The sequence below is a fragment of the Lepisosteus platostomus genome, chromosome 8 (genome assembly GCF_059453375.1).
Source record: "Lepisosteus platostomus isolate fLepPlt1 chromosome 8, fLepPlt1.hap1, whole genome shotgun sequence".
NCBI classification, from domain to species: domain Eukaryota; kingdom Metazoa; phylum Chordata; class Actinopteri; order Semionotiformes; family Lepisosteidae; genus Lepisosteus; species Lepisosteus platostomus.
The window spans coordinates 3,949,778-4,479,300 of NC_142618.1; the positions used below are offsets into that span (position 1 = coordinate 3,949,778).

Here is a 529,523-nt window from a genome sequence, read left to right on the forward strand (position 1 = left end):
ATCCTGATTAAAATTAGGCTATAACCTAATACTGTACTACAGTCAAGCTAAATACTAATGTTTACTTGACATAGATCACATCCTTTAAACTAAGAAGCAAGATGATTTTCTAACAATGCTGTTGTGTGTTGCTTTCAGCCTGAGGTGTTCAAGGCATATAACTCATTAATGTCAATGCTAAATGTAGTAGAAAAAAACTAATTCTGTTTACTAGGAAAAAATATAGAACATCTGACTGATTCCGTCTCTGATTAAACACTGAAATGGTTGCTGAATTTTACCCCATATTAGCAAGGGAGTTTAAATATTTGTAGCACATCAGAAAATGTCCTTTTAGATAGATACTTTATTGATCCCGTGAGGGAAATTGTAGGACAACAGCAGCTTAACACAGTCAACACAGCATAGTGTAACGAAATGATACAATAATACAACAATACAATACATACAATACAATATTTAAACTTTCCCCAGGTTTCCAGCATTTGACAGGTGTTTATATAGCTAACAGAAAAGAGATTATCATGATAGAGAGCTGAAGAAAAGTTTATATTTGTGCTTTCAGAAATCAAATATAAACATTTTACCTCTACAGTAACAAACAACTGCCTGTTGCTGTTGCTGGGAGGGCATCACACAAAACAATACAGCACACACGCCTGCCAGTTGAAGAAAGCAAGGCTGGAATATTGAAAAGATATAAAATAACACGCTCACAGGGAGGTCTCAGGTGTCTGCAGCTAGGGGCTTCATTGATAGATCGATCGTCTTACAAATACTGAATCAATCAAACAGCCACTATTATAAATATCTGAGCATGATGATCAGTATGGTTTCCTGCAAAAGCATGTTCACTTACTATATACCAACAGAATATTATATTGCCCTTTCCTCATGAGTTTTTCCTGCCTGTGGACTAATGCTTTATCTTTCTTAATGGTGATGAATACCCCAGGCCACACTATTTCCCTAAAAACTAAAAGTTTCGAAATCTCATTCAAGCTTGTACATCCCTCTGGTCACCACCTCAGCTGAAAGCGATCATGTTAGAGGAATGGGCTGAGAGAGGATTGAGGTGAAAAAAAAAACACCTTATGCCTTATGGAATATGTGCCGCACCGTGCTTCTGATCTTCTTGCTGCCTACAGAGGTCCAGGTTTATTTACTGAGCCACGACCGGTGAGTGTAAAATTATCTTACACTGATTAGATAATTCTGCCATTTAAAAAACAACAACATTTCCTGCAACTTCTAGAAAGAGCCACTAATTCAAGTATTACTTACAGGATTCCTTAGTGTAGTGAGAGAGAATGAAAACCTATACATTTTGGGGATTGTATTTTTGAGCTGTGATCCTTCGAAACAAACAGCTAGACACTGATCATTTCCCTGCTTAAAGTTCCCAAGCTTTCATTACTCTTTAGCCAAAGAGCATTTGTTTCTAATAAATTGATCTAGGTGCTGTGTAAGAAATATGAAAAGTGTTAAAGACATTGGTATTCATTGGTCGTGCCCTAATGTGTCAGAGTGCATGTCTGTCCAACTTGTTTCTCCATTTTTCTGACTTCTTTATCTAACAAAGGGTCATGGAGCAGCAGGAGCCTGACCCAGCATGCAACAGGCACCAGAAAGAGCAGGCCCTAGATGGGACACCAGTCCATCGCAGGGCACACACAAACACAGCACCAATTTTCCCAGAAGCCACTACACCTACCAGTAGGCCTTTGGACTGTGGGAGGAACCAGCATTCCCAGAGGGGACCCAGGAGCAACATGCAAACTCCCTGCAGATAGTACCACAGGTCCAGAATTGAACCCAGGGCCCCAGCACTGAGAGGCAGCACTGCTAAGCATCGTGCTACCGTGCCACTCCGCTTTTGGCTAGCAGCTTAAAATTCCAATAGCTAATTTGGCCTGATTAACGTGTGTTAAGTCGGAACATATGAGGCACAAGTCACTATCGCTCTGATTTGGCAGCTCGGCACATGTAAGTGTTTCAATGAAAAGACGGAAATGTTGACAGTGACTCTAAGCACATCCAACGGTTTCATCAGAAATCAGCAGGTTTGGAGGGTGTCCAGATCTCTTCGGCGTGTTCATGATTTAGATGCGGCATGCCACTGTTAATCTGTTGAGACTCGGAAGACTTGACTGAGGGCCTCAAGACACCGAAAGGAACGAGTGAGGCTGAATCATATTGTTTATCCTGCACTATCTGATGATGCAAACGGAAACCTACTGAAATATGGATGGGTGTTTGCCCGTTTATGCCTTCTGGCATGTAGGGGCAGCACCATCCTGTTGCTGTTTCGGTAACATCAGTGTCTTACAGGACAGGGCTGTTAGCCTTGTGCCCAGCCTCCAGCATGGAGGACCTGGTGCCCACTGTGGGACACGAACCCGCTACCCTGAGATTATGAGTCTCATGCTCTACCAGCAGAGCTAGCCAGGGCAATCCTACTGAAATATACAAGGGAATAATACATTTTTACACAGTGTTCACTGTTCAAGATGCCTCAGGAAGTCTTTGAATCTTAAATTAAGTTGGATACTGTGATAATGTTGATGGGAAATGAGAGCTTAGGTATTTGTTGTACATCATTTCAAAATGCCTACGATGTCTGTGAATATTGAAATTTCTCTTTTGTGTTGGAATCTAACAAAATCTTAAAGTTTTAATGCTTATTCTGTCTTTTTTTGTTTTCAGTTTCAGATTTGAACTTGAACTTGAACTTTCTTACCATATGTAACCGGTACATGTACTGGAACAATGGAATTCTTACTTACAGGAAGTCTCTCGAGGAAAAAAAGTATAAAACACAAAGTGCAGACAGTGCAACAAGACAATATGCAAACACACAGTAGGCAATGTAGAAGTTAACAAGGAAACAATCGCAACCAACATTTTATGGTTGGAACGTGTGAAAACCCGCCAATGTAAAGACATGGGAGCCCCATTTAAAGTCACCAGATTCATTTTCTCTGGTCGATATGAAGGTGGACGTGTCAGGTACTGGCTGAACCCCTCGTGGTGACGTGCCGAAGCGAGCGAGCCCCACTGCTCTTTATCCGCACACCAGAGGAGAACCCACACAATCAGCGCCATATAAGGGGGACTGTGCACAACGGACTCGAGGAGAGCTGTCTTTCAGGGGGTGACCTGCTGTGGGGGCTGTACTTCACCTTCCTATCCAGCTGAGGCTCTCCTGTCCTTCTGGATGCGTGGGGGGCTATAATTTCACATTGCTGGCGTCCCTCTTTGTGCAGCTCCTCTGGTAATAAAGAATCCAGTGTCGCAGGCAGGGGGTAGCATTGCAGAGAGGGCATGGCTGCACGCTGCTAGCAGCACGTTGGAACTAGAAAATGAACCTGTAGTGTGCCTTTCTCAATACATGAAAACGAGCGCTACAGACCTGGGGCTCAATCCAAGAAACCTCAAAAGGCAGCACTTCTCCACGAGGGTAAATGGAACCAGTTACCACATGAGGAATCGATGGCCTTTTAACATTTTGACCTTAATTTTGTTTGTTGCAGGACTTCGCAAAAAATGTCATTTTCTCTTCTCACCTTGAGGGTTTCATATAAAATTCTCTCCCGGTAAAACTTTAGGACTTGCTGCAGAACATGTTCTTGGATTGCAGAGGTTCTGTTGCTATGACAACACAGTTTCCACTGTAGTGCTCCTAATGGCTGTCTCTGCAGTGGTGTCTCCTACTACACTCCACCATCTGCTCTGTTCCCACACTGCTCTGCTGGGAAAAACAGCTTTCTGCTTTCTAAATGCAGGACCACTCCTAGTTAGCTTAGCTGGAAACAAAAACAAATATTTACACCTTTTCACATTTCTTGGTACATGCTTGTAATGAATACTGTTTGATGTTTCAACACCGTAGCCTTCAAGGGTCAATTGAATCTTAATTCATTACATGTAGGAATTAGATGTGTAGTTTTAAAATGACTGTCATGATCCTGTTGCCTCTGATGAGATTCCAGGGTTAAGAGATTGTAAAACCCTCCTCCAGCCCTTCCTCGTTGACCTGATCCCCTGCACCTGCCTCTGGTTCCTGCCCCCGTCCTATAAGAGTCAGACGTTCCTGCCAATCTGGGCTCAGCTTTGGAAGATGGACACCCGGAAGCCCACCTACCCGCGAGTCCAGGAGAGGCTTCATCACAGTGTCCTGACCATCTGAGTCCGGGGCAGGGAGCGTTTGGCCCTGTACCCCACTTTTATTCCCCCGACCCTTCGCCGGATCCCGCTCCGGCTTTTAACTTCGTTTGTCTGTGTCAAGGATGGATCACCCGGCTCAGGACATTTGCTTCCCCACGGATTTCCCTTCGAACACCTTGTTTGCCTGGACCATGCCCCCCTTGAGCACCGAGCACCTTCCTGGAGGTTCCTCGCCCCCTTGTTCCTCGACCAGCCCAGTTCCTCTTCACCTCCCCGTGTCTGTTCACTCCCTCCCGGATTGTGCTGTCTGCATAGGGCCCCGAAAAAGATTCCTTTCCACTTCCTGACAAAGATAAGACTTTATTTATTCCGAAGGGAAGTTGCGGGAGAGCCGGAGCCTGTTGCTCTTGCCCAACGACTAATGAGCGCAAGGCAGGGTGCACCCTGGACATCACAGGGCACACAGACACCCCCACACCAGGGCCAGGTTCCCCAGAACCCAGTTAACCTTCCAGTATGTCTTTGACTATGGGAGGAAACCAGAGCACCCAGAGGATACTCGTGCAAAAATGGAGAGAACATGCAAACTCCACACAGACAGCACCCCAGGTCTGGAATTGAACCCAGGGCCCCAGCGCTGTCAGGCTGCCTGACGCCAGGCCCATTGAACAATTACAACTATGTGTTTAAGAATACAATGCAGCTGTTTAATTTACTGTATATATAAGAAGAGCATGTTGTCAGCACCCACTCTATACAGCAGATCCCATGGAGACGTGAGAATTTGCATCACTAATTGAATTTAGGGGGACTTGAGGCAGGCCAGATGGTGCAAGACAAGGCTGTAATTTAACCAGAACACCTCTGCTCTTGGAAACGTTTACTGACCATGACAAGCAAAGAACATCTTAATGAAATATGAAGGAACAGATGAGAGGTTGGAGGCAGGAGAAAGCCTGGAAAAGATATCTTTATCTTTAAGATATAATATCACTTTATCAGCATATACAATTTCTCACATTAGGAATTTGTCTTTTCACATACCCCAGCTTGCTCTCTATGAGACACACAGACAGGGAGAGAAGCTTGGGTTCAGACCACAGGGTCAGCCATTTATACGGCACCCCTGGAGCAGTTGGGGTGAAGGGCCTTGCTCAGGGGCCCAACAGAGTAGGATTCCTCTGCCAACTGCAGGATACAAACCAGCAGCCTTCCAGCCACAGGCACAGATCTTTAGGCACAGAGCCACCAACCCAGCTGTGATCTGGCCACCAGAAAGAGTGGAAACCAGAGGAGAACAGCAAGCAGACCTGCAGGCTGGGGAAATGAGGCAGAGAGGATATGAGCTGAGCTGCAGAATGCTTCGCTTCTAACGGTATGTACCCTTGTTTCCTGCAGACCCATACTATATGTGCATGCAGCTGCATTATTTACTTGTGAATACTTACTTGAGGGCTTAGTCCCTGACTCTTGAGGTGTCCTTGAGAGTCTAATCCTATCATCTGCCAGGAGTCCATATCACTGGCCTCACTCCATGCTTTTGATCTGTCTGAGCCCATCTGCATCAGTTGCTGCAGCAGTAAGAGCACTGTAATGGCACCTCCACTGGATTTGGGTTTGGAAAGAGACTGTTGTGGCTGACATTGAAGTCAACTACTGGCACAGCACATGGCAAAAGACAACAGCTTGTAAGGTATTCTCTTTGCATTTTGTGACTTTTTTCAAACTGTTGCCCTGTACAAAAACATTGCATCTATTTTTTTTAGCCTGCTTGTCCTAGAGAGGGTCACATCAAAAAGCTATTGTTGTATGAAGCAGGAGTGAATGTGAAAGGTGCTGTATTAGGCTATCCATGGTCTAATATGTAATTACCATGATGCTCCACAATGTCTGTTTTTCCACTGGTGATTTTTGGTACCTGCTTATCTTTAGAGGGTCGTGGTGTCAGGAGGGACCCAGCAGGCACAGGTCAGGGGTGAAAGAGAAGGAGTTGGTTCCTTGGGTATTGCTGCTCAACAGAACTTTTTACATTGCTCTAAGGGTTTTGCTTCCTAAGTTTACATCTCAAAGGCGTCTTCATGGTGCACTTGTAAAAACGTGTTTATTAATGAATATAAATGAAAATGAAGGTTGTGCTAAAATGTTGACTTATGGTATTTTCAGGCATATTCTGTAAAGAATTTTCAACAACAAAGGTTTGAGATGCTCGTCCGGAACCATAGAATTACACAGAAAGCGATTTAAAATCCTATTGAGCTGCATTCAGGTCCATGTACTGTACCTGCCTGTCTGATCCCTACCATAAAAGCGGTTTGTTGAAATAGAGCCCACAATCCCTGATTTTCTTCGAGTGTGAAGGACTTATCTGTGTACTGTACTGCATGTCTAATACATTGCAGTTGCCTTATTCAGCAACACCAGGCAAACGTATCGAGTAGACTAGTCTCTGGAAATAAAAACAGAAGCTCTTACGGTACATGAAAACATACCACTGATAATCAGGTCCCCAGTTCATTTTCTGGTTAGGGTTACTTTATCAATGTACTGTAAGTCCTTAATTTTACATCATAATGCACGTATTAAATTAGATTGTGGGTGGCTAGACTACAGTGGAATACATTCCCAAACGGACAAATAGCCTGTATCTTATTCTACTCCCTATTGTGCATGAAAGCATGCACTGATCTGACAAACACACAGCAGCATTCACAGCATGCCTATTTTGCTGTTCTCTCCCTAGTACTTTCAAACTATTTTTATGAATATCGTTTAAATAAACTTTTAATAATTGTATTGAATAAAATATTTCATATCTCTGTGCACCATTTAATTGAATCACTTACTCTTGTGAGGCACAAGAGTATGATATATAAAGACCATGGTTGATTAATGTAGATAGTCAGCTACACTTTTTAGAGAGAAATCCCATATTTGCTTATAGTAAGGTAAGTAAATGTTATTAGCCCAGGTCCTGAAAACTGCAAGTTGCAGTTGGTTGTGTTCTTTAGAGAAGGGAAAAGATTTTAAAGTTTAATTACTTTAAATAAGCAATTACTTTTAACTTTATTAATGCAAACGCTGCCACAGATTTGGGTGTTTTACGATAATTCCATCAATATGAAGTATAGGTTTGGTTGCTGACATTAGTCTATAGTGATATGAGTGAGTTTCCTTTTCTGTTCAGCAAAACCACTGGTTGTCCTTCGACTTCTTCTGTTTCCCTAAAAGACCCAAGTAAAATCTCCTCACATGACGAGGATTAACTAGGTTAAAGATGCAGTTTACATGGCTCATTCTACCACATAAAAGCCAGTGTGAAGGAGTACCTTCAGCTTAACGTTTCCAGGGTTTTATGTCTTGGTTCACAAGCTAATGCCCCTTAATGTAATTACAGATTGGTGTGGGGTAGCCAAGACAGTGATGGGACTGAATCTGAATTTCCAAACCTGGGTCAAAATGGATTTAAAAATGGAATCAAATGTCAAGTTAAGTTGAAAGATTTTGTAGAGGAGTGAGCTGAGGGGACATTAAGGTCACACGTTTGTGTTGAAATTTTCTCTTGGCCTTCTGCATCATGACCTGCATCATCAATAAACTGCAAGAGAGAATCACATGCTCCTGTTTTTATACACTGTTCTTGCCCCCTTTTAACGCCAGTTTTGGACATAGTAAACATCATGGCCACTGCTGTGTTGACTTTCAGTGAGTGTGTGAGGAAGGAAGTCTTTGAGGAAATCCATGTTTTATATTTTGGCAGGATGTTTTAGCTTCTCTATATCTTAATTATTGGGGATACACAATTTCTCGACCTTTCTTTGATGATCTGTCTTTAGAGTTAATAATAATTTTATTTGCCACAAGGGGGGATGTTTTTAAGTAGAACCTCTTGGTTTATTAAATAATTGAAATGGTGATTTCTATTTAAAGCATTTTTATTATCACTGAGGTTTTAAATCATTCGGTAACAAAGGCATAGTTTAATATCCATTCTTTTCTCCCCTCTATTGCAATGTTTGTTCCTGTTTTATTAAATATACATGAAAAGAGCTTTCTTTGAAACTGTTTTCTTTCCATGCATGGGGTAATCTGAATGATAGGTGCAGATTTTCTGCATTAGAACATTTTAATGCAAGGAATGAAAATGTTAAAATGAAACTGGTTACTTACTCTTCACGCTCAACAGAAGCTTCTGGAAATGTGTTTACAACAGTCTGCTACAATGAGTCAGGCAATGAAAGGCTTCTCTAAATTACCAAAGAAAAAATAAATTGAAAGTTAATATGGGAATCAATTGAGTAGTGATTTCTGCATTCAAGTATGGTTACCATAGTGACCAATTAATGTTGAACAGAAACTGAAACAGTATTCCAGGTCCTAAGATTATTCTCTGTTGCATTTTTTCCTTTGATATTTTCTTGGTTAATATTTGCAGTGAGCTGGATCAGGCCCTAGCCTGGAAACTCCATCAGCAACTACTTGGACCCACACAACCCAAAGAAACACCAACACCTCTATGCCAATAGGCCTGCCCCCTTACCACAGGGCCTCTGAGGGTGTGGACTTTGACATCATCAGTCTTATCGTAGGCGATGAGACCCGTTATACATTGAATTAAATATAGTTAAATGGAGATCTTAACTGAAGTTAAAAAGGGATGACAAAGGCCAAGTTACTTCCACCCCAGGTGTTATAAATCACAGTCTTGATGTTATTTATATACTATGAGTAGACCTGTGTTTGCACATTTCTTTCTTATGTCTCCTCCATCCCATCTCCACCTGTGCAGCTGCCCCTTACTCTGCTAGGGGGGATCACAGCCTCCTCATCCTGTGGTTGATCTGGCTCTTAGCATTGAATTCTTTGGTGTTGTTATTCCTTGTGAACAAATTGTAAACAAATTAACAGAGGTGCCTGCTAAAAACGTCTTACTACGATCAGTAAATCTTAAGCAAAAGACAAAGCATACTTTCTTTGCTGAAACCTTTATTGCTATTGTGATTAGTGTAATCGCCTCTGAGGGTTACAAAACAAATTGGCTGTTTTCGTTTTTAAAACCTTGAAGTATTAAAATGTCAGGTGATATCCTTCTAAATTCACTTTTGATTTTAAATGAGGAATATACAGTTCCATCCATTGTTCAACTAAACCCTGAACCAATGTTCCTCTAAGCTGCGTGCGTGTGTGTGTGCACACAGGTTATGAAATCAGTGCACATAGGAAATTGAACTGTGCACAAAAAATTAAATAAAAATATGATAATAATAAAACAAACAAGGTCATCAACTGAAACATGCTAAATTATCCACACGACTGTCTGCGAGAGGCCCAACTTGGCTGTGTGCATTATTATCGCTACTCGATCATCAATATCTCTGCTCTTGTAGTCTCGAACCTCCCTGCTCCTGCTCGCTCCACACTCAGTCTCTATGACTGGGCGTCTTGAGTTCCTGTCCTGGTCTTTTAGATCTCTATGCTTCTATGAGAATGACTATATTTACAAAAAATAATTTTAGGTTAACAATTTTACATACACTCAATTTACTGACACGTTTTTGTCACTGGGGAAAACATTTGCACAACTTGAAATGTTTGTGCCCACATGCCATTAAAAATTAGAGGGAACCTTGCCTTGAAGTAATTAAAAAAATGTGGATTTAGATTCACACAGCTGCAACTTAGTTGACTTGCAAATAATAAAGCCTGCACTTCATCTTCAAATAATCTTACTTCAAAAACAAGAAAGACAACAAAAAACAGATCTAATAATGGAGATTGTGCCTTACAAGCATTTTCAGATTGATTGAATATTAACCCATTTTGTGACATTACAAAATGATGTATAATACTGTGTAATTATAATGTGTAATTATTTGTTGTGAAAGAACCAAAGGTATCTGGTGTCAGTCTTTGTACGTTGTTATATTGTGAACTTTTTCTTCTGTTTTCAATCATCCATCTGACATAAATCCAAAGCCTTATCTGCAGTGCTTTAAATGTATTGTGTACTTCCTGTTCCAAGAAAGTGTTTTACTACCTAAGGTATCAACAGTGTCATGTACAGCAATGCAAAATCTTTTATGAGTGCTTTTTCACATTCTGTGTTTCAGTATACAACTGCACATCGTACCTGAGAGAACAGTATGTCACTGACTCTGATGTTCAGCTATGGCTCTAGCAAGCTACTGATGTGAGCTCTCGCATTATAAATAAATACTATTTATTCTGGATGAGTTACTGTGGGTTGACTGTGTTGCTGTATACGCCCTGTACAGTTCTGTGCAGTCCTAGGGTGAAGTTGAAAAACAGAAAAGAAATATAACCTAATTACCACGAAACAAATTACATCCACACTGTGCTGGTATGTGGTTCTGTGATTCTTCTATGGAGAAAATCTGTTTTCTTGAATGAAAACCCATGATGCCAGGAGATGGTAAACGTGATAAATGGTTTGCCCAAGGTACTGGATAAGAATGTTATCTGGCGACAATGAAGGTTTACAAGGATCAGCAGAGCCACTCTCACCAGGAATAGTCAGCTTTCTGATAATGGATAAATGTTGTCTGGAGTATAAAGAAGTACTGTATATGCATTTAATAGCATCCTTATCAAGGGTAAGGTGTCAGGAGTTGGGAGGTTGCGTGTTTTTGGTAGTCCTTTGTGTACATACTGAACCTACTACTAGTAATTATTTATGTCAGATGCAGAAGGACAGCGCACCCTCTGGGCTACACCTCAATGGAATCAATAAAGAATTATATATGGATGCACCAGCCTTGTCTGTTCTGCTCAGCTCCCCAAACATTACTGCAGTATTAAAGGCCTGATTGAATTATAACAGACCTCAGAGGATGTTTGTATCCTCTGCTTAACAGATAGATTTCTGCTTGGCTGTAATAAAAGCCCATTTGCACGCTTGAAGAAGAGCGATCATTTCAGATTTGTTTTTTAGAATCTCTAGTGGAACATCAGAACATCAGAAATAGGAATCAAATGAAGTCAATGAGTCAGATGTCTGTCTTATGCCCTTAAGTTTTTAAAGAAAAATGATCTGTCTAAAACGTTTTTAGATAGCCCAGAAATTTTCAGGTACTTTCTATATAAAAAATAGAATAGAATTTCTCTTTCTTCTAAAAGCTTGAGAAAGTATGTGTTAAGTATGTGTTAAATAATTAAATTGGTCTTGCATTATTTGAGAAACAGCTGCTGAAATTTCTGCACAGCTGCTAAAGATCAGTATTAGTACAGCGTGAAATATTTAATGACTTATGATTAAAAAAATTAATTTGAAAATAGTGTATGGGACTAAGAACTAGATATACAAGAAAAAAACAATGGACAGATTTCTAGTAGATGTTCTTATATTTTAAAGCAAACAGGTATCTGTTTGGCACCATAATATAAAAGGAGCAAGGCAAAAGGTTGGGGCTGCTGTTGAGCTGAGGTTACTAGTCTGATAGCTCAGGAAAAATGGGCTGTACAATTAGAATAATTCATGTGAGGCGATTTGACAATGGGAATATTTTATGACCATTTCTCAAGAAAAAAAAAACCACATCACACTTTATTGAATCAAAATTAATTATAAATATGAAGCTTGTGTATCACCATTTGTTTCTGAGTACGTTCTTTTAATTCATTTTGAAAATAAAATATAAGAAGTCCAGACACAACAAATAAAAGACTTTAAAAAACATCTGCCTTCAGCTGAGACCTGCCTGTTAAGATTACGTGCTGTTGGCACCCCAGCCCCCGGATGTGGCACAGTGAATGTTTCTATAGATCTTCTTTACATTATTCTGTAAAGGTCTGTTTTCAGAGTTAACACCCTGTTGCGTGATCTCCTCAGATCTCTGAAGCTAAGCAAGACGGGTGTTAACTCTGAAAACAGACCAGGGGGTGTACTAGTGTCCTGGCTGAATACCATTCTGGGTTTGAACAATCTGGGCTGCGTAAAGTTTGACCTTAAGTCACCTGGTCTTCTGTGCAGTGGGACTGCAGGTCCTATAATGATTTCTGCTATGCGAACTGCTCTGGGATTCTTTAGGATGACTTCAAATGCAGATCACACGTCTACCTTAAATTAGGCTGTGGGTGAGGTATGTAAACCATTTCTGTTATCTTTTGAGTATTGTGGACTGAATGAACTACTGTAAATACAAAATTATAACCTATAATGTTTGCATGCAAGACTAAATACGCTCAAACACACTGTACATCAGTGGCCATAGTTGAGAATGTATCCTCAAATCTTCTTAAAGATTATGAAGTATTCTTCGCTTTGCTCTACATCAAGGGCAATAAAGTTAAGAAAACGATCATCCTTTGAAAACATTGTGACTTTTTGCACTTTTGCACAAGTAGTGCCATTGATCTCTGTGCTACTGGGAAGATATTCCTCAGGGTACTGAGGGAAATCACTGGGGACCACCCAGCCATGGCGAGCTGAGGGATGGACATTGATTTGCAGCTGAAAACAACTCTTTTAAGTAGCTGTTACATGGTAGCCTGGTTCTTTATTTTGATGCCTAATTACTTCTTTCACTCCAGTAATTTTTTTTTGTTCAGTTCACGTACATCTGTATGATTGGATGAGATACACAGGAGGTATTTATTAACTTTTAACTTTACTAATAATTAACCTTAATTGAATTAAATTAAATGTAAGTTTCTTAATGAACTTTTCCTTGTTTTTTCCCAAATCACTGCAATGTACCCCCATCCTTAGTCTGTCTTCCTAATTATAATATATTCTATGTACAGTTGTGAGAAAGTTTGTGAACCCTTAGGAATTATCTAGATTTCTGCATGAATGCCTCCTAAAATGCAATCTGATCTTCATCTAAGTTATAATAATGAATAAAGACAGTCTCGTTTACCTAACAACATTTTACATTGCCATATCTTTATTGAACAAATCAGATCACATTTTAGGAGCCATTCATGCAGAAATCCAGACAATTCCAAAGGGTTCACAAACTTTTTCTCACAACTGTATGTTCTCATGAGATGATGGTGAAGTTAAATGTGATTAACTCACGTTTGGGGCGGAATGAAGGTTGCCGGTTTGTATCCGGTGGCCGGCAGAGGAATCCTACTCCGTTGGGCCCCTGAGCAAGGCCCTTCACCCCAACTGCTCCAGGGGCCCTGTACAATGGCTGACCCTGCGCTCTGACCCCCAGCTTCTCTCCCTGTCTGTGTGTCTCATGGAGAGCAAGCTGGGGTGTGCGAAAAGACATTCCTAATACAAGAAATTGTATATGGCCAATAAAGTGATCTTATCTTATCACCTCTAATACATTCTGACGATGTTTCTGTTGTTTTCTTCCTTACACATCACATATAAGAGGGCGGGGGAGCACTGGTATGAAACGCTAAATGGTGAAGGAGCTCCTAAGAAATACAATAGGTCTGTTTAATAAATAAATAAAATGTGCTTTCTACACATTAAAATTGGGAGGTCAGAGCATCCTTTTTGGCGAACCAGATCTGGTCACTGGGCCAGAGAGAAGCTGCTTGGGAGTTTTCTCAAAAGTGCAAAACAAGGCTGTCTGCATTCCAGCAAAGTGAAGAGTCACTTTGAGCAATTCGTCTGTGATACAAAACGGTGAAGCGTGTCTGCTCGACTGCCATTGCACTTGGTTTCTCTGTAAAAAGACCACAGGCAAGAGATTCAATCTGCTTTTCTAGTGCTTCTGTTAGCTGCCAGCTTGTGTTCACGAGGAGGCTGTGGCTACAATGACTTCTCTAAACTGAAATTTCACTGAAATACCTATAGAAAACTGGGGGCTGGGTGTAGGACCACCTGGACACGGTTCCCCTATTGGTTGGAAGGTACCTGCAATCTCAATATCGTTCAGCATTCTTCCTGGATTGAAAGATGAGCAAATTTAGGTTTTGAATGAAAACCCTTATTTAACTGACTTTTTCATTTTCAAATACTTATTTTTTGACGCATTGGAAGACCTGTAACATGTATGATTTTGAAGAGCGTGAATATTAAGTTGCTTTGTGATAACTGCGTATGGTCCCAGCTGAATGAATAGTACAGATGCTCTGGTCTGTGCTGAAAGTAAAGCCAGCACATGATGAGAAACACTGAAGAAAGATATGGCCATAGTTATTTCAAAATCCCTATGTGTCTAGCAAAGGATAACAGAATCAAAAAACGCAGGAGAATGCAGAGATGCATTCTGGGTAACAACGTCCTGTTTAGGTGTAGCTTTGCAGATTTTCCTGTTTTCCCCAGGACTTGTTCTGAATCATTATTGAAATTCATTAATCTCTAATTGACTACATACAGTAAGTCACAGCTCTCTGTATAAGTGATCTCATAAACATTGATCAAGCACTCCGTGTACTCTGTGTATACTAGCTGCTGTTCAGGTATCCTGCAAGCTGAGTTATATTATCTTCATCCCTGAATCGAAGAAGACAGGGAACATTCTGACAGGGAAATTGTATGTCAGGTTCACTTACCAGTATGCTATAGAGCTCTTGGAGAGGAGGTGTAATATGCATTTCAATTCAAATTCTCTGCTGAAAACTTTCACAGACTCTCAGGCAGTGCAGCTCCTTTTTTTTTAAAAGAGCCAGCGAAATTTCTGTTTCTCTGATGTCATCGTTTAGAGAAACAGTAAAAGTGGGCTGATTTAACCAGCAGAATTTTGTGATCATTCCAAAGCAGTAGATGCTCATAAATGAAAAAGGCAACCCGTTTCTACTATTCCATAGTGTTGTAATCAGAGATGACCATTGTGTATACAGAAAAAATGTGCCTATCAAAGTTGACATTCTGAACATTCTTCATACTACCCTCAGCAAATGCCAGAGAAAGTGTTTGGTACTTGGAAATTCATTGGAATAACTGCCCTCACCCATCTCCTGCTTCCCTTCTGGTTTCTCTGGAATTATTCATGTGGTTTCAGTGGCAGTTTGGATTTTACTTTTCAGATTTTTTGGTTTCAGATGGGTTAAGTCTGATTAATATGCAAATCTTCAAATTAAGCATGGATGAAACCTTCAGGATGAACCAAAACCTGTCCTCAAGGTTTAAGACTAAAAAGAATTAGTGTATCCTCAATTCAAATTTAAGTGTAAATGAAATTCTCCTCCAAAACTCCTCACATCCAGATGTGGCAGTGTAGAGTGCAGAGACTCCTGTGGGAAGGTTGTAGGTTCAAATCTTAATTATCTGGGGGGAGCAGTTAGAACAATACCCTTTAGATTGGTTCATCTGAACTTTCTCATAACTGCAACATTAATGCCTGTTCTTTGCTAAAATTATTTAAGATTATTTTTAATATAAGTATGAGAATCACCTCAGTGATGTATTCTGTTGATATATTAGACAGTTCCCCTTCACTGTCTTAAAGTTGTCAGAAAAAAGCTGAAACTTCATCCATTACTACTCTCGATTACCACTCTTAAATCATTTGGCCTAATGCTTTTCAGCTTTGGATTTGTTTGCTAAAATGTCTTTAGTACATGTAATTGTATTTATAGAAAACAGGCTTGAGCTCCTTGCTGTGATTGAATATATTCTCTGTGTGGAATTTTGGAACTCTTCCAGTGAGGGATGCTGTGTATCAAATTGTGACCAGGTGGTAAAAGTACTGCATGCTTAGTTATCTGCAGTGGGACACCAGTTTGTACTTAAGATTTTCTAGCTAATTGCTTGCTTTGAAGTCATGGAAGAGAAACACACATCTGAAGGTTCTGAGATCTGACTCATCTGAACTCAGCTCCTTTGAAGAGAGGCCTTCAAAGATATGACATACAAAATCATTCTTCTTAGAATTTGTTTTCCATTATTGTTTTTATTTATTTACAATCATAATCTCTAAGGTTTGCACACATAAAGTCACCACAACATAAAAACAAGCTGAAGTCAGTTCAGAGGGTTTTTCATTACTTTGTGTAGTACAATAGGCACAGCTTGGCACAGCTTGAATTCCACCCGAATCCTATCTCTGATTCATGGAGTATTTATGGAAAAGAGATGAAAGATAACTTTGGTTGTTCTTTTGTGTAGATTTAGGAGACAAATAAAATCTAAAGGACTAAAAACAGAGTAAAGCCCAGAACTCCGTCACCCAGAGATGATGTTTTAGGACAGGAGTGATATTGAATATTTCAATGACATGACTGAAATGTAATACTTTTTTTTGAAGAATAGGTCAAAAGTACTATGTTGTTGCATCTTGTATCACATGCAGCTCAAATGGTATGCTGCAACTTTGATTTATAGTGGCACGACATGGACTAATTTGTATTTAGTTAAGTACAAGTAAAGCACCTTCTTCCTTTCTTTCTTACCAAAAACCCAAACACACATTGAAAATCTACCTCTACCTCACATGTCAAAAGCTCACTCCCCATCATTTCTATCCCTTAATTTTATTCTGTTGATGCATATTTTTGCACATAGCCTGTTATCTTTTTGTTGTTTTGCACATTGCCTGTTGTTGTTGTTGTGCACATTGCCTGTTGTTGTTTTTTTGCACATCGTCTGTTGTTGTTTTTTGCACACTGCCTGTTGTCTCTGTCTTTCTTTTGCTACACAATTGTATTGTTGTTGTTTTTTTTCTCTTTGTACTACTTATGTCCGAGAGCTAGCTAAATAGCATTTCGTTATACCATATACCATGTATATGAGTGTAATGACAATAAACTTGAACTTGAACTTGAACTTGAAATAAAAGCATCTGTATATAAAACTCAAGACCCAAGTGCAAGGCGTCGGGGATCTCCAGGAGATCCTGGAAATAGGCAGGACATGAGTCACACCCAGCCTGGGTGTGACACCCAAACTTTTAAGGAAAATAAACTTGAAAATATTAAAATCAAAGCTACAACTGGGTAATTATGCTCAGCTGGAATGAAAACTAGTAGGAACTAGTGGCCCTGCGTCACCAGGATAGGGAGGCCCTGTACTAGCGTTTTCTCTAGTGAACGTTCTAGTTCTATATTGAATATGCTCGGTTCTCAAGGCGTTTGACAAAATAATTGTTTAATTTGTTGGAACCTCTTAATGACAGATAAATTGAAAATCGCAGATGGCAGGCATGGAAAGCTGTGTGTTGGTTTAAACTGAACTGGGTTGTCACAGTCTCGTCCTTCTGTAGTTCAGAAGTGCAGACGCGATGCAGATGTGTTCCCAACATCCTGTGAAAAATACAAATTAACTAAAGGGGGAAAAACACAAACTATTGTTACAAGAATAGGTACATTAATTGATTGTTTTTTTTTTTAATGGATTGCTGTAAACAGCTCCTACTCAGCACAACTACAAACTTCCTCCTATCTCCTATCTCGAGCTCCTTATCTAGGTAAAACTCCTCCCCCTAGAAGATTCCAGTACAAAGCAAAAATAAATTATACAAAGTCATGAACAGAACCCTGACATACACCTTTCTCCAATAAATGCACAATTTAACAATCAACATTTAATTAACAAAAATAAAATGCCGTTAATCCTTCAACGTAGATAAATGTTTTAAAGAAAATGCTACCTCCTCATAGTGGTATCTTCTTCCATCTCACTCCACGCATGCGCAGCCCTCAAACAGGCACTACTAAGCCAGCCCCTCTTGCCATAATTTGGGTCCTACAAGGTTGCGGGAGAAACCATCATGTTTCCGGTGAGAAATCAAAACAAGACGTTTATTTCAAACACGTGAATTAAACGCCAGTTTCGCCATATACATTTAGTTAATTTCAGCTATAAAACATAGGAAACCGGTGTTAATATTTAGTTTTGACCATGCGTGAATGACCTTACTTGACCCACAAAGCAAGCAAAGCTATCGTAACGATTCTAGTTTAATAGTCTGTGCAGATAGCGAATTCTCTCTCTCTCTCTCAATTCAATTCAATTCAAGGTGCTTTATTAGCATGACCGATGGGTACAATCAGTGTTGCCAAAGCAAATAAAAATAATAAAATTAACATAGAACAAAACAAAAAATAGAAGTAAAATAAAATCTACAGACATGTTACAGACATTTACAACAAAGACATATTATATAATATTGACATACTGTACTGTACTCTCTCTCTCTCTAAATAGAAAACGGAATCCAGATAAGGTTTGAATGTGTAAAATGTCATGGTGTCATAAATGTAGTGCCACAGGGACGTGTCTAAGGACTTCTGCTCTTCCTAAATACATCAGTAGTTTTGTCTGTTGAGTTACAAATTGACATGAAAATCAGACGAGACCAAACTAGAAGTGAACACAGAAAGATTTAGGCGAAACTGTGGTTTCCTTCAACGAATGGCTGGATGAGACACGCCCACGCCTTGACACAAGAACTTTAAATGCGTTATTTCTAGGCATTTCGAGAAAGCCAGGGATATTTCTGTTTTAAACCGAACTGTGCAAGATATATACTTTTCTTCAAATTTGTATTCATGCAGTCACGTTCAAATTGTTGGACAATTAGTTAGGAGTAGTTATTTAGGAGTAGGAGAATTAAAGAGTAGTTATTTAACTGAATATTTTAAAATATATTCAGTGTATAAAATGATTTATCTTGTTACAGTATATACCAGATGACAAATTTCCATGTTGCATAAATGAGGTGCAGCAGACAGCAATACTGTGCTGCTGTTAACTGCAATTACAGTTCTTTTTCAATGAGTCTTTGATATCATGCAATGATTTGCAATGCTAAAGACATTGATTTCATGTACTCGGTTATACTCTTTTCTGGAGTCATTGATTGTGACGTTTTGTTTTGTCCAGCATTACTTGTCCCATTGAGGCAGCTTGTGGGTTATAAACATTGCAGTTTCTTACAAAACAAAATGCTTTGGTGCATTTTTCAAAGGACTGTGCCAAAGTGTAAAACTTTTTACAAGCAAACTGAACAAATTGACTTGTAAAATTATAAACATAAGGACACATTGTAGTTTCCAAAATGCTGACCTCTTCATCACCCAGTCAGTTTGTGAAATATTGACTTACATAAAGGCCTGTTCCTTACAAAGTATGCAAAATGCTAAATTATTTTAATAACAATTACTGCCCATTTTCACAAATGGTCTTGTCTATGTAAGAATACACAGCTAATCATTACATTATTACACAACATGCTGTGAGAAATCAGTAGCAAGATGTGACAACAGGGTCATGGTCAAGATTAACAACTAACAGGAACTGTTCTCTCACAGCAGAGCAGAGCTGCAGTAATTAACTGTGTCATAAACAGAGAGCTGACAATTCAGCAGCTGGTCGTGTTGTTCCACTCAATCTGTAGAGGTTAAATGGTGCCTCAATTACCATGAGATTTTAGAATCAGTACAGTAACTGAGGTATTCAGCCCTAGAACTGCATGTGCAGCATCACATAAATTGCTGAATAAATGTAAAAGAAAAATAAAAATAATAATTGCTTACACTTATATGGCACTTTTCTGGACACTCCACTCAAAGCACTTTACAGGTAATGGGGTTCCCCTCCACCACCACCAGTGTGCAGCCCCACCTGGATGATGCGACGGCAGCCATAGTGCGCCAGAACGCTCATCACACACCAGCTCTCAGTGGGGAGGAGAGCAGAGTAATGAAGCCACTTCATAGATGGGGATTATTAGGAGGCCATGATTGGTGTTATTAGCAACATGATGTGAAGTTAACCTATTGCTCTTTTGCATCACATAAAGGCACTCCATAAGCCAGCAGACATATCACCCTGCAACTCACAACTGGCAACCCACTGAAGCTAAGCAGGTGTGAGCCTGGTCAGTACCTGGATGAGAGACCTCCTGGGAAAAACTAAGGCTGCTGCTGGAAGAGGTGTTAGTGGGGCCAGCAGGGGGCGCTTACCCTGCAGCTCATGTGGGTCCTAATGCCCCAGTGTAGTGACGGGGACACTATACTGTAAACAGGCACCGTCCTTCGGATGAGACGTAAAACTGAGGCAAGAACTAGACCACTGCAACGTGACAGTTTCTGGGTAGGCCTTAGGCACTATTTTTTCTTATGAAATGGGGTGGCAAATCTCAAAGCCGTAAATGTGTACCTCGTGTAAGTGTATTGAGATCTGAACTCTTAATACACTTACACGTCCTTGCCCTCCTATTTCCGTGCCACTCATTCTTTTGTCCATATCCATTTCTCTATTCCCCGTTAGGCGATTATCAGGAACTCCGCAGTTGGAGTGGAAAGAGAGTCGTTTCCATGACTTTTACAGGATACAAAGGGAGATGCCATTAAACAATGGAATAGATGCAAACTCTGAAATATTCACTGAAAGCAAAGGAGTCAGGCGTATTTTAGAGTTACAGAGGGTCCTCCACACAGCTTGTGTCCTCCATGGTGTATATGAAGACTCTTCTCTTGTTTTGACACACGGACTAAGGTAAGTAGTGCATCAAAATGAAGAAGTCTTCCCCAGTCTTTTATTGTTGCCATTCTCCGACTGTTTCCCCCACCTGCTTCAACCACTGCTTTGTCATTGTGATCGACCTCACTTGCGGTGATAGACCTCACTTGCCCCTCACAAGCAAAACTGAGCATCTCTGTCCCTGTACAGACTGAACGCCTTCCTCGACCAAGGACATGATGCAAACATGTATTTTTATTACCCTGTGTTCGCATTAGTGTGCTATTCACCTTTTTAATGGCTTCTCAAAAGCATAACAAATTAGAAAATACAAAAAAAAAATGTCAGAATTGCTGTTATTTCAATTTTAAAAATGAAAAGAGCACTCTGGTATTTTTTGTTTTTAACTTTGAATCGCCAGTTGTTTATACTCACCAGATCGGAAATCCATACTTGTTCTGCTCATTGCAATGCTCCTTTTACATGCACACGCGTAGTGGAAGATCCGCAGCCAGGTGATTCTGCTCTGCCTGTCCTTCCATTGACCTACTCAAACAAGCCACAGTTTCCGCAATTAAAGCAGGAGGTTCTGCTTCAGATTAGCAGGAGTCACAACACCCACTGACGTCACTGCAGGCACCTGTGATGTTACTGGTGCCTTTTCACTGGCAGCCAAAGGGAGCTGCAGCTGACTTATCCCTCAGCGGGGTGGGTACAGCTGCTTGGGAAATCGCGGTCACTGTCAGCTGGTGCGTTTGAGCTGCGCTTGGTCATGTCATGATGGGTCTGAGAGCTCAACCTGTGCTCTGGATGCCTGTACGAGCTGAGCCACCAAGTTAAACTAATTTCAGGCTATGCCAGCTGTACAGGCTGATGCAAGGGTTGATTTAAGAGCGAAATCTCTTGTGTGGGAGTGACTGGAGTATATCTGGTGGATTTACAGTGCCTGTCGAAAGTATTCACCCCTCGTGGACTTTCTCACATTCTACAGTGTTACAGTATAGATTCACAATATATTTATCTGGGATTTTTTGCCATTGATCGACACAAAACACTATAATGTCAAATTGAAACAAAATTCTACACATACTCCTAATTTTATTGTAAATCTAAAACAGAAAGTAGCCGATGGCATAAATATTCACCACCTTTTGCTATGACACACCTAAATAGGCTCGTGTGCAGCCACACTTCTTTAGAAGTCACATAATTTGTTGAATGGAGTCCACCTGTATGCAATTAGGGTGTTTCACAACAGTTCAGGATAAATATATCTACCTCTGGGAGGTCCCACAGATGATTAGTATACAGTGGTGTGAAAAAGTGTTTGCCCCCTTCCTGATTTCTTATTTTTTTGCATGTTTGTCACACTGAAATGTTTCAGATCATCAAACAAATTTAAATATTAGACAAAGATAACACAAGTAAACACAAAATGTAGTTTTTAAATGAAGGTTTTTATTATTAAGGGGAAAAAAAATCCAAACCTACATGGCCCTGTGTGAAAAAGTGATTGCCCCCTAAACCTAATAACTAATAACTAATGCAACCCTTAGCAGCAACAACTGCAATCGAGCGTTTGCTATATCTGGCAATGAGTCTTTTACAGCGCTGTGGAGGAATTTTGGCCCACTCATCTTTGCAGAATTGTTGTAATTCAGCCACATTGGAGGGTTTTCGAGCCTTAACCGCTTTTTTAAGGTCATGCCACAACATCTCAATCGGATTCAGGTCAGGACTTTGACTAGGCCACTCCAAAGTCTTCATTTTGTTTTTCTTAAGACATTCAGAGGTGGACTTGCTGATGTGTTTTGGATCATTGTCCTGCTGCAGAACCCAAGTGCGCTTCAGCTTGAGGTCACGAACAGATGGCCGGACATGCTCCTAACAAAACCTACATGTTATATGAAGACAAAGAAACTTTCAAAATAAATCTGGGATAGGACTATTGAAGAACACAGTCTGGGGAAGGGTATAACGAAATTTCCAAGGCATCACGTATCCCCAAAGCACAGTAAAGTCCATTATGAAGAAATGTAGAAAATATAGAACCACTGTGAAACTGTGAAGAAAAGGGTGTCCTTGAAAACTGAGTGTCCAGGTAAGAAGAGCACGAGTCAGGGAAGCAACCTAGATAGAAGAAAAAATGGATACAGCAAAGCACAGAGAAATCCTGAAGGATGAACAGCAAGAGACATGGGCCTTGAGAGAAGATATTCCAGTATCTTCCAGTAGGATAATGACCCAAAACATACAAAGCCACACTGGATTGGTTTAAAAAGAGAAATGTCCATATTCTGGAGTGGCCCAGTCAAAGCCTTGACCTCGCTCCTATCAAGAATCTGTAGCAGGCGCTGAAAACGTCTGATCACCAACCTTTCCCATCCACCCTGAGGGAGTTTGAGCAATTTTGCAAAGACAAATGGGCACCAATTGCAGTGTCCATACATGGAAAGCTGGTAGAAACGTATCCAAGAAGACTCATAGCTGTAATTCCTGCCAAACGTGCCTCTACCAAATATTGACCCAAAGGGAGTGAACACTTATGCAGTCGGTTATTTCCATTTTAGGTTCGTAATTAATTTAGGAGGATCTGTAGAATTTTGTTTTCACTTTGACACTTTATAGAGTGTTTTTTTTTGTCAATCAATGGCAAACATTTCCATCGTGAAACACAATAAAATGTAAAAAAGTGGGGGGGGAGTGTGAATACTTTTGATAGCCACTGTAAGTCGCTTCACGTAACGAACATACAGCTCTCTCAGTGAAGCGGACTTATGTTTGCAATTAGTCTGACTTCCACACAACTGCACACTGCACTGGTGTTCCTCACAGGTAGGCCATCAATGGAGAAACAGGCAGCACACTCCTCAATATGGACATGCGCATCTGAAAAGAATACACACCTTCTCGCTGCCCTGTCCCAGTTGATTAATCCCTCAGGCTTACATAAGGACTCGGAAAATGTCACTAAAAGTTAAAATTCCCCTTTACCTGTAGCCTGCACTTGCTTTTAGATAACTTTTTCTTTCCTCATCAATTTATCTTTTCCTTTAACTATCCTTGTGCCTCCAGTAAGGACACCCTTGTGAGATAGATAAAGACAAAGCCTTTATTATGATGTACTGTATGCATACAGGAGGCGTGCCTTCAGACTAAAGAGATCTATAAGGCGAGACTCAAAGGCTGGCTTACAATATACGGTTTTTATACAGAACAAATTCAGGGTGGGAGAGGGTTCTCCCCAGTTACGGCGACTTCTGCTCTCTTGACTAATATGTTTGCTTAAATGACACAATGTTCTTAAAGATGAGATATGGCTGTTTAACAACCGAGTTAAAAGAACATCTGATTTTTCCCTTGCATGATCAGCTCTTTCTTAAGGAGTTTTTTTCTGTTACAAGTACAGCTTGTGCAAACAGCAGATAAGAAACAAACAGGTAAAGTGAGCAAAATCCGCCTGATCAGTCATAGATGTCTCGCAGGCAGCCTCCGTCACTATGTAAACGGTTCTAGTTACAAAAAATATTTTTTACTTGGTATACCATTGAGATTAGGGGTGGAGTACAGTATGTGAGTAAATTTAAAATGGTTACATTTCTTATTATATTACAGTAATATGTTTCTTATTATATGGAAATGTAATATTTTATTTTCGGTAATCTATTGTCGATAGGCCCAGCTATGTGGGATATCGGGTGATATCCAAGTAACATTTTAAATGTATATATTTTTTTGTAATTTGTTTTTCAAACAGAATGCAACAGAGTGACATTTGTAGGTGCAAAGCAGCGGGTTTGGGGGTTATATTGACTTTAAGGGTGCACATATATTGGCCAGTGCTTTTGTCAGATTTTGTTGCTCCATTTTCCATCTGCCTCCCTATTTTAATCAAAGTCTCCAAGCCTCACTGGCACAAACAGTAGGGCAGCTGACAACCAACAAAGATTGAACAAGACGCACTGTTTGCCTAGATGCCCGTTAATAACCTCAGAATTCTGTGGAGACATAAGATTGTGGGGACATGTTCCTATTTGTCTTCATAAGGCATAATTGTTTTTTGAAAGAAGCATTCTTTCCAAATTAAGATATTGTTTTTTGAGAGATGATAAAAGTCAGGACTGTACACATTTTGTTTCTAGATTTGCAATCTTTCAATGACAGTGTATTATTTTTTTGTTCATGCTATCAGTTACATTATAATTCCCTATTATTTTCTTAAAGAAGTATTACAATGATCTGTAACAGTCAAGAGCACAATTTTCAAATCTAAAAACTAATTTCATAACTATTTCCAAAAAATAGATACCCCTTGATATTTTTAAGTTGAGATTAATTTAAAAAGTCAAGTTACTTTGTGCTTCATGTTCACCAGTTAAGGACAATGACATTAATTGGGATACAGTGGTGTACTGTAGAGAACTGTTTTCTTTTCCTGATATGCATCAGTGATCTAGATGCAAGTCTTGTTAGCAATCTAGTGAAGTGTGCACATGACACAAAAATGGGAACTAGCATTCAGAACGAATTGCAAAGAACGTACAACATTGTGCGACCACCCCCTGTCCAAACTACAGCAGACAAATTAATCTGGAAGTAACAGAGGACCAGGGAACATGCCTGTAAACCACAATTCTACAGCTTCAGTAAGAGACGTCTTGTGTAGAGCTCCCCATGTCTTTCTGATCAAAGAAACAAAAGCTGGACTTGTGGCTGTTCCTCTGAACATCGATGCATATTCAGTGTAGCAGTTACAAACATGATTTTTGCAGGCCTAAGTGTCTCCCTATTTAAATCTTGACATGCAGGTGTCCAAGTTCAGATATCTTGCACGTGCTTTCCAATAGAGAAGCTATTAACAATGTGACACTGAGATGGAACTCTTCTCTATTTTTCTTGTGCCCATTAGACTTCCTCTGGTCTGGAGCCAGGACTTCCTATGACACACAAGCAGGGGATTGAACGTTGTGATTCAACATTACCCTCATCATGGGTTTTTCAGGGTATAGTCTGGCTACTGGCTACTTCTATTTTGGATACTATGCTTTCTGAGTATACTTCCGGTGTTCACATATAAACCCACCAGAACTAAACTAATTTTTATGAAAGGACTTTAATAAATAAAAATAATTAACTTAATATTTACTTGTCAATTTACTTACAATGTTTGAATGCTGATGTGTCCTATCAGACTGATTTAAACAATTAAGCTGGCTACACTATCAAACTTTATAGTCGGTTTTTAACCCTGTTTTATTAGTATCTATGTAATCCCTGATTATGTGATTAGCCACTTGTATCACAGCAGATTGATTCACACGCATTTGTTATTATATTAATAAAAATTGTATGTTCCTCCAAATCCTCTTATATGCTGTATGGCCATTTGTTGTGATTGATCCCTAGTCCCCTTAAAGGAATCTTAAAATGTACTCTTAAAGTTTCAAATTGTTTCAGTAAATTCAATCAATCACCACACTTTGTTACAATTTATTTTAATTTTGTATGGTAATAAATGTGTAATGTGATACAGAGGAGAACAAGTACCTGTTCCTATCTGGTCTTCCTATCTGCTACAATGCAGCAGGAGATCGGATACTTCCAGTGGGATAGTGAAATAGAGGACTGGTGACTGAGTCATACTTTATTGTAAGTTAGGAAAAATGAAAACACTCAAATTATTAGTCTTCTCTCAATATCCTTTTGCTTACAGTTGTGGTGATCCCCTGACTGTAGCACTGGGAAAAGTCTAATTAACAGGACTGTAGAAGATTTAAAAGAGCTTTCAGAACTGTTTTCACATTCTTGCTAAATTATACTGCCTTTCTGGGACACCTCAAAAGGTTGCTGACCTTGTGAAGCTCTTTTCCATTACAAGTCTATTCATTAGGAAGGTTCAGTGAACATTCTTGATTCTTAATAGATGAATTGTGTTGCAGTAATTTTTAAAAAAGCTGACATTTGAAATGTGCTTATATCTTCACTTTTGTCATGTAAATTCACTCATTGAGTGAACTGAATAAACACATGTTCTCAGGCATGCAGAACTTCAGTAGTACATTTTCTTTGGCTATAGGGAACAGGCATTAAGCTACCAGTGTGCCTCATAAACTGAGACGGATTGTGCTTCATTCTAGGTTGACTGAGGGAACACACTTTCAGCACAAACAAAATTGGGTCAGATTCTCGTGGTTATTTCTGATTCATTTAATGAATCCATTAATGCTGTTAAAACATTCAGGAATTGTTATGGAACTTTTTATGGGACATACTGTGAAAAAAGCAATCAGCATGGAACAATATAATATGAATTATGAAATTAAGTCTTACAATTTTCCATAAAAGTACTTTTTTGCTTAGTTTTGCTCGTGTAGAAATTCACTATCGGAAATTTCATGAATAAATAATGGCACAGTTTTAAATAACTTTTAGTGACGTTTGAGGTTACAGAAAGTGTATGAAGAGTGAATGCTTTTTAGGCCTATGTAAATAGTATACAATGAGTACTGAAGTATTGTTTAAGGAACACTGAATGGGCTTGCAGTGTAATATTCTTAAGTGTTGGTATAGTTAAAGAAGTAAGATTCAAATTCTACCGTGAAAAGCAATTTGTTATTTTATGATGCAGTGACATTTGAATAGTGATTGTAGAGGGCACAGGCTTGTTCTGGGCTCTGTATCTAAATGGAATGTTTTATTATATTAGTTAATTCATCTTTTCATTGTTATAGTCAGGAAAATAAAAATTATATTATATGCAATTGATTGTGATAGATTCTCTTACTTTAAAATGATATAAAATTACAACAGGAATAGAGTTATTTTATAAGCAGTCTGATCTAAGATGTATCTAGAACAAGACTTTATAAAAAATAGTTTATTAATTATTCTCTAATTCTTCTCTTTCGTTGCTACTGTAACTCATATATTGGCTTATATGAAGTACTAAAATTAAGGACAGATCGATTTACATATATACTATTACTTGATCTGCTATGCATGTTCTGCTACTAATGTGTGTTGTGTATTTTGAATCAGTGTGCCAATACTGCTTTTTAATTTGTCCAATAGATTCCTAGTAGTGATTAAAGAACTCTGACAACTTACCCTTCCAATTTCGAAATGGTCTAGGGAATTGGAGGGTTACATGAGGTTTAGTATATAAACAATCTTGACCTGGAATGAGTGGTATTTAGGTCCTACTACTACTTGTTTCCATTAAGAATGTGTTGATGTATATAACGTAGTATTAGGGCAGAGAATAGCAAAGACTGAAATTACAGAAGTTAAAATTCTAACCAGAAATCAATCTGGACTCTTGATTTAATCAGTTGTAACACAGCCATAACATTTATAGATCTCAAAATATAATTTTCTTAACCCTAAGCCTGGCTGAACCCACATTACAACTATCCTATTAATACTCTATAAACACTAGGTATAATTTAAGGTAGAATTGCAGATTGTCTCAGAGGACAATCATTTTCTTATGACCCAAACATGGTACTAATCATATTAAGTTGACATTTTAGCTCTTGTGCAATTATATTCTGAATAAGTAGTTCAAAGCTTCAAGTGCAATTGGGGGTTTAGAGCTCTTTGTGCAAATCAACTTCTCAAGCTGATATCATAACAATGACTGATATGTTAAAGGGTCTAAAAAATGGTTTCAATTTTTTTATTTTATTTGAATAATAACTAAAGAGATGTCTAAAAACATGATTTTGTTAAGTTAATGTGTTTTAGAAATGTCACATAAATATACTATAGGTTTCCATTATGAATGAGTAACATAATAAAATACAATAATTTTTTATATATATCTAATAAAAAGGCGGTTTAGACTTTAAGATAAAATTGGTCTAAAAAATCCTCTATGGTCTTTATATTCAGAACTCATTCTCGATACTCATACTGTTTGTCACAGAACCACACCAACAGCTCCCTAGTACAGGCACACTAGAGACTAAAATTCTAAAATTTCTTTTTTTCACTGAGCCTTAACGCTCGCCCTGAAACTGAAATAATAAATTCCAATAGCACGACTGCATACTGGTGTTCTGTCTTCTCCAGAGATATTAGGCATAACGATGGTGAAAAGCACAATCCAGCAGTCCATACATTGTCACAGCATTGGAAACCTTTGGGGGAAGAGGATAGGAAAAAATTTTTGGACGTGCTAAGATATTTGAAAATTCCTCTTGGATAGACATTTAAGGACCAAAAAGGAGGGCATGTGGAAAAATTCTCGATGTGCAAAGTAAAATACCAAAAAATGTGTGCAAGGCCAAATTAGGCCCAAACACACTTTTAATCAGTATACAGAAGGGAGCAATAAAATATTGGTTACACCTAAAAAACTGTGACAGGAACCCCTATCACCACAAGACCCCGCGGAGCCAAGAACTGTGCCCAGAGAAGAGCCCTCTCAATCGGCTGGTCCTGAAGCTCACAGACACCACCCAAATCCACTTCCTTATGCACTGGGGTACTACACACAAAAACAGCACAAACTAGAATGCTACAGGACCCCAAAAGGAAGATTCTGAGTACCCTTGATGAAGTACAGGCTCAGTGACCACAGCCTGGCCATAGAACGTGGGAGACACAGGCAGACCTGGCTGCCCAGAGAGGACAGGCTGTGCTCCTTTTGCCAGCATGGAGAAGCAGACACAGAGATGCACTTTCTGCTGCACTTTGAGATATATTCTGAGACAAGACAATCAATGTTTCCTAAAATAAACCTTGTCCCAGAATTCCCTTACCTGACAGAATCAGAACAGCTTCCAATCCTTCTGGGGGAGGAAACTCAATTGAGCTGTAGCCCAGTATGTGATCTCCTGTCACAGCCTAAGGAACAGAGTGAGCCTGTCTCACATTAATGTTTTATGTGATGCCTGTAAATGCTGTGTTAATTTTATCTGCTTTGTCACACTAACTCATCAGTCACACCAATAAATGTGTTTAAATTTGAATTTGAAATCGAAGTAGTGCAATCAGAATGTGAACTAGCAATATTATATGAATATACAGTCTTTATGGCTACCGCATGGGTTGTAACAATATAATCTGTTTGTATGAATTACTGTTGTTGCTTGTTCAAAGAATTCTCACATATAAGTTAACAAGTAAGCTACGATTTTTTTAAAAAAAAATCTATATTGACTACACTCTAACATCTTATTTCTATAAAGGGTATTCTCTAATTTAGTTACAATTATTGTTTCCATAACCTTAAACAGTATGTACAGCATCTCAGAAGTCATGATAGTTAAGTCAAGACCTTCAAATGAATAAAGTCTTGACTTTACACCTCTCTTCACCTTCACTCACCCCCTGAGTGCCCACTCTGCCTCTCTCCTGCTCCCACCTCCTCTCCACTCCCTTTATTAGCTGCTGACTTTCCTCTCTTTCTCGCACCTGAAGAGAGCTCCATGGCCGAAACGTTGTGTTAGCTATAGTGTTCAAGGCATGTACTGCTTGTGGGTCAAAATGTATTTCACCAATAGTCAACATAGGTTTCTTCAGCTTATGGTAAGTCACATCCTATGAGATTTTCTGCAGAGCTCACAGCCTGCTGTATGGCCTTCCTGTCTTGTGTGGTCCCATTGCTGTACCATATAGTGATACCACCTATCAGGACACTCTCTATCCCACAACGATAAAAACTCAAGAGTATCTGCTTAGTCATCATCTCAGTCATTTCAATACCATTTCATCCTGCAATTCCTCAGATGCCTCAGAAAGTGGAGACTCACTTGTCCCTCCTTCAGAATGGCTTCAGGATTGTGGGTGCAGGCCAGCTCATTGGGCCTGCCTAAGGAATCTAAAACCTAACTATTTTCACTGGTGCTCCGTTGATGCCGATGGGAGTGTGGCCTTCTCTTTGTCTCCTGAAGTCCACGATGAGTTCTTTTGTCTTGGCGACATTCGTGACAAGGTTGATGTCACAACAACAGTTTGTGAGATCTGCCACCTCATTCCTGTATGCAGACTTGCCATTAACATTTGGCTGAACCGTCATAATGAGTGGAATCTGGGACTGAGGCAGCTGCCATGAGGGGCTCCAGTGTTCGGAGTCAGTGTGGATGAGGTTTTGTCTGTTAGGAAATCCATTGTCTGGTTGCAGGTTGAGTGGCAAGGGCCCGGGTCTTTGAGTTTCAAGACCAGCATGTAGGGGACAATTGTACTGAAGGCTGAGCTGTAATCAATAAATAGCACCCTGACATAGACGTCCTGCCTGTCAAGGTGTCCAAGAACAATGAGCATGGACAGAGAGATGGCATCCTCCACTGACCTGTTGGTCTGATATGCAAACTGGACTGGGTCTAAGGGAGACCAGAATCAACCCGTGAGAAGAGTACAAAGTGAGGACTCTGGATCACTGTACTGTAGGACCATGAGGTCAGTGTGCCAGTCTTACAGGTGTAGTTGTGTAGTGATTGGACACCCATACCAAGACCATCATGATTCTCCCTATCAATCATTCTGTTAACAGAATTGCTGTATCTTTTTGTACATCTGAGCCACACGTGCTGGCATCCATCAGGGCTGTCTGACTCCAAAGAGTCTGCTTTCATTTACTTATTTATCATGACTTCTGTGATGCTGTAAATACTGTTTAAGGTTATGGAAACAATAATTTTAACTAAATTAGAGAATAACTTTTATAGAAATAAGATGTTAGGGTGTAGTCAATATAGATTTAGAAAAAAGCTTTTCGTAGCTTACTTGTTAACTTATATGTGAGAATTTTTTGAACAACAACGCTGATTTAGTCCAACGTCCAGCTTACCAATGACACAAAGGAGTTGTTCTTTTCATAAGAGGGGCATATGGATTACTTTTGTATTTTTCTTGATTTTCCCTCCGCTTGACATTCAAAAGGCTAAATAATCTCATCACCTATCCTCAATCACATCTTTTATTTATGAAAGAAAGTGCAAACTCACTCGCCTGTATGCCAGTTAGTCATGGCTGATCAATTCATGCCGTTGTCAACGATGACATTTAATCAATATTAAAAATCTGTGTACTCTGTGTAGAGAGTGAGGAGTTTCCTTTGATGTTCTGAATAAATTATGAAACACATTTGCTTAGCTAAATTTTTTTCTATAACAGTATATACTGAAACCATGGTAAAACGAAGGAATTTAGAAGAAATAAAACAAAGAAATAAAGAGGTTTCCTATTAAAAGAGACTCCTTCAGTCTCGCTTGTACTGTATATTGTCAGGGCCGCTTTGATCTAAATCCCCAAAGCTTACATTTGTGCTATTTCCTGAAAGCAAATTTTCAGTTTTTTTAATGCAACATGCTGTAGCAGTTAATGTTCCCAGGACCACCACCGAAGGTAGGGCAAGACTGGTCAGCCAGGTCTATCCGGTTGTCTCGGCAACAGGGGTGACGCTAATGCCACACGGCGCTATTGGAGTGTGGTACGTGCCTGCCTTCAGTGTTACACTGAACTTCCAGAGGGGGTTGTCTTGCCTGCGCGGTGTTAAAGGACGAGTGGCTCGAACAGGGATGGGTCGAAAGAGGCTGCTTTCATTTCCTCATCCGCTGCTGCGTGTGGATGTACAGTAGGGCTCATGTACTGTAGCATCGGCCCACGATGTGTAAAACACATACAGTAGTACGCTAATCCAAATCCGGTGGGTACATAGAAAATAATGAGTGATTCTGTTATATTTTTTTAATAGAAAATATTTTTCTACAATTCATTGATCAAATAACTAATTATAGGTTGTTTTAAGCACGTAAGAGCATGAGTAAGCTAAGATAGGAATTTCAGTTGCATCAGTTCTCACCAGTTTTAGTACTTTATGGTATATTTTTAATAAGCGGTTATTTTCTTAAGCAGAGAGGCTGTTCAAACAGGGAAATGCCCTTCCTAGTTCTTCCTTTCTTGAGTAATATTATTAACCACCAGCTTCTGTGTTAAATTGCTTGTAACATGTTTGAAGTTATAGGATTGCAGAAGTGCCAGGCAGTGTACTTGTTATTCATGCATTTCCCTTGTGATCCCTTTTTATCCTAATGTATGCATGGAGAAAGACTGACCCAGTTCTGAAGTTAATAATGTTTCATTAAGAAGGAAGTTGCATTTCAACTCCTCCTTGTCTCATTGTTATAAGTCATTCGTCCTGGTGATGCCCATAAAAGTCTTCTTGTGGTCAGCAAGATTAATTTGCTGCCCTGTGGCTGTTGGACTGTAATAGATTTGACATTGCAAGCAAAAATGACGGATTGAAAGAAAATCATTTGAAGCTTGTGGCCCTGAAGAGTGAAATTGCATTAGTTAATTCTCAACAGCAAAACACAAGGGCTCCTGTCGGACATAATGATCATTGAGTATTTCTAGGGGAAATTCTTGGAAATAAAGTAATAAAACAATCCAATATGGGGAGAAGGGGAACTGAAACACAAGGTTTGTTTTATCGATGGTTACAGAATCTGCATAGAGAAAGCTTTGTGCATTTCTTGGAGAATTAAATAAATAACTTATGCCATTGACAGGTTCTGCTCATGGCCTGAGAAAACAATGTTGCTACCATCCCAATTCTCATGTGGTATAGAAATGTAAGCTTTCCTTTTGACTACCTAGCACTCAGCATTCCTTTTTCTCTTTCCTATCCTTTTGTTGTCATGCATTCTGTGACAACCTTGCAAACCAGTGTCCCTGAAATATGAAAAAAAAATTCTACTGTAAGTCTGTTGAAATTGCGCAATCACACATCACTTTATTGGCCATATACAATTTCTTGTATTAAGAATTTGTCTTTTCACATACCCCAGCTTGCTCTCCATGAGACACACAGACAGGGAGAGAAGCTTGGGGTCAGAGCGCAGGGTCAGCCATTGTACAGCACCCCTGGAGCAGTTGGGGTTAAGGGCCTTGCTCAGGGGCCCAACAGAGTAGGATTCCTCTGCCAGCCGCGGGATATGAACCGGCAACCTTCCGGCCACAGGCACAGATCCGCCCCTCACAGTGCCACCCCTCCGCCTCCAAAAGTGTGTGTCTCCCCGTCGGGGAATCGAATCCCGGTTTCCCGCGTGACGGGGGGGAAACTCACCACTATACTAACGAGGAGGACGGGTAGAAAAATACCTGCAAGCCCACTAAGCCATAAATGCTGTTTAGGAGGAAGTTAAATTTCTAATCTTGCCCATTCCCACTCTCCTCCGCTTAAATATCATGCCAGTTTCACATGCTCCTTCCTCACGCTTAGCGCCAGAGTCTGTCTTTTCCTGCACTCTGTGCCAGTGAGAGACTTTTTGCCAGTGAGAGACCTTAATTTTAATTCTCTGTATTTTCTTTGCTCAAAAGACCATCTTCTTCTTCTCCTGCAAGACTGGACTTGCTGGCCAGGCCACTGTACACTTCCCCCAAGCCTCCTTTCCTGCAAACCTGAAGAAGCAACTCTTACTGTAGATCTCTCTTTTTCCATGCTCCGCAGAAAGCAGCTGGCTTCCCACAGCCCCATGGCATCTTTCTCTTCTCTTCTGGCTCTCTTCTGATATCGTCACGTCTCCACGAAGGTCAGGAACAGCCACGACTACTTCCTGTTCCCTCCCTCTACTTCCTGTTTCCCTCCCCCTTTCCGCATTCTGTTTGTTCCTCTCTCTGTTTGTCGGCCCTGATATTACGGAATGATTATAATACAAAATGTGTTCCTGTGTGCTAGGTTGTGCACACAATAGGATAAAAGCTTGCTATCATCAAAGAATGACATGGTAAACGACCATATACGTCAAGAGTGAAGTCCACTTTACGTAAAACCCGACGTATCGTACAGTCTCTGCAACCAAACCCTTAATTATTATGGTTCTAGTTCACTGGAACCCCTGCTCGTGATTTTCCCCCGTTTGTATCCCTTTGCTTCACCCTGTCATCTCTCAAGACGGCTCCCTCACACCTCCCTTCGGAAAAGAAGGGGTGCATTCCATTAGCCAGGCAGGGTAACCCAATAAATCTGTCGAACTCCAATTTATTCCATCTTAAGTATCGTTTGGCCGTGCTGCTGAAATCAATTTCCTAGATTTTCTTCGGGACCTGTATTGATTAAGTCAGTGATTCCATTAGCGTCTAAATAATTTGACGTTATAAACCTACATTCATTTGTTTTAATGTCTTCATCCCCATTATTACTGGATAAAGGAAAAAAGGAGAGAGAATTTCAGTTGGCTTAAAGTCTGATTAACCTTTGCTTTATTTTTTTTCCAGATTTTGGGATTGCAACAAAAATGTATACCATTTGCAAATACATAACCAACAGACTCAGCATATTTTTCCTGTAGATTAAACAGAGCACCATGGCTCTAATGTGGTGTTTTAATGCACTGCAGCAGAAGGTGCTTTTCCATCCTCTATGTGGAACAGCTGGAGAACAAAAGGCTGTCTTAATTAGCTTAAGAGCTTAATTTGGAGCAGCTATTTTTCCACAGGTTTGTAAACAATTTAGCTCAGTTTGTAAGTTTATTATTTCAAGCCAATTTGAAGGAAAAACGACAGCTCAGATTTCAGGCAACCACAAGAAAATTTTTCAAGGTTTCTACCAGAAGTCCTTTAAGAATGAAAGAATGGTGTTCTTACTGGGCGTGTTCACAAGTTTGATCGTCAACTGTGAATTATTGCTGTGTCACACTGCGGTGTCTCATACATGCTCTCTAGTCACGGTCTTATCAGATCAACCCACTGAAAGGACCTGCAGTGGTCAGGCTTCCAAAACCAGTCACAAGACAGTCACTGCGATCACAGCCTCAGGAGGTGGTGGGGAAGAGAAGTAAACATTATCAAGTAAATAGAAGGCTCAGATACGGCACTTAGTGTTTCTGAAAGGCTTCAAGTCAGCAGCCATGTCACCCTGCAACTCACCACTGCCAGCCCACTGAAGCTCAGCAAGCATGAGCCTGGTCAGTACCTGGAGGGGAGACCTCCTGCGAAAGCTGAGGCTGCTGCTGGAAGAGGTGTTAGTGGGGCCAGTAGGGGGCGCTCACCCTGCAGTCTGTGTGGGTCTTAATGCCCCAGTATAGTGATGGGGACAACATAGTGTAAAAGGGCTCTGTCCTTCTGATGAGATGTCAAACTGAGGTCCTGATTCTCTGTGGTCATTAAAAATGACCAGGGTGTTGCTCAAAAAGAGTAGATAAATACAGTAAAGTTAGGTAAAAACAATGAAGTCAATGATGCTGATAATACCCCTTCAGCTCCCCTTTTTTTCACATTTGAATTGGCACTTAAAATTCACTACAGTTAAAGCTTTGTTATCCACTGGGGGTGTGTCAACAGTAACAGAAATTAGTAGGTAACATTTACATTGATGCTTTCATTTTTACTTTAAAGGTGGGGACAATTCTTCTGAAGGTAACTCTATTCTCCAGTTACCCCAGTTAACAGCTGACTGTTGTCTAACCTACAAAAGCATTTGTAAAGGTAGACCTTCTTATTGTCATAAAACTCTGAATCCCAGGAAGACTTGTAATAAGCTTTATTTCTAAAGCCTCTGCTAGTGACAACTACGTATGACAGGAGCGAATTATGAATGACATCAACTGATTCATAGGGAAGCAGGGCTCAGCTCTGCTTAATGTCGCTGGCCATAATTAGGGCAACACTCAGAGACTCCCGGACTACCATCTTAACAGCTGATTAACAGATTCCATGTGTCTGATCATCACGGTGAAAGAGTTCTGAGCTGTTATGAGGCCTTTTCCCCTACAGATGTTGTAAAACTCTGAGCTACAGAGGCTGTTTACTGGATCCTAACTCTGTGCAAATTGATTTTCTTCCTCCTTTTTAGATGCATTTCCTTGGCCATCAATATACTGTAGGAACTTTAACACAAGGTTCCCATCTCTTCTATTTCTGTATAACATTCTTGGACCTCTGGGTGGCTCAAAGTAGGGTATTTCAGAAAAGGTCACCTGAATGAATTTTGCATGATACTGTAGTTATGATGCTCTAGATTATGTTTCTAATTATGTTAAAATACTGCCCGCATTAAAAATAAGTTTAGAATTTTCTAATTTCATGCCATTTTGGATATTTCTGAAATTTTAAGGAATTAAAAGGTTAAGGATTCATTTCATTATTAAATCAAATGTCATTATTGACGCTTTTTTTGAATATGTGTATAAACAAATCTTTGATCTTGAGTGAGCTGAGCAATTGCAAAAGATAACTAGAACAAATGATAATGTCCAACTTTTATTTGTCAGACTCATTATTTAGGGATGCAGTCTAACAATAGTTAGACAAAGAGCCAAGAACAGCCACCATAAATCTTTTTTTGACAGCATATATTAATGCAGATTATTCAAATTGCAACTCAACTGGCCTAAAATATTCCTTCCTGCACCCTTCAACCGTACAATTAGCTGATGTATTGTCTTATACCTAGTGTCAGGACCCCGTGCGGGGCTGGGGTAGAGGTCCAAGAGGGAGAGGGAGTCTCCAGTAACCCAAATCCAAATCGTAAAGCAGGTCCCTAGTCAGATGGAGGGCACAGATCCTTTATCCTGAAGGACAATGAACGTAAGTGAACAAACGACAAGACAAGAAGAGCTCAGCGAGTAATCCTCAACAGTGAGGGTGGAGAGGTGTGTTTAAAAGGCTTAAGTAGGGAGGAAAGAGGAAAGTGGTTGGATAATAGATTAATTGTGGTGAGAATGTGGCAGGGAGTGCGTGGTTACGTGGTGACTCGGACACCTATTGTAGATCTAATTTAAAATGAGATATTACAGAACCAAACAAAGTCATTAATGCACCACATTTCATAGCTGGGCAACATTTAGCTGTCAAGGACCTTTAGCAGATGGAATCCTGTAGGAAAAAAAAGCCAGTTTGTGCGATCAGGAACGTTAATTGTTGTTGCCGTGATATGGTAATGAATGACTGATGGAATCGCTACCTGGACTTTCTCATATTCCCAGAGCTGTAGTGTTATGTCCTTCACACAGATTTCTAATGGGTTCATTGATCAACCATGAGAATTACAGCCTTTTTGATTGGCAGATCCACTGGCCGTGAGTGTTCCAGCAATAGATTGTCTGTCTGGCAGGCCGACTTGTTGGTTAAATTGCATTTTCCTTCCCTGCTTTTGACTTTGGAAGTCAGATTCGAGTGTCTTTTTATTTAGTTTATTTTAAGACAGACAAGTCATGTGACCTTTCCTTCCTAAAAAGGTGCATTGACAATTGCTTCTATTTTACTGTAGACCATGACATTAGAGAGCATACACGGAGCTATCAGTAGCGCTTATCGAATCTTCAAAATAGTAGGAAATAATGGATTACAAAATTAATCTAAAAATGTTTCCACTACTGAAATGGTGAAATAAAAATGCTGTATCATTTGCTATATGTGGAAACTCAGTTAAAAGGGGATAGAATCTATATTGTCTATATATATCTATATTAACTATATTATCTTTAAAAGCCCTTTTTAGAAGGCATATTCTCTAATTCAGTTTGCAAACCTGAGTGCATCATAGTTAGCAGTACAGGACTAATACTGGGGATGACCTTTTAACCTTTAATAATATTCTGTACAGTATTTAAATTTAAAAGAATGCAAAAAAACTCCAATAAGCTGCTAATATGATATTTTAAAATGCATTTTCTAAACAAACCACTGGCCACTGAACCTTACAGAAGCAATTTAATAGATTGCTTTCATATAGGATTATCATAATAGGATTTCATTTATCCTTTACATAAATTAATCTGAATATGAAATCTGTTTAGCCCCTTTTCATAATTTTACATTATATTTGGTTTTCACAGACTTTATAGGAGAACAATATCAACATCTGATATATGCAGTTTTTTGACAGTTCTGCTAATTGTATTTCCCAATATTTGCCATAATACCTACTCTATATACTTCCTTTTGAAAAATGACCCATAGAAATGTTCCAGTTTTCTGTAGAAACCTACAGTATAGACAACCAGTGTATACCTATAGAAACCTTTAAGGAGTTTTAGTAAGGGCTGTGGGATCTGAGATCACTAGAAGCAAATACCCTGGATCATAGCGTGTGCGCATGCTCTCCAACAGTATGGCCGAGGCAAGTCTGTGTGAAGCCTGTTGTCCTTTTCACAAGCCCAGCTGTTGGTAGGTCCCTTGTGTGGAAAGGGTAAGCACTGCTCTGTAGCTGTGCATGAATCTGTACAGTATATGATCAATTAAAGGAATTGCAGAAGGAGAACTGGCACAAAACGTGAATTCTGGAACTGTTACGCAAATCTTGAAATTATGACGTACATTAGTTGTAGAAACATAATCGATATTGTAGTCCATAAAGTATTATTCATTTCCATGGAGGTATTATATAATTAAATGTAGGGGAATATCTTTTTGCAAGGCATGTTATTAGTTTTTCTTTAAGACTAATGCCTTTTAAATTCATTGCTTCTTATTTGAAAGGCAGCGCCACTTGTCTAATTGGTCAAGTCAACAAAGCTTTGTTCTGAGCACATGTCTGATGACCTCTTCGCACGCTGGGTATGTTGATGAGCAGCTCCCTGTCTGCAGCTGGCCCTGCCCGCAGGAGACGGGCTGAACCGCGGTCTGCAGCCTCGCTTCCCTGCTGTCAGTCGTTAGTGCAGTCCGTCACTGCCAGGCTGTGCAAGGCTCAGGGGCATCCACCCATTTTCGAACTGCTTTGTGCAATACAGGGTGGTGGGGGAGCCTGACCCAGCAAGCAGCTGGCGCAAGGCCGGGTGGACCCCAGAAGGGGTGCCAGTCCATCACAGGGCACACAGAGACACAGACACAGACACGCACACTCCCACCAGGGCCGATTCTCCCAGAAGCCACTGAACCTACCATGTATGCCTTTGGACTCTGGGAGAAAACTGCAACACACGGAGGACACACATGCAAACATGGGGAGAGCACTGCAATAGTCATTTCTGGGTTGTTTTCTGGGAAGGGTCTATACTTATATACACAAAGAATGCCAAATTTCATTCAATTGTTGGGAATTATCTTTTGATAGCACAGTAGGAAGTTAAGGCTTTGAACGCTGTTTCTACAGTTGTTGATCAATTAAAAGCCACGATTTAAAAAGCATTCACAAATTACATACACAGTAATATGCATTCTTCAATTTAGACAACCGTTTCATCTCCCAATAATCTTGCAAGGCAGCAGTAAATTCCTAGATTAAGACTCTAAAGATCAAGTTACTTCTTCATGTGATCTTTTGCAATGGCACAAAACTCCAGAAAAGATCTTGTCTTGTACTATAGCTCTGCATTCCTGTTTTTAACTCAACTGTAATGTTAAAACAAGAATTTACACACAGGAGTGATTTGCTTACATTTCTTGACTTGATGGTTAAGACTGATTTGCTGTATAAGTCCATGGTCTAGTAGTTTCCGCTTTGGAGGAAATGGATAAGTCCTTTTCACAGCAGATTGGTCCTACCTTTCGTCCAACTATTTTTCCTTTAGGTTTTTATATGATATACTAACATGAATAACAGTATGCATTTATGTATATGTTATTGCATTAGGAGTTACAACAAAAACATTAAAAATGAAACAAAATACAAAGCATTCTTAAATTTTAGAATTTAAATCAAGAGGATGTTATGTTACGCAACACACTAATGAAACCTAATTCATAATACTGTGCTGTTCTTATGTGATCAGCACAAATCTAAGCACACAAATGGATATTGTGGGAAGTACAGTACATCTTAGACTGGGAACAGGAAGCATTTTTTATGTAAGAGATTGTGGAAAGATTGTGAGTTTTTCAAGAGACAGATGGATGAAATCCTCAGATCAATTAGTTATGAGAAATAAATTGATCTAGGTAGGACAAGTAGCTTTCACTTGTTTATGTTTATCACACCTGCATTGGGTGCATCCTCTTTTGAGTGAATTGCGAAAGTAATCACATTTGTAAATTAATTTTGACCTTCTCCCCCACCAGGCCTTACTGCCTCCGATTAGAAAGGATCTCCTGGTATTAGATTAGATTAGCTTTCTAATTAGCCTGCTTTTTGTAGGCTTGCTGCCAAATGTAGACTCAAAACATTTCAATCACACCAGATGAGAAAACCTACTTATTTATTAATGGAATTACACATTAGCGTGGCTGTAAAAAGCTAATTAATATATTTTGAAGCCCTGCTCTATTGTTGGCTCATTGGCTCATTTTAAACTGCTCTTGACCTCTTCTCTTTCCACATGTTTTCTTTTTCCATGTCTGTCCATCGTGACCTCTACATGGACCAGAATAGGCGTTTACATGATAGGCTTTCCCTGTCAAATGCAACAGGCCCCTTCGTCGTGTTCACTACACCTGGATGTTCCTGGTGGCCCTGGCTTAGTCCCTTCCAGTGATCTGCAGTCGTTTCCTGCCACACACAGTGAATCACTTAATGAAGGAAACCTAAGAAAAGCCAGTTGTAATGGAAAGGTACACTGACTTTTTTACGTGTTCTTTTTTTAACAGAATGTCTCACACTGTCTGTTCAGTCTCACTACAACAGAAACTTCCAGTTGACCTACTGCACACTTAGTGGTGGTGGCCTAAACAAATACACAGCACTACTTTTTTTGGAAAGTGGGAATCATTTTTTTTTCAGCAGTCTCGGATATTCAGTTCAGGGTTTCAAACAAACACCGGAACAGCTTTGAGTCCGAAATAAATATTTTCCCTGCCCCATGACCAGCATTCCCCACAGCCTTTAATTTGTGTTTTAGTTGTACAGTGAATAGTGTAGTCCCAAGATTACTCAATGGGAGACTTGTTACTAAGCTTCATAATTACCCAGCTGGAAAGAAATGTGGTTGGAACCATATTGTTGCAGCTGATACCTTGGCTTCTTTATGGAAGCCAAGATGGATGAGACAACTGGATTATCTACTACCAGATGGGTCAAAATGCTCCTTTGTTTCCACTTTGTGTACAGTACATTCATCCATTTTCTAACTGCTTCATTCAGGTCAGGGACGCGGAGGAGCCGGAGCACAAGGCAGGGCACGCCCCGGATGATACGCTTGTCCATGACAGTTTTATTTTTTTGCGCTTATTTTAGATGCACCTCTTTATTTTCTGTTAAAAAATAGGCAGTTGGTTGTGTGGTCGTTTCCGTCTTACCAACGTAACCCTTGAATTTCCAAAGAAAGTTGTTAGGGGTGTTTTAGTTAAAGTAATGGATTCTGATGCGGAAGCCGAGATCGCCCAAAGCCACGGGAAAATCCAAGCTTGTGGTTAAAGAGTGGCAGTAAAGGTCGCAAACCGATATTGTAAAGTAGCTCACTTTACCAAAAGGGGAGTCCAGAAGACCAGGTCGCTAGTCAGACGTGAAGCCAGAACAAAAACCAAAAGTCGGGGTCCGGGACAAAGCGCAAGTCAGATGTCCGAGGATCGGTACACCAGACACAAGTAACACACAGTAACACACGGCTGTGTCCGCAGTGTCTCCTTAAAAATACTGTGAGACCGGAGGTGTGGTGGTGAACAGGGATGGTGACTGGGTAATTGTCGCTGGCGTCTAGGTCTTCTAGGATGGGTTGAGGTCTGATTATGAGAGGCTGATAACGTGACAAAATTGAAGAATATTCTGCTTTAAGACGTAAATACATTTTTCTCTGGGGGAAAAGGACAGATCATAGATGCAGCAAACAGAGACTTGTGTTTTAGTAGTAATGACTAGAAAAAGAAAAAAGAGAAGAAAATTCTCTGGATCTCACTTCGAGAAAAACCCTTTGTTATCTACAGAACTAGTCCTAGCAGACTTCGACAAAAGAGACTCTGGCAGATCTTTTTTGTAAATACATATTCAGTTTATTACCAGATGACCATAGTCTTACATAGACTTTTCTAAAACAACATTCATTACATTTTTCACTATCCCCAAGTGATTTTTTTTTCTCAAAAAAGACAGTCCGTTTGTTACAATAATTTAGTTTAAAAATCTTTTTTTCTTTAGCTGATGCTAATTTAGTAACAATAAAATTACAGTACAGAATGAACCTCACAACATTTTTACAGTGGTATTCAGTGACTCACATTACGGGTGACAGTGTAGTACAGTACCCTTATATACATGCACTAAAGTGCTAGGATCAACAGGCATGCAAGTCAAGTATAACACCATCGTGTACAGTTGTCCGCCAGTACTTATCAGATTCATCACTCTTGCCAGTTTTCAATTTTCTTTTTTTTTAATTATGCCAATGCATCCCTTTTAAGAACAGATCACACCACAAAAGTAAATATAGAACCTCTTTTGACATCACGTTCCTTTGCTTCAAAGCGAAGCAGTTTTTCAATTTCATTGTTTGTCTTTTATTACATTTTTTTTTAACATTTCATTTTCATTACCTGTTTTTTTTTTTTTCGGTGGAGTTTCTTAAGAGAGGAACAAAAGTGAATGGGGAAAAAAAATGGAGTGAGACTCATAAAAATATATATTTACATGGAAAAGTGTAAGAGTGCAAATGTAAAGTTCCCCCACAAGAAAACAAAAAGAGAAAAACAATAAAGCAAAAAAGGCAGTCCAGATACTGAAAGACATTTCACTTATTAGTGTTGCTCTAGTTTCCTTAGACATTTGAAAAACAGACCTCTGATAAACCCATAAAAAAATATGATGGTGACTAAAATATATATATGTACTGTATTTATACTGTATATCATTTTTTACAATCAAGAACCTAGGTTTTCACAGGCACATTTTATTGTCGCTGTTTTTGATCTTCCTGTACTTCACCCCACGGCTGTGACTGTCCACGTGTCCCTCCCACGGTGTCCTCCCGGCTCCTTCGCCGGGCTTGTAGCCGACAGGAGGGAGTCGGCGGCGCCGGCGCTGGGCAGCTGTGGCCAGCGACGGAGGCCAAGGCAGAGACTCGGAGCGGACCAAGACGACGAGGCTTCAAGCCGGACTGGGATCCTGCCTGGAATTCCCAGCTTCTGGGAGCTGCTGCTGCTGCGGCTGTGGCTCTGCCAGAGGAAAGGAGAACTCTGCCGGAGTCTGGGACCATCTAGGAGAGGCAACTGGGGAATGAGAAGCCCAGCGGGAAGGTGGACGCCGGTTGGCCGGCCTAGCAGGCCTCAGGAAGCAGGACTCCAGAGGGGGCGCTACCGAAGAGCTGGGCAGTTCCTTTCAAAGAGAAGGCCCAAGGTTAGAGAGAGAGAACCAGGAAAACAAGCTGCTGAAAACACTGAAGGTTCGCCTCAAATGAGATGTTTATTAACTGTCAGTGTCCACTATGAATCCTTCCTTTTTATGGGCTGAACTAATTTACAGCAAGACTCCTCGAACAATGTGCATCTCTTGGTGTTTTTTGTTCAGCAAAGGAAAAACGCTCTTAGACGCATTTGTACTCGTTTCTAAAAGGTCGACGTTCGCAGTGTGTTCGTAACTTCAAGTCAAAAGAAGACCAAAAGACAACTGATAAGTCATGAGATGAAATACACCGAGAGTTCATGCTACTGTTGAGAATAACCAAATAAAAATAACAGGGGTTTTCAATACTTCTCCAGAGCAGAATTTGCTCTTTATTTGCAGAAAGGAATTACAGTACACATGTATGAAGACGCCAGCTAAGCTAAAATGAATACTGGTGTGGAAATTTTACATTAATTTATTGTTTTATAGTTACTTTATAGTTATAAATAGTTTGTGAAGTTTAGACTCTTTGTTGGTAGGAAATATGAAGGACATTTTGTTCATGTGTAGAATACTCCCTTTAATGAAAAAAACACAACCAAGATGAAGCACAACGAAGCAAGACCTTCTATATTTATAATGAATGGCTTGAAATTTCTGTGTTAAAGAAACATGTAACAAAGTAATGAAATTATTTTACAAAAGTATGGTTTTTTTTAAAGAAATAAGTTTATATGTTGTAATGAACAAAACCACTGTTTCTACTTGTATGCATTAACGATCAATGTTGTCTGAAGCTGTAGGTTATAATTAGTAAGTTTCTGCAGTCTCAGGTTGCATCTTAAGGAAAGAAGGAATTTGATACTCTAAGTATAATTTGAGGTCTTCTGAAGACATACTGTACTTTAGGTAGTCAGATGCTATGAAGGACAGGAACAAAGACATTTTAAAAGCATGAGGAAATGAAAGAGAAAAGGATTATAACAAAGTTAAACTGCCAACATGTCTGAAGGCTTAAATGTAAAGACAAACAACAGCAACAATACAAAAAGGATTATTCTATCCCATTCTTACTTTTCCAGTTTAGATAAAACCAAAAACATCTTTCCACTGCTCTATACAACCTAATGTTTTGATGACAAAACTGAACAAGAAGGTAAACATAGAAACATTTTATGTATCTCAGAAATATTGTCTACTATGCCATGAAAGGCTCTGAGCTGGATGTCTTTATGGCTGCTTCTTCAGCGTTTTTTAATAAATAGCAATAGTATATAGCAATAAGAGCAAACTAAAAAATAAAAACTTCACAAAATTTAATTTGATGTTGAATATTTTAGGTAACTATTTTCAACAGAAATGCACAGATCATTCAGTGCTCTCACATAAATGTACATGCTGGATACAAAAACTTTTTAAAAAAATTTGAACATCTTTTTTCTGCACCATTGGAAAAACAAGAAACTGCTGAGTGGACTTGGTTGCCTGTCAGTGACGCAGATTGGAAAAAGAACAGTTTTCTGTTAAAACAAGTTTTTGTTACATTTTTTGTTTTTGTGGCAGACAAAATGGATGCATGCAACATGGCTGCATTGATGTTTTTGCTTGTTCCCTGTAAATATCAAAGGCATAGATCTCTAGACAACCCAGACATCCAAATCACATCACAAAGAAAACAGGAGCAACATGCAATATTCCTGTCTTTATTTACCAATTTACCAGAAAATAAAAATAATGCTGAAAGGGTTATTAATATGTTAAAGATCTGAAAGGACTGAGACAGACATAATGTAAAAATAAGACTACGCAACAGTGTCAGACAAGCACAAAAAACAATGAAATAGCAGTCTGACAACCTAGAAAAAGTCATTGGACATCCTGTAACCAAATTCTCCATATTGAAGCCATATTCCATAGTCATCTCCAGCCATTACAAGAGGCCGATACAGGATCACTGAAAACCAGATTTTATATATCTAAGGTGGGATCTGCTGGGTTGAATCATTTCTCCATTCGAATAAGAGCATGCAGCTGTTTGCAACTGTATTCTTCTATACCCATTGGTTAAGTTAAAGGAAGTTCATCTAGGTATACCTGGGCCCTCATTTTCAAAATGGCACAAAGCAGAAATGATTACTGATATGTTGTTTAGGATTGCAGATGCAGTTAATGCATTTAAATAATCAAGATTATTTAAACTCTGCACATTAGTTGTCCTTGCTTAGAAGTTGTGATGAATTTTGTTTTGTTCATGGGTTTGCTTTTGCTTTTTTATCATAATTTAGAACCACTATAAGAATTTACCTCTAACACACAATGCCCTTTTCTAAAAAACGAAGTTCTTGTTGTCTAGCTTCGAATTTTTTTTCATACTTTTGTAAATTAAATACTGCTCAGGGCAAGCTCCAGGTGAATTCTGTGCAAAAAAACTGTATTTCTTAAAGTGACAAAGACAATGTTTGCTATGTGAAGAGTTAGTGGTATATCAATGGTATTTTCTTTTACACTTTGCAGGAAAAAAAAGTGCATATCAGACCACTTTAAATAATGATTGACGAATTCACGAATGTGTTCTTGCTCATGATTTGTAAGTTAAATGACAATATCTGGAGAACTGGGATGATATCATGTTATCAAACCAAGTGGCAGAATACAGAAACAAGGACAGAGAAATCAAATTCTCGCTTAAGGCTGTATAAAATCTTCACTAATGGGAAGGATACAATTTTCTCCATGACACATAAGACTGTGGCCTCATTTCATTGCAATGCTAGGAGGATGCAGTGAGTACTGTAACAATACAAAGATAGTACTAACCAAATGGGCAGGATGGAACAGATGGCTTTACATTTCTTATGTACACGTTCACTCGTTCCCTTACAATGTGGGAGCCCCAAGCAGCAAATGTGCACAGCGCATATTTCTCTGTTTTGCACACAGAGCCCACAGTGAGTGAGTTCAGAGAAGAGGAATAAAGGAACTTACAGCTTTGAGACAAGCAGAGTTAGAGTCCCCAGGGAGCAGTTAGTAAGACAGTGTGGTTCTGGATAGATCAGGGAGGTTGGAAAGGAAGAGAGAAAATTAGAGTGAAAAAAAAGATTTATCATAGAGGGGAAAAAAAACAGGAGACCGGAGTCATAAAAGGTGATAGGTAGAGGCTTCTATAAATACAGAGGAGCTGCCAGCAGCTCCCCGTGATGGACTAGTGTCTTATAACCACCAGTATACTGAAATAACTTCTCAGAGCCACCTTCACAGCCACATCCTGAAAGAGAAGAAGCACTTGACTGCACTATTAAAGGGAATGTGTCTTGAAAAGCAAAGTGCGATTAGCTGTGCAGAAAGATGGCTATTTATAAGCCTCCACCAGTCTGCTTAATGTTCCTGTGAAGCTTAATACACAAACCAAGCAGCAGGAAAAGACTGTAGTGAATTCAGCACTTTGCCTCTATTAGCTCATGCCTTTATACAAAACTCCTCCGTTTTTCAACACTGAGAGCACCATACAGGAAGTGTATAATTTAAACTGGGACTTCTACAGCAGGACATTCATTAAGCAGCAGCCAGCTGTGACTTTAATTATTATTGTTTAAGTGCAGTAAGACTGAATTTGTTACACCCTCTGATTACCCAAAGTAAGATAACAGGCTTTTAAGATTTGTGAATTAATTGTTAACTCAAATACTTTGACATATTCCACAGACATACCTTAATGCTATGAAATAACAAAGCTTACAAAATGTGAACGTTTATTTGTAGCTTTCAAAACAAACCTTAAAAAGTTTCACTGTTAATTAATTTCAACACATCTTAATATCATTATTTGAATCTTGTAGAAGAACACTATCTTGTACTCACAATTTCACAATTCACAGAAAGGCTGAACCCATTTAAATGTGCATAATTAAAGAAATGTGTAGCAATTATAACGAAAACATTCTGGTGCCTTTCAGGTTTTTGAAAGTAGTTCTCAAGAAACCCCTCCCAAAGTCATGATGATCAAGAGCCTGCAATTGCTAATAATTATGGGTATGAATATTATTTTTGTAGCTCTTGTTGTATCACAATGCTATTAGAGACAGAATTATCAACATCTCATTCTGCCTTCTGCCAGAATCAAGTATAAGTGGTTATTTTTGCCACTTTTTCCACACACGTTACAAGGAAAAGTTAGCTATGTCAAGCCCGTGAGCTTTTATAAGGCTAAAAGTCTGTGGCTGATAACTTTGACTTTAAATTAATTAAAAGTAGGATAAGAAGGCATGAGATAATTCCTATCCTGTAAAGTTGTGAAATGACGAGCTAAGAGAAAATGAGTATTGATACTCCCACATTATATCTACAATTTCTAATTTTGAGCCTCTACATGGTGGCATGTAAAGGCCAACTCATCTGAGTGATAATGGCTCAATAACTACATAATACAAGTGCATTCCAGCAGAATTTCACTTCTCTTTATCAGTGGTTCCATTTGCAGTATTAAGATATTTACATGTTCCTTTCCTCTAAAGATACTTCTTTCAGCTTTCAAACAACACGTTTAGATTTCATAGGATAAAAAGGTCTGGAAAACTCAGAAAATACATTTTACTTACACAACAAATAATTTGCGCCAACCCGAGGTTTGCAACAGATTGCATGGATTATTTTACACCATAGGACTATTTTATTAAAGCAAAGATATATTTGCACTTCTTCAGAACCTGCAAATTCTCTCTTGGGATTCTAATGTAACCAGTACATGATAAAATAATGGATACGTCCTAGACAAGGTAGCATGTTATTATTTACAGTAATCAAGGGCTTGAAAGAATGTCACTGCATTGAATGCATCATGCAGAAGGAACGGCTTACAAATGCTTACCTCAATGGACCCTTGTTGAGCTTTTTCCCCGTCGAGAGCTCTTCCATCCTTGCCGAGGCTGACTTGACCACTGGAGGCCAGCTTTTTCTCATCCTTGAAGGCCTGTTCAAGCAGTCTTTTATTTAAGATCCTGGCGGCATTCTCGGCAAGTGTGTAACCTGGAGGGGCAGACAAGTCCTGCCTAATGCTTATGACTTCAGGGGTCTTTTCTCCCTGAGTCTCTACAATCAGTCGGACCGGGCTGGGTGACCGGCCTCGCACATTCTTGAGGAACTCCTGCACCGTTCCATAGCCGGGGGACTTGGGTTCGGCAGGCCTCGGCTCTGCGGACCTGGAGCGGCTGGGCGATCTGGTGAACTTCTGCAGGGTGTCGTAGACCACTGGCGTGTGATCGATGATGTTGAAGAGGCTGGAGAGCCCATCGTTGATGGTGGTGTGGACGGGGCTGTCCCTGGTGGTGGTAGACCGAGCCCAGGCTGACTCGCTGAAGCCCTTCTGGGGTGTGGTCGGAGCAGGCGCTCGGTTGTTGGACTGTTCCGACTTGGCCGGCAATTTGCGCTGGAGCTTCGGGGAGCCATATTTAGGAGAGCAGCAGGGGCGCTCAAATTTGTTCTGGATGACGGGGGAGAACTGCATTCTCCTCAGGCTCCGAGACGGGGACGAAACGGGGGTCGACCCCCCCTTTGGCGTTAAGCATTTGTGGGGACTGCTGGTGACGTTTCTCAGGGCCTCTGTCTGGAGGCCCACGCTGATCGTCTGAGTGGTCTGTGTCCCCCGCGTGGTGAAGCCATTGGTCTGGCAGGCAGTGTCCTTGAACTGGCGCTCCACGGAGTTCGGCCGGATGGCGTTTCTCACGGAGAAAGCGACCTCTTTCATGTCGTCGCTCATGTTCCTCGACAGCTCCAGGTCATGCAAGGAAGAGGTGAAGCCCACGGTGGAGCAAATAGGGCGCTCCATGGGGTGCAGCCCCCCATCTAGCAGTTCCTGGTGGTGCTTCGGCAGTTCACAAGGCCACCTGCCAAAGACTTCATCCGACCCTCCCAAGGGGTCTCTTGCCTTTGCCTTGGCCACCGAGAACACGAAGTCCGGGTCGACCACTGGCCTCTCGTCGCTGTTGGGAAGGATTGTGCTGTCGAGCTTGCGGCTCCCGGGGGGGCTGTGGAAGACCCGCACCCCGAACTTGTCGGCTGCCGCGGCGCCGATCACGGGTGGTTTCTGGCAGTGCTCCGGGCTGGTCACGGTGTTCGTCGTCATGGTCACGCTGGTGGTCAGGTACCACGAGGGCGCCTGGAATGGATTGGAAGTCTGCTCTGCCCTCCTGCTCTCCGTCCTTTCCACCCAGGCCTGCGCTGGATTCTCCGCGGGTCCACAGACCCCGGGGCTGGGGAAGTCCCAGCTCTTGTTATTGAACTCCTCGATGTACTTGAGGTCGTCTGGCGACAAGGGTGGGGTGACCTCGTCTTTGCCGCCGTCCCCCAGTGTGCTCTTCTCGGGAAGGAATGGAGAACTGTCCATCAAGCGCTGGAACTCAGACATAGAGCAAACTGACTTAGCCCTGCAATAGAGTCATGAAAGAAATAAAAAATACGCATCAGATCTCATCAAGAAGAAGAACAGTGCAAGCCAGGTATTGTTGATCGCTGTAGAAATACCACAGTGCTGAGTATTAAAATTTAACCTTTTTAAGTGCAGTGTAATCTTTATCATTTTACTTGTTAGGAATATTACCTGCTAAAATGTATTTAACTGTATGTAATTAAAGACTTTTGGGTTCAACTTTAAAAAGTGATGCAATAGTGACAAACAAATGTCATTTTCCTGAGTAACAATGAAACACAAATACTTATAAAAGCACAAAGAATAAAATCTAAACTGTCATGTTAAAATGAGAAAACGCCTGTTGGATTAAGCTAGTTTCACTCATACTATGCTCTCAAAAACTCATACACCCTGCCTTTGCTCAAAAGATTGAATTTTATAGGTCACTTTATACCAATTACATCTTTTGACTCACCAGGACTACAAAAATCCCTTTTGTTTACGGGAGGTCAGCCTTCATATTTCACAGAAATGAAGCAACAGTGATTGTCATAACTAATAAAAAGCTGTACAAGTGGCCAGAATTTTAGTTTTTCGCGTTTTGTCCACACTTTTACCTCAGGAGATTTCCGGTTCGCATTTCTTCTTCATGATACGCAGACAGACCCTTTTTGTCAGGAATTTCATTCAGCGCCTGAAATGCAAAGTATTATTCAAGTGGTTCGTACACAGCGCAGCGTTCGTGTAATTTAAATTAGGACTGTGTCAGGCTTAGACACAGGATGTGTACTGATGACCATTATTAACATCACAAATGACATGAAGAGTTTCCATAAAAAGTCATAAAACATCATTATGTTATCTAATGGATTTCATACATATATTGGTTATGACATTTATCCATCCACTTTCTAACCACTTCATCTAACTCCGGGTCAGGGCGGAGCTGGAGTCTATCCCAGCAAGCAATGGGCACGAGGTGGGGTTCATCCTGGACAGGACGCCAGTCCATCGCAAGGCAGACGCGCACACAAATGACAGAAGCCAATTACCCTACCAGTACTATATGTCTTTGGACTGTGGGGGGAAACTGGAGCATCCAGGGGCAACTCATGTGATCACAGGGGAACATACAAACTCCACACAGATACAGTAGGACCCATGATCTGGAATTGAACCCAGGACCCCCAGTGCTGCGAGGTAGCAACGCCGATCACTCTGCCGCTGTTTCACCCTGGCCAACATTTACACATTTCTCAAAAAAATAACATTTCTCTAAATCAGTTCATTTGATTCTCGGCCCAAAATTATTTAGCTGTTATTTTGAAGTGCTCGCAGATTGTTAAAGTAAGTGGGTAGACCAAAGTGCAGTACTGTATGGGGCTGCCCATGCAGTCAGTTCCAATATACGGCTTATAGCCAGCAGCCATGTCACCCTGCAGCTCACCACTGGCAGTCCAATGAAGCTCAGCAGGTGTGAGCCTGGTCAGTACCTTGATGGGTGACGTTTTGGGAAAAACTAAGGCTGCTGCTGGAAGAGGTGTTAGAGGGGACCTGTAGGGGGCGCTCACCCTGCGGTCTGTGTGGGTCCTAATGCCCCAGTATAGTGATGGGGACACTATACTGTAAAAAGGTGCCATCCTTTGACTCTCTGTGGTCATTAAAAATCCCAGGGTGTTTCTTAAAATGAGTGGGGGGTGTAACCCCAGTGTCCTGGCCAAATTTCCTCCTGGTCCCTACCCATCATGGCCTAATAATCCCCATCTGTGAACCGGCTTCATCCCTCTGCTCCCCTCCCCACTGAGAGCTGGTGTGTGGGGAGCGGACTGGTGCATCATCCAGGTGGGGCTGCACATTGGTGATAGCAGTGGGAATCCCCATTCCTGGTAAAGCGTTTTGAGTGAAGGGTCCAGAAAAGTGCTATATAAGTGCAAGATATTATTATTATGATTATTATTATTATTAACACCTGAAGAAGGCTCCACGGCCGAAACGTTGTGTTCTCTTTCTTCTTTTTTTCAGCATGGAATAAACCTATTACTTGTTCCTTTGCAGCCTACGAGTATCTCTTGTGTCCACTGAAGTATTAGCGCGCACTGTATCGTAGTACGTAGGCTGCGTATTCGACACGTATTAAAATACAAAATATGAAAACCCGTCCCGATTTTTCAGCACACACGACACAGTTCCAGGGTCACTTGGCGTACCACTTGGCGGCACTCCGCGTACCACTGCCGGTACGCGTACCACAGTTTGAGAACCACTGGCCCACCTCATTCAGGCAGGGGAACTTCTTCTCGCTCTCCAGCCGGGAGGGCGGCGGCGCCTCGCTCTCGCTCAGGGAGTCCAGCGACAGAGCATCCAGGAACAGGTTCTCCGTGGGCCGGAACCGGTCGCTCTCCCTCAGCTTCATGGCCCTCTCCTGCTCCTCGAACCGCTCCTCCGAGTCGGAATAAGAGCGCGAGGCCCCGGGGCCCCGGGGCAGCGGGCTGTCCTGCGGCGGGAAGACCCTGTGGCCGTTCTCCTTGAACCACAAAAAAATCCAAGTTCGTGAATTCAGTTTCCTGAACACCACTGAACTGGCTCTGCTCCCCATTGGAGAAACTTGTAACTAAATAACTGAGGTACAGGTGTGCGTGTGATGGATTCTCTTGTGAGGGGAATGAAACAAACTGAGGCTGTAAAACTTGGATCTTATGCTGAAACTTCAGGTGTCTGTTTTTGTTTTTGTAGAAAATGTATCGTCCTCTGTGGTGGCCATAGCTAAAAACACTTCGATTAACTGAACCGTCGAAAGAAATATAAATGATTTTTTTTTTACTAATATTTCAAAATGGAAACAAAGAGATTGAGGGGAATTTTGAGTTTTATTTTGTCATTTTAAATTTAATATTTTCACAAATCCAGGGAACCCACAACGAATCCCAGGGATATTGAGCACAGGAGCATACTATACAAAAACTAGTGCGAGGTCACAAGACGTTCTTCCTCCACTTAGAACTGAATTCCCAAGTCGCCGTTTTTAAAGTAAAGAGCTGTGCAAATGTATATCCCCATTGGAATAACATCTCCAGGCATCCGTACCGGACGACATGCTGGGATTAGTTACATATCTACAAACACGTCTATAGTTTGCAATCTATAAGCTGTGGTTTCTAGACGTTTTATTCATTCTAGATGTTCTTTAACTTAGTTTTAGAGACAGTGAGATACTTTTGTGAAAGATTCTAGATTCAGCTACAGTGCATTACGGTAATATCGTCATTATGAGAACTTCAGATGAGGAGCGTGTTAAACTACCGGTCCAGCACGCCCGTGCTTGTGCCTCCCAGGCGAGCGAGCGAGCGAGCGGGCGGGCGGGCAGGACTGCGCGCACTACCTTCTCCGCCGCCTGCCGCAGCTCCCACTCCTGCCTCTCGCGGTCGAACCCGTCCAGCAGCTCCGCCCTCTCCCGGCTCCAGCGCCGCTCGCCGAGCTGCAGCTCCCGGCGCAGGTCCGCCAGGGCGCCGTGGCTGTCGGCCAGCAGCCGGCGGTGCTCCTCGCGCTCCCTCTGGAGCGCCCCCTGCAGGTCGGCCGGCTCCGCGTCCCCGGGGGGGCGGGTCCTCTTGCCCTCCAGCTGCCGCCCGGAGAGAGGGAAGAGAAACACGCGCACAGAGAAACGCGCCGGTTACTCCCCGAGCACGGCTGCGGATTTCTCCGATCCCGAACTTCCACTCCGCTGCCTGCAGAACGGTTTCGTGCTGAAAATGTATTATTTTGCTCTGCATTCCGCAGGATGATGAAACAACCACACTACATTAGATATAATAATAATTATATAATACATAATATATCTAATAATAATTTGCAATGACAATGAGGTTAGAATCTGGCTAATAAACAGATTTTTATGGAAGAGAATAACCCATCTAATCCTGAATTTAGGCTTTGGTAGCATCATAAGAAAGTTGTGTATAGAGGTTGCAGACACACACTCTGGAGAATATTGTCAAAACATTCTTAACAACGCTGTCACAGTCGAAACGTACAGGAAGATAACACTGCCGTGATGTTCTTCAGCCGGCTTCGAATTTTGTCTCATTCCGACATCACGATACCATGTGTAAAACATCTCATCTTTAAAAACATACAGCAAACACAAACACAAACATCTTTGGTCTCTGTAATGTGGGAATAATATTACGTTTGAGCATCCAACATGACCAAGCCATCCACCTTAACTGGAATGTTGAAAAACCCCTTGGTTAAACATTTCTATCCAACACAACCTACAGTAACTACTACCTTGCAGCAATCTACTGAATGGGAAATGTTAGAATGGTTTATAATTGCAGGTAAACGTTTTCCTCAAAAGTAATCCAGAACAAGTAAAGAAATCCACTTCTAAATGAAATAAGTGAGAGGATGCCTGCTGTAAAACACCATAGTGTTTGTCTTATCTTGGCTTATGTTATTCTGTCTGGGTACCATGACAGTGATTTATAAAATAGGGTAGGTAGGTCAGGTCCCCTTTTCAGGCCATAAAGGCTCATGGGGAATGGGGGGCAAGGGCCAACATTTTTATCAACCATCCGACAGTGGAAGTGGAGGTGATGGGGTCAGCATCCCACTCCGGCCGGCCTGTTACCCCCAGAAGGATTGACCCCCAGTACTCGTTTGGAAAGCAGGCTGAGTGGATCTGGGAGCTGTCTCGCAGGAATTAGAGCTCCATCGCTTGCCCCTACTGGGATTGAACCCGGGACCTCCCGGTCCAGAGCGAGACGCCCTTCCCATCTGAGCTACCACGGCTCCGATTGACAAAATGTATAACACATAACTTAATTATTTTAGATTTGCACAAAGGAAGCATTTTCTTCACATGAAAAACAGAACCACAGCAGGGATGAACTGATAAGGAAATAATAAGTGGCAACAACGTGATACTGGCTGCTTAGCAAAACCAAGCAAACAAGAAGAAAATAGGCTGCCCCTGAGGTTTGCAGTTACTGTATTAAATTATTAAAATTAGTCACCAATAAATTAACATGAATTATTATGAGAAACATACGCTAGACTTTTAGGTAAATGGGTGTTTAAAAACATCACGTCATACTTTTTGACAGTCCCTCTTTTTGCATTAGCTCATCACCAATATTAGGGCTCACCCTGCCTGTAATAGTTTCCATTGCACTGCCCTGAGTTTAAGAAAAAACAAGCGTTTGAAGTATACATACAACAAATGTCTTTTTATACAGTACCTACTGTAGCTACTCATTAATTTATTATTTTTGTTTATTAAACAAGATCTTTACCCTTGAAGATGTTTGCGTTGACAAATTCCTAAAAACAAGTGCTGTTATGAATATGAATTAATTGCAACCCGTCTCTTGTGTATTAAGAGAAAATGTGTTGATATTATAATTATAAAACTAATTAGACCAAAGTACACTCTAAAAACACTAAATGTAGTGGCTTTCTACGTTCAGTACTTTCCCGGAACATCATAAAACATGGAAGAACTTCTGTACTTGTACACAGCGTTTTCTTTGCACGGGGGAACCATTGCAGATACCCAGCTTCGCACATAACCAAGTCCACCCCTGTACCATAGCATAACATGCTATAGCAGCTAGTACAGTATGTACATTAAAAGACATAAGTAAGCCTCACTTATATGACAAAGTACTAATGCACTGGCTTTAATTTAGTTCAGATGACACTGATCAACTAAAAGAAACAACAGTAATCACAAAGGTATAGTGATCAGCTACAATAAACAACATGAATCCCTCCTCTGTTTTCAGCGGATGCCTGCACTTTCTCTCTGCCTTCAGACAGCTGTGCAGCTAACTTGGAAGTTGTGGCCAAGCTCATCCCACACTGCTCTCCTTCCACACAAGACCGAATTGCGAATAAGGGAATTTGTGAATGCTAAATTTGCAGATGTTGAGACTGAGCTGCGTTGCTCTACAAATGCATGAAGATTACACTTTTTATGAAAAGAAAATGGAAAAAAGAATGGTCACTTAAAAGTGTCCTCTAAACAGCAAAAATTGGGTTATGTGAAAAGACAAATTCCTAACACAAGAAATTGTATATGGCTAATAAAGTAAAAGTGATCTCTTATCTTGGAATTGAGTTATGCAACAAAAACATCTCTTATGATACTGATTCAAATTATATTTTCTGTGTTATTGAGATTCTGTTGCGATTATGTAACTATGAGCATTTGTTAAACCTCAATGTGCATTTTCCATTGTAGCACTGCTTTAATTGTAGCATCTGTTCTAGTGAAACAACTTTGAAAATAAAATAATTTTTGGAATTACTAGTTCTTTTTGTTTTGCTATAAGACATTAAGTACATCTACAATGGTTTAAAGTAAGAAAAGGTGTTTATCAACAAGAGCTCTTTCAGTCTTATTAATTCAATAGGCCAGATTTGACACAGTATATGGTTATTGGACACAAATCCAAAGATATGTTTATCAGTAACCTATCTTTTCTTCTTTTAAAAGAAGCTTGTTTTTTCAAAAGTTTTGTTTTTCCACTCAAAGGACAGTATGATCTCTCTTCAAGTCCAACCTTAAAAAGATCCTGTGATCTTGCAAGGTTTTATTTAGTTTAAGGCTATCCCTTTGGTATGTGTGACATTGAAGCTTCATTTCTATTGATTAGTCACCTTTTTGAAGGAAACTCAATAACACAATGTTCTTGAGGAATCTTCTCCTCTCACCTCCTTCAGACATGACCACATATGACAACATCTCAGTTTCTAATTAGAACTGTCGATATCCAAGTATTCATAAATGTTGACAACTCTCTTTTGCTTAATAAACTTCTGGTCAAATAAACCATGATTAAATCCAGTTTACACTACACATTGTTTTTTTGTTTCATTAATGACCTAAAACATAATCACAAATGCAACAGTCCAGTTCTGTGGAAAGAAAGTTGTCAGTTTGGAGACTTGAGATGTGGAAGTAGTCTACATGATATGAACTTGGGCTGACCTGCTAAAGCTTTTAACAGGCTGTAACTTGTAATTATTTCTCTGTAAAGGTGGTACTCATTTATAGAAAACAACAACAAAAATTAGATATTAATAGATGAGGGTACTGAAAAATACTATTAATACTGATGTGGCAAAACTTGCACGTTCAACACATTAATATTGATATATGCAGTTAAAAATAAAACTGACAGAATCGTTTGAAAGCCATTATAAGACACAAGGCCAAGGTTTTAGCCCTCTGAATATAAGTGGCTGTGTCATGAATACCTGCACAGGCAGTGACCAGTCTTAACTTGGTGCTTAACAGGCAAGTACCCGTCATTCCAGTGGATGTGCTTTGTCACTGTTCAGCACTGAATGAATTGAGAATGATGGATGAACCTGACTTCACTGTGGATTTAGACTGATTACCTTCACGTGCAGTCAGCGATGAGTAAAGGAACTGTGAAATCGACACAAGGGCCACTGCAAAGAAACAATTAGATCCCCGAGTATCGAGACAGAGCTTTCAGCTACAGTTCTGGATCTGCTAAATGGATTCATTAACATCTAATCATCCCTTTTCTGACCACATCATCCAGTACAGGGACTCGGGGCAGCCACAGCCTATCCTGGCAAATAACAGCTGATAGGCAGAATACACCTGGAAAGGCCGCCAGTCCATCACAGGGCAGACACAGACACAGACATGCACACTCACACCAGGGCCAGAAGCCACTTAGCCTTCCAGTATGTTTGCAGACTGTGGGAGGAAACCGGAGCACCTGGAGGAAACCCGTGCTAACACAGAGAGAACGGGCTATTCAAACTCCACACAGACAGCACCTCAGGTCCAGAATTGAACCCAGGGCCCCAGAGCGCTGAGGCAACCATGCTGACCACTGTGCCGCCCGCGACCCAAAATCAATCTGGTGGGAGTCATTCCTCTTACATTTCTGGTGTTATTGACAAGTGGAGGGCTTTCAGCAAGGCGGAATACGTCACCTGCTCCACGTGGCACCTCATCTCGGCCCACTCCACCTCCCAGGCGGCCTTCTCGTTGGCGTAGGCTTGCTGCAGCTCGTGGCGCCGCTGCTGCTCGTCCTGCAGCTCCGAGCGGAGCTCCTCCAGCAGGGCCTTCAGAGCCTGCAGCACCTTCCTGTTCTCACCCACCTGCAGAACCACAGAACACGGTTCTGATGACAGCAGTCATCACAAACCTGCAGTGATCAGCTAAAATGAACAACATGAATCCCTCCTCCATTTCCGGCGGATGCCTGCACTTTCTCTCTGCCTCCATCTCAGTCTCAGTCTCAGCTGTATTGATATCCTCTCCTGAAAGTGCATTACTGTATGTTGCAAGAGTTATGAGGCATGAGTAGCATGGTAGGAGTATGTGCTCCTCATATAAGTACAGAATCAATACAAAAATGCTGCAAAGTCTTGACATTTTGGAGTGAAGTATTCAAGCTACTTCCCTTTTCTAAGAGCTTATCAAACAAAAATACGAGACCATAAAGACAGCTTTCAGTTTTTCTTCTTAAATTACAGCTTTAAATAATCAACATTTTGCAAAAAGGCAAAGCATAAGGGTTTATTAATTGTTGAAAAAAGATATGTTTAGTATAGCTCTACACTAGTTTATCTGGACTTATTTACATTTCACTGATTTGGTTGACTTATTGTACAACTGCCATATTCAATATAAAGAAACAAGTGGAGCATTGGAGACAGTCAGGGAAGGACTACAGCTCCCAGAATCCTTAGCAATGTGGTCAGAAAGTACGTAAAGCAGGAAGAACCTATAAGCCTTTGCTGTTCTGGGTGGTCAGACAGAGAGCTTGGAGGGAGAGGATGTGGTGGGAGAAAAGCCCAACGGAAGACTTTACTTGCTGTCAGAAGCTGATAAAAAAGGATAAAAAGTGACTATTATTCCTGTAGCTACCTTGACGTGAGAAGAAAAGTCTTCACGGTTTGGTCTTTGTTTTATGGATCAGAAGCAGAATAGCTACCTGACCATGAAATGTTTTAAAAAGACAAATCCAGAGAGCTCTGAACAAGGAGCTAGATTTGATTATATGTAGGTTGTCTGACCTATGATGCACCCCTTTATGAGGTTTAAAAGCCTCCATTGCATCTGACTTCTTTCCACACAAGAGAACACGCTCAAAAGAGTCCGGCTGCTGGTCCCTACACCCCAAAGAGTCACCACGTCACAGTCCCGCAGCCTCTGTAGGTCTCTTGAGAACAGAAGCACAAGCAAACAACCAGCCTCAGATTCCTTGGACTGCAGATCCTCACTGACGGACTGGGCCCTGCAGCCAGTCTGGACAGGGCACAACCGTGTCTCCAGTTTCTACGGTGCCTAAAGAATTCCGGTACGGGGAAGCGGCTGCTCACGAACATTTACCGCAGCACTACAGAAAGTGTCCTCACTAGTGGCATCACTGTGTGGAACGGCAATCCCACCAGACATGACAAAGACGCTTTACAACTTTTCACAACTCGTTGTCTCAGAAAAGCTGAAAGCATCGCTAAAGACAACATCCTGGTTTCTCACTTTTCTGCCCTATTCCCTCTGGTAAGTGTTATAGGAGCATAAAGGCACGAACCTCCAAATTCAGAGACAGTTTCTTCCCGCAAGCTGTCATATTACTGAACTGTACCCCATCACAGACTCACACTGTTTTTTTCCTCTTCTCACACTGATTGTGCTGATTTTATTTTTAAGTTGAATGCTATTTAACTTGTTCTTGTTGTTGCGTCTCTGTGTTTTGGTGGTTCCTTAATGTCTTTGTATAAGCATTTCATTGCACTTGTGCATATGACAAATAAACCAAACTGATCAAAGGGTTGTGGCAACAGCACAGAGGACTATAGGATGTGACTGACCATCAATCGGTGAGATTCACACCATCCGCTGTCACAATGAAGCCCAATCCATCCCGGACACAGACTGTTCTCCCCACCGCGCTCTGGCAAGTGGTACCACACCGTTAAAGCCCGGACCACTAGACTCAAGAACAGCTTCTATCCCACTGCAGTGCACATCCTCAACAGATAACTGCCCAGTGCCTCAGTATTCAACACACCTCTGCATTCTGACCTTTTGACTTGGCTTCCATGTAGTTATTGTTCTGTTCCTTTATTGTCTGTACCTACTGTCACTATTTATTATTTACCGTTCTGTAATGTACTGTCTATATTGTGTGGTGTTGTCTGGTGCACTGTGTTGTTTGTTGTACAGTACTGCGCATGTCCTGAGAGAACTGTGCGAACAAGAATCCCAATTAACATCGTACAGTACATACAGTACAGTATGGCAAAATACACATCTCTATATAATCAGGCCAGTTACTTCAAATGCATTATTGAGAGCTAAGCTGGAATGAAACTCTGCAGACACAGCAGCCCTGACCTTGAACTGGGCATCAGTGAGAAAGCAGCCCTGGATGTTTTAAGCCAGACTGGAAAGGACAGACCTGGAATTTCAAACACAGCCTTTTATCCATCAAGGACACATAGCTGGGACTGAGGCACAGTACCTGCTTTTGCTGCTGGATGAGCTCTGGGGTCTGCAGAGGTGGTCCCTGGTCACTGCTCTCCCCTGAGAGAAAATATTCGCTTTCCTCGCAATCCTTCTGTTCCAAGAGCAGGTTCAGTTCGGGCATACTGTCGAACTTCTCATACTGGAAAAAAATACAATTCACAAGCAGGGTCAGAGAGATTCTAAGAAAATGATCTAATGCACTCTTACGACTTTTGCTGTTATGTGAATTAAGTAAGACTATCTGTAAAAGCTGCACTTGTGCTTCTACAAAGCTAAGATGCCAGTGATGCTAGAAATAGATACACTACAGATTGCACTCTTGTTGACCTGCTATGAGGACAGTGGACTAATATGACATATTGAATGTGTTCAAAATTTATTATGAACTTGGATACGCTTTTGAATTTTGCATTAGTTTTGGGGAAAATGTTAGCTTTAATATTTTTTTTCTTACTTATTTCCTAATAAGGATACGATTTACCAGCAATCGGTGAGATTCACACATCCGCTGTTGCATTGAAGCCCGACCCATCATTCAAGATCACAACCATTCCAGCCATAAACTGTTCTCCCCTCTGCGCTCTGGCAAGCGGTACCGCACTGTTAAAGCTGGACCACTAGACTCAAGAACAGCTTCTATCCCACAGCAGTGCACATCCTCTACAGCTCAGGGCCTCAGACTCAATGCACGTCTACACTTCGCACTTTTTGCAGGGTCTACCTGTTTTGTTTTTCACCACTACATACTTATTCTTCTCCACAACAACAAATTTAGTGTTCTGGTTGTTATTATTTATTATGTTTGTAATGTAAACCGTCGGCACTGTTTGTTTTCATCTGCTCCACCATGTCGCCTGCTGTACTGTGCAAGTCCCGAGCGATTGTCTGGAATAAGGATTCCAATGTACTGTACTTGTACATGTGGCAATAAACCTTTTGATTTGCCGAATTATGCCAAAGAATAAACAATAAAAAACAAACATAAGAATAAATATGCACCCACTGTAAAATAATGACCCCCTTATGTGATGTGAGATGGATACTGGGTGGGTGAAAAGCCGCCACATTTATGAAAAAGGCAAAATAATAATAAAAATAGAACGGTTTTCAAATCCAATCCCTTGTGTGCTCATGCCTGACACCATGTGAAGCAGTGAGGATGGGATCCCAAACCCCAGTGCGCCGGGGGCCACTCGCCTCCATGAGGTCGTCCTCCTCGTCCTCGTCGAGCGGCTTGCCCTGTCTCCAGTGCTTGAGCAGCCACTGCAGCTTGACGTAGGAGACGAAGGTGTGGTGGCGGAAGAGCCGGACCTCCTCCCGCAGCAGGCCCTTCTCCTGGGCCCAGGCCCTCTCCTGCAGCTTGCCCTGGAGGCACAGGCCCTGGAGCTCGCTCTCCTTCCGCAGCACGGCCTTCCGGTGCTCCTCTTCCAGCTGGGCAGCGGGGGGGGAAAGCGGGACCGTCAGCGTTTCTCCCGCCCCCGACCCGACTTCTGCAGGGCGGGCCGGGCCGCCGCGGGAGTCGGCGTACGGAGGCCGGGCCTCGCGCCGTGTGCGGAGGGGGGGTGGTGGTTCTGTTCAGGGTTCAAAGCGCCGCGGGAGAGCACGGAGACGGGGGGCTGCCGCGGCTGCCCTGAGGAACACGCCGTCGGCCGTGCCCGTGTCTCGCCGGCTGCGGTGTCTGCCTGAGGCGGCGGGAGGGCGGCGGTACCTGCAGGATGCGGCTGGCGTTGAGGTCCTGCTCCTCCTGCCGCAGTCTCCTCTCCTGCTCCAGTCGGGCCTGGATCTCCCTCACTGGACTACCCGCCTCCGATACAACAGGGGCGTCCCTGAGCTAACCCCCAAGGGAAGGACGACAGGTTACCTTCACAGGAACTTTTTGACGTTTTTACTTCAGCTGCAGCAAATTTTGTCCGCCACTTTTTAAAAAAAAAATTCCTATGACTCCCATTAACTGTACACTACGCTGCTTATGTATTTTCCACATGCAAAAATACAGGAATCTCATTCATGGCGATCGTGTGAGTGAATCAATCAATAGAACAGAGTCAACAGAAGCGCAGACCAACATGAGATGCTATTTTAATGTATTTTATGTATTTTATGATCATATTTTGATGTTCCCTGCTAACCACAGACGGATAATCCTTTCAATTTCTTATAAGACTGTGTTTCTGTTCTTGTAGCCGAAGTGATTTTTGTGCCAGAGGCAATATTATATTCAAGAAGCTTATTTTTGGAGATTATATTGACAGCAGGATCCACTATAATTTTAATAAGGTACTTATTATCAGTACAATAATAAAATAAATATTACAAAAGGTTGTGGTATGCTCAAAGAAAACATTGTAACTTTATGCCTCCCTTTTGCACTCACCTGGGAATTCAGAATTGATCTGATCACTAAGGTCCAATGATATTGTCAGCTGAGAAAAGTACTCACAATTGACTCATACCTTGTCAACTGCATATGACAACCCTATGATCTGTTTGTGGATTCGGAGAGGTTACTGGGATCATGTCCATAGGTTAACAGTGGCAGCCACTAACTCCGCTGGATTTAATGCAAAAAACCCCAAAAAACTCTATTACAATCATCGTGTACCCCAGCTTCAGCTGCTGGCTCAACAGTAGTTAGTAAAAGGGATAGTGGTTTCTCTGGATTCTAGTTGTGTGTGTTATTTTGTAATGGAAAAACACACAGTACACATAAGAGGAAAGGGATGACATTAAGCCAGCTGCAGAATGATGGCATGCAGGGCCATTAATGCCAGCTTTCAAAAGCAGCTCATCTCCCTTCATAGTAATATCACTGGGCAGCGTTATGATCGTGCAGTGTTTTTAGATCTGTGCTTCTGCTTGCTGTTACAGCAAGACCAGTGTGAGTAATCCTCAAATCCACCAACACAACGCTTTTTTCCCCACGGCAAATTTTCACAATAAAATTCCTTATATCCGCCTTGTTTCCAAATAACGCAGCCGAGAAGGTTCTGGATAAAAGGGTTAGACGAGTAAGCCAAGGTCAACCACTGCCCGTGTCACTGCCAGCTGCTCCACAGACGGAATGGAAGGAGGCCACTGTCAGTGTGTGCTGATGCTGCCAGGGTTCGGGCTCCACCCTTGTGTTAGCACTAGAGGTGGACAGATTCGTTTTTCACGGGGGTATCTGACTTGAACGCATCACTGACTTTCCACCTACGACTATAGGTAAGGTGATATCAAATCCAAAAGTTATTAAATAAACCTATATATTATGGAGTATTTAATATAATGTTTTATTGAACTTGGAGTTGAAGTTCCAAAGTGTTTCAGGACTTTATGAGACCTTATTCTACAATGAATAATTGTTTCATTTACAGCACAGTGCGTGGCATTTTCCCCCAAAACGTTTTACTGTTCGTGCATGTATTAAGGAGAACGGAAAAGCCAATGCACCAATGAAAAACAGGGATACATTTTGTAATGCTTATGAAACACAACTCAAAAGGTAAAATTGATCACATTGCTTAATTTACTTTTTTAACGTAAATTAATCTTTTCACGGTAAAATGCAATGAAGGATATCATCAGCTAGCATTTTGCTATAAACTTCTCTCATTCTCCCAAGGAAATTTCCTCTCCTGCTGGCTATACCAGCTGTACATACTTGAGGCTCTCTGTCACACAGTGTTAACAATGTTCTGCTTTTTGCATTCCTAATTATTTCCCGTACAAATGTATACTCGATCTTCATGGGGTCACGGTCACACAGCTAGGAAAGTCAGCGCAACCTGTTGTTCTTCCTGTCTGACTTGATAGGAAAAACCTGACGTTTGAGTGGGAGCTGTGTCAGCATGCATTTGCTGCAAAGCAATACAGAAAGGTTAATTCCACACTGAGAAACAGCAAGGAGAAGCAATGTTTCAGCTATAGAGCTTTCTCCAGGTGTGTGAGAGTGGAGAGAGGTGATAATATGTGAAATGGCATTGTTCCTTTACAAATATGCAGTCTATTTTTATCAAGTTGCCCACTGACAAATAACTATAACTCTCTGCTTCTTGCTACACTCTCCTTACTATTTTCTGTGATACGGCAGAATCGATTTCTTGTGAACATGAGTGCTTCAGAGGAAATTAGTAACTTGGGAATTGGGCAAAAACCCAGCCTGTCCTCTTTTAACTTATTGCTTCTTTCAGTTTCAGGAAATATTTTCACCCAGAAAAGTGTCCCTGTTTGAGTATTCGAGTTTTGATTAGCAATATTCACTTTAATAAATGGGTATACATCATTTGCAATTCAATAAAACGGGACATCGTTGGAAGGCTGTAAGTAGATCTGAAAGGCACTGTGTGTATATCTTTCCTTGAATCCATGTTAATTACATTTAATGTGAAGTAATCCTTTATAAACCTTTAGGCTTAATAGAACCAGCACTTAGTCGCTCAGCCAAATCTGGTAGACTGTCCCAGATTTTCACATTTGTCTCAATTACTTCAGACTCTGAAGGTTACTCACAGGCTTCTGGATCAAGAGAAATATACATTGTGCTTCAGAGGATAACAGTTTCATTAAGCTAACTGAGGTAAAATGTCAATATAAATAACTGGATATTTTTTAAATGATTATTTAGCCATTTACTTAAAAGTTCCAATAGTTGTGAATTCTGTTGTGTTCGCAATTTCTGTTGGACATTTAACTTTATTATCAACTTCAGAAATGTCCATTGACATACTGTAGTCTTTTCAGAACTCAGCAAATCAAGCAGTGAGGTCAGTTGCTATAAATTCTGGGATATATTCTTTTACTTTAAAATAGGTTACTGTTGTTTCTAGACTTATACAACTAAAGCACTACACCAAAAACATATTGTTTAACATTTGAATTTTTTATATTTTATTAAACAAAATTAGTTTGACATGAACCATGCACTGTCAGCAAACTACCAAGAGTAAGAAAAGCCTTTCAATGTCACTGCGGAGGAGTTTTAACATTTTAATTTATGCTTTTATTCAAATGACTCAACTGCTACAGTTCTCTGTATATACAGTATATACACAGTGTGTACCACTATTCTTTCCTAAATTATCCCTTTTCATCCATACTCTGTGCATGTTCACTGTTTGCTCAAAACTCTGTTTATTCACTTCCTCTCGTCTCTACTGTATACCAGAAGACAGAACAAAGTCAAAATGCTGTGTTTTTTACTCTACTCTTTCTTTTAACATTTCAGTGTGGAATTAACCTCTAACTGTTGCTTTAAATCTAGAATTGATGGCACATATGTTTGGTACTGTATAGTACACATGCAGTACTAAATCAAGCCAGCATTTTGTTTGGATAGGCTGGGTAATGACACAAGGATCCTTGGATAAAACTTGTTTCATCTACCAGCAGAAATTCAGATACCTCAGCAAATAAGTGACTTAAGCAGTGATGTATCTGATGGAGCAATACAGCATAAAAAATAAACACTTATCAATTTAGGTTCAGTTGCTGCACATAGATAGACCTATGCAACAAAGATAAACTGTCAGCAAAATTGTGTACTATTCACCCACCACTTTGTCATGTTTTTTGAAGAAAAAAATGAAAGCCAATATGTTGTATAACCAAAAGTGATATCTTTATCACACAGATAGTTACAAAAATGCAATAAAACAAACCACACAGACATCCTGCCAGCTGTGAAAGTAGGCACAATTTAGACGAGTAAAACCAATTTGAAAATGCAGGACGGCGATCATTTTGAAATATTTTTTTTTTTCCTTTAAGGGAAGTGACACCAAAAGACCTCAAGAAGTCCAGTAGCAAATAAAAATAAGCTGAAAAACAAAACATCCACAAATCATAATATCTACAATAAGAAGCAGTGGCTGAAAGAGCAGAGGATTTTGTGAAGGAGAAACTGAAATCAAACTGAAAGGGATAAAGCGGAGCTGAATTCCTGCCTTTCCGACTGTCTGATTGTCCCTTCATGGTCGATTAAATCCTGTCAGATCTGCAAAGCCCATTGTCTCACAGAGACTTTGCAATTATGTATTTTTTATATAAGGGACAAGTCACTTTTATTTTAATTGAAAAAAAAACATTATTCTGGATTAATTATGTGAGTGACATTTGATTTATTTCTAATCTTGAATACTGCAACTCTTTGAAAAATTAACAGCATAAAACTTCTTTTTATTACTTGATTTTTTTGGGGGGAGAGGTATTTCAGCATGAAGGTAGCCAAAATGCAGTGCACGTGCAGCCAGTTTAGGGCAAATTAACTTTGGCATTGTGCTAAACCTAGTAACAGCTAAAGGTAAAACACAGTCACATTTCTTATCAGTTAATGGGACCAATGAATCGCAAAGATGAAACAAATTTGTAGAATAGAAACTTAACCACACAATCAAACTGAGATAAAACCACCACAAATAGACTCTCTTTTTGGTGGTAGCATAGGCCACGTGAAACTTTTTTCATAGCAATACAGTAAGCCTTAATTGTGTAAACGATCACTTGCGTTTTGCCACTGACACCTCTTTTTCTGCACTTAGGGTCCTGGTGTCTGATTTTCCCAAACTGCGATTTGTGATTTTGAGCTCTGAAACCGTTAAAGGAAGAGTGATGAGGCACTGACCTCTATACTTAAACACTCTGGCCTGTGGTACTTATTGTCTCCTTCGGTTCGCCTGCTTTGGTCAGCACCCAGAGGACCGCTCTGGGTCTCTGGCTCCACGTCACACTCCTGTGTTAGACGCCCCTCCGTCTGATCCCTCAGTGTGGACTGTGGGGGGAGGAGCAGGGGCAGGGGGCAGGGGTGCATGGACGATCGGTAAACAAAGAACGAAGGCCGGGGAGGGCAAATAAAGAAACACAAAAAAACGGGTGAAGAGGACGACTGGAAAAACAGAACAAAACAAAACTATAAGACAAAGAAGAGTGTGAAGAGAAAAAACAACTTGAACACGGTGGCGTAAGAGAGTGATGAGAACAGAACTAAAACGAGGACGAGCAAAATCATGGGCTGAAACATCTGGAAAGAAAACAACAAGGAGAAAGAGAGAGGAAAAAGAATGCAAACACCGGTTATGAGGCGCATGCAATGAGGGATGCATGAGTCAAAACCAACAGCTGGCATACAACCATGACCGAGTTAGAGACGCAGGGCGTGCCCTGGCTCAGTGCCATGCAGACAAGCAGTGCCCAGTGAAGACTCTTGTGGTGGGACTCCTGAGAACATGCAGTAACTTTATTACTCGCATACAATCATCAGCATCATTAACTATAGGGCAAGAAGGGCTTGGTGTAGTCCTCCTACCAATTAAACTGTAAGACTCATTCAAAATTCCAGCTGAAAATGAAGAGGTTGCTCCTCAAAAGAGAAGACGGCTGTGTGACTTAACAGAGAGTCTTGTGAACTCAAAACTTCTTGGGGTTAGTTTATACCAGGGGTCTCAAACACGCGGCCCGCAACGGCTCACGTGGACTAACAAAAAGTTACCAATAAAATTCAGTCGTTGTGGTCATCTGATACATTTTTTTGTTCTAGAGATTCATTTCCTGTTTCAATCATCGCCTTGGAAATATTGGAGCGCCCTCGCCGGGTGACGAAGCGGAGGCGCACCCGACTCCTGCATGCGCCGCGGTGCAGGCTGGGAACTGTAGCCGGAAGATGGTCCGTGGGCCTGCAGAGTGACCACTAGGCCATCCTGCTGATGGAAATAGTGACTATGAAACCTAATGTAAATAGTAGTTAATTGTTTACTCCTGTTTTGTCCCATGTCTTGTAACCACCTTTAACCAGCATACGGGTCCTATTCATAGCCCTTGTGAGTTTGTTAATCCGAGGAGCTGGTGTGTACGTCTCTGTTGCCTGATTGCTGGCTGACAGAGTGCTGTTAGTAAATAGAGTAGACGGACAGAAAAAAAAGGTTTCCGAGGTTAGTCTCTGCATCTGCTAGAAACATACCAATGATTGGCAGTACGTACAGTACGTATGGAAACAGTTTTTCTCGTCAATGAAGATCAACAAATCAGTTTTATGGTCAAGACTCACTGATGAACATTTCTGAGCAACATTGCGATTGGCTACTTCACATGTTCTTAGGCCTAATGTTGACGTTCTGGTCTCTGCAAAACGCTGTCAACAAGGCAGCCAGAATGAAGAACGTCAGGAATAACCTCACATGATGTCGAGGACGTTGAGTAAAGTTAACCAACGTGTTTCAAATAAAAATTTCAGTTTCAATTAAGTTTTTAATATTTGATGCATTTTGTATGTGTATGAATGCGGCCCGCCGATTAGCGCATTTTATCTAATGCGGCCCCCACATTCATTTGAGTTTGAGACCCCTGGTTTATACAAACAACCATATGTATATACCATTTTAATGTTTTCCACAAATAATTAGCAGGTATGGGCTGGAAACACAGATATTTACAAATCATCAATGTCAATTACATGTTCCTTTCCTTAAAATTCAAATGCAGATCCCTAATATAGCAACATCTTGTCCAAGCCTGCTGTTTTAAAGAATCGCTTCATCCACTCATGTTTCATGCTTTCGTGATCGTGGTGAGCTCAGTTTGTTGTTCTTTACAGAACTTTACAGTCTTTGTTTCTTTCCCATACATTACTGAGGATGGAAAAACCAGATTTGCTTTTGAGAGTGTGAGAGTTCAGTGGAAACCTCTGGGGGAATAAGCCACTGGCCTCAGTCACCTGACCAGTTGCTGCGTGACAATTGGTCAGGTGACAGTTTAAAAATGAGGAAGTGGGGGCTTTTTCTGCTGTGCTGGCAGTGTCTGTCAACTGGAGGCCAGAGAGCAGATCCTCTGTGAGCAGCCTGGCCCGAGGGGGAGGGATTCACCAAGAAACCATGAGTTTTGAGATTCTGAGCAGTGTTTGGAAGTCTCAAGAGAGATTTGAGACCGCTGAAGGTTTTGAGAAGGGTCATAGTGAGAGACCAATCTAGAGATTGTTTGGAAGCCAGTAAGCAGATCAGTTTCCTGGTATGACAGTCAGGGACAGTTTAGTGAGTATCTCAAGAGGAGCATAGGTTTTGTTTAGATTTGTTTATGTGGTTGCGGTGATGGCTGATTTTAGCCTGTGTGGTCTGTTCAGGACCGGCCTGGTTTAAAGATTCTGTTATGGCATGCCCAGTGGGCTGTGACAGTGGATACCAATATTTACCTGCTCTCATCATATGCAGTTTAACATATTTTAAAAAATGTTCTATAGTGTCATCCTGCAGCATTGACATGCAGAAAAGAAGCACTTACTGTAGCTTCAATTTAGAAGGTATTCACTGATACAGTACCTTTAAATATCATTCACACAAATTTAGGGATATACTTTTTAAATTAATAACAGCATTGTTCTATATATAAATGTAAAATAAAGGTTAACAATACAAAGCTCACCTCAGATAGAAAACAAGAAAATTTAAAAGTGATTCTTTAAGTTCAGCAGATTGGGCAAGTGCGACTTGGTTACACCATGCCTCAAGCAGAAGTACATGGACTGCGAATATCAAGTTCGAAACTATGGAACTGAAGATTTCCCAGTGCTTTAGCCGAGACTGATCCTACATCTACAGCAGACTGAAGTACACTCGCTTCTTTTCAGCACTGGGAGATCTTGTTGCTCTTTAAGCACAGGAAGAAAAAGAGCTATACCAAGCACTTATGGCATAGAGTAAGCAACAGAAGAAGCAGCTAAGACAAGCAGCAGGAACAGCATGGTGGAAACCATATTGCAGAAAAGCACAGCCTGACGGTTGGAGGTCTGCAGTGTGGCCACTTCTCTTGAAGGTTTGAATCGACCTTACCATTTATACATCAACAGAGAGGAAACACACTGACGATACGGGAGGCCATCAGGGTGAATGTGATTATTCAATTTTCTTTTCATACGGAGATCAACTACCTTAGAAGTTTGTTTCATTGTTATCTTTTGGACATGATATTCTGACTTCTAAATTGTGTCAGGTAATACTCATTATCGCAGAAATCAGCCTCTGAAAAATAATATTAGTCAATGTTTCTTTTTTATCCTGAAATTTCTTTTGAAGAATAAAAAGACAGTGGGCAAGCAGCCACATTAGGAAGACAACTTGACAATGCTCTGTCCAATGGTGAAATTTATCTACAGCAGTAAAACAAAATACAAAACAAGAACATGTTGTAAGAATAAAATATCAATTGACAACAAATGTAATGATGCTTCCAAAAGACAAACACAAGAAAACACCTGCGCAGTAGAACTACTTATTTTTGTTTAACGGTGTGTTTAGAGCTAAATAATGCAAGACTGTAAAATCCCTTTGCAAACAATTTTTGGTTAAAAATGTTCACAACCCAATTCAAGTAAGGATCTTTGTTTTTGAAAATAGATTTTACATTTCAATTGTCAAGTTAATATTGTATATACCCTAAAACAAAAGAAACTTAAGGTTTTTATTCCATGTCAATAAAGAGGTAAAAAAGATTCTGAATAATTTTGGTAAAATAATTTCAGGGTTAATGTGCAGGACTTGCTTGTCGGTGTCCTCCATGACCATGTCTTGCTGACGGATGCTTCCAAGTTCCACTTCAATTCGAAAGGATAAATTCCCGCATAAAATTAAGACCCGAATCGTGTGAAACATCTCCGGGACATGGCGGATAGTCAGGTGTGTCAAAACAAAGCCCACCATGAGCAGGGTATTATCACCAACCCCCAAGCTCAATGCTGCCAGGGGCGAGCACAAGAGAGACTGAAACTTTCTTGTGATTTCTTCCTCTGAACTGGTTTACACAGGAGACGGTCGGGTTCGAACGAAAAAGGTTGTTTAAGTTTGAAAAGAAATTTGAGTGAGGTTTCTTTTACTTAAGATTCATGTTTTATTATAACAGTGGCAGCTTCTTTATTTGTGGCCGCCTACGTTTCACATGGGGAGCACATGCTTTTACTACCACTAACAACATACAGTAAGACCTCGGTATTTGAGAGGGCGAGGCCCCTTGCAGGACCAATGAATGGCGAATTTGCAAAGATGGGACCTGAAACCTTATGGGGAAAATAGGTATGATTCTGTGGCAAGAACTGTTTTTGCCCCTCTACAGTATAATTCATGTTAATGCATTGGGAAAACAGATCTATCAGATCACTGTTTTATTATATCTCACCCTGTATGACAGTTTTTTCATCTTTCAATCTTTCTTTAGTTTTTATATCTTGTTTTTATTATAATAACTGTAGTGCTGATGTACTGTCATGAAGTTGACTGCAGCACAGTAATGACAGACAGGAATATAAATTGTGTGCTCACTCCCTTCCCTCTCAAACAACTCACCCTCTTGACCCTGCAGTTTAATTACAGTATTTCTTTTCATTTCTCTTGTTATTCCTTGCTGCGAGACACATGAGAGCTAAGACTGTGGTAACTTAGGGGACGTTGGAGGGCTTTTAAAATGATTCTTTGATTTCGTAGCACAACGCTAAGTCACATACAGGCATAGCCCACGATGCACTTCTACATAAACATGATAACTCTGCTCACGAAGTTGTGTTTCTAATACAAAGACCGACGCAGGCTGGGTGATTTACAGTAGATCTGCAAGATGAAGCTACTTTGCTGCCTGTGAAACGGCAAATTTGGTCCGTGAACGCAGAAATTGTGATCCCTAAAGATTTCACGCGAATAGGCGTCATCGCAAATATAGCACTCGCAAATATCGAGGTTTTGCTGTATCTGGATTTCATATATCAAGTGCACTGAATTTATGCTGACCAAGAAAAAGGCGTAGTCACCTAGACACTTCAGTGCCACTTTTAGCCATTCATATATGTTTAGCTGCTACTATAGATCCTAATCGAATCACAAGTAGTGGTAAAGAAAGGCACAAGACCATCTCTGTCCTTAAAATGACTTCACTAAAAGGAAATCATTTCAAACAAATCAGCTCATTTTCATATGGGATGTAGCTATTTTTTTGTATTAATGAGCAGAAGCCATCTGCAGGCCTTTTTCGAAAGTAAACCGTAACAAAAAAAGAAGCAGAAACAGCACGTCTTGCACTGCCTCCTCCACGTTCTTCTGCCGGGGAGGCAGCGTGGGTCCTCTAATGAAACGGAATAAAAAGCGCTTGCCTACCTGGAAGTCAGCGATGAGGTCCTTCCCTAAGGTGCCAATAGGCGAGTCTCGTGACATTGAGGTGACCCCAGACAGGAAGCTGGCTGACTCCGTGAGGTTTGGCATGGGGGAGAGGTCATCCACCTGTTCCCTGAGGCCATCGCCGATGTGGTCCACTTTCTCCATGAAGGTATGCAGCTCTGTCCTGAAGGCTTTCATGCGGGCATTGATGGCATCCAGTAGCTGAGGCTCTGTCTTGCCCTCTGCTGAATTCCCATCCCCTCTGAACTCCTCCTCAAGGGCAGTCCCAGTCATCACCAGCACCTTCGCATCATAAATTAGGCTGTCGGTGTCTACGATAAGGCGATCTACGGTTTTCCCAAGCCGCTCTGCTTCACGTTTCACGTTGGCTAAAGTCTCCGTGTCTTCCTTCTTCTGCTGGACGAGCTCCACCGCGCTCAAGTCACTCATCTCCGAGGGCTTGCCACTCCCAAACCCCGAGGTCTTCTCGAACAGGTCCTCGGAGTCACTCTCCCCACCCACCGGCCCTTCCCTCTTAGGGTGCAGAAAGAGCGACCGCCCCATCGTTTCCTCTTCCTCGCCGTCCTTCTTGCCCGCGTCGCTCTCCGCGTCGCTGTCTCGCGGGCTGGCCGTGCGCAGGCCGAGATGGGAGACCAAGTCGTACCGCTGCGCGTTAGAGATCAGGACACGGTTTTCGTACTGCAGCTTCATCACCTTCCCGCTCAGCTCGTTGATCTGCAAGCGGGCTGCTTTCAGTTCCTCCTGCAGCAACCCTCCCCCACTAGCCCCGCCGGCGCTGCCTCCGTTCGGCGATCTGGGGACCCCATCTTCCTCCGCCCACCTGGCCTCCTGGCTCGGTCCGAACTTGAAGCGGTTCAGCTCGGTGGTCAGCTGTCTGTTGTGGTCCTCTATCTCGGAGATGGATCGCCGGAGCAACTCGGCCTCTTCCTCCACGAACTGCAGGTGGCGCCGGAGCTCTGCAGCGGACTCCAGGGAGTCCCCGTAGGGGGACGTGGGCACGCTGGAGATGTGCTCCCTCCCGAGGCAATCCTTTTCGTACTGACAGCGAAGGTCCTCGTTCTCAGCCCTCAGCCCCCGGTTCTCCACTTCCAGCTCCACGATCTTCCTCCCTAGGATGTTCGCTTCCTCCTCCACCAGCTTGAGGCGCAGCTTCAGCTCGGCCTCCCGGGTGCTGGGCGGGCCTCCGCACTCCCCTGTGGGCAGAGGGCTGTCGACATCCCCGTAAACCGACTTGTACTTCTGCAGCTCCTGCTCCAGCTCGTCCTTCTCCCGGCCCAGTTTCGCCATTTTCTTGCGCATCAGAGCTGACTCCTCCTTGGAAAACTGGAGTTGGCACTTGAGGTCCGCGCTGTCCTCCTAGAGGGAAAAGGACGACGACGAGCGAAAGCCGCTGTTAAACAGAGACGACAGTCGACCCAAATATAGTGAACTGTACAGATTCTGTTGTATGAACTCATTATTCTGATATTAGGGAATATAAATCAATTATCATAAATACTGAGAAGTATTAAATAAGAAACAAATCATTTGAGAATTACATTTAACTACACATTGAAACCTGTTATCACCCAACCAAAGACATTTAAATACTAAGGTGGGACAATTTTCTCAGTGAATGAGTTTAACGCTTTACGTGGCGGGTCCTCCATTATCTGCTAGCTATGCTCGCGCCCAGTGGAGCGCAGACACTACAAGAGCATTTATTTCTCTCTGGGAAATCATATTGCACTCGGCAAGAAGTGCTGCTTGTGTTTGGGGATTTGGGGGATTACGTTGTACACCCCAATCCAGTGCATCCCAGAAGTGCTCTACTGGGCTCATGCTGGGTGAATGGATATGGCGATAAGTCTGTCTCATTGTGAAACACAAAAGATGGAGGTTCTTGTTGGGTTCTAGGGGTGAGGACGTCAGTCACGGGTGGAGCGTTTCTTTTTACACCGCAGCTGCAGACAGATCGGTGTGCACACAAGTGTCAGTCGAACCCGGACACTGATATTCCTACGTTCAGCATCCCAGTAGCCTCTAGCCTTCTAGCTAGTGCCAGCTGGATCAGTGCACATTTCCCCTGGCTTGTTCGCTTGATCACAGGCCTTGCAAGTCACCAAGATGAGTTTTTCACGTCTGGTTAATTGATTGTTTGGAGATTAACTGAATGAAATGATTTTTTACTGATAATTTGTGAATGTATACTTCTGCGGTGAAATTGGAAACAAAAGCCTCTGTTTTCAGGATAGTTTAGTCGTTGGGATAATTTTCCTTTGGTGCCTGTCAAGGAATAATGGATAAAATACAGAAATTTACTTCTATTTTACCTCACACAGTACACATCATTTTGGTTATTTGATAGAAATAAACATAGCTCTTTAAAGCACAATATACTCAGACAATAAACAGTGAACTCACATTTTGCCTTTACACATATCATACTCATGTCTAATAGGAGTACAATTTATTTAGGACATTAAACAGCTGCTGCACTTCTCTTCTTGTAGTTCAGTTTTAGAAGAGCCTTACAGTAAAAGTGATTTGCAGACCATCTCTACAATCAGAAATAGTAACTTGTCAATGAAGGCCATTTTACATCCACTACAATGACACTTTAAATCTTTGCAGAAAATTAAAATGTTTCTTTTCCTGACAGAATGAAACCAACCTGAGCTAATGACTTCTTCTCCTTGTGCATTTCCCGACTCCCTCGTCTCTTCAAGGAGCTCTGGAAAATATAAACGCAAGAAATAAAAGCCAAAGGGTATATATTTTAATTCACTTTCATTTCAAATGCACACTTGTACAATTGACAAAACTGCCTTTGAGGCAGACAGCTCTACTGTTATTTCTCAAGGGAATTTATTTCATGGAATTGTAAGGATTTCTGTAGAAAACACTCAAGATTGGGCTTAGTGACAAATGAATCAAGAAAGAATCATTATATATGCACAATGAATTGGGTAAATGTTAAGCTTTAAAGAAATAATGCTGTGGCTCCTCAGCCAAGCCAATTTGTATTTTACTCTTTCTTTGTACTTTGCTGGGTGGAATGAACCTGTACTCTTCTGGCACACTGAGGTACGTTCCCTCTCTCTATTTAGGGTAGTATTGTGTAGGAGACAAAGTACGCAGATGACCTAACAGAGGATTAGGCCCATACATTAGCTATTACTTAAAAACATCCAACTAATTTACACTTTTCACTACCCATGCGATTGGAAAGCGAATTAGCGCTACCAAAACATGTAATAAAAAGAAGACAGTAATGAAATGATACAATTGCCTATATATGTACTATACTATACACTATATACTGTATGTGTACATAAGTACTAAGCAAGATTATTATGGCTGAACGCTGCTACTTTCATCTAGACAGCACACAGATAGGACCCATATAGGGGATACGATGTCTTTTCAACAGCTTCTTAAGTTTCTACTCCTATACTTGAAAAGTAGAAAGGAGAAAGCACTGCTTTGGCTGTACAGCTTTTTTTCAATTGTGTGGCAGAGTAAGAAAGAGCAGAGATGTTATGGGGTGGGCAAGAGGGGCAAGAGAGGGAAAGTTGATAAAGAAACAGGATTCCAGGAAATGTGCGAAAAGCTGAAATCTGGAAATGAGTGGAGAGACTGAGAAACAGTTAAATAAGAGGATAAGTTGGTGTGTCTTCCTGGAGTCAGAGTACTTGATACCCTGGGAAAGGATGCAGACACTTACACTTGGGGGTGATAAATAATTATTGACTAAACCGCTCGGTCAAATCCTGATTTTCACCAGTTTTTTAACCCCCCCATTTGTAACAATATTTTATTTATATGCAAAGGGGTATTTTCACTAATACAGCACTACTATTTATATGGGCACAGCTGGTAAAGGACTGTTAGAAGTGGCCAGTTTTTTATATGTTTTTTTATTTTATAAACAATCCAAAAACTGCGATCAGAATTCAGAGCAAAAGAACCCCTCCTACACCCCTCCGAACCCCACCTAGAGTGCCAGCCCTCTCCTAAACGGGAGAGGAGGAAAACTGATCAGAAATCCCACGACTGCAACACTGAATCAGGTCAATGTGCAAAAGCTTCAGACAAATGAAACCTGGGTCTGCTTTTGCTGTCTTATAACCTTGTACTTTTGGGAAGTATTCACTGAAGAGGCCAAACTGTTATTTACGCACAAATGGCCTGTTTTTCTCATTATATATTATATTATAAAGTAACAATGTAAGTTTACAGCATTACATCTCACGACCTGAATAAAACCCTACACTGCATGCACTCTCTCAGTTGTCTCTTTCACAAGGGAGCAAAACATAATTGGGGGAACTGTGTCCTACATCTGAAGTCCACAAGGACATCTTTCTTGTCATATTCAGTACTAAAACAAGGTTTATGACACCTACTTAATCACACTGCCAGACCTGCATTTCTAACACAGCACTGTAGTGAGTGTTAGTAAAACATTACTTTCAAATAATGTTTGGGAAAAAAAAATATTATTTTCTGAATTTTAAAGCATTTTGTAAACAAACAACTTTTAATGGAGTGAAAACTAAAACAAAATTAAAAACATAGGCACGAGGAAAATATAGTTGTGGAAAAAAGTGGGCCAGAAATCGTTGGCTGGTATTGAGATAAAGGTTTTCAAGTAGAAGCCTTATCCGGATAGAGAGACTGCAATCTTGTGTGAAATGCCAAGCAAATAAAGAAAAAAACATCATCGACTTATTTGAAATGTCTTTGGAAAGCAGTGTCACCTGGGACTGGTTAGTGGAACAATGGCTCCAAGCTCAAAGCTGACAGTGAAAAAGCAAAGGGGGAAAATTAAACATCACCAGAGGAAGTCTGCAGCTTTATTTTACAGCTACAGTCTATTGAGAACTAAGAAACAAAGAAGGCACAGCCTCGGCATTCATCACTGTGACAAGAATAAGAAACAGGCCACAGGTGAGGGCGTTCCCATTAAAGCAACTACTCTGTCTGCAGACCCCATCCAGCAGAGTAAACAATGTCTCAATCCTTTTTCAACATGTGAAAAAGTCAATCCTGTTGACTTCTTCAGCACTAGCTTGCTGCCACCAAGCCTGCAGCAAAGACTGATTTATACACCATGTAGCACCTTCAAAATGAGAAAACAAAACTGAACAGTCTGCTCAGTAGTCCAGTGAGTCACTTGCGACAGGCTACCAGTGATCCACAGTGCAGTGCAGATACTGTAGCACAGCACCGTCAGGAGAACAGCACCAGCTGCACACTGACAATGTCCTTTCTGGTCATTACAACAGACTATTATCAGGAACAAAGACTAAGTAAGTAACATAGGACTAAGCACTAAAAACAGACTGCTTGAAAAATAGAACAGAGGGAATCACTCAAAATCAGAGAACATGACTGGGTTTGGATCCTGGTTGCATTATAATAATTAATAATTTCTTACACTTATATAGCACTTTACTGGACACTCCACTCAAAGCGCTTTACAGGTAGCGCTTTCTGACTCCCAGTTCACCACCACCAATGTGCAGCCCCACCTGGAAGATGTGATGGCAGCCAGAGTGCACCAGTATGCTCATCACTCACTAGATGGGGATTATTAGGAGGCGATGACTGGTAAAGTCCAGGGGAAAATTTGGCCAGGGCGCCAGGGTAACAGCTCTACTCTTTTTGAGAAACACCCTGGGATTTTTAATGACCACAGAGAGTCAGGACCTTGGTTTTACATCTCATCCAAAGGATGGCGCCTTTTTACAGTATAGTGTCCCCGTCACTGTACTGGGGCATTAGGACCCAAACAGACTGCAGGGTGAGCGCCCCCTACTGGCCCCACTAACACCTCTTCCAGCAGCAGCCTTAGTCTTCCCAGGAGGTCTCCCATCCAGGTACTGACAGCTGCTGAGCTCCAGTGGGCTGCCAGTTGTGAGTTGCAGGGTGATATGGCTGCAACTAAATTATGCTAAATATATATCAAGTATAGTGAATTTGCAGCTTAATACATTACCATGCTAAATTAAACAGTTGCACTTGAAAGAAGATTAAATATATGCAAGTATTCCTGTGAAATGCTGATTCAGAAGTACATCTTCAGAAGGCACAAAACAAGTCACATCATGAGGAAAATCTGAATTTCTGCTGATCCTTAAACTCAACCAACACAGGCATACAGTAGGTGCAAATAATTATTTTCCAATTACGATGTAAGAACTAAAAAAGGAGATTTCTTTCCTCTGTCTGTACCAAGGACATACTGAAACTGTGGGTCTGATGGCCGCTATCACCGCTGGTATGGGCTACGCCTGCTACACTTGCAAGCACAGCCCATTCTATCCCTGACAGGCGGCCAAGAACAGCAGCCAGTTCTCGTAAAGATCCGAAAATAGAGGCATGCAATGCTGTCAGAAAGCAGGATCATAATGTCTGGATATTATTCAAGAAGGCCGCACTCGCCTACAATTAAAAACTCTCTTGTATCGACTACACATCTTCTCAGCTGAGCAATGACAATGCCAATGTAGGCGACGAGTGCTCTTTAGGACGAGGAGTGGCTAGCTGTGCTCAACAGCAGATGCATCCCATTTAACAACTTCAAATTACTACACGGTGGTAATCTTCCTATCCCTTTCATTTCTCAACGTTAATCTCAATTATTGGTCAACAGTCACATCTGAGTGAGGAATGTGTTTTACATATTGCATAGTATCCATGAATTACTCTAAGAGCATTATGACTTTAAGACCACTGGAATTTAGCAATTAATCCGAACAGCCGCCTATATTTACTATAGCACAACTGTAGTCATCATTATAATGTGTTGCTAACACATATTTAAATATTTTTTCAGTCCTGCTTGAGTTCTTACAATGACACAGCATTTTATCTAAAGAGGTTAAGGCATCCTAAAGAGGCTAAATAAGACGTCTAAACAGTGACAAAGAAACATTATTTTACACATCGTGGTTCTTGCCACATTCTGTAACCTCACTGTTGAAAACATGACTCTTCATGACTTTTTCTGTATTTCAAGCTTGGTAAGTCACTTTCGTAGAGTCCCGTAAACATCAGCTCTCACAGCGCTACAAGGTTTATAGACTCTTGTGCTAATTAATGACTAGATACAATAGGGTTGTCCAGCAGTTGTCAGGGGGTGAATATATAAGTAAGTACCTGCCATGCCTGAGTATTCTTCACTGCAGACAGGCCTGGTTAGGTTCCTTGATAACTACTTACAGTACATTCCTGCTCTGGTAGCTGTGGGTATTCAAGGAGGACCTCATTAAGGCCTCTATACAAGGCTGTGCTTTACAGAAAAACTGGATCCTATCTGCCTTTCCTATTGCACACTTACAACCAAATAATCAGTCTAACCAGAACTGGAATCTTTTGTGCTCCGGATGCCAGGAGTTCAAATCCCTTCTCAAGAGAAAATAAATAATTAAACAGTGTCCTAATCCGCAGAGACCTCGGTTTGACAATAAGCGAAAGCTATAGCAACAGACAAACACAATCTGGGTGGCGACACAATGATGGTGTGAAAGACGACCCCGCTTGAGTCATCTTTTGCACAGACTTCCAAAGTAAAATCAGAGACTGAATGTCTTTGCCTTCATATGTTCCTTTCAAACTGACATCACTGTATGCTGTTTTACGCCATACTAAACAGGCAGCTGCAGGAGATTTGTAATGTTTGTGGAAAAAGTTCAAATCTTTAAAGTTTAAATCTAAGCTTTGTTTATTGCGGAGGATCCCAAACTATGGTATGCAGACCACTGGTGGTCTGTGGAAGAGATGATCACTTTTAATTAAAAATGGCATATTTTTGTTTTGTATTATGTTATTATTATGTACAGTATGAACAGCATATTTATGACTGCTTCATATATTTTTTCATTATCAAAGTGATTTAATATCAGAGTGATCTAGCCATTACCCATCATGTCTTGTGCACACACAGTGCGTAAAGTTTCTGATAATTCTTACAAAAGCCAAGGCGAACCTACTGTGTGTTACGTCCTGTTTCCAATAAGTCACAATGCAGAACCAATCATTACACGGAGCAAAGTTTCAGTCTATGGTAATAAAAAATGTCTTAAAACAGAGAGCATTAAAACACGATGAAGCCACAAATAAAGATAGATGCCAGCACATCTTGTCAGGACTCTGAACTCATGCATAATCAAAGGGCATAAAACTAGCAGGAAGTACGATCCACCCCATATTAATGTGGGGTTTATTACATAGATGGGAAAGGAGCAGAATCCCAGGCCTTGGTGTACATTATGAGGTGGTTGCTAATAAGAGTCTGAACCCTATCTTTAGCAACATCCAGAAACAAGACGTGAAGCACCCAAGGTAAAAGCGCTGAAATCTTCCAGGGAAAACTATCCGAGCTGAAGCCAGGGGAATCTGCTTTAGTGACCAGCTTGTCACCCATTGGTAACACCACTGGGGTCTCCTGCCACGACACCATTCAAACTGCACAAGTGGGTAAGACACACTGGCGCCGAACGTATTGTTCCCTTCACTGAAAGGCCTTGTGTCCATTACATGCAGCAATCAGTCCGCAAAACAGCCAGATTTGGTGTCTCTCTCTTGCAATACCTGCAGAATTAATCGTACAGCGGAAAATGCCACAAGCACTTTTGCAGACTGTGTGAAAACAAGTAGGTATTTTGCACTGCAGTTAGAAGGAACTACAGATTGTTGCTGACTTAGCCAATACGCTTGTATACAGTACATGTACACAGGATGACTTTTCCTTCTGTCAGACACTGCCTACAAGAACAGTGGCAGAGTGACTGAATGGGCTCCTTGGGGAGCAAGGTATCGACTGGCAGTATTGTACTGGAGTTTGTACAGATGATGCCCGAGGAATGTCAGGGCAACACGGTGCTGTGCCTGTCCATATACAGGACATGAGGATGCTCCCGACATGACATGACATGAGAGGTCGTGGCTGTGAAGAAGAAGCCAGAGGCGAATTTCATTAAGATCTATGAACTTGTGAATTTTGTTACATGCTTACTAGCTCTTTTACCTAACGGATAAATAACTGGAAGCAGCTTTTTTGTTTGCCAATGACGCAAATACTGTAACGAACAGTTCTTTCCGGACCCTATGCGGACGACACAGTCCGACGGAGTGGGGAAACACTAGGGAAACGTCATGCAGGAAAACGGGGCTGAAGACAGGGGGGCGTGTCCAAGGTGCGCTGGTGCACGGGGGAGGTGTGGCCGAGGCGAACAATCCAAAAGAGAAGTCCTTAGGGAATATCCAAAAACACACGAGAAAGTCCAAAACCAGGAGATCCATCAGAACAAGGGAATTAAAAACACGAAGACCGGACCGGAACCGGCAGACAAGGAACAAGAACAGGGGTTAAAACCTTAACGGGACCAGGCGCTTCCAGGTCCCGGACTCGCACGATATGGAAATCAGATGCAGAGCCCGGCTGAGCGTCAGCGCCTGGCTTTTAAGGTGGGCTGGGAATAGGGAACAGGTGCAGAGAATAAAGTCTTAAGTAAAAGGGCTGGAGCACCCTTAAGGAGGGGGAACTAATATCGTGACAAATACAGGTACTGTACATCTGACATCCAGTGACCTTTAAAAAGATACTGTGACTTAAATTGTGACACCACTGTGTGGAATCAGCCCAAGCAAGGATAACACATGGCACAACCTTCCAGACGCCCAGACATTACATCAGCCTCCAAACGAAGTTAATAATACAGGTCAGCACTGCACCCACTGACCTAGCAGTCAGGCTTGGCAAAAAGAGCTGGCAAAACCAAGGAAGAAAGAGTCAGCACACAAACTTCACTGCCTTACTTGTTCATTGCTAAATCCGGCATGAGCTGGGGTTTGAAGATTTAAACAAAATAACCCAATATATGTTAGTTCACAGGAAAGTGCATAACATGTACAAACAACTTTTTTATATTTACATCCACAAGGCAGCTCCAAACAATCAGCTTCAGTTTCAACTATCAGTAAATGCAAATGTCAGTAGTGTGTGTCAGTTTAAGTGAATGTCATTCCAAGTAACATTAACTATTTAAATGTTACATTTAGACAGGGAAAGTAATTCTATTGATAGATGTAAAAAGCACAGGCCTGTGTTTTGAACACTGTGAAGAACAATGGTTCATGTTTTAGATTTCTTAGAGTAAAGACTTGAGAGTTTAGTACAGTGACTAGTGTAAGAAAGGATATAATTCAATTAAAATAAAAAATAAAAAATAAAAGTTTATCAAATGCATAACAATACAGCGTGCAGCAGTAGTTGCTGGTAATGAAATGTCTTTTCATGTAGCATACTTATGCTACTATTTGATGTTCAATGTAGTAAACATGTAGTAAAGTCTTTTCTGCCCATAATCTGCTTTTACAAAAGAAAAGACATATTATGACACGAACTAGCATTTCCTCAGGCCTGAGATGACTTTGTTGAAATAAGAAAAACCTTTTTTTCCAGTTAATGACTGGGGAGCATTTGAAAGCTTCATGGACTCAAGAATGGAAAGAAAGAAATCATGAGATTCTTATGAAGAGATGAATGTTTAAAGTCAGTGTAACTGTGAGTATCATTATTTCTAAATTTAGAGCTTTTCTGGTCTGTTCATCTTCTGTTTCCTTCAGTGTGTTATTTCAGTGAAATATTCATAGCTTCTCTATCAGTTGTGTACCACACAGGTCCTATACAGGACACACACATATATAATATTTGGGGTAGTGCAATTTGTGTTTTTATGTATGAAGTAAAGAGTGTACATGACAACTATACAGCAAAGTGGCTGTTCACTAATTTATTGGCTACACAGATGTTATCCATAACACTTTTGTAAAGTGCACTGAACTCTCATTCACCCAAGCAAAGGGTACTTAACACATAATGGGCTAATCTGAGACTGAAGACTCCAATACAATCTCTCCACAGACAGAATGCAAGTCACATTACAGGTTCATTTGGGACTCGGAAATGTACAGTGCTTCAGGACTTCTACCCTTAGCTGAAAAGGAAAACCACTAGGCATGACCTATGTTTGTCTGTTAACACAAAACAATACAAATATACCATTCTACTACATTTTTTATCGGGCTGGAGACAGGTGGTCACAGCACACCAGAAGCTCTCACAGCCACTGGTTTTGAATACAGGTGACCTCCCCACTAAGGCTGGTGTCTCTCACTGCTTCTGTCGTCCTGTAATACAAATGACTGTGTGTCTACCGCTGAATCTGTAAAATTAACCAGGTTTGCAGATCATACTCCCCTGTATAGTACAAAAAACAATCTCCAGCTCAATGTTAATAGAACCAAAGAAGAAAGCTTTGATTTCAGATGAGAACGAACTACAATCACTTGTGACTGATGGTCAGATTGTGGAGAGGGTACATACATTTAAGTTTCTTGGCATAACAATCAATCTTCTCCACCTTTTAATAGGAGACCAATGTACAGCAGGGAATGAAGAAAGCCCATCAGAGACTGTATTTTCTCAGGCAGCCCAGAAAGTCTGGTGTGTCTCAGGGAGCCATGGTCCAGAGCAACAGCTGAGAGACTGTTAACTATTTCTGTGACGGCCTGGTTTGGGAACTAAATTGTATCTTTCTATGCAGTATCATATTGTATTTTGCATATGATGTGTGTTAATTATGATTTTTCTTTTTCTTTGAGTATCTTTTTTTCTGTATCTGTTATTTGGAGCGCACCACAAACATTTCCTAACAACCCAAAGGCAATAAAGTTGACTTTGGCTTTGTTTAGCTGTTTAGTTTCTTTCAGTTCAGTGGGATGTGTGCAGTAAGAAGGGCTACACATTCGCTGTGCTATGCCCTGCTCATTTATGGATTTGGATTCAAGTTTGTTTTTCATATTAAACATACAGTAATGCGACTGTATAATGCTGCCTCCGCTCCAGACCTCTGGTAAAATGCCTGGAAAAGCATCATAATAGCATTAAAAATGTATGCAGAAAAAGTGTAATGCATGTCAAGCTCGTTAGCAATTCCTATTCAGGTTGGCCTTCCAGAGACTCAGCGCGATGAATACATTTTAATGATGCCCCTTGTGACTGCCTGCTAGCAAAGAAAGACAAAAAGTAGTTGTTGGTGAAGGAAAAAAACATCCTAATGAAGTCTTAATAAAACATGGACCTCACTGATAGGACTATCTTCATAAGTGCTTTAACACTGAAAGCAAAGACTTTTATAATGATAACATACAGTATGCCAAGAACACTTAAGAGTTATTATACAACATTCATGATGAAAAGATACTGGAAAGTTGCTATACTGCAAATTCTCAGTTACTACAACCATCTGGTCTTAAACTGAGGCATGGATGCAGGCATTACTGCATATTCAAAATACTCTTTTTGAAAACCATCTAAATTTGCTCACAAAACTTGCCAGTTTTTTTCTAATGCTGTTGTTATAATCACAAAAGGTCATGAATTGTTTGGCAACACACCTGAGGGCAATAAAATTAGAACATGTGGATGGAACCAAGACGAACACCTACTGAGAAGAGGAAGAGAACTACTAATATCTGGAGAACATTTTCATTCTTTTTTTTATAATAATCACAAACAATCCCTGAGGCAAACTTACTCAATTTCAGCAAATGTCATAGCAATCGCACTGGACAATCTCCTGCATGGCTACATTTCTTTGTCATATCATTGGCGTACAATGTCTTTAAACTGCTGCCTTTGTTTTCAACTAACCTGTATTTCATAATGGTTATAAATATGCAATTTAAATTTAACAAGATAGGTTCTTGGGGACAGAAAGAAATTACTTGGACAAGATGGTAATGTCTTTACATGTGCAGTGCAAAGCACTGATGTCGTACTTAATGAATTTTTAACTTCAGTGTCAGCACTGACCAAGCATCTCAATTTTATCATGTGTTCAAGTACCTTAAGGTCACCTCCCTGGAGCTCCTGTCACAGACCTTGTAAAGATAATAAAAGTGAATAGACGCTGAGGGACATCATCAAAGCTAAACCTTTTTATTCTCACAGTTAAGGAAGATAAATGCTCCCCAGACACTTCTCTTCCATCTTCCATAGAACAACTTTACCTTAATTAACCACCTAAAGGTTCCTCACAACAACAATCAGCTCGGCCTGCTTTCAGAATATTTGCTAGTGACCACAGCTGTACAGTACATGTTTTTACACCAGACTGCTGAAGGAACAAAATGATACTCAAGATCATGTGCCTCATATATTAAAAAATACACCACTGCTAATCTAGCATTGAGCATGACCTTTGTCAGCATCAACACAATTCTGGTCTCGTTGAAGCACAGACCTGTACTCCTCTCGACAGACTGCTGTGGCATGTTCTACCACTCTTCCAGTGCCACAGCAACCACCCGATGAAAACTGTCTGAACACTGAGATCTCTGGTTCATGGACCTGGTGAGGGCCATAAATGTCTCTGGATCAAGGTCAGGAAAAGAACTGGACTGTGACAGTACAGGTAAACAATTTTCTCAAGGTCTTTGTAAATGTACTGTACCACTGATTGGCGAGGTTGTCTTCACACTGCACCAAAGGCATTCTTGTCTTCACCTCATGTCATCATATTTCCTCTGCCCCACTGATTGGCTTGAGCAACGTAAAGCAACGTAAAACTGAACTTAACACCTCCACATGAAGTCGGTCTCCCATCAGCGAAGGAAAAAAGGCATTCATTATTGAACAAAACACACTGACACTCTATCTGACACTACCTTACTGTTCCAGATGTTCTCCGGCCCACCACAAGAGATGACTAAGTCTCTCAACTACTGTTTTATCGTTGACCCAGAGGGCCCTTCAATCATGCAGATAACTGTCAAGCAGACGGTAAGCTACAGTCATTCTGTTGATATGTACTGATTTGAAAATGATTTGTAATTTCTTCCTGGTTTTTGTTGTGCTGTGGCCACTGCAGTGTGGTGACCCTCTGCCTTCTAGGCTGTGGCCTGCAGATCTCCAGGTTTTGCCATCTATCTTGCCAATAGCAACCAGGCAATCTCCAGTCTTTAAGTGGAGCACGGTTTTATTTTTTGCTGTTCTGCATTCATTAAAAGCATGTCTTTCCTCAAGGCGACACCTGCAGTGTATTCTAAACCAACCCAAATTTTCGACAATTTGAACTCCACTCAAATATTAAAATCCGGAGAGCCCAACACTTGTGTGACATCACCCGAGTGGGTGCTGGGTATTTGATTAGCCCGCAGAACAATGCTATTCAAACCATAGAAAAACATTAAAGAAAATGTTAACTCACATAATGTGCCAAATGAGCAACAGATGTTGTGACTGCTGTGTTTTCATTGTGCATATGTAAATAGCTAAAATAATTAAAATATAATTTTATGGGTGTTAAATATAGACTTTTTAAAATTGAAAAATAATCCGTGACACATTATACCCTCTATGTACATTATGATCACTTCATTGCTGGGCATTAACATGAAGGACTGTTTCTCACTTGAGCAATTTTAGCATTTTCTGCAGTGTCTTCTCGTGCCAGAAATATTAATAATTTCCTCACAGCTGTGAAGTGTGCTTCTCATTTTTTTCTTCAGTTCTGCACACTCTCATGATCCTGAAACCAGTGTAGCCTACGGCTGTTGTCATGGATATCTAGTTTATGTGATTTCAGAAACTGTACTCTAACTACATCCATGTAAAAATTATTACAGGTTAAGAAAAATAATGTTTCTATTATTACAGTTGTAGTTGCCTGAGATTATATATTTTAAAACTATGTTTTTTAAATTCTAATCATGGTTGTTTCTTTTTAGCTGAGAGACCTAGCGGGCTGTACTGAGACCCACACTTGCTTCTGCATGTACAGTGGATTACGAAGGGAGGCAGCTGGCAGTGGCTTCCTGTGCCCGCCTGAGGCAAGAACACATCGGCCAGGAGGCAACAGACAGTACCTTTTTTCACTGAGCGCAGCAGGTCTGCAGCAGACGAGGATTTAGTAACCACCTGCTGGAGTCTGGCCTCCGAGTACTGAAGCCAAATTTGAGTTTATTCTCTCGTCCCGTTCAGGAACAAAACGAAATTGAAGAACAGAAACTGATGAGAGAATTAGACATCTTTGGAAGACTACAGCATGATGAGGGCACATCACATTCAAGTGACTCAAGAGCTTCACCTGCGTGTACACAGCACACACTCTTTTTCTTTTCCGGAGGATTGTGCAAGCTTATACATTATTTCTTTTTTAAGAAAATAATCCTGTCCCACAGGACCTCATATTAGGTTTGCTTTGCGGGACAGCTGAATGAGAGTATGGGCATTTCTGGATGCCTCGCTATCAAAGAACAGACACCAGAGATCCAGAAGGATCAATGGCTTGAAAAAAGGGGGGGCCATTTCCAGGAACTTCTGAGTGTCTCAACCAATAAACAGCGTTCAGTCACTGAGCACTGTGATCAGAGGTGAGGCTTTGTGAGGACTGAGCCCTGCTCATGGCACTTGCTGACTGTGACTCAAATTCCCCCAGCAGTGATGCGCAACTGGGCGAGCCAGTTTCCCTGCTGAGCTGGGCCTGGGACGGCCTGGCTGTGCTCCCTCAGCAGCTGCTGGAAGACCTCAGGGGCTCGCGGGCTCACAGCGGCGTCAGTGAGAGGCGCTCTGCTCCTCCCGGTGGCACCCGGTCATCGGCCAGATGCTGTGCACAGTTACTCCCGTCATCACTGTACCACTGTAATCGCTACTGGAATTTCTCCTCCCCACTGAGAGCTGGTGTGTGGGGAGCGTTCTGGCGCATCATCCAGGTGGGGCTGCACACTGGTGGGGGTGGAGGGGATCCCCATGACCTGTAAAGCGCTTTGAGTGGAGTGTCCAGAAAAGCACTATATACTGTAAGTGCAAGGAATTATTATTTTTATAATTATTCACTACACTTTTGTAGACAGGGTTTGAACAAAATATTTCAGTACTACTACTATTTCCTAACTCCTGGTACCACTTTCCTCAGTGAACAAAAAATGTGACCTAGAAGGGATATCAGTCAAGTAAGTGTATTTTAACAGGATTTAGTCAAGTATCCAGCCATCCATTTCCTAAGTGCTTTGAGTGAAGTTTCCAGAAAAGCACTATATAAGTGTAAGCAATTATTATTATTATTATTATTATTATTATTATTATTATTATTATTATTATTATTATTACCAGTGAGCTGCGTCTGTAAATAACGAGCAGCCCAGACTGAGATGGTACATAATAAAAATGATCTTAAAAAGAAGCTGCTTATGAGGCACCCACAGGGTTTCCCCTGAAGCCCAACGCTGATGACATCACAGGACTGGGTGCTGGGTATCTGATTATCCCACGGACCTTCAAAACATATCCTATTTGGAAAAAAAAAATAACTGCGCCAAATGAGCAGCAGACGTTGTGACTGCCGCGTTTCCATTGTGCATATGTCTATAGTTAAAATAATGATGGGTATACAATCTATAGACTTTTTAAAATTTAAAATGAACCTGTGGCACATCCTGCCCATTATGTACATTATGATCACTTCATTAAGTGATTCAGACTTAAGTATTTTTTTCTTAATATTGGAGTTATTATTTTAGTGGAAGCAGCTATTTATTTTGCATGCTTTTCAGCACCTTGGCTTCTGTGGAGCCTTAAGGGACTAATTTAAATGAAATCTCCTCAGTAGGGAGAGTTACTTGAGTTCCCTGTCACACACCTCACTCTTTTACCAGATATGAGATCCGACAAGCTGAACTGAGAAGCACGCGCCAGCCTTTTTTATTTTTCACACTTAGAAGCTGAACTACACGACACTTGCCCTCGTCATCTCGAAACGAAGCATATCTTTCTGTCTCATAGGATCAAACAGTACGGCTAAGGAACAAGAAACGTTATTTACTGTGATTTCTAGACGGCAGAAACACTGACATTAATTTTGACATTAATGTACTGTCTTTATGTTTACAATTTGGAAACACACATTTTGTAAAATTGTATAGAGTAAACAGTCATATTATGTATCAAAAATAAAAATATTAAAGAGGGTACTGGATTCTATTCTTATTCACTTGTAGTATTTCTGTTTCAGCTCTAGGTGCACAATCCAATACTAATTAGATTGTATGCAAAATGATTTAAAAGACATGGAAGAGACAATCTCCTGCTAAGAAACAAATTGTATACAGGGCATTTTTCAAAGTTTGGGACACAGCTTATTTAAACCAAACCAATGAATTAAAAAAATGCCCGTCATGGAAATTAAAGAAATGATAGAAAAAACCTTAGGATTCATAGATTCTGCCTTTGATTTGGGGATGATTAAGAAAGAGCTCTAGAAAGAGGAGAAAATGAAAATAGTTCTGGATGCAGTTCAATACTTTCAATACTATTCAAAATACAAACACAAAAACAAACCTGAAAGTTCCAGAATACTTTGGACCCAGATGGACTTTAGTTATGGACGGTTTGACTTAATTCAAACAAGAACTGTTTCCAGTTTCCAGTATTTGTAAAGTTACTCGATGCGAGTGCACAAGGAAGAAGAATAAGACATTAAATGTCAGCTTTAATTACAGCTCCCCACTTGACCCAGTTTTAACAGCATGCAACATAGAGAACCACCTTTTCTGAAATACAGTAAGGCAACATCCAACCTGGGTGCTTTTCAGCATAATCAAGGAAACGTTAGTGAGAAAACTGCCTACTCTAAAGTCTGTGAGTCATTCTCTTAACAGTTGACAAAAACATATCATCAAGCCTATAAAACAAAGATAGATCACATCTTTATATCAAATAATTACCCTTTCAAAAGGTTCACATGCTCCACAATCACTAAACCTTTCTTGACTTTTTAACTAGAATATATCACAGAGTATCTGGCATTTTAAAACCTTCTAGTTTAAAGGCAAAAAAATATTTTGTCTCTGTTGAGCTAATAAGCGTTCAAATTATTTCCCTTTTCTATGGTATAAAATGACTAAGGAAATTTAAGACACACAAAATCTTAAAATATGTATATAACATTTTTATTCTTAGTTAAAAATATTTTTTCTATTACAATTTATATTCTTTTTTTCCCCAAAATAATCTTGCACTTTAGATTTCTAAATATCTGTTCTGTCTATAGCATCTACATCAAGGGTCATTTTCTGGGCATTAAGCAAGAACAGAGCTACATTTCCTTAGCATAAATATTCTTGCAAATCATAAAGTAAAGTGAAATGATTTTTTTCCATTTAGTACACTATGTACAGTGTGACTGTAGGGAATTAACTAATTCTTTTTCAGAAAAGCTATCTGGGTCAATTGCAGTTGGGAATTTTCAAAATAGATAACTCTGCTTTAAATGACTGGATGTGTTGATTTAATTTGGTGATCTTATAAATTATACGGCATATGTGCATTGATCCTAGAAAGAAAGAATGACACAGTGACTTTTCATAGTACACATATGTCATTTTCCAAAGCTCAGAACTTTAATATACTGTGTGTAAATAATGTTGATTTTCCAAGGCAACTTTTATTTTGTGATAGCAGTTTTTTAGGTTAAAATCTTAACACATAAAATAAACTTTGAGAGCAGCAGTTCCCAGTAAAACATTGCCTGAATCTTCACTGCTTAATATAGGCCCCTGTCTAAATTAGTACTCTTCTCGGAAACCTACAGCATACCTTTAAGGGTGCCAAACTCTAGTTTAGCATTGGGTTTAGGCCAGAATAACACTGGGCTCATTCCTGAATTGTGGAGCCCAGCATATTTTTATTTTCACCAAAAACATGGGCTAGCTGGGCTCACCCTATCGAACGGGGGCCAGCCTGGGAAAAAAAGAGCCAGTCTAGAGAGCAGGGCGCGTAAGGCAAAAACAAAACAAGGACTGAGTGCGTGAAAAAACAAAAAGTGCGTGTGTACAGTACGCCTGCCCCGGTGAAAGTGCATGATGGGACAGGCAGAAAAAGAAAGCCTTCCGCGGGTGCAATCCCCTTCCGGGACTGCCAGTGGCCAATTCCCCCTTCCGGGTGTGTCCCTGCTCGTCCCTCTGGGGGGTGTCCGGGGCGCCCTTATAGGACCTGCCCAGCTGGGGCTCATCGTCTAGAAGCCGGGACAGCTGGGACTACAGAGGCAGGCCTCCACCTCCACACTGCGCACCCCCCTGCGCCATGCCACCCAACCAGATCCATTTCTCCTCTCCTGGTACGTGTGTGATAAGTGTAGCTCTCCCTGCCCCTGCCAGGAACTGGACCTCAGTCACACGTGGGCTCCTCGGACCCCCAGCTCCACTCCCTGGACAGGGGATAACTCCACCAGGCCAACAGACCAGGTCCTCTGCCAAGGCACAGCTGAGCATGGTCAGGGATTCAGAGGGGAGTGACATCACCTCTGTACCTGGATCAGTGCGCTGAGCCCCGTTACACATCCAGCACAAAAAGCTTTCGAATCAGGGGCTCTGTCTTAAATATGACGGAAAAAAACCAAGCTGTTTGCTACATGTAGTGTAGTGTAGTAGGCCAATGCCATTAGTGGGGCGTTTTTCACTTCTGGGCATGTATAGTATGTGCTCAAGAAACATCACACACAATAACATTAACAGTTAATGAAGGACTCAATTCCACGTCGAACTGAAACATCCAGGAAGCGCACCATTCGGGAGATTATGGGAACATAATGACCCACTTTTTCTTTAAAGGGTTTTAAAAAAACGGGAGGGGTGTCAGAAAATAAAGTAATTAGGAAAAAACTAACAGCATCGGTTGACACTCCACAAATGCACAATGCACAAATGTCATGTTAAAGAAACAGTGAAAACATATTTGAAAACCAAGGAGCAATAATATATCCTTATTAAAAAATATCATATGAAAACATATATCAAATATATATATATCTTTCTTGGGATGATATAAATAAGGAATATATATATAAATTTAATTGAAAAACAAATTTAAAACAGGGGTCCAAACTCAATTCATGAATAGCCTAGTATCATCAGGTTTTTGTTTCAACCTCACCAGTCACTTTAACAAATTCACTTTAACCTAATTATTTCCTTAGACAGAAGCTTTTCTGGTTGATTATGCACAACATTCACATGCACTTAGGCTCCATTTACTCTATGAACGATCCAGGTCTGAGGAGTGATGAAACTGCAGTATAATGCAGATCATTAATGCTCCTCCATTCTCTCAGCTCCCATCCGGCCCATTATCAGCTCTGAGCCATGCTCTCTGCAGAAATACCACGCGTGGAATTTACTCTGGAAGTGGAGATGGACTGCAATAATGCAACATGCTGGACATTTCTGTATGTCTTTTTGGGATTTATGGTTTTCCCACACACTATATACTGTACAGTACCTGAAACTCCTAACATGACACTCAAGAGCTTGTGAAGCCACTCTAGATAGTCAGCATTCATTTTATTACAACTATATTTACACCAAATGCAAACAAACCCAAGCTTAACAGCCTTCGCTTAACGGAATGTGAAAACCCCACCTTGTCATATTTCTCAGCAGAGTGTTTTAATGGTACTATGCAGTGATCCTTTTCTTAATGAGAACTGCTATTAGGGTGTTAGCAGAGACCACCCCTACTTACAGCACCGAAAAGATCATTAAAAATCAGCACGTTAAACCTTCACAGAGAAACACCAACTATTTGCATTTGGGTTTTGACTCAGATTACTTAATATTTTTGAGCTTGCAGTAAAGAAAATCATTTCAATATGGTTATCCAACACACAGTAAACTAAAGTAACCACTTTTGAAATAGCTTTACTTCATGTGTGGTCTTTTGCTGCGCTGAACACTTTACCCGGGAAAGACTTCTTCAATATGTTGCTGTCAAATGAGCTCTGTAACTAGACAAAGCCTGTCTGGCATTTTTCCATAGTACTCTCACTGTAAGGCATGGTAGAAGTGCTGTCACAGTCTGGCAAAGAAGCACATAGCACAAATGGATAGATATTGTTGAAACAGCAACCACTGTGGGACACTGGCCCCTAGGATATTATTAACCTCAAACATTTCAGTCAAGTGTCCTGGGTGCAGCCTCAACATATTTAAATACGGGATCACCAGGAAACACAGTGCTGAACAGTATGGCTAGGCGTTTCTGTAGGTATTACACTGGAGGTAAAATTACAGACATTAACAATTTTCGCTTTAAGCTCCATTCACACACAGCCAGTAAATATTTCAATTCATTTTTAATAATTTAAATATAATAATAATGTAAAAATATATTTTCCTTCCAGCCCCATATGCGACATGTACACCTTAAAGTACTAAAAGGGCACTTCACTTAGGAACACATCATTCAGCAAAAACTCAGCGGATGTAATAGATTTTGCATCAGGATTCATGTGTACCAAACTATGCTATTATGGTGCTATTAAGGTACATTTAAAAAAAGAGAAATAAAAAAGGAGAAATCTCAAAAGCAGTAGGTTAGGCTTGAATAAAAATGCACACACAAGCACCTTGTAAAAAAAACACACAGCTTCCAAGTTCAGTTGGCCTAGGAAACTAACGACTGAGCTTATAAAAACCACAATCACAATAAAACACACTCGATTCAAAACTGTACCCATTGAAAATGACTTAGAGACCTGCCTGCATATCTTGTTTGACCCAGGATGTGGTATGGTCTTGCTGAAACAGCACTTGTTGATCATATTTGAATATGATATTTGCACTCAATAATGAGCCCGTGGAAAAGCATTGTTTTCTCTGGCAAGAACACTTCTGACACACCAGTGTGTGTATGGGTGTGTGTGTCTGGGTTCGCCTCCTGGAGGGAAGATGAAGAATAACACAAAGCCACACATTTATCTTTCCTGCTCCATTGAAATCCTCCCCAGATCCTTTAGGGCTTTTTATTCCCCTCAGCTGCCACACGAGTTCTCCGACCCAGGAAATTCAAACGGATCAATTGAGAAGCATTCCTGTCTCATTTACAAAAATGTCACCTTTTTTCAGCCGCGCATTTCTTCTTTGAACAAGTGAAGCCTTTTCTTTCTCCTCCGCCTTTCTGAAAAGGGAGGGGAAGGAATGGCCTTGGCATCCTAATTAGCAGCCCAGTCGGCCGGATCAGATCTGCCAGCGACCCTTCCAGGCCCCTGAAGCAGTGCATGCTGTCGAGTCAGCGCCGTGGCACACTGGAAGGAGTGGGCTAAACCCACCAGAGGCTTCAGCGCTGTTTTCTGTGCTCAGCTAAACATGAAAACAAAAGCTCCTCCCACCATCTGTTTCAAAAGAAACCGCTGCTGCATCATTGCAGCCTCACAGCTTCATTAATGCTGATAACGTAGCCCTCCCTTGTCGGCGCTGGACATGGTTTCAGGCATTATACAGTGCCTTAACAGCTCCCAGTATGTTAGAAACCACAGAGAGTTGGTCAAGCAGAATGATTCTCAGAATGACAGAAGCCACATGATTATATATAGTAGGTATCTGTATTGTAGGATTCTGCAATGTTAGATAAAAGGCCATTTCATGTTCCGAATAGTATTAAATCAACTGGCCATTTAGACATCCGTTACGAAAAAATAAGGACATAAACACTACCGGTGTTTGCAGACCATTGGTGGTATTTAATTAACACAAATCTACATTTGACATGTATTCACCCTGTCTGCTGGTGTCCAAATGGCTTGCAAATTCCAAATTATTGCAGAACACATGTTAAGCAAAATAGAAAATTTTCACACTAGCTGTGCTTCAAGCAGACTGCTTAATCAAAAGTGCCACACTTATATGCCATGGTAGTTACCATTGGATAGCCTGGCATTGCATTTAAATATTACAACTTTTCCTCTTGTCTATAAAATTGTTCTTTGCTGCACATCTTGTGCTGGTTAATGACTGTATTTTGTAATAATTCTGTAATTAGAACCTTTATTGAACACCATGTTATGACTTATAAACCGATATGTCATTAATTTGTTACAGTGTGTTACAATCACGAGCTCTTAAATATGAAATTGATCATGTACTGTAGAAAGGCTTAAAAAACTAACACATGGGTCTAACTGTGTCAGATAAGAATCTAATGATGTAAGAACACTTCAATTACATTTAAACATTAAATTATTGATATTTGACAGTTTCAATATTTCCGATTATATAGGTGTTTCAAAACGTTGTAAACATACAGCATTATTCTCTGTCAAACTGAAACTAACTGGAATACACACTTTTTCAGTGCTTTTACCAAGTCATTCACTCAGATCAGTACTCGAGTACTTGAGGTAACTGGTGCTCTTGCAAGCGTCCTGACAGATGTGTGTAGCAGTAAGGATCTGGTAAGAGTAAGAGTCATTCTGACAAAAGAAGAGAAAAGCAGATCTCTGCTAGACAGAGGAACAAAGACCTGCTGCTGGGCTGTTTCTTTCACCAGCTCTGCTCACAACAATCATAAAACAGTCATAGAGGACATTTTTAAGATGTTAAAAGTTTAAAAAGTTTTAGCGATCGAATCTTTCCTTTTTACGGTAAACTGGAGTAGTAACTCAATACAAAATTATGAATGGGTGTAGCAGCAGTCAGACAATTGAAAACTGAGTTTTCAAACGAATTCTGAGACCAACAACTATTGCCAAGTATCTATCTGTGGGTCTGCAAAATTGCATTTTACATCATCGTTAGTTTTCAACCTTTTTACAATTGAATTTCTGAGATGAAACGACGATCTGCTTAGATTTGCTGTTTTCTTGTCCATTTCCTCATGTGCTAGCTTGCACATCTTCCTTACAGGTTTTGTATTGGTCTCGGTCTTACTCCTCTATTTTCCCTGCTCTGGAAACAAAGCCGTAAACTGACAAACAGTACTAAACTCTAAGGAGAAGCTTAATCTCACAGAGCATCCTACGTTCTACTATACATTACTTAACATTTCACTTCATTTTTTATACTATGCCATCTTTTTAAATCAAAGCCCTACATATACAATAACACTGATCCATTTAAAGTTGCAAAACAGTCAAATAACATGCCCTTCCCACGAGCAAAAATGAATTATTTTTCAATGCTTCTACTGTTTGCAGAGTGAATATAATTCATACAAACAATTTTCAGAAACTTTTACTGTCAGAAATACTGAATAATGTATAATCTTCTGTCCTACAAACTTTTCTGTCCTATCAAACTTGTCCTATCAAGTTCTGTCCTATCAAACTTTGACAGCTGGACAAAGTCTGATTGCTGGCTTTTCAGCTCTGTCTGAGGATTTTCTCTAAAAGCTAGCAAGTCTCAACATTTAAATGCTGGTGGGGCTACCTTGTACACAGCTTGGCAATACTTGATAAAACGTGAACCAAAACTGGATAAAATACCACAACATTTCAAAGTTGGAAAACAATCCTGAAGAGCCTCTTTAAGATGATGTTATATACTATTATTTGTTAGAGTGGGGTCCTGCAAATGCAAAAGTATAGGTTAACTGCCTATACTTGTGCAATATAAAAAATAAAGACTAATCACATAAAACACATGCTATGGGCATTTTGTTAACTTAATTTTCAGCATGGAATTAGCCTCTACTTGTTCCACAATATGCAGTACATTGAAAGAATATTGTACTTTCCTCAATATTGAAGGTGATATAGAAGCACTGTCAATCTTCCAATGAAACTGACCAGAATTCACGAGCATCACTACTGCAGTACAGTCAGTACTGTAATCAAGCCTACGACACTTTTTTTAATCTCTTAACTCCTGCACTTCACTTTTTTACATAAAAACTGAGATCTTTCCCATTTGAAAATTCAAAGGTGTCACAAACGAATAAATGTGCAATTACCGAATACATTGCAAGTGATTTTGCTGCTTGCAGGGAAAATGAATGCTTAATTAGTGGCTTTGTGAACAGCTACAGTGGTCAAGGGAAAGCTTACAACGCCTGGTGACTGTGAGAAGTCTGAGCGCACGAGGAATAATTAGTGCTGACAGAACATAACTTTATTCGATTCAAAGGGGTGCAGAGGTGGCAAGACAAAGGAAACTGTGTTGTGATGTCATGAATTAGCAATGTTTCCAGCTTCACCCTGTTCTGCTCATGTGAGCTTTTAAGGTTTTACTCTAAACGTCCATAACCTAAAACTCACTTAGTACTGCTTAATGTGAAAATGTCCACAGCTGACTTTGCCTATTAGACTGGAACAGGACAAGAGAAAGCACATTGACACCCGCCCAGTTTTGATAGTCTAATGAACCCGCGTTCTTTGTATCATTTTATTTATCTTCCGTAAAAGAATTCTGCTTTTAATTAAATCTGATTGCTTTCAGTCACCATATCTCTTCGACAGCACAACTAAATTTGTTGCACAGTAACATATACTGTATGTGAAAACAGAGTTGTGTTTCCTTTTGGTGAAGCTCTTTTACCAAGATTTCAAGATTTGCCGTGAGATACGGCTTTAATTATAAGATTAATTATACGATTCAGTATTCGCATTAAAGTCATTTTGGCTGTTGTTAAAGGCAATCTATGGGACAAATGAATTTCAGGATAGCAGTCTGAAAAACAAGTCATTTTTTATTGTTAAATATATTAATAGTCCTATCTCACATTATCAATAGATGTTGGAAAAAAATTTAATTTTACAGTTTTGAGTTTAGTTTAGGTTTGGTTAAACCTTATTAATTAATTAACCTTATTAATATTTAGTTAAACCCTAATAATGCTAAATATTAATTTCGCATTCACTGATGAATAATAAAAGCAGTGTTAATAGCATTAGAGAATCCATTGCCACATACAAGGCACTGTATATTTGTCAGGTCTGAACATGCATGATGAAGAAGGTGGAGTGTTCAGATTGTTCTCCAGTGCATCAAGACAGAGCTAACTAGGTCAATGAAATTCCTTCCCTGGCATCCCCCACGCCAACACAGGCAGGGAGAGATGAAATCTGCTTTCTGCTCTTTCAATTGATTTTTAAGTCAGAAAGCAATAATGACCTGGCTCTGCTGAAAGAACCCTTTGCCACTGACCACAACTTCAACATTTCTTAATTCTGCTGACTGCAGCAACACCCACAGGGTGTCTGTTTCCAGACAGGAGGAAGGTTACTGTCTCCCCGGGAGAGAAAATAAAATGACATCCGTGCTGAAATTACACTGAACTGGATCGGAATACTTTTCTGGCCTGAAACACTACTGGATGTTAAATAGGTGAGATGCAATTCACCAAATATATTTTACACTTAACTGATAATTATATACAGTATGTTTGTGGAATGTGTGAAAATGCAACAAAAAGACTCATCATTTATCAAGCAGCAAACTTCGAAAGACAAACAAATTTGTTGAGTTTTATTAATTTTCATTATTCTCAAAAAAACATACTGTATTACTATAATCCTTCCTGTTCCTCCACTACCAAGGATACTGCTTTTAGAATTATTTCATGCTTCAAGGTTTGAAGTTACCAGTGAAAGAATTATAATAGACTATCTCCCTTTCCGAATTCCCTTCCAGAATTAAAAGAATGAGGGAGTTTCAATTTCTGAATTATTACACTTCCTTATATGTTTTAGGTCTTCAGTGTCGCTCATCAATCACAGTATTGTCAATCGTAGTTTTGAAAAAGTATTCATACCACCCTTCGACCCCCATCAGGAAGCTGCTCCTTCGGGTAAATGTTGCAGTCAGTTTCCAGGAATACAAGATGCAAGCTGGGACCACGACCTGAATGGAATATGTCAGTATGATGAAATTCACGTGCCAGCAGCCATACGGAGTGGTGGCACTGTGGCTAAGGATCTGCCGGTTCAAATCCCGCGGCCAGCAGAGGAATCCTACTCTGTTGGGCCCCGGAGCAAGGCCCTTCACCCCAACTGCTGTCTGTGTGTCTGTGTCTCATGGAGAGCAAGCTGGGGTATGTGAAAAGACAAATTCCTAATGCAAGAAATTATATATGGCTAATAAAGTGATCTTATCTGATCTTATCTTATTATATCACCCTGCAACTCACATCTGGCAGCCCACTGAAGCTCAGCAGGTCTTTCTTTCTATAGCAGTACATTCAAAGCAGTAGGTGTCTGCTTCTGACCTGTTGACCTGTTTCTGGACTGAACAGTAAACTCTGCTTACATCTGGCTTTTCCCGTCTACAAATGTTTTTTGTTTTTTGTGCAATATATGCTGGGGACTTGTGCAATATATTTATATTTGTATTTGTAATGTGCAATACAACTTCTTGTGTACTGTTCTGGTTTGTTCTTTGTATATTCTGGGCTGTGAGCAATTCTTCTTAGTGCACTTCTCACTGACTGTACTGACTGTATTGTATTCCTGTATTATTGTATCATTTCGTTACACTGTGCTGTGTTGACTGTGCTAAGCTGCTGCTGCACTGCAATTTCACTCACGGGATCAATAAAGTATCTATCTTTCTACCTCGCGACAGCATTGATAAAAGGACCGTCAGCTGTTACGAAACGGCACTTGGACAGAAAATAAATCCCCTTTTCTCCTTCCTCTTCCCCAACAGCCCCCAAGCCGGCCATGTCGTTTGAGAATAGCCCGGGTGCACAGCTCCGAGCAGCTGTTGCTGGTCCCTTAATCCTCACATGGTTTCAAGCTATTCACCCAGCCCACAGCTTTCTGTCTCTCTACAAACACACTGGCTGGGCTCTATTCTTTGGCCCAGCGACCAGACTTGAATCAATGACCTGAGGAATAATGTGCACACACAAAGACGCAGCTGGCTGGGCCAAAGAGCTTTCCTCAGCTGCTCTATATATATTCCTACAACCCTTAGCATTTACATTTCCTGATCAGGGAGGAACAAACCCCTCAATGCCTTATCTTTTTATGAGCCACCACCAGTAAAAGATAAATTATTAAGCTGGCTTCTCCAGATATCAATGAAAAAGCATAACAATTGGAGAGCAAAGTCTATCTTGCTTTAGTTATTTACTGGGTCTTAAGAAAAACAGACATCCAGCGGACCATGAAAAACGACAAAATCGGGATTCAATTACCAAACTCCATCAGACCAGCAGTATAGCAGTCCTGTTGTTTTTAGTTTGCTTTAAAGAAACTGTTCTGGGATTAATGGGTGAGAGTACAGAGGAGTGTTCTCTGAGATCATTTCACTAAACGTCCTGCTCAGAGTAGCTGTACTGCATTCCTTTCTGTACTCATATGATCATCGGTACATGCCATGTAGTTTCAACAGAAAATGAGATACTAAACCCCTTCCAATTTGTCAAGGCCAGCAAATTAGGAAAATGAAACGGCATATTTCTTAACTTGATCCCTGACAATCAAAAAATAACAAACAAAACTTTTTTTTTTTACCCCAGACACAGCATTCTGGATTACAGAAAACTGGTGTAAAAAGCACAACTTCCTGCCAATATCAAACAGCCCATTGACATTTCTTCATTTAAAAAGTAAATTAAAAGACTGAAAATTCTTTGATTTAATAAAAAAGCAAGAAATAAGAAAAGCCATGAATGCAAAGCCCAGTTGTGTCTCTTGACAAACCTATGGAAAACTAAAAAAACGAAAACAGTCTGAATTCTTCAGTGCAGTCTCTCTGATATTTACTCTTTTTTTCTGAGTTTCAGACTAACCAACAACAGTTCTGTGCATCTTAGTTCAGTGTTTACATTGTAATGTATTTCTGTTAGATAATATTTCTTCAGAAAATGGTCTGTCTGTTTTGGCAATTTATATTTTAATAGCCACTGCCAAATCAGTTCTTAACAGTGATGACATCACCACTTTCGACGCTTTGTGCTGCTGGTTGCAAGACATTTTTACAACTTCATTCTCAACCCACACATCTCAACTTCACAGTACTATATGCTTCAAAATATTTTATTGCATTAAATATTATAATATTTGAAGCAAAATCATCCTTTAGGATTAGTAAAGGGCATCTGTTCATAAAAAAACTAACAACCCCATCTTGGTAAGAGAGCACAAAAGTTTTGTGTGCCTACTGTAGATCTAGAAACACAGCAAAGATTAGTACAGCAGTTTCCCAGCCTCATTTAAGTGCCTTTATTAGACTTTTTGTTTTGACATTCTTCTGCTGTTGAATGTTTAGAGATACATCTAAGTACCTTTCAAAATTACAATTATTTAGGTGCCATTATAGGTGTAACTGACATTTCAACTAAGTATATGTCGACAGTTCAGCTGGAATGAAAACCAAATTAGCAGACAACAGGCTGCTCCAGGACCAGGGTTAAAAAATCAGGGTATTGCAAAAAAAGAATCAGTACAGCAGCTAAAATGTATCCTTTTTATATCAAACCAAAAATATAAAAATGACACATACCAAGAGCAATGACATAAGGTATGACATAACACCTGACCTATTAACGAATAGGTGGGATAAGAGTTATTATCTCTTCTTTGACATCATGAGTGTCGTATTCTGGTATGTAATTATTATATCACAGTTATCTTGTGAAAACAGCATAAAATGCACATCTAGCCAATACATGTGTGTTTATATGTGTCTTTTCTACTTTGGCTTCTACCTGCCATTCTGTCCCCTCTCATTAGTTTAATCTGGCCTACATAAACCAGAATAGCTCCTCCTCATCTTGTGACCATCACGCCAACAGGGGCTCACACACAAGCAAACCACAAGCAGCTTCTGTCAGATGCTTAAATTCATTCATTCTTTAAATTTCTCAATGTCACAATTCAATGAATAAGCAATTCCATCTGTATTACACGAGCCCATCTTCTGTGGAACAGGAAAAGTCCAGCCATTTCTGCTGACCCCTGTCACAGTATCCGGGTCTCATGAAATGCACCCATCGACAGTAACAGCACAACGACCAGCTGACCCGCGGGCTCCACAGGTGTACTGACCTCCTTCACCCGCTCAAGCTCGTTCTGTAGCGCCTGCTTGGAAATCTCCACCTCGATGATCTTCTGGCGAAGGAGCTCATTTTCATCCTCTGCCTTCGCCCTCTTGTCTTCCACACTCTCCAGCTCGTGGTGAAGCCGAACCGAGACGTCTTTGGCAACCTGTTCACAAAGCACAAATGCGATTTCCTGACAATTCAGAAATGTTGTATCAGTATGCTGGAGAAACGCACAATTAAAGTTCAGTATGTTAGGCCAGGAATCTTTAGAGATCACTTTATTGGCCATATACAATTTCTTGTATTAGGAATTTGTCTTTTCGCATACCCCAGGTTGCTCTCCATGAGACACACAGACAGGGAGAGAAGGTTGAGGTCAGAGCGCAGGGTCATCCATTGTACAGCACCCCTGGAGCATTTGGGGTTAAAGGCCTTGCTCAGGGACCCAGTGGAGTAGGATTCCTCTGCCGGTCGCGGGATTTTAACAGGCAACCTTCCAGCCACAGGCGCAGATCCTGAGCCACAGAGCCACCGCTCCACCTTTAGCTACTATTACAATGAGTTGTAAATTAAACAGCCTCCACAGTGACAATTCAGGATCACTATTTATGATTTCTGTGGTAAAAACCAAACCTTGATGTATCAGCACTGGTCAAGCATGGTTTGAAACTGTGACAATACTGAAATAAAATAGTTTTGATGAGTGGCCATCAAAACTATTTAGACTTTCAATTTTAGAACTTATGAAGATTTAAAACATGTTAACTGTTCACACACTATTAACATTTTACACTTTACGAAAATGCTTCACAAATGTGTTTTCTTAGGGCAGTCAACCCAAACATTCATCTGGTTTATAGAATCATAAAACATCTGTAAAGGGAAACTATGAGAAATGAGAGTGAGACTCATTACACAGTTTACATTTCTAATTTTTTCCAATGGCAAAGATTATCAGAGATGTATTAGACATGTCTACCTATTTAACACAATTGCAGTTGGTTACTACAACTCAGTCTGATGTGCTAGTATAAATGTAGAGCAATACACATTTATTTAAATTTTCCATTTTAATTTTCCTTCAAGGGATACGTAAAAATACAGCATATTTAAAGTGACTTTAACCAGACAAAGTACTGTAGGTATTTGAAGCCTTGGATGAAAACCAACCAAAAAAAATCAACTGGATGGCATCTGTGGAAAATGGAAAGGACACTGTGCTCAGACATCTTTTAAACAATGTCTCATTTCCAATTACATTTTGTAGAGTGTACGCATCTCCACAGCAGAACATTTACCACAAGTACTTTGTTCGGGTCAGAGCGTCTCTGTGCATGTTCTGAGCCCAGAAGCGACTGTGACTGAATCCCAACGAGGGCGATGAGCTGCACTCAACACATTTCTTTTTCCCATTTTCAGTAAGTTGATTCAGTTGATGAATGAATGCAGGCTACAGTATCTGAGGCTGGAGAGACTGCTCAAACCTCCCTCACTTTTACTGGAATGAGCCAGGGAGCTGCTACAAGGGTGTAGATGGGGAGGTGTGGGGAAGGCAAGCGGAAGTGTGCAAGATTGGGATTTCACCTTCTTTCCCAATATACAATTATCAGTAGATATTCCGCTCCTACAATATACAGATTTTTCTCATTATCAAAGAAATATTGCATACATCACATTGAATGAAACAGGAATCTACATGTAGATACAGGTGTAAAAAACGAACACCTCATTAGAAAAGTAGCTCCTGTTCTAGAGCTACTGTGTTGAACTGAAAACTAGATACTATAGATACGGTCAATGCTAAATGCAATGACAGCCAGTCCTGCCAGCTGGGAAACATACTGTATGATAGCGAGACTATATTCTTAGTCCTTGGCCCCATTTTTAAATTTTTCAATGTTTCTGTTAACACTCACAGAGAAGGGGTTTAGATTACACACAGCATTAATCCATAGGCCATTACACGCTGGAGAACTGAGACAAAAACTCATTTCTAGTCAAAATTTAAATCTGTATTGGTCTCAGTCTGCCCACATGCAATTTATGGCACTTAAATATATCAACCTCAGAGGTGTTAAATTAGTCATATTCACCCTCCATGTTCTGGTTTGAGGCTGATTATCATTTTTGTATAGATACTCCAAAATAGATACTATAGATACTCTAAAAATATTGCCTCTACTCTGGGGTTGACAGAGGTGGGCAACAAGAAAGATCATGAATTATCAAGAAAGTGTTAAGAACAACAATAACGAAGGGCCTGCTGCATTCTTTTCCTACCAGAACACTCTTCTGAAGATTGCGAACGAGAAAACAAAAGACTCTTTATTAGCCGAGGCGCAGCTTCAGAGCTTGACACAGGTTCCACAGCCAGCTGCGGCCAGGACTCCCCAGGCTAACAAGCTAAGAGCAAAGTGGGCTGGGTTAACTGGGTTGAGCCTAACTGCCAGTCGAATGACTGTTTTCACTACAATTCCAAGACTTGGAGAAGAGGAAATGTCAGCTGAAAATGTGAGTCTTAGAACCTGTGATTGCATTTGAATCAGTTCTTTCATGTAAATATGGATTCCAAAAGTAGTTATCATATTATAGTATATCATAATATACTGTAAGTAAGGAATGTTAATTTATGTAGCGGAATTGCAAAGTCCAGAGATTACTAATTAACCCTGACTTTACAATACAAACATGTGACAGGAATTCAGGCAGGTAGAAATGAGTCTGATTTCTTCTGTTAGTTCTTCCAAATGCCTTGATCCATATCATTTCATTGTGCAAACAAACTCAGCCCTTCCATTTACTTTTCCAATCAGACAATCTCCCTATTTTCTCCCTATTATCGCTTGTGAGATCATTTCATAAATTGAGAAAAGGGGAAAGGCCTCGTCCCATTTTAATCTTGTCAGTTAAAATGATATTTAATACAGGCTGTTTGGAAATCTCTCCTATGCACACCCTGTCGATGGTCACAGCACACCACTGTGAAGGAGTCCTCACTTACCTTATGCGGGTATAATTAATAATAATTGCATGTGTTTGTTATTAAGAGAGAAGTGTAGGGAGGCCAAATTGTGCAAGACCAACATGGAATTAAGCCAGCCAGACAAAGAGATTCATACTTCTGCTCTTACAAACGTGTGATCTTTAATGACCACAAGCAGTCGGGAGCTCAGTTTAAACTCTCATCTGGAGGACGCTGTAGGCACCCCCTACAACACAGAACCCTCGGACTCCATGTTGGGGCATTGGGGTTTGAAATTCTTGTCCTCGGGGAAGAGTGACACCTACTGGTCCACTAATACCACTTACAAGGCACAGATTGGATCATTTGTCTCCTTTCCTTTAAAAAATGATGAAGATCTAATAGTTATACTGTGATCACAGCAGCATTGCACAGACCACAGTCCTATTTTTAGAAATAATATATTGAATTCCTGAAAACAAGAGGATTTGATTCACACCTGTAAGATCCCTTTAAATACATTTTCAATGAGTGTGCAGAAGCATGCTGCTCTGTGGAAGTGGAGGGGAGGCCTCCAGAACGATACAGAGGCCTTCAAAGCCGCCCTGTGCTCCTGGGGTGTAAAAGGAGGAGCTGTAACACATGGAGGACATTAACAGTAGCATGTGCCATCACGGTTAAGGTCAGAAAGCTCTTCAAAGACTACAGACAAATGGTCATGGACCTCCACAAGTTGGGGGCCTGGCTATAAAAGAATCCGCAAAAATTATTATTCTGTCATGCAATGTTTCACAGCTCTACCAGCCGTGGTGGAATTCTGGCCATCAGAGAGGACAGTCACAACCCTGGGCATGAGGGCATGAGGGTTCCCTCTTCACCCCACTGCCCTCAGGCAAGAGATACAAGAGCATACGGACACTTACCACTAGATTTTTCAATAGCTTCTACCTATAAGCAGCACGATTGGCGAACACATTTGGCCATGCCCCTCTGACCACGCCTACACCAGCTACCTCATTGTAATTTTATTTATTGCACATCTGTAGTCTTTTTTTACATGTCTGCATTGTTTACATTGGAACTGTTTACTTGTTGACTTGTACATTGTCTACTGTGTGTTTGTATATTGTCTTGATGCACTGTCTGCACTTTGTGTTTTACACTTTGTTTTTAACGATCGGGAGACTTCCTGTAAGTAAGAATTCCATTGTACCAGTACATGTACCGGTTACACATGGCAATAAAGTTCAAGTTTCCCATTTCTTTGCGGGTGGAATTTGGAAGGCACTGTAAGTCTGAGTAGCGATATTCATTCTCACATTCAAGTTGGTGATATGACCACAAAGAGCTCACCTTCAGGTCCTGCTCCAGGCTTCTGACCAGCTCCCCGTCCACCTGGCCGGTCTGGGCCACCTTCAGACTCCTCTGCTCCGCCTTGCGCAGCCGGTACTGCAGGATGCGGCAGTTCTTATTGGCTCGGTCCAGCTCCCGCCTCAGCTCCTGGAGCTGGTACACGTCCTCCTCCAGGTAGCTGTCCCTCATCTCCTCCATCTCCGCCCGCAGCTCGTCCACTTCGTCCTGAAAGGTCCACACGGGCTGTTCACCTCACGGAAGTGACCTCCCCCCTCCACGGGCCCGAGGCCTGACCCCAGCAGTCCCAGAATTCACACGACTGCAGCTCGATACGAATACCACAGCACTGCCCACTCCTAATCCCTAACCCACTCTTGTCATGCTCTTGAGGACAAATGAAAGAAAATCTCAAATCATACCATGGAAAATAAAAAGAGAACATCTAAGGGTAAGGGGAATAAAATACCCTGTGGATACCTTTATAGCATGATTTATCATTCTGTTTATTATTTTACATTTTATGTGGCTTATATCCACTGCAATTATTTCCCTTTGGTAGTCACAGTTCTCTTGGACCATTCCTCATTTTCTCTCCATGGAGGGCTTAGTCTGTCTTTATTCGATATGTTCTCAATTCTAGATCGTGACACTCGTGACATCATGGTGCAGCTTTACGCTAAATGTTTTCGCAAGTATTCCTGCTGACTGACTTAATTTCTTTTAAACCAACGTAAGATTAATTCGGCGAATCAAACACAAAGCAGTCAACCCTATGCGGCACACCTCATATAGTCAATTCAGTGAAAACACACTTTCTTTCTCAATGAGAAAAACCGTCACAGAACCTTCCTGCTGAAATAATTTCTCTATACTCTGACATTTATATATTATAATGAGCTGATTTGTCATTGAGGTTATTCTTGATAGGCTGTGGTATGGCACCCTACTGCGGATTAGCTGTTGAAATGTTAAGATCTCTTTCATTGACGTCACATGAGGTCCAGTAGGCTCTGACTTATTATACCCCAACTGCTAAGCTCTCATATTGAAAGCCCAGAGGCGTCAGCATCAATCAGTGTTAATTCCTGCGTGTCTCAGAAGACCTTCAAAAACACACAACAATTTAGACTCTGACTATGACCTGAAGCCGAAATGCTGCAAGGGATGTTTACTCATGAGGAGTCGGATACGTTTCTGAGCAATCAGGAAGAATTCCACATTATAACACTGGATATTTAAGTCTGCTGAATCGTGCTCAGAAATAAACTAATATTAATATGTCTGTGCTCCTGCTGTGCTTTTCTTCCACAAAATGTTCTTTTCTCCCAAACCGCCTAGTCAAAGGAAGAGGAAGGACGTGTGTGTCAACACAACCCTACACTGGGAACCGGTAGGTCTGAGGTGTTTGGATTTACTGCTGTTGCACCAGTTATGTAATGAAAAGCCACTCCTAACTTTGGACCATTGTGTTTGAGAAAAGAACAGCCTTAACAATAATTCCTTCCTGGATTTCTGAGACATTCTTTTTCTTTTAAAATCTTAAAGAAGCAACACATCTTGCTGTGGGTATGAGTTTTTTGGGGCCATCGCTATGTCAGTCATTAAAAAGCAGTAAATTAAGTTGCCAACTTTTAAATGTGTTGAACAGATGTGTTATACTGTATCTGTTACATTGAAACCATTTATTTTTTCTACTTTTTTTCTGATCCAAGTGCTGTATACTTACTCTCTATGAATGAGTAATAACCATGGTGTCTGATATAAAACCATACAGTATCTAAAAGCTACATGGAAGTCTCATAATTTTAGTCTGAAGGTGTTTTGCAAATTATACCCATTATATAGCATAAACTGCTAGTGATAGCAGTTTATACTCCCAATTTCACTGGTCACCAGCTAAGAACTGAAATAGAACAATTAATAAACAAGAAAACACAAATAATTCTGCTATGTTTTCAATGATGGAAGTCAGCAACAGGCTGTTTCCAATGAGGAATTACAAAAGATTGCTCGCTGTAGTTCTCTGTGTGTCAGGGCTTCCTACATAAAGGGAAATTAAGATTAATGGACAGTATGTAATGGAAACCAAATTCATGCTTTATAGCTCCTAAATGGCGGAGTGACTTTTAAAGTGACTTTAGACTTTTTACATTGTCCTACTCTTTTAACTCAATGTTTTATTAGGGGTATAGTATATCCTTCTTTATGCAGAAATATATTTTATGGTGATATACTAAAATTGTATCCAAAATTAAACGGTTAATCCTAATGGCTTTGTGTTTTGTAGCACAATAGTTAGCCTTTCAGATTTACGGATGTGCAGAGAAGAACTAACAACGTTAATGACAAGTAACACCTGAAATTGACACAATGAGAAGTGATTAATGCCCTGTGATGGACTGGCGCCCTGTCCAGGGTGTATCCTGCCTTGCACCCATTGTTTGCTGGGATAGACCTTGGCTCCCCTGTGACCCTGCATCGCATAAAATGGTTAGAAAATGGATGGGCAGAAAATGTGATGGATTACCTACTGCAGTCTCTACTTTATATTGGCAAAAATTCACGCATAGTTGTTGTGATCAAGTGGTTTGTAGATTATATCGTAGATTCTGAACAATGTGAATTCAAGATGAACTATGCTCATAATTCAGCCACAATGATAGTACTGTGAGTACACTGACGATGCTCGTAATGAGTACCGAGATGATGGCTGGTTCAAGCAAGGTGGCAGCTTCAGCCTGGACTACGTTCCCCAGAATGCTGTGGCGGAATTGTCCTGCTGTTCTCAGTCACCTGACCAGTTGCTGGAACAGGAGTGGTCAGGTGACGGTTTAGAACTTTCACAGGCTGGCGCTGCCAAAGCAGAGAGAGAACCAGGAGAGAAGAAAGAATCCTGTGATTCTTCACTAGGACTGGGCGGCTCTGTGATGCAAATTTGAGAAGAGCGCTCACAAGCAGTTATGCAGCTTGTCTGCCTGGTATGTTAGAGGGAGAGATGCAGAAAGAAGTGTAGTCAGTAGCTCAAAGACGAGCTAGGCTTTTGGTTTGTCTTTGTGGTGATATTGATTTAAACCCCTGCACTATACTCATGCACCAGTTTGTTAACTTACAGCTGCTTTTGTGTCTGCTTTCCTGGGACCCATCTATTAAAAGATTCCCGTGTTTTAACTGGTGATCGTGTCTAAGACTGTAACTCAGCAGTGTACACCATTATCTGCAACCGGTACCCCAGGGCTCGTCCTCAGTGTCTGAAACATAGCAGGTTAGGTCTCTTCGACTTGAAGGTACCTGAAGGTTCTGGAGGAGAGGTACAGGAAACCGGTCCAGTTAAATCTTAATGGAATCAATCTCAATCTTTCCCTACTTTAGGAACTGGTCAAGATTAATTCCAAGCTGAAAGGTAAAGAAAAGAAACTCAACCTGTTACTTTGCAGCCTATGCGTTCTGACACACTCTAGCTACCTACTCCAGAGTCTAAAACTTTTCCTAAGTGAAGATCCATTTATACCTTAAGAAACAAAAGGAAAGCTTCTTAGCCCTAGGGCCTGAAGGCCGGCGTTGGGGAAATATTCTGCTCTCAATGATGCGGAAGATCAAGTCAGTCTTTAAGAGACTAACCAGGGTACTCCTGGCAGTGGCTCTATGCCGACTCTGTGTAGATACCTTACTTGCCACGCTTTCTCCTGATTCTGTCCTGCCACCCATACCTCTTCACACCACATCACAATTTCACGTCTGTTCAGGCCACGTGTACCACAGCACATCAAAATAAATGGTTTTAAAGGACCAGAAGCAAATTTCAGCATGACTAATTATTGTGTTTAAGGTTTTACAGAAATATGGTTTTAAGTGACTTTTCAGTATTGCTCATTATGATATGACACAGCATTTTGTGAAGGAAAATATTGGACTGTCAGGCAGTCATCATGTGAGGTGAGTGTTCATATTGAATAAATATGAATGATTACTGACTCTTTCCAAATGGGGACAGCTTCTGTTTCAAAGGAGCAACACTTGTGCGAAACACTGACCACATCTAAACAATTTACTCTACAATTAGTTATTGCTTCATCAGTACATTAATTGAACAGTACTACTAAGGCATGATTATTGCATAAAAAATAAAACTGTCTCAGATTATCATTTATTATTATGTTTCATTTAATCAGTATAAGAAACCGATGTAAACAGTTTTTAAAATATTGCCAAAGGTGACACAATCTAGTGAGATTACTGTGTCTTTGCTGCAGAGAAAAAACATATGAGTTTGTTTTCCAAGATGAAGTGTCTTTTTCTCTTATGACTGGCAAGGAAGCTACTATGGATCTCAAAGACTTATCTGATGGCAAAGACACTTAGATTGGCTGAAAATGCAAACAGCTTGCCTTGGACAGGAGACTGAGTGTTCACTGCACTCAGAATCTACTGAACTCATTAACTGGGCTCTATTCTGCCTCCCCTCACAGACAGAGACGTCTGTGACCTTTTGAGCAATACAAATGGTAGGGACACAGCTGGCTAGTACGACACTACAGAACTGTTGCCATTGTCCTCTATACTACATCTGGAAGTAGCTGACTGTTACCGTGTCTTTGGGGACCTGGCCATTGTGTTGCCAACTGCTACTGTGTATAACCAGTGAAACCAATTATATCACTTGTCCACATAAGAAGGGATGAAGATTAATGTGTTTCTCAAAAGCAAATACGCTTGTCTGAAAACTGAAAACCTGTATTTTTGCTTGGAGCATTCTAATATCATTTCCTAGCCAGCAGAAGAATAAAGCAATTAAAAACCTGGGGTACTGATCACGTGCTCCACAATCCAGCAAACATTTGTATAGATCATGCTTGTTATAGTGCACACAACACTAATTCACAAAGCACATTGTGTGTGAATTGTCTTGTATATATCTGGCCAAAAGCTAGTTTATTTGCAGTTTATCATCTTGATAAAATTATAATTAATTGTATAAAAGTATTAGAGATTCAAGGCATTAAAAACAAGTACGTGCTTCTTAGAAGACCTTATCTCTCCTTCCAGTGGCACAAATACAGTATGTCAAATGACCGAGAGTTTCTTCAGCTATGAAATATGAGCTTAAAAGACATAATGCAAGTATCAGTGATGCTTTTGTAAGTTTACTGTAAGCACTGCTGCCGGGGAAACAGTCACTGACTATGGTGACAGATGGTGGCATTTAACCATGAAATAACACATTTTCACAAGTACAAACTGTCTGGCCTTTCACGTCATCTGGGGCTTAAGTTACAGAACATAAAATGCGAAACTGTAATTGATAATGCGATTATAAAATTAAAAAAAAAACTTTACCCACGACTTGCTATATCCATTTTGTAGTGCACACGTGACTGACAATAACATACGACATACGCGCTACACAGCTTCATGTCGGAGCTGGTTCATTTGTATTTGGTCATGTGGAAGGGAAGCTAGCCTGCAGCATTTTTAACTAAATACAGAGTAGCCTTCTGGTACAATAAACGGTTTATACAGGTCAGATTCTGGTTAAAAATGTAAGCGTTTGAAAAAGTCATTTGAGAGCTATATATCTCTATAATTCCGGCTAAATGTAGCTACTAAAATATATATATACAATACACCATAGCTTGATTCGCCACCTCAACGTCTCCGAGCGACGTTTCTTTTCGTCTCTACAGAGGAGCCAGCATTTCAGCACGCTTTTGGTGTCATCTGTGATGTCCGCATGAAATATCTTACAAGATGCTTGTGAGACGCTATACGCCCATAGCTGTTCACTAGCTGCATAAAAAAAACGTGTTTTCTTGCAGTGCCGGGGGATACATAAAATGCGATCGCGGTGTGGTGGCAAAAATATCCATTTTAAATCTCTGGAGTCACTCACTAATGTAAAAGGCTACAAGGTTGGATTATCGCCTCGGTTCTATACATATGATCGAAATAGTATTAACATCTGTGTACTGTATGTAGTCGCTTTCCAGACCAATTACGGAAAGCAGCGAAGCGCATGCTAGTCTATTTAGAGTTTCGAGGTGTTACGAGTATTTAAAGGTCCGTAAATACTGTAAGTGAACAAAACGAACTGGGATACTGTGATGTCAACAATAATGACAAACTAGTAACAATCAGTGCTCAAGTAATTAGGGAATTCAGTTATTACAGGCTGCCATTGGGGGGGAAAGGCAACACGAAGAGTAAAGTGAATTGAACTGAGTTTGGTGTAGGCTTCACTGCGCTCTTGAGACGGAAAAAGAAAGCAACAATTCTGTGTTATGCGCCAAAAGGGTTAAAACCAATAGAAAAGCAGATGTCCCTAAGCAGAGCCTAGTAATTTCACTCTCGCTGCAGCGCAACGCATTGCATAGCCTTGGCTTTTTCTGAACACCAACCACACATACAGTACACAGTGTGCTAATATACTGTAATAACAGTGCTGTAGTGCTCGCAGAGGAAAACGCAAAACAGCATCTTCTTAGTCACCCCTAGTTACAATAATGCGTAACTATCCAGGCTGACAAAAAAAAGGAAACAAAAAAGAACATGTAAAGAACTTGATTGCTGCCCAGTTTTAACGCGTAAAGACGATAAGGCCTATATTATTATACGCGCTTACACGGACCACAGAACTTATTCATGTACAGGTTTACACTATGTCTCGTGTTTGGCACATGCGTCAGTTGTGGTACCGCTATTTATTTATTTTTTTTTGGCGAACGGTTAGTGTCGACGAATGCCTTCCTCAGTGAGCAGGTGTGTTAAAAACAGTGACACACAAACGCGGTGCTGAAGGGATCATTCCAACGCATTCGCATTTACCTTGAGATAGTCATTTTCGGAACGCAGGTCCTCGACCTCCCTCAGCAGGTCCTCTTCTATCAACCCCTTGCTGCCCCGCAGCATGAATTCTGTGGGGGTGTTCGGGTGGCCCGGTCTAAAGTCCAGTTTGCCGGGGCTCCTTCCCGGCGGTTCCGTGTCGCCGCACTGTCCTGGAGCAGGTAGCGGGTAGGACACCCTCTCTTTAGCGGGTATCTGGGACACCGAGGCCGGGGGCTCCCCGAGCTGGGGGAGGCTGTGAGCCCTCCCGTAGGTCGTGGCGGCGGCCGCCCCGACAGGCTGGTGATCGCCAGACCCTTGGTCGCGGTCGCTGGACCCGGAGCCGGAGCCGGAGCCGGACTCCGCATCGCTGCTGCCCGCCTGGGTGAGCCTCTGCTCATCCGACAGGGGCTCCGAGGGGCAGTCGGACAGGTCCGAGCTGCTGTCCGTATGGCTGCTCCTGCCCAGCCCGGCTCCTCCTGGGGCGCCGACCGAAGAGCTCTGGCCAGGTGAACCCCGGGGAGCCTCCGCCACGGCGCATCTTTTCTCTTTTTTCCCTTTACCGGAGCTGTGGCCGGCGAGTTTCGGCTCTGTCGTCCCGTGTTGGATGGTCTTAGCTGCCTTTTTGGGTACCACGGTCTTGGCGGCACTCTTTGCCGGAGCCGATTTGTCTTTGGCGCCGGAGATGCTGCGCCTGGACAGGCGGTTTTGAGATGCCAGGAGCCCTGTTGATTGCTGCTGCTGCTGCTGCTGCTGCTTGCTCGAGAGGTTGGGAGATTTGGGAGGGATGGCCGGGGGTTTGGCAGACGACCGGGAGTGTATATCCTTCAGGAATGGTCTCGCAGGGGAAGGTGCTCTGTTCAGTCTTTTCTTTTCCACTAACTGGTGGTTTTGCGGCTTGCTCTCGTTATTGGTGCCATTTAAACTCTCCATCATCCGCAGACGCGTGTAAGGAATGGTGATGAAAGAAACGACCCGTCCTCTGCCCACACAAATAACCCTTGCAGATCACTTCGGCAATACCGTCCTGTTTTTCCGATTTCATCACTTCGGATTGGTGCGCACCTTGTCAGGCGTTCACATCCCCGCGATGGATTATCTCTGTCGAGTACAAGTACCCCCTTTCTTCATCCTCCCTTTACTCTCCTTGAACCAGTTTAAAGAAAATGCAGCAAGGATAAAAAAACAACAACCCTGAATTTCCAGTCGAAATGACGCGAGTCACCCCCACCTGCCGGGCCACGGGTTTGGCTTCTGTCCGGGTTTAATTCATGTGCAGCCGTGGTGCAAGACAGCGATCCCCCCGAACCCCCATTCTGTTACCTCGTCCCCCCCACCCCTCGGACAGTTTCCTCAGCCGTCCACCCCTCTCCGCTCCGGTCTGACATGCAAGATCTGCAAGCGCTGCTGCGGTCCGTCTCTGACGCTTGTGCCTTTCCGGCGAGCGCATGCGCCTGCTTTTTTCACCAACAATTCTCACCCCCCCTCTCTCTTATTTTTAAGTCCGAGGAGATTTGTCTTACGGGCTATGAATGGGAAGTCCATAGAGCTGTCTGCGTCCTTACTCACGACCGCTCTCTGGCAGCTGTGTCTGCGGGTGGCATTAAAGCGCTAATGCACTAAAAGCCTTAGCCCGTAAGCTTCAGAACGGAGTCTGAGGCTTTGTCCACTTTGTTTCCGCATGGATTGAGAATTTCTTATTCAGGAACTGGGGGGAAAAAAGGCATTAACCTAGACTTACAGGAATAATAAAGGCACCGCCCAATCTAGCCTTAACACCCACTGTTGTTAACTTTGCAATATCAATATAAAATCTAAACTGTTGCGTGGATTTGTTTTTTTAAGTCACGCAGGACACCTCAGATTTGACACCTTATATGTGTAGGCATTCGTGTATAAAAAAGCACTACATCCCTGGAACACAAGCACGGTATAAAGCCATTAACAGATGGTATCCCTCGAAGATGTGTGGAGGTCACAAGGAACTTGTTTATTGGGCTCCATCTCACATTATATTTACAAACAGAAAATAAGGATACATACAAAAGAAGCTTTAAATATTCCTTACACTATACATTAGTATTGAAAAATAATTATGACTTACGGGGATGGATGGTGTTTGTCATACATATTTCTCTTATTAAAAAAAAATAATTTTTCCATTAGACCCTACATTTGCGGTCCTTTTAAGCAGCAGAATGACCAGACCGTAGCCCGCCAGATCTTGTCATCTCTCAGGAGCTAAGCATGGATGAGTCCAGTCAGTACTGGGCAAAGAGGACTTATAAGGAAAACCAGGCTGCTGAAGTAAGAGGTGTTGGGGGTAACTCTTCCCTTTGGACCACAGCTTTCAAAACAAATTCCCCAGTATTGTGATTAGGTACAGTGTACAGTAGTGGGTACCATCACTCAGACCAGGCATCAGACAAGGTCCCGTGACATTTCATTAGAGTTGGGGTGTGGTGCCCAGCGTCCTGGTTAAATTCCTCTGGGCTTGAACAGCCTGACCTACCTGGAACTTCTCCTTGATTCTCCCATTTCTAGTCGGGCTGCTGGCACATGGCTGCACCACACATAAAGAGCTTTGGCATCCTTAGGGCACAAACAGCTGTCTAAAAGAGATTGTTTTCAGTCAGTGCGTTTACGAACATTTTGCAGCTGCCTACATATCTGACCATTTCATGTTACTGACAGCTACACAAGTGTGAGCAGCTGTATGATTTTCACAATCACGTTTTCCCCATTAGGCACTGATGTCCTACAAGCGTACTGCTCCTACAGCTTCACACTTGCTACTCTGTCTTCAGTTAAGTGTGTTGTTAAATTCTATACTGTAGAGTGTCTACTAAATTGTGTAAGCAGTACTTTAAGGGTTGTTGTATACATACTGATGGAAAAAAGAAACGCAACACCTCCTCCTCCACACTATGGCACTCCCGTCTGGGTGGAGCAGGCTGAAGAGGGACTCATCTGTGAAGAGGACCTGATGCCACTGCTGATGAGTCCATCGAGGCCTCTGTCTGGCCCAAGGGGTGTGACGTCTAGGAGGTGTGAGCAGAGGGCCTCTGACAGGTCGCCTTGCTCTAAGGCCAACAGCACGGAGCCTCACTGTCCGGTCACTGATGCGGGCATTGTGTCTGCTGGCAGGTTCAGCCGCAGTACAGGTGGCAGATCTGAAACGATCTCTCAGATGGACCAGTCTGATGTGTCGGTCCTGCTCTGGTGTGGTCACTCGAGGGCAACCGGATCTTAGACGGTCATCTGTCCTGCCGGTCTGCTGAAGCCTTCTCTGCAGTTGGGACACAGTGGAGCAGCTCACTCCATAGTGTCTGGCAACGCTGGCAAATGACAGGCCTGCCTGCAGCATGCCAATGGCCCTCTCCCTTGTTTCTGGTGCCATCTGAGGCATTATGGACTGCACAGAAAACTGACTAAGTGTGGCCTTCTTCTCGCAGTGACCTAAGCTTTGAATTGAGGCCTTTTTAAAGGTGACCTGATCAGGCATTGCTCCACCTGGATCTCGTTGGGTAAAAGTGCACCTAATGAGCTTTCCTGTGATTGGCAGGTTGCAATGCCCCACTGCACCAGCTGTACTGCTTAAAACAAATTTATCACTTTTTGTGAAAGTACATTAACTATAACTATAGTATTCAAGAAAATCTTGCGTTTCTTTTTGGCATCAGTATGTTTACCCTGTAAAATGTATTACTGAGGCTTGCATGTGAACTAACACCATACATACAAATAAAGACTGATTACCACACAATACATGCTGCTAGCTGCAGCAAAGTCTGATGCTGAATACACTGAGCTAAGGCATGTTATCTTCATGCCAGGACTTTCAGTCAGCAAAGGGAAGGTGCAAGGAATCAAACGAATGTATGATCCCCTCCGTAAATATTAAAATGAGATAGTAAATGAACCATTTGGTTCATTAACACAGCAAAACTGTGTAAAACGGAACTGATGCAACAAAAACTAGTAACAGGAAGGAGTCAATTTATTGAATTTCTGACCAGATCAATTGAAAACATTGACCACTGTGAAATGCACAGCTGGCAGCACTCATTCTCAAGATAGTGCCCTGCCTGTCTAATATCGCAGGTGTTGCTGGAGATGATCAATTGCTTTTCCAGGTGCATTAAAGAGGTCTGGCTCAAGAGATAATGCAGGCCACCAAAGAGACAGCAGATCATTTGTTAAAATAATACTTGTATTTTCAGACTACAACGGTTGTATACGAAAAGGTTTGCCAAATCTGTTATCCATGAATCTCAGGTTCATTGTGGTTACTAGCCCATTCACCACTTGACCAGCTACATATACCATTGCGAGTTGATCATAGTGCTCCCCCCACACCCCAATCCTAATATTACCTTCTATGACGTCCATATGTGAGAAAACCTGATAAAATCCTTGATTTTCCCCTAGGCCTTCAACTTAGAATCTGACCATGAAAGCTTTTCAGGACAGTGTCCAAATCAATATCTATGGGCAAGTGTTAAAGCGAGTCCCCAGCTGTGAAATGCTGTCTTTCACAACTTCAGTTTATCCAGCCATTTTCTAACAGTTACAATTCAGGGTCACGGGGGAGCCAGAGCCTATCCCGGCAAGCGACAGGCGCAAGGCGGGGTACACCCGGGGCAGGACACCAGTCCACCGCAGGGCAGACAGATACACTGACACAAATCCGCACACACTCACACCCGGACCAGTTCACCCAGAAGCCCGTGAACCTACCAGTATGTCTTTGGTCTATGGCAGGAAACCGGGGCACCCAGAGAAAACCCACACAAACACGGAGAGAACATACAAACCCCCACACAGACAGCACCCCAGGTCTGGACTCGAACCCGGGGCCCCAGCAGCCGTGAGGGAGGAGGGCTCACCAGTGCGCTACTTTGCCACCCCTACACACACACACACACACACATCGCTTAAGAAAAAAACAGAAAATTACATGTTTGAAAAGCAGGGAATAACCTATGAATACTGCATTTTCCTGTAAATGAAGTATAAAGAGATCTTATTAGTGGACACTTGAAGCTTGTACGGGCTCTTTATCAACAGAGCTGTGTTCAGAAACAACGTCTCCGTGGGCTCGATTGGGCCTTCTCTGCTCTGGCACCTGGATTCCTAGCCATTACAGGACTTTGGCCCTTGTTCCAAAACATTCAGTACAGAGCTGATCCTTTTAATTCCACTTTTTTTTTCATTTTACTCAAGCAAAGTGAAAATCACTTCAATAACTGAGGATTAGCAGGAGCACCGAACATTGGCATGGAATCTGGCATAAATTTGCCATCCTCTGGGCAAGAGGAGCCGAGACACATCTTATATTCCAGGATTAGAGTGCCACCTGGTGGCGACTTAACGGCATTTCAGACTAACATTTCAATTGAAAAGAGGATCACCAAGAAAGTAGGAATTTGCCCCCTTTTTCTCAGCCAAAAATGCATTTGAGCAACAAAGCAGAAAAGTTCAGTCTGACAGCATTGTCCTGTGAGAATTCGTTCCTTATAAAATGTGGTGCATTACACACTGGGTGACCCTTGTACATCTAATTTTGTACATTTCACTTAGAATAAATTAAACGTTCCAACATTAAATGCTGAGTAATAAATATAAAATTTTATTTGCACTTCATTAGTTAAAGAATGCCACAAGTTATAAATACCTCAAAAACATCTTAGAACATGCCAACAAAACCTGCTTTATATCGGGTTTAAAATGTTTAGTATCTCAATTTACAGTCTGAAACTTGCTATATTTATAATATGAGAAGAATACTTTAAATGCACTTCTGTAAAAGTTAACTTTATAAAGAGAAACAGTGAAAGGCTTACCTTTTCAATATTGGCATTAAACAAAATGCACAGAACAAAACTGGGTTTTCAAAGTGACACAGGTTATACCAAAGCACTTAATCTGTAAGTGCGGTACAGAGTTTTACTTTATACAGTTAGTCCAGACTCCACAAAGGAGAGCAGAGCATCACATTCAGTACACTGTAGTGTGTACATGTTTACATCAACACAGTTTTATAATCTACACACATGTAATCTTACACACTGTAAATTCAAAGCTTCTTTCTTTCACATACAAATTACTTTAATATTGTATATGCTTTACATTTTAAAATGTAACAATGCATTTTTTTCCTGTTCACATTTTTCATGTTGGGGTAGAGTGGCTGCACATGACTGGCTTGAACCTTTCAATTTGTTTACTGATGGTGTGACGTATGAAGAATAATATAATGACAGAACAAATCTCAAAGTCCCAGAAGGAATAGCCCCAGGTCTGATGCAAACGTATTGGTAAGCTTTGTTAAACTAGAAATGTTCTGTATTCATATCAATCCTGCTGATATATTATAATTTTTTAGTTCTATAAATGAGGAAGCACATAAGACACAGGTAGGCTGCCACAAAACCAAAATCACCAAGTTTCAAATTACCTTCATGTAAGAAACTCCTTTACCACTGGAAGTCACGCACAAGAAGTGCTTATCAGTCAAACATCAGTCTTATTATGCCATCAAACTATTTTAAAAGACTATTCTCTAAACTGAACTCTACAATGAGTTAATCAACGCAGATTTAATACTGTATGACTTTGATCGGTTTTACTTAAATTGCAGGAAACCTACAGAAAGAAAAATGTGTAGTTAAGTTGTAAAATCAAATTTGAAATTTTCTGATACGAACCCCAAAACGTTTTAGTATGGCCTTGACGTATATCCCTTTTCAATATGTCAATAAATATCACCATATATTCAGCTTAGTGTCCAAAATGGGGAATTCCAAAACATTGAGTGCATTTCCCAAACATTCTTCAGAATAATGTTTAGCCAAAATAAAGAAAAAGATTTATAAACTTAGCTGTAATATTCACCCACCTGCTATTGTATGCAAACATGTAATACTGTTGTCCTCTCAAAGGATAGGATCTCAAAAAAATCCTGACACAAAATAAACTATGTATTAGCGCTGCAAATAAGCACTACACATTACTAGTTAGCATGTAGTTTCTTATGCGATGCCCTCATACCTTGTCCAAACTAGTCTCAACTGATTGTAGTGCAAAACAGGGAAAAAAATGGAACCATTCATGCCAGCTTGCTCAGCAAATACCATTGTATTGTAAGGCAAAAAATAGTTTAAAACAAACTGAAAGCACTCCTGAAACCACAGAAAACATGTCAGTCAAATTTTCCCTTAAAACAAGACTGTCTCCGAGGGACTGAAAAGTACATTTACATTTAATTTATGTAAATACAGCATGTACTATAATGTACAGATTATCACTGACAGGTTGACTTTACAGATTAGGAATACCGCTGCCCGTCATAATACTGTGATTTTTCAAGGTTTAAGGCGACTAAGGTCATTGACTGAGAGAGAGGCTCTGCACCTGCATGTCTCCACTCTAGCAATTTACACTCACAGCTGCCAGTAGTTTGCTTAGCAGAAGTATTTTAAAATCCTGAACTAAACCTCTCCAGAAATTGCTTCTCTGGCTTACGAGACAGCGATATGGACATGCTCTCTAGCTTCCGATGGGTATAAACGATTTTTCTGAGCCACACAGCAGTTAAGAATGGGAAGGCATTCGTGGGATCTCAGAGCCACTGTGTAACTAACCGTGAGGTAGAGAGCAGGGCTAAGGTATGTGCTTGCGTAGGTATCGTTGTATTGCGTCTCGTACGGTATGAAAACGAAAGAAAGAACTTCAGATAAACGGATTCGCCCCCTCAACGCTCTCCCAGCCCGGTCTTTTCTGCCCACGCCCGGCAGGAACGGTTCACAGCTCGACTGTGGAACAGACACATGGGCGACGAAGGCCTCAGCAGCACCTCAGATTGGGGCGAGGTGGGGGTAGCTCAGGGGGAACTTCGGGTTCAGGCTGCAGGGACAGGATGCTGTTCGACAGCTCCCGGTTCGGAATTTCTAGAGGCAACTGCAACACAAAATATACATGGTTACCGTGGGTAAAAGAAACAGCCCCGCAAGACAGTTACAATTCGTAAGCTAGTTCAAGTTCAGCAGTACAAATAAAGGCTTAACAAAACAGTTTACACAATATTTATTCACATCACCCTGTTTTTGCCTAGGAAACCTGTGACTTTCCAGGTGAAATCCTATCACAATGAAATCCTGATTCTTTCCAGTTGAAGTGCTGGCATTGATTCCTGACGTACAGTACCCTCTCGACATCTGCACTGTTAACATGCACCGATTTGCGATTCGGTCTGGCCGACTAGGTTTTGTAAGGAAGAACAGCAGAGTGGAATAAAACCGCGTTGAAGGCTGTCACGCACAACTTTCAAATTACCCACGCAACAGACTACGATCATGAGACTAGCTGGTAAATGAGCCTCTTTCATGCCTCCTGCCCCAGTACTCACTGCCCAGCATCCACATCTCAGCTTGGTCTTGCTTCTGTATTGAACTAACGCTCTGGATTCTCTGTCAGCAGTGTGGGGAATGACAGGAGACGCCTTTACAGGCTCATGTACAGTATTATTGCCTGGCACCATAATTCCACATTTGTTGGACAACATCACTCTGCTTATAATTTTTGTATTTATCCTCCTACCTGCAAGTGTCTCAACATTTCAGCAGAGTTTTAATTAACCACAAATCTAGAGCATTTAAACAGATTTACAGTCCTGTTGTGAACTCTAGAACAAAGATGTCACTACAGAAGAAATGTTTACACAGTCATTTTCCTGCTCAGAAAAAGAAAGCTGAGTCACATAAAATAGCAGAGGATATGAAATCAAAATACATTATGCAAACTCTTATCCATGAGTATTTTCAAAATTCGTTTTTTTTTATTAATTGATGTGGCTTTTAAAGAGTAAACAGAACATGCCGTCCCTAAATAAGTGGCCTATTCTTACAGGGCAGTACATAACGTACAACAATGTGACCACTGTAAATCTTTAGTAAGGGCAGACTTTGTCCCTAGAATAATTAAAAACAACAATTACAAACACACTTTTGGAAATCATTTAGGGTTTTAAACAGATGTCTGGAAAAAAAAAGTCTCAAATACTTCTAAAAATAAGGTACTATGGTCACACATATTAATACAAAGCCTTCTGTGAGGCAAAACTGCTGTTGGGTTGTGATCACTCCATCTGACTGACACGGAGCGTGAACCACTTCACTAATGACAGAAATTCTCTTGATATTCACAGAAAAGATCTTTCATCTCACAATGCATCAATCACACACCAAAGGGAGGAAGGAACAGTAACTCCTGTAGCTTATATATAGAGTGAGCACACAATTCTAACCGAAGTATCCAAAGCTGAAAGCAGTTTCCATAATGCCCACAAGGTAACTGTGACAGACAACATCCTCCTTCGCAGCACCAGCTTGGCTGCTAGCTACTGAAAACATGAAATGTTTGTAGGCAGCCATTCCCAAATGTCAAGCAGCTCCTTTGTAGCCTACGTGTAAAATTCCACTACGTCGAGGTGTCGAGGCAACTGTGAAAATGAAGCTGAGACTGAAACACAAGAATTAGGCTACTAGTATACAGACCTTGTTTAGAATGTCATCAACGAGTTTTAGAAATATCTCGTCGACGTTGTAATTATCCTTGGCACTTGCTTCACAAAATCGCATTCCAGATATCCGCTGAGCAAACTGCAAAAGAAAAATTAACATTGTTTCAGAATCATAATGGCAGCTAAAATCTAAAAATGTACCAACCTGCATACAAACGCCCACTGACAATGCATTTGCACATTGCTGCAAGTCACTCCAAAAATCTAGCCTTCACTTGTCAGCTGCTGTATACAAAACACTCTGTTACATGAGGACAGACCCGTCATATGCACAACATTAGCTCTATTATAGTAATTACTTGCATAAATGTACTATAGCAAACCTGTAACAGAGTATATTGAGAAAAATACAGGAACACAGGTCATGTTCACGGAAATCATTTAAAAACAGGAGTGTAAGCAAACACTGCAAAGGTTGTAAAAAACAATTCAATAACACTGATCAAATTCAGGACCAGGCAAATTTCTTAACAGTTTACTCATTTAATGGACTTTCCTACATCAGTCAAATTTCGCAGGCAGGCAAATTTCGCAGGCAGTACCGTTTGGCCTGTACCCAGCAGATGGGGGGTTTAGATGCACAGGGTTTTTAGTTAATAACATGAGTTATGCAACTCATTTGTCATCAACCAGTTTGGGGTAGTTTTGATATTTTACTGACCAAAAGATCCTGATTGCACCCAGACAGCCCACAAAGCGTGCCAAGTCCTTCCCCAACAAACACTGCTTTGAAGCTGAATGTCCTTATATGCACTGTCCATCTCCTCAAAAACAGCCTGAAACAGCTTATACTTGAAGGCCGGTCAAAAAAGAAACTTGCCTTCCTTCACCACAGTCATCACATTTATCAGCTTAAAGCCAGAGACCTTGGCACAGATTCTCTCGATAATAGAATTAAAATTTCCCGAGGAGTGGCCAATTTGATCCTTGCTTCTTACAAGGCCCTCCTGTTTCCTGACCACTGTCAATGGTCACAGAACACATCTCTCTGAACCAGAGCACTCCAGTATAAAAAGTGGCATTTAACAAAGGGAATTGAAGGCATTCATAATATACACAAAAGGCTGTGGGGTCTGGAATAAGGCGCTGAGCCATGCTGCTGAAGCTGATGCCCAGGCTTCTTTAACAGCTGGATAAAACCCCTGGATCAATTAGCTATTAAAAACTATGAGCTCGTTCTGCATGTCCCCCCCAAGTGAAAAGACATTAAAGATTAATTAATTTCTGCATTATTCTTCATTAAATATGAATGTCTTCCTCATTTAAATGGCTTAATGCACCCATATCCGATACTGAAACAGAAACGGAAGGAAACAATAGAACAGGGGTCACAGGAAAGTGGCATGTAGTCTAGCTGAACAGGCGTTTTGATTGTATTCTGTATGACTGGTCTAACATTCATTAGGCTCAGTCAATATTCATTCTGTCCAAGCAAGTGCACTTGAACCTTGTCAGGCAAGTTCCCTTTATGTCCTGAAATCTGCCTAAAGAAGTGAAACTTCAGAGGTGCCTTGTCAATGGATAGCAGCTGTCTGAGGAAGAACTTCTCTTTTTCAAAAGGAACCCTTAGCAGTGGCTTCATCAGCTCTCCACCACTTCAGCTGTGGCACTGTTTGTTTTAAGGGCATACTGACTGAGTTCCAGAGTCCCTCTTCACCTGCCAATTTAAAAGAGCCTTTTCTGATTTATTTTCTGCTGTGTTTTACTTACGCTGTTTCTTAAGTAATGTAACTTAAAGGCACCAAAGTGCCTTTCAGAATAAAATACAAGGACAATAATTTAAATCACATCATTATCACATCACATGAATATTCAACTCCCAACTCTTAATTCCTCAGATTCCCAAATTGAGGAGTTGCAATGTAGGGTGTGTTGGATTTTTTTTCTTTCAATGTTAGTAAAACACAGAAACAGCACACTTAAAAAGGCACTTCAATGAGTCCTCACTGGAAAAGTATTCCGGCTTTATAATTCTAGCATCAGACAAAGAGAATATTTCGCTCCACTACAACCTGTGTGAAGTTAGACTCTGTAACCTATTTTATCCTCTCTTGCTGGTGATGAAGAAACAGTATTTTACAGAAAGATAAAAGTGTTTCTGTAAAATACTGTTTATAATGAGCAGATTGAAATTAAAATGAAATTCTTAATGCACCAACAATTCAGCCCATAGAGTGAAACAGGAAATGTGTGATCTTACAGAAGTTAGCTGTGCTTTGGGTCGGGCATCTCAAGCCCCGGACCCGCAGAGCCCCAGCCCAGTAAGTCTTATAAATCAGCCTAAGTCACACCTTTCTAAGGAATGGGAAAACTTGTTAGATCCTGATTCATGACACAAGCCATAGTCTCAATTATGGCAGCTCTGTCTCTCGAGGGCCGACAATTTCTAAATGACACAAACCGCCCGTGATGAACTACAGGTGAATGGTCGCAGGTGACGAGCCGAGACTTGAACGAAGCACAGAGATGCCAAAATAGGTATGTATATCACACAACTAACTGGCGAAAAAAGAAACGGGTGACTTGCTGGTTTCCCACACCTGCTGGCTTGTTGCTCTCCAGGGGCTCTGGACCACACAATGAATCCCAACGGGACCGATACAAAAACTGAAGCACTTAATGGAAGAAAGTGGGATAGTGGACACACGTTATCTAGGCTGAAGTAGCTCCAGTAGGGAGCTGCGTCAGCATGCGTAGGCTGCAAAGGAACAGATAACGGGTTTATTCCCTGCTGAAAGGAGAGGAAAGTTAGCGTGACACCCAAAGAAGGCTCCACAGCCAGAATGTTGCGTTTCTTTTCTTCTCTTTTTAGCATGGAACAAACCTTTACTTGTTCCCATGTTATCTAATCTTCCCCGGCTGGCTGCAGATCTCTCTGGGCCCTTTGCCACCTACCTTCTCCCCTTGCTGTCGTGAGATCACTCTGTCCGTCTCGCAATCCAGCTTGTTCCCAACAAGTAACAGCTCTGCGTCTTCCGAAGCGTACTGTATGAGGAAAGGCCAGATCATGTTTGGAAGACGTTAGACATGATCTACAAACCTACTGATATTCCTTTTCTGTGCTATTTTTTTAAAAGGTCTTTATGTAATACTGATTCACGGACAGATAACGGATTAATGTCACTGCCTGTTTTGACAGGTCAGTGTGACGTCAATCAGGACAATAACAAATGCTGATTCTTATTTTACTTATTTTATTTGTATTCATTCATTCATCTTGGATTTAAAGGAAAAGGGGGAGGTATGGGTTGATCACGGCACAATAACAAGCTTGCACAAAATATGAAGGTAAATTTAATCTGGCTTCAAAACATGAGGAACGTCTGCAAAGCAAGAGATCCTCACACTACAAGAAAATAAGGTCATTCCACGTGATATCAATATGATTTTAGCATGACTATCTAAAATTTATCTAAAACTATCTACAGACACAATCTTGGTGCCATTTTAAAGCCCTTGTGTCTCTGCAGATGGTCCCTGAGGTTTGTTGGGAACTAATCTTTCAAATCATAAGAACACAGACGAATCTTATTAAAGGATTTTTTTGGTGTAATGTTCTACAGACTCTATGTATGCGCACAGTTACAAATGCAATGTGATTTTGTGTAATAAATTGTTCATCTATTACCTAGAACCAAAATGTGCCCTTGGACAAAAGGGCTGCTATCCAGAATATGTTCTTTAGGATTTTTTGAGAGATCATATCATCATTTATGTTGTATGATTGTGGTATATTTGTGAGACTTTAGCCCTTTAATCTTCTCATATATGGTGCTACTGTAAAAACGTCTGCAAATGTCAAAACAGTCAGAAATCAGGCTGCTGTCACATGGAATGGCCCTACACTAAGGGGATTTGAAAGTATAATCAAATTGATGTAGTGTAGATTATTTTCCATTAGGACTTCGAGATTCAGAAGTTAAATAAAAGGGTCTCTAGTCTGTGACGATTTATATTAAGCCTGAAATGTAAGTTTTGGTCAAATCCCCGTCACACTTTTCCTGTCACAAACCATCTCGTTTCATAAATCAAATATGACACAGATACGAAAAGGAAAATGGCTCAAGTCACTATAATATTACATGTTAAAGCTAAGTCTAGTTGAAGAATACGCGCTTTGGAATACTTCTTTGATTTTGTTTTCTACATTGTTGTACCTTGTCAATCATTTTCATCCATTTGGGCAAGTCTTCAAAGGTCTCCTCCTTAGTGATGTCGTATACTAATACTATTCCCTTGGCACCTCTGTAGTAGGCAGAGGTAATGCTGTTGAACCTCTCTTGACCAGCTGTGTCCCTACACAGATGAAGCATTTGTTATTGCCAGTTGCCATCAGCTGGCATTCTTCACAGATCAAACACGCAAAAACACACGAGGTTGGTGAATTTCTAGAAAGGAAATCATTGTATTATATTATTAATTTCATTAGCCTGGAAACATGGTGATACAGGCAGACGTAGTTCAAGGAGGTAGCTGCGTCTGCATGCGTAGGCTGCAAAGGAACAAGTAAGAGTTTATTCCCTGCTGGAAAGAGAAGAAGGCTCCACAGCCGAAACATTGCATTTTCTCTCTTCTCTTTTCAGCATGGAATAAACCTTTACTTGTACCGATACAGGTAGACTACTGACAAAAAAACAATCAACTATCAAGAGGTTTTCTGAATGAGATTTAGAAGTCACAGTGGCACTCAAGACTACATTAGAATAAAAAAAAAACGTTTAAGAACTATTTAAAGTGTTTCAAGGGACTAATATGTAGATTGTTACAACATGAGAATGAGCTTTAAAAAAGGCTGCGAAGTTTCCCACGAGTCTCAAACTGAATAAACTTCGAACTTCTGGGTTCAAACCCACCAGGTCATGCCAGGGCTGACATTGCCAAAGGCTCAGCCCCGCAGGGGGTGGGGCTGAGATCGGTTGGCCAGGTCTGCAATCCTGGGCAGGATGTAGTGAAATCAGTGCGGAATGTGTCTCTCTGCCAACCGGCACTGAACATCCTGTACGTTACTGTGGAGCCCATAACATGGATGTCCCAAATGGCAGGTGGTTTGGAAGAGACTGTCAGCTCATCATCATGGTTCCCATGAGGGTGCAGACATACTTCATCATTTATAAAATGGCAGCCTATTTGGGATAACTAAACTAGCTTAAATATAGCCAGGCTACAGAACAGAGAGAATAAAACGCATATAATGACTTGAAACTGTTGCTTCAGCTTTGAGACTTTGAGCAAAATTTTAAATAACTTTAATTACCTGTTGTAGACACTTTCACAAGCGAGCCCTGAACTCTGTTACATGACTCTTCCCTAGAGCCATGCAGACGGTGAATGGAGACGTCACATGGATATCTAAAGCTAGGACACTGATGCAGCCAAGGATGAGGGTGTTAAGTTGGACGAGAGGAAGACAAACAAATGTGCTGGAGTCCTGCCAGGGTGGAGTTAGTGAGCCAGAGTCAGTTCACAAATTATTATAGCAAGCAAACACAAACCACTGAGCACAGCCACTCCAGGAGTACCATGCAGTACAAGCCCAACGCGATGCGAATGTTGCAACGAACACAGATAAAAACTGCTCAAAATCCATTGCTCTGCTTTTCCTGCTAAAGTACAGGAAATAGAAAACAACTGCCTTCAGATCTTCTAGCTACGACGCACGAACTTTCTGTCTTGAGATCCAGGCATCACGCTTCAATCTGTGATGCAGGCCGAGGATGTCGTCTGAATTTTTCAATTTTCAATTTCAGCCCCAAGAGTTCTAAGAAGAGTTCTTGCTCTTAATCTGCATGCAAGTTTACTTTCTAAGTGGATTAGCTGGAAGTGTTTCTTTTATATACAGTAAAGAAAATGTTGGTGTACATCACGATTTTTCAACCTTTACAAATTAAGTTGAAATAACATATGGAAAGGGATACTGAATAGACAAATAGCGTAACTAAAAATAATTCCACATTTCTGCAAATGTACAATGTTCAAACCGATTCATAGACTAAAAATATTGAGCCTCAAAAGAATTATAACTCATAACTGCAACACGTTCACGAATCGTTCACTGTTTGTTGAATTGCCTTGACACAGATAAATCCATCTTGCTCATACTGTACAGTATCTGTGGTCAACAGGTCGATGAACGGGGAGTTTACTGTGAAAGGTCACAGGTTCGTAATGTGTGTGATCCCTGCTGTAAGAAACACAAGCCTGTGATACGCAGTATACTTTGATGTTGTCTCGTGGAATTTGGTCCTATTCCTTTTTCCTTTTGTAGACCCTGAACGGGCAGGTGCCTGTTCACCAGCCTGGGCGCCAGAAATGCTACACACTGTCCACTCCCACTGCACCGATTGTCAATACGGCTCATGTCTGGCGTATGGGGTACCCACATCATAACTGTCCTGTTCTCATCTTGTAAGACACAGTGGCCTTCTCTCTGCAGGCGCACTGCCCTGCTGGAATGCTGTCATGTCAGGATAAGATAAGATAAGATCACTTTATTGGCCATATACAATTTCTTGTATTAGGAATTTGTCTTTTCGCATACCCCAGCTTTCTCTCCATGAGACACACAAACACACAGACAGGGAGAGAGAAGCTTGGCGTCAGCCATTTATACAGCACCCCTGGAGCAGTTGGGGTTAGGGGCCTTGCTAAGGGGCCCAATGGAGTAGGATTCCTCTGCCGGCTGCGGGATTCAAACCAGCAACCTTTGAGCCACAGGCACAGATCCTCAGCCTCAGCTCCGCCCGGATGAGCCTACAAGAAGGGCAGCACTGGAGGTCCAGGTGGTGAATGGAGCACCGCTCAGGCAGGATGACACCTGTCGCTCCAGGTGAAGTTCCAGAGAAACTAGACGCTCTGGTGCAGCACACTACATTCGGACATCTCCTTTGATTTGGAGAAAGGAGACCTGTGTCTCCAGGACTGCTGTCTATCACTGTGGGCTGTGTTTGACTGTAGTGCTTGGCCAGGTTAGTGCGTTTAAGTCAGCCTCCAACATGGCACAAAGATACAGCTCTCTTGTGAAGCGGGGGATATTGGTTCCTATCTGCATTCTTCTTTCTTTTCTCCAGGTTTGACATTGCAAGGGTTAAATCACCTCACCGCCTGAGTCCAATCCTTTCTCTCACTAACGAGGTGATTTAGTGCTGATGCAACAAAATCACTGGAGTGTAACAGTCAGTCATGAGTGATTAATTAATCAAAACGACTCTAAAACTTTTGATCAATACGGAAAGTTTTTTTTAAAAAAACTACCTTTTTAAAATGTATGCACAGAGTCTTCAAATTTTTCTGATGCGTGGCATACGCTGAAAATAAATGCTGTAAATAAAAATAACTGATGCAAGAGCATGGATGAATATGGTGTCTGTGGCAGAGTTCCCAGGCAATGTTAGAAGAAAAGACGTACCTCAAATAGCGACTCATTTGACTTCTGAGTAAAATGTGGCCATATGATTTGGTTGAATAAAACACAGCCCAAGTTTTGTCTAGCTAAAAAAACACTGTATTTGTCCTGTGTCAAGAAGCTCAGTCTTCCTCACAGTCTTTACAACAGGACAACAAATACAAGACAAGCATCAAACACGATGACCACAGAGAAAAATAAGTGCTCTTCATTGGTCGTGACTATTTATAACATCAATTTCTGAAGAAATTACATTACAAATCCAGGAAGTGTGACCTTGAGGAGCTGAACAGCTTCTGCATGGATAAGAGGAGGAATTTCATCCCTGCGATGGCTGAAACCCTTCAGTAGTTCAGACGTCCCCAGTGAAGACGGAAAAGCAATTAACACTGTGTTTTCGAAACACGATTCTGGTGTTTAGGTGAGCAGAACTGGGGAAAGGCTAGGGCTTCCTGGACCCCAGAACACCAGCGTACAAAAAAAAAGTCATTATGCGAAAGGATCTGTTCGTGTGGTCTGGGATTCCTGGATGAGCAGAGGAGCAGGAAGCTGTGCCAATCCGAAACGAGTGTGCAGGAATACTGTCAGCAAAGAAGCTGCTTTACATAGAGCTTCACAGGGCTAATGGAGGACCAAGGGCAAGCAACTGTTTGGAAGGGACACTGGAAACATGAGGCTCATGCTCAGGTGTCTGGAGGTAAGGAAGGGTAGGGTTGTCCTCCGCCCAAGCTTTTGTTACCAATGTGGACACATTTGCATATTGTTTATTTCTATAATGTGACAACCAAATAGCCATCATAACGTCTCATTTACTGAACTCTTTCGCTCAATGGCCCCGTTTGGCCCCGTTTGGCCCCAGGAGATTTTCCCCAAACAGAAGCCAGCAAGAGCAGATCAGAAAAATCACAGTGTACTACTTTTTTTGTGACGGAGAAGAATCCGAAAAAGAGAAAATACTTCTACTGCAGAGCAAAAGAGATTTTCATACGGTCTAACGGGGTCTTTTTTATTTAACTATAGACGATGTAAGCAGCTCCAAGCAGAACATGTCTTCTTACTGCACAATGACAATCACAGGCACATCATGGACACACCAAACATCAGGCAAATGAAAATGAAGTTTTGGAACAAACCCTGACACTAAAAACACTTAAGTTTGACAAGCAGCAATTAGTTTCAGAGAAAATGTTCACGTTAGTTTTCAGGAACAGTGTTAATTCAGCCACTGGTAAATTGCTAGTACGTTAAAAGCTCTATGTAGCTTCAAACCAGGGGTGACTAAGAGCAGAATGGCTCCGAATTACTTACCAGATCTGTAACCTGATTTTCTTTCCTCTTAGCTCTACTGTTTTGATTTTAAAATCAACTCCTATAAACAACAACAAAAAAAGACGCAGGAAGGGAAGGCAGAAAAGGAATGGTAAGAAAACAATCGCAGTGAAATCAAATCCGAGCTAGAAAAGGTGAACATACAGTTACAGAAACACAGGTCAAATCAGAGTGTATTTTAAATAAGAAAAATACTGACAAAAAAATATAAAGGGAAGAAGGTGAGGAAGACACTGGATGATATAGGACTCTACATTCACTAGGACATAACTGCTCTTAAATTGAAAGATATTACATAGTAAATTCAGCATTGCATCCTTGCTGGGAAGACAATTGGTAATCGATGCCCTTGCATAGTAAATATGCAATACTGATCAGCTTTTCCCTGTTCCTGCCCACATCGGACCATCTGAAGAGCTGAGCAGTGTCACAGATCTGTCTAGTGTCATTCTTGGTTAGGCTTCATAGTAAACAGATAATGTACATTTACACCCAGAATTTCATCTCTGCAAATGCTTAAAATTACAATTTAACATCTTTCAAATTATGGGCAACTTAAAATTCCAGTCCTGTACCAAAGTCTCCCAGTGAACACAGAGGCATATGGCTACCTGCTGTAGAGCAGGTTACAACAGTGGACACAAATCTATCAGAATATCAGGAAAGCCTAATGGCATATGTGCCATATGTGCAAGGCTATTTTATAATTGACACTGATTCGTTAGCACAAAAAAGTGAAAAACAGACTGTGTGAGGAAATTTAAAGATGCACTCAGATCTGCAAAGCTGACTTTTGCAAATCACATTGTCCTCCTCATTTGTCTCCTCAGCTGGTCTCAACCATGCTACTGTCCACCTCAAGACTTGCCTGCTGTGGACCAGACTGTGTGACTGAAGGAATTAAGTAGAATGAACTTATAAAGACACAGGTCACTGTGTAATTCAGTTATAAGGCTGGTTTATTATCAATAGCATGGAAAACTATAATCTAAAGGGTTACTGTGTTCTGTTAATCAGGCAAATTATTTTTTAAACTCAACGAATTCTCAGTAGTTACTAAAAGAAGATAAAGGCCTCACAAATGATATTTCTTCCACGGCCGAAACATTGTTTTTTTCTTCTCTTTTCAGCATGGAATTAACCTATTACGTGTTCCATTATAAAACTAGGACTGGTTTGTGATGAAACAAAAAAAACAACTTTGGCACATATAGACAGAAGATGCGATATAAAGAACTAAAAAAGAATAGCATCTCTTCATTTTAATAGAGTACTTTGTGCAAAGTAATATACAAACTACCAAGAAAGAACTTTACAAGCTCAATAAAAGAAAGAATTCATGATTTTTTTCCAGGAATTCTTCAAGACATTATGAATTGTTATAAAGGTACAAATGCAGATAAATTGAAAATCAATTCTTCTATGCATTTCATGATAAGTATTAAATATCTTCCAGATTGGTATGAGGACAAGTAAAGTGGAAAGAGACAATATAGTTTAGGTTTTTTTTAGATCGGCAATTGTATACATAACCAGACTTCCAACAAAATAAAGAACGACTTAAAATTCACCTGTTAAGAGACATAGAAAAACATATGTACAATATTATTGAAATGTTTTGAAACACCCTGTATGGGATGGCTAACAGAAAGAACAACATTCTTCACTGTCGTCCCTGACCTCACTGGCACATTTGCAGAACTAATACCTTTTCTGCTCTTTCATATTGTGCCACTGACGCCGATGTCAAAGGCAGTTCAAGATGGCCTTTTTTCCTGATTGCTGTACAGCGGGGCAGGCTGTGTAGTGCATCAACTTGTGGCCCGTGCAGAACTGTTTTTTTTTCCCCTGAGCATAGTTTCCTCTAAGAATTGTTCAGCTTTTCAAGTGCAGAATTGACTCAGTCTTAAAGAACTGATTCAAATAAGAACCCTAACGTGATGTCACAGACAGCATACACACCCCTCGGCAGCTGAACAGTTTTTCTAAGACGGCAGAAGGCGTCACGCATACTAGACAAACTTCCTCAATCATGGCTGCAACCCATTTTTAAGGAGGAGACAGCTGGCTGTTAAACAGCTATATATGACAACACATCCATAGTATATGCCAGTATTCTCCTATATTCTAAGAGAACAGTAGGGCTTAATTACAACATTCCAGACAGATTGTAGCCCTGGCATTCCAAAGACACAAAGTCAATCCAGCATGTAGAGACGCACGGGCCTTATCTCTGGTGTTCAGTCGAAGCAACAACACCTCGGTATTCCCAGAATACCTCAGTGCTGAAAAACACACAGCCCTGACGCATACCCAGGAGTCTTGACCGTGCTGTCCGCAGACACTGCCATTTTAATCTCAGCTGTTAACGGGCCAGGCCGTTAGGGACAGCTGAAGCCCAGTTCAAAATAATGGCAGCCAGTTTTGCGAAGAACCTGCCTGTTCACCGGCCCCTCACAGCGGTCCCAGCTGCTGTCTCGTGAACACTCACATGGCCTCGTGTCGACAGCAGGCACTGGCGGCGTGCCTTGTCACAACCCCTCCACCACCTCCTGTCTCGCCAAGCAAGGAAACGTGTACCGTACCCTGCTCTGCTAGCTGATTCTAGTGTCCAAGTCTTGTGTTTGATAATGTGCTTCAAGGAAGACATGAACGACAACGAATCCTGAGGTTTCCTTAAGCTTTTCATGAGGGTTTTCCCAGAACCCTGCCAAATTCAGAACAGCAGTTCCCCTATCGTTAAACTTCCTCTAAAATAAGGAGATAAGATTCCTTTATTGGCCATATACAATTTCTTGTATGAGGAATTTGTCTTTTCGCATACCCCAGCTTGCTCTCCATGAGACACACAGACAGGGAGAGAAGCTTGGGGTCAGAGCGCAGGGTCAGTCATTTATATGGCGCCCCTGGAGCAGCTGGGGTGAAGGGCCTTGCTCAGGGGCTCAATGGAGTAGGATTCCTCTGTTGGCCGCGGGATTTGAACCGGCAACCTTCCAGCCACAGGCGCAGATCCTGAGCCACAGAGCCACTGCTCTGCCCCGATGTGCAGTCTCTACATCCTTTTGCTCTTTTCAAGCTCTGACTCACACTTTCCTCTCTGATTTCTTTCTCTGTATCTGTTAGTCAAGCCTATTTCTGAGCCTTGAGTGATTTAAACAACAGTATACGGTTTAAATATCACGTGATTTGAGTTATAAGCAAGACAACACCTAACGCATCAATAAATATAAGCACTCTAGGTTACCTCACTGCATAAAGTAGCTACAACTTGCTAATTTCTTAGCAAGACCAAATCTTCTCATCAAAAGAGGAGCAAATTTATTGCGACATCACACAAAATTTAACCTATTGTAAAAAGGGCGATTTATATCACCTCTCAGCCATTTTCGTCACTCTGCTGTAGTAGATCTTTGTGATTCTCAGTTATCTCAAAATAAGAATAGCTATAAACAGTTTAAATAAGTTGTCTGGCCTCAATCGTCTATCAAGAAGTTTTGAAAGGTCAGATTTGCTCTGTGCTGCTGGGACAACACCAAACTAAAGAGTAAACAGCACTATAAAAAATCATTACAGATATCAGAGCAGACCTGACGGTACAACACTTAATAAGACTTACTCGTGCTCAATCAAAGCCTACTGTTTGAGCAGGCCTTATTAACAATTAAATAACTGGGATTTGACATTAATCACGATGACTGAAACACTGAATTTACAAAAACACATTTCGGACAAGTTGTTACACTTGTTGTAACAGTTGAAAACATGAGACCTACAAAACTCTCAAATATTTTTTTTTTAAATACGAGTAATTATGATCACCAACAGCAGGGGAAAAAAAAACAAAACAAAATAAAATCGGGTTAAATTTACAATATGACGTGTGACACTTTCGTGAAGATTATTGATTACACTTCCTAAAAGCTAAGAGTGTATCGAAAAATGACCAAATCCGTACTGATTTGAGTGCACTACAGTCGGTTAAGTTAACCTTTTCCAAATCATGCTGCGGGCTCTTTCCCTATTTTAATTATTACCGGCCGGTAGCGACAACAGACACCGGGGGCTCCCATCGAGACGGCGAGAGGCGGTCATGCCCTCACCCACGGTGGACTTGCAGGCTTCGCAGAAGGTGTCGTCCGTGAATCTCTCCATCAGGCTGGTCTTGCCGACGCCGCGGGAGCCGATAATGATGACCTGCAGCTTGTAGTCGGCCGGCCGGGGCGGCATCTTCCTCCGGCGGGACTGGGCGCCGGTCAGAGCCGGGGACCCGCCGAGGAAGACCCCGGTGTGCGCCCCGCCGCCGCCGCCTCTCCGCTGGATGTCGTTCCTGGGATCCATCACCAATCCCTCATCGGGCGGCCCTGCTGTTCCGAGGAGCCGACTCAGAGCCCAAGGCGCAACTTTTTTTCCTTACTCGTTCTCGTCGCCTGAGAGTTGCCGAAACTTTTTTTTCCCCTCTCTCTCTCTCTCCTGTTCCCAGTTGTTGTCCTGCAGTCGGCAAAAGGAAACGGCGCCTTACGTCATAGGCCAGAAAGTCGGGATCGGGGGAGGAATACAAGGTTGGCGACTGCAAACGGGAGGGAAGGGGAAAAAAATGCTCCACCTGCAGGCAAGGAAGACCTGGATCAACGCGATATCTATCCTACTGCACGGCAAAGCAAACGGAGTTTCGCGTTTTCCTCCAAAAGTAGTGGGACTCTCAAGTCATAACAGTTCTTTTTTTTGTTCTATAGTCGAGAAATCTGGATGTGCGACGCATTTAACGTCAAAGACGAGTATATACGTGTCATAGTTGAATAATTCTCTGGGTAGACGTGGTTGTATTAGAACTAAGACATGTGTTGTGCTCGGCCCAGTCATAATTTATACTTGTACAGTATGTACCCACTGTAAAAATACTGGTCTGTGAGAAAATATCACCGTGTCAAAGTCAATATTTGGTTGCATATCCCCTTGAGACAATACCTGCATGAAATCTGAGACCTACTGTATCAAGCTCACCAAACTATGACTGTAATCATCTGAGATGCTTTGCTGCAGGCAGGCAGAGTTCTTAACTCGTCTTGGTGTGTTCTAACTTCAGTTTTTTTTTCTTCAGTACGTAAACGACTGGGTGGCACGATGGTGCAGTGGTTTGTCGCACTGGGGCCCCGCTTCAATTCCAGAGCGGGGCTCCTGTCTGCATACAGTTCGCATGTTCTCCCCATGTTTGCATGGGCTTCACCCCACACCACAGAGATGTGCTGGTAGCTTAACTGGCCCTGGTGTGTGTGTGTGTGTGTGTGTGTCTGCCCTTTGATGGACTGGCGTCCTGTCCACGGTGTACCGTGTCTTCCCCCCCTTGCTTGTGGCTCCAGCTCCTCCACGGTTTTGAACTGGAAGCAGTAGCTAGGAAATGGATGGATCCAAAGTGCTGCTCATTTGAATTTAAATCCGGAGATGGACTTTTCAACTGAGGCAGTTCTTAGCAGCTGTCCTGCGTGCTCAGGCCGTGACAGTACCTTCAACGAGCTTCAGGACCCGCTTCTGATTGCAAAGGAGGAGACAGGAGCGTTTTGGAACAAAGCTTTCGAGACCGATAAGACCAAGATAAACCTTTGGCAAGGAATGGGAAGATTCAAGAGTGGAGAAAGAAAATAACTTTGCAGGTACTCCAAACCACAGCACCTCACCTGCGAAGAAGGTAGGCAGAAAGGATTATTTTTGTACCCCTGGACCGTGAAGTCTGACCAAAAAATCTGGTGTTTCATTTCATTGGTAATGGTTGAAATGCAGCTACTGCGTATAGACTCAACTGATTTGATCAAAGTGTGCCATTCAAAGTACACTTGAAGTGCAATAAAACTAAATACATCAAAAACCACAGTCATTTCACAACTCCTATGAACAAAATGAACCAGAATTCTAGACTCATAACTATTCAGACATTGGCTCTTATAACACTGAGTTTGAAATCCATATCTGGAGGTGGCTATAATCTTCTAATCAAACAGTTGGACAAAGCTCTGTGCTAATTCCCCAAGGTCACAAGAAATAAAACAAATTGCATCTGCAATTACATATTTGAATATTGAAAACAAATATTTGGCACAACAGAATACAGAGTCGCAGACACAAGTGTTTGGGGAAAAATACATAGGAAAAACACGAAGTGATCTTTATTTGTTGCCATAACTGTTCTATTGAAATATATAGATTAAGGCCGAGATACAGCTTTATAATAAAACATCAAATGATGTAACACGCATGCACTGAAAAAGAAAAGTATAAAAAACAAGGCGGATTCTCCATAGTTTTTGCTGCAAAACTCCAAAACTCCTAAAAAGATGTGAAAAAGTATTGAGATGCCAATCATACTGTAGACAAATAACAAACTGTTGTGGAAAACACAAATAGAATCCAAAACAGTCTTCACTTTTCAATTGAATATAATAATGACTATAATACTATAATAACAGTAACTGATATAACCCTTGAGTACCACCTTCTGAGGTTCAGAATGGCATTCATTCAGATGTTTTTGTTGAACTGTAACTAATTGGGATTCCGCATTATGAGACTGTTTGATATAGAGTCATTCCCACCTGTGTCTGTTCATCATTGATGAATTGATCACCTTTGCTTCAACAGAAACAAGGGAACAAGCTCTTAATTAACAAGTTAAAGAGAATGTTCTACCTGCAGTAGTTTCCGTACAGTACAGTAGAAGCAGACGCTTACAGTCTGGTATTTTTGTAACCGGTAAAGGAAAAAATAATAAATCGTAAAAAAATAAATGTATCAGTTAAAGACATGAATGAAAACCTTTACATACAGGTGGGCCCCAGGATTAAGGGTTGGGAACTGCTGTTCCAGAAAATCTTACACAAGGATGGTTTTTCTCACTTGTGCCAGTAGATGTCAGCCGAACGTAAGTAAAGTGGTGAAGGAGCAAAGATTTTGTGGTTTACAGAGCAGAGCTCCATTAAACCTAGACTGAAAGAAAGTCTCCTGTTCTAAAAATGTTTCATAAAATATTCTGGCGTAATGCCACTTCAGCAATACTTGTATAATTTTCAAACGTAACAGATTTTTCCTTTAAATAAAAGATGCTCTTATCCGTTACTAAAAAGACATCACTGGTACCGACAAACGACATTCGTCCACAAAGTACTGACAAAGTCCCAACATGTAGTCTGATCAAAATCTGAAGTACTTTGTATAAAATTTTGCTATTCTTTCAGTTTTTTTTAAAAAAAGAAGCTATGCTATTTAGATCTATAATTCTATATATAACCTAATTCTTTTCAAAGCTGGGAGAGAGAACAAAAATCATGTTGATAAATCTTTCAGAAAATTAATCATATTATTGTTTACTTGAAAAGGAAGTTTGTGATTTATTCTCTGAAGAATAAAATACAATGGACAAACTACACTTCATGTTGACTTTCACTGAGTTTTTTTACTTCTGATATTCAGAAACCGGAAACTTTAAACCACCACAAGCATGAGAGCCCAAAGAAACAAAAGCTTTGTTTACAACAGACAACAGACAGAAAAAATAAAAGATCAGGAATGATGAAATTGAGGAATAAACTGAAAATCTGGTGATTTACTGTATGCTGTAGTGGCAAATTAAAGACTGCTTTTCAAAACATTGGCACTTGTCAATGGATTGTGTTACTTCAACAATAATAAACTGAATTCCCTGGTAAATAGCATCTTTCAGACTTTAATGTACAGAAGAAGGTTTTTTGAACATTTCAGGGAGGTAGTGTTTTGAGGGAAGAAAAAAGTACTGAAGGACAAATGTTCAATCCACAAAGAACACAGACCAGTAGGGGGGTCTGGCCCCTGCTGTTTAAGCAGTGACTGGTATTTCATACAAAGCTAACTGTTCTTAGACATCCAGCAGCAAAACCAGCCCCTTTGTAACTGCAATGTTTTAATTTTCCTGAGCTTTTTAATCTTTTTACATTTGAAATATGTTTCATGAGATATCATGTCGTTATCTAAATCTATAATAGTTGCAAAAAATACAACATACACTAAATTGCATATTACTAGTATGAAATTAAAAATGTTAATACATCACCACAATTAGCAAAAATATACTTTTTTGTAAAAAAAAAAGCCATGGTCAACAGTTTAAATTTTTAAGTTTTTTGGAATTTTCAGTAAAGGCAATTCCACTATCAAAATTATCAGTTTTTGTGAAAACATGTTTTGATTAAATTGATTCAAATATAAGTATTATTTGGGGATTTTACTGAAGTGTCCTGTTGTGTGTTTTAAAATAACACTTTGGCCCGGTAACGCAAAAAAAAACATTTTTTGTTTCTATTTTCTTTTCACCAAACAGAAAGTAAATAATATGGGAATCTATTCATGCTTTTATTTTATTTGTTCTTAATCTCTCACGACACACACAGGTAGGCAGCAGTGATGGAAGGGATCCTTTTTCCCACTGGCTTTTCGAGCGTTGCGTGAAAGAGAGAAGCAGATGGGTTTCTTCAGATTTCTTTTGAGAGACAATTGAATTATAAAATGTCAGTTGCAACATATTGCAAACACCTACAATTTCACAGGCTACTGTTTTTATCATTGGCAAAATTCCTTACTACCTTGTACTCAGATTTCTATTTAGTTTCTTTTTTTAAATCACAGGACTAACTTTTCAAAATATTGACTTAATATAGCCTAAAAAAATAAATTAATTAATAAAAAGTATATCCTCAATCAACGAAGGAGTTCTCTACCCTGCTCTCCGGACTCCTCTGCTTTGAGACAGGGGTACAGTGTGTCCTGAGCCAGCTGTCACTGGAGTTCCTTGAGGGGCCCTGTGGAGTTGAGGGATTAGGCAGGCTCAGGATAGTCAGGTCTTCTTAGGTTTGTAGTTGCGTCAGCGAAAGATATGCCTCTCCTTCCATAAGTACTGCTTCTTTATAACGTGCAGGTGGTCACATTCTGAACGGCTCAGATGGGTTCCAGTATCAGAGTTGTGCACTTGCAGGTCTTCATTCTTCCTGTCTGTCACCTCGCAGGAGTTGAAGTCATCTGAGTTGGTAAATGTGGTGATTATGAAACAGTATTGGTAATTGGGAATATACCGTATGAACAAATTTAGATTTGAACAATGATGCATTCCTCCCATGTCTTAACGTCCCTTTGTTCACAAAATGCAGTTCATAACGGATGTTTGGGATCGAGGACAAAAACCAAGTTGAATCAGAGTCAGCTTTCAGTCATTAGCAATCGCTCATGACTCCTTTCCTCTCCTACGTTATCCCCTCCTCTCCCTCATGTACGTCTTTTTGTATCCCTCCTGCACCCCATCTCCCCCTCTGCAGCTGCCCCTGGGTCACCCCTCACCCCACAGGGGGCCCCAGCCTCCTCCTCCCCTGGCCAGGAGGTTAGTCCTCAGCCAAGCGGGTTCAGCCACATTTTCACTAAACACCCCTTAAACCTTTCAGTATACTTAATTCCTGAGTGTTGTTATTATTAGTGAAATAAATCAAAATCAAAATATACTCAAATACATCAATATTTTACCTTGGATGTGGATGTTTGTTTCTTCCCTGCATCTCAAATCTAAGTCAGATGAAACATTTTAAGAAAACCTGTTCTAATGTGTCTAATAAACACTCTTAATTTGGTCATTTAATGTGCAAATAGAAGCATACAGTAACTGCAGTGAATATTTAATCCTGTAAACCTAACCCTATACTGGTCTAAAATGGATACTCATGTTAAATGGCATTTTAACAGCATATTTCACCTGGTTGAAAATTTGACTAAAGAAGACAGACTATTGAAGGACATTAATTTCCAACACCTTTTATCAATGCTTTTGATTATTTGATTAGGCTTATATTTGTTGGTTTGGGGAACATTTTCAAATGTGATGACCGCAGGGCCTCAGAGACACATTACAGAACTCATCTGTTGAAACTCCAGCTAGGGTAAGGGTTAGCATCCCACGTTACTTAGAGATTTTTTATGCTCAGCGCTGGGTTTTGGGGCCCAAGTCAGGTTTAGGACGAGTGATAATTCGGTTCTATCTTAAATTTGAATTTTGACTGCTTGTATTGTATATTGCACTGTTCCGTAACTTGATCCCAAAACTGAGTCAGATGTAAAGTCTTAATAAAATCTGTTCTACGGAGCAAATGTTCATTATTTGGTCATTTAAAATGCACATAAAAGTATAAATGTGGTGAACATTTGATGGTTGTTGTAACCTAACCCTACACTGGCCTAAAACTGATGTTCATGTAAATATCATTTTAACAGCATTTCTCACCTGATTGAAAATTTGCCTGAAGAAGATAGACTATTGAAGAACTTGAATATCCAACAACTATTATCAATGTTTTTGATTATCTCAGGCTCATATTTGTTGGTTTGGGGAAAACATTCCAATCTGATGACTGGAGGGCTTCAGAGACAGAATGCAGGATTGTTCTGTTGAAACCCCAGCTACGGTTATGGTTAAATTTCTCAAACTACTTATTTGAGAAGTGTAAACCTTTTAATTATGATCCCTTTGATCTTATGATATTATCCTTCCAATCTTTCCATAAGAAATGATGTCTTAGTGAAGCTTGATTTATAATGGGCTTATATAACACATCACTTTCTCTCTCCCCCTCTCCTTCACACACCTGAGGAAGTCTCCACTAGGAAATGATGTGCATTTCTGTTTTTTACTTTCAATGTGGAATTAAACTGCACTTGTTCCCCTGTAGGCTGTGCTCTTGCTCAGCTCTTTGCTCAAACCCGATCATAGTTTATAGCTTTATGGTACATAAAGTACAGACTGGGCAAAAGTTCACTTTTGTGTAAAAAAGCTTGCAAAAGCACTGTCCAAAATATTTATGGCATACCATGGTTAAATCTTCAGACAAAGCAAAATGACAAGGGAGGTCAAAAATGTAGAAAGAAAATACAGTAATCTATAAATTCCTCTGTTGACTTCGAATGTGCGAGAGAATGAAATCTGCTGGAGGAGGGCTATATGAGGTTCTATTTCAGTGCTTCTTTTGATATGGAGTCTTGTAACCCTTTGTTAGAAATTCATTTGTGAGGTGGTAGGAAGCTTTCAAATGAAGCTATTTTTTTTTCAAGCTGCCTCCCTTTTTTCTCATTTTTGTCTACCTGTTATTGAAGTAATGTCTTCTTTTTTCTTGGATTCACTTTATCTTCTTTGCTTGGGAAATCATTGCTAGCCATCCTTTGGTGGGATTCCTGGAGGATTCTCTTAAAAAGGAGCACCCATCGTAACTTTTTAAAATATGTTGAATTATGCAGACACAGTCCACATGGTGCACACAGTGCGTACAGTAACATCACTGGTCTTTGATTATTTTCCGATTGGGCTATCCATGAAGGAGACCAGTGACAGCTTAAAGCCTTCAGGTATACAGCGTGTTCTTAAAAACGTGTGACATAATCTATGATATGGATAAGAATATTTAAAACCTTTAAACTTATTTTCTACATTCGTATTATTTCAGATTTCACAAAACTGGTCAACAAACCTCAACAAAACACAGACGCACACCAGCTATGACAAGAAATGAAATGCAGTCTGTGGCTAGTAAAGCCTATGTCTCGAAAATACCCAAATATAAATGCATACCAGGCTCTGATTCCAGCAGTGTTCATACTGAAGGGTTACCTTTGGCTTTGAATTGAGTATTTTCTCTGTCTATATCCTGATGTTAATCATAAGTGTGAAATAGTGCCTAAGAAAAAGCACCATGGCTCTTGAATTCATGACATTTTTACCATAATTCATGCTTTTGTTACGGTATTTCACATTAAATGCTGCATTTATGTGACTTTTAAGACTGGAACCTAAGCCTAGAAATGTAAAATATTTTACAGGTACGGGGGGGGGAGGGTGGTGTAGCTCAAGTATCATCTGGGAATGTTCAGATTACTTTACTTTGAACAACTGGATAGCATTGTGTTGAATTTGATACTGAACAACAGAACCCCAAGGTCATTCCTGAGTGGAAATGCCAAGTGAGAGTACCAGAGTACCATCTGTAGCTTCCTCTTCATGTAGTTTGAGGATGCATGTTGCTCTGTATTTGTCATTTATCTTGCAGACTTTCGGCAGCAAAGGTAATGAAATTAAACTTACAGCCTTTCTTCACTCCTAATAAAAGGATTTTTAAAATAAATATCCATATTTAAGTGCCTTTAAAATATAATTCATCATTTTGACATTTCGAGGCTAAATAAATTACTATAGGTAACTATTTTCCTGTTCATTCAATTATTCAAAGACCGTAGTGCCCTCTTCCAGCTGGCACTGTGGTGTGGGGGATGGTATTGCTGGGGTCCTGGGTTCAGTACCTGGGGTGCTGTCTGGGTGGAGTTTGTATGTTCTCCATGTGTTTGTGTGGGTTTCCTCCCTCTGTCTCTCTGTCTAAAGGTATAATGAAGGTTAATTGGCTTCTGGGAAAATTGGTTCTGGTGTGAGTGTTTGTATATCAGCATGTGTCCTGTGATGGACTGGTATCCAGTCCAGGATGTACTGTATCCTGCCTTGCGCCCAATCTTTGCTGGGATAGGTACTGGCTCGCCTGCCACCCTGTACTGGATAAAGTGATTTAGAAAATGGCTGGCTGGATAATCTTCCTTCTAGCATCACTATTTTATGCTATAGATCTTGTTTGTCTCAAAGGGTACTTAAAGTGCTTGCACATGTTTAAATTGCTTCATCAAGGAGATTGCTTGCATGGAGAAACTGCATGTAGTCTTGACCCTTATGTGTGCAGTGAATGGGAATGTTTTTTTATGGACTCAGTGGCAAGAAATTCTGTTCTAGTTCTAGTTCTGTTATTCTATTGATAATTGACCACTTTTTACTAGATTTGTTTTTTTTTAAATCATCACATTTTGTTCTCCCAGGCACTGAGTTTCAAAAACTGTGGTGATGAAATACCTAAATTGAATTTTCATGTCTCTGGAACTTAGAGTGTAGAGGCAAAATCGAGTTAGTTTTTCATTGATTACTTAGCTAGCAATAAAGTTTTATTACTTCTGAAAATTGGGGTGTCTGCACAGAATGTTGCAGTTACTACTGAATCATGGTGAGCTAAATTTACTTTGTTTGCTTGCAATACTCTTGCCTCTTTTCCAAAACAAATAATTAAACACCTTCTTATTTCCTTTCCTTAGCCTTGGTTAAACCTGATGCCACTGAATGACTTACTGTGATACAGTATGGGCAATGAAGCTCATACATTTTTAATGCTTTAGACAACATCTAGTGTTGTGGCAACAACAATCTTTTACATCTGATACAGTACAGCATATACTTATATTTGTCTTTTTTCAGATGATGATTGCGTCCTTATTTTTTGTTCTATAAAAATATTAAAATGGTTTCCTTTAAAATAACTGATCATTTGTTCAAATGAACAGCAATTCTCTGCGAACTGTATCTGCAGAGCAAAAATCATTTTTTTAAAAGTTGAGAGAGCTAGCTTCGAGAAAGAAAGGAAGTTCAGTTACACCACCTCATCTATGAAGTCTGGTAGAGGCATGCATGGAGTCATGGCCTGAGCATGCATATCTGACTCTAAATCCTGCCACACTCATCTTTACCGGTGGAGTTGCTCATCACAGCAACAGCTGGATGAATTCTGAAGTTCACAGAAACACAGCTGCTCAATTCGAAGGACAGCTTGATCTCGGGAGTGTCTGGGTGGTATTATGTACTGTATGATTCTTTTCTTGATGATTGAGGAGACTCTGCTTACAGGGATAATCAAATAGTTTGGTATGTTGTGTACCTCCTTTTCCCTGATCTCAATGACTTCATCCCTGACTTGCTTTGAAACTCCTTCACGATTGAGTCTTGGCTTGAATTCCGCTACCATTGTGTTTTACATATATCTGTCGGCACATTCATCATTCCAGACAGCTTAAAATTCTGTCACTACAGAGAGCATCAAAAGCACAAGAATTGCTACATTGCAGAAGTTGCATATACAATAATTTTATCATGTCTTGATTTAAATTATTTTCCATATTGTCTAGAACTATTTCAGTATATAGAACTATATTGTCTTCTCCATAATGTCTCTAAATAACATCAACAATGTGTCAAATGATGTGTCCTGTAATCAGCTTGTCACTTTCATGAATATCTCCTTAAGTTTGGTATTTCTGATTTTGCCTCTATAGTTTATGTTTCTGCAACAGTGTCTGTGTGGAACAGTCTACGGATGTTTACATTTAATGTCATCTGGAGAGCTTGCCCAGTCCTAAGTTCCTTCTAAATCTTCCAGAATTTCCCTTGCACTTTCCAGCTAGCCCTTCTGTTTGGGTTTATTGGGCAAGCTTCACCAGTGTACTGTATTAAACGTTAGACAATTGATAAATTAGGAAAAGCATCAGTCCTGTTAGAGATCCCTTTGGCACTCCACTAATGACATCACCTGGTTAGCCACACATGTTTGTGTACTCTCCAACATATCATCATAAACAAGTGCTACTACACACAATCTGAGGAGCTGGAAAAATCTAGGGTGAGGAATGTCATCAAAAGCCTCATGAAAGTCTAATCGTAACACATAATCTGTGTGTCTGGTACTGATTTTGCTTCTTAAAAGAACTCTTTACATTTTATTTCAGTAAATCCTTCCAAATCCAAATCCATGTCGTCAATTCCCTCTGATATTGCCCTTTAGTTTCGTTCTGATCATTTTGTTTCCGTAACGTTAGTTGTCATAGAACTAAGACCTAAGGGTCAATCATTGTTTGATTTCATTTTGTCTTCCTTATTACGGTTGGGCGCTATATTAACAGTGTTCCAGTCAGTGGGCATTATCTCAGTCCTGAGTGAAGTACTGTAGGACCACTGCCACCGGTCATTTGGTAATGTTCTGTGAATAACACCTTTTGTTGCCTTATGTACAATTCATATAACGTAATTCTCTGAAAAATAGACTTATATTGGATACGGAGATGTCAGTGTGACCTTAACATTTTTTAACACCCCTGAAATATTAAATAAGGGACTTTGTAAGCTTTCATTTTTGTTCTGTTCTTCAGGTGATATTCATTTTACACGTCATTTCTGTTCAATAAGCTGCTTAAAACAGTGAAAACATTAGTTTTTATTCTTTAAGTTTGTATTCAACAATTAATTATTAATACCTTGGTTTAAAAACATAATTCCAACCGTTCCACCCAGTACTTTTCAGAAAACCACATATTCCTGGTGAGAGCTACAACAACCCAAAGTCTTTTGGCTTTGGTATAGGGATCAAAACAGGACTGCATTCTGGGTGGGAAAGCAGCTCATCACAGAGGGCCCCACACATCACTGTGAGATACCACTTACCCCAGCCAGCATGTGTTTGAATGGTGGGAATAAACCAGAGCTCCTGGAGAAACCCAAACAGACAGTAGGAGAGAGACAAGCCAACTCCACATGGAAGTCTGCCCATACCTCAGAATGGACCCCAGGAATCAAGAGCTATTAGGCCCCAGTCCTAACCACCACAGTGCCTTTTTCTAATAGCTCTTTCTTAGCAAAAAACTCACAGTCCAGATTCTGCCAAAAACAATTTCATTTCAGTTTGGTTTTTTCAGAGCCTATCTTGTTCCATTTGTCTTGCACTTTTATTCACTTCTTTTTCCCATTTCAGTTGTAATGGCCTACAAACATATTGCTAACCTGATGCATTGTGTTCCAGCACTCCTGTCGAAACGGATTTTCCCAGAATCCAATTTTTCCTACTCCTTGCATGTTGAAAACGGTACCTTGCACAGCTGTTGGTTTTCTGATTTTTTTTTGGGAGGTGACCATACTTACAGTAATTCCAAACCCCTGCTCTGAATTCCAGCAAATCAGCAATGAGTGGTCAACATCACATTGAAAATCCCACTGGTAAGCACTTTAGCTGTTTATATGTTAAGTGTGTTTGCATTTCCTTTTTATGTCAAACTGTGAGTTTCATTTTGGTTTTAAGATTTGTCAAGAAGACATTTCTCCTGTCACTAATAATTTCTAATGATTTTTGTCAGCATTGCCACTAAAAAAAAAAAGAACATATCTTTGGACAAAACAGACATTTAAAAAATCTTTTCTCTTCCTGCTGCAGGTTAAAATTCTGATAAGCTTGTATCTGGCAACAGTAAACTGCAGAACAGTAAGACAAGAACAAATTCACATTGATCATGTAGATAAAACCAAATCTTCAGGAAACTTTGTTTTAATAATTCACAGAAAAAACACTAGAGAATAAGAAGCACAATTACTTAACCTCAAACCAGGATGAGCTGCTGGCATTTCACTGCACATGACTTCTGATAACATATTTCTTTGTTGCTGTTTGTCACTTGTCAAGCAAGACTAGTTTTTTTTTCAGTTTTGCACTGACAGGATTAGTTGCCATTGAGATCTAAACCACAACATGACAGGAGATACAGATCAGATTTTGACAATAGCTGCAAGGAAAACCATCTGTGAAATTATTATTTTTTAATTTTTAAAGGTGCACTTTTCACATTTTATTTCTGCCTCTTACTTGTGGAATTCTGTTTACATTAGTCCACGTTACAGCTATTTGTCAGACAGATTTTTCAGGCCATCAACAAGCCCATAAATAACATGACCTGCGAGGTGTTGAAACGCTACATTCTGACCTGTGCTACTGTATGTGTCACTGGCACATTTCTCCTGGGATGTTTAATACTTCAAACCCATGGGAGGGATCTTACAGAATAAGGTGATTTGACAAATGGTTGTGTTTCACCTGATATATTGTTGGCTATCCCTCATTTAATTAATTGATAGAGAATTAAGGGGCAATTCAATAAAGTGATTATCTGAGTAGCAGCATTTAGAAGACTATACAATTAATCAATGTACACACCAAACTAAATGATGAAGATGTTGTTTCACAGTCGCTCTGTATTTATTACACAAGACCATGAAGATATCATCGTATTGTTGGAGAGATTTGAGACAAGTCTACATGTAAGGTATTAAATTCAGAAATACATGGGGTGTTAATGGTATTATGCATTGCTTTTATTGTTTAATGGGGACATTAGTAGTATCTATACATTTCAGAATGATATACTATTTTTCTTTTTTTCCTTATTGGAATGACACCAGTGATGTTTTTAAGTCAGTGAAGCTGTTTTTGTTTTTATTTTACTTTAAAATCATTAATTGTTTGTATTGCACTCACCTGACCTCTAAGAGTGAATTGTGTGTCTATAGAATCATGTCTAATTCAGGGTTGCAGGACAGTGGGAGCCTATTCTACTAAGGAACAGGTACAAGACGATATGCACCCTGGACAGGAAGCCAGTCTATTACAGAGCACACACCCACACAAGGGCCAAATTTCCCATTAGCCAATTGACCTACCCATATGTTTTAGTGGGGGGGAAACTGATCACCCACAGGAAACCCATGCACATACTATAGGCAACATCCCAGGTCTGAACCCAGGACAGCAGAAATACTAACCACTGTGCCAAGTGGCATACAGTTAGTGTGACACTGCTAAAGTCACTGTGTAAGACACGGGAGACTGAGTCACTTTCTTTATGGTTTCATTTATTACAAGGCAATGTTCTTAGATTAGAAACTTTAAATGGAAGCATAGCACCATTTTTCTGACAGATGCACGCTGACATTTGCGGTAACCTCAGATGGATGTGGATACATTAACTACTCCTATGATCACTTTGGCGTGTTAATCTAATTAAACATTAATTTCTTCGCATAACACAAACAGACTTTATACAGTCACTTTTCATGCATTAATTATGTTACTTATTATGAGGAACAAATTTAATAAATGTTTCCTAGTCTTGTCTTTTAACATGGAGAAATGAACGTGTATCTTAGGTGGTATCGATTATTTAGTCCTCTGTCATTGGGGATTTAAAATTCAGACATTTACTGGCTTTTATTATTTATTATTACATACACTATCTCATAATGTAGTTTGCTAGATCAAACAGCTCTTCGCACGTAATCTGTACAAGCTTGAGTGTAATGTCTGTAAGTGCTATTTTGATAAAACACTGAACACATCTGGGCTGGTACAGTGGTCAGCAGTGCTGCCTCGCAGTGCCCGAGTCCTGGGTTCAATCCCAGAAGTGGGCGTCTGGCTGCATGGAGTTTGTAGGCTCTCCCTGTGTTTGCATGGGTTTCCTCTAGGTGCTCTGGATGCCTGCTGTAATCTAGAGACATACTGGTACAGTAGGTTAATTGGCTACTGGGAAAACTTGTCCTGCTGTGAGTTTGTGTCTCTCTGGACTGGGTTCCTGGACAGGGTGTGCCCTGCCTTGTTCCCTTGTGCTCTGGCTCCCCTGCAACCCTGTATTGGATGAACCAATTACAAAATGAGGGCATGGATGGACTTACAGTGATGCATTGCTGCATGTTGTCACAGTGGTCTATATACTATGTACAGCAGCTTCTAAGATCTAAGATCTTTGGTGCTGATGTCCGTTACACTGCAGAAAACCAGGGACTTAGGCAGACAGGTTTCACAGACATCTGCTCTTTTCTGTGCATATCTTGTAACTAACAGAGAACAGCAAAAACCCGCCAAGACACCTACAGTAAGTGCCGTCACAACAACAAAAGCATCGCAAACATGAGCGGGCGCTTTGTGTGACAGAACGATGTCCAGCAGATTTGAGCATAGTTCCATAATCATTGCCTTAGGTTGTCAGAAACAGCCTTGCAGGGGATCGTGAGATGCAGAGGGTGAAAGGTGAACTGCCCTGAGGAGCAGGGACAACAATCAGCACCGGCCAAGAGAGCTTAGAGTGCAGGTCAATTGTTCTGCATGACTGGAGCGTTATCTACAGTAGGGTGTGGGGGCAATTCACGGCTATAGCTGTACAGCGAGGCAGGTGGTTTGCACCTCACCTGTTGTTGAAGGTAGTGCTCTTTTTTGTTCATTATCTTTAAAAAAAGTTGAAAAATCATCAAAGACTTAATAGTAAATCAAACAATTTACAGCTGTATAGCCTTGGGAATGCTTGACTGGTACCTTTACAGTCTCTCCTGAAATCCTGTATTAATCCCAACACTTTGTCCAAATCATTAGAGCTACAGTATGTTATCTTTCCAAAAATAAACAATTGAATAATTAACACTAACATTCACTCCTACAGTATATATATACACAGTACAGCGTGTTTGAAGCTCTGATTGTATGAATCCACAGAAATTCAATTTTGACTTTTTTTTAAGTGCTTACAGCCAAACATTTTTAAAAGCATATTTATATTGCTGTTTTGGAAAGCCTATAGACAAACTGACAGATAATTCAATATTTGGGATTCAAATAAATTACTGAGACCCTTGGGGGAAAACTGATAGATTACATAGCATTCTTAATTATCTAAGATACTTATTTTCAAATGAAAATTAAGACACCTCTGTCTGAATTTTTGGTTTATTCTTTTAATCACCTGCAAACCAAATTTCCCATCAGCCCAGATTTTATAATAATGAAGTGCTCCAGAATTGAGATTAATTTGCCAGTTCACTTTAAAACAGTCATGCGTTTGCAAGGTGCTATGTTCACATTTTTTCTTTTTTGAAGGAAAATGTTTTAAGAGATATTCTATCCTGTTAATCATCACTAATAAAATACTCCAGTTTCTAAAACAGCCTTGGGAACAGTGGATTACATTATTGATCCAGGATGTCAGCTATTGTTTATCTGGTAAATCATGCCTTCTTGGTTTATAAAACAATGCAGCTTGCTTGTGGAAAAAATGATGTACTAGTGTTTCAGAGAAAGGATTATAGTCAAGAATAGGAGCCAAATTAAAAACATTGATAGAGCATCAGATGAAAAACACTTTCAAGGGGAAGTGAAAAGTGCAGTGTTGTTTCATAGCCATTACCCATCAGCTGAAAACCTAAGACTTTTTTCCAGTGATACTTTTGAAAATAATTGCCCTTTTCTTTTGAATACATTAAAGAGACCACAGCCATTCATTTACAATTTTTATTTATCATCTGTCAGTACACCCTTGAAAGGTAAACAGTGTATCTCAAGAGTGTTCCCTTGCATAACATTGCTAAATAAAAGAAAAAATGTTCCATTAGCACCACTTCATATAGTCGAATATTTTACAGCATTTTTGCAGGGTAAATATCGCTGTTGTAAATGAAGTGTGCTTACATATACCATATACTGCAGTTGCCATAGAAACACTTTAAGAATATGGATTCAGTTATTTAAGTTTCTCAATAATAGAAAACAGAAACAAAAGGAGGTACACAACCAGTTCCATTTGGATTCCCTTCCTAAGTCATTAGGGATAATGCCTACTGAACAAAACTGAAATCACTCTCCAAACCTCATGTAATCCCTTCCACACTTTCAAAGGTGTACAAAATATAAACAAAAATTTTAAATGGAAATCAACCTGAAACAACAAGGCATGAAAAAATATACATTTTCTCAAGTTGCATATCTGCAGTTAAGACTTTTAGAGTGTTCTCAATCAGGAGCTACTGGCTCATAATACCATACGGCTTTGGGAGACAAACTCATTTTTTGGATGTCTTACAACCAAACCCCTTCGACATTTTACAATCCCAGTTACAAAATACCACGGGGTCCTGACATCTTCAAATATAATATTTGTGAATTCCCTCATTCGCGATTTGATCTGGCCACCAGGGTCTAACACTGTATGGAAGAAGAGCAGAGTGAGATGAAACCAAGCTGGAGCTTATTAAAGGGCATCTTTCAAATTACCGGCCCGGCTAGGAATGCGAGACGAATCCGTCTAGTGAGTGAGCCTTACCCTGCCCCCTGCTCAGCGTAGCGGAGCTAGTTTGGACACAGCGACGCCATCGCCCTCCCTGCGCCGAGCAGGGACCTCAGCCGACTGGGCTCTGGGGGAGGTCTCCTTTAGCTCACTCGGCTGGTTTCCTGTTGCGTTATGCCGGAGACCCAGGCCCGAGCCCGCGTGGAACTGCTACAGTTACACCAGCACCTGCATGTCCACGTCGTCTTGTTTTTATATTGTAATGAACGCTCCAGGTTCTGGGTCAGGAGCTCCCACTGAGCTGACTACTGTCATTTGGTGATTACTGTTTTTTGTTTTCGTTGTTCAATATACTGTAGAACATTACGCAATGGTATGCAGATTTGGCTATTCATGACCTTCCTCTACACTGAACCCTCACATCGAAACCCTACTGTCACCCTGTCACTCAGAGCTGGCAGCCCACTGAAGGTGGAAGCCTGGTCAGTACCTGGATAAGAGACCTGCTGGGAAAGCTAACGTTGGTGCTGGAAGAGGTGTTAGAGGGGCCAGCAGGGGGCGCTCACCATGTAGTCTGTGTGGGTCCTAATGCCCCATCATAGTGACGGGGACACTATACTGTAAAAAAGGTGCCAGCCTTTGGATGTGACGTAGAACCGGTGTCCTGACTCTCAGTGGTCATTGAAAATCCCAGGGCGTTTCTCAAAAAGAGTAGGGGTGTCTTGGCCACAGGGGGAGTCCCTATTACCAGTTCTTAATTACCATGATTGTGAAATGTTACATGATTTGGAATGATGTCCATCCTAACTTGTTCATTTAGGGTGGAAGAGACCCCAAAGCCAACAATTCAAGCAGTGCCATTGATCTAAAAATACTGTACAAGCCCGAAGGAGACTTTCACACAAAGTGCCGAAACTGTCACAAGCTTTGTCCCTCCGCACATCATACGGCTTGTTCTCCCCCTCTTCTCCGTTTTAGACGGATTTAGTTGTGGTCTGGAGCTTTCGACGTGACTAATCAGTTATATACAGTATGGTTATGCAATATTCTTAAGTTGTTTGACCAAATACAAAACAAAATGTTCTGTGAATGAATGCACTTTAAGAGAAAAAAAATTCAATCATTTAAACATTTTTTTCTTTGAAATCTATGCCAATTTGGAGTCCAGTGGCACAAAGCCCTAAAGTGCCTTGCATACAAGACTGAGGGGTATCAGTGCATACAGGTACTGTAGGTGTGAAGGCTGAAGAAGGCTCCGCGGCCAAAATGTTGTGTTTTCTTTCTTCTTTTTTTCCGCGTGGAATAAAGCTATTACTTGTTCCTTTGCAGCCTACGCAGGCTGACGCAGCTCCCCACCTGAACTACTACAGGGTACTGTAACTGACTTGGCCCATTCTGCAATACATGTGGATCTGTCCTCCTTGGGCAAAAGGGGTGAAATAACCTGAAAAGATCTTTGACTAAACTGTTTATGTGAACAATACATACTTTCTCAAGTCTGCTGCTGTTTTGGTTTTGTTTTATTTCACTTCATCCACATAAAATAGTTACAAACAGTGTATCTGGGTAACATTTTATAGTACTGATCACTTGAGTGTACATAGAATCCAGCTACTGAAACAGAGATACAATTTTGGTATGGCTCTCTACACATGTTTAAGGACAGAGAAATAAATGGGAATCATCCCATTACTGTAGATTAATTATTTGTGGCCAAGGAGTCGTAAGAATCTTGTACATGTCATAACCTCAGAAAGTTGAGAGCAAATTAAAGTATCAGCTTGTATACACTGTTTCATGTTGCTTCATACAATCACATTAACTTGACCTTGAGCGAGTGCCCTCTTTTCAGGAATGGAACAGCTTCTTGCTGTTTACCAACCACAGCATCCAAACATCAAAGGCAATGGTTAAATTCTGTTGACTTTTAGAAAGACATACACTGTCAGCTAAAAATGAGAGAGGGGCTTATTCAAAGTCAGTTGAACGGGTTTCTATAATCTCAAAAGATAAAAACACATCAGCTGCAAAGTTAAGGATCATTTGCTCAGCCTGTTTGTATCAAACATGTTATCACAACACCAGTTAAAAGGTATAGTAGAACATAAAAACATTGAGTAAAAATGTGTAAATGGAGCTTTTGCAGTATCTGAGCTCACTAATCACCCCTACAAATTATCGCCTTGGTTTTTGTGTAATTGCTATGTGCACAGTGTCTCTCAAAGAAACTACCAGATGTTCAGTTATCAACCCATTTTCTCAACGTAGGAAAAACACCTTATCTGTGAATAAAAATGTATTCTTAATATTTCAAAGAGCAAAAAATGTATTTATGTAAAGGAAAAAAAATACATTAGTCAGTACTGGTATATATATGTATATATTAATAGAGTTGCAAATTCATACAAGATAAACAAAGTCTAACAATATCATCTGGTCAACATTATATTGAGTTTAGAGGGAAAAACATGATTGTCACTCACTGTGCTTCACAAAAAGTACTCTTTATGAATAAATAATCTGATGAAATATTTACAATATAAACAAATGGAAAAAAGCTTTGGATCCTTTTATTCAACAAGATGCGAGCCAGTTTGTGAACTGCACCAATATGCTTCCTCCTCCATCAGAACAACGTACAGTATGTAGCAACAACAGCACAACATTTAGGATTGCGAATTCAATGCCAGTTTACTTCGGTAATAACTACATATGTATCATACTGCTTTGTATTAACATATCAAACATAATTTGGAAAGAAAAATATTAATATTACGCTATATTGCATTCCCCACAAAAACGGAAATGACACTTTGCATCCAACAAGGATAAAGGCAATAACCAAGGATCACAGGCAGGAACAGAAAAAAAGACTTGGACAAGTGAACTGTAGACACATCACTGTGCTCCTTATTTTGACGGCTAGCTATGATGGACAGTTGATTGGATGCATAAACAGTAATGTGTCCATACAATTCTTGCTGTACACGTAGAGCCATGGTAGTCATCATGTAAAATGGGCAGTGCAAGCAAATTAGTTCAATTACAGTTCTTCCAGCTCATTTTGAAACAGTCAGATGGAATCATCAGTCTAGGATTCAGCCAGTGAGCCTTTTTCAAGGGCTCACAAACACAAGAATCGTGTCTTCGTCCAGGTACGTGCGGAAAAGAACATTTCCGGGCAATGTTACCCAGAATTTAAGTATTCCAGTGCTACTTCATAGCAGAATTTATATTGATCCTAAAAAAAGTGAAAGCAAGGAGATTACATTAATTTCATGAATAAATGCAGGTTATTCATTATATCAATATTTAAAGAAAAAATGCATTCAAGAAATGGCAGAACAGCTAAACAGACTGGCACAAACCAATTAATTCAGATGGGCCAAATGGCATTCTCATGTCTTGTGCTTAGAGCCAAGATGTGGCTTGTGTCAAAAGAAATTAACTCCAACTGTGTCTAAATGTGCGTTTAGATGGCATGAAAAACTGACAACATCCTGAACTATGGGCTCCATTTAAATGTACTCCAGTCAGTCAAATAAGGACTAAGCAGCTTTAAAAGACGTACCAGTAAGTCAACCATATTGGGCTTGTTGTTCCTCAGTGTTTTAACAGCATGGAAAACGTCGACTGAGTGCTGGTGCCGGAGCATTTCACAGACAATGCTAATTGCACAAAACGTCCCACTGCGGCCTCCCCCATTCCTGCACAAGACAGCACAAGAGAGGAAAATCAGCATTGTTTTTTACTTTAGAGAGAGTAAACAGTTTTATGAACCATTATGCACCATCCTGCGATAATGCATTGTCTGCTGTAGGACTGCTTGAGCATATTTTGACTGTGGAGGCTTCGTCAGGTGTGCAGCTCCCTTCTTGAACCTCTGTGACCGCTTTCCTTAAACACCATTTCCTTAAACACCCTTAAGCCTGAAGGGATCTCTGTTCCTGCTGCAGTGGGAAATAAGATTATTTTATTCTTGTGGTATTTTTGCAAATACTTCTCCTATATGACCTCAAAAAGAGATGAGGAAATACTAGGAGTCAAAAAGCTCTCACTGCTAACATCGCCCCATCTATGACTTTCCACAGTCTTGCTTTTTAAGCATTTGAGTGGTACTGTTCCCGCCTGTCTCTCTTCTCAGGAATCCTGATGCCCAGTATACTGTATGTTGAAGTAGAATAGCTAAACTGTTGCTAATTAAAAAGGAACAGAAACATTTTAAAAATATGATTAGTGTGTACAGTGGCAAGCAAAATACTTTAGCACTCATTTTACTTTAACCAGAATTTACACAGCAATGACAAATGCCACTACAAACTTGGAGAGATTGGTTTTTGTAGCTGGTGAGCAGAGCGAGAGTGAGTTTCCAGTCCTTCTTGGTTATTATATGTATATTAGATTTGTATATGTACGGCTTTTTAACAGCTTCTGCACATCACCTTTAACCAGTCATCAAACATGGCCGCAGAGACGAACATTTATATTAAGCAGTGATGTACAGTATATGGAAACACAGATGATCACAGCGCACCAGTGAGGATTTCTACAGGTAGAAGACAGTGTTGAACTGACTTCAACACCTGGGTGTCTTATTTTTGGCATTAAGATTAAAAATCTGATCACTAGTTTCTATAATTCTTTAACAGATAAAATGCACTTGACGTACAGTAGTGGCTTTTTTATAAATGCTGAAAGCGAACATTACTGAGATCCGAAATGAGATGTGGAATTGTCAATCATTTTTTACTACGTACCCATGCTATCTGGAGTGTCATGAGTTTAAGGCTATGGCTCCTGTTATATAAGGGGTGAGTGACTACCCTGTAGATTTGAACACACTGAAGGCTGCACAGCGCCTGACAGAAGAGCATCCTTCACTGACATCACTGCACTGAGCCACCTGCCAAGTCACTGGCCCAGGAGACGCCGTTTCACCCAGAGTTCAGAAGACCCTCGATACGTACTGTCCACCCTATCCCAGCAGTTGCAATCCCACTGGCTAGTGAGCACAGGCAAGGGCAATACTCGGTATGTACAGTACAAAGAGTAAGACATTACTCAAACAACTGCAGGTGAAAAATTCCAGAAATGGCTTTATCTTCAAAGTAGAACAATAGCCATAGAAGCTGGTGGTGGGATACTGGTCGATGCCGTTACGAGAAGTTCAGTCTCCGTGTCCCCAGAAACACTTACAGGCAGTGCACCACGCTCCTCCCCTCTCCCCCGTCGTAGTCCTCCTGCCACTTCTCCACCTGGCGGATGAGCTTGAGGAAGGAGCGCTTGGACAGCGGGGTGTCTCTGTACATGGGCCAGCCCAGGAACTGGAACTGCTGCACCATCCGGTACCCATCCTGAGGCTACAGGGCCGACAGGCAGACAGGGCATGGAGTCACGACACGGAGAGACCCTCCCAGCCAACATCCACTATTCCACCCCATACTGTACGTAATCCATTTACTTTGTACAGGACATGTACTGCAACATGAAGTGCAGATGTTGGAGTGACGGGTTTTAATTTCGACGTGACACTGGAGCATAGCAAACCTCTTCTAACTGGAACGTACAGCATGTATAATACCTTGGTGCCAAAAATAACATTGAAAAAAAAAACTAAATTTAAACTAGCATAAAACGTCCTGTTTATAACATTAAGAGATTTTCAGAGATCAGAGATTTTACTGAAATGCTACAGACTAGCACACTGGTACTGTATGTAGTTTGGTCCATTTATAAAACAGCTTCACACACAGGTGTAGGTCACAGTTTGATGTATTACATGTCTTTACAGCTACAGAGGTCGTTTTAGCTGACAAGAGATAATTCTCAGCAATAGTTATATACTGATCTCATGGCCCAGATTCTGAGCTTTCCCAGAGGTATTCAGGCAAAGGGTGAAAAAATTCGAATATACTGAAGTATCAATATACGGCACTAAGGTCATTCATACATTTTTATAAAAAGAGCCTTACTCTTGCTGCATTGTAAATTCTGAATATTCTGCTAATGATATCTTCTTCAAGGTCCGCTGACACAAACTCCACCTGGATAGGTCCGTGTCTGTGAACCCCATTTTCAGGCCAGTACTGAGGACACAACTATAAAAAAAAACAAAACAAACAACAAGCATAACATAAAAGTCTATAGTAAAGAACAGTAAAAAATATTCCAAATAAAAAAAGAGAACACAGGATATATTGGCACAAGAATGCTTCCTGATTGTCACAATTACAGCAATTAAGATCCTTCGGGTAAGAGTAGAGATTACTATCATTGTAATCTTTTGAAATACGCAGAATTCTGAATTTCACTTTACATTGTACTGGAAACTTTATTTTTTTCAATATCTCTCCGAGATTAAAAGATCTTGATGCATCATGTTTTACAAGAAAAACATCTGCGTTTCTATGTAGTGGAAGGCATGATCAAACGTGGTAAAAAAAAACTTTTTTTTATTTGTTCCTGTTTCCTATTGACTACAGTGTTGTTCAAACCCTAAGCTGCTTACAGAAGGAACTCTTGGGAAAATGCTTGCATCAGGGCCCCTTGATGTAAAGATAAAAAGTAAATCTTGCAGCCTCCTGTCCAGAGGCATTCATGGACATACAGAACACAGTATTATATACAGTACACACACATCCCATGTTGCACAGGGAATAAAAATACTTTATGAGATTAAATTATTATTAAAAACAATCATATTTAAAAGAGCATGAAAATAAAATTCTACTGAACTTCTGCGTCAGGTTAGTCTTCTGGTTACAATCAGAACTAATGGCTCCTATTATTTTGGAACAGCATTTTGACAACAAGGTCTGCCAGCCGTACTGATGCTGCTTCAATACAGCTTTAATGCACAGGCTTTCTGACAGCGCCCGAGGCCAGGGCACTCACAGTCACTTCCATGACTTTCCTTTCCTGACATGCTTGCTCATACCTGTGCTGGGTCCACATCATTCAGCATTACTATTGACGTACAGTGATAGTCCAAAACCAGCCTCCAGAAATCTTTCACCGTGTTTGGCAAAGGATGCTGGGTGACTATGAATGCAGAAGGTTGCTTATAGCTCTGCAAAACAAAAGGAAGTTGTTACAATGCTGCTCACTGCAGAACACATGGTCTGTTCCATGGCATTCATTGCTCCATCAGTAGTTAATTGTTTTTTTTTTCCATTCCATTGAAAAAAAATGATGCTTCGTGTCACATCTTGCTATGATTTGTTCAATTACCACATATAATAAAAATGTTCCTTTCCAATTTTCACTTAGCACGTCCTCAAACTTTTGTTCTATTGACTTCATTGCATAATCATTTCCAGAATCACTGAAATAAATGGGTACCAATATGATTCCTATTTTAAAACCATTTCATTAAAATAAACATGCAATTTATTTTTTCTAATAATACTCAGGAACAGTTATTAGAGAAAACATTTTCAATGCATAAACCACTGTTGTCCCCATGGTGTGCGAGAAACGCTGAATCTATGTAACTGATATGGCTGTTTTTGGTGGAAAAGAAGACGTCACTATAGAGAACACTGATAATTCACTGACCACAGTCTTCACCTCAGTAACAGATGGAGACGGGAAAAAAAAACAGACTTATGGAACAAGTCTTTTTTATATAAATGAGCACATTTTCTGGCATTACTATTGTATACTCAATTTTGGTGACATTTTTTTTACTTGTATAAGTACTCAAAAACTTCAAAAAAACACAACAAGGTCCATTATATTTAAGGATGATATGTAATGTCCAATGTTCAAAATAGAAAATAAGCTGTGGTTCCTGTGCACTGCACCTTGTTTAGTGCTGATCAACCATATCCAAATGTATTAACACTTCTGCCATTTAACTATCTATGATTTGCGTACTTCACAGCAGGGGTCCCTGTAGTGTGTTCTGTTTTTTTAAATTGGTTCATTTTTTTTTTAAAAAGGACAAATGTTTATGGTCCTGTTTGTGTCTGCTGTGGAAGTATGTCTGTGTATTTTTTTTTGCTGATGTTGTACTTTGAATTAAATGTCTTATAAATCATCACTTACAAAGCACCTTCAAAATCATATCATAAATACTTAAAAAAACAGTAAAACAATCAGATTCACCCCAGCCTTAGACGAAATTCAACTCAAAAACTGAATTCAAAAACTTGAAAAGTCTAAACATTTTACATGCATGAGATTTCAGATTTCAGTGTCCGTGTGTTTTTGTATCTGTAAGCGATGTTAAGTTGACTTATAGTGTTGGTCCCTTAAAGGCAAATCAATTTCTCTTCAAACCTGCTATTGGGAAAAACATCTGACTCACACACTGCTTTCGCAGAAATCGGCCCTTTCACAGTTCGGTTTATTTTCCTGCGTTACCTGTTTTATTGCGCACAATGCTTTTTTCAGAGTGTATTAACCGCATTCTTTGAAAACATCATTCTTTGATACCTCTCTTTTGTTGCCATCTTATCAGAATCTCATAAATAAAAAAAATTACAACAAAAATGGTGCCAACGATGTTGTAAAGTGTACCGGTGCTTTTTGTGTATGTAAATAAGAATGTTTGCCTTGTGTGTAGCTCAAACATGAAAAATTGAATTCCACACGTGATCCGTTTGCATGAGTACCAGCGAAGGGTGCATAAAAGGGAAACTTACATCCATAAGCGCAGCGTTGATGTAGTTACTGCTTTCTCCGTCTATAGTAATAAGGAAAGGCAAACAACGGTCTGGAGGCAGGACATCCATACAGCGATTCTTCTCGTGATTGCGCGGCAGTAGAGCTATGCTGCAGTCTTCCACTCGTAAAGTGGGAGTCACCATATTTAGGGTCTAGAGAGGCAGGTGAGAAAAGCAGAATACAGAAATTCCGTTCCCGTTCTTCAACAACCTACACAAAGTATTCTGCAACAGTCTATCAGCAGTAGGATTGTGTTCCCTTATCCCAGGAATCTTGAGCATCCCAAACTGAGAGGGAGCACATTTCTGTTTCAACAGATGAGCTTTCACTAAGCAGGTTTCTAAGATTTTGCAAAGCTGTCACTGGTGGCTATTCATATACAGTACCGTTCAAAAGGTTCCACTGCTGGAACACGCGCAGAATTCTTACAGGTGGTGCTATATACAGTATATCTCATAGATCAAATCTTTTTTTTTTTTACTAATGCTGTATCAATGATGTGTTTGCAGAAAACAATTTTAAGAACATCACGGCACACATTATCAAAACCTTAAAGGGTTTAATGGACAGTCCCCCCCCCTCACACACACACACTTACTCTGAACTCTTCTTTAATCTGGCTGGAGTTGGTCTGCGGGTCAAGTCTGTTCATGTCGTAATACGCAGACCTGAGCTGAAGGGCTGGAATGGTGGTGTCTCCACAGAGACAGGCTTCCAAGATGGCATCATGGATGAACACGTACTGTTCCTGGGAAAGGACACACGGTTTAGCTACAGTACACTGCAAAACACAGAACATTGTTGCTGTATAATTACCATTATCAATAAATCCTAAATGCCGGTCCAGCATCTGGAACAGCTCCCAAGTCACTTCATGCATTTCCTAACCATAGAGGTGACACTGCCACCGATTTTCCTTGAAGCATCAGAGAATCAAACAGGGTACCTAAGCGTCAGGGCTTTCTTGTTCTCTTCAGTCTGAATTGTTTTTTCTTGGAGAGACAAGGGAGGAATTGCTTGATGAAAATATTTTATGATGTGACATTTTGAATAGCTCTCCCCCCCCGTCACATTTAACAAAACTTGTCCGCCCAGGGGTCAGCAGTCTTTCAGGGTAGGAGCCTGTTACCAGGGACCTCCACTTGTCAGAAATACAGAGAATTGATCATTAACGTAACAGCCTCCCATAATCGATACAACAAAATCTACCTTTGTATTAAGACTGCTCTACACTCATCAACAGTATTAAGACCCGGCAAGATTAAGGAAACAGATATCGGTATAAGAATAAAAAATCCACTAGCCAGATAAGGGCAATGCTGGGGAAAAAACAAGTGACACTTCAGAGGTCAGTGAATCTGACAAACCAATATCTCCAGTAACGGCTAATGTTTCATGGCAAAATGCGATATGACGTATTCAAAGCACACTGTACGTCTTCACAAAAGTGACTTGATTAAAACATTTTAATATCAATATTTCATACTGGCAAAGCTTTAGGAAAAATATTACATGCTGCATTAGCAGAGTTAATTAAATTAAAAGTCAAGTGTCCACAAATGCAAATTATGAGCCACTTATTTACTATACTGTATATAACTATAATTATTATACATTACTGTATATAGTTCTATTGACATGCTTTCTGCAAAGAGGCAGTTTAGTAGTTGTGAAACAGTGGGTTTACCTCCGTCTGCACCATGTTCACTCTTCGTGATCTCAGCTCGCGCACACAGTTGTAGATATCCACCACCCCTTCTCTTTCAGCCATGTCCAGCATGATGTCAATGACTATGAAGCACCCAGTTCTTCCTGCTCCAGCACTAAGATAGATGATAACACAAAAAAAACCTACAGTCAGCAAGCATTCACCACTGGGTTTGTTTCAAGAAGCAAGAGTCACTTAGTCCTCTGTAGCACATGGGGACTAACAGGATTCAATGTCGTCAGAAATGTACTTAAACTCAGCTCTTAATTTTCAAAAACAAGCAAACATTGATATCCCTCCTGTAAGTAATGTAGAGTGTGCTCTAATCGGAAACACAGTCATCATGCATTTTAGCAGCAGAGCCAGCAGAATGAAATCACGTTGTCCTGCTATTTGTCTTGTAGAGTGGGGAGGCCCCTAGATAACTCAAACCCATTGATCCACTGCAGGAGGACTGCACTTTAGAATACACCTCTAATGGAAAATAAAACCATAAGAAATGTTACAAACAACAGGTGGCAATTTGGATTGCTAGTAGCAAAATGATTCGAGGATTTCATTCAGATATCTGTTGAAAGAAGCCAGGCTATCATCTTGCACGACACTGGTTGGTAGCTTGTAGCAGGCTGCCACTCCACTTTGTTTTTCATTGATGATTCTAAGGATGTGAACTGCACTGGCTCCATCGACAGTTTTAAGCTTTCTGAATACCTGAATCGCCCCCTAAGACTGGAAGGATTCACAGTGGTCAGCCGGTCAGAGAAGGACATTCCGTTAACCCCAGGAATGTAACTGGTCATTCTTCTGTGGACTGATTCCAGAGCAAAATATATATTTTTGGAGTGTGGTGACCAAAAGTATACGCTATGATAAAAGAGGTTTTACACCATATAATTTCAACATACAGTAATACTTGATTAAAGTTCTACACTTATAACTACAGTACATAACACCACGTTCCTTTCCGATTGCTTTGTGATGAAAATGAAAGTTTCACTATAAACATGCAAGTCTTTTCCTTCAGTAGTTTCTTTGAGCTTAGCATTTCCTCTTTTATATGCATAGTTTATGCCTCTGCTACCTGCATATGACACATGGCACTTGTCAACATTAAACATCATATGCCAGACATTTCCCAAGTCTTGAATTTCACCTAAATGATTATGAATTTCCTCTGCAGCTTCTAAAGAGCTTGCCAACCCTCTCTGGTATCATCTGTGATCCTGACTAGCTAATTAGTTATACCAGAATCTAGATTGCTGATATTACATTAGCAGTTTTCAGGAGAATGGAGCTGCTTTGAATCTGACTCAACAAGAGCTGTAGCACAAGCAGAAATGCAGCCTTTTACGTAAGGACCCAGCTGAACGTACAGGGAGTGGAGATCTTTGTGCGAAATCCATGCAGACAAACTTTACAGAATGAAGAGAAGTGCTGAATGAAAGAGTGATGCAGTGATGCAGTGACACAACGTGAGCTCACCAAGCAAAGTCCCAGGGCTTCTTGCTGTACAGCCAGAAAAGGACACCCTGGCTGACTTGCACTTAAACTGACCTGGCTGCACTCTGACATCAGAGCCTCTCTGCTTGGGGAATTCTGACTACAGTGGGCTAATGACTTGGCACCCACGGGTGTCTAGACTGTAAGGCTCAAATGAGAACCCTCACTGGCGAACTGCCAAAAACTCAAGTTTCCAAAACCATAAGAAGGAAAAACTGTACATTAGGTACCTGCAGTGTACAACCATGGGGCCTGCATTTGTTGGGTACTTATTCTTCACTCTGCGCACAAACCCAAGCAGGCCTGTGGCGTGGTAGGGAACGCCATGATCTGGCCAGCCGGTGAAGTGGTACTGCTTGATCTCTCGGATCTCGTGAATTCCCCTCTTCGTGAAAGATGGAAAAAAACACAGTTAGTGCACTGACGCCAGCTCTTGCAAAACACACCAATGATTCATTCTCTGGTTCGACAGAAAGGAGGTCTTTCTTGTGCACCTGAAACTCTTTTAAACTGCCATGCATCTCAACATCCATTACTTCATGTATTCAATGACTACAACTTCTTAGGATTCATGAAATACAATCAAATTAGCGACAGATACAGCAGAGGACAGACTATGCATCATTTGAAAGCTGGACAGAAAGTAGTAATTGTGCTTTGCATGGAGAAATTCAGTGACGGACTCTCAGCTTCAAACGGAAAATTGCCCGTGTTATTAGGAAGCGAATGAAGCCAAAGCAAACTGAGTAAACATTTTTAAACCTGCAGCAGTAGCTTGGCCAAGCAACTTTCAGGGGTGGGTTCAGTGGTCTTTTTGACAGTAAAGTGTCTCCGTCACTATACTGGGGCATCAGGACACACAGACCACAGGGTGAGCGCCCCTACTGATGCCAGTAACACTTTTTCCAGCAGCAACCTTAGCTTTCCCAGGAGGACTCCCATCTAGGTACTGGCCAGGCTCACACCTGATGGGCTCCAGTGGGCTCCCAGTGGTGAGCTGCAGCTGCTGGGTACTTTGTTTTGGTTCATGTTTCACTTTTGATTCTGCAGAAGTCCACAGGTTACACGAGTTAACTCTGTCAGTCCCTCAGAGGATTTTCAAATATCTGGATCGGCTCCCCTTGTAGTTAGTTTAAGTTTAAAAGGTTCAGTACAGGGAACTCAGGTTTTCCAACTATTTTTTAACTGTTGTTCACAGTTTTGTAGTTCCACATCCTTAAAATGCATCATAAATGCAAATGTGTCATCTGATAAAGACTCCTTACAAAAAAGCAGCCTGACTTATTGGCATCCAGCAACTAGCAAGTGTACAAAGAATGGCCAGTCTGGTCACAAATAGCTCTGTTTGAAACACGGTCAGCTCTTGCGACAGACACACATCTGTGTTTGGTCGGGTTGCTGACTCTTCAAATGCAATACATTTTATGAGGAAAACACAGGAACAGATTTAGTTTGGCTAGGAGTTGGGTTTATATTCTATTGGGATTGAGTGAAGTTTAGAAAGAAATTTTAAGAGAGAGAGAACAACTTTCAGCTCTTATGCAGCATTCAAGTATAAATATGGAGTAAATTAATCCCGTTTCCTGTATTTTCCCAGGATTCACTGCTTTGCATCCGCGTCCCGCCCCAAATCCAGTCCCAGCTTGCTAGTGTCTGGCTCACTTCTGCCGGACAAAGAAAAAACATCCTATTTTTTCCCTTGCCCCTCCTCAAAACATTCTCTGGAAGGTGACCCATCTCCCTCTCCTCCCTCCTGAACATACAAAGCAAATGTGAGCTGCAAGTTGTGTTAAGGGACATAATTTTCACCCAGTGTTCTGCTCTTGCTTACAGTACAAGATGCATATTGAAGATTTTATAGAGGTCTGGCTTTTGTTCAATCACAAGCTTACCTTTTCCACTGCAAATGTCCTTATGACATATTCGGATAGCAGCTGTGTCTCTATCAGTGTCACTTTCAGGTCTCTGTAAATCTCTGTATCATCAGGCCAGTACTTACAACACTTCACCTGCAGAAAGAAACAAGACCAACCGGAAGTGATAAAATCTAAATATTTGTCATGCTTTTTTAATAAAAAATGTATCTTTTCAGAAACAAAACTGCATGGTAGCTACTGTAGTTTCATCCATGCTAAACTTCTGAAATTCTCTGCCACAGCAGAAGCTGGTACTGTTTCATTATAATATTTTATTAAACAAATCCATTACATATCTTTAATATGTTCCAGTCTTTTTAAAAAAGTTATCATGGCCATATTTTTAAAAGTTAAAAACACTAGAATAATCACAGGAAGAAACACAGATGTCTTCCAAACAAGCACAGATTAAACCCTGGTATCACAAGCCTAGGCTGAAAAAAAGATTAGGACAACCTTGAATTAATAGGACCTGAGTTTTGCGAAGGTCAAAGAAACTTCTTAATTTTTTATAATTTTATGTAATGCTGTGAGTCGATTTGTCAACTCATTACCCTCTTGCTATGGATCTCATTAAGAGGTTGCGACGCTGCAGAAAAGACCACGTCCAAGATTAAGGCTGTTTTACTGTATTGTCCACCATCTTTTACAATCCTATCCAGTATAAAAGGTTGATATATTTACATGGAAAACATTTTTAAAAAGTCCTTGGTCAAATTAAAAGCTTCTTGCATTTAACATACAGTTCTTCTCTAAACTCTAAAATCTAAACTATCAGACGTGACCAACCGGCAGAAAATACCAACATGTTTTTAAATGATCTTCATGAATTTACCGACAGTATCAATCCTTACATTCTTACCTTAACATTACCTTTTTCATTTTTCATATTCTACCCCTTCCTGAGGTGCTGATCAATCTGTCTCTACTAGTTCGCCTGTCAGCTCTGCCCTGGGATTTCCTTCCTCACTAATTCTGTCCTCCCCTGTGCTGGTTTCTACGTGTGGGTAATTCCTCTCTCGCCTTTGCATTTCCACAGGCCCTGTCAATGTTTTTTGCATGTGGGTCAAAGCATGCAATCAGAGCAGTGAACTTTGCAATCCACATTTCCAGCCTCCTTACTGGCCAAGCCGATACCCGTATTATCATTTTGTTTTAAGACTGTATGGTACATCGAACCTATCCGTACCACCATAATAGAAAGATACAATGACGTTTTTGAAGCTTTTTATACAGTAAACAGTCCACACATTATAATTGTACAAAGTATCCAGTATATTATCACTGAACTTGTAAACTCTAACCCTTAAAAGCAAAATTGTTGTTTCAGTTACCCTTTTTCCCAGCTAACGATCAACTGATTCAACAGTGTCAAGCAAAAACACAAAACAAAATGAGGTTACGTTTTACTGTAGTTATAATCTCTTTAGCTTCCTGAGATGATCTAGATTAATGTGTTTCTTTTCCCCACTGATCCCCATATTCTTTCAGAACCTGAATCTGGACTGTGTTATCCAGCCCCAGGCAAATCAAATATAGTGACAACTGCAGAAACAGCCACAGCACATCCACTTATCTGCTGCTAACTTAAGTGTGACTCACATTAGACAGGTGTGTGTGCTTTTACTGCTGAAATACACGAGTCACAACAATAAAAGCTTTGGAGACTAAGAATGCAAATGCAATGATCACTAGTGGAGGATTTATCATTTATAGTAAGTGAAAGCAATAATATTGGTTCTATGCTTTAATTAATGTGCTAAATAATTTAACTGCATTTTTAAATCCATTAAGTTTCATATTTGCAACCCATTTCACAGTTTCATTACCCTCTTCCATCTCACTATAGACGAGTAGTTTTTTGACAAAGCAACAGAGTATCCAGATAATACAAGCTTGCTGTTAGGATATCCATTTCTGTTTCTTGTAAGTATGAACCCAGCACGGGTATTATGGTGGAGATGCATTTAAAAATATTGTACAATATAAGACAGGCGGCTGCACTGCCACCTTCTGGTGAATCATGTCACATCTCGGAGGTTAATGGTCATATTTGGATAGAAGACCTCGGAGGAGGACCAAGACGCTACCGGCAATCTTCTCTCTGAACCATAATTTCCATAACCGAGACTCTAGTATGGTTCCCAGGGACAATGTGCTGTAGAAGGAACTGTCCATCAGATGTTACACTGTAGTGTTCACTACTTGGTTATTGAAGATCCCTGCTCGTGAGAGTAGGGGTATTGATCCTGCTGTCCCAGATGTGTATATTCTGGCTTTCCTACAAACGGTTCCCATGTAATAATTCAGCTGGTTGAACACAGAACAAGCTGGCTGATCTCCTGATCTTTGGGGGGCCCGCTGGCTGATGATGGCTACTGTGCATCACCAGGATGGGTGCTGCACTGCAGTGGTAGATGAGGAGGATCTCTTCCTATGTATAAATAGCTTTGGTGTTCTAGGGATGAAAAGTGCAATATAAATGAAGAATTAATAGTCATTAAATTATTCATGGAATTTATGGTAAGTCCATCTGCTTCTGTGCTTTGATTTTGGTTTCTTTTCCATGTCTACAAAAAAAAACAGCTCTAAATAAATTTCTCACACTGTTGTACTGTAACTCTCACTTTGGAGCCATGTGGCTTGGGAGGAACTTTATCATTTATTTCGCATCTTCCTATTATGCCTGGTTCTTCCCCGAGGGTCTGTGAAGTGTGGGGCTTTTGAATTCCATTAACGTCCCAAAAGAACTTTCCCTCAAAAGCTCAGAAACTTGTCCTCATTCTTAACTTCTGCTATACAGGAGAGGGTCCATGAGGCACAATGATGATCTTGGGCACTTGTGACCAAATGTAATGTGCTGGTGTAAACGTGAAATCTAAGATTTCTAAAGCTGCAACATTCAGCTAGATAAAGAAATACATTACACAGTAAATTTGTACTGAGAATTAGCCAGCCTGATAAGTTGGAATTTTCTTCTCTCTAAGGAACATTTCATTGCTACAGATTACTGTAACACTAAGCTCATTAAAGGAAATAGCTTGCTTCCCTTTATAATTAACAGTCTAAATATGTGGAGAGTCCTAAATAAAAAAAAACATTTTAGCAGAATGATACGTTATAGTAAGCTGTTATGTTCCCATACTGTATTTTGGTTTATACTTGACAACTTTTAATTCAAATTTTAAATCTGGCTTCTATAAAATGAGTTTTCAGTATCACGTGACAATGCCTATAAACATTGAAGTCAAAATTTCTACGGCAAGAGTAACACTAGGACACAAAAAAATAATTTGCTATTTGATTAGTGAAATACTCTTTACCCTGTTGATCATCACAAACCACACATTCTATTTAACTATTGCCTACCTTCTGTACTTGAAATTCTGCGCAAGATTCTTAAGACTGTCGTTCTTACAATAATGATAAATAATTAACTCGTTAGGAAAACATTTGCTAAAACAGTACAAAAACGTCCTTCGGGAAATCCCCAGGGTTTGTTTTGTTCTGCAGAAAACTGTGGCAGATGGATCAGTGTGAGTGAGTCTGTAATCCCCACAAACCGCGGCGATGTGACCAGCCGTGCAACAGGCTGCCTGCTCAAATTTAGACGAGATCTCGAGTGGATTCATTAAAGGCAGAGAAGCGTCCAAAACAGGCCTTCCTGGCAGCTACGCGGCTGGTGTGGAAGGGTAGGTGGGGCCATGGGAGACGGGCCCAGGCCTCTGGGCTGCCTGGACTGCTGATTAAAGGCAGCAGCACTTGGGAAGTGACAGGTGGTGCTGAGATGAAGGGCTTCCAGAGATAAGAACTTCCCTGTCATCCTGCTGCAGGTGCACTCCTACAAGCTCAGGCCTCCCCTCCTTCTAATTAAAAAAAACCCGAAGTGAACCAATTAAAATAACAAACGTGCCACCGGTGCTTCTAATGACAGCATCACCAGGCAACAACAAAGACGCCACTGATAATGATGCACAGAATGATGTGGTCTACTCTACTTTTTAAATAAACCTTTGTAATTCTTACTTTGCTTTTTAAATAACTGTCAAGTAGTATATGTAAATAACGTGTTAATTGTAAACTATTGCAAACTGTATGATTGTGAAATGCTCATTTAGAAGGATGTTTGAGCCAGACCTCATCATAACAGTTCAATTAAAACCTGTAATGGCATAATATACTGCATAATAATAAACAATTCCACAAATGGATGAACAAATGCTTGAAGTATCTCTTGGGATAAAACTAATGTTTTTGAGTGCATTTTAAAGTTAGCTCCTCTTACAATCAGAATTTGCTTGGGTCTCAAACATTGTAACATTTCATGCAATAATTAAAAGAAAAAGCACTACATACAGATACAGTATATTCTACATTTTTACACACATTCAAATAACCATGTGTGCATCGTAATACAGACACCAAGTAAAGGGTTAAATAAGATCCTCTCTTAAGCTATATAAAGCCTCTGGTATCTTGCTGCAGAAAATCCATAATTGTGACAAAATTAATTCGCAGTCGAAGACTATTTGATTTGCTGTATTTGTAGCTCAAGTGTCTTCTCTCCATCATATAACCCTGGAAGCTGCCACCAATTTGTCTTATGCGGCTTTCACTTTTGCATGTTGTGCGATACCTACCCTTCCAACTTCCACCAAATTTGTCACCATGATAATAACGGCTGTGTTCTCCTGCCACACCATCCTCCAGAAGTCATACACTGTCTCTTGCATGGGCCCTGTTGAGATAAAAAGGAGAAAGCTGGAGCTAGTTAAAAAGAAAGGCACCATTCATTCAGTTTTTTTTAGCACTACCTTCTATTCTTCCTGTTCAAATCACAAAATGAAAAACTTCAATCACTGAGAAGAAAGGACAGGGGCTTCTGATAGCTGACAGCAGAGAACTGTCTCCCCTGTTGAACAGGCTGCTCATACCAAATGCAGACATGAGGCACAGTCAACCTATGCTAGTAAAACCTTAATTAAAAAAAATCACTGTTTTGGGAAGTCAAGGATGACTTTTTCCTTCTATTTTCATTTAATTTCAAGCGTAGAAAACACTACAAATGTACAGACCTTTGTATTTAATTAGATATAGATGCGTGTGAATGAAACACCCTAAAGGAAAGTCATTAAGGTCCTTCTATAGTCCATTCTGATGACCCTTAACCTTACTAAACTGGCAGTTCTTAAAGAATCTTCACATTATTTCCCTTGTGCTGCAAAAAGAACCACATCTTGTTGCAGGTGATTATTTATCATAACATACAGTATATAAAGAATTATTCACAGCTTGGCATCTTCACATTTCTGAATTTGCAATAATAGTGCATTTCCACGAGCCTTGAGGGCGACAGAAAGCGGCAGAAAGTACGTCTTAGGATTTATATCTGAATCTTGTGAACTATAGCTGGAAGTGTAATTTTGGAGTAATTCTAAAAATGGCCAAAGCACAGTACATTTAAAAGAAGGGTGGAAATGAACAAATTGGGTCCCTCTTGTTTCATTTTTATTCATGCAGTTTTCTGTGTAGCTTAGCAATAACTTTATACAGGATTGATGGGAATAAAATTATGAATATAATTAAATCCAATTAGCATTGTTTTTAATCAACAAGCATAATCTGAAATTACATTTGACAAACTAATTAGAGTATGCAAATCTCAGTGCATCCTTGAGAGGTAATACACATTACCTTCAGCTACTACAAATTATATCCAACAACAACTCAACAAGCTTACATATTCATGCTCACACAAACAGCTTATTATCCAGTACTTGTATGGTAAAATTTGGGATCTTACTGCCATAAAATTGCTTTCATGTCTCCTACTTGTGTAAGCAAGCAATTTTCTCATTACTGTATTCAATTTCCTCATTGGATGCACAGCAGTCAACCTATAATAAGTACCCTGCATGGGGAAAAATCTTATATCTTTCTTAGCTTTAGCGTCAAATATGATACATTTTTAACCCTGGGTCCTAGTTTATGACCTTTTCATGCTCCGATTCTAATTGATTTTTAAAGTACTCTTACAGAATCTGAAAAGCAGACAAACAGATAAAAGAGGTGAAAGGAAAGGATTTAGTTTCTCAAGCCTTATCTTTTTCTCTTGGCACTCACAGCGTAACAGGGAAGGAGATTTAAATAATTTAAATAACATTTATACAGTAACATAATACAAGTCACATGGTATCAAATGTGTTCTGAGGCAAACAGTGTTGGAAAAAAAAGTATTAAAAAGGTTCCACTTCACTGACTTGATTCTAAACCCTTCACACACAAAGATTATTCCTCAGGATAGTTACCAAATTTAGGAAGTTTACATGATATCAACACAAATGGCTCCATTTAATTTCCTTTGCCTGGTCATGTCACAGGCAAATCCTTCATTGACAAATCATTCAAAAAATAAGGCACAAACCAAATTTCAACACACAAAGCAAAAATGTCTTGATTATCAAGACTGAAAACATTTAGTTTGAGAACAGAGTACTCCCATTAGATACATTTAGATGCCTACCACATTTGAACTGAACTGAAAGTAGGCAGGTTTAGGCCTCAGCTGTGGTCCCAGTTAAATGTCATGAAATGCTGCCTCTCCTGTATGGCTTTCAGTGAATATAACACAGAAACACGCATCTTTGATGGAGCATTTCAGCAGCTTCTCGTAACTCATTTTTGGTAAAACGTTTTTGAACTTCAATGTCACAGTTATGCTGACAAGCGGATCAGGGCAGCCTCAGCTGTTCTGCGGGCACTGTACCCGTCTGTGGGGGTGAAACGGGAGCTGAGATTGAAGACAAAGCTCTCGGTTGGCCAGTCGATCTACGTCCCTGTCCTCGCCTAGGGTCACGAGCTGTGGGTAATGACCGAAAGATCGAGATCGCGGATACGAGTGGAAGAAATGAGGTTTCTTCGCAGGGCCGCTGGGCTGACTCTCCGTGACAGGGCGAGGAGCTCGGCAACCTGAGAAAGCCTCAGAGCAGAGTCGCTGCTCCTCCAAATCGAGAGGAGCCGATTGCGGTGGTTTGGGCGTCTCGTTAGGATGCCCCCCGGTCGGCTTCCGCTGGAGCTGTTCCGGGCACATCCTACTGGGCGGAGACCCCGTGGCTGACCCAGGACACGCTGGAGGGACTGTATCTGTCGGCTGGCTTGGGAGCGCCTGGAACCTGGTCTGGGCTGATCTACTCGGCCTGCGGAAACCGCGACCCTCACCAGGGAAAGCGGAGTGAAGACGGGTGGGTGGATGGATGTCCCAGTTTGTTTTCTTACTGCTTGTTCAGGGATGGCACATGCAACAATTTCCCCTTAATTAATATTTTATGTTTAACCCATCACAGTTTTAGAATTCACTATATTAAATGACAAACATTTGCAAAAAGTGGGTGATATTTTGCACTCAAGCCACCTATAATTGGTGATTTGCATTAATCCTACCTAGGGCAGAAATACATGCACCTTTTATTCTGTATCATGAAATCTCTAGGAATAAGTTTACAAAACACAAAACTTCATACCTAAGCAGTTTTGAGCTTTAAATTGTTTCCATCCCCTTTAAAGCACAGCAACTGAAAATATGCCAAAGTAATATTTCTAAATTGGACATCTCACTTTTATGACATTTATATTGCAGAGAAACATTTTAAATCAGGTCGTTAAAATCTGTGTCCAGGAGATGGTATTATGAAGACAACCCCAGATTTCACCAAAGATGGAAACATAATGTGCAAACTGAAAAACAGTGTTGTGAATTTCAGTGTATAAACATGAGAACACCCGTTTAGACTGTTACAAAAAAAATCAAACAAAAGCAATGATAGCACAGGATTACTGCATTAAACTGGTCAGCCCCATGGTTCCTCTGAATACACAGTGTCAAATCCTCCTTGAAGCGGTGGTCACCATAATGCCAGCAGTTGATAACACTTCTTGAACTTTTTTGGGGGGTTCTGTTACTCCAAGTTGAAGATGATTACAAAACTTTTGACACATTAGGATTAAAGATGTAATACTCCTGTCATGAAGTAAATGCCATTGCATTTATCATCAGAATGATATCACTTTTATTTAGGATATTGTGCATGGTGTTGCAAACAGACTGATACCCAAAATTACAGAACTGCCTGCAGCCCTTGACTCTTTGATCTCCAAGACTGCCAGCTTGTTAATGCAGCATTTGTTTACTGAGAAGTACTTGTTTGAAAGCTGTTGATCACTAATTGCAAAGAACTTGAAAAAGAAACTTGCTTTATGCCATTCTGGTTTATGGTCTACCTAACAATGAATTTTCATTATTGCACTTCTTTTAACTTCTCTAGGGACCACTCAAGAGCCAGATTTATTATTTCAAAACCAACGTAGAAAATAATTTGGGTCAGGTATTAGAGGTGAAGATCAGGTCCCATATGTTAGTGCTGGTAGCAGAAGTGTGACCACTCAGTGGGGGATTTAAAACAAGACGGGTACAGGAGAAAGATGGCAACGCTCTAATAAACAGGTAATTATGTAACTCCCAGGTTTACAAAACCAGATTGCAGGTCTATTACAAACTGATTACATTTTCCCCTTTTTTGCCGCATACAATTACCTTCGCACATCACTTCCTAATGTGTGGAAGCTGCTCAGTAAGAATTTCCCAACAATTAACTATCAATCAGCATTATCCCTGAGGGATTCGGAACGGATTCTCACATCGCATCTGTCAGCAGGATTAACCAAGTAACAAAATGCTCTGGAACGTACTGCTAATCCATTTATTTACCATTCTTGCTCGCAAGTACTGATAAAACATTACAACATGCCACTTCAGCACAAAGCATCATCAACAGTGGGGCCAAAAGAGGCACTTTTTGGGGTATGATAAACACTGGGGGTTTTTGTGCAAGTGTCATAGCCTAAGCAGTACACAAGACAAAAAAATATAATTTCAGCACAGGCAGCTGAGGATAAGGTCTAATTCTATTTTGTAATATATTATTGGGATAAGGTAATGTACAATTATCAATCTGTCATGTAAAGCACAGATTAACAGTACATCTACAGACCTTTGGTAAAACCTACCATATGATAAGAGTTTTAAGATCAGCTGTAAGTAATCGGGGTGGGCCTTACCTTGTGTAGCAATATAGTGGTTTGGCCTGTGGTAGCCCTGTAAGGAAAGAGGAAGAGAGAAAGATAATTCAGAAAAAATAAAGATGTACTGTATTAGCTGCTGCTGCTGTTGGGTGAACAGATATGGATATTAAAGCACGAGCACGTGTTTCCAGAGCACGAGTCACTGTTATTACACCACAGGACTTTACTGACGGTGGCGTGGTGATGTGGCGATGAGTACCACAGCCACACAGACCCAGGATCCTGCACTCGACTCCTGCCACGTGCACCTTGTTCGTGTGGAGTCTGCGTGCTCTCCCTGTGGTTGCGTGGGTTTCCACTGGGTCATGCAGCTTCCTCCCAGAGACACTCTGGCTAGCTATGATTGGATATTCTACACTGCTCTTCCTCCCTGACCTTGTGATGGACTGGCCTCCCATCTGGGGACAGCATGCTCTCGGTTCTGCCTTGTACACTATGCTTTCGGGAAAGCCTCTGGCTTGCCGTGACTCTCGATATCCCAGCTGCATTCACTTGCAGTTTAGCTCGGGTGCTGACTGAGCAAAAGAAACAGGAGGGGGCCCCCGGAGTGTCAGATCCAGTACAGAAGTGAAGTCAGGGCCCCGCAGCCCGGAGTTTGCCAGCTCAGGGCTGGTCTGTGCTACTATCTGGTGTAGGAGACTGGTCAAAAGCTGCCTACACTTTGTAGGATAAGAGCAGCAAGGAAATCTTAGCATTAGGGTGTAAGGATGTGTGTTACCATAAATGATCCTCTTGGGTACACAACAAATCATAAAGGCTTGAGACATCGTTAATCATCAGTCAAGGTGCAACCCTCCCCTATTTGGCACCAAAGCCCTGGTCTTTACGTCTCAACTTTGGGCTAAAAAATAAACGAAAACATTGCTACAATGATTGAATGTTCATACGGTATGTCCTGTTATACACGTCAGACCTTTCCACCATAAAATAAAATTGAAAATAAAAAAGTAGATACATTTCCCTCGATGAATTGGCTGAAACTATATTTTAGAAAATTCAGGTAAATTAATGGATATTGGGCTCTATAACCCATTTTTGTATATTGCAAAAAGGAAACATTCCCATATGGTGGATAACTTCCGAGATGCAGTATATACAGCTTATCAATGCAACAGCCTAAATCTCTCAGGGATTACGTAAATCCCTTCAAATTTTATTTGTCAAATGTCTTGTATTCTTATGAGAATAATATGCAAAGAAATGAAGCATTAAGAATTAATGCAATTCCCCTCCGTGCATCTAAACAATTGTCTTTGTCTCTTCACTCATGTCTCTCTCTACCATATTTAATTTAACTCAACTATAATTAATGTTTCCAAAATGGGAAAAAAAGGACAACCGCATAGGAAACTTCGCCTTTTAGGTCTCCGGGGTTTTGAAGCTATTGAATTATATTCTGTATTTTTAATTGCTTCTTTATCTGGCTGGTTCACATATGCATGTGCCTGTGCTTTACGGTACGCTCTAATCAAGCAATTCACAGAAATAATGTGCCAGTGGATTCATGGCGACGGCTTTGGCCACAGCCTCCTGTGCAACAGTATATCAAGAAAAGCACCTCTAACAGAATATCTCGAGTTAAGGTATGCATACAGTGTTAAAGCACCCGCACCCCAAAGTGAAACGCAAATTAAAACAAATGTGGACTTGCACATCAACGTCTCCACGTCTCCAACTTCTGTGCTGGAATGCTCATTGGTACATTACAGCATACATTTATTGAGACTCAACATCAGAAAACCCTCTGAACAAAAAAGCCCATTAAAAATATTACCAGTACAGCTGAACCTCCAAGGAGGTTTCTGTAAAAAGCCCATGTACTGTATGTTTTTTAGGATTGCAAATTGTGTGTTCACTCCCTCTCCTCCAACATTGTTGGAAACAATGTTCAATAGAAACGTGCTACCAGTGGCACACTTCAAGCATTTCAATAAGGCTTAAATCAAGCAAGAGCACTCTAAACAGTGGTGGAGCTCCCAAGCCAAATATACTGGAATTTAAAGGCATATTGTGGTCCAGACACTTCATGGAAAAGGAAATGAAAAGTGACTAGATGGACACAAAGTAACAAGAGACTGCTTTGTAATGATGTTTAACCAGCTTTCTAATAGCTGATGTAATATCCAAAAACATTCACCATAAATGATGTTTATAATCTAAGAACTATCAATACATCCAAGGTTAAAGAGTTCACGCCTAAGACAGCTACAAAGATTAAAAGCATCTTTAGAAAACCATCTAATATATTGGACAAGGGGAATATTACTCTAAGGCACTTTTGAGTGTTGGGATTAGCAACAAAACACTTCTACAGTACCAGTTCTTTCTTTGCTCATGCATGTCTTTAGTGTGTTATGAATGAAATTATATATATAAAACATTACACTTAAGTAATGCCTTTTTGAATTTTATACACAGTTAGCTATGCAAACTGTAATTTGTTAGCTTAGTTAGCTGTGTTCCTATTGCGGTGCTTATTATTTTTCAGCCTTCAAAGAAAGAAATAGCATTGGTGAGTTTACAAGAAACTATTAATCCATCACCGTGAAGAAAATAATTTCCATTACTATTAATTCGACTCTACTGTACTGTACATCACCATCACCCTCGAAATCACCTGGACAAGTTAGACTCTTTTGTCTGTCTTGCCCCGTTCTTTAATGACAATATTTGTCATCGATACACTGAGGAGTGGTTTGAAAATAAAACTGCAAATCCACAAATCACCAGGCTTAAAATGTAACAACTGCTATTCAAAAACGAAACATCGGAATCTTTTAAAATGAGAAGTAAAGAGGGCTTCAGAAGCTATCCTGAACAGGAGGGGTGAACATACAGTATGTGGAACCCAGTGCCGTGGCCTGTCGTTGGGTAACATTTTGAACTACTCATTCTGTATACATTTACTTTTTCACACTTGGATAAAACATACTACTTTAGACATTTTTAAAACCTTGTAAGTCAATCAAAAGCAAAATATTGTAGTCCACATTTCAAACCCCTGAGAAAACCAAAAGAATATAGACAGAAATTTTGTATCCACTAAAAGATTCTCACATTCCAATTTCTTGGCATCTAAATCAATACGACCATTCCCTTACACAGCTCCTGGGTTTTATTACAAATCATTTCAGGTCAAAAAAATCATCTGAAGCCTGTGGTGGTGAGGCCTCATGTTTCCGAGTTATTTCTATGCACAGTAGGTACCACTATTAAAATGCTGAGACAGTGTTTAGAATGAAATGTAAAGATTACAATACATTTAATTGTGGGTTGTATTAACAGTTCATTTAGAAAGGCTGCAACAAAGCACAAAAGAAAATCTGAGACTACACAAAATACTAATGAATTATTATGACTTTAGTACTGTCACAACGCCTGCAGAAAAGCAGGCAACAGAGATCAAAACAATTTTCTGTCAGGTTAAAGACCCTTTAATATGCATGTCTTCTTATCTAGCAGCATGCCCTACCTTTTTGAGAAGTGTTGAAACATAAAGCTCTCTGAACATAATGTGCAATATAGCAAAAGGCTGGTGTAAATAATTAACGGCTTCCATTTGTTAGGAAATGTCCCACCTGCATTATACATTCACACACTACTTTGAAGACAACTGTAAAGTCTGGTAATGACAAGTGATTGCAAATCACTGCATTAGGAAAAAGAGTGTTGTGCACATAAATATGCAAACAGCTTGCCTGCAAATGTGGCATCATGCCAGGCTGTTGTCAGAAAATGAAAATAACATTTACTTTGTCAACATTAGCAGTGGGAGGTGGAGAATCAGCTCAACACTGCACAGCAAGCTTTCCCACATTGCAGAGTTAGCCATTAGTGAATTAACACCAGCAAAACCAGGGAACCATTAATGATACCTGTTTATACAGGGCCAAAATCAAACTGCCTTTCCAACATACTGTACCAAGACCTGCTTACTTTGCTGTACATCAAGGAAGCCACAAGGGATTATTGTTACATGTAATGCATGCTTTTTTTTGGAAGTTTCCTATTGGGTTACATTAATCACATCTACAAGAGATGGAATCCACAGTATTGTCCTTCTATGTCTATTCTTAATGGCTAAAAATAATTCTGGCTACATTCTCAATGATGCTCTTCCTCGAATAAGGCTGCAGTAGAGGTTATACACATTGTTACCTTCTTAGCATACATTTCTATTTTCAAAAACAGAATATACTATAGTCTTGAGACTGGTTCTCTGAATGACCATGAATGCTATTCTAATGCAAATGATAACCACTGTCAACATGTATGAGAAACCATTTAATATTTAATAAAATTAAATTTGGGGCTATTCTAGCACAAAAGACACCTACACATCCTGGTATGATTATCTTCCTCTACTTGAGTAATTTCATGACCATATTTGTGCATGTGATGAGACAGGATTTCTACTCCCAATCAAGTGCAAGACTGATGTGCATTTTCACACTACTACGATGTCAATTTTTTTGTTGCATCATTGAGTAGAAAACAGAAATCGTGAATCGTGGAGCACAAAAAATACATGATCTACCGGGATAGCTTGGCAATTACATTTTACATACTGTAGGTGACATTTTGCAGGAAAGTCTTGATTTTTCTCCAGCACTCTGTTTGATTTGCATTTACAGTATATCTGAAAACCCCCTATGGGGTTAATCACCCTGTGGGTATATCACCCTGCAGCTCACCACTGGCAGCCCACTGAAGCTAAGCAGGTGTGAGCCTGGTCAGTACCTGGAGGGGAGACCTCCTGGGAAAGCTGAGGTTGCTGCTGGAAGAGGTGTTAGTGGGGCCAGAAGGGGGCGCTCACCCTGCAGCCTATGTGGGTCCTAATGTCTCCGTATAGTGATGGGGACACTATACTGTAAAAGGCGCCGTCCTTTGGATGAGACGTTAAACTGAGGTCCTGACTCTCTGTGGCAAAAATCCCAGGGCACTTCTCGAAAAGAGAAGGGGTGTAACCCCATTGGCCCTTACCACTCATGGCCTCCTAATAATCCCCATCTATGAAGTGGCCTCATAGATACTAGGCCTCATAGGCCTCAGTAGAGAGTTCTCCTCTCCACTGAGAGCTGGTGTGTGGTGAGTGTACTGGAGCACTATGGCTGTCGTCACAACCTCCAGGTGGGGCTGCACGGTGGTGGAGGGGATCCCCATTACCTGTAAGGAGCTTTGAGTGGAGTGTCCAGAGAAGTGCTATACAATTGTAAGCAATTATTATTATAAAGATATGTTAATTTTACACCGATGCATGAATGTACTGTGCATCATTTTGAGATGGTATAGGAGTATGATTTATTGTGGAGCATCCCTCCATCAGGACACTAAATAGACAACAGTATAGAAGGGAAACAGGCATTCCCATATACTGCATCACAAATATCATCCTGCAATGGGCAAGACATAGGTAACCAGTGGTCACCACCAGAAAAGTACCAGAAATGTGTGAAAAATATTAGTTTCCTGACAATTGTCTTGGTATTGTGTCTATTGTGACAAATATATTTCTATCTGAAGTGGTGTTTTTAACTGTGGACATTTACAGTAGGATGAAAATGAAATGTCCTTCACCGGAAAATACTGTGTCATTGTTATCCAAGGGACTTGTCCTATAGGTATAACCTAACAGCTTTTTTTTTTTTGCTCTGACTTATTTGCTTAAATATAAGGATGCTTTACATGCAAAACACCAAAAGAGGTATAAGGACCTTTCATGAGAATGCATACTCAGTGCTACACTGTTATTTTGCATACATTTACTATGAAGAAACCTGACAATTATCTCCAAGGGTTTAAAACACAACTTGGGTTTGCACATTTTGTTGAAAAAACAAAAACTATTTCGGTTTTTCCTTCATGAGACTGATATATATTTTTTGCTTGCCACAATTCCTTCTTCAGACGAATCCATGCTGAAACATGGTTACTTTATTATATTTTGTTTGTACCACAACACTGAATGCATATCATTAATATAATTGCGTCAAGTCTCCTGAGAGCTCATTTAGTTATTCAAAATTGAAAGGGAAAGAAAACTAAGCTTGCTATACAAGGGCACAGATGATAGCTGGGGCTCCACGATGGCCCTGAATTTTTCCAAATCTTTTCCCGACAGCTGCCTGAATTGTACACTTGCAGAAATAATTCAGCTAATTCTGAATCACTGGCAACATTTTAGAGGATGATGCATTAGAGGATACATTGTTAAACACTGTGCAAAACGACTCAGATTCCACCCTCATCTCCATGCTGTTTTACTGCTCTAAAAACACTGCAAGATGACAGCTGAACCCAAGCGCCCATTCAAAGCACTATACAGATGCAGCGCACAGATGATGATGTTTACTAATGAGAGATTGTTTGGGTCTGAGTGTTCTTGCTACAGTGCTGTCCGTTTATGGCTGGGGAGGTTCACAACGAGACTTGCCTGGCTGACTTGCCCTTTTTGAGCAATAGTATTTTCTGAAAGATACTCCAACACTACAGGAAAGTCTTTCGGAAGCTCCTCTGTTTAAAGGAAGGATTTGAATATGTGAAATAAGACGTATTTATGCCACCTCCCCAGTAGTGTGGAAACGCATGTGACCTTTAAGACAGAAACCCGGCTGGCACATGCTTACATCAACATAATTCGCATTAATGTAATCGGAATTTTGTTCTCCCTCCAGGGGCTGGAGCCTGACACGAGAATGATCATCTGAAAGAGAAAGAAGAAAAAAAACATGTTCTAAATTAATGATCTTGCTAAAAAAAGGCATCTTAATGTCACTGCAAAATGCTTTGCGATTTCACATTTCTGAAGGTGGTGTGACCTCACGCATTTGTAATGTAAGCAGCACAGTATTTTGAAAATATCTTGATCGTTGAGAATCCAACAGGGAAGGACATTGCATACTTCCTTACTACATACATGCACTTCTGCTGACAGCTGATGTTTACAAAATAAAGACAGTCTGCATGAACACTGCATCAAATCTTGCCCTTACATTTTTATATACTACATTTCCAGTTTGCAGAATGCAAAGCATGTTTATTATATAATGAAAAAATAAAACCTTTAAAAGGAATTTAAAAACACCTATAATGCTTTGACAAAACAACACCTTTAATGATCAGGTCAGTAATCATAATGTACTGTCTGCTAATATCTCACTTACTGTAACAACCTGGAAAATAGATATAATTTTAACAATAAGCAGACTGTAAATCAGAACATTACAGCCTGACACCAGTATCACCGAAACCACCAAATAGGCAAATTAAGCAGAAAAAACTTGTCTGACAAATTTCACTCTACTTGAAAATAATATTCTGTGCAATTCACTCTAAACTACATGTCTTGAGAGTTCTGTCCCAAGAAAAGTTATGAAACAAAACAAGACATTTGATCTTTATTGAATGACTTAAGGTAAATTAGTTTTTTCTCTGAAAAATTAAAAAAGGGAAAATAAAAATGTGAATTATTTATTGTAATTACTTATTCAGGATTTCACTGTAGACCTTCAGGCATTTTTTACCGTAATAAACAGTTTCATGTCTGACACAAACTGGGATGCACTGATTCACAGCCAGAATGCTGGTATGTGATTAGCACAATTTTTATTTTTTAGACAGCCGTCAGAGCGCCCCGCGCTGTGGTAACAGGCAGCCACATCCATGCATCAGACAAAACTGCCCTGCCAGCAAACCCTGCATTGGAACTTCTCTGCTCCGAGATACTGAAGGACACCAGGCTGGTAAATGTCACCCTCTTTCAAGAGGTGGAAGTGACATTCATGCTTCCAAGTGGGTGCCTTCAGGCAAGGCATTTTCACACTATGGGCATGAATCATGCAGAGGTTTAGGGGCACATCTCAAGTACTAATGTGGAAAAAACAAATTGTATGAATGTATGTATCCTATTATCTTTTTAGATTTGTATGATAAGACCAGATTATTTTTCATTATTTTTTTTAGTATATTACAAAACAACTGCAAGAACAATTGCAAAACTCACAACTAAAGTAAAGAAATCACAGATTTTTTAAAATCAGATAATTATGCATAATATCATGATGAATACCTAATAAGATGTTCATTGAAAAGCAAAAAACATTTTATTTTTAATGGAAAGCTATAACTTTTTTTTCAAGGGAATAAAAACTACCAAAATCCACTGTCCCCCTGACAAACATTTGGTTTTGTTTCTAGTGCATAAAGAAAGAAAACTTCAAGAGTGTTTAGTCACCCACAGACAGACAAGTTACTGCTCTGTAGTTACTCTGCGTATACACACATGCAATAATATTCCCGTATCTGTTCTTCATTCTGTTTTCATCTTTCTTTGCAGACTCCCAAGGTGCAGACTGCCCTTCAAAAAAACTCTGAAATGAAAGAAAGAAATGGCATTAAATGGTGTGTCATTTACCAGCAGTAAAATGATATCTAAGTTAAGAAACAGACCTTCTTAGAAAAAATAAATATCCACATCATTAGACTTCAAAAACAGGGACAACAGATACCTCCAAGCTATCTCAAACAGCACAACCATTAGGATATCAGTCAGTGTCTTGCAGCATTATCCCAGTGCACCGTTTTCAGCACACAGTGTACTGTCTGGCTCTTTTGAAGGACTTGCTTCAATGAAAATAAAATATACCCACAGGCAGATCAAAACCACTTGCTCTGCTGCTACTTATTAAATATTAATCATGTCCTGGTGAAATTCACAATTCCTATCTTGCATGACTCACAATTATTACTAATTATGAAAATAAACTTCATCGCCTGAGCCTTATTATTTGACTCTTTAGGAAAGCTCCAGACATTTCTGCTGCCTTCACAGACTGCTGCAGCTGCTTTCCCTCTTTTCTCTCGTATTTCAAAAACCACACTTTCAAGTTTCTTCAGGAGGGGATTTGTAAATTGCTAAGATTACTCACACAAATTAACAGAGCTGCTGCACGGTAAACCAGCTCTCCTTTAATATTTATTACATACTCCGTATCCCAGATTTCAAGAGTGCAACTTTTTTTAATATCTGTCTGAAGTTTTGCATTTATTTCATTGTGTACAGTATATGAAAGAGAGAACCGATGCAATGTGTACTATTACCATTGCTTCACAAAATCGCTGTGCTCTGGTAGTGCTAAGCACTACAAAAAATCTACAGTGCACTGTATTCAGATCTTCACCCTACAAACAATTCTCAATACATTAAAAGCTAGGTTTTCTTATTATAATGAATAATGAAAAGGAACATTGTAAAAAAGGAGTTTATTAAATTGATATTAAAATAAAATCTGGTCCCTACACCAGCATGCTGTGCAAGCAAATGATAAAGTTTAATATTTAAGCATCCTAAAGTCAGGAAATACCAGACATTACAGTACGTGATATGTATGTGTCTTTTAATTATCAAGATGTGATGGAGAAAAAGAGGGTCCAGATATAGATAGGACAGATTATTCCTTAACAATAAATAACGCTGACAACATTGAACGACACACAACAGTCACACCATGAATGTCAATTTGCAGATCTGAGAGTTCCAGAGCCCTGTACTCATGGAAGGCCCCAGAATTCTATCCTTACTACTTCAACAAAACAAAAACACCTTAACAAGCCAGAGAGAACCCGCACCCTGATTAATAAAATCTATGGTAAACAGGACTGAATCTCCCTCTCTAAACAGACGAATGGGAATCCATTTCCCTACACTGAACAAAGCCAGCACTGAAACGGGAGGGATGATTTAGCCTGGGGATTCCACAATATGTGAAATCAGAAATGTCTAAACTAAGACTGCAAATTCTCTTTTATAATTAAACTCAGATTATCAGCATCCAGATTACCAGAACAGAATCTGGTTTCAAACGTGATTCGAAAGGAAACTTCTTCCTGTTCCTGTCTGTTTTTCTGTATTTAGCCTACTCACTGGTGCACTTACTACGAATGCTACAGTCACTGATGACTATTACTAGTTGAGTACGACCGATTTAGCGATTCAAGTGAATTAGTTTCCCCTTAGTTAATTATTAGGAACACTCCTTTGATCATCACTTGCATGGCCAAGGTTGCTGTACAGTATAAATACAGCAAAACAACACACGAACTTCAGAACTTTGCGGCTGAGAACTACAAATGTTAAGCTTGTTGTAACCCACCTCCCGACCACAATAGTGTGCCCCTTTTTTAATTTCTGAACTCTGTCATTCGTGCTTAGTGTGTTTTTGCACTTCACCATCTAGTCTCTCTCCAGTTTGTACTATAACTAAAAAAAACCCTAATCCTGGGCAATGTCAACATTAATGTCGATTCCTCCTCAAACTCGGCTCACTCCTGAAGTTTTCTGCTCTCTCCTCTGTCTTTGCAATGGGCACTGTACCACAGCCACCCTTTCTCATGATCACAGCATCCAGGTTCAAATGACTAGGACTCCCTGACATGCTGTTCTAGCGAAGCTCCCGTCTTATTCATTTTCAATTTCTAAATCCACCACATAATATTGACAAAATATGAAAAATAAAATATTGGAGGCACAACAATTCAAAGAGGGAGTTGGGTTACGGAGAGAATAAATCAAATCAATCATTTCAGCAGAGAACATTCCGAAATAAAAAAAAATGTTTTGATTATTGTAATTAAATCTACTGAAAAGCAAATTCATTTTTGCTCATCTTAAAACAGATAATACAAATGTCTCTAAACTGTCTAATGGGGTAAAATGAGATGCCATTTTAAACAATTACTGGTGAAATACAAGCCTCTAGGACTGAACACGGGGACATTTAATTTAATGAGGAGCTAGGAAACCTTTTCCAAGAGACAGCTAAGGTTGGGGGATCAGGCTTTAAAATGCAAATAAGAATGTCCTTTGAATCATCAAGCAAAGATATAAATGTATTTCACAGCAGGATTAAATGATGCCCCTTATCACATGACCTTTTGCTGGCCACATCAGGTCCTATTAAGGGTGGCAACTAAGGCCTTTCACGTCGTCCTGACAAGTGATGTTTTGAAGGGCAAACATTTAAATGTGCATCTCTTCTCCTTTACACATTTTAGGACATATTCCAAATATTATAGACTGTTTCAACATACTGAGCATCAAAAGAAACCTATTACTTACACACCGCAAATAATTTACAACTAAAGAATCTGAAAGAAAGTTGAAAGAAAAATGAAAGTTCTTTTTTGCAGCAAGTGCGTTGCAGTTTTATGGAAGACATGACACTGGTACATTCATTACGCTGATTAGGATTTGTCATTAATGGGGATCTACAGTGACAGTCGCAAGGTAGAAGCATATGTAGTCACTATCTTTAGGAAAAAATATTTTTAAAACCACAAATCCACGTACAAGTGGGGCTCTGCAGCAAATAAACAGTGCTAGATCACAACTATTAGTCAGGCCTGATCACAGCTGCGTGATGATCTGCCAGTCCTGGAGAGGTTGTGAAACTAACACAATGGACAGTTTTGGGTTGCATTGTCTTGCTAGGTGAGAAATTACTGGTTGTCAACACAGCGAGTGAGTGTACTGACTAAGTCCAGTCCTCAGCATACTGATGGTACTATTCTGCATTATTCTGTTGATACAGTAGGTTCCTTTCCGTGTGCTTCTTTCAGTGATCTACTGGGCATTACATTCAGCAGGTTAAAGGACCTTATCACTGCACCAAGTCAAGTTTCTCACTAATGACATGATTCAGTGCAGAAGCAACAAGCAATGTCACTCAATCGCATCACTGTCAATCCTGAATGATTAATCAAAAGAATACCAAAAACATTTAACTATATTGATAAAAGTATACAATATTTTTCCTAAAGTCTTATGCATAGTTTGATAAGTATCTTTCAATGCTTTGTGTATATACCTGTATACAGTATATAATGATACTGTACATTGCAGGGAAAGCTTCTGTATCTTCGGCACAGGCTTTGCTGTGATTAATCCCTCTACTATACAGCCTGAGAGCACAGGGGTACAGTAAATTGACTAAACCATATGCCTCCGACATGGTTAAGACATTCTTTTTTATAATTAGATTGATGAAACAGTGAAAACATACCAAGAAAAAGCAGCAAAGCAGCAGTGAGGAGAATTTAAATGGTCGTTTGGATATTTTAAAACAGTTGCAATACAGGTAAACCATGACTTCAGCATAACTTGCTCAAGTTGCTAAAATATAGACCTTTGACCAACAGCTAAAGATGTCAGGGATGAGATTATTTTATCAATTAAAAATCCTTGCCCATAAAATTAGCAGTTACTAGAAAACAAAACGTATTTAAAAAAACACATATAAATATTATTTTAATTAGAAACAAACCTTTCAATTGAAAAGATTCTACATACTGTAGTTATTTTCTACAACAGAAAGGAACAGGCAGGAAGGTTTAATGTGTCATTTTTAAAAATGACGACAGAAATACAAATATTTTTTTTTACCAGAAGTGCATGTCTACTGAATGATTCATTTTATGCACTTGACAAATGTTATACCATAGTTTAAAATTTGCAAAGGCATGAAGGAAAAATAGACTATAGTGACAATTAGCCACAGTTCTTTCATTTATTTCATAACAGCAATGAATGCCTTTCAATTCAAAGCAGGAATAAGTCATTATAACTGACCAAGTCTTTAAAAATATTAAATGTAATGTGGTGAAAATACTATGCATTCCGTTAAAAGCAGTCCGATTTGATCATTTCCACTCAGATGTCTGGGAGAGGATACAGTCAGGAAATTCAAGCCTTTTTACATAAAGTTGTTGCGACAACTGAATATACAGTAGTTTAGATCTAATCTTGACTGTGTATATAAAACTAATCACTAGGTTTTTTCTTTGATTGTAGCCAGTGCAAATATCATTAAGGCAATATTACTGCCACTATTAAATATATTAATCAGCAGTATAAATTTTAAGATCCAAGGTGACTGCAGCAGCCTGTGCCTGAACTAAGAATTTTGCTTTAAGGCTGCTCCAGGCTGTATCTTACTTTACTCCAATTACCTATTCCAAGCACGGACAAACCCATTTTCCAGTGGAAATACAGCAATACTGCTCTGTCCCAATCATGTGCCTCAAATGCATTGGAGATGCTACAAAATGAATGCTTCAGTGGCACAAAGAGACATGAGAAAGATGAGACTGGGCTACTCTGGCACATTGCAGAAACAAGCACAACTATTAGTCAGGCCTGTTCACCCCTAACTTGGAAGACAAGCGACGTGACTTTGCCAAAAGTAATGAGACTCCAAGGACAGTCACAGGATTAGTGGAGCTAAACGAAACAGAAATCCAAGAAGCACATCCTAACAATGAGTTCTGTTATGAGCTATGAGCCCTTTAATAACCAACCTTCAAGGAATTTCAGGGCAACAGAAGCAAATCTGAGATTTAAACAGAAACAGAATGTGAAGACAGCAGTCACATCACAAACTACAAATGAGAAAATGAGTTTTTTGCAAAAAAATAAATAAAAAACGCTTAGCTATAACATGGGTTTAATGTTCTGAAAAGTCAAACCTGCTATGGACAATACCCTAACTTTTACCCAGGTGTAGCTGTTTCACCATTGCCAACAGCAACTGGTAAGACATTAAATATATGCTATAGTACAGTACATACTTACTGTCATATTCACTAATTCACAAAAGGTGAATCCATGTTTGCTATAACCTCTTCTGATTATTTGACACTTACGGAATTTACAGGTTAAAAAGGAGAGATTTCAACAAATGCTCTACTCTTAAATGTTATGATAATGAAAACAAATAATATACAGCATTCTGGAAGGTGAAAGGAAAACAATCTTCAAAAGTGGATGGTACTTTGCACAAGATGGCAATCGAGGTGTTAAGAAATTAACATAACTTCTGGTCAGAGCAATTTTACATATTTCCCAAAATCTGCAGCATTTAATTCACGACCCAAAAGCTGTCATGCAACAGTAATCATCTGGGTGAAGGGTCCAGTGAATTCAGGTAAATTAAAAGGACCCTTTACAGCAAAAAAGGAAAAAGATATGAAGGTGACAAAAACATTTCTGGTGATAAAGGTAAGTACTGGACCAGATTCCAAGTGCTAGGTATTGTGCATTCTATCAGTCAGGAACAAAATGAAAGGTACTACCTCAATATATGGAAAAAAAAAGAATTCTACAGTACATTATCCTCCATCTTCTTATTTGTGAATCATATAGCTGTCCTGTATATACAGTACCTACTGTACATGTTGTTTATGCTCTATGGACACCATCTTTCTGAACCTTGCTAGACTGTACTTTCTGCTCTGTTGCTGCAAGGCGGTGGAATGATTCCCCAGCCCATGTGAGATCTGGCAGGTCAGTCAGCACTTTTAAATCCCATCTTAACATTTTATTAATGCTATATTTACACGCTAGCTTTGAATTCTTTTTTTGTACTACACTGTTTATTCATATTTTTCTAATGTTTTTGCTTTGGCTTGCTTTATTGCACCACACTCTGAGATGGTGCCTTACAAAAATTGCTATATAAAATAAAGGTGTTTTTTTTCTTCCATAATAAATAAAAGGAAAAAAGTGTTTTTTGAGAGCTTTGGCCATTAATTGTAAGAAAGCTTTAATGCAAGGTACCCGTGGGCATCTGAATAGTTAATTCTTATTCATGTATTTTTTCCACTTAAGCTCACCATGAAACATTTACATAATTAAGTAACAATGATATACTTGATATGTTTTTACCTAACAGTCTATTGATCTGACCACAACAAACTGCAACAAACAGAAAATCTCTGACTTAAAACTTTCACAAGATTAATGGGAATGGGAGATAAACTAAGAAACAAATCTTTAATTGCACTATGTGCATTACAGATTAAGTAAAAGAGCAGATCCATAATGGCCAGGTAATTCTGGTATAAGCGCACTGCACCAACACTTTAGTTACCTAGAATCTCAGACTCATTCCTCTCCCTTTTCCTCAATTTCAAAGCCATTTAAGTTCTGGCTGGTCTGTAAAGTTTTATACCCCTACTGTCTGCAATCAAGGACAATATACACACTAAGTTTTCTAATTCTTAGAAGATATAATGTATTTGTTACATTATTAAGCAAGATTTATTTTAGGGCCTTTGTACCACAGAGGAATTAAGGTTTACATCACCTAGCTGCCACAGAATGGAGAAAGACTAGGTACAATGTTATACAGTAGGGTGCAACTGAAAGTTCTACATTTAAATTTACATTTAAACCAAAAGTTTCTGCTTACCTCATTTATCTTTTCCATAGTTAATGTACAGAATAACAAGAAGCATGGATTAGAAAGAAATAAGTAAATAGTTTAGTAACGCACTGCCTTTCATCTTCAGAAGTAAGATTTTAAAGATCATTTTCCAAAGACAGATAATACTTGGTACACAATGTAGAACTGAAAACATGATTTTAAACTCTTACATATATTTTATGTTGCATTTTACTTTAAAATGTTGACTATAGCAGTTAAAAGAGTGCATCAATTATTCTGTACGCTATATTTTTAGCAGACTATATTGTGGCACTACACAGTAGCAATCCAGGCCCCAAAATCTTTATCCATAATGAATTACACCCTTAGGGCAGCCCAAACATTCCTGTGCAGGGAATTCTAAGAGGTTGCATCATTTATTTAATCTCTGAATTGCTCACTCATGGGACTGCTTTTATTATAGGTAAACCTCTTGTGCACAAATCAGGTAGCCATGTTCTTCTCATGTCCACATAAGAAAATATGTCATCCTTTTTTTTTCTAGATTCAAACAGTTGTTTTTCTGAGACTGTTAAAGCAAAATGTTCTTTGCCATAACCGAACAGCTTTACAGATAATGAAAGTTTTTTTTTGTTAGAATGAGTCATGCATAGCATCAAAAATATCCCTGTTCGTTTTCAACTGTCTGTAAACATGCAGATGCTGACTAAATTTTGAATTCAGGGACAAAAATATAAGTGTAGCAGGCAACACAGATCCACTGAAAAAAAAGGAGAGACTGCTTTACAATTGCTGGAGATTTAAACACAGAGACTCCAGATGAGGGACAAGAATCCATTGTCGCCAAACTGCAGAAATATGTTCTCAAAACTAATACATGAACAATAAAAGAAGAGTTCATTGATAAAACAAATACAATTAAAGTGAATGAAGTAAATTTCTTTAGCTTTAAGTAAACTAAACTAAAATGTACACCTAGAAAACTAACAAATGCAGAGAGGTATAGAGCTAATACTGCAATTACTTCTTTGACACTAAGATCCCTTTTTCAATTATAGATGTTGAAAGAAACCAAATGCTGCTCATTATACGCTGCCACACTGATGTGAACTCTCCACAGAGTGCAGATTTGATAACTGTACAAGAAAAAAGGTTGCAAAAAGAAAGCTGCAGTTCTGCAGGTTACTGTGACCTTTCTTCCCTGTACAATGTGCTTGTTAGAGAGGCAGTGTGTGTGCACAGTTCCCCCGCTCACCTCATACTCCTCTTTGAAGCCATAGCCCTCTGCACACTTCATCTGCGTTATGTGCTGCAGGAGGTCAGCCACCCGGATGGCGGGGTGGAGCTGCCCGGTCTGATACGGCACGTCCACGGCTTCCCGCTTCTTGTAGGAGTGCGACTGCACCAGGCTGCTGGTGTCACTCGCCATGGTGTGGTTTTCATCTGGAGCAGAGCAACGACAACAGAGGTGCAATGTTATAATGACTGGGCACAGTCGGCACTAAAAACGCAGGCCGCTGCATTTCATTCTTTAAACGTAATTCAGAAGTGGATAGGGAAAAAATACAGGCCATCTTTTTTCCCCCCAAAATACGTTATTTATAACTCTTGAAGAACCTTAAATGAACCATCTGTTAATGGCCTAAGAATCTTAAATCTGCACAATGCTCCCTGCTCTTTTACAGTTCTGCTATATGCGATACAGGAGGTTCTCCAAATACAGTCGGCCTACATACAGTAATAGCAATAAACAAAACAGATGAAAATAAAGCATAAATAAGTAATGTCACAATACAAAAGAGGACCATGACACTGATGCAAAAGACACCTACTCTTTAAAACTGTGAAAAAAGAGCAAGTTAAGCACATTGTTTTGTAAAGGAACAATACTGCATTTTTTACAAATTCCCTGCCAAGAAAATTATTTTTATGAAAAAAAATCTTTAACCCCTCAACGACACATTATAGAGTCTAAACTAGATCTCACAATTAGACCATTGTGACAATGATGAGGCACAAATACTTCTGAGCACACACAATGACACACACTGAATGGAGTGTGCTGCTTTAACTAAGATGGCAATGTCTGATGCAACATCCTTCAAAACAAATAAAAAAAAATAAAGAAAAATGACAAATGCGAGAAAGTCCACATACTCGAGGTTAATGTTTTGATCGGACACTTGACATGCCACTAGCTAATGGCTTCACAGTCGACCATGGGTTATTACACTGGGCATGAAATGCTATATGTCAACTGCCATGCAAGTCAACAAACAACAGAACCAGCCAAACAGGCTACATTCTGTATGAACCACACAATCTCCTCCCCCATAGGGCAAACTGGGAACTTACCATTAATTGGCACTTTTTAAGAAGATACATAACAGGTTATTGTGAAGAAAAAAAGGAGGAGAAAAAGGAAACAGGATATAAGCAACAATACAGTATGAGCAGCTGTACAGTTTCTATAACTACTCTAGGCAGGTTCACAGGCCTCTGGTAGGTTAGGTTAATCACAGATTAAATTAAAAGGATACACTGAAGGGCAGACTGTGGGAAGATAATTGACTGGGGTCATTAAGAATGATCAGTTTACCTTTGGATGTGGAATCCCTCACAGTTAAAAAAGGGTATGCATATATACTGTATATATAATAAGTGTAATACTAAAATAAATCTCTTTCTTCAGTGTCTTGAATACTACCACCATCAAAAAAGAGCTCTTAAATTGGAATTATTATTGTGGCTATGATTTAAAGTTTCAGCACTTCTTCTCTTCCTGATAAAAAAAAAGAAAGGGCAAAATATCTGGGTTTGATGTTAACATGTGATCTGATCCCAAAATCTGAACTCATACATTTGCCAAAAAATCATGAAGAATAGAAAGTTGTATGATAAAATTATTACGGCACTAGTTCTGCTGTGGCTGTTACACCAATCCGTGTTTTTGTGTCTCAGACATCTCAACATGAGCGCTAATTTATCTCGCAGAATTGAACTGTTAAGTAAATCGTGCTGTATAAGCTTTCTACTTGGATAGCCATGATTCTATTAGACCTTCCATGCCTGCTCAACTCAAGACGTGAATCAGTGCCAATTACCAAGTCATCCTGCAAAAAAATAAAACTATGTGGACTTTGCATAACAATTGCAATAGCACATCATGCTACAAAACATGTCCTTATGCCTTCAAGGTTCTGCATACATTCCAGGGAAGAAGCCAAAGTTTGCATTGATTTCCCCCCTCCGATATTTCATTCCATGCCAAAATCTATCATGCTTCTGAGAAGAGGCATCACTACTAACAGTACTCATACCAGTTATCATGAAATTATTTTCCATACATACAAAACTCTGAAATGATGCCAAATGAAAAAAAGGCATCTGTAGACGGCCCAAAGCCAGAAAAATAATCAATGAAATTGGGTTCCGTTATTGTAGCAAAAATAAAATCTGTTAAATTGATTAATTTTGTTTAAAATTTTGTTTAATCACCTGCCATGGTTTCTATTTAAGCAGGAATCGGGTCCTGACCAGTTAGGTACACTGTAGCACTTGTTGTTTTTTTTTCTCCATTTTTCCATTTCTCGACAGTAATCTCGGCAACTACAGTCACAGCAATGGCAATGGGCAAGAAGGTGCACCCCTCTGTCACTCCCTTCATCCTGTCCACATTGTCTGTCCATGCATATGAGAGGTCATACACATATGTGACATCACACGCACGACACGGAATGCGGATGGGATGGAGTGAAGCCAGTTTCAGTTCAACCCTCCTGATCTCACAGATAAGAAAGCAGACAGGAATGGAAGTGGAGCGGTCCTCAATCAAAAAAAAAACAACAACAACCGGACGACCTCAGGTTTACACAAGTACTTCTTTCCTCATGTGCGTAGTTTGCTATTTTTTTTGCCAAGACGATCACTACAAGAGATACAGAAAAGGAAAATGTGAAAAGAACTTTTTTTCTCACCTAAGATTGCAGTTGGCACAAAGGGATCTGCTCATACAGCGTAACCAGTGCAGAGAGGACATTTATAAAGAAGAAAGAATATGGTAGTAAATAAAGGGATACATTCTCCTCTACGTAAGGAAGGAACACAGAAAATTGAGTGATGCACAAAAAAGCAGACTTTCTCAGCCCATCTGGTTACTGATAGACGCGAGTACACAGCCAAATAAAAAGCATTAAAAGTTCAGAAGACATTTACTCAGAGACATAGACATGTTAGGTCCAAAAGCAAAGCCTGTGGTTAAAGTCCTCAATACTATAAAAATGTACAGTACTCTCTTGCAATGCAAAAAGTGTAGTTACAATGATGGAAGATATTTTGCATATTCTACTAAAGATTTAAAGAAATTGCTAACGTGGTACCCAGAACTAGACCTAACTATTAAGTTGTAATTATTTTCTTTTTAAAAAAAGTACCTAATAGACTTCAGGTAATATTGTAACAGAGATAACACAGCAGTATTGCCATTACCTGGGTAGTATGAATTGGGAACTGTTGTGCTGAGCGTATTTGTCTTCATTGTAAACGATGATGGTGAAGACACAGCTAAAAAGAAAGAAAATGAACAGAACAGAGGTAATTAGATTAAATTCTGTTTTTTTGAATATTTATATTTCACTAGAAATAGAAATATGTCTTCATTTAACACACCAGAAAGGAGAATCATGTATTCAGACTGTCTCCTTCAATATTTACAATACTGTTTTTTTAGTGCTCACATGTCATTCTTTCCATCTCACTAAGTGAGACCTAGTGCCTAATCTATCACTTGAGTTAATGGAGATAATGAAATTATCAGAAATATGCCCATTTCTAAGTTAAAACAACAACTTTTGGCTTCAATTTATATCATTTTCTGACACTCTCTGTATACCTTTTTATACTTGATAAATCTTGGTATCCAACCATTACGGCATCCATTTCAATTTACAGAATAATGGATTATCCAGACAGTTATTACAAAATTAAAAAAAGAAAAGGAATGAGGATGTGAGGATTTTAAAAATACTTTGAAGCAAAGAGCAAATATATCCCCAAAAATATTTTTTTGTTATTCTCTCAGTCACAGAACCTGGTTTTAGTCCTTTCACTACAAGAAGGTTCGCTGTAGGTGAACTTTACTTGTGCTTTAGTCTAGAAAACCACTTATACAAGTGTGCCGGATGAGGCCACTTCTTTAACTGGTTCATCAAAAGTACTGTGCTTGACAGCCTGTTCACCACATTATTGTAAATCTAATTTTAAATGGCTCAGTTCATCAACCCTAACAGCACATCAAGGGGTGTTGTGCAGCACCCAAAGCACTATGATGGAATAGAAGCTGTTTCATGAGCATCGAAAAGCTGAACAGAACTACAGAATTTTAATGAGTCTCATCAAATTAAAAATTAAAATCCGGATTTGGCTCTGGACAGCACTTCCAGTGGCTGGAGAGGAAACCGCAGTCTGGGATCGATTTGTGTTACCATGGCACAGCAACAGCAGAACTGCAAGACTTAGCAGCTTGGAGCCAGAAACGCCACTGAATTCCAACATCTCCAGATTGTTAAGAGTGAGAAAGGGATGAGTTTCTTTTCAGACCACGATTCAGTTTTGTTTTAAAAAAAAGGCATTGGAAGCAGAATATAAAGAATTGATTTCACATTAAAATAATAAATACAGTTTATAAAAAAATACTGTTGCCACATGACAGTTACAGTATGTTAGGAATTTGCTTAAAACAAAGGATAAGTTATATTAATTAACTTGTGGTGAAAACCATTAAGAAAGGAAAACTGTTCATTCATGTGTTGATTGTTAAATTCACAAGGTTTTTTAGTTGTCAGTTATGCTTCAATCTCATTTATGACTAATTTCCAATAAACTTACTTCTGCCATTGAGGTTGTGTGTGTCCATGAAGGAGAAAGCCTCATCACAGTTCGTCCCCTGTTCAGTGTAACTCTTGTCCATCGAGTTCACCATCACAGTCATCTCTTGTCTAGTGCTGCTCAAAGTCTCCTTGCGCTTCTTCGCAAGTTTCCTAAAAACAAAAAGTCAGGTGAATTATTTTAATACTCCAAACACAAAACTATTTCTGTGTTTCTGGGAAGTTCACTTAGTGACACATGGCCCCCGATCCTCCTAGTTTCTGCAGGCTATATTCATTAAGACATTAAACTTACAAAATATTCTACTTCTTTTTTCCTTAGTGCAAACTGTAAAATAACATGCCAATGATATTATATGAAGGCAGCTAGAGACTTTTAGCCACTTTTCTGATTTATATCTTGGTTCTCTCCCGTGCCCAACAGCTGCCGATATGATGGGAGAAGTTACCAGCTTCACACACACCTGCCTGACACTCAGTTTAGAGAGTTAAATGCCATGCTGTTTCTCACAGGGTAGGTCAACGTGTCTTATGAGATGTAAAAAGCACCTCAGTGGTCAGATGTGTCAAAAATGTGGTTGCCACAGTTTGGTGTCAAATGTGTAGATGAGAATTCAAGACCTGACGACACCCTTAAATGTCTAAATGACAATGCAGAAAATGGCCTAATGTGCTCTCCTGGGGCTGCATGTCAGAGAAGGGAGGCAGGCAATGTACTTACACCAAGGGGAATATGGAGATGTATGATAAAATTCTCTATAAAGATTTTGCCTGGAGCAACATAACATGTGGGCTCCCAGTATGTACTGTGTGCCGGCACGAATGTGATGCAGAGCGCACAGTGAAGGGATTCCCCAGGGTGGCTGAGAGAAAATGCACTGCAATCAACAGGCTTACAAAGGAAGCTAATTAAAGGTGTCAAGAAGAGGCCCTGTTAAACTAGCTGGAAGAAACTTGGAGAGCCAGGGGAAGGCAGCAGTGCAGTTTCTGCAGGTAGGAGAAAGCCTTTTCGGAGTAGATTTAAGAAAATATTACCTGAAAAGAAATTACTCAAATTAACTCCAAACAACACAAAGAACCCAATCAGGTTAGCAAAACCTGCAGCTATCTTATGGAGGCTGTAAGTCACGTGTCATGAAGATAACAGTGAATGTTCTGAATATTTTCTCAATAGGAGCAATTACTATCACTATAAAGAAGTGCCTCCTTTCCTCAGTTTGAAATACACTTCCTCCAGATTTCCACTGGAGCCCTTTAAGGATTCTGAACTCTTGGATCTGGTGGTCCCAAAGTAGCAACCTTTTTTCAAGATTAAAAAGGAAAAGTTCCTTTCACCTGTCATTATATCTGGTTGCTTTCTTATGGCCTGATTCCAGAGAATATTTTTTTTATACTGCTGGGACCAAAATTATAGGTCTTCCTTTTTTACAATTTTAATAATTTTATTATTACATAAAGAACTCTTTCATATATACTGTATAAAAGAGCAGATGGTTTTGTGTCTTCTAATTCACTTTTATTATTTTTAAGTCAAGCTTTCCAGTAGGTTTTACATTTTTAATCTTCTCATTTTGGACATTAAAGTCTTTATTGTTCAATTTGCCAGTACTGCAACTTATGACTCCGCTTGCAAAAGATGGAACACCTAGCAAGACAGTAAACAGAGTAATGCAATCTGTCACAAGCATCCAAAGAACACAGCCAGCTAATGTATTCATTATAATGTGCTGTAATAATGCCCCAATTTTCCCTAAAGATTCAGGAGCAGAGATTAGATACTATAAATCTGAAAGATCCTGTGCAGAAGACGGGTGGTGTAAAAGGGCAAATGAAGATCAGATCCACACCATATTGCACTATTTTAAGGAGCAAAAACAGAGAGCCTGTTGTGTGAGACAGATCTTGAGACCAGTCACGTCTGCCAAGAAGCTGATGAATCTATGCCATGTTTGTGGCACACCTCTTGGACTCCATTCATTTCTGATCAGTAATTCTCACTAGTAAACAGCCCTGAATCATCTAGCCTGTGATTTGTGCGTCTCTGTGTGGGTGGTCGTGTACATTTCTGTTAGTTCAGCTTCTCAAAGCTGCCAACACATCTGAAACAGCTGACGGCCAGCAAGCATTTTGTGAAGGCGGAGGTCCCCTGCAAACTCTAAATGACATTAAAACACATTTCTTCGCTGAAAGAACAAAAACAAAGGACAGCGATTCTGCGGCTTTAACACAGCCAGCGCTTTCTAAATGGTTACGTAAATCTGGTATTTTTTCCAAATTCTAACGGCAATTCTCTTAGAGCTCAAATCAGCGTTCCTTCTATGTAGAAGCCCGAGGGCAAAAAAGACTGCAGAAGTTCTAGAGACGAAGCTCACTAATGGAGTGATTCTCCGGTTATCTTTCAGGAGTATTCCCTACAGTATGAAGTAGTTCATAACAGGACCTAATACATTACAAAATTTGCAGAAACTGTGCATTTTCTTAATGACAGTATAAACAGCTGTCAGTCAAAACTGTTAAAAGATTTCCAACAGAAAAAGCTGATGTGTTTCTGTTTAATAATTCTTAACTGAAAACCAGTAAATCAAACCTTTTAGAAAAGGTTAAGACAAAAAAAACACTAAGCCAGAAATAGAATATTTCCAACACATTCTGTAAGCATGGAGCACCTCATAGTTTCTCAGTTTTTCTGGATCATACACCAGCATTTGGTTTTTGAGTGTTTCGAAAACACATCACTGCTGCACTCAATACACCCAGTTCTGCAAAACAAAGGTACAAGTACCCTGGTAGAGGAGATTGGCTTTCAAGCAAGGTGAAAGCAGTTTATACTTCTATCAGCAGCTAAACAACTTTGAACTACACTGCACCACTCCAGCCACCTCACGTTCTGTTGTTTGAGTAAGAGCAGGTGACAAATTGACAAATGAAATAAATGCAAAACTGACAGAGTGGAAAAAAAACATTTCAGGAAAAAAAATGTAGTTTTGCTTTGAATACAATGTCAGAAATAAAAAATAGCATCCTGGCAGCTCTTAAGAAAAAAAAAAGACTCATTCCATATTTCTCTTACACTCATTTGCTTTCATAAATGTGTTTATGCAGAGATCTTTTCATTTATTTGCAGAAGTAATACACCTACTGTACTCACTAAATACACTCAAAAGTCATCATAATCATTTTGAAAATGATAATGATTACTTCACAATAAAACAATACCTAAATCTGAGGCAAAAGCTACTCAATCCATTTTTCTGCAGAGATAATTATATATACAAATCACCAACACTCTGCTGTGATAAATTAGCAATATATTAAGCGAATTAAGAAATGATATGAGGGAAAATAAAAGCTTCTTTCACATGAAGAATTTCTGAGATGATAAAAATTCAAAGGATCAAAATTCCTTTTTAAAATGTAAAAGCCTAATTTGCAAATGGCAGCTTAGATTTAGTGCTACATTTGATCATCTGAATCTGCACTTATTTTAAAATACTTAGTTTAATTTGAGATTTGTCATAAAAATCTTTCCTTTGCCTCATTTCCATGCATCTGCTAAAATATAATTTTAAATTGGGACTTTTTATAAGAAAAAACAATGTTGCCTTGGATTAACCCCTTTAAAGCACTTACCAGGAAAGTGAATTATTCATGTGAAATTCAGACTGAAGAAAACACAATGTGCTGCAGTGATTATTGAGATAGTGTAACACTGCTTTGGCTTCAAAAGTACCTATTACAGTAAGTACATACAGCACAAAAATTAAGCAAATACATTCTAATCCAAAACATACTGATATAAATGTTGAGGTTACGTAAAAAGGCCAATATGGCGACAAAAACGTGTATGATTACAATTTGTTTAAACATTTCATGACTTAATCTGTTATTGGTGAGGACAAATAAACAGCAGCTCATTCACATCTCAATTATTAATCTGTATGCAAATAAATTACCACTACTGGCAATGGAAATTCACTTTACTGCGAATACACAGTATTTGCAGTCACGTTTCATCGGTCTGGGCCTGGTCAACACAGGGTGATGAGACCTCGATGAGAAAAATTAAACTGCTACTACAAAGTGCTGCTGGTGGACTAGGAGGCACGTCTGGACCAGAATCAAGATGTTTCTTCTCGACTATAATTTCCACAACCAATGTCCCAGAGGATTCACGAGGGACATTTTGTTTTAGGAAGTTCCAGTCCTCAATCGACACGTCAAATTGCGGTCCTGACTCATTAGTCATTACTGATCTCATGAACAGTTCATAGAAGTAATGACAGTAAATGAGAGGTTAATCCATGCTGAAAGGCACAAAGGAAATACTTGTTGACCCTTCTTCAGGTACAAAGGAGAGACAGAAAAGGTGCTAGTATATGAAGCAATGTAGAACAGAGCACATTTGGGTAACAACTGAATCCCTTCATAACTGCTACACGAGATGTTATAATGTTATAATTACATACTGTACATCATGTTTTACAGGGACATGCGCAAATGACATACTGTAAACTAAAGAAGAGGTCATGACATTCATTTGAGTGTTTCATCATACAAAAGCATTGCTATACATTCTTTCAAATGCCATTATGCACGTTATGCCATTTGCCCATCTCCCTGTAAAGCATGACGTAGAGTATGTGATTATAACCTCTTGTATAGCAGTTACGCAGAAATTATGAAGCCATTAAGCAGAAAAATTCAAATAAACCATTACCCAGCGGTTTACCCAGCGGTTAATCAATTACACACTGATGTAATTCACCATTCCCACCACTTCGTAACACCTACTGCAATCATAAGTTTTCCTTATTTATAATAAAGGTTCTTTCCCTTTATACTGTATATCCCTTTTCATCCCCAAGGATGTCCAAGAGCTTTACATACCCCTTCACCTACTACTGAAGCACCGCACCCATGGGGAGACACATAGCCACCATTACCGTAAGTGCCAGCATCTGCACTGCTCAACAGATCGGCTGGAGGACGTTCCGGCCAGATGTGCAACTGAACCAGACCACCACATTGACAAGGCTGGGCCTGGTCAGAACTGGGAAGGGGATACAGTACCTCCATGGAGAACCGAGTTACTCTTAGACGCTGTGTTCATGGACCAGTAAGTGGCTGAAGACTTTCTGGAGCAGAATTTCAAAATAATTTCCCTTGTATGCTGACTGGGAACACTTTGCTCTAGGTGTGTCTCCATCCTTCACTTGAGCTATTAAACCATAATCCTGACCGCTTGGCCATTAGAGATATCACATTGCCCAGTTCGTAAAGTGCCCTGGCTAAATACCACTATGGGGTGATATTACTGTATATATTGCACACACAGAGCCTTGCTAAAGTATTCAGACCCTTTTAAAAACTTCAGCATCCAATCAGCATTTGTACTGCAAACTCACATGCTCAAACAGAACATTTCTGAAGACAAAATGATTTTTTTGTCAGCAGATATTTTAAAGAAAGTCAATATTTTTTGCAAGGCCCTGCACATATACAAACACCATATTATTCATATGAAATTCCTACAGTCTTAGTAATATCAATTTCTTTTTATAGCAAGATCAAAACTGTTTTCCCCCTTGCTGATTAGAGCTTCTAAATGGTATTATCTTATACTTTTGTGTTACCTTTGCTTAAGAGAATTACCCTAACCTTTTGGCGTTTATCATGGTAAGTAGTACTGCTCTTTTGATTTAATGTGTGACCCCTGAATGCATTTTAATACATTCCGAGTTAATGGACAGCTATAAACTAATTAAGTGTTCCTGCAGTTATCTTTTCAAAATCAATCTTGTTTATTCAATTTAGCTGTGTTCGTATTCCATATGGTATAGAGCTCCCGCTGCCTAGGAACAGTCATTTGTTCAGAAGACCCAACAGGAAGCTAATAGTTTAACTGTTATTACAAATTTGTTTGACAAAACTGACATTTAATGTGCCCTGTCATATTGTGTGTAATCTGCAATTTACCCCAAGCAGACGGAGAGAGTGTTCGATTTTATTTACCATCTTGCAGTTAAAGGGAAATTAACTTTCCGCACTAAAGGAAAGATCGAGGATTTGGTAAAGCAATGATACTGAAACTAACAGACAATCTTAGGTTCAAATATCTAATTGTTTGCCCCTTCAACAAACAAGAACATCAAGAAGATCAACAGACTAACCTGTAATGTGAAGTGTGATCTAGAAACAATACTCCAGTTATTTAAACCTGCCAGACTGCAGAACTCCACTGAGCTGAGAGCTTGCTTTCCCACTATTACATTAAAGATCAGCTACCGTACACCCACACTTTATTTCAGAAAAAGTGAAATTCTCCATCACTGAAGCTGTCGTGCGGTGCACAATAATCTCTTGAGTAAAGTCTACACAGACAAAAGAGTCACCCTGAGAACTTACTGTAAAAACTTGAAATCTTAATTTCTACAATATAGTATGTTTTGGAAATAATTACAGAACATTAACATTATTTCCTCAATTGTAAATAATCAGCAGTGACTGTAAACAATGAAACTGACTGCAGGTCGTATAGCTGTCTCTGCATTCCACTTTCTATAGCAAGTTAAGGACTACCTAATGGGTGAATCAGTGACATTCATTGTAACCAGAAGTACTCGTAGAAATGATTTCAAAGTTTGTCAGTTTTGATTTTATTTTTGTTGTCAGCGGAGTGAAAATATTTCAGAAACTCAGGTAAACACGCAACATTAAAGAGTGCCTATACTGCACAGAAAACAGAAAAGAGGTCTAACTTTAGTCAAAACTGGCTAGTCAACATATCTTATTTCTCCAATTACAGAGCCAACAACAGCAAAATGTCATTTATATGGAATATCACAGTTTGGTGCTTCCTTGTTTAAGTCAATATGAACGGTACTGTACATACATGTCGATGAGACAAATTCGTGTAGAGCTTGTGAAAACAGGCTGCTGTTTTCTTCCTTTCCATTTAATTTAATCCTCACTCATGTATTATACATGACACCAACCTCAAATTAATGCCACCATCATTTAGTATTTATTTACCTAAGTTCACAGGCTAATACATTTCATATAGATTATTTCTGAAAGCATTTAATTTAAAGTAAGAAAGCAAGAAGATCTTTTCATCATTTACTCTATAGTGTTATCATTGTACCAAGCTATTACTTATTTTCTACTCCAGCAGTTTCCCTTTGTGTAAGAGCCTTTGCCTTATCACTTCTTGAGTTCAAGGTAGAGCTGCCCAGGCTCTTTCCTTTGTGCCTTTCAACCTCATCATCATTTCATTCATACTGTACATCTGGGAGGACAACCGCTGCACCCTTAACTGAAGAACTGGTGGACAGACCTATTCCTTTGCAAATGTCAGGACTCTTATAGTGCAATTGGATGGACACACACACACATAAAGAAGATGAAAATAAATGTGAACATGTTATTTAGAGGCTACCAATCATAATTAAGTTGGCAGATACACAGCTCCACTGTCCTGTTGCAAAGAGAAAGTGGAAATGAAAAGAGGGGGACAAAGACGATGAAAATAGGGAGCAAAAAACATCGCTGCCTTGAATCCTATTATACTGTACATTTAAAGAAACGTCATTACGTCTTACTCATCCTGCAGAAAAATTATATGATCCTAGAGTCATATAAAAGGTACTATGTCCTGTTACTTAAGCTAATAATCATTCTTTTGAAATTCCTTATCTTACATGAAAGCATATGCTTGAAATCGTTATTTGCCTGATAGGTTCCAAGTCGAGTTACTTTTCAACACCAATTTAAATTAAATCTAGGATTGTCAGTCATCGGTTTCAAATATATTATCGATAAGAGGGTTATCTTCCACACTGATATTGTCACGACGTCATGCCATGAGGTTTTTTCGGGTATGTTCTATAGGCAGAAAATATTCAGGTATATGCTAGTGAAATTACACACAAGAGCAAGACTTAAAATGACAAATATGATGAACACTTCAAGGAAATATTATTTGTGGGGATTATACACCATACTGCTTGTAAAACAGAAAAGACCCTGATGGGCAGGGATCTGTCCAAGTCACTGAAGGACACAGAAATCTAAAAACAGCATCATATATTTTACAGATATGAGGTAGCTGAATTCATCAAGCAGGTGAACGCCATTATGCTGAATATAGTCAAAATGTCCACTGTTTTTGCTTAAGACGGGTGTGCCTGTCGTCGAAAGTGTGCAGAATTGGTGCTGTCACTGTGTTTTCTTATGTCAAAACCGTTTCTTTTTTCTTTGACATGCAACTAAAGCAAACCAATCTGCTTTTAATTTCTTTAAAAGTCTTTATCATTATGGCCATTGAATAGATTCTCACAATCTCCAAATTGATATGATAATGGAGAAAAAATGCACACAAAGGAAAAGTCAAAACAGATTTTAGTTTTTGCATTTTCCCTTTTTTCTCTCCCTACAGTGTAACAGGAAGCACAACTTAAAACACTCAACAGCTTGAACAGGTCCTGCTGTGACGTGCTGCTAAGAAAACATATCCAACTTATATGCATATTAAATATATTCTTTAATATACAGCAGATTACTTCCTGAAAAAGGGTGTTATTTCTTTTAGTTCTTTAGTTTATATTTCTGAATTCCAGCCAGACAAAATGCTTATATTTTATATCCCAAAGAGACACTAAGCGTAGCTTACAAATAAAACTGTGCAAAAAAATGCAAAGCATTCTGTATCACAACAGCAAAAGAAATGAAAAAGCGGAAGTAGTTAGAAACAACAGGGGACAAAAAGAGGTTGAGAAAAGGAACAATAAACATGCTGAATGAATACAGTATATTCCAAAGACTATTACAACAGAAAAGAGCAAAGCCATGCCCATGTTACTGAAGAAGCCCAACTGGGTGATTTTAACAGAACTGAAACTGAGGTTCAATAACGGTTTGGAAGGTTTGAAAACAAGGCCTGAGGCCTACACATCTTCACCAAGTCTGCGATTTAGGTGATGGTTTTGTGACTTTGCTTAGAACACTGGAGATTTTGATCCAGCTATATCAAATCCTGAAGAGTATTCAATTTAAGAGAATACTTCAGGCTCAGTAGCAAATCAAAGACGTTAGGATGCAGACCAGAAAATGCTTCTTTAGACAAAGTGTTTTGAGTCCAGAACAGATTTCCTGGCCACACGTCCAGATGAATTTATAGATTACTTGGCAACTAAACTACCACACAAGTAAGATGGGCTGAGTGATCTCCTCTTGATTGCTTTTCTTACTGTATGATCTGATACTGTAATTTAACATTTGTCTCTTTACATACCCAAGAAAAAAAAAGTCCCCCCCCCTAGTAGTCACACCAGAGAATACTAAAGAGTTTAAAGTAAATCTCTTAGAAGTGTCTGACAGCCTTGCCTTGAATGACAAATCAAGATAACAAATACACAAAAGTAAATGAACAGACACAGCACTCGGATTCCTGTTATTTCTCTGTGCCGGAAGTCTAGGAAGACAAGATGCAAATAAGAGGAAGACATTTGACCCTAAAAGTGGAGTTCAATAAACACTGTGTGTTTATAGACGTGAACTTCATCCCACCTTGGTAGTGATAAAAGAGTTGACATTCTTCATCGTGAGAAGTGCCCACAAAACCTCCTCAGACTGCCTTCTATTTCCCACATCAGAATTACTGTATCTTTTAAAACAGACCATCTTGGGTGTGAGCCAAGATGAGTAACAGAAACTAAAGAAATAATAGCATGTATACTGAGAATATATTGCATGATTCACCTAATTAGTGCAAAATGCTTTATAAACTATTTTTGTGTGTGTTTAAACAACTGGACTGCTGTCCTTAATATTACTGGAACCAAGATGAACCATTTAGCCCAATTAGTGTCCATACAAAGCACAATGCAATTTATACTGTTGTCATACTTAATTTCTGGTTGACTACATAAACATTTTGTGGTGAATTAATCAGCAAGATGGACAAGGTATGAACACATCTTAAAGTAATTCCCTGGCAAACAAACTCTTTCCTGGAAAAAACAAATGCTTCGTGTTAACCCTGATGGTACAGCCTCTAAACTACCGCACAAGGGAACAAGTTGTACCATTTCTTCTTTCGTTGTACAAAGCTACCATTGAAGATCGAAGAGTGAGCTTTGTTTACAGTTACTCAGCTGCAGTGTTTTAGCTAAAAAAAGGCTGTGGTCAGAGTTCATTTCCTACTCAAGCTGAGCATGTCATAAATCAACAATATATTTCATAAGAAATCTCAGTGTTCAAACACATGCAATACACATGTAATAAACATGGGCATATAATACAATTTATTTTCTACGGCACTCACAACGTGTACAGCACTATCTCTCTTGAAGCAAGCTATCTAAATCGCCCTGATCATAGAAGTAGGCATGATGCAACCATGCACAGGTCTAAAGTTTAATTTGTTTTATTAAAGTAATGTAAGCAAAATAAAAGATGTTTTTTACCTCTGAGATCTGCTGAAATCTGGATCCTACTGTAATTTTGTAACTATAAACAGACACTGACAATCATTTCAGAGAAAGAAGAAACTATCCTGAATGAGTGTTGTAAAGGCCCAAACAAGATATTATTGTGGTTACAACAACACTGTGTATTATAATATATGCAAAATGACAAGTATCAGGATGGAAGCAAAAGACATTGCAACTGCACAATACTTTTTCAGATGAACACCGCTTTAATTTGTGGGAATAACCATCCCTTGGCTTAGATGTTAGAGTGACATCCAGACTCACAGAGTAAGAATAATTTGAAGTAGTCGTGTTAACTCCAGTGTCCTGACTAAATTGAGCTCCGGGTTTGTACAAACAGGCCCTACGTAAGTAGTCTCTTTGAAAAAGCTGCTGGATAAGATCGATGGATCACTGGCCTATGTACTACACTACCAAACAGGCCTCCTTTCATTTGTCAACCTTCTAATGTTCTTCATGTTCCCCTTGAACTCAACAGGTGACGCAGCTCCACACTTCTCTATCGGCCGTGCTGCATGGCGCCCAGGCGGGGGTGGAGCGGACGAGGGTGGCCCACTGCCAAAGGGATTCCTCGGGATGCACAGAACTGGGCAAATGAAAGGAATTATGGTCGTGACATCTCGCGCTGGCGGGCACTCAAGACAAAGCACAGTCTTTATGAAAATGTGCTTTGAAAACAGACACTATGCTTTGGATCCGTGGAAGCTCACCGCTCGCTGGCAGGGTCCTGCCCCTTGTTATTTCAAAGGATGGGAAGAGAAGGCAACTCTACACCTACAATACCAAACCGGTCAGGTGAATCACCTATTACACCATCCCAAGCTCAGGCTGGCTCTAGATCTCCTAATTAGAGAAGGCAGTCTAGGTGACCTCCCACCCCTTCAACCCGGACCTTTGCTCTTGGAAAGCTCACCCTAACATAGAGAAACTGCTCAACAGATTAACCTAACAAGCACATCTACAGTATGTGCCCCCCTGTTGCTTCCTAGATGTTTTGAAGATCATAAAATTAGCAATAAACAGACCCCTATTTGTTTTTAATACCATTAGGTTTGAAAGAGACCACTTCTGAAGTTTACAGTATATTTATTGAACTTGCCTTTATGCATCCTATGAAGGGCATGTTAACAAAACATCGTGATACAAGACGCCATGGTCTATATACAGTACTTGCACGTTACACGTTAATTGGATTTTATAATTGCAAAAAGAAAAGCTTGGAAAAAGGTTATGGGTGTTAATGAGTAAAACTCACTATTAAAATTTACTATAATTATGCAGACAGGGTTCCTAGGTTGAGAAACAATTCAAGTTAAAGTCGTAGTGCTTGTGTGTTCCCCCTTAGATGGATTAACATGCATCCTGATACACCCCTGTTTCTTTGATAGGCCCTAGCCCTTAACCAGGAATAAGCACATTTCTGATATTGTATGCTGACTTTACTCATACTAGGTTATTAAATATTAAATGTGTCACAATAACTCATTTTCTAATCTAATTACAGTTTTAAAAACTGTATATAAAGTCGTTGCAATCATTAAAAAAGGCAGTCAATGCCTAATTTGTCAGCATAATTCATTTCAGTGTGAAGAATACTTATATGAAATGAAAAAAAGAAGGTTTGGAAGTGACTTTTCTGGCAATATCTATTAATATGGTTGTAGGATTAGAATAGAGGTTGACATTCTGATTTTTCTTTTACAATATTAAGATTCGATATTACTTAAAAATTGTGTTGTATAATCTAAATTAAAAAGCAATATAGCCATTCATTTTTTTGTTGTATTAGTTTCACTTAAAGTAATGTCAATTACATGGAATATACTGTAACACCTTTTGGCCAAAGGTAGGTATTTTTGATATCAGACATTTCTGTTACACACAGGCAACATGTCTAGGGGACTGCAGGCAGGACAGTCTTTTTGCAGTATGAGCATTTCGTTTTAGCGAGGGCAAAAGGCAGTGGTGCAAGCTATACAGTATAAGTACAGCAGGCTGAACCAGTTAGATGTGCTGTTAAACTTAATGGACTGTGGCTGCCTGGGGCCAAGTTAAATGCTGAACTCTGGATCTTCTAAAAGCCTCAGACTTTCTTATTTATAAAGGTAAAATATAGCTTATATCTAGTACCTTGCAAAAGTATACACCCCTTTCCAAAGGTGTACCACTTAGCCAAATCACACATAATTGACACACATTTCTTAAAGTGAATATTCTTAGTCAAAACTTATGTGCTTAAACCTAACACTTTGAGCATTCAAAGAAATTAAATGTTAAAAAAAGCAAAAGAAAAATCTCAAACTAAAAATGTTGAATCAATACTTGATGGAAGCACCTTTGATGGCAGTTACAGCTATGGCTTTTTGGGCAAGTACAAATTTGCAGAAAGGGATTCTGTCATTTTCATCCATTCTTCTTTGCAAACTTACAGCAGCTGCAAAGTTTTGTCAAGCTGGTTGAGATATACTGTTATTTATGAACAGCAATTTTTAAGACCTGTTACAGATTTTCTATTGGATTCACATCATGACTTTAACCTGGTTAAAGGATTCTCAAGGACAGTCACTTTCATCCTGTTAGGCCACTCCAGTGTAGCTCTGGCCTTATGCTTGGGTCATTGTTTTGTTGAAAGGTGAGTTATCCCAGTTTCAGGACTTCAGCAGACTGAGCAGCCTGATTTAAACAATGTCTGGTACACAGTTCTTAATGATCAACTTCACAGTTCAAAGTGCTATTCAGTGTCTCTGACATTTTTAATACCACTCATTAGTTGTTTTGAAGGCTCCTCGGTCTTCACGACTGACGTAAAGTTTGCTTAAAATTCACTACCTGATTGAGGGACCTTACAGAGACGGACGTATTCATCTGAAATCATCTGAACCACTTCTGCTGCATACAGAGACCATTCAACTATTTATGTGACTTGTTAAAGTAATTTTGTGCGCCTGAACTTTTTGCCATAGCAAATGGGGTGAGTACACACTGTGTACAACCAACATTTATGGTTTTGATTTTTTCTTTCCACTTTATGCTGACATTCAACTTCTCTTCACCCATTCGAATGTATATAGGTTCATGAGTCAAAGAAGTGAAGTGCTGGTCATTTTAGACAGTTTCTATAGGACTGAGGAGATAATCAGATTCCCCAGATTATTTTAATAATTTATTTGGCTGGTGCTTCTGTCCAACTGACTGTCACACCAACTTATGTTCTTATCAGATTCTGTAACTGGATGCTTTACTGAAGTGATCTGAGTGATAAGACAACAATGCCCCACCCACAATTCGAACCCACAACCTTCCTGTTACGATTCTGAGTACTCTACAGTACTGCACTGCATTAGTTACAAGCGAGTTAAAAATCTCTGTGATTAGGTTTATGATATTTTATTTATATTATGTTTAAAAATAAACTTATTCTGCAAGATACCTTCCTGAGGGTGTTACATTGTACCAGCGAATGGCTGTCTTCACTATAACTCCTGTTTATACAAACCTTCACTTTGGTACCTCTGTGATTTACAGCTGGCACCACACACCATTTCAACAGTTTTCTTCTAACAGACGCTTATTCTCGGAGCAAATAAACTCACAATTTCCTCTCTGCAACTGCAGCATTCTTTTCAAAAACTCTTTCAAGGTTCCCTGTCATATCAACTTCTCAAAGAGATTTCTTCATTGTTTGATATTTTCTCCTATCATAAGGAAATATATGGTGTGAAACTGAAGTCTGCGCATTTAGTGATGGATATTAAAGAATGTCAGCCAGTCTCGGCTGTTTTTTTTGCATATATACATTTTCTGTACCTGTCTGCATAAATCTTATAATTGTGTTTTCTCTGAAGAATTCAAAGCATTTTTCTTTGAAAAATAATATCATTAGAATTGTTCTTCTAAAAAGGACTGACCATCCAAGTGTATATTGGGGTCCAAAGTAAAGTTTAATAGTCTAGAGAAGTCCTGGACATTCTGACATCAGAACAGCAGTATTGTAATACCATGTGATACACCATTCATGAAATCTCTCAATTCCCCAACCCTCATCTCTGTACTCACCCCCCTTTTAAAACTTAGCATCACGTGTAAATTGTGCAGGATGGAAATATCATAGTCTATCTTTTCCATGTTTCAAGTTCCCCATGTTGAGACGCTTCGCGAAAATATAATAGGAGGAAAAACACCAGGAAGCATGGGAACAAATCCTAGGATGGAACAGTAAAGACATTAGTAAAAGCCACTGTAGCCATGTGTTTTGTAACGGTGTTTTTTGTCATTCATTTCAAGTCACATGTAATCTAAGTTTTGGTTTCCAATCAAACCCATAATTGTCAGCAACCTTGTCCAATAAAAATTGTCAGTCAAAAGCATCCATCCATAAATAAGAAACAAATGCATAACCAGACTGTGATGCAAAACCAGTTTAAAAGCAGCTGAGTAAATGAATTATTTGGACTTCCTTTTTAAAAATATTTAGCAGAAGACATCCATATATGGTACATACTGTATAACAGTACGAAAAGCACTAACAACTCCATTCAAAAGTTTTATTTTTAAATGAGACTCAGCATTTGCATTGATACTGAAACTATATATACAGATCCCAGGACTAAGGACATCACTTAAAGCAATAATTATTGAAAGTGATAAAGCCTTTATTGTGATTACGCAGTCACTGGCAGTGACCTTTCAATTCATACAGAGATCTGAGCAGTGCATTATTTCCAGATGATCTTTTTGCCTGACCTAATATAGAGTACCAGACACTCAGTGATCCCGAGAAGGAAATAAGCTCAGCAGAAAATGATGCTTACTTTCAGCTAACTGAAATAAATACAGTATGGGCAGCTTTATAAGCCTCAGCGCACTCTGATGACTAGAGGGTGTTATACAGTGTATATATATATATGAATTACATATTTAATTGATTTTGCAATACAGCTGAACACATCTTTCAACCTTTTGTGGCACTTGTATTTGTTTCAGCTTATGCCAGGTATCCGAGGTAATGCGTGCAGCCACAGACCAGCAGGTGGCCCTCTTAATACTGTGCTGCTAAAGTCAGAATGCTGCCCAAACATGATGAGGAGAAATCATCATGTAAAGAGTCACTCTTTGGAGTGAGGTGTAAATACTTGATAATTAAGACATTATCAGGAAAAACAGGAGTGCTATCAGGCTGGACAACCTTAACTTCCCCATCTACTGTGATCAAGACATTTGTCATTTCACTTATCTTACCTATTCTGTGACTGATATACACGATCCCACAGCTTGCTGCAACACACAGTGGACAGAGTAGTTGTGTTCTGAAGTCTGTAGTCAATCACGTGTGAAAAGTTCCATGGCGATTTTCTTCCTAGAATGCCCCTTCTTGTGAATGGCAATCATGGATACACTAACATCCTATTTCATCATGCTCTTAGGAGCCAAAGTAACCTATTTAACCAACAGGCCCCCAGTTCTGTTTCAGGATCCTCATTTTAAAGAACCACATAACATATAAGCTCCTGGCTAATTCAATATTTTAACAAAGCTCTCGTCTCAAGAGAGACAATCAGTCCCAAGAAGAGCAACCAGGTACATTCTTTTAACTGTCCTACACTGGCAAGTTAAAAGAGCTGAATCTTTTTTATCTTGAATAGAGAAGACTAAGAAGGGATTTGATTCAAAGACTCAAAAGCCTCAAAGATATTGAGAAAGTCAACCCAGTGGATTCCATTAGAATCAACCCTGAAACCGGAGTAAAGAGATGGATAGTAAGGGGTGGAATATATAATTGTTATAGTAGTGAAAGTGGTAGTGAAAGTCTGGAACAAGCTATCTTGTTGTCAAAGCTGATACTACGGCTGACTTCAGTGAATGGGTGGATGAGATGCTATGATCAATTAGAAACCAAAAGAGATGCATGACATGAATGGCCTCCTTCTATTTATTTTATGTCATGCCCTGATTACTTATGAGAGCTACTGTATCTATAGCCTTGTAACTGATTGTAAGTGTACATTTAACTCAACAGGACAGTGCATGTAATTATGATTTAGTCTCTTTTTGGGAAATCATACACTAGTAAGTAAGTTAACATTTCAGATGCATCTATGGACAGACATGCAAAACAAGTCAGAATTCTCTTTTGTGTTCAAAGAGACAGAATTTGTGTTCTTGACAGAATTTAAAAGCTATTCACGAGGGCTTATTGTGAAACATTTTCCAGAGGAGTTCCATAAATTTCCATTAAAAACTGAAGATTAGGAAGAAGGAATATTGAAGGATTTGGAAGAATTTCCCACTTTTTTTTTATCATATTAGAAAAGTACTTTTTTTTATAAATGACTGATCTGAAAACTAGTGAATTAGTTTGTTTTCCTTGGCAAGCACTAAACATTTCTAGCTTGCAAACTCTTCAAATTGCATTTACTTGGGCTACTTACTAATTATCCTTAGATGAACACAAAGTGAAAAGGGGCAGACAGATAGCTTGTTTTATGTCGAGGCACTTATAACAGTGGAATCCTGTGTTAAACTATCTAAAACGACTGAATTCGAGAGGTCATTATCATGTAAACAGTGAGACTGAGAAGACACATAGCAATGACCCATCACCCTAATGAAAAGTGATTGTGCATATTCCCAACTCAGATAAGAAGACTGAGATTGCCTTTTTTTCCATCAAAATGCAGGGCCTGTCAGTGAAACAAATGTGCATTCGTTGTTGCAATTAATTTGATTCTTGTTCTGTGTAAGTCCTGCTTGTAGGATTTAATTAAGGCTTTCATGCACTCGGCACATTCAGTTAAATGCCTGTGTTTAATGGCTCTGTCTTTCAGCACAGAAACCACACTGAAATAATGAAGTTTACGACTTGTACACAGGGAAACCAGCTTAAAACAGAAAGCTGTGATTTATGTCCATTCATAATTTTTTCTCTATCATCCTTATGTGTTTTTTTTTACTTTTCTCTGTTCAAACTAAACAGAGAAACCTACAAAAGATTTTTAGAGGATTTTTGTCTGGAGTACGACACAGAGTTTAATGCTTTAGGACTGTAATTGCAATGATAATTGTAATTATAATGGATTGTAACACATTGCAATTGTAACAGCAATTGATATTAAAATTCAAACTGAATATAATTACAATCTAAATAACAATTTCATTACAATTGATAGTAACCGATTGCAGTTGTCATTGACTGTAATCAGTTTTAATTGTGACAATAATTAAGAATTAGCAGTGAAAGATGAAACAGAACACAAAGTACACAGAAGTGCATTTAAAAATGAGACCAGTAGGCACTTCTTTGGGTTGTAGAAGTCTGGAACAATATGTTGTTGAAGGCAATATCCTTCTAATGTCACAAATATATAATGTCTTCTTCCAATAAGCAGCCGGATGAGATCAACGAGGTCATTTAGCTAACAGCAGCCAAGAGCCTAGATGGGCTGAACAGCACTGACTGATCTGCAACAGTTTTTATGTCCTTAGAGTAACTGCAGAAAGGCAGACTTACTCTCTTGTAATCGAAAGAAACTAGGCTTCGCCTGCACAGAAATCACCTGCCCCCACACGCAGTGATCTCGTGCGGATCAAAGACACTCGGTTCAATATTTCATTAAACCCAGCTGAAACATAACAGCTCATTTTGTGAAAATGAATACTGATGTAAAGCAAACTTATAGCGCTGGATGGGTAAGTACTGAGCTGCATAATCTTTAGCAATTTAGCACATTGTAAGTTAAATGATGGTCCTTTCTATCTTTGATTTAAACAACTCAAAAAAGTGTCAGCAGGACACGTGTTTATGGGACACAGCATGGACAGCATACTAAGCGCTCAATTTTTCAGGTGAACCAAATATTTTCCGTGTTTTTTCAAATAGAAAAATAACCACATTTTTAAATAAAGTTAGACAGGAATACCTAAAATACCATTAGGTGTTTTAAACATTTTTATCATATTACGCCAAAGGGTAGTCAGTGACTAAGTTTTTTTCTAAAAAGAAAATCTTGTTAAGGTGTCACTTTCTTTTAATTCTTATCTTTTTCATGTCTTAAGCAGAAAGCTACAGCACATACAAAGATAAGGGCCATGAACTCGAAATGTCAGTGTAAGTTTGCTGAAATACGCCAGTTCTGCTGCACCTGAGATTAGCAATCCAGATGTCACAAAACATGGACTTTTTCTGATATGTCATTAGCTGCTGCTACTAAAACTCATTAGAGCACTGTGGTAATCTTAAAACTGTTTACTGAGATTTTCATTAATATAAAACAAAGAAACATTGGCATACGTCAGATTACGCAATGCATTAATATCTTGAAGCAAAATGGCATGCTCTTAGCCAGCTCAGTAAAGAAAGCTACAGTGAAATACTAAAATGAAAGGGTTCCATCTGCAACAGTATTTGCCAAATCGTAAATTAACTTCATTCCTATGCTCCAACAAAATACATACAGTATTTTATTTTTATGAAATAAAATGAACTGCCAAATAAACTTTATTGTCTTCCCTTGGCTATCAAAAACCTAGTCTAACCATTTATTCCATATGTAGCAAAAGAAAATGTAGTAGGAAATGAAAATCAAATTTATATGGAGATTTTTACAAAGCTACCCAAATACTGAATTAACAGCAGGGTACAAAGTGTGATACTTAAATCATGAAGATTTTTGAGGACCAACATTTCTGGTCATATTTGAACTGTCAGCTAGATATTTTTCTAATAGAAATATATGTCAAAAACAGATTAATTTAACAAAGACTGTTTTAGAAATGTGATTTTTAATACAGGAGAACACTTTAAAATATTGGTTTAGATGTCAAGAATAACATACTATGATCAGTATAATAACCAGTTTGATAAATATTATTCTTTCAGCAGCTTTCCCTCCTGGTTTCTCTTTGGTTAAAGGGCTGTGCCCAGATTCTACATAAATGAAAATGTGGGGTTTGCTTAAACCTTCAGTGAAAAGAAAGATATTAATTTCATAACACACTAGACACTAAACTGTAACTACAATGTAGCGGCAAAGGCACTTTTAATGAAGTTGAAATCATCACACTACAGTAAAAAAATAAGAACATACAGTATGTATGATCATCATGCCCTGTCGTCTTTAAAAAATAATGATGCATGTTCAATTCTCTTGAAAATATTCCCTTCAATAACAACACTTCTGAAGAGAGAGGTTTAAAGACAAACATGGTTATATAATTATCATTCTCACTACAGCAACAGTAAGTTTATACACCCATGTTTTACCTGCACGTAACTCCTACCACAGAAATGATGAACATGTGAAGACAGCACAGAATATGTGCACAGATTATTATTAATCTATTATTATTAATCTATTAATCTATTATTAATTTACACGGTCCAAAAACATCTTGGAGCACAATCTATTGGAAGCAAGTATCACGCAGTCGAGTGCTACAGCTGACAACAGATTGATAAGTGCCGCGGAACGCGCACTTAACTTCGGAGATTAACATGCCATCTTCGTGATCATGCTAAAACTGACGGTCAAAAAAGACAGAAAAAAATGAGCGATTGCCAAATAAAGGACAAAAACAAAAAACGGAAACAATGAGAGATGGGGAGGAAGGTGGTTTTAGGCAAAGTTACAGCATTTTTTTTTCTGTCATGACAGTTTTTTCTTTAATGCTGGAATAGATGAGGAAGGGATTTCTAGCCATTCTTGTGGATCAATGCAAAGAAGTTTTAGAAAGCAGTTCATGGTAATAAATATATTTCAAAAGAAAAAAAAACTGCTTCTTGCTTCTGTGTAGATTTCTCAAACCCGAAATATGGAATTTCTCAAAGCCTCTTAGATATTAGTACAGATGAAGGTCCCCTTTCAAACTAAAACTTTCATAAAGGCTGAATGTACCCAATGATCTATTGAAAGCAACACAACAAAGGCAGAAGTCAGTCAGTTACTGTATGATAATGGATATTTGTGACATTAGAGGGGCATTTAAAATATTGGGTTTTTTTCTCCAAAATATTTTTGTCTTTAAAATATCAAAATATTTCAGTTAATATTTTGGAAATCTTTAATTTTTGTATTTCATTACAATCAAGTCTATAATAAATTTGACCAAGAAAGTAACTAAGTTGTACAGAATTTACATGTTGTAACAGGGGCATACGGATTTATCTATTAAATGTATTATTTCTTAAAATTACTATATAATTACATTGCAAACTATGCAGTCATGCTTACGATTAGCTGTAAATGGCGTTATACAGCATTTGTCACTGAAGCCATATTTATACAATCCTAGGTTTGAAATGTGTCCAGACTAGGATATAAGCAGGACAGACGAAGTTCATTCTTAAGAAGAAGAATTTTATAGGTTTTCATTCCATACTTAGGTTGGAACACAAAAATTTTCAGTTTGAAAGGGGAAAGCTAGATCTTAAGAAGTAATTTACTCATGCATAGAAAAGTGTGGCAGAAAGCACTGATGTTGCACAAAGTGGTTACTTACAGGTAATAAGTGTAGGAGTGATAGCTTCTTCTGCCAAGTGGGGTGGTGGTAGGTTTTAAGCAGTGGTGGGGAAAAATGGAATGGAAGGAAAGAAAAGTAAAATATTAATGTTTAAAAATATAAATGAACAAAACTAGATATGATGGCATAAGTGAAGGTTACTAGTGGTCGTGAGGGCAAGGTGACAGCTGGGAATATGTCATGCAAAATAGAATAAATGCAGAATTCTTTCTGAAAGGGAGTACTGCGAACATTAATTAAAAACAATATGCATACAGGATAATCTACTGCTAACGAAAGTCCAAAAAGACTGGTTCATATCAAAGAGGGTTTCGTATTGGACGTATTGGACCAGATTTGTTAAAAAAAAAAAGGAATTGGAAACGTTAAGGAAGGTTGATTAGAAGACTCAGATGTTTTTTAAAGGGTGTTAGAAGAACTTGCGTTGACAGGGCAATTATTTAAGTGTAACAAATCAATGGAAAAACCAGATGAAGTAACCTTTTTTTTTCCCAATCCAAGGAAGGGAATATCACTTCCTAACTGAAACAAATTAACAGAAACGACTATTCATTAACATCTCGATGATTTAATTAAAATGTTAATAATTCTAATATTCAAACATATGAGTATTTCGGCAATCTCACATTTTCTTAGCCACTGAACTGCAAACACTTTCAATTAAAAGGTCGCCATGAAAAGCAAATGTAGAATTTCACTAATTTATTGAAAGCAAGGCATATGACAGGCAATTATTCACTTTATATCCCATTGAAAAATCTTTTTTCAACATTAAGTTGTTTTCATGTTTTTTAAACAAAACCTCATAGCTTGAACATCACTCTTTATTTCCTAACCATTGTTCTAATTCAGGAATGTCAAGTTACTGCAATGTTTGCACACCACCTCCTATAATCTAGTACAAACTTAGAAAAACTCTCATAATATGTTATTGCAGGCTTTACTGCGCACACAGAAGTTTCTTATTTGCACAGCAGTCACTCCTAGGGCTGCAGCACAGAATATAGAAATGCTTGCCTGGCATGGGACTTCAGTTAATGTAAACTTGCCTCTAGCTACATGCTGAAGGCATCTCTTTGAAAAATGTGCTTTCATCAATTTTTCTTTCTTATCTGCTTTTTTTCCTTAGATAAGCCTCAGAAATATTTCCCTATTCCCACTCCCAGGTCATTAAAACAGTGGCATTTGTTTGAGCATTGCAAAGACAGTAATTAATATTTCATTGTATATTGTACATCAGCATTATAAACAGTTTAATGGGTTTTATCAATGCAATCAAATCAATTATTAAACAATTTGAAAATGCAGCAGTTAGAAGGTGAAGAGGCAAGCACTGTGGATTACTTTTGGCCCTAAAGATTAATGGCCATAATACATCCTGTTTTTCTGAACAATCTGCCACAAACCCAATATTTGTGTCTTACCATTTAAAATATAAATTGCTCTTAATGTGCACACACAAGCATAAGCACAAACTGTGTATATGAAGCAGTGCACACAAGGTTCCAAAGACATCATGTAAGATTCTTCTAATTTAAATAATCCAGTTATCCTTTTAATTAAGGTTCTAGTTACCTTTTAAAAGCATTCCAACTTGTAACACTAACAAAATTCAAGATGTAACTTCCAAATTACAAAGACAGTTACAAAGACATTAAATACAGTACCACATGTAAGAACATGTGCAACATTTCGAAGCACAGTACATCTGAATGTATTTTTTTAACAAGTCAGGGATGTCTCTTACCTCTTCTTCATCACGAGCACGACTCCCAGGAAGATGATGACGAAGAGGAGGATGCCAGCGATGACGCCAGCGATCTTCACAGTGTGATCGGTCTGCTTCTCAGGCTCCACAGCATCAGGCTTTCGAGTGGCAGCACCTGCAACCATGTCAGTTTGCAAAGAGAAACAACTGTATTACAGCAGGTTCACGGGAGGGAAATGCTAACATGCAACTGTAGCACACAACTCCTGGTGACCTCAGCCACAAAAATGCAAGGGTTGGGCACTTTCCTAACGAGGAGAGAAGAATCATGCTAGAGAACTGTGGAGGACAGAATTAAACTGCTCTCTAACAACAGCACAACAACAACAACTGATTTTATTCCCCTCATATCCCATCTTCTTTCAACAGAAGTTATCTCACCTTTAGCTCTTATACCAATTACCGCCAATACAACTGTGTAGCTGAAACCACAACAAGCATTTCGTTACTTTACATCACGCCTTCATTTATGGCCTGTTCGCAATTACTGTGAACTAGGGATACTCAGTATGTAGCCCTGTTCCACAGAAGAACTTTTCACCATTCATCTCCCCAGGTACTTAGCTAATCATGATGGAGTTAAATTAATCAAGAAGCCAACTAAAACAAAGCCCAGCATGAAATTAAATGCAAGTGCAGAATATTAAGTAGCTGTGGTGTACTTATGTTATACAAGCTGATAAACAGGCACATTGAGATGAATACAAAAGGCAGAATAGCAGAGTGAGTGGTTTTTATTTTTTTATGCACATAAACCCTTCAACAGAGCCAATGCAGAATACTGGAGGAGGAAAAAACGTCAACATCTTTAAAACATTTAGCCTGGTTGAGCATTTTCTTCACCAAATCAAAAAATAAATAAAAATTACACACAACCTCATTTTTTCCCATTCAAAAATATTTTCTAGGACTTTAGGTTAAAAGGAATTTTTTACAACTTGAAAAGAAATACCAATGGCTATAGTCAATATCCAGGAGGCAAAACAAAACCTTTCCTTCATAGCCTACACTTGGGTGGGCTGATATCCATACTTTATGTAACTTTCTCATGCAGAACTAACAAGTCAACTATGAAAACTCGGAGTGTCAAACAATCTAAAAATATATTGCAGTGTAAAGTTACGAATTTAGGCACTATGGACTTCGATCCTTTTATGACTAATTTCAGATTTAAACATTTATTTAAACATGTTTATTGATCGAAGACTGTTTCGCTGAACAGAAACTGAATCCCAAGCCCTGCTCTTATGAATTCCCATTCCCACCTCGTTATATTCCATTTTCACACTGGCACCTAACCATGCAACGCGTCTCTCAAGCCCTTGTTTTGCTGTAACCTTTCTCCTCAATAATTTATTTTTCATAAATGAAGCAGTCATCTCTCACCGTATTAGCTCTAGTACCTGAGAAAGTGAGATAAGCTCATTGGCCATGCATTTCAACACCAATTGTTTTTTTGAACACAATAAGCACTTCTTCTTGCCTTTGGATATCCAAATGTGGGTCACATCTGGTGAGCAAAAAGACTCCTTCTAAGCAATTTATTCACGAAGCAGGCAGCAGCTGATGATCACACCACTGGCATACACATTTAATATCTGTTTAAATGAGATAACCAACACCTAGCAGCTACCACTGTTTTAGCACTTCCGGGCTTCCCTGTTTTAAGAACACTGTTTGGACTGTTTACTGCATAATGTGATGGAACGTCAGACAGGTGCCTGATGAAATATCCATTTCCTCTTGCTAAATGAGTTCAGGATGAAAAATGTCAGAACACACTGTTCAATTCACTAAACTGAATCTATTTTTCTGCCACCACCACTTTTTCAATCAAAATGTGACAACATCCATCATGCGAAGCGCCCTGCTATCGTTTGAGCCTTGATAGATGGTGTTGGAAGCCTGGTCTCGTTTCTAAAAAAAATACTATTTTACTTTCACTGACACACATACTACAGGCTGCAATTCTGCAAAATTATTGTAATAGGAAGTCAATTCAAAACTACGTATTGTACACACATAAACAACCCCACGCATCAGTAACAGCCTGCCATCTACACAGAGGATGGAACAGATTTGTAGATTGAACTTAACATTTTGATTGAGTCTCAAATGTTGTTATAAACATATCATCTACACACTGTATTTAGATGACTCCGCAGAACAGGTATCAACTCACTCTGTTGCACTTTGTGCTAACCAATTTGTAATTGACTGCTGTACAGTTCAAGAAAATAAACTTGAATTAAAACACTGAAACTCAGAAACAAAAAATGCACGTGTTACCTTTTAATAATTAAACAGAAAGCATATGGTATATTTGACAACCACAAATACAGCAAATATCTTAGCAAATTAGATTATAATTTACTACTTTATAAACTGAAATTGAGTGCTTCCCAAAGTATCCACAGAACAATACATGTGACTTCTGAATATTGCCACAACTGGATTACTACAGCCAAATCATTCTATACACTTGGGGGAAAAAAAGCACTTCAAGATAAAATATGTTGAAGACTACAAAACTGATGAAAGTTTCCAGTGTCTTATAAGGACATCCGCTTTTGCTGGAAACTGGTGTGAAAATATCCTTATAAAAGCTACTGTAAATATTTTTATTTAAAAAAATTAAAAAGCCTATTTCACCAAAACTCAGAAACTACAAGAACTGACAGGAGGTGCTGTACCATCTAAGTGGTATCAAATCATGTTTGTATTCCTCTCTTTATGGGGACTAAATGAAATCCAGTTTTAGACACTGGATCCAATTCCGCCACTCCGCCATAACATCGTTATGTTTAATTACAATAAACAATGTCAGAAATGCTAAGGGGATTTGGCATTTTCACATCATCAGCTAACCATTTCAGGAGATTTGACACTGGCTTAATCTGGCCCATCATCCATTAGGGTGTAAATTTTCTAATAATGTAGGGAAAATGCTGCTTTATCTTCCAATGTTGTCATTCTGAGTTCAATTTACAGTGCTTCTGCGGTTTTCTAGCAACATTTGTTAACCATTTAAGCAAGAAGCAAGTTGAGAAAACTGGTGAATATTTTAATGTAACAGTCTGCCCAAGAGAAACAGCCCACCCAATTCTTCTCATCTACTAATCAATTCTGTAGCTTATGTATGAGGGTGGTTCTGAGCCCAACATGAAACATGAAAGATCAAACCAGTCCACCATTCTCGTAGCTGCCTAGAGTAACCTCAAAGAGCAGAGTCACATGTCTCTACAGTAGCTTGGGCTGTTCCTTATTTATGATTCGTTTTATACAGGTGTGTCATGGACGCTGAAAGCAATCAGCATGACCAGGTGCAGTGGACAAACACAATGGCACTCAATGCATCGTGAACGTGTACGGGGACAATGCATGAAAACTGCATGGGCTGAAAAATTCCATGCTGGCAAAAGAAAGAGCTCACAAAGACGGCAACAGACCAGGGGAGCTGGCAGGTGTGGTTATAAAAAGAGCAACAAGGGTCTGGAAGATCACTGCCTTACATTACATAGCTAGCTGCCACAGAAGCTGGGCTGTGGGATCACAGTGAACATCTCCCAGCCCCTCAACAGACCTATAGTGTGCCCGTGAAAAAGCCAGCAATTTATTTTCTGATTATAGCCTAATATCAGTCTATAAAGGATTTCTTTCAAACTCTGAAAAGAAAGTAACAAAGGCAGTGGCTTTCATTTTCCACACCTGCAACACAGGTCTTGCAAGATCTTTATGACGTTGCCAATGTATCCAAGAAAAAAAAAAGACATTTGTGTCAGAAATTCATAAAAACAAAAAAAACCTCCCAAACCCATGAAATTCCTCATCCTTTTTTTTTGGTCTTTCTCCTGTATTATAGATGGTGCTGCCAATGTTAAAGTGACAAATATATCACATAAAGCAAACAAAAACAGGTCATAAATCACACTTGACACAACAGGTCATTAAAATGCATTCAGTTGGTGTGGGAGAGGCCAGACACCTCTCTCGTACTTTACATGAAATCACAGACAGATGGAGATGAATTAAGCCATCTTTCTAAATCTATAACTGCAAAAAAATAGTAAACACTTAGGAATTTTGAACGTGTTCATCACCTACTGTACAATTACATCTAGCATTTTTTAATTTTGCTGATACTGATTTCATACTTCACATCCAACATTTATTGCAGTGATCTCCATTTGTAAACTACGGTATATACAGAAGAAAAGGAGTTTTTCCTTAATTTCATTTTTCATTTCTCTTAATTTCATTGTTATTCTCTTGCATAAATGCATAAATCAACGTATTTACTATGACTACCTTGTAATATGTAATAAACAAAATTGAGAAAAAATGTAGTTTTTACCAGAATGCACAGTGGCATACAGTAATTATCTTTTGAAGACATTTTTATGTGAACAGAGTAACAATCTTTCCTGGTGTAAAATATTTTTGGATTCAACAAGCCATTTGACATTGCAAAATGAAACAATCTCAAAGTTTAAAAAAGATGACCTTGTTGAATCTTCTCTATGGCGATACAGAAGTATTATGTCTCTTTAATTCCACCTAAACCTCAACATAAAACAGACTATTAGGTTTTAATGCTTAATAAGAAAACACTTTAATGGAGCAGGTTTTCCTATAAAAACTACACAATAACCTGTTGGAAAAATACACAGTAACCATTGCTATCCAAATTGCTTTTCTTTCCCAAAGACTAATAAATTGAAGTTCAGTAATCTGCTGTGTATCATATAAGCTATGGTGCCTCACAGAAGAAAAGTCTAGTGATTACTTTAAGAAAAATAAATCCTTACACTTATATAGCGCTTTTCAGGACACTCCACTCAAACACTTTACAGGCAATGGGGACCCTCCACCACCAATGTGAAGCCCCACCTGGATGATGTGATGTGATCCAAAGAGCACCAGTATGCTCACCACAGATCAGCTCTCAGTGGGGAGGAGAACAGAGCGAAGAAGCCAGTTCATAGATGGGGATTATTAGGAGACCATGATTGATAAAAGTCAGGGTGAAATTTTGCCAGGACATCGGGGTTTGGGGTATTATGTCTCATCTGGGGTATACTACCCCCATCACTATACTGGGGCATTAGGACCCACAGTGCCCACCATATGAGCACCCTCCATTGGTCCCACTAACAATTCTTCCAGGAGCAACCTTAGTTTTCCCAGGAGGTCTCCCTTGTATGGTCACACCTGCTGGGTGATATAGCTGCTACAGTATAATCATTCTTGTTAAACTGCCAGAGATAATGTCAAAGCACAGAGTGGATATACAGTTTCCTGTTATCAGCTGGGGTCGAACAGCCTAAGTACTGCATGTGTCCAGTAAGTACACGAGGATTCTCTCTCTGATAGAAAACGAATTGTGGAATTTGTGCAGACTTATAAAAGTTAATACTACTGAAGTTCATATAAAAAACTTAATAAAACACCCTGGAAACTGTAATTCTTAGGTATTTTCAGACCATCATACTATTTAGATCAAGCCTTTCACAAATTCAAGCTCCAGGATTGTACGGAAGACTTGAATCTTAAACCAAGAGGTTAGGTTGGCTAGCTTATTGTTAACCCTTTGATAAACAGACCAGCTAAAACTTTAGTCCTCTTGTATAATGTGCCTCTCAGAGGGTTTGGATTGTGTTTGTATAGGGGAAGAATTACATCCCCTTTAAATATATCTAAGAGATGGTTTGCAACTCACAGCATAACTAGTGGACTAAAACTATTATTTGTATGCTTGTTACTGGATGTCTTTAAAATGTAATGAAATTATACAACTTTATTGCACCATTTTATAAAATAATGCATATTTACATTGGAATTTACGGTACACTCTATAATAATATTTAACAGTTTTATCATCTTACATTACAGTTAACAGATTGTGAAAGCTGGCAGAGGTTTTACCTTTCATTTCCAGAAAAATAAATATTTAAATGTAATTTTCAGGCAGAAGGCTGAGAACAATGTCTTTGTCACATGTGCCTAAGTGTAAAGGTTTATAGTTTCACGGTGTTTTAAAAAAAGACACTTAGTTTCCCTTTTGCAATAACTTGGATAAAAAGCTTAAAAAAGGAGAACAAAGATAACATGCACAGCAAGATTAAGAAAATCGGTTTATCCCATACACAGGTTCTACAAAACAATCCCCACATAACTATATCAGAAGGCTGTTTCTAAAAGATGACATTATTGATTTTTAAATAAGTAAAAAAAAGAATCTTTGATTCTCCCCAAGCCCTTTAAAGGAGACGTGACAGAACAATGACAAACCTCCCAGTTAACAAGAAGGATGAGACAAGTCTCCCACACAAGGAACACAGAATGAAAACATGCAGTGGGTAAAACAAGCTACAACTACGGGTTCAGGCAACACAGGAGCTCCACGCGCACTGCTCGCGACGCCGAGGGCTGGAGAGCGCACCCAGAGACACAAGGGGGATGTGCAGGAACAGAAAGGAAGGGTGTGATGGCAGGTGGGTACATGAATGTCTGACCTGTTAGTTGGTTGTCGCCAGCAGCTGGGGCGATGCGAATGTATGGTGTTGTAAGCTGAGTCACGATTATCGCAGCTAAGGCAAAGGAAGATTTCCAGGTCAGCATGCATGAAGAAAAAAAAAGCCACACTGAAGCTAAAGGCTGAGCACAGAAGAGATTCTTAGTCACAAAGCAAAAAAAGAGACTTTCTTCTTTTCCAATTTAAAGCGGAGCAGGAAATTCGTCGCAGCACAAAAAACTTTTTTAATACCCGAATATCTTTACAATAGTTTACTCTATAAATCTTTGTAATGCCACTATCACTCCTAAATTTCTACAGGTACTATTTGCATTAGAAATGTCATCAGCTTACAGTGGGTTCTGTGTTGACATTATAAATGCTTCATATGAGGCCGATTTATTTTCCCAATATTGCTTTTACACATAGCAATTTCATCAATTTCAGAACAAATTCGATCCCTTTAACAAAGCGCGATCGGTTGGCATACTGGCATATGCTGTAGTCTAGAATTCCAGTTAACACAAACACATGCCATTAAAATACATGGGCTTGGCTCAAATTAGTCTGCAAAATATTGTTTTGTACAATATGATAGACACAATTTGCAGTCATTCACAAAAAGGAAAAGCAAGAAAGAAGTTGAAACATCAGATGCAAAACAATTTGCGGGGCTGCAAATAAATAGTACGGACAAAAAAGACGAGTTGAACAGAATAACTAATTCACACAGAACAGCCTGGGCGCCATTAGAAAGATGGCATCTAGTAAGGAAAATAGATTATCTACCATCTGTGGACAATTAAATTCAAAACTGTGGCTGCAAAATATTTTAAAGACTTCCAGTTTAGTGCTAAATACAGGCTGTAACCGTTTCTCAGCCAGAGCAGAGCCCATGTTAAAGCACCTTTCTCACAACATCCTGTACCCCCAGAAGAACATCAAAGCCATTTCCATCAGCGAGGAAGGAAAGAGCAGAGGAAAGCAAGCTGTTGTTGTATTACGTTGTTTGGAATTACGGCACCAGTGCAGTGTTAACAGTGCGCAGAAGAGTTATGCTTGCATCTGTTGAGGTGGAATCCAAAACGGGCAGAAAGCTAAAATGAAATGCAGTGAGGGGACAAGGGCAAACTTACCACCTCCCCCTTTGCTACCTGAAACAATCTGACATTTGAACAAGTGGACTGAAATTTTCCAGAGTATTGAAGAGCTGACTGTAAGTTAAAACCGAGTAAACAAGCACAGTAAAAAAAAAAAAAACACTCAAAATAATTGTTACGTGTCCAACAATATAGAAAACAACCAGAAAATGTTTGACGCTTTTATTTAAATCATGCACATTAAAGGCACATCCTGCTCTCTTTAGTAACTGGTGGAGTTGCAAACATTACCTTTAGTGGCCACTCTAACACAGTCGATTTTGGTTTCCTGTGTGAACAGATAAAGGAGAAAAAGTCATTGTTTCTGATGCAGTCAGAGAAAACAAACATTTTCTGCAGTTCTATTTAGAGACCCATCAATTTGATATGTGCCTGAGGATCAGCTGTGCACATGGTCCCACAGTAATAGAATGTCCCTCTCCCCAATCTGGAGAACACCCTGGCCATAAACAGCTGAAATGTAATAGACTTGGCATCTTGGGAAAACACTGTGGATAAATAGCTCAGGTGGCATTTACCTGCCAGATGACAGAAATCTATCTGGAATGCCGTGTGTGGCCTTGAATTTGGAGCACACTCACTGACCTTGAGTCCTGCTTCCTTTCCAAAACAGTGCAGGCTTTCAACACCATGTGAGGCATTTTTAAAAATTTGATGGCAAATTTGGATTTGGCATAGTCACCACACATTGAAAAGCAGGCTGTAATAGCTGTTGGCACAGACATATCTTAGCTGTCAGAGACAGCCAGCAAAATAAAAAAAAAGATCTCTTGATAGGACCGAGCAGGAAACTGAAAACAATGCACGGAAGTACCGACTGAAATCATATCTGCAATGTCCTTTTAGTTTTGCTTCAGTGTCGACTCCTGCTATTATGTTTCATTGCTGTCTGACAAAACAACGAGGCAGGAAATGAACATCTATTTCACTCACATACAATTACAATTTGTTAATAAAACCTTCTCTGCAAATACAAACTTATGAAGGTGGCAGTGACTTGGGACTGAATTAAAACGCTGATGCTTTACTGAAGTGGTCTTTTAATGGTATAATGCTAAAGTTAACTGTAATATTAAATTATTTAACTTTAACAAAAAAAGATGGTAGTTACTGTGGGTGTATAGTTCTACATATGAAACTCAAAATAAACCAGCTACTGTATACAAACATAAAAATAAAGAATTGTCAGGGGTTGATTCTTGAAAAATGTTTATATTTTACAATTATTTAACCATATTAAAACGAAGATCCTTTAAAAAAGAAAATGCTGCATTTTGCATAGTGAATAAACAATTCTCAAATTAAAGGTTAGACATTTTCCTTTAAATCCTAATATTAATGTACCTTTAATTTAAAATAGTGATATACAGTGAATTCAATATTCTGTGTATCTGAAAAAAAAATCAGTCATGCATTGCTCTTTTGTACATTACTGTATTTGAATTTCAGCAATTTACCACTTTGTTCAATAAATTCACCTACTGGTATTTGCACATCTCTCCTAACAACATTGTATTTAAAACCTACTGTATATAAATCTCTAACAACTTTTTAATATATAGATTAATTCCACAATTGTTCATAGATTACTTCCAGTCTTGGTTCACCAGCAATCATACCATCCATACAGTGCACAGCATGTAAGATTAAATAAAATAATGAAACTTGTTTCTGTGCAGGCACACTGGTTGAAAGGATTCTCCTCTTTAAAATATTACCTTTTGCTCCTTTGAACATCATGCCATGATACTACAATGCCAGGGGGTTCACAATGGTTTCGTTCATTAAGAAATAACTATTTCATGTTCACCTAGTTATTCAACTAGACCTTAAAGTGAGGTTCTCAAGCATGACACTTCAAAAGGAACATACTGGATCATCACAACCACATTATAATTATTGCTGGCCTGTTTAAGTCAGCCACAGAAACACTTGAAACTTATAACTGTTTGATTACACTTTCTCAAACTCAGAATAGTATAGAGATTTATTTGGCCAGGCAAAAGCTCAGAAACTCTCTACTCAATTAGAAATATGAAATGTAGTTTTAATCTCAAATTAAACCAATGAGAAAAATTTGGATTATTTAATCAAAAACACCCACATTAGACACATCACACTGTAGATCAGTGAGTTAGCTCATGGTTTAAACTGCAGCTTTAGAAAATCTGTAATGATCTGCAAAGCAGTAATATGTTAACACACTGACCTCAATACTCAAAATTGCAAAATTCTCTATTTTAAAAATGTATAAATCTAATTTTTTTTTGTATGAAACTGACCTTATAAAGCAGATCGAGACTGTAAACAATCCATCATGCATCTTTGATTTTATCTTTGGTATAACTGGAATAATTATTTACTAAGTAAATAATTTACTAATTTAGTAAGATTCTAAGTACAGTATTGGAATATGTAAGAAAAACAAGAATTATCAGAACTACGATTGGATCTATTGTTTGTTTTATCCATGATTACCTTTCGATGTGCCCTTTAAGACTACTATTGTTCTTTTCAGCAATGAGGGAGTCAGTCATGCTTTGGAAGTGCAATACTTGCATTGTTCCATTTTTTAATTTACTGAGTGGTTGATTGTTCAACATAGTTAAAGGAACAGCTCAGCATAGTACAAAGGAAACAATTAGTTTTTTAATATAGCTGCATAGACCTATATATCCTTATTTTTTATACAAAGTTATAAATGTATACAAATTTGACGCAGTACATTATACTTGTTAAATTCCTGCTTAGCTTTTTTTGCATTACTGAACACCACTTTTGCAATTCCGTTGTGATGCCGCAAAGGGCGTCATCCTTAAAGGCGGCACTTTCCCTGAAGCATCACAGAGTTTGAGAATACTTCTGCCTCCAATAAGATGGCTGTGAGAGAACACCAGCGCGCAAGGTGGTGTCAACAGGCAACTGCTGAAACAGGAAACACTTGTAGGTGTCCTGTACCAGCCAATACAAATCGACTATAGAGCTGGGAGCAGGAGCCCCTGAAGCTGGGGAAACGCTGCAGAGTTAGAGTGTGTTGCCACACTCAAAACGTTGTGTGTTGCTGTAGCTTTTACTCTATATTGTTTTGACTCTGAGAGGAAACGGACCATAGTAAGACCTGAGGATAAACGAAAAAGCAAATCAACCACTACAAGACCTGAGGCTGAAAAGAGGACATAATGACGAGAGGACTCTACATGAAAGAAAAGAGCTGAAAGAAGGAAGATTTAAAGGACATAAAGCAAAGTACGACTAAGGACTGGAGGAGCATGCTGAACACGGAACACAAACCTGACAAGGTTATATGGGGGGCAAGTCTGAAATGACCTTTTTTTTCCCCCTTTCAGACAAATTGCTTTTTGTTAAAGAGACATGCCGTGGACAGGATAGGTGCTCCTGGTATTTAGATAGGGAGATTTAAGTTTGTCCAGAGCTCATACTACGAGCCCGGCTTCCTTTGAGTTTGTTGTTTTATTTTTCAATCAGTTTTGCCAGAAATAATAAACACTGTTACACTACATGTCTGACTCGGGGTGAGTCCATGCGCCAAGCCCTGTCTATACCGGTGTATTTTGAGGCCCCCCGCGGCATCACATTGTGTTATTAGTTTACCCAGCCCAGGTCAATTGACAAGGCTCTTTAGAACCATTCAAGAATAATGTTTATTTTAAAATCCTGCAACCAGATCTGCAACTTTGAATTCCTTGGTTTTCAGCAATCCGATTAATAAACATTTTCAGACTACCTGGGGGAAAGGCCATTGCTAGGGTTTTAATCCTCTGATTTGAGCCAATACTTTCGATCCCTAAGGAAAGCACTATAAATACACAGTTGTAGAGGAAATTACATTTAATTTCAGACACTTTAGTTTATCATTTGTGCAATGTGCTGAAATGCTAAGAAAAGCTGGTGAAATGCTAATTCTTAAATGTGTATATTTTAATCCACTGCATTACCATTTATGTTTAATGGTGAAATTCTACATGTAACATCAAAACAAAAATATATTTTCTATACCTATTGTAACATATATAGGTTATATACAGTATATACAGTACACACCATACTGTTACTTACCCCATTTGCTGTGCTGACAGCCTGATAGAAAATGCTATAGCTTTTGTGAGGAAGGAGTGGGACATTCCAATATCCATTATAGGTTTTATTATCACCAATACTGAATCTCTGGGGAGACTGAATGCCACCAGCAGGAAATTCAGCAGTGAAGTAGTACTGGGAATTTAAGAGAGAGGCATTCTGAAAGTGGATTGGCACAGGGTAACATCTCAAGATCTCGGCCGCCTTCTTAGCTCTTCGAGGGCGCTCCTCTTCCACAACGACCTGATAAACACTAGATGAAGAAGAGAAGAAAATAAGGTCACTGGAAACATACGGTTCTTTGTGGTGTTCTGGTGGTTCTGAACTCAGCAGAGATCCCACATAATATTGCTGATGAAAGGGATGAACAAAAGATCCAAGAAAAAAAAAACATCATGCCGCGTCTCAGTGGGATCCTTGAAGAAACAGACTGTTGGAATTTGTGGATCATTAAAAGTTAAGATCATTAACAATGAAACAAGCAAGATGGGCTGACTAACCAACTCTTGTCTGTAACCTTTTTATTTTGATTAATAACCCATGGACATGTATGAATGCATTTAAACCTCTACATAAACAGGTGAAACTGAGGCTCTGGGTCAATGTGAGCACTGCAAATGAAGAAGAGGTCAATTCCACTATTTTGAAAAGCAAAAGGAAAGAAGAAAAACATTTTGGCTTTGGAGGCTTCTTAGGATTCAAATACGTTAATTCATAAATAATCACAGCATGATATTAGATTTTCTATACTGGACAACTTGCATATAAAGTGCTAAACAAAGCAGTCTAGAATATGTTGAGTTCACTGCTAGGAGTATTCAGAGTACAACACATCCTAACCTTTAATATTAAATAATCTACAAATAATAACTGAATCCAGCACAATAACCATAATAAAGTTCTGGTGGTCTAAGAACAAGCATAACAGAATCTCAATTTATATCTGTGTGAAATGGGACGAATACAGAAATGTGATTTTATATTGGCAAAGGATCCATCTTAGGATCAGGACACAAACGGATTTAATTACTTTGGTAATGCCGACAGCCTTAGCTTGAATTGAGCTCTGGAAAAGGAGTATGATATTTAATTTACTGCAAGATGGCAGGATAGCAATACCTATCTATGTGGGAATTATCTGGTATAATATGAAGGCTTTTCTTATTTTTTCTTAGGCTTTGGAACCAATGCAGGATATTACTACATTGAACTCTGGCACAGCTGGACAATGGATGTAAATGTGAACAAAATCATAAAATAGGTTCGATTTCTTTAAAACTCCAGTGAAAAATTCTGAGACATATAATACTTAGAATCACTTTCTGTTTTCACTGATAAATTAGCAAAAAAAAACCCAGCAAGAATTGGAACTTCCTTAAAACCATTTATATTCGGATAGAATTTCAACCACAGTAAGTACAAATCCAAAATCCAAAGCCTGTATTGACTCTGCAACATAGAGGATATTGGATAGCTCAAGGAATGAAAAAACTGAACTGAAATTAAAGTCCAGCATTGACGACGGGGAGCTTTATTAACACGGCACAAGGCAGCATAATGGAACCATGTTGAGTAGAACACTATCAAACTAAAAATGGATTTTTTTTTCTTCTAGCAGCATAAGACAAATTAGCTTTGCAAGCATCCAGACTTCAGCTCTATTTGGTGTTTAATAATTCAAACACCTAAAGGTCAAACAGCTCTTTTCATTTCCTCTTTATCAAAGTCCTACCGTTCGTTCGAGAAAAGAAAAACTACTAATATGCAACTGCATTCTTATCATCTGTAATGCAATTTAACCTATTAACATATTTTGTGTAAACTGTAATGTGACAAAGTGATTCAATGGGTAGCAAAAAGCCCAATCTGGACATATGCCGATACTGTATATGCACCGCACAATTACCTCAAGTGTAGAAAGTTCTATACTTACATGAGCTTCCTGTGACTAACCACTTGCAAATCTAAGCTTGACCTGAACTAGTTATTGGTCTTTTCACATTAAACAACTACTGTATTTATATTCAGATGTAATTATTGGAAGAAATCTGTTAAAAACTGAAAAATTATATTCAACTACCCAAAGTAGATACAGTATATCAGGTAACACACACAACCAGCTGCACAACTTTCCTAGTAAAATCAATCTCAGTAGAGAATCTAGGGATTATGTCACTAATGAACAATGCATTTTGTTTTCCCATTCATCTCTATATGGTCTTCCCAGGCTGTTCCTTTGAATGGCACTGTACATACAGTATGCTGAATACACAGAAACACACAATTATATTTACAGGGACTTCTCATTGAATTTTCATTGATTCCAAACTCCACTCAGACAAAACTCCACAAAGGGTGAAACCAGAACAAAAACATACAGTATTTCAGTGGCATGTTCATGTCAGGTCGTCATTGACATACAGTAGTTAGTGCTCTTTCACAAATTCTGTCCCCCTACTGATAGTAACACACACCTACACTTACACAGTCAGTCCAGAGACAGCATGCAATGCTGCAGATTTAGTCGGAAATATAATTTAACCCCCTAATACAAGTTAAGCATTTAGGGAAAAAAGGAATTGTAATCAAACCACGCCAGCTGAGGCATCACAATTAATACCACTATACAATGAAAGATTTAATTATAATCCATATTTTCTTTCAGTGACATTCCGATCGAACAAAGAAAACTGGTTTAATTAGTTCCACATTATTATTTATTCTATTTAGATTTTTAAATCATGTATAGCCACAGATCAATTAAACTGCTATTACTAATAGTAATTATCAGTATCTTAAAACGTATATTGTAATAAGAAAACGAATACGTAATTAGGGAAAATATAATTGGCTTCAAAATGGTAAAATATTTCTATTAATAATAAAAGACCAATAAAAAAACTACCTTTTTTTCCCCAATTATGCAGGTCCCTGGGATGCTATTTTCTGTTAGTGCAATAAAATTCAACATCCCACTTTTCACATGTGTATTAGGCATGCATTTACAGTGCAGACAAACATGTATGTTGATTTAATTGGAGGTGAAGTTATTCTGATAAATGTGGGATAAAAAACATCACGTTTCAACCACTTCCACCCATTTCAACGAAACACATTTAATGTTCCAGGACAGATGAAGGACCTTCAAAGCTCAGTGTTTTCAAAGTTGCTATGCTGTCGTTGTTCTATTGAAATTGAGGGAGAGCAGTTCAGAATGGATGTTAAGATTAAATCAATACATCAACGATGTACTTGTAACATGCGATGCTATAAATAGCGGGAGTAAACAAGATTTACTACGATTCAATGACAGCTACTGTTCATATAGAATGTGAAGGTATAGCTTCAGGACAAATATGATAGGATACACATAATACAGCCCGTTTTCTCTACCATACCTGTTCAACCAGCAGTTTATAATAACTCTGACCTTTATATACCCAACCGACCAGCAGTGAATGTCAGCTTTTATTAAATAGCTTTACAAAATCGCTGGAATGAAACTTAAACTTATTACAGTTTTCTTATAATTCACCAAAAAGAACACTTAATTGTAAAATACTGGTCTATAGCAAATAAGTATTTTTTAAATGCAGTTAAACAACCAAAGACAAGGTCAGCATCTCCTGTTTACTGTGCTGGGGGAAAATGTGCCTGATATCATATTCAGGTGATACTGAATATTCAGTAATTGCTAAATTAATTTCTCTTTTCCCATCCGATCCCGATTAGATCAGTCAGACTGCTTTCAAAATATTAGCTGGATTCTGCAAATGTATTTTGTGTTCTTTCAACCATAACTCATTACAAGGAACTTCCCCAGCATCAATAAGTCACTCCTGCCCTTTCTCGTGTGGCTCAATACCAGGCCGCACTGCTATTTAGTGATAAAATCTGATGTAATAAAATATTAATTACAGCTGAAAGGCTAGGTAAGAAATATGAACTCAATTACATTCCCATATTGTGACCAAAGGGCAGGGCAAAAATGTGGCAGTACAAGGAGCTTTCACATTATAAAAAAAGAAGTGAGATAAGGATATTTACATCAGATTTAAAGCCTCCTTAAAGGCCACCCATAATTCTGAAGCTGCCAGAAGGTTGAAAGTTTAAGCCATATATCAGAAATGACTCACACCCTGTCTTTCGGGACAACTTTCCCCTTACAGATCTTTTCTCCTGAGAGTTATACTTTTCCACAGAAATACTTCTGAAATAGATAATGATTTATAAAGTGATGTGCAACATACTGTACAGTACAGTGGCTACAGAAAGCCTACCAACCCTTTCAAACTGTTCATGTTGTTACCTTATAGCCGGGAACTAGAATTCTTAAAGTTTCTCCAATCATCTGTACATCTTACCCTAATTTTAGAAATTTAAGAGGTGCGACCTAGACCCAATCAAATATTTGTGGCATGACTTATAAATCACTGTCCTTGAGCACTTCCCAAAAGAACTTGACACAGCTTGAACGGTTTTACTAAGAACAGTTAATTTCGTCGATGAAAGTGGTCTCCAACAAACTGTTTTCCCTTTTTTGTCAACAAAAGGGGCAGGAACATAATCCACAGCAACCATCACAAAGACTGAATGGCTTCTTGTTTTTAAGTAAATTAAAATGAAACAAAATGACCTGTTTAACCAAAATTTAGATGAAAATGAATTTCGTCACAAGAGGTTCACCATTCATGCTCTTAAAAGCTGTCCCCACCACAGGCATGCATGCTTACTCTATCGGATATAATATTAGGACAGAGACTGTACACTATGTGAACTGGACAGTGACTTGTAAGGCTAAAATTATATCATAATTGACAATTATCATGTTGTGCCATGTTTTTCTCTTTTGTTTTGTATTGTTCCTTCATTTTAGTTAATTGAGTGGAATGAGCATAACAAAACCTCATTTGAAGCAACATATGAAGCAACAACATCCAGGTCCTCCTGAACTGGTAAGACATTCATTTTCAACACTGCAGCGAGCCAACCAAATAAATGGAAAACTAGACATGAATAATCCATACTTTATAGTTTGCATATTGAGGAATTACTTGGTTTTTTCTTGGCTGGTGGTTAATGTATACAAATTAAAATATCATTTAAACTGAGAGTGTTGTGCATCAGCTTCTTAATGGCTCTCTGTCAGAGGGAAATATAAAGTGATCTCTACTGTTCACATCTTATTTTGAAAATAAGGTGTCTGGATGGTGATTAGCTAACAAAGAAAATAAAATCATAGAGGTAACTTTTTTAAAAGTACTTTAATAATTCCTTTTTATTTTCTCAGACATATCTTTCAGAGCTAATTATTGATATTCTATCAATGATTTCAAAGCTTTAGGTGCTGCTTGTCCTATACGGGTTTTATTCTGTTCACTAGGTATCTCATGCAGTAATTGCCCTGTAATTATTGCAGGTGTTGGCAGGGGTCTCTGCTGGTTAAATGAATAATGACAGAGTTTTGGATACTTTTAAAAGCCTTATACAAATGCACAGAATTACAGTATTATTACCCATGCCACAATTCGAGTTCTTATCAGGAAAGCCTGGTATAATACAGAAAGCCTGGTCTGTATATAAGATTATTTACTCTTTATTGCACTACTTCTTGTATTTGCCTTAGACCTCTCTGTGGATTAACATACAGGACATTATGCAACAAATACTTGTGCTTCTTGTTAAAATGTTATCACACGTATGGCATTTAACCATGAGGTAGATAGTTCAAATGAGATGTTTTAAGAATTAATTTAAATTTTCCTAATTTTTTCCTGACAGACAGCATTATTCTGTTATTGTCTCATGTATTTTGTTTTTCCTTGCTCACTGACATTATTTGCACTGCACCACAGAGACCCCAATCTGTGAAAGACCAAAAAACAGTCCGCTATTCCAACCACATTTACTGTAGGTCTGTAACACAGTACAAACCCGATTCAAGGGAGCAACATACAAGAGAAGCTGCCATTGCCAAGTGAATTGGCAGAACTGGCATACCAGCACAAACAGTGGAGGATGGAGCATTCAGAGACATCATGTGAATTTCTGATAAGACATGTGCTGTGCCAAAGAAAGCCGAAGTGTAAAAGCCTTGCAGAGAAACTCTACAGTGGTTGAGGAAAAAGTCAAATGTACCCTGCAAAGTATGCGGGAGTTACCACTGGGGTATACATCCGGACAAGAAGGGGTAAGACGTCATCCTTTTTCTCCAATTAGCGCATGTTTTCCTGTACCAAAGAGAACATACCCCAATATGTTATGCTGTCCCTCAACCAAATTGCCCCTCCATACACTAGGCAATCGCTGTCGAATGGCCTGGGAGATCCTTCAGGAGAAGGCTCTCGTTGTTATCAAGGCCAATGAAAGTAACATGCTTGCAGCTCTTAATACCCAGATGGATGACAGCACCCTTTCAAGTCAAGATGAGAATTCAGAAGGTGACTCAAATAGAGGGAGCCACGGGTGAGACATGCAGTACATACAGCATACACCTGCCTGGAAAGAAGAACCCCTCGTGTAGTACACACCCTCCAACTGGTGACACATGTGATTCAAAAGGATGTGAAGGCCATGTCAGTCAACTATTTGGAAAAGGTCACAGAGTAGTTGGTCTTTTCCCACAGGAAGACAAATATGGAAGAGATGCTGTGGCATTACACGGGGGTGGAATCAGTGTGGAGGCGGAGCCCTGGATTAAGGGCGATGTGTTGCCTTAGCAACCACTGCTGTTCTGGCTGAGTAAGGGTGAGTCATGGCTCAACACCTTTAAAAACACACTCAACACCTCCCGGAGGGATGAACAGACCCCGCAAGGGGAGGACCTATTACCAACAGTCCCAGAGGGTACTGTGACGCAAACGTGAGGCAGTCGTTTTTCTTTCTTTTCATTTTTTTTTTACGCCTGTCCCACTGTGAAGCTCCACCAGGACAGGTTGAGTTCTCTTTTTGTTTTGTCCTGGCACTCCCTGTTCTTTCAAACTGGACCCCGTTAAATAGGGTAAGTCCAGATTGGTCACCACCGGGGCAAGCAGTCCTTTTTAGATAGGGTCCAGCTTGGACGCCACTGAGCAAAGAGGCACATCTTTCTTATGCCTTTTCTTGTTTGTTTTTTCCCTTTCAGTGTTTTTTTTGTCTTTGCTAACCTCAATTTCAAACAACATTAACAGACAGAGTTGTCAGCAATAACGACTTATTCTAATTTAATAGCTCAAGAAATCAAATATAGTTGTGTTTGTTAGTCACCAAAATTTAATTTTAATAAGTGTACATCATTTCTGTTCTTATTTGAAATATTAAATGTGCAAGATAAAATTGTAATGCACAGGGTTAGAAGGAATAAAAACTAAGACTTCACCTTTTGGATTAGGAGACACAGCAACAGACTTATGAATGCTATGATGAAAAAACGTATGTACTACCAATAATTGGCTAAAGATGTTTGATATTGTATACGTTGTATACAGGTTAATTAGCTCATTCAGTACATGCAAAACCTTGAATATTTGCCATACTGTACATTAACATTCTTCTTAATCTTCTGCATTATTTGACATTTGCAGTTTGACATTTTAAGAAAGCATTATCTTTGTTTTCTGGAAATGTTGCTCTTGATATTGACAATACACAATCAAAAAGGTCTGAAGAATTAAATAAATGAAATAAATCCTTCAAATGGCATTGTTAAGATCTGGTTAATGATTTCATTTTTGTCAGTGTTTTAAATATAAAACAGTTCATGCATCTTATTTTCCTGGAGTAACAGTTATGGTTCCTTAAGTTTAAGTTTTTTTTTCCTCATTTGTTAATTTCCTAACTTGGAAGTAAAAAGCTGGTATACTATCGTATGAATTTAATATTTGCTATCAGATTACAATGGTATTAATTCTGAAGTAAAAAAAAATCTCAAGTTAATTCCCTTAATATTCCATGGGGAAAAAATGAATTAAACCAATTATGATGTTTTAGTTTTCCAATAAAATATTTTCGCCTTAAAAGCGTATAGAGGATGATGTGCAGATAGGAGGAAAAATCCTCATTTAAACACATGAAACTTAGGCTCTAACACTAAAATGTGAAAAAATGTTCAAGGGGATGTAGACTTCCGGTACGTTTTTTCATGGTTAAGAAAGGATGACATCAAGAGTTTTCTCACCTGAGCAAAATAAAACAACAGATTGTAGACACAGGCCACCCATCATTCTAAAGCGCTTACAACAAATTTAAAACAAGTCATAAATTACCATCAATAAGTCAAATAACATGAAGCTGGCAAAAGCAGCCAGAGATAATTACAATTGAATAAATATTATAAATTCACACTGTAAGATACTGGGGAAAGATTACACTAACATCTTAAATTTCCTTTTTCTGCCATCTTCAATACTGTTAAACAAAGAATGAATCCTTATATACACCTAACAACCTGCAGTCTGTGTAATACCTTTCCAGATATGAGTATGAGGGGAACAAAGTAATGGTTCTGTAAGTTAATAACTTTGTTTTTGAAATATTTACTGACTTAATAATTACTGGAGATTCTTTTCTCCAGAAATATGTTCTGAAGACCTAAGTAATCTATTTACTTTGGTTTGAGAGTGAAATTAGAGTGAAAGGCTTTTCTTGCAAATCACTGTAAGCAAAATTTAAAACCAATGGAAAGAAAAAACTGCTATTAAAGGGAACTAAATAAAAGCTGGCCTAAGGCATGGCTGCAAATCAGTATTTTTTAAATAAATAATACAGCGTAGCTTCATTTAATTGCTCTATTGATATGTGCTGAGTCTAAAAGTATAAATTTTTAAAACTCAAATTTAATTAATCATACTCTGTGATGCCCAGAGGACCACAGCAAACGTCCGGAACAATAGTCTGCAATCACACAAACATTATTATTTCATTTTTCTGTTGCTGCAGAAAACAAAAAGTAAAAATAAAGTGTTTAAGTTATTTGTATTTTCCTTGTATGGTAACATTTGGTCTTCGATTGCAGAATTTTAAGCATTTCCCCTAATATTGCCATTTGTTTAATGAAAATACTCTTTTTTTTCCTTGAGGCACAATAGCACTTGCCAGTGACAAAAGAACTCTCAGCAGTGACTATCAAGTTTCAAGTGAAAAAACAAGAGTTTACACAAACCTTATTTCTCCCTTCTTCGGGAAAAACAAAAGTTCCCTGTTCTCGAGAAACTACTCAGATCCTTTCAATAAACATTCAGCTTGAATTGTATTCTCTCTTAAAATAGTATTAGTATTCACTTTAACAAAATTTAATTCACTTACTGTATCTGAACACTGCTTATGCCACTGGCCCTGAGACACTGTAGTTTCTAATTACAAACAGAAAAGCTGTTTGGGAACAGAGTTAAGAGGCAGAAGGACAACTCTCTGGTACAGCACTTGGTCTTGCAGGTGCCACAATCACCTGTGCTTAATTCGTGCTGGAGCTCAGCTACGGCACCTCTCAATTTTAGACTGGGCTTTGGGAAATCCAGGCAGGGCAAAAGCACCTAATTGCGACATTAAATATGTAAAATGCCCACTTACAATTTATAAATACTGTAAAAATAGAAGTGTGAGCTGGTGTAACTGACTTACAAAAGAAAACAACAGATGGACAGACAAAAACAGATCTCTCAGAACATCTCTTTCAGGAGGAAAAACTATTAAATCCACACACATACACCGAGCTTCTACACAAATTACAGTTTTAAATATTAAGATGACCAGATACAGAACATCTTTTCGATTTTGTTATGCTGGTGCATTTGGCTGCCGCTCCTCTCTCCAGTTTTCATTTTTTATTTTTTTTCCTTTTTATTTCCTCTTTTTCTGTCTTTCTATCCATCTCTATCCATCTGTTCTATCTTTCAATGTATTTTTTCTTCCCCTAATTACACAACCATCTACGGTAGCCCCTGTTATTTACCCCTCTGCTCCTACTTCATTCAGTACCCCCAACTACTGTCTCCTCTCATTGTGTATTCTCATCGTATATTTTTTCATTTGTTGTTGTCATTCAGTAAAGCACTTTGAGAAGCAACCTTTAAAGCCGCTATATAAAATAATTATTTTTTAAGTCTCTTGGTTCATTAAATACAGTGACACTGGATGCTAAAATGCCGATTTGTTACTATTATTTTACTAGGAAAATCTAGTAATCCTTCAAATAAACGACATGGAGATACTGTGTGTTAAAGGTTCATAAAAGCATCTCCATAGAACACAATATACAACAGCGTACAACACAGTACATCAGTTCATAAAACCCTGACGCACTCTGCAAAAAATAATAAATAATAAACCCAATCACTTCTGACACAAACCAGCACACAGCTTCACTGCATTGGGTGACCTCATTTACCACTACTCTTTACACTCAGATTGAAGACAGTACTCTTTTACATTTTTAGGACTATATTGTGATGCCACAGGGAGCATGTTTACCACAGGGCATACAACCTGCAGGGTCCTGAACCATAGACATACCCTGAGACACACTGTTAAAGGCAACAACAAGTTTTTATTTATAAGAAAAATGGGGCAAGTGACAAACTAAAATAAAGCCTAGCCCTTTCTTGGGCATCTGGTTACCTGTGTTCTCTGTTCTAAATCAGCTTGTAAAAGCAGATCTAAGTAAGACTAAACAAAGACTTCTAAATTACTCACACGGAGCTGTCTTCTTATTGAGCCCTTATGCTCTCCTTCAAATTCCCTGCTTCCACCAAATCATCATCTACGCTTCTTCTGGCTCAGCGGTCAACCTAAATAGGCTAGAATAGGGCAGTGGACTCCATTTTTTAAACGGTATCTCCAGTCTACCATTTCACTGAAGGTAACAGTCATCCTGGCTTCTCACTTCTCTCTTCCCTGGAGCGTAAAGGCATGTGCCTCCATATTCAGAGACCCCTTCTTCCCCCAAGCCATTTGATGTTGAATTCTACCTCTACCACTGATTTGCACCGATGTTATTTTTTTTTACACTGCTTGTGCTGAGTTTTATATTATAAGCTGAGTGTTATTTAACTTTGTTGTATGTCTTTGTATTGGAGCATACGTGCAAATACAGTACACTGAACTCTTTCAGTAAGGAAGAAAATGTCTGTGAATTGTTATATACTTAAGGATACCGCTTCTCAAGAACTTCACCCCTCACAGCATTACAATATCAACAGAACAACACTTTTGTCAACAGAAAATAAAATGACAAAAAAAAATCATGCATGTATAAGAAAAATGTATTTTACCCAACTGACGGGAACATTACAAAGTGATTCTACACAGACAGAGGGAGATAACTCAATTGTCTTACCTTCAAATAAACACCATGGCGTTCTGCCACATTGAGGTAGAGTCCCCAATTGTAAAGGCACATGATTACCACCTGGTAGCACACATCACCACTTAGTGGCACACCACAGTTAGGCCTCAGCACACGACAGCAAAGATTATTAAAGCGTAGATCCTGTGAATTACGAGCTAACCTACAGTACCAGGACGTTTAATAGATCTTCGAAAAAAATCTCAAGCAGATTTGGTTAAGATTGTCAGGACAGTATAAAGTATATTAATTTAGTACTCTAAAATTATGTCTATCAAAATTCACTCCTGATATTTTTTGTGGTTACTATGATGTTGCTCTGTGTGGAAGGAATAAACACCAGAAAAACAAATGCATCCCATATATTTGCTTCTAAGGTTCCCTCAAACTCAGGTATATATGTGTAGGCCGGGTGACACTTAAGTGGTTGCATGTTACCATACTGTAACATCATACATGACAAGAATGTGCAAGCTCCTCTCAGCAGCTGAAGCGAATTTTGCCATGCTACACCATATCTGTGTGAAAGGAATCCTGGATTGTTATTTTTTGTTTGTGTTCCGGCTTCATTCGAACTGGAAGAAAAGTTGCACTGAAACTGAATAGGAGAACACTGTGTTCAGAGAAAATACATTTTCTTTATATCCAAGTCTGAATACAAAGACCCATCGAATGAAAAAGAAATGGGAAAATCAAATAAGCTATTAAAAAAGGGCAGTGGTCGGGGCAAATAAGCCAAATGTGGCTTCCTGCAGAAAGCCTGCAACCTAAACTGACACCAATTAGGAATCTCAGTTCCATGCTGCCAGATATATTTCAAAGCTGAATCATGTGACAGTAACCAATTACTTGAATTTGACTTTGCATGGACTGAATTGTGACCTGAAACCTAGATTTATTTTTCATGCAGTCTGATAGAAAGGATCTTACTTCTAATTTGGCCAGATGAAGGAACTGAACGGAGAGCATTTAAATCTCATTTGTCTGTCTTTTAATGCTAATAATCTCACCTCTCAAGCATCACTGCTATCGATCCACTGGACTTACATAGACAGCATCCTGGGGGAGCACTGTGATGGCCCTATATCTATACATCTAACTGATTTAAAATGGCTGTCAAGGTAGTCTTCCTGACCTTGCATGTTAATACAGGGCTTTCAGTTATTTTACTTTGAACAAAATAAAGAACTAGTGAATAACAAGAAATGAATCTGATTTATATTAAACATTTTCAAAGAAAAGTGTGGAATTTTACATATTGAAAAGACAGTAACCCATACAAAAATACTTTTAAAGACTACAGACAGTAACTGTGAAACAATGGCAGTAGGGTTTGAGCAGTGTGCTTTCAGAGGAGGTTAATTTTTAGAAGAAAGATGTATCACACCTCCAAGGCAAATCTAAATGTATTCCAGTATTTCTTTCATTTTTTCATTCAGATATAAATCCTCTGTTGCTAGGTATAGAGCCAAGGATTGCAACATCTAGGGCAAAAAATTTTTTGTGCAAACACAGTAATCACATAACTCTGAAGGCGTATGCTATTTCATACAATAACCTGATATCAACTCAAGATGAAGGCTAAGGAACAGATTATTCATCTCCACAAATTTTTGGAGGTAATGCTATTTTTTATATCAAAACTGGAGAATAACCTAATAGTATTATCATGAGCAAAACGCTAAGTACAGTAATATTAGAGGGACAATCATATTAAACCGAAAAATTCACTGTTAGCTCACATTCTGTCATCCCAAAGCCATGTCACTGTTTGAACAGTCTTACTTTTTTATACTTAAACTGATTAATTTTAAAACTGAACAGCTACTATCAAGCTCAGCAAGCACAGGCAAATTTCTAAATAGCTTAAATGTCTTTGTATACTCTTTATCCTTATATTTGTGTTGACATGTTGCTGGAATAAACAACGAATACAAAACAAACAACTACATTATTTTATATAGCATCTTTCATGGTACGTCATCTGAAGAAGCTGTACAATAAGAGAGACTGGTTAACACAAATTAAAATAAACTAAGCATTTAAACACCCGAGTAAAACAGAGTGAGTTTTTAGATTTGAAGATTCAGAGAGAGATCTGCTGACTTTCTAAAATCTGATACTGCGGGGATCTGTATTGGAGCATCAGAACAGACCGCATGGACTCCCAGCTTTTGGAGCCTCGTAAACGTCAAACCTTTGGAAGGTTTTGTGTCTATGTTACCATCATCAATAAGGTTACTTCTCCATTCAAGATACAAAAGTAGCCAATTATATATGGCTGCTGAAAACGAACAATCAAGTGGGACTGATCCATGCCAGAGATTGTACAAGGATTTTTCTGGCCAGGCTTATGTTGCAGGAGATAACATACAGAATGTTCTTTATTCAATGGCTAAAATGCTAAACAGTGTTCTCAATTTCAAGCTTTCAACCTCTGTTTTCCTGTGTACCATGTAAACATCAGGCTTACAGCAGCTTCTCTTGGCACTTCAAACAGAAAAAGGATTGTGGACATGGTGAGCTGAATATCAGAAATTACTGTAACACTCTGCTACTGACGTCTGGGTTACTAATCTTCTTTAAGGAACATCATCTCCCTGGTATATACAATTGGGTAAAATGTTTCTTTCTTCAGAAACCCTTCAAATGAAATTCAACATCATGCATTTTATGTAATTCTATATAATCATAATGAAGGAAACCAGTTTGCAGTAACATAACGTATTTCATATATTTTATATATCATTTTACATCAGAGGCACCATGGCCTATCCAAAAAAAATACATATCTTACCATTGTCAGCCTTGTAGTAACCAAAGTAGAACACGGATTTAAAATTCAGATATATTCTGATTATTTTTACTAGTCCAATCAGTATGGGATTATAACATCTGTGAACCTGAAATGTCTTCAATTACACCACAGCTGAAGTTCACCCCCTTGGAACGTCAGGTAAAGATGTCTCATAGCACCATTAAGAACTTCGGTCAAAAATTATGGTACTCAACTGAATTTTAAAATACAAAACTCCTAGAAATCAGAAATAATGGACTTTTAAAAAGATTCATTTTATTAAATCTTCATTTGAGAATGGCAATTCCAGAAAGGCAATAGTAAGGTTATACAAAGGCTACAAAATCTATCAAGACAGCCAGCCTAGGACAGAGGCACACTGCTAACCAGTAAATAATTCATGTACAAATATATATTAATGGACACAGTGAGGCATTTTTTACATATTTTTAGTATGATGCACATCCTCCAACGTATCCAACCACCCAATGACATTCAATCTTAGTTACACACCTTAAAAGCGATTTTATTCTATTACTATATGGATTAATTACCTATCAACATAAGTCTCTTGTGAAGATATGAAAACAGTAACATTTTTCTGTGTGTAAAAAAAAATAAATTAATAGCATTTTATTCATTAGGCCTAATTATAATATATTTTCTGGTGAAAATGATAATAGGATTATACAGTTTACTATTGAAACATTCTGAAGTGGGTTAAAACCACTGCTAATATCTTAAAAGCCAAATCCCTCTTTAATCTATAAGAGAATGTTTCCAGTAGTAAATAAAAAATAGCCTTTCATGGCTACTAATGAAGGCTCAAACACTTCAATGCAAATTAGAATTAAGACGTTAAATTAGCGCTTTAAAATAATGACACTAGGAACTGAGATGACGTACTGTAATTTCATACTACATTGAAAAGGAATCTGACCAAATCTTCAATTCAACTGTAAAGAGCTGAGGGATGTCAAAACTATGACCCGGTGAAATATGGAATCGTGAACAGTTGTAACTCAGTACTGAAACTGTGCAAGGTTCTCATTCATTCACTCAACAGCACAGAGCACACAACTAACGTGCAAAAAACAAGAAATGACAATGAGAGAGTAATAGCATTTGTCCCATGTTTTTTCTGATGACGGTTGGTGCGATGATGAGAGGCACAAACGAGGCTAGAAGTTTTACCTGAGCTTTGTTTTTTACAAATTATTCTTCTCTCTGCCATGATGTTAAAAGCCATTCAGAAAAAACACCATTAAGTCAATTGAGAAATTTACAATTTTTCACACTCTGATCAAGACATGGTCTAAAAAAATCAGTGCACTATGCTTACTTATGATGGCAATGGTTTCGATTAAACTGTAAATAAAGGTATCGATGTCGTGATCTGTAAGGTGCACATTTTGAAGTAACTCAGTAATTTAATTTGAAAACAAGACATTACAAATATTTTACTTAAAAAAACATCCAGCTAGCTGTATGCATATTCATATTGTAAAAAGTAATGCAAGAGCTGACAAGTGTGATATGTATTCTGATTGTGACCTACAGCAAAATCCCTCCTGATGCTTGTTTGAGAAATGTGAATTTATGCATTAATCCATCCCAGAGCTGCAGGCTTTATTAAACAAGACCCTGCTGTAAAAGAGAATTACATACTCTACATTTACCAAAGTTAAATGTACACAGACCTCTGAAGTGTAAATCTCCCTGTTTATTTTGCACTAGACTGTAGAACTACAGTACTCAGGAAGAAATGGTATATTTTTAAGAAACTGCAGACTCAGCAATTTAGGAATTGAATGAGATGATTCCAAACCTGAAACAAGACAGGATAGGTGTTTGTGAGCCAAACACCTGAACACAAATGTCATTCAGAGCTACTATGGTGGCTTATGTGAATATTGCCCATTTTATTCAATATTCCACATTAGTATTTTCACTTTGACTTCAGTCAGCTCATTTATTTCCTTTTTTGTTTCAATCCCATCTCTACTCTGGCTATCCACAAATCAAATTAAGTTTAAAACAATGTTTTTAATATAGCTTCCCTTCTTTGTCAATGCACGTTCATATTCGATACTAGTCTGAATTATTTTTAGTGTCACTAACACAATTAATCACTGCTTTGCTGTCAATTTGTGACAACAGGACGGCTATATAGCTGATTATGATAATCACAAGCTGGTTTTAATTTTAATATTTGTTGAGTAGAATGCAAAAAACTTCCAGTCTCTTCGGCGTTACACATTTTAGGTGCTACTAATAAAAATGCACTGCTCAAACCACAGCATTTTTACAAATTAACCACAGAGAATCTCAATGGCATTTATACTGCATGATATACTGTATTTCAGACAGACCTGATAGGAAACAAGTGTGCTGTAACAACACGTGCAAGAGACAACAACGAAAGAACAAAGCATCTGGAGTTCCCAAAAGGGACAAACAGTATGTCGTGGTACCATGTGTGAATTTCTCTTTCGCGATACTGTGCACACTCCTTTGGGAGAAGAATATGGTGCAACATGGGAAACACATGATTTTATTTCATCACAGCACAGTAATGCTTGTTTTCTGTAATATTACAATAAAGCCAAAAATATCAATTTGTTGTAAGAGCGTGTTCAATCCCCATTGACCACAAACCAAGCACCCACACATGAAAGAAATTCAAAAGAGCCTGACCCCACTGGAGCTTCTGCTCTCTGGGGCTTTGTTCTGATCTTCAAAGGGCAAGTCCCTCTCAACTGGATCAATTGCACAAACAATACAAGGGGAAAAAAAACAAAACACTTTCATTTTTCTTCTGCAATTGAACCTAATTAGAATTATATTAGAGACATAGAGGAAAGGGTTTAGATGCCTTAGACAGCCATCTCAATGCAATCCCCCTAGTCTTGGAAAACGCATTACAGTAATTGAAAAAAAAAGACGGGATGCATTGTTGGGACTGAAATCTCCTACCTGACAGGCGCCCCTCTGCTCTGCGCTGGTTTGAGCAGGACTGTCACTGTGCTGTCAGTCTGATTCAAAGGGGTCTCATGATCATAGCCCGGCATAGAGGGAGCTAAAAAAAATAGGCAGCAAAATATACAAAAAGATTTTATTTTCCATAATGTTGCCTCTTACAACTGCCATTTTCGCTTTCCAGAAAAAAAGTTACAGCAAACATAAATGCTGCTTCCAAGATGAACTGCCTCATGCTGTTTTACTCTCCGGTCCGGTCTTTCCAGGACTAAATACTGTACCTGTACAAAATAATAAACCATTACTCAATTTTAGTATACTGCATAGTTTGATAAAATGGTTTCTTTGTAGGTAAGACACATTTTTCCATTTAGCAATAAGCATGAAGAGCACAAAATCAAACATCCTACAGTAACAATAATCTAAGTGGTATTGGACAGTAATCTAAGGTAACAAGAAATGTAAATATTGATATTTAGGTTCAATATTTGCTTTTAAGCTGCTGGCCTTATTATGTTTGTGCTAAAATTTATAATTCAGGGAAAAAATTATTCAGGCTTTATCTAAACTCCACTCACTAATGTATAAGAGCAGTACAGAGAAAAATATTAAATAAACGCGACACATACTCACTTACAGTACTTGCATTTCAAATCGTCACTTTTCTCAGTAGTAATATATCATTAGAAAAGTCCAGGACAGTACAGATTATTTTCTTTATGAACTATTTCAAAGCAATACAGGGGTTCTTATAAAATGTTTTAGGCGATTCCAGCAAATGAGTATCATGAGAATTGTACACTGTGGTGCAAAGGAGATGAAAACAAATAGAAATTCGACCATGCGTCATATTGATTCACAACACAGAGCTTTTAAAAACTGTTGTCTGAACAGGCCAGTCAGCTTTATTAGCATCCTATGAATCTGAACAGAATATGTGAAGGCACGGAGTCTGAGATTAATATTTTCTTAGGGAAAAGTACAGTAAAATTATTTTTTTAAAATCTTACCTGATATCTTGGTGGTAAATTGAGTGATAACAGGAGGGCCAAAGCCCTTGGCAGTACTGGCTCTGATTGTGAATGAGTACGTTGATCCAGGATAGAGACCCACAAACAAGTGAGCAGTCTCATTTCCTTGCTTAAACACCTTCCCACTCTGGTTGGACAAGTCAAATTCTGGGTCAAAGGAGCTGACAGCCTTGTAGGAAATCTGTGTGAAGAACAACAAAACCTTAAGATGGAATTCACCCAGAAAATCCTTTGGATATATGCTCTGTCAGACTTCAGTGAGATAAAGTGCCCTGCTTGTCCGGCACTCATGAAATTCTGTAACAAGGGTAAAGGGAAAAAAAAAGTGTGGGCTTTGGAAAAATTATCACAGAGCTATTGCGTCTAAGAAATTCTGAGCCACTCTCTGTCTGCTGGACAGCACTAAGCTTCCACTAATACTTTGAGGTTGTTTGACACTATAGTATCCTCTTCTTCTTTTAAAAGGAAAAAAATAAGTAAGGACTTGAATTAATAAAGCTGATGAAGCAATGGGCCAGGATTAATTAATCAGGATCACACTGATTAATTGCGACAATAAATGTTTGATGCAACTAATGCATACATACTTAATTTAAAGAAATCACACATTTAAAAAATTCAAGATTCTTAGCATTACACATTCTTATTCCAATGAAAGAACAAAGGGAGTCTGAATGAGGCAGAACTGTTTCAATAAGGTGTGAAATGCTAGGATATTTGTAATTCTTCTTCATTTAAATGAAGTGACTAAAAACACTACATCATTTTTAGACGTAATATAAGAAGTTATCTTCATTTTTAGAAGTAATATAAGAAACAGAATTCCATTAATCATTGAATGTTCTCAGTAATATAATGACAGAAAGGACCAATGGAGATGAATAAAATGATTATCAGGCCTGTGTTTTGTTTGTATTTTCGAACAATAATGCACAAATTATCTGCTTTGTCAAAATCAATATAGCAAGGAAGGCATCAAAAATACAGCAACTGTAGTATTCTTTTCAAAGTGTCATAAAACGACACCTGCAACCAGGACTGTATAAAACACAGCACTATTTTATCCCACTACTATGGATTCACTCAGGCACGTCTTTGTAAAAGAAATAATTCGTAGTTAAAGATAAACAACTGTATACCGATCATCCAAGAGCAGCTTAGACATTTTAAACTGAGGAATCACTAGATACACTACTGTTGAAAAGGCAAAAGCAGGACTGATTAATCTCTTTCATTTTTATAGGTTTCATTTAAGATAAGAGTAAAGAGTTTCAGCCTAAATGTTCTGCTCCTTCAACATTCTAGAGTGCTGCTTCAGAGAGGTGCTGCCTGAAAGGAATAAAAATCACCTCCATGTGCACCATGAAGCAGCCCTGTCAACCCAGGGCACCATTCAAACAAACTCATACCAGAGCTCAAGAAAAAACAAAACGTCACTAACTGCAAAATAATACCCACAGCTGGCTACAGAACTTTCCAACAGTGCTCAAACTCGAACGTGAAAAAAATATAAGCAAACTAAACACAGAGAACTCTGCTAACAGCAATGTCATAAAAGGAAAAGATTTAACTGAGAAAGGTTACATGGAGTAATGCCAGTTTCAAACTGTTCTTAATGTGCAGGGGAAGAAAAATCTTAACAGTAGTAACTGATTTTAGCAAACTGACTTAATGAAGCAGAAAACCTTTGATTTGCTCATTTTTAAATGACAGTTTTTCAAAATGCAAGCAAAATTAATGGAGGATTAGCTGACAGAAAGAAGAACTTAAATGTAAGTATCTGACAGCTTAATTGGCTAACTTAAAAAAAACATTTTATTCCGGTACAATGAATCTTTTGAATACATGAAGTTTTAATATTGTATTGTGCAGACTTCGTCAATTAACTGAAAGATCAAATCAACAGAGCATTCAACTGAGTAACAGATAGGCTGATTTTACTGTACAAGTGGAAAGACTAGGGCTAGACAACTTTTTAAAATATCCATAATTACAGTATTGGATAAAATGGGATTCATCAGTTTGGCTGAATTCTACACTATACTGTATATCCAACATTAAAGGATAAGAAAAAAAGTGTTAAACTTTTTAAACTGTATTAAGATGATTTTTGTTTATTAAGACAACACTTCTGCACAATATTTATAGAACAGCTAAGGTTTAAACTTTTTAATATTTAATTATAAGTAATTATTCAGTATGAAGACCAATGTATGGAAAGTCTGAATTTACTGAAAATCCCATTTACGTGAATACTGAACAATCCCATTACAAGTTAATCCCAATAATATATACATTCATTTCTGCATGTTTTTTGATTAAGCAATTGCCCAGTATGGTGTCCCAGCACTGTTCCTTCCAGACCATTATTTCTAAGACCCCTTGGCAGTGCTGTAGATAGCGCCACCCTTTGAATGAGGGATTTATAAAAGGTACTTACTATGTCGGTCATTAAATTAGACTGTGGCGCTGTTCGTAAGAGCAAGGGTGTTAACCCCAGCGTCCTAGCTAGATTCCACTTTATTTTCTATCTCAAGTTTAAGGTTCTAGATGGTGAAGCAAATTATTGGAGTTACTGCTGCATGTTTCCTATCCATTATCCAAGTGGACTTAACTAATTTTAAAGTCATCGGTCTTTCAGAATAAGTATTTATAAATGTAGAGACTTAAATATCATACACTCAGAATCTACAATCACATGATGAATTCAGTAATAGGTTCACAGTTTTAAATAACAATAAAGGGGGTTCTTTATTGATAATGTATAACTTATTGTTTGTATTTGTTTTGTGAAGGTGGGGATGTGTTCTTTATTTTTAATGGTATGTTAGCATTTAATTTATACTGTGTTCTGAAATAAAGTCTGCAATAGCTGCTCATGGGAAGAATTACCTCATACAGTGTAATAATTCCATAGGTCTGTGCAGGCTCCCTCCACTGCAGATAGATCTTTTCTTCAAACGTGCTTCCCTGAATGGATTCTAGAGGCACTGCACCAGGTACTGAAGGGAAAAAAATATTTGAAGAATGTCGGCACAGAAAAGAGGACATTCAACACCAAGAACAAAGAGCCTGCCACATCAGCTTAGCTAAAACCTCACATACATTGTCAAAAGGCTGGCAATTCAAAACCAATGTTTACCTCAAGCACATCTTTCACAATAAACCTCCCTCCTCACCTTCACTTAAACAGGAGCATTTCCAATGAAGTCCATGAGAACGTTTCTACAGTATTATGCGTGCTGGTCAAAGAGTATATACTGTATCTAAACAATATGGACTGTGTTCACTTGCTCTGTGCTGAGGGATTTTCAAAAGATTCTGTATTTCCACTTCTCCCGGGAATCGACTGCACCTTTGTAGTTCTACTTTCAAAGAACATCTGGAATATAGATTTCTAGAATCCTTTCCGCATTTTCACCCCTCATTCAAAAAATGAAGATTCAGCCAAGATACGGCATATAAATTTAGGATGTGCACGAATGGTCACTTGACAAAAGTTAAAAAAACAGGTTCGTTTTTGCTGCACACCAGGAATCAGTCCGACACGATTCAGTTGTCTCTTCAAATGTGTATAACAAATGGAACCAAAACAGCAACAACAAAAAAAGCCCTCCAAAACAGGAGTTCAAAGAAATCTCTTTTTTTTCCCGTTTTTCTCCGTAACCCCTCAGTTATGACGGCGCAAGTCTCTCACAAGTGACGAGCGGTTCGATTCCGATCTTACCATCTTCATCAGTCAGCACTTCCAGCTCCTGGCTCTCTCTCCGGCCCTCGGGATTGCTGAGCGCCAGCCTGACGCTGACGTTGGTGTAGGGAGACAGATCCCTGATGGTGTGCTGGGGAGAGGGGCTGCCGGGGTCCTGCCACACCTCCTCCCTGGCCTCCTCCTTGGCTCCGGCGCGGTAGCGGTACTGCACCGTCAGGTTGAAGCTGTGGCAGCGGGTCACGCTGTACCCAAACGGCTCCCAGCGCACGGTGATTTGTCTGGACTGGATGTCCACCACCTCCAGGTTCTTGGGCCCATGCATGGGATCTTAAAAAGAGAAAAAGAAAAACCCTGCAGTTAATATCTGGCTAAACGTGTACCAGTGATATCGTTTGCATCTCACAATTTGCACACGTACAGTACTTTACTGGTAAGGGCTCTGGAAAAGCAAAGGCATCAGAGACTGTAAAAACATACCATAATTTTCATCTCGTACTGTAACCTCTGGCTTTCAAGTTATTATAAAGAAATACATTCATACTAGAGGTTTACATTTATTTCTGAAGCCATCTTTTACTTATGTTTTGGTATTCCTGACAACCTCACAATGTCAATTTACGAACAACCACTCATAAGACACACAAAAATAACTGCATTAAAACACTATATAAACTATTATAAAATACCATAAGAATGCAGAAAAAGAACTAAATGTGACCACTGTGAAGAATTACCTTACCGCATACAGACACTCCACAATACAGTAAATGCAGACTTTTATGCATACAGTGGGTTGCAATTGTCTGATGCACAGGACCTGATATACAGGCTGCTTATCAGAACTGTACTGTGTATCCCCAAATTCCCCTGACCTTCAGATAGATTCTTTCCCCTTCCAAAACAGGCATGTTCCTTATGACATGGTGTCCCAAGGGCAACAGCTCTAGTGGGACAGTCTATTGACATTTCACGGAGACGCTTCCCTGGGTAAATCTCATGGGTATGGGATTTTAGGAGTGTTCAAGCCTTTCTTTCCATCCTTTAACACCAAACCATCCACTAAGTAAGCAGTGGAATCCAATCTGTTTTTCCACATCTGTATTCAACAATAATTTTTATTCAATACTTACTATTAATAATGTTTAATATATTGAGCATCAAAGAATATTTACTGTGTAACTGTAATATTAACTGTGCCTACTGTGAAAGTCCTAGGCTAGTAGCGAGAAGCTATACTAATCATACATCTGTGATGCATACTTTCAAGATTGCCTCTTAAGTCTCTTAAGACATCATCCCAGCTCATCCCAAATGATCCATGGGGTTAACGTGTGGAAAGTTATGTATTGGTACCGTACTGTCACATTAACATTTTGTAAGAACACTGCTGCTCCCACAAGCAGCAGAGGGACATGAACTGTCCTGCTGGAATGTTGTCATGTTAGTATGAGACCCAAGGAAAGGCAGGGCTTGATCGATGTAGGGCAGTGTTGTCTGGATATCATCAAACACTAGACGTCAACATCTGCAGCAACCCGGTATTCCTGCCTAGTCCATCAAGCTAAGACTTCCCCATTTTACATAACTAAGTATTAGTCTGCACATCTCACTGATGTCCATCAGGGTGACCAATACAAAACCTTCATTTATCGCTAAAGCAGACTTGGCTTCATCAAGAACAGTGTGCAGCTAAGTATTAATCTGTATTAAGTACCGTAAAACCTTGATATCTGTGAGTTCTATATTTGCAATTTCACCTATTCGTGCAAGAGTTTTAGTGACCACTTCTTTAACATTCGCAGAACAAATTTGCCTATTTGCATTTTGCGCAATAGGAGAGTCAACGGGGACAGCCCCTAAAATTTGTCACTAAAGCATTAGATTTGCAATGCGTGTAGGGTTGTTATCAGAGTCGTGTCTGCATCAGTGCTGTGTTGCGAAATAAAAGAAATGGTAAATAACAAAAATACTCTACGGTCCTCTAAGGGCCACAGGCTATCAAAGTCTCAGTTTTTACAGAAGAGATCTTGTAAGAAAGAATTAGACACACAGCAGGAGCAGAAGCGTTGGCTGAGCTGGAAAGAAGTGGGCAAACAACTTACGGTACTTTTTTTGTCTGTTATTACAGTACTGTGCTTTAATGAACTTTAAGTTATTAAGTTTAACTAATACAGGTAAGTTAGAGTAGTGACCTATTTTGTTTGCACATGTGATAACGTGAACTATAGAGGGAAAATAGCGCTCTTAAAGTTTCCAGGGCTCATTTTCATTACAAATACTATCAATCACTGACTCTGTCTGAAATAGCAGTTATAAAAAAATATTACTATGGAACTGTATGGTTTTGCAAGCCATGGGACTATACTGTATTTCCACCATAACGTATTGAGTCCCGTATTCGCAAAGTCACCATTCACCCAGACTTCAATGCACCTAATCCTCTCAAATACCGAGGTTTTATTGTATAGTGGTTCCATATTTCATGATTTTCACCTACTGTAGCTTGACATTCAACAGGTTAAATCGCCTGTGCCCAATGGACTCTCTCACTAATGAGGTGATTTTGTGTTCATGCAACGACCAGAAAAAGCAATATCCAGAATTTGAATACTTATTTTTTCATAAAACTTACACGAAAGGAGTAATAATCCTTTCAATGCTCAGTATAAAAATATATGAAATGATAACATATTAAAACAACACACAGTACCTATAATACAAGTGGTGCAGATTGCCTGTATCTTTTGATGGAGGAGGATGACTAGGGTCACACTCTGCCCACAATAACGAAGGCAAAACCATTTCCCTCGGGAGCACGCTATGTGTCATATCAACAGCCAAGTCCAACAGTTCCTTCACAATCCCCCGATGCTGCCTGCAGCATATTTCATCTTCTCCTCACAGCTGGCTTTCACTGACTTTCAAGCATTGAAGCCTGACAGTTGCTGTGCTGATCCAAAGGACCTACAAGCCCATATTCCAGCCCCTGGCACTTTAACATCACGTCTAATCAGGGATCCTTGTTGCTTCCACATTCGACTCTGTTAATTCTCTAGGGGAAAGCAGCCAGAAAACAGAGTAATAGGATCAATTTTCATTCCAAGTTCAATTCACAGTCCATTTCTCTGGAACCTTACACTTTACAAATAGCTGGGCTTTTCAGAAACTCAATTTCAAGGACCCTGGGAGACATTTAAAAGCAATTTTAAGGTACCCACGTTGATATTTAAAATTCGAAGATGAGACAGGAAACGTAAGGTTTCAAGCCTCCAATTTGTTTCCTGCATGTTCTCATGTGCCAAGCATAAATAGTGGAGAATTAAAAAAATACAATACAAGGGACAAAAACAGAAGGGCACTGATCAGGACATTGTGCTTAAACAAGAAACGGATTATATCCTTAAAACACTCTGACTTGGAAGCTCAGTTACAGTCTGTGTAATAAAAAATAAAGGTAATATTTTCATGCAATTAGTCGGATTATGTTGAAGCAGTCAGGAAATGGATGGATATTAAAACATTATTTATAGATGAAGTACTGTTTTCGTTATTTTCTTGCTGGCAAGACTGACTCTTTCCTACTGTCGTGTTGGGAATACAGAAACTACAGATGCAACATCAGCATTTCTCTTCAAAATACACAAAAATGCATATTCCTTTATTTCCCCACAGCCGTGCAAACAAAAAATTTAATCTTATTTTCTCTGTCACCCTCACTTGAAATTAAAATGCCAAGCCTTAGTAGAGGAAGTGACTAGTTCAGCTCTGCGGGTTGTTAGTCCCATACCTTTATGCAAAGTGGTACAGTACCTATCATGCTGACTTTATTAAAACAGGCAACAGATCATTAGGGACAAGGCCACTAAAACACGTCTATAGTATGGTAAGTCTACCTGTCAAGTAAGCTAAATTTTCACCTGTGTCCCAGCAGAACATAAAGTCACTACAGTACATACAGTATGCTGTTATTATTCATCACATTACATTTCATTGGACTCAGGACAGAAGATTAAGACAAAAAGTGATGCAGTATTAAATCAGGAATCATAAATAAAATAATACAGCTATATATATATACACACACACCTTATGAAACCGGGTAGTTTATTTACGTATACATTACGTATACACTATGTTTGTACTAAGATGTTTATTAACGGTAATTAAAAACTAAAATGATTTTTAAGAGCACAATGTAGAAAGATTTTACAACTCATATCTTTTAAGTCCATCAGACATCTACTGTAGGTACGGCGCAAGAAACAAAATTGCGGTTAACGTTGTTGTAAGGACAAGGTGTCAACTCTAAACAGGCCACCTTCACATTCAGAACATTACATCTTTGACAAAGGTAAGATGTGCAAAGGCCTTTTATACCAATGTCAAAATCTTTGACATTCAGAAGACTTAGAGGTAACAATAGTATACAGTATGTATGCCATTCTTTGCCACACAAGAACCATTCTGCAACTTGAACTATAAATAATATTTTACAGTCCAACTAACGTAGTGGCCAGAAATGACGACAACTTCTGTGATAAATAATTAAACTGAGCAAGGAGAAGGGGTGGAAGGGCTAAGATTAGTATTTTGAACACACAATGCTGTTTTCCATTGTAAGCCTGTCTTAATTATGTTACACATTGGACAGTTGGTTGTTTTATCTACTGTTTTTATCAAGACAAAATTTACTGACTCAAGTGAGAATTCAAAACAAACATTATTTTACCAAAAAGTTTTGATTTCTGCCTGACTATAATAAAGGCAATGTTGTGGGACCAGTTTTCATCAAATCTGAAAATGATAAATAGGGCTAAATTAATTTACATATGGTAATTAAGGCACCTTTTCCTGTAGATGCATTGTGGCTGAATATAAACAAATGAATGTCGAGCAGAGCTGGGGATACTGTTCAACAAGATGAGAAAGCTTTCAGCATGCTGCACGCAGTTAATTGTCTTCTCTCTATGTCTAAGTGTCTGTCAGTCTATCTAATCAAATTTGCATGTAAAGTAGTAAAATTAACAAACAGTCTCTCCCCTCAGATTCATCATGTCTTGTAACACTGGGTTCTGAACAAGTACTGTATCTGCATATCAGTAAAGTTATTTATTATTTCCCGGTAACACATCCACACTTGTACAACAAAAAGTTTATTTTTTAATTAAAGTATTTAACTTTAATATAAGTAGCTGCACTATCTTGTTATATACAGTATATACATATGAATCATTTTACAATGTAAGCAAATCGTTCCAGGATAGCTTCTTTCGTATTAGGACTTTAACTTGGATGAGGTTTTCTCACTGTTTTGACAATTAATTTGTTAAAATCAAACTTTACGGTACCAAAGAAGAGGGCTCTACTGAAATACAGTAAGTAAAAAGAAGCTGATTAGAAGCCGATATATTGGAGATATATTTCTATGCTGTGGCATTAATAGGTTATTGAGTCAATTAGAAAAACTGACATCACATCATATCTTTAGTAAAATCATTTTTGCCATGAATTATCAGATAATCACACTTCAGTTGTAATCATGCGTAAGTACATGTGAACAGAACAAAAATATTTTAAATCTGAAAATGTCCAAGTATCTGTTTTATGAGGACCCTTCAAATTAACCTATATTTCTATTTAATTTAATAATAAATAGTAATAAAAGTAATTCCTTGCATTTATACAGCACTTTCCCTCCCAAGGAATCCCAGAACACTTTACATACGGCAGAGGATCCCCTTCATCCAGGGTTGAAGAACAGTACCCATCTACCCATTATGCACCAGCAGCCCCATTACAGAGTAGTTCACAGAGGAGAAAAAAACTATCACCACTTGAACAAAGAATGAGGAGGTCTGACTAAGAAGTTCTGGGGTGGAATTTGAATAAGACAGCACACTCTTACTCTTAGGACCAGAGCCATTGAATTTTAATGGCTACAAGTAGTAAGGACTTATGAAGACCAGCACCTCCTACATCACTGCAAATCTTTGGAAGCCTCCCATCTGCGTACTGACCGATCCCAGCCTTGCTTAACCACTCAGACATAACAAAATTGGGCTACAATGTCAAAGGTGCGACTATTTTAATACTGAATAACGCTGAGGTCAGCGATTAAGCATACTCCAAGCCTGAATGGGTGAAGAGTGAGTAAAAAGAGAAAACATGACACTTTTTGAGGGAGTTGAGAGAGGTTTGCACATTTTAATGCACGAGGAATGCAAGAACATTTGCAGCAATAAAAAGGGTGGGAAGACAATGACTAAGCCACTACTTTCAGCTCTGTGGGAAAACCTCAGCCTTGGCACTTGCTATCTGCTTCATGTCTTTGGAAAAGATTAAGCACTAAAACAATCGGGCAGACATCCACAATAAGATTGGTAACAGTTGTATGGCTACAAGAGACTGCTGCCTCTTTGAAGGTGATACCGGTTTACACTTTCTTTTTGTTTTTAGGCAACATACAGCACTGGACTGTCCCCTTTCACTGTTGGCAAAGAGTAACTTTTTGATTCAGAGGGGTCACTTTTGGAAAATAAGTATGGCAAAACATAATTTGTCATAAATATATTTAAAAAGTATGTCATAGAAGATCACATCTTAGAAAATCATTAATATTTTTCCTTCCTTGCCATGGGCGTACATAAATAAAAATGAATTTAAAAAAACACTGAAAATGTCTGCAACAAAGAATGAAGGATGATATCATATAATCATAAACAAATGTTCTGTCTGTATTACCCAAGGCCTGAAAACAGGGATGACTGTGTCAGTTCAATTTCTTTTCTTGTGTGTTCGAATTACTTTCTCACGCTGTAGTCGCACAACAAAAAACAAAAACACACAAAATAGCTCATGACAGTACTTAGGCAACCATCAGGTGATATGAGAAAAGACTGTTTCTTTCTTTCTTTTTCATGAAGGTTGTAAGACAACCAGTTCTGGTAGGCAAGCAAATTAAAACAAAAAGTGAATGGCAAAGAAAGCCTTTTTATAAAAGTTATTAAGTTATAAAATAATATTGTGAAAAGCTTACATTGGGCAAAAACATTTTTCCATCTGAGTGGTGTAGCGAGTAAGCGGTATCAACGGGTTAGAACAGATACGTTGTGCGACTAGGAGGCTTGTTTTTTTCGTGGCTCTTGTGCCAGCAAGAACATCCCCAGTCAGCATCAGCAGTCAAAACAGCCCTCACAGTGATGCACAGGTGAATCTGCCATACCAGGTACGTACCAGCATTTCACAACAGCCACTGAATAGAATGTCAGGCCAAACATTTTGGAATTAGCTATACAGCCCTTTGGTTTTGACAAATGACGAGTTGTTAAAGATGTTAAAAGTAAAATGGATGCTCATCTCTCTAGTTAGTGAGTCTAATGTACTAGTTAATGATCAATACATGCTTTGGCCTCTATGGTGCCTCCAGGTGAATTGGTTAAGGAGGTTGCTCTACCTCAAGTTCAGGTGCTGCGCCCACCATTTCATTAACCTAACAGTTCTTCCCCTTGTTGCATCTTGGCAAGAGTCTGTTGGCACCATTCCACTCCTGTCCTTAGAGGAGTGGAGCAGAATCCCACAAGACTCTATGAACATCTGGACTGGGAGCTGAGAGAAAGCCTTAATATTTTACTAAGCTACAGAGGTGCATGGCAGTAACTATACAACACAATACACCGAGGAGTGCTCATTTCTCTTCTCAGACAAAGCTTTCAAATCTTAGGAACATGCATAATTGCATGTTATTTTTCTCAACGAAACGCAAAAGCACATGGCTCATCTTACCACACTGTTGTTTGTGTCACAATGTGTTCACACTGCCCAGAGGGTGTATTTCTAAATCTTTAGCAGTTAAGAATATACAATACTGTATACACAAATGTAAAAACTTGATGATAAACCTTCATGTAATAAAAAAGCAATGTGATTAGAACTTTGGGAATCAAAGGATAATAGTACTGTATATAAGAGATGAGAAAGAAGGACAAGATTTTGAACAGTACAAAGATGATAGAACAGGAATCCTGTAATTTGATTCCATAAAACGGTTTTGATCAGTATTGATTCGTGTAAAACTGACAGTGTACTGTACATAGGTCTGTAGCGTTGGAATGGAATTAAGGTACCAGTAGTGCCAAGCACTTAAGCAGGACGAAATAAAGCAGTAAGAATGTAGCTCCCTACCCTCAGAACTATAGATTACATCAGACTTTACATTAGGGGGGTATCTCCCGTTGATATCCTGCCATACATCAGAAAGAAAGCCTTATCTTTGAGTGATTCACCAATACACAATTGTTTTCATTGTACCCATATCATTGGTTCATCTCACTCATCATTAAAAAATGTATGAAGGATATAATTTTATGTATTAAATAAAACAATATTAATGCACACCTTATATACTGTATAACTCTCATTTGACACTATAAGAACTTCACAATATTCAATGTGGGTACATTCAGCATACAGTAGGTGTAGAGACCTGTTGGGACATAGGTCCTGCCACATGTACAGTAGCGTAAATGTTGTACAAGAATGAAAACCATTAGAGGAAAAATCCTAGAAAACATGAGCACTTGTTAGTTTATTTACACACTAAAAACGGGTCAAAACAGGTTAAACAATGAAGAACCCCTCATGGAATCACTCCAGTTTTGAGGTCACTTACTGTGGCTACCAAACAGACTTGCAAGTCTTATCTTATGCTGTTGGTAGGCCTGGATCACCCTACGTTCTTAATAAACATGACAAAATCTCAGATAATTAAGTACCTACTGTAGGATCATTTGCAGCCATTAAATCATGAATCACGATAATTCTTCTGTTTTTCCAATTATTGTTAGTGTTTTTTCTGTGATGTAAAAAATGTCCTCATTTCAAGAAATGAGCCAAATTAGAATCTAAAGACTGTTGTAAAGGCCAGGTATTTGAAACCTAAGCTATGAGATCCAGTCAGGAAGAAGTTTATTTGCCTCATGCATTTTCATTCAGAAAAAATAAAAGTTACTATTTCCTCAATCACCTAGTTTTTAAAATGTAATACTAAATATCATGTATTTTTAAAGAAATAAGTTTGATTAACTGAAAATGATAGGAACTCCAAGAAACAGCATGGAAAAATAAGTAAATGTTAACATTTTAGCCCAATGTCACTGAAGATACACAGTCCAAGCTCCCCTGAAAAAAAAATATATATGCAAAACAAAATAAAAGGCATTAAAAACTTAAAATGCTACCTTAACATTTGATCTCTACAGCGCTTTAATAAAGATGATTAAAACGTCCTTTGACAACACTTAAAACTGAAAGACATTAGCAAATTAAACAGCAATGGCATTTCTTTCAACCTCCCAAAGGTTTATGTGCAATAACACCAAAGCAATAAACCAGTTTTTCTCCACCTGAGCACCGACATCTGGTGCCAAACACCAGTGCAATTTAATCTCAATTTGTAAGATATTACAAAGCTAATCCTGTAGCTCAAGATAAAAAACTAGGCAACAAAAAAATACAACACTTGTATCTGAATTCTGTTGCAGTACGAGTCGTCAAAGAAAATAATAGGGCACATCACATACATCCTTCAGCTTGCTACGGTTGGCATAAAAATTAATGATTGGTATTATAATTAATTTATTTGGCTGTGGCTTTAATCCAAAGAAATTTCCATTTGTTCACATTTATGCAGCTGGAAATGACATTGAAACATTTGGAGTGAGGAACTTTGCTCAAGGGTACAACAGCTGTGTACCACTCAGTGTTTGAACCCACAGCCTTCCTGTTGTGAGTCCAGGGCCTTTACTGCACACCACTGCCAATATGATAATGATCAGTTTAGGTTTTACTTCACATTACAGACCATCTTTTTCATAATTATCAGACAGTGTTGATGCATTGAATTTAAAACACATACTTTTTAAGTACATAATCATTAAGCATACATTAAGTATATAATTGTTTGTAGAATAGTGAAAGTATCTTTAAACATACGGGGAAGAAAGGCAGCTGAATTAAGTTAATAGACTGTTATTTTCCCTGTAAATACTACTGTGTGTGATATTCCATTGCAACAAAAATGGTGTGTACAGAAAAATGTGATTATTCAGTACTAGAATAACCTTTGTCTTAAGCAATTCCGATATTTAAGCTTTAATAATAAAGATTTTAATATAGTTTTTGCCCATTTTTTCTCTCCTGAGATGGAAATGAACACATTTACATCTAGCAGGTAAAACAAGAGGATACAGTAGAAGCCACATTGCACTTAAGAGTATCAGAATAAACAGGAATATGATTAATGACTTGATCAAGGATTGCGTTAAGAATGACCAGTTGTACTTAAGGTAGTGAACAAGCTGTCTCATTATATTTTCTACTAGTATTAGCAGGGTGAATAAGGAGAGCTCTTTACAACAAAGAGCTAAGTAGAGTATTATATATATGTACAGGTAGCTACTAAAGCAGCCTTTAAGGCTTACCGAACTGAAATTTGCCATCTTTTCTCTGTTAACGTCTAATAGAGTTATTATTGTGGTTCCCCATGGAATGATTTGCCCTTCAAACTTCCCAGACACATGATACCCCAATCTAGATAGATACCTGTATTTCATTTTCAGACATTGATTTTCTACCTTCCTGTCTCTGTAATTCATAGTGAGAAAGTGTAGCACTGCTAACAATCTATCGATTAGGTGAACCTCAATTTTTTTTGAAACTTTACAAGACAAATCATTGTTGATCGGCACAAAATAGCCTAATACTGTTCCAAGTGTGAAGCAAAATGCCCTCTGTAGTTGCAACAATAAAGCCCTGGTAAACAGCATCTTGTGTACGTACTGTATAGTTTCTCCTCACATACAGTATAATACATCAATGTACCCACATTTCATAAAGTGAGCATATACATTTGTTGATTATTAGACTACCACTGTTCCTTGGAATAAAAAACAGAGCTAAAATCATGTCATTTCCTTAAAAAAACAGGTACTCAGTGACCAAGCTGAATTAAAATCCCCCAAAATTAGTTGAATAAGAGCTTGTTTAAACAAACACTAAAAAAAGGAATGCTTGACCGATTAACAAAGACAGCAAAGTTACAACCATTCTCTGCTTGAGCGGTGAAGATCACCTAGTAGGTGTTGGCACGACTGAAGGTGGCATGTTTGTGAGCGTGATGATTCGCCATCAGCGTGTGGAAATCAGGAAACTGGGCTGTGTCCTGGGGCGTGGAATTCCAGCACACTGGCCCAGATCATGCCCATCTGATCTACTGCAGCACAGTGAACGACCCACAGAAGGAGTATACTGTACTTGCCATCTGCATTAAAATATTCTGCAAACCCTGTACAGAAGTAATGACTGCTGAGAGGTTAACATGCCACCTTCGGTGGGCCAGAACATGTCTGTAATAGCAGCAAAGGGAACTGGTGGAGAGATTTATCAATGGATACCATGAAGGAGGGCGAAACTGTAAAGATATCATTGTAATCATTTTTCTAACTGTGGCGTTTTTCAGTCCAGTTGATGGAATAGTGGAAATTCCATCAGTGGGAATTGCAAATTAAGTATGCTGAGATACATGGAACAGAGTCCACTTTTACAGCAGGACAATGTAAGAACACAAATTACAATGGCATGATGTCAAGCAAACTTCAAGATCTTCTGGGCAGCTTTTTCTCCTGTCCTGTCCAATGTCATCAACAGCAAATAACACAGAACTGATCAGCTTTTGCCAGATGACTACACATAAGAGTGGCAGAACATGCCACAGTAGTCGATCAAAAACCTGAACACAAATGTTGCAGGATTTTTAGTAATCAGACAGGTTGTACCCAACACTAAACTTGTAATATTTTCATTTGCCTTATACAGTATTTTACACATTTTCATGTCATGCTTAAGACTGAAAACATTTTCTCTTGTGATTTGTATTTGTATTAACATTTTCAGTAAGTTAACACGTACTTAACATATTTCATGAAATCTATTAGACCCAAGTGTTGCTTTACTTTTGTGCATTTAGTGTATCACCAGTGCATCTACTGTACACTTAACAACAAAACTGAAAGAGCTGAGTTATATTAGACATCACAGCTGAAAATTACACATTCTTTGTGAAGAAGTGAAGGGATTTGGTTTTACTGAGATGGCATTCCATCCATATACAGGATTTATCAAATAAAGTCTCTACTTTTGCACTGCAGTTAAATTCCAGTGATTATCAAGCGTCTTGTATACTGTAGCTGTGTTCTTAATACAAATATAAAATACACGGTCCTCCTAACATCACTTAGAAAGAACCTAAGAAAAGTTATAAATGAGAGGAGCCCATAATATGCAATCAATTAAGGTCACTCGATCAATTCTGGCGCACTATGGCTGCCGTCGCATCATCCAGGTGGATGCTGCACTTTGGTGGTGGTAGAGGGGAGTTCCCATTACCTGTAAAGTGCTTTGAGTGGAGTGTCCAGAAAAGCGCTATATAAGTGTAAGCAATTATTATTATTAATTACACTTAAGATTCTGTTAAAATACGCTACAGTCACTGTGCATTTAAAGTGAAGCACAAAATCGCAATAACTGGATAATTACGTGATGAAGTATTTAAACTTGTCCGGCTCTGTCAATAATTCTAACATGAGCTGTTTCTATACTATGTATTAATCTGGTACCTAAAGTGAAATGGATCATACATCTTATCTGCAGTTAGATGAGCCGTTCAACAGCTCGACAGACAACCTTTGCCAAAAATGTTAAGTACTGTACAATACTGCACGATAATTAAAGACTAGCCTAGAGTCTTAAGATTCACTTCTGTAACGCAGGAACATTAACTGCAGGTTTAAGGGAGGGTATGATTCCAGATCTTGATTTACTGTTATACAGAATAACGCAACAGCTACAAAATGTGAGCATGGTAAGACAGTGGTAACAATACCCAGAAACATGGAGTTTCATTTCAGTTTTCATTTCAGACAGTTGCTGCAGGGAGGCTGCCCTGAAAAGTGAGATGACCTAAGCTTGCTTCCACATACAGTAGATTAAAGGTGGTTATTTCTGTAGTCTTCTGCACTACAGCTGTAACCTGTTATGGGTGTGCAAGTGTGACATTTTAAATGCATAATGAACCGGTATGAACCACTACTGACCACTACTGATCGCTATTGCAATCGCAGCCTTAGCTTGCAGCCATATGTTTTGGCTTCACTGCTTTTCCTTCATTTAGTCAGTAATTCTATAGACATAATTAATTATTTTGAATTTGTACACTCTTACAACAATTTTGTACGATTACTGGATAACATGGAATATAATATAGAGGTTACTGGTACAAATTTTAATTGTATTTTGTATGTGATGTCCTACTTACGCAGGACTTTACACAAGGTTTCATGCTGGGACATATTTTTTAGTGGTCAGATCATTCATCATGGACTGGGGTTTCACTGCTATGCTAATGGCACTTTCATTTGCAGGCCAGACCTGACACTACTTCTGCAGTATCTGCACTTCACAGACATAAGATGGAGTAGTTACAAAACGTTCTTTGGCTAAATTGTCACAGGACTTTCACCTGCGTAGCACTACTCATTTAAGGCTCCTGCTATGCCTACACGGCTTGAATAAAATGATATATGCCTTTAATAGACTAATACAATACCTTGTTTATAAGGATATTTATTAAGATACTAATCTGGGGGCTTCAGTATGGCCATGATTCCGAGGCTCGTGTGCAAATTAAAATCATTCTGTCTCTCCAGAATGGATCCCAGTGTTCTGTTTAATGCACATGCCTTTCCAGTAAGGCACAGAATGGTATACCTCCAGGTTACTTTAAGGCATTATTGCACAAGTACTGTTTGACACTTCATCTAAAATCCACTGCTTCCAGTCTTAAGTAGAATAAAAGTAGGTCCATACAACTATCAATAGTCTTTTCCCAAGTAGCACTAGATCCTTGGGAAGGAGAAAAGAAGACTGACATCTGACATTTTCAAAACCCCACTTAAAGACTTTTAATTAATAACTTGGTTTTGCTCCTTGCTTCACAAAGTGCATTTGCTTTGCATTTCCCCCTGCTTTCTTTTTGCCACTTTAAGTACATATCTTGAATAATTCTTAACCACAATATTAGTAGCAATTACATGGAGATATACTTTCAATTGACATAATGTACTATGGTAATGCATAAATACTCTAGCAATTTTGGTAGAAGACTCTAAATTTAGATTTTCAGTCCTAAACACTATTTTTTTTCTCAAAAACCTTCTTGCACAGAGATGCAAAACAACAAAGAGAAAGAAAGGAAGAAATATATAGAAATATCCTTTTGGTAAATCATCTTCAACACTTATTCATAATCTTTTAAGAGTAAGAACCAGAAAATAGCAAAGTTTAACAACCTGTTTGCGGAACTATCTGTTAGCTGCAGTCACTAAATATCAGTTAGACTAAAAGCACAGAGAATTGCAGGGTGGCCAAGTACAGAAATCAAATTCGAATGGCTGGGCTCTAAGTGACACATGCACTAAAGTGGGAATTTATTCCTGCAGTAGAAAATCCGCAAGGAGAATTCATATTTCTTAAAGTTAAGAAAAATGTCATGGCCTAAATACCGCAGAACAGAGGGAGGAATTCAGTTTAGAGGAGCACAGTTATCAGTTTGTGGAGTAATGCATCTTGTTAAATGGCTTTATGATGCTAAAATATTTCTTTTAAAGAAAATTACACCATTCACAAGGTCAGAATGAAATGCGAAAGGTTCATCATTCATGCAGTCAACATGTTGTACATCAGGAATGAGAAAGGAATGCAATTATCATAACTAAACTTATTTGAGAGGTATAAACTGCTATGTTTCATTTTAAGATGCATGGCTTAGAACAGGAATTTAATTTGCTTTAGAGGAAACTGAAGGGTGAAAGAAAATAATTCCATTTTTACTCTCTGGGTTATCTTTATATACTGTACATACATGTCTGCCCTGTGAACTGTGTTCCAATGAAAGCTTAATGAGCCAACCAAACAGTTACAACATCACCATCAAAGTATGCTAACACTACTGGAAAACAGTAACTCTTAACTTTAAAAATATCATAGTGTAGAGTTTTATTCTACCAAAGAAGAGGAAGGAAGAAAACTCATAACAGATGATTCATTGGACCAAATGTTTTTTTTTTAATAATAAATGAAGCTTTGTGGTCAATTTTTATTTTTCACAGTTTTAAAGCTACTATTCAACTTAAAGTAATGATTCCCAAGAGGAAGAGATGACAGAATCTTATCATTATCAAGACTGATCAAAGACAAAATAGTAGAAAAACGCAAAATATTTTTTTGTCGAAAAGAAAATCCCAAAGATCTATAGCAAATGTGATAAGTATTCCCTTTGAGTGCCTCACCGCCCCCAAATGACCAATAAGTGGGAAATTAGAATCCTGGATTGAAACAGGATGGAGGACAAACAAGATGAATGGACAGACATTGGTATTCTGAACACTGCATGAAGTATCACCTTCACTACTCCTGCTAGTGTAATTAAATATTCTAATTTGACATTTAGATAGAACTATTAACAAGTTTTATCATTCTAGCTTGACATTTAAATAATACTTCTCAATTATTAACACCATCACCTTCTGTTAATTTTAATGTGTTACATGTTGAACCTTTTACACATAATTAGATAACATAGCACAGATAAGATGGTACTGTGAGAGAGAAAAACCAAACAGTACTGTTACTGCCAGTTTTTTTAGAATAGATGCAAACAAAAAGCATTGTGTCCATGCCCTATACAATACCTAACCAATTCTAAACTGTTCAATAAAATAAAAATCAATTTACCTTGAGCTATAGAAACTTTAATGCACTCACGTTGGGAACACAAATGAAAGGGTCACTCTTGATAAAGGATGCAAACAGGGAATATGTTCAGCAGCTGTATAGCTTTACACAAATGGCATGAAATGTGTGAACAGTTCAACTGCACAAAAAAGGCCTCAGCATCTGAATAAAACAAACCTTAGACAGTCTCAAGTATACTGCACAGCACTATGTATTGACCATAAAATAAACATGACAATAATGCAGTAATAATGGAGAACTTTTGCAACTGTTATCCTTGTTAGCTACTGCAGTACTTGTTTTTCAATAGTACAAGTTTATTTTCTGCTGCAGATATCTATTTTGTCTGCATTTTACAAATAACTAAAAACTTGTATCACTCTTATTAGTAATATAATTCAATTAAATTGACTCCAGCTCTATAGAACCATAGATGAAATGTCACTGAATTAATTTGTTTTTGAAAATCTATAAGGAGGATTCAGCAACAGCAACATAGCCATCTCGGTCATAAAATGCTTTCATCCTTATTATGGCCTTTTCATATTTTCTAGGAAGCACTTGATAATGATGGCTTTCAACAACCAACAATCAAAATTAAATGACTTCTAAAGACAGCTCTTCCACACAATGCTTTCAAGAGAGATGGTGACTGTCCCTATGTCACGCACCACAGCAAAATGCATATCTTTAAAAAAACATATATTTAACCCTTTATCTACTGTATCTAGGGCAGGGATCTCAAACTCTGGTCCTTGTGAGCAGTGCATTTTATGGAATCATTTTTGGCAAAATACCTTAGTCCTGCTTACGGTACATTCGCCGTATCTCACCCAGGATTTGAACCCACATCCTTCCAATTAGGAGTTCTGAGCCCTACCCCACATTCCTGCCTTTTCTCAATTCCAGCCTCGCAGACATATAGTTAAAGTGTGCAACGCGGATGTAAAGTGAATAACAAACACTTCAAAAAGCAACCGTGACTCCTCATTTATTGTCAATGCAGGCAAAACCCATGCTGACCTGTGAGGAAAGGAAACAGGTCTACATGAAAATATATCTCATTGAAAATGAGTACTTCATAACTTTACCTACCCTGGTCCCATGTTGCACATCATGTAATATATTTCTAATTTACAGAGACAAGAGTGAACAGAGGAGTTTGGAGAGAACTCTTTATCCTGCAGCCATACATAATGCAGCAGGTTGGTTCTATAGAGCTCTTTCACACACCAAGGTGGAGAGCAAACTGCCGAGAGAATCTTCTGAGAGGCAGGGAGGTTTTCATCTTATGTTAATGGCAGCATGCCCAGCAAACATATGGGGTAACTTGTGTCTGTGCTTTCTCTTTTTCATTAAACGTTATCTTTTTTTAAGGTAAAGCTGAGAGCCTTTTGGAGTGTTTGCTCGGCTGTTATCTCAAATACGCTGCCTAGCCGAGAGCAGATTCTGAGGTCTACCAGAGAAAAAGGGATTTTTGATTATGTGCAGTCCTGCTATTTGAAAATAAAATCTACCTAAGGTTTTGTTTCTGTAAGAATATTTCCATGATTTAAAAGTATATTTTAAAAATCTATGTAGATTGAGCTACTGTTGATCCAGTTGTATTTTGCCTTTTTGTAAGAGCTATGAAGGGCTTTCATTTTATTCACTTTCTTAACACCTGCAGGGGGGACTGCATTTCTATCTGCTCTAGTTATGAGTTAAAGAAATGCATACCTTTCTAAGCAAGTTTGTCTGGGTTAACATATCTTTGTAAAGTAAAAGAACAGTGTGTTTGTCTTAAGCCTTTATTTTAATGCTTAATATTAATACTTGTTAATGATTGTTATTCCAAGATACATTGACTATTTAATAGTTTTCATCATCCTGAAAGAAGAATTCTGTGGAATGCAGAAAATTAATGAATAAGCGTCCTTTGTCCCAGCAAAGATGGTAATCCCCCTTCTTACCCAAACAACAAAACCTGATGCCCATCCTGGCGAGTAGTGATGTAAACAGGCAGTTTGGAGTTTAGACGGCACACAAAAATTCAGTGCCTGCCAAATACTGTACATGGTAGGAAAGTTTCGTCATAACCAGTAGGGTGTACTCTCTGCACACGGCACTTGTAAGTGGGAGTAACACTGGCACAGCTCTTCATTTTAAGCAAAATAACACTGTACTTACACATCATGGGGCAAGATCCAGAGTTCTGGTACCAGCAACAGTGACCAATTACCAGTACAGAATCTGTATAAGGCAGCGCTGGGAAGTGGTTTCTTGAAGAAACAGATTGTCTGAGAATAGCACACTTAATGGGAATCATTCAGTTGCCTGGCCAGTGTACAATAGACTGCAAATAATAAATTACCTCTACCCTCTCTCTCTCTTTCGTAAGGAACCTCAGAACTCCGGTGATAAAGATGTCTCATTGTGGATTCCTGAAATTCTCATTTACATCTGTGCACGGGTGCATGTTTCTGCATTACAGTATGAAATGCTTCACATTTTTCAAGAAAAAAAAACTAAAAGTACTGGGAAGATCAAAAGCCAAAGCACTATCTTTTGTGAAATTGTTATTCTGGAGACCACTTGAAAGACGGCCTCTGCATCTGAATCAGTATTTTTTTGTGACAGGGAAGATAACACAACCACATAATTTGTAAACTGCACCAGTGTCCTTCTTACCACAATAACTGCCTGAAGCTGTCTGCCGCTTCTGTTGAGTGAGGAGTAATGGCCTAATTCAGCTCAAGGGCAGGTTTGCTTTATTTCTTTAACATATCTTCATTTATACTTAATTCTAAAAGCCTTAAAAAACCCTTGAAGAAGGGGCAAGCTTTGTTTTATAGTTGCTTGGAGGTGCACGTCTAAATTCCGTGGAACTGTAATATTGCCACAACAGACAAAGAGACTTGGGGACTTGTCTTATTGTACTTCACTGTTTTAGATCAATAGCTTATGACATCATAAATTCTGTGTACAGCTGAACCTTTCAGATGAGGTTGGACCGTGATGTATTAAATAATACAAGTTTCAAAGATACTGTAGTAAGAAACAATTTAACAATAGAATCATACTATTAATCTGTCATCACTGCAAAACATGTGACCATCAATATTATATCCATACTGTATCAAATAAAATAGATTGAGAATATTTCCCCTTCTGCTTACCGAAAATCCATAGCTGATTAAAGTTTTTTTTTTTTAAATTTATGATACCAAAGCGATAAAACTCCTACTTCTTCTCTTGAAGAAAACTGGTAGAGCAGATGCTCAATTTTGCCAGGGGCAAAGAAAGCTTAATGTATTGTAAAACGTAGAGGGAAAAAGCCAAGTTAATGTATCTTCGCTGCTGGCCACTGCCAGGTTTTGAAGCTTTATTGAGCAATCTGATGGTTATCGTTGACTTGAAATTTGGGTACCTGTAACAGAAGTTGAACTCTTACTGCAGTTATTACTTTTTGGACCCAATACTGTGGCATTTGTGGGGAATCCAACGTGGGCATTAAACATTTTGGCAAGATGAGATGTGGGTATTTATTTTTCATTTTAAATTAATTTACTAGGAAAAGAACCATCCATGAGTATTACATTCAACACACTAAAACTGGAGCAGTGATTAAGTGTTCTTGAATTTCAAATATACAATAGACAGTGTTAACCTGAAGCACATCTGTTAGTTTTGCGTCAATGTTTTCTTACTGAACTGAATGTTTGGAAAAGATTACATCAAATGGCAGCTGAGAGTCAGGCTGCATAGTTTTCATTTCATAAGCAGCAGCAATTGTATCACAAAATGGAAGAGCAAAAGAGAAGAGTAGTGGAAGAGAAAGGAAAAGGAAATCACATGGGCTTGGCAATGACATTACAGAGAAAAAAGTACCATTAGCATGTCCCACATGAAGCAATAATAATTTATTTGTAGTATCACATACAGTGATACAAATTATGTGTGGCATTTGTAGTTTATTTGAAATCCTACATTAATTGAAAGCAGTAAATAGACTTAGCATGCTTTATTTGGTATGGTGTCAAACAAATGGAAAACAAAACAGGACAATGTGTTACATATTACAGCAACCAATAGCTGTTTAGTCAAAAGCATGTCTGAGGATCAATGCTGCAGTTGCTGTTTTTATAGGCCCTTCCTCTGTGGCACTTGCAAAAGAATTCCTGTGTAATAAATATAGTACAGACATGCACCATCTGAGGAAGAGCTCAAACTTGTGGGCCACAAGTACTGTACAAGATTTGCATTACAACCTAGGGGGTTAAAAGTACAGTGAGAGTTTTCGCCGTGTTGGGCCACCTTAGTAAGCAATGATCATGAAATAAAATCATGATCCTATTTTATTCAAAACGAGTTTGAGACGGGAGGAGAGGGGGATAGAAACTGTCACACTACCTAAAGTGGTTGCTACACAAATATGACACTGAGCAATAAAAAAATCTGAATCAAAACCTCAAATTTATGTAATGAACACATGTAAATCAACTCTCCTAATTTCAGGGGGAAACAACAGCTATTATACTTGTAGGGAGACCTACAGTATACAGGATTTATCTCGCAAGCACGACATAGACTAAATATCGCTGTATATACAAAGTAATCATTGCCCCATAACATAAGAATCCCAGTCACCTTTTTAGAAAATAATGGGTCTTGAATACTAAAGACCACAGAATACAACCTATATGGCCTTTTAGGTGCAGGCACTCTCAATAGGCCAGTTCAATAGCCTAGTCACAAGCCTAATCTTTGCTACCACATGGGTATTCACTGAAATGGATAGAGGGAAAGGGAAGAAAAAAAGACAGATGCTGCAAACAGCAATTTTTCATTTGTCTAGCAATGTGCTATCTGTCAGCAGTAGACTATTCCCCCAAGGCAGTGATTGGGGTCAGTGTAGCGGGAGCGCTCAGTCCTCTGCATGAATCTGATGCCCTTTGTTGCTCCGATAGGGCCAACAGCAGCTGTTCGAACAAACGTGCGACATGAATTTATTGGAAGGAGACAATTGGTTTGGCTCAGTGGGGCGATCAAGGGGATGTTTACGCATGAGGCGTCGCAGAACTTGCAAGAATCAAACGTGATGGACAGGGGAAAGCAAGTCCATTTTTCCCCCTCCCTTTTCTCCAGCGGCACTTGATTAGCAGAGCATAGGAGTGTGTGTCTGAAACTGACAAATTTCTGTGGATTCACAGCTACACATTTCTGCAATGCCCTGCAAAAGGTGATCGGCCCCTTCATATGACACTCATTTTTTCTCACAGACGAGCAGTCTTTGACAGGCAGCCCAAGTTAGTGCCCAGCTCACTTCACACAGATCCACAGCAGTCTGGGTTTTCTGTCTTTGTTTTCTCTCTTACTGGCAGACCTTTACGTTTTGTAATCAGTTTGAGCTCAGTTCATAATGTTATTAAACATTTTTTTATCCTTGTTTACAGCACAACGTTTCTTACAAAATCATGGGGCATACAGTACTGCAAACTACCCGTTGTGACACATTACTTACTTAATGCACATATACTGTACAGTAGATCTGCCCGGCTTGTTTTTGGTAAGCTGTAGAAAAGAACATTTTGGCTGCAGGTGGACTGACAGATTAAAAAAAAAAACGTACGACACGTTTTCTGCAACCTTTTTTTAAGAAATGTGTCATACTCAAGGTGACTTTCAAGAAATCATTTCCCAGTGTAGCCTATGTGAGATTTAGTATTTCATTTCCAAGGAGATCATACTTCTATTTAATTTGACTGTTGGGAGAACTGAGGCACAGAGAAATAGTGGCTTGCCCAAGGGTGCTGGCAAGTTATGTCACTAGGCTAGAACTCAAACAAAGGACTTCCTGCCTTTCACATACCTGCTCCAACTATTGTATCATTTTCTGTTCTTTTTTTACTTTTGACATTAAATTAATTTGATTTTTTTCCCCATTTTTTTTCTATTACGCCATTCTGTGGTGATTTGACGCCGTCATGCGTCCTTGTTTTTGGTTCCCCAAAACCAAACAAAACTCTTCGTCCCCCATTTTCCCCTCAGTTGCACATCCCTTCATGTTTCTAAGAACACCAAACAGGTACAATGGGACCCCTATGCAAGAAGGCTTGTATGGGGTCAGCAGCAGAACTCCAAGCCTCCACCATGTCTTCACTGGCACTATGGAGCTGTGCAGCAGAAAGTTCACCGAGACCAGGATCCAGCGACCCCAGGAGAGGAAATGGACAGAATTCCACCGTGCAAAGCTCAGGACACAGTCACTAATTAGCAAGAATAGCAGGTGCAAACAAAGAACCTGGCTACAGTATGCCTGCTTCCTATTTTTCAGTGTGGATTCCACCTTTACTTGTTTCTTGCAGCAAACGCACGTTGACGCAGTTCTCCACAAAATACTCAGAAAAGCAGTCGAACAAGAAATCTCATCACTGCTGGACATTCCCATGCATGAAAAGATGCCCATCGTGACCCCTGGGTAGCTGATACCAAGGAACAAGAACTTCACTTCATATGATACCATCCACGTGGAATCAGACACACTTTTGTAAAGGAAATGTAATGTGATTATTCAGTGATTAGGGTTCTCGGAGGCAAACTACATTGTCTGAGAGGTTCTCCAAAATATGTCAAATCTTGAAGTCTAGATGGTAAGCCCAAAAATAAAGATCAAGTCTGCTTTGCCTCCTTAAAATGGAGAAGATGGTCACTGTTATCAGAAGCCAGACTCCCTTTAATAAAGTTCGCTTGTTCGTGATGAACTAATTTGGGCATGCAAACCTCTAGGCAACATGAAACACTTTAACATAGAGCACGGCACTACCACGCATACTCGTTTGAGGAAGAACATTCAATTGATTTTGAGGTTTCTGAGAAACAGATATTGGTTATCCTGCACATCACAATGAAGAAACAACATAAGCGCTAAGAGAAAAACATAAAATCAACTTTCCTGTCACACATGGTTTTAAAGGAGATGAGAGTGTTTTTGCTTGGGGTGGGGTTATAAGGTTTGCATGTTCTATTTCAACCAGATAACCAGTCGAAAGTGGAAATAATCATAATAGTGTAAAGGCCATCTACATAAAGAGTACATTGTCTCTATGTGGAAAACAGCCATACCAATAGCTCTATACTGCATGTTTAAAAAGTCCCCCAAATTCTTCTCTTGATTTGCATGGCAGTGAAACAGATACAACTTGGACAAAGTGCAGACAAAGGAGAATGACAGATGCAGCATCTTTAGATCTACGTTTAGGATAAATTAAACTGATTGCAGAACCCCTTTAAACAGCTATTTAACAAGTGTTACCAACACTCCGATACATTTTTGGGTCATTAAGTCACAGAAAAATAGTAGTCTTAAAATCCAACTTCCAAGGCAAATATTTAGTATTTAAGTGGGAAAGAATTCTGCACCACTCTTTTACAAAGCTAAATATTATTTTGTAAAGCTATATCTCCACATTAAAGGATTCTGCGTTAAATATCAACAAAGTTAATCTGAAAACAAATGTAGAACGATCATCTCAGTACTGCACTGACATCAACACTGACTTTGGGAGACACTATCATAGATGATGAGTCATTAATGCATAAAATGAAATCAAAATGATACAAGTTTTATGTTGTAAAATGTGTCCTTAATTTTGCAATGACATATTTAAACATTTGTTTTTTAAGAAAAAATGACCCCTGTTCAAAAGTTGTTTTATACCATTATAGAAGCCATGCAATGTACATTTTAACTATAGTTTCTACTTTACTCCATGTCCAGAACAGGATTTCTGTTTTGGGTTAATTTTCAGCAGCCCACCTTCAGGAGCATTGCTAAGCAAAGATGATTTTCACTGAAATACCATGTACATCATGTGTATTTTAAAGTCTGTAAGTTTAAAAAAAATGTTTTGACTGCAGCACCATTAGGCATTCTATCAGAGGAAAAAAACACAGAAACCTTTTACTTCTTATTTCACAAGTGTTGAATAATGCAATAAATCCTAGATATCAACAATTCAGCCTTTCATAGGGAAAAAAAACATTTTAGGAAAGTAAATGATATAAACCCAATTTGCTCAGAGCAAGAACTGTTTACGGCATATTTTTGCTTAACTGTAAGTTTCATACCAGTGCACACAAAGCCTGTAATAAGTAAATAGGGCAGTCAGCACTTGGCAGTCTTTGTTTTAAGCACGTTCAGCAGTAACACAGACATACAAAAATGAAAAAAAAAAAAAACCAGCAAATCGTAGATATTACTGATGACAGTGCAACTGCCAAGAGGTGTGATGAGAATAAAAAAAACAGTGACTTGTTCTGGAGGATTTTCCATAAGCAGACACGCAGAACTAAACCTCATGGCAGAGCCTCTTCTTAATGAACTAGAATTGAATCTGGACCATTCAGTGATGAAAGGGAAGCGAAAATACAGAACTTGTAAATGCACATGCTTTGCTTTCATTACTATTCTCTGTAGTTCAATGCACTGAGTTGTGTTCCCTGGACTCCGGTCATGCCAGGTCCTGTAACTCTAAAAGCAGTTTCTAACAAGACAGATTACTCCATTCACTCAGTTACTGTATATTGAATTCTAATATTGCTTTATCTGAAACAAATAATGACACAAAATATTATTTTGGCAGCTATTCTGTCGAGTCTGTGTGGAGACTATAACTTCATTTTGTTGTTCTTTAAGATTAAAAGCAGCGGGCAAAAAAAAAAAGCATAGGTTTTCAAATTGAAACCTGCAGACTTCATTTGTTCCGAGAGGTTTCCTACTCGCTAACCTTGGACACACGACACCAGCATAACAGGATGCGACTCAGTGCTTTGATGAAGACTGTTAATGCCTCTCTAGTTCTGTGTGACCAGTTTAAATTTGTGTAAAGAACAATCTGAGACATGAAATGAATAATTGATCTGTCACGGAGCCGTAATAAAACACATTTGAAATGAATAAATGATTTTCATAGATTTAGAAAAGCCCTGCTCCCAAACTTCTTATCTCTAGATCTGTCAGTGTAAAATACTGCCATGGCTAGAACTTGGAGAATATATTTAAAAAAATGGTTAGAGCAGGATATTCATATTGGTTTTCAAATGTTTATCTATACTTTCTTTTACAGTTGTTATTGTGATTATTTCACTAATTTTAATATAATATAATTTTAAGACAAGACAGCACAGCAGTAAGGAAGTCGATTCATGACTAGAGCTACATTTTGTCAAAATATATCAAGACACATTGTTAATTAAAATATTTTAAAAAGTCAAAAATTTAAGTATTTCTGGCGTGGTACTCGGAAAGACATAATGCACATCGTTATGCCACAAGAATGATGGTATCAATTCTAAACACTTTCCTAATTATCATATCCCTTAATTCTTATGTTAAAGGTACATCACTGTTTGAATGCTATTTATTGTTAAATTGGTTTTATTGTAAATTTGACCAAATTAAATAATTATATATACTGTATACTGCATTATTCAACCTGCTTATGAGGTTTGCCAATTCAAAGTACCTGCCATCTGCACTGCATGATGTGACAAACAAGGTCTCACCTATCCTTCCAGCATAATTCTTTACTCTATCCTATTTTCTGTCTGCGAAAAAAGCCAGATTCTATTCAGTGCCGAAAATGCACTTTATCAATGCCTCACGCTTCATAGTGAGATTTTCATTGAATCAGTTTAGCTATGCATTAGTGTTGTCAAAAAAAACGTAATGATCATTAGTGACAAATTCTTGCTATTTAGAATAAAGCACATCAAGGATTTCTGTTCATAATTCAAGGTAACAATGTCATAAATCGGCAATCTTAAAGCATGCCAAGCTTTCTCCCCCTCTCTGAAAGCATTCTGATTTATAAAGCTTCGGTATAACCTTGGTGACAAGGTGTTTCAAAGGCGCTGACAAACACAGGATGGCCTTGGGATGATAGGACAGTTGCAGGTGTGATGGATTTGGAGATATTAATTCTGCATAGAAATAACATGAGAGTTGTGCCCTCTGAGCCACTGTTTATTAGTCAGAGGTAGCAGTACTGGAGTTGCCACAGCCAAGAGAACAATCATTCATTCCTCCCAGCCTTCAATTCCTATAGTACATTCACAGTGCTTGACAAACTACAAACCTATAGACACAGATCATTTACAGGAGCAAGAATTTGTTAAGACAGCCATGGAAGCAGGGTCTAAGCATTACTTGTTAACATTTTGGTAATTATTTCAGGCTAAACAGTACATCCTTAATGTTTCTATTTTAATTGTTAAGCTACCAACTATTGTAGTAAAAATGGAAGCTATTTCACATGTACTGACACACTGGAGAGTACAGATTTATGGAGAAGAAGGAACTCTGTCATTCATTATTGTCTTACACATTTTAAGATTTATTCCATCAGTAAAATTCGAATAAGTGGTTTATACAGCCCAACAAAGAGCTAAGAGAAGCTCACAACTAAATACCAAATGCACTCAACATAGCCTGCCAGTGACAGCACTTTGTATTTCACTGGGCATCATGGGAAGGCTCACAACCACAATGTACTATGAATATCACTTTAAAGTAAAGCAAAATTATTCAGACAGATGTTTTGTTTCAATGAACTGCACTCAAGTGCACCCATCCCTGCACTTTTGTCTTCCCCATTTGTAATGTTAAAGGGGGTAAGACTGAAGAACAACAAAGTGTGGTACAATCAATGCCCAATATCTGTGTACCTAAAAAAGCCAAATAACTAGAAAATAAAGCTGCACTTAGACTAAATGTGATTACAGCTCTTATTTTGCTCGCAATAACCAAGTACCTATTATAATAACATGTAGCATGAGTCTAAAAACCTAACAAAGGCACATTCTGTAACTGCAGAATAACCTCCTGATCAAAGCTAAAACAGAAAAATAATATTAGTTTTTAAGATACGGCGCATAGGCAGGGCATATGAAGAACGAGAGACAACATGCCTGTCTTCTTAAAGGCACACCATGGAGAGGTGTGTGGACAACGAAGGCCAAGCAGCACAAGAAAAAGAGCTGTTATGCAAGTTCCAGCATTCTGAGTAACAAGAATGTGCTTAGAATGGAGAACAACATTCTTAGTATGAGAGCAAGGCAGACCCAGATACACAAACTCTGACTAGCTCAACCCCACCTGCTGCGCTGCCAAACTGACATTCCTCCAGCTGCAGAAAGAGAGCATGAGAGTAAAATGACTTCCTTTGTTTTTCTTATACCCTTGACGTGTTAAGGCTACATTATCAAATATTCCAAAGACTGGTGAAGGACATCTTTTTTGGATGACTAAAAAGCAAGTCTTCCAATCAGGTATCCACCATATCATATGGACAGACAGTATGGTTAAATACTCCCATGGCGTTCCCAACAGAGTTCCCACGGCGTTTCTCGAAAAGAGTAGGGGTGTAACCCCGCCATCCTGGCCAAAATTCCCAATGGCCCTTACTGATCATGGCCTCCTAATAATCCCCATCTATGAACTGGCCTCCTCATTCTGCTCTCCTCCCCACTGAGAGCTGGTGTGTGGTGAGCGTTCTGGCGCACTATGGCTGCCGTCGCATCATCCAGGTGGGGCTACACACTGGTGGTGGTGTAGGGGGTCCCCATTACCTGTAAAGCTCTTTGAGTGAAGTGTCCAGAAAAGCGCTATATAAGTGTCAGCTATTATTATGATTATTATTATTATTATGATTATTATTATGATTATTATTATCAGCATGTTGTATTTCATGTATGTACCAGAAAGGGGGTAGCTGCAAAGGAACAAGTAATAGGTTTATTCCATGCTGTTCCATACCATGCTGAAATGAAAGAAAACACAATGTTTCGGCTGTGGAGCCTTCTTCAGGTGTAAGAAAGATAGGGCAGTCAGCAAAGATAATATAGCCTGGGAAAACACAAGCCAGGAGAGAGGAGGAGGCAGGAGCAGGGGCGAGGCAGAGTGGCCAATCAAGTGGTGCGAGGTCGAGAGAGGTGAGGAGAGGTGTGAAACGAAACCTACAAATGAATAGAGAGAAATAGAAGCAAACAAGTCTGTCGTTGAGAGAAGGGGGAAGGTGTGAACCAAGTTTCAGGATAATTTCAGTTTCTGATGTCTTTCTGCTATTGGAATTAAGAAACCCTACTTTGAGAACGCAGACGGAGAGAGATCAGTGTGATCATGGCCGTCAGAGGTGAAATGAGAAACTATGGGCTTGGAGACATCTTTAATCTTCGTTATTTGTTAGTCAAAACAGTATCAGAAAACAGTGCTTAACAGTCTTACTGATACTTTTCTTATGACTTTCTCACTTCACTGCCTGATTTTAAGTCTGCCTTATTGCATTTCCACTACTCACAAGGTGCTACCCGTGAGACTGCCATCTTCCTTTCATCAAAACAGCAATGAAACATTGCATCTCGAAAGCAGGAGCATTCTCATCTAAAATCAGTAAAAAAACAGAAATGTATACAAACAGAAAGCACCAAAACAACTCTGGAGTTCTGCTGCCATAGAAACTATCCCAGGTGGAACGTGCTGCAGTTTTAAAAATGGAAACCAAGTATACCAGGGAGGCCAGTGAAATCAAATCCATTTTTTAATGAAAAGTTTTTCCTTTCCATTCTCTTTAACTTAGAATTCAGGTTCTTTTCTTTTACATTTCTTACCTTCACAACTATCTTTTTTACTCCTCTTGTTTTATGGGCACTATAATTTTTTCTACATTTCTGTTCCAAATCAGTGGCCTATAGAGCCCAAGAGAATGCTTTGAAAATAAATACGTAACCTCACGTCATCAGAAAATTAGGGCAATAAGACAAGCTTCGATCTGCAGCTGTATTAGAACTCGATGCAATGTCTACACTGATGTCTGCTACAAAAATGTATTTATACCCTTTACTACTCATACAGTAAGTAACACATGGAAGTAGTGCTAAACACTACCTTTAACAGCTATTTCTTCTATCTTTGAGCTAATTTAGGTGCTGAAATGATATTTCCATGATAGACACTAAAGACCATTAAATGAAAAACTTTTAACATGGGCAGTGATCCAGAAAAAAACTTCCAGGGGTACAAATAGTATAAGTATTTACTATTTACATTTTATGTATTTACTATTTACGGATCTATAAGTATCTTTAAAAGCAGAGCATGAGGAAACCGAATTTACAAAGTGTTAAAGATGAAACTTAATATAGTGCTGAAAAATGTTTAATTTTTAGCATGTTAACATTATTTTTTTTCTACAACGTACAGTACACCATTACTGAATTCCTGACATTTTCAAAATTCTGCATTCCAAGGATACTGTAGGTTTTCTGCAATCCAAAGTTCAGAAGAACGTGAAGGACTGGAATAGTGATGGATGTTAACAGATCTCGCACCAGGACGGAAACAGTAGAAGTGTGACTCATGCTGCAAGTCTCAGTATATTACACATCCATCAACATGAGCGATTTCCATTCGGTTTTGCCTGTGAAATATTATCAGTGAATTCCGGAATCCAAAATTCAGCTCCCAAAATTGAAATATCTTTAAGCTAGTAAGGGATACCTTGGTCATTTTTGTTCGAAAAAAAACACTGGCCCAACCATCTATACCGAAATCCACACACGTCACACCATGCTTAGAAAAAAATGGAGCAATGCAGAATAAAACTAAGGGAAAAGAATAAACCACACACTTAAAATGAAAATTTCAATAAAACATTACATTTACCGTTATCCAAGCAATGTCGGTTTAATATCTTGTAAATTAACAATAATCTACAAGGTTATATTATGGTCTAAGAATAATATAATATCTGGTGTGCTAAAAATAGTATAATATTTTTCATGTTTTGTATGGTACTTAAAAGGAGACATTTCAACCTTCAGATTATGGAAATACAAGCAGGAATTAATGTAAGATGTGACAGACAAGATAATAGAAACTGAAAAGGACTTCATTAAATCCAGTTCAAAATTGCATTCTTGTCAGTGGAAACAGCAGCTTCCTGGTTATTGGTTGCATACCTCCATGTAACATGCTAATGACTAGCTAGAAGGGTTATAGGATGCAGATAAACTAATGGCAAAGCAATTAGGTTGTGTAGGAGTAAAATGCTGTTATCCTCAATGGCATTCCTTAGAACTAATAACGGCAGTCATTTAAAAGAAGAGTCATTGCACCTGTTTAATTACTGTGATAATTGTATGCTGTTTGTCTGTAGCCCAGGGGTCTAGCAAGCCTTCTTCCAAGAGAAAGCAGCCACACTAGACATTTAATAATCCTAATGGTTCTCAGAGCTATTAAAAAGATGCATTTTCCCCCAACAAATGTTTCCTTTACGTCATGTTAGGTGGTGCCTCATTTTCTAGTAAGTGAGCACTAATGAATTTTATGCAATAAAAATCTAACAGTAATGAATTAATGTGATGTTAGAGTACCTCCAAATTAAAGATTATGCTCTTCACATTTCTAAAAAAGAACCTGGATCTGCCACCAAATGACAAATGAGAATGAATGTTTTTTCAACTGTTGAGGTTTGAAAATTGAATTCAGGAATCTTAATTATGTAGATGCTATAATAAATGCTTGTTTTTTCAAGGGTATAGCAGTCCTATTTACAGTACTTCATAAGCCATAAATTAACTGATTATATGTATCGCTACTCAGAAAACCTATTGTTCCCACAGTTATGTACAGCATATTGAAGGCCACTGTCTGATACTGTAATTAGAAAAAAGTGTGGTGAAGTCAAAAGAGCTAATGTTCTTGTTTGCAATGTCAAATTAATTAAAATCAAATCAAATTACTCACGGATCACAATGTGCCAACAAATATCCTTCTGAAGCAGAGGACTTCTATAAGGATGAGATGCAACCAGGTGATCACAAGCACCACTGCCACGCAGGATCCCACATTATCCACACTTTTCCAAAACCCAGGAATGAAGAATGCACCCGTGACACTTCTTCACCCTGTTACTGGCCCAGGAGTAAGCTTACACTAATATTTATAACCCATCAGATACAAGCGTCTGCCACACAGAAGGCTGCAGGTCGCCTACTGCATTGACACCCATTGATTGCTGAACTGCTGGTGTTTAAGATGCTGCTGACGACTTGAGCTTACCTGCACACTTTGTCCGGGCTCGGAGCGGAGGGCCAGGAGCTCCAGTGCCGCCATCCAAGGGCCTTGTGAGCAGAACGCTGATCTCGTACTCTGTGTCGGGATCCAGGTGGCCTATTTTGTGAGTGGTCTTGTCCACGGGCTGCACGTCGATGAGGCTGCCCGACACGGTGCGATACTCCACCTCCCGCTCGATGATGGGCCCGTCGCCATTGATGGAGTTGGCATTAAGCTGGATCCACAGGTACGTTGCACCGACCGCCGTGAGCTGTGGTGGGGCGATGGGGACCGGAGGTTCTGAAATGCCCACAAAAGCAGGAACTTTGCGTTATTCGTGATTAACCAGTGATTTTTTTTTACTTGGAACTACACAATTAAGGTTCCAAAAGCAGAGGAGGTGACACCACAGCACGTCATCCACAGCTTTGGAATCCTATCCCCAAGGATACCAGAGAGCACATTCAAATCCAGACTCTTCCAGACTTCTTTGGAAAGGCCTTTATTTAATTTGTGTCCGTTTCTGCTCCTGGCAACATCCACTGCATTTCTGATGCATTGTGTTTATTTGTAGTGAACTATCGCACAATCTTTCCGATTCCCCCCCCCCCCCACCCCCGCCTACTGGAGCTCAGCAGCTGTGCGCCTGGTCAGTACCTGGAAAGAAGACCTCCTGGGAAAAACTAAGGTTGCTGCTGGAAGAGTTGTGAGTGGGGCCAGCAGGGGGCGCTCACCCTGCAGTCTGTTTGGGTCCTAATGCCCCAGTATAGTGACGGGGACACCATAAGATCAAAAGGCACCATCCTTCGGATGAGACATAAAACCGAGGTCCTGACTCTTGGGGGTCATTAAAAATCCCAGGGTGTTTCTTGAGAAGAGTAGGGGTGTCACCCCGGTTTCCTGGCCAAATTTCCCATTGGCCTTTTCCAATCATGGCCTCCTTATAATTCCTATCTCTAAACTGGCTTCATCCCTCTGTTCTCCTCCCCACTGAGAGCTGGTGTGCTGGTAGTGTACTGGCACACTATGGCTGCCATCGCATCATCCAGGTGGGGCTGCACACTGGTGGTGGTGGAGGGGATCCCCATTACCTGTAAAGCGCTTTGAGTGGAGTGACCAGAAAAGCACTTTATATGTGAAAGCAATTATTATTAATAATAATAATAATAATATCTGTGCTTATTTTGTTATTTTGTTTGTTAAATGTTTTTTTACCTTTCTTTTTTGGGAAGCTACTACATAAAATGAAGTTTTTTATTATAATAACAATAGGAACAGTATAGGCAGCTTGTTCCACACTCCCACAATCCTTTGTATCGAGAAGCGCCTGTCTTTTTTGGTTTTACATGCACATCCGCGTAGTCACCACTTCATAATTTTGAAAATAAAAAGCGTACATTTTAAAATTAAATTTTCGAAATTTAAGGTCCTGCAAAAGTGGTTTGGATTTTTCTCCCCCAGTTATAACGTACGTAATAACAGCAAGGGGTGGGTGCCACATAGGAGGTTTCGTGTACAATTTTCCGGCTATGCCATTATTTATTAGCTCTATACTTTGTATGCAAGTCACTGCTGCGAGGTACCAGTCTGAAATGAAAACCGAGAGGGTAATGAAGAGTTACAGAGGTTACAAGTTAAACTAATTAATTCAGGCTTACAACAATTTCAAAATGACTTTAATGTATTATTTTTTCACCCCCAAGGCCTTGCTCCATTTCTCCTGTGACCCATTTATAGAATATTAACAGCAAGCTATTTGTCTGCCAAAAAATATGTACGGTTATGATCCATCAATGATATAAGGTTAAAAATAATCACCACAGGAGTGGCGAAGAAGTACAGTTGCTTATTTTTATACACATCTGATATCAATTGTTTAAGTATTTTTCCCACTTAGTTCTTAGCCGTTTTGTAACAAGTGGAAAGTGTTTTTGTCACATCACACCTTACGATTTTCTCATTCTGTCTAACGATGTGAATTGACACTCCTTCCTTTTTTCTATAGGTATGTCTCAGCTGTCATCCCCAACTGTACATCATCAATTACTACCAATTACAGAGCAATGGTTGTTGCACTTGGGAACAATGAAACAAACTGCAATACGAGGGCGTTCAAGATCCTGCGTAATGTGAATGCAAGTATGAGAAAAGAATTGATATAGAATTGATATATACTTAAGTCCCAGATCCCTTTTCATTCCTTTAACTTGAATTATTTGAATTAATCGAGAAGGGTCCCACTTGAGCCACACATCAAGGTAATGCGTGTCGGCCAATATGGACAAACAGCCCCACCAGGACAGAAGATCAGCTCGAAAACTGAGCAAGTGCCTCAACAACTGAATTGGGGGGAGGACTTAGGGAGGCCAGATTGTTCAAGCCCAGAGGGGAATTTAGCCAGGACAATGAGGTTAACACCTCTGCTACGGAGTCCTTAATGTCCAGAGTATTCAGACGCTGGATTTAATGCCTCATCCGAAGGATGGCACCTCCTCACCCGACTGCAGCACTGATGTGGAAATGTTGATCCAAGGGGAAGATGGCCAACTACTGCTTCACCAACCCCACTTACAGCAGCAGCAAGGTTTTCCTTGAACACCTCCCACCCCAGTACTGACCGGGTCCAGCCTCACTCGACTTCTGGGCGCCAACGAGATCAATCCAGAATGAGGTAACACTGCTGGCAGTGTGGAAGATGTAACTCCTTATATTAATTGTTAAAAGTGCAGTGGGATCACTTTTTCCTACTTTGAGCTTTTGTACTGTTCTTTCATCTCAAGCATTAAGAATCCATTTGTTTTGCTCATTTTAAGACTATGTGTTTAGGACTCAAAATTAGATTTGATAAGCCTACATCATAAAAAAGCTAGAATAAATATAATAATAAAATTAATACACTTTTAAAAAAAACCTAAATTGCAAAATGAACACTAATACTTTCATTTACATTTTTACATAGGAGAGAGTCCTCTATTTGTGAAAAGGTTCCTAAATATCACTACCTCTTAGCAAGGACCTAAAATCTAGGTCATTTCTTACACAGATGGTTGGCCTTCTTTTGCCCTTATTTACAAGCCAACAAACTCCTGTATAATCCCGGCTTCCAAGTGCAAAACCAAACCTCACCTCCTATGAACTAGTTAAGTCTTTTGGCCGGCATAATCCACCAACTTAGCAGACAAACCCTTTCTGTTAGTCTGTTATACGAATCTTTCCGAAACTTCATAGCGAGAACAATGCAGGTATCTGCCTTGAGACAACATTTTTATTCAGTTTGTACTCGGGGCATAAGGCTGCTGCTACAAACAGGAACAAAAAGACAGTAACAGGTCCATCTGCTATGACTCATCCCTTGTCCACAATTAACAGCAGATAAAGTGACATATCATTCTCAAGTTTGCAGACTTAAGAGAGGGCTTGCAAAGTTTTATTAGATGGTTTGATAAGTGTCTAGCTCTGTTCAGTCCCAGATCATCATTGTCACTACTTCATCAGAAAAAGTATTGGATCATTCAATAGCTTCTGAAAGGAACTGATCAATACTGTGCGTTCAAGTGAAGGCACAATTTATTGGAGTAACAAAGTCTGCATATTTCATGTAACATGTTTCTTTGGTGAACAGAAATATTGAACAGCTGATATTAGTATATTAATTGTGTAATTTCTATATTTAAAAATATGCAGAAGCTTAATTGTTTTCTGCGTTTGTTTGGGGAAATATAAAGATAAATGATTTACTGAATATCACCATCATCATTGTAGTACATTTAAACAAACTGTAAATAACATGTAATTCATTCTCATAATTTTCTGTACCTCTTTCTAGAACTCCTAGAGGATGGAGACAGCTTTTCCGCTGGTCCAGAGGCTTGTGTGAGGTGCACACATGCAGAAAGAGGGCAAGGGGCATACCCCAGACCCGGGGTCTCTGCACAGCTGCGGAGCACCGTGCTGTGGCAGCAGTCTGTGTGACTGCCTGGTGGAGGACAGCTGCAAGGGGGCGTGCTGCTGCACCTGGCAGCCTGACCCACAAGTGGTCACTCGAAGCATGTTGGTATGTAGAGAAGCAGACAGATTCCACTGGCTGTGTATCAGATTCTCCCAGCCTGCACACAGTAGAACTATGATGTTCTTACACACCATGTGGTTTGATAGCAAAATCCATTAAGATAAATATTAAATTTGAGGACACTTTTTACATGACAAAACCATTTTGTAATGCTACCTGTTCTGTAATCAACCATGCTAAAGTATTTAATTAAAATAAATAAAAATAGTGAATATATCAGTCCTGATGTATAAAAATAGTTGCATACAAAGTAGTTTCCATTTTAAGGTGGGAGAGGATTTGAGTTTTATTTGAGCTATTGCCCAATAGTCCACTCACGGTTAAGTCAATTGGATTACTTGCGTCTCTTTGGAGGATGGTGGTGAATAATTTTTTAACCTTAATATTAAATTGGATAACATTTTGTAATGGAATTTTTTTGTACTGTGGAACAAACCGTTTCTTGGGGCCTATTTTATCTAACTGGTGCTCGTTAAATGTCAATTTAAGTACAGTAAAAATATACCACTGCTGCAACAACCCAATAATCTGAAAATGGAAACAGTTTGCAAATCACTTTCTCATACTGAAAGAAAGCCTGTTTACCAACAAAAAATAACTGCCCTTTACAACAGGCTTATATGATTTCTAACATAGAACCCTTATATTTCTGAAACTTCTAAACATTTTACATTTCTAACATTTGCTCCCTTGACTAACGAGATGTGTATTAAAGAAAATGACCTCATGTGAACAGCTATCTAGAACTCATTTATTAAATTAATAAGAACATTAAGTGGTTGAAAAATGTTGGCTTCATTTCAAGCATCAAGCTAAAGATACATTATATAACAAGTAGCACTGCTTATGTTTTTTTGTTGTTTTCTGTTGATTTAACTTTTAGCTCCCTCCTGCAAATGCATTAAAGCCCCACCCCTCATCACACCAGCACAGAACACAACGGGACTTGAGGAAAGTGAAGATTCAGAGAGACATTTAACATTAAGAAAGACATTAAACACATTGGGGACTGAAATCTTCTAAGGTGCTTTAGCCTAGGCTTTCTGAGTTTCCTTATATGCTCATGGTGCAGAGAAAATCGGTGTGTACTGTATCATCTAAAGCATATGATACATATAAGTATCATAATTTAGCATATCATGTTTAAAACACAATTACACAAAAAAGTTGAGCGTCTCAAAAGTTCTCAAAACAAGTTTTCAAACATTCATTACTACGGATGACATTTAAAGGGTTAAAATGTATCTATAAAATGTTTAATATTTTTATTGCTTCTGCTTTTTGCATCTTAATGACTTACTGCCTGAATAAATAGACCTCTTTGGTATAAAAGCAATAAAAAGCACCTTGTGTGAATGATTTATATGTGCATTACTTTCAACAAAAGGTTGAGGTCACATTTCTTAACCCGAAGGCACACATGAAACCTGCAGCACAGGCCATTGGGATTATCATAATTATTCCAACACACCATAAAAAGTAAATGGGATTATAACCTTGGACTACTCCATCAGGCATGACACACAGTGCAAAATTGTTAGTGGCTGGCTAGAGAAGTAAAGTGTAATTAGACACTTCAAAAGTACTATAAAGCACACAGAGAAAACTGCTCAAATTAAGTTTTGGCACCAAACTTTAATCTTTAATAAAAAGGATGGGAAGTGAAGATAAACTAATGAGGATGTATAAAATGAATTTTGTGTTTGTATCCTCCTGTTTTTTTCTTTGCAAACCACCACATTCCAAAAGCTGTTTAAAGTTTGGCAGATAAATTCAAAAGTGCTGTGTGGTGCCTCTTATCAATTATTAATTTAAAATACTGTCATATTAAAAGTGTGTTCTGGTGTTGATTAGACAAAACAAAAATGAGAACCACTATCTGCTGTGGATCAAAATATGTAGTATGAGAGTCCTTCAGTGCATTTCTTGTTTTACCTTGTTTCAGTTTGAAGATTACAAAAGAAGAAACTCAGATATCAGTACCAGATCTGATTGTAAAAAGCACTCTGGTATATTTTTACAGGATTTTCTCCGAGTCTCCCATTTCATGTATTACTATTGAACATTACTGCAGACACATTATTCTGACACAGAAGACAGCGTGTTCTTTCCCAAGTGTTAAGTTATCACTTACTCTCATGAAAGTTATCTGAAGAAGTTGTACTTACGTTTTACCGTCAGTTCACCATAACTAGACACTCCAACTCCCTTGTCTGAATGGACGATGCAGCGATACTTTCCCGAGTCTTGCTTGGTTGTGTTAACCACATTAAATGTAGCTACAAACCGCCGCTGGTTCACTGGTTTAGCCTCATTCATTGGGGCTTCCCGGCCACCGATTCCCTGTACAGAACATAACATATCCAGATACGCAATATTTAGTAATAGGCAATAGCATAATAACTAAGGATAGTTTCATAAGCATCTAGAATGTGCTTATAAAAAGGATGTAAGGAAGATTAAAATACAACATGTTTTATTCTCAACCCCGTTTTCTTTGCCTGAAAGTTGCAAGACGATTACAGCTTCTTAAGGAATGTACCATATTTCTTAGCCTCTTCCAGTCATCACAGGAACACAGACAGACGTGTGGACTAAGACAAGAAGCACATGAATTTGCAAAGCTAAACCAAGTAAGAGTCGCAACAGAGCATACATCTTTGCATAGAAACAAAATCCTGTTGAGATCCCATTCAATGATATTCCCAGCGAATATCATAAAATCGCAGCAAAACATCTGTTTGTAAAACCCTTGTTTTTTTTATACAAGACTTTACAAATCAATAGGATTATCAATACATTCTCCTTTGCAGTCTACTGTTTTATCACTACTTGTACAACATAAAATAACAGGTGGAATATTACTGAGACAAAAATCTAAAAAAATATATTTAGATTTTATGTATACATTGTATCATGCTTTTTAAAGGACTAGTTTGGAATGTAAAGGCAGATGATGCTCAGAATGCCAATTACTGCTCAAATGCTATTTTCCCCCTTTGTCTTCCAGTATATAACCTGGATTGCTCACAGCTGTGATATGAGAGAAAGAAGGCAGATGGGAAACATTTGTTAATTATAAATATTTCTTCATTACTTTCATCAAGGGATTTAAGTTAATGTTTGTATTTTGTCTCCAGCACTAATGAGGACATGTTTGCAAAAATGACAAACAATCCCACCAGTGACCTTTTCAGCCATATGCTTGTGCTGATCGGTTCTGATAATTTGCTTATTAGTTGAAGCTTGGCCTCAGTCAGCCAGTTTTACCTTTAGTTTTTTTTAAACAACACTCCAATTAAGTGAGACAAAGCGTGATTGCAGTATGTACAGTATGTACAGCAAAAGAGCATTAATTACCAAACCATGCTTGGACTATTGAATTCAAGTCAATATTATATGGCGATGTCAACAAAGATGATTGTAAATTGCTCCAATGCTGCCCAGTCAAAATCCAACACATTACACTCAGACGTACACAATACTTATTATTGGATGTTGCAATGATTGAATAATTATTTTAATTGCTTAAGACTTGTTCTGGCAAACTCAAATACTGTATGTACTCAAGTCATCAATTTAATCAATTTCCTTTCCGGATCAATAAAGTCTTATCTATCTATCTAAGTGTGGGGGAAAAAAGAAGAAATCAATACACATATGGTAAAACTAGCTCCTTTTACTCATTTCAGACATATGGAATGCCCAACAATAAGCAAAGCATTTCCATCAAAATCAATGATAAGGAATATAAGTCTTTTTTCAACAGTAACAAACTTGCATTTTGAATACATATACAGTAGGAATGATGGTACCTGTAACCACAGGTGGTAGCTGTCGTTGGGCTGTCCATTTGCGGTGCACTGAAATGTAGCTGTTTGTCCAGCGTTGACCTCCACACCCTTTATGTGCAAGAAGTGAGGGGTATTCACTGGAAGAGAGAGTTGTCAAAGTATGAGAAAGAAAATTAAACATGACTTCTAAAACCATTCATTTCATCTTGATTGCTCAAATGAGTAATGTTTGTAAGAATTACTGTAGAACAGTGAACCAAAGTTCAAAAAAAGCCTAAAAATCAAAAGTATTATTTTCTGATTCACGATGACGCCATGAGATCTTTCGAACTAATGGAAAAGTGACAGCCCGTGCTGAATATACTGTATAACCTTTTAAGAAAACAGCAAGACTTTAAACAGTTTATTAGATACAACAATAAGAAATACATTTTAAGAATGAGAAGCTAGTCAAACATTGGTTATCTGATTACTGTATATTAGTTTTTTCTCCATTAACAATGTCATTTTGTACCATTATTTTTAATGTGATCTAAAAATAATGGTCCAAAAAACTTGCTCCGAGATGCTGTGGATCTTCCTTAATTTTACTATAAAGCTAAACCACTTTGCAGCTTACCTCACTTAATCTGCTCGTGAATGGAGTATTGTACAAGGCCGCTTACACAGCTCGTGATTTCAGACATCTTTCAGGACTTAAAATGTCAGCAACTCATACAGGCTTCATGTGGAGCTACAGACTGTACTAGAATCAACTTCGTATCTAGTGAGGAGTTAAGATTCCTGTAATAGTTTCGTTCCTTTCAAATCTGGTTGGGCCTACAGATTGCTTTTAGCTGTGTCTTCCATCTAGAAACCGCCTCCAACAGTATGAAACCTGGACCAAATATTTATAAATCTAATCCCTAAAATCTTAATGTTTGTATCCCCCCCCATTTTCAGCTTCTCCAAAAAATGTACGTAAGTGGATATTTTCAATAATCAAAGAGATCTCTTATTACTGTAAACCATTCAAGGTGGCATTTTAATTAATAACAACAAAATACCAAAGTATTGGAAACGCACACGGCATGGCTCCTGACAGCACTCGTGTACGGCCGATATGAAGTGTGTCAGCAGTCAAGTGTACTTAAAACAAACTGGACAAGTCTCTTAGCACAAAGAGCCACTACTGTCTGGGCTAGGAGAAAGAGAGGAGCACAGCTCATACTGTACATGACATGCCATCAAGATGCACTACTGCAAGCCCAGCAATGAGCTGTGTTCAGCTCCTAATCCAGTTCCTGGGAATCTTAGCCGAGCCATTTTTTTCTAGAAATTCTTTGAAAAGTTTTAAAAAATTCAAGAATTTGCTTTAAGCCAGTTGTTTTTATATCACATGGCAGAACAATATTCTTGGGAATCTCCTCTTCTTTCAGGTGAGTGCCTGGCTGTTTGGTTTTGTTCTAGAAATCCTTTGAAACGTTCAGAAATCCTTGACATTTTTTTTTTCTGTGGCGCGAGGGACACACTTCTGATGTGCAGAGCCCACCAGGGTGATGCAGAGCGGTCACTCTGTGTCAGCAGCCTCACTGCACAGCAGAGGTCGAGAGGGGAGAAATTCTTCCAGCTGAATAAAGGTCGAACTCAAGGCAGGCCCAACGGAGAAAGGCCAGACTGCAATTTAGGCAAGACACAAAGGTAAAGAACCGCCTCATGGGATCCTTCATAATCAAGAACTCCAGACCTGTGATTACCATCTCAGGGACAGCACCAGTTATGTCCCCCCAGTGGACCTGCTGGGGTGTTCTGGGAAATTCCAGTCCGAACGGATGTGTGCCACCTTATTTTAATTATTTACAGTGTATTTGATTTTGTGTTTCGTGTTGAATTACTGAATGGCACAGTGTAGGGTGAGGAAATGTACAGTGTTTCCAAATTCATTAAGAGGTAATCCTCAGTTATTTACTTTGTCATGCTGCGCATTTGGTTTTTAATTGCTCTAATAAGAGAGTTTTTAAATCTTTTATTAATTATTATTTCATTTCTGTCCCCGTACACACATGGGAGAAGCTTCTTCCTCTCCCTCTTGGACCTCTAGCGACAACATTCCCCGTCTTGATTAAAACACACCTGTTATTCATTAAAGGACAACAGACTGAATCTCCTATCCCTCCTTCCTCACTCACAGACACCACTAGGGCAAGTAAGGCCTTCTACTAATATTGAACATCCATGTTCATTAAAGAACATTAAGAACAGTAAATGAGCAATGCTGGAAAGCATCTTCATCAAAGACAATGGGACTGATCTCTCACTATACCAGTATAGCAACACTCCTTTAAAGAGCGGCTTCAGTTAAACCTAAAACAGCGATACAAATGCTTTCCACACATGTACAGGTATGTGCTTTACAGACATACTGTACCCTGACCCCTCTGTGCAGAGAGCAGTGCTGCACTGTTGTAATGGTTTAACTGATGGGCAGTAGAATGCACTAGATGTTAGTGCTCCATATTCTGCATTGGAGCCTTATGGGCTGAAATCCTGGGGGGGGCCATGTTGCTGCACCCTTGAGCAAGGCAGTGCGCTCAAATGGCTCCAGAAAATGTCCTGCTGTATAATTGTGGATACTCCAGAGCAACATTTTAACTTTTATTCTCAATAGACTTCCCTGGTAACAATAAATGAAAAAAGTTAAAGGATTACAGAGGTTGGATAACAATCCTGCCTCTGCCAAACCTACTATCTCTTTAGAGGACACATCTTCTTTCCGATGCGCTGAATGTCAAATCATCATGTCAAACTATCCAGTGCATTCACAGTTATCTTAAATAGTTTTCTCAAATCTAAATTCTTCATGGAGCGCTTTGCGGCATGATGTGCCTTTGAAAAAGAAGTTCTATAACATTCAGATTTTAGCAGATGCCGATCTCTGTGTAGTCCATTTTGAAAAAGCACAAAGTATTGTTGCTGGATAAGGATCATTACATATAGTTAAATACATACAGATTCATAAATCAGCAGAAGCAATGAAAACCAGCAGGCGCAGTATGGAGCTACTGTATATATGACATCCCTGATGGATGGGTTTTCACTGTCACAGAAACATTTAACTTCTACCTTGTAATTAATTTTAAAAGAAATTAAACTCACTAACATTTTTATCTCACAATTTTTAAGCTGTATGAAACTTCTTTGAATTTTACTTTCTGTTGGCAACAGTCATGATAAATACAGTGCACTGGAGGATCTCAAAGCCCTTATAAGAGGGAGTGACCCATGAGTCCTGAACTCCTTAGGGTGCTCAGATGCATTAGTCAGCATAATGAGATTATCACGAAGGAGAAGGAATGAACAGAGTGAAAATTAGGAAGGTAGGGCAGGTTGAACCGCACAGAGGAAATGTAAACAAAATGCTCTAAAAGTGGCAAGTGATGTAGATACAAATCTACAAATAACTCTAAGTACAGTAAATAAAGATTTCACATATATAAATAATTTGCTCCTCTGGCATTTACTAATAGTGCGTTAAGTAAAAAAACGAATACGATATATTACTAATAATATAATACTACACGATCGATATTGCAGGTTTTCAACACAAAGTTTAATACAGCAATACAGAACAGACAAGCATCTAGGTTACTGTATAAGAGAAAACAGAATGTCTGCTTTGGGCAGAAGTCAAAGCTAATCAAATTATGGAAAGTGATTCCAACTTGTGATCTTAATTAACTGACATATTGCATTGTAAAATCAGGCCACCAAGATGTCGATCTTGTTACAAGCTAAAGCACACCAACAGAGCTGCTCCCTCAGCAACCATTTTAAAGGAGTATTTAGGAATCTATTCCTTAGTCATAATCTTACATTTAATACATTCTGAACATGATGAGTCTTTTTGTCTTATTGTCGCAAGAAATTCACTGGGGCATCTTTCTTTCTAGCAGGTGCATGTTGACAGGACATAGGTCATTATGCTGATTAACTTTTGACATCGTCTGGGTGGATCAACAAGGGGTTTGAGTATGAAAATCCTGGGCTAGTAGCGTGTGTGGAGGAATCGCGGAGTTTAGCGCTGCAACAGACGGTTTGTGCCAGAATGCAGATGCCACCTTGTAGGTGTCTATCACCCAGAGCTCGGAAAACCATGAGAAATGTTAATGAGTATGAGTCCAGGATGGTGCTGCACACCTCACAGGCCTCAAGCCTGAGGCAGTTCCAGGAGTGACGTCTCCCCCTCAGCAAGCTAGACAGTGTAGCCGGACTACACCAAGTAAACACTAGATTGTTTCATCTAATTGCAAATGACCATTGCTATGACTTAAATTTCCTTTATGCGAATGACATACACATTCTGTTGATCATATTCTTTCCACCTCCTTATATAAGCATTTACTTTTCTCATAATAATGAATGACTGGTCTTTTGAATATTCAGGTCCATCACAAAATAAACTTGCTTCTATAGTTGTTTCCCCATTTATTGTACTTTTTACAAATATTTATGGTGCAGTGAATACTTTCTCCATACCTAGCCTGGAGAACAAGGTGAGTGTCTTGCCCTCACCCAGCCTTTAGCTGAGGGTACTGCTAGAAACAGACCATGACAGAGATCATTTAGAATTCCTAATCCATCCCAGACACACAAGTCATCACAGGAGGAATTTTACAGAAAGGAAAGTCTACAGAAACAACCAAACAAGTTTCATGTACATTTTGCTTCTCACTGAAGAGCCAGCTTCTTGCTTTTCATGATTAAATGGTCTCTATAACCATGGTATTGTTGTGAACGGCTTTGAAGGCCTTAGATGCGACGAAAAAGCGCTGTGTAAACTGAAACTTTTTGTTGATAAATATGTAACAAATAAAAATTTCCCCTGAAGAGAACCAATGCATCTTCAAAAGTACAAGACAAAGGGGGCAAACAAGAATATTGTTTAAATTGGTACGCTGCCAGCTATCAAGCAGACATTCTGGCTACAGTCAGACCAGGAACAATAAAACTCGTTAGTCTGCAAATTACTGTGGCCAGGCAGGAACATCTGTCAGCCCCTCCACTGCATGTTACTGTGCAGAGTCTGGCTTATGTCTAAATCGAGTGCTATGAATTAATGAACAAGGAGGAATGCAGAAACTTTTATTTGACACAACTTGGTTCGCCTTTCCGAAATCCATCTTCTGTACATGTACTGAGCCTTTTATTTACCGTTGGAAGAAATCTACAAACTGACTCAGCAGTTTTACATTTCACCGTTAGTCTGCTAAATGCATTGCGAAAGCTAAGAAATACAGTTGCCTATTTAGACATGACCACCACAGTCTGAACATTTACCGCCACATTGTTACACTACTGAAAATAAAAAGAAACACTGACTCTGTATGTGCTCCAGATTGTAGAGCTTTCCTTTTTATAGGATATCATTAGAATTACCGACATGACATTAAGAGATTGGGTTATTCCCTTTAACACATTTAAACAAAATATTATAATAATAAAAAATGTTGACATCAATTGCAGCTTGCCATCACTGTTAAGAAAACAGTAGTTACAATTATATTCACGCTTTGGCTAAGTTTTAAAGTTTTAAGGGAATAAAGGGAAACTAGCTCAAAAGTTCTGAAACAAATTATGAGTTGCATTATCCCACTCGCCCCCAATCTTATACTTGATTGGTAACTCTCATCTTTGAATTCACCTTTAATTTTCAGGTGATAAATACTCTTACAATGGTATTGACAAGAGCATCTATTTTAGGCCTGTGCAGAATTAGGGTTACAAGACCCATTAAATGTTCACTGCAGTTATACTTCTATTCACACTTCAAATGACCAAATTAAGAGTGTCTATCCACGAGAACGGGTTCTGTTAAAGCTTTTCATGTCACCTTTAAGAACCTGATTTTATCCCTAACTGTCCTAAAGAACGTAATCTTATCAAATTGGGAAAACGGCAAAACAGCATCACATGATCAGTTTCTTTACTTATCAACACAACACATTTTCCCCTCAAAAGACTTACTGCATCTCCAGCTAATAAACTCAGTGAATATTTTATACTCACCTTCACTGGAAGAGTGTTGACTGCCTGGCTTCCTACACTCTGACCAAAACTGCAGTTCTTAAATACTTGAGTACATGGAAAATGGGGTACAAATTTCCCCCTGTGCCCCTCTCAGTCACGAATCAATGGCTAACATAACTTACAGATCTCTCCCTTACATATTACACAACTGCTGCTACAACACTGCTTGAACCCATACAGCAGAAGTAATAAAGTACAGTATAATAATAAAATAAAAGGTTATGCAGCTGAAAGCCTAGCTGGGTGGTGAGACATGTTGCGTGAGGGGGACATGACAACAGCACAGAGCCATCAGCTGGTTTTGAAAGGTTTCAGTGGGCAGGACTGTGTAAGAGCCAGGGTATTCCCCACAGCTGGGAAGAGAGGTGATCTAATGGGAACCGTGTACAAGCAATTTCTATGGGTACAGCTGGCAACTGGTGAGGAAAACCACCTAATATTCCTGTTACAACAGTTCTGGTACGTGAATTACAATGCTTCAATGCTGCTGGCAAAGCCAAGAGGAAAACCTACTTCTCATGTAAAACTGGGGGAGAATTTTCTCTTCTTTGCAGGGCATTGACACAGAGCACAAGGCCAAAGCTACACCAGAGTGGCTCAGGAGAATGGAATTGAGTGGCCCAGACAAATCCCTGACATGAATCCTATCCAGAATCTATGGAAAGGCATGAAAAATGTCGTCTTTAAGTGATCCCCATGAGAGAGGTTGAGCAAATCTGCCAAGAAGAACTGGCAAAAATTGTACCAAGCCAGTGTACGACAGTGTTAGAAACTCACCTCAAAATAATATAATTACTGTTCATTTTGGCTGTAAGTTCTGTGCTTTCACCAAATATGTGTCCAGGGGTCTGAATACTTATGCAATCAACATATTTCAGTCTTTCTCTACAGTTTATGCTCACATTTATTGCAACCTATACTACCCTTAGAAGTCTTTTGTTGGAGGATTCAGGTTCTAAATATTACATTTAAAAAATGTATATGCACAATTTTGCTATTTCACAAAATGAAACATCATAGGAAAAGACTGAATACTTTTGCAAAGCACTGCATATACAAACTATTCAAGACATTGTACACTATCTTTGAAAAAAATATTCTAGGCTTTTCCCTTAGTTTGCTCAATGGTTCATCAGGTAATGAAGCACATAGTAGCATGAGGCCATCTCTTTGATTCAATTAATTTTCACTTAAACAATTGTTCATAGAAAACATTTTACAGTATATAAATTGACATTTAGCATCTCATAAAGAATACATCTAACCATGTCTCAGGAAGTAGGATTTGACTCAGGGAGAGTCAAAGCATAACAGTGAAAACTGAAGATTTCCAAGAGATTGAAAAATGGAGATATTTGCTTTTTATTGTTTTGAATGGAGATTTTCATTAGGAGATATTTGCAGATGTCAAGGACAATATCGTTCTTAGTGCAGAAGATGACTAATGCCATAGGCATCTATTGGGATTTGAAGGAATAATAATATTCCTTTATTCTCCATTATCACCATGCAAAGCAACTGACAGAAATGACAATTTCCTTTTTGTTTTACATACAAATTTTGAAACCTATTTTCACAGCTGGGTTTGCTCAAGCTGCCTGGGTAAGGTTCCCTGCTCTAGGGCACAGTACTAGTACATTTTATTAATTTGTCCGATGCTTTGATCCTAAGTGACAAACATTTGCAAGTATGTATATATTTGAAATACATCCGAGTCTTTTAAGACAACATAATACATATTATAAAGCAAGCAAGTAAATGTGCTGATACACAAGAATTCTCCAGTACCTATTGATTGGCTGCTATGATTTGTGTATCCAAGACAGGATTTCAAAGAAATGCATGTACAGCACCTGGACGAAGTTGAAATATTTGGTTAATGTTGGGCAACTTAGGTTTTAACCATCTCTTAATTAAAAGAAGGTCATAAAATGACCAGACAAGCAAGTAATTGCACACATTCTAAACATAATTTGAATTGAAAAACACTGGCAAGGAAAATTACCTAAATGAAACTGGAAACATCTGTTTCTGTCTTGGCCAGACCTTGCAATGTATTTTAATGAGCTTTATACAAAGCTCTTTTCATCATTTGGGAACTGCCTCTCTCAAAATCACAAGAGAATACTTTTTCTGAGTTGCCGTCTACTGTATTAGAAAGTAGTGATTGCTGTTAAAGGGCATCATGAAACAGAGAAGCAAGTCTTCTTTATGAACCTATCTTTCTTGGAGAGGTGATGGACTTACTGCATTGATGTCCCTGAAGCTGCACATCTCTGATGGCCAAGAGTCCATGTTGTCCTGAGGTCACTGCTTCAAACACGATCTGGAAAATGAGAAGTCCCATAAGTCCCTCATGGTGATTAGAGACACAGGTGGAGTTCATTAAAGTGTTATTTTAGTGTACACTGAAAGAAATTCTGAATGTTGCCATTCCTTTCACACATTTGAAGTAAATCTAAGAAATGGATTGAAGATTAATTATGAGTGACTCATTTATTCTACAAAAGGCTGTGTAACAAAGGAAGATGCTGCCAAAATCAAATATCTACTTGAGTTGGTCTTGTAACAGAGCGAAGCGTAATTATGGCAGTACAGGACAAGATGCAAAACACAAATCATTCCGCTTACACTGCGTAGAGTAGAGGTTTATTGCCATATGTACCTGTACACTGGAACGCTTATTCACGCTGATCTCTCGGGACATACACAGTACAACACCACCACACAATGAGAAGAATACATTCCAAAAATAATTAAAAACAAGAAAAATAAATGTTATGGACAATAAATGTGTAGTAGTGAGAAAACAAAAAACAGGTAGACCATGCAAAAAGTGCGTAGTGCAGATGTGTATTGAGTCCCTGCAGTTAGCTGTAGAGGATGTGCACTGCAGTGGGATAGAAGCTGTTCTTGAGTCTAGTGGTCCAGCTTTAACAGTGCGGTACCACTTGCCAGAGTGCAGGTGGGAGAACAGTCTGTAGCTGGGATGGTTGGGATCTTGAATGATGGATTGGGCTTCAATGCAACAGCGGATGGAGTGATTCTCTCCAATTGATGGTAAATCACATCTTATAATCCTCTGTGCCATTGCCACAACCCTTTGTAGTGCATCTCTGTCATGCACTGCAGTATTGCTGTACCACACAAGTGAGGACAATTTCGTTTGTGTAGTTGAATGACTATAGCACCATAGCACTATGACTATAGCACCGAGACTTGAGTCTTAAGCTCAAATGGACAAATGTACCTTAATCAGCATTAAACTGGACTGCAATACAATTCGAACCATCCGCCGTAGTTTTTTTCCCCCAAACAGTCGAAATTGTGAAATTCAGAAATCATGTTTTAAAGAGAAAGACTGTGTCTGCAGGTCATTGTGCAAACAGAACAAGGCCCAGCTGAATAAGTTCTACAGAAGGTCTGAAAGGCAAAACTGTGGCTCTCAGGGTTCAGGTTTAATAGGACAGTGGGGTATATGGAGCAAGCTACCAAGCCATGCTGCTCAAAGTGCCTCACCGGCCTCTCTGAAGAACTGGCTAGATGACACCCTTGGACAAGCAGAAATAACAGCAAGCCAAGCATCCTCTCATTTTTAACTTCCATGTACAGTATTCTTCCCTATACTAATGGATTGTTATCAATACTGCTTCTTTTCCATAGCTGTCATCCGCCTTAACCAAAACACGAACTCAGGATGCAGAGTGTACAGTATGTAATTGTGAACCAGTGCGTGCTCTCTGAGTGAAGTGCACATGTACTATTGAATAGTTTCTATCTATGTTTTGGCACCACGGCACTAGCAATTCTGATCCTTCTGGGCAGGATATCAATGTTTTGTATGGACCTAGACTTTGGTGAAACATCTGTGAAGCACAATGTTGGGCTATGTAGCCTTTGCAAATCCATGATTGATTAAAAGAAACATTCTGACCCTGGAAAATGAGTTAAATTAAATAGACAGTATACTGTACGTTTCATGTTAATTTAAAAATTCAACTATTTTGTCTTAATCAACTAACTGTTGCATCACACCAAAGACACCTTCTGCTAACAGATTAAGTGATAATCCATCTGATCACCGTTAAGTAACACTCACACATGACAAAGTAGCACAAAAATATTAAAACACAGGACCTGATTTAATTGTGAAGTGTACGTTTGCCTCTTTTTTCTCCATGATCTCCATACCTTTCAGAACCTGAAAACTTCCTCTTACATGGAGCACAAAGGGAAATCATTCCCTTACATAAAATAATTCTTTTAACCTGCTGAAAAAATTACAGTATCGACTACTTATACATCTGACCAAAGCAGATCATTTCCCAGATAATGATGATCTTATTCTTCTACAAATATTCGAGTTGCTTATCAGCCAGGAAGCAACTGGTTAAACATTTCTGACTACCTGCCACAAAACATTATCTGTATCAGTATGGATGTTAAACAGGAAACAAGGAATCAGTCAAGTGACACTACTCTGATCCTCCCTTCCTCTGTAATGAAAAGGACATGAGCTCATTACACATTAAGTTACTTATTGTTCACTCATTTACAAATGCAGTTCAATATGCTCTTTAAACTATACAGTATATTTGAGTGTGTATTAAACTAAGTTTACCTTGAAAAGATGACAACCTTGAGCCTTCATCATAAATTTAGGGAAGACCTTGCTCAAAAATGTTTTTTAGGAAAAGAATTGCAATAAAAAGTAAAATGCATTTACCTTGTAAAGCTTGTTCACTGTACCACAATTTCTAACTTCAATCATAAAACTGAGGGTCATTAGTAAATCCTTTAGTAATTTCTCAGTTTTTCTTTGTAAAATGTACATCCACTCTGACTCCTGTAAAATGGGATTGTTCAACATTTCAAGTTCAAGTTTATTGTCATTATACTCATATACAGGTATATGGTATAACGGAATGCTATTTAGCTAGCTCTCAAACGATAAGTAGTACAAAAAACAACAACAATACAATTGTATAAGAAAAGAAAGACAGAGACAACAAGCAGTGTGCAAAACAACAACAGGCAATGTGCAAAACAACATCAGACGTGCAAAAATCATACATCAACATAATGAAATAAAGGATAGAAAATTATGGGGAGTAAACTTCTTGACATGTGAGGTAGAGGTAGATTTCAATGTGCGTTTGAGTGTTTGGTAAGGAAGAAGGCACTGTGAGGTTCAGATCGTAGGTGAGAGAGGCTGGGAGTTTAATAGATAGTGCGGGGGTAAAAACGGTCTCTTGAGTCTGCTAGTCCTTACTGCACCCTTGACTGCTTTTCAAGATATATGTTTAGATTTATCAGATTATAAAAACAATAGTAATTTGAATAAGCAGAGCAACACTTATTTTGATTTTATGTTTTATATACAACACGTTCGTGTCATATCCTTGACCTGTGAAGGCGGTCGATGGGCCTTCTGGTTTATAAACTGCACAGTTATTTATTGCACTGTTGCCTCTGGTACTGTATATACAGTACATCTATCTTGTCCTTCTAAAAAAAATAAAAGAAAATAAATGACCAAAAGAAATAATTGTTAATCAGTCTAGATTATACAACTAACACAAGCTAAATGGGACAAATGACCTCATTTGTAGTGTATTTGTAGTGGGAAGGCCATTGGTAAATGATTCTACAGTATTAATATATATGAAGTTTCCTGTTCTATCAGTCCATCCATTCATATGCATGCTATACTGTAGGTTAGTTGTTCCAATTCACACAATACAGCTTTCACTTATTGTTCCTCATCAGGGAAGAACAACCAAAAAGGAATGAAATCTGGAGTAACTATAAAGTAACTTAATTCATTCTCTTAGGTAAACACACTTTTAGACATTTTTAAACTTTGTTAATGGCAGAACATCATTCCATTAACTCCAACAGAAACAGAAGTGCCACACAAGGTTCGGACAACATCTGACATCAGAAGGTGCCGCACACAACAAAACAATATTAAAATATGGAACAAGTAATAGGTTTATTCCCTGCTGAAAAGAGAAGAAAGAAAACACAAAGTTTCGGCCATGGAGCCTTCTTCAGGTGTGAGCTGTGAAGAAGCCCCCACACCTGAAGAAGGCTCCATGGCGGAAACGTTGTATTTTCTTTCTTCTCTTTTCAGCAGGGAATAAACCTATTACTTGTTCCTTTTGCAGCTACCCACCTGAACAACTTCAATATTAAAATATTACAATTGTTGTTTAAAATTAATAAAATATTGATAGAAAAATTCACTATGAATTTTGTACATAACAATGAGTACTTCTGTACCAAAGGTTTACTAGAGTTCCAGGGCACACAGGTGAAATGTACAGTATCTACAGTACAATAGCCTTTACCAAATAAAACACACTCACCCTGCATATTGTTTTTTATAATTGAAGAAGCATTATGATTTACAACATTACAAGCTGTAACATTTTCAAGTTATTGCGGCTTTTGAGTATGATTTAAGCTAGAAATACATTTATAATCGTTTAAAGAAATCTATCAAGTATAGCGTCATAAAATAAAAACAAGTATTGAGAGGGACTCCTTCTCCCTCTTCTGTCACTATTAAACAAATGAACAGATAAAATTTCTATCAGAATTCACACAATAAGATGGAGCACATTCACTGAAATCTGTTGCCAGTCTTTTTCTTGCTATTATTCATGAGAACAGACAAGAATTTTTCTTGCATTTGAATTAGCTTAATATGTCTAACTTCACTAAATAGTTCAAAAAGCTATTTCACATCCGTTTTTTGAATAAGGCCTAGAAAATGAGTCACACAAAGCACTCTAATTAGTGTCATTTTTATGAGCTGACATTGTCATCTAGGTCACTTGGAGACATCTTTATTAAACCATTAAAATTAGTTTTAATTGATTTAATAAAATACTGTAAATGAAATGTCTCCTGTGCTATTTAGAATTTTATGAGCGCCTAATTTTGGAGAACAAAATGAAGAGTGTCATGACCTGTTATGGCTATTAGGATTATACGGTAAATATACAATAACCCTAATCTCATTTTATTGTTTTCGCTTGCTCACTGGCGTTTTATTATGTTAATTTGATTAACATCCTAGGAGGAAAATTCTAAATGAAGTTACAGTAGTTCTTGGCCTGAGATATGCCCTTAAGCATTCGATACAGAGTGATTAAAAGATCTACATGCCTTCAACTTAAAAGAGGAAATGGACAAGTGGAAACTGGGAGGATTTGTATTGAGGAGCTTTGCGTCTCTTGAATAAGATACAATACCACCATAGTAGATTCCCTGAGATCCTTCAGGAAAAGGCCAGATGAAATCATCAGATCAATAAGCTACTGTACAAGAACAAAATGAGTATAAAGGGCGTTTTGTAACTTTCTTAGGAGCTTATATCACAGTGAAAACCAATAAAAAGTTTGTTTTGGAATTACATTTGGAAATTGCTTGAAGTAAAAATAAAACTAATTTTAAACCCCTTTCCTGGCAAATCATTTAAAAACTGACTTTTCCAGTTCCTTTAATGTGTGTGTTTTATAGTAATGGAAAATAAACTTCATCCTTGACATTATCTTTCAAACAGAAATAGTCAAACTTTCTTAAACTGCGGTGGCAACATTTTACATGAACTTCTCCAGCTAAATAATAACACAGAGCATTAATTGCAAAAATTAAGTAGAAAGAAGAAAAAAAGAATAAAACAACTCTGGGTTCTTAAAAAGCTTCATGTTCACCATGACAAGTTTATTATAATAAAATCCAGAAGATGTCAAAACTAAATGCTTAAAAACAAACTATAATATAACCCGAAAAATTACTGGGATTGGCATAGCCACTAGCTTCAGTAACGCATCACAAAATACTTCAACGCAATCCACCTTGATCTTGCAGCATACTATTAGAGGGAAAAATAAGTATATAATTTTATTGTCATGTCTCACATAAAAGGGTTTTATTTTTTAGTGCAAAGAGCAATGCGTTTGACAGACTAAATGCCATATGCCTGGCAGATGTCCTTTAATGATAATTGCTATACCTTGTTTTTATGTATAATGCCATATTCATGATTACCCTTCATTTAACATCCTAGAAACTTAAAGTAGATACTTCAAAGTAGTCAAAATCTGCACTTCCCATGTGATCAACCAAATGTCATCTCCACCATCTAAACACTGGACAAGACCATTCGAAACGGGATTCATTTCTCAGGTAAGGGCTCTTCATTTTTCCTTTCTGCCATTTTCATAAAACACTGTATACCGCGCAAACAGAAATTCAAACAACCAGAAAACAAACATGAACAAGTCTGCTTCAGTATATTGCTGAAGGAAATCATTTATTCATATTTGCTTGGCTTTGCTCATGTAATCTAAACAAATTAGCTCTGGTCATTTCATTACCGAGTATTTTAGATTCTAAAAGCAAAAAATGATAATTAGACGGGAACAACTTTGTACTGACCAAGTGGCTGAATAAAAAAAAAAGCCCTAAAATGCACATATTATTTGACAAGAGGAATTTCTCAGAAAGCAAGGGCCCCTTTGCCAAATTTGGAAGGCTGATGTCCATGCACAAAACTGCCACCGTGCAGCCCGGAGATGATGACTCATAACATTAACATGAGAGGTGGTTGGGACACAGACCTCAGAGCTGTCTGGAAAGGTTTATTGGTCTTCTGTGTTAATAACCAACATTATTGCTGTGCAGAAGCACTCCTGCTGTTGGACTGTTAGAAGCTGTTGCCTGTGCCTGGGTCACAAGTACTTCCTGTCAGCTGTTAGCACGGCCGGAGTCTAACGATGGTGGATAGAAAGAGCCTGAACACATTTGCCACTTTCCACTGCAGCTTTCCTACCTGTACACATTCCCTCTGTCTCCCGTTGTTCCAGTATGACCAGAGCCACTGGCCTATATCCACACACACACCCAGTTTACATGTGCACGCTCACCTGCACACTGGGGAGGGTGATGAAGGGCACAGTAAGGGGATACGAGAGGTCATACCTTCCATGCCAACCTCTCGTGATCGCCATGCTCAAGCCATGGATTACAAGCATAAAAATATGTTTAGGAGATTCGATGTAAACTTCTAAGTGATGCAGCATCAAAAGAAGGGCAATTCACTGAGACTTCAAAACAGTGCAAGGAATCAGACTGAAGTGAAATATAAAATATACTGAAATGATATCAATATAAATATAATATACCACCCTGCTGAGGTAACCTAGAAAGCAATATAATCTCCAAAGCTGAGAAATGGCCTTTGCTCTTAGTCTCAGTGAAAGAGAAAAGAATACCCTGTAATTACAATATAAAAGACAAAGTAATCCAAGTACCAGGTGGCTTCATTTTGACAAACGCTTACAGTACCCTGTAATTATAGACACATATAATTAGTTTTACGCTGCTAATTAGATATAGTTTTGTAAATTAAGAATTCTATTAATAAACCATAAAGTATTAAGGAAGTCAAAACTACCTTTTAACTGATTATCCACATTACAGTTTTAGTGTTAATAGAATAAATGTGTGAATATAAATGTACAGATTTGCAAAAACAGATTGCCAGACTTCTCAAAACACCTTGAGATGCATTTAGAGTTGTTCATCGGTGTTTCCTGTTGAGTGTAGTGAGCATGTGTGGAGGTCTAACCTGTACTTCTGCTTGCGAGAATACAGCGGATCTACAGTAGTGGACAGGTCAATTAAAAATGTGAGCCTTGTCAAGAGCAGTAATATCCTTTTTGTAACACTGTGGCTACAGTTGTACGCTACATTGTAAAAGAGATTTTAGAAGTGCACTGCATTAGATTCTGCACATTTTATACTTACTGTGTATCTATCCTAAACCTATTTCCTCTTGCAAACTGAATTCTGGAAACTGGTTTTAAAGCATTTCATTGCCAGCAACACCACTGTTTGCTGTACTGTTCGTGCATTGATAAATAAACCATAATTGATTGATTGACGACTACACTCTCCAGAAACGAAGAACTATACATTCATTCAGACATACATGGAAAAAAAAACATCAAACAAACAAAAATAATTAAAAATAGATTAGGCTCTACTCTTTAATAAAGCATTTAATTCACAACAGAAACTGCCTTATTTAATGGCAATGCATTTAAGATGCACAGTACAGGGTAAGTGCGCAACTGGAGCTAGGATTCCACTCATGTCCTCCGGGCATCTCCGTGAGCCAAAGGTAAAACCGCCCTGCCAGTCAAGACCAGTCAAGCCACCCTACAGGTCCAGGGTGCCTTTCAAGTTTGCCAGTGCCTGATTCCGCCTCTAAAGGCAAAACAGCTTTGGCTTGAATATAGGTCACGGCTCTGATGTGCTGTGTATTGTACAGTAGGAGCAGAGATTTGATCCACATCCTCTGCACTCCTCCAAGTCCATAAGTGTCAAACCCAATGAGTCAAAGGCACCAGTCAGCTAACCCAGGGGACTGAGACTGCCTTCCCAGCTCCAGAGCTCTGACTGCTCCAGACACAAATATCAAATAGACCCCATTATACAGCGGAATAGCCGATACACTGGAAACAGCATTTTATTGAAACATTCACTAAAAGAATCAGCATATACAGGACAGAATGCCATCTAATTTAAACGTAATTAATAGTTTCTTAGCTGTGCTAACATGCATTATTCACATAATTACTCATTTTTCTCTTTAACTACTTTCTTTTTAGTCACAGTTTTTTATCTGCATCATCATTACCTGAAGGCATTATTATTCTTCAAAAGAACATGATCCCCACTGTTTTTTTATTTTTCTCACACCATTAATGGCTAGCCAGTATATGTACAGCTTTCTATACAGATAATGTTAGGTGTCCCTGCTATTTATTCTAACTTGGATCCTAGTTTTGCTCTGGGTGTAGTAAAGTAATCCGCTTGCTCACAGGGGGCAATTTTTTTATAATAGGGTAAATGGGACTCTTTGTCAATTTCTTTTCAAGCTTTACAAGTAATAAGAGTCAAGAAAACTCACATCGGGCTGGTTTTAAATCTCATACTGGGCTCTTTTATTGTAGTGTTTGGTATGAGCATAAAAAAAGAAAAACAGGTTCTTTTTGGGTTGAAAAGAACATTTTGTCTTTGCCAGTGTAACAGTTCATAGAAGTCTTTAACATGGTTGAAAGGCAAAACTACAATTTTAGGGTAGATTTTAACCATGTGCTATAGTCTGCAACCTGTTGAGGAAGTAGTACTAGATTTTTACTAATTCTGTGTTAAAAGACCATTTAATAATTTTATAATGACACAGAGTTTGGTAATCATCCTATTTTGGCTTCATGTTCACGAACTGCACACGTTTCTGAAAAACAAAATAAACCATATTGTATACTGTATGTCCGGTGTTGCTGTTGTTCGTTAGAAAAATCTTTAAGAAAACTATTTAAGCAAGAACCTATGTCCTAAAACCATGCTTACTATTCTTTCAGATCCTAATGCCATCAAGATAATTCCCTAGTTCTAATTGTCGTTTCACAAACACTATCCATCCATCCATTTTCTAACAGTTATAATTCCTGTTCACAAAGGAGCCAGAGCCTATCCCAGCAAGCAACAGGCGCAAGGCAGGGTACACCCTGGGCAGGACACCAGTCCCCCACAGGGCAGACAGATACACTGACACAAATCCGCACACACTCACACCCGGACCAGTTCACCCAGAAGCCCGTGAACCTACCAGTATGTCTTTGGTCTATGGCAGGAAACCGGGGCACCCAGAGAAAACCCACACAAACACGGGAAGAACATACAAGCTCCACCCAGATAGCAGGTCCAGAACTGAACCCAGGGCCCCGGCGCCGCGAGGCAGCAATGCTGACCGCTGCGTTACCGTGCCGCCCTCCTTAAAATCACATTAATAGAAGCAGAAGCCAAGCCTAATGGACTATAATCAAATGGTACACCTCATCGGAACACACACCCTCTACGGCATACTACTACTGCAAATCAAACAAAAGCAGGTGACAATGATGAAAACTGAAGGAACTGTGCCCCAATCTCTGCACGTTGAAGGAAAATCCTTTTCACTCATCAGTTCTTGGCCTTACCTGATAGTAGTTTGGCCAGAAGGTGCTGACGGCAAGCTCCACCTGGTTCCATGAGTGTGAGGCCGGCGCAGACATGTTCCAGACAGGACTACCCAGAGGGCCATTGTTGGCCTTAACATACACGCTGAGCACACCAGGGACTGAACCTTCTCTGCCAGACACATAGAACTGAAAGATGACGCAATGGGTGTCATTCTCTTTGAGCTGTGGCATCAGGAACTGTGCCTTCTGTCCCGCGAACTTGCCAGAGGTGTTAACCATCATGAAGGCTGAACCTGAAAAAAAAACAAACACAGGGTGCTTGAGATTCTTCATTGGATTTTATCTGCGGTCTTGCATCTTTCTCGAGTGTCCACACTATAGCTGTGGGTAGGATGTTATTCTTCTTGGATACATGTTAATTTTCAGAAACACTGTTTTATTATGCCAATTACTGATGATATCCATCAATTAAAACTAATTTTTGCTTTCTTGTGAAGAACCATGGTTGTGACTGCGCATGAGCACCAGCACTGAAGTTCTGATTAAACATTTTCAGTTTTCAATTTAACAAAGCATGTATATATCTATTTTAACTCCAAAAAATTGGAAAGTGGTTAATTCTTTTACAAGGCACCATCAATGTTCAATGTGTCTTATATAAAAATAGGTCAACATCTGACATTCAAGAAGGCAAAGGAATATTGCCATTTTTTACTAAATTAGCTGTTCCAGAATGAATGTAGCATGCAACACCACAGCACTGTAAAAAAGCCTGTTGATGGATAACCACAGGATTACATGTACATCAACATGAATATCCTAGACACAGAAGTAAAATTGTTCTTGTGAAGCAGTTTTCATGGAGTTCTACAGGCACAAACAGCTGTCGCTGCAGTCTCTTCTGGTTTTACTACGTGATCCCTTGAAGCAGGTTTAATTGAAAAAATGCATTAAAAGTAAAATAAAAAATCATCATTTAATCAAGTATAATTCTCATTCCTCTTGTTTTTTTACTTTATACATCTAAAAGCAGAAAAACAACAGTGCAGTATTACAGCAGCAACCTCTAGCTTTCTTAATTGCTTTAAACAAAAACACTTTGTCAATCCAAATCTCATGCTCTTTGTAAAATACCACAAGCTGAATAATTTCCATTTCTAAACACTTTACAGTGCATATTGCAAAATACCAATACCAAACAAGTATCTGTCTACATACTGCATTCCTAAGATTTGTAATTTTATTAAGTTACCAATTATGTTTTGATCGCGTCATCATAACTCTAAATTTAAGCTGGGAAATTTAACTACTTGAGAGGTGGGCAAAGACAGAGAACAAATTCTGCTTTTTATTTTGCGAGACAGTACAGAAGCCTTCATGGTTTTGTGTTTCTAATAAATAGAATACATGCAGAAAGACATCAGACCTTTCGGCTCTAATTTTGTAAATAGTACTGCCTGACAGCTAGCTCTACAGATGTGTAACTAGAAGAACAACTGCTTCAGCTTATAGCGCTAAATCGTGCAACTATATGCTGCCTTCACGAAAAGACCATTTGACATATCAATAACTCAGAAAGACTGCTTGCCTGTGAGCCCTGTGTTACAAGAGTAATTTGCTCCAATTTCATGTGTCTTCAGGCACAGATAACTAGCAAGAGATCCGTCATATTTATAGAAATTAAATGAGAACAAAAACATTTTGCAGTTCCCTGTCAAGACTCTGTAGGCAAGTGGTGGCTCAATAGGATGTTGAAGGACTACAGTGTCTTTGAGCGTAGTACCACTGGAGCCATTTCTGCTAGCTGTCAGCAAGAGCTTTATGTAAAACAAGTTATTGTGGTTTCACCTTCAATGTTATTAAATCACTCCTGAAAACACCGCTATCAATCAAGCCTTGTCTTCTGCATGTTAAACAGGCATCTCATCTAGTACACTTGTAGAACACAAATTTGGAATAGCTGTGTTTATGAAGACAAACATCTTAATAGCCTGTGGGCAAGCTCTTTAAGGTAACAAAATCAAACAAGCCCACTAACCACAATGGGTTTGTAACTCTCTAATTAATACTTTCTGTCATTGAAGCCAACAATTAACTACTGTATACTATGCAAACCCACAGTTAAACAAAAAAGGTTTTAAGTGTTTGTAAAAAGGTGCACACCTGATGAATTTATTAGAATACATTTATTAGAAACAATGCAAAAAAAATCATTCTGCTGCTTCATGTCTAGGTCATGACATGCCAGGTGTGTCCAGCTAGTTCACTCATCCTCACTGGTAATGTACTTAATGGCAGCAGCTATTTTGCAGTAGGAAGAAATATTTTATCCGAAAGCAGAAAATGCTGCTTATACTTATCAGGCAGTGCTTCGCCAGCATGAAAATGACCCAAAATATTTGGTCATCTTGAGATCTCGAAAATCTTAAATCAATCTTCAGATTGTAATCCAACTGAGAATGCATTTTGAAGAAAAACTGAAGTCAGAATACATCAGGAACACATAGTGGATACAGCAAAGGCTCAATTATGTAATCAAATGATTACACAAAGGGTATGGTGAATTCGAGGACTTAAAGACATCATCTAGTTATAGCTTGAAAGGCAAACGCAGCCAAATACTGACTTCTAAAGTATAAAACATACTTTAAGTCTTTAAGTGAATGTCTCGATATTTTGGTAACCCTTGTAATGAACAAAAAGTATGCTTTTGTTCTAATATGATCAAACGTATGCATGGAATCAGTGGACATTAAAACCTACATTATAGTGTACTCATCACTTATAACTTCATGACCACCAGTGCAAATTGCTTGATTGTAAAGAGAAATTAAGTCTTGACAGATGTGCCAATATTTTTGGAGGGCAATGTATAAAAAGTACAGCTATGAATAAAACAAATGAGACCTTGAAATAATATGTTCATTCATGTTTTAGACAACGTTTGTAGCCTTGATTAAATTACAAGGCACAGTGTTAAATTGCTTGTTTTTAATTCCCTAGCCAACCTATCGCAAATTAGAATGATTGTTATTGATCTCTGTTAACAGAGCACAACATAGTAAATCGATCTTCTTGATAATGGTATTGTTTGAGGAGTTCAGATGACTCTGACAGGTTCTGGAATTGCAGCTTAAACAATTGCTCTTTGCTGAACTCTTTAAAGACCTACTGTAAGCCACTTCAAAAAGCAATTTCCTTATGAACTGTTCAACAGACGAATCGGTGATATCTTTTGTTTTGATTGTATTTTGCATAATGCAATAGATAGAATGTGGTGTTTTCATATTGTTTCACAACAGCTTTAAATTGTTAAAGGGATGGTTTATCAAATGCTCAAATGACTGCACATTTGCATATATTATTTCACAACAGCAAGGGCGCAGGATGAATGTATGGTGAAAGAAAGCATTTTTCTGGTCCAAGGAGTAACTTAGTACTTCTGTTTAGCAACCCAGTAAAACCCCCTGGAAACTCACAATCTTATTGTTATGCATGTACCCTTGTGCCAATTTTCAACACACAATGCACTCTTATGAAATAACTGTGAAACAACACCATCTGTCATTACTGAATATTTAGACTGATTCTATTTTTATAAGGTGTTTATGTTCTGCTCACAATATTTAACTACAAATGCAGCAGGGTCAAAACAAAAACTACAGTTCGGGTAAACTGATTTGTTTAATTAGGATCCTACAGTAAATGAGAAGGTGAAATTATTATAATAATAATAATAATAATAATAATAATAATAATAATAATAATAATAATATTTGCTTACACTTATATAGCACATTTCTGGACACTCCACTCAAAGCGCTTCACAGGAAATGGGGATCCCCTCCACTCCCACCAATGCGCAGCCCCACCTGGATAATGCGACAGCAGCCATAGTGCGCCGGTACTCTCCCCACACACCAGCTATCAGTGGGGAGGAGAGCAGAGGGATGAAGCCAGTTCAGAGATAGAGATTATTAGGAGGCCATGATTGGTAAAGGCCAATGGGAAATTTGGCCAGGAAACCGGGGTAACACCCCTACTCTTTTCGAGAAACGCCCTGGGATTATTTAATCACCACAGAGAGTCAGGACTTTGGTTTTACTTCTCATCCAAAGGACAGTGCCTGTTTAAAGTATAGTGTCCCCATCACTATACTGGGGCATTAGGACCCACACAGACCGCAGGGTGAGCGCCACCTACTGGTCCCACTAACAGCTCTTCCAACAGCAGCCTTAGTTTCTCCCAGGACTCCCATCCAGGTACTGACCAGGCTCACACCTGCTGAGTTTCAGTGGGCTTCCTACTGTGAGCTGCAGGGTGATTGGCTTAGGTCTATTACTTAGACCTAAAATATTTATTTGAGCCAACTTATCTCATTTATAACATTGAGGGCAGAAATTAACTGTTAATTAACTGGACAAAAGAGGCAGATCTGATGTACAAACAAGGTAATCTTGTCTTGAAGAAAAACAGAGCATGGTCTCACAGAGAAAACAAACACACCAGAGCACTGCTCTTCCATGTGTCCTGAACTTTACGCCGATCATGTTTTCTTACATTTATCCCATTTGAAATTACTACCATTTCATCGAGGATTCACTGTTTTTTTTCCACATTGTGCTTAAAATCTCTCTTTTTGAATTAGCCATTGGAAAATTATTGTATGAAAATTATACTAGCATTCTTGCAATTTTTCTTTCCCTGATGGGACTCTCACAATGGATTTGACTGATACTGCAAAATATATGGCTTGGTTGCCAGTTTTCCCAAATAAAACCACATTCCTGTTGAACCCAATTTGAAATGTAATTGTCCCATCACACTCTGTGCACTTCCAGCTGCAGAGATCTTCCTTGAAATGCCCCAGAAATCCATGTTTAGATTAATTTCTGAATTGCCCATTGTGTTCTGATTTTCAAAATATGTCTTAAATACTCTTTCAGGGGTGGTTCTGCCTTAATTTTTTAGGGTAAAATAAAAAAGCCAAAAATAAAAGGTAAAAAAGCACAAGATCCTCCAAATTCCCATTTTCAATTTCCAGTTACAGTGAGCAGCGATCCTTATCATGTCTACAGCTTGAGTCTCAGCATCTGGCATTCCCAATTTTTGGAATGAGGAAAATGTACATTTCCGGATAACCACATTTTCCTTTTTGAATACTGTATGTTGCTGATATTCTACGTACTGCAAGACTACTTTATGACCGATACCTGAATTCGGTGGCCTATAACATACTCTGGACTCTCCCCAGACTTGTGCTCTCTACTCAAGAGCACAAGTCATTTTTTTCCCTCCTCAGGTTCTCTATCATAAGAAAGGTTGCAAATGAGAACAGGCTATTTTAGCCCTTCTAGACCATTTGGTAGTTAGCAGGCCATTAGCAGCAAAGATCTCTTACTAGTTGTTTTGTGAAAGAAACATCTGAAACACCAACACATAAGCGCAAGCTCCCGACAGAGTTTTATCACAATTACTTTGACTTTCCGTCACTTAGAAATCTTTCATTCACATTACATCAGACTCTACAAAAAAGTGATTCAGACAACTCAAGGCAGGCCGTACTTGAGCAGTCAATACAAAATGTTATAGTATCTCACTGTCAAGAGCCTCGTGTCATTCCTTCCTCTCTACCTGACCATAAAGCTAGTTTTCATACTAAAGACTTTATCTAGATTCACCCATTGCAATAGTAAATATTTCTGTCATATTATTTAGTAGACCACCATGGAATTGTGTCTCTGCAGAAAGGAAAGGAGTAGAACAATGTAAAAACTAAGTCACAAAGCATAATTTATTGCAACACTAATGCTTACTTTCAGATGGAAAATGAAAATAAGCATATTTAATACTACCCTTTACAAGATATGTACTGTAACATTTAGGATTCATCTGTATGTTAAAAAAAATAATATACTATATTTCACCACACTTTTAAAGCATTGCATTAAGAGTCCTGAGTGGCTCAGTCAGTGAAAACATTTGCATAGCAGAACAAGTTCAGCCCCACAGCACAGACGTCACTGGTTCAAGTCTGGAGTATGCAAGCTGTCACTGAACAGCAGTTTGCAAGGGGTACAGTAAGGCAAGGACCACCCAGGGCGAGCAGGTATGAGCCAGATCAGGTTTCCTCAGCCTCCTTGTTTGGCACAGGGAATTGTAATCGACTTGGCTCAATGCTACGATTGTCAATTTCAAGCTGGATTAGGTACTGTACAAAAAAGAAACTATCTGCCTATTTCCATTAAAAACAAAAACTATTGTAAAGGGTGAACAAAAAAACTGAAAGCATACGTTACCCTAATAATGGAAATCATTTAAGTAAAGCAGAACTAGAACCTGGAAATGTTACCCTCCTAAAAGGCTTTTAAACTCGCATAACACGAGACCAAGCGCTTATGAAAAATATAAAAGGTTGCCTTTCTAAAAAGGCAATTATGCATGTGTCCGAAATAATGAAGCTGGCATTGAAAGCACATTATGCACCTGGCATATTGCATTTTGTGCCTCGTTACACTAACAAAAACATTTTTTTTTTACTTTTAAATAAAAGAAGCAATCTGTTGGCGATTTGCAGCCTTCATTTATCAACAGTCACAAGCAGGTATTTTCAGCCCCAGTAAAGGATGATGATGCTAATTAACTTAGCAGGGCTTTTTCCCTTGATATCAAGAGCGTGTAATAAACGGATCTTTTATTTAAATTGTTTTCCTCTGGAAAATGGCATATCATTAGCTAGTATTGTTTTACATAATGAAGCCACTAAGTCCATGTAAAAAGTATAGATTTTACAAAGTCCTGCTCTTGAATAAGCAGGGGGGATATCAAAAACTGCATAATGGCTCAGGTGAGAAATTTTAGAGTTATTTTTCATTAAGTCAAAAGTGTACATTTCTTGCTCCCTGCTGGATTTGTGGTATCCCTATACTGTATATATTATTCCAGTATTATGCTAAAAATCGCAGGTCCTGCATGTCAAAGAGTATTCGATAGCAAAAACTGCATGAGATCAAAAATGTTGAAACAATGGCTAAGACCAGTTCTTACTTAGGACACTCCTGTTTCTTTCACTCTGTTATGTATGAAACAGTGAAAATACAGACTGTGGCATTTTTATCGTTTGTCTTATTTAACCCTCTGAACAATTTAAAAGCGCTGCATCTTGAGCTGATCATTTTGATAAAATCGCGTCTTTAATGCCGATGAATACTATCAGGATCCTATTGAGAACTAGTGCCAAGAGGAGCAGGCATCTTTTCAGATCACTAAAATAGGCTGTTCAAGGTTGACCACTGCAATACTCATGGCAGTCTCTAGAAATTACATGCTTGCACTGACAAAAACTTCATGTAAATGTGGGGTGGCCAGACTCCGCACTCGTATGAAAAAGAAGAACGGTGTTACTAGGAGACAAAATTATAATAATACTGCTAACTGCTTCACATCAATATCCTCTGCAGTTCTCTGTCCCCTAAACAATAAACAATTCACCATATAATTTCAGCTCCTCAATTCTAGCATAATTTGACCACAGAATGTGGTGCTGCACTGTAATTAGTAAATTTTAAAAGCAAATCGTAACTGTTGTTTTAGCACAATTATTTGTTCAGTATAAAACTTTCCTTGAATGACATATATGATGTAATTTTTACAACTAATTATAAAAGAAGGATTAAAAAGCACTTCCCCTGCATTTAGTTTTTTTAATAAATGCATATACTTTTTAAAAAATATTTGTGTGATCACCTTAATAATAAAAATCAATTTTTTCACTGCCGGCTAATAATGAGACCTTTTTTACCGCTTTTTCCTAGCTCCCCTTATGAACGACAGCAGGCCTCGGCATTGCTTGTCAGCCAGACAAAAAAATTAAAAAGTCAATCAAAGTCACCATTCCTCCACGAGAAAGTCATGTCTGGCTGATGGAGATGGAAAATGCCGCCTGTGGCATCGTTCCTGAATATCCCATAAAAGCTTAATTAGGTTCAGACCTGGTGGCCGAGACGGCCACGACATACAGACAGCATCAGTGTCATGTTCGTCAAACCACTGAGCTACAGTACCACTCTGTGGACAGGGGCATGGGCGCCCCGGGGCGAAGATGACAACTCAGTCCCGTGAGGTAGCAGCTGGCACTGACTTTGACCACTAAGGGAATGAGTACACCCAAACTACGCCCGGAAAATGCAGCCCAGAACATTACAGAGGCAGCAGAGCCCTCCAGTGCTGGACCCAAGCACTCAGGGCTGCAGACCTCTTCAGGTTGGCTCCACACATGCACTCCTGCTGGTCAAGAACAGGGGGAAGGAGGAGTCATCTGACCAGATCACATTTCTCCACTGGTTTGTAGTCCACTGTCTGTCCTCTTTGCCCCACTGCCAAGCGCAACTTGCAGTTAGGACCTGGCAAGCTGACTATACTATCCTACTGTATGTGGAGTTCTCCACATTTCTGATGAAACTGTAGTTTGCTCCCATGTCTTGCCTGTTTTGTTTTGCACTTCATGGATATCGCTATCCTAGAGTAAAGCACATTCACCCACTGTTCGCTGCTGATGAGGTCTTTCCCTGGGAGACTCATGCTGACATCTCCTCAGACACTGCGGCTTGTGAAACACCTGCAACTGGACCTGTCTTGGTCACTGAAGCGTCTGCCAAACTTGCACCAACAACCATTCCTCCTTCCAAGTAAATGATTTTTTCTCCTGTAGCTATGCTAGTCATTACTGTAGGAAATCAAGCATTTTTATACAGTACATATCTCTTAAGCATGTGGAGATGTTACAGTATTTGCTTAATTAATGCAACACCTGGCTGGAAGAACGTGGTTACCATATACGTGTCCCTTATCTTCCCATGGGGTGTTCATTTTTGTGTCCTCTGCATGTACACTGAATATTAAATGAAGAATAAAAATAACTGATAAAAATGGCACTGTATTAACAGCCTTTTGTTCAATAAAACAAAGTCACCAAGCTGTGAAAAGTAGAAACATGTAAAAATGAATTCTGTCATTTTATGACAAATAAATTGCTTCCACATCCTAATGGGCAACACAAAAACATGTAAAAAGATGCAACCAGTTTTTCAGATGTTTGTAGGCTTGTAAAAAACACCCAGAAGATACAAAAAGCAGTGTCTCATATGTAAAAATGCTAGAAATTATGTGTAAGGCTTTCGTTACAACTGTCATGTTATTCCTATTACAGCTAAGCTCACACCTGAACCAGAGCTATAATGATGTCTCTTTTCAACTTGGAAGGACATTTCAGCTTCTGCTTAGCAAATGGATCAATGGTTTTGAGAAAGGACATGGGGATTAGAAAACTGCATTTTAAATCATTAGCATTTTCCTGTGTAGTTGTTGCTACAGACACTACAAAAATGTTTTAATTAAGCTGTGATATTGAGAATGGAGTACTCAGAAGTGAATAAACAAGACAGCCCGCTGTCTCACGTCAGAGCTTAGAGATTTTATCAAAGCAGCAGTGCTGGTTTCATAATGTTAACCTCTGTCCTTCAGTGCCTACAATGTTAAATTAATTTAACTACATCTTGTTTCCTGAAAGACAAATAGAGGGTTCTCTTCAGTACTCACTGCTGGGTATCAGAAGGCTGCATTGATTTGTTTTAAGATTTAATCATTCACTGAAAGCAAGCAGGGTCCCTTGCAGAGCAATACAAAAAGATTCTTCAGGAAAGTCATTGGTTCTTGGGAGTTACCACCTGTTTGAGCTCCTCCTGGATACGTGCCTGGCCAAAGGCAAAACTTCTGAAATCCCAGCAGGGTTTGTGAAGTGCAGAGGATCCTTATCCTCTGATGCAGAAAGTTTGTGAGGGGAAGGAATGTAAAGCAGGGAAATCCTAGAGCCGGCACAATTGTTTGAACAGCAGCATCTAATACTACCCATCTCATTCCCATAACACCACCCGCTGAAGCCATACGGAGCAGGACGAGACAGATAGGCCAGCCAAGCGATGAGAAAATGACCGGATAATGTCAACAAGTCGAGAAGACCGTTGCAGAGAGTAGCACAGAGCTAATATGGACAGATCTGGGAGTTGAGATTCGCTCAACTTTTAACATCAGAAGCCAAATGCAAAGGATAAAAAGGTTAAACTATCTAAGATGCGCCAGCCTACCTTTATCCACTCTTTCAAATTCAAATCCATTACTGTAGCCGTTAACAAGATAAATTATTACCCTACTTGTAATGCCTGTGCAAATGCACTACAGGAGAGTACCCACCTGGGTGAGGCACAGGAGCTATTATGTGCCAGCGTCTCCACAAGAAGCTGCACCACCGGCTGAGTGAGGAGGGTTCTGCAGGCAGCTGGATCGTGCAAGGCAAGAGTGAACACAGCCAGGACGTGAGCAAACACTTGAAGTGCCAGGAAGCCTCAAATCTTGCTAGATAAATGCAGTTTACCAGTTGTAATAATTATAGGCTCCCATTTTATTATATATTTTGAAGAGGTTGCATGTTGTTAATAATAAGATGAATCATTAAAACGGAGTTGTGTCTTTGCACATGGCGGGCAACGTGGCCTAAGAGCTTGACGTCTTTAATTACAACCATTGAAACAAGTAAAAAAGTAGGCCTAGAGCTGCAAAATTAGACAGCACAGAACTTCAAATCCCAAAACAATCACGTCGAGTAGGCCTATGCTGACAGTCATTTAGACGAGGCCTGCTTGCTGTGTTGTGTAAAGCTGATGGTGAAGCTGACCCCTTCACCCGAGGTAATAGTCGTATACTCACAAACCTCACAGATTTTGATTGGCTGCCGTTGTCGCATTTACTCAAAGATGCCATTACCCCCCGCGCTGGGGGTCAATTCCAGTATTTCAATTCCAATTCCCAATTTCAATTCTGTGAGTATAATAAGGGAACTGGAATAGAAAATCCTTCCTACCCTCACTCACCCTGCTATTATGCGTCGCTGGGAAATGCTGATTTCTTTTCTCTTTGATTTATACCCAGTAGAAAAGTGATGTGATTACAGGGAGCATTTTTCTGATTTAAAATAAACCAAAAGATGAGAATAACAACACTAAGACAGACAAGTGCCTAGTTGTAAAGGATCAAAAGGAACAATATAACCACCTTACTTTCGTAAGCTGTATTCAATTGGTCTTCTCTTGAGTGCCAATTGACCACATTCTTGTGGTCTGCTCATATGTAATAAAGCTAAGAAGATGCCGTTTATTCATACAGTTGGAGCGGCTTCCCACAAACACCATATTTCCCCAAGCCCAGCATTCTCAGCGCTGAAATCCACTGTGAAACCCGAGAGAAGAGCAGGACTTTTCAGAAATGAATTAATGAAAGCCACGCAATTCAAACGGATCCTTCAGCCTGCCAAGGTTTTATTCCTCCGCGCTGCTCTGGTTGATAAAACAACAGCTAACGTAAATACAGGCAGAATGTATCCTGGCAACACCCGCGATACCGGTGTCTAGGAAACAGGAACTGCCGGAGTGGGAGTGTGTGCGTGTCACCAAGCTGGGCCTGGGCAGAGGTGGCATGCAGGTGGGTCAGCTGTGGCACCAGGCCATTATCACCAGGAGCATCTCTATCACCAGGGAACCATTAAACCTCCGGTTCCACGCTGCACTCCGTGCTATATTATACTACAAAAAAAGTAAAACAGCTTCTTATCAGTATTTGTACAATCAGACACAATAATGTTTGATTATAACAATAATTATTTGATTAAACACAATAATTTTCACCTGTTTTAGTGTAAAAGATAATTTGGGAGAAAGGTAGGAATCAACAGAGCAAAAACTTTATTTTCCAAACTGTGGTACAACAAAGATCAGAAAACCCCTACAACAAACTGTGGGCTAGTCCAAGTAGAAGGCTTTCACTGTGAGAACTGCAGGAACAATTAAAACTCACAAGATAAATTATTGTGCTTAGAGCTTTATTTTTGTTCCTTCCAAAGATGAACGTGAACATTTTAAATTTAATGAGTGACTGAGTACAAAAAACAGTAGATCCTGTGCAAAAGCATTATCATTAAACTGCAGTATCAATGTTTTATGAATCAATTACTACTAATTAGTATAACTGAAAGAGCAGTTTAAAATGTGAATTTATTCATCATGATTTCACTGATAAAAGCGCCTTTTGCTTCTAGTGGTAGCGAATATTACAGCACGGGCACATACCTTAGTCCATTCAGTTTTCCTTTACTGATATGAAATACATCATTTTGTTCTTCCAAAAAGTTTCACAAGAATAGCCAGAAATATTAAGTAAACTCTTAAGGTAGCAATAAGTTCAAAATTTAATCTTTTGGGCAACTGGGTTTATTTTAAATGGATCCATGTGGATTCAGAAACAATGCAGGGCTAGAACCACCGAGGAACCTAAAACTACAGAATAGTTTCTGAGAGTCTGAACACGTCTAATTATAGTTTGTTAAAATAAGAACTGTTGAAAATCTCTCAGTACTTTCCCATAATACAATTTTAAATAAAGTGCATCCTCATTTTACTTATAGTCACATATATAACACCCAACATCAATTTAACTGGACAAGTTGGGAATGTTTTATCTTAACTATGAATATTACTATTCATAATTGTTATTGCTTTAATTTTAACAGAACTGATTTCTGGATCTGACCAACTTCCTCTAACTAAGCATGATTTATACAATGATATACTGATGCCTCCAGCTTGTCACTGCTAGATAAAAGAAAAACCAGAGGACCACCAGACTATTAATCCTGAAAATCAGTATATACCGTATCGATCAGATCACCGCAAAGTGGAAAAACAGGCTTTAAGTATGTTAAAATTCATGTTACTCTATTTTCTGTAATTATTTGCATCAATTCACTCTAGACATTGCAACACTGTCCATTCCTAACCAATTAACAGGATTGTTTCACACAAATGTTACTACATGAGGTTAAGCAGGAGATTCAAAATGGACAGAAATGCATTGGGTCATTCACAGCTCTACTTCACCTTGAAAGTTTGCCTACAATAAACTTCCCCGGTCTTTTATTTCAAATTTCTGAAAATCCTGCATGGTATGAAGATGATCTTTTATATTATAATGAGTTATAATCTCATTTAGACAGCAAAAGAATGTACCACAGTCAGATACTAATCAAAGTCAATCGGAGAGAGATATCTGGTATGAATTTTAAGTTGAATAGGGTTCTTAGTAGTAGATGTAATTTGCAGTAATGACTATTGCGCTCATTATTTCTACCCTATTCAGGGCCTGAACTTTGAAATCATTATTGCAAAAGACATCAGTATGAAGGACCACAAGGCCACTCTTTAAAGCAATACCCTCTCCTTCATTCAGCTGCTACCTCACAGTCTGTTTCAGTAATAAAATTCAGAGGTCACACTGAGAGAAAGTAAGGCAACGCCTTGAAAATGTCAATGAAGAGCAATTGTTATTACTTTGTGCTACTAGTAATTCATCCACCTCTGAGGGCTATTTTGTTCGAATGAAGTGCTTTAGTCTGAGCTCATTTTTAATGCAATTCAAAGTTATTTTTTTTTTTACTAGAGGCAGCTAACACCATTTCTAACAATATGTTGGGTTCAATACTCACAGATTAAAGGGGTGGACCTGTCTTGCATTTTAGAACTGCAGTATGTAACCTGCCTTTTATGACTGTACTCATTGCAAAGCACATACTGATACCCAAGTGTCTACCTGCAAACATGCCATGGCTCCTTCAACAACAAACAAAACAGGGCTTCCTTTAAGATAAAAAACATCTTATTGGCCCTATACAATTTCTTGCATTAGGAATTTGTCTTTTCGCATACCCCAGCTTGCTCTCCATGAGACACACAGACAGGGAGAGAAGCTGGGGGTCAGAGCACAGGGTCAGTCATTTATACAGCGCTCCTGGAGCAGTTGGGGTGAAGGGCCTTGCTCAGGGGCCCAACGGAGTAGGATTCCTCTGCTGGCCGCGGGATTTGAACCGGCAACCTTCCAGCCACAAGCACAGATCCTGAGCCACAGAGCCACCACTCCGCCCATTACTATTAATAGGTTCATTTCACTATCTAAAAATCCTTACATTCATATTTTAGAACCGGTTTAAGCATGAAGATTTTTCTGAATTACAATTTTCTGGTGTACAGTTTTCAATGATTTATGAATAGGCAGGGGTCTTTTCTTTACAGATGTGAAATTTTTTTTTATTAAACACAAACACGAGAATACATATTCCCGTCAATACAACCCAACCTCTACTGTCTGGTTGCCCTCAGTGTGGAAACGGCACACACACACACACACACCTCACACTTCATCAAACATTCAAAATACTGTATCTTAAAAGAGAACACTTCCTCAACAAATAACATAGCACCAACTGATGGTAATTTAATATGTAAGGTAGTTATTCAGTGTTCATTTCCCAAAGTTAAGTTTTTAAATGCCCTTACTGAACTCCAAGGGTAAAGATAAATCAAATCATTTAATTAAAACCCATATTAATGGCAACTTTCACCTTAAATAAGCTTTTACCATCGGGTTCATGTGGCGGAACACATGTAGAAAAATAAAGTACCAACCACATCTTTTTACTGTGTCTCATCACAATGTGGAAACGCAGTTTGCAAAGAATAAGGGACTGGTGCTGTTTTCACGGTTTTATATAAATAGCTTATCACTGACAACACAAAGGCAGAATTGTCATCACTTAACATTTTCATGGAAGCCAGCCTTTCATTTCAGGGAAACACAATTGTTTTAGTCCAGGTGTATTATCACCCTCTTTCCATTGTTATGTTTCATAGCTAATGGCTTCCGCTGATTGTAAGCTCCCATCTGCCAGGGAGTTAAGCACCATCTGCTTCCTTAGAAACGAGAGGGTCATTCTAACAAAATTTTGAAAAAAAAGCAAAAGGTACCTAAAGACCATTTTACACTTTTTCACTGCCAGCACTGCGCAGTTAGATCTGTAAAGCGCTTCCTTATCTTGGCTTTTCAACATACTTTAAATCAGCTAACTGAAAAGCATAGATTTTCTCTGAATACCTCGGAACGTGAGCATTTGCTAGCAATAATCATGGGGCAGTGTAGCTCAGACAAAAACACACCACATGATCAATTTAGGGCTGTTAATGTCTAGTCATGCATTTCAGGTACGGGAAAAAATAAACTTTTATGATAACTCTAAAATCTCATTTATGGTTCCTTTATGGGATAATTCCCATATTGTTGAAAAGTTCCGATCTCCTACTACCATGCAAGTAAAAAAGGAAGTGCGACAATGAAATTTTGTAACATTGTGTGATATTACAGTAAGTTAAAAGTGTGAACCTTAACAAAAGTCTTAGATCTCGAAAGCACTGTAGTTCTATATTTAACATATAACACTACTTTTCAGGAAAGGTAATATCTTTAAAAAATTATGTCCCACAACAAAATATCTGTAGACAATCGTAGTCTGTACAGTTGTCTTTCAGGTGCTGAAAGAATGCTCTGACTGCAGTAACCTTGAAGCACAGCTTAGCTTTTCTGGGTTGTTTAAAAATACCATTTGCACAAACATGAAGGAGGGATTCTTCCCCACATACATTTTAATCAATATCTAAACAATTCAATTATTTGATCCAATAAACATTTAATCCTAACCTTTCCAGCTCCTTAATTTAGCAAACTGCCTAAATACAGTGGGACTATTTCAGTTAATTGTATTTTGGAAACTTATTTTCACCTTCAAAGTGCTTTTTCCCTGGATACTTCATCTTTTGCTGATTTGATTTAAATTTTGATTTGATTTCTAACGTCCTTCTGAATTGCAGCCATCTCTCCTCTGCTATCACTGGTTAAGTGGATCACTTCTGGAGTGACAGGCCAGTCTTAACAGATGCCTGATCGTAACCATTTTTCTTCTTCACAGAATCATAGCATTCTGGTGGTAAAAAGATAAATGAAAGCCCATTTCCTTTGTCTATTGGGTATTCTTTGATTTGTTCAATTTAGCCTTGGGATAATGAGATTTCACAGTGGCACAGCATCTCCAGATCCAAAACAGAGAGGCAGAAGAGTTGCTAGAACATAATTTTCAGCTTTTTATCTTCTATTCATTATAGTATTCTCAAGTCCTAACCGGATAAAATAATCTAAGATAATTATGATACCTTCAATCAATTAGGTAGTTAGGTGTATTATTTTCTTCTGAAACAAGGAGGCCAAATGAATCCAGGAAATTATCTATAGTAATGCATCATTTAGGTGGGAGATGAAAGACCCTGTTTAACTGGTGCTTTTATTACTACTAAATAATAAGAAATCAGCATAAGAAGAAATCTAGAAAGGCTTATTTAGTGGAAATAACCCTAATGAGTTTTGTTTTAATGGTATAGTCTAATATTTCCCACCCCTTAACAGAATATACTATAAAGAAAACTGGACTACTTAAAAAAATCACTATTAGGTGTATGTTTGAAAGGCACAAATTAACTGTCATTAATACTAGCATGGACTAGATATATAGAAAGGAAATAAAAAATTTTATTACCTTTTGTGAATATGTCTTACAGTATAAGGTTTTTCACATTGATAACGGCTGTTGTTTTCTGGTAATAAAGAATTAACACGTCTTAAATGTGCACCTTAAATTATGTTTACATTTCCTTACACATACCTGCTGTATAAAAGAAAACAGTTAAGTGAATTCAGGGATTTTTTATCTAATGGCAAAGACATGCAAAATGTTGAAACGAAGACTTAAGAAGTTGTAACAAAAATTGTCAGTTTTATTTTCCTTGCACACTATGCCTGTGTTCATCTGTGAATTTGTTTTGGTGCTGTCAGATGGGAGTACGCAAGAACCTACTCTAATAATTAGGATGCTCTTTGAGATTAAGAAACATTCATAATGGTGTCATAAACCACACAACCCATTTTCTTGCTCTGACTGGCAATAAGAGGAGAGGGGTGTGGCATTTTAAAGATTACAAGTCAGAGTTTTGTCAAAGTGGATTCATATTTCCCAAACAGGAACTTGCCAATCACATGGAACAATGTCTATATGTAACACAGACAAATTCTGCAGCTCTTATGTTTTTAAGGTCAAGTTTCAATGTTGACCTCTTACGGCAATGCTGCACTGGGGTTGCACAGCTGGTAGTGGCTAAGTTATACAATAGCGATTATTGTTTATAAACCGTAACATTTCCTGGGATAGTAAGGGACTATCGGAAAACAACTTTGTATTGTACAGTACTGTATATCCAACCAGTGTGGATTCAACAATTGTGCCTTTAAGCCTCAGCTCACTGCAACAAGCACTCAACAGACACGTGGAGAATAAGGACACGCAGGCAGGCTCTCCGACCTGCTCATTCATCAAGATCTTCCTTTTTTGACATGCTACAGGCCCCTCAGAGTTGTTCGGTGCCAGCTGGAGGAGATGCACGGCTCTCGCTGATATCACCACAAGCCTACGAGAGCCTGGAAAGTCGCAGAGAGGTTTAGCCAACTAACGTCAACCCTACCCAATGGCACTTCACTACCTGGGGACTCCCCGTCACAATCCAGCCTTGGACTCCTGACACTGAAGCAGGCACCTTCACCCCGGCTGAGCTCCTCAAAATGAATGAAACCCCGAGCGCTATGAACCCGTTTTACTCCCGTTGGGTTTTTTAAATTATAATTAATAACTGCTCACACTTATATAGCGTTTTTCTGGACACTCCACTCAAAGCGCTTTACAGGTAATGGGGATCCCCTCCACCACCACCAGTGTGCAGCCCCACCTGGGTGATGAGACGGCAGCCATAGTGTGCTAGTACTCTCACCACACACCAGCTCTCAGTGGGGAGGAGAGCAGAGGGATGAAGCCAGTTCAGAGATGGGACTTACTAGGAGGCCATGATTGGTAAGAGCCAATTGGGAAATTTGGCCATGACGCCGGGGTTACAGGCCTACTCTTTTTGAGAAATGCCCTGGGATTTTTAATGACCACAGAGAGTCGAGACTTCGGTTTTATTTCTCATCCGAAGGACGGTGCATTTTTACAATATAGTGTCCCCGTCACTATACTGGGGCATTAGGACCCACACAGACCGTTTTACACATTCAATGTTCATATATTTAGGTACCTATCATGTGGGACTGACAACAATCTAGGAGTTCTGCAGGTCATAATTAAATCATCAAACTTTAAACACCTAGAATATTTTCATTTTGAAAGCAGCTGACTTGCCTAATTAAGTCACAAATTGAATTTGCTACATTGCTCAAGAACTTGTATGCTCTCAGTCTAGTTAATTAGATGATTTAATGCTGAACTGGGATTTTCCCACCAGGACCAATCATAGGCAATCACCCCTGCTTTAGGCCATAACCTTTCATCTATGACTTCATCGGCTTTCTGCACAGCAGAGAAGTTTTGCACCAAGTACACGTTTTGCTTGCATTCTGTCTATCTATTCCCATTCAGTTAATTCAGAGAAAAAACATCGATATTGCCAACAAGTCAATCATATTTTTTTTGCTATCCTATATATCTACAGTAATTACATTTTCTGATTGGTATATATGAAGTATTATTAACCTGTAGAGCTCTGCCAATATTAGTTTTATACAGAAACAAAAACTGGCTTGTTATAGCATAATCATAATAACCCAAAGCAAGAAATTCACCAGCTGAAATGTAGCTGAAAAATAATGGATCCCCCATTTGCATGAATTTTTTTCTGCCTTGTGCAATAAATTCCATAATTTACAATGACTTAAAAACTTTTTTATAATCATATTATTCTACAGTATATACAGATTTAGCTGTTTCACTATCTTCTGGTACAGTATAGGGGAGGGCTGTGCCATGACGACAATTTCTATGATTTTCTTGCGCACGTGGAGAGAAAAAGTGACATTTCTAACAAATATTTACCCATCCAAATTAAACAGGGTGCTCATCCCACCAGCTTTCATCAGTAAAGGGAAATACTATAATTTTTTATTGCTTTCTTTGGTGATCAATCAATAGAGATATCCATCCAGAAAGTCTCACCATGTCTCACTTCAAAAGCTTGAATAACTTGTGGAACTACAACACAATATTGTTGTATGCAATTTTTTTAACTCTTTTTGGATATCTTTTTCAGAGTAAAAGCAGAAAGGACAAACCTTCGAGATAAGTATTCAGGGCATGGCAACCATACCATAGTTTCCACTTAAATATGGAAAAGATTTCAAATATGGAAATGATTTCAAATATGGAAATATACAGTAGTATACATAGTTTCTGCAGCATTTCAAAATACAGGTCTTGAAACTGAGAAGCATTATATGAACAACAAAGCAATAAAGTTCGATTTTCTGACAAGCTGTTCTATACAATTTCATTTTCTATGAAAATGTAAAAAATGAAAATGTTTCATTTATTTTCCAAGAATGATTTCTGCTTTTACATAAACATTACTCTAAAGTAAAAACATTTACTTATGCATGACACATGTAAATCTTATTATAATGTATCTATCATTATAATGCAACACCGCAGTCTTTGCATTTATTGAAATAGCAGAGAATGCAAACATCTGTCCTAGCCTGTATTTGGTCATAATAAATTTAATATCCTATGGTAACATCTTTATTATAGTGCAATAACATTATAGCGCAAAAATAATTGACTTAAATTTTTACAATGTTTTTATTTCAAATGCAAATACTACAGTATGCAGTGAAACACTTCAGTGTGTAGTAATGAAATAAGAATGCTTTTTTGATTACATATTTTAGGAATAACTTTGTTACAACTAAACACAAAAAACGAGACTTAATTACGCAGAGAAAACACACACATACAAACACACAAATACTAACAGAACGTTATTCCTACAAAAGAGGTTTAAGGGGAAAGTTCAATGATGTGCCTAAGAGATATTTAACCAAAGAAAAACCAGTAGCTTCCTTCTCAAGAAAAGTATGCTGCAGACTAGTATCTGTAGGGCACAAAGATTTATTGGACATGACTTTGTAACAAATCATGTCCTAAAGGGAAGCTGAAGTTGCAGTATTTTGTATTACTGCCTTGTAAAAGCATTTCACTCTTTAGCCTGATCCTGAGCAATCCAATTTTATGGGCTGAATTTAGACTGAAATTCCCATTAAAACACAACACAAAGGGTTAGATGGCGCAAGGTGTTATCCTGTTTGCATGCACTGTGAACCAGAGTTTTAAGACACAAAAATAAAACGTTCAAGCTGCAGCCTAAATTGATATTTTAATTAACCTAGAAAAAATGGGTTATATCTCAACCGGAAAACTTCATTTTCCTCTTGTCCAGCTCGTTATTTTACACAATAATGTTCAGAGGACACCCAGTGAACAAGAGAAATTGAACACAAGTAGACACCTGGCAGGCCCCATTCAACCAGAGACGTATAGTAAGCTGTACAAGGCTGCTTTTGAACTGGTTTATTGGGCACATTTTTTTGATCAGCATCATTAACAAAATGTGCCATTTATGCAGTGAAACAAATCACACGTAATTTATATACAGTATGTACTGTAAAACTAATTTAAAACTGGCAGTTTAAATAAAGGATATATAGACACACAAAGTGGCTGTGTTTTATCAAGTGCTGAAATTAAATTTTCTACATATGTGATTTTCTCCTTGTTATTTCATGCCTTAACATTTCAATTTAGTACAAACCTCTACCTTTCCGTATTTTCAAATCAATACTACAAATACTGTAGGCAGGGAGCAGCCGAGCAGCTGGAGGAATAGAGCTGGTTACCGTGTCTGCGTTATTAAACACAGTGAAAACATCTGGAGGAGAAAAAGGGTGTTCACTGAAGCCTTGAAGACGAGTCTCTCATGTAGCAGCCAGTCATTACCCAAGCTTCTGGAGTCAGGAAGTGTGGAACTGCGGCTCCAGAATTACACCACCAGCACAGACTTCAAACTAACTATTTTTCACTCAGCAAAGCCTTTCATTTTCATTTTCCATGCATAATGACAGCACTGTATTCATTACACATGGCTTAGCACTCCTACAGCGGTTTCCTTCGAGACGCGGCTATATTTGTAAATGTTGACAAACACACAGGGATAATTCCGAGACGTATCACAAATACAGTCACACTCCACTTCTAATGGAGTAACTGACAGGAGCCACACGAAGGGCTGCTTTAGAGGGAGGGACTCTGTCCTGCTTCGGGAGTACTGTACTAACTCATGTGCCGCAGCCCAGGCTGGTCACTGCAGTCCACCGTACCACAGTGCTGCTGCTCATGAAGGGTGAGACACTGCGTGGTAACACAGCAGGGGCACATTCCCCTCTACAGGGAGAAGAGTGCTGCTGAGGTGGCAGGAAGATGACTTTCATACACAAAATGAAGACATTTCAGGCGCGGAATTTGATCTACTACGATATCCCAAAGAAGGGGCGGTGGGACAATCAGCTATTGATCTTGATATTGATATTGTTGAAGACGACAAAACAACCCCTTCATCTCCTGAGTGATGTCAAGTCTTCGGTGCTGAAGACAATTAGACAGGCGGAGGCTGTGTGGGAAATAATGCTAAGCAGCGCTATCGCCCTGCGAGAAGTCTTTCCCAGCAAGCAGACGCCCAGCTTTACCAATCAGCTGCGAGAATCAGCAGTCACTTTTCATGCTGTGGTTTTTCTGCTCGTCACACCAGTAACTGGGAGGTCAGCTGCTTATTATTTCATCCCCGCTGCCCCGTTTGTTTACCAGTCCTTTCCTTGGCACGCTGAACACCGAGACCATCTTTAAGCCAAGACCAGAGGGATGACGAAGGGAGGATGACGTACTGTATGAGCAAGGCGGCAAAGTCCACGCTCCCACAAACACATACTGTAGGCTCATGGCCATACCAAGACTTCACCCCCACACAAAAAAAGCAGAAGAAGAATCTGAGAAGCTTTATATGTGCCTACACCTACATGCTCACCTTTACACACGGCTGCGCACAAGTTTTGTTCTGCTCTTTTCACTAAATGTTTTTTTTCCGTCTTTATGTGGAAATAGTCCTAGATCTTTCACTGAAATCTAAGCCATGTTTTAAGAAAACAGCTAATCCTGGGATCTCTATTTTGCAGCACAAACATCAGCCATTTAGCTTTTTATGAACTGCATGTGCAATTATGCCACAAAATTGGACAGAAACAGAATGAAGTGCAACTCCCCTATCCACCTTAGTTTAGCCGACATAAATCGAGATCATAAATAATTATTCACAACTTCAGTTCAACTTGGACAATATATGAAAACCAGCATGACATCTGCATGATAGTATGAATTGAACTTCTACATACTGCATCAGGACAGTGACAGAATTATCCACTGAACACAAGCAAGGGTGAGACCAGCTTGTGAATAACGCACGGATGTTCGCATCTGATTTGTGTCTGTGATTAAAGCTCGACAATTAAGTCACTCAAGCATATGTCCATGCATTCGCTGTGGTACACCCTGCAATCAAGCTATAGCACAAGGATAAACAAGGGTGTTCTCTTCCTGACATTGCAATTAAAAGAGGAGTCACAGGAAAAAAATAATTGTAAACAATCACATATTTGGTTACATTTGAGTCATTATCAATTCTTTTCGATGACCATTTTTTTCTTATCCCCATCCTTTTTGACTGTTTTATGCAAATGTTTAGCCAATATTTTAATCAAATATGTAGTTGTCAGGTCATATATGTCAGTTGAAAGGTCACGTATAAAAACAGTGGTTTCATAAACAGACATGCAATCTTTCAAAAATATTTAAAATGACTTAATATATAAGTCACTTGAAAATAATGGTCTCTCCTCAGTTGTGATTGTCCAATGACAAATTTCCATTCCTTATTTATTTATAACAGTGTCTCATCAAAGTATGCCCTATACCAGCAATTGTAAAGACCAGCAAGATCCCTTGTGCTTTAGACCAGTGAGGCTACATTTTAACACGTTCACTCTGCTCCCAAAGAGCCATCAGGTCATCTAAGTTTCTATTAATCTGCAACACCTAAACAGTTTGTAAATTGATGTAATTAAGCCAATAATGATCTGCACTGATGACCATTAAGAGACTAGACACACACATTGGCCCTGCAGAACCAAAGTTGTACCATCCAGACATAGCCCACTTATTCAAGCATTCAAAAGCTTAATGAAAAATTGGCCACTCTGTCATTCAGGGCATTGTTACTTATATATCAGATAAATCATCATTCTCTATAATATTATATGCATATATCAATTCACTCACCCTCATGTGAGACTGAAAATACTGGTATGAACAAAACGGCAAGTCTATAGCTAAAAAACTTGCCAAACTACTTTAAAGCTACAAGCATCTGTGCATTTTGTGAGCCACAGAAACAGTCAGATAAACAACGCTATGCTCTTGCCCAGCACAGAGGCATAAAAACCTCTTAAAATGCTCAGCAGTGTCTGCGCCCTGAACTCCTGTAATGTAATAAAGTCATCTTTATTCACAAGCTAGTCCCAATTATTCTTCTCACCCATGGATGGATATCATGTCATTTCCCCAGGGATACTCACAGCCATCTTTCTCTTTTTCTTTCCCATGCTTCATAATGTGCACTGAAACACTGCCCAGTGGTATATTTTATCACAGTCACAAATCAGTAACAAACATTCCCCCTACAATTAGCCACTGATTCTGTTTAAATATGTACTACAGTACGATATGATACTCAAGCAGTCTGTAGAAAGTACTTCCTTGTCGAAAAAGGTGAGCTAAGAGTCTTAAGAGGGCTACAATAACACTTAGCTGACTTCAGCATTACAGCAGCTGCACCAGATGTTAGATTTGTTACCTGCAGTGCAAACAATAGTCCTGAAATGAATGAACTAGAGCAAGACTGTAATCCTAACATATTGACCAAAATATGTCAACATGAAATGAAATCATTAGCTGATTCTAAAGTAGTCATTTCAAGTCCCACGGTAAAATTTAAAGACTTTATCTGTCACAAGGTTGTTTAAATACACTAAACTTAAGAAACGACAAAGAGCCAAAACTCTAAATTATACATATGCCTTTTATTAAAGGATATTTATTCAAAGATGTATTTTATGTCTTTTTCTGCTACCCCAAATGGAGGTTCATCTAATGCTGTAGAGTATAATGTTACAAAACACAAAAAAACAGAATTTAGGATACAAATCTTACATTGGTCTTAGCCTTCTTAACAACTAAGTAAGAGTTGGTCCAAAATTTAAATTAGTCTTACTCATCAACAGTCATGAAAAAGAAGCATGCAACAATGACTGAATTTAAAAATAATTTTGTTCTGAGTTAATATCTTTGGATGCACATTACTGAAAAAACAGCATACTGAAAAGATGAAACTTTCAGAATATCAAGAATAAAATGCATAAAAATAGTCATTTCCTAATGACATTGGATGTTAAAAACATTTGATTGGTGGGCCTGACAGATTTAAGTCTAACACAATTCATAATATATTACAATACTATAATTTTTGGCATTTATTTAAATTTATTATTAAACATAAATTAAACAAATTTATTTGATCAGTTTATTGTTTTAAATAATGTGTGTAAACAGTGTTCAATTCTTCCTTTCTAATCTGAATGTGAAAGGCACATTCCTCCTTCTTGCTTATATGGCAGGAGCAGCGAGGTCACAGTGTAAAGAGCTCCATTTCCATCACGCAAAGAAAACAGGAGACACAGCCCAAGAATAAAATGCATGATGGCCCTTGCAGAACAAACTATGAAATACTGTCTCTATTCTTTCTGGACAAAACTATATAGAAGTATGTTATAGATTTGAACCTGAGCTCTGTTCTGCTTCAATTTTTGTTGCTGCTGTGGACATAAGTCCACTGCAATTTCATCATACCCTAGCAAAGCTCTGAAAGTTGCTTTTGTGCAGAGCTTTTCTTTTTTCAGTCCATGTTTAAGGCATTAAGAAGAGATTATAGGTTTTGAAAGCTTACTCCAGGAAACATGCTTCCAGACAATTTGATATTTTGTACTGGGTACGCAGCTCTGAACGAGAGCATGCCCGTCAGCAATCCAGCCCAATCACAAGGAGAGAACTAAGGGATAACTTTTTCACCCTGGCTGCTAGCAGAAACCAGCTCTTCGGATGAATCATCATCTCTCATTTAGTTAATATCAGGTCTATTTTAAGTCTTCTATCCAGCATTATAGACAGTGTGGTTAAAACGTTCAGTTTTAGGCCTTACAGCACTGGTGCTATGTCAGTTTTCTCCATCAATTAACATTAAGGAAATCTATATCACATGGTGATGTTAAACAATCATTAATTGACAAGAGCAGATCAATAAGGACATCTATATCTATTACTTTTGTAAATTACAACAAAGCCTTGAAGCATTTCTAAAAAGAAATTCAAGTGCTAACAGAACAACAAGCAAGGAGCTGTTGTTTTCATCTGGTTTTGTTGCTTCCTAGTGTCAGCCTCATTTAAATTATACTCATTAGCGTGGCCCTAGGGGAAACAGTGCTTCAATGCCCTTAACTTCAATCACCTGAATCAAATTTTAAATATTCACAAAATATTCTGCAGTCTGTATGTGCAGTCTTAAGGAACTTTTTATATAAGCATCATAATGGTCTATTCATCCAAAGTAAACCTATTTCAGTGTAATGTTTTGTAAAATATTACCCTAAAAATAAAATGAAAAAATAAAATAACTAACAACATATTGTCTCAACCCTGACTTAACAGCTTTTATCTTATTTTATAAACAAGCTTTGCCAAAGAAAGGTAACCTGCACAATATGTTAAAAAAAGCTTATCTCTTATTTTAGCATAGATCATATACAGTATATTATGGTGATTATTTTAATGCTTATCTTACTCAAATCTCCCTTGATGAAATTACAGTTGTATTATGTACAGCTAGGACTTAAGTTCCCCTTTTTACTGTAGTTATAAAACTACAATTTACAACCCTTTTACCATTCATTGCTCGTGAGAGACATTTAAGACCTACATTAGTGTTAACTACTCAATTCGGCTTTTTATACAAGAAGCATAAAACCAACAGCAAAAATAACACAATCCTATGTTTGTCACCAACAAACAGAAAAATAAAATGATTAATTACATGCCCCATGAAAAGAAAATCTCATATAAGGTTCCAAACCATAAAAATGGATAAATCACGGATATGAATAAGAAATCAGATGTTTAAACATTAGCCAATGCAAAGTTCCATAACGTGTAAAAACAGCGAAGAAAACCCAATTCAGAAACCGCATTTTAAAGCCAGTCTATTAAAAGGTAAGATACTGGGGTGCCAAGGGCACAGAAGGTGCTAATATGTAAAAACACAGGCTCTCACAGAGCATGGGGAATGGACTGGCCTTCCAAAGGGCAGATGAGACCTGAAGAAGAAGCAGAGGGACTAACTTTCTGGATTTTTATTCTATGGGTCACTACAAGACACCAGGGTCAAAATGCAAGTGGAAGACGTGAAAAGAAACGCAAATCTGTACATACAGCTCCACATAAGTTTTCCCATACCGCATTGAGTGTTGAAAGTTTGAAAGTACCACCATGCAAATAGCGCCCTCAATGACACCCACATCAGACAGGCTGGTGATTGTTGTCATTTCCACAATTATTCTGAGTGTTAAAATGAACTGTTACTACAGAACAGACTTTCTGGACCAGCAAAAACCACAAAAGAAATAATCAAGAAACACTTCCTAGCTACAGAAACTTAGACGTTTGTCTTCATCAACGCTGCAAGGTGTCGAAAAAGGGGATAAAACGGATGGACGTGTCAGAAGGTATCCAAGACTTACATAAGTACACTCCTCAACTGGGCGCTGATACTGGCAAATGAGTTTCCTTCCACTTACCTATGCTAGATATTTTATGGTTCTACTTTCTTTTCTATACAACGCAAGAACATTACTGTTCAGTCACCATACAGTCACTTTAAAAATATCATTTCTTTGTTAGAGCTTTTGGACCCATGGTAAAAGGAACTCAACATTTTTGTGAATAATGGAAGTAGTTCTTCAGCATGACATTCAGAATCACTAAACAGTGATATAACCGATTACTGTATCAAAAAGACAAGAGGAATGATTCTAGCAGCTCCATGCATTTAAAAATGGTTTTCAGTCCCAACGTGCTTTACTGCACATACAGGAGGGCACCAACTGCCTTCGCCACTCTAGGACAGCGCCAACCTTGGCTACACATGGCAACCACTATGCACAGCACCTCAGGAAGAGAAGCGAGAAAAACGACTTCAAAGGGTGAATTAAAGAGAACTTTAAAAATGCAAAGAGTGGAGAAGCCCAGAGTGGACCTTGGGGCTAACACCCCCATCTTGTGTACACAGCTAAGCGGACAGCACCTCGGTTGACTGCCTCATCGGAACAATGGCTCCCATCACCACGCTGGGGCGCAGGTTTGGAAATTCCTGTCCAGAGAGAAGAATGCCAACTGAAGCAGCAACATTATCTTCCTTAGAGGTCTACAGTCCCTGGACCGACCAGAGCCAGCCATGACAAGAGCAGGCAACAGTGTTCTCTGCAAAACCTAGGATGACAGGCCACAACACCTCCTTTTGTCACGTTTCCCTTCTTCTTTATTATATTTCCAGAAACATGTAAATAACACCATATTGATGGCTGATTATAAATAACCTGATGATGAAGATACAAATAATAGGTTTTAGGCATCTACACTTCTTGAAAGTTATTTTTACTTCATACATCAGTATAAGCAAAAAGTTAAATATTTCCAATATGCATTTCCAATCTTTTCAACCCTGCTTATGGCAGTTTCTTGCTGTTTTAACTTGAGCTCAGCTCTGACTACTTCACACACCCTTAGGGATGAAAGCCAATGTTGTGTGCCCCACCTCTAACAGCCCCTTGCAATCAAATCCGTCTCAAAATTAACAGCACCTATCCCATGGGTCCAATACATCACTCATGGCTTCCACCACATCAAGCATTGCTTTTGCATCCATTGCAAGATCACGTGTGCACAAAGCATGCCTGAACAAACCCTAAAGGTATCATAAGATTCTGCAGTAATACGATGTGTTTTCTTCACATCCATAAATAAGTATCCTGTCCTTTATCAGATGCCTCTTATAAATTATCCATGGAAAAATAGAAGGAAAAGAGAATTAAAAAAATGATATTGATATTGGTAGACAGAGTGAAGGAAAAAAAATATTGCTAATGACTAATTGGAAAAAACTTTCAAGCAATCAGGGAGAAAATGATTTCCCATCATAAGACTCAGAGGAGAAGACAATATGAAATTTTAATGCAAATTTAATTCTTTAGGCATATACAGTAGTATACATTCTTTGGAAACAAATTAAATAGGCAGGGACTTGAATCTGTAGATCAAAGCATTGAGACAGACCCCATTTTATCTTTTGGTAGTCTTTTTGTGAACTGGCATGAATCAGTTTCAAAGGAGAAGCACACACTTCTTTGGAGCTTGTTAGGTGTTTTTTTTTCCCTGTGCTGCTAACATCATGTTGTATAATTTTACTGGTGCAGACAGCCTGAAATTAGTAGCGTCTTTATAATTAATTCTGCTATTGTCATAGGAGCAGGGAGAATTTTTACATTTCTGAATTGTTTCACGAATTGTTAGTATTAGTGGGACACAGCAAGGACTAAACAATATTCATTTATCTAAATGATATCCTTTATAATCATCTGAAAGTACTTTACTGTCAGACTCAACTCAGGAACTGCTGACATTGTAGAAAGTTTACAGCAGCAATAATAGCTCATTATTTGAAATTAAATAAAAAGCAATTGATGTCACTTCCAACTCGAGTTTTGCAAAAGAGCTGAAAATGCCATGGAATTTAAAAGAATCATTTCAACATCCTGTTAAATAAGACAGTATATGATATATATCTGATATATTTCAGTAAGATTAAAAACAGCATTCAACAGCATTCTCAATGTAGTCCATTTCCAAAGTGCCTCTAAGAATTGTAACAGTGTGAAAACACAATGTTTCCTGAAATGCATTTTTTATGTTAAACATCTGCGAGAGACGAACACTGAACCAAATACTTCTGTGAAAGTACCGGTGACAAAAACATGCATTTTATTATGTTATTAATGAATCATTTTTACACAAGTATTTACAATACTGCTGATTGCTTGCATGGGTGGAAACGCACTTTCTAAAAAGCAAGCTACAGACATGGTCAGCCTTGCTGCAACCACATGAGACACATGGAAGATTACTACTGAGATTTTCAAGGCAGAAATCCACTTCACCCGTGAATAACCTACAAACCACAATTAATCTGAAATCCTCAGGATGCAACCAGTTATCTTGCAAGGACAAGAACATCAAATAGGCACACATTAAACTGCATACCCCAGAATGATCATGCTGCCCAAACCAGGGGGGCTCCTGAGAGGCTGAAGAGGTGCAAGGGTTTAGCATGGCGGGCACCAGACTTTGGTCTCCAATTCCTGGATTGTGTGCCTGCTTGCCTGGATAGGCTTTGGGGGGCCAGGCTGTCTTGGGTGACCCTCTGAAACCAACCAGCCTCACAAGCTTGGAGTCCGACACCAGGACTCCTTGAGGGACAGGAAACACCGCTGTGGGCAGTGTGGATTTTGCAGGGACTCCATCACGGCACATTTCAGAGGAAAGAGCGCACAGTCCACATCCAATCAATAATCGGCTACAACATGGATAGCTATAAAAAGACAAACTGCTGGCGATTACAAATTTTTAACCCATGTAAATCGTAAATCTAGCTTAATATATACAAAGTGGTTCGATATATTAAATAACCTCCTTTTGAGTATTTTCTCTGAACTGAAACATTATCTACCACAATCATTAAATTTGCATAGATATCTTATCCCAGCAGTATTTTATCTACACCAAATAACACACAAGGTGTGGTGAAGGATTTGTGGATTTTTCCAGTGCACCTAAATAAGTGAGGAAAATGTTAGCCTTCTTGACATAAAATATACCTATACGTCTAAGTGTGATCTTAGATCTATAAGTGTAAATTCTTAAAATTTCAAATTGCTATTGTGTTATAATAAGCAAAATGTTAAGTACAAGTAAATCGAGCATAAAAAACAGAGCAAATGAAAATTCCCTGATGACCAAATAAACGTAATAACTTGAAATACACCCTATTGATTTTTTCCCAGCTGGTTCCTGGCTTCAGTAAGGCCTCTGGACATTCTTCAGTAAGTCCTGCGGCATTTCTAGCAGTGTTTAGCCAGTGATTATAAAAATCCCGTGATTCCATTTCTTAACTAACCTAATACAACCTGATTCTAATTTGTAACCTCATTATGTTTCAAATCGTGAGGGCAACACAAGTAAAAATTATCCTGCATTCTTCCTTTTCACTTACAACAGAGCCATTGCACAGCAGAAACAAACCTCACCCCTTGCAAAGCTGAAGTGATACAACAACGTGGTAACTGACAGGTTCAACACATGTGACAGCTAGACCTACTGGTCCACATGCTTCTGTTCTGTTTTCCTTGTTTGCTTTTCTGTTCTGTACCTCTGAGCATCTCTGACAAGTCTCTCTTCCTCATTCCCCAGGGTATTTCTGTATTGAGAAAGCTTGAGCAGCTTGCTCAACCTTGTCATCTTTACCCTATGTTGTTTCTAAGAAACAAATCCAACAAACCTGTTGGCATCCACGGGTCCGAGGAAGGCTTCTCCTTGGTGTTGACTTGCTCCCAGTCAAAGTCATCGTCTTTAGCTTGGGTATATCCACAGGTTGTGTACGGATTTTCAAAACTGCAATCGCCTGTTGAAAACGGCAGAAAAGGGGAAATGTTAAGAGAATTCTTACACCACAGCCATTACATTGGTGTTTATTTTATGGGTTACAAAAGCAATTTGTGCTTCCAATAGTTAGTCTAAAATTTCATATTGTACTCAACTTTTAATAAATGCATCCTGAAAGTTGGAAAGTTGGAAACAACAAGGCTGTTATAATCAGCATCAGCATGCTCCTGCCAGTGTAACTATAAGAAGCATGAACAGGCTAGTCTCCAATGTTTTACATCTCATCTTCGCTATCAACCATAAATTACCATTCAACAAGTGAACTCACAGTCGCAGTTCCTTGCTGTTGACTGCAGAACCTGCCTATCTTAAAGTTTACACATTGTAAGTAATGACAACGACCTTTTATTTCTATTACTTCCAAATAGAGAACAAAATCTTAAAGGACAATTAACATTTTAATAAGTTATTTAAAGTGGCAATTTGCTATAATATTACACTTTATTACACTTACATAATCTATATTCATATTTATTCATATATAATTTATATATATATTAATAGTTATTTACACAAATTTATTTGAATATTAGCTCATATATACTGCAATGTTTGCTTTATTTGTATGTTTATTCTTTAAAGTCTAGTAAAGTAAGGTGCAGACATCATAGATATCTTATCAAAATACTATAGATACAGCAATAATTAGCAACAACTTTGAAATCCTTCCAATCAGTGCAATATTCTCTGATCTTTTGGCAGACACTAATTTAATGGGATGATTTGGGCCAAAAAATGTATAATCTTTTTTGTTTGGTTTCAAAAGTAATTTCATGAGATGAGATCATATTCTTGTGACTGGAAAAAAAAAATCTACAGCAGTAATTCAACTGCTGTGTGGTAAAATTAAACTTCCCCAGAATAAAGGAGAATATATATTTAGATACACTTTACACTTTGTCACATTGTCAGGTTTTATATGAAATGATTCTGTGAGGCATATAATTTAAGCATTTATATCTGCATGTAGAAAATCTGTCATCACCTAGAACAGCCTTACATTCAGGTTTCAGAACTGTGTTCTTTTATTTCGACAGAATTGTAATTTATTTCTACAATGACATTCTTACACAAATTACAACTTCAAGCCATCACTGTAAGTACAATTACGATAACAAAACAGTTGTCAGTTTTAACTTTAACAAAAGGAAAGGAAAATTAAAATGCATCTAGCCCCAGGTAAATATCTCACTTTCGAAAAACAATTTATTTGTACTGATTTCTTACCTCTTACTGTAACATTTTAGGAGGCATTGTGTTTCATTATAAATGTGTGTGTAAATGTGGAAGGCTAGTATACCAACACCACAACAACAGGGAGAACAATAACTGAAGCTTCATTTACCCAAGGGGAATGTTGTCAATCAATTAAAACCCCTTATTTTGATTTTTACACTTAACTATTTTTCATACATGGACACTTTGGCATTGGGGTCCTTCTAAATACTATTATTTTGACAACTCCTATCCACAGTTATCCTGTAAAATAAATCCATGTTTATTTTAATAACAGGTCACAAAGAAAGAAGTGGAAAAACAGAAGCAAAATTCATTTCTCAACACCCCAGTCCAGTTGTTATCATTTTAAAACTTCCTGGTGTACAGAACATACAGTAATAGGAACAAGTACTGGGTTTATTCCATGCTGAAAAGAGAAGAAAGAAAACCCAATGTTTCGGCTGTGGAGCCTTCTTCAGGTGTAAGAAAGCTAGGGCAGTCAGCAAAGATGTACAGTACTAACAACAGCCAAAATGTTGCGTTTTCTTTCTTCTACCCACCTGAACATACAGTATACAGTAAAAGGCCTTGCAATGAATTCAGTTTCAAACTGGTAGTTTCAAGTAATATTAACAGGTTTTTAAAAATCAGTTTTTTAAATACAGCCAACAACTCACAGAAATTTCAGAAGAAAATTTGAATACCACAACAAGGCTGTTCAGCCCATCTATGGCAGCTTTTATGATAGTTTGTAGCTAATTGATCTGAGTTTTTCTGGATCAGCCATTAATGACTAAAACCTGGGTATTAGCTGTGACAACATACTTTAGATAGACAGCTTGTTCCAAATTTAACCTGCTCAGACACTGTGATACATATTGTATATGTATAACTCATTTTGCACACATGCAGCTATCAACACTAAGCTACGTTGTACAACTTGTGGTGGGTTTCCCATACTGTATGTGGCAGGCAGCTTTAATGCCTGTGTGGTTATTACGATGAAGGAATTTTGATTAGATGCCAAACAGTTATGTGACTGGCTTTGAAAACGGAGGTAATTCACACTTCCTCCAGGGATTTAAGCATTTTCCAGAGAAACCGGAAGTTCACATGAGCACCTTTAATTAAATCCTTGCTTTAATTCCTTGGGTATTTTAAACACTTCCAAGTTCTTCTAGTGAATGTATTTTTCAATCCAGAGAAAGACATCTGTGCAATATACAATATGCAATGGCACATTATCCTGCAAACTTCAAGAAAAACAAATGTGTGCCATATCAATACAGCCAAGTGCAAGTGAAAAACACAGGGTACCCAAGCTAACCAAAAATCACCGAAAGCAATAATCGAAGTGATGTCCACTTGGAGTGTTTATCATGAAGGTTATCATGATTTCAGACTCTAGCTCATTGGCGGAACATGGTATTGGGAGAAAAAATGAATCTGCAGGCTTTTATTCACAAGCCCTAAACAATAAAATCTCACCATTTCCTCATATAATATAATTCAACCTCATGGGCATCACAAAGCCACTGTAAACACCTGTTTTTTGAAAACCTCATAAAAGACTCAAGAATTCAATCTGGTGAGCCTGCTTTTCATGATTGTGCTAGTAAAACTACTACTGTACTCTAAGCTGCTTTTTAGGTTTAAGAAAGATTAATAATCAGCTTGTTTTTATTGGGTCGGGAATAGGCTATGCCTTTTAGTCTAGTATCTGTTAAAGCCACCAAACTTATTCATTCTTGGAAAAAAAATCAATTTCATTCACTCCATACAGTAACAATGCTGCTTTTATATTGTGTAGAAGAATCTTTCAGATTAATTAAAAAGATATACCAAATAAAAAACCTAAACAGTGTTAATCTAACTGCACTCTGTTTCCACTACCTGATTATTCACCACTTGCTGAGGTTTCATTTCTTTCATAATATCTGCAGCGTTCTTCATAGCTCTTGATAATCCATCTGATTTTACAGAATGTACAGGTCTTTGACAAATTGGATAAAGTAGCTTTTATTCGCTTTTGATATTAAAATCAATGGCTTCAAGAATGAAAGCATTTCTCTTTGAGCCACAGAGTCAAGAGAGACTTGGCAGCACAGTGATATCTCTTTTATTCATTAGTGTCGTGGGTTCACTGCAGTTCTTATCCTTTACTGATAGAATCAATTTGCTGTAACCTGTGCGCTGCTATTAAATTTAAGCTGAAAATAATGGTTGGGGGGGGGGGGGGGGGGGGGGGTGAGGGGGGGTACTCAGACAAAACAAGCTGTGCTTCCTTGCTAATTAGAAATGGGTATTTTCATTTCAGTAATTATCGAGGAATGAAATGGCACATTATTTTAAATCCCTTTTCATCTGCAGAAGCACAAGCTCCTACTATAACCATCACGGGATACAAATGCTTTTGCTAGTCATTAGGCCAGGATAAAGGCAGGTTCTGATTACATCTCAACAGAGGGAAAATCAAATAAGCACCTGTTTAGAATTCATTTCTTTCTCTCTTTGCGTTTTATTTCTCCTACGATAAAAATAGCAACTTAAAAAGAAAAAATGATTCTACTCCTTATTTCTTGTGAGCTAACATCAGTGGGGAGGTCTGAAAAAACTAGGGACAGTTTTCACCATTTACTGTACAGTACAATGCCTTTTCCACCTGTGAATGCCAGAAAATCAGGACGGGCTTTCTAAACACACAAGTAGCACAGATCATCTTCCAGCTTCATCTCATAGACATCTCTGCTATGCCTAAGTCCTTAAACACATCAATCAAGAGTCGGTCACGACAAAATCCTACAGCGCAACACAGAAGTTAGAAAACATTTTTGAACGGCTTTACGAGGTGAATTGCAATTTCTGATTCTGTAGGACCGAGAAACAGTACACGAAGGTACGGGATTTCTGCCACCTTCCTTACTAATTTAAAGTACGATTGAAGTGTGTTGGGTGGGTACTTGCTACTTGGGTTCTTTTTCATTTTTGTGTGCATCTTACACAGTCAATTCACTGGTTAAGGCATGACAAGTACATTACGTCCATTAAGCTCTAAAAACAAAAAAGGGGATTTGAAATGTTCAAATCAACATGCCCCCAGAGTACAAACAGACTGCACGCAGAATTAAAGCATTACCTCCTTGTCAAGTGGAACATATGCTAAAAACATTTAAACATTTCACATTTAGTTTATGTCAGAAAATTAAACTAGAAAAGTTATGTTTTAATTCAACACCAATTTTTTCCACCTTAATCTTCGTGTATACTACAGGACCTCATAATATTCTGTTTTAGAAGAGGAGTAAACCAGACTCTTGGAGTGGGCAGTACAAAGCATTCCCTCAAAGACAGCTTGACACAGAACAGACCCCTTCTGGAGACAGGTCCTTCGTTTGTGTTATTTGCATTGACGCAGCTCATGCTATGCAGTCCAGTGATAAGTCAATAAATCTCTCAAGTATCAGCAATGTCTGTTGGCTGCCTCTGTTCTAAGATTTTTTTTTTTTTACCAAAGACCCAATTACCACAACTGAAAGAAAGCAGGTACATTATAAAATGACTGACATTACTGGTACTGAATTTTAATAAGATACAAAAGGACCAAAACTTTAAAAATGGTGTAGGAAGCTTGTTATAGTCAAACGCAAAATGTGCGAGTGTTTTCTCTCTGATTTGACAAATGTGTCATGTTGGAACGAGGCCAGAATAAAGCACTATGTGAAGAGTGGGTTGTAATTTGAGTCCATGCCAAAATAATTGCCATGCCATTTTCTTAAGTCAACATACTATGGTCTCCACCATTTCAACACAGTCGTTTGCAAGGAAAAACAATTCTCCATAGTTTCACTACAGATAGGGAACCCCTGCCTTTGACAAGCTATTTTGCCACAGTAACATTAAAGTTGTGTTCAGAGTGAGGAGAGAGCGAGAGGGCTTTGAGGGTTTTGTAGTTAACTCTAACAAATCTATAGAAAAAATATTTTTATATTCACACTAAATTAGTTTCCCATCGGAGACTCTGCAATTGCTGACATTTCTTTTGACTGCACCTTTTAACGTTTAATTTAGTGTTACTCTTGGTTTAGTTGGGTATTGTAAATGCACTATGCTCCCTTTGTCTTTTCAGTTCAGGCGTGAATACCATGCATGTTGTAACAGCACGGTACTCCGAGGTTTTCTGAAGAGTGCTAATGCTCCAATACAGCAATGATCAAGGTGTACTATGCAAGGTTTCCACGGCACTCGTGTGCCGACCCTATGCCCTTTGGGAGCCGCAGATCACTACCCGGCGATCAGCACTGCTGCTGCTTTCTGCTCCAGTTCTGTCTGCAGCTTTCCGCAGGTGTCACTGTTAAACACCCTTTCAGGCTTTCCTCTGGCCCGTCGTGGTGGCAGTGAAGCAAATTTAGAGACACAGAAGCAGTGTTTGCATTACAGGTCAGAAACTCCAACCCTAGTCCTGGACAGACCCACTCCAACACAAGCTCTCATAGGCAGCCTTTAAAACATCCACTTCTTAGGCCCTGGAACCATTTAGTTATGATCAACGAAACAGCTGGCATGTTCAATTAAGTCATTTAGAAATCATTTGGAACACAAATCTGAATATCCTTCAAATACCCTTCAGGGGTGTGTGCTGTTCCCCATCCTATACATACGTTATACAGAAAGATCTAGAAGCACTTTTGAGGACGGACACATGATTAAGTTTGCTGATGACTCCAAGACGTGGACACTGATCACGGGCCTGTAATGGATTATTTCGTTGAATAATGTAACAACTCCTTCCTTCAGCTTAATGTCTCAAAACCCAATGACATAACCATTGATTAATGAGAAAGCAACCACCAGTTTCACAACCAATAGTTACTAAGGAGCAAAACATTGTTGAAATTGTCAACAGTAACAAATACATTAGCGCCACTGCTGATTATAAGCTAACCTTGGAGGAAGACACAAAGCCCTATGTAAAAAGAGCCAAGAGATTTTTTTTTCTGAGAAAATTCTGCTCTTTTAATGTGTGTAGTACAGTGATGACTGTATTCCATAGAAGTTTTATTGAAACTGTCCTAACTTTCACTGTAGTAGCCTGATTTTTGGAACCTTAACACTTGCAATAACAACAAAAGACAGCACGATTGTGAAGGCAGCCAGCAAAGTTATCAGTGCACAACAGTTACAGCTGGCAGATATCCAGACAGTGTATATAATCACTGTCATGACCACTCCTTGCACAGTGAAATTGAGCTCTTTCCATCTGGGTATTGATTGAGACCACCAGATTCAATGCAATAGAACTCAGCTATTCCCACAGCCATTAAGCTGCTTAATTTAGACAACTGATTGCATATTTTACCTTATATACTGTATGTACTTTTCTCTTTCTCATCATACTTATATGTCTCTTATTTGTTAATGGGTTCGTGCTGTGTAAATAGTATTGTCTTATTATGTCTTTTACCTGCCTGCAGGTAAATCTCCCATCTGAGACAATTAAAGTAACTAACTCAACTGGAGACACCTGCTGTAAACCTTAATACTGAATACATTCATCCCCAGGTAAAGGACCAAAAATGGATTCATCCTTTAGGGCAAATGATGTTAAACTCCTAGAACGCTCTCTTTTTAGGTTATTACTGTCCTTTAAATTGAAAGTCACACCAGAACATCAACTCCTTCTTTTGTGTACCCTAACACAGGTAAAACAGTTTTAAATAAGTTGCAATGTACACTAATCATATGATGTACAGTATGTAATGTCGCTTATGTTGGTTCAGGAAAACGAAAGAATTAACTAGGTAAGTGCATTCATTATCTTCACACGGAATGAACAACAAATTCGACTGGGTGTGATTTTTAGCATTATAATTGTATTTAACGCAGTATTTTATTACATGATTTTGGAATCATTTGTATTTCATTTGTTAATGTGACTTATAATGAAGTGGGGGGAGAGGTCTGAATGAGTGACTCAATGAATGAACCAATATACTTCAAGGAACAACCACAATTCAACCAAGAACCATTTGTAACAGCCTGGATATTTTTCCCCTTTCTAAAACTGCCCTTCACAAGTCTGAAGAAAATGAAAAACTTAAAGAAATTAAACGCCAGAAATTGAGTACACTCATTTGTTTTATTCTTCCCAGCTAATGTGATGAAGAAAATATAAAAGCTGAGTTGTAAGAACTTGCTCAATTAATATTGCAGTTTCCCAGGGAATTACGAATCGAGAACATGACTTCTTTACATTTTGACACACCACATATTTGTTTGTCCAAATGGTCACTAGCAAAGATCAATACTGCTCCTCTTCCTGACAGAAACACCTGCTCCAAGCCACCACACTGCGAGACTGGTCATTGCAGGTGCTGCTGTGGACAGGCAAGGCACTGCGTGCTTGCGCATGTGAACTCTGTGTAAGTGTGGCTTGGGTCTTAAGCGTATTATGCATGACAGCATAGTAACATCAAAACAAAAACCATATACTTTATTTTTTAAATTACTGTATGAACAGATACTACAGATAAGAATTTGTACAATGAAAAGTTTCACTTGACTTTATTATAACATTTTATTGTTACTGTCGCTTGATATTGCTGTTTTCCAATACTTTAGTGAAACGTAATGTGAAAAAAATGTCTAAAAAATACATTCTAGCCTTCTACACAAATAAATTCTTAAATTCTAAAAACATTTTTTCCCCACTTATCTCTTATTCCACTATCTCAATCAGCATTATGTTGTATAACATAAGACTGCAACTATAGACAAGACAAGATTGCAGCTATACAGTAGATATTTTCATTATAATGCACATCTTAAAAACGCTCAGACAATAAGAATGTTTCCATTAGTGCATCTCGGCATTGTCTCTGCATTCAGTCCCTCACACTATCCCCTTCTTCTGCCAGCGGAGACGTGTGGCCATGAGACTGTTCATTCCGTTTCCCTGGCAACCCATTAATTTCACAGGTACAGTATGCTGCTACAGTATTAGGATGCATCCATATGTAAAAAAAAAAGTACAATAAAATAAGTACAGGAAAATGAACCAAGGCATCTAGTCTTTCATCTAGGTCTCTGAATCAAGGGCAAGAAGACACCAAGTCTAACACAGTACGAAAGATGGAAACATAGCAGAGCTCTGGGTCCAGCGCATTTTGAAAATCTCCTTCTGACTAAATAACAGCAGAAATGTGAAAGATTATCTTTGCCCTGTGTGTGTGCAGCTCATTCTGGGATGCTTAGTGGTGATTAACAAGAGGTACAAGACTTCCGGATAAACCACATCCTTTACACAGGACCCCCAGGACTGAGCTTCTTATATCACTGTCAGCAATACTTTACACTGCACTGCCTGTTTTCTGGCTTTGCAATGAATGGCAAATGTCACCACGTCCGTCACAGCAGTAAAAAGGCTGTGCAGTCATATCCCTATTGTTGATCAGTGACTAATATAAAATCACATTGTTGAACAGATACGTTTTGTCTGCACATCCTGCATATGCCATCCTGCAAAAACAGCCAGATATTTGGGGAAATGAATAATAACCAAAAGCACCACTTCTTCACTCTGCTTACCTACAAATTGATAAGAAAATTCTTCTATTATAAACTAAGTGTAGATGCCGTACAATAATGTTATTGGACAAACGTACACACAATTTGTATTTCTATAAATGCAATTGGTTACAATAACAACTAGGATGACTCACCAAAAATGTTATAATATAAGCAATACCTCTGAATTCTAGAATTTCTTCCTTAGATTAAGGGTTGTATGTACTGTATGTCTGCAGTAACCAAGCATGTGCATGTTGTATGTGTTAGTTCTCAAGAGGTCACAACCAATGTCTGTGCAGCAAGTCCCCCAACTTAATTTTCTACTCTGATGAGCATGTGATGATATGGAAGGATCAGAAGGTTAGTGTATGATGAAGACAGGAACAAAGACGATGTCTCATACAAACATCCAACAGAGACATTCTGGCTAGTGGGTGACTTATACAGTATACATGTATGCCATTACCAACATTTCACAACTGCACAAAGGGATGAAAATATATGCATTTAGTACAATGAGCATTAGATTTATGCTCATTACTGGCCTGTAACTCTGGAATTTTATTTGAGGTACTAGTTAAAATAATATTCAGTCCAAAAATAAAAAACTTTAAGACATTTCCGAAACTAACTTGTGAAAAAAAATAAAGCAGGTGTTAAAAGATAAAACTATACAAGAACAATAGCACAACTAGCAATCTGATAAAATGTATTTAGGGATTAATTTTAACTCTCAGATCCAAGCCACATCCATTTACTAAGCCAGATCAGGGTAATTTGCTGTTATACATCCTTGTCTGGTCTTATCCTAATTTACACATCGTTTTCCTACAAAAGCATTGTGAACGTGAGAGGTTTCCTAACACTCTGAACACTTATTCCAGTCTGAAATTACTATATACATTACATATAGTTGTACAGTCATTGCACTGTCCCCAGTGTTAAATTTATTTAAAAACCATTCACCTCACATTTTTAACACCACTAGCAAGGTTTTCTTTAACAGGCAATTCAGCAGAAATCATAGTTGTAGCACCCCTTCTCCTCCTCTGCCAAATCAGCTATTACCAGCCTTTTTACACCTTTTATCTCCTCTAGCTTAAAAACCACAAGTGTACTTTTTGCTCTATCGTCCTCTATGGCTGTGCTCATTTTAATGAACATCTTGTCTTTTTGCGTCCCCAAAGACAGAAACCACAAAGCAATCTCAGGTAATTTAAAACCAATGTCTGATATCTCCCTCAACCGCTGTCTATTTGAGCCTGAAATCCTGCTGTTAAACCCATTTGGGACTGATGAGCCATTTCAGTCAAACCTTATTTCACTTATTTATCACAAGCCCCTAGTAGGAAGGTTTGCTGTGGATTGCTTGTATGTACTGTCTAAGGCTTTGAACTTTTGAAGGGATTTAAACAGTCAATCTCAATATCATTATGAGTCTCAGCATGCATTTCTCCCATTGATTTTGCAGGGAAAAAAGTTTCAACTTATATTTTCCACAGGTAATTTTTTCATTTGCTTTCGATGGCTTTTCTGCATTGCAGTTCACTGTGCAAACCTCGACCAGATAGCGCGGTGAACAATGAGAATGAGAAGACGGACCTAAGGGACTTTTTCTCAGCGTAACACTTTATATACTGTATTGTTTAAAAAAAAGGCAAAAAAACAATTCATCTATACAAGTTTGGCATTCTGACTTTGTTTCAGTAAAAGGGGAAGATCATTTCAGTTACCTCAATTATTTAGTGAAGTTTCAGTTGTTTACTACTTAGTAAAATTATCATGCTTAGACACTTTCTTTATTTAACCCCTCTGAAGCTAATGATGATCTACAGCTACGCTATTTCATCACCACAATAATTCATAATTGAACCAAATATTCATAAACAAGGACTACCTATTACATCACCCATTATTGGCATGAGAAATGATACACAAATTAAACTCAAAGATATTCTGGATTTAATACACATTTTAAACAGCAAACAAAACAGAAAATGTGAACAAAAATACAGATAAAAGTCCCTTGGTAAATTTTCAGTATGAATCTCAAAATTAAACATTTCCAGGTTTAGTTTGGGTATAGCCTCCTTGAACACTGTTGTCTCAAGAATTTTGTTAATGTATCACTAAAAAACCTGATTCATCTGAATGGCCTCTTGAGCATTCAAATGGCAGAGATTCTCTGCTGACATATGGATTATTATTAAATGGCTATTTGTACAGATTTAAACCCATTTCAACAATATTAAGTCATTCACTACCACGCAGTACCTGACATTTTTATGAAATAGTGACTTCACCCTGAAGATCGGTATTTTGTTATCCTATGGAAGAATGTCTCAGAAACCAAGACCTTAGCTCAATTAGAAACATTCCTGGACTCAGAACTCCATCAATAATGTCTGAAAACAAAATACATTTAAATTTGAAAAACTACTGACTAGGGGTTGACGGAGGATCACTGAACAGAGCGACTAACATTAATCATATTAATTATATTACGATTAATCATAATATAATTAATCATAATATGCCAAGTGAAGGAACAAGTAACAGGAGCCCACACCTGAAGAAGGCTTCACAGCCGAAACATGTTTTCTCTCTTCTCTTTTCAGCATGGAACAAAACTATTACTTGTTCCTTTGCAGACTACGCATGCTGACGCAGCTCCCCACCTGATCTATTCTAAGTGAATGTCACAGTAGAGCCCTAAAAGTCCGTGGCTCTCTCAACGTTTGTTTACATGTTGCCCTTAACCAACATCTTAGAGAAGAGCTGAAAAATCTGCAGAGACCAGATGCTTTGGAGATTGTTGGAGAAGCATATATCATGCAACCAGAAATACCGGGATACGGCAACAACCAAGTGCAGTGTTTCAAAGCAATATATCACTAAAGATGCTCCACCTCAACACATTCAAGGTGCAAAGATTTATGGATTACTCTGTTCTTTTACTACCATTCGCAAATCATTCATTAAGATTGTCGGCTCAAAGTGCCATTATGAACACTAAGCTGAAGTCATTAATGAGGAAACAACAGACCTCCAGCAATGGTTTTCAATGGACACCATTCATTAAACCCCCCAGGGCACCTAAATAAGGAAACACCAGGAAAGACACCCTCAGTGAAGCAACAAGTGGAGTGGCTCTAACCAAAGGCTGGGTGGGATTATGATCTTGATCCTCAGTCAGCACAGGCCAGGTCTTCAGAAGCAGGAAAAAAAAAGGCCCCTTTGCAGCTTCAGACAAACAGAACACAGTTTACCCTTAAAATGCATCTCCTGGAGATTTCTTTGAGAATAGCAGCATAAATATGACTTGACCTCAAAAACCCCAGCAACAGAAGAACAGCGCGACTGGAGGAGTCCTGTACAATTGTGAAACTCCACACTGCAGAAACACCCTGGTCTTGCGACACATATCTTAGTAAATGGCTGGAAGCTGTATAAAGTACTGGTGCTTTTACTTGAGAATTTACCTACCAGTAAATGTGGATAGACTTCATAACAGACAATGCAAACGCCACACTCTGCTGTTCAGTAGCACTCTCGCCACAGTTACCTCTACATGCATAGTGTTATTACACTCCATATATTACACCAGGCCATAGCTAGGAGCAAGAGACATGGAAATACACTGGTTCCCTGAGCTTCGGAAGTCTCATTCCATACTTGTAACGAAAGACTTATAAATTAAGAAAAACAAAGTTTGCAAAGGGTTGAAAAAAGGAGACAAGGAAAAGGCATAGCTGAACAAACGAGGAGGGAAACCTACGTAATTCTATTTTTTCTTACCACAAGCCCTTTAAAGTCTGTGAATCACCAAATGTATCTTGAAATACAGCATTGTTTTACATATGGTTTTCATTCCGATAATGACCAGTATTCTGAACACTTTGCTTACTGGTGAATTAGCTTTTAAAAATAAAACTCATTTTGTCATCCTTGACAAATAAAAACGTAACCAAAGACCAATAACCTTGTATGAAAAAGGCACTATTATGAGATTTGCTATGTAAAGCACTTGAGATAAAAGTTGTTAAATACAATTTAATGCACTCCTGAGTGCAGTTAAATAGATATGAGGGATGACAAGCTGTCTTCATCTTTTCCATTTGTTAAATTATGATAGATGAACACTCTACAATGTTGAATTTCAATGCAATATCTTTGTCATTCACTTTCACAGGACTCAAAGTACATCCAGTCTATAATTATACTAAATCTATCTCCATTTTAACAACCTGACACTATACAATTAAGATAAAGAAGTAGACCGTCTAAAACATTTTAGAACAAATCACTAGACAGTGCTACAGTCTATACAGTATATCTCCTTAGCATATATCCAGCACATCAGAGATGTCACAAACAGACTAGGGCAAAATTAATTACAAATCATATTATTTCAGTATATATATATATTCAGGGGTCTCCTAGGTTAGGTAGCAAATTGGTATAATGTAAAAGTTTTTTTAAAAAAACATAGTGACTATATATTGTGAAGTTTTAAGCATGCAGCCTCTAACTTAACACTGAAAAAAACACCTTGCTTTAATATTAAATGACGATTCACTGAAAGTGATTCACGTACTTGTAAATCACAGAGTGTTGTGACTTTGGAAGCAAAATGAAAAAGTACATCATGATTATTCGAGATTTACTTGCTGGATCTGACAAATGCTTGTTTGGTAAACGCTCAAAGATAATATGCAGTATTCTTGAGATATTGGGTACAAGCAAGCAGTTTTTAACAGCAACTCTGATCTATATCGGACACAACATTCTATATACATGTGAGTTCAGAAATGTAAAAAGAGATTTAAAGGTTACACTATCAGTACTTGGAAAGCTGTAATTATGCCAGAGAATTACAACCAAAAAATTGTATGTTGCCTAAATGCCACATACCTGTTTAACTAAAAATACATCCACCTTAACCAAAAGACTGAGAATTTTAAGACCAAGATTACCAAAGGTTTTGTGGCTGACAGACTTCTTTCCATTTTGTTTTAGACACTGAAGTGGTACAAATCCAGCAAAACAATATACAGAAACTTGTCTTCCCCTCATAATATGTGGTAGGCAATTAATGGAAGCTCATTTACTGTTAAAATAAGTAGAAAAGTTCCACGCACCAGCAAAGGTTGTCTTGAAGGTTGGCCATAAATGTACTAGGGATGTTATATTTAAGAAAGCCTGCATTCCTGCTCATTGTCCTTTTGGCAGGCAAGATGTCCACTTGGGCTAACCCCAGTAAGACCTTTCCTGGTGCAGGCTTGCCGAGACCCAGAGAAACTCTACAGGGATTGCAGATTAATAGGTATTGCAGCAGCAAATCTAACAGATCCAGGAAAGGTTTGATAGACAGTTTTATGCTCTACTTCTTCCACACACAATTAAATTAAAAAAGCTGGAGAATAGGGCAGCAATTTATCAGAAGTAATACAAAAAAATATAGTGTAAGTATCCTCCTTCCCTGTCAATGAATTTCTAAAAAAAATCTCATCCTTATGGAACTGGCACAATAAACCCTCCCCATCTTAATGGTTTATTTATGGCAAAAATAAAGATGAAGAGATTAGGTTAATTTACTTTTTACAGTCCTCAAAACTGATGCAAATACGATGACTTAATTACTTTTTTGGTCATAAATTCCCCAAACCAAGAGCTGAAGTAGCACTCCCTTCTCCATCTTTGGTACCTTTTCAATTTCTGACTTGATTACATCCTACATAGTGCACACTATTCACAAATTTATTGGCGGAAGAAATGTAGTAATTTACCTATACGGTTTTAAATGAAATCTCATGAATGCCTTCTGCGTAAGAACCACTATCTCCAGCACAGCTTTTATGGATCTACCATCAAATCAAATAATGATTGATATTAATATCTATACAGTACTACCTATTACAGTACTGACATTATCATTTAATCTTCTGACAGTCTTGTGAATTAATTCATCAGTAGTAATGCAGATTTTAGCTGCAGAAAATCCCTAAGAAGAAAAAAACCCCAAAGGTGACTATACATAAAAATGCATGCGTTTGGATTTATAGTCTCTATAACTGGTATAGGCACTCATTAAAGCACAGGTCCATTAGGTGCATTTTTCACATTTTATATGAAGCATGTCAAGCAAAGAAAGATTAACATAATGTAACCTTTGGGGTAGTGGTCTCCTTCTCCTACAGTACATACAGTTCTCTGGGGCAGTGGTCTCCTTCTCCTACACGCCTACAGTATCTACAGCTCTTTGGGGTAGTGGTCTCCTTCTCCTACAGTATCTACGGTTCTTTGGGGTAGTGGTCTCCTTCTCCTACAGTATCTACAGACCTCTGGGGTAGTGGTCTCCTTCTCCTACAGTATCTACAGTTCTATGGGGTAGTGGTCTCCTTCTCCTACACGCCTACAGTATATACAGTTCTTTGCACCGCCTAGCTCTCCTGTTCATGAACTTACTTACAATATGTGCAGCAAAGCTCCATTACGTTAATTATGTGCAACAAAGTCCCTTCCTTTAGCAAACTAAATAAAATTATGAATAAATAAGGAGTAAAGAATCTTCTTGTACTTCTTAACCTATATTAATTCAGGGCATAAAGACTTTCTGGTTCCCTTGAGCAAATCTGATTTCAGCCCTTGTTTCACCTCAAAAAGAAATAACACACTTTTTAAAAGGCCAGATTTTAAAGCTACATGTCTGCAGTATTTTAACTTAAACATCCCACATGATTTAATGATTAAATATTAAAACAACTATTGAAGTACTGTAAAATTGACTAACAAAGAAATTAGACATATATTTATCCTAAATATTTTCATAAAAGCATTGCTTCATCGCAGATTTCATGCCAGCTACTGATGGACTACAAAGACATGTTGGGGGATGTAAAGATAGTTGTGTTATAAAATACAAACAATTTGCTGTTGTAAAATGACAAAAGTTTATTAAACTAGACAGTGTTTCGGAACATCTTATCTTTGGCAGGAAAACAAGATAAATAACTACAAAACATAACCTTCTGGGTTATTAATTAATCCTGACACTTTCCTCTTCAAATCACGTCTTGTCACTTTGTTTTACTCAGATATTCTTTTGGTCATGAAGGGTGGAAAATGTGATCTGAAGCTTTGACAAGGTGGCCCTAGTCCACAGCTGTACAAAAAATGGTGCTTTTTTTTTAAATCAATGCCTATACTGTACAGTATGTCCTCCTTTGAGAGGTACAATTTAATGTTTGCTAAAATGTACTGAGCTATTATTTATATCTTACTATATTTCTATTTATGTTTTATGATATTAAAACCTTGAAAAAAATATCAATATATGATCTTGCATGAAAATAGCTATGAAAAACCTGCATAATTATAGGACTAGTTAGAAATTGGTTATAAGGCCTTTAAACCCATCTTTTACTAAAGCTAAGCATTCGATCATTTAAAGTACTACTACAGTAATACCAGCAAACGCATGTCCTCCATTACAAACCAAGTGCTCTTTCCTACACCACTGGAGGTCTTAAGGTCCCCATTGTTCTGCAAAACAAGTCCGGATATACTGTATACAGTACATACGTGTACCACCAACACAGCACATTTCTTTGCTGCCTTTGTTGTCCATAGGCTCCACAGAAAAACACGACGGATGTTTATTTTTGTCTGAAGTGATTCACTACAAGGCACCAGCTAGATTTCTAAAAACTTGAAAGATTATTTATTCCTGGCCTGTTACCATTTGATTAGCCTCAGGCAACCATGCTGCCGGGGTGCAGCGCTCCATATAAAAGGAGAGATTGCATCTGAAGATAAAGATTGGGATAGCACCTCCATGACCCCCTGTCTCCTGGATAAACAGACAGCTTCTGACTGCGGGCGGCTTGCCCTTCACTGCTCTCTGTTGAACACAACCCTCGAAAGAAGTCAACAGCACACTAAAGCAGTGAAGCTGTGGAACAACAGTAAAGGAGAGGTTTCTCTCCTCCTTGCGTAACGTATGTGCTCTACTAAGTGTTCAGTAAATCCAATTTGTATAATTTCTCATTTACAATGTTATACACCACTCCAAAGGGAAATCCTTTTCAGATGGGAGAATAATTACTTTTGATCATACGAACAGAAGAATAGGGATCTAAAAACTGGCGTGTTCTTTTCAGAGCTTTGTAAGTTGGTGTTTTGTTCTTCAGTGCAGTAATGATTCAAGTTGGAAAATGATTGAGAATACTAATCATAAGCTAAAAAAAAAAGAGTTGGTCGGTCTTCTACCCTGGGTTACTCTATCTTTTAGATAAGATGCTACTCTTCTTTCATGTGGCCAAATGTTTTAAATCTACTTCCTACTTAAACCGTGCCAAGACCGATCAATTTTCAAATGAACTCCTTTAAAGAAGTGACACTGCACAATCTTATTTTGGTACAGTTTTCCCTCTCCCATATAAAATTGAAAACATTTCCTTAGAAGTGCTCAAAGTGCATAGCAAAGCAGCACAAGAAAAATGGGGATGTCATTGTAAAGTCTTGTTTCTTTAATCCCACTGGGGACTTTCAAAGGGTTCCTTACAGCCTATACATGCTTACTTCAAAAGCACTAGCCTTTGTTTTGCAGTTGACCTGCAAAAGTCTGTGCCTAAATCTAGACAAAAATTCAGACCAGCTTGATTCTTCAAGGTTCTCTGGTAGAAGCAAGAGGAACTTACTGTAAAACCCAATAACCAATCTTCACAGGTGCTAAGAATGAAGAGGCCCTCTATTGTGTTACCAGAAACAACTGGGAATTATTGCTGACAGCAACACCAATAACTGTGGCACATTATTCTCAGACTCTCCAGCCCACTTCAGAAATAATTTACAGTCAGCACTGTGGGCTAAAAGTCCACTTTTCTCAGATTAGATCAAAACTGACAATTAAATCATCTTGTAAACTTAACCTGCATCAACTGTCAGAAAAGGGAAATAACAAAATAACTACATTTGCAGGCGTTAATGGCAAATCAGAATGAGGTAAATTTGCATTAAAATGATATACGTGGAAATGGTGCTGATGAATGGGTAACTGGACAGTTCTGCGGCTTTAACATATTTATTAAATCTATATGCTACAGTGTGTTCTGCTTCATCGCAGGCACAATTTGGAGGTTGCAAGTTTTCTAAAAGTCTGTACTTAATCAGAACATACAGTATGTACAGTACAATGTATGGCTCTTTATAAGCAGTAATGTACCTTTTGGTAAAAAGCACTGAGCAGAACTTTGATAGATCTCAAAATCATAAAAATATTAAAAACTCACTTTTCAGTCCACGTAAATTCTACTGAGAGGTACAAGACTACGAGCCATGCTGAGGAAAAAAAAAAGACTGCTTCAAGTCCAATCTGCGAAAACCGTAGAGTCACACAAGGTATTAAAATCCAAATAATTCTCATTTTAAAATGAACATTTCAACTGTCCTTTAATATGACATTAATAATGTCAGAAGAAAATAAATGAAGGTCAAAAAGCTCCTATTTAAAAAAATAAATTCACATGAACATCAGATAGCCTTTTATATATATATAATAGTTCTATCAGAACTGTAGACTGCTGGCTGTTATTCCCCTTTAGCGTTATTAAATTAGGATGTATGTTGCACTCTACAATTCATTCCTTCTTCCTGAGCTTTATCACAGTTGGATCCATAGCAAATGTCTTGCTGACTGGTCTGAGGGATTATATATAAGGATTTATGAAGAAAAGCGGCTCTTGGTAAAATACCATTACAGTTTGAGACCTGTCTTGTAAATTGTCAAATTGCCGAAGTTAAATGTCAGCCAGACATCCAAACGTTCTGTTTATCTTAGAAGGGAAAAATGATGCATGGAAAAATAACATAAGTACTTCTTCAGGACAGCTATAATACAGGGTAATCCATTTTAGCAAAGCCATATCAATCGTTTATTCGGATGAGATATTCATTGAATATGTTAAACGCCATTTTGATGTTTTAATACTTTTATAATCATTAGTACTTTAGTAAAAATGAAACAAAGAGACAAAATGGATTATTGTGGGATGAGTCTTTTACCAGTCACATAATACATTAAATCAACTTCACTGTCATGTCAGAGTGAATCAACTGGCCACTGAAATGACCAAAATGATGCACTAACTTATAACGTTACCCACAAGCTGCATACTTGTGTGTTTGGACAATAACCATCCGCGCTACTCTATATTGTTTTTATATTTCACTCTTCCAGGAGTATTACAGGATCATTCCATTCCCTGCTCCCCGCATGTACTAGTTAACTCTTTCACGACACCTGAGTGCACCTGTGAACGCAGTGACTGCAGTTCTCTTTATATATACAGTAGGAAGCCGTGAAAAGCACCATGAGACTATTTCTCCTCAAATCACGGTCGCTAAGGAGTTACTAACCAATGATTTGACATCTTGTCTCACAGAGAACCCTCTATGCCCAACCCAATAATACAGCAGTTTTTTTTAAGATGTTCTACATTTGAGAAACCTATCATTACAATGAGTGCACAGCAAGCTATTACTCATTCTGTAAAACAATCTTTTGTGGCTTTCTAGACTCGGTGTAGGCTGATGGAGGGAACCAATGTCGTATTTTTTCTCACATTCTGACTGCTGCCACAAGGTGTGGGTGCTTTGCAACATTTGGATTTATATTCACATAGAATAATCCCCAAGTAGTCCAAGTTTCTTTATCATTTATTGTGTGGATGCCAAGAAAATGTCTGCATTCATTGAAATACCATCACATGAGAAAACCGTCTGTTAAGGAAGGGTTCAAATAACTTTAAAGCCTCAACAGTTACTGAAAAACCATGAGCAAGATTCTAGCTTGCAGTTCCTGGCTATGTAGGTTCAGCATCAATTCATCTTCACGGATGTCAGATTGTGAGGCAAGCCTATGATGATCTCTGCAGAAAACAGATTTTTAAGCTAGTTCTCATAGATTGTTCTCAACTACTGTAGTTCTGAAACATGCAACATTCAAACAATTTCTGCTTTCAAATTTCTCCACATGTAGTTTATCAATAGAAAAGAGGCAGGGCGATCTATAGTAATTTAAGCAGGTGGCTGTGTCAGCATGCGGAGGCTGCAAGGGAACAGGTGAAGGTTTAATCCATGCTGAAAGGAAAAGAGAAGAGATGCAATATTTTGGCTGTGGAGCCTTCTTCAGGTGTGAAGAAGACTTCCTCCACACCTGAAGAAGGCCCCATAGCCTAAACACTGTTGTCTCTTCTTTTTCTTTCAGCATGGAATAAACTTTCACCCGTTCCTTTGCAGAGTAAACTGATTATTCACTATTATAAGACATTAATAATTCTGAAATTGTACCCATGCACACTGATTGCAAAACGCAGAAGTCAGACCCTCCCTAAGCAGTAGATCTAGGGCACAATTCTCCTGATTTATAGATGGAACGTTAAGTTTTACAAACGTGTCTGGTAACGCATGTTAACTTTGGTCAAGGCATCCACTAGCACTGTAATATTGAAGGCTAGCAGCATGAAAGCCTTTTAACCAGATGGTCTTTCATTTACAGACCTAACCTGGACTCTCACATGTTCTACTTAAAGCAGCCCGAAACCCGAGCTCCCTCGGCTGCCCTTTTGTTCTCCACGCATGTAGACTGCCCTAAAAAATAAGCCCCGACACAGCTGCCACAGAGTTCACAGTCAGCACAGCAGTGGCCAGGCCAGGCAGGGTCACCTGGGTAAGCTTCCCAGTCATGCCTTTTGTGCAACTCCAGTTGCTATGAGGAATCTAAAACACGCAACGGGCCGAGGGAATCCTGAACTGCCCAACATATCTTCAAAACGCTTCTAGTGCAATCACTGCCCATTAATTCCTTGGCATGTTTTTTTTTTTTTTTTTTTTTTTTACAGGAGTCCAGTTGAATAAACAGAACTGTGATAAGGATTATAGTCGGAAAAGCCAAAATAAAACTGCAGGCAGAGTTTAAGGCCAGGCAAATTTATTTCTAGTGCACATTTTCGTACACACAGGTAATTCAAAGTGCTTTACGCGAATAGAAACCATAAAAACAAGAAAATAAAATAAAAATTAATTAAAAGAATATCATAAAAGAAATAATTAAAAACACAATAAAACTCAGCAAAAGCAGAGGAAAATAAATCAGTTTTTAACTCAGATTTCAATATGGCTAAGGTTGGGGCACATCTCAAACCCTTTGGGAGCTGGTTCCAGCTGTGAGCAGCGTAATGGCTAAACGCCATTTCACCATGGTTAGTTCCAACTCTAGGCACCCCTAGCTGACCAGTCCCTAAAGATCTTAGAGACCTACCAGGTTTACATTCCTCAAACATATCGGAAATATATTTTAAGCCTTTTTTGACTGGATACTTCCCCCCTCATTGCAACAGCTGCACCGCAGGCAGAACATCACGGCCGCACGGGTTTCTATCCAGACTGCACTGGGGAAAAAGCTGAAATGAATGAACACCTAAACTCCCAAAAAGAAGACATAAGAATTGAGCATACTAGGACCATGCCATACTAGGCCCATGGATACAAAAAGCAAATAAAGAGCAGGATAGCATTAAAATGCCAAAGATAATGAAGATGGAAAATATTTTGGGTTTACAGCAGACGCCAGGTCATCTCAAGTGGGAGCGGACATTCCTCTACTGTGCCATACAGTTCATGTTTTTTTTGTACGTCGCCTTTGTTTTGCTCCTCAAATACATGGTATAAACATCGCCAGCACTATTTGACAAAAGTGTTTGAATTGCTGCAAACAAAACCGACTGTTTGTAAAGCGGATGTTTCACCAGCCACGGATGCACACGTACAGTAAGTTTGGCGAGTGACTGCAGATCGTTGTTACCAAACGTAACTGCACGACTGAAGGACAGTTCCTACTTTGGAGCAAACAATGATTGCATATCAGCCAGCATGACTACAGGATGTAGTTTCTTATAGGCTATGACATGGTAATAAACTATAGGAGTGAAGGCAGTCTTTGGAACGGACACCTCACAGTTAAATGTAAGGAAATTACACTCCATTATGTCAGTGGAGTAATGTAACACCTTACTACGAGGCCAAAAGGGATGGTATGACAGACATCCTCTGTGCAATGTCTGGGAATATGCTTTCAGCAGGTTTTCTGAGGATTTTGTTGGGGTTTTTTGGGGGGGAGGATGTAATTTAGCAGGCAAAATAAACTCAATTAACATTTACTGTATACAATAAAATGCAACAAATCAAATCAGGGAGAACGGATGGATACACACTGTCCCTTTAACGATCAGGTACTACTGTATTTGTGGAGCTAAGCAACGCCGCTTTCTTGACATGTGCCCTCTGAACACACGCGAGAGCACAAGCCCTCAGTCCAGATGTTGTCTGAGGTCATTTCTGGTTATTATTCCCCACGGCTCCCCAGGGAGGAACCTCTCCCTGTCTGACTCCAGCTTCTGCTTCCTGCTGATATCAGGCCACGGAGAATGGGAACGCAGGAGGAACAGGAAAAACCTTTGTGTTAAGGTGCAATATATGGGGTTAGTCAGGCATGGAAAAATGAAGGATTGTGAAACCAGGTTTTCAGCAGAATGCATTTATGAACTTTGTACACACAGCTCTGCAGATAAACTGCATTAAAGATGCATGTATATTCAGCACTTACAGAATTAAAATGTATTCAATGTATACCAAAAGGCATTAAAAACAACAAATTAATACTAGAACTAATATAATTTGTTGCATTTTTAATGAACATATATAAAAAAGCGATACTAGAAGGAACAGCTAATACAGAGCATTTTTACCAAACATGAATGAACAATCTTAAGATTTTTTTTTAGTTTTCAAAGACTGGCTGTATCCTCCACACGACCGTCGTAATGCATGAAAAATAGTTGAAAAATGCAATCGGAAAGCCAGTCAATGAAACGCAAACCGTGTTAGCACAAAATCTGTATTTTGTGGCCAGCCAGAAAAGTGAAAAATTTAACGAAAAATAGATCTATAACTACTGAATACCATACCATGGAAAATATGCAGTATGTTTCATGATTAACCACTGGCTAGAGCTTTAATCATGTAAATCCTGATTATGTTCAAGGAAAAGCATAAATTCGAGTAAAGGTTTTTTATTTAGCCATCTGTGGTACCAGTCTGTTAAGAATATTGTGGGTCTGACCCTCCGATTTATTTTAAACTCCATTAAATCCCAGTACTCATTTTAATCTTCATTACATTTCTCAAATACAAATCCCTAAAGCACAGAACCTAGCAAGGATACAGTAGCAAAAAACAGCAGGACAGTATTGGTTTATACACAGTACAGACAGACAGGGACATAAACTCCATTCTAATGAGCCAATATTTACCCTTGTTTACAAACATTAACAACATTAGGACTCTAAACCTTTAATACCATCATACTGTATATTGAATTACAGAACTTGTCTCCAACAAAGCTTATACTCCCTGGCCAGTTCAATATTTTTTCCTGAAATATGTTGGTTTAAGTGATAAAGGGCACACCACCCTAATTAATATCTTAATACAACAAAGAAAATAGTTTTTAATATTTTGACTTTTGCAGGTAACTATGTACTAATCTAAAATGGCCCACAAACCTGATGTCACAATCACTGTCCCACCATTCTTTGTGTAATAGTGCCACATGCAAAAAAACAAGACCGTAACATATCACTACGAACCATGATGATCTTTCCTCATTTCTCTAAATATTTTATTACACATCAGCATGCATAGGCTGCAAAGGAACAAGTAAAGGTTTATTCCCTGCTGAAAAGAGAAGGAAGAAAACAACGTTTCGGCCGTGAAGCCTTCTTCAGATGGCACACTTCCTGTACTTGTTACTTGTTCCTATATAATGATGTGATATTAACAGTTAAATGAGGATTCAAGCAAGCATACAAACAAGAATATTAATTTTCTTTCAAGGGATCCAAGAAACTTTCTCAATTAGTCATGATGATATAGCACTGTTTTCAGTGCCAATACCAGGAACAGCTTGACTGTGATACTACGATGGCTTTTGACATGCATGCCCAGCGAGTACCATCGCTGAGGACAGAACACCACATCTCTGTAACGGGAGAAAACTTAATAAACGCAAACCGACAGCTACCGAGGGACAAGAGCAATGTACCATCAAAAATATTTAAAGTCAGCTCCACGCAAGGAAACCACAAGCCTTGCCTCTAGATTTATAAGGCATTTAGCTGGTGTTCATGTGATCATTTGCTAAAAGCAAGGATGGGGAAAAAAAAAGATCTCAAATTAACAAGTAAAAGATAGCAGCCTTCTACTTGGCCAACAGCTGAAAACTATAGGAACAACCCCTTCAACCGCTCCTCTGACTGGTCTGATTGACAATACATTAGATGAAACATATGCCACACTTCAGAAAGATCTCATGTCGGAATTAGTTTGTGGCTATTTGGCTGCGTTTTGAAAGCTCCCTATTGTTTGTATACAGTATGTTAAAAGTTTATCGTTTATAGAATGCATGCAGCAACTGCATTTAAAGTTCATGCCACATACTCAAAAATATTCAAAGTCTACAAGGAGCTGCAAGTAAAGGAGTCATCCAAAGAATTTTATATGGAGCTTTTAATAGCCGTCTGTGAATCTGACACATTACCCTGCCTACACACCCGGCCCTCTTTTACAGCACACGCCCGGCTTATTTGTAACAAGGCACAGCTGGGAGGGCTGAACACTGGTTCACATGACATATTTCTCCGAGCATACCCTTATCCCTATCAGATCGACTGATTTCTATAAATGGAACATTGATTACGGACAAAGTTCAAACCGTAGCCAAAGCAAACGCCTTCTCCTCATTTCACTTCCTCTTCCAGATTCTTTCCCGAGCTCTTTGTGTTCGGTCTTAGCCAGTAACTCCATAAGCCTGTTCATGAATTTAGCTGCTTCCCTGCTTTCAGCAGCGTTTCCCTGGTGAACGTCAAGGGGCTTATGGGCCTATCACTCCACCAGCTGGGTTTAAAGAACCAAGGACTTCTTGCTTGTCCTAACACCGCAAAACGTAACAACCTAGCAAAATCTCATACATACAGCAGGTCACACAGACCTGTATTGTTTTAACAAAACCTAACGAGCGCTGCCAATATATTTATTGAATTTCTCAAAGCATTTTTTCTGCAAACAGGTCCTTCTCGGCATTCGCTCGGAAAAAAAAAACATAACTAAAAGCTCAAAGATGTCCTGCAGTATTTGTAATAAAGAGACGTGTCCTCTCAAAGGCATTTCCTCAATGCCCTCTGTGTGATCGGGTTCGTTTGAAGTGAAAAGTCCACTCTGTTGAATTTCAGTATGAGCAATTAAAAAATAAGAAAGTGATCCCCATAAATAAACACTAATTGGTAGCTAATTTTCTTCGTTCTTGCCTCGCTGATTTATTGCCTTGAGGCTACTATGAATAATTTATAAAAAGTGGCATGCAGCTTTATATAGAAAGCTACAAGGCACTGCATTCATTATGCTATCATGCCAAGTAATTTCTGGGCAGTCAGGGCTGGTATTAGAATAATATGCAAATTCTTTAATTCTTTTCTTTTTTTCTCTTCAGGCATTGGCTTGGCGCACTATATCTTGCTCCAGTTGGCAGGAACTGACAAAGGAGGCGTATGTAACAATCTAACAGTTTAGGAGTTTAGCTTTGACAAACAAAAAAGACGAACAAGATGCCTCTCCAAAGGCCGGCTGACATTTTATTGACGCTTCGGCAATGATAAAAGTGTGCTTTTGTACGATCTGGGAACGGGGGGTTGCCTCCCCAGCAGCTCGTGCGGCTGTAATGGGCTATTTCCTCAACAAATCCTCGCCATCTTTCATTGCTAATAAAGCCCTGAACTTGCCACCAGCACATAAACTAAGCCGTTAAACCTGCACAAGATTTCTTACGCGCCTCCATTAGCAAAGGGGTTACTTAATGATTTAATTCATTACCAAATGCTTGACACACCGCAATATTAATGCAAATTTGATTACTGGGTTTCACAAAATGAAACTGCAGAACAGTGAGTTTCATTGGGTGCTATGAAACAGTTAACAGTACTATGGTGCACCTGGTGTTCTGCAGAGAGTTCCAATTTCAGTGTTTTGAAGCCATGGGTATTTTTTGCTGTGACAGGGAGTTAGGGAAAGCTGCCATTTTTTTCTCAAAGGACTTAAGCATATAATTGATACCACTATATACATCCTGTGGTGTCCCAGATGTCGCAAACCGTGCAAGTCCATCCAAAAACGGAAAGCCTCTGTGGACTTGAGCAGCTAAAGAGATGCTGGCATCTTGTTAGAATAAAAAAGCAAGGATTTTTTTATTCAAATTAAATCTCTAAATCAATCATAAGCATGATTTAAGAGGGAAATGGTTTTCTAATAGTTACACGACAAAGATTCCTCTTTGTCAAATACAAAGATGTCAGAACATATGCGCTGATGAAGATGAATAGTTTTTTGCCTCCCATTAAAATTTCCAATGTTCATCCGCAGAACATTTGCTATTCTTTTCTGCCCTGTTTATTATTCTGTAGACAAAACAGGTGGCTGTCAGTTCCCTGTTGGTTCACTGGAGGTTTCTGTGACAAAAACATTTAAAAAGATCTCATGACAAAATCACCAGCTGAAGAAAATAAGCACCATGTCTTCCCTGTGGACACAAGTCAAACTGTGCAGAATTGTGTGTGCACAACAGTGCCTTACACTGCAAAGTTGCAAATGCGCACCAGGTCTGTAGCTCTTTAACATAGCCTAACCTAAAATGTATGCCATATCAGAAAAACTTTCAATCTAAAAGGGATAAACCAACAGTCAAGATAGTGCTCCTCAGTCATCCTTATCTTTGTCTGTTAGTAAAACAGAGCTTCACATCTTTAGCTAACACTTCAAACATACTGCTTCACATTCCTCATAGATATCTCTCTCTATTAGAACAAAAAAATGCCGTTTTGTCATGTCTTTCCTCTGATTCAGATTAGCACTGCAATGCTGGCTATCAGGGTCCACAGGTTACCTCTAATGCTCTCTGTCAGCTCCGATCACTCTGCGAGCTGGAGACGAGGATGCAAACAGTAAATGACGAGCAGGGTGGAGAAGGGAAATAGAAATGTCAGCAGCGTGAGGAAGCTGTTAAATGGCACCGAGTGCCCCGGTGAGGTGTTTGCCTACCCATGTGCTCCTTGTCTCCCTCAATCTGTCACCACAAAGGACACGGAATCTCAGGAGGGCAGACTGTCCTAAGTCAGCAGAACACAGTCACCACGCGTACCCACTCGCCTGAGGCAATTGCATGCCTGTCCTAAACTGTCAATTTATGGACTTCTCCGCAATCTGCCTCTTGCCGAGGGGAGGGGGACAACAGCCGTAGCAATGAGATCAGACGGGTGGCCTGGCAAACTGCAGCGGCGGGTCTCCTCCGCAACCTCCGAGTGGAGAAAAGGCACGGAAAAAAAGGAATCGCCCAGTGTTTTCTGTCTGCCTTTGAATTAAGATAGATGCGTGATATCTGGTTAAAGTAAAGGGTTTTTATATTTCACTGCATTTACATTAATGAAACCTAAATTATTAACAAAGATGACTTTACTTACCCTAGACCTTGATATTTTAACTAAATGCCATAGCAACATTCTTCAAAACAGTATGAATACATGGTCCCAGTACACCAATTAATAATAAGCCCCCCCTCCACATTTACCATTACATTTACTTAGTTTTATAAAAAGAAGCATTATATTGTACAGACTGTTCATTTGCAATGAATATTCTGAGGTCTTTGGAGGAGTAATAAGATTTACAATCAACAACATTGCCTCCTTCAGTAAGAGTCTGGTTTTGAAGTCTTTAGGAACACATTTTCCCCACTGCCAGCAAAAGTGAGGACAGACAAGTGGCATGTTGTAACAACACAATCCAGGAGACAATATGAACGGTTCCAAAGTATGGAGGTCTGGGTGTCTAATTATTTTTTTATTGGTTTCAGGGGGTTGAGCTTTGGCGAGTATAAGTATGGATCGTCGCTCAGAGAGAGAAAGAGAAACTAAGCAAAATAAAAAGATCATTAATAATGACGGGAAAGATCAGAAACATATAAATGGCTACAAATGAGAGGAAGCTCATGCAGGTACAGTAAGTTGATTTCAAATCCCCAGCTATCTGAGCAGTCAGATCTCCTGGGAGGAAGCATTTCATGCAGAGGATGTTGAGAATCATGCACGTTCTTAACAAGCAGTAGAACAACTGGTGCTCTCCTACTTTGTCCTGATATGAGCAGCAGCTGGGCATTTATTGTACCGTCACTGTACTGTATGCTATTAAGCTGGAGGTCATTCAATCCAGCCCCGTTCTGCAAATCAACGTCTTTAGAGGTGTGAGGAAGCCAGAGCACAAGGAACCAGGGAGATTTTGCAAACTCCACACACAATGAGCAGAAAGAGAAAAGATGTCCCGTTTTCAGTTTAATGAGGAAGATATCTCACACTTTTGTGACTGCTTTTAACCAAGAAGCTAACATTCACAAAACCGGTATCATAGCTCTAGTTTGCTAGTGATCTCAATTTGCAAAGAGCTCCCACATGTCTTACAACAGTATGACAATACAAGATCTTCAGCACCAGGCATTTATTCCTTCCTTTAACAACTGGGTTTTGTCGTTATACTTGATCGTCTTTGAAAGTAGTCAAAGCAGTCGGTGGTCCTGAAGGAGACCTGCTGTGGTTCAAATTAGTCATTACAGGGAAAGGAGCTGCAGGAACTATCTGTAACCAGGTTTAAATTTCTCTTTCCCCCATAAATACAATGTCAATACAAAAAATGTAAATAAACAAATGTTTAAAATCTAATCTTAATATTGTATATACTATAGTAACATGTAGAAAAATCTTAAACAAGAGTTCAGGCTAAATTTCTTACAAAACCATACTTACTGTATAATGAATGAGTTTTTTTAAAAAAGCTTCCTTAATTCAATAAATGGAGTCCCTATAGCTGGCAGCTCCTTGAAACTTCCTCTACCCTTTGCCAGTCTGCCTGATGACCTCTTCCTGTAAATACAGGCTAATGAGCATCACAAGACATTTCTCTATTTTATAAGAAAAAAGCATATTGATTTTGGATATTGATTAAATGTTTCAGCATTATTGTTGTTAATGCATCCTCCAGGATACACACTGACCGTGATGCACTCGAGTGACTGATGTCGGCAGAAGAAGAAAATCACCTCGTTAGTTAGACAGCTGACGGGGTACAGGTAATAAGGTGATTTAACCTGTTGACTGTCAAACCCAGCAAAAATCAATAAGGAAAAACACAAAGGATCCAATTTGCCCCACTTATTTACAATGTCTTTGTGCCCATGAAATACTGCAGAAACATCTCAACACCTGTACCCTAATAGACAGTTAATGTGGTCCAGAAGTGCAAAGAACATGCTAAGTATTGGAGTCACAGTGGTCCTGCTTGTAGGGATCAAAGGCAGCCTGACTGCACGGCCCTACAGCGACCATGTGCTGGGACCTCACCTGCTGCCCTTCCTGTAGGCTCATTCTTATGTAAAAACATCCCATCAAGAAAGAAAACGCATCCTTCACCCATCCTTGTGCTGCCATAACTTTCTGGAGATGAAAATGTGACGGTAATGCCACGGATTCTCTCTCAAGAATGCCACAAGCCAGCACCTGCAGCCCGGTGTCATGCTTGAATTGCAGAGGTACATGTATAGTATAATCTCCACTGGTGGCCACCCACGCTATTAACCTGCGACTATCAGAGTAGACGCCCATTAAGAATGAAGGTTAAACAGTATAGTTAATTTACCTAGGTCTTACCTGTAACCAAAATAATTTTCCTGATATAATATGCTGCAGTTACAGAAGACAGGATCCCTCTGATGCTCAGTGTCTAAACCTTTCTTTAGCTGGGCCAACTGTGAACGTCTCGTTCACAATGGTAGCCTGAGGATTGCTCTCACACAGGGCACAGCAGTGCCCGCCTCCAAGATTTCAACCCACAACCTTCCAGTTCCAACTCCAAAGCTCTAACCATGAGTTCACACCGCTGAACCCAGCTGTTTAAATGAATGCCGTTCATATCCACCACTTTCCCAAAGAGAGCGCAGATTAGGATATAAAAATTGCAAAAACCAAGTCAGAATTAGAGTGTAATATCAGCTCTCCTTTTAAGAGGATCAAGCTCCATTGCCTGCTATTGTGGCAGATCAGTAGCATGTGTCTAAAAGATAAGAGGTGAACACTGGAAGAAGTCCGGGTTCGGCTTAGTCTTGAAATGAAAGAAACCTTTAAGAATATTTACGATACTTAAATCTGCACAGCTTATAATCATCAGAAAAGAATTTTTAAATTGCTTTCCCTGATACTAGATAATACTCCACCAATAAGACTAAATCTTTAGACCCTAATCCTGACCTCCTTCATGCTTGCCTTATGCCATCTCATGGATGGAAATTTACTTCTGGATGAATAAAGAAAATTGGAAAGGAAGCATTTCGCACTGCCATCCCTTCCCAATCCAGACAAAATCCAAACTTAGTACAGTTTACATTTTGTTAACATTTAAAAACACATTTTGCATCTCCAGTTAGTGCCCTAAGAGACCAACAGCATTTAAACAGGGGTCAGACGTTTTCACCCCTTGACTTATTATTGCTGAATATTCAAATGGAGGAACCTTCACTGACGCATAGCTATTTGCAATTCTGCGTACACACACTGTAAGACAGCCGTGCAGTAAAGCTAATTAAAATGTCCACTTGTCAAGGGATTGGTCGCCTCCACAACTGACGCATATATAGTGGGGTTATAGTAACTGTGCCAAGTTAATTCACTCGATGTTGGAATGTTTGTAACTCTAAAGACTTTCCTAAGGGACTAGGTTCCCTGCTGATGTTGACGCTACATTCGGTTAGAGGGCCAACACTTTCTGAAGTCTTCAGCTGTCCTGAAAATCAAAAAGGTTAATCAATAAGGCAATAAATGAAGTGTTATAATTGACTTTGTGTTCATTCATTATTAAAGCGCCATTCACAGAATAAAGCAAATTAAAAGAGGTAAGCTTAAATTGTTGACAGCCTCAGGATAACTTGTGCAGCTCATTTCATTTTTTCACTACAGCAAGCCGGTGAGAACCGTCTTGCTCCAAATGAAGCACCGGAGGCTGGTGGCGCCAGGACAAATCGGCACCAAATCCGGTCCACTGCTTGTAGATCGAGAGCAACTGACCCGCAAAATATGTCAGTGTTATTTGCATTGATCACGTTTAACTCAATTCACTACCATGATGTATATCATAACACTTTGGGATCTTCAAACCAATTCAACATGGAGGATCATCCTGCATCTAAAGGTTTGTTATATATATGTATATTCACAGTGAAATATATTATATAAGTAAACTAACACACCAACTTCCCACAAAAGGTGGCCCTGGCTAGCTCTGCTGGTAGAGCATGAGACTCAATCTCAGGGTAGCGGGTTCGTGTCCCACAGTGGGCGCCAGGTCCTCCATGCTGGAGGCTGGGCACAAGGCTAACAGCCCTGTCCTGTAAGACACTGATGTTACCGAAACAGCAACAGGATGGTGCTGCCCCTACATGCCAGAAGGCATAACCGGGCAAATCTACATCTATCCATCCCAAAAAAAAGTTATATTTATATATAAATATAACTATATATTTATAGTTATGAGGACCACTTTCCTATACATTTCGAAATGCATTCACACACACAAATCAGACATACTACGGAAAACAAACATCAAAATTAGACATGATTCGCAGGAAAAACTAGTACTCGTCAGTTTAGGGCAAGGATTAACAGAAAGATCATAAACTTTCAACTAGAAGGAAGAGGGAAGAATCCAAAGAAAATCGGAAATGGAAATAAATTCAAAAAGAAAACTCAAGGGAAAAAAACGTCAAGGGATCAGGTAATTCAAACGTTATACATAAATGCCAGGAGTATTAAGCATGAAACGCAAGAAACAGACGTTGCTGCATTATCATGGGATTACAGTGTAAAAAGGAATCACTGAAAATGCATAACAGAGTGATGGAGATGAATACAGAATTAGTGGATATACAACACTCCAGGCAGAGAGCAAGGAAGAAAAACGGGGAGGTGTAGAACGATATGTCAACAAGAGCATCTGGGCCTTAACCCATGAGGAATCAAAACCCACTTTCATTCAAAAGGCACAGTGTCAGATGCACGCACTTCATCCCATCTCATTCCGCTATCAACAGCAATGAAATCACACGACATGAGATGATGGAAAGAAAATTGTAATTACCATGAGAGATTTTAATTTTGCTCACACCGACTGTGAAAACCAGTCCAGGCACCAGCAGCTGAAACTGATTCGGGAGAGATGACTAACACCCACTTTCTCATTCAGTTTGACTGAACACCTAATACAGAGGATGTCTGTACTGACCTCACCTTTTCAATCAATCAAGTAAATGAGAGAACCATTAGATTACTGCGATCACAATATGTAATGCTTGGAAGTATATTTTAAAACCATCAACGTTTAAGAAACTTGGGGAATTTTTGGTTCCTACAAATTCATGAAAACAGTTTAAAGAGCGAGACAGCATTTAGGAAATGTAAAATGTGACGTGAGAGATATGGAATCAGGAGAGAATGGATGGCAACAGAATAAAGATATTCTGTTTTGAAACAGAAGAGATTTATGCCAGAAGTAAATCAAAGGCCATAGCTGTGGCCCAAATGGCTTAATAAGTCAATTAAAGAAGTCTCAGGAGACAAAGTGTTTAATGACGTGCTTGATAAAGAACAGGGTGCAGAAAAAGAACAAGATTATAATGAGCTGCAAGTGCAGGTAAAAAGGGGCATTACAAAGGACTATAGATCCAATTGTATTGAATAAAACTATTTCTTTCAGGTTTACAACAGTATAAGAACAGTAAAGGACGAGTAATGCGTAATAATGGGAAGCTTTTAGATAATATGATGGAAAAAGCTGACGTATTGAATTAATCATCCCATGTTTACCGAGAAAAACCGACAGGCCTCAGGCTAATGATCAACGGAGTTCTGCATCAGCTCCATTAAACAGTATCAGCTTAGAGACGGCAACCTAGAAGCACATTCCAGGTCCTGGTGGTTTTCTACTAATTATTAATATGTTATTTGTAGATGACCAGTAAAACTACTCCAGCATTAACACAAGTAAGGCAGGGCTCGCCAAATCTGGTCCTGGAGAACCCCAACCACATGTTCATTTAGTTAAGATTGGTTAAAAAAATCTTTTCAATCACTATAGGCTTCTACTGCTTGGAAGGTGACACTCCTCCCTTGTAGCTCTAATTGTATACACATACTATATCTACCGCATATATAATATATCTTGAGTTATGCAATCTAGGGCAGATACTTAATGTGTTCAGGGTTTTCCAATCACTGAAATACCACCTAAAGCAAGAAGTACGACCTTACCAGACTTAAAGAGTCTGGTGCCCAGCTTTTGTGCAGGGATGGGCAGAAGAACTCTATGTGGAATACATGCGGCATATCACAATCAGTACCAGTACCAGCAAAGATACAACTTCACTCAGGCCTCAAGTGACAGCGGCTAAGTAGTCTACCTAAAAAAAACATTTTATGGAAATAAGGTAATGAAGGATAAAGTACAAATTGACAGAAAAGCGTTCCAACATTCCACATATAAGCTTAATGTGGGAGTTCAGTAAAAATCCCTACAACATTCACAGGGGAATTCCACTAAATGCAGTGCAGAACACTTGTTAAGCAAAAAGTGTATAAAATGCAAGTGTGGTTCTTTTGAAGTTAAGACTGCTACAGAAAGGAATGACACCAGTAGAAATAAAAATAACTTTTAAAATGTTCCTAAAGAAAGGGAACGGAATTTTGCATTACTATAAATTTAAAATGACAAAATCCCATCCAGCTCCAGCTTCACGATTAATATTATTAACCGTTAATTAACCGTTATTATTAATGAAATACTAAGTTCATATAGGCAGTTTATCATTATGAACCAATTTCTATTGTTTAGTCTTATAATTCAAGTCAGAAACAGTACTTTAGAGATTTCAAAGGATTACTCTTTTTTTTTTACTTTCAGTGTGTGAATAATATCACATGTGGACATTTTCTGTGCTCCTTGTAGCTGAAGGTTCAAAATAATTTCCACGTCTGCATTTCTGAATATCCATGGGGTTATGGCAGTACCTTGAACTCCGACCTCATTGGGGATGGCAGAATAACCAGAACCAAGTGCTTTCTAAACCAGTTTTTTTAGAGTGGAGAAATAAGTCAGGAATCCTGTTGCAAAATAAAAGATATCAACACTATTATTTCAGTATTTCAAGGGGATAATTCTGTGTGGGAAATCAATTCATTCAACAGGGGCAACTCTTGTGAGGGACTTGCTACTACTTTTTATATTTTTCTGTAAACAATCTCTTCAGCGTAAAACTGCCTTCTTAGATAATTAGAAATATCTAGAAGGTGTACTGTTACATTTCTAGAGCATGCTGGCTCAGGGACAGTCTATGTAACCTTGACCCTTCAAATGTTTTTAAGAATGCTCAACTAGAAAGTCTGTATAATAGGCCCTCCAAGCACAAAAGGTCAGTTTTGACACCTTTGCTTTACTGAGAAAAATATAAAAGGACTGAGGGCCCAGATCACAACTTTGTTTGAAGAGCGATATTCCCTCTGCTCAGCTGTGAGAAGGTCAGCTTTAGCCTCAAGCAGGTGAAGAAGGGCCACAGAAGTCTTCTGCCTGCTCAGACGCATTTTAAAAGGTCTTTTCCCTGATGGATAAATTGCAAGTGTCCTTAATATAGCTGTTGCCCTGAACAATGCCGTCAAGCAACTGCTATCTACATGTGACCATGGACCTTGCAGAGGAAGGTTCAAATATCTGTGTTTTTTAGAAACAAATCCAAATGCTTTAAGGTAACATACCCTCAAAACTAAAAATTACATTCCAGAATCAACAGCCAGTAGGCCAATTAGGTTTAAAAGAAAAAAAAGTGATTAAGTCAGCAAGTATAGATTTTGAATGAGCATAGGTCACATTTTATAGAAACAACTATCCACTTCATTAAGTAGCAGTGTCAACACCAAAAAAAAACTTGGATTGGGGGAATAGGAGATGCTCGCGGTTTTGTTTTTGTCCATAAAGGGGTCAAAAATGAATGTACTGCACTGGTTAAACCCATTAATATTAATTATAGCAACCACCAAACTTCATTTTGATATCAAATTGTAATAGCAATGAGCAGCACTAAACAATGCAGTTTAACAAGATAGGCCCTGTCTTAAGAATTACATCTGTTTCAGAATCAGAAGGGACAGCCACTTTATAAATGCAAAACCTTAACAGAATACTCTGTTTCAGAAGGCCACAGCTGAACTCATGTTCACAGCCTTACAGCTGTCCATAACGCAGCATTCAAACAGCCAGATGAAGTAATTTATGTGGGATAGATGAAGAATGTCTTTCAGAGTGGCAAAATAGAGAGAAAGTGAAATGTTTTCCAGCCTACTGCCATGGCCAGGCTTGCTGTGGTCCCCTTTACAACTCCTCACAATGAAAGCAGTCTTGCAGTTCCACACACGGATCATTTTATTTATGATGGGTGATAAAGAGCAGCTCCAGTGGGCAATCACACAACTGTGATCTGCTCCAGAAAGGAATATGACTGATTAATTTACTCCACAGAGATATCATCAAACTGTCTTTTTTTTGTACTTGTGACAGCTTATCTTGCCCTAAACACCCCTATGTCAGCAATTAGCAGTGGCAGCGTTTCATTAATCCTTCACTTTTCTGATACAGCAGTTAGGATTTACAGATAATAGGCAATCATTTGTCTAAACCACAGGATTAGGGTTTCTAGCTTCTTACTGTAAAACAAAAAGCATATTTCACAAATATACCATATGTACATTCTATTTACACAATGTATTTAAGTCTAACACCAATTTAAAAAAACATGTTAATGTTTTAGCAAAACCTATTTTCTTAACTGGATTGAATGACATACACAAGTCCCATGGAAACCTGTACAGCTCACTGAATATACTTTTAATATCTTAAATACATGCAATAAATACAATGTTAAGTATAATTAGTAGGAGACGTAGTGAAAGCCCATGTCAATGAAAACAGAATTGTTTTCTTTTCTCATTTGTTGACTCGGACAAGACTACACAAAAAAAAAATTACACATTTCCCAAATTAAACACTTCCAAAAAATAATTGACAGCCCTGTTTTCAGTGCTCTGTACATCCCCCCCATAAGGAAAAAAGCACTGAGACTTGGTCTGTAATGGTTTCCTGAAATCAGAGAACACATTGGAACAGATAGTATTTAATGCCTCCATACACTATCTTCCTTGATCCTTGATATCCTTCTGTCTTTATTAGGAACTACCGTCTTCCATTCAACCACAGGTTTTCAATGGCGTTCCAATCCAGAGACTGAGATGGCCATGGCAAAATGTTGGATTTGTGGCCAATTATCCATTCCTTTGTGGATCTGGATGAGTGCTTGAGGTCACGGTCTCCCTGGTGCCAAGTTTAAACCTCCTGGCAGGACCAACCAGGGTTTTGGCTCAAGTGTCCTGGTATTTGGTAGAGTTAACAAGGGCCCAGGACCAGTGGAAACAAAGCAAAACACCCAAAACATCAAAGATCCACCACCATATTCTACAACAGGCATGATGCTCTTTTCTGCACACATCTGCTCCCGTCAGTGCCAAGCCCACTGCTGCTGTGCTGCTGCGACCAAAGAGCGCTATTTTCTTCCCATCTGACCACAGCACCCAGTTCCAACCCGAGCTCCAATGACATTTAGAAAACCCCAGATCTTTGATGGCGGTTCTTTTCAATAAAGGTTTGTTTCCATCAGCCCTTTCAAATAGTCTACTGCAATCAAGGTGGCATCAGATTGGAGATTTTACAACTGTCCTCCTCACTGCGAGAGGGACTTGTGTCCTCCACCAGGCAAGTTTACCACTAAAAACAGAGGTTTTTAACTTATTTTTGAATGTATTTCCTAATAGTGGTAAGTACAGGTTGATCTGTCTCTTTTCAGTTCTTTGCCTCTCCCCCTGGTGATGGAATACATGCGTGTTCCTTCGTTTTTACACGTGAGACAGGAAGCCCAGGAAAGCCTCAATACAGTTCCTTCAGCATGAGACGAAAAAAGTTTATACAGATTTGTGGTTGATTGTTATTGAGAATCTTATTGAGAACCTTTAGGGGTGCCAATTATTTTGACACCTATGCTTTAGAGAAAGAAAACTACTTGTTAACAAAAAACATTTTCACTGATCAACTGCACCAGAATACAATGATATAGTTTTTACATATTTTAGAGTGTAAAATAGAGCTCATTACCCATGTTGCTTATTTTCTACAGCCTTTGTTGCACATCTTTATCAAGGGTGCTAATAATTTTGGAGGTGACTAGCTTTTCATGTATGTGTTATGACAATACAATTCTTCATTATTAATGTCTATAAAACCAAATATACATATGACTTACTCATTTAATTATTAACTAATTTTCATATTTTGAGTGCTTACAAGCACGTTGACTTGATGGTTCCCGCACCAGTGTTTACAGGTCTCTTGACAGTCTCTCTAAACACAGCAGTGCGAACTTGGAGAGAGATCCTGGGCCTCCAATTAAAAGAAATAAAAAACACTGCTGAAATGCTCTAGAACTTAATGTTAGGAGCCCGAGTCTTACGATAGTCAGGTGAAAACAAGGACAGCAAGCCCAAGCTTTTTTCTTACCGCACAAGAACTACAGAACAGGATTCTGAAAAGGATTGATTTGTCTTCTGCTTGTTACAGCTAGAAGAAAGGATTAGGAAGAAACACACGGCTTTAAAAGCCCTGCAATGTAGAGTAGCAGCTCATTCCCTGCGCATACATATTCCTTCACTTTCTAAGAGTTTGAGGCAAAAGCACCTTGCAGGAAAACCTCTGTGCACCTCTTCTGGGAAATGATTTTGAAGGGGCTAAATGCTCTCAAGGGGTCTGAGCGATTTGAAAACTCTGAAAGATCTCCCAGTGCTACTGCTTCTGTGTGCACGGCTGTTAAGTATTTGTCACGTTCCAGCATCAAGGCATTTATGCAGCCCTGAATTATTTATTCACTGGTCTGCTTGCAACTCCCAGAACAGCGATGGAGACTGCAATGATTCTGACTGTTTGATGTTGCATCTCCTCAAGTGACTAAAGAGGCTATAAAGCAGCCCATGGCTTAAGCCTGCTGTCTCAGTCCTATTAGCGGTAAAGACCTCCCTATTCAGACTGCTAAGTAAATCCTCCAAGAGCCTAGGGACTGTTCATGCTTGAAAGCAACTGTTAAGAATTTGACAACAACCAAACTGTTCCAATTTAATCCATCTCCCAAGGTAAGAAGAATTATAGGTAAACATATGCCTTCATTATTTGCTTTGCTGCGTTTCAATACTCCAATCCCACACAATATTGCCAGCCAAGGATTAAATGCAATCACCTCTGGATTTTAGAGCTTGTGCATGGCAAAATAGAAAAAGCTTTTTAAGCACTGCAGTGATGGTTAGCTGGCTAGTGACTATAAATTTTATATTCCTGATGCTTGAAATCGTTCTAAACTTAACCTTGCAAATTAGATGCGAGCAAGGCATGCATGAGAAATGCTTTTCCACCACACAGATAAATGATCCATAAAAAAACAGACTATGACAAACAAAAATTAGAGATAATGACCCTCTGTTTATGCAGATGCACAGAAGATAAAACACATCTACCCCTTGAGTCACAAAATAATTACCCCTGGCTCAATATGCTAATGCCACTGTATGCTGATCTTGTGTATTCAGATTCCTCAGCTGACATACTCAGTAATGGATGCAGCATATATAGGTTCTTAAAGTCATCTGCCATCTCACACCAAAACAGGTTTGAGTTTTGACACCACTGGATTGTTATACGCTGTGTTATATAGAAAAGAATAAGGTGAAGAATGCACTATGCTTCTTGAAAAAAGACACTCTCTGTGTTAAGTCTTAACTGCAATGCATACTAGACAATCTACTAATATACAAGTACTGTATGCGGTACAGTATGTGAAGCCAGGTGTTAGCAGCTGCCCTGAGAACACAGAACAACCCTGTTCTCTGGCAAACTACCCGATTCAGTGAAGACTGATTCGTGTGGAGGGACTGTTTTGTGCAGAAACCAGTATAACCTCCATAAACTGCTGTGTCTAAGTGTGTGTTTAGTATGATCCACTACTGAGGATACAAGTAAAGGTAGTTTTGGACTGTTAAAGAACTGGATCCAAGTACTCGTAGTCTTTTATATATTCTATAGGAGTTGTGTGTGCTTATTGGGTGTTTGAAATCAAGTGATAGAAATAAACATTCATTGTTTTTTTTATGTATGCATCCTGTTTATTACACTATAATTAAAATGTGCCAAGAACAAAGAAACCATGTTTTTACAATCTGATTTTTACTTTAATGTAAGCCGCTAAAATATTACAACACATTTCAAGATTAATTTAATCATATTAAATGACAATTTACATTACTGACATTACCCAATGAAAAAAGTATATTTTATCAAATTACACTGATATTCCTCAGAAACACACTACTTACAGCATTTGGAGTCTTAATTAACAATATAGTGTTAACCAACATACAAAGGTTACCAATGAGAGGAGGATATATAGCCCATTGTGCTTGTTTGGAAATAAATATATTTGAGTGTGATTTTCCAAAGGGTCGCTAATATTCCCTTGGAAAACTCTAGAGCTCACATCCTCTTTATGAACACTGCACTGCTTCCCAAGTATGAAATCACAAAATGTGCCAAGTTGTAGTCAATGATGAAGAAGGCATTAAAAAACTAATGAACAAAATATTCCAGACACATGGTTAGAAATTTGCAATTATGAGTCTGCATGTGCAATTTCCAAGTTCTCTTTAATCAAAGCTCAATAATATTTGCTTCAGCAACAGATTAGACATTTTCAAGAAATATTGCTGGTAGGAAGACTTCAATATGTTGTTGATAGACATTTTATACAGACTCCAGTGCCAAATCACAAGAAGCACGTATAATAAACTAGGTCTCAGTCAACCAGTCTTTGTGACAGCTTGAAGTATTGCTTCTATACAGCAACAACTACAGCTTCAAATGGGATTTGCTGTCAAAGGAAACCCATAAACCAAATTATGGTTATTAAACACTTCAGAGATTAATAATCTACAACGCTAATATCTTGAGCAGTAACATGGAAGACATTATCCCCTGGATGTTGGTAAATGGGTCTCTCTCTTACTTGGAGTTACCAAGTTATCACATCAGGTGTACAAAGGAGAAACCACAGAAGGTTTTGTGAGGTTTGTATAAGGAATGATTGTGTCTGAGATTATAGCATAATGGTTTTAGTGGCCACTGGTGCCAACCTCAGTAGTGGGCTTGTAGCTTTTAAGAGTAATCCCATTGTATAGAATGATGTCAATCCAACAGAGACCAGTACTAAGCGTTGTTAAAGCAAACCTATGATAATGCAATCTGTAAGGCTCTCATTCACACAGCTTCAACACTTTTTGCTTCAAACCGAGATCAATGCCCTGCACTGGTCTGCTGTGTCACAAGATGGAAACTGAATCCAAATACCTGGGAGAAAATGTGGGATAGACAAACTGTAAATACTATGTCAAAAGACAGCCACGACCGAGCAATGGCACTGACCTGGCAAACTGAACAGAGGATCACCCCGCGGAGTCAATGTGCTCTATTATTGACTCACTATATCACAATGTATACTCAAGCTAATTATGAACGTAACAGGCATTCATCTTTCATGATGAGGGACCTGACTTGAACTCATTGTGTGGTATGATTCATTCATGATTTAAGCATCCTAAGCTCAAAAGCGCATTTTTAAAATGCTCCCAATGAACAAGAAAAACCTGTTTGAATATTTCAAATAATTCCTTTTCTACATTAGTGAACTTAGTAAATACAAATAAGTATTACACACATTGCGTCTCTAGCACATAAAGCCATAATTCTGGAGGCAAGTTCAGTAATTTAGTGCCTAACATTTAATCATTATTCAAACTACTGGAAACACTACATGTTCACAACAGAAAAAACATGCCTTATTCAATTGCTGTAAATTATACAGCCACGGTATCTTTTCCAAGACTAATTTTATCAAACCTTTTCTTATTTTTTTCCCCAAAATTGTCTGAATTCTTTTTGACCTGAATTTTCTAAATCGCTTCAATGACTTTGTTGTTCAACATTTTCATAAGCATGCTGTTATTTTAATGAAATCCCGATATGAGCCCCTCCTAGCAGATCCTTTTGAAATATGGAAGTGTTTATTTCCCCCAGCTTCCAGCGTGGCAGCAGTCTACCAGGACACTCAGAAATACTGTCTCCCCTCACTGCATTAGGCCTTGTGCAGTGAAGCATCGCCATTCCATCATGTTCCTCTCCCTCGCGTCACTCGCACTTTTCTCAGCTGGCCTCGGTACTGACGAACCCTCACCTGCCTCTGTGCCGGCAACAGCTTCGACTGCAAAGACTGCCAGCGGATCTGAACGTGTGCAACTGAAATGTCTTACAAAGCACCGCGTTCCCCCCCCAAAACACTTCTCGTCTGTGCACTGAACAATGATTGAAAGCAAACGCAGAGGGAAAAAGATACAGAACAAAAGGATCGTCCGTTTAAAGAAATTCCACAAATCACCTCCTTGTCAGCTTGAGAAGCCGCGGTTGGTGGAAATGAATGCGAAGCTGACTGGGCACAGGCAGCGAAGTGATTTAACAAGTTGAATGTCTAACCTGGTGAAAAGTAAAAAAAAAAAATCAGAAAGGAAACAATATGCTCCACTTTTGAAGAGAACAGTGTCTTCAGACTATCATTCTGTGTTGGAGAAATGCCTAGTCTTGGCTAACCACAAGTGGAGCCCTGTCCTCTTTGGACATGCTTTGTGTCATTCTGATAGTGATTTGATATTTAACTCCAAAACAATATGCTTGGTTTATTGCTGAGTTTAGCCGACTTTGTTCAATAAATACAAAAACAAATTCCTAAACTGTTTCCCGATATAACCGCAGTTATTATGAGCTGGTAAATCAAGATCTCACCATCTTATCGCCAGAAGCCTGATCAACCCGGTACCACTAGGGGAGGAATACGGTCTAAAAAATCTGTTCTTGTCGCTATCACGCGATGTGATGTAGCAAGTCAGAAGACGGAGATATTTACACTAAGGTAGTGGTAGCACTAGTTATTCTGCATTCATTGTCCCTCAAAAAATAAAATATCTATACTGAAAATGTACAGTTTAATATTTTTTTCCAATTCTTTCAAACTTCTCTATGCAGTGACAAGAATAGTTCTGAAATGTATCCTAATATAAGAATAACATTATACTGGTAATCAATTGGAGGTAAAAGCTGCCAACGTCCTTTAGTGTTTTAAAATGTTCATGTAATAAGTGGAGCGCGTCCTAATTTGGGTAGCAGTTAACTCCTTTAAACTCAAACTGCACCTTGGCATTTTGTCTGTTCCTGAACACTGAGCATCAAAAGAAACACATCACCATTCATTACATTTTTAGGAAAGCATATGGATTTTGGATATTGATTGTTTTGGTGTTATTTTCATTAATGAATTCATGACTGATCATGATGCACTCAAAGGACCTTTACTGTTGCATAAACACTAACTCACTTCATTAGTGAGAGTGTGGAGTGGGCACGGGCAGTGATTTAATGTCAAGAGTCTTCTTACTTGATGAAAATCAAGTAATATTGGTATAATTCAGGAGACAGGAGACCAGAATTAGAAGAGTGAAGGTTGCGAGGTGGGGAGTAGGGCGATAATAGCTCAGATGGGTACTGTCTTATAATTTAACAAACCTTGAACTTGACACTAGATTTAATAACTAAGCCTAACACTAACCTCTCCATTTGGAAGCACAACAGTAGTTCTCTAAGGCACTTACCTATGATAGTTCAGGTGGGGAGCTGCGTCAGCATGCGTAGGCTGCAAAGGAACAAGTAATAGGTTTATTCCAAGATGAAAAGAAAAGAATCTCTTCTTTTCAGATTGGATAAACCTATTACTTGTCCACTTACCTATGATAACTACTGTACAATTCTGACCACAGAATTATACCAATAGATACAAAAATCTCCCAAGATATTGCTTACTAACACTATCTTGTAATAGTCGATCCCCATTCAAAGACTTCTGCAGAAAAAAAAAAATCTTTCTCCTTCAGTTTGGAGCCCTGTCCTGCCCTCTCTTAAAGCCCCTACTGTAATTCTCTGCACTACGATATGTAATTGCAATTGAACAAAGTACTTCTCTCCAGACCTTTGATACAAACAGCTACTCAGAACTGCAGGAATGTACCTTAGGCTTTGCTCCTTATTCTCAGTCTTTTTAATCACCTTCTCAAGTCTGTTTCTTTTCTGTGCTTTCACCTTGACCTTATCTTCCTTCTCTCTCCATATCTCCCTTCTTTATGACCTCTGGCTCTTGACCATAACCTTTGTCCATCACACAATTTCATCTCGGCTTTTCCTCGCTCCTTATCTGCTGTACAGAACAGCACCCCACTCTACACCAGCCTCACCACCATTTCGGGCCCAAACGTGAAAACGTGCAAACACTGCTGTCTGTTTTTCCTCATCAAACCTGCATTACAAGTTACAACATCCAGTTATTTGAACATTCATTAAATTACCATTTTGAAGAATAGTTTATTGAAATCAACTTATTTAGCAATGTTTTCCTTTTGAACTTCAGCACTGATTCAACATAGAAAATACGACCACATTTCCTCCAAATTAATTTTACAAGAATTCCTTGCATTCCTTGAATATAGAATAAGATCAACTTCATCCACTGCTGAAGTACAGCACCCACCTTGAGTTTTGCTACTAGTGGAATTAAGGCAGAACTCATAGGTAGGCCAGATTGTGCAATCACAAAATCGAAATTCAGGACACCCGGGTTAACACCTCTCCTCTTACGAGCATCAACATGGATTCATGACCAAGCACCCAGGACATCCGTTTAGCATCTCATTTACATGGAAATTACATCCTGTATCACAGTGTCCAAGATCATTACACCATGGTATTGGTTTGAAAACTCTGGACCAGAACAAGAGTGCTGGGTTCAGACCAGGTGTGCTCAATGCCATTCTACAGGCAGCTACTGTATTTAGGGACCTAACACCATACTAGGTAGTTATACCAGAACTGAAAAGCTATTACATTTATGACAAAAACTGGTGTCCTGGTTCAACAGCTAGAAAGCCTTGTACATATTTTTAAAATTCTTCTCAAAATCTTTTAGTAATCACCAGTTAATGCCAAGCCACTGAATGTTCCACTGAAAATGCACTTACAATCCAGCAGTAGAGGGATCTTGTTTTAAACAAAATACCTGCTTGACTACCACCTTCTTCCAAAACTTCAAACGACCTCCATCTCAGGAAAAGCTACACAAACTGACTTGAAAAACCCACAACTGCTTGGCCGCATAGCGTAAATCCCCTCTAGTCTCCTCTTAGGCGTTCACTACATAGTATACTTATAGTATAGTGATAGTATACTTTTACAAAATGTGATACAAAAACAAATAACACTGTTTTCTAAAATAATTCTGCATTTGCACTTCTAATACTAGATGACCACTGTCGTCCTTATTTGGGGTAAAAGAGACTGTTCCACATAAGAATGCACTCAGTACAATGCAGGCTAATAAAAGAGCTATTGTTCCAAGAATCCTTGGCAAAACATGGTTGTTACAAACGGCTGGAACAGCAAGGCTGCCTATAGGAAGTGCCTTGCTACAATGCCTGCTACAGCCTGCACACTGGTCACAAACACAGAAAATGTCATGTCTGGCACAGAGCAGAATTTCACCAGTTTAAGGGACGCTAAGGAAATTTCATTGTTCATGCATATGAAGTTGACAAGTAAACTAAACTACAGAGAAGACAGTGTAATTACATCTTTAATTATCATCCATTATAATAATTAGATTTGCAAAGTTTCAAATCACAGAATTAGCCAGCGTCCTTTCCTTATAGCCCAGTGGCCTCACTCATCCTTTAAAGGCTCGACTTCTGTACAGAGATTCTGTGTACTTTTGGCTGCAGAAAATGTTGCAAAATCCACTTGAGGATTTTGACCATTTCTAGCGACTCCCACGGTGCTTTCCCACATGAAACTCAGGAGCCTTAATTCCATCTCGTCAATCAGTGCCTGATGAAAGCTGTGGACGCAAAGAAAGGATTTCAACCCCAGGGAACTCAAGAGATATTTACTACGTACAGTACTGTGTGTAAAACAAACATATTAAACATCAGCAGAAGGGACAAAGAAACAAGTACAGGTTTGTTTCATGCTGAAAAGAGCAGAAAAGGAAACGTTTCGGCTGTGGAGCCTTCTTCTGTCAAAGCCTGACACAAAAGCCAGGCTGCAATAATGAAAAAGATAAATAAATATTAACCTAAAAGGAACTTTCTATTTATACACTAAAGAATAGATATTTAACACAAACAGATCAACATCCTGGAATTCCTGCGTTCTCAAAACTTTAGTAATGGAGGGGGGAAGCTGCAAAAAACACAAAAGACGTAAGAACAATTAGACTGATAAACATCTAAAGAACTGCCACGACAGGAAGACAAGAGACAGGGGTGCATTACCACCTTGTAGAGGACAGGAAGCTTAGCAAGCCTGGGTCTGGTCTGTACAGGAAAGGAAAACCTCCAAGAAAGAGCCAGCTATCGGTGGACCAGTGGCGCCATTACCTTCGGACTACAATTCTTGGTGCAGATTCTTAATTTTGAACAACACCTTTGAATGTCTCTATAAATCTGTGTTGATGAAAAGCATTTTTCTCAATTCATCCATGCAGTGTAGATTTTAAAACTGAGGTATTATTTTTAAATTATACTGTAGATCTATAACCTCATCCTTCATCACCATCAGATCAAAGCATTCACAGAGACATAATGTAAAAGTTCAATATTTTCCAAAATCAAAGAAACTATAGGGCTCTATATAATTTAATTTTGTTCGACCTAATCATAGTGTATACACTAAGCTTGTAAGCTTTATCATTTTCCTTTTGTATTGACTTGTTAATATTAGGCTAGCAGCCATGTGTCTTAACAGCAACACAGCTGTGGGATTTAGAACAAGCAGTTTATGCACCTAGACAAAATAATTTAATTCCTTGGGCTGCTGACCTGTTTATCTATTAATCCTTTAAAGACTGTACTTGCACATTCAGCACCAGTTACATCATAACGGCGTACTTGTGCAGAAGCAGAACGCACCACGCTTCTTTGCTACTTTATTAATATGGGTAGTATATTCACGAAATTTCAGAATATTCATGGTCCCAGTGTCCGTAAATCTTCAGGATCTAAAAAACTGATGTAGTGTCATTTTTGCAGCCGCAATATTGCAATTTCCATACAGTCTCAGTCAAGCTTCTTCCTGAAAAAAATCCTATTGTACAAAAGTTACATGAACGAAAAATTACCTCATTTTGCACACTCTAAAATTTGAAAGATACACTCGTACACTACCCCTTTAAGACTCTTTGCTAAAAATTGTCAAGAGTAGACTTTTTGGTTGTCTTTGATAGTTAATGATAAGATTCTTCAAAGAACTCATCATGCAATTTCATTACTTAAGTATAAAAAATAATTAGAGGGAGGGGAGGAATCATTCAGTTAAACTGTAGGTGCTGAAAGACTGCAGCTAAAGCACTTACTCAGTCTGTGATTTATATACACTGCACACAGTAAGGTTCTACTCTCATTTTTTTAACCATCTCCACTATTGTTCATTGATAAAAAAAACAAGAAAATGGTCAACCAAAGGGCTGCAAGGCCAGGAGCCTGCAATAACCAAAGTGTAACAGGGGTGTTTCTGTTATTTTAACACTAATTAACAACATTTTTAACATTAACAGAAAAAAACATTGTATCAATAATATGGGAACGGAATCACTGCACTATTATTTTTAACGTGTACAGTATTTTCGCTGGACTTTCGTTTTGCTCCATTTCTCAGTCCAGGGTTAGTGATGGGTCACATTGGACCACCCAGTCCTAGAAGATTTAAGGCAGAAGATGTACAGTAGGGAGTTTACTCTAGGGTGACGCACAGCCTAATTAAGAATCGATTCAGCCTAGGCTGAAGGAAGTCTCTACACTTCCACTGGGAAGCGAGGGAGGCCGAGTGAACATACTGCAGGAAGTGGTTTCATACAGCCGTGGACAGGCCAGCTAATTACCACACACAGCCTTTCGACTGGAGGGCCCAGCTGGATGCCTCCTGGAGTGGCAATATTCTTATCGAGGGGTGACTTCTAATCCATATACTATAGCTATGTAAACAATTCTAGAACGTGGGTGGCAACACGGGACAGAACAAACTTGGAGAACGCTTTCTATTTTTTTTTTGTTCTTTTAAACTGAAGAGCTTAGCTCTTTTACACTAAACGGCAAGAGTGTCATTTATTTCTGACGCCAAGAATGCCACAGAATGAAAATCATGAACACTCGACTCTCAGATTTCTTATACATGTAACTACTTTAAGAAATGTTTTAACACTTATCTAACTATACCACGAGCTCAACATTTTACAGTATGCGATATGTGATCTTAATCTGAATGTATGAGATTTAAAAATAATTATTTCTTAAGCACTGTTAGCCACATACAAAAATCCTTCTAAAAAGATTTTTAATATACACTGTACAACTAAAATGGTCCAGTATTGTTTTGCAAACCTTTTCTGTAGTAATGTGAAGAGAACTCCATCACTTTATTTGACTTTGTGGCTATAAAACCAGCCATGTATTTTTACTGTAATTAGATCCTCTTTTTGATGTGTGAATAACAGGAAAACAAGGTGAGGCACTAAATTGTAGCTTCTGCTGATCAAGCAACTTAAAGTTATAAATTGAAATTGTAAGCTAAGGGCCTGTCTGCTCCAGGCACTACATCAGAACTCCATCCCTCAACGCCAAATACAGATAATGAAGCTTTAAGCCAAAGGTACAGAGCCGAATTCCTGCAATGAACAAACTTCAGTGTACCCAATTAAAGTGACTAATTAAGATCAATTTAAACAGTTTTTTTTTCTGCTTGTTTTGCAAATAAATATGCTGGCGTGATTAAAACATATGGTGGCCAGAATAATTAGAGAAACATAAAAAAACAATTTAGCATTCCATGCCACTTGCTTTTTGGACAAATATTTATGCTCCCTTCATCTAACGTGGACTTAAATAAATCACCAAAATTAATGTGGGGTAGCAGTGCTTGGCAACGATGAAAATGTCAAAATAGTCCCTATATTATGATGCTCTCATCCGTTTTGCAACACTGCTCCAGCTCAGCTTGGCCACACACTAAATCACTGTTTCTTAGATTATTTGTAACGTAGAGCTGTGAAGTTACACTTCTATCAGGAAGGCCAGCATTCTGTAACAATGGGGACAAAGTGAGCTTCTGCATTTGAAGGAAAACCAAACAAAAGGCAGACCGCCCATACCCCTACTGTACTATTGCCTGACCAAGCAGAAAACCAATGCAAATGAATCGAACACAAGCAGACACTAATGCATTAATGACCGGCACGTTGTAATGACACTAAAGAGCACAGATGTGAGCTGACATTAATGGAGAGATTTGCCTGCGGTCATACACATGGGGAGGGGAGGCAGAACCACCTGCCTCCTGTTCACAACCTGGGCACAGCGCAAAACCAGGGCATCAGGCAAGACGAATTAGCCCCTCCAAGCTTTTCTCTGTTGCGATGGCACAGACGGAACATTTCCATAACGTAAGGAAACATTTGCGCTGGTTCCAAATCAGGACGACATTGAGGGAAGTTATCTTTCATTGTGAGCGCTGGTTACATCGGGCTTGTCAGCACAATTCTCTTCTCCTTAAATGGCTTGCTTTTTCTAATTGTATTATTTTAAACAATGAAAGCCCTCAGAGCATTAATTAGTGATATTTCACTCAATGCTTTCTCAAATTCATCCACAACAAATGCTGGGTATTTTTTTTTTCTGAAGGTTTTGAAATGGTGATGAGATCCGACGTGTAATTACTCAGTCAAAGCTCTTCATCAGCCTGCTGGAGGAGGGATCCCCCTTTTTACACTTCATTAGCTTTTATCTTTGTGTCCTCATCTTGTTTAATTAAAGAAACCCTGTCCGCTCAGCATCTTTTTAAGAATCAAACCCAATTGCTAATTATGAACTGAATGCATTTTGATGAGTCTTCGTTCCCCTTGTCCAAAGTAAACTTTATATAGTTTGCCATGTTTCTAGGTTTCACAAACTGCTAGAACAAGAAAATGTCACCTCCAAAATATAGTGTATTCAACATTATATTGGCTGGTACAGGCCAGTCAGAGCGATCGTTGGAAGACCATCAGGAATTCTTCTCTCGCTCTAAAGACAACTTCCAACAGAGCATTAAAATGGAAAACAGACTGATAACATGTCCCAGCACCAGTATTAAAAACACATGAGAAATTATGTAGTTTTTGTTCTGTAGGTTCAGGAAAATACTTTTTGATAAAAGTTGTCAACCTTACATATTTTAATGAACATCTGTAGTGGTTTTCCAAAGCACCAAAATCCTTGCTCCGTGAAAATGAAGGCAGAAAACAGTCAAGGGGAAAAAACAATTTACTGTCATTCTTACAAATTTCACGTAACAAATGGATTTCAAAATCTACTTGACAACTTACACAGCTCTGCTGAAGTCAAAGACAACACAATACAGTAGCACAGACAAAATCAAAGCCATCCAATTTCAATTTATACAAAAAAATATTCATTCTGTGCAAAAAAAGGCCACAATGTAAAAAGTGTGAAGTAACAGCACTTAAATTTAGATATCTCTTAAATTCACTTCCAACTCGTCATCAATCATTTCTGAGTTTCTTTTTGCTGAAGCTCTAACTCCTCTTTAAATTACTGAGATCTTTAATTTCATTCTCCACTGAGTCAAACCAAAAAAGCTGCCACCCGTCAAATATTCCTATGTGAGAACTCAAACTAAGCTGTCTCCTTGATAACACAAAGGGCTGATTATGTGATTTATTTTTCTAAAAAAAGTGTTTAAAACATTGTCAGGCCACAGATAAAACTCTTTTATAAAAAAAAATGTCTGTGAAGGGAGGAAACATTTCATTTTGCTTTCAATGCAACTGCCTGCATTTCAAAGGCAGCCTAATAATTTTGGCCTTACTGTGTGTGGAAACCAAAAACTGCTCAGAAAAGCCTATTTGTTTTTATGTAGCCTAGCAATCATGAATATGTTAGTCTTCCTGACATCACTGTAAATGATGTAGATAATTAGGCACCAAAAACATTTATTAGGCCAAAAAAAAGGAAGTCGTGTGTTATTTTTTGGTTCTGGCAGATATAAATGATCAGGATGATATACAGTACTTGGACAAAAAAACAGGAAGCATTCACAGGACAGGACGTATGGTAGACAACGTCGCCTTTCTGGTCACAAGACAATCCGAGCACACGGGTTCAAGGCCAGGCAGACCGCCTCAAGATGACGTGCCGCTGTACACAATTAACACCCAGGACTGATCGATGTACTCTTGAGCGCGGTAGAGTACTACACTTCGATTGCCCCAGAGGTGCCTAGATGGGTACATTTCAGGTCATGGTTGCAAATGAGGTATTGTTCTAAACTGATCTGCCCTAAATAAAAGGGATTAAATGAAACAGATTGAATTATAATTTGTTCCTGCGATACACAGTTTGATCTCCGCTAACGATACCCCGAATCCTCGGGTGAACAGATCACGCGCTTTTCTGCATCACTAATTCACACCGTTTTGACTGAATCTTGTGGAGGGCGAGAAAAACTGATCTCTTTGTTTCCGATTTTAACCCATAGCTTAGAAGTCTAAAAAGTAACAGGGTTAATAAAGACTTACTGTATGCGTTGTTAGCTTGAATTCATTTGGTTTACTTTTTCCGAGTATGTTTCAGAAGTAATCAGAAGATTGACTGGGTTCACACATCACAAAGCTGAGATGCGCTCAATACCTAAGGCAGAACTAGGTAGCTAGGTCTGCAGTAGTCTCCTTTTAATCGGATTGTTACTAATTATTTTCACTGAAAAGCGCGTTCGATTTGCATTTATAATTCTAATGAAGGTTCAAAAGATTATTTTATAGTCTTAACGCTTCTGTTTACTTGTCAGTCAGGAGGTATTTTAAAATAAATTTTTCATTATTTTGTTTCTATTTTATTAAATGTACACATGATGGGGGAAAAAAGTTGCAAAGAGTCGTGTTTCTGACTTATTGCATATAAACACTTCTTTTGTGTACGATGCTGCCACCATCAGGTCCCTACAGTCAAGGGAAAGACAGAAAAGGCGCAGTAGGTCAAGGCTGTAGAACTGCAAGCGTTTAGATATCGAAACAATTAGGCAAATATAAAAAAACGCTGCTTTCACACTCAAGACGCCACGAAAATACACAGACCCTGGAAGTATTTTTAAAGATCTGTATCTGAAACCATCCACACAGAGTTAGTAAAGGGAGGTCCACTTAACATCGTACCTATCGTTTCTAAAACATTGCAGACCACAACCCCACCGGACTGTATAAATCCAAAATATGTTCCTAGTTATCACGGGAACAAGCCAATAACGCGTCAATTTGAAAGTCTTTCGATCTTTTCATGCTACTCGTATGCAATGTTTCTAGTTTAAAGTATGCCGTAGCCCAAAGCAATACATTTACTATGTATGCACCTTATTGATTTACATATAGATAATGCCCCTCTTCAGATGAAACATCCATTGCCCCGACAGCTGAAAATGACCCCTTTTAAGTATTGAATTAAACAGTTTCATGTCACCCCAGGCATCGCTGTGGGTTTCAGAAAGCGAAAACGTCTAACAGAGCAGCAGGAGAGCGTACAATCTCTCACACCTGTACTGACATTAGTGCGGCGCTCTCAATCAAGATTTGCAGGGGTCCACACACCTGCTTATCAGGTGGGGCTGCAATATCGCTTCCCAGTAGCTTTTCGTGTCAATAATCTTCCTGTTCATACGCACAAATATGCAAATGAACACAACGAAAATAAAGTGAACCTAGATGCTAAAAGTACAGATAATGCAGTTATTGATTTATTTTAGTGAAAACAGCATTCAAAACAATTTAAGAAATAAAGTAAATGTTAAGCCCCTGCTACACTAGTATTACTGTACGAAACAAAATGGAAAGGAATTAGTTTTTAGGATTAGGATCAAAATAAATATAAAATCATCTCCTTACCTATTATGTGATTATATAAAATATTTTTTTTTAAATACATATGGAGTGGTTTCTGAATAAGATGAGCCGTAGGCTACTCCCGGGGTTGTTTACTTGCAATAACATCATATACTTCTATTCCAGGATTCATACTCATCAGAAACTGTGATTTCCATTAGTTTAAAATTGATTTTAAATGTCAGGGAAAAAAAAAACAATCCCGACCAAATTCAATTGAATGACTCGTGTCCCAAATGCATAAATATTTTGAGTCGTCATTGTCAGTTTTAAGGAAGCGTTTTTTTTACTATTTTGTGAAGATCTGCAGGAAGATACTTCTTGCACTCCTTTGACACGCTGTACGCGAATTAAAGCGCAGAGTGGGAAGCCTTTAATTACAAAGTCTTAAGTTATTTAAAATTAGTCTTTTACAGTTAACCAGCATTGTTAAGAGCCAAACCCAAGCCATTACAACTGGGAGCCATAAAACCCAGTGTACCGTCCTGGCTCCCAACCCGTCGAAGTTAACGGAGAGACGACAGAAATAAATCTGCTCCAGTCTCTGGCACAATAAAGCGGTGCTGTTCTTATTTTTTTTAGGATACAAAACTTTTTTTATTCCCTTCTGTCGCTTTCCTTCAGAAGCGGATAAAGAATAACGTCCAGATCATTGAGACACATTAAATACGACGAGAAAAAACTGGCGCTTGTCTACAAACCGCGTGAAAAACGGATTACGTGCCACGGGTATTTCATTTAGACCAGCGGCGTCGCTTCATTTTATTATACAGCGGGGTTAAAACATTTTAAAGACGCCCTCAACTTCTGCTTTAAAACTCAAAGTCTCCAATTCACTGCTCGGGGATTAAGCGAAAATGGAGGGTCTGCTGTTCATGAGGTTTCCTTCACCCTCACATACAGTACTAGGACTAAGTAGGTGTCCTGTAATCGTTTTGTCCGCCTGGAAGGGAATGAAAAACGCTAAGTGTCGAAGAGGCGCTCAGCGTTTCCTTTCCAAACTAGTCCTGGCGAGACGGAAACTAAGTTCAGTTGCTCGGCGTGTAACATTCACAAGAAAATAACTGCTGGAAACCCACTCTGGTACACCCATCACCATAGATTTATAGTTCATACGCGGTCCAACTTAACAGAGCCTACCGACATATACAGAATACAGCGCGTAAAGTTAAAAACAATTTTACAACACTACGCATTTCCCCCCAGCGCAGTTCCAGCACGAACACAACCCCAAATGCTCAAATCGCATAAAGTTTTGTTTTGTTTGTAAGAGAAGCTTTCATTAACCCCTAAATGGGCTATCTTCTAAAAAAAAAAAACTTAATGTAAACTAGGACACTTTTTTTTTTCCTTCAACAACTGCCAAAAGGCGTCAGTTTACAGCGCTGCAAACGGATTGGATTCAGGACGTTTCTTCGCTTGTTCATACTTCAAAAACATTACACGCAATGTCAGCATTAGTGCGGGGGGGGGGGACGACGACGAGAAAAAGCCGTGCCTTACCTTTGAAAATCTGTCCTCTAACCGTGACCAAAAGACTGACCGCAGCAAAGACAGAAGTTATAACTCTATCCATTGCGGGGAGTGTCTGATGTCCCCCCCAGCTCCCGGGGCAAGACGTACACAACTGTTCCTCTTGGTGAAAACTCAAACTCTTTCCCCCCTTTTTTTAGTTACTCTCCGGGTACCTCAAACCTACTCTCACTGTGTTTGCCTCTTAACTACTAACTTGTGTGTTTCTAAGCGGCTCCACTCTCTCGCACTGACTTACTGACTGCCAGGAGAGAGACTTGACGTCACTAAGCTCCGAAAGAAAGCGAGAGAACGGCGTCCTCCGCCAGAGGGGGTTTTCAAAACCTCAGCCCTCGGACTCGGGTCAAATCGCGGCACCTTTCAAAAGATTGTCATCTCCGCCTGTTAATATGTAGACGCCTCGCTGTTTGTTTGCGGCTCTTTTGGTGTTGCACTAAAGCTGGACGCGGCCGTATTTTATAACAGCCGGGGCGTCCACGCACGCTGAACTCCGCAGCTTTGTGTGTGCCGAAGCAACTGGTGGAAAAAGTAGCGTTTGCGCATTTTTTTTTGTGTGTGTGTGTGGATAATTTATCCGCAGGTCACATCAGAAATGCTAACCAAAAGGAACTAGTCATTTGCTCGTCAGTCTGCCTTCCAGTAGACAACGGCTACATAAAGACAATTTGGAGGGAAATAAACATGCTTCTCTCACACTGTTCTTTTCCGTGCTTCGTCTGCTGCTGTTGTACTTCTGACATTTCTTTACAAAATAGTTTTTAAATGGATTTAGCAAACGGTGGCACCTTTTTTTTTTCTCCAGAATTTGAAATCACCTGCGGGTCAAGAAACAGCGAACTCCACTGCATCGTGACTGCCCATCCGGTAACATTATCCATATCCACGAGTTAGTTACAGTACTATGCGGGACATGAAGATGGTTCGTGTTGTTCTATTTAATAAGTCCTAGGTACTTCACAATCAAGATTTTTGTTACAAAATTATTCATCGAAAATATTCAACCTTATGCAATTTCGACATGTATGATACTTTAATGACGCGAATTGGATTATTACAGGGAATGAAAAAAAAAAGCTGACCTTAAAACCAAGCGAACCTTTGATTCTCGAGAGATGTATTTGCTCTGAGAATTGCATCAAGTATTACTGGGGTTTGGATTTGCAGGAGCATTCAGGACTTTAAATATTATTTTATAATCATCTGTTGAGATACTATATATTGTGAAACGCTTATATGATATAGAATGGAAAAGGGTTGTTTACAACGACAGTATATTTCAGCCCGACAGAATCTCATTGAAATACCCAAGGCATAAGAATGCATGAGAACAGTCACAAAAGAAAGAGTCAATCCTTTCATGCAGTGAGAACAGTTATGAGCAACAATAAGTGCCCCCAACAAAGCTATAGGATTCAAGAGGTTGTTTTTAAACGGAGGCATCAGAAAAGCAACATGGTATTTGTCAGGGTTTGTGAGGGAGGCATTAGGTGGACTGCCAACATATTTTTTCACACTCCTATCTTTAACAGTATAGAACAGTGTAAATGTTCCATTAAAATGTTTTTTTTTTATCACACATTTTTATTTTTTAAAACCACAATGAAGAAGGCAGCTGTGTGAGTCGCCTTGACTCTGAAGTCAGTCAGCTTTGCAGCTATGGTACAATAGGGTCTCAGCAGCTTAAAGCTTTGTGAATTCTGCAGCCGAACGTACTGTATTTGGGAAAGCAAAGACTCAGACTAGGACTGCGGCAGACATGGTGCCATAAACAGAGTTCGACAGCACTGTGATGGCTTGAGAAGGAAGAAAAACCTTTGACTCTACCCCCAGCTCTCATGTCCCGGGTCGGAAGGCTACCCCATCATTGCCATTTTCTTCCAGTCTGACTATGTATGGAATATGGACATATATGTCAAGTAGTATATGGATGTATACAAATATGAAATTATAGGTATTTGGGGATTTAAAGGTAGGCTTAGTGTCTTCAGGTGTGAATCCCTCAAGAATGCAACACAGGCAGCCTTGCCCTAGAATTCTACGTGTCTTCCTTGTGATAAATGACACTTATTCTAACTTATCAGAAATGTGCCGATTTCGCCCAAGACAAACTTTCATTCTCAGAGTGGCACAGCTAGGGGCAAACCTTTCCTGTATAAAACGTAAACACTATTTTCAGGAAATAACCCTTACACCCTTTCATACTGCAGAGAATGGCAGGAAGAGTCTGCCAACAGCTCGGTCGGTGTGCAGGCCGTGTTTAGCGTGTCCCTGTGCTGATTATGTCAACACCCTGAAACCCATGGCAGGCCTATTCAACCATGCTGAAAACAAATCTTGCATGTAAATTAAACAGCAGGAGTGAGTGTTACTGAGCACAAATTGCCAAATGAGAAAGTAATGATGATCAGGCAGCCAGCCTCCACATATCCATCAACTATTTTTCACATGTATGCGTCCTACTGGTACTTGAAATTTGCCAAGAATGTTTGGAGTTAAATGGCCAAATAGATTTCCAACAGGAGCAGTTTGTATGACAGGCCACGTTACTCAAAATGGTTTAGAATTCTTTGAAAGTATAAAAAATGATCACAGCAACTGCTCAGGTGGAAATGTGAAAAACCTTTGATTTTTTTATGACATCTGCCAAGTTACATTTCAATCTGTGCAGCGGCTCAAAAGAAAAGAGGGGCTTGAAAGGGTTTTCTGAGGCGCTGGTGAGCCCTCTTGGTTAGATGCAGGACCTCATTTTTAGTCACAGATGTAAAGGCTTCTCTCTCCCAGTATACCCGACCGGAATGTGAACAGACTCTTCCTCTTCCTCTCTGCTCCATGCCTCCAGTAAACCATATGATCTATCCAGCCCTGTTTGCGTTCATAATATTAAAGCCTCAATGTTAAACTTAACATTTGAAGTATTGCATTTAGACATCAAAGCTTTGCAGGTGACCATTATATTTATCATATTACTTCTCCTATCGATAGAAAATCTTCAATAATAAGACTGATTGTTTTATAGCAGTTGAAAATTAGCATTCCCAATTTGGGACCCTCAGGGGTCAAAACAGTTCACAGTGCCTTCTCTCTTTATCAAAACTCAAACACATATTGAAATCTATCTCTACCTCACATGTCAAGAAGTTCACTCCCAATCATTTTCTATCCTTTATTTCATTCTGTTGATGTATGATTTTGCACAACTGATGTTGTTTTGCACATTACCTGTTACCTGTTGCTGTGTCGCACATTGCCTGTTGTCTCTTGTTTTTCTTTCCTTGTACAATTGTATTGTTGTTTCTTTGTACTGCTTACCGTCTGAGAGCTAGCTAAATAGCATTTCGTTATACCACATACCTGTGTATGAGTATAATGACAATAAGCTTGAACTTGTTGACTTGAGCTCGACTTGGCACTGTGGCCCTTACGCCAGTGTGCTCCCAGACTTGCAATAACCAGCCACCCACCCTTTTCCACAGGTCAGGCTCCTGGGCACCAGGGCACGGTCACAGAATGCGGGACAGATCCCACTGGCAGCACTGGCAAGACCAACAGCTCCCAGCAAGCCACAAGGTTCCCCACTGCCTGGCCCACGAAGAGCACCCTGGCCAGTTTACCCCCACCCAGCTTGGGTAACTGTTGGGCATTCGTGCCACACCGCTGAGAGAGCCTCCGATACGGGCAGCTAAACCTCCAATGCCTGGACTGTGAGCCCGAAGGTGTATAACAGGCTTGCGCATTTAATACTAAAATACATTTCAAACCTGAAACCATTAAAATTTCGTTTGAAACACACACGTGGATATACACTAAAATTTTATTTGTAGTTTATACAATCTATAAATTACAGTAACATTTAAATATCAGGATGCTTTTGCAGACTGCTATCACGTTTGAACAAAGGGGGGGCTACAGTATGTGGTAAGATTAGGTTATTAACGTATCAGATTACTGTTTTAGGATAATTTTTGAATGAGACTCTTACTCTTGTCATTTTCAGTGTTGGTGTACACTAAGAATACTAAGTCCTTTTTACGCATGCAGCAACAAGCATGTCTTTTTGCTAATAGTCAATCCACAAATACGCGTATTTAATGCATTTTAAGGATGTTATGAACATATCGTTAAGGATATTTTTAAAAACTGCTGTATAGTAACTCAAACGGCGTACCAGCTGCTTTTACAGAGTTTCCACCTAAAAGCGGATGTCTGTGTTGCATTATTTAAGGTTGGTTCTCATACAGTATCGTTAGTTCAGCTTTATTTCTTCCTTCTTTGAAAAAAAAAAACTTGTGAGTTTAAGCAGCAGAGAACAAAGTTCAAAGCACGTTGTAATCACATTTGTAAACCCGAAAAACGGAACAGAATTGTACACGATAGAGAACGTAAAACACTAATAACTGTAGAGGGAAGTTGCGTTAATTTTCGTTGATACTTATTAGAACACAGTCTAACAAAAACCTGGTAACGGCACGTGTATATGGTAAGTGGAGACTCGCTCGCTGAAGCATTCGGCCGTGCAGACATAAATACGTGTAACATCCCATCGCCTGCTTCGCAGGTTTGCAGCACTGCAGCTCTGCTCCTCCCCTGCTCCTTCTGGTTGCCTCCTGTGTATTCCCCCCGTTTCGCCTGGTGTCGCCCCTAATCCCCAACTGCCAGTTAAAAAGTTTTGCCTGCAACGTCCTTTCGCTGGTACAGTATATACAGTCTCCCTGCTCTGCCTGGCTGCCCGGCACATCCTCCACCTGACCTGTCCGCTCGCTTTCACCTGGACCTAGCAGTTGGATTCCTCTACCGGTTTCTAGGATAATAATTATATAATAATACGCTTTATAGGCAGTAGATGATGGTACTAAATACAGTAGGAGCAGAGGGGTAAAGAACAGAACCAGTAAAGTAAAGGCTCTTCTAAAGAAGAAGGTTTGGAGTCTGGATTTGAAGGAGTTTAGAAAGGGTGATGGTAGCCTAAATATGATAGTTGTCTTTCAGTCCACAAGACTACAGGTATATACCTCACAAGGTATATACATCTTTTCAGTATACAGGTATACCGTTCCTGGCAAAGTATATACTTCAGTATACTGTATACCTGACAAGAATGAGATTTTCAAGCCAAAAGTCACAGTGCCGTGATATGTGGGTTTGCGTGTGTTTTTACATTCTTTGTGGTCTCTGTGGACATATATGTGTTTGAGCAAGCCATGTGGATACAGTGATTTTTTTCATTTTAATTAGAGTCAAGTTATGAAATACCGATTACTCGGATCTCTATCATTCCATTTTCCGTTGGCTTTAGCTGGTGAGAGTTGCAGCACTGTCGAGAGATGTGTGTATTAAAAATGTTAAATAGTAATATTGTGAGTGGTGAGTCAGTGTAAAGTAACTGTTTTTTAAGTGGAAACGGACTGATTGTGGTTTTTAGCGTTATAGCTATACTACTAGCATAGATAAAATGAAGTACTATTGCAATTTCTGCTCATGTAGTGTATTCTTCCAAACTTGTCTAAATGTTTCTGTTTCCATCGGATTTTCCTAATATCCAAACGTTGATGGGATTAATTTTAAATAAATCGTGTCTTCTTTGTCAAAACAGTTTATCCCCCAGAAACACTAAAACGCAAATGATACACACGTTGCATAGTTGTAAATGTAAATGATGTAAGTTAATTTTGCTGCAACTAAGCTAAAAAATGCCCAGTTGTTTCAATGTTAAAGACTATTTCAAGGTCTTTAATGTTGCCAGGTGCGCCTGCAACAGCATGGTAACCAATTCCGACATCTCCTCTTAGCAGGTATGTACACCTACCTTACAGTGTTGTTCATATTGTGATAATTCTGTATACTGTATAAGCAGACTATGCTCATCAAAGTGAATACTATTAGCTGACTCTCCCTGGTAATCAGGAATCTGTTGCCTGACTGACAGGATAGTGCTGGTTACTTTAGTTAAGCAGAGCACTCAAATATCTTAGGACCTGATGATCCTCATTTGAATTTTACCCATTGCATTTCATAATAAGTCAAAGATGTTGTTGTAACCTCTTGGAAACTCTTCACAAAACATATAACAGTGTTCCAAGGCTTTTACTTATGACCTTACTGAAGAACAAAACAGAAAACCCTGTTTCCACTTTCAGACAAACTAGGACTTAACCAAAAGCGTCAAGCTTAGACAGCAGAGCTCACAGAATCTTATGTTGTTAATCCATGGCATCTGACCGTCAGTAATTTTATATTTAGACCCCAGGAGAACTCTAAATCAAGATGTCATAAATCATTCTAGAATTTACAAGGCACAGTGATTATAATTTTTGTACTTATTTTCTGATAACAATAAGGCCTTCTTCAATAACCCATGTATTGGAGGAGTTGCACAGTGGATAGCGCATGGCGCACTTGATAATGCTGAAAGCCAAGCAAACAGGCAGTCCAAGACACAGCACGTGGCCTGAATAAGGTATCCATATACCCAGTGAGCTTGGTACAGCATTGGAAACTTGGGAATCCCTCTATTGGTGCAGTAATAGAGGGCAGTGATCAGGGTAATTGTCTCAAAACACAATAGCCTGGAACCAACAACTTCATCTTTTTGCAAAATAACAATAATCTAAAATATGCAGGTTAGGGGAATGGCAGACCCCTATATACTGTGTACGGCGCAGAAAATACAGAAGTCCATATTCTCATATTTTTTAGACATAAAAATTAATTATCTTCATTAAACTCTTTCTAAAAGATGAAGATAAACGAATTAATCACAAAGATACAGTGAGACATGATATCTATTTGGACTGGTTAGTTAACAAAATTATCCACAGTAAATTTTGTTGTTATTTGTTCTTATTTGTCAGCAAATTCTTTAACCACCTTAGCATAATTACCCCCCCCTTGATTGTGCTAAGTAAACAAGGACGTATTCTTTCACATACACTTATTCTTAATAAAGCTTTTTTTTTAACTTCAATATTTCAAAAACATTGAGCTGGCAAATATAAATTGTTTTAGCTATTTAAAAAAAGACTGACTTTGATTCAACAAGGGAATTTTGTTAATAATTTTGTGAAGTATTTGGAATTCCAGTAATTACACTGGGGAGTCACAACCCGTGACTCATCTACAGTGTTTTATGTTCACAGCTTGGACCCTAGCTAAAATGGGGGCATGCCACTCGCAGGAGCCTGGACACCAACAGCCACCGGAGCAGGCGTCAACTGTGCAGCCTGCTCTAGTCCAGGGAGGACAAGGTGGGACATGAGCAGGAGAAGAAGCCTGAGAACAGACTCCGCCAGAACATTGCCTCAGCCTCAGCCTCAGGTGAAACCCTACTAAAGCACTCTTTAAGCTGAAGATTTTTCACTTATATTTTTTCTCCTCTACCATCACAGCTTTAGAACTAAAAGGTAGCTCTGCTGCTAATACAACAGCCTCTTGCTAAACAAAAGCTGTTTAGCTTTCTTTTGCCCAGTCCCAGGGCTAATGTGGTTGTAGCAACCACCTGCTACAGCACAGCCTGCTTATTTTCCCAGCTTCAAGGCTGAATATCCATTTTGGTGCAACAGCACAGGCTGGGTATTTCTACCAGCTTCAGAGCTGTGATAGTTTTTGCCCTTAGTCGTTTAGCGACAGAGCCTTGGCCACATCACAGGTTGTTCATAGATTTTTTAAATAAATACAGACAGGCTGAAAGCTCCAATCTCTCAGCTGCTACACTTACAGTACCAGCTTCAGAGCTAAAGACTGACCGTGATATTTTATCTCTCAGCCACTCACACACCTGGCAGGCTACTGGAATACTGACACAACCACAGGGACTGTCTTGCAGCTACCTGGACTGCTGCTGCTATATCCTTGGCTGCCTCAGAAAGGACAGTCCAAAGGCACATACTATAAGTCCTGGCTAATAAACTACCGTGTAACCTTGCATCTCCTGTGTGGGTGTGTCTGTGTTTGGGGCCTCACCTAGAACGTGTGCCTCTGTTGTGGGTCGCTCCATGCTGCACCCCTGTGTGCACGTGAGAATAAAACTCCTTATTCCCAAGATATTATTTATATATGACTATTCCTTAAATTTCAAATGTATTTTTAAATTAAGCTGTCAAACCACGTGGAGCAGAACTAAGAACAACTGAAACACTTTCTCCTAGACAGTTACATCTTCGAACAGATTTGTGTCTGTTTTATCTGTATGTATTCTTCTTTTTCAGCTAATTGTTACAAACAATATATATTTTCACTTCCAAAAGCTGAACAGCTTAAACCTGGTGGCTAGTTTTTAGACGAGGAAAGTCACACAATGTGAAGAAAGTGGCTTCTTGTGTTCTTTTATTTTGACACAGCTTGCCGTTGCTGACAGCTGCAACTCCAAGGCAAGCAGGGAGTGCAACGGCAGGGCTTGGTGTTTCCGGAGGCTGGCGGAGTTAGCCGAGGAGAAGCTGGAATGGCTGACCAGACAGGAGCTGGAGCACACAGAAACAGGCTGGGGAAGACGCCACAGGAACAGTGCTGACTGAATGGGATTCGGGGCACAGGTCTTGGATCTGTGGTCTCAGGGTGCAGGGTATCTTGGTGGGTCAGATTCGCTGGCTTGCATGTCTGTAGTAATATAGCAGAGCAGAGAGCTGTGCTGGCACAGTTATCTCAATGACAGAGCACTTTACCTGTGGCGCTTCAGGAATTAAATAGGGAATCTGGATTAAATAGATGATTGGGTTGCCGGTTTGAGAGGTGGAAGGTCGAACCGAAAGGTGGTCCAAGCGTGTCTGAATCGGAGTCCCAGGAGAAATGCGATCTCTCATGGGAATGCTGCGGTCTCCCAGGGCCGCTGTCGATCGCTTACAAGATGAATGGGGATTCAACTCTGTCAAGTCGACTCAGCTCAAGTCCAAGATGTTTTGCCCCATGTGGGTTTATAGATAATCTGTCAGCGAATGACAGTTTCTTTTTGCTGTAATTTCAGTTTTTCATTGACCTTTTGTCACTTTTCACATGGCTTTACTATGGTTTGGGTCTCAGTCTTGTGTGGCGTTCTGAAGTTTTTATTATGCTTTACTAATGGCCCATGGGAAAACAAAGAGATTATTTGATAAACATACCATGGTAAACAGTCTTAAAGGCAACCTCAAAGACAAAATGTCTCAATAAATATCTGTACATTGAATGGTCAGCTTTCTTTTTAATTGTTTGAATGATTTTTATTTAAGGTACCAATTCTTGTGATTTATCAAATTGTGTTAATGAAGAATTCGTCGATTGCGTTTCTTTAATCATTTTAAGCATTTCATTTTTTTCCCATAATTCATCTGTTTCCCCTGCTTTCCTAAGACCACATTTATTTTACAGAAATAAAGGCAGGAGGAAAGTACTCTAGGGAGGATGGAGGTAGGACTCTAGGAAGATCCGGGGCCGAGGAGATGGTTTTAGGAACAGTAGGGGCCAAGAGGGGGGAACCCTGGGCTTAGCTGGACATTGGGGAACACAAGCGGAAGAGAGCACAAAACGACGAGTCAAGATCAAATGAAAGAATATGAAGGAAGAAGGCATGTGTCCTGAAACTCAGCGGACCAAGTAGTCTGGGCACAATGATGAGGGAAAACAAGAGGGAATAGGAAAAGCAGAAGAAACAGCATTTTGTCTCTAGAATGAGAAGGAGGAATGCTGAAATAAGAAACGGACACAAGGCAACACGGTAGTATCTGCGGCCCTGAGGTCCTTTGTTGAAATGACGTCTTTCTGTGTCACTGCAGACGCGGAAATATGCTGGATGACCACAGTCTGCTTCTTATGAGCTCAGGAGATATGTGGAGGAACAAACTTTCTTGGGTGAATTTCTTTTAAAGGGCTTGTACCCTTTAAAGTACCAAATGTTTCTGTGTTCGGCCTTGTTTTTGTTTTCTTGTTTGTTGTCTGTAGCACGGTCCATGTACAGAACGAATGCAACAAAAGGCAACCTGAGCAAGAGGTATATACTGTATACAGCGTAGCGAAAGTCAGTGATGATTGTGACTTTAAACAGTTGGGTGAGATTCGGGAGTCATTATCCCTCTCGAAACATAAGTTAAGAACCTCCAATCAACAATATAAACTGAGACCATTAATAACTGAAGGTGTTAAGTTCTGACCTGTTGTGGCAGGTAGCAGTCAGTAATTGAAGGGCAGGTGTTTTCCTGCACTTACAGTACTTGTAATCAGTTCACCTCAGTGTGTTTCCAACACTTTCTTTCTGAGTTGTTCACACCACAAAAAAAAGAAATGTTTCTGTAATCATGTTTTTAATGACTCAACTGAGGCGTAAAAGCATTCTTACATTCAGGCTATAGAGAAATCATTTGTTTCATTATCCAGTATTATCCATTTCCAGTATTCACAGACATTTTGTGTTTTTTCCTGATGTTTAATAGATTTTCTTCATGATATAATTATTGCAATATTGACTTTTCAGTTCACATTCATCTAAGTGCTGCTTAATGAAAGATTATTAGTTAGTGACTAAATTAAGGAGTACAGCACACACTATTTGTGTTGACTCTGGAGGTTTTTAATTTAGGTAGGTCCTCATTACTCTGCGCTGGAACCCACGTGTATGTTTAAACATGAAGCCTAACCATTTAACACATTCCCTCCAAGAATCTCAGTCATGAATACTGAACAATCACAAGCCTCTGTTAAGTAAGAATAAGAACTGACAAAGAATTTGAAATATGAGTACACAGTGTCTCTAAGAAAATATTAAATCTAAAACATTTATGTCAACTATGCTTTATGTAGTACAGTATCTGTACATACAGATAACATGTGGCCCTGACCAGGAGTATTATGTTAAACGTTTAATGTTTTAATTAAACAGTGTTTGTAGTATATCCATATATATTACAAAGTAGTAAATGAAGATCCATAAAAGCCTCTATTTTCAAATTAATTAAGAAAATGGGTCATTAAGAGAAGACCAATCGGTAAACCTGTACATTGAAGAAAACATTAATTTTTTGAAGTATTTTCAAATTGAAACCTGTACTCAAACTTTAAATTTCAGAAAAAGCTGCAAAACCTGTCTTTTCCTTAATTTATTCTTTCATTTCAATGCAACTAGGGATATGAAGTGGGTCTAAGGACATAAATTATTGGCTGAGCAACACTTTAGATCAACAGGACCTTATCTGTATCCTTTTGTTTGTAATTGCAATCTGTGTTCACAGATTTCCATGAAGTTCAAGGGGTATCCATAGTAGAAGATAATGGATTTACAAAAAAGTAAGTTAATTTCTTTGGTTCCTGAATTATTGCCTATTTATCCTGCGGTAACCCAGATAAAATCCAGGAAAAACCAGCAGTACAATGTTTTGTGTTTGTTTACTTTAGCAGAAAAAGACAGATGCACAAAGGATTCAATGTACAGACCTGCAATATGTACTGTATATGCCATGGCCAGGATTTAGTTTCTAGTGAATCACTACCTGCTACTTAAAAATATCTAAATAACTGAAAAATGAAACTGACATACAGTATTCACTCCAGCACACCACTCAATTATTGGTTCCAAACCTTATTTAAAGCATTTCTGCTTAGTTTCGTGTTGTTAATGCACAATGTTTTTCCTTCTTTATTTTTCCTAATACTCTCTTTCATATGTCCTCTATGTCCTATTCATTTCCAGTAAATGTATGAACAGAACAAATGGAATTAAGACCCAGGTAATGTATTTAATCTGTCTTCAGCTGTTGCAACACTGATAAAGCTCCGCCACCGTTTCCCCAGATTTTATTTGCAGTTGTGCGTCTCGCCTGGTTGATGTAGCACAAGGGAATTTGTGTGGACGGGGCCAGGGAGTGGGCTAATTCTCCATCCTTCATTCTGCTCAGCTCCTCTCCATCAGGCAGGCCAGCCAGCCATGCGAAAATGAGCTTGGACTGCTGACCTCGCTACAGGCAACAACAAATGCATGTAACTTATGAGGCTAGGTTAAATTGGATAATTAATTGGGAATTAAATGGGAATACATGTGTCGAGGCAAAACAGGGGAAAATAACTACTTACTTCAGTCCTGCAGAGCTAGTCACAAGTGAGAAGAAAGTGTCAAACGAGATCTCAAGAAAAAGATTATTTTATTTATTGCTTTGGCAATTAAAACTTATTTTTTGCTCGTGCTTTTTTTAAGCGCCTTCCTGAAAGGATCTAAGTGGCGTGAGGGAATTTTTTTTGTCTAATGTGGCCTCTGCTGGACTTCTTGCTTGGCCAGTTTTGTCCACAGGAAATACTTCCTTAATTTTTAAAAAATATATACGTAGTTTCTGGAATATGGCATCAGGTTTGCTTTGCATAATTCAATGAAAAGCACAGCAGCCTCCTCTGTATTCTTATCTTGTGCCTTATAAATGCATTGGCATTTTTATCATGGGATGCCAAATGAAACCTTTTGCTCAGGTAGTATTCGAAACATGCAGTTCAGTTCATTTTCAGTTTTTTTGTTTAGCATCACCACGATGGCGATTCATAAGAATTTATGCACAGCACAGTTCTGTGATTTTTTTATTCCTTCCTGCATGCTTCATGAGTTTGATCAATTTAGTCTTCAGTTTTGTTTTCGTGGCAGTTTTTACTCCTGGTCTGCAATGGCCAAACCCGTAGAAATTGAATATTGTTTTAGTGCCTGGGGACTGAGGCCAATCTAGTACAGGCATAGTAGGTTTTTCTGACACAGTAACAGAAATTTCTGGTCACTGTACTGCTCAAAATGGGTAGGTGTTTAGTGGGATTTTAACCCAAATCTTTATTCCATTAAAATCTTTGTTATTCCACCATGTAATTCTCATACTTGAGCTCAGGTTAAATCAGACCTTTGATTCCTCTGCTAATTGCCCAGTCCAGTGCTGTCCTTTGGATAGACACATGAAGCTTCTGTCAGACTGAAAACTGAAAGATGAGTTATTGGGATTGAACCCTCAGTTTAGTGCTCCGGTGTTTTGACCGAATCTAAGCCCTACCTTCGGTGGCCTCCAGGATCGAGGATCGAGGATCCGAGGATCGAGGATCGAGGAATTAGATCATTTGTTGAACAACAATTGTGCTACTGTACATCACCTGTTCCAAAGGCCCAAATTCAGCCAAGATTGTAACTCACCCTCCAGAAATAAAATGATTAAGCAAGCAGACGCAAAAGACCTCTGAAAAGCAAAAAGCCATTATGAGTTACTCATTTGTGATTTACAGCTGTTTCTGAGAAGAAGATTAAATTGTATCTGAGAGGGTTTATCTTTTTTCATAGTTTTTACATTTTATCCTAAAAATGACTGCATAAAAGCTCATATTTGTCTAAACCTATTCAAAAATATTGGAATACAAAAATAGAAACATTTCTGAGACTAAGACAATATAAACACATTTTGTTTCAGTATTGCTTTGTATTCTATCTCTCTAGTAACTCACATACGTAAATATCACATTATCTGTTGGTTTCCATTTCCTACTATAAAAAAAACGTAATTTTTATTACAAGTGCAATGTCATTTATTTTCTTATAGATGGGCTTATTTTCTGAATCTTCCAAAATACATAAGCATAATTTTTGCAGGTATCATGCTTGAACAAAGCAATTTTGTGGCGCACCTGTGAAGAGATTTTCTTCTGTTGCTGAACTGAGAATGCAAGATTCTTCCCTAAAGAGTCACCACCTTATCCTTTTAAACCAAGGTCATTTTTCAATATTTTGCACCTGCATCAGATTGTAATGTATTATAGTTTATACACGGTGCAAGAAGACAATATTATGTTTCTACATCTCAGAAAAGGTAAATCAAGACAAATACATTTAAAACAAACTTTAAAGGTACTTTGCCAAATCAATGAATCACGATTATGTCATTGGTATTAATGCAAGGCCAGTTAGGCTGCAGATTTCATCTGCTAGCTTATCGATTAGTGCAGTGGTGCCCAACTGTAGCTACTGATTGTTTTGAATTGCCAGTGCTAACTGATGACTTGGTTAATCTTGGTAGTTTTGACTTTTATTTAATTTGTTTGGTTGGTCAGTCATGAGTATCAGAAATACCTGACTTTCTATATAATTTTTCAAACAACTTTAGGTACACAGAACCTTACCCAGCCTCTCCTCATCTCTGACTAAACAGCTCTGACTACAGTAGTTGATTAATAATGAAGAGACAGCAATGGGAAAGACACTGTGTGAGACAGACATTGACACAATGAGTGTTTTGTTTCCTTGTGCAGAGGTCCAGTTGGTTTCATTTCCGGCACCTGGATGAGGGCAGTGAAACTCAGAAACTGGTCCAGGGTTGATACCCAAGTAACATACAGTACCCAAATAACAAATCCCATTTGACCTTTTGACCTCCAGTGAATTACTTCAGGAACTAATAATGTTCAGGCAATATTTTTGTTTTTTCCTCTTTGGATTCTTCTTAATCTGGTGGTAAAAATTGAACACATTGTTTTAAATGGAGCTGGTCTAAAAAATTGTCTTTCAACAGGGAAACCATCACATATCATCGTAACAAATAATAATGAGAACATTATTAAAAATGGGAATTAGGAGATTGTTAAACACAAACAACACAATTATAGCTCAAAATAGAAACCACTAAGTAATGTAGTTTGGGGTTTAAAACAGATTAATATTGGGTTCAGGGGCTATTTTAAAAAACATAATGAGTCATAGAACCTTTCACTTCTGTTTGAAAACTGTTTTACTGAAGAATGGAAACATTTCTGTTATTTACCTGCATGTAAAGAATGTTAAGAAAGCACAATATCCACATGACATGTGTGGTTGAATGTTTATTATTAATAACATGGGTCTCAAAGCCAACTCCTGGATGATCTGGTGTCTTCATCTTTTTTTTCTAGCCTAAGCTGTTAATCAGATGATTAACTTATTTTTTTTATTAATTAACATTATAATGGAGGTTTATTGAAGTACTTACAGCTGCCTAGTATGTACATTCACTTTATTTAAGTTCCAGGTACCTATAAAACACCTTGTAACATGATGAAACTTACTAGTTATGTAACTGAGACCAAAAATCTGAAGCTAAGGCATCTAGGAACTGCAGTTGAGACCGCTGTTATAGGGATATATACAGTATAGCTGTTATTTCAAAATGACGACCGGACGATAACATTAGACAGATCTGTTTAACTACAAGAAAATGATTAGCACTCAAGGGAGTTGTCTCCTTTTTGTTTGTTCTATTTTTTATTTTCGAGTCATACACTGGCTATGTCTGTTTCCATGCTAAATCATCAGAACAGCTTCAGAGCAAATCTGCCCTCACAAACAGCGTTCACAGCTGTGAGAGACTTCGTCATACCCTGTTTTCGCTAATGTACAATATCGCTGAAACAAATTGTTAACATATCCTGGAATTCACAGGAAGAATATAGCTTTAATTCTTGTTCTGTAAGAACATAATTCCTGTTAACCATATTGTAACGCATACGGCCAACAGGCACTGTGTAAGAGCCGGCTTACCAGAGCGGTGACGTCACCGCCCTTCCAGTTTAGATCTCTCTTTAGCTCACTGGGATGCATCCCTGTTGAGTGACGCGGGAGTCCCGGGTTCAAGCCCCCGACGGTGCGGGGCCGACCTAATGCGGCAAGGGCGCCCACCTGAACCCCGTTGCGTTACAATATGCTAGTACAGCTAGTGTACATATTTGCATGTACAGTATGCAAGAGCGGGCAGGTAGGAGTTATGGATCCCGTGCAGGACTCAGGAGAGAGAACACCAATCCAAATCACTAATCAAAATGTACAGTATACCAGGAAGCAAGCAAGAAGGTCGGAAAACGAGAAAAACAACCAAAGAGCAGCAATCCAAAACGCAAAGTCGAAAACGAGGAGCAGGCTAGCAGATCAAATACCGAGTGTAGACAAGTACAGAAATAACGTGCACTTGGGAGCTCTAGGAGAAGCCGCAATTGTGAGCAGGGAAGTGAGGAAAGAGGGGAACTGAACATTTCAGTGAAATAGTGACGGGGGTGAACGGTGATAGGTACATCACTTGCGGGGTGAGCGTTTGTTAAACACGGGACAGAGCGTAACACTGTCTGGAGTTGGCATTCTCAAGCTACATTTTTTACCTGAAGGTGGTGATATACTGTATGAACAGTTTCCTCATTCTTATTTTGGTCCCAATGAGCAAAATCTTAATATTGAAATCAATAATATATAATAATATTCTGTTTAAGTGTTTTTGAACTGTTTGTCTAAAAGGTTTTATTTTATATAAATATAGTATGTACTGGGCTTGGCTTTTGGAGATGGATGCCTGGAAGCCAGCCTACCAGCGAGTCCAGGAGTGGCCTGATGGCGTAGGCTTCACAACGGCGTCCTGACCATCTGGGTCCGGGGCTGGGAGTGCCTGGCCTCATTACCCCTTCTATTTTCCGATCCTTCGCCGGATCCCGCTCCGGCTTTTAACTTATGTCATGTCTGTCTTGGATGGATTACCCGGCTCTGGACTCTTGCCTACTCTGGATTACCCTACGGACTCCATTTGGACTTGGTCACGCCCCCCCGAGCACCAGTGGACCGTCGACACGCCCCCTGTTCTTCTTCCAGCCCCGATCCCAGTCTTCTTTTCCCGTGTTTGTTCACTCCCCTCCGGATTCTGCTGTCTGCAAAAGGTCCTGAAAAACGCCTCGTGACACATTTTCAGAGTACAAACAATTGTAAACAACAAAACTATACAATACATGTGCAGGACACCCAGTTGGATATGAATCAGTGTTTTTTAAAAAATCAATCCGGAAACTGAAGCACTTTGGAAAGGTGATGTGCAACGCTCCCTCAAAAACACTAGGGTTTAATAGCCTTGTCTTTGTTACTTCATTTTGGTACTAAATGAAAAAAGTGCCAAGTTTGTTTTCTCATTAATGAGGTAATAAGGATGTACCCAGGCATATTATGATCACAGATACGCATATGGCACTGGAGAGACTGTGTACAAACTGATACTTCCCACAGGGAAATACAGAACACAGTGTTTCCCATATCATTACACTTCTTTTTAAAAGCACAGTGTGCAGCATTCAAGTTTTCTTTATTGGGAAATGGTGAGCAATTGCAATCACTATGGTAATCTGCAATGTTAATGTAGTTATGAGAAGTAGCCGATTGGCAATATTGGCAATATACAACAAGGCACATGTTACTAGCTGAGTGGACTGGTCTTAAATGAAAAGAGCAGAAAATCTGGTCTGGATTGAAATTTTAAACATCTTTTAAGTACTGAATCTGAATTTTTTAAGCACTGCATCAATTCACATTGAATCACGTTCCGTTGTTTGCTGAATCAAACAGAAAAGAATAGCAGGAGAGTCTCTAGGGGATGACTGAAACAGCACAAGCGATTGTTTGCTTTTCCTCTTTCCTTGTTTTGTAAGGGCCAGGGGGAAGCAGGAAAGTGACAGGATCAGGAGTACAGTCTGCTGCATCCTGTCCCCTCACCAGGAAAACAGGGCTGCCGAGTTGGTGCGTAACAATTATCGTTTGCCTTGATTGTTTTGACTGCTGTGGCACTTTATTTATGCTGCTTTTGTAGTCCTTGAGTAGGTTGTCTTGCCAACTAACATCCTGTGGAACTCAGATGTGATTTGCACTATCGCAGACCTTTTTTGCACAATGCACAGCTGCTGTTAGTGAGACAATATATGGATATTTCATTTTAAGTGCATGAAACAGCACACTTTGCCTGTGGCCGGGTACAGTACATGCCTGAGGAATTCCATTGAGAATCAATGCAAGATAAGACCATATATCAGTGCACAGCTGTGATACTTAAATTACTTTAGCACTGGGCTAAAGCACTGCCATTGTTGTACTGTATATATGCGCCTGAATGCTCTCGTAACCACAGAAGTTATCTGAGAGCAAATGGCCGGTACCAGTGCGATTGAAATAAAGAATGAGACACATTTACACACACACATTTGATTTTTCTAATACAAACTCTTCCAGGGAAGCTTTTTGTTGCGATGGAATCAAAAGCACTTAATAACAAACAGGTGAAAAGAAAAAAGTCACCTGTTTGATTTTAAATGGGGCAAACACATTGCTATTGATAAAAAATTTCAGCATGTGGGAAATTGCTTTTTTAACCTCAATAGATTTCAACACCAATTTCTGTTCACATTGCTAATCTTTGAAAAGCAAGAAGTAAAACCTCAAGTTGACAGTGACAAATATATCAAAAATAGCAATAAAGGTTCCTCATACTGTATTTCAATCTGGGAGGTTGGAAAGGTATCAGCTTTCTGCTTTTAGCTCATTTATTCTTGGCCATAAAATAATTTACTTTTTATGCGCTTTCAATAGTTGAAAGTTTATGTCGAATGCACAGTCCTGATATTTCTTATGTGGGGCATTTGGCAGCACTTTTGTTTGCTTTAAAAAATGAAATGCCTCTATTGAACAAGCTTGGATTAGTAAAATTAATGTTTCATCAGCTTCCAAATATTTGAGGATGGAATTTACTAAAATACAAGAAAACTTTCAGTATTGAGCACTGAAAGAAGCTCATCACTCTATATGCATGTACATTTTGAGAAAAATAAAGCATTTAAAATTTGGATATGGATTGAGTGGTATTTTTGGTTTTATTTTAATGATAATTAATGGCTGATCATGATACACTTGAGCTTTGACTGTGATGTTTGGCTTTGAACTAATTCCTTCTTTAGCAAAAGAGGTGATTGGGCATATGTGATGAGTCAATTTCGTTCACCTAACAAATATAAAGCCAGGACAATCAAGAGAGAAAAACACAGAAAATCAATAGATACGACCTGCTTATCAAGAGAACAATATCTTCTGCCACTGGGAGAATAATAATTGCTTACAATTATATTGCACTGTTCTAGACACTCCACTCAAAGCGCTTTACAGGTAATGGGGATCCCCTTCTCCACCACCACTAGTGTGTAGCCCCACCAGGATGATGTGATAGCAGCCATAGTGCACCAGTACACCACCAGCACACCAGCTCTCATTGGGGAGGAGAATAGAGTGATGAAGCCAGTTCATAGATGGGGATTATTAGGAGACCATGATTGGTTAAGGCCAATGGGAAATTTGGCCAGGATGTTACACCCCTAGTCTTTTTGAGGAACACCTTGAGATTTTTAATGACCACAAAGAGTCAGGACCATATAACCAGGACGTACAGGTTATATCTGTTGGATGAATGGACGGCTGGACGAAACGAGTGCAAGGCTACTTGTCATCCGGGGTATTCACTACCAGCAATGTCTAGACCAGCAGGATGTTACAGCCAGACACAATCACCTTTTACCATCAACAATATATGTTCACCAGGCCTGGGAGGATTGCAGTAGACCATTCCAAAACCGCACGAAGCAAGCGTCAGTGTCAGTATTTCAATGAATATAAAGAAAATGAAAGTGATGTTTAATGCGTATGTTCCTCACAAGCTGTTTGAAGTGTTTGAGTCTAGGACAGAGATAATCAGCCCTGGCACTTAGGTTTCATGCCTTGACGGGATTTTGAATTGATTCTTAATTACTTAATTAACCCAATGAGCTGCACAACAGTTAAATAATTAGGGACTAGCTGGAGCTAATGACTCCAACTTGCAATAGCATAGAATCCAGGTATTAAGGTTGACTGTCCCTCAGAAATTAAGTGTACTGAAAGGATTATAGAGTTTGCGGTGTGTTTAATCAAAATTTGCCTGGACCCCCTTGGCTGAGGACTGATCTCCCGGCCAGGGGACGAGGAGGCTGGGACCCCCTGTGGGGTGAGGGGTGACCCAGGGGCAGCTGCAGAGGGGGAGATGGGGTGGAGGAGGGATGCAAAAAGACGTACAAGAGGGACAGAAGTGGATCACGTAGGAGAGGAAGTGACGTCAGGAGTGATTGCTGATTACATGACGGCCGAGTCTGATTGAACTTGGTTGTTGTCACCACTCCCAAACTTTCGTTATAAACTCCATTATGTGAATTAATGTGTGAATAAAATAAAGAGAAATGTCAGATCAGGCTGGAGTACTTAAGGGACAGTAAGCATAAATCTAAATTGGAAGCTGTTTTCTGTATGTCGCTTAATGAAAGGTCTTCAAGAAACTAATGCCTCCCATAACAACTTATGGAAATATATAGAATGCATAAACCCTAGATAAAAAAAATCATATAAATAAGCATGAAAACCATCATCTTCAATAACAGACAAGAAGACAAACAAATTGGCTGGGTGAGAGACATTGTGAAAGCTAAGAAATTAATGTGGGAAACAACATAAGGACTGCAGGGATCATTTCACATAAATTCTGAGGTGACCAAGAAATTCATGCAAATTTATTCAAGATGGCGAGATGAAATTATGAAATCTCCGGGAAGATGTTGGACAAGGATAGTTGAAAATAGCTGTGTAAAATCTCTCTTAAGCAGGCTTTTTAGTCCAATACTGGACGGACAAAGCCAGATGATGATGATATCACTATACTGGAACTCCACATGTCAGCCTGCGCTAGTGTGCTCGGAATGTGGTAAAAGTCTTCAGAATATCTTAAAAACGTGAAAGTCTTTATTAGCTAACCATACAGTGCAAGTTTCTTTGCTCTTTGGCTCAGCTGTGTTTCGAGAAAGTGCCAAATAATGAAGCCATGTAATACAAAATCACAACAGCATAGCACTTTCCATTAAATCAATTGCACAGGCCTGCACAAATCTGTTCAGGCATGTTCTACAACAGAACAGAATACTCCTCTATCGATCTGCACACTGCGCTCCTTGTTGAGGTGTATTATGGATAGTGTTGATGACCTTGTTCTTCACACTTACCTTCAAAACAGGATGTTTTCCCTTACAAAATGTGTTGCCAGGTCTGGGAGTTAAGCTATCTTTGTTTCTGTTACTGTCAGTCATATTATTGGCATAAACAAACAATTATGCAGAATAAAAGACAGAAAATTTATAACAGCCTCTAAAAAAACAGATTCTGGAGAGCTCTATCAGGTCTATGGCGGAATTTTAATGCTGGGTTGAAAGGCACTCAGCAGAGATGTGATGATGACACTTCTTTAGGAAAACAGCAGGTAAACATACTGTACAGTACAAGAAACAAAGGAAAGGGTATAAAAAAGATCACATGTATTTCTAACTGAAAAAAGTTCTGAAGTGAAGAATATTGTGTATATTATAGATTATATTTTAAATAACAACCAATCACTGTGTGTGTCACAGTTTACTGGTATTAATGGTATTGTTATAAGGGAGGCATTTTAAGAGCCCCAATTCCTTCAAATTCATGAGGATTTTTACAAGATGCTTCTGAAAGTGAAATATCAAGCCATCTCTAACAGTTCCCTTAGAGACACGTTTATACATATTCTCAAATAAAGTACAAGTACTTCAATAAAAAGGGAAAATAATCTTTCTAGATAATATTATTCCTCAATACAACAATAAAAAAGTTAATCAAAAATGCAAAAATACAAGAGAATTACATATTGTAATTGGTTTATAATTGCACCTCCCACATGGATGTGTGGTAAGACAGTAAGCAGAGACCGGCTGCCAAAAACATCACACGCAGCTAACCAACAGTATCCTGCACAGAGGGAATTGCTGGTCATTAAAGACTAGTTTTCATGTACACTTGCCAAAACACTATTTATTTTTTCATTCCCCCATGCTGATGGATCCAGTGATGAAATCTGATGAAAATCCTCTGGAAAACAACCTGTTCCTACCCCATTCCTTGGAGCTTTTTCACACCAGCTTTTTGACCAGGTTGCACACATGAAGTTACCACCTGCAAATTCTGCATGTGAGGCACATCTACTTGCTTTCCAGAAGGGAGACTTTAAAACTCCACCCAGCCGAGATTGTGAACTCCTTGCACGTCTTTATAACATGCAGATTTGTGACAAAAATATTTTTACCTGTAATTCCCAATTGCACTAGTATTAAAGAGAAACTACACACGACGTCTGGTTAGACCTGGTGTTTTTATTCCTGCAGCATTTAACGATTTAAAAGTTAGTTTTTTGAAAGACTGTTGAAAGTTGTTTTCGAGCCCGGAGCCTCTTCAGGAGGCAGGGAGCAGGAATGATGTAAGGGGAGCATCTGAAAGAGTTGTGAGAATGGACACAGCAGGCGAGAGACATGTCCATAGGAGTGCAGATCTAGGAGACAAATCCCAGGAGAGGTGTGCAATGATAATTTTGATCATGAGTGAGAGGTCTGAGAAGACATTAGTCGGTCATTGAGAGCTGGTAGAAGATGTGATGCCAGTTTGAGGATCATTTTGGCGTCCAGTGCCTGGCTCCAGAAAGACTACTGGAATCCCTGCGAAAGGTCACATAATCATGACCAGATGAAAACAAAATGTGTCTCTGATTGCACTGCTCTGCAGAAAGCTTGATGAAAACTATTGTATTTACATGAATTATTTTCAGAAAACTACATGAAGTATGCGGTACTGGTTTTACTTGCTCAGGAAATTTCAAACTCTGATGTTTTTATTACAGCAGTCAAGATTAAACTTTAATTGACAACAGAGGCAGAGATTCACAGAACATGTTAAATTATATTCATCTGTTTTAGAATTGGCTAAATATGCCTACACACCTCCATTTGCCAGCTGGAACACAGGAATCACAAACAGTACAAGAAAGGATTTGATCCAAGGTATGCAGAACCATGTTTAACATCTCAAATCTTGGATAAAATGTCAGGCAATATTGCATGACCTCAATGCAGATTGGACTTAATTTTAATATTCTATAGGAAACAGTATAATTAATTAGGGCTTGGGTTCCACTTTTCCAGCACAGGGGAAAGGATGCCACCTGCTGGCCAAACATGACATCAAACAGCTGCTACTAAAAAGGCCTCTGGCCGAACCTTGCTTGGATCTGAAGACTGGTCTACAAGCAGATGTGGTTAATCTGAATTAAACTGAATTTTTACATCCTGAAAAAGAAGATCTGATACATTTGTGGGTCTTATTTCAGTACACGGCATCGAAAATTTAAGCAACTTAATCTTCGATTTCAGAAATGCTGTTTTTTGTTTGCGAAGGGGTATCCCTCTTTGGAACATCACCTGTGTTTGTTCCAGACTCAGCGGTAAATGAACGTGGAGTGCGGAGTCACCTCAAAATCTTTACATAGCGCAAGAAAAATGGAAAAAGAAAACTATAATTGCTTCTTTCCGTTGGACTGAGTTTTTTCCCATTTCCTTCATGTTAGTGCAACACACACGTGATAGGAACTTAGCTTGGTCTTGACTTGGCAGTAGCGGCTTCCAGAAGGATCTTTTTAAAAACAATGTTCTACTTGTTTGTGCCAAAGTCCCTGTGGACTGCTGTAAAGCGAACCACGCATTCGAAAACCTGTGACACAGAAGCTTTTTTCAATACCTGTGCGGAGCACCTACTTTGAGGACTTCGATGAGCAGGGAAGGAGTATGTACATTCCATAACCATGATCATTTCCCTACTGCATTGCAGGCCGGTTTCAAGATTAAAATGTTTCATGATCAAATATATTTGCCTTGTGTTTTATTCTATACATGAACACTTTTTTTATTCTCTCTTGATGCTAATTACACTCATCTGCTGTTCGTGTGACATTATTTGATGCTTGCTGTTTACTCTTGTGGATTTTGCATTTGATTGTTCTGTGGCTTTTTATTGTACTTATTTTACATTTGCTCTTTAATTTACTGTTTTGACATTATTCAGATCATTGTTCTGTTTTTCTCTTTATGGATATGCACTTGTTTATTACCATCTACCTAAAAATAAAATGTAATTTTAAAATTCCCTTTATGTCTTGGTATAAATGAATTAGAAAATTTGTACAATAAGTACACTGTCTCCACCAAGACACATCTAGTAACCTTTAAAGGAGGGCTACAAAACCTTTATGTTCAATGTATCTTCTGAAATGCCATAAACATTAAAGTCGATTGTTGCTGTCAAATAAATAGTAGTATTTTGTAATTCCTGTTAAGGAACTTTAAGTTCTTCGAATAGTTCGTTTTAGGTTCTGAAAATAGTTTTTGTGCTTGTAATTGAGAAACACTTGCTTTATATAAAAGTATTACTCTTCCATTGTACTTTTACACTGTCCTTATTTAATGTAGCACAGTGCTTTGAGGTCATAATCAAATTGATTTTTTTAAATGTTTACATTGATTAAAACACATTAGTACAGTTTTTCTGCATTCATATTTTAACAGTGATAACTGTTGTACTGAAGGATATATTGCGTGCAGCAGACTTTACTGGAAAAGAGAATTTGTGATTCTCAGGGACAGCAGTGAAAAGGGGAAACCCAGTAATGGCAATTGAATAGAAGAATCAAAGTTGTCTTTCCTCTTTTTTTGTAAGGTTTTACCTTGCAGAGTAAAAAATTGGTGTTGTGATACATAATGGAATCATGGCAATGAACAGAGAGGTCTGGTAAAGCATCACACCAGCTCTGGAGGAGCTGTGGACAACGTTCTTTGTTGTCAAAGGATATTATTACACGTTTATATGATACGATAGTACTTTGTTGTCTGATTTTTCAGAGCTTTACACACACAGAGACTTACGAAAACATATAAACAGTATGAATAAACATGAGATTACAAATAAAAATAACATTTTATAAAAGACATCAGCCCATATTGTACATAGTCATCATAGATCCTTCCTACAGAAATCCACACAGCTACACCATAACCCGTGAGTTTACTCCTTCCACTATCACCTGAGACCCTGTAATTGCACACTGCCACTTCATTGTGCACATGACCACTGACTGATGATCACGCTGATGGCCTGGTGGACAAGAGGAATTGTATGAGTTGTTCTGTTCTGTAGCAGAGATTCTCCAGTGTTCTCACTTTAGTTTTATTGTGTGGTCATTTCTGATGATAAATCAAGTCACCTCCCCCTGTCCTTTGCCTATTTGGCTTTGGCTGTGTCTTGACATGTTTTGATAAAATGCTTCTTTTCCTCATTGACACTGGGTGAAACATAATAGTCAGCTGATTTTTAGAAAGGTTTTGACTCAGGGTTGAAGAATCTGTTGTTAACATTTATACAATTAAATTAAATCATCAATTATTCTTTTTGAACTCCACGCATGCGTGTTCATGTACATATATTCATACATGCGTATATGAGAGATATAGGTGGTCGTCATCAGATAACATTTAACATTTTTATAACTGCCTTAAAGATGTTTAACAAATTCACTGTAGAAAAAAAGTTCAGCGTAGTGGACAAAAACCTGAGAAAGTTATTCCTGAGAAAGTTATTTGTTCAGATATAAAGTTCTTTGGTGCTATATACTGTAAGTTATAATAAAGTGGAAGGCAAAAAATATATATTGCATGTGTCTCTCCCAGCAATGATATCAAAATGTTGATACATAGGTTCTCATTTAGTCTTAATCTAAAATAAAGATCTCTTAAATGTCACCGTGCTGTTTTTGTGGTTTTAATAAGAAAATAATAGTGCAAGAAAAACAGTATGCATTCAAAATGATTGTATGGTTATATCTGAGTGATCTGTCAACATTTAACTGGACTGAAAAGGATCCCTTTGCATTAGATTATACAATATGACTGATATACACTAAATCAAAATCAAATACAAAACAACGTTTTGTGTACACTAAAGTGCATTCTTGCATCAGTTCTAAGTTTTGTAATTGTTTTGCAACATAAACACAGTTGGAAAGAACTGATAGAACAGCCTGCATTTGTGTAAAATCTCAAATTGAAGGCCTCAGAACAGCAAGACACTTTCAAGATATTATAAGAAGTCATGCACATCATCCCACAAAGATGTCTAGCCACTTTTCTCTGGATCTGTTCAAAGAAAGTTATATTCTCAGTTTGAAGCACTGACCAGACTTGAATCTCATATTCCAGATGAGGTCTGTTGACTTCGTCGTTAAGCTCTCTTGACCTGCATCCTGTTCCCTTAAATTGATCTTTTTACTCCTTTTCATGACACATGGATAGTCGGATACTCACAATGCCAAATCTTCATGATCTCACAAGATGTTTTATGTTCGCGAGTCAAATTGGACTTGAACACACACTGTGCATTTACCATGCCAAAACCTGATAAAGTATATGGTCTAGCCGTAAAGCAGGGAAAATCACCCTTTCAGGACTCACTGCACGAGATCCCTGATATGGAAGGTGCTGATGATTACCACCTGAAAGTTTTTAAATCTCATAGTTATATAGCAGGAAGCATATATAAAACATATTATGCTCGAAGCAGAAAAAAATGACTAGGTTATAGCGATGGTAACAGGTTTCTGAAATAGGAAGAGACAAGAGGCTCTGACTATGATAAAGCTCTTTAATCAGGTGCTGGGAAATGAAACTGCCCCAGAGCAGTCCAGGAGCCACTCTCTGCTGCAGACATGAGCACAGAGAACTGGGAGATAAGAGTTTCTCTTGGAAACAATATTGGAAAAGCTGCTCAGGAAGCAGTTTTCTGGGTGAAGGGACAGGGTAGCTAAAGGGGAAGTATAACTGAAAAGGTTGAAAATTGGGAAGCAATCTGAGGGGCAGATTAATTGCTGACCAAGTATTTAACCTTGGACAAGGTCTACAGATAGAAAAAGAAAAAAACCCGCCTTGCTTTATCTCTGTAGAACTACAATTGTACAGTTCTGGGAAACTGATTATTAGACACATCGAAATGTTACAGCTAATTTATAGTTGGTAATTATCTTTATCATTGTTTATTCTCAAGTTTGGATTAATATTAATCTTTTAAACTGTAATTTATCAAAAAACATATTTCATAGTTAGGAATTTTATCTTCACCTCATTATTTAAGTTAGCACTTTTCTAAACTGAACAGTCTTTCACAGTTATTTCATAGCTATGATCGTATGCTAAAGGACTAGTCTGGTTAATTCAGACATGTTTTGAGCTTTATGGATGGCAAAACTTAAAAAATTGAAGAAATAAAAACACTGAAACAAAACTTGAAAGGAAAAGAAAAGAGAGAAATACTGTATGTCACCATATTCCTGAAAATAGAAGACATCAATACGTGTAGGCTGAGCACAGTGGAGAGATAAAATCTGTTGCACAGACCCAGGGTCCTTGACACACACTTTTCCTTAACAACAGCAAAACACACCTCTGCGTTCTGAACTGTGTCAGCATGTGTGACTATGATGGCTTGCAGGAGTCAGGGTGTAGCATGGAGCTGGGTGAAGGCTTTCGGTGTTCAAGAGAGCAAAACCGGGTAAGATCGGCACATCTTTGGGATGGACCACAGTAGCAGGTATTGCCCAATACAGACACTACTTGAATTTGTCCCACAGCTGGAAATCACACGGTATCAGATGAGGTAACTGTGAAGGCTTTCCTTGAGTGACATGACAGCTCATCATTTGATAACCACATGCTGGTTGCACCAGTGTTTTTATGGGGTGTGTAATGTGTGGGGATGTGCTATCCTGCATAACTGTTATCCAGTGCATCAACCAAGCTGTTGAACTGTAGGGATGACAGCAGTTTCCAACAGGCACTGATAAGCCTTTTGCTGTCATTACATGGTACCTGATAGCCGTGAGCATCATATTAACTGAACTGGTGAATCTACAACACTCTGTCACCACTGAATGGTGATTATTGAGCCTGACCATGTGGATTTTGTTCGACAGCTGTGACTGTTGAGGTAACTATGAAGTGTGAGATGGGCCTCATGAGGCGAGGAGCTGTTGCACAAATAAAACAAATATTTTTGGAGCATTTTAAGAAGTGTGTAGCTTATCGTATATTGCATAATATTCATCTTAGAAGATTTTTCATTGGCATGGATCATACTCTTTATAACTAACTGTGTGTACTAGCTTTCACTGCTCTAAGGCTGAAAATGTTTCATGACAGGAATCAGACACATAACTGTATAATTTCCTATTCTCCTTCAGTTCTTAATTGTGGTCTAGTTTGGGTTAAAAAAACTCTGTAGCACACAAAAAAAGAAAAGCAAAGCTTAAATCCCAGACACCAGAAATGAGAAAACTAATTAACTCCTACAGTGTGCACTGGTGAATTGGGGTGATCTAATTAATGGAGTACCACATGCATCTGTACTAGGACAACTGCTCTTCCTAATTTATATACTGTAAATGATCTGGATTCTGGTATAATTAGTAAAATAGTCAAAGTTACAGATGATATTGAATTATGTGCTTTGGAAAACACTAAAAAATAAAAACGTGCAAAAAGTGAGATAAACTTCAAGTACTGAGTGTAGAAATCTGACCCTGGCCTGGGCTCATTCCTGACCTGGCTTGAGTGCATGTTAAACAGACACCTGCTGTACGTGAAATAACTGAAAGGCAGGGATAACGTTATCAGGAATAGCCACTGTGCCATGTGCGGACATATTTTCTATTTGTCACTTTCACCATCCCTCCTCTAGAGGGCGCTCCGACTCTTTTGTATTTTAGTTTCGTTATTACGTGCACCTGCCCCCCGTTTGCCGATTACTAAGTGCGGCGTTTCCGTAGCTCTCGGCTCAGCATCTGGAAGACAGAAGCCCGGAAGCCCACCTACCAGCAGGTGCAGGAGTAACCCAACTACATAGGTTTCACCACGGCATCCTGACCATCTGGGTCTGGGGCTCGAGCGCCTGGCCTCATTATCCTTTTAACCTCTGTGTTCCTGATCGTGTTATTCCTGGGAATTTTAATCGTCCTTGTCTTGGATGGACCTCCCGGTTTTGGATTATGGACTGCGCCCTGGTTTCCCTTTTTGGACTGTGTTGGACTTGTTTGCCTGTGCCTGATCACAGCCACCGCGCCCCCCTGTCTGTCATCCTGTCCTGTTCCTGCTTCCCCTGATGTCCTACTCCAGTCACTTCCGGATTATACTGTCTGCATAGGGTCCTAAACCACACATTCGGAAGTCAGAACCAGCTCCCGTTACACTAGTGTTCCAATAAGCAATGGTTACTCATAAAAACACATTCATGGTAATAAAACAGGGAGACCATGGCTATACTGTGGGGGATGCACCTTGTATCCGGTGGAAATGTAGCCTGTCAAACCTTCCCTGAGCTGTGCTGTGACTCTCTGAATCTCTACACCGGGAAAGCACTAATGATATTTGAGATAAAAGACAGAACATGTCATTTACCTCTTCTAGTCAATGTAGGGAAGCAATTAAACCTGGCAGATAAATTTAGTATATAAACATATTCATTCTGGTACCAGTTTTGTGTTGTACTGAAACAATTGCAAAAGCACTTGATAAAATATTCAAATTCGTCCAGGGTATTGATAAAGTCAGTCCACCGGACTGCTTCAGAACAAACCAGAGGACACATGTGGAAGCTATGTGGAAGTGCAGCTACATCTGAGAGCAGTAAGTGCTTGTTTTACCCAAAGTGTTGTGGGAGTATGGGAAAACTACCCAGCCACGTTGCTGAATTGGATACCCTGGCTTCTTTCAGGAAACAGCTGGATGCGATCCTTTGATCAATTAGCTGCTGACTGTGAAAGAGTCTAGATGGACCAGCTGGCCTCCTGTTGTTTGTCACTGTTCTAATGTTCTTTGAGTACAGTATTTGTGCCACTATGTTTAGGCCTTACAAACTGATGTGCCAGTACATCAAAATCAACTGGAGAAAAACAGGTGAAAATTGTATGGATTGTAAAGGATTAAAACATCAGCCTTTTTATTCAAAACCCAAAACATTAGCACAATAAATGAAAGAAGCAAATTGAGCCCTCAATGAGTCAAATGCCCTGCCAAAGTTCAGCAGTACTGAACATACGGTACTGTATGTAGCAGACCTGTTCCCTTCCTGCATCGGTTACGCTTAGTGTAAAATCCTATGAGCTGGCTCTCAAAATAAATGCTCCAAAGCAAAGAGTATTGTTAATTGGACCTAAATTGAGCAAACAGCTGCACTATGTTTGAGGGAAGTGCAAATATGTACAGATAGCAGGAAGAACATACATTATAAATATGAAAGGCAGCAAGATACAGGAAACAGCCTACTGTGAAGTGTGAAAGGGCACATAGCTATTGACATTGACTCACCGTTGTCCTGTTTTGTGAAATATGGGTAAGTAATATGAAAAAAAGTTAACAAAATGTTCAGTTTGGCAAAATATAGAATTTAAGAAAAATTCTATTTTTTGTAATTTTTCATATATTCTTATTGTCTTACACTATTCTTAAATCATTACTTAACTCCATGAGTGGAAATCAGACCTGGATTACCAGATATCTGTAGTATGTACGCTGATTAAAGACCATGGAAGGCATAAAGCAAAGCAATAAGATATAATAATAAAGATATAATGCTCAGCTGTTGGGGTGTTCGTTACATTGAATAGCCCAAAGGACGAATTAAAACCACCATACAGAATAGCCAATGATGTGCTCAGATTTCTAGTTCAAAACATTAATAATAACATAACCTTATAATACTCATTTACACATAAATTAAGTGAATTAAGTGGCCATTTAATAACACATTTTTGGAATGTCATGTTGTTGTAAAAGCATTGTGCTAAAATAATTTCTATCATGTTTCTATGACTGATATATTGATTGTCTTTTAACACCTACAGTAAAGCATTTCTATTTATATTCCATCCTTACCTTCCAGTCCATTCCATATCATTTTGAAATTGTATATGTTCCACCTTTTTGTGAGCCATATATTGTTATATGATAAAATAAAATTTGTATGCCAATTACATATTATGTTAGCCTGTGATGAATACTTACCTTCACAAATATCAATTAAAAGTAAAAATCCACAAAACAAATTATTAATTGAATTGACATTACATTACTCACACAATGTAAAGTTTTTCACAAATATAATACACTGAGGCTTTTTCTACAGGTATTGCTCTTTACAGGTGTGTCTACAATTACCAAAGTAAAGTAATACTGCCTTGCTATTTGGTACATTCTGTGTGGTTCCAGTTGTCACATTCCTCTCAAATGAACGATGAAACAAGTTTATATGTCACACAGTCAGTGCTTCAAAAGGCAATTCAAAGCCAGGAGCTGGCTGTTCATCAGATAAATACTTGTACATTAAAAGAAATATGCATGCAGCTTTCTACTGCAAATACCTTGCCAAACAATTTCAGTCTTTCACCATCGTCCAAAACAATCTCTGAACAGGGGAAGATCAGCTGAACAGCGCAACAAGAGTCTGTGCCAGTCCAACCCGAATCTCTTGGCACACATAGCTTTTCCAGTCTCCTGAGAAATATGCCTCCCTGTTTAAAATTCTCTTTTGTATTATCTTCCATCTTATCTTTCACTGCTTTACTGGTAACAAACTGTAATCCTTTAAATAGAAAAATATTTTCCCAAAAATGTTTTTAAAAAATATGAAATGGCCTAGCAGAGGATAACCAGAAAATACAACAATTTGCAAAGAATTTGTGGCTTTGTCCTTCAGTCTCTGCAAGGCGGTGACATGTCTATCTATCATGTTGATGAGAGCACCAATCTTTGGCTGTAGAATTAGAGCGCACTGCAGGAGTCCCAGGTAGACTGGTATATTGGATCCTTTTTTATTAGGAATGGAAGAAAATGGTCCACATATTTTCACCGCTGTTTATACCTTGTAACTGTCCATGTAAACAGACAGCTGTGCAATTTATTTTCCAAATTATCAATAGAAATTCGTATATGAAGACGTTATTGTGCAATACGGTAGATAAATCTTACTACGCGTCTGGGTTTCTCATTATCGATAGTGTATACGGTACTTCTCCCATAAATGCAATGTAAAACTACAGATGTGTGGTCACTCTTTGACTTCTCATGCGGGCCTCCAATGTGGAACATGACTACTTCAATGGGTATTTAAGTGGTGTAATTACACTGAAGGTGTAATTATGAATTTGACTATCGCATATCTCAGAGGCTGTGGTATGGTCTGGATTAGACTTCCCAGCTAGGTGGTTAAGGCTCAGTCTACGGGCTCTTTCATAAAGCAGCTGAAATTTCAGTTTCTCTCAATTAATAAAATACCCAGCGTGGGCACTAGGCAGGATACGCCCTGGACGCACACACACTCACACCAGGGCCAGTTTCCTCAGAAACCAATGAACCTACCCGTATGTTCCTGGCCCTGTGGGAGGAGAGAACATGCAAGCTCCACACAGATAGCTGCTCCACTCTGGAACTGAGCCCAGGCCCCAGCAGTGCTGATCACTGCGCCACCCTGCCCTGCCGGTCACATCCTCACGGTCTTAGAATGGATTTACATTTAAAGTTTCAACTCTTAAGAAAGAAGATAAAGCTGCCAATACACAAGAACCTGTTTTTATTGGAATTACGTCTATGTGCAATACTTCACATGCATACTTAGGAAAAATGTTGGTTCATGACAGTAAGTATATAAATACCACCCCTTTCCCCAGTGTAGTGTGTGAACAGACCAACCTGGGATTCAAGTTAGAGATTAATGGAAATGCATTTTTATGAAGAAATGAAGACTTCATAAAACTGAATCTTGCTCAGTGCCACTGAGTGTTGTTGTGGCACTGCGCCCAATACATTGGACCAGATGGTCCAAAAACGTTTTGCTCACAAACATTGATTTATTTGGAAACACATTTGCCGTATATGAATGCCTTCATAACGTGAAACTTTATGTCTCATAAACTGGAGATGTTTAATTGCTAGCGAATGTTTTCAAAAGCAAAAATCCATTACCTTTATTAAAAAGCATTTGAATATGTAATCCTTTTATGAGTGAGAATGCTCAAATTAAAATGTGTTTCACAATAAACAACCATGCAAAAAAAAAAACCTTTTGTAAGTTTTGTAGATTTTTAGGACAAATGTTCTTTACTGCTGGTAGGATAAGTTAATAATCTGGTGCATATTTGTATAACTAGTAACACAGTAAACCCCACATATTAGACTGAACAAGTGAAAGCATTTGTTGACATTACAATACTATATTCAAGGAGGTTATTGAACTCACTGAAACATTAATGTGTGAATTAAGCCTACTTAATAAAAATCTGCATTTAAAACTATAACTATTAAAGGTATTTATATTTTTCAAATGTAAATTAACTCCAGAACCTATGTACATGTTCATTTGATATGAAATGTGAGGCATACTTTTTTTAAACAAAGTTGATCATGTGAAAATGGAGGCATAATAAAGAAACAGTACATTGCCAATCCTAGTTTTATTTTCACTAAAACCACCTTAGTACTGTATGACACACATAGAGAAAAGCTTGGAGAAACCTTCTTATTCATTGAAGGTCTTGTTCACTTATTCTGCAGTAGAGAGCACTGATTAGTGTTCTGGGCTCTGAAAAGAAAGGTAATGGGTTCAAATCAAGTGGTTTGCTTATACACTGTTTTGAATAATTTCTTTCAGTACAATACACAGACATAAGAATGGGTTCAGATGTAAGGACTGTATCTCTGGACTGAAGTATTAATAATGATGATGTACTAGCCACTTTATTTTGTTGAAGAGACAGACTTAAATCATTAATTGTGCTGTCCATTGTTCAAGAACATGCAGAAAACAAACAGGAAAAAACTGATGATACAAAACGAAAAGATGGTCATCCAGTCCATTCTGATAATTTTGCTTCTTTTGGCTGATCAGTGCCAGAAACATATCCAACCACTTCTCAAAGGATTCCAGAGTCTTTGCTCTTGAAAGCAGCTACTCTGAATCCTGCTTCATGACTGCTTGCCCATCTGACCCTCTTCTGTTTATCAGCCTGGCTAATTAGACACTATCTTTCTTGTTCTTGCTTACTAGTAGTACCGTACATTTTAGAAAAGCTGATGTACCGAATCATATTTAGGTGGGTGATATGTAATTTCTCTATAATAAACTTTAATACAATTTAAGAGGATATAATCCATTAATTATAAAATATAAAATTATATAAATTAAGTTTTGTTTCCTTGATTGACACTAAAAAACTCTAGAGAGAGACATTGCTTAAATGGATCGCTTTAAAATGTTTAGTTTTGGTAACTACATAAAAAATGCCTGGGGGTGTTCATAACACCATTTGTTGATATGATGGATTGGAACATTTAATAAAAATGTATTGCACTCTTTGTGCCGGATTTAATGTCTCCCCATGTAGTTTCCAGCAGCTCTTTCTGTCATGATCCTGTTAACCCGGCCTCTGACAGACAGAGGCTGTAATTGAACTTGCTCTCCACTCCTGACTTTCTCCACTATGGGGCCTAAGTAGGGTCGGCCAGCTATACTGAGTCAGCATGTGGTGCCGGAAGTTAAAATTGGGCACAGACGGAATCTTTGAAATACCTTTTGCACAAAATACACAGCATGCCCCATAACCAGGAAACAGTCAGGAGTTAAGAAAAACTCAATTTTTTCACATACTGTACAGCTAGTGCACCTACGAACAATAGCCCCTTCTTTTGAATCCAGATATAGATATGTCAAGAGTCTTCCAGAGTCTTCATTGGACTGATAGCATCTAGAGTTTCCTAAGAGATCTGTAATTCAAAGCTGCTGCCAGCCAGAGATGAGATTTGACTATCAGAAGTCTGTCAATTAAAACCCACCCTCTTTTATTTTCAAAACAAACTCCCTCTGATTTTTAGCTTCATATGAGGGGACCCCTTTACATGTATATGTCACAAGAAAATGCATTGAATTTATGTTCACCCGTATAAATCCGAACCAAGATTTCATCTAAATCTCTGTACTGTATCACAAAAATGGCTAATAAAAGTTTTAAATATATTACAACTAATCTACTATTTCATATGATTAGTTTTATTAATTTAAAGACCTTGTTAAGATGTTTTCCCTCTGTCTTAATTCAGGGTTTCTGAACAAATTCAGCATCAATGTATTCACTACACTGTGATTACTTTCATTTCTAAACAGCTGCAGAAGAATGTTTTGTCAGAAACATTCCTAAAATAATTCATTTAGTCATTTAAACCTTGTTTTCATCATATCTAGCCCAGTGCATGAAAACTAGCAAATTTATGTTCAATGCAGGTAAGAATGAAAATGGGTTCTGCTTGGAAGATGCTTTGCTCTTTTTGTGATGGACTCAGCAAACCAAACCTTTTAGGAGACAATTTTAAAAACAGACCACAATCCATTAAGTCCTTCATATTAACTTTCAACCCATCTATTAATTAATATTGTATAGACCCAGAATTCTGTTTAATTTACTTCCGGCACTGAAAAGCCCCGGGCCTCTGATGTTTCCCGTGTGATCTTTTTCATGTTTTTTTTTAAAAGAAACAAGCAGTCAGGTTTTTAGAAAAGAAGAAAAATTGAGAACGATAATGCTACTTCAATGCTGAGATATATTGTGAACAAATTCCTCAGCATCATGAAGTCAAACTGAATAACAATAAATCAAACAAGGAAAGCTTGAAGTTGGAAAACTACCTTTTTTGTGTTTCATGTTGATCTGAGATAATTAAAAAGGGCATTGAGCCCCCCATCCAAAACCTCTGCGAGGGGTTTCAGCAGAGGGTTGTGGACAATGTGGAGCCCTTGGTCCAGTGGATGGCACGCAAGTCTCTTTAGCTTCCTCAGAAGGTAGAATTGCACAGGAACATTGTGAATGTCATTGAAGTCCACATTAAGCAACTCCAGGGATGTTAGAAAACAGAGAGTCTTCGGCAAGGAGTGGATATGATTGCCCTCAACGATGAAGATCTTTAAATTCACCAGGTGCTCAATCTGATCTGCTATGTTTTCCAGTCTGTTGCAGGCCAGGTGCAGGAAGACCAAGTTCTTCAACCTGTAAACGCAGGCTGGGATGTGGTCAATGCAGTTGTAACTCAGATTGAGCTTCTTCAGGCTGACCAAGCTGCTGAAGCTGTCTGGGAGGCAGGTGAGGTGGTTGTGGGCCAGGCTGAGAACTTCCAGTCTGCTGCAGGCACTCAGCTCCTCGGGGACCTCTGTCAGAAGGTTCTTGTAGGCAAATAAGACACGGAGGTTCTTCAGCTGGCCAATCTCCGGAGGCAGGCTGGTCAGCTGGTTTCCCCACAGATTCAAAACCACAAGGTTTTCAAGGCCTCCCACAGCAGGGGGCAGTGTGCTCAGGCAGTTCAGTGACAGGTTCAGCTTGCCCAGCTCAGTCAATTCCCACAGTTCTTCTGGAGCGTTAGCCATTCCCCGCATGGCCAGACTCAGAACGGTAAATCCAAAACGGACAACGATGTGCTTCCTTATTCTTTCGGCGGATGATAACTCTTCCTCTTTAGACGGAGCGTTCCCTGTTTTTTTAACTTGCTTCTTCAACTCCTCCTTGGCGAAGTTTTTGGATTGCTTAGCTCCCATATCTTCAAAACAACAGCGCCTGCTTGATCAAAATGTCAAAGGGACATTTTTTGCATAAGCTTCTGTGCAGGAATTTAAAAGGGGGAAGGCTCCTTTCTTCTGTGTGCATGAAAGGTTTCCTGGATGCTCCTCTTCTTTTCCAGTTTTTTTTTTTAAATCAAACAGCAAACAACCCCCCCAAACAACTATCCAAATAAGAAACGATGGTAAGGTACAGCATGGAAAAGTTTTAGAATCTCTCTTTCAGCACAGAGCAGGGTGTTGCTCTGGTTCACTAAATGAAAGGTGTAATGAAGAGCTGAAATACTAAATGTGCTGACCAGACCTGCTCCAGTTCCTACTGAATTTCACTGAACAGCTGCCACTGTCATTTCAGTGCTTCGTCTGAGTGATAACTAACCTTGATTGTATTGAGGTCACTAGTATTCCACTTTTGTTAAGTCACTTTCTGTCATTGTATGGAAATCACATATCCTTGACCCCAGCCTATGTCATTTCAGCAAATAATGTATTGTAGAAATTAACTTTCTTTCCTTGGAGAGGACATTGGATGTACTGGGATTGTATCGCCACTCAAGACAAGGAATCTAAGCACAAATAAATGCATGTAAAAATAAATTGATTTCGCTAGGATTTCCAAAGGAAATTCAAACACCACAAAGAAAGGATACTGTGACAATAATACCTAAAAATGTATCCATTCACTTCATACACTAGTATCTAAAAACTACAAAAAGTAATATTAAGTAGTTTATTAAAAAAAACTTTTAAAACAATATTCATACTCTTTCTTGCTTATTTGTACGTTTGCTGTGGAATTTTGTATAAATCTCATGTACTGACTCCTGCTGATGTATTTTCGGGCTTTAGGGGAGATTACTGAGGATATTTTGAATCCCAATGTAAGCTTTGTATTTAAAAAAACAGAGACAGTTGATAAATGAGTGGCTTGTTGAAGAGATATCTTCTTTCTGAAAGCGTTGGCAATATTATCTCTTTCTCATTAGTTAACACAGTATTAAATATACCAACAAGCTGTGCATTATAAAACCATTAAATCACGTCTGAAAAAAGAAACTGTGCTTATGGACAAGAATAGGACTGCTGGTGGAAGATTTATTCTGTGGCTGTGATTTAAGTCAGATATTTCATTGTGACTACATTCTAAATCAGAATAGAGAAATACTAGAACAAATATGTACCCGAAAGTGTTTCACAGCACACAAAGATACAGTTTGCTCAATACACCAACATTTTCTACAGCATTTTATATATACTGTATATATTTTTCATATAGCACCATGTAACATCTTGAAAATGTTTTGGACAAAATTAGCAGAAATCCTGAAGTATAAAAATTCTAGGGAATTACAAAAAAGAAGATTGTCTATTGATATTTTACATATCACATGTACATGCTAATTAATATTTAACTTGAAGCCATTTTGACATATTAATTCAAAACAATACTTTGCCATTAAAATGTAGTTTTTCTGTCTTTACTACAGCAGTTGACACTTACAGCTTGGCTTTTGGAATCTTCATGATATTGAAAGTCAGCAATCTCTCTCAGCCTTTCTGTTAGTTCATGTACAAGTTTATCCATTTCATATGCGAACAATAATTAAGACAAAGAAATTAAATCGATCCAAGAATAAGTGGAAGCTCTTTAATATAACCATGCCCACAGCATTGCTTGAAGACTCAAGTAAAACCAGCCACCGCTACTGTGACTGGAAAGTAAAAGCATGCTTTCAATAAACATATTATATTTCAGCAGCTGAAAGGAAGATGTTTCTCTAAAGCTCATAGTGAAAAGACCAACCAAAATAAATAAAAGAACCAATGAAGATGTAAGTGTATATGTAGCATATGAAAAATAATTTATTTTTAGACATAGACCTAGGGATTAAAGTATCAACTTTATTTTTCAAAGTCGGATTTACACTTGAGGAATAAAAATAGAGATTTATTAGATGCCTTTTTTTTGGGTGGAGAAGATATTTCAAAAGCTCCAGCCTCACTAAATGAGTTCCAATAATAAAATATATGACTTTCTTTTAAAGCTGAATAAACACAAAGTAAGTATTATTTGTTTCTTTAAATGTCACTCCTTTCTTGTGCTGCTTTAGTTACCTGACACCAGCCAGTACTCATTCCCTCCCCTTAGCAGTATAACTCACAGGGGGTTCATTTACAGCAAATAGTTTCTTTCTTCATAATAAAAATGGAGTGAACAAAGTCTAGTCCACAAGTTTGTGTACAGTATTAGATGCAGGAAATCCCTGCATGTACTGTGTTAAATATCGTGTTCATATATTATTTAATTAGATATCATTTTAACATGAAATCTGTTTGTACAGTATCATGAATATTTTATGCAATAGCAGAAAAGAGGTCAATACAAGATACTAGCCAAGAAGCCACATGCTTGGAGAGGCCAAAAATAAGAAAGGCAGCAATATAGGAACAGTGTGTCAGGTGTGTCCTTAAATGCACAACAGAAATGACTTCAAGAACCTATTGAAGTCTCTGTTCTAGTGAAGTTCCTGTTTCCCTTATATAGGTATGTCTTTTGGTCTTTTTTTAAAAAAACAACATTCCTCTTTATGATTCTGGCACTATTAATTATTTTTTTTACAGTACTGTATTCTATCAGATATTCACATCCCATTTGAAACCGCGTCCTGAGCTTGAAAAATAATTACAGTCTTCTCTGAACCTTGGGAATTAATCGTTATTGAAATAAACAAGAATTTTTTATTAAAAAGCAATGTGTTCTTCAGACAAAGAATTACTGTAGATAAAAATACTTTGAACTACATTTTTTAAGATGAGATCACTTTATTAGCCATATTTCTTGCATTAGGAATTTGTCTTTTCGCATACCCCAGCTTGCTCTCCATGAAACACACAGACAGAGAGAGAAGCTTGGGGTCAGAGTGCAGGGTCAGCCATTTATACGGCGCCCCTGGAGCAGTTGGGGTTAAGGGCCTTGCTCAGGGGCCCGAGGGAGTAGGATTCCTCTGCTGGCTGCAGGACACGAACCGGCAACCTTCCAGCCACAGACGCAGATCCTCAGCCACAGATGTTTTAATGTCAAGGATATTGCAGTAGCATCACTAAGCTAATTACTATGTTTGACTGGATGTTTGCTGCAATGAGATCAGTTTATGAGTGAGTAACACTGACAGTCGGTTGGTCACTAGCTATTATTTAGGCTTTAGATTAGGTGGTTTTCGATTCGATCTCATTGTGAATGACATGAAAACAGGCCCCTTTTAAAATGGGCAATGACACTTTAAAGCTGTTATTTATTCTCATCGTAATTACTTCGGATTTCCACTATAACCACATGTACTATAGAAATATATAGAAACCTGGTTTCTTATTATTCTGACTATTAACTTTTCTTCAAATTTTAGGACGCTGTGTTTGGTGTTACTGTATGTATAAAAGTGTATCAGCGTAGCTCTGACTGAAAATCTCAGATAAATTCATTTGCATGTTTTTAGAATAAGCAGAATGTTAATTATTTAAATCCTCTAACAGCTTACAATATGTAGCTTGGCTATTCTAGGAATGAAGGCTTATAAAAAGCACATTATAACAGTCCAAATTAGTAAACTAATGCGGCTGACATAATGTAGCCTGGGCTCTAACTGTATCTGGAAATGGATCTTGTTGATGTGTTTGTTAGCATTAACTGCCAAATGAAGACTGACAAAGAATCCGACTTATCCCCAGTGTATTTTTAACCACCTGTCCTTCTGTTAATCAGGGACTGAGGCTAATATAGTCCCAGGTCTCTGTAACTTCTATGTGAGTGTATCTGTGTGTGGTTGGGTAAGGGTATGCTTGTTTGTGGAGTAGTGGAACAAAACACTCTGCTGACATAAACACTGTCTGTATAGGGTACTTGTGAATATAACCATAAGACAAATAACAATTCAGAAATGCCATTAATTACCGAGAGATATGTCACAATACATATTTATGTGATTTTGTGCAATTGTTAAAACATTGCCTAGATGGATTGTCTCCTTTGTGCTGTACTAAATAATTTCATAGTGCAGTAGGACCGTACTAGAAAATTGCTTTGTTTAGTATTCTTCTCAAGTCTTCTGTCTTTCCTCCCCTTTCTTCAGAGATGTTTAGAAGTTTAGAAAAAAGGAGAAAACTCGTTTTAAAAGGCATGACATGAAAAGGGGCACTTAAAAAGCTGTATTTATTCTCAAAGTAATTACTTAGTATTACACTATAGCTACATGTACTGTCTTCATGGAGAAATCTGGTTTCTCCAGATTTACCGTTCTTCAACTTTTAGGACACTGTTTTTAGTGTTACGTATAAGAATGGGTCAGAATGCTTTGTGATTTACATAACAATCCCAACAATATTCTGTATCCTGCAGTGTTTAAAATATTGCAGCCTGCATTCCCTCTAATCCTAATTTGCTGGCACAACAAAGGCAGTGGATGTGTAGGGCACAGGTGCAGCACTTCAGAGGGCTCTAGCTAGAGGCAGCTCTGACCACTACGAAGGCAGCAAATCTCAGATTAAAAGAGAATAAGCAAGAGTACAAAAGGAAGCCTACATAAATCAAAGGTATCAAACACCTCTGTGTTATTGACATGATTGTATACTTCTAGATGTCTAATTGTCGCGATTGTAGTCCCTCCTCCTTAAGGGCGCTCCGGCTCTTTCACTTTGGATTTAATTCTGTGCACCTGAGCCCTATTCCCAGTCCACCTTAAAAGCCAGGCGCTGACGTTCATCCGGGCTCTTCATTCTGTAACGAACAGTTCATTCTGGACCCTATGCGGACGGCCCAATCCAGAATTGTGAGGAAACACTAGGAAAAAGATCATGCAGGAATACGGGGATGAAAACAGGGGGGCGTGTCCAAAGTGCGCTGGTGCACGGGGGAGGTGTAGTCGAGGCAAACAATCCAAAAACACAAGAATAAGTCCATAGCCAGGTGATCCATCCAACAAGGAATTAAAAACATGAACCGGGTCGGAACCGGCGGACAGGGAACGGGAACAGAGATTAAAACCTGAACGGGACCAGGAGCTTCCAGGTCCCGGACTCGCACGATACAGAAATCAGATTTATTGATTTGGTTTTGAATTGTAGTAACGTCACGTTTAAGAGAATGTGTATCATCCAGGTGGAGTGCAGACACATGACTGTGGTGTGGCCTCCTCCAGAGGTTAATGTGTTTTCAGAACCACATCTCTGATATTTCCACTTTGAGAGAAGCCCAAATAATGCCTTGGGGGTGAAGAAAAAATCTGATATACTGATACACAACAATCTGACAGTCTTCCTGGATACCTTTTTTGATCTCCATTGGACCATTTACTGTACTGCAAACTACAAACCATTTTTGTTTAAAATACAGTACTTTATTACTTTCAGTTCTTCCCTCCCTATTTGAATCATGTTCATATTTTTATTAGACTGTCTAGTTTTATTTTTTAGCTGCCCTGCAAAGGTATTGAGACCCTTGCATGGTTTTCATATTTTAGCGCTTTAAAGCTTGAAGTCATGACATCAATTCATCTTTGTTATAGACACAACCTACATCAGACAAAGTAAAAAAAAAGCAAAAACTAAGAAGGAAAGAATTAATAGTAAAGAAAATGGAAAGGTCTCAATTACATAAATATTCAAATCAAATATTCAAATTGGTGAGCAAAGTTCACATTTCTTAACAAACCACACAAGTAATTGGGTGGCCTCTGTCTGAGTGCAATAATGATGCTTCACATTATTTGTGGAGTAAAAGGTCTCTGTAAGGTCCTGCAGTCTGCAAAAAATCATGCAAAAATTCAAAGACCAAGGGGCTTAAGGAACAACACAGGAATTAAGTTAAGGTAAAAACATTTCAAAGACCCTTAATATCTCTGAGCATGATGAAGTCGACCATTAAGAACTGGGAGGCACCCAGACACTGCCTAGATTGGAGCTGTCCCTCCAGAATGAGCAGCTGGCCCAGGAGGAAATTGGGAAGGGTGGCCACTGTGAGGTCAATGAAGACTTCGAAAGAGTGTCAGTCACTCTACAAATGTGGCTTGTATGGTGTTGAAAAACAAACAAACCAAATGCTGCATGGAGTTTGCAACAGAGCATCTAAACGATATTGCAAACATGTGGCAAAGGATTTTGTGGTCTGGCAAGACAAAACTGGAACCTTTTGGACAAAATACAAGATGTTACATCTGCCACAAACCCAAAATAGTGCATCACTGAGTCAACACCAGCTCTACTATAAAGCATGGAGGTGGAAGCATTATGTAAGGGTTCTTCACATAGACAGGGACTGGGAAGCTTGTCAAGGCTGATGGGAACAGACTGTAGATGAAGCCAAGTACGGGGAAATCGTAGTGTAAAACCTGCTTCAAGCCGACAACTGGGACAAGATTTAATCTCTCACCAAGACAATGATCCAAAGCTACACTGTAGAGGCTTGAAAATAAGAAACTGAGTGTTCTAGAGTGCCCTAGTTAAAGTCCTGACTTGAATCTTATTGAGAATCTGTGAAAAGTCTTCAAACTGCTGTCCATACAATTTGAGATAGATTGAGCAACTCCAAAAAGTATGTGCAAAACAACAACACTGAAATGCAATCATATTTTTTTTTGCTGCAACCTGTATTAGAATATGCAATAAAGAAGTCTTAATACTCTTCAGTTTTACCATTTTAGTCAGGCTTTGAATAAAATATTAATGAAAAAAATTGTGTAAGTATCATTTTGTAATTTCACGAAAGAGACATCATAAGAAGGGTCTGAATACTTATTCAAAGCATACTATTGGTACTTCTTTTGCAATCAAAATTTTTGATATTTTGCTAGAATGGTCAAGATTTTGCTTTAAATGATCTCATGTAGGATACATGAAAACGTAACATAATTATTTATTTCAGCATCTATCTAGGTATTTAAGCACATCTCTTAGCCCAGGTGCTAAAGCTGAGTTATATCCACCTCTCACTAAGGTGTTCAGAAAGAGATGCTTTGCTTCTGTTCATTCTTATAGGTCATTCTTCACTGGATTTACTGTAAATACTTCTCTGGGATAGAAGAAATGAGAAAATTGTCAGTCCAAGTCTTTGGCCATCATTAATAATCCTCAAGCTATTCTGTCAGGATGCACAGATATTTCTTGTAACTTCAATCATTGTAGGATCATAAACTGGTCATGATTTACTCGTGATAATGCTCATTAAACAGTAACAAACAGGAACAAGCGACTGTCACTGTCACTGATTTCCCTGACCAGGACACTCCAGAGTTTCTGCACACACTGCTGGATCTCTTGCTGGCTTTCACTTTGTAGACCCCAGACAGCCAGGGTCTTTGTAATTGCTGTCTCTGGTCCCAGAACCCCTCTCACTGTCTCTGAATCTCTTCTGGTTTCTCCCTTCTATTTATAGGAAATCACAAGGCGTCTCAATGAATTTGCTGTTGCCCTTAACAAATGTGATCAGAGGGTTTACCCAAAGACTTTGGTCTTATTCTGCTATCCCTGAGCTAGAAGGAAACGATGATTATCTTTTTATTAAAAAAACTGATGTGTTTCAGTTGTGGTAAGTGATCTGACTGCTATTTCTTTTCATTTTATGCATGCTGTTTAATATGTTCTTGTTTTATGTAGAAGCCACGTGTGTAATTTCTGTCTTTTAGTTGAGCAATTTGAAAATAGAAAATAGAGAAATCGTCTGAATTTGTTGAGATACAGAATAACTGAAGCTTGAAATAAACATGTATATCTACATACTTTTCTCCATAAATAAAAAACTTGGGCATCTTCCTTACTTTGAATGTACAGTATTTACACTAATTCTATATTTTACTGCAGAACTAAGAAAAATAATTGTAAAATATTAAGGGACTATATTTTCATGTGTGATGTATATTTGCAAATTTGCATTATGAAAGGATGGTTGTGTAATGTGGTTTTATTGTTCTCTAAAATAAATTAAAAAATAGAAAATACGGAAATCATTTTTTTCATATTTTCTTAACAGGCCCATTTTATTTTTGTCCAGTTCGGACCTGCCTGCTGTCCCCTGCTGCCTCCAGTCCCTGCTTTGTCCTCTGCACATTTTATGCCATGACCACAGACCACAGCTCCCACAGAAACCGACTGTTCCAACACGGTGATAGCCCATGAGGTTTTTGACAGAAATACAGACAGTATGTAAGCTCACGATTTCTGACAAACCCGAGACACTTTCTTAGTACTCACCTATTCAGGCTATACACTTAGATCCAGAGATCTACTCCTCTGCCCTGCAGCATTCAAGTTGATGACATATGGACCATATGACACCAACGATTCTGGAAAATCTCTACATATTTTTTTTTTTCATCACTGTAAACTTATGTTTGTCATCAACTGTGTAACCACTTGCATTTATGCTACATTTTATATTAGCAAACCCCCAGGAGACATCGAATTACAGCTCTCCATGCAGCACAGGAGCTGTAGTCAGAATGCAGGATTTAACAAGAAATAAATCTATATTAAGCAGGAAATGTAATAAAAATCTTAAAAGTAAAAAATGTGGAAGGAGGCACAGTGGTTAGGAATGCTGCCTCTGGGGACTTGGATTCAGCTCGGACACTCCACTCAAAGCACTTTATGGGTAATGGGGAATCCCACTGCTACCACCAGTGTGCAGCCCCACCTCTCACACACACCAGCTCTCAGTGGGGAGGAGAGCAGAGGGATGAAACCACTTCAAAGATGGGGATTATTAGGAGGCCATGACTGGTAAGGGCCAATGGGAAATATGGCCAGGACACCAGGTTTACTGAAAGACATCTGAAAGACGGCGCCTTTTACAGTATCCCCATCGCTGTACTGGAGCATTAGGACCCACACAGACCGCAGGGTGGGCCCCACAAACACCTCTTTTAGCAGCAAATGTCGTTTTTTCCCAGGAGGTCTCCCCTCCAGCTACTGGCCAGGCTCACACCTGCTGAGCTTCAGTGGGCTGCCAGTGGTGAGTTGCAGGGTGATGTGGCAGCAGGCTGTTGGGATGCCAACTGCAAGGAGTCTGTATGTTCACACAGTGTTTATACTGGTAGGTTAATTGGCTTCAGGGAAAACTAGCCCTGGTGTGCGTTTATGTGACCTGTGATAGACTGGCACCCCAACCAAAGTGTACCCCACCTTGCACTTGTTGCTTGCCGAGATAGGCTCCCTAAACTGAAGCAGTTAGAGAATGGATATATGGAAAATATCTATTCCTCAGAGGAAGGCATGTTTTAGAGAAAAGTGCAAGGTTACATACAGAAATGTAAAAGTAACTGAAGATTAGCCTTCCACACTATGGATTGAAGATTACTCCCTTGCAAGCAACACTTTCATAACATGATACATTAAATTTTGTTATTATTATTATTCAATAACATTTTTGTGTTTCACATTAATTTATTTGTCCAAAGGAGGTATAAATAAAATGTTTTTTCATTGCCAGAAACAAAATGATTTCTGCCTAATGTCACTGCATCCACTTGACCTGAGTACCAGTTCCTCATCAGTAATCGTTCCTCAGCAGAGGAAATTGAGTGCTGAGAACAATCACCCCTCCCCTCCCACTGATTGTCACACAAAAGAGAGAACGACAGAGAGAAACATAAAGCAGGTCATCTGAAATGACTTCAGTTTTAAAAAATGATAAATTTATTTTTCTGGATTTGCTTTGTATACACACATACTGTATATATATTAGCTTCTGTATATATTCTGGTTACTATAAGGCGGGACTCTGTTCCTTGCAAGTCAGACTTGTTGCTTATTATTCAGCAATGATTAACATTGTTAATCTTGCTGTGTAAATTTTCTCTTGAATCCATAGCTTTACAACAAGGATCCTCTTTGTTTACCTCAGTGTTAAAAACCTCTTTGTTTCACACTGTGTAAAGTCAATCCAAATTAAAACTCCTTTATTATTTTGTCACCATAGATTTTTATCTCTACATTCTTTGTTTTAATTTCACATCCTTGGTAAATTGAACTGTTGTGGATGATATATCCAAGAGCAGTGGTAGCATTTTGTATTGAAATCACCCAGACAGTTATTAATGAATTAACACTCAGTCTTCTTTAGGAACACTATGTAAAAAGTCAGATTTTAAAAATATTAATTAGGATGCAATTGTCTGAATGTTTTCATGTCTTCTCTTCCACAATCAGGAAGGTGATACACTAAACTTTCCTTTTGGAATCTGTTGCTGCCATTTGTAAATTCAACACTCTCTGCTTATCAGTGATGCATAGTTTTGGTTGCAGACATTAATGCTTTATCAGGGAAGACCACAGGCTTTTATCAGGCATGGCAAGTGTGATAAGGAGAGAAAGTACCACTCCATCAGTAGTGTCTCAGAAAGGAAGTAAAGGATTAACTGAAGGCCCTAGGGACCCTGGGAGCCATATGAGAGTGGAGTGCAGTAGATCATATCCACTATCTGCCACTAGCATAGTGAGAAAACCAATAGTTTTTGCATAGTGGTATCTCATATAATACTTTCTCTCACATGTAATGAAGTAAGAAGGAACCGTCAAACACAAGATATGAAACAGGCTGTTTATGTCTTGTAGTTTAAGCTTTACACCTGTATTGGATCTGCCTAACAGCAGCTTTGAGAAATCTCAAGCTGTTCCACCCATTATCTGTTTGAAAAGATAAAAGCTGCGTGTCTACGCTGATGATGAGTTATGGATTATGTCCTGAAGCGAGTTATTTATTATTCACAAGTTACAAATGCAAATCTTTATGCCATCGGTCTTTCCTCCCATGCCAGGCTCCTGTAACCCTTGGGAATGGTGGCGCATTTGTTCAGATGGCAGAATTAGTCACACGTCCTCTGAGACGCCCAGAGTTAAGCAGCCATCGCTCCGTTCTAATCCTGAATTTGACTCCCGATGAAGTGGAACCCTCAGGGCTAGAAAACAGGGGTGCGGGAGAGGAAGTGAAAATCAGAAGGGGCTGGAACTTTGGCAAAACATGGGTGTCTTCAAACACAAACTGGACAGCCATCTATCTTCAAACTGCTTCTTCCAATATCAAGGTTGCAGGGCAACTGCAGCCTTTCCAGGCAAGTTACTGGGGCAAGGCAGGATACATTCAGCATGGGATGGCATTCCAAAACAGGGCAGACACACACACACACACACACGCACGCACGCACGCACACACACCAGGGCCAGTTTTCCCAGAAGTACCGGTACAGTTTGTCTTTGAACTACAGTTTTTATTTTATTTCAAGATAGTGACCAAACAGGACAAACAGGACAATATCCTTCATTGATAAAACAAGGGAAATCCCAGAGTGTACTTTGGTTAATATTTCATCAGCTTTTATTGAAATGAATACCAAATGTAATGGTGATTAATAGGCAACAGTCTTGTCCCATAGGTCACACAATGAAATTCTTAAGTCTATTAATACAGAGTTAGAAGAAATCCAAAACCTTTGGAGAAGAAAACCTTTAACAGGGAATACAAAAGCTCAACTCTCGTCTTCTAGGCATTGTATGATAATATAAAGGCTGTCTTTACTAAATGTGTGGGCACTTTCAGGCAAGGTATCTATGGCACCAATATTAATAATAATTTAAACTGTGTGTACAAAGAGTTCAGAAAGCACTTTATCATTTCTGCTTCAAGGTTTGTAAAATAATTATATTAAATCATTTAGTAGTAGCATTGTGCTGGACATCTTTTAGTGCAGTGTTACAAAACTTGTTGATATCGCTAGACAGTATGCTTAATTTATTGACTTATTCTAAATTCAAGATTACACTATGCATTCAGGTTGGTAATTCACTGTGCTCTGGTTCATTTTATTAATTATTGAAATCAAATGGTAAGAAAGTAATTTACCTAGCTGTTATTTGTGAACTGTGATTTTGATTATCCCCTCTTTTTCAAAAGGGGCAAAGATGAGACACCTGAGATGTACTCTCAGCTCTGGGCCGCTGTAGAATTTATTATCGATTTAGCAGTGTCTCATAATTTTGCCAAATTCGGTATTTTCTGTAAAATAATGAATGGAAAAATCATTGTTGTAGGCACTGCTTCTGAAAATGGGATCACTTATACTATACTTGTCAGAAAGGGAGCACATAAGTAAATAAATGTGAAAAAATAATAGAGGAAATTGATAAATAGATATAGAAGTTTTACTTTCTAAGCTCTTACACAGCATAATGATGTCATTTATAATATTCTACCGCACCAAGAAAAGGCAGCAAGATTACTCGGGCTAATGCAGTTACAAAGTGGCAAAATCAGGTTTCAGCAGCTGAACCAATATTTGAGAATGAAAACCAATTGTATTTGTGACAACAACAAGCTCTTTGATAAAGTATAGCTGGGCAGTCTAACCAGGGCCAATCTGTAGCGGTCTCATGATGTATGAATATAGAATAAAGTATAATGTTCTGTGAAAATAAAAGCATGTAATTTTCAGCAGAACAATGTTCAGTGTGCTGCTAGGTATTTGAAGTTAGATGCAGAATGAACTACAATTAGGGACAAAATTGGCTAAGGTTTCCCTCTTTGTAGTCATGAGTTGAGGCTGTTATTGGTTTTATTCCTAGTCACACCAGGAGGCTGTGCTTGACTGAAGGCCCAACAGGAGTGTTGCATTTTCCCTGACACTTGGACCTCTTGAAGAGAGATAAGTGCCAGAACCTCTTTCACCTCTCCTTCACACCACAAACCCTTCAGATTAGGATCATGCCCAGGCCGAGCTGAGACTTGAAAGGTGAAGACCACGTTTTCGAAGGTTCACACCCCAGCAACGTCTGCTAATCAGAACTGTCAGTTGTGCAAAAAGACAGATTGAAGTGAGTTTAGCCTGAACTTCATGCAATGTGTGGAAAAATGTGTGCGGAACACAGTGAGCAAGATGAAAAAAGAGCTGAACCTCTTCAACTTTTAAATCTACTGCTGAGGCTGCATCAAAGCACCCTTTGAAAGAAAGGCACGTTAAAAGGAAAAGTAACATAAAAAGGAAAACGTAATGTTTTTATTTTGCAGAAGGAAGCAGTAGAGAGATTTCTGTTTGGCTAATGTTTTTACAAGGGTTGTTGTTCTTTAAAAATGAGCTTCAAAGCGAGCTTGAGAATAAAACTGCATTTTTACAGACTCTGGAAGCTCTTTAAACAAATGAAACAGCATCAAGTGCTTTTTAAAAATCACCTTTTACGTGCACATTCTTATTTATTTATTTTTTTTATTTATCTCATTTCCTTTAAACGTCTTTTCTCTGTCACACTGTTATCCCAATCCTGTAGTGCAAACACGTTTAAGCACGTTTTTCTAGCTACTTGTCAGTGGTCATGCACACATTATACAATGTCTGTAAGGACTGGACTATAACAGGAACAGGTGATATAAATAATTTCGGAGTCTTGTTTGAGAATATCGTCGACATTTAAAGTGATGCAAAAACACTGGTTCTTGAACAGTCCTGAACAAAGCTTTAACACTAGGACTTCTAAAGAGATGCCACTAGAGGGAGTAATTGACAAACAAAATGCTTCAAACAAAGCCCGAAGCTTAGATGTCATGTCATTTGCCAAACCGCAAATATCGTGCGGTGTCGCGGGAAACCGGAGCCTACCCGGCAAGCAACGGGCGCAGGGCAGGGTACACCCTGGACGGGGAGGCTTAGATGTGTGCTTCTTAACTAGGAACAAACACCGCTCTTTGTGAATGGAACATGAATTTATATACTCATGAATATTTAAATTATTTCTAGTGGATGTTAATTTTAAGTATACACTATACTTAATCGTCGTAGCTACTGCCATAAGAAATTACACAATTTCTTACACAATGTACGTCTTTTTAAAATTAATAATACAATTATGATTCATAAATGATAGATAATTCAGAACAGATTTTTAAATTAATTAATGTAATTTGTAATTAATTACATTTAAGTAATTAAACTGAGCTTCTACATGAAGAAATGTTTTTCAGAAATTAACACACTGCTCTAGCCCTTTTGGTGTCACTATACAGTATTCAACAAAACAAAATATTATTTTTATTAGGGTACAGTACATGAATGATAATTATCCTCTCTATTTAATGGAGTTCAAGCATCAATATTAAAAGCCATTTGAGTTTCAGGGATATACAGTATTAAATTCACTCAGATCATCTGAAGGTTGATGACAGATGGGCATAAATGGGAAAAAATGCTGTATTTCATATGATTAAATAAGCAAAATATTTCTTTTTACAAGTAATATAACAAAAACATTATATTAAAAACAATATTTGGAGTTCTTTAAAATTTGTACACCATGAAAATACTACTAAAGAAATATTGTTATCCAGTGTTCTTACAGCAGAATACAGCAATATAATATATCTTAATGAGATACACATACACATTGTGTACACTTACTTCAACATATCTGTATGTCATCTCCACAGACAATTACATCTTGCGTGTGCATACGGGTTACAATTCAGTTCTAAGTTAAAACATAATTTATGTTGGACAAAGTAGGTTAAAATTTGCCAGCTTTTTATTTGTAGTCCTTTATGTGTTAAGAGCAGTGTGAGCATACAGTATGGTCATTGGAAGGACATTTTGTTCAGATACAAAAGTCTTAGTATTAGGAGCTGACACAGTGATGTGAGTGAACTTGAATTATACAATACAGAGACTTATGAATCACAAATGTTTCATTTGATATGTACAGAAAACATCTGATCAAATAAAATTCATTTTGCAGTGCGTTTTACCTGTCCCAATTACAATATTAATCTCGAAGCTGTACGCAAAAAGCCACAGAAAAAGAAATTCTAATAGACTAAGTACAGATTATGCAAGCACATTTTTAAAAAGCTAATAAAAGGCATGACAAATGATAGAACATGTACTGTAGTTAAAAGTGTAGAATTTGAATTGGGGGATGTTACATAAAAATTGTACAATGCACAAATAAGACTTAATTTGGAATATTGTGTCACAATGTTACAAAAGTGATTTTGCTGTTCAGGAATCAGTGCAGAGAAGAGTAACCACACACATTCTTGGTTTCAAATGTCCTACTCTGACAGGCTAAAAGGTCTAAAACATTTGAATTTTGAACAGAGAGGACTATGAGGGAACCTGATACAGGTACTCAAAGACATCAAAGATGATGACACACTTAACTCATTGGAAATCTTCTGAATCAGCCATGCTTGATAGATGAACCAGAGAACATAGATTGGAACTAGCTGTTAGTACAGCTGTTAAAACAGAGAACAGGAGGCACGTATTCACACAAATGGCTGTGTCTGGTACTGCCAACTACTGTGTGTTGTAGAAGCTTTGCATCTTCCAAGAAATAGCAGAATAAGAGACCAAAACAGCGAGCTGCGAGCAATACGACAAGCTATTGTAGATGGCCCAGATGGCTTCTGCTAATTTGCAAGGTTTCTGAGGATGTTAAGTCTCATTCGGAGACATAGAGGAGGTTGTTGCAGATATAAGGGGTAGCACACAACAGCATGTCACAGAATGTTGTAGAGGTGAGGTCTCAAGAATGATAGTATCGCAAGCGCATTCCGGAACGGAGGGAATCAGCATGACAAAAATAAATCTGATCCGGGCACTCACTTAAAAGTTCCTATTAAATTTTAGCAGCAATGCAATACGTCACTTGGAGCAAATGGAGTTGCCTGGAAAGTGCCGCCGTGTGCTTAGCGGACTTATCACTTGCAAAAACATTCAGAACTGGCTTTTGTAAAAGCTGCAGTCTTTCCAGAGAGTTGTCTTTATGACCAGAGGATGGCGGATGGCTGCAGTTAATGGGGAGCTGCAAGGCTGTTTTCATATATCAGGGAGAGAAAGAATCAGCATTGACGAGTGCATTTCAAACCACAAGGATAGTCAATTGTTTACTGTTGTCTGGCCACCTTTCTCAGATTTTAATGGAAAACCTTAAAAGGATTGATGTGATTCTCAAAACATTCCTCTCAGGGCCTTTTTCCACTTGGAGATAGACAGACAAGAATCCTAGACGAGCACAGAGTTGACAGAAAACGGAGTCAGATTTAAGCATTTGTTGAATCCTCACCAAAGTGACAAGTTTTATGTAGGCCTCACTTAAATATACAATATATATATACAATATATCCAGAAGTGAACCTTAGTCAGCTATCTTCTTAAAAATAGTACAATATACTTTGGGGTTTGCTGGCCAACAACAGCATTGCACTATCAAAGAGCTAGCGAAAAGCACAGAAAAGATCGTTGTACTAAAATTAATTGGTGTGTTGAGCAGACTGAAAACTTTGTTTTGAATTGTATTGCTGTAATGGGCCCTTAAGTCAGGGCCCCGTCAGTGCAAGGTTGATGCTTCTGGCTCCTTAGCCACATTAATCAAGCGTGTCTTGAGCAAAACAAGCTGTTTCTCTTGAACGAACTCAGTAGCTCAGCTCTCTAGAACTGTAATGGATCTCTTGATTCACTAGCCAGGTGGGCTCAAACCCATGAGGTCAGGCGAAACTGGCAATCTTCCCTTCATTATAACATCTGCACATTCTTTAACTGGCCGAGAAATTATCTACGACGTCCATATATTTCCACAATGGATACTTCTCTAATAATTAGGTGTACTTAAGGGCATTAAGTGTACATTCTATTTATCTGATGTTTTTGTAACAGATTCCAGATGTTTATTGGCTCCAGCTATATTGAGACTTCCTCAGTATAGCCTATCTTCCTAAGTTTGTAAACTCTAACACATTGACCTTATTTGTCAAGGATGTTATGTCTGCTCAATGTTGAATCCTTGATACAGTATGTGTGAAATGTTCATGTGGTCTCAGTCTGAAGAAAATGCACATGTCTTCCTCCCATTTCCATTTATGTCCAAGATAACAGAAATTTATCTTAGGATTATTTACAGGAAGCAGAAAGAGTCCAAGAATAAGCTCAGTATGTAGCAGAGAAATGTTGATTATGACATAATTCCACTGACCCTTTGTAATGCTTCCCTTATGTCTTACATCATGTGACATTTCACGTACCAATGCATGGAATCTGTGATTCTCAGAGACTTACTGTAGCCATAGTCCAAAACAACACAAAGTTTATCAATGCCACCTGTTACAGTCCAGCCATGTGAACCTTTGCTTTCAGTCCTGACCCTTCATTCCTGTTTCAGGGTTACCATGATATTAGTTGTGAAAGTGACTTTCTAGGGCCAGTTTCATGCACTCAATGAAATAAGTCTTGATGAGGTTCACTGTGAATTAAAAGCAAAGCTCATTTTTCCCTTCAATGTGGTGCTTAGTTTTCTTAACACTTTTATCCTTTGTTCGAGAAAAAAAGAGGGGATTGAAAAACATGTCTGGTTGGGTACAAATGTGAGGTAGAATTATTTAATTATCTAGGAGGAATCCTGCAAACAGGAAGAAAGTACACAATGTTTCTCCTACAATGTCCTGTGGAAGTGGACACAGCTTATGAACATGTACTAAAGCTCAGCAGGTGTGAGCCTGGTCAGTACCTGGACTGGAGACCTCCTGGCAAAAACTACTGTAGGTCTGCTACTGGAAGAGGTGTTAGTGGGGCCAGCAGGGGGCGCTCACCTTGCGGTCTATGTGGGTCCTAATGCACTGTAATGTAAAAAGGTGTTGTCCTTCGGATGAAACGTAAAACCGAGGTCCTGACTCTCTGTGGTCATTAAAAATCCCAGGGCGTTTCTCGAAAAGAGTAGGGGTGTTACCCCGGCGTCCTGGCCAAATTTCCCCATTGGCCTTTACCTATCCTGATCTTCTAATAATCCCCATCTCTGAACTGGCTTCATCACTCTGCTCTTCTCCCCACTGAGAGCTGGTGTGTCTGGAGTGAACTGGTGCATCATTCAGGTGGGGCTGCACATTGGTGGTGGTGGAGGAGAGTCCCCGTTACCTGGTAAGAGCTTTGAGTGGAGTGTCCAGAAGCTCTATATAAGTGTAAGCGATTATGAATTATTATTATGTACCCCAGGCTATCTTGTGGGAGGTGCTACGAGAATATGGATTGGCTCTCGTATCTCGGTGTTAGGTTAGGCCTGCTCATGATGGATGTCAGACTCCACCAAGGGTGCCCCTTCTCTCCTCTCCTGTCCATGATCTTCAAGTGCAAGTTTCCCAGGAATGTGTGACTCGGTTCCTAGATTCCACTGAGAAAAGGAAGGACCATCACCATCGAAGAGGGAATGCCATTCTGTTCCTTCCCTTGATCCACCACAACATCACAGCTGCCCGCTCAGGTCAGGTCAGAGGTGGGTCTCTGGTCTCTACTCAGACTGGGGGGGGGCTAGAGCTCTCCCATCCTCTAAGACGTAGCACGACGACGGCCCTCCTAGACTTGCTGCATGGAAGATCGAGACTGTCTTGTCAGTAAAGGGCCACAGCTCACCCTAGGGGCCTGCCACATCCTGCTGCTTGACAGCAAGAGCAGAAGACCAGCGTTTTCTTACTGAGGATGACAAACCTGGTGCAACCTTGATAATCAAGCTTCACCCACTACCCCTGTCGAGGTGCTGTGATGGCAGCGGGGAGCACTGGCACTGCATTAGGAACTATTGTATTACAGGAAGAACTGGTGGGTGGCAAGACCCGGTCATGCATGGAGGTGCCAGTAGCTCTCTGGGATCTAATGTTACACACTACAAATGTTTTTTTGGGGTCAGCCCTTTCTAGGAACTGGATAACCATTTATACAGCAGAGCATTAATGGCACTAATCCGAATAACGTGGAATGATCAGGTGTCTGAACGTGTCCCACTCTAAATTTATGCCCACAAACTTCTGGTCTGGTGCTGGATGGCGCCCTCTGTCAGTCCAGGTGTTCTGCTTGGTCTCCGGCTTCTGTAGGAGGAGAACAGCACGAATCCCCACCCGCAAGGTGCTGGGCGCAGGGAGCTGTCGGTTCAGTGTGCCAGTTCTTCACTCCCACAGCTCTGTCTGGGCAGCGTTCCGCTGTGCTTCCGGCTCTGTCCATAACCCAGGGCAGAGCATCCCACGGTTAACACCAATGTAAGAAACACTCCCTGTACGGCAATGGCAACATGGGGAAAGACAGGCGGAGACGACTTCCAGGCTCACTGAAAATGTTAATGCCCTTTACATCACAGCGGGGCATGCTAGTCACAGAACAGGTGAAGCGGGGAAGGCAGAGAGAAAGAGCAGAAATCCCCAGGACTCAAGAGTAGGAGAAAGAGAGAGCGGAGATCGCTCCCTGGTTTTATCCAGGAAAAATGTTGGGAAAGGGGTAGAAGGGGTGGGTGTGTGTGTGTGTGGATTATCTGACCAAGGGGAAACATGTACATTTTAGAAGAAAAAAAAAAGGTCTTAGCATGGAACCTAGTGGAACAGACAGATCAAGTGAGACAACTTTATATTTCAAACTGCCAAAATTTACCAGCGGGCTTGTAGCAGCCTAAATGGAGACAAGCTCCATTTAAATCCAGAAAAAGAACATTAACTGTCAAGGAGTCAGAAGCCTTCAACAAATCATTAACCACCTTAACAAAGATAGTTGACGAATTCTTTCTTAGTAGTTTAGTAGTTTGTTCTAACTACTGTGCAGCTTATTATTTGTTAAAATCAAGCATTTAGCTACTAAACGTTTTTATATTTTTTAGATTTGAAAATATAAATTCCTCTGAAGCATATTTTGAAGAACATCCAACAAAGTAGATTCACTAAGGGAAAAAAAAACGGGATAGCGAGAAGAGCTGGGCTTCCCAGGTTAAACTTTAAAGTATTACTTTCATTATTTCGGAGGTAACAAAGGAAAAATCTGTATGCTAGCGCCACTTTGATCTTCTATAAATTAAAAACTCATTCCAATCGCTCAACAGGAATAATTCAGTTTTTATCTTTGTTGATTATATTTCCAAAAAGGGAAGCATTTTTGGTCGGTTTTTTTTTATTCACTCCATGTTAAATAAACCCTCGAGCATTATTTTGTCTTGTTTCTTCGGTGATGTGGGATTCCGTCTTCATCCTGGAGTCCTGGAGTCAATCCCGTTACACCCCTCCCTTCCTCGAATGGTGCATTCCAAAGATCCTGCCACTGTGTAGCGGGATGGAGTGACTAGTTGGAGACAAAAGTTGGTGCCGAGTGAAAGAGACGGTTGAAGACTGTGGGACAGTGTTGCTTTTGTGAAGTGAGACAACCAGAGAAGTAGTGCGAATGTAAATGAAACAGTGATCAAGAAAAAAAAAAGACCGTTTTTTTTGTTTCTCTCAGAAATTAAATGAACTCTATGCTGAGAACAAAATGAGAAGCTACCTTTTCATTCTGTTGCTGTGTGCATCCTTCGTGGAGTGTCAGCAAAGAGGTGAGCTGGGAGCGCTAATTGATTTCGCGTTTTGTGTTTGAAAGCTGGTTATCGTCCAGCAGCTCTTCCTTAAGCAAAAGTAAAGCCTCATGCGCGAACTTCTCATTCATATAGTGAGGATGGAAATGAATTTGACCGATTTGATCAACTCGGCTTCAATCTGTGATGCATGTCCCTTTTAACCCATGAATATATTTACTATGCGGGGTAAAATCAGTGCTCACGTGTGCTACAAGCGGAGCGTCGCTTCATTTTTTTTTCTATCGAGTGTAGAGTTTTCGATTTTATTGTTTACTAATGAAGTTATTCCAATATCAGAACATGTTTTAACTTAATGTTCCCATGATCAGCAAATCTGCTGAAGTAATTTTACGCACAAGTTATTAATGTTGCATGTATAAAACTTTTTTTTTCTTCCAAATGTACATTCATTTTCATTCGTGAAACATCCTTGGGTGGTTAGCAGGGAATCCCATTTGAAGCTTGAATGATCTTTGGTCAAACTCTGCTGGCTAAATCCCAGCACCAGTATTCATCTTATCAAGCGGTGTGTTAGTGCCTGAACAGCCCATATACTGTAGACTGAAAGAAATTCCAGGCCTTTATAATACAAATGAAATGGCACACCACTGTAGTTAACGTCTGCAAAGCCACTTGTTGATCGAAGCGCTCATGGAAGCATCCAAAAGCTGTATGTTTACTCATTACATACAGCAAAAGTGCTTTACTTATGGTAAATTTTAATTTTAGATTAGGCTATATATTGGTGTAACCTTTTCCAATAATATAATCATCTTATATTATTATTATTAACTTTGAAACATATGAAAATCCTGTAAAAAAAAACAATTTACGTCTAACTTTAAAGTGAGTTTCGGTGTCTTTTGATTTTGTGGTGTATTTTAAATTTTTGACACTGTACATTTGTGAATAGTACGAAAAACACCCGAGGTTCAATCTTTGTATTCATCTCATTGGTTTTGCTTTGGGTGAGAAAAGCGACGAAACGGAGATGGGTTTGAGTTATTTTCCTTTATGGAATTTAGCAACGGTCCATACATACATTAATAATGTACTGTGCGGGAATTTTGTGGGAAAAGGCCATTTAATTAGCACAATAATTAGATAGACTTCAGGTGATGGATTTTCAGTAACAGCCTGCCTGCTGTCACCACAAAGAAAAGAGGGTCTTAATCCCATCATCAAAGCGAAACAGAAAAGAAGATATTTGCATGTGAGAAACCAAACGCTGTTTTGAGTTCAAATGGCATTAACTGTATTCCGTCGTCCTAGTGGGAGATTCTACCTGAGGCTCCGCGAGTGTATTAAAAGTGCTTTATAGTCTCAGCCGGCTGAGCACGTACAGTAGGTGAGGTTAATAGTCTTAAAAACCGTTTAACTACTGGTTAGTACTTATCTGTTTAAGAAATCATCATTTTCTCCCCGTGCGCTCTGTAGGCCCCGGAGGCTGTGAAAATAAGTGATAGCAGTGTGATCCTTTGAAGTTAACAAGGATTAGAAGTGGTATTGCAAGTCTTTCATTTATCCTTCACAAAATTCTGTGCTAAAGATATTCTTAGTCGGTTACTGGGCTGAACTTTTGCTTAGCTGGATTATTTCTTTCCAGTGTATTGGGCCACATAATGACTGACGCAAGGCTAAATTGACAAATTAAAAAATGAAAGTTTTAATTGTTGGGAGGTGTTTTCATATAAAGTAAATTTTCTCACAGTAGTTGCAATCCTTTTTTTTCACTCATGCTTCACATATTTTGTTGACCATAATTGTACAGCATTATAAGTGCATGCTACAAATCTCTCAAACTGTGGTTTTAGTATTATTTAAGCACTGCTTTTATGTATTTTAATTAGGGTCTTCCTGTTTTGAATGAAATATTTCGAATTCACTTTTGATTTTACCTTGGTGTGAAGTTAAATTAATAGGGCAAAGCAAGGGCTGAGACCTTATATCTCCCAGGCTGTATGCTTAATGAGTACGAGTTGCTCAAGATATTGGGGTTTTTGCTCATTTTGCTAGTTTCTGTGGCCTTGTGTGAGCTGAGAATGTAAGATGCTCTCCGGTTTGGACATTAAGTTCTTCCCATAATTCTGGAAGCGATTAACACAGCTGGGCTGGCTCAAGCCATTAGGGTAAGGTTTCTTGTTCAAGGAAACAACAGCAGAATTATCTCTGAGGACTTGAACTAATGATCTCTAGGAATGGGTCCAGAGCCCTAAGCACTACTGCATGTGGTCCCACAGAGGACAGGGCGTGCTGTTGTAGTAGATTTTATTGTCCTGGTGTCTGTTATCATGGACTGTGCAATACAATATGGAATTTAATAGCTGAGACCTTTGTTGTTAAAACAAAATCTCTGGTGAAGGAGGATGTAGCGAGACTGTTTTTCTTTACGTTTTCATGACAATCTGTTATATAAATCAGATGCATTTATGTACATCTTGCATCAATGGAGTGCACAAACAGGTTTACACAAAAACAACATGCCACAGAAAAAATGAACTCAGACTTCTCTTGTACTGCTTGTACTGTATTTTCCCGACTTGTTTGCTAAACCTAAAGTTAAACTTAAGTGTGAAACAGTCACACAAGTCTCCCGTCAGGATTTAAGCACTTTGTTGAAGTGTGGCTTGATAGAAGGTGGGGAAATTTGGTCTTGGGATACAAATTTCTTCCCCATCATATTGTGTCTGGTATGAGGCCATCAAAAAGGTAACTACTTCTACATATTAAGAAAAGTGTGAGCATGCAGCACAACATTGCACACAAATTCACTGCCATTTCAGTCTGGCATGGAAATGTTTTTCATGACACTTCTCTCCTGGAGCTTTTGATTGCTGGGTGCTCTTGACTGCTGCACTGGGGCGCCTCATGTGACTGTCAGCTGAACAATGATGTGCAGAATGTGTTAAATTAAGGGCTGCCAGGAAGTTCTCTTTGTTCTCTGTTGGGGTGAACAGTCTCTTTCTTGTAGAATGAGTCTAAATGACAAGTCTCGGCCATTTTTGAGTGTTGCTCAGAATAATAGGCCACTGCCTGCTGTAGGATTTCAACTTACCATTCCTTTTTACATGCTTAAAAAATGAGTTAAAATACATCTGTATTGCTTTTCCCACAATGGTGTATTAAGAGTAAAAAAAGGCAGCATTTAGAACATTTGTGGGAAAACTAGATCTGTTTGCTTTCCTTTGCGGATGTAAAGTTTTGTTTTGAGATCCTGTACGAATACTCACCATGATTACTTCTACTAATTTAATGCTGTGGAACTGCTTATTATTAGTGCAACTTTGCAACCACTCCACGTTATTAATCTATTTAAAGAGTGTTTTTCCTAACATAACTTACATGGCCCAATTATACTGAAGTGCTTATTTTCTAAGGCAGTATGTAATGGCTTGCTTTTTAGGTTATTAAAACAGTCAATGTCATATTGCCCAAAGATATGCAGTAATTAGGGATCTGCGTCTTTGTACTTTTTTTCTAATCGCAGGTTTCTAGACAACTCAACATTTACTCAAGACATTTCTGTGAAAATTAAAGATAAGACAAAGAAAAGGAGGGTATTCATTACTAAAGCTACTGAGTGAATGTATTTTACACAGTGTCATTACTTTTACCTGATTCTGTGATGTTGCATCTCTTTTTAAGCTTTGGAGGAATTACAACTATTCTTTGTTTTGCGTCACTTTTAGCTGTACAATTAACTACTTTCATTGCATCTTTCTGGCTCAACTAGCTCAGAGGCACAGTGTTCATTTTATCCTTTCTCTCCATATACAGTATACTCACACGTATACTCACAATATATTCTCACACCTGAAGAAGGCTCCATGGCCAAAAACGTTGTGTTTTCTTTCTTCTCTTTTCAGCTTGGAATAAACCTATTACTTGTTCCTTTGCAGCCTACGCATGCTGATGCAGCTCCCCACCTGAACATATACAGTATATATTTATATTGCCTCAAGTCTGGGGAGCTTATAGAGTGCCAATATACAGTAAATAATAGGGAAAACAGTATTGAAAAAACTTTCATGAGACATAAAAAGTTGGAGCTTATTGCTTAATGGAATAATTGCAGGAAGGGCAGCATGACATCACTATTCGTGGAAACTCAAATGCGAATGTGCAACAACATGGTGTCTTACAGTAATTTCACAAAGTGTGTGGAATTTGTACATTTTTGCGATCCTGTCAATGACATTATCTTTTTACCGAGGTTGAATAACGGTCTGAGAAACCGGGACTCCAGTCCCCCTTTAAATTACTCACAGTTTTTCCCGGCGATATGACATGTATCACTGAGCTTACATAGACCAAGCTATGCAAAGAGTCGGATAGATCCAATGTCATCACTCAGTTGTTAATTGTTCATCACTTGGATACTGAGCCGATGGGATCCTGAAACTGCTCCGTCTTTGCAGTATGTTTCTGAGCTGCTTTGCTTGTGCATTTCTCCCTTGTGTCCAGAGAGGCTTAAAGGGGAACTACAATGCCATTTTTGTACCTTGGGGTTAAAAAAAAATCAGCATTTCAAACCTCAATAAAAGTAATAAATGTACAAATTAACTTGTAAAACCTCCAATTTCCATCACAAAATTGACAAAATGTCCAGGTCTGTACAGCGCCATAGTCTGTGATTCAGAACTAGGCACGAGCAGGCTGGTGAGTAAATCTCTTTTAATCCAATAGAAATATTGCTCTTGTCTTCGAGATGGTTCTGCTGACAAATGCTACTTACTTACACTAGTCTGCATACAGATCAAATTGGAACATTTCTGCTGTGAAATGTTTGCTGTACAACATGTACTTGTTCTCTTGTACATCGCATTACCTAAGTCACTACGTAGACTAGTGAGCGGGAAGGGCCGCATCTTGTCGCAATTCATGTGAATCCGAATGTGAGTTTGCAGCAACATGGTGACTTACAGTGCTTTTGCAAAGTTCGTGATTTTGTGCTGAATTTGAAATTTGTTAAGATTTTCTGTAACGTCAATTAATATTTTGTAACTGCGATTTAATAACCAGTCTGAGAAATTGGAACTCCATTTCCCCTTTACAAGCAAACCTCTCCTAGTGAATCACAATTCAAATTCACAACCAATGGTGGCTCTAACAGGAGGTTTTGGGAGCTTGAAGAAATGAAAAATCCTCTTCCGTACAACTTGCAACCAAATACATGTGTATATTTCCAGAGAAGAAATTGTGAATGATTCTTTGTAAAGCAATATTTAGGAATCTAGGCCATGGTAAACAGATGAAATGTCTCACACGCTATATATTTGTAAGTCTGTTTATATTTCAGTGGTATTTCAAATGGATAAAATAATGCACACTCATTTGAGTGCCTTTATGTTTACTTTATTGATTTGTTCATACTATTTGTAGATGAAAAGCTCATACAAGTAAAATAACACACTACAAATTCTTTTGAAAATACTTCTCAAATAACCCACTCTAACAGAGAACAGTTGTTTCTAATTAAGTCCATGTTTGCCTTTAGCACTTGATAAAATAAGAGTGGATTGCTTTTCTTTGCAGATCTTGTTTGTTTAAAAACGTGTGTCTTTCCTCCAGAGTCAGAGCAGTCCTGCCTGCTGTGACCACACCAGAATGTCCTGTAGGATACATTTCTTCTGACTCTACTTTGAGGGATACTCTCACGATATGTAAATGGTACTGTTACAGGAGAGGTGCAGAGCCTCTGAGGAAAATGATATTTGTTTGTCCAGAAAGGGCCAAGGGGTCTGAACTGTTAATTTTCATCTTCACAAAATATGATTCTCTGCTGCAGAGCACGAAGGAGTCACCAGTTCACCTAGCAGTCAAGTTTGGAATAATGGGTTCTTAACAGCATTCATACTACAAGGGCAAGGGCAAATTTTCAAAGTAATTTTAGAAAAATGCTATCGTTCTGGACTTTGAAAGTCAAAAGACAAAGCTTTTTCTTTGAGCTATGGGACAAAAGAGATGATTTACAGTGTCTAGACTGAAATAAATGGTAAGCAGAACCCCAGTGTGAATCATCTTGCTTTGAATCCCACAGGGGAATGAGTTTCCTCCTAAATGGTCCTTTTTATCTTAATGTTATGCCTATGGGGTTTTAATCAGGCCTGTCACATTAGGCCACAGAAAACAGGGCCTGTACAGGGTTCACATGGCAATATTTGACCTGAACCACATTACTCAACCATTCCTTCTGTTTTAACTCCTGGCTACTATTGTGTCAGAAATAAAACCAAACTTAAACTTAAGAAAAGCTTAAGATGTCTTCTTTAGGCGGTACCTTATAGCTTCAGACTGTTGTTTTTTTTTGAGGAACAAAAAAACAGGTATAAGGTTGACGTAAATACTACAGAAAGCATTTCAAGAACAAGAACCTTCTGTTTTATTAGCTATAATGTAGGAAAGTATTAAAGGAAAGTCCTTCAATTTAAAGAGTGACATTCTGTGACTTTTCTGAGTCTTTAAGGGATATTTTTCGCATGCTTGGCTTGTGCTTCTTGAATGTTGACGAAAGACCATATGCGTTGTATTGTAACTAAAAGAAACAGGTTCCCATAGACAGCAGGAATTCTGCAAAATTATCAGCATGCTTTTTGAAGCCCTCTGGTAGGTTAACCTTTGGAAACTAGTTCAGTCCAATGAATGCATAGTTAAGTCTATACCTCTTGGCACGCTGAAACATGATCTTGATTTTTCACAGTAAAGCTGACCCCTGTGATCTGGTCAGGATTGTCGGGGGCTGGGAAGAGAAGAATGTGAAGGGGAAAAAGGCCTGAATTAAAGCAAGCCCTCCAACTTAATCTCCCTAAATCAGCTGTCTGGAGCCCTTTATTGTTGTTACGTAATACTCCTTGCAGAACGTCTGATAAATTATGGGAATATCTCTTAGATTTGTCAAGTTAACAATCTTCTCAAAGATGAAAGAGTTCAGAAATGAAAGGCTAATGACAGCCGCCCCTGTGTCACTCCCACTGAAGGCCAGTCTTTATTTGAACTTACTGTGACATTCACCCTTCTGTGCAGCATATTGAATAAATAGAATGAGCTGAACGAGGGCTTCATTTAGCGGACATGATCCAGTACTAATGGATATCTTTCCTGCTTTCCTTTCGACTCCTGCTGCCTTGTTGTACACATCTTCTGTTGTTTTGCTAGCCCTGCCTGCATGACAATTTAAAGACCACTGTGCGGTACTGTTGTTTATCCCCATGTCTACAAAACCCAGGAGCTGGCCACAGCTCAAGAAGAGAAGTACAGTAATGAAGAAGCCAACAGGTGAAGCTGAGCAGCTGGCGTGATATTAAAGATACCAGCTACTTCGGTTAGACATAATCCTTGTAGTTCTGGCAGCGTGGGTGAAAGAAAGGATTCTTTCTTTCACCCACACAGCCAGGAAGGCCCTGTGGATGGTTTAACAGGCCTTTCTTTTTGGTCCAGTAGACCTATTATCTACTTGGAATCAGTCCCATCTACCAAACCACAGTTACCAGCAGTTCAGTATGAATGACTGTCATGTTCTGTTCTGATGCAGACACACGTAATAGAGCTGTTAATAGCCCTGTTACAGCAATATCTAGGAATTTTTTGCCTTCAGGCCTGCACACTAACAGTTTGAAGGTAGGTATATGTAGAATATAGCTCTGTTGTTTTTGTCTCATTTACAGCTCCTTCAGCCTTTTTTGTTTAGACTGAGCTTGACCGCATGGTTTTAAAAAGATAGCCTTCTCAGTTTTAGCATTCTGTTTTTATTTAAAGTTTTCCAATTTGCCGAGCGTCATCGTGCTTTCTTGATTTAATTGCTTGTGTAGCACAAGGCATCACCTGAAGAGGTGCTAAGAATACACACAAGACTTCATTGACTGAGCTATTTGACAGATCGTTTGGTGCTTTGAAAAGCCTTTGATCATTTCTATCTGTTGATTCACTGGGTAAATTATACTTCTGTTATTCTACAAATCACATTTAAGATTCTTTTACAAATAATGATGCAAAAGTGACACATTCTTGAATAATTTACAAATAGTGTATGCCTTCTTTGGTTTACTTTAAGTGTGTAACAGTTATATAAGAGTTAAAAAAAACATTTGGATTAAAATATGCAAACTGTGTTTATGAAGAATAGTCGACTCAATAGTTTTGCCCTTCAGATTGAAAGATGCTCTGATGTTGTGGGGAGAGGGCTTTTAACTCCCCCAGTGAAACTTCTCATGGCTTCTTACCGGCTTTTCACAGCCTGTTTTCAGCCTGTTGGGCCCGTTATTTACACACCCTCTGTTTAAACTCGTGCAAGAATGCTTGCAGAGAAGATACAGACTTATTTTATAAAATAGGGGCAACTGCAGCCCCCCTTTGTGGAGCAATATCCTGCAACACAGTCTTTCATCTATGTGCATATAGCTTCAATGTTTGTGTAAAACTCAATGGGATACACTGAATATCTACTGTATGGTCTCCCCTGATCTATGTGATTCCATCTGTCCAGCTCACAGAAGAAACAAGACACAATCAGTATGAAAGTACATGAAAGCAGTTTTAGACTGTTGTTGGTAAAAAAAATATTTTCATAAGGAGCCTCTTCTGGCTCAGTTTTTACCATTTTGTACAGTTGTTTATAGTTTGTTTTTTAAAGCCTGCATGCAAAACCCTGTACTTGTTCACATGAAATGTTTTTTAGCAGTGGCGTTCTGCGGTTCATTTTAGAAAATGACAATGCATTGGTTTAAAAAATAAATCAACACAGTCTGGTGACATTTGATCGGTCCTATGATGTTCTACAAATCACTTTCTGCTAGAATTACTGTATCAGAAACTGTATACCTATAGTGTATACTGTAGGTATAGTATAACTGCAGTTATTCTACGTTTATAGTGTTATAGTTATTTACTCCAGCATTTTAAGTTGCCCTTTGTGTTTGAAGCTTTTTGAAAACATCCTTAAAACTTTCAGCATTCAGTTGAATAGGGTTTCTTTTTTGCTAATGTAAAATGAACATCTGTTACAAATATACACAGTACTTACATTACATGAAGGATGCACAAGTTCAGAATTAATCTTATCTTCTCCTGACATCACAATATACAGTGCTACTGTCTCCATAAATATAACAGCTTGTTGGAAATAATTCTTCCAGAGAAAACGAAAGATTCATCCCAGATCAGACTAAACTACTCATCAGTGGTTTAGTACTTATAATTGAATTTATGGATGTGAAGTAAAGTACTAAGTAGTTGTGTGATCTTTTACAATTTAGTTGAGGGTATTGTATGTAAAATGAATGTCATGTCCTTTTGATTATGTGATTTTCCTTTTTGGTTTCTAAGGAGATGAAGTAAAATGGTAGAGATATCAATAAGATTTACACAACAAACATTAATTTAAGTCTGCCAATGGAATTTACTGTTTCTGGGACAATCAGATCACCAAAACACACCTTACATATTCAGATTGTACCGAGTGAAATGCCTGTGAATATTTCAGCCACTCTACAGTAGGTTCACTCATGGGTAGTTTGCTACAATGCTTAATAAAAAGCTTCTCAATTGGTGTTTCAGTTTGTCTGAGGTATCAGATGCCCGCTTACTCATGCTTGCTCGAGGTAGTCAGTGTTATACTTGATACATTGATCTCAGGAATGTTTCTAACTGCATCTGCCTGAGTTTCATAGGGGTTCTTCAGTGACTTATCTGTGATTGTCTGCTTGCACTCCCTTGGGACAAGCAGAAATTAGTATTCTTTCTACTATGTAATTGCCTTTTCTGATGGGTTTTAACCTTAAGCCCTTTTTTTTATCTTTGGAGCCCGTTGTCCTGAAGACTCCTCAGCACATTTCAACATTAGGCTGTATAGTAAGATCTGGATATGTTTTCGGTGAAGAATAGTTTCTTTTTATGCTAAAAACAAATTTTGTAAATTTGAATTGAAGTTTAATTAATCCAGTTTATAATGCTATTGTTAATTTTGTTTTGTAATAAGCATGTTTCGTTTTTTTAAATGAAATAAGAGTGTTTATGCATGTATTATTATATTAAACAAATTAGTATTTTCTGTATAAGTTAAATTATTCATGTCTGTTCAGAGTTGGTCAGGGTTACTATCAACAGTTTTGGCTGTTATGATGTGATGTGTTTGAAATGGTTGTGGCTCATAGTGGTGATAGGGGTGGATTGGAATGGTGAAGGGATTTTGACTGTAATGCGCGAGATATTTTTCAATCATACACTTTGCTTACAAGTCCATGTTCCTGTCTTAAGTGCTTTTTATTTTTCACCCCGCGTGGAGTCCTTACAGGAATGTTGGGGCAGACAGTAAGACTGTCAGCTTGTTTTCACGATGCTTTTAAAAGCATCTGCAACAGGACACTGCCTCCTTTGTCAGCTTTCCAAGACCTGCTTATTTCGCCCATTTCAAATAAGTCCAAACACTTTTAAATCCAGGCTTCAAAGATACGCCCCCCAGAGCAACAGTTAAAACAAGAGAGTTAAAACAAATTGAAAAGCACTGGATTTGTGCTGATTAGTTCCCCCTCAGGCTTTCCTTTTGACCAATCGGATTGCGCAGGAGAAGCCTTCAGATGTGGGGAATGTTTCCTGTGCCGTCGAAGTGGCTCCGTGGTGGGGTGTACAGTAGGTGTCTTTGAAGCACAGAGTTACTGAGGCATCATCCGTGCCTTCACACACAAAATGTACTTTGCAAATTTGCCTTTATTACAAGTTACATGAATCTAAACAGGAATAAACAGAAGTCTGGGACACGTTTAACATTAGACGTGGACCACACGAAATGGGCATGCTTCAGTGCGACAAGATTGTCTTGGTCAGCCTCACAAAGGCAGCCTCTGTGATCTGCTTCCAGCTGCATCCCTCCTCCAGTCGCCACTAAGAGACTAAGAAGTGGGCACTGGAGGTCTCGCAGGTTGAAAAAATGACTGCGGGCTGTGGCCTCTCTCTCCCCACGCACAGTATCATTACTAAGGTTATGGAATTCGCGATTTCAGACTGTGATTCTGATTGTTCTTTTTCCTAGCTTTTCGTCTCCATGCTTATTCTCACCTTATTATTTTCTCACTTTAACTGTATCGGCTTGGGGGTGAAAGTAGACATTACTTCCAATAATAGATAGTAGACCTCTGCATACCCTGTCATTTCCCATATACTGTATCTGCTGTCCTTCTGTCTGAGACTGTCTAGTCAGATAATTGCATTATCTGTCATACTGAAATCACAGCAAGGTTTAGGACCTAACCTCTGGTTACATAAATATCTTTTGTTCTAACTGGAAGATTGTGTGCAAGTAAAATTGTACACGAGGAAACCAAGCTGTGTGTGTACAGCTGCAGCTCACGTTATGTCCTTTTCAATTTTGTCCTCAGGTCTCTTTCCTGCTATTCTGAATCTGGCCAGCAATGCGGAGATCTCCACCAACGCCACCTGTGGGGAGATGGGGCCTGAGATGTTCTGCAAGCTAGTGGAACACGTGCCGGGCAGAAAAATCCGCAACCCTCAGTGTCGGATCTGCGACGGCAACAGTACAAACCCACGAGGTAATGTCTTAGACCAAAGAGCGCTTCGGTGCTTCTCTTTGAATGGAAAACTGGTTTTGGAAATGGCGCTGAAGACGCACAGGCCTATCCCGAGATTGCTGCTTATGCCAAGATTCCTTCGGAATTCTGGGCTCCGCTTTCAGAGATACACAGACTGAGTGGTGCTGCTTCAGCTGCTAAAAGGCTCATCTGAAAATGTGATCCCAGCAGGATTAGATCATGGATTGGACTGATACAATCTGTGCTACACACTTTAAAACTTGTAGTAGATAAAGGTCATAAGATATCTGTAAGCAAAAAACCTATTGAGGCACAAGTGCTTAAGACTGGGCATGGTGTTTAGCTGAGTATAATTTGCTGCTCTATTTCTTTTTGTTTAAATGCAGAACGACATCCCATCACAAATGCAAATGACGGCACTAATTACTGGTGGCAGAGTCCCAGCATCAAAAACGGCAGACAGTACCACTGGGTGACAATAACACTGGATTTACGGCAGGTTGGTCAATGACATCATCATTCACTTACTCTTGCAGCTCGTAGACTTCATACTTTTCACAGGAAGGACAGGGGGATCATTTTAATTTGAGCGACTCTCACTGAATTATAAAAATGGTGAAATCCTATTTTGGACTGAAATATACATTTTAGGATTTACATGAGTTTTTTGAAACAAGTAAATAAGGTGATTTAGATTTCCTGTTATGCCTTCCTAATGTTAGACTTTAAATTTACACAGCTATAAAAATATTTGACTAACTTTTTTCATGCAATTTTAGCTTCATGACCGGTGAAATGTAGTGGGAGTCACAATTCTGAGTTTCTGTCCCCCATTTGCTTACATCAGAGGAGTAGGGCCAAACCAGAGTAAGTTCGACTGGGGAGTCGGCATGCAGCTCAGACACACCTCGAAAGGCTCAGACTGTTTTTCCTCTTTCTGCTTTTCAGAGTGGAATTAATCCTGTTCCAAAACATAAAATACCGCATCAGCATCTTGATCCTTTCTAAATAAAAGTACCTCATTTGTATAAACTACATTGTATCAGAAATTCAAAGTATGGTTTATATTTCATATAAATTTACGGCACTTCTGTGATGATTAATTTCAGATGATAGTTTTGGCTAGAATTGGAAAGGACTAACATTTCCTTGAACTGTCTTTTTCTCAGTCTGCAGTCAAAACTAAATTCTTTTAATATATGTAACGCTTATGCTGTTGATTGGGGAAAATATTTTACTGGGAAGCATGAGTTCACATATGTATAGGCATTCTTATTCAAAGATAAAGTTCTGATCATTCTCCAGTGCATTAAGTAAATGGAAACCAGGGCTAACTGCCAGCAGCCATATCACCCTGCAACTCACAGCTGGCAGCCCACTGGAGCTCAGCAGGTGTGAGCCTGGTTAGTACCTGGATAGGAGACTCCTGGGAAGACTAAGGTTGCTGCTGGGAAAGGTGTTAGTGGGAGGCATTCATCCTGCTGTCTGTGTGGGTCCTAATGCCCCAGTATAGTGACGAGGACAGACGAGACATAAAACCGAGGTCCTGACTGTCTGTGCTCATTAATAATCCCAGGGCGTTTCTCGAAAAAAGTAGGGGTGTTACCCCAGCATCCTGGCCTTTACCAATCATGGCCATCTTATGATCCCCATCTCTGAATTGGCTTCATCACTCTGCTCTCCTCACTGAGAGCTGGTGTGTGGTGAGTGTACTGGTGCACTCTGGCTGCTGTCACACCATCCAGGGGTGAGCGTCCCCTGCTGGCCCCACTAAGACCTCTTCCAGCAGAATCCTTAGTTTTCCCAGGAGGTCTCCCATCCAGGTACTGACCAGGCTCACACCTGCTGAGCTTCAGTGGGTTGCCAGTTACAACCCTCTTAGAAACAATAATGAGCACCTGATTCATTTAACCTGCTTCATTTTTCCTTGTGTCAGAAACACATGAAGTGCTCAGTGTTTTTAAGGATGAATGTTTTTGAAAACAGTGTGTTGTATTTATCATTTAATCTGCAAGGTTGTGATCTTTGTGTGTGTGTGATGATGGAGGCAGTTGGTTCTACACACTGGGGTCTGAAGATGTCTTGCTTGCAGAAGCTTAATGTTCCTGTGAGGTTATACAGAATGACTGAAAAAGGTGGATTCTAAACATCAGGAATTCTTTCTTCAAAGGCAAAAGTTCTTGATTGTAGTAGTATCTGTGTTTTTTATTTACATTAGGTTAGTAGTAAATGTATACATCTTCAGCGTACCAATGATTATCAATTTGATCTTTCAGATTGTATTACAGAACACTGATTTATTCACCCATTGCACTGTAGGTTCAGATGTTGATGTACATGAGATGAAGTTCTGCTCGGCATTTTCCTTACATAACTTGCTAATTATATCTGAGGGGAGATACAGTACTTTCTGCTCCGCTTTTCTCAGAATGAGCGAGGCAGCCCTTATACAAGGATCACATCACAAGTGAGGCTGCCTGTAGGTTTCCAGGTGCTCATTTTTAATTTTGCCTCTGGGCTATGTCTGTCTACAGCCCTGTATCATTTTTGTTTCATGCCACTTCTCTATTTTTAAGGGTTTTCTATACACCTTTTATAAGACATTCTTAAAAGTATCCCTGCAATTTCTTATTTAAGAGCTGCTGTTTATTTCTAATGTTGATGAATCTATGTTTACACTTAAGAGCATCAATAACACTCTGCAGTTTGCCAGCTTATCTGAGTTCTCATGTTGTGTGATTTATGAGGCGTCTCTTCATATGCTAGGCAGAAATGCCTTTCTGTGCCATGATCATTGTATCTTTCAATCCTTTAAACTTGACTCCTTAAAATCAGTAAGAGAAGACTAAGAAAGAAATTGTATGGCATGTCTCTAATAAACCCCATGGTCAATTAAATAAGACTTTGATGTGTGCTAGACCCACTAGTCAAAGTAGCATGAAACAGTCCTTGAATTGTTTTCCATATCACTGTCATGATAAGATAGTGGTCTGAATTGGGAGGCCTGTTAAAATGGATTAGTGAAGGAATCTTACCTGTGTGCTATGGCTTGGAACACATACCGCAAGTGTAAAAATGTGTGAATTGTTTTTTCTCTAGTGCAGTTTTATATACGCCATCTTCCGTGGGGTGGTAGGCACATTAGGGAGTGCAGGCCTTCTATATGTGATGAGCTCAACTTAAAAAACAAAGCCAAAATATCAGGTTTTAGGACACTACTGCAACAACCAGTGCTGTTTTATATAACATGACAATAACAATAACATGCCCCTGACTAGCTGAGATCCACACAAAGACGTGGTGATAAAAGGCACAGGTGAAAGAGAATTAGGGGCTCCTAGAAACAACAAAGAGAGAAGAAAATCGCCATTCTTAGGGAAAGACAAATCACAGACTTCTGGACTGAGAATTGAGCCTGAAACCTGGAAGTGGTAGACGACTGGAGGCCAAAGTCTGTTCAGAGAGAGGAGCACACTAAGCAGTTGTGACAGCACAGAAAACCACTGTGGACTATTGGTTTTAAAATACAATATGTGCTGCCATTGTGAACCCATATCTAGCCTGTATCCTCGAGAGGATTCTTATGTCCGTACAGAAAGTTATCACTCATCTTGATCACATTAGAAGGCTGCGCATGGAGACAGACTTGTTACCATGGGTGGCAATGAGTAACTTCATTGTTTCTTCCTGATGGGGGAAGGGTGTTAACGACTTGAATTCTTTAGGTTTTGTAAGACTGAAAGTATAGACAGTCCAGCATAGAGCATGTTCGGTCTTGCGCCAATCAGATTCATGTCGATATCTAAGAAGATTCTGTAATAAATTGGAAATCTGCAAAAATGTATAGAACTTATTACCAATTTAATAGGCATAGTAAACGTTTTCCTTATATGAAGAGGAATAAACGTTTTAACAACTTGTTTTAAACCAAGAGGGTGCAATTATGTTGTCATGAATATTTTTCTCTTTACAGTAATTATTTTTAAAACTGGCATAACTAATTGTAAGCTATAATTCATTTTAGGTAGACAATTGTGCTGAAATATAAATGTGATGTAAATAAGATTTGTTTCATTGGCCATTTTGCTAATGAGCATCCATGATTTAGGAACCATCTTTTCACAAAAAAAATTAAAAGAAATTAAAGAACATTTTCCCCAAGGATTTTATTCTTTCTATTGTTGTTATTACCATAAATATTCCTTTGCTTTTTAATAGCAAGCCAATAGAAAATTTTAACTATTTTAAATATAACATCACCTTTCATAAAGGTGATGTCATAAAGGACATTATTACAATAAGTGCCATTATCATTTTTAATACAACTAATTAAAGTTAATAAAATGTTTGGTTTAATAGAATAAACACTTCCTCTTCACAGAACTTTAAATTAACTTGAACTTACTTTTTATTTCCGTTTATTTGAAGTGCATAGTTAAAAATACTTCAAATTAAAGTTATCTTATAATTAAATTAATGCGATGCTATCTATACTTATTAGTAACCACCAAAGATGGTGTGGGAAAAGAGTTTGGAAGAGTTTACCCCTGGCAGTGTTGTCCCAGAAAAGTACTGATTGCCTTAGGACAACACTGATGACCTGTGACAAGATGTTTGGACAGGACATTTTCTGTTTATCCTGCACACATTGTATTTGATCAGCTTGTAGGGAGACAGGAAGGTGGTAGCACACGGCACTGTGCTGTTTTGTTTGAGTGGTGATTGCACAAACAGCCCAACCAGGGGAGAGCAGCATGTGTTCTTCACCACAGGGCCCAACTGTTCTTTAGCCTGCCCTCCTGTTCGGCTTCCTTTTGTCTTTTCACATTCCCCTGCCCTTCCCCCTTTCATTACTCATGCGCGTCCTGCCGCTGCCCAGGTGAAGCCAGCACGTTTGCACCAAGCTTTTATGTCTCAGCATCATAGGATGCCCTTGGCGATAAGATGAGATCAGTTTAATGGCCATCTACAATTTCTTGCATTAGGAATTTTGTCTTTTCGCACAGCCCAGCTTGCTCTCCATGAGGCACACAGACAGGGAGAGAAGCTGGAAGTCAGAGCGCAGGGTCAGCCATATATACGACACCCCTGGAGTAGGTAGGGTTAAGGGCCTTGCTCAAGGGCCCAACGGAATAGGATTATTCTGCCGGCCGCGGGATACAAACCGGCAACCTACTAGCCACAGGCGCAGATCCTCAGGCACAGAGCCACGGCTCCAGTGATGTAGTTGGGTTCTCATCCAGCACGCTTCCAGTGTAGCTCAGCACATAGTGAATCTGCAGGAAACTCAGAACATACGCTATGCTTTATCCCATGTGAATCTCAGCCCCTTTGTTGACTAGTGTACAACGTAGGATCGTAAGTATTGGTACAGTGTTCTACATTCCCTCTGTAATTCATGTGTTGACTAGTGTTTCGGCAACCTCTGAGGAACATAACACTCTTTTGTGATACTAAACAATTTATAGACGCTGGTGGTGGTGGAATTCAGAAAATGCTTCTGTGTAACAGTGGACTTCAATCCAGCCACCACTTATTTAATTTTAATGCTGCCCTAATGATTGGTGGTTGTTTGAACCGTGCCTTGTCTTAAAGAGCAGATATTAACCAGTTCACAAGAATTAACATGTAATACATCGTCATAAAACATCCTAGTTGATTGCTTTATTCCAAATAAACAGGACAAACATTGTCATGCCATTGTAATTCTGGACCATTACATTTGTAAATGTGGGTTTCATGTTTCTCATCATTATCTGGATGTTTAAAATTTGTACAACTATATTGTCTTGAGATTTTACTGATGCGTCATCAAAAAACTGGTACTGGCGTTTTCAGTAGAGACCAGATTGATTTGTTCATGGTTTGAATAGTATTGTTTTTTGGAGCAGTGAAATATAGGGCTCAAGTCTTATGATTTCATAAAAACATCAGGGGCTAGTGTTTGGTATGTGGCTTGAATATGTGGCTATAATGTAGAATTTTCCAGGAGGAAATGCCCTCTGCACCACCAAAAAGATTTCCCCATCTGCATGAAAATGATATGCATACATGGAGGGTGCTTAGGGGAAATAGGTTGACATTTGAGAGACAGAAGTGTACTATACAAAATGTAGTAGCACATGGATTGGTAAAACTTTTCATACTACAAGTTTATACACAGGAGACATGTCAACTCAGGTGTGGAGGCACATCAGTTGTAGATGAAGTGGGTCCCCCTGTAGTACAGTTTCCTTTATAAATATTCAGCCCCTGCATAGATGTCCCCTTTTGTTGCTGTACAAACATGTAATCATGACACTTTCAAGTAGGACTTTATATTTCAAATCTGCCCAACTTCTACTGTTGTTTTACTGTTGTTAACTGTGTTGGTAGAAGGTAAATAAGATTAAGATTCTTATTTGCGTTAGCATTCATAATTTACCAGGAACAATACTTTGCTATGGCAACACTAATTCAGTTCAGGTGTGTATAATTAGTTTGAAATTAAAGAAAATAGTGGAATCTCTGTGGGTTAAAATCTTATTTTTAGAGTAATCCATCTGTCTCTGTTCATTTTCTCAGATATTTAATTTGGAGCTACATTTCACACAGTGATACAAATCAAACATGAAGGCCAAGGAGCGTTTGAAACAATTAATAGAAAAAGCGATTAAAAAGCAAAGATTGAGAGAAAATTACATGGAACTCTTGTTGATCATCGTTAAGAAATGGAATATGCATCCTACAAACAAGATAATGCCCAGATCTGGCAGTTTTCACTTTTTGGTGCTAGTTTTCAGAATCTGTCCTTGTTTTAATGATATAAAGAGTATTACAGTATGGAATCATCTGGTGTAATAGTTTTCATGTGCAACAAAAAGTAAAGATGTCCAAACTCCTGATGACATGATCTAAGTGGAACTGAGCACTTTAATATCCCAGATGGGAAACTTTGCATGCAGGTAAAAGACATTACACATAATGCAATACATTTAACACAACATGAAGAATGAGAAGCAAACATATATATAAAAAGTCACAGCGTAGGTGGCTGTGACAGCATGCGTAGGCTGCAAAGGAACAGGTAAAGGTTTATTCCATGCTGAAAGGAAAAGAGAAGAGACAACATTTTGGCTGTGGAGCCTTCTTCAGGTGTGTCAATAGTAAAGTCGAATATACTGTCAATCGTCCAAATTGAGGAGGTTAATTGCTGTGAGAATAAAAGATGACTTTGTTCTGTTGTTCTTGAATCTAGGCGGTCTAAATCAGCACCCAGATGGAAGGGGGTCAAATTCACTGTGCAAGGGGTGATCATGACAGTCAGTGATTAGATTGACAAAGTGAAGGGGTAATATTGAATTTATAATAATAACAATAATAATAATAATAATAATAATAATAATAATAATAATAATAATAATAATTCCTTACACTTATATATCGCTTTTCTTGACACTCCACTCAAAGCGCTTTACAGGTAATGGGGAATCCCACTGCTACCACCAATGTGCAGCTCCACCTGGGTGATGTACCGGCAGTCAGACTGTTCCAGTAGGCTAATCACACATCAGCTCTCAGTGGAGAGGAGAATAGAGTTATGAAGCCAATTCATAGATGAAGATTATTAGGAAGCCATGATTAGTAAAGGCCAGGGGGAAATTAGGCCAGGACACCAGGGTTACACCCCTACTCTTTTTAATAATTACAGAGAGTCAAGACCTTGGTTTAACCTTATTTGGAGGACAGCTCCTTTTTACAGCATAGTGTCCCCGTCACTATACTGGAACTTTAGCACCCACACAGACCGCAGGGTGAGCGCCGCCTACTGGCCCCACTAACACCTCTTCCAGCAGCAGCCTTAGCTTTCCCAGGAGCCTCCCATCCAGGTACTAACCAGGCTCACAAAGAATTTTGCCGGGAAGAATCAGCAAATATACACCACATCATTGTGCAAAACATATAAATCATTCCAAAAAGATTTATAGCAGGGATTTCTGTTACAGGTGCTTTTAGCAAGTACTGAGCTAGGGGGATGAATATGCGATGAGTACATTTCAATTGGCTTCAAAGGCTTTTCTCACATTGAATCTTTTTTAGAAAGAACAGTCTTTTGATTCATGATTATAGTTTTGAATTAAAAGGTTCCTTTAAAAGATTGTGTAATTACTCAACATGTGACTCTCTTTCTACAGGGTGAATACTACCCTCAGTCCTCTATACTGAGTGTCTACTAATATATAATATTCATGTGAAGCAATCATTCATTGAAAAGGATTGCTATTGTAATCTTCTCCGAGTGGTCGAGCAGTTTAAAAGACTAGCATGGCAGGTGTATTTGAATGGGAAATAGTCACGCGTGCCTTTAAAATTGCTGCAGTCCTCCCAGAGGCATGGCTGCTCCTAGAGTGATGTCTGAAGAGGCTGTGGTTCCTTTGCCCCACAGCTGGAATGAAATCCAGCTCATTTTGGCAAACCAGCTTGTTTACAGGACAGCTGATCCCAAGACCTTATTGTGCAGTCTTTCAGGAGCCGTAAACAAAATAATCAATTAAAACTACAGTTTTTTTTTTCGTTTATTCTCAAAGTACTTCTCACAATGTGAGAGAGTGATCTGGAGTTGACATTACCGGGCCATAGTTGAAGATTTTGTGGGTTTTTGGTCAGAAAAAAGCATATTAGTAGTATCCATACATGTAACTATTTGGCTTTCATTCTAAAACATTATTTAGGAGCTAGATCACAAATACCAATATCACAATTTAATGATTAAAGTATCAGGCATGATTAAATATTCACTGGGCACAGAACACTGAAAAAAAGATTCATAAACTTTTCTTTTCCTGTTTCTTTAAGCAAGTCTAAGGCATTCAGATGCAGGAGGAGTTTCAGTAAAGCTATTTTTAAATTGCTACATTGAAAATGTTTTGTCAGATACGTACCTGGGACCTTCCTTGTCTGAAGGTCAGTCATACAAAATGAATCACAAAGTCAGCTGTTATTGATTTTGATTGTGAAGGACACACTGTATTTCCTTGGTCCAGAGCCTGAAGATATGCACATTTTAGGTATTTAAATGTTGCATGCTTGCTTGCTTTCTTTCTGAGAGTTGAAGGATAGTACAATTCTTGGTAGTTCCCGTCTAATGCATCTTTGCCAAATTTCCGCCATCTCTTGCTTCCTAACAGAAAAAATACATAAAATCTGATTTACATATCAAAGTTTTCATTCAAGTTAGAATCGGTCTTTGGGAATTTCAGTAATGCATTCCTTTCTGATCAGAGTATTGCAGACTGATTTATACTTCTGTGTCTTCTCACTGCTGAACAGATAAGTCAGGCCACAGATTTAGGCTTCTGTGGCTGAATCAGGTAATACTGTACCTCTTTGTCTAACATTAAGGAAAGTCCCCTATTTTTTTTTTTTGCCCCATTCATAATCCTGATAACAAAACATAGAATTAATTAGGAAAGTACTGCATGGAAAAGAGAAAAATGATTACAAACTGACCGGCGAGAGACAAATGCTAGAAAAAAGATTTTGCACACATTTGTATTCTTTATCTGAGCATATTGCTCACTTTACTGACGGCAGCATAATATCTTCTAGCATAATCTCATTACAGCTGAGAAAGTAAGGAAGGTACCGTTGCTCACTGTTAGGATGGGAGACTTCCAGGTAAACCAGGTGGCTGACTAAAGTAATGCTGGTGCGGCATGAGGCAGTGGTCAACCCTCTGAAATATAATTCCCTAACCAGCATCACAGCATGCTAACAGGGGCAGTGTGTTTACTAATAGGTCTAAAGGTGTTAACACTGATATTAAGGGTAATTTTCTACTTTGGGCTTGCACAGTCTGGCCTGTGTAGATTAACCCCCTAATTTAATTAATTTGAATTCAAACGATCTTATTTAAATTCCTGGGCTAGTGGTTATATAGTATTGAGTGGGGAAAATACAGGTTGAGGGAACTGACACTTGTTGGTCTTGAATGGAGAAGACCCCAAAGGGCCATGATTCTTGTCTTCAGAGTTCTCGAAGGCAGTGACAAGGACAACCTAAAAACGTCAGCTTCCTGACAATCGGGGGAAATGCAAAGCAATGGACGGAAGTGAAAACTAAGAGGGTGGCACTTTTTTACTCACGGGTTTGTGTAAGTGTGGAACAATGTACTCAGCCATGATGTTGAGGTTTAAGATATTTAAGATCACTTTATTGGCCATACACAATTTCTTGCATTAGGAACTTTTCACATACCCCAGCTTGCTCTCCATGAGACACACAGACAGGGAGAAAAGCTGGGGGTCAGAGTGCAGGGTCAGCCATTGTACAGCACCCCTGGAGATTTGCTGGCCGCGGGATTCGAACCGGCAACCTTCCAGCCACAGACGCAGGTGCTCAACCACACAGCCACCACACCACCCATTAGTTGAAACTAACCCCCAAGAATCCTCCAAGAAATGTTAACTGAAACTCTGAAATTGTTAGCTACCAACAAGCCTAATAAACTAGGTTTGCAAATGTCTTCCCCTCATTAGTTGCAGTTAATACCAGTGGACAATTTAAATGTACTTTGAGGATAAACATCATATTATTAAACACATTCTCTAATATTCAGAAACAATATATCCAAAAGGGCTATTCATGTTTTTTGATAATTTTCCAGCATTACTGATCCAGGAAAATAAAAAGTATGCAACATTTTAAAAGTGAAAGTTTGTAAACTTGAGTATAATTAGGAATGTTCAAAATCAAAGTCATTCTTTTAAATCTAGTAGAAGAATATGTATTTTTCTTGTCCCTGTATATGTACAGTAGTGATGAAATGACATGGCTCCAAACCAGGCTCCTAGCCAGCTAGATGACAAATGTCACAAGCATGGCCTTGTCATTCAAAAGGGAAGTTTTCAGTCTCCACAATTATTTCTCTGACTGTAAAAACTGTCATGACTGCAGAGATATCTGGAGATAGGAGACACAACAAGAGATTGTGTGGAAGATTCATAATTACGTTGTGTTGAAATGAATGCAGCCACATAAATGAAATGAATAATTACTTTCAGTGTTTGAATAGTGTTAGATCAGTGTTAACTTTTAAGACACATAGGGTTTTATTTTTCTTTTAGTGTATAAAAAGATCAGCGATATTCTGTGTGTTTTTCTCATCATGGTGGCTGAACTAAAAGCACATGATAAAAGAGTAGATTTGTTTTGACTGCTTGTTGAAACAGGATTTAAAATTAGCTGCATCAGCTGGGGTTTTTAATGTGAAGATAATGGCATCGCAGCCCTTGAAAAACCCCTATGTAATCAGAAGTAAGTGTCTGTAGCCCAGCCGGCTGTATAATGGGCAGAGAGGTAGTTCAGCAGACTGTGGCAAACACAGGGTGAACAACATGGTCAGACAATAGATGATTCACACGGTCGTTTGTACTCGAGTTGTAAAGTGGAATAACTGCCAGCTTGCACAGTTTCATTTCGCCCTACAGATTCGGCCTTTTTGAGTGGGCTGAGAGTGTATACACTAAAACGTAACGTATGAGTGCAGATACCTGTGGGTTACCAGTGATATGCTATTGAATGTGCTCGGCTCAAGATCCGCAATGCAAACACCTCCCTTGATATAATTTGTAGCAAATTATATCAGCCACAATGTGAAATAAAACAGGTGAATGCATATTATATCGAGGTTTTGTATAGGCATTTCCTATGCCCTATAAACTGAAAAAACCCATTTTGGTGACCTGCTAGACTGAATGATTCACAACGTTGGTTCTGTGTTTTTTTTTTAAGGTCTTCCAAGTGGCCTATATCATCATCAAGGCAGCCAACTCCCCGCGCCCTGGGAACTGGATTCTGGAGCGCTCTCTGGACGGGGTGGAGTTCCAGCCCTGGCAGTACTACGCCATCAGCGACACGGAGTGCCTGACGCGGTACAACGTCACTCCTCGGATTGGGCCCCCGACGTACAAAAGAGACGACGAAGTCATCTGCACCTCGTACTACTCCCGACTGGTCCCTCTGGAGCACGGAGAGGTACGGGACGGCGCCAGCAGTCTGTTTCTAAAGATATAAGTCACACGGCATGCAGTAATTCATGCTGCAGAGACTGAGGACGCTGAAGGCCGAAGATCATGAGCAGGTCGCGTAAATAAATGCAGCCACGTTCGGTTTGGTCTGCAGGTAGTTCCACACAGTGTATGAATGATTCCCCCCCCCCCGCCTGTCTGTTTGCAGTCCCATGTGGCTTATGACACTTCTGTGCCCCTTTTCTTGCTCTGCTAGGTCATCACCTCATGTCTAGTTCATGCTGTTACTTCCTGATACTGTCTGCTTTTCATATTCCACATTTGTATAACACCCATGGATGTGAAACATGGAACATGGATAAACTCCAGTAGCACCACTTAGTGAATATTATTTGCCTGTTAAGCTCCCTCTTAGTGGCACTGTATGTACTTGTGTTCCCATTATTCATCATATTTATTGTAGAGATTCAGGGAGTCACAGCGCAGTTCAGTGAAGGTCTGGGATGAGTTTTAATTTGTGGTGAAAAAGCACATTTCCAGAGGACCCTGAAGAAGACACAAGGTGTATCCAACACAGTGCCTTAAAGTCTGAGCACAGCTATGGTCATGCTACGTTATTACTATAGATATTTGTCTCTGAGTGACCACTACCTACATATTGGAACAGTAGAAAATACTTCCACACATGGCACAGTAGCTATTTCTGATAACGTTATTTATCTCCATCTTTTAAGTTATTTCTGACATGTCACGTACAACAGGTTTCTTTTTAAAATGCAGTCAAGCCAGGCCTGAGGAATGACCTCAAGCCAGGGTCTGATTTACAATGTTATTCCAACATGGAAGTTTATTGCACACTGTATGACTTGTCCTCTGTTCCATATTCCATTGTAACACTTGCAGTGTGTTCAGAAAAAAAGTATTGATATGTCGGTTTCCAATGTTATTGGCAAGTGAAGCTGCTACAGTAAGTCTGACTTAAAAAACTGAACACCAAATCCATTACCTGAAAAAAATGATTTGCTTTCTATAAACCCAATGTAAAACTGTCTTCACTTACTGCAATTGTTCTTACTTATATTTCCTCTAGAGAAAACTCTTGATGTGGTCCTGTTTCACACAGCTAGAGTCATAAACCCTGGCATTCTTATATTTAAGCAAGATAGGCTTTTTGTAAAAGATGTGTCCTAACAGATGAGATTGCAAGAACTCTGTAGCTGAAGTGATGTTCCATATAAATATGATGTTATTAAAGAGATGCTGTTAGGGATTCAAAAAAAACAATGAACATTTAAGGTAACCAAGAAAATTTTACAGATTTTCTGGCATCTCAAAAAGAGAACAATTCTGTTAGAACCTGGACATGTGGCAACCCAGTAACCAAGATACTGTTCAATAGCGTCAGTTGTTCACAACGTTTGAGAAGTTTTGCTTCGTAGATTTGTAAAGCAATAAGGAGTTACAGTGCAATGTTTACACGTCACTGGCTTCCACTAAACAGGTGATTATCTGTTTTTAATTTTTTAGTCTTAAGCGCTTGCCATTTTTAAAGACCAGTCAGTGAAATGTAAGATTTATGGAGAAACCTTTGTTGAATATCATTACATTTTACTCACAGTATTGCTATTAATTCGGCACATATCTCCTGCTGATGGGAGGAAGGCTAATAAAAGGCTTGACCTCCTTTTTATTGTAAGACCTTCATATTGTAGAGACCTTAATACCTCTATAAAGCGCAAAGCCCTTCTAGAAACTCTCGATGTGATCCTGTTTCACACAGCTAGAGTCATAAACCCTGGCATTCGTTCAAGGCTGAAGTAGTCACCTGAGAGTCAGACAATGTACAATTCTTCAAATGCATGCTTCCTGACCATTCACAGTGCCAACTGGATTTTAGAGAGGCTGAAACATTGAAAATATGTGATGAAAGCAGCGGTTTGTCAATTACAGAGAAAAAAAACACTCCCAGTAATGAGCGACTACAGACAAGCCTCTTATGGAGAGCCCATCGTAGAAGGAATAAAATGTGCAACTGCTGAAAAGTATGAAATATTTTAAGAGCCTGAAATTACTGCTATTTTCCTTTACATTTGTCATTTAGTGATTTAGAGTCTTAGCATGTGTAATTTCAATTTCAATTTCAAACATGCTTTGAATTATTCTTCCTTTTTACTGTTCCTTTTTCTCTTCTCCTTGAGCTGCTGCGTATCTTTAAACTCAGATTTGGGGAAATCGGATTTTTCGAATAAAACATTTGCTAAGCTGCCCGAAAACAGCCATGTGGCCTTTTTATGTATTTGCTGTGGAAATGGGTTTGTCTCAAGCTTTTGCCTGTGTGGCTTTGCGCAGATCCACACCTCCCTGATCAACGGCAGGCCCGGTGCCGATGAGCTCACCCCCGCCCTGCTGCAGTTCACCTCCTCTCGGTACATCCGCCTCCGGCTGCAGCGGATCAGGACTCTCAACGCCGACCTCATGACACTCAGCTACAGGGACCCCAAAGACGTGGACCCCATAGTCACTCGTCGGGTATGGGGAACTCCTCTTGCAGTACTGGCAAGAAAGCTAGTTACTAAGGAGGCAGCCTTTTTTTGTTTCAGTCTGACTTTGCTCACATTAAAGTTTTTAATAAAAGATTATGTAAAGGGACAATTGATCCAGATGGTCTTTTGGAGCTCGATAAACTTTTAATATTGCTAGGTGCGCAGTGTATATATTAAAATGGGTCTCACTCGTCTCCCAACTGACTCTGAAAACTCTTGTTTCCTTTTTTTGCCACCTAGGTTTGCCAGTTTCTTCTTATGTCGGTGCCCTTGTAATAGTTAAAACTTCCAAACAAACAGTACCTTTCTCTGTGACTTTGAAAAAGAAGAAAGCAAAAATGCACGCTTATTTTCTGTAATGATACTTTTTTTTAATTGTTCAATGTATAGGTGAGTGGAAAGGTTTAGGAGAAAATCTACAAATAACTTAATATTAAAAGCTGGACATAGAACTGTGGTACTGGGAAATCTTAATTGCACTACCTTTAATATTGTAGAACACTGTGCTTAAAGAATGAGCTTTCTTTCAGTATATTCTGAATGTAATGCCTTTATGTTTGCGTTCAACATTGCTGTGTCAACACAACAAGAGTGAATATTGGATTTGTGTTTCATAATCCTGTCTTTTTCCCCACAGTATTATTACTCCATCAAGGACATATCTGTGGGAGGGATGTGCATCTGTTATGGCCATGCTCAAAGCTGCCCCTGGGATGAAGTGTCCAAGGTTGTGTAAAGCCATAAATCCTAAAGACTTTTTTAATGGAAATTGTAGCTGTAGAAGCTGCAGAGAGTGTCTAGTTCCAGTTAGCCATATACTTTTTTTTTTAAACTGCCAGAATGTTGCAGTTTATCAAAAAATGATGCCTCATGTGAGACCGATAGCAAGAACAGCTGTAATCGCAAGAGCTTGTCAGCTGCAACTTGACACTTAATGTCTGCAGCTAGTAACCCACTGGTGTCCTTAACACCTGATGAAGAATTAACGTTGGGATCTGTTTCTTGTTTCTTCTCTCATAGTCCTACCAACAGTGACTGGTTTTAAAGTATTGCCGAGAGTTACTGAAATGTCCGCATTTCAGCACAACATTGTTAAAACTGTGTCTATGTTTCTCAAGAACGTGGATACAGAGCCTAAGTACTGTCGAGCAACTGAGCAGATGAAGAGCATTTAAGTGGAAATAAATATTTCCAACAAAACATCTACTGTTCTCCTTTGTTAATGTAGAAGCTCCAGTGTGTGTGTGAGCACAATACGTGTGGGGAGAGCTGTAATGAATGTTGCCCTGGCTACCATCAGAAACCCTGGCAACCTGGAACCCTGTCTGATGGCAACACTTGTGAAAGTAAGCAAAATGTTCTAAAACAGAAACTAAATGAATAAATGTGATGCTCAGTAAGCTCTGTTTTCACTACTCTGTTTTTCCTGCAGGGCACTTTTTTTTTCCTGTGCTGTGAATGATGTTTTAAAGTATTTTTTTTTTTTAATTTTAGTCCTTTTTCGCAAACTTGAAAAGCTTTTCTCTCACTGCCTTTCAGGCTAGTCTCTTTCAGTATTTTTCTTCAGCTTCATGGTGAGTGCATGTTAGTGCGCAATATATTCGTCTCCCAAGCTTATCAGCCACCAATGATGGGAAGGATTTTTTTTTAAAAATTTAATTGACCTTTTCTCCAATTTCAAACTGGCTCTGCTGGATCAGTTCCAGAAACATGCCTGGTATACTGGCGCAGACAAGGCAATTGGTATGAGATGGACTCTGGCTTGTTGTTGGGTGAATAGTGTGAAACTATTGTAGAGTAACCCACGATGGTGGCTTGAGTACTACTTTATTCTGTAATGTCTTTTGTCAAAAGACGGTACATTTCCAGATTTGGCAGGCAAAATTGAAGACTGTTCTAATGTAACCAATAGTAGTGCTGAAAACGATCAAAAAGACATTCAAGCCTTCCAAATCCAGTTCTCAACAAATTTGATTGGTATAATCATGGGGAAAAGTAATTTAATCACAGTATGTAAACCTTTTCTTCTTCTGTGATTGTAATATTCTTATCGAAATCTTAATGTCATACTTATGATTACTTTCATAAGTAATTTCATTTCCTTTCTGATGGTGTTTATTAAATTGAACATGCCTTCAGGAAACTGAAGATATTTCTCTCTGGATCAACATTTTTGGAAGAGAGCACTCTTACTCTATTTACACAGAAAATACCTTTTACTGTATATGTACAGATCCTGTTTTATTAAATGTGACTTATAGCAGTGCAAAGTTCATTTGATTGCAGTAACACAACAGTGCAATACTGCCAGTTTGGTTTTGTAAGTTTTTGTTAGTGCCCTTGGCAATAGACATACTCCTCACTAATTTGTATTGCAAGTATAATTGACACACATGAGGGTTCATGTTACTGGAGACAATTCTAATGCCTTGTTCCATTATAATTCTGTAGATCCCTAACTGCCTGTAGCTTTGCTACAGTATTTCATAAATGTAACGTTCGTTAGAACATCACAGTTTTCATATTAGTGAAAACACAAATTGTTCTTATATGTTATTCTTTCTTTCTGAATTCTTTCTTTGCTACAAACATCCACTTTGTGCAGCAGCAGTCTTTCTGCTACATTGCTTTAGCGGTGTTTGCACTTTTTGTGCAGTGTATTTCGTGCAAACGGAAAGTGCTTAGCAGCCTTGAAAAATGTCTCGAGGTCTTGTTATAACTTGGATCTAGAACATCATAAATGCTGTTCAGGTTGTTTAGAAGTGGGAAAAAAACAGACATTTGAGTTGTAATTGTATATTTCGAGCAGAAGCAGTCCCATTCTCATTTGTGCTGTATGCATTTAAATTCATTTGTGTTATTTTTCTCTAGAATGCAACTGTCATAACAAGGCTGAAGATTGTTACTACAACCAGACAGTGGCAGACACCAGGAAGAGCCTGAATGTTCACGGCCAGTTTGTTGGGGGAGGAGTCTGTGTGAACTGCACTCAAAATACAGCTGGCATTAACTGCGAGACGTGCATCGATGGCTACTTCAGACCCCAGGAGGCAAGTCTTCCTCTCTGTTCTGACGTGCACATTTCATAGCTGCTGCCTGCTATTGCTTCGTCTTTATCTGGAGGTCTTGTTTCCTCACTACTGTAGGTGTCTGTTGGCTTAGCTTACAAGAAATTGGAAAATCAAGTCATTCATTTGGAAGGAAATAACTCAGATCAGTGAAGAATTTAAAATAGTGTAAAATGTAATTGTTCTTCCTAGAATACCTTCGCTTTTAAAAACCTCAGCTGTTTTCTGTAGTTTCTTATTTTTAGTATTTCTAGCACTGAGAGGTTAGGTTTTGCTAAGTGTTTTTTCTTGTAATTCCTTTCCATGATTAGGTCTCACCATATGCAGAGAACCCTTGCATTGAATGTGGATGTGATCCATATGGCTCTGTGCATCTTAACTGTGTTAAGGATGAAAATCAGGCTGATCTCCAGAATGGTAATTTGGATCTTTATGTTCATTTATCATTTTCATTTTGGTAATGTGTGGAGTGACCTCACATTCATCTTCATCGTCAACAGTTTTCATTCGCCTGTTCCTGTCTTTAGTTCTTGACATGTGACACCTGAAAACCTCTTTAATTTCATTTGCAAGTCTTTTGTGAGGCTCCTTTGTTAGTCTGTTGTCTCATGAGATGAAAAGTTCAGACTTTCCCTGGTTGCACAGTGGCCTATTCGACCTGTTGTACGTCCAACCCATTGTGTTTTTTTTAACTCTTCCAATATCTCAAATTCTTCATTTCTTCCTTAACCATTCATTTAGTTTTCAGTCCAGAATGGGGATTCCAGTGTTATACATTTCAATGCTTGTTTGTGTCGATTTTAGTTTCTGAATCATTCTTGTGTTTAGAGTCAAGGTTTTACATCCCAGACACAGCAAACACAGGGACCTCAAATTTGTCCAAGAATTTCTTCTTAAGATACAGTTTCTAGTTTTCCCTTTATGATAATAAATGTAAACACTTTGCCTTTAATCCTCTCATTGTATTTTAACTTTGCTTTGTGGCAATTGCTATATAAGGTATTTTTCTCATAGGTTTACATGCTGGGCAGTGTTACTGTAAAGAGGGATACACTGGTGATAAATGTGACCGCTGTGCATTCGGCTTCACGGGCTTTCCCTACTGCATCCGGTGTAATTGCAGTCTGGTGGGCAGCATTAATAAAGACCCCTGTGCTGAAGAATGTATATGCAAAGTAAGTGAAGATAATTTTCTGTCCTTGGCCTTTGTTTCTGGCTTTGTTTATTATGGTACCATAGATCTGGAGAGCTGGATGGTAACACTGATTTTCCACAAGCATTTCCCTGACAATGCAACTGATATTTTGTGTCTAAAATTACAAGCACAAAGCTCCTTTTATACCAACACTTATTATACAGTAAATCAGTAACTTGTTTTGCTTCAGGACAATATTTTGGGGGTTTTGTTTACCTGTTTTTAGAGTGCCAGCGATATATAAGGAAAGAGACATTCGATAGCTTTGTAAACCTATGAAATAAAGTTCATTTCATGACAAGTACATTTCCGTTCGTTCTGGTTTGCAACTGACTGGCCTTCTCTCTTTGCAGGAAAATGTGATGGGTGCAAATTGCGACCTTTGTAAACGGGGCTATTATAACCTTCAAGAGAGCAACCCAGAGGGCTGCACTGAGTGCTTCTGTTTTGGAGTGTCAGATGTGTGCGACAGTATCTCCTGGCCCATAGATCAGGTAAGACTTTGTAAACAGACTTTGTAAACTTTGTAAACAGAGTCTCAATAACTGTGTCACCTGATGTTGCTTTACATACCTACCATGATCCAACCATGATCCAAAAGTGGTTAGAAACATATACTTCACGAATGTCATGGCAGACAGTTTCAAGATACTTTTCTTAAAACCACCAGCAACTCATTTGTAAGTGGATGTCACTTGTTGTTTTCTTTTTTTGTGTTATCAGGTGGTAAACACCGATGGGTTGCTGCGGTCTGTTGTTGAAACGGACAATCTCGCCAGAGCCCGATTCTACATTAATGGACTTCCTGTCACTGTTAACAACACAGCAGAAGGCAGGACACTGCAATTCCTCTATTCCTGGTCAGCACCCGAGAGATTCCTGGGAAACAAGGTACCCTTTTATTTTAGTTAGATATTAGAAATGCTCTTCTTGGCTTCTCAAATGCTTTTCTTGATTTCTGTGCCCAGTGAAGGTTTATTAGGGAAGCTGACTCTATCAGTGTTTAATTTTTATGATGTCCTAAGATTTAATAGAATGTTTTTAAAAAGACCCACATTATTGTTAAGCCTTTTCACTTATTGGAATCCTGTTGCCAAAAGGCATTAAGCAAATTGCAGCATAATGTCTCCGTGAGCTGTTATTCTTGATAAGGAACTGCAAGTATTAATGCAGGCAAAATTGATTTGAACAGGCTTGCAGAAGTTAGTTAATGTTCTCCCTCGAGGATTTTTTTTTTGCTTCTCAATTTCCACTCATTTTTTTTGGGCAAGTTAATGGATCATGCCCTGTGATTAAACTCTTCCAGAACTGAAATATGAAGCCGGGCAATAATTTGGTTGTACTCTTTGTAACAGAATTTAATCTGTATACACATTAGTCCCTGGAGTGATTAATTGAATTATAATTTGTAATCCGCTGTGAAAGAGGGGAGGGGGGAGAGACCTTGAAAGGAGGCTTTAGAATGGTCCATGATTTATTTTCACACGGTTTAATGGGAGCCGGTCCTGACTCCCGTGTAGCGCGTAGTTTAGGACCCTGTGCAGACGGTATAATCCGGAAGTGACTGGAAAAGGGGCTACAGGGAAATCCCAGTTAGGAGATGGATGGCGACAGTGAAACCATGTGCAAGGGGGGAGCGCAGGCAAACAAGTCCAGAAAACAGTCCAATGTAGAACATCCGCAGTGCAAAATCCCAAACCAGGGGATCCATCCAAGACAGGATGATTAAAAACAGGAACAAGGACATGGAACAAGGAGATAAAAAATGGAGTGACGAAGCCAGGCACTCAGAGCCCAGGACTCAGCTGGGTCAGGACGCCGATCGTAAACCTAGGCCTTCAAGCCGCAGACGTAGAGCGACTTGATGCTAGGCGGGTCTCCGGGCGTCCGTCTCCCAATGCAGAGCCTTGAGCTTCCGGAGCACCGGGTTTAAATAAAACGGCGAATCGAGGGGCAGGTGAACGTGATAATGAAACTGAAACACAAAAGGGTGGGTGCGGCCTCTAGAGGAGGGGTGACGATCGTGATACATTACTTCATCCGTTTTCAACAACCTCTTAGTCCAATACAGGGTCACAGTGAGCCGGAGCCTCACCTGGCAGACAGTGGGCTCATGGCAGAATTTACCCTGGGCAGGATGCCAGGGCACTCACAAAAAATACATATTGTACTCGCATAGAGAGTGCCACTTAATCCTACTCGTTGCGTCTTTGGGGTGTGGGAGGAAACCGGAGTTCAAAAACAGGCAAAGGTTAGACTTTTGGTTGCTGAAGATCAAACAGCATGATGAGATATAATCAACTACAATTTGCAGCCACAGAATTGTCATGCAACATGCAGTTTCTGGGTCACAGAGCTCAGCCCTCGAGTGCCTTTGACCATTCAGCCACCTCGCTGAGGAGGCCTTACTAAAGGAACAGGACAATAAACACCCATTACCCAAATTCATTTCAGCTCTCTTCATTCACAGAATACAGTTCATCAATATTTTGTCGTTTCGACATTTCTACGATTCAACATTTCTCCTTTTTATTTTGACTTTGCAATTTATTTGGCTGGTACTTTCATTTGTACCTATTTGTACAGCTGGGTGTTTTACTGATGGAAGTTGATTGTGGCACAGTACTTCGCTTAAGGGCACAACAGGAGCATCTCTGACCACTTCTCCACACTGAATAAAAGACTACATTAGATGCCTAAAAGAAAGGGATGTCAAATTCAACAGTGTAGGATTCAGATACATCCTGTCTTGTTTTTCCAGACGGTTTCTTTTGTAACAGTTCCTTTCTTTCCTTTCCATGTGCAGTTGACCTCTTACGGAGGGAACTTGAGCTTCACGGTGTCTTTTGATCCCGCTGAAGAGTCTTGGGATCCTTATATGATCGCTCTTTATGATGTCATTATTGAGGTACGTCCCCCTTATCTTAAAGCGCTGTATGAAAGATGGCTAAAAGCGGTCGCAAACCGATTCTTCCGAATCATTACTACCAATGAAGAAAGGCGCAGCCACAGCCACTGTTTAATCGAGCGCTGTCATCTCTCATCAGCTTGTTAAAATGATTAGTAGCTAATTCTCAACAAAATGTGTTTTTGAAGTAGGAATTCTTCCTCCTGTTCATCACCTTTTTTTAATTTTGATGTATGTACAGTATGATTACACTGGCTCTCAGCGTTCACCACTCTGTGCTTACCACACACTTCAGCAGAGAGTACACAACACAAATAGGTTCTTCTTTGTCGTTTAAGATGCCCGAGAATAAAATGACTGCACGCCCAACTGTGCATTTTTAAAGCTAAAAAGGCAAATAAAGCACAATATACATTATTTATCACAGTTAATGTATAATTTCCAAAATACAAAAACGTTCTATTTATATACATTAGTATTTCTTAAAGTGCTCCCCTGGGGGTGAATGAGGTATTTGGGATTGAATTAAGCTGGAAGCAGAGTGTTCCGATTGGCATCATCTTCTCCTCAGGGGAACGGCAAGGCTCTGCAAACAGGGATCAGCCAGCAGCTGCTGCTCAGGCCCCGTGAAGAGCAAAGCGCCGGGGTGGAGATGGTGCCCGGGAGCTTCGTCGGCCTGCTCTCCCGGAATCCCGCACAGCGGGACGAGCTCCTGACGGCGATGGCCAACCTGACAGCCCTGCGGTTCAGAGTCCACGTCAACAGCACCGCTGCAGCCGTTGTCAGGCAAGCGAAGCCTCTCTTTCCAATGCGTCTCCCCTCTCTGGGGGAGGAATTAACCGGATGCTTAATACAGCTGGTGCTGGGATGGGTGTGAATTTAACCCCCCCCCCCGAGCCCGTCACTGGGCCGAGTCAGTCGGAGGGAAATGTCTAATAAACATTATTTGGTGGAGCTGCACTTCTCCCTGTAGTTTGTGTTACACAAGTGTATTCGAAATGTCGTCTGTCATGGTGTGTGAAGGGTGGCTATAAGGTTACAAATAAGAAAGCTTTTCGGCCCATCTAGTTTATTTCTTGAAGATAACTAAGTTATCAGAGTCTCATTCAACAGCTTTTTGAAAGCCAGGATGTCAGCTTTGGTTTTGCAGCAGTGCTCAGTTTTTTGTTCCAGATGATATGTTCCATGTAAAACACATTTTTCATAGGTATCTTCATGAAGCTTACTGTTTCCTTACATTGATTGTTTTTTTTCCTTCATCGCGTGATACTCTCGTCTGGTGTTTTCCTAGTCTTTCCCTAGTGATTTCCCTTTGCAGCCTCTCAAATTGTTTCTAATTTTCCTATTTTGGAGAATATGTGAATTTGGCTAGCTGCCAGAACTAGACACTAGATTACTATACAGGTACTAGATGCCAGAATCTCATAATCAGTTCATTAATTTGAGTTAGAAAGAGCAGTGGTCCTAATGACGGACAGGATCAGTATTAGGTTTTTAATTAAAAGACATCTGTCTGTAATTTATTAATTAATTTATTTTTAGGAACTTTATTAAGATACTTAGGAAAATAACAATTACATATAAATGGACTGTATTTGTCCATTATTGTTGTTGCTTATTCATACCACTTCTACAAGTTAAAGAAGACTAACTGTATCTTTTCTCCCAGTCCATATTGACTGTCCCCTAGAATCCTGCCGCAATACAAATGATATTTAATTTCTTGGTTTGTTATGTTCACCTTTTTAAGGACTGATTATCCTTGACTTGTCCCCACAGACTGAGGACTGCCTCTCTGGATACAGCAGATATGAATGCTACAGGTCTCAAACTTGCACTGAGTGTAGAACACTGTGAATGTCCTTGGGGTTACACTGGGACTTCTTGTGAGGTATGATCTCCCCCTTATAATCCGATATGTGTTGTTCTACCTTATAGATACAAAACAATCAGCCACATTGTTGTTGTATTACACAGGATGATCTGGTCTTCTCTCGACCAATCTTTTTTTTGTTCAATGTTGAATTGATGGTATTATTGGGATACGGCTGTGCAGTGCATCAGATAAAACCTAGACATCACAAAACAGGCAAAAATGTAATTTGTTCTTCTTTTCTAGTATTGCAGCTCTGGTTTCTATCGAGTTGGAGGGATTCTGTTTGGAGGCAACTGTATGCAGTGTGAATGCAATTATCACGCTACCGAATGCGATATCAATGGTGCCTGCTTTGTAAGTTGTCATTGTTTGTCACACAAGATTACTTCAGATAATAAGTCTTGTGGGTTTATGATACTTTTACACCAGTCGTTGTTCTTTCCTAATCCATATGAGCTGGGTTTAGACTGATAATTCACTCTGTCCTGTACAACGACGCAAAATATTTATGCATTTTTTTCTTTTAGTGTAATATTACACCACTTGATTGAAGATGCAGATGATTTTTTTAAATGCAGAACCGTTCTGGTTCAGTAAAGACTTTGGTACCAGTCTGGTACCTTTTTCACTTCCAGTAATAGAAGAGAACCCTGTTTCTCTCACGTGCATGCTTCTACAGTAGATACTATATCACTAAAAGATACCTACATGGGAGAATTTTATCAGACAACTAATACTCTGTAACATTAAGATTATATTCATCCCTATTCATCAAAGCCATCCATTCAACTCAATAAAACATACCTCTTTTCTTTCCTTGTTAACTAATTTAAAACTCTCATCTTATATTGTTGAGAAGACCATGAATGGGTGGGTTTGATGAAGGTGAATGTGATGACAATCAGAAGGGGTATGATTAGCAGGACATGCCTTGATGAATGAGTCTGGAGTTAGTCAGATATTGTACAGTTTTACAGTCTTGGACAGCATCTGCAAAGACATTTGAACCTGTTTCAGTATCCAAATGAGGTGACATTAAGAGTGCAAGAGGAAGACAGTAAAATTTGCAAATAAAACATAACATCATTGTCTCTGCTGTTTAATATTTAGCATGAGGATGCACTTTCATTTGTGCTACTCTGTCACATTGAAGTGACAAGCCTTTTGCCCACACTTCATCTGCACTTTCTGCCACATCACATCACAACACCCTACTGTATGCTCTCAGTAATGTAAGTAGGAATTTAAGACTGAAAAATCTTTAGAAGCAAAACAAGACTGCATTTCAGCAATTAACTAGCTGAACGTTCAAAGTAATGTCTTGTCTTTCAGTTCATTCTTATTCTAATTAACTTTGTTACCCCTGCATATACTGTGCTATTTTCCAGGCTTTTAGTCCTTCTGGTTTTATTTTAGTAAAGTCTGTGTTTAATCACAAAGTTATCGTCCAGAAGTTTATCCAAACATTTTATACTTGTGTAGTCCTCTTTTGAACCCAACATATCTTTGCAGAGGAAGAATTAATATAATGCAGTAAACAGTGGAATTGAATTGTTTATGTCAAATTTTACAAAGTCATTTTAAACATCATTCTACCAAAAGACTTATTTACTAATATTGTGACATATTCATCCTGCTTTATCCCTCTTAATATACTGAATGCCGAGCTGCATGAATATCATACCAAGATGTTTTGCCAAATAAAATTACATTTTATCCTCCCAAGTATGATTACACTGGCTTTTAGCATTCCACTCAATGCTTACTACATGTTACAGCAGAGAGTACACCACAAGATAAATAGGTTCTTTTTTGTCTTTTAAAATGCCTGCAAATAAAATGACTACGTACCTCTGAAAACTTTAAAAGTTGAAAAGTAAAATACGGCACATTGTACATTATTTATCCTAGTTAATCATACCTAAATTTAAACTTATTTTAGTGGAAAGGTTTTCAATTAATTTTCCTACATTATCCACAGGACTGTGACCACAACACCACAGGACCATTCTGTGACCTGTGCCTTCCTGGTTTCTATGGCGATGCCACCAATGGCACCCCTGATGATTGTCAGATGTGTGCTTGTCCGTTGAATATTTCCTCCAACAAGTAGGTTTTTTTAACTTCTTATGCTGGACTTGTGTCATCTGGGATGTGTCTTTGCTTGCTGGGATAGGCTCGGGCTCCCCTGTGACCCTGAATTTGATGAAGCAGTTATAAAAACACATCGATGAAACAAACCTGAAAAGGCTGTGAACTCTTCATTACTAGATTATTAGATCGCAATCAAGGTCACAGAAACATTCTGAACTACAGAAAGCTTATTTTATGTCTTTGAGATTGTTAAAGCAGTTCATATATAGGTGTTTCTTTAGCATTGTTTACTATATTTAAAATATCATAATCATGATTAGCTCACATTATGTAAGTCTCCGTCCTGTTAAAAAGAATATAATTTTACCACTGGTGAAATAAAATGTGCAGATATACAGTATACACGCACCTCTTGCTTTCTGAAGTTTTACTACAACAAAGCATCTATTTTAAATGTCTTTTCTGCTGCATGAAGTCATTTTCGCTACAGCGAAGCTGCTTCCTTGAGATCACCTTGAGTGTTTTTAATTGTTGAGCATCCTCCTTAGTTTGAACATAAAAAGGAACCTTTTCTTTCCTGACAGTAAAAATTGGACTGAAAAGGCAAGCGGTCAAAAGACATTTGCAATGTTAAGAACAGCTTCTGTTCCAGAAATGATTTCAGCAAATTATTTATTTTGTTATCTACTGTACCTAATTAAATGGGCTTATGATCAGTGAGAAAAAAAAACTTTGTGCTTTTGTGCTACAACACTGTACACAGTACTCTTATTCAGTTCTTACTTGTACATTGTAAATTTTAAAATATCATACCTTGTTTTAACTCCTTCTCTTTTAACCAGTTTTCATCAATTTTTTATTTAGATTTATCAGCTTTGATTTCAATTTAATTCTTTCTGAAATTCATATTGCAGCGTTTTTTTCCTATTTTGGTATCGGTAAACATTAGTAGTGATATACAATATTAGAATTTATTAGTGATATAAGTTATTTACTTATATAAATTGGAAAGTACAGATTTTAGCATGTGCGTCTGTTGTTTCTGTCAACTGGTTCTCAGCCTAAGCACATGCTTTAACTTTAATGCCATCTTCACATCATTTGAGAATCAATCTTTTATGAGGAATTGCATGGAACTCCCTCTGAAAATCTTCATTTAGCATATAGTATGCCCTGTGTGTCTGTTACTGCTGTTGACTGTTCAAAAAACCCTTTGCAAATTAAAGAACAACCTAATCTAAAACTATGCTGTCCCTTGCCATCCTATTTCTATATAGAATATTTCCTCTAATATAGATGATCGTTTCCTGATCCATATTAATCTGTAATTACTTGGTTCAGTTTTGTCACCTGTTTTATGGTTGGGCACTATATTAGCAATTCAGTCAGTCCTTGCCCCTTTCAGCTCTTAGAAGAGTTGCTAACAGTCTATGTACAACACCTCATTTCCTTAAGCAGAACTAGGCATACCATCACGTCATAGTGATCAGTTAATATAAAGTGCATCTAGTACCTGTAACACGTCTTCCTGTTCTGTGATAATACTATCTAATATAGAATCTCACCCCACAAGGTACACTTTTATTTTGGTTTTTCCTTGTTTAAAACCCAAGTGAAATTCATTTCATGTATCAAATTCCTGTCAGTTTTACAGGCCTCTTTAAAAACAGCTGTTCCTGAAAGCTGAGAAAATCTGTTAAACGGCTCCAGTTAATCCAGTAATTAGTTCTTGTAGATGGGCAAGACTACGGCCCTCCAGCACAGGGTTTGAGAACAGCTGCTGTAGAGAAAGGCTCACCTTTTTTAAATCCAGCTAAGGGAATCTGCAGAGATACTCCTGGCTGGGTCAAAGTTTTTTTTAACTTCAGGGACATTCATGATTTAAATTGGCCACAGGCAAAATGAAATGCTTTATGTGACGGTGTATCAGTGGCTTAAGTCTAGTTCCCTGCTATCACAGACACTCATGTCTACAGTTCTCCCTGGAATCTGTATTTGATTTGACTACAATTTGTGATTTTAGTGAGACACGCGCAGCACATTAATCAAATCATTTAGGTAATGGTCTTGCCATGCACAACCAACGTCGCAGACAAATCAACTGCTCCTCACGAGTGAAAGAGCAAATCTGTGCTCCTGCTCAGAGGCGGGTCTTATCTGTGATCAGCATTTGAAAAAAGGGGATATCCCTTAAATGATAAATGACTGGCAAAACTAACCACACAACAACAACAAAACAACAACAAACAAAATTGACTGTACTGCGGTCCTGTGAACATGACACAGTGTTTTGTGATGTATACGGTATATTATAGAATATAATATATAAACTATTATAGAATATAGTGTGTTTATAGAAATGGGAGTAGGGGACAGCATCCATATTGTGTTTGGGTATCATGAGCTCAGAAACAGAGATTTCAACAGTGTGTGTGTGATAATATTTGAATGTTGCCCATATAAAATAAAAAAAATGCTGTTCCTGTTACTGTGTGGACAACAACGTGCGTACAGAGAGGGCTCACTGTTTATGCACTGCTATGTAAATGTGGTTAAACAATAAGAATACGTTTACAAGAGAACACAGTGTATGGTTTCTAGAAAGAAATAGTCTACTATTCTTAATCATGAGAGAACATGTGTTCTTGTATTGTATTACCTGTTCTGTAATAATTAATAATATAATGATACTTCATATTGTTTACCACAAGGTGAAACACAATATAGGATATTTAGTTAATTCAAAATAATTTCTTAGAAAATAAATTTGGGGAGTGTGCAGCTTCTTGCAATATTCTGGTCATCCCTGGCCAAGCAATCTCGTACTTTTTCACACTTGAAGTAGATAGAGCACTAGCCTGGCTGTTTCGTGAAGCTCCGGTGAGTTTCTCTGACGCATTGATGGCCCTGTTGCCCCTTCAGTTTCAGCCCAACCTGCCACCGGGACAGTGGAGGGGAGGTGATCTGTGACCAGTGCTCTCGGGGCTACGCAGGCCCTCTCTGTGAAAGGTAACCAGAAAACCTCCTCCGAGAGGCGGCCTTTGTCTCAATTCTTAGATTTTCCACGTGCTCAAACATCCAGCGCACACGCCAGGTTCTGCGGAGAAAGAAAGCCCTTGAGGTTTCCGGAGATCAGACTGGAATGGGCCACGACTTGCAATGGAAAATGCTAATTTCACGTAGTTGTTTTCTGAAAGAATGCTGATGGCCTTCATTTGATCCACAAGTTCATAAATCCTGTGTGACAACAAGGCACTGAGCAGTCAGCCCTTGTGAGTAATTAAACCACAGAGCCTCTCCCCAAGGGATTAGAAACATGTATTCCTCTCAGGCTAGGATGATGGGATCATTGCAGAAGAAACCCGATATTGCACAGTCATAAAACTTGACAGTTCAATATGCCAGTGTTATTAATTAGCTACATTTTCCTCAACTGGACTCATAACTATTTTCTCTTTTTCTAATGATCAGATGTTGTTGGTCTTTTTAGAAAAACACTTTTTACATCGGAGGTGCCGATGCCTTGAATGGAATCATTCTTGTGCACGTCTCCCCAAGACCTGAACGTGTTTAAGTTGGGTCCGTGGGCGGGCGCGCGGGAGGCCCGGGGCTCCTGCCGGGCCACGGTCTGACTCGGCTTCCTGTTCTCAGGTGTGCGGATGGTTACTATGGAGACCCGACGGTGCCGGGGGAGGGCTGTGTCCCGTGTGATTGCAATGGGAACGTGAATCCGGAGGAGCCCGGCCACTGCGACCCCAAGACCGGGGAGTGCCTGAAATGCATCGGCAACACAGCGGGCCCCCACTGCGAGAGGTGCCAGGAGGGCTATTTCGGCGACGCTGTCGTGGCTAAAAACTGTCAAGGTACGTGCTGAAATCTTGCACAACGGTTTAGAAGTGTTCGGCCGGCGCTTTCACTACTGCAAGCCCTTTTCGGTCATGACGCGGGTGTTTTAATGTCCTCTGGGTGTTTTAATGTCCCTTGACATTAAAGAACTGTATTGTGACGAATGGTCGCTTTGACCGTTTCGGAGATTCCAAAAAGTATTTGCCACATTTTTCACGCCGGCTTCCATGACAGAAGCGCTCCTTGAAAGCTGCCCGAGCTGTCCTCCGGCGGTTGTACGGTGGCAGTGAAATGGAAGTCATAACCATGCTCCAAAATCCTAGCCCTTAGCCATTTTATGGTTTCTTTCTCAGTTCTGTGGCGTCAATATCGCCATTTATTGACCCCGTTTCACATCATTAAATTTGAAACATTGTTTGCTTGCTTGTTCTTATTTTTAACCTTCTAGGTGATTTAATAAGCTTCAGCTCACCTCGAAGATTCTCTTTGTGAGACAGCAGCACTGTCCAGGTTGAATTATTAACATGGTGGCCGAGAACAGTTACAAGGTTACAAGTGATAGGAGGCTGTTTGCCCCATCTAGCCCTTTAGAAAGTAGCTTATTTCATCCAGCTGTTTCTCACAGGTATCAGACTGGGTAGCTTGTATCATACCAACCCAAGTGCAGTACTTGGTATTTTAGAATTGAGTTCCATGGCATTGGTTTTGAACTAATAGCTGAGATTAATAAAATAAACTTTGTAGTATATTTTAAATCGCTACTTTTGTACACATTCAATTAAACAATGGGGCAAAAGCAGACCAGCTAGAAACCTTTTAATATTTTTTAGCTAGGCGCTCTACTGACATCTTGTGCAGAAAAGCAGACAAGCCACAATTTAGACCCTCTGGTACCATGCAGACCAAATTAGTATTTTTAAGATTAAGATCACTTTATTAGACATATATAATTTCTTGCATTCGGAGTTTGTCTTTTTCGCATACCCCAGCTTGCTCTCCATGAGACACAGACGGGGAGAGAAGCTTGGGGTCAGAGCGCAGTGCCCCCGGAGCAGTTGGGGTTAAGGGCCTTGCTCAGGGTCCCAACAGAGTAGGTTTCCTCTGCTGGCAATGGGATTTGAACCGGCAACCTTCCTTAGCCACAGTGCCACTGCTCCACCCTAAAAATGAGTATTTTTATATGTGCAAAATGGAATGAGCTCCAGCAGAGTACAGTTGTTCTTGAATGTGTGTTTGTATTTGTTTGCCAGGCTGTGGCTGCTATGCTAACAGCTCGCTCTCCAGTGTCTGTGATGTGAGGACGGGACGGTGTGAGTGTAAACCTAATGTCATCGGAGAGAAGTGCGACCAGTGCCAGGTATGCCTTTATTTTCCATGCGGTTAAGATTTATTGACCCCAAACTTCCACATATTGCTAATGTATATTTTATGTAATTTGGAAACATGAGCTGTAGTTTTTGTTATTCGTTCATCTTCCTTTTTTATCTGGGGAGTGAGTGATAAATTATGTTTTGCTCGACAGTACTTTAGAAACACACAAAATGTCCTCAACAAACCAGAGTTTAACTTTCCCCAGAAAATAAAAAGAAAAAACACAATGTTCTGCGTTAAGTTACAGTATGTTGGGTCTGAAATTCAAATAACTGTTTATATGTTTGCTTCCATTGGGATCTTTGCAACAATATGACAAGGCTTTGGAACTGAATTAGAATTCCTCACATTACATGGTATGGCAGTTGGATTTTCTCTGCTTACGTGTTTGTTCCAGATGACTCCAGCTGGTCAGAAATATAAGCAAGTGTTTTCAGAATTAATTATGGCGATCAGATTGTCTTTTCATACTTGGATAGATAGTGCAATAAATTATGTAGATGAAGATAGTTCTGTGACTGCAGTTTAGTCTGGAAATGCTATGCAGCTGAGCAGATGTTCATTCAAGAATGATTCCCAGATGTTATTTTCTTAGTAAGGACAGCATCAGCTTAATGGCAATGTAGCGCTTTGTTGGACCTGAAAGTAAAAATTGACAGTGGATTTAGATGTTTGTTCTAAAAAATACTGTTAAAATGTTTGTTTGGATATGATTTATTTGTAAAAAGGAAGGAGACGGAACAACAACAAAAAAATAAGATTAATGATAGAACATTTTTTGTTTTCGAGCCCATCCATTTATTCTCAAAACTGACATAGCACACTAGCGGAGATCGGTGCTAAAAAAAAAAAAAAAAAAAAAAAAGAATTTGAAAAATGTTGCAAACTTAAACACTTGATTCTTTCCAGATTTTATATTTGTGCACTGCTGTAAGCAGACGACAACACGTTATGGACCAGGTGGAAATGCGTTTTGGGTGTGTGTGTGTGTGTCTTGCAGGCTGGCTACTTTGGGCTGAACAGTGGTGTGGGCTGTGAACGGTGCAGCTGCAGCGAGGCTGGGTCGCTCTCGGCAGAATGCACCGAGGAAGGGCAGTGCGCCTGTGTCCCAGGGGTGGCAGGAGACAAGTGTGACCGCTGCCAACACGGATTTTATCATTTCCAAGATGGAGGCTGCAAGGGTAAGATACTTCAGTCTTCGCTTCTTTCTATAACATGTTTCTAAGAAACTTGAGTGAGATCTTTTTCTGACGTTGAAGACTCAAAATTGGCGTGGGAAGTGTGTGGAATCGTTTCCAACTACCAAAAGATACTCACAAGCCACATGCGCGTTTGGTACCGTCAAGTATTTTAGATCATTCTGTTTAGAACGCGTCTTTGGGTGTAATGCGTGTAGCTGCCTTTTAGTATTTCCATTTTAAACAATAAGAGTTTTGAATGTTCTGGCAAACACGGTGCTCGAATCTGCATCTGGTAATCACTTTCCTCTGTCAGCATGTGATTGTGCCCACACCCACAACACCTGCAATCCGGAGACGGGGGAATGTATCTGCCCACCCCACACTGTGGGGGAGAAATGTGAGCAGTGTGAGGATAACTACTGGGGACACGACTCCTTGCTGGGGTGTAAGGTAACTGCCTAGCCTCTGGTTGAGTGTGAAAGCCACCTCACAACATTAGGCCAAAGACTTTCTAGTAAAGGTCATTGTATTTTGGTATTCAGAGCTTTATTCCATTTTTAAATATATACATTTAATTATTGGACCACCATTTTAATGCATACCCATCCAATTTAATTGGTCATTTATGAGATCATTTTGTGCTTTCCACTGATGTCATTACAAGATGCCCGACCGGTCCCTTTGCAGTAATCTGAGAGGTTTCTTCCTGAAATGCCCAAATCTCCCCTGATGTTTCTCTGACAGTTGTGCTGTACCTCCTGTGCACCAGCTGGTCACTGTCGTGGTCCAGGCTCTCAACCCAGGACTCAAACTATGCTCAGAGTGAAAAACCTCTCCTTGCCGGGCCTCCTTGTGAACCCCTTCCTATGTGTTGGCAGTAAAAACAATGAGCAGTTTTTATCATTATTTATCATCAGCTTTCATTGAGTTCCAGTTCTGCACAGTTGTTCAGCTTTCCAATCTAATTGTTTGCCTAACCACAAATGTGAAACGTCCCTCTCTGAGATACAGTAGGTGGATTTAGAGACCTTATCAATGCTATGAAATAAGTGAAACCCCCCTTGCAAAGGTAGTATAAACCACATTCTAAGGATATTACATCTTTACTTAACCAGGCTCATAATGTTGGCATGTTCAGAAATATATAGAGAACTACAGAAAATGACATTTATTTCAGCTGTCGCTCTTTTTCTTTTTATGGAGGTGCATTCCGTTTGTATCTTTGTCCTCAGTGATCACCCCAGTGATCGTGATCTGTTCTGTTCTTTTTTTCAGCCCTGTGGCTGCAGTGTAATTGGGTCCTCCAGCTCCCAGTGTGACCTGACCAGTGGCCAGTGCCAATGTCATGTGGAGTTTGGGGGACGGAGGTGTGACCAGTGCGCACTGGGGTTCAGAGCCTTCCCACAGTGCACTGCCTGTAACTGCAACATTAACGGCACGAGAGAGCAGTATTGTGATGAGAAGCTGGGAGTCTGTGGCTGTGAGGAAGACCTGGGCAACTGTGTCTGCAAGGTTTTAATATTATTGCTTCCTTTCTCCTTCAGTTTTATCTGTTCAATGATAACGTGTAACATACTTAACTCTAAAGATGAGGTTTAACTTGAACCTCTATCTTACGTTCTGGTGAAACTGAGTTTTTTTTAAACTCAATTCTTACTTTTAACACAGACTGTAAACTGCGTGAATGAAGTATTTGCAAAGTACTTGGAGACAGGTTACTTTTTTTTGCTCACAGAAAGAGTGGCACTGCCTTTAAGGCATTGACTATAAATAACTGACAGCTGCACTCAACAGAGAATTGAAAGCAATCTTGCCAAAACTGATTATTGATTTGAGTTTTTTTTTGCACGGCGGGAATGAAACCTGCCACATCTTGGGCCGGCTGTGTTTTTACCCTCTCTCCCCAGCAGCAGAACTCTGTTAAATGCTTCACCTGCTTCAGCTGATGTGGGGAAGATTGGAAGCTATCACTTGGTCTAGATATTTGCACAGTAGCCTTATATTTCTAAATGTGTCTCAGTGCAAGTACTGTACTTCTCTTTTCACTACCCTGTCTCCAGATTGCTTTTTCCTGTCAGTGTAAGACTGCCCTGTTTGAGTGGTTTCTCAGTTTTCTGCCCTGCTTCCTGGCTGACAGTTTGGGCCCTTACCCACTCCGAGCCTTTTTCTTGCTAGTCTCTCAGCTCAGTACGTAGTGCTGCTGTCAGGAAGTGCTGTATCTTCTTTCATCAGTGCTGGGGTGTTGTCAGCCCTCTTCAAGGGGGAGGATATTGTCCGTCTCTCTCGCCCTTCTTGAGGGTTGATCCTCGGGGTGCTGCTTGTGACCGCTGTCGCCCTGTTGGCTTGTGCAGGACAACGTGGGCGGCGCAGGCTGTGATGAGTGCAAGCAGGGGACCTTTGGGCTCAGCGCAGATGACCCGGCTGGCTGCAGCCCTTGCTTCTGTTTCGGAGTGTCCACTGAGTGCGAAGAACTCGGAGGACTAGTGCGAGTTCCCGTGAGTGTGGCGATCACTGTAATCACTAAATACCAACACCTTTCGCCTCGCATTTAAATACCTCACCTACTTTATGACTAGTTGATGTCATTAGAATGGCAGTATCGCAAAGCATGAGACTCCAGATGTGGTAATCCTGTTCTCTACCTTTCATTCTTTCAGGGTTTAATCCATTATTGTTAGAAAATCATTGTTGTCTGTTGTGCAGGAATACTTTGCTTAGCACTATTTCTGTTTTTGCTTATTCACCTTAGTGCTCTTTGTTCAGGCCGTTATTTTAATTACTCCAGATACACTTTCAGATAAAAAAAAAGTGCAGAAGGTCTGTTTAATGTAAGATTGTAAGAACTAGCGCTCCTGTGAACACATTCCCATTGAGCCCATGCTATAATCGCATTTATTATTCCAACACAAGTTCTTTCTTGGCCGTACATCCCCAGCGCAAGGTGGAGTATTGCTGTGCATTTTCCCAAGCGATTGCAGGTGGGTTATCGTTACAAATCATGCCAGGACTAGTGGGACAGGAGAGCAAGTGTGTGTGGCCAGACCAGACAACCTTCACAGGCTGTTTACTCTAATCGCATTGTCGAGGATCGTTTAGAAATAGGACAGTATGGAAGAAAGGCTGCGAACTAGAGAAGGCCATTTACCAGGGCTGCAGGAGAGCTGGTGTGTCTGCAGGTCTGCATGGTTTCTTTCAAGTTTTAAGTCTCTTTTTACATATGGAAGGGAACCCCCTTCACCACAGGAGGGCAGCATCCCCACCACTCAACAAAGAAGCTGGACACTGTTTCAACACCCGAATTAAGGGATAACTCCAGGGAAAGCCAGTCTGTGCGCACCAAGCATGGGAATTAGCCGGGGCACCAGGGTTAACAGCACTGTCCTTTTTAAATGTGAAATGGGACATTTCCTGGTAATCAGGACTTTGGATTTACTGTGTGTCTCATCAGACTGACAGAATCTCCTGTAGCACAGGGTCACTGTAGTAGGGTCTTGGTTTGTGAATTCTGGTGCTGATGGAAGAGAGCCGACTGCTGCTCCAAATAACACCACTTGCAGTAGCAACCTTTTTTCCCTAGGAGGTCTCCTGTCCCGGTACTGGCCTTGCTTACTTTCTGAGATCTGATGAGCTCATGAGCCCAGGGTAGAAGGTGTTAACACTGCAGGCAAAGGTGGCACCTACTATGTGGTACCTGTTATCTTTTGCAAACTAATAATGCATGAAACGTACACTGACATCTATATCAGTGTTACAGGACAAGCTCTATTAAATTGAGTCCAGGAGCACGAGTACGCCTTTAGTATGCCTTAACTTAAGATCTTTTTTTACTCTCTGAAAATGGTAAAATGTCAGACAAAGGTAAACAAACCTGAATGTGCTGGGCTGCGCCGGTCTTTCTTGCTAATGTCCATATGTTTATGTACAGATCCCACTGAAGCCGGAGCAGGAGAAACTGCGTGTGGTCACTCAGAGTAACCTGACTGGCACGCTGGAGGGCGTGTTTCTGCAGGCCCCTGACATCCTCTTAGATGCCTCCTTAGTCCAGAAGTCACTACCGACTGGCCCGTACTACTGGAGACTGCCAGAGCAGTTTCAAGGCAATAAGGTAAATGCAGCCTGGCCATGGGCATTCTGTGTGCTTACAGTATTTCACTCAGCTGAAATAAAGGTTAAGGGGAAACAATAATTACTGTACTAGAGGTAATCTGGGATCTGTGTTATACTCTGATGCACCTTTTCTTATGAAAATGCTCTGTGCACTATTGTGTTCCATAAAATGTGTTTCTTGTCACACTGTTATTTAAATTTTATTGTTGAACATTTTTAGCTTCAAAAAGGAAGTCAATTTTAGTGATTTAAGACCACTGGGTTTGAAAAAGATGATGAACAGAGATGTTTTTTAAGTTTAAGCTTTATATAATCACCTGAAAATACTAGTTTTCCCTAGAAATACAAAAAGATGTGTTTTTTTAAAATCACAAAAACAAACTCAAAATAAAGTGTGCCCTGCATGGGCAGCTTGTTGCTCTACTCTGTGCAGAAGAAACGTATTGGTTTAAAACATGAGCTCTTGGCTTGTTTTCACACAGCTCATGGCCTATGGGGGGAAGCTAAGGTACACAGCAGCATTCTACGCTCTTGAAGGCTCTGGAGTCTCCAACAATGAGCCCCAGGTCCTCATTAAAGGAGGACACCTGAAAAAACTGGTCATCTATCAAGACGTACCTGCTCCTGACAATGGGGTTAAAACCAGGCAGGAGATTGACTTGAAGGAGGTGATTTCAAATTTCAAAGTGTTGACTGATTTTGTTTTGTTTTTGCTGCAAATAGTTTTACACTAAAGCTTTTCTAATTCACTTTGTTTGCCAACAGTATACCCAAGCGGCTGGTATAGTTAGAGGCATACGACTTATTTGTTCTCTGGCACAGCTTTGGTGAAAAGAGCAATATTTCAGGCACATTTGATTAAACAAAAATGAAAAGTGGTATTTACAAAACTACACACAGCACAAATAAACACACGTTACTCTATTTACAAGTTTACACCACCCTGAAAAATCCCAGACTGCTACTAAATGTAAAGATTACTACCAAACTCATAACACCTACAAAGCCCCTAAGAAGCGATAAACTACCTTCTAAGATGCAGCCTGCGGTTAGATCTCTTTCTCTGTAGACCCAGATGCCACAAAATAAGTGGGAACCTGTCTCTCTATTCTAAAATGCATCCAATTATCAGGGGAGGCTGTTTTTAACCCAGGGATTCTTCATGCAGGAAATTAGAGTTCCCTAAACACAGAATAGCAAGCTCTCTTAGCCATGTTCAAATACTCAGCTCCAGTCTGGTCTTTTCGGATGATCTGGATAAGGACCTCTCACCTGGCACACACAAGTTCTGTCCTCCCTTCTCCCCTCTTCTGCCTCATGTGGTCTGTCCTCCTGTCTCTTGTTCTGTCCTCTGTCTTTTATCCTACACTTTTTTCTGTTTTTTTTTTTTAATCCTACACTGTTTATCATTCACCCAATACTTTATTAACTAAGGTAAACCAGAGGACACTTTCGATCAGTGTGTCTCACACCCAGCACAACTAAGTAAGCATTCTTTGGTTTGAATCTCTAGGAAGTAGAAATGTGGATAATAGTTAGGTGTTGCCCATTGGGTCTGGATTCTTAGAGACACCTCCATTCGCCTGTAACAATCATCGTATTAGTGGAGTCAAATTAATCATTGTGAGTTGATTGGTACTGTAGTAATTCTGAAGAGGTTCCCTTGTCTAATGTTTTTATTTGTTTTTCTTCCTAGCACAAATGGAAGTATTTTAATGCTGTCTCTGAGAAGGCAGTCACACACTCTGACTTCATGTCTGTCCTCAGCAACATTGAATACGTTATCATCAAAGCTTCGTATGGGAATGGATTACAGCAGAGCAGGTAAGCCTTTGTCCAGAACAAATTTCAGAGGATCTTCAAGATATTTAACGGATTAAAAATACTAGAAGTGTGGATTTAAAATATGCATTGATATTTTAGATCACAGGACAAAACTTGGGGTGTTAATTTAAATTATTTTTGCGGTATACAGTAAATTTGAAGCTATTGTTAAATTTGCACTTCTTATCATTAATGTGCTGTCAGATGTCTTGACAAAAGTCATTTAAAATTTTAAGATGCACATACGACTAAGGGAGAAGTCTGATCTGCATCCAGTAACAGCACATTTTAGTAAAATAAAATATTTACATATTTTATGTAAAATAAAAATATGTCATTCAGCATTCCTTAAAGTTTGATCTTTGGTCTACCTATGTACTGTCAAAGAACTGAAGGGAGCATTTAATTCAATGTTTAAATTTTGTGACTGTGTGTATGGTGCAGGATTTCTAATATCTCAATGGAAGTTGCATTTGAGTCTGAGGACACTGACGGCGAACTGGCTCGTTTTATTGAAGTCTGCGAGTGTCCTTCTGGTTATGCCGGACTGTCATGCCAGGTACGTAGCTTATGAACAGAGTAACTGAAGAGCATGGTGGCCTTTTCATTGATATCAGAGCCCACTTCTTTACTATTACATGAAAACAGCTTACTGAGTGAATCATTCGGTGGGGCAGTCTTACAGTTGCCTTTGTGTTTGTAAAGAACTATTAAATTAAGTTCTCACAAAATATAATTAAAGCTAGGGGACTGCTATTTTTCAAAGGATCGGTTTCTGGCATTTTATACAGAATATGTCATACAGTACATTAATGTTGCAGGCTTTTCATTTAGACTTGTTACATGTTATGTTGCACTGTCTTTACCATCTGCATTTCCTGTTTATATTAAGCTGCATGTCCACTGATCACGGAAGAGTTTCTGAGTGGGCTTTTTAACACTGTGTGAGAGAACTGAAATGGTGCAGTGTGTCAGTACTTCCTTTCCACAGTCATTTTCCAAGGGAACTCTTTGCGTCATCTTCTGCATGGTGTGTGGGAGTTTGCTCTGCATTGTTCTTAGTGGTCACCTTGGAAAAAATCCCTCCAGATGCATTTTATTTTATTCATATTGATCCAGTGCTAGGGCATGTTGGGTAGAAAGTACAAGCTACTGCATCACCGCAGGACGAGCAACAAACTAATAGTAGCACAGTGCAGTTGGCATAAGCCTCTTCCTTAAGAAAACAACATGAAAATACCATTCGGAAGAAAAAGGCCCTCGTCTGTTGTGCCTTATCCCCATCTAATTTTTCCTATTCTGCTGTTCCTATTTTAGGAGTGTGCACCCGGGCATTACCGGAAGAGGGTGGGGACACTGAGCCCCAGACCGCTGATTGAGCCCTGTGTGCCCTGCCAGTGCAGTAACCACAGCCAGACCTGTGATCTGGACACAGGGACGTGCCAGGTGTGTGACACTCTGCATGAGCAGGCTGGAGGCTGACCACATGAACTTGAACTTTATTGCCATATGTAACCGGTACTGGTACAATGGAATTATTACTGACAGAAAGTCTCTCGATTGTAAAACAAGTGTAAAAAACAAGACAAAGTGCAAACAGTGCATCAAGACAATGTACAAACAAACAATAGACAATGTGCAAGTAAACATGTAGACAGTTTGATTGTAAACAATACAGACGTGTAAACAATGACTGGAGATGTGCAATAGATAAGAAATCATAAAGAGGTAGATGGTGATGGTGTAGGTGTGGTCCGAGGGGGATGGCTAATTGTGTTCGCCAGTCTCACTGCTTGTGGATAGAAGCTATTGAAGAATCTAGTGGTAAGTGTCCGTATGCTCTTATATCTCTTGCCTGAGGGCAGTGGGGTGAAGAGCTCGTGCCCGGGGTGGTGACTGTCCTCTGTGATGGCCAGAATTCTACCACGGCAGCGGTCCTCATAGAGCTCATAGAGCACATTCAGCACTGTGTGTGGTGGAAGCACCATAAAAGTGTGTGCACTGAAAAGGCAAAAGAACTGTGTTTTTTTTAAGTTTGGATTCAAATACTTTGTATTTATTTTTCTGAGAGACTCTTCTGCGTTTCATTTTCTCATAAACCAGGGCTGTCAGCACAACACAGTGGGTGATCACTGTGACTTATGTGCTCCAGGATACTATGGGAAGGTTAAAGGGTCAATAAATGATTGCTCACTCTGTGCCTGTCCACATGGCAACAAAAAAAGGTAAGGCTTCCAACTCGGTTCGTATTCAGTCTCTTTAACTTGCCTTAACTTGGCCACTATGAGTGCCAAACTCATGTTCAATGTGTTTTACCATGTATACCAAATAGGTTAGAAGTCAAAAGAAAATGTTACTACCAATTTTACTGTGATTGTGACATCTCTTAAACGGTATTTAAATAATAAACATTGAAAACATCTTTAGTCTTCTAAGCACCAGTAGATGGCAGCATACTACAAAGAATGGTATGTTCAAATCTGTATTCATATTCATGGTGAGAACTCCCTAGGCACTTATTCTTTATTCATTTTAGTCTTTCATTGCCATTCCTCTTGAAGCACATACTGGTGGCAAGTCAGACTTTCCAGTTTCTCTGTGGTAACAGTAGTTCTACTGAAGAATTCTGCAGAAACATCTGTGATCGGGAGTGCATGTATAACTTAAAATTGGTTTTCCATACAGAACACGCACGGATGCCAGGCTTAAGTTGTCGTCGTATACAGGTGGCATTTTTGTTTTATGGACTTCAATAATCATCTGAATTCATAAGTTAAATATTAAATGACGCCCTTTTACATCCAATTTTTTAGTCATTTTTTTAGCCTTGACAGAAATCATACATCCTGAAACAAATATTTTCAAAAATGAATGTCTCAGATTGATCATTAGGAGTAAGAAAACAGACTAAATTAAATTTCCATTCCTGATGCTTCACACTTACAGTTGACTTTGAAGTTGGTTATACTGTCTGAATAAAAAAACAAATTACCTGCTTCAGTTTGTAGCCATTGTGTTCTGCCTCCTCCAGTTTCTTATTGAAGTGTTAAAATATTGTGAAAAACACCACACCGAAAAACGTTTGGTAGACATCTTTGCATACAGAGTGTGTAAACACTGTTTGAATTCCCAGGTGAATGTGAAAATCTACCATTCCGAATATCAGTTTTAATGTTTTCCTCACATTTTTGACTTTTTTTTGTCCAGCAAAGGAAATTTTACAGGCAGTCCCATCTCAAGCTCTAGGCTAAATGTTATTGTTCAGCAAACTCCAGCTTCTGACTGCTGGGAGAACATCGGTTTCCAGTGAAGGCAGATGAGGTAGCAGCATTGATCTCTTGTTCCTTTCAGCTTCAGCCCCACTTGTGTTCCTGAAGGCCCCAGTGACTTCCACTGCAATGCCTGCTTCCAGGGCTATGAAGGGCAGTACTGTGAAAGGTAGGAGCATGGGGTATCATTGTCTCTGTCACTGCAAAAGCGTTTTTTAACTCTTATGAAGCTTGAAACCTTATTTTCTGTGCTTTTGTTAAAGTATTTTTTGACTCTTATGAAGCGTGGAGTGTTACTTTCTGTATTATTGTAAGAGTGTATTTTACCAGTCTTCATATCAATCCCATTACTTCCAGCAGTGTGAGGCAAAATGGCTGCCCCAGTTTTTTTCATCCTTTTCATTCAAAAGTTTGCGTTCATTGCTGATATCTAAAAAAATACAAAGAATTTGTGGACATGAACTAAAGCACAAGTTAGAGGAAACATTTACTGCACGGATTAAGCCTTAATGTTTTTTTTTGTGTGTGCGCGCGTCTAGCTCACAGACATAGCTTAATGAATAACTTTACAACACATTTTAATCTTAACTGTCTAATTACTGCTGTCTTCCCATAATTCACAGAGGAGCCATGAATTCGGTTGGTCCTTAACCCATGAATGGTTATTTCCCCTTCGATTTTTGTTTTCCCGCTAGGTGTTCCCTAGGTTACTATGGCAACCCCAGCGACCCTGACGGCAGCTGTGAGCGCTGTAGATGTAACCTCACTGGTTCGGCCCACGAGCACTGCGACCAGCTCACGGGCCAGTGCGTCTGTAAGAAAGGAGTGCGCGGCCACCTCTGTGACGAATGTGAGCCCAGACACGTCCTCCACGGCACGGAGTGCATGTGTACGTATCTGAGGTCTTTTCGTTTCCCGGGAAGAGCCGCTTCTCAGGTGTTATCTGGAGATTTCCGTGTGGGGCGGGATGGGAAGTGAACGTGCAAGTGAACCACTAGAACGCCTCTGAGCTGAAACCCCCAGTTTTTATTTCTTCCCCGCATTACCAGCTCCTCTTTAATGTAAATTAAAATGGTAATGTGGTGAAGTATCAGTGTGCCCTTGTCGCGCATGAAAGGCCCTTCATTTTATTTTGCGTAATTCCGTGTAAATGTCAGGAGGCAGTCTTCTTTGAAACATGGAGAAGCCTAATATTAATAAGCCATTTTATAAGTCTTACAGAGCAATAACATGAGAATTGCTGCGGTCTCATTTAAATGAATATCTGTCTTTTCACAGCCTGCGATGATGACTGCACAGGAGTCCTGCTAAATGACCTGGATAATTTGGAACTCTCTCTGCAGTCTGTTAACTTGACAGGTGTTATCTTAGCCCCCTACAGTCTCCTGGCTTCGCTTGAGAATACCACAGAGGAAGTGAAGGTGAGGGCTGAAACCGTTCACTTTAAATGCCAGGTCTTCACAGGCTCTCTACTTTGGAGCAGAGCACAGCCTTTGTCTTTCACCTTGCCTTTACCCGAGACTGTGTGTGGAAATGAACATAATTGCTGCCTTTCAACCAGCACACCTGTACTTAACATTTTGGAGAGCTTCCCACCTCTGAAAGACTAGTTTTAAACTTGTTTTTAAAATTCATAGGAGGTATATAAAGTTGGGCTCTCCATCATGTACCGTTTTTCCCATTGTGTCTTGGGAGCTTAAATCTTCAGGAGATAAAAATAAAAAACAAGCCTTAAAAAGGAAAAGAGAATGTGAAGAGCATTATTTCCGTGTGGAAGGTAACAGTTTTGTCGTTAGAAGGGTGCCACACAGACATAAGAGAACATCAAAACAGTCTGTGATTCAGGTAAAATAAAATAATAATACACTAACTTGCCAAGTTTTTCTTTTAGCCTTGTTTGTGCTTTGAAGTCAATACTTGTCAGCTTTTATCTCTGTCTTATTCTTTTGAAGTCACTCTTGTCCTCTGAGACACATCCAAGCTATGTTTCGAAGGAAATAGACGAGCAGCTGACAGGGATTACCGATGACATTAATCAACTGCACCACAAGGTAACCTTGCACTTTCCTCAGTGCAACAAAACACCAAATCGATTTCCCCCCCCTTTGGAAGCAATGTTGACTTTAACCTATACATCTGGTTTTCTCAGAATCAAAGTCATCTTTTTTTCCAGGTAACACAAGCATTTGGTGAGGGTCTGGACCTCGAAAAATCCACTGAGCAGAAACTTAACCAGAGTCGGGACCTATTGAGTTACATAACAAAAATGCAGACAGCTATCCAAGGTAATACTAACATTGACCAAATGGCAGCCATCCTTAAACTTATATTGAATGTCCCTTTTGGATCGTGTCACACACCCCTTTCTAAACAGTGGCGCAGATGCTGGTCTCTCTTTTGTTCAAATTGCTGTGCCTTTTTTTTGCTTACTGTAAATATTGTATTATTAATTTAAAACTGAAGTTTTAATAACATCATACCATGACACTGAAGTTCATCAATTTAATTAAAATATAGCTCTTGCACAAGTGGCCAGCGACGCGAACAGGACTGTGGACAGCGATTTGGATCTGTCGAATAGCACTGTGCTACAGCAGGAGATGACTGCAATGGTGGCGATCATGAGAAAGATTGACTTTACTCTGGAGAATACAACCAGCAGGGATGAAATTAAGTAAGTCAGTTGAAATGTAGTGTGTGCTTTTTTAAGAAAACATGAAGTGACCATGACTCTCTTTTTCTCTGGTATTCAGCAAGCTGAAACAGAGGGCTCAGCCCTGTGATGTATTTTCTTTGTGAACTTCTACCATTTTCCAGTATTAACATTATGCCAACTATGAAATTTTAAACTGGGTGGCAATCAAGTTTTTGAGTAATTTCTTAGGAAATGGTGCTCCTGGAAAAATCGTAATTGCTTGTATTTACGTAACTGTTTTTGTCCTGAAGGAACCCCTAAGTACTTTACATAATAGAGGGGACCCCCCAATTACATATTAGCCCCCACTACACTGTAGAATTTTGCAGAGTAGAATTATTGCACCAAAATTGTTTCAGTTTTCAGAATTGTGGGGTAAAATTAGAATTTAGGCAGGACACCTGGCTCTGCTAGAGAACAGCACCATGGGACCCTTGATGAAGAAATAGGCAATAACTTGGCTTAACATCTCATTCAAATGACTGCCAAGCACCTGCTAGAGTACAATATCTGTACTCTCACTGCTTCTTGGCATGAAATAGCAAAGTATGGTCCAATAAGAAGAGTGCCATTTATATCACCACCGCAACAGTGACCTGATTTTTCATAATAATAATTCTTACACTTATTTAGCACCTGACACTCCACTCAAAGAGCTTCACAGCTATTGGGGACTCCCCTCTATCCATACCATCAATGTGTATCCCCCAAACCAGGATTATACAACCATGGAGTGTCATCCGAATTATGACACCTTTTTTTACAGTATAGTAAAAAAGTTCCCAACACTATACTGGGGCACTAGGACCAACATAGATCGCAAGGTGAACGCCCCCAGGCTGGTCCCACTAACACCTCATCCAGCAGCAACCTTTGCTTTCTCAGGAGGTCTCCCATCCAGGTACTGACCAGGCTCACACCTGCTGAGCTTCTTAGAGGTCTCCCATTACAATGAAATGCTACATAAATCCCTTATTTGTATCTTCGTCTAATTTAGACAAAACCGGAAAGATTTAAGTTAATCTTAAACCAGTTTTCCCGGGGGTGGAGACTGATGCAATAACATAGATCAATCCAAGTGTTATCAGTTGATTCCTGGTCATTCTTGATTATTCTGGTAAAGATCACACATATCGGTGGTCTAAAGTGACTTGGGAAGTTAGGTGGTAATTTGTCTCTGCTTGCTGTGTGCCTTGTCTGACACGCTGTGATCTGCAAATCTGCCTAGAGCCGCCAGGGCCCTTCTCCAGCAGGTTCAGCGGGAGTTCGGGAAGCCCCAGCAGGGCGCGGAGGAGCTGCGGGACAAAGTTAGCGCCGCCCTGTCCACGCTGGCACGCCATCTGAACGACACCCAGGACCTGGTGAACTCCGCAGAGGCCAGCGCCAGGAATGCCAGTCAGCTTCTGCACACCGTCTCCAAAAACCTGGCAGAGTTCGATGTGAGCGCCTTCTTCAATAAGAACCGAGGCCCTCATTGACAGTGCTCTACTGTCCATGATTTAAGCATACAGTAGGGTGGCCCACGCAGCTCTGGGGCCCTGGGTTCAATCCCTAGTGTGCTGTCTGTGTGGAGTTTGTATGTTCCCCCCGTGTTCAGGTGCTCTGGTTTCCTCCCACAGTCCAGAGACGTGCTGGTGGGTTAAATGGCTTCTGGGAAGACTGGCCCTGGTGTGAGTGAGTGCGTGTGTCTGTGTTCTGTGATGGACTGGCGCCCCTTGCTTGCTGGGATAGGCTCCACAGCCCTGAACTGGAACAAGTGGTTAGAAAACGGATGGGTGGATTAATGCAGAACAAAAATGAGATGTAATATATAACATTCCAGGAATACATATGAACTTAAAGCGATCATTCTCCTCTGTTTATAGAAAGTTATGTATTCCAACAGAAGAAATAAATTAAAATACAGATGCGTATCTTAAATTGTTACCCTTCAGGGATTACTAACCTTGCTCCCTGTTGTTGTTAATATGCAAAATGTATATGATGTGTTATTTATCCTGTTCCACAAATGATGGCAATGAGTCAGAAAGCCCAGTTAAATATGAAAGAAATTTGAGCAGCAATGGTAGATTCAGGACATTGTTACATCTATAGTCTCTTTCTCTTTCCCTTATGTTAAGTCTCTGTGGCCAAAAAGCATTATGAAATAAAATGTGCTTATATTTCATGACTGTTAACTTTGATTATTGTATATAATGTTGCTATCAAGTAATAGATGGGTTGTGTTCCGTTTCGTTTGTTGACAGGGATGGAAACAGAATGTCAGTAACACCAGTGCCGAGGCAGCAGTGATGATTGAAGAAGCGCAAGAAGCTCTGGTTGATGGCTTAGCTGTGGCTGACAGTTTAGTTAATATCACTTCTGTAAGTGAAGTGCTGTTTTCTGAGAAAATGCTGTCTTTAAAAAAATAAATCCAGTCACTTTGATTATATGCAAAAACATAACATGAACATTTGAAACTGAGCTTAAATAAAATTAAGATAAAGGTTACTAGTAAAATGCAATCAAAATTTATTTAATCACGGGATGTTTTCATCCACCAAAGTATTTTTATGGCCTAGGAGCCTTTTCAGGGATGTGAAATATTTTGTCTGTAAGCATTGTTTTTCCATCTTCACAAGGACATTTGGAAGACAAAGTCTGGTGTAAACAGGGTGTGAGGAAAACGCTGTGCTGGGAGGGAGTTTTGGGGGGAATTACAGGGTGACAGTTGATGAACTTCCTGATTAACAAGTGCCGTCTTCCTCCGCACTGCAGCATCTGGAAGAAGAGCTCGGTGACCTGGAGCTTTGGAATCCCATGCTGAGAAAGAGAGTGGACAACCTTGTGATGCAAATGAAGAAGAAGGCAGTGGTGGAGCTGGTGTACAGAGCAGAGGATCATGCTGCTGGCCTGAGCAAACAGGCTGACTCACTGTACAGGTTTGCCAAAGTCTACGACTACACTGCTCTACTGTATGTGCAGAATCATGCCGTCTGTCCAAAAGATTAAAGATTAAAATGTGATCTTTTGTTGGCACTGTAAACTGCATTATTGGATGAGAAACATCTGTTCCACCCCACCAATTCCTTAGAATATGTTCAAATATACAGTGCAATTGTTAATTTTAAAGGCTTTTAAAGAAACAGCCATAAAGGAATTTCAAAAGATACAAGACAAGGGTTTGGAAGTATCAAAAGTCTTGTGCATTGAGATATTTGCTTTGTTTTTGTCAAAACCACAGGCTTCTTAAATCACTTGTCATAAGACATGCTTTTTGACTTTGTTCCATACTGTATAATGGAATATAGCACCATGAGACTTCCAACACGGTTATGAAGAATGCTTAATTTTTTTTAATCGTTATACTTTTGTTGGGTTAACACGGTATTTTCCAAAAAGGCTGGCACATGTGCTCTTTGTTTTTCAACAACATGCGTTTGAAAAGCAAACACTGCTGTCTGCCTTTTAATAAACGGTGGGAACAAGCTGAACTTCATTCCATGCTGAAAGGTTAAGAAAAGAAACTTGAAAAGGGCTCCACAGCTGAAACATCATGTTTCTTTCTTTTTCTTTACCTCAGCATGGAGTAATCCTTTACACATTCCTTTAATATATAAGCCAGCTTTAAGTTCTCTTTCCTTCTGTAGTGTGAATGCAATTCTTGGGCTTTCTGATTTGACGTTGCACTAACGATGGGCTTTTCTCCAGTGTGCTCAGTGATGTCAGGAATATGTCTTTCAATGCCACCAATGCTGCTCAGGCAAACTCCAATATCAAGGCTGACATTGAGGCTGCCGAGCGGCAGGCAGAAGAGGCTCATCTCACTGCAGCTGCGGTATTGAACCTGGTAAGCGTGCGCGATGAAGGCCAATGAAAGGTTGCTTACAAGCTCTGTACGTGTTTCCTTCACAGATAAAATCGTTTCATGATTACCTCCTTAAAAGGAAGTTGTTTGAGTTGATTAGTTATTGACATTACAAGAGTATTGAGTTTTTTCATACGAATCTTAAAATGTGTCTTTAAAATGCTGTGAACATCTGCTAAATCAACTATTGGCTGGAAGATGTTCATTTTCATTGAATTAAGAAAGTTGACGTGCCACATGAGCTCTGTGGCGGTAACAATACAGTAGCTGAATCTTACAGCGTCCAGCATAATTATTGATTTAAAGTTCACTAAAGTGCAGGGGTACAACATAATGCACTTTATCCTGTTTTTAAGCACAGCATTAACAATAAAAACCAGCTTTATTGTTTAACTGGAACACCCTATGTAAACTTTGGAGAACAGACTGAAAGGGGAAGGAAATAGTCTGACCTTTTGATTGATATTTAGTTTGTGACGTTCTTTATGTAGATGTCTAAAGTTAGAAGAGGCCTATTAAATTATTATAAAATCTAATGAAAGGTTCAATTCAGATGTAACCATAGTTTATGCATTGTGTCTGGGCTATATGGTATTTCATATGCTAAGGTATTAAATGTTACTGAAACTAATATGTAGTTTTAAGTAAAACATTAGTATTGTTGATTTATAAGATAAGGTTGAAAAGCGTTGTAGAATGCTTTGTAGAATGTCATGAAACTGTTCCCTAATGTACTTGATTAAGAGGCTTGAGTGATTTCCCTGTTCATGTGATGCAAGTGGAAAGGCTTATCTCTTGGTGGAACATTTAAAAAAAATTTTTTCCATCTTGCTTTAGACACTGTTGTCCAAAGGCTCAATGAAAGATGCTGGTGCCCTGTCTGTGCAGCAAAGCTCACAGATTCTGGCCAAAGCCACTGACCAGCACAATAAAACTGATGGTGAGCTTCCTACTGCCCGATCGTCTATGGTCATGATGTGTCGAGTCGCTTTTGCTTAGATTGTTGATTCATAATTAACTTTAATGTGAGTCCTCCTGAAAAATGAAAAATGGTCAAAAACATTTACTGGAAAAAAGTAATAGAACCTCTCTGACTTCATAGTCCCTTATTTTTAAACTCGTTTTGTTGGTCTGAAACCGAAGTGTGTTTTAAGATTAATCAATTCAAGTTTTATTTTTTTAAGATTTGTGTACATCTTTTCATACATTTTGAACATGTGCTTTTTTGATGTGGATAACATGCTTGGAATGTGTGATAGGAAGAAGCTTTGTGGAATGCCTTCTTCAGTCTGCTATTTCGAGTGCTTAATGCGAAGATGGAAGTCTCTTACTGAAGATTTGTGATTCATTAATGAAACGTCGGGTTTCTGGGTTTCTCTCTGCAGGTCTCCTAGTCCGGTTTAATAGTCAGAAGGACAAGCTGAGCAGCATTCAGAAAAATGTTCAAAACATAAGTGGGCAGCTGGCTGAACCTTTGCAGCAATTGAGAAGTTTTCCCAACGGTAAGAGAGCTTTCCTCTTTCGGGATCTCAGACTTACTCGGCCGTGTACGGTCTTGTCTACAGCTATGGCGAAGTGTAAACCTCAGACCAACTGGACGATAAAAATCGCACCGCACATCTTGCCCACCATTCCCTCCTGTTTCTGAACGCGTTCTGGGTTGACCATGGAGCGTTTCTGCCTCACAGACACCGCAAAGAGATTCCAGGAGGCCAAAGACCAGGCTGTGGCAGCCAATGCCTCCCTCGCCGCTGTCCTCGGGCGCCTCGAAGACTTCAGGAGGAAACTCTCTGCGTCCTCGACCGCTGTGGCCGGAGCCAGCGTGGCAGTGCAGAGCACTAATGACCTGGTCGACGATTCCGAGCAGACCGGTGAGAATCCCAGCCACTGCAGTCACCTCCTGACTGGGATGACCGTAGATAACTGTGTGGATACTGCATGGCAAAACCTGGTTAGAAAAGGCTTTTTCCTCCAGGGCGATTGCGAAGTGGGGAAAAATATCTATTACACCTTGCCATATTTTTACCATTTAGTGTTACCAATGATGTTAAGCATAATCTTTAAAAGAATAATTATCTGGATGTTTTTTTCTAAAATGAAACCATATTGATGCTTCATGTGCTGGGTGTACCATATCTGCCATATTTCCTTGTCTTAATATACCAAGGTGTAAAGAACTGCAGTTTAAGCATTTGCCTCTGCAGTATTTTAAGCAGCCATTTAAACTATTTCCGTTCCGCCGGCTGTTTTTTAAGATTCACACCCATTTTGTTTCTCAGTAAACGCCGCTGAGAGGAAAGTGAAGGAAATGGAGGCTCGGGCCAAGCTGCTGTTTGAGCGTTTGAAGCCTCTTAAACTCCTGGAGGACAACTTGAGCCGGAATGTGTCTGAAATCAAGGAGCTGATCAATCAGGCCCGGAAGCAGGCCGCTTCGGTAATATTGAGTTTTCCTTGTCTTTTCGAAATCTGCACTCTGTGTGTACTGAATTGTAGATGATGAAAATACAGTAGTAATGCTGGCATCAATAGTGTTATAATAAAAATCAGTTTCTGTTACCAGGCCTCAAGTATACTTTTTCTTGAGTGCCATTTTGTGTTAACCTTTGCAGATTAAAGTGGCCGTGTCTGCTGACCGAGACTGTGTACGCGCTTACAAACCAGAGATCTCCTCCAGCAACTTCAACACCCTTTCCCTGACGGTGAAAACTACAGAACCAGACAACCTGCTCTTCTATATGGGCAGCAGCTCCAGTGTAAGTGGACAACATCTTGGAACAAAAAAAAAAAACAACAAGGAAGGAAGAATTAAATCAAAGTGCGTGTTGTCTAATGTTGGTTTTTAATGCATCTCTTGGTTTGGCATTAAATAAATGCTGCATGGCAGGAATTTTAATTTGTGCTTAATTATCTGGAAAAATAAATCAGATTAGTAAGGCATACCACGCTTATTTTTCAATCACTTGAGGATTTCAATGAGCCACGTTTTGCATTGTTTCCAAGCGATGACCTGCTGTACACAAGGGCCCGTGACTTCTGACCTGAGCAGTACCTCTCTGCTGCTCAGGGCTGTGCCAGGTTAGCAAAGACGGCTGGGCTAGACTGAACCGCGTTCTTGTTGTTAGCAGAGTTGATCAACTACAGAACAGAACAATGGTGCAGCCAATCATACTGTACATTTGCCCAAAAATCATGCTCTACATATTTATGATTCTTTAAAATTTGAATTCAGATACGCTGGGGCATTGCTAGGGAATGGTAATTTTTCCGCTAACCCTCCCCATCGCAAGCCTTTCTTCGTGTTTATTATCAGTGTTTCTTCCTACCATACAGTAGCATCTTGAATGGGCAGGACTTGCTCTCTGGCAAACCTGCACCCCACTGAACGATCTTCCTGGAACTGCACTCAATATACTTGAGATAATGTGGGTTGGGACGTCTTTATGCAAATATTATGTTTAAAAACGTTTCTGAATCCGTGCTCTGAGATGGTGAAGGGGAGTCTTGAGAGCATAAAATGTGTCACTTAAGATGTTGGGTAATAAAATCACCAACAAAGTAATCAAGGGCAACTATGGCTTGCCCTTTTATTCATATTGTCTATTGGCAACATTTCGTAGGTTGATTTCATGGCTGTGGAGATGCGGCGAGGAAAAGTCTCTTTTCTCTGGGATATTGGCTCGGGAATTGGAAGGATAGAGTACCCTGATCTTCAGATTAACAACAACCAGTGGCACCAGATTCATGCAACCAGGTACGTTAAACATGATGTAAAAGATGTAGCATAGGAGTTTAACTTTCAAGTAGATTTTACAATTTCAATTTCCATTAGGAGGCAGACAACCCTGGATGTCCCAAATAAGTAAATTTACAGTAGTTTGGACTTCAAACCCAATTGTCTTGACGGTGAATATTGGCAGGATTTTAGATTCTGAGGTTCTTTTCATCAGTTAATCAACTTGGATTTGGTTGTTTCATTCCATGTTCTGTTTTGTTGCGTTAGGTTTGGAAAACAGGGTACACTAACTGTTCAAGAAGTGAAGTCTTCACAGAAGCCCGTTGTGAAAACGGCATCGTCCCCTGGAACATCTTCAGTGCTGCATGTGAATAAATCAACCCTCGTCTTTGTAGGAGGCCTTGGGGGTCAGATCAAGGTAAAGTGTTGTCCGATCGGTCTGGGCTACTGATTGGGACTACATCCTTTTTCTGAATTCTGCAGTCCAATACCTGTGCAATGTCATTGACAGAAATCTTCAGCTGTGAAAATGACCCACTTCAAAGGCTGCATGGGAGAAGCTACCCTGAACGGCAAAAATATTGGACTGTGGAATTACGCTGAACGGGAAGGCAAATGTAAAGGCTGCTTCATGAGGTACTGAGATAGAACTTGATGATACAACATGTTCTATATATATCTGGGTGCTGTAATTAGGCATTCATAAAAAGATGGTGCTTATTCTGAGTGTCAAAAGAAACAGATCACTATGTGTGTGTGTTCTAAAGTATAGTGATTTTGGATATTGACCAAATACATCCTTTTGCATACCGTTCATTGATTGTTCATTACTGGCCTGAATAAATATGAGTGAATTTGACTGTTGCGTTAGCCTTAAATCACCTCTTTAGGAAGAGATATGATTAAATACAGATGATAAATTACAGACCTCACCTTTTTGGTTTTTTGTCTTATAGTTTTGTTTTGTGTAACACAGTAGTCTTATTCAAATACTTAAATGAATTGTGTTGTATCACACAGTCCCCAGGAAGAAGACACGTCCTTTTATTTTGACGGCAGTGGTTACTCTGTTATTGAGAAGTCACTTCGTTCAACAGTCACGCAAGTTGTAATGCTCTTCAGAACCTTCTCCCCAAATGGATTGCTGCTCTACATTGCTTCCAATGGAACGGTATGCACATCATTTCACAGGGTTACTCCGATCTCTGAGGTTTTTAGTTCATCCACACAGAATGCTACAGCACTAAGATTTAAGAAAGATATTACCCTTTTCTTTAAAATACAGTATATGCATGTATTTATTATTACTTTACCTGCTATTTCTTTTCAAAACATCAGTTGTTTTTCATAGTAATCACATCTGGGCTGTAATCAGTCGGCCAACTTCAAATACAGTTTTTCAAAATGAATTTACGATCACTTTCAAAGATATTTTCCTTTAAGATAACTGTGGAACCTTGAACAGAAAATCAAAGCACAACATGGCAAAACCATACTTATGTTCTCCCTAACCTTCAGTCGTACCTCTTGTTTTCCAGAGCGATTTTGTGTCTATAGAATTGGTAGAAGGCAAAGTTCGCCTGACCTTTGAGCTTGGGTCAGGTCCTCTCACACTCATCACAACAAAGACATATAATACTGGGAACTGGTATAAAATTGCCTTCCAGAGGAATAAAAAAATAGGTAAGATCCTAAACATTTTCTTTATCTAAAACAAATTCTGAGGATGTTTTTCAAGTCAGAAAAGTTCAACTGTAAAGTGAGTATATTACCCAACTACTGTACCTTTGATTAGTATAGTTAAATGGAAGTATGGGATAAGATGGTTCAGATTTACACTAGCTTTTTTTTCATTATAGCAAATATAATGTGAGTCTGCAGTCAATATGAGTTGTCTAGTTAATCTAAATTATTGGTTCATAATACTGGATAATCTGGTCCTTTTATTGCTCACCTAGAAAAGTATCAGTATATCTGTATATTTAAAGTACTGATTTTAAACAGGACTACATTTAAAACCACTGAAGTGATTACAATAAATTTTGTTTTGCATCTGTAATTGGTTTCTGCATTTACTTTGTTGGTATCAGGAAAAAAAACAGCTCATATAAAGCTTTGTGGGTCAATCTTTTTATTAATTGCATCCATGTGTTTGCTTGAGTAACAGCAGTACCACAGTTTAAGGTAATAAAGGTAAATTGCTTCCAGATTATGTGACTTTGATTAACTTCATATGACCCATCAACAGGATTTTTATAAAATTGTTTTTCTTACAGCAGTCACACAACAATCTGTTCTCATAATATACATCCACTAAAGTCCGTGTTTCGGGTGCAATTATTAAGATTAATAAAGTCCATTTATTGTCGTCATTAAGAAAATCATCCAAATGTCAAAAATTAAATCTCAAATGGTATGACACACAAAAAGGACTGTTTTTATTTCTCCTCTTGAAGACATTTCAAGCCTCGAAGGAGGTGATAAGTTGATATAGTGAATAAAGATGCTCACAGTGACGTGTTCCTGTTTAGGTTACTTAGCTGTGATGGATGCCTATGTGCCGTCTGACAGAGAGACTATGGAGGGAATGTCCCCAGGCAACGCCTCCGATCTCAATCGCTCGGAGAGGGACCCCATTTACATCGGGGGGCTGCCTCGCTCCCGAGCCATCAGGTACCTACAGCGTTCTAGATACAAGTGACCTCACCTTGCAGTCTTACCTCTGCAGAAATATGTTTAATAATTTTTTTCTGTAGGGGTAAATGGTTCAGCCAATTTAACATAGGGAAAAAAACATATTTCATGCCTAGAAGGAAAGTATTTAGGGAGTATATTTTATTGTTTTTGTTAACTAAATTGGCTTATTGAGAACACTCAGTGACCACTTGGAGAGTACCCTTATATAAAGGACAGCAGTGCGAGTCAATCGGATTGCTCAAGGGCACGATAGCTCTGTTCCATCTCGGACTTGCTTGGAGATCTAACCCGTACACTGAAAAGTACAGATTGAATGTTATGTCGTCATTCAGTATTCTTCTAAGAGAATTAAATTGTTAATTCAATCTTCTAGGAAGCAGATTATAACCAGGAGTTATGTTGGGTGCATCAAAAATGTGGAGATTTCCCGGTCTAACTTTGACCTGCTCAGAGATGCCTATGGGGTCAGAAAAGGCTGCGTGTTAGAGGTAAGAACCATGTAGAGCTGGTGAAAGCAATATAAGAACTTTGTAATGAAGTAGTATGAAGATCGGCCACTCAGATTACCCTTAAACTTGGAGCTCTGTCTAAATCCTCTGTTCATTTCCAGATTTTGACTTTTCACACCTCTCCACCAGTTCTCCCCAAGTTTGGACTGGACACTTATTCTCATCTGCTTTGTGCCCATTTGCTCCCTGCTTACTGTAACTACTGTCTTGTGTTCTCCTGTGCCTTATTTATGTGCTACTTTCCTTTTCTTCCTCACTCCTGAAGAAGCTTCACAGCTGAAATGTTTTTCTTGACCTTTCGGCATAGAACGAACCTTTGCTTTTATCCTTTATCCCGTGAGAAACGTTTATGTGATAGAATACAATATAAGCCAGTGTTTGTCTTTTGGTTTCAATTCAGTCGCACAAAAATAAATACATGTTTCCAAAAACACGCAGAAAATAAAACCATTTATTGGAACTGGCAAGAGAATGCATCGGTAAACATTTTTATTCAGAGGGGAGTATTAAAAGTACTGCTGTTTCTGCATGAGAATGCTTATAAAATCTGTAATTTTCCTGAAGAACTGGATTACTTTTACAAGCTACTTACTATTGTTTTCATCTAGCAAAATGCATGCTCCACAGTCAGACCTTGTGTGCGTACACTGCTTTACACTGGATCTTCAGCTGTCTTAAAAACATGTGATTCACAATGAAAGGTCTACCAATACATTATCATAACATAAAGCTGTATTACCTAGTACCTAGTCACTACGTACATCGCACTGTTCTAGATTGTTTACAGATTTTAATAATATGCTCTTTTCTTTTTGAAGTAAAATTCTGAATGACTTAGATATGCAAATATACCTTTCAGACCCCACAGTCCAAAAATGATCAAACTGCAAACTGTTTCTTCTGATTTTCCTTTAGATCCAAAACATTACATAATAAGAATTTTAGTTCTCCGTACCACTTTATTGACACATCATCTTTAAGCATTTTACAATAAAACTAGGCAAAACAATAGATACATGTATATACTTATTAATACAGAAACTTAAAGAGAACTAGTTTCAGGAACTGAGTTTTAAGATATGCCTTGAACATATTGGTCCACAGGATTCAGAGCTTTATTTAGGGAAATAAAGGAAAGGCCAGAGAGTCCATGAAGTCCAAACAACATGTAAGTCTACAGGGAGTTAACATGCTATTATAGTTAAAATCCCAGCCCCTGAGTCCTCGCCATCCTGCAGCTTGTTAAGGATGTTTAAGAATGTTTACTGCATTCAAAGAATCAAACCTGGAAGAGATCAAACATAATTTAAGCTGGTAAGCATGTAAGCACAGTTATGAAGATAAAAAGGCATCTTTCACATGACCTCTGACTGCACTGATTGAATCAAAGATGTTACCACAGATTCCTGATCTTTGATAGATGCCCTAAGGTCTAAAGCATTAGGAAGTGCTGCACCAAGAGAACAAAAAGACTAGACTGGTATTCCTTAATATCTGAAAAAAAAAAGATTTAAGGCAGAAATATTTTATTACCGTTCTTGCATGACATCTGGTCAACATTTTTCAACTCTTAAGTCATGCAAATAACTGCCTTTTGCTTTTGGTGTACCCGTTCAGAGATTTGTTAATACAGTATTTCATGTTTTATCCCTTTTCACTACCACACGAAGGCCTTGATTCTTTCTGAGATGTGCTTCTGATCACTGAAACATACTATTGATTAAAATATTAAAATATGATTGATTAAAGTATGTGATGATCTTTTTCTTGACTCATAAGCACCTGTTTCTCCAGTAAGAAAATAAGGAGCTAAAGAACTTAATTTTATAAAGTGAAAGCATTTAGTCTGCTCCTCCAGGGGCTGGACCAATTTTTTGTGTGTGGATTTTTTATCTTTTATTTCTTTTCAGTGTTCCTCAGTAATACCGTCTGAACCTCCATGCAAAACTGTCCATTCTTCTCTCCTGCTCAGCCCATTCGCAGCGTGACTGTCTTGAAGGAGGGCTTCCTTGAGCTACTGCCTGTGACTCTAACTCCTCAGTCTGAAATCATGGCCACTTTCTCCACCAAAAACGACACCGGCCTGATCCTGACGGGATTCGGCAAAGGAGGAAAGCGGAGGCGAAGACAGACCGTCCAGGTGGGAAAATATATTTTTTCCACGTAACTGTTCTGGCATCAGTAAGCATATTACATTTCTGAATGGATGTAAAACAAGTATCACTAAATGAGTGTGTGTTCAGGTAGTGCAACATAAAACTTAAACATAAAACTGTGACAAAGGTTACAATTAAGATCAAGCTTTGGCTGAAAGGGACAATTGCTGTTGGCGGAGGTGCAGATATTCGTAGCAGCATGGTCTCAAAATGAGCACACATGGCTTATTTTCTGCTTTGTGCAGCCTATCAATGGCACAGTAATACAGTGTGAGGTGAGACCGTGCCGAACAGCATGAATTCATCCCACATGTTTCTTTCAGGGCTTCCTAGCAGTCATGTTGTTGAACGGTCGTCTGGAAGTGCACATGAACGCAGCAGATGGGGCTCATATTAAAAAGGCCGTGGTCAAGCCAAAGATGGGGACCTTCAGCGATGGGGAAGAGCATTCCCTTATTCTGTCTCGCTCCAAGAGGTAGAAGCAAAACCGAAGACCATTTTTCTTGTGATGTCCTTGAAATCCTCTTACACGTGTGATCGTCATGCATGACATAGACATGAAGTATGATACTGAGACATTTTGTAGTAAAATAACTATGAATTAGGTAACACAAATATGAATGGCTAAGGTCAAAAAGAAAGTTTCACAGGGGATATGGAAAGTAAAACACTAAAGACCATATTCTTAATGTATTTGGCAATATGCTAAATTTACATGATTCATACAAAAATGAAATAATGAACTTGTAAATATCAGGTAACTCTTCCAAGATGTGTCTCGTTACAGTTAATTTGTAACAATTCGATTTGATTTTGACATACAGTATTAGAAGTTTCTTTCAGTCATTTCAGAGAACTTTAATTTAGCATCTTCCACATTAAGGTTCTTGACACAAGAATCAACAATACATGATTATCTCCCAAATTCTGAGAATTAAAAATCACATTTTGGAAGACTCTGATTGTCACTCAGAGGGAGGGGAAAAAAAGGAAAACACTTTTCATCTTGTATAGGAACTTTAATTTTTTCAACCTGTTTGGCTGCTTGTGTCTCATTCTATCAACAAGTTAAAATAGGGAATTCAATGTAAAAACCATTTGGACGTCGATCACCGTTGAAGTATTATTGTGAGACATATTTGGGCTAACGTGTTCAGTGTGTGGTAATTTGTTTGGTGCGAGTGAAGTTTTATTTAATCTCTGACCCAGGGAAACGTGTGGTGTGGACGGTTGAGGAGAGAATGCAGGCTCGCGCTGTGTCCGTTATTTTGATTCTTTGTCTTCTTCTGGCTTGGTCGGCTAGTTTTTTTTATTTTGTTTTATCAATAAAGTTTGATAATCGGCCAGCGAAAGCTCTGTTGTCCTTCACGTGAATGCCTGAAACATTTTACCGAACCCAGGATTTTACATTATAATAATAATAATTCTCATAAAACACCTGTCCAAGACCGCCGAAGCGCATTCTCTCCCCTTACCTGTGCACATGCTTGTCCGGCAGGGCGGTGACAGTGCAGGTGGACGACGACAGCAAGGAGGAGATGAGGCTGGGACCAGCGGCAGATCGCAGCTCCCTCACTCTCTCCAAGTTCTACGTCGGGGGGATCCCTCCAGGAGAGGGGGCGGGCTTTCTCACGACCACCAGATCTTTCTACGGCTGCATCCAGAACTTGGCCTTCAATATGGAGTGAGTTCGTAGCTGGAGGGTGTTTATTATTCAATACCGCGGCTCGATCTGTTTGCGGCATTCCCACTGCCGTTCCTTTGATTTTAATGGGAGTGTTGAGCTGAGCTGCGCTAGGTCAATCACGGCATCGCTTTGAGCCTGCGAGAACACGGTGATGGGGATCCTCTTGGGTTCGGAGGCAGGGCAGAGTTAAACAAGCCGTGTGTCTGTTTGTGGCGTCTGTTGTGGTCCAGGCTCCTGGACCTGTCCCGCGCGGCGAGGTATCAGAACGTGGACATGGACAGCTGCCTGCTGGAGGAGAGGCCTCAGCCTGTGGTCGCCCACGAGGAGGAGGATCTGGGGGGCGAGCCTGTGGCCTCGCCCACAGCAGCCGGGCCAGTGACCGTCACCACCGCGGCACAGACCTCCCAGAGCCCGGGCCCAGCTGAGGTACCGTCCAGCTCGCAGAGGGGTCGCTTCTGCTGTTCCCCAACAGTTCTGTACTGTTACTGTTCTGTACAGCTGCGTGCTGTTGTATGATCTTAAGAAAACAAACCGTGGTCTGAGATCTTAGGAGAAGATACAAATAGTTTCACACCTTCATGTTCAAGTTAAGAGATGAAATCAACCTCAATTCAAGTGGGGCTAAGCTGCAGATATGGTATGCTGAGTATTTATGGCACAGTTGGGGTTTTGGAAATGTTTTAAATTCTTTAAAAATGACTGGTGCAGAGGGACAGTCCTTGAAATCAGGACTTGTTGATCTGATAATGAAGCCTGGTCTCAGTTCCTCAGTTTTCTCTTGCTTTTGTTGTTGCTGTTGGCTGACCTCAGTGTACAGAGGAAGGACTGCCAGAGATCGTCCCTGAGGCCCACCAGTTTGGTCTTTCCAAAAACAGCCACATGATATTGCCCATCAGTCGCAATGAAGTAAGGAAAAGGTGAGTATTTCATTCAGTCTCTTCTCTTCTAAGGCATCACTTCATGGCAAAACTTGATTACAGCTGAGGATCAAATTAAGATTTTTATGCAGTTTCTTATTTCCCTTTAGAAGATTATAAAGCTTAGTAAACATCTGCAGCTTTTCCTTCATTTATAGAATCATGAAGACACTACCTTCTCCTCTGATTAAGTATTGAAGCATGAGTTAATTTTACACTCCGCTTGCAGCGCCTGCTTCTGAAATGATGGAAAATGAATTGCAAAATGCTGGCAAAGCTTTATTTTTCATACGGGCAGCATTTCAAGTTCAGACCTCAGATCAGTAGGACTTGATACAGGATGAGAATTCTTATTGTATATTATTCTGTATGTTATTTCTAAACCAAACAGAAAATTTGAAGGGTGAAAACATGCTTCTCGTTTAGGTTTACCATCCAGCTTTCCCTGCGCACGGTGGCCTCGAGTGGCCTGGTGTATTACATGGCCAACTCCAACCAGGTTGATTACACAGCCTTGCAGTTGGTGGACGGGCGCCTGTTCTTCACCTGTGACCCTGGCAAGACTGTTGCCGTGGCAACGCACCCCCATGACGTCCGTGATGGCCAGTGGCACACGGTGAGTACACAGGGGGGCAGCCGGGCAGGTTCACACCCTCGCGTCTGCATGGTGACAACGTGCCTTCGGAGCGGCACGATGGAACAGGCGAACCATCGAGAATGGTTAACGTGTGAGAGGAAGCCTTTTGGTCCGTCTAGCTCATTTGGTGGTTGTGAGCCCGTTGATGAGGGGATCTGGTCCAGCTGGTTCAAATTTCAGCAGCTGAAATCGAATGCACTGTGCAAATAAACCAGTGCTCTCCCTATCCATGCCACATCCACGTCTGCGCTTTTTGCCGACTACCGTCACTATTTACTTAACAGTTACAATATAGTGGTAGATGTATACATACACAAAGACAAGCAAGTTCTCCATTGTCTTGCATTTTGAAGTCCTCTTTTTTTGTGAACTGTTGCTAGAAGAGTTCCCTTTAGCTCCTAATGCTGAAGACAAGTTCCTTTTTTTTTTGCAGATTAAGACTGAATTTGCTAAGAAGAGTGTGAGAATCAGTATAGATGGGAAGGAGTCTCTGTCAGTGGAGGCTGTGGGAACTGGGAATTATCTTGATGTGGAAGGAAAGCTGTACCTGGGTGGCCTTCCAGTAGGCTACATTGCCAAGAAGATTGGAAATGTAAGTACACTGTCACTATTTAAATACCCTCTGGTACAAATCGTCTGTGCACATTTACCTTCATTAGAATTGTGATGTACTGTACCTACAGTGCAGTCTGTTACACGAACAAATAGGCATGAACTCAAATATAAAAACTGCTCAACTAACTTTAATTCACAACACTTTACAAAGATGAAAAAGACCTTGACTTTAGCAGTGGAAGGCAAATGGACACGGGAAGCTGAGATGCAGGCTGTTCTATTTCTTTCTAGTTTTACCTTTTAATTTAAAAGTCTGAAAGGTTACCAGCAGGTTGGGTAACATTTTATTCACACAAGGAAGTAATTGTTTTGTCATCAGTTATTTAAGAAATTTCAAAGAGACCGGGGATTGAGGTTATAAAGAACTACAGTACGTATTAAGACAGCTTGAGTTGTCAAACCGATGTGTTGCTGGGGAAAGAGGCAGGAACTCGTTGATATGTACCTTCTTTCATTCACACTCTCAGGTGACACACAGTGTTCCAGCCTGTATACGCAAGGTGATGTTGAACAATAATCTCTTGAACACGAAGAGCCCTGCCTCGGTTCATGCTCTTGGCTCCTGCTACACTGGAGCCCAAGAGGGCACATACTTTGAAGGAACTGGATTTGCAGCGTTAGGTAAGGTATTGGGGTCATCACCAGCAAGATTCTCTTTGTGTTTCTCTTTTGCTAACGGCCCATTCTCTTGTGGTTTTTGTTACACACAGAGCCCCGAACAAAAACCAGAAACATTGAGTGGGTGGACTAAAGGAGTTACTTGCACAACACAATTTTCAGGATAACAAATTATTCAGGCAACAGTTAAACGTGAAATGGATCAGAACACTCAGTTTCACTATTTCCCCAAAAGCGTGATAGTGGTTCATCCGCACTGTGTGTATCATTAAAAATATCTGCTGGTTAAAAGTTTCTCTTTCATTAGTCTTCAACTTTGTGGTTTCTAAACATGAGTGCTGTGAGTATTATATCTCCCTAGTGAATGCATTCTTTTTCTAAAGACATTTTATAGACTTTGCCTCCTGGTTCATTTTATTTTACTCCTGAAATGATTGGTAAACCTACTGTATGTACAAACTCTTGGGTGACAGGAAACATTAAAAGCTTGGAATGTTTTCAAGCATTCCCATCAGATGACAAGAGCCGTATTTTAAATGCAATTATTTCAAGACTAAATGGAAAGTAGAAGAAATATTTGTTTATCTAATGGACATATATCATTGTGACAATAAGAGTGCTAGAGGACACATGAGATGCATTGTAAAACCTAAAATAATAGTTCAATAAAATGATTTCATGTTTTGTAGTTGTTTAGAAACCTAGCCTCTTGAAGCACGATTAAGTGTAAAGGCCATGTAACGACATGAAATCATGGGCATAGCCAGGCTCAGAAAAGAAAGGCTGTTCGCTACCAGATAAAACAGGAGGCCGTGGCCTGACAATTTCCTCTGCCTCTACAGTGAAAGAAGGATACAAGGTACGCTCGGATTTGGCCGTGGCCCTCGACTTCCGGACCCCAGTGCAGGACGGGGTCCTGCTGGGGATCAGCAGTGGAAAGGTGGACGCGATCGGGCTGGAGCTGGTCAAGGGCGAGGTCAGTCTCTGGGCCAGGAGGGGCAGCTCAGCCTCGGCTCTCTCGTCATGATCTCCCGCTGGCTTTGCCAACAGTGTTTCGAGGGAAGAGTCACAATCGTTTTGTTTTCCTTTCTCAAGCTCGGTTTTCTATTGATATTTCTCGGAAATCGAGCGGAAATGTGGAGCTCGGAAAACCTGGTTAGATAGTCCAAAGAAGTGCAGTGAGGTCAACTCTTCAAATTCTGTACTAAAGAAAATGATATAATTGCTATGCAAAAAAAAGGAGTATATGAAACTGGAGAAGTCTATATTAACCAGAATAACGGTATGCATATATGGAAAGTAGTCCTGTAATCTGCAGTTGCATGGTTTGTCAAACAATGGGCTTTTTTCAACAAGCTGGCAAATGACACCAAGTTCCTTATGAGTGTAGGGTATCGGTTTCAATCACTGAAGATTAGGGTGTCAGTAAGGCTTCTTTGTGGGTATTATTGTGCTGCTATTCCGTTTTTTTGAAGGCAGATGGCAGTAGAACGTCTTACACAATTCCAGAGGGAAAAGAAGGGAGTTGCCATCGCTGCTAAGAAATATAGGCTCAAGATGATATGATTCCAAGTGAATGGGTTTGTGTGGGGTATCAGTAAATGACACTCGCAGGTTAGAGTGCCCTGGCAGCTCTAGAGTGCCCGGTAGTGTTTGCTGCCTGGGTCCTGTGAGCCAACCCATTGTGGACACTTTAAAAAATAATAATTAGATGGTCCCAAAAAATCCCTGATTTATTACATATATAGTATACGCTATTGAGAGCAGTTCAACTATATTATTTCATTTCACCCTTGGAGAAATGAGGATTCTAAAAGAGGTTGCGTTTCTGCAGGTTCTTTTCCACGTAAATAACGGCGCAGGGCGAATATCTGCCACCTACAAACCGAGAGGCTCCAGCACCCTCTGTGATGGGAAGTGGCATCATCTCCTGGCTAACAAGACCAAGCACGGACTCATTTTGACAGTGGATGGGGTCACAGTCCAGACTGACAACCCACATTCTCAGTCTACCTCTGCAGACACCAATGACCCTGTATATGTTGGAGGTTTTCCTGGTGCGTATGGATTTTTTTTTTTTTTTTTTTTTACTTCTAGTTGTGCCTGAGCTGTACATGTTCCCGCTGGCAGAATTGTGTTTTAGTTGCAGTTTAAAAGGTGTCTGTAGTGCCATTAGTACTTTAACTTAAGACACTTTAGAATAATAAGTTTGTGCTATACATTTGAGCGTAGATCTTGTACAACACAGAGAGCCTTTTACAATGATGTTACATGGAAGGGTTCTAAAACCTAATTTCTACATCGGGCGACTGTTAACCAGATTAAAAAATAAACGCTCAGTGCTTACAGGACTCTGTATTCTGCTCTTGTATTACAGGTAATGTGAAGCAGAACTGCCTTACTATAAACACTCCATTTCGCGGCTGCATGAAGAATCTCAGGCTTGTCAAAGGACACATCACTGAGGCCTATGACTTCAGCACAGCCTTCGATCTGCGTGGTGTCTTCCCACACTCCTGTCCAGGGCCCAGCGACAGCCGTTAAACCAGAACCTTTCCATTCTCCACTCGGGATGCTCGTTGTGTTTTTGTAAGGGAATTTTTTTTAAGGAGTTTCTTTCTAATGAAATAAACGTAAACTGTGTACCTCCCTGGAGCTTTACATTTGATGTTTCTAAAGGCTTTGTGATCCATTATTCATGGGAATGTTTTGACTAGTAAAAGTCAGCGTGCTTTAAATCACTTGACTGTTCTGCTTCGTTTTCACAGAAAGGGTAAGGACTTGTAAAGCTGCTGACCTCCACATAACGAAATGCGTTTGTTCTGTACAGGCTTGTACTGTTGTGCCCTTACAATGTCTGGAAAAAAAATAAACTTTTTTAAAAAAAAAAACCCAAAATTCTCTTTCCCATCAGTAGTTTTTGCCTTCAAAGGGACTCCTGTAATAAAGTCAGAAGTACCTTGTAATTAAGACTTTGACAGCACTAGCAGTCCCCTTAGCCTTCCCTGCCATCTCTTGCCCCTGTGCATCATGGACCTGAGCATCACATACACTGCAAACAAAGTCAAGACAGGACAGGTTCCACCGATGTTAGCGAAGAGGCTCTCAATGCGGTACCATTTCTTCAGCTGCTATGAGACCAGTCATATAACTAACTAAGGTTGCTGCTGGAAGAGGCGTTAGTGGGGCCAGCAGGGGGCGCTCACCCTGCGGCTCATGTGGGTCCTAATGCCCCAGTATAGTGATGGGGACAGAATACTGTAAACAGGCGCCGTCCTTCAGATGAGACGTTAAACCGAGGTCCTGACTCTCTGTGGTCATTAAAAATCCCAGGGTGTTTCTCGAAAAGAGTAGGGGTGTCACCCCGGCATCCTGGCCAAATTTCCCCATCGGCTGTTATCAATCGTGGCCTCCTAACAATCCCCCTCTGTGAATTGGCTTCATTACTCTGCTCTCCTCCCCACTGATAGCTGATGTGTGGTGAGCGTTCTGGCGCACTATGGCTGCCATCGCATCATCCAGGTGGGGCTGCACATTGGTGGTGGTGGAGGGGATCCCCATTACCTGTAAAGCGCTTTGAGTGGAGTGTCCAGAAAAAGCGCTATATAAGTGTAAGCAATTATTATTATTATTATTATATCCTTTTCTCCTGCTGCAGAGGCCCACGGTTCGCAAGCATATGAAGTGCTAGTCGTCCAGTCTAGAACAGTGTTCCAGCAAGGTGTAAAAAGGTACCAAGAGGTGATTTGTAGACAATGCAATTGATCGTTTAAAGGCCATTGGTGTTTATTTGATTCGCACTGTGCTGAACCTTTACCCTGTGCACCTGTGACATGTCAAATGATGAAGGGATGGAAGACGGGCAGTTCAGAAGATAATGAAGAAATTTGTCTGTCTTCTCCTGGGTGGAAGAGCAGGGAGAGATGCTGTGAGGTGCGAAAAAAAAATCCTAACTGACTATGTTATCCAACTGAGTTGGATGGGCATGTAACAAAAAAAAAACATGCATTTCTAAAGTTAAGAGGAGAAAGAAAAAAAACAATTTATTTTTATTGACATCAATACAAACCCAGATTGGGAAAACGAGAACGGAGAGGCCTGGCCCAGTTTACCATTTTCCTGTTTGACCTTCCAAGTTATTTTATTGGGGAGAGTCTGGAAATCGGGCAAGAGTGGAAAAAGTGGGACGTAGACTGCCCATTGGGTAATGTGCCATTTAAGAAGACAAGACTTTTAACCCAGGTAATGGAATGTGCACTATCTATCAGTCAGGACCAGTGCCTCACTTTCAAGTTAAGATAAATACACTTACATTCTGACATGCAAATCTTTAGTTCTGCTGTGTAAATATAGACAATGGTGAGATTATACACAGAGGTCTCCAATGTCATTCATTCTCTGTATGAACAGTCTCGCATGGAATTTCTTACTATAACAACACCAAGAAGAGAGATATGGCAGGTGTGTAATTTAATCTTGACATTATTGTATGTAACGTATTTAAAGTGAAGCAACCCATTTTTTTGATAGCAAAGAATGATTCTAGTCATACTGGAGCTACAGTAGATGGGCCTGACACTGGTGAACAGTAAAAACTAAAATTTTAATGCATATTTTAAAATGGATTTCTAAGACAATAACCTCGCTTTGAATAATTAAAACAATATAAATAACAACGTTTCGACCGTGCAGCCTGAAGAAGGCTCACACCTGAAGAAGGCCCCACGGACTTAATGTTGCGTTTTCTTTTTTTTTTTTCCAGCAGGGAGTAAACCCAGTACTTGTTCCTTTGCAGCCTACGCATGCTGATGCAGCTACCCACCTGAAGTATTAAAACGATATAGCTGACATTAATGTAATGAAATCGATAGTCATTTTAATTATTAAGTTTGTCTTTGATGCTACTATTGCATGATCTACTAAGAGGCATTACAACTTTTAACTCAGAAAAGGGTTTAATTTAAAGTTCCACTCAGTCATTTTATATGGATAAGTAAGGGAGGCGTAAGTACTTAATGACAGACTCAGGTCTAGAATTGTATAATTTCTTTTTCCATTTCCACTGGAAACTAAATGGCAGCAAAAAAAACAAATAGAATGGTACTATTTTGGAGATGAATTGAGCAACACAGTGAGCATGAATACATCTAACAAATAAAAGGTATTAGTGTTTCGGAGTTATTTTTATGTGTAGCAGGGCTGTGTAC

General features: G+C 39.2%; 5 protein-coding genes and 2 long non-coding RNA genes across 19 annotated transcripts; 2 read left to right on the forward strand and 5 right to left on the reverse strand.

Annotated features, from left to right (window-relative positions):
- Positions 1–16,012: 16,012 nt before the first annotated feature.
- LOC148655530 (uncharacterized) lies at positions 16,013–21,048 on the reverse strand. Its single transcript, XR_015940701.1, has 3 exons — positions 20,930–21,048; positions 17,679–17,773; positions 16,013–17,331 (listed from the first exon to the last, which is right to left on the reverse strand). It is a non-coding gene; the product is annotated as an uncharacterized LOC148655530 (long non-coding RNA).
- Positions 17,755–26,515, forward strand: LOC148655531 (uncharacterized). 2 transcript variants are annotated; one of them, XR_015940700.1, is made up of 3 exons: positions 17,755–17,807; positions 20,303–20,530; positions 25,404–26,514. It is a non-coding gene; the product is annotated as an uncharacterized LOC148655531 (long non-coding RNA). The 2 variants fall into 2 exon arrangements; XR_015940699.1 differs by having other exon boundaries at positions 17,759–17,842; positions 25,404–26,515.
- Positions 26,516–42,281: 15,766 nt separating this feature from the next.
- mtcl1 (microtubule crosslinking factor 1) lies at positions 42,282–115,080 on the reverse strand. Of its 3 annotated transcripts, XM_088642086.1 has the most exons (16): positions 113,625–115,080; positions 106,806–107,030; positions 102,495–102,653; positions 75,332–75,391; positions 72,658–74,034; positions 67,158–67,304; positions 62,265–62,387; positions 61,754–61,987; positions 60,552–60,695; positions 58,012–58,179; positions 53,414–53,650; positions 52,307–52,558; positions 50,652–50,728; positions 48,496–50,050; positions 46,617–46,674; positions 43,486–43,622 (listed from the first exon to the last, which is right to left on the reverse strand). In XM_088642086.1, exons 1-15 carry the CDS (start codon positions 114,555–114,557, stop codon positions 46,636–46,638), a joined length of 5,730 nt encoding a protein of 1,909 aa, XP_088498212.1. In that variant the 5' UTR covers positions 114,558–115,080; the 3' UTR covers positions 43,486–43,622; positions 46,617–46,635. The 3 variants fall into 3 exon arrangements, with proteins under 3 accessions (XP_088498210.1, XP_088498211.1, XP_088498212.1); XM_088642084.1 differs by lacking the exon at positions 46,617–46,674 and having other exon boundaries at positions 42,282–43,622; positions 113,625–115,079; XM_088642085.1 differs by lacking the exons at positions 46,617–46,674; positions 67,158–67,304 and having other exon boundaries at positions 42,282–43,622; positions 113,625–115,079.
- A 4,150-nt stretch (positions 115,081–119,230) lies between these two features.
- Positions 119,231–136,498, reverse strand: rab12 (RAB12, member RAS oncogene family). Of its 2 annotated transcripts, none has more exons than XM_088642095.1 (6): positions 135,970–136,498; positions 131,915–131,975; positions 127,362–127,500; positions 126,100–126,189; positions 123,179–123,283; positions 119,231–121,583 (listed from the first exon to the last, which is right to left on the reverse strand). In XM_088642095.1, exons 1-6 carry the CDS (start codon positions 136,271–136,273, stop codon positions 121,470–121,472), a joined length of 813 nt encoding a protein of 270 aa, XP_088498221.1. In that variant the 5' UTR covers positions 136,274–136,498; the 3' UTR covers positions 119,231–121,469. The 2 variants fall into 2 exon arrangements, with proteins under 2 accessions (XP_088498221.1, XP_088498222.1); XM_088642096.1 differs by having other exon boundaries at positions 136,036–136,490.
- Positions 136,499–154,209: 17,711 nt separating this feature from the next.
- LOC148655534 (receptor-type tyrosine-protein phosphatase mu) lies at positions 154,210–395,066 on the reverse strand. Of its 9 annotated transcripts, none has more exons than XM_088642098.1 (34): positions 394,627–395,066; positions 340,720–340,842; positions 310,061–310,335; positions 300,246–300,324; positions 291,954–292,069; positions 290,307–290,481; positions 284,076–284,369; positions 253,148–253,456; positions 252,313–252,422; positions 249,400–249,601; positions 248,387–248,489; positions 231,273–231,546; positions 227,427–227,463; positions 226,037–226,111; positions 219,501–219,636; positions 217,733–217,762; positions 196,747–196,898; positions 195,349–195,423; positions 194,838–194,864; positions 192,116–192,303; positions 183,921–184,008; positions 182,266–182,342; positions 175,616–175,652; positions 171,142–171,239; positions 166,478–166,594; positions 164,816–164,970; positions 163,065–163,200; positions 161,976–162,125; positions 161,356–161,529; positions 159,645–159,776; positions 158,680–158,805; positions 157,904–158,067; positions 156,279–156,414; positions 154,210–155,948 (listed from the first exon to the last, which is right to left on the reverse strand). In XM_088642098.1, the coding sequence occupies exons 1-34, from the start codon at positions 394,697–394,699 to the stop codon at positions 155,895–155,897; spliced, it is 4,497 nt and encodes a 1,498-aa protein (XP_088498224.1). In that variant the 5' UTR covers positions 394,700–395,066; the 3' UTR covers positions 154,210–155,894. The 9 variants fall into 9 exon arrangements, with proteins under 9 accessions (XP_088498224.1, XP_088498223.1, XP_088498231.1 ...); XM_088642097.1 differs by having other exon boundaries at positions 194,826–194,864; XM_088642105.1 differs by lacking the exon at positions 226,037–226,111.
- Positions 395,067–427,836: 32,770 nt separating this feature from the next.
- Positions 427,837–431,618, reverse strand: lrrc30a (leucine rich repeat containing 30a). Its single transcript, XM_088642106.1, has 2 exons — positions 430,079–431,618; positions 427,837–427,981 (listed from the first exon to the last, which is right to left on the reverse strand). Exon 1 carries the CDS (start codon positions 430,976–430,978, stop codon positions 430,091–430,093), a length of 888 nt encoding a protein of 295 aa, XP_088498232.1. The 5' UTR covers positions 430,979–431,618; the 3' UTR covers positions 427,837–427,981; positions 430,079–430,090.
- A 19,410-nt stretch (positions 431,619–451,028) lies between these two features.
- lama1 (laminin, alpha 1) lies at positions 451,029–527,214 on the forward strand. The gene is made up of 63 exons (XM_088642107.1): positions 451,029–451,354; positions 462,745–462,915; positions 463,302–463,414; positions 474,688–474,930; positions 477,273–477,452; positions 478,104–478,193; positions 478,695–478,812; positions 480,338–480,516; positions 480,846–480,951; positions 481,549–481,709; positions 482,083–482,223; positions 482,453–482,620; positions 484,536–484,637; positions 485,209–485,423; positions 486,417–486,528; positions 486,757–486,867; positions 488,495–488,622; positions 491,530–491,616; positions 492,259–492,470; positions 493,704–493,810; positions 494,825–495,005; positions 495,319–495,455; positions 496,281–496,517; positions 497,357–497,500; positions 498,931–499,110; positions 499,595–499,780; positions 500,809–500,936; positions 501,381–501,495; positions 502,254–502,382; positions 503,040–503,161; positions 504,288–504,374; positions 504,901–505,094; positions 505,484–505,626; positions 506,158–506,256; positions 506,379–506,490; positions 506,723–506,879; positions 508,129–508,339; positions 509,147–509,263; positions 509,658–509,821; positions 510,591–510,729; positions 511,585–511,687; positions 512,133–512,249; positions 512,436–512,618; positions 513,027–513,181; positions 513,357–513,500; positions 514,365–514,498; positions 514,748–514,898; positions 514,992–515,116; positions 515,501–515,651; positions 516,019–516,163; positions 517,012–517,153; positions 517,551–517,665; positions 519,659–519,826; positions 520,166–520,317; positions 521,341–521,526; positions 521,760–521,955; positions 522,340–522,446; positions 522,873–523,062; positions 523,517–523,675; positions 524,166–524,319; positions 525,159–525,292; positions 526,151–526,373; positions 526,694–527,214. Exons 1-63 carry the CDS (start codon positions 451,294–451,296, stop codon positions 526,858–526,860), a joined length of 9,288 nt encoding a protein of 3,095 aa, XP_088498233.1. The 5' UTR covers positions 451,029–451,293; the 3' UTR covers positions 526,861–527,214.
- The last annotated feature ends 2,309 nt before the right edge of the window (positions 527,215–529,523 follow it).

Coding starts and splice junctions, on each gene's coding strand:
- mtcl1 (XM_088642084.1), bottom strand. CDS start 114,557: ATGATGGAGAGTTTAAATGGCACCAATAACGAGAGCAAGCCGCAAAAC. Junction 75,392..102,494: donor AGCTTGAGCGGGTGAAGGAG/GTCAGTACACCT, acceptor TATATTTTCCAG/AGCTCCTTGAAGAGACGAGG. Junction 67,305..72,657: donor ACCTCATCGCTGACTTCCAG/GTAGGCAAGCGC, acceptor CTCCCCCCACAG/TCCACACTGAGGGATCAGAC.
- rab12 (XM_088642095.1), bottom strand. CDS start 136,273: ATGGATCCCAGGAACGACATCCAGCGGAGAGGCGGCGGCGGCGGGGCG. Junction 126,190..127,361: donor GGATGAAAATGATTGACAAG/GTACAACAATGT, acceptor TTCCTCATACAG/TACGCTTCGGAAGACGCAGA. Junction 121,584..123,178: donor TTGATGACATTCTAAACAAG/GTCTGTATACTA, acceptor TTTGTGTTGCAG/TTGCCTCTAGAAATTCCGAA.
- LOC148655534 (XM_088642097.1), bottom strand. CDS start 394,699: ATGGATAGAGTTATAACTTCTGTCTTTGCTGCGGTCAGTCTTTTGGTC. Junction 300,325..310,060: donor TCTGGCCAAACTACTATCAG/GTAAGGCCAAGA, acceptor CTCATTTTCCAG/ATCGTGTTTGAAGCAGTGAC. Junction 166,595..171,141: donor ATTTGGTGGAAGTTGGAAGG/GTAGGTATCGCA, acceptor TTCTTTCTGCAG/GTGAAGTGTTGTAAGTACTG.
- lama1 (XM_088642107.1), top strand. CDS start 451,294: ATGAGAAGCTACCTTTTCATTCTGTTGCTGTGTGCATCCTTCGTGGAG. Junction 474,931..477,272: donor TCCCTCTGGAGCACGGAGAG/GTACGGGACGGC, acceptor GGCTTTGCGCAG/ATCCACACCTCCCTGATCAA. Junction 482,621..484,535: donor AGAGATTCCTGGGAAACAAG/GTACCCTTTTAT, acceptor TTCCATGTGCAG/TTGACCTCTTACGGAGGGAA.
- lrrc30a (XM_088642106.1), bottom strand. CDS start 430,978: ATGGGAGCTAAGCAATCCAAAAACTTCGCCAAGGAGGAGTTGAAGAAG.